This window comes from Rhinopithecus roxellana, chromosome 9 (genome assembly GCF_007565055.1).
Source record: "Rhinopithecus roxellana isolate Shanxi Qingling chromosome 9, ASM756505v1, whole genome shotgun sequence".
In the NCBI taxonomy this organism is placed as follows: domain Eukaryota; kingdom Metazoa; phylum Chordata; class Mammalia; order Primates; family Cercopithecidae; genus Rhinopithecus; species Rhinopithecus roxellana.
The window spans coordinates 89,374,111-89,950,826 of record NC_044557.1 but is presented as its reverse complement, the minus strand read 5'-3'; the positions used below and the strand labels follow the sequence as shown (position 1 = coordinate 89,950,826).

General features: G+C 37.2%; 1 long non-coding RNA gene across 1 annotated transcript; it reads left to right on the top strand.

Moving 5' to 3' along the window:
• Positions 1 to 183,466: 183,466 nt before the first annotated feature.
• On the top strand, positions 183,467 to 553,687 carry LOC115899685. Its single transcript, XR_004059311.1, has 7 exons — positions 183,467 to 183,496; positions 189,791 to 189,870; positions 291,874 to 291,881; positions 449,473 to 449,521; positions 455,688 to 455,784; positions 553,070 to 553,165; positions 553,520 to 553,687. It is a non-coding gene; the product is annotated as an uncharacterized LOC115899685 (long non-coding RNA).
• Positions 553,688 to 576,716: the final 23,029 nt, after the last annotated feature.

The following is a 576,716-nucleotide window of genomic DNA, read 5'->3' as shown; positions in this document are numbered from 1 at the left end:
ATGAGATAATTTAATAATAAAATAATAATTAAAATTGACACTAATTTGAAAAGGCAAAAAGGAGTCAAAAAGAAAAAGATTAATCTACAATTAGTATTAAAATGGAAAGCATATCTAGCTCCCAGATCTTGGTTTCTAATACCATTCTCCAATCAAAGGAAACAGAGCTCCTTGGAGAAATGACTTACTCTATGACAGGGGCATAAAAAAATACAAGATAAGCCAGTAACATCTTGTAGTACTCAAGAGTAAAAAGTGCTAAAACAAAAAACAAATAGAAAACAAAACCCACAATGAAGAGAAATTTCAAAGGCACACAAAAAGCAATTAAAAAGCTCCCAGTGGTCAAATCCGGAACAATTTGAGCTACAAGGTAAATGAATTAGTTTTATATTATAATGTGAGGTATAAAATAAATATCCATAAATACTGATATAAATATATGAATGAATGGATGAATGAATGAATACATAATAAAAGACAAATTATCCATGTAGAAGTCCAAATAATTTATATAGATGCTACACCCACAAAGGGGTAGAAAATAACTCCACATGCCTTAAGCGTAGGTGGCACATAGTGACTTCCTTCCAAATAATATAGTATTATTACAAGGTAGAAAATAAACAGTAACTTTGCAGTAAAGGAGCCTGTAAACTTATTCAGCCAGGTGATCAAGGTCAGCAACAGTGATAAACTATGTTGATAGCACGCACGCTTGACACGATCTGAAGAGAATGGCATTATCTTAATAGAGGGTTATTCTACAAAATACTGACCGGTCCTGCTCAAAGCTCCTAAGGTCATTTAAAACAAAAAAAATATGGGAAGCTGTAATAATAGCCCAGAGGAGCCTAAGGAGGTATGAAAACTAAATATAATGTGACATCATGGTTGGGATCCTAAAACAGGAAAAGAATATTAGGGGGGAAAAAAGCCAAGGAACTCTGAATATACTATGGACTTAATATAAAAATAAGATATCAATACTGGTGATTGTAACACTATCATTGATTATAGCTAGCATACCAAATATAGTAAATATGTCATACATAGAGGAAACTGGGTGTAGGGTTTATGGGTACTCTCTGTATAATCTTCATAATTTTTGTGTAAACTACTCTAAACATTAAAGTTTACTAAAACGTTAAATTGCTACTAGGCAGTCAAGAAAGACCTAACAACAAATCTCTTCCACCAAAAAAAGGCTTTTTAGAATAACTGAAAAAGTCACCCTAACAACACTCAATCTGTTTGAGAGGGAGCTTTGCATGGGATTCTGTCAATGACAAGGAAGGAAGGAAATCGCTGATCTGCACTTACTAACACGAGGGCTTTGACCTGTCCAAATGGGAAGAGGAATGAGCGATATCCTCCATGCTCTGCCTCTGCCCTATGTCTTAAACAAATATGGTATGGATCATAGATGAGTTTCAGTAATTGTGATATAATCATGGCCAGGGAACAGGAAATGCCAAAACAGTAGCCTCCTTTTAATGGAGTTTCAGTAAAGGTTAAACATAGAAAGACCAACAAAGAAGAATCAAAGTGCTTCTTTCCTGAAAGATGCACAAATCCTCAAATCATGATGTAGAGCTTTCATAAAGCCTGATTTGTGTGATACATTGTATGCTTCTGATCTGACCACCCATTTCTCCTATCAGTCTAAGGCATGTGAATTTTCTCATCCTCTTGGTCATCAGATGAAGAAAGGAAGTAGAGAAGGAAATGAACGCAAAATCATTATGCTTCAGAGACACTGAAGTCTTAGCTCAACCAGCTATGTGGCTGCTGAGAACTAGGAAGGTCCTGAGAAGTGGTGGAGACAGAGGCAGAGTGCCTACACTTGCTCTTTAAGACCCAGTAGCCCAACCTACTGCTAAACACAATCCAGTGAGTGTTTCAGACTTAGACAAATCCAATCAGAAACTTCTCCCCTGGAAGTGACCTATGAGGAAGTGGGCAGAAGTTGGCCTAAGATGGAGAGACCTTAGAAATTCTCTTCCTATCATAAATGGAGAGAAAAAGACTGTACTCACAAAGAGTTTACACATTTCTCCGAGGCTAGATCATTTATTTTTAGTTGAAAGAACCCCTTGTTTCTGTATTAGATAACTCTAGGATCTCAGAAATAGAAAGAATTCTGAGTACCTCCACTGGGTGAGGCAATGAACTACATCTGGGTCATAGATTTTTGAAATGGGAAGAGTCACAAGTCAGTACATGGAGAGAGGTGGAATCAATCAAACTAGACATTGCACTTTCAATGATGTATCTGTTTGATAGTGCAAACGTATCTGATAGATTCAATCAAAACAAACGTTTTGGCAATGTGTCCACTTATGAGAAGGCACAGAGTACATAACAATAATGCTGTGTTATGACAAGTCTTATTATTTATGGAACATTGGGTGAATATGTTCTAACCTTGTTGTTCCCATATATCAGGTATACAATCATTTTACTCTTTTGATCCTTATTTACATAAGGAGCAGGCCATATTTGTTGACACCTTTTAGCTCTAAATAAAGTATTCCATGAGACACTTAAACTTTACAATTGTACGGATCAAAGTATCAAATGTTTTTTAAAGTGAGTATTAGATCCAATATAAATGGAAACAGAAAGGATTGCTGGATCACTTAACGTAACTCAAGTACAAAATAGAGTACACTGTGGAACATCACATAATACTCATTGAGGGATGGATATTAGTGTACCAGCTCACCAGAGGTCCATAAGAATATAACTAGCCTGCCTCTGAGATGGTGTTACTCAGCATGCTTCTGGCTGCAAGTAAGATAATAACTGAATAAATGTGGCTTAAGCAACACAGGTTAACATTATTATTATTATTATTTTTGTCAGACAGAGAGATGTCCAGATGCTTGGCTCACAACTCAAAAGTGTCACGAAGTTCCCAGTCATTCCAATTCTTTTTTTTTTTTTTTTTTAAATTACCTCCCTTGTCTCTCAGCAATGTCTCACCACATGATTGCAAGATGGCTGTGGCAGTTCCACAAATTAGGTCCTCATACAATAATGCCTGTAAGAGGAAGATAGGAACACACTCTCCTCTGGCACCTCTTTTAATTGGGAAGAAACATATTGCCCAGAAGCCCCCACCCTGTTCTAGGAGACTTCTCATGTGTCTCTAATTGGTCAGTAGCTAGTACCCAATAAAGGAAGAGGGAATAACAAAATTAGAATATGACTACTTTGCAAATGAATTAATGGACCTAGCTAATAATCATTAATATCTGTGTGAACATCACTGAAAGACAAGCAGTTAGATATCCTATACCTCCTGCCAGATGAAGGGGTCTTGCTAAAGAGATTACAATTGATCATGCGTCTAGATTTAATTACCAATTTTTATAGAATGCATAGAACAATGAAACATGATAAACTACACAACAAGAATGCAGTCAGTAAAATCTGTATTCTGGAAAAGCTTATCACAGAAATAACCAAATTTCTTCGGCAAAAAACATACAAAAATCAAAATTAAAGAGACAGGAGAAGAAATCTATAGACTAAAATATACCTATGTGATACAACAACAATAAGAAAAATGTGTGAAATTTATTTGAATTCTGATTAAAACAATCAACCTTGAGATTTTTTTAAAAAGCATTTTTGTCAATTTTAGACTTTCTCTTAGGGATCATTTCTGCAAGCAAGAAAAGTGGGGCAAGAATAAATGTTTGCCCGGAGTCTAATGATCCATCTTACTGAAATGGCCTAGAAAATGTCTATGTTGCCATACAATAAGAAAAGTTATTTCCAAACAGACATATTTTAAGGTTAAATGATATTTTCACAGACGCTGTTTATTTGCTTCCTGTGTTCCATTTCCCACTGGGATTCATTTCAGCAAAGACAACTGTTATAGAAGTATTTTTGGTCCAGAGCTATTCAAGGAAGTGTTCAGAATCTCTTGAGAGAGTTCGTTCTCAAGAGGCAGGCAGCACAAACTTTATGAGTCTCACAGACACAAAATGGAATAATGCACCTTCATTTTTGGAATTTGCTCACACCCTTCCATGTTGGCTGAGTTGAGCTATTTCACTAATTAATAACGGATGATCTAGATAGCATTTCATATGTTATAAAGCCTTTTACAAACTTTTTTTTTCCAATCTGAACTCCTCAAACACTATATAAAGGAGGTGATTGAGAAGACTAGAGCATTATAACCAACTGAACACTTTCTAGATTCTAGGCAATTTGTTAATATTTATTTTCTCAATTTGTAAACAACCCTTGCTAATAGCTTTCCCTTCATTTTACCGATTGGGCAAATTGAAATTCTAAGCGATAATGAGAATAGACCAAAGCCTTGCGATAATTAAGTGCTCAGTTTCAAAGGATAAAATGTGATGCACAGATGCTGAGTTAGGTGCCTTATACATTATGTGAATATGAATCAAGTGATATAGGGCTCAGTACTGTATCAAGATAACAATACATGGAATTGTAGGAGCGAACTTCATTTACAGTGAAACAAAGGAGCAAAATAAAGTACATGATCTTTTTAATAATCAGAAGTGAATTCACCTTCCACTGCCAGGTAGCTGTGCACAGTGAGCAAGTCATCTTTGTTAAGACCTAATTTCCCTATTGTAAAATGTGCGTATTTATATCTTTCAGGTATGGGTAGATATACACTCTGCCCTTTGGCCGCTATACTTTGTGTTGCCTAACATCTACCTTACTGACTTATTTCTTTTTGTAAACTGGGAGCTGCGTGAGGGCAAGTGCTACATCATAACAAGTATTGGATTCTTGTTCCTTGTGCAACTCAGACACATGCTTAACAATTGTCCAAAAATATTTGGGTAATGTAAGACAGAATTTCTATCTAATTTTTCACAAATCAAAATCTCTCTTACCTTTAGATTTTTTGTATAGAGGTAACAGTAATAAAATGTACACAAAAATATGTTAGCAACAAAGAATAGCAGTATTAGGTAATAATTACAAAATAATTTTTGTACATAAAGCTAGTCCTTGAAAGTGCAACAAGAGGACTCCAATAGCAGCAGGCCTTTTCTAGAATATTCCCTTAATATACTCATTACATCCACTAGATTCTATTCAATTCAACCCTGACTTACATGTTTAGTCTCTCAACATTATGCATGATGTTAGCTGTGTGTTTACTGTAGGTACTCTTTTTCGGATTGAAGAAGAATTCTTTATTTTTACTTTCAAGAGTTTTTACTGGGAATTGACATTAGATTGTATCCAATGTGTTTTCTACTTTCCTGAAATGATTACATGTTATTTTTTTTTCTTAGTTTGCTAAGTGTCATATGTTCAATTATAATTAGATTTGGAATGTTTAATATACCTAGCACAAATGTTTGGGATCAAATGCACTTGGGGTTATGAGGCATTATATTGTCTATATATTGGTGAATTCTATTTCCTAAAATTTAGTTTTAAACTTTCATCAATATTCATGAAAAATATTTGCATATTCTCTTTTTATTCACAGTATCTTTTTCTACTTTTGTTTTAGAATAATTCTGATTTCATAGAGTGAGTTTGGAAATATTCCCTCCTCTTCAATTTTCTGGAAGAGTTTGTATAGAATTAGTATTTTTTTTAATGTTTAGTAGGACACAACAATGAAATCCTGTGAGCTAGGAATTTTTTCTGTGGGAAAGATTGTGACTTTAGGGTCAGTCATATTATCATTTGTTCTTTAATGAGTTGTTATTGTTTGTGTCTCTCAAACATATGTCTATATCCTCTAAACATTTATTGACAGAAAATTGTTGGTAATATTACCATACCAGTCTTATGATATATGTAGACTGTGTAGTTACATTGCCTCTCTGGTTTCTAACATTGGTCATTTACGGTCTTCCTTTATTTTTTCCTGATCATTGTGGTTAAAATTATATCATTTATATTTATTTACTTATATACAAAAATACATTTTGATTGCTTTTATTTATTCACTTTGTATTGTATGTTTTATTGATTTCTGATCTGCTATTTAGTGTTCCTTCTCTTCTTTTAACTTTCATATTCATTTATGCTTATTTTATTAGTTTATGAGGAAGCTGAGATCATTGATAGGTATTTCTTCCTTTCTAGCATAGTTATAATTCTTTCTCTATATACTCTTTCAGCTGCATCACACAAATTTTAATTTTTTTAAATTTTTGATTCAGTTCAAAATACTTTCTATTTTTTCTTTTAATTTTCCATTGACCCATGGATATTTTTAAAAATTTATTTAAATTTCAAATGTTTAGAATATTTACAGGAATATTTTCAGCTTATTCATTTCCAATTTAATTCTATTGTGGCCAGAAAACATATTTCATTTAATTTGAATCATTTTACATTTATAAATGCATTTTATAACTGATAAAACAGCATTTCTTGGTGTATATATATATATATACATAAACACATAGTTTTTTTATTTTTATTTTAGGTTCAGGGGTACATATGCAGGTTTATTATATTGGTCAATTGCATGTCACAGGGGATTGGTGTACAGATTATTTCATCACCCAAGTAATAAGCCTAATATTTGATAAGCAGCTTTTTAATCCTCACCCTCCTGCCACCTCCCACCTTCAAGTAGGCCCTTCTGTGTGTTCCCCTCTTTGTGTCCATATGTATTCAGTGTTTAGTTCCCATTTATAAATAAGAACATGTGGTATTTAGTTTTCTGTTCCTGAATTAGTTGGCTTAGGACAATGGCCTCCAGCTCCATCCATGTTGCTGCAAATGACATGCTTTCATGATTTTTATGGCTGCATAGTATTCCATAGGGGTATATCACATTTTCTTTACCTAGTCTGCCTTTGATGGGCATTTAGGTTGATTCCATGTCTTTTCTTTTGTGAATAGTGCTGTGACGAACATAGATGTGCATGTGTCTTTATGGTAGAATGGTTTATATTCCTTTGAGTATATATCCAACAATGGGATTGCTGTGTCAAATGGTAGTTCTCTTTTAAGTTATTTGAGAAATCACCAAATTGCTTTCCACAAGACTGAAATAATTTACATTTCTACCAGCAGTGCAGAAGCGTTCCCTTTTCTCCGCAATCTCACCAGCATGTGTTTTGGTTTTTGTTTTTGTTTTTTTGTTTTTTGTTTTTTTTTGACTTTTGAATCAGTCATTCTGACTGGTGTGAGATGGTATCTCATTGTGGTTTTGGTTTGCACTTCTCTAATGATTAGTGGCATTGAGCATTTTTTCATATGTTGGCTGGCCATATGTGTATCTTCTTTTGAAAAATATCTGTTCATGTCCTTTGATTACTTTTTGATGGGGTTGTTTGTTGTTTGCTTTCAAACTTGTTTAAGCTCCTTATAGATTCTAGGTATTAGACCTTTGTCAGCTGAAGAGTTTGCAAGTATTTTCTCCCATTCTGTAGTTTGCCTGTTTACTCTGTTGATAGCTTCTTTTGCTGTTCAGAAGCTCTTTGGTTTAATTAGGTTCCATCTGTCAATTTTAATTTTTATTGAAATCACTTTTCACATCTTTGTCATAAAGTCTTTCCCATGTCTTATGCCCAGAATGATACTTCCTAGGTTACGTTTCAGGGTTTTTATAGCTTTTGGTTTTAGATTTAAGTCATTAAACTATCTTGAATTGATTTTTATATATGGTATAAGGAAGGAGTCCAGTTTTAGTCTTCTGCATATGGCTAGGCAACTATCCCAACACCATTTATTGATAGGGAGTCCTTTCCCTATCACTTGTTGCTGTCGATTTTGTCAAAGATCAGATGTTGTACGTAGGCAACATTATCCCTGGGATCTATATTCTGTTCCATTGGTATCTGCGTCTGTTTTTATACCAATACCACGCTGTTTTGGTTACCGTAGACTTGTAGTATGATTTGAACTCAGGTAATGTGATGCCTCTAGGTTTGTTCTTTTTGCTTAGAAATACCTTGGTTATTCAGGCTTCTTTTGTGGGGGAGGGGTTCATATGAATTTTAATATAGGTTTTCTTCTAATTCTGTGAAGAATGTCATTGATGGTTTGATAGGAATAGCATGAAACCTGTAAATTTCTTTGGGCAGTACAACCATTTTGGCAATATTGATTTTTTCCAACCATGAACATGAAATGCTTGTCCATTTGTTTGTGTCATCTCTGTTCTCATTGAGCAGCATTTTGTAATTTTCATAGTGGTCTTTCACCTCCGTGGTTAGCTGTATTGCTAGGTGTTTTTTGGTGTTGCTATTGTGAATGAGATTGTGTCCTTGACTTGGATCTCAGCTTGAATATTGTTGGTGTATAGAAATGCTACTGATTTTTGTAGATTGATTTTCTATCCTGAAACTTTGCTGGAGTGGTGTACAAGGAGCTTTTGGACAGAGACTATGTGGTTTTGTATTTACAGAATTATATTATCTGTAAATAGACATAGTATATTTTCTTTCTTCCTATTTGAATGCCTTTTATTTATTTATCTTGCCTGATTGCTGTGGCTAGGACTTCCAGTACTGTTTAATAGGAGTGGTGAAAGAGGGCATCCTTATCTTTTTCTGATTTTATACTCGGAAAGCATTTTTACTCTATCTTTCTTTGGACTGTCTTATAAATTATATCATATTGATATACATAGTATCGTTCTAGTCTTCTATATCATTAGTGAGTTTCTCACACTTGCTATATCAATTATTGAGAAAAGAGCATGAAAATTTCTAACTATAATTGTTGCTTGGTTATATTTTCTTGCAATTTTAACAGTTTTTGCTTTATGTATTTTGTTTTGAGTAATACAACCATTCAAATTTGTTGCAGTCACTGGATGTATTGACCTTTTTAATGCCATAAAATTATTTGCCTTTTTCTTTGGTAGGATTTACTTCTCTGCAAACTAGTTTTTATGATATTAATATCACCTCAACAATTTTCTTTTGATCATCTTATCTTTTTTTATTTTTATATTTTTAACAGATTTATATATTTATACTGAAAATGTGTTTCTTATAGGCGGTGAATGGTTTGGCCTTGCTTTTTAAAAATTCAATCTGACAATCTCTGCCTTTTCACCAGATGTTTAGATAATTTACATTTTCTATGATTATCAGTGTGGACAAGTTTAAGTCAGTATTCTTGCTGTTTGTTTTCCATCTTGTCCTATATATCCTTTGTTAGTCAAATGAAAAAACTGGGGTCTTTTAAAATGTATTTTCTGCCCCTCAGTTTCTTTAGCAAATCCAGTTTCGTGTATATTAAGTTTTCTTGAAGTTTTACCATAACTCACTGCTCTTATTGTCATTTTTAAAATTGATTATTCCTTCTAGCCTGCCTTTTAGATAGTCTGAATTTCTGTGCCTTCAAGTTCACTAATATTTTCTCCTGTAATGTCTAGTCTGCTGTTAATCCTATCCAGTGTATATTTCATCTGAGACATTGTAGTCACCTTCTATAGAAGTTTGATAATAAAATTTTTAAAAAAAGAAGTTTGATTTGGATTATATATATGTGTACACACACAGACACACACACACACACACACACAGACACACACAACACTCCTTAATTCTACTTAACTGAACATAAGGAATATAGATCTAATTATTTTAATGTCTTTATCTGATAATTCTAACATTCGTGTCATGATTAAGTATGTTTTAACTGAGTTTATCTTCTTCTTATAGGTTGCACTTTCTAACTTGATTTTGAGGGAAGCCTGGTAATATTTTATTAGGTTCCAGATATTCTGGGCATTATCTTGACGGGTGATAGATATTTTTGTATTTCTACAGATATTCTTGATCTTGGATCTTGGACGTAGTCAGTTACCAGAAAGTAGTTTGATTATGTTTGATCTTAATCACAGTATTTCTTATACAATACTACAGCTGTGTTTAGTCTAAAGTTAATCTCCCACTTTGGTAAGACTCTGTTGAGTATTCTGCCCAATATCCATAAATTATGAGATTTTCCTTTCTGTCCTACAGGATCAAGTACTATTCCCAGCCTGGAATTCCCATAGCACGACTCCCATGAATTCTTTCTGTGGTGTTTCCCACAGCCTTCGGCTGTGGGATGTTCTGATCAGGGTTGAGCTGAATACATTGAGGAGGATGTTCTTCATATTTCTCAGCTACCCTTCCTTCCAGTACACTGCTCTGTAAATGCCATTCACCTTGATCTCCAACGCAAGTCATTGTACTTTCATAGCCCTGCTTGTTTGTAGGTGGCTAGAGACAGAGACAGGGGTCTGGCAAGATCCAGTTTATCTTCAAATGTTGCTACTCTAAGTCCAGGGTTCCTTCTCAAATACCAGGCCTACTGACTGAGAGGAAACAACCAAATGTGTTTTTCTAAGCTCAGAGAAGCAATAGCAATGTAAATTTCTACCTTAACCCATGGAAGTTCCACTCCAGAAACTGGATATGTGTAGCTTCCTGCAGTCTTCAATTTGTTCATCCATTCCTGGGCTGTTTAGTAATATTTGAAACTATTTTATGACCTTTAATTTCCCAAGTATTTCCAGCAATTGTATATTTAATTTGTATATTAACAATTGTTTTATGTAACAAAACTGTTTATTATTCAGCTGCTCTGAGTGGGCCCTAAATGATTGTTATTATTAATAGCTCAGAACTGTTTTCAGTGCAACATAATTTAAATATGAGAATCTGGAATTAGCTCTCCAATTTTATTATATTTAGAGGCCCTGGTGTCCATGTTGCCAGTGGTAAAGGGACATTGATAGTTCATAGCATATAAAATTCAGTATACACTTTGAAATTATGGTCAGAATATTATGCTTCACTGTTTAGATATGTGAAGTATGAGAGAATGGTTACATAAATTATCTCCTCTGAAATGACCAACTGCTTGCAGAAAGCAAGCTTTTGGTTGGCCAAGGATTTGCCATCATAGAATATTGTAGGCAGAATAAGTTAACAATAATGGAGTTATTAATGGCTTCTTGGTTGCAGAATACCTTAGAGTAAGTAAATGTTTAGCTTAGCTATTTAAATTTCAACTTCAGCGCCTGATTTAGAGACCAAAAAGTTTCTTGGGCTTCCCTGAAGGAAACTTTGTCTCTTATAACCACAGGAATCAGATTTTCTGAACCCAAAACCCAAAGTCTTATCTTTTGGATGAGTGGCAGCTGAATTACACCAGATTGAATTCACAACATCATATATTAAAGTGAGGGAATTGTTTGCAAAAACAAGTACAAAACCCCATAAGTCAACATGGACAGATTCTGAAGACATTTTAACCTTAAATTTTACTAAACCTCTTTACCAATAGAAATAAGCACTTTTTCTTGTTTTATGAGTTTAATCTCTTCTTGCCTAAAAAATACCTGTAATAGCTTCTTCCGAGATAGAAGTCTGGCAAGGTATTGCTAATTCTCCACAGCACCTGCTCCTGTCACCCCTCACTTCTCATTTCTCAATTCTAGATCTACCCCACAGGATGAGGTACAAAATATGAGAGACACTCACACCAAAAGCAGTATATGATCTTGTTAGTATATATTGAAAGACAAGAAGGATCATATAGGAGAATGAATTCTAAATGTGTTGTGTCAGGAGCAAGGAGTAGAATATTGATCTGGCTAATTGATTGATACAGGCACACTGAGCAGGATTACTGGATCCCAGGTGTTCATTTGAGTACTGGGGGTGACTCTTAGATTTAGCTTATTTCCTTTCTGGACTGAAACCTAAACCTTAAGTTGGTCCACACAAAATAAAATTCAAATGTCAGCACTTTCTTGATCGCTGTATAGAAAGGTATCTAAAGGTTTGGGAAATTAGAAGCAAGAATAGATTTATTATAATTGGGCTGTTTACCCCTACTTTGGCTATAAAGCCAAGGAGGACACAGCCAGCTTACTTTATTAGTATGCCTTTCAAAGCTCTTCACAAGGTTTGTGGAGAGACATCATTATGAGATTTTTAAAATGTATCTCCATTAATTTATTTTTTTCTTGGAAATAAACAGGAAGTTTCTAAACCAGATTCAGTCCATTATTTAATTATGGAATGTTTACCTTGTGTTGGTTTTCCATGCCCAATTTCTTTCTTCAGGTAATGCTAGGAAGGGGGATATCACATTGCATGTATAGATTGGTTCTATAGGAAAGAAATCTTGAAATTATGAAACTTGGAGTTTACATAGGAACTGCTGCATATCTACCCCACCTCACCTCCAGAGAGAGGAAGAAAGACCTTTTTTCTTTAATGTACGCAAGTCTTTTCTGGAGAGTAGAAGACAGTCCATACTTCAGAATGTAAGTATTTAGTTCTGGAGATTATAAGAAAGTCTTTATTACTTTTGAATGAGAACACATGGCTATACCAAAAAGGAGACAAATGTCTTCATATCTATTACCCTTACAATCAGAAGAGCAAATGGTTCCGGGTAAATAAGAAAGAATTCTCTATCTTCATAATATCCCAACTTTTTTTGTTCAGAAAAACATGACATGCACAAATATAAAAATATTCGTATTGTTTTTGACACATTGATGAGGGAAGCACACATTTTTTAACAACTTCGTAGTTATTCTCAGCAGGCTAGTTATAACAGCAGGGAATGTTTTCTTCAACCCAGGCACTCTAGATTCAATGGAAATGGTAAGATTCCACAGGGGCCAAATGGTGCTCTTAATAGTCAGAGAAGCATGGATCTGGTTACTGCAATAGGCAGAAGAGATGATATGATAAGGTAATAAGAACAGCTTGACTAGTAGAGCTCTTTAATGTTGACTAGTTGATCATTGCATCCTTAGGTAAAATTTAGTAGGCAGCCAATTAAAGTTTTCTTTAATTTGGGTAAGTGGAACAGCTCTAGGTCCAGTGAACAAGTTGCTCATTTTTGCCTCAGGAGAAATGGTTAGAGGTGTGGATCTACACTGATCTGTAATCAGTAGCTAATAGTTGGGCTGAATCTCATGGACTTAGAAAGAATATAATTGGAAAACTGATTATATGAAGCTATGAGGAAGAAATATTTATGTAAACTTTTCTGAATATGAACAAAATGTAAAGATATTTGTGTGCCAGTGAATGACCTCAGAATTTTAGTCATCAGTGGACAAGTTGATCCATCTGTGGATATCAGTCAACTTTTCTTCAGCTACACCTGTCCTTACACTTGTCTACAATGGGTTTATGGACAAAATGAAAATGGCAACAGGAGTGGAGGTTATGCATGAGCTCAGCAGTGTAGTTTTCTACTCATCAAGGCTGATCTGGCTACAGCCACTGGTGAGTGGCCAACCTGCTAATGACATAGACCAATACTATTCCCTAAAGGGATCAGTCAGTGTGAGGGTAGGTTGTTTATATTCTACCATGTCCATCCTGGATGAAGCAGTAGATTATTCTCACTGGAATGGGCACTTACTCTGCTCAAAATGCTTTGTCCAAACTATGATCTTTTGACTTAGAGAATGTCCTATTTATTATCATGGTGTTCCACTTAGAATGCTCTATAGCCAAGAAATTCATTTTACAGAATATGAAGTGCAATGATGGACTTTTGCTCATAAAATTCACAAGTTTTTTGATGTCACCCATCACATGAAAGCTGAGAGAAAAATTGAATGTTCTTTCTGGAGGTTCAATTACAGTGCCAGCTGAGTGACCATGATTTAGGCAATGCAATATTCTGTAGGATGCATATGTGCTCCAAACTAGCTAGAATAATATGGAATTATAGATCCTCTAGCCAGAACCTATGGGTCTAAAATCAAGGAGAGAAATGGGAGTGGCCTCTTTCACTATTAACTCTAATGATGCATTAGTAAAATTTTTGCCTCTTATCTGCACAACTTTGGTTTCTGGTTTGAAGATCTTTGTTTCTTGAAAGGAAAGTTCTTAGCAGGAAACATATTAATAGTTTGTTAAACTGGAAAGTAAAGGTGTCATTTGACCACTTTCTACTTCTCAGGTCCATGAATCAAACAGGAAAGAATGACATTATTACCTTGGCTGGGGTAATTGATTTTGAGTTTTGTTGCTATGCTCAAGAAGAATAAGGAAGATTATGTCTTGAATGCAGGAAATCTCCTTGGATGTATCTTAATATTTTCAAATCCAGAGATAAAAGTTAATGAAAACTCACAGCACAATATACATAGGACTGCTAATAGTCTAGACTCTTCAGAAACAAAGGTTTCAATAACCCCGCTAGTTGAGAAACCAAAAACAATTAAGATGTCTGCTAAGAGAAAAGGAAATATGTAATAGTGGAGGTAGAGAGAAGTTTTAACTATTAATACTGCAAACATATGACCAGATGCAGAAAGAAACACTATATTGAGTATTTAATTTTAATTTTAATATGAATACAGTTGTTAATATTTTAACAATTTTTCATTTTTCCATCTGCTAATTGTATATATATTCATAGAAATTAATGTTATATCTCAGTACTTATGTTACTAGATATAAAATGGTGTGTGATCAAGTACAAAAAGCAATAAGTACATCATCAAAAGATGAACAAGATGACACATGAGACTTGATATTCTCTTTGGAGAAATGGTTAGCACAGTTTTGTTTACAGGAGGGATATTTGCATCTCGTTGGGTAGAAGTAAAATTTTATTAGTATTTTCATTTGAAAGTTACATCACTTAACAGAGATATTTAAGACGGAAAGTGGACAAGAGTGGGTTGTGGTGGTTATGTGTCGTGTTAACTTGTCTAAGCTATAATTAACTTTCTTAGGATTTCTCTGGCCACAAGAAAAAAAAAAAAATCTGTGGGATTTGGGTGGCAGATATGAAACACCCAGGCTTTGAAATCTGAAGGTTGTCTTTATAGTTGTTGAAACCCGGAAGCAACAAAGATGCGCTTTCATAGTTGAATGAATAAACAAACTATGGTACATCCACACAATGTGATATTATCCAGCAAGAAAAGAAAATGAGATATTATATTATAAAAAGATATGAAGGAAACTTAAGTTCATTCTGTAAGTGAAAGAAACCAGTTGGAAAGACTTTGTAATTCCAACTACAAGACATTCTGGAAAAGGTAAATCTATAGAGATGACTGAAAACAAAAAAAGGCCAGTGGTTGCCAGGAAGTTGGGAGAGGGAGGGAAGAGTAGGTGGAACATGGAAGCGTTTGAGGGCAGTGAAGCTGTTCTGCATGACATTGTGATATTGGATACACTGCATTATGCCTTCATCAAATCCACACAACTCTACAGCATGAGGAGTGATTCCCATTGTAAACTATGGAATTTAGTTAATAAAATAATCAATACTGGTTCATTAATTACAGCACTTCTGCCACACTAAGCAAGATGTTAGTAAAAACTGGGGGCAGGAAATGAATATATGGAAAATGTACTTTCTGCTCAATTTTTCTCTAAACCTAAAACTGTTGTAAAAATAATCTATTAATTAAAAATAAATCTGAAGGTTGTAGTTATTTAGAAAAGGTGAGGGGCAGAATGGTCTCCTTCCTTACTTTAGCTCTGCTGGTCAAAGCATCTCCAGGCCCGCCACTGTGTGCTTTACTATGCATTCACTGAGGTCAGAACCATGAAGATCAGGACCCGCACATCCACTTCTATACCTGCCCATCATGGTTACAATCCGGCAGCTGTATTCCGAAAAGCATGACTTGCTCATCCATGCCAGGGCTGGCTGGGACTCTTTTCTGATCCTTTCTATAATTTTACCTCCCCAACTTCACCATCAATTGTATGAGATTTAATTCCTGATATAAAGTCTGTATCTCATAATACTTACACTGCCTCTGCTTCCCTAATTGAACCTTAACTGAATCACAAATTTTAGAATATCCTCTCTATTCTATTCTAAAGATTATTTAGTGAAAGCAGGGCTCTTGTGTTTGTGATCATAAAGTGAAATTAAAAGACCATTAGGAAAAAAAAGGAGGACATTTCTATTGCTTCATTCTCTGGTCATAGGCCTTCAATATTTGTTTCTCATTTGTGGGTCTATGAATATAGACTTTATCTGAAATTGCAATGTATATTTAAAGTGACTTGCTATTAACTTCTTGCAGAATTGGTAACATGCTCCTCTACAAGCTACTTAATTTGTATACCTTATCCAAGCACATGTTTTGCATAATAAATAAACAGTAACTCACTGTCCTGCTGGATAAGTGACTACACATTGTATATTTTAAGCTAGTAGACCACATCTAATTCAAACTGCTTTTAATGGCTTATATTTTTCTCCCAACAGCTGCTCCATACAGTGGAGATAACTCTGAACTAAACCACAAGTGTTTATGTAAAAACTCTAGCACAGGGTATATTATCTGACATAATTACACCTTTGAAAGATGCAAATGTGCAACCTGAAACCCTGAACAATCCGTGAGATGTATTCTAATGTACTAATTCTCTGTGTTTCTTGGCCATTGTTACAGATACCATTTTATGCTTAATCAGCCTGTAGGGAGTGTGTGTGTGTGTGTGTGTGTTCACGTTGTGATGTTTTGGCTATGGCACTATTTCTGTTAGCTGCTCTTATGAGTATCTCCTAAAAGACAGGCAAAAATACAATTATATGTCTTCCACTCTTTCTGTCCATTCCATTTGAATGAGAAGCTTGTAGTCACTCTAAGAAAAAACTAACAATAGAATTCTCAAGGGGATGTTTTTGTGCTGTTTGACCTAATAGGATTCTCAGCATAACGCACAAGAATCCTCATTATTTAACTCCAGTCGGCCTCACTAGCCTCATCTTTATCTATTCTCTTTCTTTGTACCACGACCTCAGGGCATTCCACACTACTTTTGGTTCTCTGAAACTATCATGTTTTGCTCACCTTCTGGGCTTTGGTGTGTGCAGTTGTAATCTGTAAAATGATTTCTCAAATGCCTAATTTTTTTATCCATTTAATTTCTATTTATTCCCAATGATGTGCACCCAACTTCTTTTGGGGCTTTTCACATTGAAGTGGCACATGGTAAATATTGGTTACTGATGGACATCTTGGGATTCCGTTTAGAGATATTTGAATTTTAAATTTGTGTTCTGTTAACACTTCTATTTTCATGTAGCACCATGCCTTGATTAGTGATCCTCCAGCAATGTATGTGTGATTTGTGAAGCCTACTGAGGGCAGACTGTTCTGGCTTATTCTACTCATATTTCCTGAACACAGTCTATTGTTATTCTGTGGTTATCAGTTGTTATCAGTTCTATCAGTGCATTCTGGTTCAGTGAAAATGACTGACCAGCCTTCTCTTCAAACCTTCCCTATCTCATGGTTTGAGCCTTTGGGATAGAGAAGTCAGGCAACACCATCAGAAAAGAAATGGCCCAATGGGGCATCACAAGCATAAGTTAACTCACTGATGCCTTGTTACTCATCTGGGAGAGATATTATGTCCTCATTTAGAATATACATTTGATTAATGTACAAAGATGATAGGAATTTGTATTTACTAATAAAATAGCAATATCGGCCGGGCGCGGTGGCTCAAGCCTGTAATCCCAGCACTTTGGGAGGCCGAGACGGGCGGATCACGAGGTCAGGAGATCGAGACCCTCCTGGCTAACACGGTGAAACCCCGTCTCTACTAAAAAAAAAATACAAAAAACTAGCCGGGCGAGGTGGCGGGCGCCTGTAGTCCCAGCTACTAGGGAGGCTGAGGCAGGAGAATGGCGTAAACCTGGGAGGCGGAGCTTGCAGTGAGCTGAGATCCGGCCACTGCACTCCAGCCCGGGCGACAGAGCGAGACTCTGTCTCAAAAAAAAAAAAAAAAAAAAAAAAAAAAAAAAAAAAAAAAGCAATATCAAGAGCTTCTAGAATGTAATGAACACTTAAAATAATGTTGACACAGTCTTAAGCACTTGATGTGTAGTAACTCATAATCCTCATTAAAAATCTAAGAATTAGTTACTATGACTAATCCCACTTCATGGGGTAGGAAATCAAGGCATAGAATCAGAGTGTGTTTTATTTTAGTAATCAAGAACATAAAACTAAGGCTTTACTTAAGTTAAAATTTTTAAAAAGTAATAGAATTGAATTTATATATTTTATGAGCTCCAAGATAAGACCTTTATGTGAGTGACCTCACAATGCAGTTCATTAAGTAAATAGCTAATTCTTCCTGATCTTTCTACCAAGTGTAGTTTATATGAGACTTCCTGAGAGAGATTATTCCCTAGTCATTCTCCATTATTTGTATATCATATCTTTTTATATATGCCTCTTATTTTTCTTAACAACACTTACCAAAATCTGTTCTAAGGTACTTACTTCCATGATTTATTCCATATTTTCCCTCTATATCCTTGTGCCAGAAAAGTTCTTAAGAATAGAGACCAGATGTTCACCAGTGGACTGGACTCTAGGTCCTGGCTCAGCATCTGTCCCATATGTGCTATTCTTAAATATTTATTGAATCTATGTATAGAATATACATATATATGTTTCAATACCAATTCTGTTAGAATGTACACATTGTAATACATTAATGTCTATTAGAATATACACATACATTTACATATATATATAATTTATATATCTACATATATTTTTATAATTATTCCACACATATATTCCAACTCTATTAGAAGCATTTGACATTATTTTAAATGTTTATTTCTGTAAAATTTTGAGGACAGGTTGTTGATGCTAGATATTGATGGTTGTACTAATTAAGAGTTTTAAATCAGAAGGTTCTTCAATATGGACATCTACTCAGAATTTCATGATCAAGTCAATGATATAGTTTTAGAGTATAAGAAAAAGATAGTAATTAAATTTTAATCAGCATGTTTATTGATGATGGACCTGTGTCACGCTCTGTACTAAATCCTTGGATGCAAAAAGGAATTATGTGGGGCCCCTCCCTCCAGTTAATTCATAGTGGGATAAAGGAAAAGTAAAACCTTTGAAAAAGGATCCAAGTCACTCTTCATCTATGTCTAGGTGAGCAAAGAGGTAAAATTAAACAGCACCTTATCTATTGCCTCATGAAGCAGGATTTTTCTTGGCCCCTTAGTCAGAATCTTGACAAGGGAGAGCATTTACTTGGCCCACAGTGCTCAACCCCCCACATGCAGGAGGGAGCACGTCAGCAAGCAAGTGCAGGACCTGGCAGACCACTCTGGGCATTGACACAGGAGCAAACTCCATGCAGGACCCATGGCCAGACCAGTCACAAGTGAGAAAATATGGGACCCAGTCAGTAGCTCCAGGCACCAGTGGGAGTAAGCTCCATGGGGTGACATCCAGGTTGTGGGGGGTGGGTTCCTGTGACCCCAAAGCTCAAGAGGGCATGTTACAGTGCTCTTCGCTCCATTGTCTGTGAACAGCAGTATGTTATCCGCTCAGATGGGCCCTTTCTTCATCACGTGGGGTGGCTGCCCTCTGCTGGCGAGGGTAAAGGGCCAGTGTGACGGCCTTTTTTGCGTACCCACAGAAGTCATATGGATACTTAAAGGATTGTGAAGGTGGATAATTTTATTAAGCAAAGGAAATGGCTCTCAGCAGAGAGGGGAGCTGGAGAGGGGACGGGATGGGCAGGCAGTCTTCCCTGAAGTCTGGCCAGCTCTTCCCTGAAGTCAAGCCATCTCTCCAAAGTCAGGCTGCCTTGGTGAAAACAAGCCACCTTGCTCCCCTCTACTGACTGAACCTGGGGTCTTTATAGGCACAGCATGGGGGATGGGCCAGGCCATAGGTAGTTTTGGAAAAGACAACATTCAATTGGCAACAAGGCATTATTCAGAAAGAACCAGTTTGGAGAGAGCGAGTAAATAGGAATGGAAGCTCTCTCTTTGGGCCATGGCTTCAGATTTTTCTACTTGAAGGTGAGGTTTCACCGGGGACCTGCACCATCTGCCTCCTGCCTCTATCACTTGTATTCCCCATAACCTAACAGATCACCATGGATCAGATTGGAGAAATCAGTTGGTTTGCTAAGAGGAAGATGCAGAAATAATAGCAGAGATTGAGATGTTGGCAATATCAAATCCTGAGATTTCCATAAATTCTGTGAGACTTTTGTACTTTCACAAAGGAACTTCTCAGAGAAGAAATAGATGCAGACATTAAGGCTATAACTCAAGAAGCAGATATATCCTCATGATACATTCTACACAAGAAGAGACATAACTTCCTTAGAGAATATCATCCTTTTACAAAATCTCAAAAGCTGATCTTCTGTGGCACAGAAGCAATCTCATAGAAAATACATATTCAGGACTTCTCATTTATTAAGCCGTTTAAAGGCCTGAAAATTTCCCTCATTTTAACTCAAAATTCAACAATTCAAGCATTTTCTGTCAGAGCCCTCACTTAATCTGTTTACTTGTTCTTCTATCCATCCATTATCTTTTGTTCATTTAAGATTATTTATTAAGTATTTTCTCTGTGTTAGACACCGGCTAAGGCACTGGGAATACAGAAGTGAATAAAAAAGACAACAAACAAAACAAAATGAAAAGACCTGGCTTCATGGAGCTTACATTCCAGTGGAAATACTTGAGTCCCAGAGTAATAATGACAGAGTTATCCGTAATATACAAGTGAGACATTTGTACCAAGCACCTCATTGACTTTTGAAAGGCTGAAACAGGAGCATCCAAATGAAAATATCTATATAAAATAGTATTTCCTATGCAGCTGAGCTATTAGCAGTAGTCTTATATAAAATTAAATCATGCCCTTTCACATTTCATGGGAATCTCCACTACCATTCCAATATCTAACTTTTTTGATTTATTGTAAAATGAAGGAATCTTTATTCCTGGATTTATTCAGCACTGATTTTCAGCTTCTACTGAATTCTGTCACCAGCTCACTTCAGGCGACTGCTCCTCTTTCTTGGTCACTGTGTGTTGACCTAAATGTGGAACATAACCCCTTTACCTTCAATTCTACAAAGCACTACTCATTGCAACCCACTATGTATAGTGGATTTTTACAAAAATTCAGGGTAATGACCGGTGATTATGGTGCACAAAGCCCAACAAAGCACAAGAAGGGGAAAATTTTACAATTAAATTTTAGCTAGACCGAATAGTTTTTGTTTGTTTTGTTTGAAGACAAGGTCCTGCTTTGTCCTCCAGCCTCCACAGGCTAGAGTGCGGAAGCATAATCACAGCTCACTGCACCTCAACTTCCCAGGCTCAAGTCATCCTCCCACCTCAGCCTCCTGAGTAGGTGGGACCACAGGTGCACACCACCACACCCGTGGTTAGATCTATTCTTAAAGCTTTCAATAACCTTGCTATCCTACCAGTACCTCCCCTAGAAATGAGTAGACCCACGCAGACATGTGCTAATACACGCCCTGAGGCATCTGCACATTCACCGTTTTCTTCTTAAGTTCTAACTTGTTTCTATTTTGCTGAGCGTTTTCTTTTACGTTGGACTTTTTTCTTTTCAACCTCACTTACCCTCAGTAGAATGTAAGCTCCAAATGTTCCAGGGGTTTTCAGTCTGATGCATTCTCTGTTAAAGCTCTAAGATTTAGATCAGAGGTCAGCAAAGTGCAGCCTACAGGTAGTATTTGGCTTGTTACCTGTTTTTGCATGAGCTTTGAGCTAAGAGGAGCTTTTATATTTCACATGACTAAAAAATTATTTCAAACGAATAACGTTGTAAGGCACGTGGAAAGTACATAAAGGTAAAAATGTTAACCTTCATGAGTATAGCATGTTTGTTTGTGCTACATTCCATTTGTATGGAATTCTGCGGCTGCTTTTGTGCTATAATGGCAGAATAATAGCAACAGAGAGCTTGTATTTACTGTTTATCCCTTTACAGAAAACATTGCCAACTCCCAAATTAGAGGGTTTCCTGTTATATAGGCATTAAAACAATATTTTTAGCATTATATCCAAAAAGGACTTACCACTGCTAAATTGAAGATTTCACCCTATGTCCATGAATAATCACTTAATACTCACTGAATGTCAGTATCACTGAATGTCAGTATCTTCAGCTAAAACCTAGAGGAAGAGTTCTATCTGTCTTGTCAAAATAAAAAAGTCGTGAGACTCAAATGAGATGTAAATAAAGTTCTTTGAAATCTGACAAACTTGTAAATTTACATGTTAACAGAGAGTGGCAGGAAAAGGGGTAAATTGAGATATTAGACAACATCTGAAGTGTTACACAGTTGCAGATCCCTTTATAACTCATTGAAAATGGCAAGGAATGAATCTCCACAAGTCAACTCCTCTCCGACCTCCAACTTTACAAGCATCATATGATTGTATTGATATAATAATATAAATAGGCTGGGCATGATGGCTCATGCCTGTAATCCCAGCACTTTGGGAGGCCGAGGCAGACGGATCATGAAGACAGGAGATCGAGACCATCCTGGCTAACAGGGTGAAACTCCGTCTCTACTAAATAATACAAAAAATTAGCTAGGCGTGGTGGTGGGCTCCTGTAGTCCCAGCCACCTGGGAGGCTGAGGCAGGAGAATGGTGTGAACCCGGGGGTTCACACCAATGGTGGAACTTGCAGTGAGCCGAGATTGCGGCACTGCACTCCAGCCTGGGCAACAGAGCGAGATTCCATCTCAAAAATAATATAATATAATATAATATAATATAATATAATATAATATAATATAATTAATACAAATAAAAGCAAAGAATAAAGCCCAAGTTTTTATGGAAAAGTGATCCCTAGTCATCTAACGGACTGTCTAAGCATCAAGACAGTGAAGAAGAAAGAAAGAAGACTCATGTGCAATGCACTTGAGCTCACCAATAAATCTTAAACCTCAGTTTTCTCATCTGCTAAATGATACATTTTTCCTTTCCCTCATCATATTGTTTTGAAACTTTGGAGAGAGATTGCAAGCAGTCACGTTCTACATATTTTCCCCATTAACCAGCACACAGTAGGTGCATGCTGATTAAATAAAGTTTTATGGTTCTGAAAGGAGTTTTAGAATGGAAACTTTTATCTGCCAAAATATGTATGCCAAAGACACGTGTTGCTTGAAGCCAGCCTCAAATGTCCTAGACTCTTCTAAAAGGTAAAGTTCAAAAAGAATATTATTAAATTCTACAAAAACAATTCAAAACCCCCAAAACAGATGAAAGTGTCATTGTGATTAACCAACAGTACACATTTTAATGCTTTTGAAATAAACCAGGGTGAGCACCTTGCATTCCCATCAGCAGAGTGAGCGGTCGGGAATATTGCACATTAATGTGAGTTACAGTGTCTGGGAGTCATTCTTTCCAAAAATGTATTAACAATTCTCACTCCCTCTCCAGGGAGATTGCCATGGAACTCTTTCAGGGTGCTTATTTCAGAAACCTGAAGCCTAGATCAGCTCCATATGATTAAAATAAAGTGGACGAGGAAGGCAAGATTTCAAATCATTAACCCAGCCACCTCCTAAAATGTCGCAAAGATGATCTAGGTTAGTCATGTCCTCTCAGACTTTGGAATGTTTCTGAACAAGCTGGGAGAACTTGGCAACAATAAGGATGAATACAGCTCATTAGGGACACAGACTATCTACTGCTGCCTTTCCAAAAATCTTCCTACCTCTCTGATTCTCTTTGTATTTTTCTTTGACTTCATTTGTTAATTCATTCATTTATTTATGCAAAAACATCATTTTCTATGACTTATATTCGATTCTGAATATTTACGTATAAACAAAATAAACATGGTCATTGTCTTCGAGTTGTACATAGCACATAGGGCCTACCTCTTTGATTTTGAGTTTCTACTAATGACTACCCTTTATTCTGATGTCCACTGTTAGCTTTCTGAGGCCCATGTCCGCAAGAGGCCAGATGAATTCAAAGAAAGATTCATAGTTCCCTTGGGACTCTGAACATTTTTCCATTTGTTTCACTGCAAATTATTTTATTTTGTACTGGTTTAGTCCAGAACTATTCATGACAAACTCTTCTGTGTACTTGCACCATTTTAGGTTCTGAAGATAACATATCCTGAAAGAATTACAAATACGATGAGGGAGACTGAAAATAAATAATACTGATATATGATACAGTCTAAAGTGATTCACACAAAATACAATTATCTAGATGTAATTAAATGTTGATTTTATGGATAGGGTGATTCATCGACTGTCATGTACTGAGGATGAAGTCACAGAAAATCTCTTTAGAAAAGAGAAATATTAGAAACACTACATCTTCTCCCACATAGAAAAAGAGGGTCATTGCTGCACTGGGTTCCTTCAAAATTCATATATTAATCTTTTTTTTTTCAATTTTTGTTTAATTTTTTTATTAAAAGTAAGTATTTCTTTTCTGTTTGAAAAGGGGCGTTTTGCATATTTATTTATTTAATCTTTTATTTCCATAGGTTTTTGGGGAACGGGTGGTGTTTGGTTACATGAGTAAGTTCTTTAGTGGTGATTTGTGAGATTTTGGTGCACCCATCACCAGAGCAATATACACTGTAATACACTGTACCCAATTTGTAGTCTTTTATCCCTCACCTCCCTCCAGCTATGAAGATGTAAAGCCATATATTAAATTTTTAACCTCTAGCACCTCAGAATGCAACTGTATTTGGAAATATGTTCCTTAAAGATGTACTTATGTTAATATGAAGTCACTATGAGGTGGATTAGATAGGATGGGCATAACCTCCCTTAAAGGGGAACAAACTTGCCAAATAGATGGAGAGGAAAAACTGCCCAACAGTGCACAAACCACACCGTGGGCTTATGGTTAGAGTATCCTGCAGCAAGGAGGTAGAAGAGCAGAAGGGGAAATCTCCAAATTCACGAAAGTAAAGAAACCCATGATTAATGTCCTTGGGTTGACCTGTTGCTCATTATAATAGTAAAACACACACCCCTGGGTGGAGACTTAAGATGCCGATGTGACATGCGATGTATGTACTGGCGTGTACATCAATAGCACATGTGCATCCGGAGGACCACCCAGAACATGCTTAATAGCAACAATCCTTCCCACCCACTTTATAAATAATCTCGTAAGCGTCCCATAAAGGGACACTCCCCAGTGTCAGTCAGTGCCATCTTAACCTTTCAGCAGCCTGCTCTGACCAACTCTCAGAGTACACTTTCCCTTTGCAGTAAATTCTCTTGTTTACTTTTATTTTGGATTCACTCTCAAATTCTTTTGTGCAGTGAAGTCAAGAACCTGAACCAGCCCACTGGCTACAACTAGGGTGGTCCCTAATCCAATATGCCTCAGAAGAAGAGAAAATTTAAACTGACACACAGGAAAGCAATCCCACATGGAGCCACAGGCAGCAGACAGCCAGCTGTAAGCCAAGGTGGCCAGAGCACAGCTTGGTTTTATACATTTTAGGGAGACATGAGACATCAATCAACACATGTAAAATGAACATCGGTTTGGTCAAAAAAGGTGGGACAACCCAAAGCAAAAGCAGGACAACTGAAGCAGGAGGAGGCTTCTAGATCATAGGTAGGTGAGAGACACATGGTTGTATTCTTATTTATTTATTTAATTTTTATTATACTGTAAGTTCTAGGGTACATGTGCACAACATGCAGGTTTCTTACATATGTATACATGTGCCATGTCGGTGTGCTGCACCCATTAACTCGTCATTTACATTAGGTATATCTCCTAATGCTATCCCTCTTCGCTCCTCCCATCCCAGGACAGGCCCTGGTATGTGATGTTCCCCTTCCTGTGTCCAAGTGTTCTCATTGTTCAGTTCCCACCTATGAGTAAGAACATGCGATGTTTGGTTGTCTGTTCTTGCAATAGTTTGCTGAGAATGATGGTTTCCAGCTGCATCCATGTCCCTACAAAGGACATGAACTCATCCGTTTTTATGGCTGCATAGTATTCCACAGTGTATATGTGCCACATTTTCTTAATCCAATCTGTCATTGATGGACATTTGAGTTGGTTCCAAGTCTTTGCTATTGTGAATAGTGCTGCGGTAAACATATGCATGTATGTGTCTTTATAGCAGCATGATTTATAATCCTTTGGGTATATACCCAGTAATGAGATGGCTGGGTCAAATGGTATTTCTAGTTCTAGATCTTTGAGGAATCGCCACACTGTCTTCTACAGTGGTTGAACTAGTTTACAGTCCCACCAACAGTGTAAAAGTGTTCCTATTTCTCCACATTCTCTCCAGCACCTGTTGTTTCCTGACTTTTTAATGATCACCATTGTAACTGGTGTGAGATGGTATCTCATTGTGGTTTTGATTTGCATTTCTCTGATGACTAGTGATGATGAGCATTTTTTCACGTGTCTGTTGGCTGCATAAATGTCTTCTTTTGAGAAGTGTCTGTTCATATCCTTTGCCCACTTTTTGATGGGGTTGTTTTTTTCTTGTAAATTTGTTTGAGCTCTTTGTAGGTTCTGGTTGTATTCTTTTGAGTTTCTGATTAGCCTTTCCAAAGAAGGCAATAAGATACGCATTTATCTCAGTGAGCAGAGAGATATCTTTGAATAGTATGGGAGGCAGGTTTGCCCTAAACAGTTCCCAACTTGAATTTTCCTGTTAGCTCAGTGATTTTCAGAGCCCAAGATATTTTCCTTTCACAAAACCAACCCTCATGACAGCTTGGTCTTTGACACCTAAACTTCAGAATTGTGAGACAATAAATTTATATTGTGAAGCCACCCAGTCTGTGATAATTTGTTACAGTGACTCTAGCAAAATACGGGGAAGAATGGAACAGGGTCTCATCCCCTCCTCTGTGAAGCCTTGTCCTGCGAGGCCCACCTTCATTGCTTTCGCTATAAGACTCCTGAGCTGCTGCTGTTTTTCCCTTATTTTTATTCTGTTAGTGCTGACACTGTTTTTTCCTGCCATATTATGTTTACCATGTTGACACTGAACTCTATTCTGAAATTATTTGTGGAGCAGGGAAAAGAAACAGTGTCTCAAGACCCCCCAGAATTCTGATTTTGCCACTTACTCAGTGACACTAATTGAATCTCTTCACAATTTTGAGCTTCCCTGGCTGTACTGGTCCACAGAGATACTGCCCAACTTACTAGATGGTTGTCAGGAATAAATACAAGACTACAAGCCCAAGTGTCCAATAGAGTAAGCACTTAACATATTTATACTCTTGAATATGTTGATTCTAAATATCCTGGGGCAGCTTGTTCCAATTTAATGAAACTGAGTTGTGGAAAAAATATCTATGTTGAATCCAAACCTTACACAGGTACCTTTTACTCTTGAATGTAAGTTCTGCTGAACGAGCCGAGGCACAATATTTCTCTGTGGAGTCAGAAAGTAAATTAAGTAACTGTTTTCTCCTTGGTGCTTTGTTTTCATCTTTCTCTTCCAGTTGTTGAGTGTGATGCTCCACTGATTTTAGAACGACCAAGGCAATTTAGAGGATCAACACTGAGAAATACGGGAGAGCAGAGACAGCCTAGATTGTTCATAGGGTCGATGCTGAGTCTATGTTTTTGAAAATCTAGAAGGATCTGGGTAGAAAATCAAAGGCCTTGTACAGAACCAGATGAAAAGTGGAAGGTCAGACAGAGGAAGGTGAGAAATGGCCAGTGAAACCACAGTGAAGCAAAACCAGACACAGTTCTAGAGATGTTTGTATATTAGTCTGTTTTCACGCTGCTGATAAAGACATATCCAAGACTGGGTAGTTTATAAAGAAAAGGAGGTTTAATGAACTCACAGTTCCACCTGGCTGGGAGGCTTCACAATCATGGTGGAAGGCAAAAGCCACATCTCACATGGGGGCAGGCAAAAAGGAAAATGAGAGTCAAACCAAAGAGGTTTTCCCTTGTGTAACCATCAGATCTCCTGAGACTTATTCACTAGCACAAGAATAGTATGGGGGAAACCACCTCCATGATTCAATTATCTCCTAGGTTGTGGGTTTCTCCCACAACCTATAGAAACTATGGGAGCTATAGTTCAAGATGAGATTTGGGTGGGGATATAGAGCCAAACCATATCAGTTTGTCAACATTACCACTGGCTTTTTCTTCACATCCTCTAATAAAAAGCATAATTTTTCATATTCCCAAGGTAATATTTACCCATTTAAAATATTAGATTCCATTAAATAGAATAAATTTTAAAATACCTATAATTTCATCATAGAGAAAGTAGCGCTACCAGCTCTTTGCAGTCTTTTTAGCCTATATATATAAATTATTGGTTTAATTCCTGAAATGTTATCATGTTGTGTAGAGTCATTTGTAGCATACTATTTGGTACTTGAAAATTGAAAAAATAAAATAAACATCTCCACATGTCCATGCATACTTAACCTTACCTGGGAAACTGAAATTTATTTATATTTTTAGTTGCTCTGCAAATTGGTAGACTCTTTCTACAAGGTCACTTGTTAATGCAGGAAAAGCTTAAAGTGACTTGGCCCTTTGACACAGTATGGTCTTACTGATGCTTTAATTTGGACTTTTTTTGACAAGAATTTAAAAGAATATATTTTACATATTTCATGGCTATTTCCATTTATTATTAATCAAGTGAAATATTAATATACATTTTCTCATTTTTTCTATTATGTATTTAAAATTCCTCACTGATTTTTTTACATATTAAAAATATTGATCCATTATCTGTAATATATTTTGACAATTTATTCTTTACCTTTTGATTTTGTAATGTTGGACAATAATACATTCAAGTCCTTTCATAGATTGATGAAAGAATCTAGACCCTTCTCATTAGGAAAAAAAAAGTGGGTTTGCAGGATATTGAAAATTAAACAAGAGGAAAAAATTGAAAGAAAAAAATAAAGGAAGGAACAAAATACAAGAAGGAATAAATCCCAATGTAGATCAGGACAACCTTATTTTATGCTATCATTTCTTGACGTTTGGACATAAATGTAGACAGTATTTATCAAAAGACAAGAAAAAGATAAATTTCAAGTCAATTTCTTCTTGAAGCTCAATATGCATTTAAATGGTTTGACTAACCTTTGAATTCACTAAATGAGTTAATTGAATTATGTGGTTTCAACCAATGGAGCTTCTAGTCATTCGTCTCCACAAGAGTTTGAAAGTATTGAGCCCTTTTACCAGAGGTCAAATGGTGATAGCCTCTGGGATCAATTAGTAGGCCAGCTAATTAGGTGTGATTAATCAGCTCTGAACCATGAATTGTTCTTGTGTAAGTGTTGTCTCTTTAGCATATGAGCTTTGCTGACTAGCTGGGCTACTTCTGATGGACTGTATACAAAGATAGGCTTTGCCCATATATAGAAATTATGTCCCATGAAGGAGATGGAAGAAAATAGCTAGTCTGGAAGCAGCATGTCATATCTGTCATTTTCACTTTTTTTGCAACATGCCTAACTCCTATAAATATATTTGGGCCGTCTTGTGTTGAGCATGATAATAATGTTTGTGCTAAAAATAGGAACTTAGTCTATGATTCTGTTTTCACTTAAGAGAAAGTAAGTATAGATGAAAGATAATGAGCATGGAATCTGAACAGTCTTGGTCCAACTCCTGACTCTGTCATTTACCCTGACTCTTAGCTAATCATTTTTATAATACTTTTTCTGAGGCTTATCAATTGTACACAAGCTCTAGATGTTCCACTAAGCCTTCTTCTAACTCCATTTCCCTAAATAGGGCTAATTTTCAGGTAGTCAAAAATAACCAACTAAAAAATAATTGCCATGGTTTAGGAGTGACTTTGTTTCCCCTGGGGCTTACTAAGCTATTTTTGCCCTCAGTGATTTAAAATGATGTCGAGGAGACACCACTCAGCCTCAGGAAGAACAATAGAAAATCACCAATCACTGACACTTGGTCTTTGAGATGTCAGTTCAAAGTCATCTCCAGTAAGTTCCATCTATTTATCTTTGTTTTGTTGCCTTTGTTTTGGGTTTTTGGTCATGAACTCTTCACCTATGCCAATGCCTAGAAGAGTGATTTTTTTTGATGTTATCTTCTAAATTTTTTATGGTTTCAGGTCTTAAATTTAAGGCTTTGATAAATCTTGAGTTGATTTTTATATAAGATGAGAGATGGGGATCCAGTTTCATTCTTCTACATGTGGAGTGTCAATTATCCTATGCATCCAACAAAGGACTAATATTCAGAATCTACGAGAAACTCAAACAAATCAGCAAGACAAAAACAAATAATCCCATCAAAAAGTAGGCTAAGGACATGAATAGACAATTCTCAAGATATGCAACAACAAACGTTTAAAAATAACATCACTAATTATTAGGGAAATGCAAATCGAATGGACAATGCAATACCACCTTACTCCTGCAAGAGTCGCCATACTTTAAAAATAAAGCAATAATATATGTTGGCATAGACGTGGTGAAAAGGGAACACTTTTACACTGCTGGTGGGAACGTAAACTAGTACAACTACTATGGAAAACGCTGTGGAGATTCCTTAAAGTACTAAAAGTAGAACTACCATTTGATCCAGAAATCCCACTACTGAGTATCTACCCAGAGGAAAAGAGGTCATTATATTAAAAAGACACTTGCATGCACATGTTTGTAGTAGCACAATTTGCAATTACAAAAATATGGAACCAGGCTAAATGCTCATCAACCAACAAGTGGACAACAAAAATGTGGTAGGTCCAGGTCCGGTGGCTCACGCCTGTAATCCCAGCACTTTGGGGGGCCAAGGCAGGTGGATCACCTGAGGTCAGGAGTTTGAGACCAGTCTGGACAATATGGCAAAACCTTTTCTTTACTAAAAATACAAAAATTAGCCAGGCATGGTGGTGCATGCCTGTAGTCCCTGCTACTCAGGAGGCTGAGGCAGGAGAATTGTTTGAACCTGGGAGACGGAAGTTGCAGTGTGCCAAGATCATGCCACTGTACTCCAGCCTGGGAGCTTGAGTGACAGAGTGAGACTCCACCTCAAAAAGAAAAAAGTAAAAAATCATGTGGTACATATATACCATGCAATACTACTTAGCCATAAAAAGAAATAAAATAAGGATGAAGTTGGGGACAACTATTCTAACTGAAGTAACTCAGGTATTAAAAAGCAAACATTGTATGTTCTCATTTACCAGTGAGAGCTAAGCTATGAAGACACAAAGGCATAAGAATGATGCAATGGAATTTGGGGACTCAGGAGGGAGGGCAGGAGGGGGTTAAGGGATAAAGGACTATACGTTGGGTGCAGTATACACTGCTCGGGTTATGTGGGTGGACCAAAATCTCAGAAATCACTACTGAAGAACTTATCCATGTAACTAAATACCACCTGTTCCCCAAAAGCTATTGAAATAAAAATAAAAAATAAATGAAAAACAAACTCATCACCAATGCAGGAGCTTTTCTGATGATCCCCATTACCTTGCTTCTTCCAAGTAGTAAATTTAGAGACCTGCCTTTATCTGGTATTTGCCCTTGGCTGTGACACTCTTTCATCACCCCCCATATGCACAATCAGTTGCCAAGTTCTATTGACTCAACCTTCTAAAATCTCTGGAATCCACTTGTCTCGTTTCTCAGGACCCCACCACCACCACCCCTGCACCTTACGGGTAATATTATACTCATTATACTCACTTATATTATTGCAACAGCCTGTTTTCTCTGCCCCAATATTTGTGTCCTCACATCTATTTTCACTATTTCCCAACTAGGGAGATTTCTACTAAAGTAAATACCAGATGATGTTACTTTTTCCTAAAGAAGTTACCCATTACACAAAGAGTAGAATCCCATCACCCTAGCAAATCTTCAGTCCTGTAGTGTGATTCAACCAACTTACATTTTCTGCAAATTGACCTTCTTAATACATCATATGTGAAATCACGCATCTTGCAGTTCTCCAGTCCATCAGTTCTATGTCCTTATAAAGAATGGCTGCTAGCTTGTGTACTGGTCTTTCAGGACCTTCTTCTATGAAGTTTCCACCAGTTACATTAGGTGTCATTTCTCCCAGCTCCAGTGACATTCAATCATACCTCTATTTTTAGGGCTTATGCTGGAATGTGGTTGTCAAATGATGTAAAAAAAATCTTCAGAAAAGGGATCACATTTTTATTCCTGTGTCTCCAACTGAGCACACTGTCTGCTTATATTAAGTGTACAGAACAGGTGTATTGAACATGTGAATCAATCCATGAATGGATTTTTTATTTTCCTCCTTTGATTCTCAATTGCCTTTGACTTACTGTTGTCTCACCATGAGATGTTGCTTAGGATGCTGATCTCTACATATGCCTCTCTCTCTGGTAGCATGGCAAAATTCTAAGGACTTTTATTTCAATTATTTTCATATTCTTTATAATACATTCACAATATATGACACATAGTAGGAACTCTAAAAATTTGTTGAGTAATCCATAGATCCATTGATTTATTTATTTACTTGTTTACTAATGGAATATTTTGAATACCCATGGCCCACTGTATTAACCCATGTTTCCTAGAAATGGAGCCCATGGCAAAAACTTGCATGTTCACTCTGTATTTGTGAATACAACCCCAGGAAAGTGAGCGAGTCAGGGAGGAATGGAGAATAAATAAAATGATGTACGTTTCTGAGATGCTCACAGATTCCACACAAGCACAACTGATGGCAAAGCCTCACAGAACATCTTCAGAGATTATTATATATGTATGTATAAAATGTTTGTATTATGTATTTGTGTATGTGTGTTTGTTTGTGTGTATTTACCCCAATATAAATGTAGAAATTTGGTGTGAATATAGATTACAAGTGTGTTACACCAAAGAGAATGGGGCACAATATTAATCCGGGACACATTCATTGATATGGAGTCACTTAGTAGAAATTCTGGATTTCATATGTTAATTTATGTGGCAGTAAGTGGCTTGAAAATTCACTTGTTCAAAGAAGCAAAACTTCCTTGGCATGATGTGAATGAAGGAATCTATTATCTGCAAAAGATAAAAATGTTCTAGTTGATTTACCATATGCAATCTGAACCTTCACCTCTTCACTATATTCTTCCAGACAACCCAGGAGACATTCTTTTTACTGAGACATAGAAAAACACATTAGAGTGTAGAGCACCTTCATTTTTGAAATGCTCTGCTATGATTTAAATGTTTTTGTCTCCTCCAAAATTCATGTTGAAACTTAATCCTCAATCAAACAATCCTCCGGTATTGGGAGGTGTGGCCTTTGGAAGGTGATTGAGCCACGAGTGTTCCACCCTCATGAATGGTATTAGGTGTCCTTACAGGTGAGCTTGACAGAGGGAATTCATCTTTTTTTTTTCTCTGCCCATTCAGTCTCTTTTGAGGTGTAAGAACACAGCATTCTTCCCCTCTGACATGCCGTCTTGGACACAGACCCAGCTCTCACCCAACACCAAACCTGCTTGTGCCTTGATCTTGGTCTTACAACTTCCAGAACTGCGAGAAATACACTTCTGTTTGCTATAAATTACCCTGTCTTAGGCATTCTGTTATTGCTCCACAAATGGACTAAGGTGCTTCCCTTTATTGGGTCACATTTACCAGACAAGATGGTTCCATTAAGATAGATTCATCTAATTTCAGTGGGGATGATGGGATACCAGGCTGGGAAAGATGAGGTGGCAGCACTAAAACCCTAAAACCAAGGTAGGCACAGTTAGTGTAAAACCAGCAGGAAAACACTGGTGAATCGCTGTGTCTTTGATCACTGTTTCCCTATAAATGAAATAGATAGCCTACTGGAGTATCACTTTATGTTTATAGCACAAGGCTTTCTAGGTCTGGAAGCCAAAAACCTGACTCAAAGTTGCACCAGTGTAGACTCATAGCCCTTTGCAAGTTTTTGATCTAAGCTGGTTCAAAGACTTGATCATATCAAGAAAATATCCCCTAGCAGTTTCACAGTGTGTAATGTTAAATAATCTTGCAAGCCTTTCCTGTAGGGACCTGAAGCCATTTTCTAGAGTGGCTACAATGGGGAAACAACTAAACAGGGGTTGAAAATTGACCCTAATTCCTGGGAACCCAAAATGCTAGTTTAGCTGACCAAAGAGGATACTTATTGCAATCATATGATAAATGAAATATTAGCTTAAGTTAAAATTGCAGGATCTCGGTGACTTTATTATATCAATATATGGTTATATTCCCAATTCCTAAATTAATAATTGGCACAGAAATGCTTGGAAAACTGTAGAATCCCCATTTTGGCTTTCTCACCTATTGGGTAGTGGCCCTTACAGTAGGAAGGGGTAAGAAAAAGATTCTGTAGCTTTCTCTTTATAGTAATGTTAATTATGGTAATGCATGTTAATCTAGGAGCAATATTTTATTTTCATGGAAATTGCAGAGGATGAAATACTTGAAATATGCAAGGTTATAAAAACATATGATATTCTCACTTAATTTGCGTCTTTTGCCTGTGCAAAAGTTGAATGTGTCTTGAAAAAGACTTTAGCATCAATATACCCAAGTTATGAATCCAATCGCTGCTGATATTACATATGCATTATAATTGGTAAGCAAATCAAAATAGTCTCCTTCAAAATGCAGCTGTTGGCCGAATGGTTTTTCTCCCTTTGCAATTTTCTTTTCTTTTTTTTTTCTGAGACGGAGTCTGGCGCTCTGTCGCCCAGGCTGGAGTGCAGTGGCCGGATCTCAGCTCACTGCAAGCTCCGCCTCCCGGGTTTACGTCATTCTCCTGCCTCAGCGTCCCGAGTAGCTAGGACTACAGGCGCCTGCCACCTCGCCCGGCTAGTGTTTTTGTAATTTTAGTGGAGACGGCGTTTCACCATGTTAGCCAAGATGGTCTCGATCTCCTGACCTCGTGATCCGCCCGTCTCGGCCTCCCAAAGTGCTGGGATTACAGGCTTGAGCCACCGCGCCCGGCCTTCTCCCTTTGCAATTTTCAAGGAGCATCAGAAGCAGTCTGATAGTATATACCAGATCTAACAGTATACCTTTCAGAATCTTGTTGCAGGGCTGGACCAACTCTTCTTTTCTCTGCCTAATATAGTCTGCGGAGTTATTGACCATTCTGACATTCCAAGATCATCATACCCATCCTCCACATGTATGCTACTATGGATCCGATGAGCAGAATTATACTAAATGCCTAGGTAGTACTTACAAGAACCAGAGAAACAGAGAATTTGAACAAAATTTCAAGGATCCACTACTTCAGTGAAATTCCTAGAGGTCGAATAGTCAAGAGCATGTAAAGATAGCTCTTCAAAGGTAATAGGCAAGTTGCTGCCTTTTGTACCATCTACCTCAAAAATGAAAACAAAAAGGATGCACAAGTCTTATTACACCTTTTTTTCTGGATTTTTGAGGCAGCACATAACATATTTAAGTATGTTTTCGTGGCCAATCTTTAGAGTCACCCATAGACTTACCAGACATCAGTTATAAACAGAATAAGAGAAGGCTCTGTACCAAGTCCAAGCTTCAGTGCAAGCTTTTCTCCTAACTGGACCTTAAGATCCAGCAAAGCGAATGGTACCCAAAGTGTTTGTGTTTTGGTAGAGGTGGTATATTTAACCTCTCGAAAGAACCGATAGGAAAATCACACAGCAAACCTCTATGGTTTCTAATAAATCCATGCCATCTTCTATGGATAACTATTTACATTTTATACACAGCCCTTGGCTTGCTACTGGGTCATAGTAGAGGCTGAATACTTAATATGGGACATCAGATGGCCATATAAGCAGAGTTTCCTATCATGCTGTGGTTGTTATTTGACTCACCAAGCCATAAAGTTGAGTGTATGAAAAAAAAATTGTCAAGGGGAAAATAGTGCACAGGAAATTAGACTTGAGCTGGTCTAAAGGGCACAAGAAAATTATTTGCACAGATAAAGTCAGCTCCTTCAAAACAGATTACCACAACATTACGTGTTCTCATTTAATTTATGCTTATGTGACCTGGTGAGAAAAAACTCAGGCTTGTTTTACTGATGGTTCAGCCCAATATTCTAGCACAAACATGAATAACTGCAGACCAACAACCCTAATTCAGAGTTTCCCAGTTTTGACAACCTCCCCAGGAGACAGAATTTCAAGTGATACATTAGATTATCTATTTTGTCTAGACAGAGATATAACCATAAATATAAATTTGCATGGATTCTTAAGCAGTTGATAACTTGAAATTGCTTGAACACATTGGATCCTATTCATTACGGAGGAACAGAGACAAATCCTATTTCCTACAGAAGTCTTTGGGTAAGCTATGTTACTCAGGCCTAGTATTGATGGGAATAATTAGAATCCTAGTTGTTATCTCAGAGCTGTGCCTTTGTATCAGCTGGGATAAGTCACATTTACATTGGGTTGCCTCAATGTTGACTAATGTAGTCCCTGCAGAATTGGTCACCACGGTGGTGGTGGGGGCTTAACAAGAGTCCAAAGAGGACCTTGGGCAGGAGAAGCCGAGGAGATAAACTCTGATTTGGATGAAGGGAATAAAGTTATGTGATAGAGTGTATCTGAAACTTTCAGGAAAAGTGAAAATATTAATAGGTTTTTCTTCTTATGGCTAACTCTCTCTTGCAAACTTTGATCAGCTATCCCTGTTGGTATGCTTTCTCTCTCTCTTCCTTCCTTCCATTTGTAGCTAGTACTGTGATATCAGATTTTTTTTTTTTCTTTTCTTTTCTTTTCCTAGTGAGGTAATCTCGATCTACTTGAAAGACTATCGAAAATTAGGATGGGAAACCAACATATACAAACTTAGAAGTAGGATCCATAGACCAGATTTGTTCTAAGATTTAACATTTTGTCTTCTTTTATTTACTACCATCCTAAGAAAATAAAATTCTGAACCTGTCTGTTGAAGATTGAGATGTGAGTCTCAATCTTGAGAATATGTAGAATAACCCCAACAATCAGGCAGCCTGACTTGATTCTCATCAGGGCCAAGGAGGCTTCTGTTTCATTCAGCTCTCCAGGATTACAGACCAAATAAAAATATAGGGGTGAATCCAGAAGTAATAAAAACTACGAAAAAGGAGAATCACGTGTATGTCTCTTCTGAGTTTAACAACCAAGGAATTGGAGATTAAAACTCCTAACGAAATAGCTTTAAAAAATAGATGTAACAAAGACATACTTATGTGTCATGCACAGTGATAGGGACACCAACATGATGAGATATAGTTCATTTTCTTTGTGCTCAAGAAAGTGATAAACACTGTATACATGAGAATAAAATACATGATTACAAAAGCATAAAAAGGGGTATAATAGCATTTTGTGGAAATGCAGATGGAGAATATATCATCTGTTGTAGACAATTGCTATTTTTTTGCCTACCCAGTCTCTGTTTTCTTTTCCGGTGATATCGCTCCGATTTCCTTTTGAAAACACATATTCCCTCCATTCTCAATCCACATGTGTTCATTGCCCTTATCCAAGCTCCTGGGTGGTTATGTGATTCAAGTTGAACCCATGAGAGTTCATAATAAGATTTGTCTGCGCTTCAGAAAAGAGAAACACTCTTTCTTTCTCCTCTCTCCTTATTTATTTATTTATTTATTTTTTTTATTTTTCTTCTTATAGTGAAGAAAGTTCTAAGGACTATTGAAACTGCTGACAACCAGTTTTTTCACCATATAGAAAGATCCTACCTATACAATATGGCTTCTACTTTGGCAAGGCAAGGACCTAGTTGGAGAAAGAGAAACAGAGACCATGTCTTTGCAGCCCTTAGATCTAGCCATGACTGAAGTTATATTTAACTTGGAAATTTTCAGCTGTGTGAGCTAACAATAACACTGTTTTGTTTATTCCACTTTCTGTTTGGTGTATTAGTAACATTTCAAAAAAACAATCAATACATACTTCAAACAATAAAACCATTATCTTTCATTCTACCTGTGTATCAAAATTAACTGGAAAAGAAAATAGTAATGATAATTATTATAATGAAATACACATATCTGGATCTTATTCATGCAGACTGACTCTGCAGTTCCAAAGTGCAACACACTTTCTTTCAGTCTCACACCTAAGCTTCAACAGGCCTTGTGTATTTCTTTTATCTCTGTTGTTCTTCTGCCTTCAGTATAATAACAGGTACATGATAGCCTTTGGGAGAGGTTGGACATCTGGAACAGAGCTGAGTCAGCCTGGTTATTTCAGTTGAGACTTTAGACATTTGAGAAAGACCAACCAAGATAAGAAAAGCTGCCTGCTTAACCTGCAGCTAACCAAAGATGGATGAGTAAATTCTGCCAAGCCCAACTTAGATCTATCAAACCACCATGCTGACCCATATATTTTTAAGAAAAAATAAGTAACATTATTTTAAGCCACTAGGTTCTGGGGTATTTTGTTATGCAGCAATAGCTAACTGATACACTCAGACACATTTCCACAACTTGCATAAGTTATATATCTCAGACTCATGACTTAGTTCTATGGTACCAGAGCCCATGGGCTTTTCCAACCTACTAGTACTGTGGTTATTCTCTGCTGTGCCTTTTATTCATGAATTTTTAAGGACATAATCTTTCTGTGAAGTATAGAACCCTGAGGTTTATTTCCCTTTTCAATGGAGATTATCTAATTTCCTTTCAAAGTCTTTTCTTAACCTCATCAGCACTTGTCATCTGTGCTTACCATATCAAGTAGTTCTGTGTTACTTGTGCAATTCCACTATGCAGGTCAGAGATGAGCATCCCTGAAATAAATATGCTGCCAAGAGAGTTTATCTGTCAAGAGAGGTTTGCTCCAAGTTTCTGAAATACAAGGAGACATCCCGATTTAAAAACAACAGATATGCTGTGTGGGTATGCTCAGGAAACTCTTGGTTGACTCAGAGAGCTATTTATGCAGTATACTATTTTTTGTAACTATTTATAATTTAGTGGCAAAAATGGGAGGAAGGGAAAGGATTTAAAAGTTTTTGAGCTCTTCTATTGTACCAAAAATATGTACATGTACTATTTTATTGTCACAAAAACCTTATGAAATATGTATTATTCACATGTCCTAAAGTTAAAAAAATTTAGTTTAGTAAAAGTTAAATATTGTATTAGAGTTCTCCAGACAAACATGACCAACAGGAGATAGATAGATAGATCGATAGATCGATAGATCGATAGATTGATAGATCGATAGATAACTAGATAGATAGATAGATAGATAGATAGAGATAATTTATAACGACTCTCAAAATTATGTAGGCTGGGAAGTCCCACACTGTGTCTTCTATAAGGTGGAGAACCAGGGAAGCCAGTAGCATGGCTTAGTCTAAGTCTGAAGCCTGAGAACCAGGTAATGTAACTCTCAGTCAGAAGCTAAAGGCCTGCAAACCTGGAGGGCCATTGGTGCACATCCCAGAGTCCAAAGGCTGGAGAACTTGGAGTACATCTGCTATCTAAGGGCAGGAGAAGATAGATTTCCCAGCTTCAGAAAAGAGAGCAAATTTGCCTTCCTGCTCTTTTGTTCTACCCAGGCCTCCTGTGGACTGGTTCATGCCTGCCCACATTAGATACGGGTGGAACTCCCTTAGTCCACTGATTCAAATCCCAGTCTTTTCCAGCAACTTCTTTCCAGACAAACCCCGAAATAATGTTTGCCCAGCTGTCTGGGTATCTCTTAGTCTAGTCAAATTGACAACTACAATTAATCATTGCAAATATCATATAAAATATTCAGCTTGTACATAAATAAAGCTGGGGTTTGAAGCATAGTTCTTTACATTGCATGGCAGTATAAAATCCAAATTTTGGTATGATTAAGACTAACAGAATAAGTAAGTCACACTTCTAACTAGTTTTATGACCTTGGAACAACCTGATGTCACCATTTTTTTTCATTTTCATTTTTTATTTTACTTTAAGTTCTGGGATACATGTGCTGAACATGCTGGTTTGTTACATAGGATATAACAATTTTTCTCATCTGTTAAGTGAAGAAAGAACTGGCCCAATTTATTTTAGGCTTAAAACTGCTTTATCCAATAATATCAACAATACCATTGAAAGAGATACATTCACAGTCCCCAGTGACGCAAATTCAAATTTCAAATAATTTATTTTCATTTTTAAAAACTATAAAATTTAATCCTCTTTACTTTTTCCTGTGGTATTTCCACACCCACCATTGTTTGCAACAAAATGGAATAGTTGTTTAGCATTTCCAGAACAGACGTAATCAGAAGGAAAAAGGCTAGTACTGAGGCACAACATCTCTCTTCAAACACATTTTTTATCTGGAATGTGATGTATGTGTCCCTGAAGGGCAGGGAATACCTGATATCTACTAAAAGGCAAGCAACTAATCTTAAAGGTGATTTTCAAAAGTCTTTGTTCTGGTATAGTGAAATATTTTCTCAGGCTTCATCATTACTTAATATTGCAAAATACCATGTGTGAGAAGAAATTACAAAATCCCTTATATTCAATCTTAGCTAGATGCCCATAGATTATTATTCATTATTTAATCAGTGGCTTTCCTGCTTGACTTTATATGTGCTCTGCACTGCATTTGGAGAGTGGACTTCAACATTTAGATTTAGACCCATGTCTCCCCTTACCCAAGCCTGTGACCTTGGGCAAATTGTTTCCTATCCAATTTGGACACAGAATGGGGAACATCACACATCAAGGCCTGTCGTGGGATGGGGGGAGAAGGGAGGGATAAGCATTAGGAGATATACCTAATGTAAATGATGAATTAATGGGTGCAGCACACCAACATGGTACATGCATACATATGTAACAAACCTACACGCAGTGCACATGTACCCTAGAACTTAAAGGTGCTAGTAGTAAGACCTATCGAAAGGTGTTGCAGCCAAAGAGGTAAATAAATATAAACGGTTTGTCATAGAGCAGATTGTACATGCTCAACTGAGTCTGCTTGATTGCTCATCTTTGGGAGAAAGAGTCAAGTGGAAGTGAGTTTAGATCCAAGTTATATCTTCTACTTCCTATGGCAAACTCAGCAGCTCATTTCTCTGTTTTGATATAATGTCTTCATTTGCAAGATGGGTTGTTAAATTCTCTACAGTTATTCTGAGAATTAGAAACCATACATATACAAACTGAGTTTTAGAACTTGGATGGCCCAAAGGATGTGATGGAATAATAATAATAAAAAGGTACCTCTAATAATTAGATCCTCTAGTGTAGCAATACCTTCATTTCTGAGTCTTGAGGCTACAAACTTAGAAGATTTTCCTACAGAGAAACTTCACTGGAATCAGTGCAGCATTCACTTTTAAATATTACAACAAAGCAGCACACAGGGCTGACTTCATTGCACTAGCTTTCAAAACAATTAGGCATAATGCTAAATCAGGGTAAAACTACATTTCTGAATTTATCTACAGTGTAATGAACAACATCTGCATCTGCAGGGGAACAATTTACACTGTTCTGTAAAACACAACACGGTAGTGATTAGATTCTCTTCCATCCCTTATATAATATTTCTTTATTATTTGGTAAATCTTTCTTTTTATGAGTCGTGCCGGCACTAGTAGGAGCCTTTGCTGTTCTACTAAGTACTTCATTTCATAAAGGAAGACTCTGAGGAGTAGAGCACTATGTTACCGCCCCAAGGTTCCCCAGGTAGAATGGAGCAAAATTGAGGCCAGAATGTGGGAAGTATGGCTGATTAACATCCCTCTCATTGCATCACACACTTCCTGGACTCTCAAGTTTGGAGGGGATCTAAAAACATATCTCGTGCTTTCTTATTTTCAGTTCATGAATCTCCTCTGGATTACCAACAAAAGTGGCCATGAAGCTTTTACTTTTCTTTTTTTTTTTTTATTGTTATACTTTAAGTTCTAGGGTACATGTGCACAGCGTGCAGTTTTGTTACATATGTATGCATGTGCTATGTCGGTGTGCTGCACCCATTAACTCGTCATTTACATTAGGTATATCTCCTAACGCTATCCCTCCCTTCTCCCCCCATCCCACGACAGGCCCTGGTGTGTGATGTTCCCCATTCTGTGTCCAAGTGTTCTCATTCTTCAATCCCCACCTATGAGGGAGAACATGCAGTGTTTGGTTTCCTGTTCTTGCAATAGTTTGCTGAGAATGATGGTTTCCAGCTTTGTCCATGTCCCTACAAAGGACATGAACTCATCTTTTTCTTACGGCTGCATAGTATTCCATGGTGTATATGTGCCACATTTTCTTAATCCAGTCTCTCATTGATGGACATTTGGGTTGGTTCCAAGTCTTTGCTATTGTGAATAGTGCCACAATAAACATATGCGTGCATGTGTCTTTATAGCAGCATGATTTATAATCCTTTGGGTATATACCCAGTAACACATGAAAAAATGCTCATCACTGGCCACCAGAGAAATGCAAATCAAAACCACAATGAGATACCATCTCACACCAGTTACAATGGCGATCATGAAAAAGTCAGGAAACAACAGGTGCTGGAGAGGATGTGAAGACTTTTCTTAACTGTCTTCAGTGAGCCAAAATGTACTACCTCTGGAGCTAGACTTCCAGTATTAACAGAAAATGAACGTGTGCTAGTAACAGAGCTTTATCAGAAGCAGAAACAAAACTGGGCTCCTCAGAATCCCAGAATCCGCTTCAGATATTCAGACTCCTAACTGTTGTTATATAAAGATTTGATAAGGAAGCTGAAAGACAAATAGATTTAGTAAAGCAACACTTCTACATTAGTGAAAGCCATGAAAAGTTTTATTAAAAAATTGAAAATCCAAACACATAAATGTATATAAAATTTAAACTAAAATATTTTAGTTTAAGTATATTAAAATGCCTTTGGTAGAGTTTAGTTTACTATTTGAATTATTAGGTTCATCATATTTCAATTAGAGTAATTTAGAATCTAAAATATACCTGGCACTCTGCTATGGGCTTTATAAATGGCATCTCATTTACAATATTTATCTCATCCAAACCTGGAAAAGAAAAGTCACTTTTTAATTGTCCTCATATCTGGGATGATGTAATAAATGTACCAGTAGTCTCAAACTTGAGCATGCGTCAGAATCACTTGGAGAGTTGCTAAAATAGATTGCTGGGCACCACTCCCAGAGTTTCTGATTCAGTGGGATGTGGGTGGGGTCAGGGAACTTGCATTTCTAGTAAGTTCCTAGGTGATGCTGATGCTTTTGGTCCAGAGTCCAGGGTTTCAAAACTGCCACTGTGAGTCATAAGCTTTCAATACAAAAAAGAGTAATAAAAGTTCATCTAATTCAGTTTACCAGCTAGGTAATGTTGAGCAAATTAATTTTGCAGAAGCTCACTTTTATTATTTGCAAAATAAAAATAATATTTCCATTTGAATTTGTTTTAGATGATTGCCAGAGAAATATCACTTTCAAGACAATTATTATTATTTTTTTGCTTTCCTTCTCCTCTTTTGAAATCAGAAATTACGTATGTATGCCATCGAACACAGACGATGCAAAGTCTTTGTTGTTAATATTTTAGCAGTGTGAAGTACAGGGAAAAGCAGGTACTTAGAATCAGATTTAGGTTCAAATGCTGTTTCTACCTTCATTACTTTGGCTGCATTAAATACCGTCTATTAGCTGCAATAACCCTCATCCCCCACCCACGACTTAGGGATAATTTGGCACTTCTGCTAGCTTCAGCCAAAAGAACCTTTCCACCTGAATGCCTGAGAGGCATCTCAAGCTCAGTGAAAACTAACCTCATTGCCTTTCTCCTAAAGTCTTGATTTTAGTAGGTTACAACAAAATACATCCTGATATGTAATCTAGAAATTTTGAGGTGACAATTGGTTCTTCTACCTCAGCCATATTTATCCAGTTGAACTTTTGCAATTTCCTTCTAAATCTTTCTCAAACAATTCACATTCTTTTCAAGTCTTTGTTCTGATATTCACAGGTCTCTCACTGAGTCCATTGCAAGAGCCATTGAAGTTGAGAGTTGTCATTGTTTGAGACAATCCAACATGCAAATCCCTCTTATGCGTTTAGAGAATCCTCCTATTCTTAACCAGTAAGCTCCAGGTAAGCTGTTTCCCATCTTGCCTTACTGATGGGTCCCAGGATCTACTAATTAGGTGCTCCCAACTTGATCAGAAACTAGGAACACCAAGAAGCAAAAGCCCTGCCAGACTAATTCTAGTAAGGAAAGTAGTAGCAGTGGCCTCAACTACTTCCTAGAGGAATGGTTATCTGTGGTTGTAGTGGAAGATTCTATGCTAAGTATCTAAGATGGTACAGGACCCAGTTCTGCCATGATAGTGACCAAATCTCTGTGTTTTCCTGGAATTGATGGGGCTGCAAGGACATGGGATTCTCAGTTTTAAATCTAAAGACAGTCATGGCAAACTAGGATGAGAGACTGGAGGATATGGGTATCCTTTGTTCTTGACTGCTGACACTCAAGCCTAAGTCTCTGAATCTTCCAGAAATGTGTTAGATACTTTAGGATCCTTTAATAAGTACATTTTCTGCTTATATTTACCAAATATTTTGTTGTTTGCAATTAAGAATGTGGACCAGTGTCACTTCCTACTTTGCTCCCGACCTTCAGATAAGTCCTTTCTGTGTGCTTCTGTCAGAACAGTCTCTGTAGCACCCACACTTGTCCAGGTGGACCCTAAATCCAAGAGATAACCACCCCTCACTTACTGACTCGCACCCACATTTCACAGCATTGCCAGGTGGAGATGTGCAGATGCAGCTTGCCTTTCCAGCCTCATCTCTCATGAGCAGGGACTACCCTTCCATTGTGTGAGTCTTGTCTTGTTGATTGAGTCTTTGTAGGATTTTCTATTAAAGGGTGGAAGTTGTTGCATGAGTTGATTTATAGATTTTTTTCCTTGAATTGTACTAGTTATGCTTGGATGTGTATTAAATTTTGAAAAATTCATAGCATGGAAAATTTAAAAGCAGGATTTCTTGTGTTTACACCTGGACTCCCACTTCTTGTAGCACAGCAAGCATTTGCAGTATCATGGCAACAAATAAATAAATAATTATCTAAAACAATGCCCATTCATATTTAGGATTTTTAAAAGTAGGTTCATTTAGCAGCTCATTCCTTAGGGGTGTATTCCTCTACTGAAGACACACAATGGAAGGGAAAAAAAAAGGAAAGAATAAAGCCTATTTGAAAACAGGACAACAAGAGATTTTTAAATAAGTAAAGACAAAGGAAGCATGCTCCCTGGGTTCCAAATGACTCTTCAATTATAAAACATGCCACTGGCTTTGAAAACCACAGCTAAGGGATATTGTGCCACAGTTGCACCTCAGGGTTTTGAGTGGTTTGATACCATTATCATTTGAAACATGGTGACTTTGTATTCACACGTACAGTGCATACATTTCTAAGTTCAGGCTACACAAATTAACAAATAGAAACATTTTTGGAAACAACAGGTTTTCCTTTGTGATTTGATCCCCAAGTTAATGGGTTTGCTTTGTGGTTTCTTGGTTATCAATTGGCTGATCAATACATTACTTGTTAACTAAATGATCATGTTATATCTCTGTTGTACGTGCTTAGAGAGTTTGTTGGAAAATCATTGATCAGAATCACTTTTCTTTAGAGAAGCCTATGGTTATTCTTATATAAAGTGCAGTATTATGGAAGAAAACTATATTTTAAAGTCAAATAGACCCTGATTCAATTGTAGATTAGTGACCCAGAGGTTTTATGTCTTTAGATAACTTATTTAGTTTCTGTAAGTTTGTTTTTTCCATCTGTAACTTGTTGGTTATGAAGAAGATTCATAAAGCTATCCATTTTAGGTTAAGTTTGCACAGTGGTATAGAACCTAGTATATGCGTGATAACTATTTTTTTCCGCACCCTAAGAAGTAAGGAATAAATCAGTGATTAAGAGATTTTATTGAACAGCTACTATTTCATCTGATTTCTTTGTTCATCTCTTTATTCAATCATCTGATGTAATCAATTGGTTATAGAGTCCAAAGATGAGTAAATGTCAAAAGGAGAACACAGTCCAATGGAAGAATCAGACGATTATAATGTTTTGGGATAAGGTGTGTTATGTGCTAGTAGAGCATGATATGAGACTGCTTAGGCCCCTCAGGAAGCCAAATCACTCAATGGTTAAGGGCCAGTTAAATGTGGTTTTTGAAAAAGAAGAGAGAAGAGAAGTAAGAGAATGGAAGTTTGTGAAAGAAGAGAACCTTGTACCCAGCCAGGACAAGTGGCATGAATGTGTAAGAAGGCCAAAAGAAAGAGTAAATGAGAGAGAATTGAGAAGAAACAAGATGAAAGAGACAGTTTAGAGAAGTTCAATATACATTAAATGTATAATGTATATTATAATGTGAGACTCTTATAACTATGCTTTCTGGTTTTGGCCCAGGACCTTTATTTTCTTTCAGGAACAATTATCCATTTCTTTAGAAAATATTTTCTCATAGATGTTCCATATATGGTCTAAATGAGAGCTGATATTTTGTTAATAATATTACAGTTACTATACTTGTGATTGGTTTAGGTTGCAAGATTGCATGTTTCCTAAATCTGGCAAATTAATACCCTTAAGAAATAGTATAGTGAGGTGGTTAGGAACAAGTAATGTGGTTAGTAATACAAGTGCCCACTTGTCAGAAATGCAGGCAAATTGTTTAACCTTATGTCTTGATTTCTTTATTGGTCAAATGGGGAAAATAGTATCTATCTTCTAAATTTACAGTAAACATTAAAGGAATAAACATAGACAAGGACTGACCCTAACAGTGCCTATCACTGCCACCACCATCACTGACCCTCCAGAAGCCTGAGGACCAGACCATCTGTTGTCTCCATTCCTAGTAAAGCCCCCCAGCAATCCCACCAACATAAGCCACTCAAGAACTCTGAAAATGATTAAAGCTGAAGAAATAATACAAAGACTAGACTACTGCATCACCCCAAAGCCAAAGACAAAGCACTCAACTCATCTGACTTTATAAATGCATCTCTATGGGAACACATGGACACAGAGAGGGAAACAACAGACATTAGGACATACTGTAGGGTGGAGTATGGAAGGAGGGAGAGGACTAGGAAAAGTAACTAATAGGTACTAGGCTTAATAACTGGGAGATGAAATAATCTGTACAATAAACCCCTATGACACATATTTACCTGTATAAACCTACACAGGTATCCCTGAACTGAAATAAAAGTTAAATAAAAATAAATAGACATACTCAAGGAAAGAAGCACATGCCCATAGAAACAAGTCTTTCCCTGTGAAAGCTACCCCATAAAATTGGAAGAAGTGACTGTTACACAAGATCACAGATACCAACATGGGGACACAAGAAATGTGAAAAAGCAAGAAAACACGATACTGCCAAAAGAACCCAATAGTTCTCTAGCAATAGACCTTGGAGAAGACAACATCTATAAAATGCCAGAAAACAAATTCAAAATAATGATTTTAAAGAAACTCAATGAGAGAGTAGAGAACATAGATTTATAGTATTTAAAAGTTCAGAAAAATAAATCATAATCTGAATGCAAAATTTAAGAAAGAGATAGATACTATAAAAAAAGAACAAAAGAGATATCTTACAACTGAATAATTCAATAAAAGAAATACACAATATATTGTGATCGTTAATATCAGGTGTCAACTTGATTGGATTGGAAGATGCCTAAGTAGCTGGTAAAGTATTGGTTCTGGGAGTGTCTGTGAGGGTGTTTCCAAAGGGATTGACATTTGAGTCAGTGAATTAGTAGAGAAAAACCCACCGTCAATGTGGGTGGGCACCATCCAATAGGCTGCCAGCATGGGTAGAAGAAAGCAGAAAGAAGGTGGGATAAGCTGGCTTGCTGAGTCCTTTGGCTTTCGTGTTTCTCCCACGCTGGATGCTTCCTTCCATTCCTCCTGTCCATTCTTCCTACATCAGACTCCAGGTTCTTTGGCCTTTGGACTCTTAAACTTAAACCAGTGGTTTGCTGGGAGGCTCTCAGGCCTCCAGCCACAAATTGAAGGCTACACTGTTCGCATCCCTGCCTTTGAGGCTTTTGGACTTGGACTGAGCCACTACTGCCTTCTTTCTTCTTCAGTTTGTAGACAGCTTATTGCGGGACTTTGTCTTGTAATCGTATGGGCCAAATCTCTCTTTTAAACTCTCTTTCATATATACATATATTCTATTAGGTCTGTCCCTTTAGAGAAGCCTGACTAATGCAATGATCATCAAGAACTTCAACAACAGACTACATGAAACAGAAGAAAGAATTTCTGAACATTAAACTAGGCCTTTAAAAATAACCCATTCACGGAAGAAAAAAAAAAAAAAAAAAGGAAACAAAGTGTTTGTGATCTACAGGATACCCTTAAGCAAATAATATTTACATTCCGAGTCTTCCAGAAGAAAAATAGATGGAAAGGGGTACAGAAAACGTTATTTAATAAAATGATAGCTGAAAACGTCCCAAGTCCTGGGAGAGATATAAACATTCTGATACAGGATGCTAAAAAAAGCCTCAAATAGATTCAATCTAAAAAGATCTCTCTCCAAGGGACAATATAATTAATCTGCCCAAAGTCAAATACAAAAAGAGAATTCTAAAAACAGCAAGAAGAAAGTGTCAAGTAACATGTAAGGGATTTCCCATCATAATAACAGCAAATTTCTCCGTGTAAACTTTACAGGCTAGGAGGGACTAGAATAATATATTCAAAATGCTATAAGAAAAAATAAAAAGCTACAATCCATGAATACAGTATTCAGCAAAGCTATCCTTCATAAATGAAGGAGAAATAATATTTTTCCAGAGAATCAAACACTAAGAGAATTCATTACCACTGGATTAACCCCACAAGAAATGCTTAAGGAAGTCTTATAACTGGAAGCAAGGGATGACAATCACAATCATAAAAACATACAAAAACATAAAACTCATTGGTAGAGCAGATACACAAGAGAGAATGAAAAAGAAACAAAAGGCTACCTCCATAGGAAAACACCAGTCCGCAAAGATAAACAATAAAGAGAAGAAAGGAACAAAGGATATACAGAACAATCAGAAAAGGATTAGCAAAAGAACAAGAGTAACTCTTTACCTATCAATAACAATCTTGAGTTTAAATAGTTTAAATTCTCCAATTAAAAGATGTAGACTGGCTGAATGGATTTTAAAGAAAGAAAACAAGACCTAGCTATATGCTGCCTATAGAAATTCATGTCACCTGTAAAGATAACATAGACTGAAAACGAATAGATATAAAAAGATATTCCACACAAATGGAAATGAAAAGCATGCAGGAGGAGCTATGTAAGACAAAATAAACTTTAAGTGAAAAAATAAAAAATAGACCAAAAAGGTCATTATATAATTATAAAGGAATAAATTCACCAGGGGTATATAACAATTGTAATTATAGATAGGTAGCTAGATAAGTAGGTAGATGGATAGATAGATAGATTGGTCTAACACTGGAACACCCAGATTTATAAAGCAAATATTATTTGAACTAAAGTGAAAAAACAGACCCCAATAAAATAACAGTTTGGGGCTTAAGTACCCCACTCACAGCATTGGACAAAACATCTAGAAAGAAAAATCAACAAAGAAACATTGGGCTTAAACTGTTCTGCAGACAAAATGGACCTAACATATATTTACAGAATATTTCATCCAAAATGCATATACATATTCTGCAAAATATACATTCTTCTCATCAGCACACACACACATATATATATATATATATGGTCATCTCAATAGACACAGAAAAAGCATTTAGTAAAATTCAACATCCCTTCATGATAAAATCTCTCAACAAATTAATATGGAAAGAATATATGTAAACAATAAATGCAATATATGACAAATCCACAGTTCACATTATATTGAATGGGGAAAAGCAGAAAGATTTTTCTCTAAGATATGAAACAAGACAAGAATGTCCATTTCACCACTTTTATTCAACATAGTACTGGAAGTCCTAGCCAGAGCAAGGAGGGAAGAGAAAGAAAAAAAGGGAAACAAATTGGGAAAACAAAAAAAAAGTCAAATTGTTTTTCTTTGTAGATGACATGATCTTACTAAAAGAAAAATCTAAAAATCTCCAAAAAATGTCTTAGAACTGGTAAGCAAATTTAGTCAAGTTACAGGATATAAAATCAACATACAAAAATCAGTAGCATTTCTGTATGCAAATAATAAACTAGCTTAAAAAGAAATTTTAAATATAAGCCCATTTATGACAGCTACAAAAATATATGTAGGAAAAAATTTAACCAAGGAGATGAAATATCTCTATAATAAAACTACAAAATGCTGATGAAATAAATTGAAAAGAATACACAAAAAAATAGAAAGCCATCCCATGAATTGGAAGAATTTCTATTGTGAAAACTTGCCATATTACCCAAAGCAATGTACAGATTTATTTCTATCTTTAACAAATTACCAATGCCATTCTTCACAGAAATAGACAAAAAATCTCAAAATGCATACATAACTACAAAAGACCTGAATAGTTAAAGTAGTCCAGAGCAGAAAGATAAAAGCTGAAGGCATCTTTCCATCTGACTTCAAAAGATACTACAAAGATATAGTAACCAAAGCAGCATGATACTGGGGTAAAAACAGAAACACAGAGCAATGGAGCAAAACAGAGAACACAGAAATAAACCTGTGTATGTACACTCTACCGATTTTTCACAAACGAGCCAGTAAATACATACTGGGGAAAGGATAACCTCTTCAATGATCCTGGGATTAGTGGATATCCATATGCAGAAAAATGAAACTACATCCCTTTTCTGGCCATATACAAAAACCAATTTATGACAAATTAAAGACTTAAATGAAAGACCTAAAATTAGAAAACTACTGGGAGAAAAATCCAAAACATCCTTCAAAATGTTGGTCTAGACAAATATATTATTGGGTAAGATTTAAAAGCATAGGCAACAGAAATAGAAATAGACAAGTAGAAGTGTATCAAACTAAAATGATTCTGTATAGCAAAAGAAACAATAAATAGAGTGAAGAGACAACCTGGAGAATGGAAGAGAATATGTGAAACTATTCATTCAACAAGGAACTAATATCTGTAATATACAATGAACTCAAACAACTCAACAGTAACAAAACAAATAATTCAATTAAAAAATAGTCTGGGTGCGGTGGCTCACGCCTGTAATCCCAGCACTTTGGAATGCCGAGTTGGGCAGATCACTTGAGGTCAGGAATTTGAGACCAGCTTGTCCAGCATGATGAAACACTGTCTATACTAAAAATATAAAAATTAGCCGGGTGTGGTGGCAGGCACTTGTAATCCCAGCTTCTCCGGAGGCTGAGACAGGAGAATCGCTTGAACTCAGTGGGCAGAGGTTGCAGTGAGCTGAGATTGCACCACTGCACTCCAGCCTGGGAGACAGAGCAAGACTCCATCTAAAAAATAAAAAAATACAAAATAAATTAAAAAAAAACAACAAATGATTTAAATAGACATTTCTTCAAAGTAAAGATACAAATGTCCAACATGTATATGAACAAATACTCATTATGCCTAATCATCGGGAAAACGAAAATCGAAACCACAGTGAGATGTTATCTCACAGCTGAGTGAGGTGGTTCACACCTACAATCCCAGGAATTTGGCAGGCTGAGGCAGAAGGATTGCTTAAGGTCAGGATTTGAGATCAACTTTGGCAACATAGTGAGACCTTTATCTCTGCAAAATAAAACATTAAATAATCAGCCAGTTGTAGTGATGCTCACTTGTAGTCCCAGCTACTCAGGAGGCTGGAGTGAAAGGATTGTTGAGCCCAAGAGTTTCAAGTTACAGTAAACTATGGTCATACCATTGCACTACATCTTGGGAAACAGAGCAAGACCTTGTTGCAAAAAAATAAAAATGAAAAGACAAAAAATAAAAAGACAGAAAGAAAAAAATAAAAATAAAAAGACAGAAAAATAAAAAGATATCTCACCCCAGTTAGAATGGCTACTATCATAAAACAGAAAAGAACAAATTCTGCAGAGGATGCAGAGATAAAAAATTTCATACATTGATACACTGATAGTGGAATTATACATTAGTACAGCATTTATGGAAAAGCTTTCTCAAAAATTAAAAATAGAACTACCATATAATCCAGCAATCCCACAATCCCACTACCGGGTCTTTATCCAAAGGAAACAAAATAGTATATTCAACAGATATATGTACCCCCATGTTTATTGCCACTATTCACAAGAGTAAAGACACAAAATCAACGTAAATGTCCATCAACAGGTGAATGGATAAAGAAATGTGATATGTACACACACTGAATACTATTCAGCCATTAAAAAAATGAAACACTGTTACTCATGGCAACATGGATAAACCTAGAGAACACTGTGTTAAGTGAAATAAGTCAGGCACAGAAAGATAAACAGCACATGTTTTCACTTACATCTGGAAGTCAAAAATAGCTGAGGTCATAGAAGTATAGAGCAGAATTGTGGTCATTAGAGGGGAGGAGAGGGAGACGTTGGTTAATGAACAATTACAGATAGATAGAAGAAATAATTTCTGGTGTTCAATAGCACTGTAGCATGGATATCGTTAACAATGATTTATTGTACATTTTAAAAATATTAGAAGATTTTGAATGTTCCCAATACAAATACAAGATAAACATTTGAGGTGATGGATATGCTATTTACCCTGATTTGATCATTACACATTGCACACTGTGTGTATCAGAACTTCACTCTGAATCCCATAAATATGTGCAAGTATTATGTGTCAGCTAAAAAGAAAAAGAAAAAATATGTGCAAGTATTATGTGTCAGCTAAAAAGAAAAAGAAAAAAAAATTGAAGAGGTTATCCTTTCCCCAGTATGTATTTAAACATAGGTTAAAAAATTTATAACAGTGCCAAGCACTTCCATAATGCTATATAAGTTTGATATTATTTCCTGGAATGTTCGTTATTATAAAAAAGGGAACACGGTAAACAAACACTTCTCTCTCTTCCTGGAGATACAGTCCAGGTGTTGCTAGAGATCTGGTCTACTTTTCATGAGAAGGAAGCAAGTCTTTACTAAGACAGACCACAGTAGAGTCCAAAGTTATCTAGCCTCCTTTTCTTGCCCCTAAGATTCCTGGACCACACTATTTTCCATTATTTGATGTCTAATTATTCAAAAATTATTTTTGTTTAGTGAGCTACTCAATAGTCCTTACAATAAACACCCTTAATTTTTTTGACTAAGGGAGATTTACTTAAAGAAATAAAATGTGATACTCAATGTGGTGCTAATACAGATGGTGTTACACGAATAATGAAGAGGAGATGGAGTTACATCACTGATCATAGGGCATCGTCACAATCATGAGTTAGAAAATTTACTCTGGAAGCAGGGAGGCAGAAAGGCAAGACAAAAAGCTACTGCAGGTGTCAGTGAGATGTGGGGCGAGGGTCTGACCTGCAATCATGAGAGGAGGCCAGAAAGGCAGAAACATGTTGGAGGTAGAGCTGACGAAATGTGACAAACATTTGGAAGATGTTTGGGAGAATTTAGTAGAAATCCATCATTTACGAATGTTCTAAATTGCATGAACCCCTTTCCATGTTTTGGTAGGACGCTATGTTAATGGAAACTCATGTATATCCAAGCTATGTTCTTGATTCTCAGGTTTTCTTGCAGTGATCAGGGAACTGTGAAACACAAAGACAGAGTTCTAATATGTACAAGTTTCAGTTAATATAATGTTATGGAAAGTAAGAACTGCCTGTGTACATGTGCATAGTGCATTCCTAAATTTCATGCTACTAGTGTGCAGGTTTGAGATGTTGGTTGTTCCAGCTTGATCTTCTCTAGGAGTCTTTGATTTGGAAATGAGCTTTTTGAAAATATAGATGAAGCATAGGGTACTTGTCCGGAGCCATGAGGCCCGGAATTAGCCGACCTCTGTTGCTTGATCTCCGCAAAGCGGAGACAAGAGGGCACATTCCCGGGTTCTTTATTTACAAACCCTTCCCGCGCGCGCCCAAAGCTTTTCCCGCGCGCGCCTAAGTTTCTCCCGTGCCGGCCAAAACTGTTCCCGCGCGCGCCAACCTTTCCCGCGCGAGCCAACCTTTCCCGCGCGCGCGCATTTTCCCGCCCAGGAAGATATGCAGCCCAGGGCGCAGGCCCGATCCGGCGCCCGGGAAAAGTACAAACCCACGGCGCATGCGCGATTGTAATTTGAGAAGACCCAGCCCCCCCATCACCGCCCTGGCCCAACCTCTTCCCCTGCCAGCCTATATAAGGCATGACCCTACACTCAATAAACGAGACTTGATCAGGCTATTTGTCTTGTCTCCATTTCTCGTGTTTTCTTGTCTCCTCCATTCCCACTCCCCCTTCCAGGGTCTGTTCGACTGTCCTGCAGGTCGGGACAGGTACTGATTCCTTTGACATAGCAGCATATCTAATATACTGCAGAAGGCCTCTAGAATTAGAGGTAGTGCATAGCATTGCTCAGTTTTCTACTAGAGCAGAGGAATTCTCTATTGGGGGTTTAGCAAAAATAGTACCCTTAACAATACCAGATGGTGGGGGGGCATTGTTTCCCAAAGCCCTGGAGATATATATATATATGTGTGTGTGTGTGTTTATATGTATATATATATGTGTGTGTGTGTGTGTTTATATGTATATATATGTGTGTGTGTGTGTGTATGTATGTATTCATAAGTCTATTCCAAATATTCTGTGAACTACCAAATATCACTTAACAACAGAATATCATAGGTGCCGGGACAGGAAGGAACAGTCTTCCCCAGATTCAGGAAATAAGCAGGTACAATATTTGCAGATAATTTAAAATCAATAATGAAATTAACCAAAAGTTAGTCTGCTTTTTATATGTAATTATTATTACATATCAGCAATTCCAAACAATCTCAGTGTTAAAATACTCCTCCTCCCTTGAAAAGGTATTCCCTACAGACATCCCCCAACCTTGTTATGTCAGTGTCCTTTCATAAGTTTCTTCCACATAAAATTGCTAAAGTGTATTCTGTTACCTGTAGCTTAGAACTTTGGCCAATGGAGAGGAAGAGGTGTTAACAAGTCTTAGTTGTCAAGTCTAAGCAGCAGGAAAAGAGATTATGACATTAGCTAGTTGGGTGAAACTGGTTTGGAAGAATGATTATGAGCAGTTTTAGGTAATTGTGACCTATGCAGAGAAATATTCACATGGAAATTAGGAGAAAGAACAATGCTGAACCATTGCTATGAAAATGCAATAGTAGATTAATCATTTTAGCAGTGTTACAGTTGTAATGCAAATGTGCTTAACATATGCTGGACATTGTAGTACTGGTATCTTTATACTTTTACATATTTATATTAAGCATATTTAATTAAATATCAATACTTATTACATGATATAGGTGCATTTTTAGTTCCCTGTTTTAATGTTTTCTTGTGTTTCTCACTTTTTCCCTATTTAGGAAAACCAAAGGAATAGAAAGAGATTGAGAATCCTTGCACAAGGCTACTTAGCAAGAACAGGCTAATGCCAGATTTTAAGCAAGGTATGACTAACTCTAAAACCTATACCTATAGGGAGACAGACTGTGGACAAGATTTCCAAGCAAAGGTTGGGTTTTGAAATAAGGTGGGAAAATGGGAAATATAATAGCAAACTAGGCTATAAGAATTGACTTGAGAAGATATAGATGAAGAAGGTAAGTTTGGAAGAGTGAAGGTCACCCTTCTTTGAAGTAAGATTCATTCCTTTATTCAACATTTACTGAAAAATACGCCAGTCTGGTGCCAGTGCCTGGAGTTGTGGAGGTGACAAACTATAGTTCTGCTCTTGGGAAGACTATGGTCTATGGGTGGACACAGACTCTCGGAGAGAACCCATTACAGTGCTTTAGTGAGTGTTATGAAAGTACAAGTTCCCAAGGGCTACAAGAACCCCAGAGGAGGGCTAGCTCCAGGCTTTCTGCAGGATGCTGTCAGGGAGTCTTAATGGCCAGGAAGAATGAACCCTCCCAGAAGCTTGAGAAGCACTGATGCTCAAGGATCATGACCAAAGGCATGAAAGAAGGAGGCAGCAGAGGGTGTACAATGGGAACAGAAAGCTTCTTGGTGTCCCCGAACCATTAAACGCAAAACCACAGATACCCACGAAAATTGACGCTTGAAACCAAGGAAACTTTGGTTCTATTCTATACTGGCTATTTTGGAGCTAAGTGATGAGAACACATGGACACAGAAGGGAACAACACACATTGGGGCCTATTGGAGGGTGGAGGGGGAGAAGAAGGAGAGGATCAGGAAAAATAACTAATGGGTACTAGGCAGCATACTTTGGTGTTGAAATAGTCTGTAAAACAAACCCCCATGACACAAGTTTACCTATATAACAAACCTGCCCATGTACCCCCGAACTTAAATAAAAGTTAAAAAAAAAGAAAAGGGAGGGAAACTACTATTTATGGAACACCCATTGTATATCTGCCAGAGACAACTTCCCCAATCTGATTTAAGTAATAAGAATAGTTAACACTTTCTGAGCACTTAGTATTTGCAATTTTGTATTGAGACTTTCCTGTGTTGCATTAGCATTACATCAGTGTATTGTCTTAACCTGGAATATTTCTGAGGTGTAGTCTGCAGTGGCTGAATTTTATTCCATTGAATGAATGGATGCTTGCTAGTATGACAACTATTTATTAAGTGCTTATCACATGCCACGTACCATTCTAAGTAATTCATGTAAATTTGCTTCTTTAATATTCATAAAAATGCATGTGAAGTAGGCTTGCTATCATTCTCCTTTTACAGATGAGGAGGCTTTGACACAGAAGTTAAGTCACTTGCCCGTGTCACTCGGCTAAAAAGTGTCTGAGCCATCTTTCAGGACTGGGAATGTGGCTGAGCGTCTGATCTCTTTACCTCAGCTCTCAGGCTTAAGTGACCTCCTTCTACTCCCCTGGAGCAAGTGGCATGCACCTACCTGTATCCATGACTTCCATGGTATCTTAGCCTGATTTAGTGCTGCTAGAAAGATGTACCTGGGACTGACTAATATAAAGAAGAGAGGTTTATTTTGCTCACGATGCTGCAGGTTGTACAAGAAGCATGGCACTGTCATCTGCTTCTGCTGAGGGCCTCAGGTTTCTTCTACTTATTGCCAGAGAGCAAACAGGAGCAGCTGTGTGAAGAGATTATACGGCAAGGGAGAGGAAATGAGAGAGGAGGAGGAATTACCTTTTGAACAACCAGTTATCACAAGAACTAAGAGTGCAAACTCACTCCTGTGGGAATAGCACCAAGCCATTCTTGAGGGATCCACTCCCATAATCCAAACATCTCCCACCAGGCCCTACCTCCAACACTGGGGGCCAAGGGGCCGATTTCAACATGATCGAATTTGAGAGGGCCAAACAAACCATATTCAAACCACAGCACACACCATGAGCTCATGAGTGCAGGGGTTCTGCTGTTTCTATGGAACTCCTGGTACCCAGCTCCAGGCCTAACACAAAGTGGGTGTTCGATAGGTGTTTGCATAAAGACTGCCATGATAAAAAGTCACCATACCAAAAATGTGCATCTGAAAGTGACTCCATGAGATGCTGAGCCCCACATTATGCTGAAAGAGTCCTTCCTGCACCCTTTGGTAAAGCATGCCTGCACTTCTGTGGCTCAGAATAATGGAAAGTCCCATGGGAAACTTAATGAACTTAACTCGTATAATCATTCTCAATTTGGAATTCACTCCCTTCTTTGCTTCTATATTTAGTCCTCTGCTTTTGGCTGCAGAGACTTGATAAAACTCATTTCTCGAGTGACCCTCAAACCCTGGATTGAAAAATAAATCAATTCAGCTTTGTTTTTAGCTCTTTATTCTCCTCTTTAACAATGTGAAAGCGAATGTTTTCTCTTTTAATCCTAACTGCAACCATTTGGGACTATTTTTATACTTGAGGATACTGAAGCACAAAATGTATAATTAATTTGTTCAAAGCCTCACAGCTACTGGTATGTGGTAATGGAAAGTATAGAATTCCACTCATAAGATCAGCATTTGTCCAGGATTAAAAGATGTATTAATGACCTCAGAAACATCTGGGCATTTGTTGAAATGCACCGGTCCCAGGTCCACTCCAGATGTGCTAATTTTGGGTTTCAGTATCTTTGGGTTTGAGGTCTGGGAATTACATTTTTATCAAGCTCTTTCAATGGTTCTCATGTGTCCTGAAATTGGTAAGGATTTATTTGATCAAGTCTTCAAAATGAATTCTAGAACTCTGACTCTTCCTGATTGGCCATAGCATATAATCTTCCTCCTTGTATTCCTTAGATCAGATTATGTGCCTCTCAAATCCTAAAGTGCAAAATAATGTGTCTGGATATCTGTTAAACTACAGATCCTGATGCAGGAGTTCTCCAGTGGGATATGAGCTCCCAGGTGATGGTGAGGCCAGTGGTTCACTGTGGCAGACACAGGTGCTGCTCAGATCCCCCTTCAAGAAAATACTCACTACCCCTTGCTGAAGAGTGTGACCAGCATTAGCTTCATAAAAGTCCACCTCAACTGTCCAAATGAAGCTGTAGCACTCCCAGTCAATGAGGGAGCACGGTATTGGGACAACGGTCTGGCTATTTCTAATCACAGTAAGACTCCAGGCTGCAGAGTCCTTTTTCCATGGACTCCCATTGGGTTGGCAGAGACTTTGCTGTATGTACTGTGAAGGTCTCGCTGACCTTCTCAGCCCCTCTCTTTTCCTTGCATAGGTATTACTCTTTTTTTCACTCTGAAATTTATGTTTGCACTTGCCTTCTGGAGAACCTAGAAGGCACATCTATCGCCCAAACTTTGAGTAACAAGGAGCTTACATCTTGGCTTCCAAACTTTGAAGCAGCCAAAGGCAGTTGTTCCATCCCTATTGGACTGATCTTATCTCTGAAATCAGGGAACAGACTAAGATGAGCTTAAAACAGAGAAAAGAAGGAGGCCTGTTTCATCACTCTTCTTAATTGTCATGGTTTATTTGGACCCAGCACTGACTTAGTTTTGTTCCTGATTTCTGAAAGCCAACCTCCTCTTTCATGCCCTTTGCAGGGGATTCATATAAGCAATGACAGTTTTTTACAAAGAAAATCTCATGACAAAATAAATAAACATAACAGATTTATATAAAGCAGTTTGGGCTAAAGTTGGGGATGGGCACAGAGCCCAGCCTGCTGTCCACCTCCAATCATGAAGTTTGTCTTCAGGGCCTTAGGCTCAGTGTGTATCATTTGAAAAACAATTCTTTTCCCATGTTGGCTCTCAGTATAACAGGCTGGAATAATTTTTCACAGCTTCCTAATAGATACCTTGCTTGAAACTGCTATTTAAGTCAAAACCTCCAGTTTTCTCTCAGTGAATTAAAAGGTAATACAGTTTTAATTTTAAGTCCAATTATATCTTGAGAGATGAATCGTACAGGGCTAATCCTTGCTTAGGGCCAAAAGGGAGTGATAAATCATTTGCTTACATGATCAGATTGCTTCCATGCTCCTCTGGGCTGCTAAGAAAACAGAAATGAGTCGTTAACACCAGCCTCTTTGGTGAAAAATGAAATGGAAGGAGAAGTCACGGTAGATGTTTCCTGTATCAGTCAGGATATTTAAGTCATACTGTGGTTAAATAAAATGTCAGTAGCTTATCCCAACACCAGCGTTATTCTTATTCATGCCTCATGTCAATCCAGCTCATTGAGGGATCCTGCCTCCTGCAGTTGTGCAAGTACCCCCTGACAGAGACTCCAATTTGATACACACTTGGAGATTATGGCCATGAAGGGAGGTAGATGTGGTGAATACGGTGGAAAGCTTCCATCGATAATTTATAGGCCTCTATCAGTCACATGGATCAGACAAACTTTCAGAGGTAGGGAAGAGCAATCTAATACTGTGTTCCCAGAAGGAGAACTGGAAAAATACACCAAATAAAAATCACCAGTGGTTCCAATGGCTATTGCACTGTCTTTCAGTCTCTGAACATGATTTCCAAGTAAGGATGAGGCTGAGAGCAGAAGTCCATGTATCACTAAGCATCAAGTTTGGGTAGGCACTTTGAGATATAAAACTCTCAACAATGTTTTGGGATAGGTAAAATTTCCTATTTTACATTTTCTATGGCCCAGAGAAATCCAAGGCTTTTCCTAAGATGAAAGAGCTAGTGCATGAAATCAGGATACTCATCCAGAAATGTCTGACCCTGAAGCCCACATTTGTTTCACTATTCAGTGCCACATACTACATATGGAGATGTTCACCCTTTGAATAAATCACAGTCCTTGATGCTGGAGTGCCATGAAATTGAACCTAGAGAGAAAGGGAAAAAGGGAATAATCAGGCAGAATGAATTTTAAAATTTTTCCAAAGAATAGATTAATCTACAGTAGCTTAAGTGTGCATATCTGCAATAATAATGAACAATTACTGCATTTGTTCTAAGTGTCTAAGCTAACAAAATGTATTTTGTAGCTACCCCAAGAAATAGTACATGAAAAACACATTTTGTTGGCTTAGACACATAGTAATTACCTTTTTGTAACAAAGAGGTAATTATCTCTATAACCCCATGAGATAAATTCAAATTTTAGTTCTGCTGCCTACTAGTGCTATGATCTGGACATATTCATTAAAGTCTTTGAACTTTAATTCCCCTAGTTATTCAATGGACATATTCATACTTTCTACATATTTTACTTGAAAATGAAAATGTAAATAGGATGTTATACCCATTAAATGGCATTAAACATACTAGATGCTAAGTAAAGATAGGCAGGGATCATGTGAGCAAGTAAACAACACAGGCTTTGGGGTAAGACACGGCTTAAATTCAAATCTCAGCCCTTTGTATTTGGCTGCATGAGTAAATGGTTTAACTCCTGTGGCTTTCCTGAGTTAGTGAAATCTGTTGAAAAATGGAGCTAGTAATTCCAGTCTGAAGGGATGCTGTGGGGAATGCATAAGATACCGTAAGTGAAATTTTCTAGGGAATAATGATACTCAGCAAATGGTGCTGACCTGTAATTCCCTTGCCAATCACAGACTCATAATGTGAATGTGTCCACCAAAGTTCATGTATTGGAAACTTAATCCACAATTGAACAGTATCAGGAGGTAGGGACCCTGATGAAATGTTTAAGTCATGAGAGCGTCACCCTCCTGAATGCAGTAGTGCCGCTATTAAAAGGGCTTGACATTCATACAGCCAACAGACACATGAAAAAATGCTCATCATCACTCGCCATCAGAGAAATGCAAATCAAAACCACAATGAGATACCATCTCATACCAGTTAGAATGGCAATCATTAAAATGTCAGGAAACAACAGGTGCTGGAGAGGATGTGGAGAAATAGGAACACTTTTACACTGTTGGTGGGATTGTAAACTAGTTCAACCATTATGGAAAACAGTATGGCAATTCTTCAAGGATCTAGAACTAGATGTACCATATGACCCAGCCATCCAACTACTGGGTATATACCCAAAGGATTATAAATCATGCTGCTATAAAGACACATGCACATGTATGTTTATTGCAGCACTATTCACAATAGCAAAGACTTGGAATCAACCCAAATGTCCATCAGTGACAGACTGGATTAAGAAAATGTGGCACATATACACCATGGAATACTATGCAGCCATAAAAAAGGATGAGTTTGCGTCCTTTGTAGGGACATGGATGCAGCTGGAAACCATCATTCTTAGCAAACTATCACAAGAACGGAAAACCAAACACCGCATGTTCTCACTCATAGGTGGGAACTGAACAATGAGATCACTTGGACTCGGGAAGGGGAACATCACACACCAGGGCCTATCATGGGGAGGGGGGAGGGGGGAGGGATTGCACTGGGAGTTATACCTGATATAAATCACGAATTGATGGGTGCTGACGAGTTGATGGGTGCAGCACACCAACATGGCACAAGTATACATATGTAACAAACCTGCACGTTATGCACATGTACCCTAGAACTTAAAGTATAATAATAAAAATAAAAATAAAAAAAAACAACAAAAAAAAAACCCACTTTACTGCTCTTCCCTGCCCCGACCCCACCACCCAATGCTGGGACATGGGGTACTGTCTCGGTGCAGAAAATAAACAAAGGGAAGAATATAACTGGGGGAAAAAAAAAGGGGGCTTATGGGGGTTGGGTTCTCTCTTCTGCCAAGTGGGAACACAGCTTTTTGTCTCTGTCTTGCCCTTCCACCTCCCCTACACACCTTTCGGTATGTGAGGACACAGTAAGAAGGCACTCGTCAGAAGACAGCACCTCGATCTTGGACTTCTCATTCTTCAGAACTATAGTAAATAAATTTCTCTTTATAAATTACCAAGTCTGTGGTGTTCTGTTACAGCAGCACAAGACTGACTAAGACATAATGATTTTGAGAGAATATTCTTCCAAGTCCTCTGGAAGTCTTTTTTTTCTTTTCTTTTCTTTTTCCTTCCCTTTCTTCCTTCCTTCCTTCCTTCCTTCCTTCCTTCCTTCCTTCCTTCCTTCCTTCCTTCCTTCCTTCCTTCCTTCCCTCCCTCCCTCCCTCCCTCCCTCCCTCCCTCCCTCCCTAATTCCTCTCTCTCTCTCTCTCTCTCTCTCTCTCTCTCTCTCGACCAAATTTTGCTCTTGTCAACCAGGCTGGAGTGCAATGATGCAATTTCCACTCAGTGCGAACTCCGCCTCCCAGGTGGCGATTCTCCTGCCTCAGCTTCCTGAGTACCTGGAATTACAGGCACCCACCACTATGCCAGGCTAATTTTTGTATGTTTAGTAGAGATGGGGTTTCACCATGCTGGTCAGGCTTGTTTCAAATGCCTGACCTCAGGTGATCCACCCAGCTCAGCCTCCCAAAGTGCTGGGATTACAGGCGTGAGCCATCATGCCCAGCCCTCGGAAATTTTGTATGAGTATTCTTGCCTTACAATGGAAAATCCCTTTGTGTTGACCAAGTTGCTTATGGCCTTCATGCTCAACTTCTTCTTGCCTGGGTAAAGACTGATCCTGCTTGGCAAAGTGTATTTCTCTAAATTTTGTTTTCTAAGTCCCACAACCACTTACTTGAGAAAATCCACTCCTGAGGTGCTTCAGTATTTTGGCTCATCTCTTTTTATTGTGAGACATTCCACTAAATCACTTCTGGGTGCTGGGGGAGAGACTCCTAGTAGTTGTTTATCATCCCATCCTCTTTGTGGGGAGAACAATGAGGGACAGAGTGCACCTCTGCTTCAGGGTCCTTTGAAACTTCAGCTATCTAAAAGCAGGCTTCCCTGATGAGCAGAAAGATGAAGAGGAGCAGGAAAGGCCACAGTCCAGGGCAGTGGAGGAAGGGGAGGAGAGCAGTGGGAAAGTTCTTGGTCAATTCCAGTGCCCAGGATGCAGGCTGATTTCTCCAGAAGAGATAGTAAAAGTGTAGGTAGGCATCAGGGAACAGCACAGTAAAGGGAGAAAGTGGCAGAAGGTGGAAGTAGGGCTATGAGGACCAGAGGAGAGATTCATTCTAATTAAAATAACCTCTAGAGATCAAAGGGATCATGAAGTGTGAGTAACTATTGTCTTGAAAGACTTTACCAGGGAAAAACATGCTCCTATACTACCCAAGGCAGTGACACCAATAGAACAGAATATTCAGAAAAGAAGAGAGAACATAACTTCCAGGGGCCGTTCCAGTTAGGGAGGTCAATGCTTACTTGATTTCTGTTATGATTTACTTGACCTTACCCACAACAGCAGCTCTTCTTTCTGGTGGATCAATGGTGGTATCTGTGATTTGTGCCAGTTCAGTATTCAGACACTGATAAACATCTGCACTGATACACTGACCTTCTTGTTTTGATAGACAGTTTTGTTGGAAATAACAAATCCATATGTCAATATGTGACCTCACTCAGGTTAGATTTCTACTATACCCCACAAATAATAATTTATCATGTTTTTGAACTTAAGACCTTTGAAAGTTTTTACCATACTTGCCCTACCTATGACTTCTATATAACATTCACATGCTGAATTTATGTATGTCAATGCTTTTTCCCACATGCATTTTTCACTGAAATATAAATCTACAAGGGCATGAACCCTGTCCATTTTATTCACCATCATGTCCCAGCACCTACATTCCACTGGCACATGGTTGATGCTCCATGGTTTTGTTGTGGTTATTAACTGATTAAATAAATGAATAACCATTGAATAAATGAGCAAAGTAGCATAAGAAGACGATAGGCTTGGGAGATAAACACGCTAGCATTTTTTTTTTAATTTGTAAAACTTTGAAGACTAGCAGCCCATGGTGTACCATCAAAGCCCTTCAAGATAAAATCTGGTTTAGGGCATGATACTAGGGAGTGATATCCAGGGCTGCCTTCAACTCTCAGCTTCTGAAATTCATAGTAGCACCTCCTTTGAGTCACTGTGTTTGACTCCCTCACTCACGACGATAATGCTCCATCACCCCACCTCTGTGATTGCCCAGCTCCTCTTTCCTGAGGGTGTGAAGATCAGCCACACAGAAGGCAAAGGCAGCCTCTGAGTACTGTCAGCAGCAGGATCAAGATGGTGTTTAAGTAGGAGGATGAGTCATTAGCACTTAAGTAATTGAGGTTCTGTGGTAATAAAATTGCCAGTAATTTTTTTTTCTTTTCCTCCAGATTCTGTTTTTGTTTTTCCCCCATGAAATGAAATAAGACAATTGCCATGCTTCCCCAGGTGATTTGAAAGGCCAGGATAGAGGTGCCTTTTCAGCGTGATACACAATTTTATATCAAATTACCAGGAGCTGCAGAGAATTGCAGCTAAGTCAGAATCTAATGGACACGGGGTATGATTTATGTAGAGATGGAGTAATAGACAGGGATTTTAAAATTTGATGGAGAGCTGAAGAAATTCAATAAAAACTGGGTCTACAGAGGCATCTTTTACTGTGTGTGAATGTTTTCATAAACACCTTTGAAGAGATCATACTATACAGGTGAGCTTAATAAAAAAGGACTTTCCTTTTCATTCCTGCCAATCTGGCCCTTTCACAAACTCTCCAATGAGAGAGAAATATGGGCTTGTTGGGACTTTTCTTCCTTAGTTATCTAGTTTCCTTTTTCAGCCTTCTAATCTTGCTCCTTGCCTTTCAGCTTTCATTGAATTTTTGCAGCCGGAAAGAATTTTGCTAGAAAGGATTTTACTAGAAAGAGCAAGTTAACCTGAATTGCTGACAAATGCAAGGCACTCAGATGCCTAACGAGTCACCTGCAGCTAAAGGTGCAGCATCCTAATGCACCCAGGTATCACTGGGGAGACAAGAAAAAGAGGGAGAGGGAAAAAAAATGCATATATTAGAAAAGACAATTACCCTGGAAAAAGTCTTACATATGGGTTCTTGGAAAATGTACTGGCACTGGAGCCTAGAGTTCCTGGTTTTAAATCCTGACTCAGCTTCTTACAATCTCTATGACCTCTAACATATGGCTTAATTCCTATGAGTTTTAATTTCTTCCTTTTGAAACAGGAGATGATTTTTCTCCCCAGGATAAATGGACAAATAAATATGATGTATGCGAACTACTATATCCATAGTCTTGGCACCATAGTTCTTCATAAATTCAAATTCCCACTCTGCCTTCTAGAGCCATAAAGAAGGCAAGGAGGAAGTGGGAGAGGCAGATTCTTTTCTATCGGACAAGAAGTAAACCATTAATGTGTAAGCGAACTGAACACCTACTGGAATTACACATTCAAACGATTCCCTTTTCATCCATGTGTCTTTTAGCCAGAAAGCAAAACACAGGAGAAGGGTTCTGATTATCTTCGCTTTGGCATCACCCTGAGGCTATGCTGGGGAATGAGAGGAAGCCCTAGGTGGGGGAAAAGAAAGAGGAAAAGCTCAGGATGCCTGGAGGTTCCACTTGAGAAGCTGCACCGATGGAGAGACGCCTTTAAATGACTGCAGACCCAAGGGGAGGAGGAGAGTTTGCTGGAAAGATGATGAGCCTCAGGTTAATCTGCTTGAACACCCACACTGCTCAATTTACGTTGTTGGTGCGTCAACTTTATCTGGTATATTTTCTCCACGGTCAAAGCTAATCCTTACTGCAGCAAAAGAACAGAGGTACCTTGTTAATAAAAGCAGTTTCTCAGCTGGCATGTGGTTGGCCCACACTTCAATATCAATCTGTGTGTCCTTCTGTCGTGTTTTTGAGACGGAGTCCCCCTCTGTCTCCAGGCTGGAGTGCAGTGGCGTGATCTCAGCTCCCTGTAAGCTCTGCCTCCTGGGTTTAAGCGATTCTCCTGCCTCAGCCTCCCGAGTAGCTGGGACTACAGGCACCCGCCACCACACCCGGCTAATTCTTGCATTTTTAGTAGAGACGGGATTTCACCGTGTTAGCCAGGATGGTCTCGATCTCCTGACCTCGTGACCCGCCCACCTTGGCCTCCCAAAGTGCTGGGATTACAGGCGTGAGCCACCGCGCCCGGCCTGCGTGTCCCTCATTTACATTCTCTTATTCATTCGGTTGATCATCTATTTGTCCTCCAAGTTAAGATCATCTGTTTTACTCGAGTTTACTTCCTTTATTTCACTCCAGAATTAGTCTATTGCCGTTTGGTGTGAACGAGTGGAACGGTACCAGAGGAAGTGAGGAAGGAGGCTGGTCTGTGTGATTAGGCTATCTGTGTTTGCTAATTGGCACTCGTTAAAGTTAGGCTCCTGCCCTCCTGCAGATACCGGAAGACAGGATGTGCTCTCTCCTCGCACAATTACATTTCAAAGAAATGACTTCCACTCCTTAAGAAAGATGTTACTGGATAGTCCAACTGGAAGTAGGTCGGAAGATTTACATCCCAAAAGGAATGGATAACACATTTATAATTGAAAATTTTCTGAAGTAAATGCTTTAAGAAAGAGGAGATCAGGAGCCTAGGGCCAGGAAAAATTTAATTGATTAATTAAAGGCTGTCTAAAATATGGTCAAGTTGTGTTGAACTTCAAGTCCATCTTAATTACTCCCTCACCAACTGAGGACTGCACGCAGGTTATACGTGGGAGTCCTGCATCTTCCCCTCTCACTGACTCAGAACAGGGGTCTGGAGCACTAATGAATAGAAATGAAAATTCAAGTACACATGCCTACATCAAATGGATAAAATTACTCTATTTTTCCCTTAGTGGAATATTATCACTCCTGAAGACATATAATGTTTTGTCATCTTTTCTGTTCACTTAGGTATCTGTTAGTTCCTAATCCAGCCTCCCCCTGTTTCACTCAATAAAGGCTTCTGATTTCCACTTTCAGGTATAGCCTGGGCTCCAGTAGAAGAATACAATAAGGAAATATCCTCTGTGTTGTATTCTAGTAGTGGAACCCAGGCTATACCTGAAAGTGGGAATCAGAAGGATAAATCAGTGAGAATAAAAGGATACACACACACACAGATGTCCTTTTATTTGGGAGACTAATTTAGAAGGTAGCATTCTACTATGATTAGGAATGCAGAGAGTAAGTGAAGCAAGTTTTAAGTGGAAAATTTAGAAGGAGGTTCAATTTTAATAAAATGGAATTGCGGTTTACATAGTAAATTTTTACTTCATCTCTCTGCCCAGAATCACCTATATTCATAATCTAAATATAGGTGATAAAATCTAGGTAAGGTCCTGTTCCTTCCACCATGCTCTTATCATTATTTCTCCCACATTGCTATTCTTAATGATACAATATCACACTTTCTATTCTCTAACTAATCCTGGATACAACCTACTTACCCACCCAGTCTTTTCCTTAAAAAAGGGTCTTCATCTTCCGTAGATGTTCAAACAGTGATCGGTAAAGGAAAAGTGCGCTATGAATGAGGTGGACCCTTGGATTTCTGAAGGCATCAATATTCTTAATAGTTTCCAGGTTCCTTGCCAACAAATCAGCAGAGGTTTAATTTGTCTTTATGAAGTTTTCATTCATCATTGTACAATCTATATTTGATGTTTCTAATTATCCAACTGATGTATTATTTGGAGACCTTCTGAGACTAGTCAAATTCACTGGAAGTTTCTGTTTATTTTATTACCAATAAGAACGTGCATCAGCCAAAAAAAATTTATATTGTTCCATGTTACCCAAGAATATTGTTCATTATTTACTTTAAAAGAAAAGCTGCTCAGGGAAAAAGAGAGAAACACTTTAGTAAATTAGTTTTTAGTTTATTTTCTCAGCAAAAATATATAATAAGTATATTATAAATAACATATTACATATAATAGTTATATAATATACATTATATAATGTCTTATATAATCTTATATAGTCTTGTATAATATATATAGTCATATATAGTCTTATATAATCACTTAAATTCTATAATATAATATATAATATGTAGTATATGTGTAATATATAATATATGCAATATATAAATATAATACTATATATAATATATTATAATATATTAAATATAATAAAATGTATTATATATAGTAGTTATAAATAATATATAATTATTATATGTTATAAAATGTATTATATATAATATTATATATAGTAAAATGTATTATATATAATGGCTACATATGTAATTGTTATATATTATACATTGTATATTATATACATATACAATGTATAATATATAGCAGTTACATATAATCATTTACCATCTTATATATAATACAATATATTATATATTAAATTAAATATTTCTCATATGTATTTAATTATATATTAATATATATTATATTTTAATCATTATGTCACGTATCACCTATAATAGTCATATATAATAGTCATATATAACTATATGTAACTTATATATAATAGTAATATATAATAGTTATATATGTAACTATTATATATTAGTTATACATAATATAAAATGATATATCATAATATATAATTATTATATATAGTTATATATTATATATAGTTGTATATAATACATTTCATTATATAATTATATATTTTATGATATATATTGTTATATATTATGATATATAATATAGCTATATAGTAATAATTATATATTATGATATATCATATAGTTATATACAATTGCATGATACATTTTATTATATATAATAATTATATATTATTATGATATAATATTGTTATATATTATATATAACTATTATATATAATAGTTACAGTTAATAATTTACCATCTTATATATAATACATTATATATAAAATTAAATATTTATCATATGTATTTAATTATGTATTAATATATTTTAATCATTATATCACATATACAATTATATATAATAATAAAATATATGTTTTATGTATTATGTATACTATCTATTGTATAGTACATGTTTTTATACATGAATATAAAAATATATATTTAAAATATTTGGGTTACAATAGTAAGGCTCAGTTTTTAATCCTCCATGAAATTATTATTAATAAGTAATGACAGTTTTACTCTGATTTATTAACCTACCCACTTTTCTATCAGTTTAAAGATGACAGTGATTTATATGGTGCCTAATTTTGGCTATGGGCCAAGGTTGAGTGCTATTTAATAGAGTAATTATTGGCAACTAGTAATGCCTGATCTCACCTATGGTGGGTTGCTTTATTTTTCTCAGTTCTTTATTCCTCCTAGTATCCTGGCTTCTTGCCATATGACTTTGCAGTTACTCTTATTAAAGTCAGTCTCATTTACGCTGTGCTTGCATGGGATTTTGGTCAAAGGTTCCAAGACTAGGTCTAGTGTTTCTACTTACTCCTCCTGCACTTCTGCCATCACCATAACAATAGGCACCCCAGGGAGCCATTGGCTCTAGGAAGACCAAGTAGATCTGGGCTGAATACTGCAGTTGGATAGTAAACTGACCAGCAAATACGTGAACAAGAATAAATGATTTATGTTAAAAGAGTCCAAACTCACTGCCTGCATGCAGAGTCTTAGAAAGCTTGGATTGGTGCTTGTGGTTTAGCCCTGAAGTCCAAGGAGAATTTCTTGCTTTCCCTGAGTCTTGTGGTCTCATCAATTCAGCTTGGTCTGGACTGAACAATAAACAAAAGAGAGTAAGAGGGGCATTGATAGGCCTGGTTCTGGAGATGAATGTGGCCAGTATCTGTGAAAACTACATGTAGGCATGAACTGACCCAACTACTTCAAAGCATACTGGAAGCTGATGGCAACTGAAAACCCTTCCTTCTTCTTCCTTTCCTTCCTTTCCCTTTCCCTTCCTTCCCCTTCCCTTCCCGTCCCTTCCCATCCCTTCCCATCCCTTCCCGTCCCTTTCCCTTCCCCTTTCCCTTCCTTCCCCTTTCCTTCCCTTTCTGTCCCTTTTCCTACCCCTTCTTTACCCTTCCCTTCTCCTCCCTTTTTCCTTTCCCTTTCCCTTTCCCTTCCCTTTCCCTCCCCTCCCCTCCCTTCCTCTCCCCGCTCCTCCCCTTCCTTTCTTTTCCCTTCTCTTCTCTTCCATTCCATTCCCCTTTCTCTCCCCTTCCCTTCCCTCCTCTTCCCTCCCCTCTCCTCCCCTTCTTTTCCCTTCCCTTCCGTTCCATTCTGTTCCCTTTTCCCTTCCCTTCCCGGCCATTTCACTTCCCCTTCCTTCCCCTTCTCCTTCCCCTTCTCCTTCCCCTTCCTTCCCCTTCTCCTCCTTCCCCTTCCCTTCCTTTCCCTTCCCCTCCTCTCTCCTTCTTTTCCCTTCCCTTCCATTCCATTCTGTTCCCTTTTCCCTTCCCTTCCCTTCCCTTCCCTTCTCCTTCCCTTCCTCTTCCCCTTCCCTTTCTTTCCCTTTCCCTTTCCTTTCACTTCCTTTCCCTTCCCTCCCCTCCCCTTCCTTTCCCTTCCCCTCTCCTTCCCTCCTATCCCCTTCCCATCCCTTTTCTTCCATTCCCTTCCGTTCCCCTTTTTCTTTCCTTCCCTTCCCTTTCCTTTCCTTCCCTTTCCTTCCTTTCCCTTCCCTTATCTTCCCCTCTCCCTTCCCCTTCCTTCCCCTATCCCTTCCCTTCTCCTTCCTTCCCCTTTCTTTTCCCTTTCATTTCCCTTTCCCTTTCCTTTTCCCCTTCTCTTTTTCTTCCTTTCCCTTCTCTTTTCTTCCTTTTTTTCCTTCCTCCACCTCTTCTTACTCTTTTTCTTATCTTCATATTTATCTTTGTCTTCCTCCACCCCTCTTACTGGCAGCTTCCATGATAAAATTAACATGAGCAAAACAGAAAACATCCAGTTTCTAGACATGGTCACATCTTAGATAGCAAAGCTGTCTGGGAGTCCTGTGACCCAAGGAGCTAGATGAGTAACCATCCCTTTGGTTGGAGTAAGGGCAGTGGCCACAATCACCAGTGAAGACAGATGTGCTTACTGGGGCAGCAAGCCCACGATGGCCCTCAGCCGCAGCAGCAACAGCGAACAGCAACATACAAAGACACATGCACCTGGGGGATTGCTTTTCCTCACCAAAGACAAGATGCCATGTCCTGAGAAACTCAGAACATGTTACAAAACATTCCTATGCACTAAATGACAGTTAATTTTTATCAATTATTCTACAGACAGCATGTACCCTAATAATATATGAACAATAGGAAATGAGTATTTATTGTGTAAGCATAGAAGAGTAAAATTTTTGTCTTAGTCTGTTAGTGCTTCTAGGACAAAATACCATTGACTGAGTAGTTTACAAAAACCAGAAACTTATTTTCTTACAGTCTAGAGGCTGGGGAATCCAAGGTCCAGGCATGGGTGTTCAGTGTCTGGCAAGGGGCCCAGTGTCTCCCTCCAAGAGGGAGCCTGTTGCTGTATTTTCTGGAGAAGAGGAACATTGTGTCCTCACATGGCAGAAGGCAAAGGGGAAATGAGCCTTTTTAATCAAGGTCTTCACCCCATTCACAAGGGAGGAGGCCTCATGGCCTAATCACCTCCTAAAGTCCCCACCTCTTCATAACTTCACATTGGCCACCCTTGAGGAGCTAGAGGGGATCCTTTCAAACTACAGCACACAAGATGGTAAAATTACACAGTGATGTGAAATCCGCATCCCTTAAAACCTCCAAGATGTTGCCAGAAATCTATCAGAACTGGCCATAAGACGAAACTATGGTATTATCTATGAGGAGTCTGAAAAATATATAAAGAAATCCTGCCTTTGATGCTTTACTTTATTCAAAGTAAAAATTCTATTTTTTAAATAAGTGTTCCACAAATGTTCATCCTTCTAACTCTTTAAAGATGATCAATACTAACTCTAAACACTGAGGGAGAATGGTGTTCATGCTTCATGTGGTATTATTGCAGATGATTGAGTGGAGGTGGCTTGGACAAAGGAGAGCTTTCTGTTCAGAGTCTGCTTTCTTCTGATGTTTTTGATGTGTTTATTTATCCACATAAATGTCATATATTGTACTTATAAATGCACAAATCTTGGGTTGCAAGATTTTCTGCCTGCAGTGAGATGTACATTATCTTCAGGAGCTAAATATTTCTTAAGTTTCTCATTTCAGTCTAAAAGCAAACAACAGTTAAAAACAATGCAAATGGCTATCAATTGTGACTTTCTGAGTTATTCTAAGACACAGACATGAATGTCCTATGCGTCTCGTTTCACGCTGCTGGCTTTTTGAAACAATCCTAAGTAAGGAAAACAGTCTAAGTCAAGTGCAGGCTCTAGTTTGAGTCTAATGGTCTCAATACTGGCATTCAGTTACCCAGCATGACTCTAGGCCATCTGTGTGTCCACTCACTGGGCCTACTTCACTCCTGCAAAAGCTTCTACCTGTGTGTCTCAGTTGGCACTTGAGAGTGGATACTTAACCACCTTTGAAATAGGCAAAGCCTGGGGCAGAAAGTGAGGCTTCGGGAAAAGCAACTTGAGAGTTGAAAAAGTTTACTTTCAGGGCTCCATTCGGAGGGGACAAGTGGGATTCAGGTATCAGCAGGAGAGACGTTCAAGAGAAGACTGTGGAAGGAAAGTGAAGTGAACCTCAACCAGTAATGAGATAGAGAAATGTGTTCTTGGCTATTCTCTGAGCATGGTCTTCTGTCTGCAACTTTGTGTTCTGAGTGAAGCCCTATCCACTACAGTTGTCAGGCAGCACATGCCACAGTATTCAGAACAGTTCGGAGCCACACGGCCTGAGTTCAAGCCCGCTTTCATGGTCTGCAGCTCCTTGGTGTATCAATTTGTCTAAACCTGAGTTCAGTGGCAGGAAGTCTACCTTCCTGCATAAATAAGGACATTTTTCATCGTCAGATTTACTAGCAGTAGGGGTATATTTGAGCCTTCACAATCTTAGCTTTTTTTTTTTTTTTTTGGTAATAGGGTTTCATTCTGTCATCAAGGCCGGAGTACAGTGGCACAATCATAGCTCAGCCTTCTGAGTGTCTGGGACTATAGGTACATGCCATCATGCCCAGCTAATTGATTTATTTATTTTATACTATTTTTTGTAGAGATGGGGTCTCACTTAGTTGCCCAGGATAGTCTCGAACTCCTGGCATCAATAAATTTCTCCCACCTAGGCCTCCCAAATTGCTGGGATTACAAGTGTGCCTTTTTCGATATAAGTCAATTAGCCAGTCTGTTTTCATTTTATAAAAAAAAATAGAGAAGAGTTCTAGTTATTAATACACTTGTATCTTTCAAGAAAAAATTGCCTTCCTCATAGTGTTATTGTAAGTCTTAATTGTATATCTCTTTAATATATCCTGACACATAGAAACAATAAATAAATGGAAGCTGTTACCCTTGATGTTTTGCTATCAATTTTGATATTTTATCACATTCTTTCTGTTCTTGTCATTTCTATGGATACATCAGGGAAAAAGAAGCATGAGTCATTCCCGTAAACTTAACTCCAGGTAGGCAAGGGATCTACTCAGGAAAGTGTTTTCTTGAATATAAGACTTGTGAATTCTTAGAAAAGTATCATGAAAAAAGATCAGCCTTTGGGGTTAGGAAGAGTCATATTTGACGTCAGTTCTGACATATTTCAGCTCAAAGGACTTCGCTGAACTATCCAGTAAGAATGGTAGTTCGTACTTCCTAAGAAGCTGTAATTGCCAGACACTGATCTAACTGGTTTACATGTATAAGTAATTAACTTTCATAAGGCCCCTTTCAGATTAATGCTATTTTTATTTCCATTTCTTAGACAATGAAAACAATCCAGAAAAAAATGATGGTAACTCACTGTGCTCTGAAGTAGCTCAGCTCCAAGGACTGTGACTTTAACTTCTTTTTTTTTTTTTTTTTTTTTTTTTTGAGACGGAGTCTCGCTCTGTCGCCCAGGCTGGAGTGCAGTGGCCGGATCTCAGCTCACTGCAAGCTCCGCCTCCCGGGTTCCCGCCATTCTCCCGCCTCAGCCTCCGAGTAGCTGGGACTACAGGCGCCCGCCACCGCGCCCGGCTAGTTTTTTGTATTTTTAGTAGAGACGGGGTTTCACCGTGTTAGCCAAGAGGTCTCGATCTCCTGACCTCGTGATCCGCCCGTCTCGGCCTCCCAAAGTGCTGGGATTACAGGCTTGAGCCACCGCGCCAGGCCAGACTTTAACTTCTAAGCAACACCCCCACTCCACTTCAGTTTTCTTCCTATGCAATGGGAGTGATTCCCACTATTCAAGCTTCATTTGTGAGGATTAAATTCACAAACTTTAGTAAAAGTCCTAGCACACTGATTGCCACACTCTAATTACATTTAAATAATGACTTTTATCATTAAGTTTCTTGGTTCCAAGCAATAGAAAGCAACTCTTGCTAACTAAAGCAAAAAAAAAAAAAAAAAAAAAAAGGAATTTAGTAAAAGGATTTTTGGTAGCTGAAATAATTATAAGAAGGCTGAAAACCAGGCTACTCAAACAAGCAGGACCCAGAAGAAATTTTTTATCATATGTAACAGCCAAAGAATGGATGCCTCCATACCTGTTTATTTAGGAAGTTGATGTACATACCATCATCACCTTTTCTCCGACATATAGCCACTGTTAGTGTTTCTTCAAAGTGTAAGTAACAAGACTGAATCAGTAATACAGTCTCCTAAAAAAGAAATGTCTAGAACTGCATAACTTCACTGCTGATTTCTATGCAAGTTTTAAAGAAGAAATAATACTAATTCATCTCAAACTACATCAAAAACTTAACATGGAAGGAATACTTCCTAACTCATTTTACAAGGCCAACATTACCCTGATAGTACCAAAACCAGGGAAGGAAAAAAGAGAAAAGGAAACTACAGGTCAATATCCTTGATGAAAATAGATGCAAAATTCCTCAACAAAATATTAGTGAACTGTCTAACAACACATCAATAAATAAAGAACACCACCATGATCAAGTGGGATGGATTCCAGGAACACAAGAATAGTTCAACATACACCAATAAATGCGATATATCACCTCAACAGAATAAAGGACATAAATCATGTGATCAGTTTAGTAGATACAGAAAAAGTATTTGACAAACTACTTTTAAAAACTCTCAATATCATGAAAGGATGTTGAATTTTGTCAAATGCTTTTCTGCATCTATGGAAATGATCATATGATTTTTGGAAAGTACCACAATATTTGCAAGCTATACATAATTTTGGAAAGTACCACAATATTTGCAAGCTATATGTAATTTTTGGAAAGCACCACAATATTTGCAAACTATATATAATTTTTGGAAAGTACCACAATATTTGCAAGATATACATAATTTTGCAAGGAAAGTACCATGACACAATAAAGGCCATATATGACAAACCCAAAACTAAAATCATACTGCATGGGGAAAAGCTGAAAGACCTTTCTCTAAAAACTGGAACAAAATAAAGATGCTCACTTTCACTACTTCTATTCAACATAGCTCTGCAAGTCCTAGCCAGAGCAATTAGTCTAAAGAAAAGGCATACAAATTGGATAGAAGGAAGTAAAATTGTCCTTATTTGAAAACAGCATGATCTTATATATGGAAAAACCTAAAGACTCCATCAAAAACCTCTTAGAACTGAAAAACTAATTCAGGAAAGTTGCAGGCTACAAAATTAGCATACAGTATCTTATAATTTTTGTAGCTATTAAAATAAAATTGTTTTTGTAATTTTGGTTCAGATAGTTCACAATTAACATGTAGAAACACTAATTCTTTCTGTATATTAGTTTTTTTGTACTGTAACTTTACGGGGTTAGTTTGTTAGTTCTGAGATATTTTGGTATTTAGGTTTTTCTAAATATAAGATCATGTTGTCTGCAAACAGTGACTTACTTCCTCATTTCCAATTTATATTCCCTTTATTTTTGTCTGTCTTGTCTAATTGATCTGGCTAGGACTTCCAGTACAATGTTGAGTAGAAATAGTGAAAGTGGACATCCTTGTCTTGTTATAGATCTAAGAGGAAAAGCTTTCAGCTTACCCTCATTCAGTATATCAGCTGTGGGTTTGTCATATATGGACTTTATTGTATTGAGGCACTTTTCTTTTACACCTAATTTGTTGAGTGGTTTTATTGTGAAAGAATATTTAATTTTGTCAGATGCTTTTTATGCACTTACTGAAATGATCATTTAATATTTGTAATTTATTCAGTTGAGGTGATAAATTATTTATTGATTTGTTTATGTTGAGCCATCCTTGCATCCCTGAGATGAATCCCACTTGATCACAATGAATAATCTTTTAAATGTGCTGTTGAATTTGTTTTGTTAGTATTTTGTTGAGAATTTTTGCATCTATACTCACCAAGTTTATATGACATTTCTTTTTCTTTTTTTTTTTTTTGTTTGTTTTATCCTTGTTTGGTTTTTATATAATGGTAATGGCAGCCTCAGAAAATGAATTTTGAAGTATTGCCTTTCTTTAAATTTTCTGATATAATCTGAGAAAAGTTGGTATTAGTCCTTCCTCAAATATTTCATGGAATTCCTCAGTAAAGACATCAGGTCCTAGACTTTTTTTTGGTTAGAAAACTTTTTACTATCAATCCAATTTTCTCACTTGTTAATGGTCTGCTCAAATTTTCTATTTTTTCAGAATTTAATTTTGGGAGGTTGTATGTATTCGAGAATTTCTTCTACATTAAAAAATTTGTTGATGTATAGTTGTTCATAATTGTCTGTTCTAAATCTATGTATTTTTGTGGTATCAGCTGTAATGTCTCTTTTTTCACTTCTGATTTTATTAATTTGTGTCTTTCCTCTTTTTTCTAAATAAATCTGGCTATGATTTATCTTTTTATATTTTCAAAACAACAATTATTCATTTTGTTGATGTTTTAAATTGATGTTCTAGTTTCTATATTATTTACTTCTGCTTTGAGCTTTAATATTTTCTTCATTGTGCAAAGTTGGGGCTTAGTTTTTTTTATGTTTGCAGATTTTGTGTGGTGCATCATTAGGTGGTTTTTTAGAAAATTTTCTTTTCTTAAATGTATTTGTTTCTCCAGGTCTTCTCTATACACACTCCTATAATGTAAATACTTATTTGTTTATTTAATAGTGTTCCATAAGTCCCATAGGCTTTTAAAATTCTTTTTAAATTTAATTTGTTTCTCTGACTGGATTATTTTTAAAGACCTGTCTTCAACTTCAGATATTTTTTTTCATCTGCTCGATCTAGTCTGTTGCTAAAGTTCTCTGTTGTACTTTTTATTTTATTCATTGAATTCTTCACCTCCAAGGTTTATTTGGTTCTTTTATATGATATCTATCTTTCTTGAATTTCTTATTCAGATTATGAATTGTTTTCCTGATTTCATTAAATTGCCTGTGTTGTCTTATATCTCATTGAGGGTCCTTGAGATCACCATTTTGAATTCCTCTTCAGGTGTTTTAGAAATTTCCTTTTACTTGGGGTCTGTTATTGGAGAATTATTATATTTCTTTGGGAGTGTCATGCTTCCTTGTTTGTTCATGTTTCTTGTGTCCCTACTTTGACATCTGCACATAGAGTGGAACAGCCACCATTTTTTGATTTTATGAAGATATTTTTAATGTAGCTGGGTCCTAGGGTGTTGGATGGGTGTAGTGCATTGGTTTGATTCTGGCTAGACTCAGTAGTGTGGTCTCTGTGATGTTTCCTCAGCTATAATCCACATCAGTGATATTTGTGATGGTGTCAGTGGCTTAGGTGACAGCAGTGAGAGCAGTAGTTCTTGCTGATGGAAGTGGTGCCACACTGGCTGTCAGGCCAAAAATATGCATGCTTCATGGACCAGCTTGGTATGCTATGGGCTTTCCAGGGGATGGGGTCATCTTTGCTCTGGCTGTTAAGCATGGTGACCCATGGACTGGCCTACTGTGTTGTTAACTCTCCAGGGACCTGAGCTACCACTCTACTGGTGGTCAGGTGGGACATATTGTATGCAGATGTACACAGGTGTGTATAGGCATGGTGGACCAGCCAGCTGTGTGTCACCTTTCTCACTCTACAAATACCCCTTTTCCTTGGGGTTTGGGGTTCTATGTAGGTTCATACATGGGGTCTAAGCCATGTCATTAGACCTAGTTTTCATGTCACCATGGCCAGTTGCTGCAGTGATCTGCCTGAGCATGGTAAAATGATAATGGAGACTCAGGGACACAGAGAAGCAGTGGTCATTGGCCCCAAGGGCAGGGACATAATCTAGCTGTGGGTTCAGTTTCAAGATTGAGCCATCTTGGGGTGCAAGGATGGGGTGTCCTCAACCTAAGCTCCTATTCTGGGCAATGTGGTTGAATGATCTACAGGTAACTCTCAAAACTGGATTTGGAGTCTGTGAGGACTGTGAGACTCTCCTGTAGCAAGGTCTACAGGCATCTGCAGTTGCAGTGGGTACTTCTGGAAGTCTCCAGCCTAACAATGATCCCAGCTTGGGAGATGGTATGGTAGAGGTAGAATGCTTCACTCACCATTCTATGTTGCTGTCCTAGGTGACCATCTTCTACAGGAATTTAGTCACTCCTCTGGTTCTCTCCAGCATATTTCCTTAATCATTCCAACAGAAATATGGTTGTTCATTGTCTTGGTTTATTTCTGTTGGCTGACTAGCACCAGGAAACTTTAGTAGGGTATCCTGCTAATGTCACTTATAACTCTTAGTTTATGCCATTGAACTGTAAAATTCCTTGGAAATAAAAATCATGTCTATTGTTTGTTCATTTTGTAGTAAATACTCAGTGCCCTATATTCTATTGGGCATTGAATTTTTATAAAAATAGGATCACATTAAGAAGCTTGGGAAGCAGAACAAGATTGCAGTATAGAAGCCTACACAATTTGTTCCCAGTCCCACAGGAACACCAAATTTTAACAACTATCTGCACACAGAAAAGAGAAAAGCACTATCATAAGAACCAAAAATCAGGTGAACAATCACAGTACCTGGTTTTAACTTCACATCACTGAGATACAGTCTTGTATCTCAGTGAATAGGAGATACAGTCTTGACTAATCAATGCCACCCCTCCCCAATCCACTGGCAGTGACCATTCAGCACAGAGAGTCTATGCACTTGTGGGAATGAGGGTGAAATGACTGCTGGACTTTACATTGAATTCAGTGTTGCCAGGTCACAGTGAAGAGAAAGGCCATGCTGGGCTCAGCCAACATCCACACAAGGAAGGGGCATTTGGACTAGCCAGAAGGGAATTGCCCATCTCAGCAGGCAGAACTTTGGTTTCTTAGAAAGCCTGGCCACCATGGGCCAAAGTGCTCTGGGGTCCTAGGTAAACTTGAAAGACAGTCTAGAACACAAAGACTGCAATTTCTAGGAAAGTGTTAGTACTGGGCTGGGCTTAGAGCCAATGGACTAGGGAGGCACATGACCTAGGGAGACACAAGCCATGACAACTAAGGAAGTACTTGTGTCACTCCTCCCCCAACCCTAGGCAACACAACTCACAGCAATGAAAGGTGACTCCTTCCTTTTGCCTGAAGAGAGGAGAACAAAGAGTAAAGAGGACTTTATCTTGCCTCTCAGTCACAGAAATATAGAACATCAGGATGAGTCATGAGGTCTCTGTTTCAGATCCTAGCTCATGGATGATATTTCTAAACACACTCTGGGCCAAAAGGGAACTTGCTGCCTTGAAGGGAAAAAACAAGTCCTAGTGGGATTCATTAGCTGCTTACAAAAGAGCCTTTGGGCCCTGAATAAGCAGCAGTGATACCTAGGTTGTATGCTGTGGGTCTTGAGCTCTGAGACATGCTGGCTTCAGGTGTGACCCAACACATTTCCAGCTATAGTGGCTGCAGTGAAAGATTCCTCCTGTTTGGGGGGGAAAAAAAAAACACAGGGAAAAGTTAAGGGGACTTGGTCTTGTACCATACATACCAGCTTAACCACAGTAGGGTAGAGCAATAAAGAGGATCTTGGGGTCCTCACGTCCTAGCCTAGGCTCTTGAACATTATTTCTGGACCTGCCCTGAGGCAGAGGAGAGCCCAATGCAGAGTAAGCCCCAGGCTTGGCAGCGTTTGTCACAAACTGATGAAAGAGCACTTGCACCTTAAGAGAACATTGTCAGTGATCTAACAGAGTATCCCCATTGACTGGTGGTGGTGGTGACCATAAGGAGAAGCTTCTCTGTCTGTGGAAAGGGGAGGGAAAAGTGAGAAAGACTTTGTCTGGTGATTTGAGTGCCAGCTTAGCCACAGTAAATAGTACATCAGGTAAATTTCTATGTTTTTTTACTCCAATCTTTTGCTCCAATATAGCCTCTTTGGACTTGTCTGGGGCCAGGGGGAGCTTGCTGCCCTGAAGGGAAGTCCATAAACTGGACTGGCTTTGCTATCTGCTGATTATAGAGCCCTAGAGCCTTGCATAAACAGATGATAGCCAGATAGTGGTTATAGTGGGCCTTGGGCAAGACCTAGTGCTTTGTTAGCTTCAGGTCTGACCCAGCACAGTTACAGTTATGGTAGCCACAGGGTTGCTTGCATCATCGAACTCCCAGTTCCACGTGGCTCAGCACAGAGAGAAACTCCATTTGTTTGGGAGAAAGTAAAGGAAAAGAACAAAAGTCTGTGCCTGGTAATCCAGTGAATTCTTCTAGATCTAATTTAAGACCACAAAGGCAGTACTTGTATGAGTCTGAAAAAAAAAAAAATCACAGCATTATTAGACTTAGGGCTCACGTCCTTTCAAATAGCTAGAAAGCTTTCCCAAGAAGGATGGGAACAAACAAGCTCAGACTATGAAGGCAACAGTAAATACCTAACTGTTCAATGCCCAGACACCAATTAACATCTATAAGCATCAAGACTATCCTGGAAAACATGACCTCACCAAAGAAACTTATTAAGGCACAAGGGGACCAATCCTGGAGAAACAGAGATATATAACCTTTCAGAAAAACAATTCAAAATACCTGTTTTGAGAAAACTCAGATAAATTCAAGATAACATAGAGAAGGAATTCAGCATTCTATCATGTAAATTTAAAGACAGTTCTCAAGGGAAGATATACAAATGGCCCATGAATAAAAGAAAAAAAATGTTTGACATCACTAATTATCAGGGAAATGCAAATTAAAACCAGAATGTGATACTACTTTACTCCTGAAGGAATGGCTGTAATTTAAAAATGAAAAAATAAAAGATGTTGGTTTGGATGTAGTGGAAAGGGAAAACTTTTACACTCCTAGTGATAATGTAAATGAGCATAACCACTATGAAAAGAAAACAGCATTCAGATTCCTTAAAGAACTAAAAGTAGAACTACCATTTGATCCAGCAATCCCACTACTGGTTATCTACTGAGAAAAAATAAGTCACTATATGAAAAAGACACTTGTACATGCATGTTTATAACAGCAGAATTTGTAATTGCAAAAGTATGGAACCAGCCAGATGCCCAATCAATAAGTGGATAAAAAAAAATGTCATATGTATACACCATGGAATACTACTCAGCCATAAAAAGGAATGAAATAATGGCATTAGCAGAAACCTGAATGCAGTTGCATATAATTATTCTAAGTGAAGTAACTCAAGAATGGAAAAGTAAATATTGTATGTTCTTGCTTATAAGTGGGACCTTATAAGCTTCGAGGACACAAATGCATATGAATGATATAATTGACTTTGGGGACTTGAGGGGAAGCAGGGAGGGGGTGAGAGATAAAAAACTACACATTGGCTACAGTGTACACTGCTTGGGGGATGGGTGCTCCAAAATTTCAGAAATTACCACTGAAGAATTTTTCCACTTAACAAAAAAACACGTATTCCTCAAAACTATTGAAATAATTTAAAAAGATATTGAAATAAGAAGAATCAAGCAGAAATTCTAGATCTGAAGAATGCAATTGACATATTCAAGAATGTCTCAGAGTCTCTTAAGAGAAAATTGATCAAGCAGAAGAAAGAATTGCTGAGCTTGAAGACAAGCTATTTAAAAATATACAGTCAGAGGAGACAAAAGAAATAAAGAATAAAAAACAATGAAGCACATCTGCAAAATCTAGAAAATAGCTCCTGGAGAGCAAATCTAAGAGTTATTGGCCTTGAAGAGGAAGTAGATAAAGAGATAGGAGCAGCAAGTTTATCCAAAGGGATAATATCAAAGAACTTCCCAAACCTACAGAAAGTGTCAACACTCAAGTACAAGAAAGTTATAGAACATCAAGCAGATTTTAACCCAAAGAAGATGACCTCAAGACATTTAATGGCCAAATTTCCAAAGGCCAAGGATAAAGAAAGGATCCTAAAAGAAACAATATAACAAAAACAGATAACATATAATAGAGCTCAAATATGTCTGGTAGTACACTTTTCAGTGGAAACCTCAGGCCAAGAGAGAGTGGGAAGACATATTTAACTGCTGAAGAAAAAAAGAAAAACAAAAACTTGTACCCTAGAATAGAATATCCAGTGACAATATCCTTCCAGCATGAAGGAGAAACAAGAACGTTTCCAGGAAAACAAAAGCTGAGGGATTTCATCAGCACCAGACCTGTCTTACAAGAAAGGAAGTTCTTCAATTTGAGAAAAAGGGCATTAATGTGCAATTAAAAATCAACTGAAGGTACAACACTCACTGGCTATAGCACAGAGAATAAACAGTATATTATAACACTGTAATTGTGGTGTGTCAAGTACTCATATAAGTAGAAAGACTAAATGAGAAACCAATAAAAATAATAACTACAACAACTTTTCAAGAAGTAGTATAATAGGACATAAAGAGAAACAACATAGAGTTAAAAAGTGTGTGTGGTAGGTGTGAAGTTAAAGTGTAGCCTTTATTAGTTTTTCTTTTGGTTTGTTTGCTAATTTATGCAATCAGTGTTAAGTTGACATAAGTTTAAAATAATAGGTTTTAACATAGTATTTTCAAGCCTTATGGTAACCTCAAATCAAAAAACATACAACAGATACCAACAAATAAGAAGCAGTAAATTAAATTATAACACCGAAGAAAAATCACCTTCACTAAAAAGATAACAGGAAGAAAGGAAAAAATGCAGAGAATACAATGAAACAGCAGGAAAACAAATGACAAAATGGCAGGAGTAATTCCCTACTTATTAATAATAACATTGAATGTAAATGGACTTAACCCTCTAATCAAAGGACATAAAGTGCCTGAATGGGTGAAAATACAAGACCCAATGATCTGTTGCCTACAAAAAACACACTTCACCTGGAAAGATGCACACAGACTGAAAATAAAGGGATGGAAAAAGATATTCCCTGCCAATGAAAACCAAAAAAAAAAAAAAAAAAAAAAAAAGCAGGAGTAGCTATACTTACATCAGACAAAATAGATTTCAAGGCAAAACTTGTAAGAAGGCACCAAAGGGTCATATATAATGATAAAGGAGTGATTCAGCAAGAGAGTATAACAATCATAAATATATATGCACCCAACACTGGAGCATCTAGATATATAAAGCAAATGTTATTAGAGCTAAAGAGAAAGATAAACCTCAATACAATGAGAGCTGGAGACTTCAACACCCCACTTTCAGCATTAGACAGATCTCCCAGACAGAAAATCAACAAAGAAGCAGAACAAATGTACCTAATAGATATTTACAGAATCTTTCACTGAACAGTACAGAATACACATTCTTCTCCTCTGCACATGGATCATTCTCAAGGATAGACCGTATGCTAGATCACAAAGCAAGTCTTAAAATATTCAAAAAATTGAAATAGTATTGAGCATATTCTCTGACCACAATGGAATAAAATTTGAAAGCAATAACAAGAGGAATTTAGAAAACTATACAAATACATGAAAATTAAGCAATATGTTCCTGAACAATTTGTGGGTGAAGGAAGAAATTAAGAAGGTATTTGAAAAATTTATTGTAAAAATGGTAATGGAAACACAGTATACTAAATCCTATGGAATGTACAAAAGCAGTACTAAGAGGGAAGTTTACAAGTGCCTGCATCAAGAAAGAAGAAAAACTTCAAATAAGTAACCTAACAATTCATCTTAAAGAATTAGCAAAGCAAGAGCAAACTAAATCTCCAATTACTAATGAAAAAGAAATAATAAAGATTAGAGGAGAAATAAATGAATTTGAAATAAATGAAACAATACAAAAAATCAAAAACAAAAGTTGGCTTTTTGAAAAGCAATATTGACAAACCTTAGTCAGACTAAAGAATAATAAAAAAGGGAAAAGTATCAAATAAATGAATCAGAGATGAAAAAGGAGACATTATAACTGATACAGCAGAAATTCAAAGGAACATTAGTGGTTGTTAGAAGCAATTGTATGAGCTGGGCACAGTGGCTCACGCTTGTAATCCCAGCACTTTGGGAGGCCTAGGCGGGTGGATCATGAGGTGGGGAGATCAAGACCATCCTGGCTAATACCGTGAAACCCTGTCTCTACTAAAAATACAAAAAAAAAAAAAAAAGAAAAGAAAAAAAATTCCAGGCATGGTGGCAGATGCCTGTAGTCCCAGCTACTCGGGAGGCTGAGGCAGGAGAATGGTGTGAACCTGGGAGGTGGAGGTTGCAGTGAGCCGAGATCATGTCACTGCACTCCAGCCTGGGCGACAGAGCAAGACTCTGTCTCAAAAAAAAAAAAAAAATAGCAATTATATGGCAATAAATTAGAAAATCTAGGGGACATGGATAAATTCGTAGACACATACAACCTACCAAGATTTAACTCTGAAGAAATCCAAAACCTAACCAGATCAATAACAAATAATGAAATCAAAGCCATAATAAAAATTCTCCCAGCAAAGAAAAGCCTGGCACCTGATGCCTTCACTCTTGAATCCCATCAAACTTTCGAAACAGAACTAAAACCAATCATACTCAAACTATTCTGAAAAATAGAGCAAGAGTGAATACTTCCAAACTCATTCTACAAAGTATTAGCTTAAAATCAGACAAAGACATCATATCAACAGAATAAAGGACAAAAACCACATGATCATTTTAATTGATGCTGAAAAAGCATTTGATAAAATTTAACATCCTTTCATGATAAAAATCCTCAAGAAAATGGCTACTTACAGAAGGAACATACATCAACATAATAAAAGCCATAGATGATAAGACCACAGCTAATATATTGAATGGGGCCTTTCCTCTCAGATCTGGAACATATCTGGGGTTCCCACTTTCATCACTATTATTTAATACTGGAAGTCCTAGCTACAGGAATCAGACAAGAGAAAGAATTAAAGGCCATTCACATTGGAAAGATAAAAGTCAAATTATCCTTGTTTACAGATGATATGATCTTATATTTAGAAAAACCTAAAGACTCCACCACAAAAACTATTAGAATTGATTAACAAATTTAATAAAGTTAGAGAATAAAAAAATCAACATATGAAAATTAGTACCGTTTCTATATGCCAACAGTAAACAATCTGAAAAAGAAATTTAAAAAGTATTACTATTTACCATAGCCACAAATAAAATTAAATACATAGGAATTAACCAAAGAAATGAAAGATCTCTACAATGAAAACTATAACACACTGATAAAAGAAATTGAAGAGGACACAACAAGATAGATATTTTGTGTTCATAGGTTGGAAGAATTATTTTGGTAAGATATTCATATTATCCAAGCACTCTACTGAGTCAATGAAAATTTCAATCAAAATACTAATGACATTCTTTATAAAAATATAAAACACAATCCTTAAATTTATACAGAAGCACAAAAGACCCAGAATAGTCAAAGCTCTCCTGAGCAAAAAGAAGCAAACTTGAGGAGTCATATTACCTGACTTCAAATTATACTGTAGCACTATAATAATAAAAACAGCATGGCACTGGCATAAAAACAGACACATAGACCAGTGGAACAGAATAGAGAACCCAGAAACAAATCTACACATCTACATTGAACTCATTTTCAACAGAGGTGTCAGGAACATATATTAGGGAAAAGACAGTTTTTTCAATAAATGGTGCTGGGAAAGCTGTATATCTATACGAAGAATAATAAAACTAACAAATCTCTCACCTTACACAAAAATTAAATCAAAATGTATTAAAGACTTAATTCTAAGACCTCAAACTATGAAAATACTAAAAGGAAGCATTGAGTAAACTCTATAGGACATTGATCTAGGAAAAAATTTCTCCACAAACACAGGCATCCAAAGCAAATATGGACAAAATGAGACCACATCAAGTAAAAAAGCTACTGCACAGCAAAGGAAACAATCAATGAAGTGAAGAGACAACCCACAGAATGGGAGAAAATATTTACAAACTATCTATCTGACAAGAGATTAATAACCAGAACATATAGGGAGCTCAAACAACTCTATAGGCAAAAATTGTCTAATAATATGATCAAAAAATGGGCAAAATGTTTGAAGAGACATTTCTCAGAAGATGATATACAAATGGCTGGCAAACAGGCATACAAAAAGGTGCTAAACATCACTGATCGTCAGAGAAATGCAAATCAAAACTACAATGAGATATCATCCCATTGTAGCGACCATCACTAATAATTTAATTGTACATTTTAAAATAACTAAAAGAGTACAATGAGATTGTTTGAACACAAAGGATAAATGCTTGAGGGGATGGATACTCCATTTTCTATGATGTGATTACTACCCATTGCATGCCTGTATCAAAATATTTCATGTACCTCATAAATATATACACCTACTATGTAGCCACAAAAAATTAAAGAATAAAAAAGGAAACTGTATGTAGGTGAGAGAAAGGTCATTATTTTTTTGAGTTTTGACATAATTGTCAGAATCTACCTCAGAGATGCTAGTAAGTTAAGATACACGATATTGCCAATATTTGTTTGTTTTAACCAATACAAAGAGCAATTTTATATGATTAATCTATGCTTTTAATATTCACAGCGTAGGTCTCCCTGAGAATCTGATCTTAAAGCTTTGTTGCAATTACAAGGATGGCTATAAAAAGGTAATTGTTTGGTTTGACTTATTGGGTTGTGACAATGGAATTCAGGTTAAGTCTATTGCTAGGTTTGCATAAATGGGCACACTCTTGTTTAATTAAGATGGATATTTTCAATCTTAGTGACTCTCTAAAAAATGTTCTGTTCTGTGTGTGGCCTGTGCAACGCTCTGATATTTTTGTTCTCTAATCACATAGGATGAGATTATTGATATAATATCAGTAAAATTTAAAGAGGGGAGTGCAAATGGAGCATGGTGTGGAAAGCACATTCTTTGTGTTGGATATTGTGATAGCTATGACATACATCAGTCCATTTAATTCTTATTGCACTGTATAGGGAACGTCAGAGGATAAGAATCTTTTCCGATCCTTCAGAAAAGTGAAGAAAATTCACTCAACATCATAAAAGTAATAAACGCCAGAGCAAGATATGGGAGTGCTCCATTAGAGTCTAGAGTCCAGTGTTATACTAGGTGCTATTCCAGGTGGGTAAGTCATGGCAGAAGCCACCAACACCATGCTTTAGAACACACTTGGCATCGTTTGATGGTTATAGTTCTTGTGTGCCATAGAGGAGAGAATATTCTGAAAAAGTTTCTGAGTACCCATAGACTTTGGAAATTGCACTATGCCATCATCTGCATAATATATAAGTAGAGGGTCTGTTACCATCTTAGTTAAAGCAGCTGCAAAGTTACCAAAACACAGGTAACAACCAGTCACAATATGCTTCCTCATTACATAAGATTTCCAGTGACCCCTTGACCTCTTTGCCTCAGGCTTGCCCTAGATTCCAACCCCTCTTTTACCTGGTTCATGGTAATAGCCTGATAAATATTCTCTAGCCACAAGATGTACTTTGTGGCCAGTATGACCTCACAAAATACAAAAAGAGTCTAACCTGGAAGCCCTACCCGCCCCTCACACACATTCAAAATTAAAATTCCTAATCTGGAGTCCAGATATCTTTATGGTCTGTCCTCATTCTCTCTCCACAGGCTTCTCCATAACCACTCTATCTTCTTGCTTGCACAGCAATATTCTTCCAAATCTTCAGTTTCTGCAGGCCCCTTGTGGCAAGCACCACAAGTCAGGGTTCTGTAAATTGTGCAGGGAGCAAATAAGAAGGCTTTGATTTATATGATTTTCTCAATCTAAAATTAAGAAAAGAACATATTAAGAATTCTACAAGAATTGACAAAGAGCAATAAACCCTACCGAAAGAAGGATGGAAATTCCACAATCTTGTCTAACTACTAGGGGCCGCTCGTGTAACCCTTTTTGAGCTATTATGACATGCAGTCATTTAAGTGTCACAGTATGTCATTGATATGGTGACATTAATTAAACAAAGACAATAAACAGACTCTTTAAAGGACTTTTAATGAGATGGTAGGCAATGACGTCAAACTTTAAACTGTGTGACATTTGCTTGGTAATCTCATGACAGATTATTTGGAAGTCTTTGGAGTGTCCATGACTGCAAAGCTGAGGCCCGGGCTCAGAGGTGGCCGCTGTGCAAACTGTGATGTCTAGTGCATACAGGAGGCAGCAGTGGGACCATCATCAGATGGACTCTATGTTTACTGGACATCATTCACAGAAGCTGAGGTGCAAACTCTGCTCTCAAACCCTCCCCAAAATACTGCAATCCAATTAAGGTTGTGTTGATAAATTGTATGTATTTAACATACCAGAGCAGCTTTGATTGTCAACTAGAAGCCTTGGTTCTATACAAATGTCCCACATTGGCTGGCATTTTCCGTGTTGAGATATAGTTATTACTAGTATGCTACTTAAGATTAGATTATCTGGCTGAGAACGGTGGTTCACCCCTGTAATCCCAGCACCTTGGGAAGCCAAGGCGGGCGGATTACCTGTGGTCAGGACTTTGAGACCAGCCTGGCCAACATGGTGAAACCTTATCTCTACTAATAATACAAAAATTAGCTGGGCGTGTTGGCGCATGCCTATAATCCCAGCTACTCAAGAGGCTGAGGCAGGAGGATCGCTTGAACCCAGGAGGTGGAGGTTGCAGTGAGCTGAGATCGTACCACTGCACACCAGCCTGGGCAACAGAGACAGACGTCATCTCAAAAAAAAAATTCAGATTATCTATCTTTGCATCTATGTATCCATCTATTTCTATATTAATATGGACAGATAGTTTGATAGATGTACATATGTATATCTTGATAGATAAAGATATCCATGCATGCCTGCATGTCTATGTCTCTAAATACAGATAAAGATGGATAGATCTAAGTATCCATCTCAGAGGTATATAAATAAATATAAATATATAGATATTTACATTACTCTAAAAATTGATAAAAACAGGTAAATATTTGTCTCTCTCTATCTTATATTTAGCAATATATGTGATGGTCAAATTTGTGTCATCTTGGCTAGATTATAGTGCACAGTTTGATCAAACACAAGTTCAGATATTGCTGTAAAGGTATATTGTAGATGTGATATACATTTATAATCAATTACGTTTAAGCAAAGGAGATTATTCTCCATCATACAGGTGGGTATCATCCATTCATTTAGAGGTCTTTAGAGCAAAAAACGTGGCTTTCCTGGAAAAGAAGGAATTCTGCCTCAAGATTTTAATTCTGCCTCAAGAAAAACTGCATGAGTTTCTAATCTGCTGACGTGCTATGTCGATTTTGTACTCGCCAGTGTTAACAATCGCAATAATAAATTCCTTAAGAGAAATCTCATTGTTTTTCATCTTTTTTCTTTCTCTTCTCTCTATATTTATGAAAAGCTTGACTGGTACAGCATATATCTATATCTGTGTAATGATAAATGTATATCCATTTTTTTGTGTTTGTATTTGTCTACATACTTATGTTTATATGAAGTCAAAGATAAATAATTATTTATTTACACATCTATTTAAATCTTTACCTATGTTTTAATCTATATTAGATCCCATATCTATATACAGGTGTTTATCTATATCTCTGTATCTCTGTCTATCTCTGTATCCATAGCCACATCTTTAGGGAAAAGATGGCATTTTAGTGATGAATATCTCTTTTACCATAAGAACTCATTAAATACACAGCATATTGTATATGATCCTTTGAAATGTTTCCAACATGGTGTGATTTTGTTGCTGAAAATAATGAAAACTGTATAATCTCTAAAAAGTTTTATATCTTCATATTGTAATTCTTTAATATATACAGTCTATAAAATGAAATTTCATTTATTAGAAGTATCCATGTCCTCAACTTCCCCTTTGGAGTTAGTCTGGTCTCCCTGACCCCTTCATGCCCTGACACTCTCTCTAGAGCAGAGCAAGTAAGTTTCTTTCTGTAAGCATGTAAGGCCTCTACCTGTGGCCCCAGCCCTTCCAGAATTTTCTCCTGCCCAATTACCAACAACTCCCCACCTCAAATGTATGCTGCTACTCCATGCAACTGTCTGTGACCTCCCACCTCGATTAACTATGTTATTGCATGCTCTAAATCATCCCTTTTTATTTGATTTGGTCTTAGATTCAACTTAGTGTTAAGCTAGTATCTTTTCTCCAGTGAAAGAAAATTTTTTTGGTTCGCTCAGGCAAACTGAAGGGCTCTTTCTCTGAGCTCACAGAGCACCATTTTTGTATTGCAAAGATCGTATTATATTGCAAATGTTTATGTTTCTCCCTACCCATTATTGCATTGTAATATTCTTAAAGATAGGGCCTTAGCATTTTTTGTATTTTGATCTGTACTCTCTGAAAGAGCTTGATACAAAGTTGATGTAGGGCTTTGTAAAAATGATTGGAAAACATACTTTCTAGTTTTGAACCTGTACCCGTTTTCCTCTCAAGCTACAGCATCTTCACATAGTGTTTCTTCAGCAACCTCATTTTTAGCATTCTTTTTAGTCATTCATTACAGACCATTGCACATGTCCACATCTTTTTTATTGTGTCCACTTAGACTCATCCTTTCCTGGAGACATGGCCTCTCCACCTGCTGAGCCCACACTGGGCTCTGACAAGTATCTGTTACAATATAGCGGGGTTCCTCTGGAGTAGCCAAGAGCTATGGCCAGAGGGAGCAGGTTAAGTATTCTTAACACTGATGGTTTATCTTTTTTTTTTTTTTTTTTTTTTAAGACTGACTCTTGCTCTGTCGCCAGGCTGGAGTGCAGTGGTGCGATCTTGTCTCACTGCAACCTCTGCATCCCAGGTTCAAGTGATTGTCTTGCCTTAGCCTCCCCAGTAGCTGGGACTACAGGCATGCGCCACCACACCCAGCTAATTTTTGTATTTTAGTAAAGACAGGGTTTCACCATGTTGGCCAGGATGGTCTCAATCTCTTGATCTCGTGATCCACCCGCCTCAGCCTCCCAAAGTGTTGGGATTACAGGCGTGAGCCACTGTGCCCAGCCTTATCTTCTTACATAAGATTTCTCACACTAGGAGTGGTAGGGGGCATTCTAGACCCCCCCTGCTTCCTCAAATCTCTTGGTAGTTTTAAGGCTTAACATTGATCTTAATGCGCTATTTGATTTTCTGCATTTGCAGTAATTCCTTTGCCAGACTTTCGTAATTGTGTATATGTGTGTTTCTACACACTGTTTCTATTAAGCAGGGCAGCAGTGTCAAAAAGCTGTAGTACATTATTCAATTGTTATTGAATAGCCAGCATCAGTTCTGTGGCAGAGATTATTGTAACTGTCAGTATTATCATAATAATCAAATAAAAGAAAGTCTCTGTTTCAACTAAGCAACTTGACCTTTTGCACATGTCTATCTCTTTAACGTCACTTTAGAGAGGATGACTCAGCTTGTTCTAATACCAAACTAATGGTTTCAGATCTACCTGGCTCTTTCAGGGAGGGTAGAGGTTAAGGCGGTAAAGTTAGAAGAACTGGCTTCCCAGGCAGGGGAAATCTCATTGTCTGTGACACACAACGAGTTTCTGGCTTTCTCTAGGCCTCCACGCTTTCATTTTTAACACATAGTCTCATTTAGCTCAGCAAGTCTCATTTCTATTGGGAGCTCCTGGGGGGTAAATCTCACCGGCTTTTTGCTCTTACACACACTTGCATAGAGCTCAGTGTATTTGCTTCTCATAGACATATTGATAAAACTTCAGTGTAAGTACTTTTGAAAATTTTAGAATCTACAATTCTCAGACAAAAACAACAAAGTTAAGCCAGGGCAGGGAAGTTTATTTGACAGAAATAACAAGGGCTTTTGTACCCTATCATTTCTGATAGAGTCCACATCTGGAAAATAGGAACAGCATTACCTTCTACTATATGTGTAATGAGGAGGCAGTTGTTCCATTGTGTTTAACTGCATAGGCTCCTATGACAGACAACCTCGGTTCAAATGCCCTTCCCACTTCTTCCCACATAGGCGTTCTTAGGCAAATGTCTACCTCCTTCCCTTTAGGTTCCTCATTTCTAAAATAAGGTTACAGTCATAGTACCTACTGCAGAGAACTCTCGGGTGAATCAATGGTGGCTTAAGTAATACTTAATGGAGAGTGACCAAAGTCCTGAGTTCATGGAAGAACAACATGAATGTCCAACATTAATATAATAGACTCTTTCTAATTTTAAACATTTCAATTTGATATTATATAATATATATTTTAATTTATAATTATAATTATATATAATATAGTATATGTACTATATATAAATAAGTTATAATTATAGATAGTATATATTATATACTATATACTATATTATATGTAGTATGACTATATGTATATATGTGTATATGTACATATGTGTTATACTATGTAAGTATACTATATATACTATACATTATATACATTATATATAATGTATCTTTCTGTGTACTTTTCTATGTGCATTGAGTTAGTAAAATTTGAAGTATGAACTAAACCACAGATTCTGCACCTTAGAAACTTAATTCTAGTAAAGAAACTAATGCATCAGAAATTACATGCTTCATCAAAGATAAATAATGGCTCAGACATATCAGAGATATTTTCCAGTAGGGAGATCAAGAGTTTGGTGGTAGACTATGAGGGTCATATATATAGGAAGGGCTTGAACTTTTGGTCTGTAGACAGTAAAGAACTGATATGGTTTGGCTGTGTTCCCACCCGAATCTCATCCTGAATTCCCACTTGTTGTGGGAGGGATCCAGTGTGAGATAAGGGAATCATGTGGGGGGAAGTCTTTCCCATGCTGTTCTTGTGACAGTGAACAAGTCTCATGAGATCTGATCATTTCATAAAGAGGAGTGCCCCTGCACAAGTTCTCTCTCTCTTTGCCTGCTGCCATCCATGTAAGATGTGACTTGCTCCTCCTTGCCTTCCGCCATGATTGTGAGGCCTCCCCAGCCATGTGGAGCTTTAAGTCCATTAAACCCGTTTTCCTGTATAAATTACCCAGTCTCGAATATGTCTTTATCAGCTGCATGAAAACTGATTAATACAAGAGGCATTTTTGTTTTAATTGTAAAAACATGATGAAACTAACTTTCCATTTATTCTTGTGATAGTGTTTTAAGTATTCATTATTTTCCATTTTCATAAATATTTATTTAACAACCACAAAATACCAGGCATTGTGCTAGGTTTGCAACATTCACAAATCAATTATAGTAATTTAGCTTATATTTGAGGTAGCAGATAGAATATCAGTAAGTAAACAAATAAATAGATACAGATTGTGATGAGAACTATGAAAAAAAGGAGGGGTTGTTACATGCCCAACATAGGAGAGAACTTGCAGCAGTAACCAGGGTTTTCTGGATTGACCCTACTGAGGAGGCTCAGTTCAAGCTCAGCTCTAAAAGATAAGGAGACTCCAGAAGAAGCTGGGAGGTGGGATTGCAGATGTCTGAGGAAACACATGGAAAATTGACAGGGGTAAGAAGCAGTGTTGTGTGGTGCAGCTTTAGTAGATTTGGATTTTACTTATGTCATTCCTTGAGCATCACTCCTTGGGCATCTAATCTCTTAAAATCTTTGTTTGCTTATCTGTAAGAGGAGATGCTACTGCTGTCTGACAGGATTGTTGATAATTGAAAATCAATAACTTTATTTAAGGCTCATGTCTTAGTCAGTTCAGGCTGCTACAACAAAAATTGAAACCATAGATGCGATAGCATAAACAACAGAAATATATTTATTGCAGTTCTAGAGGCCAGAAATGCAAGATCAAGGTGCCAGCCAATCCAGTTCCTGGTGAGCACCCTCTTCCTGGTTTGCAGACAGCTGCCTTCTTGCTGTGTCCTCACATGGAGAAAGAGCTAAGCTCAAGTTCTGTCCTCTTCATCTTATTAAAAGAACACTAATCTCATCATGAGGGCCCCACCCTCATTAACCCATCTAGCCTTATTACCTCCTGAAGGCCCCACCTTCAAACACCATCACATGGGGTTAGAGTTTTAACTTATGAATTTGGAAGGGACACAAACATTCAGTCCAAAGCAGCCTGGCACCAATGAGCTCCAATGATAAAATATTAGTCAGCTCACATCAGTTCTCTACTCAAAACTCTTTAATGAGCCCCCATTTTACTCAGAGTAAATGCCATATTGCTCAACATCCCTTACCAAGCATGGCCTCAAATTCTGGAACATTCTATGCCTTTGCCCTTGGTCTTCCCTGTGTCAGGCATGCTCTTTCCCACCTCTCTGCTGGCTGTAGTTCCTCTCTATCCCCATCAAGTCTTTGTTCAAGCCCAAGCTTTCTATTAGACTCATGTGACCCATTCTAGTTACCGCTGTAAGCTTCTCTACAATCTGTCTTTTGATGCCTCTTCCTCCATCCACATAGTTACCAAAGCACTTATTTATTCTTACATGGTTTTTAATGTACATGTGTATCATGCTTATTAATAATTATTTGTCCCTTTCCCCTACTAGAATGTAAGTTCTGAAAGAAAAGGATCTGTTTCTGTTTGGCTCACTGATACTTCCCTAGCAAGTAGAACAGTGCCTGGCACAACAGTTATTCAGAATTTATTTACTCAGATGACCACCTGAATAAATGGATGGCAAGTTGCTGTTAAAGTAGCTTTTGTAGAAGGATGATTGCATGGGACTGTAGATCAGAAAATATTTGGGGGAGAATGGGTATTATCCAGGGACCTGAACTAGATGTTCCAAAGAAGCAATTTGATATTACTTTGGAAAGTAAGGATTTTCTCCCTGTTCACTTGTCTTGAGCCTCTCTATCCACAGCAACTATTGCAATTCCAAATATGAACTACATATTAAAAATAATCAATTCAATTTAATATATTGAACTGGGCTTATGGGAATATGAAGTATAGTTGTCTGATTAGAGAATTAATGTAGGAGGTAAATCTTGCAGAAAAAATCCTGATTCATTCATGACTGCCTACGGTATTTCCTTATGCTTTCATACCCCAGGTGATTTGTGGTAGAGGCAGATCCCATGTCTCACGGGAGAGTTTCCATTCTTATGAGCACTTTTGTGCAGGCAGGAGACAAGACTTAAACAAAGAGAATGTTTTCTACAACTGAAATGTCATGAGAACCCAGCTCCAGAGGAAGGGATACACATTGTAGGAAAAAATAAATCTTCTATTAGGTAGCCACAATGCCATGCCAATACAAATCAAAAAAAGTACCCGGCCCAAACTGGAAGAAAACCAAATGCAGGAGAATGTGCTTTGGGGATAAAGAAAGGCAACAGTGAGGCATTAGGGTCACCCATGGGTCTTCTAGGGAGAGGGACAGGCTTTGAATACTGACTTGGTTACAAGTGAGGACAGGGGCATGTGACTTAATCTCCTAGAGTCACAGTGTTCCAGTCTATATAAGGATATATGTCAGACAGTGCTGTGAAGCTCAAATGACATAGCATGTGCAGTGTGCATTTGTCAGAACAAATGTCAAGATTTACTCTCGTTTATCAGCAAAATGAGAGAATCCAACAATCTTTCCTTTTAACAAGTATTTATCATGTTGCTATTCTTTGTGAAACATCCTCATTGTCGTGCCACTGCACTCTAGCTAGGGCGACAGAGTGAGACTCTGTCTCAAAAAAATAAAAACAAAACCTTGCTGTCATTATCTTGTGAAGTCTTCATAACTCATGAGAAAGAAATCTAGTATTGCCTCCCATTTTCCAGAGTATAAAAATAAGTTACAGAGAGGTATAGAAACTTGTTCAAGGGTATTAAGCCACAGCTAGGTTGGTAAAACCAGCTTCACAACCTACACATAAAAGCACTCAGTGCAAATTGGCTGTTGTTTGTATTAATATTAGCAGAAAAAATAATATTTATCAATGCAAATAATTCCACAAATCATCAATTACCACTTGTCCAACAGTAAATACAGCAAGCAATATACAAATGCACACACACATGTGCTGACACACAAATGTTCATACACACACACACACACACTCACAAAGGAGAAAAATGAAGCAAAACTTTCCAAAATCAGAAGACTGATCATGCAAACTCTGATGGTTTAAGGTAGGGCCAAGAGCTGCTACTGCTTCTTTTATAGTTAACGTAGGAAGACTTTGAGGAAACATGGTGAACTGGGGAGTTCCCTTACCCCCCTCACAGGAAGAGCATGTGACAGAGGTGTGGCTCACTTCTTAGGGTGCCCCACTGCTCAAACCCCTAGTGGGAGCTTGCAGATGGGCAGGTGCAGAGACCGTGGGGAGTGCTTTTGGGCTCTAGCCTCATGGCGGTGTCTAGGACTCCCAAAGCCCAAGTGGCCATGGGTTACACTGTGCTCTTTCAGCTGTGCCATCTGCAGATGATTTGTGTTAGTCAGCTCAATAGACCCTCTGACTTACAACAAGCACGGGAGGCCAGTGTGACAGCCTGAGTTCTTCCCCAGTGTACTGGAAAAATTAGATCACTAGTGAGCTGGAAGGTTGAGTGTAAGGTTTATTGAGTGTTGGAGGTGGCTCTTAGGGAAATGGATGGGGAGTTGGAAGGGGGATGGTGTGGAAAGGTGGTCTTCCCATGGAGTCAGGCCATGCAGTGGCTGAACTCTACTCTGACCACCTCTGGCTGAACTCCCCTTGGCATCCATGTCATTCTGGTCTGCCGGTGTGTTCCTCTGCTCCTCTCAATGGCCAGCCACTTGTGTCTGTGTCTGCTTAAGGTCTCAGGTTTATATGGGCACAGGATGGGGGGTGTGGCAGTCCAGAGTGGTCTTGGAAAATGTAACATTTGGGCACAAAAATAAGTGTGCCTATTCTCACTTAGGTGGGCACAGGCCTGGGGGTGGAGCCCTCGCCAGGGACCCCGCCCTTCTCTACCCATCACTTCCCTGCCCCCCTCCAGTATCAATGGAATTTGAAGAGAACTAGGACTGAAATAGAATACCTAACGACTCCTGGATTGAAAGGGAGACATTTTCCAAACCTGAGTATGCTTTTGCTAGTTAGCGATTCACCTTTGAGATGAATTTATGCAAGACTTGGGTTGAGGAAACATCATGTAATTTCATAAAGTTCAAATCCTGAGTCAGAAAGACTTCAAATATGAAATTAGTTCTTGCTTATTGAGGTATGGTGAAGGTACAGAGCAGATACAAAGGTTTTGAAAAGCAATCTGGGAAAACTGATATTATCCAATAAAGTTATTTATCAGATAATTACTTACAATCGTAAACAAATGAAACTCCTCATAGCAAATCTTAAAAAGTATGTTTGGTTAGTCGATTTTTTTCTTTTATTCAACTTAAAAACAGACTTACAAAACTCAAATGTCAAAATAGTACACTCAGGACATATTAAAATTAAGTAAAGTGTTTCTAATGGCATTACTAAATGTATTTTAATACCAAGTAGGAACAAAATCAGGTTATTGCCTGGGTTATGTAAATCTTACATATTTAAAACGATTTATAAAGGGGAAAATACTTTGGCAGAAGTTCACCATGACAGCTGATTGTGGAAGATATTTTATTTTATTATTTTATTGTAAACTTCTATAAGGAGCATGAACGCTGTTAACAATTAGATAATAAAATACAATTTTAAAGTAAGTCATATTGAAAGCGTGGAAAACGGGAGGGTATACATTTGTCTCATGGAGCTAAAGGTAATCTCAGTTTCACTGGTTTAGTGCTTTGTGATCTAATGTCACCCACCCCAAGCCCTGTCACTGAGGTTTTAACACTTACTTCCATTACAGCAGCAAAGTTTCCCCTATCCCCCTTGGAATCCTACGTGAAAAAAGAAACAAGCTGTTCACATCTGTCTTATCTTTTAATAATTGTATTTTAAATTATAGTTATTTGTCAAAAAACTCTTAAACTTGCAGCTGTGGATCTATAAGTTCCATGACCTGTCTCCTCTGGAAAGGGCTGATGTAATTAGAAAGGTTCCATTATCAATCATTCAGCCAAAGGCCTCTCACTCTTGCTCTCTCTGTCTCACTCTTGCTCTCTCTGTCTCACTCTTGCTCTCTCTGTCTCACTCTTGCTCAGGCTCTGGCTCTCTAGCTTTCTCATCAATTACTCTGAATATTTTAAACAAAAGATAAGATCAGCTCCACCTCCTCTTGGCTACAATATTGTCATTGCTGCTAATGGAATTTTAAATCTTCCTTTAGAAGGAAATTTCCTGGGGAGACTTCTTTGGAACTGCCAATTAAGGGGAGGCTAATTCATGCACTGTCCATAGAACTAGTAATAGATTGTAACAAATGTGGCTAAAGATAGCCCATTTGGAACAAAGCAATTTTCTCTGACATTTGATGGAGTCTATAGTTGTTTTTTATTCCTCAAATCAAAAGGTTCTGAAGTGTTACTTACATGTTAAAGTGGTCTGTAAGGGAGCTGCTACCTTCTCTCCTTCTGTAGGAAATAGAAAAATTAGCAAGAGATTTTTTTTTTTTTCTATTTACTGCATTTCTCTTTATTTTCAAATAGACAAAAATGGTTTCTGGAGCATTTTCTTCATCTCTCCTTTCCTGCCTCCTTGCCTGAAATCAGAGGAGTTATCTGTCCCAGGGATTATCATCGGGAATTTTTTCAGGGTCACTTTGTCCATCTTCCTATCTGGCAATTCACAACTAAATAGTTTCTCGCTCAACTCTCCCCATCCTCCCTACCCATTGACAAATCTTATTTCATTTCCTAAGGTGATAATTGACTGTACACATGCTTTGCTCTTACCTTATTTAAGAACTTTCGTGATCCAGAAAAATGCCTTAGTTATCCTTGAAGAGATCCTAATAATTTGTCTTATAGTATTTAGATCCATGGAAACATAGTTTCTCTGTTTGTTTTAAATCAAATTAAACCTGAGCCCCCACTGACCAAGTCAGTGGCTAATTCAGTCTGTCATATGGGGGCTACCTATCATTCTTGAGAGCTAAGGCCACTCCTCCAAAAATTAAAAAAAGTGAGGTCTTTAATCACTGCTGGGCACCACGCTTGCCTTTGCTCCTTCCACCATGGTGCGCTAGAATGAAGTCCTCGGGTCTCAGTGCTGGCAGAGTTTCTTAGCAAAGCTCTCAGAGGCCTCTGGTCTTTTTATTAATTCTTCACAGATATACTGGAACCTTCCCAGTACAGGGGTGCAACAGGCAAATGGGGCACAGATCTCCATAGCTCCTAAACCTCTAACCTTCCTACCTTCCAGGTTCTACAGACCTCTCCTTGTCTTCCTCCTAGGACAGAATTCCTCAATGGGGTGTTTGTTTGTTTGTGTTTCATTTCCTTCCCTCCTTCCTTCCTTCCTTCCTTTCTTCCTTCCTTCCTTCCTTCTTTCTTTCTTTTCTTTCTTTCTTTCTTTTTTTTTTTTTTTTTTTGACAAAGTCTAGCTCTGTTGCCCAGGCTGGAGCGCAGTGGCACAATCTCGGCTCACAGCAACCTCTGCTTCCCGGGTTCAAGAGATCCTTATAGGCGCCAGCCACCATGCCCAGCTAATTTTTTATTTTTAGTAGAGATGGGGTTTCACCATGTTGGCCAGGCTGACCTCGAACTCCTTACCTCAGGTGATCCACCCGCCAGTGAATCAGGTGATTCACTGGGCCACTGCATGGGGCCTCAGTGAAGTTTTGAGGCAGCCAGGTGGGAAGAGGCTCCCTTTCAAAACTCCAACCAGCCTATGCACTGGGAGGAATGCGCACTGGGTGGAGCCACAGAAGTTCATGCTCTTGGCCGTGAGTAGGAACCTGGCCCTTCCTCTTCCTGGGTGGAACCTGAAATTCAGTCTATGATGTGGGAAGCCTACACTAGCGGGAACCCTGACCTTGCGGAGAGTTCCTGTTCGCCCCTTTTTTCCATTTTGCCCAATAAATCCTGTTATTCTCACCCATCAAGTCATCTGCGAGCCTGATTTTTCATGGCCATGTGATAAGGACCCGGGTCTTAGCTGAACTAAGAAAAAAGTCCTGCAACAGCTTTATCTTTGCTTTATAAGCTGTGTAAACTGTCGCCGCCCAACTACTCCCTGAAGTGATGGTGTGTTTGTTGCGGAGATCCCCTGGATGAAGGTTTTTTTCAGAGAGATGATCTTGTATTTAACAGTCACACCACCGGAATTGGGTCAAGGGATGCACAATTGACAGAGGAGAAAAATGAGAGCCAGGAATGGATTGGGGTGGCTCCACCAATATCACGGAAGTCTTCAACTGGAACTGGTAATACGGCCCACGCATCCTAGAAGGTCAATGCGCATCTTCACTTTTAATTCATCTACCTGCCTCTCATTCCAGAACTGTGGTCACTTCATGTGGTTGAGTCTCACTGACCTTCTCTTGCTAAGCTTTCCCTCTGCTCGTGGCCTTTTCAGTTAGTATTCCCTCTGCTTAGGATTCTCTCTTCCTACTTCTTTCCATGATTAACCCCTTCTCACCTTTAATTTTCAGGCTAAAATATTGTGAGCTAACAGAACACTTCTCAGATTGTTATAGAAATTTTGTGATTTTACTACCCCCCATTTCCTGCATTACACCAGTCATATAATGGAATTTATTAATTTTATAATATAATATCCATTTGCTTGATTGTTGTTTTATTTCAACCCTTTTTATAAATTTATGAAAATAAGATTCTTTCCTGTTTTCTTATTTTTTTCTTCCTAGCACTTAGGTTTATTTCTGGCATATAGTAGGTGCTCAAACAAGGATTCCTACTGCCCCCTCCTGGGTTTGATTAATTTGCTAGGACGGCTTCCAGAAATCAAACACTTATGTTTTCTAGTTTCTTATTTTGTTTAAAAAGTTATAAAGGATACAAATGAACAATCAGATAAAGAGGTACATAAGGTAAGGTCTAGAAGGACCCCTGGCCCTGAGAAGGTGACTGTGCACGCAGATGCATTCAGCAACTCAGAAGCTCATCTCGTTGTCCAAGAGGCTTTATAGAGCTTGATTTCCAGCCCCCAACCCCTCCCTTTCCTGAAGATTGCCAAAGGGAGAGTCAATTCTCTTAGACTCTGATCACTTGGTCCTTTTGGTAACCAGCCCCACCTGAAGGCTGTTGGGATCTCACTCTAAGTCACCCCATTAACATAAATGCAGGTATGACCAAAAAGGCTTGTTATGAATAACAGCTTAGAAATCTTCAAGGGTTTTAGAAGCTTTGTAAAAAAAACAAATATCATAATAAAGATGTTTCTATTACAGTAATCACTTATGAAAATTGGGTTTAAGAACTCTGTGTCAGAAACCAGGAACAAAGACCAATATATGTGTATACATATGTGTGTGTGTGTGTGTGTGTGTGTGTGTGTGTATTTATCTGTAATCTTGTTAAATAGTAGATAGCCCTCAAATTCCAAACATACAGGTTTTAAAACAGCACAACCTCCAAAAGGGAAGACATATACTTCTCGGTGTTCTTTTCAGTTATGAAAATCCTCCCCAATAGGCCTCTCAAATAATGCTGTTCAGGAAAATGAACTAAAGAGATTGTCCTGGAGAGCAGAACTGGGAGGCATTGTTGATGGCCTGATCCAAGCAGTCATTTCATCAGCACCACCTGGACCACGGGCTGGGCAATGGTATATAGGACCCTTTTCTCCCCTTGTCAAACAGGAAGTTTTTTCTGATTTTCTTCTGCCACTCTCTGTGGGATGTTGTAAAGTCATTCAACATACATGTGCCAGAAAGCCTGAGCCTTGATCTCAATGCTGATTTTAGCTTGTTTGCTATGAGGATAGATGAACTATGTTTCAGTTTTAACATGCAATGGTTGCATTATATCAGGTAGATAGTTAAAAAATTATATAACTGGAAAGAATGGCATGTATTTAGGCTAGAGGATTTATAGATGGACTATAGTGGATGTTTCTAATTGATTCCTAACCAACATCCCTTTCTTCAATTTCTTAATATGTTAATCCTTCTCCTTTATTGCCTGCAACTTTTTTGGAATTGTCTGACTTCACCAAGCAAAGTTATCAACCACAGTACCCCCAACTTTCCCTCCATTGGAGTGGATAAAATCATAATTCAGACTTTGCAGAGAGAGAACCCTGTTGCTCTACCCTGTTGCCAAGGCTCAGGGATGTATTCAAATATATTACACTCTTTTTGCAGGGATTAGCATGTTTAATGAGACTGTATTTTCCCTCTTATGAGAGCACATGATAAAAAAATCCTTGCGATTGCATGAGTCATCTTTGACTCCACATGAAGAAACAATGAAGAGGTGCTGTACAAGGCAAATTGTCTAAGTATCTGAATGCAAGCCTGCTGCAAGCTACCCTTGTCACTTGACTTTACCATTAGCTGAACCAATAACTTTCTCCTTTGAACTACACATGCCAGGGATGGTTTTTAGTTTTAGGGTTCTAAAAGACTCTATATTGATGCAAGACGGTCATGGAAAAAACATCTTACATTTATTGATTATTGGTCATGTATCAATATCCTTACATGAATCCAATGCTCAGAACAATCATATGAGATAAAGACCATTATTATTAAGTTACTACAAATAAAGATATGGAGTCTCAGGGAAAAATAGCTTGGCTTAGTCTCAAAGATAGGACATAGTGAAATAGAGATTTAAACTCTGGCCATCTATCTCTAACAATTTCTGTGCACTGTAAATACAGTGTCATAAGAATGCAACATACTTCATAACTATGCTGCGTCATTGTGATGATGCCTTGTCTGACTGCTTATACTCTTCTAGTATTTGAACTCCTGCATAAGAATGATGGTGGCATTCTGGGGCAAAGCAGGAGAAAAGGCACAGTTCTTTCTTTTCGTGACCACTGTAGACTCTGAGTATTACGGAAGGTGAATGTGGGGTATGACATGCTCTGATGTCTGATGAGACTCCCTAACTTTCAGAATCAATCTCTACGTATCCAAGATTCAAACAGTTGGAATTAATTTTAATGTCTATTGTAATTTTAGCAACATTTTAACTTCTCTCTGGCTATTTCTAGTTGGCAAGTCTTCTGGGAAGGTTTTTTGGCAGGTGCTGTATTATTACTGATTGAACTTTTGAAAAACACATGATGGTGTGAAGATGAGAGTTATTTGGAGGTTTTTAATTAAACAAATATTTCCTAAGCATCTACTATGTACATAGTAAATTTAAAAGGAGAGAACAGGCAAAGATAAATATAGAATTAATGTGATATCCAGGCTTTTCTTTAGAAAAGTTATAAAGTCATTAGAGAAATCAAACAAATGTATGTGAAAAATTGTTGAAGGTTATGAAACCGTCCTGGTCTTGATGGGAACTCATTTTAATGATTTATTTTTTCCTTGTGCTGAGCTTATTTGCAGATAAGGTGAGCCCTTATCCATAAATTTCAGGAATCAAATAATTCTTTAAAGTATTTGGAATCAAAGATTAGTGATCAAATTTAGATGTGACTAGATATCTTGATGGAGACTGTTTAAACTGCAGATTCATGAACTCTGATTTAGAGCTACTTAGTCAAGTTTAGGCATGAAGACTGGGAATCTGTATTTCTAAAGTACATACACAGAAAGACCTCCACTTCCAGAAAGATGAAATACATGTACTTTTCTCTTATTTCTTCCATCAAGAAATACATGTGTGTGTGTTTGTGTGTGTGTGTGTGTGTGTGTGTGTACATATGACATAAGAACATTCTGGAAGGTGGAGAGATAAACGCAGATGAGATGGAAAACTCAGGAGCTAAGAAACAACAGTGACAAGGTCTCTGAATTTCCTTTTTGCCTCACGTATCCCTGACACAACACTGAAGAAGATGGCGACCTAGAAATTCCCGTGGTCACAGGCAAAGCCACAAAGGAAGCCTGATCTCTCTAGCCAAAGGACTAGGAAACATGCAGCACTGCAGACAGAAGACTTTAGACAATAATTGCTATAATTCTGCCAAACACACAGAATCATTGGTGACCCCACACACTCATATCAGCAAAGGCCAAGCAGGAACCTAGATTTCTACTGTCACCAGACTATAGGGAGATGTCTCCAAATTTCCACTAGAGTAGTTCCAAAGAAAGCCAAATCAATAGCAATAGCTAAAATCTTTATCTCCAGTGGAGGTAATTAGCCCCCTTTTGTGCTATCAGTGGAAACTATGTGGGGAGCCTGAACTTCTTCTACCTTTACTGGGAAGTAACAGGGCTAAATTTCACCTCCTTTACTGAGAATTTCAACATCAGCCAGATAACACAAAATTATTACAAAATACCCATAGTTTCATAACTAACATAATATCTACAATGTCCAGGTTACAATTGAAAATCACTAGTCATAACAAAAACCAGAAGAATCTCAAACTAAATAATAAGTACAATCCATAAATGTTATAGTGGGTTTAATAGTAGCCCCCCAAATTTATGTTCACATAAAACCTTACAATGTGAACTTATTTGGAATTAATGAGTCTTTGCAGATTAAGGTAAAGATCTCAAAGTGAGGTCGTCTTGGATGAGGGTGGGCCCTAGATCCAATTATAATGTCCTTACCAGACACAGAAACACTAAGAGAAGAGGTCATGTGAGGATAGAGGCAGACATTGAAATTATACCACCACAAGGTCATGAGAAGGTGGAAGACACATGAAAAGATTCTTCCCTAGATCTTTCAGAGGAAGCATGCCCCTGCTGAACCTTTGATTTCAGACTTCTAATCTCCAGAATTATAAAAGAATGCATTTATTTGGTTTAAGCCACCAAGTGTGTGTCAATTTACCATGACAATCCTAGGAAACTAATACTCATGTCAACATCAAGATGACAGCGATGTTAAAATTATCTGCAAAGATGTTAAAGTAGCCATCCTAAAAACATTGTAATGGGAAATGGCAAACATAATTAAAAAAAAGAAAAAAAAAATAGAAATTTTTAGAACGGGATTAGAAACTTCCAGGAAATAAATAAATATAAAGAAGAATCCAACAAAATTTATAGAACTGGAAAATACAATGACAAACCAAAAACTCAGCGGGTGGGCACAGCATCAGAATGAACAGAATAGAAGAAAGAGTCAGTGACTGGGCGAGAAAACAATGCCAATTACCTAATCTAATCAACAGGCAGAAAATCAAAACTAAAATCAGCAAAGCCCCCAGGACCTCTGGGACTATTAAAAAAATATCTAAAATTTGTGTCACAAAAGTTCCAGAAGGGAAGGAGAAAGGACAGGTCTAAAAAAGCACTCAAAATAATGAATGAAATCTTCGCAAACTTGGCAAAAGACATACATCTTCAGATGTAGAAGATACTGAGTGAACCCTAACCAGCACAACGTACTTCCACCTCCTCAATGAAAACCAAGGCACATGAACAAATTTATAAAAACTAAAGATAAAGAAAAATCTCGAAACCAGTCAAAAAGAAGCACCACTTTACTTAGAGGAAATCAGTAATTCAAGTGAGAGCTGATTTCTCATCAGGAGCCCTGGAAGCCAAAATGACGGGAATATAATATTTTTCAAGTTTTTAGAGGAAACAAAGAAGTCAACTAGGAATCATGTGTTGAGTAAAATTATCTTCAGCAATGAAGGGGGAGGGGGTGGAGGAAATCAATCCTAAGATGAAGAAAAGCTAAGAGAATCTATCACCAGTAGATTCACCCTAAAAATAATGACTAAAGAAACTTTTCTAAACAGAAAGAAAATAATACAAGTAAGAACCTTGGAAGAGTAGGATGGAAGGAAAAAAATGATAAGCAAAATCAGGTGTAATTACAGTAGACTTCTCTTCATCTCCTTAGTTTTTTATTTTTTTTCTTTTTTGAGATAGGGTCTCACTCCGTCATCCAGTCTAGAGTGCAGTGGCTTGATCTCAACTCACTGCAACTTCTGCCTTCCAGGTGCAAATAGTTCTCCTGCCTCAGCCTCCTGAGTAGCAGAGATTACAGGTATGCACCACCATGCATGCTTAAATTTTGTATTTTCAGTAGACATGGGGTTTCACCATGTTGGCCAGGCTAGTCTGGAACTCCTGGCCTCAAGTGATCCACCCACCTTGGCCTCCGAAAGTTCTGGGATTACAGGGATGAGCCATCACGTCTAGCCTTCTCCTTAGGTTTTCTAAGTATTATTTACTATTGAAGCAAAAATTATAACAGCATCTTAGAGGCGTTAAGTGTAGAGAAAACACTTAAGAACATTATTATAAATGGGGGAGGACAAAGGGGTATAAAGTAGGTAAGTCCTGTGTATTTCACTTGAACTGGTAAAATAACAGCACCATAGACTGTGCAATACCTAGATTCACCGTTTAAGATACTATAAACATAATACACCCAAAAACACTATGAATAAATAAAAGTAGAACTCTAAGAAAATGTTAAAGTAGTCCACAGGAAGGAACAAATAACAGAATGGAAAAACAGAGAGAACAAGCAGAAAAAAAGGCAGCTGCAAGCCTTAACATATAAATGACATTAATGTAAATGGTCTAAACATATCAAAGACAGAGAATGTCAGAGTATATTAAAACATGTGATCTAACAATATGTTGTCCACAAGAAATTCAATTCAAATATAACAATATAGGCAGGCGGAAAATGATAAGCTAGGGAAAGCTATGTTATGAAGATATTACATGAAGGAAAGCAGAAATTGCTATATCAATATAAAATAAACTTGATATCAGAGCAAAGGAAATACCATAGACCAAGAGATACATTATATAATAAGAAAAGGGTAAAAGAAACACAAGCATAGCGATCCTAATGGCGCACCAAATCACACACCTGCAAAAATATATGAAGCAACATAGATAAAACTGAAAGAATAAATAGATAAATCAATATTAATAATTGGAGATTTTAACACCTCTTTCTGAACAACTGATAGAAGCACTAGACAAAAAAGTTGACAAGAATATAGAAAAGCTCATAAACACTCTCAGAAAGCAAGATCTACATGACACTCATAGGAACTTCACATAGCAACAGAAATTATATTCTTTTTGGTATAAAAAGGACATATGCATGGGTAGACTGTATCCTGTACATTAAGCAAACCTTGAAAAATCTAAAATAATTGAAATAATCTCTGATCACCCTGCAATCAAACTAGAAATCAACCACAGAAAAATAAAAGGAAAACCCTCAACAGCTGGAGACTCAACAACATACTCCCAAATATTTAATGGGTTCAAAAGAAAGCCTCAAGGGAAATTTAAAAATGACCTGAATAAAAATGAAAACATAAAGACATGACAACTTAGATGAAATGGACTAATTTATTGAAAAACAAAAACGACTGTAACTCAATATGAAAAAGATACCTTGAAGACTTTTGTTTCTGTTTTTTGAGATGGGCTCTTGTCACCCAAACTGGAGTGCAGTGGCACAATCTCGGCTCACTGCAACCTCTGCCTCCCGGCTTCAAGTAGTTCTCCTGCCTTAGCCTCCTGAATGGCTGGGATTACAGGTGCCTGCCACCACGTCCAGCTAACTTTTGTACTTTTAATAGAGACGGAGTCTCACCATGTTAGTCAGCTGATCACGAACTCCTGACCTCAAGTGATCTACCCACCTCGGCATCCCAAAGTGCTGGGATTACAGGCTTGAGCCACCATGCCTGGCCAACTTGTAGAGTTTTATATTTATGAAGTGTCGTAGTCCGTGCCTGCCGCTATAAAAAAATCCAAGAATGGTAATTTATAAAAGACAGAAATTTATTTCTTCTAGTTCTGGACGCTGGGAACTTTAAGATTAAGTTGACAGCTGGTTTGGTGTCTGCTGAGGTCTGGTCTCTGCTTCTAGGAAGGCACCTTGCTGCTGCACCCTCACAAGAGGCAAACCTCTGGCAGAAGACGGAAAGGCAAAAAGGTCTACATATGTCTCTCTAGGTATTTTATCAAGTCACTAATTCTATATATAAGTCAAGAGCCCTTGTGGCCTAATTACCTCCTTAAAAACTCACCTCTTAATACTCTAACATTGGGGATTAAGTCTCCACATGATTTTTAGAAAGGACAAAAATATTCAAAGTATAGCATTGAAGGAAATCAAATTGGTAATTGCAAAACTTCCTCAAAGAAGCTTTCATATCCTTATGGTTTCATTGGAGTAGTCTACCAAACATTTGTGAAAAATTACACCAATTTTACACAGTCTCTGATTTAAATAAAATAGAGTAGAATCGTTTTCCATTCTTTTTGTGAAGCTATTGTAGCGTTATACAAAGACCAAATGAATCTAATACAAAACTCTAAAATAAGTAATACAAAAAATTTTATTTTTATAATAGTTTTCACAAATTTATTGCCCAGATTACATAACTTATTAATTTAATACAGAGTTATTGATTATTTACTAGATGAGCAATTTTCATGATTGGCTAACGGGGGAAATAAAATGATATGGGTTCAACAGTTTGTATCTTTAGAGTCAGAATTGTTCCATCACACAAAGAGTTGGAATCCGATTCAAAGCTAAAAACATGATCAAAAGCCTTTTTACGGGTTGAGAACCAAATGAGAAATTCCTTTTTTCCTGGTAGAAAAGTGACTTTTAAAATAGGTTAATGCTAGTATTTTGGTTATCTATTTATGTACAACCCACTACCTCAAAATGTTTTGATATAAATAACAATTTTATTATGCCTCATACTTTCCATGGGCCACAAGTTCAGAGAAGGTACAGCAAGTATGGCCTGTATCTGCCCCATGATATCTAGAATTTAATTTGAGAAAGCTCAAAAGCTGTAGGTTTGAGTTATCTGAAGCTATTCTCACTCACCTGTGTGGTAGTTGATTCTGGTTGTCAACGCAGCTGTCCACTGGGCTGTTGACTGGAACCCCTGTTTTTGGCCTCTCCATGTTATCTACCATATAGGCTAGTTTGGGCTTCCTCACAATATGGAGGCTGGATTCCTAGACTGAGCATTCCTAGAAGCCTGGGCTTAAAAAATAGAACAATATTCGTTCTACCGTATTCCGTTGGTAAATCAGTCACAGAGCCCAGATTGAAGGGGAGGAGAACCATAAACCATGTGTTAGAGAAGATTGTCAAGGAATTTTTAGGCCACATTTTAAAATAGCCAGTCATCCCTCTGGGATCAGATGATTCCTCCCAAATGCAAAATAAGCTTCCTTCCTACCAGGAACCTGAAAACTCCCATTTCATCAGCTTCATCAGGCTTATGAAAATATGAAGCTCCTCCGGTACTTATTGTCAAAGGATTTTAGAGCAACATTTAAAGCCACAACAGGCAGGGCGTTGTGGCTCAGGTTCTGTAACCCCACCACTTTGGGAGGCTGAGGTGGGAGGATCACTTAAGGAGTTCAAGACCAGCTTAGCCAACATGGTGAAACCCTGTCTCTACTAAAACTACAAAAATTAGCCGGACATGATGGCCGATGCCTGTAATCCCAGCTACTCAGTAGGCTGAGGCAGGATAATGGCTTGAACCCAGGAGGCAGAGGTTGCAGTGAGTTGAGATTGTGCCACTGCACTCCAGCTTGAACAAGAGCAAGACTCTTTCTCATACACACACAAAAAAAACAGTGAGCACATCAAGACATCAAGTAAGTAACATGATTTTTTTTTTTTTTTTTTTTTTTTTGAGACGGAGTCTCGCTCTGCCTCCCAGGCTGGAGTGCAGTGGCGCGATCTGGGCTCACTGCAAGCTCCACCTCCTGGATTCACACCATCCTCCTGCCTCAGCCTCCTGAGTAGCTGGGACTACAGGCATACGCTGAATGTTTTAAGATGAGAAATTTCATGTAAGATTGAAATAATTTGGACATTGTGTGAATTATTATCCCTATGGGTAAATTTGTTTCCTCTGTTGGTACACCATATCTACTTCATGGTTTTCCAAATGATAGTGACAACCATGATTGGTCTTGCACTGACAAAGATGACCTAGATAACTTGAGTATGGGATGTAACACTCGCACTACTTGTCAAGTCCAAATAAATCTATCCCAGATTCTTAGGAAGTTTTAGTCTCTCATATTGAGTTCTATGATTCACAGGTGATCATAGGCAATCAACACATAGCCTGTATGTTGATTTATTGTGTGCTAGTTTACATCTGTTGTCCTAATGTAATCATTAATAATAGTCCTTGTCTTTTGTAAAAGTGCAGTCTGGATGATAAATGCTGTGGTTATTTCATTGAGTAAAATCCCACGAAGCATATTTTAAGAAATTGGAAGCTGTCACTTCCTTTTGTTTCTCAAAGGGAGTGCAAGACTCTTAAGGACAGAGGCCATACCTATTCCTTCCGGCTTTTCTCAAATATCCCTACTCTTTTGAAATTAAGTATTATATTATTTAATAAGTTTAAGGAAAATGTTGAGTTCCCTTGTCCATAAGTATCTTGAAGCTAGGGGTTGTATCTAAGCGATTTCTGTACACACAGCACCTGTCATCGTGCTCATTTGAGTCAAAAACTAATAAACGGTTGTTCAGTGAACGAATTTCCCTCCTTACTCTTTCAAGAGTATAATTAAGTCTCAAGAAATAAACTACTATGCTACATGCAGCCATTGGATCAGGTACTGAATGTGCCTCTTTGGACCAGAACATTCACAGTCAGCCATAACAAGTTCTTTTTAAGGAAGAGACATAATCTCCCAGAGCAATTTGAATCCAGCTTTTTTATCATTTACAGCAGAGCAGCATTTGCCTGAGATTTTCTTTTTAATGATTTATTAATGCAATTGGCATCTGACAGTGTGAATATTTTAATTTTGCTTGATCTTAATGCTACTTTTGACACTGTTGATTGTAACACCTCCTGGATCACTTTGAATATTATGTCAGCTCAACTGAATCGACGGTAATGGGTTTCACTCGTATTTGCTCAACAGCAATCACCCTTCCTGATGAGAGTGATTTCCTTCTTTCCTTCTCCTGCGCCGACGTACTGTGTGGACCCTCATTTGAGAGACCTGCATTCATGCATCTCTCCACGCAGCTTCTCCAGAAAAGGCTGTAGTCCTCTGAAGTAGAAGAAAAGTGGAAGGTAGGAATCTTTGACATCAGCCTTCAGGCATTCAAATCTGCCTCCACGTGACAAGTTAGTTTATCGCTCAGCTTCTTGGGTTCCAGCTCTCTAAGTGGAGATAATTATACCTACTTCACACTGTTTTTGCAAGGATTTTCAGAATGTCTAGGACATCATGCTAGGCCTTACTTGAGGCCATCCTTCTGGAATGACATTTAATGAGAAGTCCTTGTAAAACATGTCATTTGCTGGTTCAGCATCAAGGTAGCAGTACCCGTGCAGCCAGGATAAAAATTAACAGTTACTCCAGACTTTAGAATCTTCACACATTTTATTTTATTCTAGTAACAATTTTTAGAAAATATTTTATTCAAAGATATCTACCTTTTACTCTGTATTATAAATTCCTAAGAGGTAGAGAGAGACCTCTCAACTTTTTAGCTTTGTATTTCCTTATAACTTAAGTCACCATATAATTTATGATCCAAAGCAGAAAACATTTATAAAGAAAAGGGGGTGATAGTAATAATTATTCCAGTACGGTAAGTCAAAAACAGACTGTCCTAACCAAACTGACATAATTACCCGACGTAAAAGCCCTTGCACAAACATATTCACGTAGGAAACCATTAATAAATTACTAACTAATTAAAAATTTATAGGTCAATTCATCACAAATCAAAAGTAACACTTTCAAATTCAGAATATTATACCACTGGGCTATCACTAACCTTGTAGTCCCTATATACAGGTCTGGCATAAAAAAATGTATCTTCCAAAATAGACGTACCAGTATCTCTTTGGATTTTTTCCTCCCTCAATATTCACATCCCTAGCACTGTCAAATTTGTTTGATTAACCTTCTGTCCTAAACCCCTTAAAATCTGCTTCCTTTCTATCTTCCTCATAGATCCTGCCTTCCAGCAATTCTAATTATGAATATTATAAAAGTTTCCAAAATGAAATTCTTCTCTTTGCCCTTGTCCAAAACAAATGCATATTATTTAATTAAAAATGATTAAAATTATTAATTTAAAATAATTAAATTCTTCCAGATATTTTTTAGAATTCTATATTTAAAAATTTTAATATTGCCTCATTGATATTTACTATAACACTTCATCCCAAAACCATGACAGTTGCTAGTCTGGCCTTGATATGCAATTGAATCCACATACCCTGTTTTCTACTCTTTAGGCAGTGTTACAAATCCTCCTAGATCTCACATTTGTTTGAATTTTTTTATGCCATCACAATCCCTTTTTGCTTTCTTCCTGGAATCACCTTTCTATTTTCTTCACTATAAGAATTTCTAATTTTTATTTCAACTACAATTCATTGGGTGCCTACTCTAGGAAAACATTCTACTTGCCTTAGGAAGAAGCGGGAATCACTTTCTTTAAGATTTCAAAACCCTTCCTATCCCTTTAAGAACAGGGTGATTACCTTACATGCTCATATCTGCACTAGAGTGTTATCCATTTGGACAAGTCTATTTTCTTAACCTCTTTATTTTCTGATTCTTGAAAACATCTTGTAGGTATTGAATATCTGGGCATTACGAAGAAAAAAAATAAGAAAAACAAAAGAAAAGACGGTACAGTTTCATAGTTTCTGTGCCCCTTTTCAGCATTCTCATACTCAGCACACTTAATGCTGCTTCTGCTGACAGTGATAGAAAGGCCCTATTATATTATTATTATCGTTGTTGTTTGCATTGACAGCAACATGAGCAAACTCCATTTTGGATCACCAATTGTGGTCCAAACACTATGCTAATAGATATTTGTTGAGTACCTCTGTTTACCTATATCTCTTATAGGTGGGATGATGTTAGTAACAATTATAATAATACAATTTATAAATAATTTACTATGTGCTAGGCACTGTTGTCAGTTAAGCACTTTATAATAAGTTGATTTTTTTTTATAGAGAAGAGAAATAGTGTAAATAAATTACCCAGAGCCACACAATGATTAAGAGGTAAAATTAGGAATTAATCCTGGGAAGTCTGACTCCAGTGTCTACATTCTTCAAAGCTCTGTTATCCTGGAACAGGCCAGACAAAGCTCCTTTTCACATAAAGCTGACATTCACATAAAAGGAAAAGAAATATATCATGAACAAAGAAGTACGCAATAAAGCATACTTTCCAGAAAAATCAATAATTCAGAACGGGAAGTTATTTGCAGAGAATAATGCAAGGAGATAGAAGAGAGGGTGATGAGCAGCAAAGACTGAGTACATGGGCCATAGAGGAGGTGAGACCCGAGAGAGTCAGCCAGGTGGACCGCCTTCCTGCTGGAGGAACTGCAGGAAGCCGTATGTCTGGGCATTAGTATGAGATGCTCAAGGGCCAGGAGTAAAACGTGTGTGCCTCAGACACATTGAGCAGGGTGGGGAGTCATAGAAACAGGCTGGGGCAGGGGCAAGAGGAAGGAGCCTTGGCCTGGTGTGTGTTTTTCATTGCCAGTGCAATGGAAAGAAAGGCATCCCAGCACATAGGGAGGCCGAGACCGGCGAATCACGAGGTCAGGAAATCGAGACCATCCTGGCTAACACAGTGAAACCTCATCTCTACTGAAAAAAAAAAAAAAATACAAAAAGCTAGCCGGGCAAGGTGGTGGGCACCTATAGTCCCAGCTACTCAGGAGGCTGAGCAGGAGAATGACGGGAACCCGGGAGGCGGAGCTTGCAGTGAGCTGAGATCGCGCCACTGCACCCCAGCCTGGGCGACAGAGCGAGACTCCGTCTCACAAAAAAAAAAAAAAAAAAAAAAAAAAAAAAAAAAAAAAAAAAAAAAGAAAGAAAGGGCTTAAAGACAATATAAAGTAACATCATTAATATTTTTAAAACACAGTTGTGTGGAGAATGGATTTCTAGGTGAAGACTAGAACCCAAAAAGCCAGCTGGGACTCCACTGTGAAGCCCAGCATTATGAAGACAATGATTTCAACGACTTGCAGCAGTGTTGCTGAATATAAGTATATGGACAATACTTACAGCTTCACATCCTGTGCTCATCATAGCTTTGTGAGGCAGTTTCATTTTGCCCATTTTAAATGTGAGCAAACTAGGACTCCAAGTGATTTAGTATTTTAACTAAAAGAAACTGCCACTCAGCTGTTGCACAAGCTGAGTAGGCACTTTAACCCAGATCTGTCTGGTTCCAAAGCCCATGCCTTTGACTTTCTAACATTTCTGGGAGAAGACGAGAATCTCCCAGGGCTCAGAGAATGCTGAGGCTGCTATGGCTCATGATAGCACCGGCAATGGAAACCAGAGGTGCAAAATAGTGTCCAAAGAATATTTTTAAAAACTATGTACAGCTCAAGAAATCCCTCGTGAAGGAAGCACTGTTCATGTGGGCAGCCATCATAGGTTGGCTTTGGTTGTCATGACGATAATCTGACCATGTTTGATGTGGTGGCTTCCTGCACCTGGACTCACTGGGAACTGCAATGACCTCAATGATGGCAGATACAGGTGGTGTTTCATGACCTGGACAAGCAGGTAAAGATCCAGCCTTCAGACCAGGAAGAAACTAGAAAGTGGAATATTAAAGAGGAAGATGATCTCATAGACTATAATCAGGGAAAAAGAGGGACTTGGAATAATTTTTGTAACGCAGATTAATGGGTTCAGTGGATGATCAGGAAACTCAGTGTTGAAGTTCAGCTCCTAAATTCTGAAACCACCACCAAATATCTGCAATGATGTCTTCTTATAGGTACCATGGTAGGAATATGTGCAGGGTAATGTGGAAGCACACAGAAAGAGAGATTAAACTTCAGGGTTTAACAGCAACAAAAATATTATGCCAAGTTATAATATTAGTTAACGGACAGGTGTTAAAGTGAGGGAATGGGCAGTTTCCCTTTTCCAAAGTTTATGTCATGTCATATATATGATCTCAACCGCGTTTTTTGAGAGACGTGCACCTTGGTTATTCTTGTTCTATGGGAAAGGAAACTGAAGTGTAGATAAGTATTTCACCCAACATCACCCCTGGGGAGTTAAACTCCCACCTGCGGAAACTTGCAGCCTGTATCTTTTACCCTTTGCAAGCAGCTCCAATGGGGCTGAAAACAAGAGAAGAAAAGAATCATTCCTAAAAAAGCAACACTGCAGGTCGCGGCAGAAGACAAACTCTATTAGGTGTATTCAGGCTCATGTAGAAATTTTGCCTTCTGTCCACTGACAAAGTTTGAACTAAGTCCCATAATGTTTTGTTCGGGACTATGTTTTGTTTGTCTGTTTTCCCAACTTTCTTCAGGATTGGCTCAGAAACTGAAATAACACCTAGACAAGACTGCACGAGTAGCTTTACGTTCAGAGTGCTGGAAAAGGGGCAAGAATCAGGACGAGACTATAGAGTTCCCTGATCTTTAATTGACACTGTATTAGTAGATAATTTGGTCAGTATTTAATGTGGTGGCAGCCTTTATTCTTATTCTCAGGAGTTATGGAAACTGAACATATTTTTTTCTCTTTGAACCCTATTTGGTTATCCGTAAAATAAGGCTGAAGAAATATGTGAGGGCTCATTTCACTGTAAATTACTAATTCTTTTATATAACAAAAGCAAAGCATCACTAATGTGAGACCCAATGATTTCATAATATAAGGAAAGTATACTACGATTTAATTTTAAAAAACCATATGTAACTATAATTAATAGCATAAAACATGTCTTCAGATATTATATTTAATCTCCTCATCTCAGTGATCCAAATCTACTCATCCTGTCATATTTCATAATTGTAACACTACCCATCAAGTCATGCAATTTCAAGTCTTACCAAATACCACCACACCTGTTCAATGTTTCTTCGTAGTCTATTTATTTAATGCATTGATCCCTCTTTTGAGTAACTTATCATTTCCCACTTGAGTTACTATAATATCATCTTCCACTGGGCTTCTGCCTGACACCTGGATTTCCTTAATTCTCCTTGCAAACATTTGTCAAACTAATAATTTAAAACAAATATCCAATGCCATCTCATTTCTGCTGAAAATCCTTATGACTCCTCATAACTTTCAGGGGGAAAGTTTCGACTCCCTGTCTTAATTTGGAAAGCCCTTTATAATTTATATGATTTAGTCTGTATCACGTCAAGTAATGCCTTCTGCCAGTCTCTACTTCACATGTACCACTGCAGCCAGAAGAAGTGATTTAAAATTCCCTCAATATAGGAAATTGATAAAACTATGCCTTCTCAATTATTCTTCTTAAGAATATTCTTCTTAGGCAGGATGTTGTGGCTCATGCATGTAATCCTAGCACTGTGGGAGACTGAGGTGGGTGGATCACGAGGTCAGGGGTTTGAGACCAGTCTGGCCAACATGGTGAAACCCCATATCTACTAAAGATACAAAAAATTAGCCGGACATGGTGGCATGTGCCTGTAATCCAATCCTAGCTACTCAGGAGGCTGAAGCAGGAGAATTGCTTGAACCCAGGAGCAGAGGTTGCAGTGAGCTGAGATCGTGCCATTGCACTCCAGCCTGGGTGACAGGGCGAGACTCTGTCTCAAAAAAAAAAAAAAGAATATTCTTCTTAAGCAGGGAAACTTAAAATGTGCTTCCCCCCTTACATTCTCATGACCAGCCCTGGTATTGCTATTTATTTATTGAGATTCAGCCCAAATAATATATTTTTTTCTAAAGCTTCCCCTACTTTAATCTCCTACTCCCAGATTTCTGCACCCCTTTTGCATTTTGACGGCATTGTAGTGTTTCCACATTTTATATCTTTGACAAAAATTACCACATAATCCTACTATTATCAATATGCTTGTTAGCCCAAGAGTAAACTTCGTAATTGTTAGTGTTTCTTTAAAAAATGACTTATTCATCTGTATATTCTCAGCCACTAGAACTATGTTTTGGGAGGGACTAGGTCCATGTAAATTTTTGAATAATTAGTTACTAAATTTGTGCTCTTTTATCAATAAAGAAGTTCCATAAAATGTATTGAAGACATATAATTTGTTAGTTCAAGTTGCAATACGCACATGAATACTGTTGTGACAAATAATGTATCACCAATTATTTCATTCAAAATTTCTACAATCCTAACAGATGTTCTCTCCAGTTGCATGTTAATGGATGAGATAATGCTGTGCTTTGTATAGCTGCCTCGTAGGAAGCCATTGTATTGATAAAGTCAATTATGTCACAATGAATAATGGGTACCAACATTATTGCCTGCAGAAAGAAAGAATTTAGGTTTTGGTTAGTATTGACATTTTTTTAATGCCATAATATTTATGATGGCTAAATAATTTAACAAACATAATACAAGTTTTCCAACTATCGTTATCACTCTCTTACTGATTTTACTGTGTACAAAGTGGTCGTCTAAACTCCTGAAATTTGAAAAGTCCTGGGTATAAAAACTACTGCCTGGACTTTATTTCAGTTCTCTTATATTTTCATTTTATCCTTTATATTGTTTTAAGACATCAAGCCAATCAATGTCAACAGATTGAAAAAGATGCTGCTTAATTTCATGAGCAATCACAACATTTTTATCTATGCAAAGTGAGATAGTAACAATAATTAGGTATTATGCCTGAGGCTCAAAGCAGTTCTCTGTGAGTGACAGGAAGGACATTGTCCCATCCTTTGTCTCCACCTGGATATATGGATGCAATACAGATGGTTCGCAGCACTTCAAGGAAGATGGGAACTCCAACCTCATTCTATTATAAAACAGGCATATGGATATCAATGGTCAATTTAAAATGTTTTTTGGCATATTTTAGAACTTTCTGTAAGATGTCCTCTTTTCACTTTAGTACAAGAAGGATGAACAAAATTAATGTACAGTTCTCTTTTAAATACTTTATGAATGTTTTAATCCACACAACTTTATGTACTTACCACTGTCATCTCTATTACTCAGATGAAGAAATGATGCTCTGAGAAGGGACATAAGTCTCACCCTCCCTTTTTTCAAAAGTTGCAAGTAGGGTGTATACTGACCTTCCCATGCAGAAGTCTTTCCTCAATGTTCAAATGTATATTTGATCGGCAGCAAGGACTGGCTCAAACAGAACGGAATGTCTCTCACAGGTATTTGGGGACATAAAACTGGGATATATCAAGCTTGTGGTTTTATTCTTTTAACACGTATTGATTTAGAAACCACGTAGCAGGCACTGTGCAGAGTGAACAAGATAGATCAGTTCTTTGTCCTCAAAAGGAAGACAGTATAGTGGACAATATATGTGTGGTCTGATGTCTGCTGGCATGGAGGGAAGCTGCTAGGAAAGCACACATAGCACACCTAATGGTGTCTGAAGGGGACGGCAGCAGGGCTGGAAATGTGGGTTACTTAACAAAAGGTGAAAGACCTAATCTGAAAGAAGCATCTTAGAGGACAGGCAAAACTGACGTGGCAAACTTCACAGGTCACTGATTAAGGAGCTTGAAGCAGAGGAGGTCAAGGTATGAATACGACGTGTTTGGAACCAAGGAAACTGGGGAATGAGAGGTGGGATAGGAACCGAAAGCAAGGAGACAGTAGCAAAAGGATTATTTGGAGAGCTATAAATCTAGGATCCTGAATAAGTTTTCGATAACATGGTGGTACAGGCTTCTCACATGTAGCCTTGTATCTTTAATGGACTGAGGTGAGGGGCACAACAAATGGTGCTGGGGGGAAATATAAGAGTAAAATCCTGTGAAACGAGTGATGTAAATGGAACTCACCATTTTTGTTTTTTTATGGTACAAATCCATAATAGTAAAACAGTGGTTATGCCATTTATTGAACACTTACTATTTGCTAGTTTCTGCTACCCATATTTTTATGATTTAATTGCTCACAAGGAATCTCTTCTGAAAATATTATTATCCTAGTCTATGGATAAGGAGACTTAAAAAGTCTAGGAGATTTGGCTAAAGTCATGGAGATAGTAAGTGAAAGAGCCAGCATTAAAATATTTGTCTAACATTAATGTATTCAATGACATTCTTGTGAAACCAACTGACTGAGCTTTACAAGCATGTTCTTTAATACTCCCAGCAAAATTATGGGGAGTAATTATGTCATCTTGTAGATAAGGAAACTGAGGCTTAGACTTTTCAGGATATTTTTCTAAACTGCAAACATAGGAAGTGACAGAATCAACATTCAATCTGAATTAATTCAGAGAGTATTTGAGTGACTACTACAGACAGTTACCTATTGCATGTTCTCACTCCTATGTGGAAACTAACAAAGGTTGATCTCATAGAAGAAAACAGTAGAACAGAGGATACTAGAGGCTGGGAAGGGTAGGGGGAAGAAAGAGATAGGGAGAGATTTAAGGATTCACAATTGTAGCTAGATAGGAAAAATAAGTTCTAGTCTTCTATAGCACTGTAGAATTACTATAATAAACAATAATGTATTACATAGTTTCAAATAGCTACAAGAAAGATATTGCTTCCAATACAAAGAAATAATAAACGTTTGAGATTATGTGTATGCTAATTGCCCTGATTTGATCACTATACATTGTATATATGGCAGCATCACTATGCAACCCACAAACATGCATGATTTTTGTGTGCCCATTTCAAAAAATTAAAAATTTAAAAATAATTCAGAATCAAAACCAGGAATCTTGTCTTGAGCAAAGTAAGACCCCAATCCATATCTGTTGAATTGCAGTTGAATACACATATCTGTTGTTTTGAAGGTATTACACATTCCACAGACAAAATTACTTTTAGGTAAAATTTACAAAAAGGAATGATTGACAGGGACAGAGCAGATATGTTTGATCTTTTAGATCCAACAGACCAGTTTGTGGAGAGAAATAGTGAAAAGATCAAAATGGACCAAGAGATGAGATCACAGAGATCCTTGAGCCCATTTTTAAAGATTTTGGGTTTTATTCTTAAATGCAATGAAAAAAAAAAAAAACAAAACGTGTCTCATTTCCAGCAGAGGAATAACATGGCATGACTCATATTTTCAGAAGACCCTAAATTTGTGCTCTTTTATCAATAAAGACTGGCTGTGAAGGAAGAATGGACAATAAAAGACCATATAGAAGGTTTTGAATGGAAAGCAGGCATAGGATATTATTAAGCTGAACGTGAACAGTAGCAGTGAAGACTGAAATGGCATAATAATATTGGCAGTAGAATTTCCAGGACTCGGTGGGTTTCAAATATACAGAACACAGGGGAGTAAGGTCTCTGTGATGATTCCAAACCTTCCATTGTTGTAATTTTAAATAGCACCCCAATTAGCACTCAAATCACATGGCCAAGTGATTATTTCTTGATGAGACGATCAGTGACTAATAATATCTGTTGCAGTCCGTAGCCGTAGCTCAGCTGAGTACAATAGGAAAAGGCTTCTATTCCTTGTTGGTCATGATCAAAAAGCTACTGTGATCTCAGTAAAATGAACAAACTGAAACTTCATTCACTTGAGAACTCCACAGCTCCATCAGAAGAATGCTGATCTGATTTTCTGAGCTGTCAATATGTTCCACTAACTATCAAACAGTTGAGTTTTCAAGACATCTTCATTAAGGTAAGTCAAGGTGCTAATATACCAGAACACAGATTGTAAGGATTTCTTGCCAGTCCCTGGGAGATAAGACAGTATTTGCATGGGGCGGTAATTTGGCATAGTGCCAAGCCATACTAAAGCAAAGGCTCTGTTAGCATTTCTTCTTGAAACCATATTTTCTGCGTTGACTATCTGGCAGTTTTGGATTGCCTCGGGCTGATAATTGGCAACCGTGCTGTTAGACCAGATGGCATTTATTTATTTATTTTATAAAGGAAAGGGAGGAAAAAAGCATGATGCAAATTGGAAAGTCCATTTTCAGTTATAGAACAGAAAAATAAAGGAGAAAATAAATTGATGTTAAGCAGTTCCAGATGTTATGTGCTTTCTATTTGTAAAGCCACATCTAAAAAGAGGTGGCATTAGAAACAGAAGAAAAAGAGAAGAAAATAAAAAAAGAAGCCACAGACTAATGTTCAGTTGGATTTACTTGTTGGAGTTTGCATTTACAGTGAATAAGCATTTTTTAAAGAAGACAGAAAAGAAATCACACAATTTACATATGAATAATTACTTTCATACTGTGTATACATGAGGAGAACAGAACAGCTTCGGCTGCTAAAAGTTCCATAATGTTGTATCTTAATCACATAGCCTCTCCGGCCCACCTTGCTTGTTCCAGGAGCCATCTGTGAGGTTCTATTGTGTTAATCCTCCTTCAGCTGTTTGCTTATGCCCAAAGCAGGACTTTAATTAGCACCCATTAACAGAGTGCCAAGAGCATCTTCCATCAGCTTTTTATCTCACTTTAGATGGAGAAGAAATTATGATTCCTGTAATAAATTGTGCCTTGTCTTGAAACTGTATGCCAGGATTCTCCCTGCCTTAAATTGGAATGTGTTGGGTCTCAGAAGATTAGATGTATAATGTCCTGAGGAATCAGCACAACTTACTGTAGTGAATGGGTTTGGGGCAGATGTGTTACCTTGGGATTCTTGTGGTATACGGTCCTACTTACCTGCCATCCTGCTTTGTATCCTTACCATGCAGACACCTCATTTGGTTCTAGAGAGACACATCACTAGGAAGGCTCCCAGTCTCGTAGGGTGGGGCTTCAGACATGGTATTTCCAGGAAGCTACCATATGATGCTAATACAGATGATATGCTACACTTTGAGGGACAAGACTCAAGGTTGCTATTAAAGGTCTTCACTGGGGCCAAGTTCAAGTACTTACCAGCTATGTCATGCTGGACAGGTTATTTCTTCTCCCCTTGTCAAAGTCTCTGTCAGGAAACTGATATGTGTTGTTGTTGAACTGTTATGGTAATCACATTGGAAACATCAGAATGAGAAACCTTTACAAATCAGGAAAAATGATTTGGTATTCTGACTCTATTCTGCCATTTACAATCTATGAGAAAACCTAATACATCTAAGCTAATGTTTCCTTATTTCTAAGTGTTATAACTTTATCGGACAGTTATTAGAATTAAATTATACATTATATATAGCTATAATATGCCTAACACAGTGCTTGAAGTTTACGTGGCACAGAATAAATAATAGTTCATTCTGCTACCTTGGTTTCCTTCTCTGGGCAAATTAAATTTCACCATGCTCATAGTTAGGAAACAGCATACATGTAATTGTTTTATATAAATTGAGTTGAAAAATAAGCTTATTTCTTATTAAATGATTTATATGTGCCGGGCACTATTCTAGGCATGGGGAATAGGACAACCAACAAAACAGAAGTGTCTCTGCTCATAGGAATAAAAGACAAAACACATGAATGTACAAATAATAACATAATTAAAACTGGATATCTGATTTTGTCCCTTCTCTGCCATAAACCAAATTCTGCATCATAAAAAATTCTGGAAATCATAGAGCATAGAAACAGACTCATAATATAAAAGAAATTGGAGAAAAACAAGCCGATCATAAAAAGGTTATCTTTGCTAAACTGGAAAATGGTAGAATCCACAAATACTAGCACATGAGTATTTTAAATTTCATCACTGATTTAAGACTAGACTTATGTTTGAAATGATAAACTGGCATTGACAATCTGACAATAGTGAGAAAAACACAGAAACTATCAAACTCTCAAAATGAAATACATTATCTCAAGACAGAAGAATCTATGTATATTTAGTACAAAGGTGTTTTTCCCATTAGATAAGAATGTCATTAGAATTATAAAATATGGAGGCCCTAAAAATTAGAGTAACTTTAACTGTAATAGAGAGAAGAAATATATATACATATATATATGAACTAAGAACACAGAAATATAATTTGTATCTGTATATACATATACATTTAAAACAGGACAAACTGAGTAAAGCTACTCTGTATGTGTGAGTGCATGTTTGTGTGTGTGTGTGTGTGTGTGTGTTTAGTGTTAGGAGTTCAGTGCATAAGTATCGAGACTGAGTCATGTCCAAGGTGTCTGAGTTAATGCCAACACAGAGATAAATTGGCAGAAGGGACAATCACATCTAATGATAAGGGTAAGCAGGACTTCAGGATTACATTGCCTGGGTTTGGGCCCTGGATACGTAAATTTTCTTGAGGAAGTTACTTAAAATGCTTGGACTTCTGTTTCTTATCTGCAATCTGGGAGAAATAGCATTTACCTTATAGTATTGCTGTGATGATTGAGTAAAAGTAAAGCAGTTGAGGTAGGACCTATCTGTTGATTACTTATTCATTCTTCCCTTCATTCACTCAATCATTAGTCCCTTGTGGGTATCAGGCAGTTCTGAAGTCAGGAATCCAAAAAAATGGATCAGGCATCTACCTTCATGGAGCTTATAGAGAGAAGAGAAACAATTTTCCCCGACTTTAGTAAGTACTAATGTGGTAGAAATGATTTAGTTACCTTCATCCCTCTGCTACTCATAAACAAATGCAAATTCACTCTACTAACTTGATTATGCCAAGAACCCAGCTCTCCTAAACTCCTGCCCTGAAACTCAGTGTAGTCCCCTCCCCTCTTTGTTTGAAATGCTTGGGAGGAAGAATGAGCAGGATTACAGCAGAGAGAAGATAATCACATGGGAAGACAACGCAGCTAAGGGCAGACACTGATGCTCTGGGTCTGCATACATTTTGGTTGGAACATTGCTATACATTATTTATGTTCCCCCAAATTCATACATTGAAATCCTAACCCTTAAGGAGATGGTATTTGGAGGGAGAACTTTAAGAGGTGATTTGGATAGGACGGTAGATCCCTCATGGATGGGATTAGTGCTTTTAAAAAAGAGACCTCGGGACCTCCCTCATAACTTCCACCATATGAGGACATTGAAAGAAGGCACTATCTGTAAACCAGAAAGCAGATCTTCACTGGACACCAAGGCTGGTGCCTTGATCTTGGAATCCCCAGATTCCAGATCTGTGAGAAATAAATGTTTGTTTTTTAAGCTACCCAGTGTATGGTATTTTTACTATAGCAGCCAGGAATGATTAAGACAAACATTAAACCTCACACAAGGTATAGAATGTAGGTGCAAGCAGATCTACCAGCTTCAGTGAAAAGAAGCCACAGATGATATAGGGATTAGACAGAATAACTTGGTAATTACAATGTGTGATTGTGATCTTGAGGCATCATGGAAAGCTTATAGCATGTGCAGTTTATTAAAAAAATACACAGAAATGATTGATATATTTCTGGAATACATACATTACAAATGTTTAAAATGAGAAAAACAATCTATTTTATTAAGTGATGAACTTTTTAGTAGTTAGATAATATCAACTGAAATATTGCTTTCTCTGTTGATTCTTGATTTCTGATGTTGTTGTTGTTAGTGTGATGACAGTCTTCCAAACACTTGAAACAGATTTGACCACCAGTCCACATACAGGACCATGAAAAGGGAATACTTTGGGGGAAGTGGAAATAAGAAGTCTAGCTAGCCCTCAGTACTGCCATATAGTGGGTAGTGCTTGAACTTCCTGGGTATATTAATGATGTTTCTTTCATTAGATTATCATAAGATGAAACATATAGTCCCTTGTGGGTATCAGGCAGTTCTGAAGTCAGGAATCAAAAAAAATGGATCAGTCCTCTACCTTCATGGGACTTATAGATAGAAGATAAACAATTTTCCCCTGCTTTAGTAAGTGCTAATGTGGTAGAAATGATTCAGATATCACCTAAAATGAAATGAAACAGTATCTTTGAAAAAATGTTAGATTTGTAGATTGTAAATATTCCACTTGCCAATATGATAGCTCCATGAAAAAATTTTGATGTAGAAATTAGACCACAAGGACCCTATATAGCTACATTATTTTATTTTTTTAAATCTTTTAAATACCTACATTTATCTGTAGGTCTGAAAAGTTTATGCTAAGAATAAAGGAAAGGGAATGTAAATGAAACAAAATATATGCCCATAAAGACACAGAGTGCATGATTAAAAGAAATAGTTTTTAAGCTCTTTACTCGATACAAGAGAAATTGGAGTGAATATAGTACAACCAACCAATAAGAAGGCAGATTTACTTAATGGAGAAATGCACTAAACTGCATACAGAATGCTTTTTAAAATTAGGACTTAACAAGAAAAATGAAAAGAAAGCAATCTGGTTAATTAGAGAACACTAAAGATGTAGTAAAAATAGCCAAGTCTAAAATTGGCTAAAGGGCATATGGTACTTGAAAGAAAAAACATCCAGATGATCACAAACAAGGAAAAATAAAGCATTTTGTGAAGTACAGGAAATGGTAAATGTCATTTTAAGTTACTTATAAAGAGTCATATTACAATCAGATTGTGGTTAAAAAAAGAATAGAAAGTTAAATCTTAACCCAAAATGTGATTGAATAAATCTCAATCCTGGATATTTTTGTTGTATTCAATTTTAATTCAAGTTTTTACATTTACATGCTATGTAATCTTGAAAACACCACCTAACCTTCTTAGACCTGTTTGCACTGTAAGAAAATACATTTGAAGCATCCTTTTAGAGACAATAATATATTATTCTATAGCAAACTTTTGGTTATTTGGAATTCTCAGAAAATATTTTCCATATCATTGAAAATGTACTTATTGCAGTGCTAAAATTGATCATTCAGCCATTTTTACTAGATTTGTTTTTAGCATATACATATTATAAACCTGTTTCTGCTTCCTTACGTAAATGATACTAAATGCCTTTGGCTCTTCTTAATAAATTTGTGTTTACTTGAGAAATTCATGATATTTTATTGTGATTCTAGATGGCTAAATCTGTGTGTAAATTTCACACTTTCTGCCTCCACTCACATTTGACTGCAAGCTTCCAATAGCTCTTCCGGTAACAGCTGATCTCTTTCTTCTTATAACCAAGCATTGGTTAAACTTGTGTAAAGACCATCTTATAGTGGTTTGGGAAGGTGGGGAATTATTTCAAGTAAAGCACACACCTTTGCCATATGGATTTACATAAAGCTAACTGGACTCTCTATAAAGCATTTTTTTTTTTTTCTTTCCAAGAATGTTGATCACAGTGGAGGCTTTTGGGTAACTGAGCTCTAAGAGAAGATATATGTCCCTACTATGTCATAGCCTGAAAAAGTTTGCTTTCCTGATCCGGCTAACAGCACCACAATTAATCAGGCAAAGTTGTTCTTTGGATACCCTAATTCTTCACATGGAACACTTCCGTTCACTTTTTGAAAGCCAAAAGGATTTCTTGCCACCTTAACTCTCAGACTGAGAAAAAGTGAAGTATGACTGATCTTAATGTATTTCTCCTTCCCACAATATTTGTATCTTCAAACAGGAGCCTGGAGAGGGCAGAGCTTACCTCCAAAATCATAACAAAACAAAAGAAAAAGAAATGCTGATGAAAAGTTTTACTGGATATTCAGAAGTAGGAACTTAATTTCAAAAAGAACAAGAAGTGAATATATAACCCAATCAAATAAATATCAGGGAGAATCATAGCCCTGTGAGACAGGAAGAATGTAAAACAGATGATAGGATCAGACAATACATGGACAAGTTGCATCCTATTAAATTGTTAAAAACAATAACAATAGCAACAACAACAACAGCAATCACTGGCTTAATAACTAGATTAGCTAAATCTAGCTGAATCCCAGGAATGTGAACTATTAGACATCATTTGGAGACCATGGCCTTAGAGATCTTTTCCATATTTCTCCATATAAAGATTGTAAGAAAAAAAAAATCACTCCTACTACTTACAGCTCTAAATCTTATGTCCCTGTGGAAATTGCTGGTTAATATGAAACCCCAATTTGCTTGGTAAATAGGTAATACCAAGTTTGCTGAATATGGAACATTTTTGTTTTGCTTTTGTCCGGGCTCACAAATCTAACCCCGACATTGTGTCTCCACATGATATTTAATTTAGTTCCTAAACTTATGGCCCAAACTGAATTCCCTCCTTTCCCTTAAACTGGCTTCTGCTACAGTCTTCTTTATTTCATTCTGCCAGTGGCTCAGACCAAACATCTTTCACTAAAGGATTAGAATTTGCAGTCAATTCTTTGGGTCTCCTTTCTAATATATCCCACTGCTAATCACCTCTACTGCTTCTACCCTGGTCAAAACGCCCATCGCCATTCATCTGGGATGTTGCAGGATCCTCTGACGGGCCTTCTGGCTTCTGCCCTTGGGCTCCCCATCTATCTACACACAGTCTCACCTAACACAGCAGCTAGAGTCATTCTGCCAACCTCATACCAAATCATGACACCTCATGTCTTTCCTGTGCTCAATACACGGCACTGAGTTTCCTTCTCATTGAGAATAAATGCTCAGGAAAACTCCAGCCAGCCTAGATCTCATTCTCTCTCTGACCTCATCCCCTACCTGTTTTCTCTTGGTTCTCCGTGCTTGGGCCACACTGGCCTTTGGGCTACTCCTCCACCATGCCAGGTCCATGCCTTTCTCAGGGCGTCTGTGTTTGCTCATCCCTCTGCCTGGAGTGCTTCTGACCCAGATATCCATGGGCTAACATCATTACCTCCTCCAGGTGCTTCCTCAATTGTCACCATTTACGGGAGCTCTTTCCTGACTGTGCTATGTAAAAGTGCCAACATAATAACTCAGGAACTCCCTAGCCAGTGTTCTTTTTCTCGTGGTAATCTCCATCTGACATACCACATGATTTAATCTGTAGTTCTTTGTTGGTCTTTCTGCTTTGCATCCCCCTTGCATTTAAGTTTCACAAGGTTGGGGATACTGGTCTTTTTTTTCCCTGCTGTTTTAGATCGAGCGTCTCAGATGGTGCCTGGCACATGGCAGGCTCTGAAGGTTGTATGAATAAATCGATGCCTGAGTGAGTAGTTGAAACACAGGAAATTCTAGACTTAATTCTGAACATGATGAAGCAAATTATAACTCACAGTGTTAATATTTTTGGGTTAAGTTTGGAAATAACCTGAGCTTATTTGACATTTTAATCACTCATAACTTAGAAGACTTTGGCATATTAAAGTATAATTTGACATCCTAGAGTATCTAACAGATTAATTTGATTCCAATTTAAAATGTGGATTAGAAAATTTGATTTTGCTTCTCATTCTAATTTGAATAGTCTAAGACAATTTTACTGTATCTGTGAAAAGTATCACAAGATACTTATAATTTTGATCTATTAAATTTATAAAAATTGATTAAGTATCTGGGAAACTTAGGTTATTAGAAAATTGAAGTACTTAAAAGTAAAAATAAACACATTAAATTTACAAATAAAGTTTAAAGTAGGTCATGAACCTTAAGTTGGAAAGGTTACTTATGAGCTTTTGAATATTTTTCTGGATGTACTAATAAAAAACAAGATGATTTGTAAATTAAATGTAAAAGCACCAGAAGAACAAAACTTTGATTTTGTAACATTAAATGTATTAAATATTAATTGCTAAAACAGAAGTAAATTATCCATTTTCTTACTGCCATAAAAGGTACTTTCAAATATATAAAAAACATGTACTGATGGTGAACATTCACGTGTTGGTATAATAATATTTATTTATTTATTTTGGTGAATGTTGTTGCTAGAAGAGAAAGTTCAGTTTGCTCTTATGTCAAAAACCAATTGTGCAGAAGACTAATAATTTGATGGCTAGCTATATGTATGCATGTCTATCTATCTATCTATCTATCTATCTATCTATCTATCTATCTATCTGGCATCTATCTAGCATCTATCATCATCTATCTATCTATGCTAACCAGCTGTTAGACTGAATTGTGTCACCCTAACTTTCACATTACAGTTCTGAACCCTAATATTAATTGTATTTCGGGATAGGGCCTTTAAGGGGGTAATTAAGATTTAATAAGGTCATATTAGTGGGGCCGTAAGCTGATAGGCCTTGTGTCATCATAGGAAGAGGAGGAGACACCAGATATCCCCCTCTGTCTTCCTCTATTCCCTATCTCTGTGAATGCACAAAGGAAAGACCATGTGAGAACATGGCAGAAAGCTGCCAAATGCAAGCCAGAAAGAAAGCTCTCGGCGAACATCTTGGTCAGACATCCAGACTCTAGGACTGTGAGAAAATAAATTTCCATTGTTTAAGCCACTGAGATTGTGGGATTTTGTTAAGGCAGCCCTCAGAGACTAACACACCTTTTCATCTCGTATCTCATATCTACTTTTCATTCTCAACTTAGAAAACAGATTTTCTCAACATTGAGATATTTTGGGGCTCCATGGAAACTACTTCCTTGAAGTTCTCATCTTTCAGAAGTGTAATCAGAACTACTTTATGAATGCCTTCTTCCTTTCTGTTTGTTGTCCACACCAAGGAGAAGAATCCAAAAAGACATTTAGGTCAGTCCTTGCTCATTGTTTTAGGGACAGGTATCCAAAGAGGGAACCTTAAAGATTTTGTTCAGTGTTATGCTGACCAGCTCATGAGGGCAATGGGAGAGAAACACACACACACACACACACACACACACACACACACACACACACACACACACACAACAGTGGCTAACATCAATGTACTTGGTACTCTTCTAAAAGCTTTGTAGCTATTATTTCATTCAAGAATGAAGGCAGAAGTTTGGGTTGAATCAGAGAATGTGCATGATTCTTGCAATAGGTTTCAAGGACTTCAAGTGGTGATGGAAGCAGAGTAGCTGGTGGGTTATTCAATTGGGAAAGAGTGGAACTGTTACAGGAGCTATGTCTGGCTGAATTCTTACCTTTTAAAAGATGCCTTATGATTTCAGACATGGTGTGCTTCCAAATATGGTATTTTATGTAACCATGACAAAACTCTACCCACCACATATGACATGTGATGTTCAGCAGAAATACATTTAAACCATGTAATACATTGGCCCTTAAAAACACAGGAGTTAGGGGCACTAAACCCCTGTGTAGTCAATAATCCACATATAGTTTGACTTCCCAAAAACTCAGCTACTAATAGCCTACCATTGACTGGAAGCCTTACTGATAACATAAATAGTTAAGATATAGTTTTTATGTTATATGTATTACATAGTGTATTCTTACAATAATGTAAGCTAGAGAAAAGCAAATGTTATTAAGAATATCATAAGGCTTTGGGAGACCAAGGCGAGCGGATCTCCTGAGGTCAGAAGTTCAAGACCAGCTTGGCCAACATGGTGAAACCCCATCTCTACTAAAAATACAAAAAATTAGCTGGGTGTGGTGGTGGGCACCTGTAATCCCAGCTACCTCGGAGGCTGAGGCAGGAGAATCGCTTCAACCCAGGAGGCTAAGGTTGCAGTGAAGTGAGGTCACACCACTGCACTCCAGCCTGGGCAACAGAGTAAGACTTCTTCTCAAAAAGAAAATCATAAGGAAGAGAAAATAGATTTACTATTTATTAAATGGAAGTGAATCATCATAAAGGTCTTCATCCTCATTGTCTTTCCACTAAATAGGCTGAGGAGGAGGAAGAAGAAGGGTTGGTATTGCCGTCCCAGGTGTCGCAGAGATGGAAGAGGTGAAGGAGGTGGAAGGGAAGGCAGGAGAGTCAAGCACACTTGGTATAAATTTCATTGCAAAAAATCCACATATAACTGGACCCACGCCCTTCAAATTCAGGTTGTTCCAAGGTCAAGTGTAATCTCTCTGTCCAAGGACAACAAACTTGAAACTGATTACCTTCACGTTCTTCTTTCCCAGCCCCATTCCCTCACTCATTCTGCTCCAGCCACACCAGATTTTTTGCCTTTTTTCATAAACATTCTTTCCTTTCAGGGCTCTTGCAGTAACTGCTTTCCTTGCTTAAAATGCTTGCACCTCAGATCTGGCATGGCTCTATCTCACACATCGTTCATGCCATTTTCCTCATTGCATTCTCAGGCTTCATTTTCCTCCATGGTATTCTAAATATTTATTTGATTAGTTTGCATTGCCTCAGGAGGACAAGGGCCTTTTCTATTTTGAATATTGTATTTCCAGCACCTGAAAAATTCATAATATTAAAGGAAGTGATTGTATGATGCACTGATAAGGGGTGAAACCCCAGCCTCAGTCATGCATCTACTGACATGGGCTTTGGAGCTCTCTTCAGGGCCTGGACTCCTGCTTACCTCTCCCCTTCTTCCCAATACAGCATTGTTCCTGGACTTCCCCATACAAACAAATGAATCCTTTGAATTTTTGTTTCTTTTTTCCTCACAATGGACTTGTAAGATAAGAGCTCCTATTAATTCAATTTAGCAGGTTTTACCACCCAAGTTCAGAGAGGCTAAGTGATTTGGCCAAGGTCACACAGGGTTATCAGTGCAGGGCTGCTTCTGACCCAGGTCTACTGATAGTCTCCACTGATGCATGGCCTTTGTGGAATCTGTGGTGTGTTTCTACTTTCCAGAGGATGCTAATTCACTTTAAACAACAAAACTTGGCAAGAATGCTTTTCACTGGTGTTCCTGCATCTCCTTAATCTATGACATGATCACTGATCATGTTACCCTAATGTCACCAGCACTCCTTAGCAAAATGTGACTGTGGATCAAGAAGATGGTCAAGGCTGGGAAGAAGGAAATTCCATAGATGATGTATTATTCCATTCTCCCATTGCTATAATGAACTACCTGAGCCTGGGTAATTTATAAAGAAAAGAGTTTTAATTGGCTCATGGATCTGCAGGCTGTACGGGAAGCATGGCTTGGGATGCCTCAGGAAACTTTCAAACATAGTGAAGGCAAAGGGAAAGCAGGCACATCCCACATGGCTGAGGCAGGAGGATGAGATGGAAGGGGCAGTGCTATACACTTTTAGACAACCGGATGATGTGAGAACTCTATTCTGAGACAGCACTAAGGGGATGGTGCTAAATCGATAGAAACTGCCCTTCTGATTCAATCGTCTTCCAACAAACCCCACCTCCAACCTTAAAGATTATAATTCAACAAGAGATTTGGGTGGGAACACAGAACCAAACTATATCAAATGAAAAACAAGAGGCCAGGCATGGTAGCTCACGCCTGTAATCCTACCACTTTGGGAGGTCGAGGCAGGTGGATCACCTGAGGTCGGGAGTTCGAGGCCAGCCTGACTAACGTGGTGAAACCCCATCTTTACTACATACAAAAAATTAGCCGGGAGTGGTGGCAGGCGCCTGTCATCCCAGCTACTCGGGAAGCTGAGGTGGGAGAATCGCTTGAACATGGAAGGTGGAGGTTTCAGTGAGCTGAGGTTGCGCCACTGCACTCCAACCTGGGCGACAAGAGCGAAATTCCATGTCAAAAAGCAAAGAAGAAAGAAAAAGAAAGAAAAACAAGAGACTCTGTAACACAATGACAGGCAGGCTCTCTACTTGCTTAACTTTTGCATAGGTCACAAAGCAATTTTTTTGACATGTTTTCATTTGTTACTCAGTTCCTCCCTAAAACGCTTTGAGGGAGGTGGGTGGAAAGGACGATGTTCTTGTCACAAATGACAGAGCTGAGAATCAGAGAAGGGCAGAGGTGTATATAAGGTGTATTAGTCATGTTAAAAGAAACACTTCAGCTGTATTAAATTAAAGGAGTTTAATTGAGCAATGAATGATTCACAAATCTGGGCAGCCCCCAGAATCACAGCAGATTCAGATAGACTCCAGGGATGCCTCATGGTCAGAACAAATTTACAGACAAAAAAAGATAAACTATGTACAGAAATAGGAAGTGAGGTACAGAAACAGCTGGATTGGTTACAGTTCAGCGTTTGCCTTATTTCAACACGGTTTGAACAATTAGCAGTCTATGAGTGGTTGAAGTACGGCTTCTGGGATTGGCCAACACTCAGCTGTTGTTATAGGCACATACTCTTAAGTTAGGTTTTCAATCTTGTCTGCGTATTAAACTAGGTTACAGTTCGTCCACAAGGACTCAAATATAGAGGTACAGAGTCCTTCTCAGGCCTCTGAGTTTGCTTTAACAGTTATCTCAGGCTGCCATAACAAAATACCATAAACGAGGTGGCTTTTCAAACAACAAGAAAATTTCCTGACAGTTTTTGAGTGTTGAACATCTAAGTTTAAGGTGCCCACATATTCAGTTTCCTAGTAAGAGCTCTCTTACTTGCTTGCAGACAGTCATCTTCTCTGTCCCCATGTGAATAGAGTACCTGCGGTCTCTTCCTCTTCTTATCAGGACACTAACCCAATCATGAGGGCCCTGTCCTCATGACTTCAAGTAAACATAACAATCTCCCAGCAATCCCATCTCTGAATATCATCACCTTGTGGATTAGGGCTTCAATTATGAATTTTTGTGGGAGGCATAATTCAGTCTGTAATATAAGGCTTCACCACCAGTGAATGGGAATCAAAGATAGGCAGGTAAATTTATCCTGAAAGACCAAAACTTGTTCCATTAGCCATCACCCTATTATCTCAAATGAAACTTGAGAGTGGGAAGCTATCGGTTAAATAATTCACTCCTTGATATGTCTGACAGAAAGAGGACTTGGTGTGGACCCAATCTCACTCTTCACTCTGTTGCCTCATACTATTTCCCTTAACCATTAAGCAGAGGGGTATTAGGTGTTGGAACATGATTTTCTCCTTCGCCAGCTATGATTGTCATTAAGTCTGTGCACCAAATGTGTCCAGGTTTCTGCTCCTTCTGGGCATATGATATAATGAACTTCTTCTCCCTTTAATGTCGGGTATAGCCATGTGACTTGCTTTGATTAATGAGATTTGAGCAGAAGTGGGGCTTGTCTCTTGCATGTAGAAGAAGTCTTAAAAGTGAGTGTGTGATTGAACGGAATTGTTTCTCCTGATGCAGGGATACTAAAGGCCTTCAGGCCCAGCCTTGTACCAACCCTCACCCCCACCATTTCATTCCAAATGTGGAGCTTGATGAGAAATACACGAGTCATGTAAGACCTCTGAGATGTGGGCTGGTTCCATAACCACCGAGAGAACCACTGAGCTAGGTGAATCAGAAAAAGGCAGAGAGAACAGCTTGAACATCCGTAGAAGGAAAGGTGTTGGGGTGGCTGGAAGCTGCCTAAAATTGCCAGAACATGAAGTGGGAGGTGGGGAACTCAGGCAGTTATTGATGTTGCAGGAAAAATTTATACTGCACTTCTCACATTTCCCTCAAGAGCAAAAAAGTTCTACTTCTTGAGAAGAAAAACAGGATTTATCTGCCAAGTAACACTGGGACAAAGAACTGTACCACTGCTGCTCAGTCCCTGCTGGGTTCTCTCTCTTTCTACCATGCAGGGGGCAGGGCAAGCTTGCTCTTCCTGTCACATGGCAAGCAGTCGGACTTCACTGACTGACACCAGTGTCAGCTCTGCCTGAGACTGGGTGGAAGGCGTTGAGGAATTGGTCAAATATTTAAGAAAAAAACTGATATTACAGAATAATAAAGGTGATAATAGATACCCATCTCTCTGAATTGTTGTTTTCAAAACTTGGGATAAAAAGGAAAGATATTATATGTCTACACACCCAAATCTCATCACTTAGCAAGAGGAGAGACTACCTGATGGGCCAAGCATGGAGTGAAAGATTCCAGGCTGTATTTGGAAAATCAGCAAGAGAACAGGAAAATGATTCCTACAACAATGTATGGTTTGTGCAAAAGACATTTCTTCCAAATTATGTCAGCATCATTGAGTTATACCTAATTATTATTATACCTAATAATAATAATAACTGTTATAATAGTAATGATGAAAATAATAATAATACCATACTTTATTTAACAGTTTAATACTAGTATGCAAAACCTAGTCAGAGGCACAGACCAACAGATGGTATTGGGAAGATTATCAGAATATCACTAGATATTATGCATTATCACAGTATTACAGACTTAGAGGAAACTATAGCTGGCTTTACAGTGTCAGTGGAATCTATGAGTAAATTCCAACACCAGAGGGTAGAGACACAAAAGGGAGGTTAAAGGAAGGAGGAGCTAATAATAATGCACGATCTTTATTTTCTTAGTTTTTGTATCAACTGGTCATCAGTTTCCTTTATACTAGTGGCTGTCAGAATAGGATCCAGACAGTCATGCTAGATAGATTGGTGACTTCTAAACCCAGACTTTCATTAACATTTGACCAGGTTGTACTCTATCAGTGTTCATACATGAGTTTGAAAATACACTTTCCATAATGCTCACTTTATTATCATTATTAAAGTGTGAAAAAGATTTAATTCTTAGCATGAGATCCAAGTGGGAATATGCCATGGTTATGCTTACTGCTTTGGAAAAATAATGCTAAATTAGTGTTTTATATTAAAACTGTTATATCCTTCTATAGTGAACAGATTATAAAGTTCTAGAGTTGTACTCTTTAATCTGGTTGACACATATGGACATTGACAATTTCAATTGTCACTAGTCCGAGGGAGATGTATTAAGTATAAAATACACACTGGATTTCAAAAACTTACTATGGTAAGAAGAATATAACTTATTCCACTGATAATTTTGTATTGTATTGATTACATGCTTAAATGGTAATAAGGGAGAAGAAAAGGAAAAATCAATTAGGTAGACAGTTAAGGCTCGTCCTTGGAGAAGCAGCCTGCCTGAAAAATCGCAGGCAAAAATAGAGCAGCCCGAGGAAAAACTCAGGCTGCACCTGCACAGCTAAACAGGCAAGGTCCAGCACAGAAGCCTTTTGTTCCTTGTGTGATTAGCAGGCTCCCAGTAAAAAGTTTCCTTCCCTTTTCAAACATGTACACAGTGGACTCCATGGGAACTTGCCTGTGAGGAGGGGGCTTACCTAAAACAAACACGCAGTTATACAAACAAGACAAGCGGCACTCCGTGCTTGCCTAGAGACATACTACCACATAGATAAGGGGGAGTTACGCAGACAGCTTTTCAGGTAAGAGAAGTTACTCTAACAGTTACAGAGATGAAAGAAGTTTCTTGTAAAGCTTTTGAATTCCACTGTAAAAACGGCACCCAGTCAGGCTCCCCTTTCCACTGTGAAGAGCTTTTTTCTTTCGCTTATTAAACTTTTGCTCCAACCTCACCCTTTGGGTCCACCCTCCTTAATTCTCTTGGTCATGAGATGACGAGCTTGGATAACATCTTAGACAGTGAGACCAGTGACCCCGACCTGTTTCAGTAACATTTAATATTTGGATATTTTGAGTTAAATACAATATGCTAGTGAAAATTAACTTTTTTTTATATTTTTAAAAAATATGGCTGTTAGAAAATTTAAAATTATTTATGTGGCTATAGGAGAGAAAAATAATATCATTTTTTCACTCATGTCAAGGTTCATGGCTGACACCCCTAAAACCAAAGATGAATTAACGGGAGAAAACCATAACACATTTATTTAACCAAAGTTTTAGGTGACACAGAAGGCTTCAGAAATGAAGACCTAATGACCCATGAAGAACTTATTTTTATTCTTAGGTTTGATGAAGAATGGACAGCTATTTATAAGCATGATTAAATAAAACGGTGTGATCTAACAGTAATAAACTGAGGGAAGTCAGCAAGGCTTGTTGTTTTCAGGTTTTTATTGGCCTGTGCCTTTATTCCTTCCCTCTGGGTATCGGGGGGAATATTTCATGTGAAAGTCTTATGACCAGCTTTCAGGGGAGGAAGGTCAGGTAATTCCTTCATGGCGAGCTCTCAAAAAAAAAGGGTGGGAGAAGGTCAGAGAATGACGTCTACTGTGCCATATTTTGAGGTAGTGTCTCTTAGTCCCAGTATGGCTCACAGAAATATTTATATATTCTCTTAAAAAGCACTGTTCTGAAGTGGAAATGTTTTATTCTGAAAAGATTTTAAACATCATGTATGTCTCCTGAGACACTGCCAGTTTGCAGGAATTCTAAAAGCACTGTTTGTCAGTAAGACACCAATAGGATGAGTCCGTGGTGATGACATTCTTCCCCTGATGACCAGGATGAAGGAAAACTAGGAGCTTTGCCCATTTTTAACCAGGTCCTCACCTGTCCTTCCTCAGGAAAACCGGCACTACACAGCAATCCACCTTGGGGAACACCAGAACTCACGCCTGGGTGATCCTTAGTAATAAGAATCTAAGATCTTTTGGGTCATCACCTCCTGACTGCTCTGAAAATTCCTAATTTAACACCACTTCCTTTCACCATTTTCCTGAATGTTTGCACTTTACTATCTGAAAAGCTTAATCTATCATTAGCAATGCTCTTTGCCCTAAGGTAAACTGCTATTTTTTTGGAGGGTGCTGTTTCCCCTGCAACTTTCTCAACAATACCTATGTTCTCTTCCATGCCCCTAGTACCACTGAATGAGGAGTTGAAGGAAGTGAATTCCTTATTCTGCATGTTACACTCCAAGGCTAGCTCCTCCTACAAGTACCATTTCTCTCAAAAGCCACCCAGATTTGTAGCTCATGTCGTCACATTGTACTGTTCACTCTTCTTCCTTGATGTGGTCACCACTCTATCAACCAGGCCACCCCTCTCATTCTCTAAAGATTTCAGCACAACATTCTCTGCCCCTCTTTTCCACCTTGCTCTTACTTTAATTGTTGGTGATTCCAGTATCCACATAAGTAGTATATACCTGCCTTTACATGAACTTCATCTCTTCATTTGCAACAAGGCAATGTCATGGTCATATGCAAGCCCTATCATTATTTAACTTAACAATTTTCATAATCTCAGTATCAAGCATCCCACTTTCTGACCATGGCCTCTATCCTTCCAACTCCCCTATGGTAATAACTAGTTGTAAAAGTGTTTGATCTCACCAGATCTCAAAATTATTTACACAATCACTTTTGCTCTTTTTTTTTTCACTCCTTTTATATCCTTGCTTTCCTCTCATCTGACATGAAATAACTGGAATAGTTTGCATATTCCACGTTTCCTCACTTCTTGTTTTATTCATTGTATTGACTCAAAAATGCAATTAATTTTATGCTTTAACAACCATATTTTGAGAACCCAATGACATAATATCATGGGCTATGCATCTCCTGATATCATTATGCTAGTTAATTTTAATGGCAACCTGAGGGCAGCTGGAGGTAGGTGTTGATGTTTCCTTGAGCTCCCAAGACAACCTGAAATTGCATTTGCTTCCTTACTTACTCTTTCTTCTTCCTCTCCCCATTACAGCTTTCACCAACCTAAGATAAATGAGCTCTTGAAAAGTAGTGACAACTCCTTTTATGTTTACATCCCAGCAACTAACAGTTAGCCTGGAACACATATAGTGTTTAAGTTGTCTTGACTATGTGTTGGGTTCCAAAAAAGCAGGATTAATTTATGTAGCTCTACTAAATACACAAAATTATTCCCCATTTTTTTCTACAAATTTCCAGAGTCATCTATCATAAAATTTGAGTACTTAAAGGGACTTTAAAAATAATCTAGCACAACCATTTTATTTCACAAATCAGAACATGAGATACCATAGAAGAAACAGGAGAAAGTAAAATATTTTACACATTACATCATTTGTTATTCTGATTAATTACATGTCTGTACTGTCAGAAAAATAATATTCATACTAAAACAGGAGCTTATTTAATTTTATTAAAATCATGCTGATCAGGTGAATTCCAAGTAGCATATCTGATTTCAAATTTTGACTATCACTCATTCTGTATGATAATGAATTTACACCTTTGGAATCATTTTACTCATCTGTGAAATGAGAATGATGTTATTTGTATCATTAGTACTTTATTGAGCTATGCTACACATAAAAAAGGTAAATAATTGAGAACAACTGGCTTGATTCATGTGGTCAACACATAACAGATCCTGTCTCCTCTTCCATTATCTCACCCTCATTCACTTTCTCCTTTCTCCCCTGTTTCTCATTCCCTCCCTTTATCAGACTTGCCAGCTTTCCTCAGGCTAACAAAAAGTCATTGCATGTGATGTATTGAGATTATACAAGGAAAACAAAACCTCTAATAATCATGTCATATTCCAGCAAGTGACTTATTAAACAGATGCTGAGATTCAAGCTCAGAAAAATATTCAGCTGGCAAATGCAAAGAAAGAAAATGTAATATTGAGGTCAATAAATTCTGCTTTACAAATGAAAATATGCCTTTAAAACTCTTTTAATATTTGCAAAATTTGTTTCTATAGAACTCAAATTCTGCCACACAATAATGAAGAATTCATTGATTTCCAATTTTGATTAAAAAAACAAAATATAAGAATATGTGTACAATAAAGAATATCAGGGGAACCAGCCCCCAATATTTCAACATAGGTTCTTTTCTATTTTCCAGAAGTGTCAGCCAGTCTGAGAAATAAAGGGAAAGAACACAAAAGATAAATTTTGAAGCTGCGTGTACGGGGGAGTCATCACATGTCGGCAGGTTCTGTGATGCCAACTGAGCTGCAAAACCAGCAAGTTTTTATTAGTGATTTTCAAAGGGGAGGCAGTGCATGAATAGGGTGTGGGTCACAGAGATCACATGCTTCAAAGGCAATAAAATATCACAGGGCAAATGGGCAGGGCAAGGTCACAAGGCCAGTTCAAAACTAGAATTGCTGATGAAGTTTCATGTCCCACTGGGCACGCATTGTCATTGATAAACATATTAACAGGAACCAGGATTCAAGAACAGAGAACTGGTCTGACTAGAATTTTCCAGGCTGGAATTTCCTAATCCTAGCAAGCCTGGGGGCGCTGCAGGAGACCAGGACATTTTTCATCCCTATCTACAACTGCATAAGACCGACAATCCCAGAGCGGCCATTTCAGAGGCCTCCCCTTGGGAATGCATTCTTTTCCCAGGGCTGTTAATTATTAATATTCCTTACTGGGGAAAGAATTCAGTGATATTTCTCTTATCCATTTTCAGCAATAAGAGAAATATGACTCTGTCCTTTCTAGCTCCCAAGCAGTCAGACCTAATGGTTATCTCCCTTGGTCCCTGAACATCACTGTTATCCTGTTCTTTTTTTGAGGTGCCCAGATTTAATATTGTTCAAACACATATGCTTTATGAACAATTTGTTCAGTTAATGCAATCATCACAGGGTCCTGAGGTGACATACATCCTCACCTTATGAAGATGACGGGATTAAGAGACTAAAGACAGACATGGGTAATCACAAGAGTATTGATTGTGGAAGGGATAAATGTCCATGAAATCTTCATAATTTATGTTCAGAGATTGCAGTAAAGACAGGTGTAAGAAATTATAAAAGTATTAATTTGGGGAACTAATAAATGTTCATGAAATCTTCACGATTTATGTTCTTCTGCCACAGCTTCAGCAGGTCCCTCCGTTTGGGGTCCCTGACTTCCCACAACAAAAGAAAAATGGCTATTGCTGCTCCTGAACTTGATCTTCAAGGAATGACAGTAACCCATGGACTATACTAAGAATAGAAATAAATTGATGGCTCCCACTATCTTGTAGAGAACTAAAGAAGTTGTGTATCTGTATGTGCCTGTTTGCACACAGGAAGGTGCAGGTATTGAGTGTACTCATTCTTGCTGTTTTTTCTACGCTATACGTTTTCCAATGATACGTTGCTTATCCCAAATTTTGACACAGCTAATTTTGCAAGATTCTCATCAGTCCCTACTTAACAATATTTTTTTCTCTTTGCTTTTTCTTCCCAACGTCTACTGTTCTTAAAGTTTCCATTAAGCAAAAAAGAAAATAATTTTGAATTTGCTGCCAGGTATTGGTTCTCCAAAGCAATGTCCTCCTGGAAATTCTTATTCCTCTTCTTTCTTTTTATTTATGGTCACGTCCTTCAAGGCTACCTTGCAAATTTCTTTTTTAGGAAATTTGTTTCATAATCTTCCCATTGCTGTGGTCTTCATTTGATCTACTGAGGTGGTTATTTCCTTAAATGTTTTGATTTGGATTGCAGAACTTAAGTTCCTATGTAAATTGTCCTTGAATCATGAAGCTGTAGACATATGTCTGACATGCATACTTTTCCTTGAAGTCTTCCACTAATATTAAATTTGACTTTATCTCCCCCTGTGTAAGAAATTTCTTACAAAAGAGCACTTTATCTTTTCCTCCTGTGTAAGAAATAATAACTCAGTTATTTCTAACTTACAGTGTCTTTCTCATCCTAGCTTGTAGTAAATGTCTGCCTGCCTATTTTGCATGTTTATGTTTGTATGTCTAATTTGCACTAAACTTTAAGTTGTCTGAGAGGTGAATCAAGTCTTACAGACAGTAGCTTAGAGTGAAAAATGCAGCAAAACTAAAACCAGCAAACTCAATTTTGAGTTTTGATTCAGCCACTCATCATGATTCTAGACACTCACAGTTTATTAGGCCCTCATTTCCCTTTTTAGAAAATGAAGGTATTTCTATTAGTCTTGCTAAACTATGTCCCTTCACTAACACATTCTGCCCTAGTGGAGAACAGTAATGCTCTTAAGCTGGGCAAATTTCCTTCTGACTCAGGAGATTTGTACATAATGAATTCTACTTTCTGGAACATCATTTCCAGAACATTCTGTCCAGAATATTTCAAGAACATTATTACCCCTTGGCCTTGTTATCAGTCTTATTCACCATTAAAAATCTCAATTCATGAAAAGCCTTTCCCAACTTCCTTCACTGGATTAATAGGCCCTTTTATACAGGAATTTTAACAGGTAGAATTCTATTTATAGAACTTTTCCAGTTTATGTGAACATTTGATTTACATTTTCTTTTAAACAAATACTACATGTGTGTTCAACATCATATCCTCAGAACCTAGCCCAATTCCAGGCACATAGTATTCACTCGATAAGTATTTATTAAGTGATTGGTTAAGAGTGACATAGGACAGTTCATAAAATAACATGTTATAAACTAGGAAAGTCTCTAAAAAGTAAAATTTGTTATGATTCATTTTTGAATCCTTCATGTTAAAAAGAATTACATTTATCCAAGAATTCATACAAAATAAAATGCATATTTTCTATCCCTAAATTTTCTAATCTATAAGCTGTCTGGTAGCTGGAAGGTGGTCTTTTAGTTCATCCAAGTAACAGTTTGAGAACAGTCACTATGTTAGAAAAAATATCAAATTCTGGAGTCACAAAGATTCTCACAGAAACAAGTCTCTCTTCAGGATTTTCACAGTCTGGTGAGGGTAGTGTATTAGTTTGTTCTCACACTGCTAGTAAAGAAATACCCAGGACTGGATAATTTGTAAAGGAAAGAGATTTAATTGACTCACAGTTCCACATGGCTGGGAGTCCTCACAATCATGGTGGAAAGTGAAGGGGAAGCAAGACATGTCTTACACGGCAGCAGGCAAGAGAGAGCTTGTGCAAGGGAACTCCCATTTATAAAACCATCAAATCTCATGAGACTTATTCACTACCACAAGAACAATATAGGGGAAATTGCCTATATATATATATATAGGGGAAATGCCCCATGATTCATTTATCTCTACCTGCCCCCACCCTTGATATGTGAGGATTATTATAATTCAAGGTGAGATTTTTGTGGGGACACAGCCAAACCATATCAGGTAGCAAATATATAAAGAAGTTAGGGTTATTATAAGGGCTTAGGTGAAGTTGGGATATGTAAGCAAATCTGGACTTGAAGAAAGAGGAGTGTCTCTGTCTGTGTTAGATATAACTTTAGAGAAAATGTGGTTTGAAATCTAGTTTATGATAAAAATCATTTTGGCTTAACCAACATATAATATATTTGGTGTAGAATAGCAGAGAGAGAGGTTGAACATACAGTCGTGGAGGTAAGGAAGTGCCATACCCTGAGAGATAATATGCTATTAATATGTTGTGGCTGGGCACAGTGGCTCACGCCTGTAATCCCAGCACTTTGGGAGGCTGAGGCAGGCGCATCACCTGAGGTCGGGAGTCCAAGACCAGCCTGACCAACATGGAGAAACCCCGTCTCTACTAAAAATGCAAAGTTAGTTGGGCATGGTGGCGCATGCCTGTAATCTCAGCTACTTAGGAGGCTAAGGCACAAGAATCGCTTGAACCCAGGAAGTGGAGGTTGCAGTGAGTCAAGATCGCGCCATTGCACCCAGCCTGGGCAACAAGAGTGAAACTCCATCTCAAAAAAAAAAAAATGTTAAGCACCATGAAGAGTTATTGAAGGAAACTGCAGTGGGCTTCTGTATCTTCAGGTTCTGCATTCACAGATTTAACTTATCATAGATCAAAAATATCTTGAGCAAACAGGTATATGAAAAGGTGCTCAACATCATTGATCATCAGAGGAATGCAATTAAAAACTACAATGAAATAGCATCTCACCTCAGTTAAAATGACTTTTATCCAAAATATAGGCAATAATGAGTGATGATGAGGATGTGGAGTAAGGCAAAACCTCACATACTGCTGGTGAGAATGTAAATTAGTACAGCCATTATGGAGAAGAGTTTGAAGGTTCCTCAGAATGCTAAAAATAGAGCTACTGTATGATCCTGTAGTCCCACTGATAGGTATATACCCAAAAGAACGGAAATCAGTGTAATTAAAAGATACCTGCACTTCCGTGTTTATTGGTTTATTGCAGTACTATTCCTAATAGCTACAATTTGGAAGCAACTTAAGTGTCCATCAACAGACAAATGGATAAAGAAAATATGGTATATATACACAATGGAGCACTATTCAGCTGTTAAAAAAAGAATGAGATCCTGTCATTTGCAACAACATGGATGAAAATGGAGGACGTGTTAAGTGAGATAAGCCAGGCACAGAAAGATAAACTTTACTTGGTCTCACTCAGACGTGGGAGCTAAAAGTTGGAACAATTGTATTCATGGAGGTGGAGAGTAGATTGATGATGGTTACCAGCAACTGGGAAGAATAGTGGGGTTGGTGGGGGAAAAAACGAAGATGATTAATAGGCACCAAAATATGATCAGATAGAATGAATAATATCTAGTATTTGGTAGCACAATAGGGTTACTACAGTCATCAACAATTTGTTGTACATTTTAGAACAACTGAGAGGGTACAACTGGAATGTTTATAACACAAAGAAGTGATAAATGTCTGAGGTGATGCATACCATATTTACCTTGGTGTGATGATTACACAGAGTATGCTCATATTAAAATATCTCATGTACCCAATAAATATATACACATACTATGTACCCAAAGATATTAAAAATAAAATATTAAATGAAAAAATCAAAAGAAATACAATTAAATTTTAAAAATATGAAAAAATAAAAAATAACAGTACAACAATAAAAGTAATACAAAATTAAAAAATCAAATGGTATAACAACTATTTACATAGAATTAACATTTTACTAGGTATTATAAGTGATCTAGAGATGATTTAAACTATGTATGAGGATGTGCATAGTTATATGCAAATGAGAACTGATTTTATATTAGCATTGTCATTTATATGAGCATTGTGGATTTTTGTATCTGTAGGGGGTCCTGAAACTAATGTTTCTTAAATATTAAAGGATGACTGTACATATGATCAGAATGCTTTTGGCTACAAGTAACTGAAAGTTTAACTGTGAATGGCTTTAACGAAAGAGAGACACATATTGTTTATTATAATAGGGAGTCCAAAGTTATTAAAGGCTCAAGAAATAATCAGATCTCTGCCTCTCTTCTCTGTGATTACCTTAGACCTGTGTCCTCTTTAGCATGTTCATTTACTGAGGATGTCGTCTTTTATAATCCCAATATGGCTACCAGCAGCATTTAAAGTAAAATTCTTCTTGCTTATGTCAAAACACACACAGACACACACACACAAAATATCTGGTTATCTGATTGATCTACCTTTACTTTCGTTGTTCCATCCTTGATCATACATATGTTTACTCCTGAGTCCACACTCAGGACTAAAGGATAAGAACAGATATATGTGTGTAGATCTTATTTCCTAAATGCAGATGTAATTACCTTCTTGTGGGCATTGTTGATGAGATTAAGCCAGTGTCCCTGCTCACATTATAGGCCATAGCAATGGATTTGTGCTGTTTAGAATGATCTGAAATTGGGGAAGAGGTCTGCCTTCCCTGAGACGTGTGGGACACAGAGGGTAAACACAGATATTTTAAAAATCATGATACTCTTAGGAAGATGACGAGAGATGGAAGTGGTAGGTGGGCAGACATCCTACTCAGCAAATTAGTGTCAAATGCACCTCAACTACTCACAGCTTCTAATTGCTTGGTGGAAAGTTGAATAAAAAATCTGATTGTGCTAATGACTCAAACAACAAAAGAAGTCCTGTTTAAACTTAACGAAGAACAATTTTCTACCTCCTAACAAAATCCTGGATGCCTCATTCTCATTTGAGTATCAAAGAATGAAGAAATAAAACTGTTGTTGGGATGTAAATAATACATTGTAGTTTAAAGATGTTGAGGCCAGGCATGGTGGCTCATGCCTGTAATCCCAGCATTTTGGGAGGCCAAGGCGTGCAGATCACCTGAGGTTAGGGGTTCAATACTAGCCTGGCCAACGTGGTGAACCCCTAAAAAATTAACTGGGTATGGTGGTGCACACCTGTGAGGCAAGCTACTCGGGAGGCTGAGGCAGGAGAATCACTTGAACCCAGGAGGTGGAGGTTGCGGTAAGCCAAAGTCATGCCACTGCACTCCAGTCTAGGTGACAGAGTAAGACTCCATCTCAAAAAATAATAATTAAAAAAAAATGTTGAGTTGCAAATTATAAGCAACTGAGAAAGTAGGATTAGATGGCTTGTGCTGACATATAGATGCAGGTCTTATCTCCAAAATGTAGGCTATCATTAAGAGGTTCTTGAGTGGAGGTAAAATATTATTAAATATTTAGAAGATAATATTAATAAAATGTATATAACAATTACATGTTGAAATTTAGATTGCGGGATAATCTAGTAAAAATAAAAATATAGTAAAATATAAGTAATGAAAACAGAAAGAAGGGAAAATGCAAAACACTTTTGACACACATATGATATCTAGATATTGACAAGATTATGAAAAAGTATATTAAACTTAATAGAATTCGAAGAAGACAAAGGTGAGGATGAAGAAATGGAAGGTGAAAAAGAGGAAGGTGAAGATGAAGACAAAGAAGAAGAAAGAGAAAAGGAATTATCTCAGCAGAAAATACAAGTTTCTCTTAGAAAAGAAAAACTCGGAACAGGACAAATTTTTAACATCTTGTTCCATAATAAAATCAGGAGACCGAGACGTACATAGCACTTTCAGTGGCATGAGGCCAGTTTGAATTCATTTTCTCAAGCTTGCTAGAAAATTTGCCTTGTTCGCTGACTTTTTTTTTTTTTTTTTTTTTTTTTTTTTATTGGACTCGGGAAGGGGAACATCACACACTGGGGACTTCTTTTTTTCTATTTGCTAATGTTAATTTGTCCATTAGCAACTGTGTTTTCTTTTTAGGACATGCAGCAAAAAGGAGCAAAGAAAGCGAGTGAAAATAATCTTTTTGACACTACCATTATATTGCCTGAAGTTCCAGGGAGTCAGGGAGATGTGAGTGATCTTCAGCACTGTTCTATAGAAGCATTCAATAACACAGAGGAATGGAATCGCAGGGTCATGTGGTCAGTGCACACTTAACTTGATAATAAATTGCCATTAGTTTGGTGCAAAAGTAATTGCGGTTTTCAACATTGCTTTTAATGGCAAAAACTGCAATTACTTTTACACCAACCTAATCATTTCTCAGAGTGGCTGTATTATTTATGTTAACAAAAAGCAATGTGTGAACATTGAAATTCTTCTACATGTTCATCAGCACTTGTATTTTTGGCCTTAACGTTTTAGCCATTCTGGTAGATATATTGTGGTTTTTCATTGTAGCTTCAACTTGCATTTCCCTGATGACCAATAATGCTATTTTTAAATATGATTATTGAACATTAGTATAGGTTTTGGTGCAGTGTATGTTTCTGCCTACTGTTTAATTGGATTATGTCTTCTAATAATTGATTTGAAAGAGTTCTTTATTGATGGTTATGAATTTTTTGTTAGATATATGGATTGCATATGATTTTCTGTATTCTGCAGATTGCCTTCTAACCATGACTTTAGGTCTAAATTTTTAAATTTTGATGAAATACAATTCACCAATTTTTATATGTGTTATGATTTTCCTTTTTCATTTACAGAATTGTTTCTCTCCACAAGATTTCTCCTATGTTTGCATCTGAAAGTTTTCTAATTGTATCTTTTATCTTGGGTCTATAATCCATTTCTATATATATATATATATATATATATATATATATATATATATATATATTGCCTGCAATTCCAGCACTTTGGGAGGCCAAAGTGGGAGGGTCACTTGAGCCTAGGACTTTGAGATAAGCCTGCGCAATACAGTGAGACCCTGTCTCTACAAAAAAAATCAAAAAATTATCCAGCTGTGATGACATGTGTCTATGGTCCCACACTACTTGGGAGGCTGAGGTAGGAAGACCCCTTGAACCCAGGAGGTCGAGGGTGCAGTGAGCTGTGATCCACTGCACTCCAGCCTGGGTGACAGAGCTAGACACTATCTTAATTTTATTTAAATTGTTATTCTGTATGTTGTGAAGTTAAAAGCTTACAATTTTCTTTCTCTGTACAAATATTTAGTTTCTAAACATTTATTTAAAAAACCTATTATTTCTGCTATTACCATAGCAATTTTGTCAAAATCAATTGACCATGAATGTGTCTATTTCTGAAATTTCTGTTCTGTTCTCTTGATCTATGTGCCTAGCTTAACACCACTACAGCATTATTATTATTATTTAGCTGTATATAGTAAGTCTTGAAACCAGAGTCTTCTAATTTTACTCTTCTTTTTCAAAATTTTATATTAGTCTGTGTTCTTTGCATTTCTACATACATTTTAAAATCAGCTTGTCCAATTTTACAGAACACTTTGAAAAACTCAACTCGTTTTGCGTTGAAGCTATATAAAAAAGTGAGGAGAATTGACATTTTAATAACTTTGAGTCTTCTAGTTCAAAACATGATCTATTTTCCATGTGCTTGGGTTTTATGTATCTTCAGCACAATTTTATAGTTTTGAGTTTCATGTCTTATGTATATTTTGTTAAATTTATCCCAAGTTTTCAAGAATAGAAATTATATTGTAAAGTGTTGTATTTTCCTTTTAATTCAGTTTTGCATTTTTTATTGCTAGTGTATAGGAATGTAATATTTTTAGTTTGACTTTGTATTCTGCAATCTTGCCACATTTACTTATTGGTGCTCACAACATTTTGTGTATATGCCTCAGGGATTACTACATACATGCATTTTTCCCACCAAGAAACAAAACTGTTTCGTTATCTATCTGTCTGTCTATCTATCTATCTATCTATCTATCTATCTATCTATCTATCTATCTATCTATCTTGTGATAATAACACTTAACATAGATCTATCTTAAAATTTATAATATATAATACATTGTTGTTCACCATATGCATAATATTATACAAGAGGCCTCTAGAACTAAATTGTCTTGTATAATTTAATATTTACACCCATTGAATGGCTATTTGACTCTTCGGAGTTTGCATTTTGTCTTTTTTCTTGTTTTGTTGCATTTGCTAGGACTATCAGTATAATATTAAATAAAAATAGTAAAAGATGACTTTTTTCATCTAGCTTATATTGTTACTGGGGATAAGTTTACGATCTCTCATCACAGATTATGTTATCTGTAGTTTTTTGTATAAATATCCCTACCTGGTTTAGGAAATTTCATTTTATTTCTGGTTTACTGAGGGCTTTTATAATGGATGGGTGTTAAATTTTGCCAATACTTTTTCTGCATCTTTTGAAAATGCCATCTTATTTTGCTCGTTTGTTCTGTTAAAAGAGCAAGTCACATTGATTGATTTTCAAGTCAAATAAACCTTGCATTCCTATGAAACACCCTTGCTATAGTTTGAATGTTCATCCGCTCCAAATCTCTTGTTGAAATGTTATCCCTAGTGTTGAAGGTGAAGCCTAATGGGAAATGTTTTGTTCATGAGGGCAGATTTTTCATAAATATATTACTTTCTCCCCTTGATGGTGGTATGTGAGTGAGTTGTCACTCTATTAGTTCCCAAGATAGCTTGTTGTTAAAAATCACCCCAGCACCTCCCCTGCTCCCCCTGCTTCCTCTTCTGCTACATGAGGACTGCATACCCTGGGTCCCCTTTGCCTTCCACCATGGGAGCATGCAGCCTGGAGCCCTAACTAAATACTCAGTCTTTCAGGTAGTGGAACTCTGAGCCAAACAAACCATTAAAAAAATAAATTACACTGCCTCAGGTATTTCTTTGTAGTAACATAAAACAGACTAAGACATCCTATTGACCATGCAGAGGAAGTTAAATTTGTTTTACATTGCTATGCTCAATGTGATAATGTTTGGGTAAGAATTTTTAGATATATGTTTATGACACATATTTGTTGATTTCTATCTTGTAGTTAAATTTTTTTTTCATACTACACAGATGTATCTTGTAGTTTCTTTTTTGATTTTGTTAACAGCATAATAATGGGCTCACTAGATGATTTGGGATATGTCTCTCTCCATCTGCTGCATCTCTATTTTCTGAAAATGATGCATAAGGATATATTATTTCTTTCCTAAATGTTTCATAGAATTATCCAGTGAAGGATTCTATATTCAAAATTTGAATTTATGAAAATGTTTTTAGTTACAAATTAATGCTACTAATCATAGAATTGTATATATTTTTATATTTCTTCTTGAGTCTGTTTGGTAATTTATGTTTTATTGTCCTTTTTATGCCTGTAGTCCCTTTAGTGATTTCCTATTGATGCATCCTAGGATACTTGGAATATATTAATTGGGTAGATTCAGATGACATACGTACATGAATGGCAAGTTAGAAACATAAGCATTTTAGAACAAATAGAAATACATATGTGGATTCTGAGCCAGAGGTTGGAAAATGATTAAAGTAGGTTAAACTCTAAAGGTTGGATAGATGAGAGAAAATATATTCTGAGATGGGTCCACATATTTTTAGGGAGCTTCATCATACTCACAGTCATAGGAGAGTGTGTTGGCTATCTGTTGCCATGATAATGTTAGGTAACAAGCATCCAGGGAATCTCAGAAGTTCAAAAGACATTTTTTATGGATCTGCATGTTGGCTGGAGTTCACTGATTCAGGTTGTGCTCTGCTGAGCTAAATGGAAAAACTTGGTCTGGTCAGCATTTCTCATTTGCTTCCTTGTACCGGGAAGCATGGATGTGTTCTTACAGTTATTGTAGAAATACTAGTAGCCTTATTCGGGTACATGTCTATTTAAATACCACTGGTAAAGTAAGTTCCATGCTCAAATTCATCATCAATGGATAGAAAAATATGCTATGTTCCTTTTGTGGGAAAAAATGAAAAATCAGTATTAAAACTATATAAAGGAAGAATTAGGGACAGTAGTGCCATGCACCACACAGAGTATGGTGTCACAGAGGGGAGGAATCATGATTTTGCTCTCACAAGTCCTTTGCTTCCAACATTGCATGAATGGGCTTGAAAACATCCCTATATTCTCAATGGATGTAAGAAAGAAGCTTTATCTATCAAGGAAATTTGCTAGAAAAATGGTGATGTGGGTCGCTGTAGAGAGGTGATTTGCTGTGGAGAGGTAGCTTGCAGGAACAAATTGAACCAAGGACAAAAGACGAAAGACATCCTGATTTCACAAAATGCTTAAGGGTAGTTACTCATCTTGCAACATCTATAGTACCAAAAAGAGCTAAGGTGGTCTATAAATAATATTCCAAAGATTTATACCACATTGCCATCCTGTTGGATACTATTTTCCCACTTCCTGAGAATGTGATACTTACCGTATTGTGGGAGGGAAAACTATCTTACTAATGATGTAACATAAATTAAGAGGTATTAAATCAGTAAATGACAGGGCTGGAATTTGAACCCAGATTTTCTTGATACCATTGGTATTTTCATATCTTTGCATCATGATATTTTTGGTATTCATTTGTAAAGTGGAATATTTTGCTACATATACTATTTCCTGTGCTTATATTTTACTCTTAACCTAATGAAAAGCCTGACATGTCTTCGGGAAGTCTTACTTGACCCATCCAAATAGTACAGACAAGAAATCACTTCTTTGTGGTATAAAAGGGCATATGCTCCTCTTTTTGCATAAATGACTTGGGTATGTCATTATTTATACAACTACTGCTTTCAATAGAGTTCAATTTCTTTGCAAACAGTGATGGCTGCATATTTATTTTTATATGATGAAGACATAAAATGGTGACTTGAATATGGTAGAAAATAAAAGATAAATATATAAGTAAGTAGGTAGATAGATAAGTAGGTAGGTAGGTAGAGAGAGAGATAAAGTGATTAAATGATTTATAATGGTCATCCCATTTATAATTATAATATTTATTCCATTAGAAAATGAATGTTAGTGACTCTTTCTTTGGATTCAACTAGAATTGTTGCAAGTAGACAAGTTGTCCTCAGAAGTCATTGCACCTGACCTAAAATTAAAAAAAAAAAAAATTCTTTTTTAAAATAATGTTTTTAAAATAGCATTTAAATAATATTTCTTAATAAAAATAAAAATAAAATTATTAGATGGCAGTCCTCATGAGATTGGAATCCAATTTCATAATCTTAGGAGGCTAAAATAACCTGTGGATGAAATTGTAGAGGCAAACTAGAAGGAATATAGTTTCCGAAGCAGGCTCAACCAAAATAAAAAGGATGTATGCACACACAGACACACACACCTGTGGAATGTATTCTAACCAACAAATCTCTGATATAATTGACAGAATAACACTGTGAGGCAGGCATCATTCAAGGAAATGGTGTATAGTTGAAAAGAATAGATTGTTTTCTCATAGAACTGTAGTAATCCCAGTGACTGAGGTCATGGTTGCTACAAAGTAGAGATAGATTATTTTCCTGCAGTCCAGTGGAACAACCAAGAACTACTGTTCTGGCAGATGGTTGCTGCAGAAATGCAATCTGGGGAACCAGGCAGTAGGTGACGGTAATCTTTCTCAAGGGAATGAACAAAATTATTCTTTTCCCTTTGTGAGTGGCTCAACATTTGATTAATGATGCAGGAGTGTTGGTTAAGTGAGAGGGTGCTGAGTAAAGATAGGGAATCGACAGCTGCTTTTCCCTATGACGAAGAATGGGATTTTTGTGTGTTTGTTTGCTTCATATTACTTCCCAGTATGTGCTCATACATATCTTTATCCCCCCATGGGAGCCCCATACCTTTTGCCTGTACTCAGCATTACTCATAGCTGTTTCCTTGTTTAAGATCATGGAAATAGAAACTTAAATATGGCAAAGCCGAATGCACTCTTAAGGGACCTGTGGTGCCAGCCTCATCAAATCACACCATTCCATTTATAGAGAAGAAAAATGAGGACTAGAGATTATAATGAATAGTCTCAGGTTGCACAGCAGGTGAGTAAAAAGAAAGGATAAGAACTCATTTTACTGTCTTTAGATATTTCTGCTAGCACTCCCTGAACTCCTACCTTTATCCCACCTAAAATCCCACACACCTCTGCCATTGTCGAGGAGAGCTGTACTGCCATTAATGTGATAACTCACGTTGAGCGGAGCAGGTGGCCCATAACGAGCTCTCAATACATGTGAAATAATGTTTTTAAAGCTATACATATTATTTATTAACATGTAAGCCATTTTCATCGCTTTTGAAGGTTTTTAATTTTTAGTTTCTTTGGCAGTGATGTGCTGATCAGTCTTTGACAACTTACTCTCTGTATAAGTTTGCTATGGATGCCACAACAAACTAGTGTAGACATGATGTGTTAAACAACAGATGGTTATTTTCTCACATTTCTGAAGGTGAGAAGTCTAAGGACCAAGGTGCCATCAAGACTGGTTTCTTTGAGGGCTTTCTCCTTAGATGGTAGAGGGCAGTCTTCTCAATGCATCTTCACATGGTCTCTGTTCTGTGTATCTGTGTCCCTCCCCTTCTTAAACAAACATCGATTACATTGAATTAGGGCTCACCCTAGTGACTTCATTTTAAATTAATTGCCTTTTGAAAGAGACTACTTTCTTTTTTTTTTTTTTTTTTGTTGAGACGGAGTCTCGCTCTGTCGCCCGGGCTGGAGTGCAGTGGCCGGATCTCAGCTCACTGCAAGCTCCGCCTCCCGGAGAATGGTTCACGCCATTCTCCTGCCTCAGCCTCCCGAGTAGCTGGGACTACAGGTGCCCACCACCTCGCCCGGCTAGTTTTTTTTTTTTTTTTTTTTTGTATTTTTAGTAGAGACGGGGTTTCACCGTGTTAGCCAGGATGGTCTCGATCTCCTGACCTCGTGATCCGCCCGTCTCGGCCTCCCAAAGTGCTGGGATTACAGGCTTGAGCCACCGCGCCCGGCCGAGACTACTTTCAAATACTGTAATATTCTGAGGTACTGGGGGTTAAGTCTTCAATATATGAACTTTATGGGGACAAAAGTCAGCCTGTGTCACTCCAAAAAATCAGAAAAGAAAGAAAAGAAAAAGAAAACTAAGATTCATCGCGCTCATTGATTTCTATGGTGACAAATACCACTTAAAGACAGTTTCAAGTCACCAACATGACATATCTAAACACAGCATCGGCAAGAGATGTGCACGTTTGGCTTTTCTGAGCCAGTAAAATTTTGTTCCAGTAAAAGCTTGTTCCAGCACCACTGTGTTCAATCATTTTGCCCTCTGACTGATATTCCACTGTTATAAAAGCATCCCTTTTTACCTGAATCCTATTTTCAACTTCTGTATGAGCTTCGAAAGGCATCACTCAAGGGGGTCCCTGTGAAGTTTAGGAGTCCTGGAAACTGTCTGGAATTGAAAAGTGAAGCTAATATAGGGGGCCTCAGGCAATAGTTTCATAATCATAATGAATATGGTGGTTATTTTGAGGAATTTATGTTGAACCAAGAAGACAGAGTAAGAGGGGGAGAGAGTATCTGGTCTGAATGGCCAGGTCATGTGTTAAATGTGAATATCTCCCTCATTTATGGAACATTCTCTCTTTTTCTGTTAGCTTTTATTTGCTTGTTTATTTATTTATTTATTTGATAGCTTCTATGCCACCTTTCTCTGCTGCTTACTGTTTTTCCTCTTAAAATTCTGATTGGAACTTCATATAACTTTAAATGTTTCAATATAAATGTCTAATACTTAGGCAGGACCACAGTTCTTATATGCCGTGCTCTCCTCTTAGAATTTCATCCAATTCGTCACGTAGAATGTCATTCATGCTCCAATAGCTTTATCTGTAGTCCTAAACTCTTTTCTATACTTAAAACAGTATCTATATTTAGATGTCTCATTGTTATTTCCAGCTACATACCTGATACGGTTTGACTGTGTCCCCACCAAAATCTCAACTTGAGTTGTATCTGCCAGAATTCCCACGTGTTTTGGGAGGGACTCAGCTGGAGGTAATTCAATCATGGGGACCAATGTTTCCCTTGTTATTCTCATGATAGTGAATAAGTCTCACGAGATTTAATGGGTTTATCAGGGGCTTCGGCTTTTGCTTCTTCCTCATTTTCTCTTGCTGTCACCATGTAAGAAGTGCCTTTTGCCTTCGGCCATGATTCTGAGGCCTCCCCAGGCATGTGAAACTGTAAGTCCAATTAAACCTCTTTTTCTTCCCAGTCTCAGGTGTGTCTTTATCAGCAGCATGAAAACAGACTAATACAATATTGCTAAAATTATGCGCATGATTTATATATAACTCCTCTGCAAGTACAATTTGTCTCAGAAAATGATTTCATAATATCCCTAATTACCCACTGAAGGTAGAACAATTTAAACTACCTGATTGGAAGAAAGAGAAAGAACAATAGTTTGAGTAAAAAATAAGCAGAACCTGAGTCATGTGTGATAATACCAAAAGTCTAAACTTTGTCCAGAAGAAGATAATATTTTCTGATGGGATTTTCAGTGCATGCAGGTGAAATACATTTGACAACCATAACATAAGAAGAGAGGGTAAAGGTGATGTATGGTGATAAGTTTTCTATCTGGAATAGTGAAGTAGTGATTATAAGTAAGCTGTGAAAAATTAAATATATAATGTAAACATGAGAAAATCCACTGAAAATTGTATTCAAAGATATCATAGAAAATTAATAGATGGATTAAAACATAATAGTAATAATTATGTAAAGCATTTAAAAGAAGGCAGTAAAGGAGAAACTGAGGAATTAAAATCAGAGGGAATCAACAGAAACTAAACATTAAAATGACAGACATGAATGCAAACATGTAATTTACATTACATCTAAGCAAAACTTTTATTAAAATTTATACATTTTCAGGAAAAAAACGCAAAACAAACACACAAGACGTAAGACCTGAGGATGTGCTGTCTAAAAGAAACCCACTTCACGTATGATTGTATGTGCTAGTTAAAAGTGAAAGGTCAAAAGCAATATACTATGTAAACACTAGTCAAAAGAAACCTGGGAAGTTTAAATTAAGTCTATATTAAGTCTACCTCAGACAATGTAGACTTCAGAGAAAGAAAAAATTACTAGACACAAAGATCAATGTTAGGTAATGTTTAAACAGTAAACTCACTGAGCACATATAACAATTCTAAATGTAAAGACACCTAAAAATAGAGCCTCAAAATATATAAAAATCAACTGATTTTACTGGGAGAAAAAAATGGAATTTCTAGTTAGAGATTTCAGCATATTTATCTCCATAATTAATAAAAAGATGCACATAGGTGTAAAATCAGCAAACATATAGAAAATGGAACAAAACCATCAACAAATTGGATTTAGGGAACATTTATAAGTCATCCCACTAAACAATAGCAAAATACATATTATTATGAAATGCACATGAAATATTTACAAAAATAGACCATAATTCAAAGTCATAAAACAAAACTAATTAAAACAATAAATGTATGTATTCTCATCATAGCAAACTTTAATACAAATCAATAACAGTGAAGTATAAAACCTCTAAAATATGGTTTGGTTCAGTGTCCCCAATTATAATCCCCAATGTTGAGAGAGGGACTTGGTAGAGGTGATTGGATCATGTGTGTAAATTTCTCCATTGCTGTTCTCATGATAGTGAGTGAACTGGTTGTTTGACAGTGTGTAGTGCTTTCCTCTTATCTCCTTCTCTCTCTCTCTCCTGCTGCCATGTGAAGATATGCTTGCTTCCTTTTTCCCCTTCTGCCAATACTATGTTTCCTGAGGCCTCCCCAGCCATGCCTCCTGTACAGCCTGTGGAACTGTGAATCAATTAAACCTCTTTTGTCTATAAACTGCCCCATCTCACATAGTTCTTTATAGCAGTGTGAGGATGGACTAATACACTCTAGAAACATGGAAAGTAAATAATGCATTCTAAGTAATTTACAATTAAAAATAAAATATTAATAAATTAACTACATTAAAATAAAAAATATTTGCCCTGTGAAAAACACTGTTAAAAGAATGAAAACAAAAGATACAGACTGAGAGAGAATATTTGCAAATCAAATATTCAACAATTGATTCATGTCCAAAATTTGTAAAAAAAAAAAAAAAAATTGCTCAAAACTCAACAATAAACAAACCACTCAATGAAAATAAAAATTAACGAAATATGTAAACAAACATATCACCTAGGAAGATACAGAAATGACAAATAGGCACAGGAAAATATGCTTATCTTCAATATACATTAGGGAAATGCAATGAAAAAATAAATAAAATACCACTGCATACCTATAAGAATCACAAACAAAATTACAACTAAAATTTAAAAATCACAGTATCAATTGCTGGCAAAGATGTGAAGCAGCTAAAGCTCTTATTCAAACACTTCTAATAAAATTCAGACATTTTCAGGAAAAAAAAACTAATATGTAAAACAAAATTACAAGATCAGAGGATATGTTGTCTGAAAGAAACCCACTTTGTACATTATTGTCTGTGCAGGTATGTCACTTGTAGGAATGTAAAATGGCAGAGTCACTTTGGAAAGTAGTTTGATAGTTTCTTATAAATGTCAGCAAAGAGTTTTTGTATTACCAGCAATTTCACTTCTAGGTATTTACCTAAAATAAATAAAAGCTTATGTTTACACAAAATCTTCTACAAAATGTTATAGCAGCTCTATTCTGAACTGCCCAAACTGTAAACAACCCAAATGTCTTTTAATGAGTGAACAAGTAAATAAATTATGGTAGGCCTATGCAAGTGAATACTAAATAATGATAAAAAGGAACAAGCTATGGATATACAGATGAATCTCAAAGATATATTGCAAAGGGAAATAAATCAGACTCAGTGACTACATACATATGTTACATACTGTCATTACATTTAAATGACAGTGTTTTGCTGGGTTGGGGTTCAAAGGGGTATGGTGTGAGAGGATTTGCAGTAATAGATGCAGCATGATATAATTTCTTGGGATGATTGAACAGTTCTGTATCCTCATTGGAATTGTGTTTACACAAATTTATAAATATTTTATAATTCGTACAACTGGACCACAAAATGTCAATTGTACCATGTGTAAATTTGGTAATGATAAATCTAATTTAAATGGGTGTAAAGGAAAGCAGAAAATGGAGAGTTGGGGAGTTGAGTTGTACAAGTGGAGGAGAGACAGTGGATTCGTATACTTTCTGGGGATATGCATAAGACATACTCACAGAGATCTATAGCAATATATTAAATAAATAAATCTGTGGCTTTTGGGATGATCCTGATCTATTTATACAGATTCGTGAGTAATGGAATAAAAGTGGTCAGAGTAAGAATGGTGTCTCCCTGGAAGAGTGTGTAGAGTTAGAAGAAAATGCGGTCAAACAGAAATATCAATATTTGATAATTGTGCAGGGGTTGTGTATGTCAGAAACATACAATCAAGCAAACACAATCATAAGGCAGAACGCAGTATAAAAGGCAGTACAATGTTTCAAGATGATAAGTCTGCATCAAATGCAGCAAATTGAAGAATAATCTGCCCACTGATATTTGTGATTAGTCCTGAAATTTCAATATCATGACAACTCACAGAAATTTCTATCGAGGGATAGAATGATGGTTTGATCATTCTATAAAGTATCAGAGTGTCTCAAATCTAGCCAGTGTGCCAAAGCAGCACATTGGAATATTAGGGAGAATGGAAGATCACAAAGCATGCATTTTTTGTAACCTCTCACATTTTTCTGTTATACTTTACCTTTCAGCCAATAAAGATACAATTTTTCAGTACTATAGAAACACATTTCGGTTAGCTTCCCAAAGAGGTTTTATGTTTAAGCCAAGATAGAGAAATTTCATAAATTTTTAAGTGGTACATAGAATCTTTACTTAGAGAAAATTCCTTGATTTACAAAATGTTCTTCCAGTAGAATGAAGTTAATATTTTACTGGACTTTTACCGTGTGACGGCCCCTTATTTATAGACATCATTCATTTACTCATCCAGTAATTTATTCAATAATCATTCAATAATCATGCACTGAGCTCCTAATAGGAGGTGAAGAGGCAATGAGGAACGAGAACATAATAGATTTTAAAGAAAGGCTATTTTGTTTTGCAGCCAACGTGGGCTATTTATGACCCACAAGGTAGTCAGTAGTAGCCTAGTCACTTCTGTACGTTTGACTCCTAAGGAAACCAATGCTGTCATTCTCATGCTTAAAGTGTAAGAAGAAATATTGTAGAAAAATATGGTTTAGTGGAGGGAGAATTTGGTCTAAAAAAGTCATAACAATGACCTCAGCTGATTCCACAGGAAACTTTGAACCTGGATGTCCCTTAAGAACTGCTCTGTGTTGAGGCAAAGAAACCTCGCTTGGGTACCTCTGCATGACCCAGTCATTTAAGGTGGGTAGCTGCTTTGCCCCTAGAAGGGGCCATGACTTGGGCAAGGCGACTGTCTTTGGCTCCAGGCAATTTTTCAGGAGGTGTTTAACTAAGATTCAGTGTCTTTCAACGCTCTGAGCAGGTGAGATAAGGAGTATTTCAATTCTGAATCAAGAAGACAAGTATTATAGTATCCACTCTTACCACCAGTGTTGTCTTCAGTGTTTCTGAGTGCCTTGCACACCATAGGTACTTAAATATTGGTAAGTACGTAATCTCTTCAACAAAATCTCACTGTTGAGAAAGAGAGAGAAAGAGAAACAGAGAAAGAGAGAGAGAAAGAAGTTGTGTGCAGAATGTTGTAGTGAATGTATGAGCAAATCACTGTCTTATGTAATCCTCATGTATCCTTAAGGGATAGAGTTGTGACATTTAGCAAATTAAAATTCAAGACACCCAGTTAAAATTTGAATTTCAGATAAGCAATGAATGCTTTTTAGTGTAAATGTTTAATGCTGTATTTGGACTGTATGTGTATGTATGTACTTACTATGTATATATTATATATGTATAATACACAGACATATGTCATATTTTATGGATACTATTTATACTCAAACATAATTCATTGTTTACCTGAAATTGAAATTTAATTTAGCATTCTATATTTTTCTGGCAAATCTGGGATAGATGACTGAGGTTCTCAATATTGAACAAAAGTTTTTAAAAAGTAGTGATACCAAAAGTTACCAATGGTGCAAGGAATTAAACTAGCCCTGTTTAACCATTGGGATTATTGTTAGTCTGTGATCTTTAGTTTCATTTGTATATTTTTGCGTTTTCTGAATTTCAGTGAGCTAGAAGCCTTTTAATATTTTCCCCAGGTTCTGCCAATGGGGCGAATTGATGGGAAGATAGAAGGCAGAGAGAGGAGGTTGTTTCTCCCAGCTTCTGGTTGTGCCTTTGCCATCAGTAGCAACAGCCGGAGGCAGTTCCAGGCTCTTTGCAGCAACTTTGGCATCAGCTGCAGCATCACTGTTAATGATTTCACCAGCAATAGCATCCCTGTGGGTTCCTAGGACTCTGCTCAGCAGGAGTGTTTTGGTACCAGCAGCAGGAACAGCAGCAGAAGTACCACTGGCAGATTGGCTGTAAGTGTGGGTTCATAGACTCCAGCAATAGATATTCAGGGATGGGACTTTGGGATTGGTTATTTGACCAGATTGGGGAGCCTAGAGTGACTTTGAAATGCAGTAAGCAGCAAGAATGGAGGTAAAAGATGACGCTTGCTTTAAATTAGAAGAAAATGAGTCACAACCAAACCTCTGTGACAGCCTCTGGTGGAGAAGGTGTTTATACAAGGCACGCCATTACTGATGTCTCCTGGGAAGGCACCAGGGAACAGCAAACAACAGCACTTGCAGTCACTTCTGCATTTCTCAGGTTCTAGCGTGGGTCTGTTTTTACAACAAGTTTGAGTTATATCCCAGTACTTGTTTCATCTCTCACACTTTATTCATCCTTGAACTGTATTTACTCCAACAGCAATCACTCCCAGGGCAGCACCTGTCTCTCTGGTTCTAAAATCTGTGAGTGCTGGCTGCACAGGCCTCCTCGATTACTTGGGCACCAGTTCTACTCCTCATATATTGGTACCTTTCAAATTTCCTTGAATCTCTTTGAAATCGTATATCTCTGGAGGTGAGAAGTCTCAGATGAGAAATAATAACTGTACCTAACCTTAGGTCAGGAATTCTGAGTTTGCAAATTTTGACTATGCTATAAGCTGTTTTGAGTAAAATGTGAGAACCTTGACATTCCCACTTATAGACAAATCATGAAAAACCAAATATAATTTCATTAATTCTCCATGAGTCTTCAGTGAAATAGAATAAGTAGTAGTTGTGTAACTTAATTCTTGGAAAATAATATAGTCTTAATAAATATAATTTGAGTAATTTTTAAGTAAAAGTCCTGTCTCAGATGACCTGATGCTACAAGACAATATTAGCAACATCGTCGGTGAGTATGAGAATTTAATAAGACAATAAATATAAAAATGCTGTTGAAATTATTTAACTGTAATGATTATTAGTCTTTATTATTGATTTGTTCACATGACAACTGTTTTTAGATGACTATTGATTTTGTCACTTTCTATTAAAGTAACATTAACATGTATCCACTTAATTGTTTTAAATATATGATTTTTCCAGTTCCATTTCTCAATTAAGAAAGAGGAATAGAAAACCAGAGGGAATAAGGAAATTGTAAAGACATTTGAGGATTTCAGTCTTTTATTTATTGAGTACCTACTATGTGCCAGACACCCTGCTATATTCCAGGGATACAAAAATCTGTACCATGGTGTAAATATCTTATTCTCCAACAATGATAGCAATAGGTACAACTAATGTTTAAAGAGCACTTGTTCTGTGCCAACCTGATTCTAAATGTTTCACATAATTTACATGATTTAATCCTCACATAATCACTCTACAATGTAGCTACCATGTTGTTTTCTGTACATAAAGACATGGAAACTTTTCAAATGTAAGTAAAAGTCTAAGACTATATGATACAGTAGAGTCAGAATCTAGCAGAACGAGGAGAGCAGTAATATGACCAAATTATAAAGGCCAACATGCTATGGAGGTAGCACTAATGACTGTGTAGACCAGTCTAATTTTCTATTCTAAGTGCTTTTTCTTCCTGACCAATCAGCAGCATTTGACAGTACTGTCTCATCCCTTGATAAAGTCTCTCCTGCAGGCTTCCAGGATAAGGAATTGTCCTAATTTACCTCCTGTGCCACAGACTGTTCCTTCTAATTCTCCTTTGCTGCTTGAACCTCATCTCCCTGATCTGTTAATGTTGGAGCACCCAAACACTCAGTTTTTGATCTCTTTCTCTCTTCAGATTCCTTCTTTCAATTTTATAGTTTGTATTCATAACTTAAAATGCCATTATTGTGAACTCAAATTCTTATCTCCATACCAGACTCTTATTCCAAAATGCATGTTCATATAGCCTACTGAATATCTCCAGTTGGACATTAATCGGTCAACCCTTAGTATGTCCATAAACAAGTCCTGGATATTTTGGTTCCAGCCTGCCCTTCCTTTCTGCACTCTGCTTTTTTATTTAATATAAACTGTATCCTGCTGCATGCTCAGGATAAACCCTTGGAGCCTTCCTTGATTCTGCTTGGTCTCATCGCCTTCACCTAATCTGTTAGCAAACTGGATTGAGTGTATTTCAAAAATATTTAGAATTTGACCAATCCTCTCATTGCAAACACCCTAATCTAAACCATCATCATCTCTCAAATAATCTGATTGGAGATTGCTCATGTTTGGAATATTAATTCAGCAGCAATCTGCCAGTTGTTCGTGATGCAGCCCTGTATCCGCTTTGGACTGTACTCAACACTTCAGCCAGATTAAGGAAGCCTTCTTATACATAGAAAACTACATACATAAATACACAAATAACTTTTTACTCAGTAAGAATCAAAATTCTATTGATAATGAAGGAGGCTATGTATGTGTGGGGACAGGGTGTATATCAAAAATTTCTGTACCTTTCTCTCAATTGTACTATGAACTTAAAACTACTTTACGAATATAGTCTATTCAAGAAAAAAATAAAAGGACACAAATCCTTGCAAAGGTGTCTGTAATGCCTCTCATGATCTCTCACCACTCACTCTTTCCCTCACTCTAATTCAACAGTGCTCCCTTCTTGCTCTTCTGCAAAGAAATGCACTGTGATCCCACACCTGGGTTTTTGCAATGGTTTCCCACTTCCTGGAAACTTTTTACTCCATATACTCATGTGGTTCAATCAATCCTAAGTCTTTGTTCAAATTATTGTTTTAACTGTCATTCTTACTCACTTCCATATTTTAAACTGCAACCCAAACCCAGCACTTCTCATTATCCTTCCTTACTTTATTTTTTATATATGTATTTTTTGTAAAGATGGGGTCCCACTATATTGCCCAGGCTGGCCTCCAACTCCTGGCCTCAAACAATCCTCCTCTCTTGGCCTCCTAAAGTACTGGGATTGTAGGCATAAACCATGATACTAGGCCCTGTTTTGTTTTTTCTGCACGCACTTTTCACCATCTAATATACTACATATGCTATTCATTATTGTTTTCATTTTCTCTTTTTCCTCAGAAAATTATAAACACCTTTACAGTTATTATTTTTCTATATGTTTTCATTGTCTCACTCTCAGTGACTGGAAAAATGTTAGGGAAATAGAACATATTTGAGAAACATTTATTAATGTAGTCATAAAGAGATGGATAATTTATTCATGACAAGTACATCTTACGGTTTGGGAAAATCAGGGTAAAATTTTACAGAAGAAATGTAGGGTAAAAAGTGAAAAGGCATTTCTCTCTCTCTCTCTCTGTTTTCTTTTTTCTTTTTTTCTTTTTTTTTTTTTTTTTTTTGCGATACATTCTTGCTCTGTTGCCCAGACTGGAGTACAAGGGCGTGATCTCAGTTCACTGTAACCTTCGCCTCCTGAGTTCAAGTGATTCTCCTGCCTCAACCTGCTGAGTAACTGGGATTACAGGTGCCCGCCACCGTGCCCAGCTAAATGTTGTGTTTTTTTTTTTTTTTTTTTTTTTTTTAGTGGAGACTCACCAGTTTGGCCAGGCTGGTCTCGAATTCCTGACCTCAGGTGATCTACCCTCCTCAGCCTCCCAAAGTGCTGGGATTACAGGTGTAAACCACCATGCCTGGCCTCACAAAAACTAGGGTAGGAGCAAAGGTATGAGCCCATGCATGGATTTGTGTACAGACGAAATACAGTTTTTCATCGGAAAAAATTAAAAAGAATGAAAATTAGCAAACAAAGGAGGACGCCTCAAATGTTGACTTTTAAAATGTACATTTCCTGCAAGTAATCACCCTCCAACACCTGACAGATCTGAAGCTAAGAAATTTCCAAAATATTGCTTCTCCAATGGTGAACATGCAATATGTTTCATTCCACTTCCTTACAGGGTTAAGCAATTGACTATCAATCAATAATCTTTTATGAAAGAAGAGATGGTGCGGCACACGCATGCTTAGTATTAAGAGAGAGAAGACATTTATTGAGGCAAGCAGCTGGAGTGGACCTGCCCCCATCACCAGGCCAGCTTCCCACCTGCACCTGCAGCTCTTTCTTCTTTTGCAGGAGCCTTGCTCTGCTCATTAGACATACAACAAAGAGCTGGCCTGTGGAGCACACATCCATATTCATAACTCAAGTCGGCTGGAAAGTTGTACATTTTTCTTTCTGGGAAATCATGGCAACAAAGACTGAAGACCCAGGCAGCACAAATGGGAATGATGGGTGAGTCCTTAATTCAACCTTCTCCCACCCTGACTGCAATCTCTGGTGGACTTTCTAGCAAGGAAATGGGACTGGATCACTGCCCTGCTTAAAAACCTTTCAAAGGCCTCATCTTCTATAAAGTATACATTTCTTTTATTTTATTATGTAAGGAACTGAGTTATCTTGCTCCTGTTTAATTCTGATTTTTTCTTTATATTTTTGTAGGTGTATTTTTAACAAATGTGGTATAATTTACATACAACAAATTGCACATGTATAAATTGTACATTTTCATCTATGTATATACTCATAAGAGCACCAATACAATCAAAATAATAAATATTCCTCTATCACTCCTAAAATTGTATACCTGCCTTCCCCCTTTGTTACTGCTTCTCACCTGTCCATGTGAAGCCAAAAGTCAGCCTTCTTTTGCCGTGGATTAGTTTATATTCTCTATAAATTTATAGAGATAAAATAATACAGTGTGTAATGAGAAGGGGTGGTCTGGTCTCTTTAACTCAGCATATTTCATTTGAGATTTTGTTGTTTGTATCAAGAGATCTTTTTTTATATTACTGACCCTTATTCCACTGTATGAGTATTTGGCAGTTTAATTTAATGGCAGACATTGCAAATTTTATCTTATTAGAGGCTGGATATTTACACATTTATATAAATATAATGGAACTCTGTTTGGCATGTCATTAATTTATTTGTAAACAGTGTGATCTTTTTCAGCCATACTTCTAATATGTGGAAGATGGTAACAAAGGTATGTTTAGTCTAGGACTAATTATATCTCGCTATGGAGCCAAGAATTCCTTGAATATTCCCTGCAATATCCCACAACTTATGAGGATTTCTGGTGCGGCTTGTGAAAACAAACACTATTTCTGGCTGTGTGAGAGTTCCAAGCCTTTTTCTGACTCATTAATTTAGATGATACTTTCCCTAGACTCATGCTGTTTCCCCAGACCCATGCCCTAATCAATAGTCTGCTGAATCCCCAAGGGAGCCTCTCTGCAGTCTCTAGAAGATTTCTGTCTCTGCAGCTCTTTTCTCTCTCATGCGCTGTCCTGTGAACTCTAACTGCCTTGACCGTCTCTGAGTTTCAGGTCTGTCTCAGCTCTGGGAGTCTGTCACGCTCTGCCTGAAATTCCCCTTCTCTGTGCTACAGCCTTGAAACTATGTGTAGTAAACTGGGTCAATCATCTGCTCATCTTGTTTGTTCTTCATTTCCGTGATCACTCTCCTTTTATTGCCTGATATACAGTGTCTCAAAAACTGCCTTACATAAACTTTATTTGATGTTTAATTGTTTTAGATGAGAAAGTATTATCTGTTCCTTGTTATTTTACGTTGTCAGGAAGTAAAGTCTCTTTTTTATTATTAAAAAATATTTTCACTAGGAATAAAATTCTGGTTTTGCAGTACACTGTGTCCCCAACACCCCCATACACACACAGTTTGTTTTTCCTCTTACACATTTTAGAGATGTTATTCCACTCTCCTTGGGTTTGTGTAATATCTGAAGAGAAGTCGGCTGTAATTCCATTATTTATTCTTTTGGATATAATGTGTCTTTTTGTTTCACTGATTGATTTCAATTTTTTTTTTTTTTGTCTTTTGTTCCTAGTAATGTAAATGTAATACTCTAAGTGTTATGCAGCAGGGGTCCTCAACCGCCGGGCTGTGGACCAGTATCCATCTGGAGCCTGTTAGGAAGTAGGCCACACAGTAGGAGGCGCCTGCTGTCAGATCAGCAGCGGCAATAGATTCTCATAGGAGTGCGACCCTATTGTGAACTGTACACTTGAGAGACCTGGGTTGCATGCTTCTTATGAGAATCTAACTAATGCCTGGTGATCTGAGATGGAACCGATTCATCCTGAAACCATCCCCCATTTCTCCCACCAAGTCTGTGGAAAAATTGCCTTCGACAAAACCAATCCCTGGTGCCAAAAATGTTGGGGACCTGTTATACATTATATTTCTAAATTAGTTTCTTTTCAAATATTTCTTCTGACTTTCCTCTCTTTTCTCCTTTTGAAATTCCAACTATATATTTAATACACTGAGAGAGATTGAGGAGGTCCTCATCTCTTGGATTATATAATATGTTTTGTGTTTTCTGGTATCCCAGCTACCCATCTTTTCATGCCTTGGGTTTCATTTAGGACAAGGTCTTTCCATCCATTTTCAATTTTGCTGATTCTGTAGCTGATTGAATTCTCCATATTACTAAGGCCAAAAAGAATACACAAGACAAATAACAACTATGAGAGACACCGCCATAAAAGACACAGGGCATAATGCTCCTGTTTGTTCACTATGGACTTGAATGTTTCACAAAGTGGTTTAAATTTTAAAAAGGAAAAGAAAAGCCCTAGGTTGTTGGATCATGCTAAGCTTTACTTCATACCACCCATCCACAAACACAGGGGGAAAGTTACAAAGGAAATTATTTTGTTTCAGACATGATGGTTGCCAGTAGTTGTTTCCCTGAGTTTTTCATTTCTTCATTTGCCACATAGGTACAGAGCACCAACTCTACACTAGGCCCTGAGGTAAGACCTGGGTTGCCGGGCGCGGTGGCTCAAGCCTGTAATCCCAGCACTTTGGGAGGCCGAGACGGGCGGATCACGAGGTCAGGAGATCGAGACCATCCTGGCTAACACTGTGAAACCCCGTCTCTACTAAAAAATACAAAAAAAACTAGCCGGGCGAGGTGGCAGGCGCCTGTAGTCCCAGCTACTCGGGAGGCTGAGGCAGGAGAATGGCGTGAACCCGGGAGGCAGAGCTTGCAGTGAGCTGAAATCCGGCCACTGCGCTCCAGCCTGGGCGACAGAGTGAGACACCGTCTCAAAAAAAAAAAAAAAAAAGACCTGGGTCTACTGCAATGAACAACTAGACATGGACCTTACTGTTCAAGGTAGCTACAGGAGTGTGGTAAGATTCTGAAGACCAAGCTTGATTTGGTGTGGATGATGAATGGCACTTGCATCCTTGGCTGAAGCTCTGTGTTCTAGATTGCTCTGATAATAGTTTTTATATAGGGTATTGGGCCAAAACAAAGCTCACAACAAATCTGAGGTGAGGAAAGGAGCCAGCTATAGAAATATTTGGCAAACATAGAAAGATTCTCAGGCAGAGAGAGCAGAGCAGTGAGCAAAAGTAAGGTCTTCAGGTAAGAGCAGACTTGGCAAGTTCAAGACAGAAGGAGAGAGTGGTGGGAATGAAAGAATGACGAAAGAAAGAAAATAGCCCAAGATGATAACAGGGACATAATGAATGGGTATGGAGAGAACTTGCAAGACCTCATGAATCATTGTAAGGAATTCACTTTTATTCTGTGTAACATAGGAAGTCATTGAAGGGTTTGGAATATAAGAGTTGGGGTTACATGATTTTATCTCGCTTTAGTAAATCACATGGACAGACATGAGGCAGAAGCAGAGGACCCAATAGGTTGCAGTTCCTTGGGCCATAGTGGTAGCCTAAGAGTTTTCAGTAATTCGATTCTGGACATATTTTGAATAAATAGCATAAATCTTTTAATGACAGATCAGATGGGGATGTGATAGAAACAACAAAATAAAAAATGTGTCTAAGGATTTTTTGTCCTTAACAAATGAAAAATGGTACACATGTAGCAGAAGGCAGAAGATTATGATTTGGAGGGAAAAAGAGAAAATCAGTTTTGGATTTTAGATATCTGTAAGATACCAAAGAGAAAATGTAAAGTATACTCATCTAGGGTTATGAGAGGTCCCAGTGTATACATTTGAAAATTATCTGCATAGAGATGGTATTTAAAACCACAAGGCTGGAATATATAACTAATCAAGTAGATAGAGATTTCAATGAGATGACACGCAAGTGTTAAGAAATATGGGATTCTAGCGTATGGTGGTCTCCAAGATAAGAGGAAGCACCAGAAAAGGAGCTTGAGAATGAATGAGCAACCAGAAAGGTGGGAGGAAACTAGAAGACCATGGTACAAAAATGACATAATTTCATCTAGGAATATAAATGAAGGCATGTGACAATTTCTGCAAACAAGTTGAGAATGAGAATTAACTCTGGTGTTGCCAATATGGAAGCCACTGTTGACCTTGATGAAGTTCATGTTTACAAAATGATGGAAAATATATCCTAGTTAATGGGGAGATAAATAAAAATAATTTGGGAAAAAGACTAAATAATAGCTACAGCAAAGTGATTGAGTAGGCAGGAAGTGATAGGATCCAGTGTTTGAGTGGATGGTTTAGCATTTGCTTGTGTCATGTAGAATTCATAACAGAACCAGGAGAGAAGTAGAGCATGTATACACAGATGCAAGTAGCTATGCATATGTACTGATGAAGTTGTGGAATTTGGCAGTTTTGTTTTGTTTTGTTTTGAGATGGAGTTTTGCTCTTGTCACCCAGACTGGAGTGTAAGGGCATGATCTCAGCTCACTGCAACCTCAGCCTCCTGGATTCAAGCAATTCTCCTGCCTCAGTCTCTCAAGTACTTGGGATTACAGGTGCCCGCCACCACCACGCCTGGCTAATTTTTGTATTTTTAGTGGAGATGGGGTTTCACCATGTTGGCCAGGCTGGTCTTGTACTCCTGACCTCAGGCGATCCACCTGCCTCGGCCTCCTGACCCATTCCTTTATTTATTTATTAATATCTTTCTGCTAGACACCGGTCTAGAATCTTATGCAGTATAAGTGGGGAAAAATAAAACACAAACAACTTTAAAAACAATAAGAACAACAACAGACTAATATCCTAGCCATGATAAAACTTACATTCTAACTGGAGGTGGTAGGATGGGAGAAAGATGGGCAACCAATAAGTGAATTTTCAAAACCATACACACAAATGAATAACCTGTGTTAGAAACCAGTAAGCACTATGGAAATAAATAGAACAGGTTAAGGGGGACTGGACCTGTTGGGGCAGATGTGGTTCCAGTTTGTAACAAGATGGACAGGGTTTTCCTCCTTTAGACAATAACATGTGAGCATAGACTTTAGGAGGTTAAATCAAGTCATGCTAACAAATTTGTTAAGAACATCTCAGGGAGAAGAAAGAGTCAGCATGACATCCCTAAAGAGAGGGTATGGCTGATGAGTTTAAGGAATGGTGAGGATTCCAGAGATGATGAAGTCAAAGGAGCAAAAGCAAAACAAAACTAACCAAAACGATAGGAGGATGAATTAGACAGATAATGGAAGGAGACATGCATAGGTTTATCTGAGTACTTCAGCTTTTAATCTGAGTGTAATGGGGAGATTTCGAGGGGCTTTGCAAAATTGTGACATTATCTGGATTTTTTCAGATTCTGCCTGGCTGCTGTGGTAAAAAATATTATATAAAGAGGCAAGGTTAGAAGCAGGAAGGCTTGTGAAAAGACTATTGCCATAAAACAGGCGAGCCCTCAGGATGGAGGGATAGCAATAGAGGAGATGAGAATTCCTAGAACCGTAGATATATTTTGAAAGGGAAACCAATAGGATTTTCTATATGATTGGACATAAAAGGTGAAAAAATGAGAGGAGAGAGACTGAAGGCACTCAGAGGTGCCATGAGCTGATATCAAGGCCAAAAGTGAAAAAGACAAAATGAGGCAACTAGAAGTAGCCAAGAGGCAAAATGATATCGAATCTGAATACTAAACTCACATACCATGAAAGTTCTACCATTGTCTAACTTTGTAAACTCAGGGAAGTCATTTCTCTTTCATTTTATGTTACTTTCTTTAGGTATAAAATGGAGATATTTTAATGTGTTGATAACAAAATCAATGAAAACAGAGAACATTTATTGAACCCTGATTATGTACATGAAATATACAGAGTTCTCAAAACAATACCATGAAAAAAATATCATTTTAGTTCCCTCCTTTTTGAATAAGAAAATTGTGACTCAAAGAGTTAAGAGTCCTGCCAGAGAGTAGGCACTCAGCAAGTGTTAGAGATGAAATTGTGTTCATACATACGGCACCAGAAGGGCAAAGGGGGTATGTATTAGGTTCTTTCTCTAGAGGGACAGAACTAATGGAATATATATATACACACACACACACACACATATATATGTATAATGAAGTTTATTAAGTATTAACTCTCATGATCACAAGGTCCCACAATAGGCCCTCTGCAGACTGAGGAGCAAGGATAGCCAGTCCTAGTTCCAAAACTGAAGACATGGAGTCTGATGTTTGAGGGCAGGAAGCATCCAGCACAGGAGAAAGATGGAGGCTGGGAGGCTGGGCCATTTTCTCTTTTCATATTTTCCTGCCTGATTATATTCTAGCCTTGCTGTCAGCTGATTAGATTGTGCTCACCCAGGTGAAGGGTGGGTCTGCCTTTCTCAGCCCACTGACTCAAATGTTAATCTCTTTTGGCAACACCCTCACAGACACATCCAGCATCAATACTTTGTATCCTTCTATCCCATCAAGTTGACACTCAGTATTGACCATCACAAGTCCACCCATTGCCAACTTGAACCCACGCACATCTCCTGAGATCCTTCATAATCCTTAAATAAAGGCAATAATAAAGTTATAATTGTGCCTAACATAATACAGCTATCTTTCATACAACTGGAAATGCACCAATCCCCAACCCAAATACTATTATATAAAGTTAACAATACTTAAATGCTGATGTGAAGTCAATGAATCTTATGTCACATGATAAAGGAGAAGGGAAATAAAATGAAGACTTTTCTTAGTACAAGTGTATACATGCACTAACATATTTTTAACATATTTTTAACAAAAGAAAGAAATAGTATTCATGACAATTGCAGTCCTCCTTTCTGCAGCTGGTCACATCGTTGAAACTGACTACCTTCTTCTACTACCCATTCTGTATTCCCTTTGCCTTCAGCAAGCACCTCAGCAGGTAGTGGGTTTTTTTTCCTGGTGGAGTGACTGGGTCATTTGTAGTCCTCATTTTTATTCCTGCCTGGATTGGGCTATTGTAGTTTCCCATTGACCTTAATCACAGGGTATGCTAATACTAAAAGATGCCCTAATGGATCTCCTGTATTCCATGCATATTCTTCCTCACCTCCATTGTGGAGTAGTAGACTGACCTCATCTTTATTGTCCGGGTCAATCACCCCAACCAACACTGTAACTCCCTCCTAGCCTGTTGACTTAAAGGTAGGAGGAGCCCAAAGTGTCCATGTGGCATTGTTAACTTCCAGTTTAATGGAATCATTGTTGTGTCTCCTGGTGGCAGTGCCTCTCCGTCTGGAACTGAGACTTCTAGACCAGCAGAATGTAATGTCACAGGAACAGGAAGCAAAAATATTGCTAGTGGATCACTAGGGGTGATGGTGAGTGGTGCCACTTCCACTTCCACCCCTTGATCCTGAACCTATGAATCCTGGCTATAGATGAAATGGTAACATATATTGGAAGCTGATTCAGAGCATATATGGCCTTCTGGAGAACATTATCCCAGCCCTGCAAAGTATTGTTACCTAGTTGGCATTGTAATTGTGACTTCAAAAGGCCACTCCACCATTCTATCAATCCAGCTGCTTCAGGAACATGTTAAGACCAATACATTCAATGAGCATGAGCCCACTGATGCACTTCTTTAGCTACAAAGTGAGTGCCTTGGTCAGAAGCAATGCTGTGTGGAATATTGTGATGGTGGATAAGGCATTCTGTGAGTCTGAAGATGGTAGTCTTGGCAGAAGCATTGCATGCAAGATAGGCAAACCCATATCTGGAGTTTCTGTTCCAGTGAGGACAAACCTTTGCCCTTTCCATGAGGGAAGACCTCTAATATAATCAACCTGCCACCAGGTAGCTGGATGATCACCCTTAATAATTGTACCATATCGAGGGCTCAGTATTGGTCTCTGTTGCTGGTAAATTTGGCACTCAGCAATAGTTGTAGCCAGGTCAGCCTTGGTGAGTGAGAGTCTATGTTGCTGAGCCCACGTGTAACATCCATCTTTGCCACCATGGCCACTTTGTTCATGGGCCCATTGGGTGATGCCAGGGGTGGCTGAGGAAGGAGGCTGAGCAGTATTCACAGAACAAGTCATCCTATCCACTTGATTATTAATATCCTCCTCTGCCGAGGTCACCTGTTGGTGAACACTCACATAGGATACAATTTTTGACCACTCAGAGAGGTTGCTCCACATGCCTCTTCCCCAAATTTCCTTATCACCAATTTTCCAATCATGCTTTGTCCAAGTCCCTGACCATCCAGCCAAACCATTGGCTATAGCCCATGAATCAATATATAATCACACATCTAGCCATTTCTCCTTCCATGCAAAGTTCACAACTAGGTGCACTGCTCAAAGTTCTGCCCACTGGAAAGATTTCCTTTCACAGTTGTCCTTCAGGGATGTCCTAGAAAGGGGCTGTAGTGCTGCAGCTGTCTGCTTTTGGGTGGTGCCTTCATATCACGCAGAAGCATCTGTGATCCAGGCCCTAGTCTTCTCTTCCTCTCAATTGATCATAGGGAACTCCCCATGAGGCCATCTGTGTAGGCTGGGGGAGGGAAGACAGGGTTGCAGGAGTGGACACCGTGGGCATTTGAGCCACTTCCTCATGTAACTTACTTGTGCCTTCGGGACCTGCTCAAGTCTGTTAACATATATACCATGTCCATTTGATGATGGAATGCTGCTGTGCACAACCCACTTTATGGTTAGATGGGACAGAAAGCAGCCAGTTCACAATAGGCAGTTTAGGTCTCATGGTGACTTGATGACTTTTAGTCAAAAGTTCGGTTTTCACCGTTTCTACCAAAGCCCAGTAAGAGGCCAAGAGCTGTCTCTCAGAGAGTGGTTATCTGCAGAAGATGGCAGGGCCTTGCTTCAAAATCCTAGAGGCCTCGGCTGTGATTCACTTATGAGAGCCTGCCAAAGGCTCCAAACAGCATCCCTATCTGCCACTGACACCTCAAGCACCATTGGATCTGCTGAGTCATATGGCCCAAGTGGCAGAGCAGCTTGGACAGCAGCCTGGACCTGTTGCAGAGCCTTCTCCTGATCTGGACCCTACTCAAACCTGGCAGCCTTTCGGGTCACTCGATAAATGGGCTGGAGTAACACACCTAAATAAGGAATGTGTTGCCTCCAAAATCCAAATAGGCCGATTAGGCATTGTACCTCTTTCCTGGTTGTAGGAGGGGCCAAATGCAGCAACTTACCCTTCACCTTAGAAGGAATATCTCAACAGGCCCCACACCACTGGACCCCAGAGAAATTTTACTAAGGTATGAGGTCCTCGAATTTTAGTTGGATTTATTTTCCATCCTCTGGCACACAAACATCTCATCAATGAGTCTAGTGTGTTTGCTAATTCTTGCCCACTGAATCCAATCGACATAATGACATCAATGTAATAGACCAGTGTGATATCTTGTGGGAGTGAAAAGTGATCAAGTTCTCTCCCAATAAGATTATGACACAAAATGAGAGTTGATATACCTGTGAGTTAGGACAGTAAGGGTATATTGTTGGCTTTACCAGCTGAAGGAAAATTGCTTCTGGTGGGCCTTATGGTCAGGAATAGAGAAAAAGGCCTTTGCCAAGTCAATGGCTGCATACCAGGTATCAGGAGATGTGGCAATTTGCTCAAACAATGAAACCTCATGTGGCACAGTAGCTGCAATTGGAGTCACCACTTGGTGAGCTTACAATAATCCACTGTCATTCTCCAAAATCCATCTGTCTTCTATACAGGTCAAGTGGGAGAGTTGAACAGGGATGTGGTGGGAGTCACCAACCCTGTGATTTTCAAGTCTTTGATAGTGGCACTAATTTCTGCAATCCCTCCAGGGATGCAATATTCGTATTGATTTACTATTTTTCTAGGTAGAGGCAGCTCTAATGGTTTCCATTTGGCTTTCCTACCATAGTAGCCCTCACCCTACTAGTCAGGGAGCCAATGTGGGAGTTCTGCCAGCTGCTAAGTATGTCTGTGCCAATTATGATTCTGGCACTGGAGAAATGACCACAAGATGAGTCGGTTACCCACTGGACCCACTGTAAGTTGGACCTGAGCTAAAATTCCATTAATTACCTAACATCCATAAGCCCCTACTTTAACTGCAGGATCACTGTGATGTTTTGGGTCCCCTGGAATCAATGTTAGCTCAGAATCAGTGTATAGTAGTTCTCAAAATGTCTGATCATTTATCTTTTCCCAATGCACAGTTACCCTGGTAAAAGGCTGCAGGTCTCCTTGGAGAAGGATGGGAGAAAGATTAACTGCATAAATTGTCAGTAATGTAGTGGAGACCTTCCTCAAGTGTACCCAGCCTTCCCTTTATTCAAGGGGTGCTGGTTGTGTAAACTGGCTAAAGTTTACACTTTAGTTGGAAATTGATGGAAGGACTATGATTCTCTGTTTTCGTAATTCAAATTAGTCTTTTGTCCATTCAACCTAGAAGTTTTCTGCTTACATAAATTAAGTAGAAGCAGCAGGTTTCTTATCAGTTTCACTTCTAGGAACACCATGATTAATTAGCCAATGCCAGAGCTCTACATGAGTCAGATTATTCTGATTGCCGCTTTGCCTCTGCTGTCCATTACGGTAGCTACTCCCATCTTGCCTTTCATGGATGAGTGCCACTGCTTGGCCCCTGCCACATCAGGATCCAATTATTCCTATTGTATTTAAATATTGTAGTTGAGTGGCTGCAGTTCCCACTGTTAGATCTGGCATACAGAGAAGAGCAATTACAGAGCTCTTCAAAGATGCTGCCCTCACAAATTCCACAAGGCATTGGTCAAGGGTGTATCTTCTGGACCCTCCCAGCAGGGATGAGTAGGTTTAAAGTGACTAATCCACTCCACCATCCCAATCTAAGCCTTTGGATCCCTTTCTCTGCATTAAACCAGGAGAGATTAGGCATTTCCATGTCACTCAGCAGTGGTCCATCTTTTAATCTATGTTTCAGCTAACCAAGCAAATAAACTATGAGAACCCTTTTTAACTCCCTGGACTGCAACATGAAATCTGAGTCCCTACTTAGTGGGCCCAAATCAATACATTCAGCCTTATCCAACTCTGCGTTCCTTCCACCATTATCCCATACCCTGCTATCCCTTCCCAGGCCTATTCTCCAGTTTTCTGTTTATATAAATTAGAAAACTCAAGCAGTTCTTTCTAAGTGTAGTACGCCTCCTCGTGGTCACACTCTCAACCTCACCTCTAGGGACCTGCTGGGACTTTAGTCTAGTTATAGATCTAGAAGCAAACAGGGGTGTTGGGGGTGGCTCCTGAGTAGAATCAGCATTATCTTACCTGGCAACTGTCTCAGCGGAAGCCATCACTGTTGCCTCAGGCAGTGTAGAGTTTGTCTCCTCAGACAAAGGTGGAAAGGCTAATGGCAGTATGGGTTAGGGAGGAAATGTTGCCACTATAGGAGATGGGGAAGCTGTTTCTTCTGGCAAAAAAATTTCATCAGAATTTACAAACTTAGTGTACTCAGCTTCATCAGGGTCTTCCCAAACATCCCCATTTCAAATGGCAGGTCCCATTCTTTTCCAATCAATGCCCTCATTTTAACAGTAGACACCTGGCAAGGCTGTGCATGCACCTTCCAAAGCAGGTCAGCCACTCACATGATAAGAGCCTGTGTCTGTATTTCCACAACTTCAACTCTTCTCTACAGGAGATAAGACTATCACTCAGGGAAATCTTAGCAGACTGGAGTCTTGGTATCTGCTTCTGAAGCTAAGAGATAGAATACCTGAGTTCATCATTTTCTTTCATCACTTTGCCCCCTGAACTTAAGACCAACCAACCCTTGGTTCTCCACATATGGTCAGAGGTATTATGTATGGAGTCGCTAAACCCCTTGCTTCTCACAAGTCATGAATCAGGAGTGTCAAATGCATTTATTTTCCATAGCTCTCTAAACAGTTCATGCCAAGGACTATCAGTGTTCTTCATACTATTAGAAGTAGTGTCCTTAGCATTTTTGGGTCTCATCATTTTAAGCAGCCAACTCCAGAAACCCCCAAACCAATGAAAAAACTCCATCCTCAATTCTGTTCCTCTAGAACCACTCCTAGCACCAAAATTTGTATTAGTCAGGGTTCTCTAGAGGAACAGAATTAATAGGATATATGTGTGCGCGCGTGTGTGTGTGTCTCTCTGTGTGTGTGTATACACACACATAGAGAGAGAGAGGAGTTTACTAAGTATTAAGTTTAATTATTAAAGGGAGTTTATTAAGTATTAACTCACATGATCACAAGGTCCCACAATAGGACTTCTGCAGACTGAGGAGCAAGGACTGCCAGATCCAAAAACTGAAGAACTTGGAGTTTGATGTTCAAAGGCAGGAAGCATCTAGCACTGCAGACAGACATAGGCTGGGAGGCTAGGCCAGTCTCTCTTTTCACATTTTTCTGCCTGCTTTTACTCTAGCCACACTGACAGTAGATTAGATGGTACCCACCCAGATGAAGGGTCAGTCTGCCTTTCCCAGCTCACTGACTCAAATGTTAATCTCCTTTGGCAACACCCTCACAGACATACCCAGGATCAATACTTTGTATCCTTCAATCCAATCAAATTGGCCCTCAGTGTTAACCATCGCAGGGCCTCTGCAGTATTTATATTTGACCAGGATTTCTCTTACACTTTGTCCAAATGATCAATCTCTTCTTCTGACCAGCCTCTCAGGGTATACGTTTGCCTCTCAGCTGCCTGAGGTTCTCCACTGCAGTGCCCTTATCCATGTCCTATCCCTCATTAAAATGATTATATTACATAGAAAATAACCTAGTGGACCCAGGAATAAAGTTCAGTAGAATGTGAGTGGAGATAAATTAAGGTGAGACCCTTATTAAAGCTATTTTATTAACCTTACTGGCTACTCCAGCATTCATCCTTTGCAGAAAAGAACTATATTGAAAGATTATTATATACTTGCTTCCAGGATATATTATTTTTAGAAGAAAGAAGGCACAAAACTCAGTGAAAATTATTTTAAAAACATCTAGTATATCTCCAGCAATAACATAAATAAAGATGACAAAAAGTTAAAAATAAATACTGTCATATAGCAGGTATACGTACACACATATTATATGCTTGTGGGCAAGTGCATATTGAGTTAAGAAACAAAAACATCTTTCACTAAATGTCAACCCCTTCTTCTAACTATTTGACCTTGGAAAAAGAAACATCTCTCTTTTCTGAGCCTTGATATCCAGTAAGAGTCAGTATTGCCTATTTTCTAGGCTGGGATGAAGTTTTAATGACAGCATGTATGTGGAAAGAATTTTTGTACTTGTTAGTTTCTACTGGCTATTTCATATGCATCCTTTCTTTTTCATGTAAAATCATGACAGGGTGTAAGCTATTTAATTTTAAGTTGAATAAGGTAGTTTATATATTAAAGACAGTATACACGGTCTACTATTGTGCTGGACCACTATGTGTTAATAAATCAAAATTCCTCTCAAGGACTCCTGGACACAGCTAGAGTAGGGAGAAAAAGAGAGTGACCACAGGCATTAATGAGCAATTATTACGTCCCAGAAACTTTTCTAATAACTTTATATTAAATCTCCACAGAGGCCTCATCAGACACTGAGTCAGTGACGTGCTAAAGGTCGTGAAGCTGGTGAGTGGTAGAGCCAGGCAGTATGGCATGTTACCACTCTCCATACAGATCTGCTATTCACCAGCCTTGACAGCTCTGTTTGCCTTCGGCATGCACTCTCTAATTCATTTATACATTCCCAAGGAGGGTTCCTATGTTTGGGAATTCATTTACAAATAAAATATGACCTCCTCTCTCAAAGAGGTCACAATCCATTTGGAACAGGACACAATTTCCTCATCTGTAAAATGGGGAAAAATACTCTGCCAATCTTACAATGCTGTTGTGGGAGCTGAATTTACATATATGAATACATTTGTAGATTGCGAATTACTCAACTAGCAGGAAGCATTACTGCTGTGGCTGAAATTCTTGGGCCAAACATTGAGATCTGTGCGTTTGTCACGGGAAAGGAAAACAATGTCTTTGCCAGAAGCCCAAAGGAGCTCAGAGCTTTCAAAACAAAAGAGGAGGAAGAGTCTGTCAATCAGCCCTTTTCAGTATAGGAAGATGCCACACAGAATGCCAGTATTACATGGATTGGTAAACTCTGTGTCCTCTTTAATTACTTCAGTAATTAGTAGGCAAACTAACATTAGAAACTGTTCCATTTTTCCTCCTTTTCATATTTTTCACTTTTCTTTCTGGCATTTTAAGTGCACCCTGCTGTTTCCAGACACCCCAGCAGAGCACTATAGTTTCACTCTATCTCAGGACCAGCACAGAGGTAGGAGGCTCTGCAGGCTGCGAGAAAGACAAGGTGAGTCAGAGACTGAAGAATAAGTCATAAAAGAAAAACATGTAAAGATACAGGGAAATAGATAAAATTAATATTATTTAAATATATATGGCTCATTTTTACATACCATTTATTGAGAATTCACTCAATAGCACAATGCTATAACAGTGACTACTAACTCAATTAATTTTCACAATATCCCTATGAGATAAATGTTGTTAAAACCTCTGGTTTTCTGGTGAGGAATCAAATGAGAGAAGTAATGTGCCTAACTTGTGTAATAGTTATAGTTAGAAAATGATGAAGAACCACTTTTAGAGAACCTAGTTCCGTACATTACACCTTTTCTTAACTTCATCACACAGCAGCCAGAGAAGTTTGTTTTGTACTTGTCTTAAAGGAGGAAACATGTCTCAGGGGCGCCTGTGTCTCTCATGGTCACTGCATATGTTGGTTTGCTCAGGCTGCGTAACAAACATCGTAGACTAGGTGGCTTAAACAACATACATTTATTTCTACCAGTTGTTCTGGAGGCTGGGAAGTCTAAGATCCTGGTGCCAGCAAGGCAAATTTATTATGAAATCTCTTTCCTTGGCTCATAGGTTGTCACCATCTTTCTGTATACTCAATGACCTCTTCTTTGTGTAGAGTGGGGAGAGAGAAAGCAAGATAACTGATGTTTCTTATAAGGGCAATACTCCCATTATAAAGACCGCACCTTCATGATCTCATCTAATCCCAGTCAGCTCCCAAAGGCCCTGTCTCCAAGTACCATTTCAGTGGGGGTTAGGGCTTCAAAATATAAATGTTGGGGGAACATAAATATTCAGTCTATAATATTCTATCCCTAGCCTTCACAAAATTCATGTCCTTATCACATTAAAAATATATTCAAAGTACTATGAATGAAAAATACTTTTGACTTTAGAGCTGATAATTGAAATCAGTCAAGGCTTTTATAGCTGCTGGTACACACACAGACACAGAGATATACTAAGGAATTAGCTCATATGATTATGAAGGCTGAGAAGTTTAAGATCTGTAGTCAACAAAGCTTGGAGATCCAGGAGAACCAATGATATACTTCTAGCCTGAGTCTGCTGGCCAGATAACTGGGAGAGCCAATGGTGTAAATTCTACTTCAAGTTCAAATCCAAAGGCTGAAGAAAACTCTTGTTCCAGCTTGAAGACCATCAGGCAAAGAGATTGAACAACTGTTTTTTACTTAGCCTTATAGTCCATTCAGATGTTCAGTAGATTATATGAGGCTCAGTCACAGGGCAGAACATTCTGTTTTACTGAATCTATTGATTGAAATGATAATTTCATCTGGCAACATCTTCACAGACATAACAGTAAATAATATTAAATAAATATCTAGTAAACTCATGGCCCAGTCAAGTTGGCACATAAAATTAACCATCATACTACGTTATTTAGAGACACCTACATCTGTAAGGTCTTAAATGGCTCCTACCACACTTTTTATGAACCATAGCTATGTCATAGCAAGCATAAAACAAGAATATATCCTGGCAGATTCTACTGCTTGCTGCTGTCTCAGCCATCTCCTTCTGTGAATGGAAGCTTCATGTTGTTCAAATCCGAATGGGAAGATGGGCCACTTATTGTGATTCAGTTCATCTGTCATAGGAACGTGACGGAGTGGTGTCTATTCTGGCCCATAGACTTTAAGAGGAATTCTACTGGAAGCCTATGCAAAATATTTCCCTTGCAGATTAATAGGGAAGAGTGCTAAACAGCAACAGCAGCACAAAGTACCTTTACACTTTATTCCTCCTTGGGAATGTTAATTAAATTAGTAAAAACAGACTTTATATTTATTTATTTGTTTGTTTTGAGACACAGTTTCACTCTATCACCCAAGCTGGAGTGCATTGGCGTGCTTACAGCTCACTGCAACTTCTGCCTCCCAGGCTCAGGCAATCCTCCCACCTCAGCCTCCAGAGTAGTTGGGACCACAAACGCACATCCCCACACCCAGCTATTTTTTGTTTGTTTGTTTGTTTGTTTGTTTTGTGGAGACAGGCTTTCACCATGTTGCCCAGTCTGATCTTGAACTCCTGAGCTCAAGGGATCTGCCCACCTCAGCCTCCCAGTGTGCTGAGACTACAGACGTGAGCCACCACACCCAGTCTCAGTTTTTATGTTTTTAGAAGACTTTTAGGTTCACAATAAAATTCAGTGGAAAGTACAGAGAGATCTCTTATACCTTTTGCCCCCACAAACACACAGACTCTCCCACTATCAAAATCTTACACCAAAGTGTACATTTATTATCATTTATGAACATACATTGACACATTGTTATCACCCAAGTGCCACAGTTTACATTAGGATTCACTGTTGGTGTTATACATTTTATAGGTTTGGACAAATGTATAATAGCATGTATCTGTTATTACACTATTATATAGAATAGTCCCATGGCCATAAGAGTCATCGATGCTTCACTTGTTCATACCACCTTCTCTCCAAACAACTGGCAACCACTGATCCTTTTACTGTTCCCATAATTTGTCATTCCAAGAATGTCATGTATTTGAAATCATACAGTATGTAGCTTTTTCATACTGGCTTCTGTCACTGAGTAATATGCACATAAGCTTCCCCATGTCTTTTCATGGCTTGGTAGCTCATTTTCTTTTAGCACTGAATCATATTTCATTATCTGGATGTACCACAGTTTATTTATCCATTCACCTACCGAAGGACATCTTTGTTGCTTTCAAGTTTTGGCAATTTTGAATAAAGCTACTATAAATATCTGTCTGTATGTTTTTATGTGGACATAAGTTTTTAACTAATTTGGGTAAATACCAAGGAACACGATTGCTGGATTGTATGATAAGAGTATGTTTAGTTTTGTAAGAAATTGCTGCCAAACTCTCCTCCAAAGTGGTTGTATCATTTGGCATTCCTACCAGAAATAAATAAGAGTTTCTGTTGTTTCACGTTCTTGTCAGCATTTGCAGTTCTGTGCTTTTTTAATTTTAGGCATTCTCATAGGTGTGAAATGTCATCTCATTGTTGTTTATTGATCTAATCAAACATGAATGAACTATTTCCAGATTTTCCTTTACATAACTGAAGTTAAAATCTTTATTCCTACCATTGTAACTCTTGCTTCAGCTCCATATATATACATGTATTTATATATGGATATATCATATATGTATATATATCATATATATGGCTATATCATATACATTCATATATGCATATAGGCAATATCATACACATTCATATATATCATATATATATGCATATAGGCAGCCAAATACATCCTAAATGACACATGGGTACTATGACACATTAATGATAGTAATTCATTCTGTTCTACTAATCATCTTCAAATTTATGAGCTCCTCTCAACAATTTCTGACACAAATATATTAACACTATCATAAGTCTCACCACCTTCATCAATATTTTACAGAAGATCAATTTGAAGATAATGCAGCTTACAGGAATTTATATGATTTTAAATTTTACAATTGCAGAGGGGATCTGGGACTTTTCTTGTTTAAATATTCTCCACCTGTGTATTAGACCTTATGTCTTCTTTTTAAGATAGTAGTCCGTGATTACATGCATACCTGTAATATGTCATCATTTTCTCAACCTCACAAGATGTTTCCTATTAGCCTAATAATATATGCTATTCACCTTAGTTCACGTTCCCTTGAAAAAATAGAATCTGAAGTAAAGCAATTCTCTAATCCTTATTGGATTTTTTTTAGTTACAATTCCATGGAAAAGAGAAGGAGGTTAACAAAGGGAAGAAATGCAGGGAAAAATATGGAATCAAAATATGAGGAAGATATTAGCGAACTGGCTGTATCTTCTATGACAAACTCAACTGATTTTATCTTTTCCAAGGACATCTTCAGAAGTGTGCTATGAAGTATGCAGTCTCTGCAAATGGTGAATGTTTCTATGCAATAGACCTAGACCACCCTGAGGGCTGACGTCGTAGTAAGGACTCAGATACTGTGTTTGCTGCTTGCAGATTGTGCATTGAGCAGTGACATCCACTAGGTCAGTCTTAGCGAGAAAAGCTATGTTAAGAGCTGCCATATAACCTCCATCCTGGCCACTATGGCCACTCTGTCTGTGTGTCAATTGAACAAGACGTGAGTGGGAGAGAAAGATGGCTGACTCATTGTTCTTCCTGCCCACCTCATTTTCCAGCCCTTCCGTAGTAGTGGAAGTTCTCAAGTGGTTATCAAATGTGACCCAAAATATCTGCAGTCTAGGCTACCTCCCACTGGTGTGTATAGTTCCTCTTCTATTACCGCATTGTCTTCAAACATCCAGTTTTGTTCTTGCAGTGACCTAAATGATGACCAAGGCCCCTTGCAACTTCCCAGGAATAAGTGTATATCTTGGCATCTGGCCATTACTCCTGTAATTAGTGAAGGATCCCATGTACTGCTCATAACTCTGCGTATCTGGAGTGGCTCTCATCACTGCTCTCTTTGGGTACTGCTCCTGAGTGGGTTATAATGTGGCAGGAGCTCATTTTTAGCTAGTGCCAATATAGATTGCCAATCTATTTGTTAACCAGGTAAGCCTGAGTTATTTTCTAATCTGTCAGCTGGTTGTATAGAAACCCCACAAAGACAGAGGTTTCAGTGGAGAGAGAAGCGTCTGTGGAACCAAGAGAGGAAATGTGAGATTCTGAGCCATTTGTTTCTGTGTTTAGTTGTACCATATGTTTGTCTCTGGCTCTATCCTCAAGGTATATAGCCACTGTAAAATAATTGCTGTGCCTGCTCTGATTTATGACTTAGGAGATTTGACAATATGCAGTTCTAGGGCAGGTTCCAGTCAGACTGGAGCTACATTTTCCAAATTTCAGTCTGTGCTGATTCTTTTAAAAGAGATGCTAGTTATTTCTAGGAGAAAGAATGGGCTTACCTCAGAAATCTGTGCAACTTTGTGTGGCTTTCATGTCAGGACTTGCCAGAGATTCCATGTGGAATACTTATTCACCCTGAAGACTTCTAGCTTCACCAGGTTCCTTGGTCAGTTTTCCCAAATGTTAGAAGAGTTAAAATGTGATCATAAATGTGGAGCAGAACACATTGTTCTTTCTAGTGCTGGGCCCAAAATGCAACTGTCAAACCACTAAGTTACTTGGTAGAAGTATTACTAAATCTGATGTATGCTGCCTCCGCATAGAAAGATGACCACGAATAGCTGTGTCCCATTTTATTGTTAGAAGGTATGAGATATACCATATTGCTCTTTATCTTAGGCTGTGCCAGCCAGCATGCTCCAGAAAAGTTCATTACCGTGATAAGGTTCATAATCTTTGAGTGGCTTATCTTTCACCCTATGGTGCATGTGTGTCTTCCTGAAAAGGTCTAGGGTCTCTGACACTTTTTGATTAGTAGGTTCAATTGGCCTATTGCCTTCAATATACCGGACCAGTTTTACATTCTGCATAAAGTCCCAGAGGACTGCATTATGATAGAGAACAAGAAATTTGACACGGTTCTGTGGCAAGACCGTTAAGGGGTACTGCTCTCTTTGCTCTGAAAAGGGAAAGCATTTTTACTTTCTCAACCAATGGGGCTTGAGAGCATTAGCTGTATAGTAAGCATGAGAAGCAGTGTTGATCTATTACAAAGTGAAAGCACATTTAACCATGGAACTGCAATTAATGCTACTACTACTGGATTAATTTTTGAATATTCCATAAATACTTGTCAGGAACCATCTAATTTTATTATTATTAATTATTATTTTCAGAGTCTAGATGAGGAAATTAAATGAGAAAATGACATCATTTATCTTTCCATTTTTTGAGGATGGTGCTAATCTTTTAAATTTCTCTTCTGATGTATTTTTGTTTCTGGTTTACTATATAGGGTGGGGGAGAGCTGTTTCAGGGACTACTTTACGTATCCTACTATAATGGTTCTTACACTGAAGATAAATAAATAAAAGATGATTCTGTCAGATGCTAAGTACATCTATCTCACTACGTATTTGCATACTACAGAAATTAAGTACAGTGAATGTGTACAGAATAATTTAACTCACTGTAAAACAGTTGGGTAATAACACTCCCCAAATAGTTCATCTGATAAGCAGTAAAGATTTCATATTCTACCATAGTCAAAGTTCATCTCACAAATATTCTCTGAACTTCAGTGTTCTATCACCTTCAACAAAAGAAGCCAAATAAGTTTTTGCATATGTTGTGCTTTCTGAATCCGAAGTAACCATAGAATTGGAAATCTAAATGGAAATCTTTTTTTTTTTTTTTTTTTTTTTTTTTGAGACGGAGTCTTGCTCTGTCGCCCGGGCTGGAGTGCAGTGGCCAGATCTCAGCTCACTGCAAGTTCCGCCTCCCGGGTTTACGCCATTCTCCTGCCTCAGCCTCCCGAGTAACTGGGACTACAGGCGCCTGCCACCTCGCCCGGCTAGTTTTTTTTTTTTTGTATTTTTTTTTAGTAGAGACGGGGTTTCACCGTGTTAGCCAGGATGGTCTCGATCTCCTGACCTCGTGATCCGCCCGTCTCGGCCTCCCCTAAATGGAAATCTTACGCAGCAAAACTACTTGAGATGTTCCTTGTGGCACAGCTGGGTGGTATCTGTGTAATGTTAATCTGTATGGCCACTGGGCAAAGCAAGCAGCCAGGGTCCCCAGAGATAGGTAAGACTGAGGGTATCTGAGACAGGATATAAATGGTATCTGATGATGTTGTTCTTCTATTATAAGATAATTTTCCTTATCTTGTCATTACCTTTGTCCCTCAGTTTGTCTTTTGCCTACCCAGTTCACAGAAAAACATTTTCAAAACGTATGTAAAGGTGATCTGTTTTCTGCTCTTTTGCTACTATATCCTCTTAAATCTATATCATTCACTCTTCAGACCACTCCACTGAAACAACTCAATTACCTTCCCCTTTCTAAATACAAGGACTATTGTAAATTCTAATCTAAGTTGACTTATCAACATCGTTTGACACAGCTGATTACCTTTTGCTTGTTAAAATTATTTTATCACTTGACTTGCGAGACACCATATTCATCTACTTTTCAGTTTGGCATACTTGAAATTACTTTATTTCTTTCAGTGGTTTATTTTGTTTACAGTGAATTTTGAATTTTGGAGAGCCCCAAGGCATTATACCTTGAACATCTAGTCTTCTGTGAGTTTCATTTCTATGATTTCCCTGGTATCACACTTTCAAGAAACTATATGTATATATGCTGATTATCTGAAATTTCTATTTCTGCCCTTGAATTGACCACAGAACTGCCAATATCTTCAAATCTTCACTTAACAGACACTTAAAACTCAATATGCCCAAAACTAAATTCCAGATTCATTCTTTTCACATATAGTATTCACCAGCTCAACAAATGCAATACAATCTTCCCATTTTCCCATGGTTTATTAGTCTGTTTTCATGATGCCGATAAAGACATACCAGAGACTGGGAAGAAAAAGAGTTTTAACTGGACTCCCAGCTCCACATGGCTGGGGAGGACTCAGAATCACGGCAGGAGGTGAAAGGTACTTCTTACATGGTGGCAGCAAGAGAAAATGAGGAAAAAGCAAAAGCAAAAACCCCTGACAAGCCCATCAGATCTCATGAAACTTATTCACTATCAAAAGAATAGCACTGGAAAGATCAGCCCCATGATTCCATTACCTCCCACTGGGTCCTTCCCACAACACATGGGAATTCTGGGAGATCCAATTCAAGTTGAGATTTGGGTGGGGACACAGCCAAACCATATCACATGGTCACTCAAATGATTACATCATTCAAATTGCCAATGTGTCTTCTTTTTCTTACAAACCCTACGCTTAATGCTTGTAACCATTTTTGCTCCTCACTATTTATTTCTAGTCAACTCTACTGCTATTATAATGTCATCATTGTATACCAAAAATGAAATTCCAAGTCTCCCACCCAATTGCATGAACCCCTCTTCTTGGCTAAGGACATTCACAAGTTAACCTGAAAAAGTAGTTTAGGCATGATGGGAAATGGGGGTCAGAAATACCTCATTACACTCTCTTCCCTTTGGACTTCAAGCACAGTTGACTAGCATTTAACATTAAAACAGAAACCTTAAGATTAACAAATTAGACTGTTTGTAGCAATAATATACCAACATGACAGGTAGCGGGTCCTAGAAGAAATAAAAATATTTTACCCCAAAATATATTTTTTGACATCTTTTGAAATAATCCTGAAAAGTTGGTTCTTGTGGAAAAAAATCTATGATCTCCGGAGAATCCCCTTTCCTTTATAGGTATTTTTAATGATGCAGAAGAGAATTAACTGAGTCTGGCATTTTTTTTTTTTTTTGAGATGGAGTCTTGCTCTGTTGCCCAGGCTGGAGTGCAGTGGCACAATCTCAGCTCACTGCAACCTCTGCCTCCCGGGTTCAAGTGATTCTCCTGCCCCAGCCTCCTGAGTAGCTGAGTAGCTGGGACTACAGGCACATGCCACCACACCCAGCTAATTTTTGTATTTTTAGTAGACAGGGCTTCAACACGTTGGTCAGGCTGGTCTTGAACTCCTGACCTTGTGATCCACCCAATTCAGCCTCCCAAAGTGTTAGGATTACAGGCATGAGCTGCCACACCCAGCCACTCGCAGGTTTTTAAGTCTGATAAAAAACGCTTACACTATATTCCCTCTGAAGCCTGTTACCTGGATACTTCATCAGCATAATGAAAACCTTTATCTCTGTAACCCCTTATCTTAACCCAGACACTCCCTTCTATTGATTCTAGGTCTTTAGTCATCTCTTTCAAGCAATTGACAATCAGATAAATCTTTGAATCCACCTATGACCTGGAAGTTCTCCACCCCCAGCCACTCCCACCCCATTTTGAGTTGTCTTGCATTTCTGGACTGAACAAATGTACACGTATTCATTGATGTCTTAAGTCCTCCTAAAATGTATGAAACCAAGCTCTAGCCCAACCACTTTGAGTGCACATTCTCAGGGTCATCTGACACTTTGTCACAGGCATGTCCTTAACCTTGGCAAAATAAATTCCAATTTGATTGAGACCTGTCTCAGATACTTTTTGGTTTACACCATCACGTCTCTTCTAAATTATTATAACACTTCCTAACTGGTATCTATTTTTCCTATATTCCAGAATTTCTATGGTCTATTATTGACGTAACATTCAAATAATTTTTTAAGGGGATTTTGTTGTTGTTGGAAACCTACCACTGCATCTCTTTTTGTGCAAAGCAAAAGCTAATATTTTTAGAGGTTTCTAAAATGTCCTATATAATCTATCAAGCTTATTCATTATTTCTCTGGCCTCATTTTTTACTACTCCTCATTCTGAGCCACTAAGCCATTTTGTAATATGTCAAGTGAATTAATACTGCCTCTAGATAGCTATGTAGTTTTCTTCCTCATCCTCTCCACACTTTTGCTGAAATGCCATCTTCTCAATGAGATGAAGCCTGATCATCTCCTGTTGCAATCCTCCTTTTGTTGACACATGATATTATTTTTCTCCTGATTTATTTTTTCCCCATGTTATTAAAACATTTTAAGATACTGTGATAATTCATTTTATGTGTCAACTTGACTGGGCTGAGGGATACTGAGGACTAAGCTCTTATTTTTTTTAATCTTGCTCAAATTCCTATCTAAGAGGTCTGGGGAGTCATGCCCTACAAACCATAAATTCTCATCACATGTTTTTTATTTAATCCTATATGTAGCATATCTTACTTTTCAATCTGACTCTGGCATAACATTATGTGACAAAGAAGAAAGTCAAAATATTTTAGCCCAAAACATGTTTCATTGCCATATTCTGAAATGGTCTTGCAAAGCTGTCCTTTATGAGGGAAAATGTACCTCTGTAAAGAATCTCTTTTAACATAGCTAGATCTTTTTCTTCCAGCTCCACCCCCCCACCCCCACAATCCTAAAAATATTAAGAGTCTGGTGCCTTCTAAAGGTGTAAAGAGGAAACATTTTTCATCCATTGTCTCTACAGGCAGCCACTATAAGACTTCAAAAGAATCCTGGTTTCCACAATCTTTTACCTTAACCTGGACATTTCCTTTCTATTGATCCCAGGACTTTAAACAAACACAGCCAATTGCCAATCAGAAAATGTTTAAATTTACGTATTGCCTGGAAGTCCCCCACTTTGAGTGGTTCTGCCTTTCTGAAGTGAACCAATGCATTTCTTCAATGTATTTCATTGATGTCTCATGCCTCCCTAAAATGGATAAAACCAAGCCGCACCCTGATCACCTTGGGCACATGTTCTCGGGACTTCCTGAGGGCTCTGTCCAGGGTCATGGTCACTCATCTTTGGCTCAGAATAAACCTCTTAAAATATTTTACAGAGGTTGACTCTTTTTGTCAACAATACCCAAATAGCTGGTGCAACATGATTTCTGGATATGTCTATGAGGGCATTTCAAATGAGATTAGTATTTGAATCAGTAGACTGAATAAAGATGATTCTCTCCAAAGTAAGTGGACATCATTCAATCCATTGAGGGCAAAGATAAGACAAAAACGTAGATGAAGGGCCAATTTACTCTCTCTGCTTGAGACAGGGCATTCATTTTTTCCTACCCTCGGCCATCCATGCTCCTGGGTTTTCGGCCTTCAGACGCAGTTCTGTCCCCCTAGAGAACCGTAACTAATACCTTAGGTATGGCTGCTTTGTACTTAATAAATGTTTTTCTATATAAAAGTCACCTTACAAATGTTATTTTTCTGGCTATAGAACATCCCATTGTGCACACTTATCATGGTATTCTTAGATATATCATTGTTTCCAGGGTCTCTCTATTATAAATAATATTATGATGAAGTTTTACATGTTTTTAGGTTTGTTGGAGTTTGGATTTATTACCAAGTCATATTTGGAGCATGTTGGTATCTTACAACTGAGATGACTGAGTCAGAAAGTATAAGTGTTTTTAAAACCTTTTTGACGCCCTACATTAATTTTTGCAAAGCTGTTGCATATAGGCAATATAGATATGATATTGTGCCACAACTTTTTCTTTCTCTAACTTTTAAAAATATACTTCTGGGAACCTGGGCAAATCTGAGGACCCCTTTCCTGAATCCCTTAACATGTTTCACTTTTGACAAATTTTTAAAACCTGGTTCTTAGGCCTTCAGACTCAGACTGAATTACAATACAGGCTTTTCTGGTTTTCCAGCTTGCAGATGACAGCTCATGAGGCTTCTTCTGCTCCACAATTCTTCCAAGAAATCTCTGTCTCTTTGTCTCTCTCCATATATGTATGCCTGACTTATTTCAGTGGTGGTTGTTTAGTCTTCTATCTTCGTGTATAGTAAATAAGGATGTAGCAATACATATCTAAGTATCGTTTTTCTCATTTAATCATTTTTGTTTCAGTGATTCATTAATTGTATATTCCTAGAAACAATAAGGTCATATGTTTTAAATTGTAACCATGTGCCTTAGAGTAGAATAGTGTTCCTCAAATATTTTGGTCCAAAATTTCTTTACTGAATACCCAAGACAGTTTATGATTATATAAGTTATATCAGTTGAAAATTAGCACATTAAAATTAAAATTAAGAAAAAATTAAATATTTAGTAGTTCCTTTTTTTTTTTTTTTTTTTTTTTTTTGATGGAGTCTTGCTCTGCTGCCCAGGCTGGAGTTCAGTGGCATGATCTTGGCTCACTGCAATCTCCACCTCCCAGGTTCACACCATTCTCCTGCCTCAGCCTCCTGAGTAGCTGAGACTACAGGCAACTGCCAACATGCCCTGCTAATTTTTTTGTATTTTTAGTAGAGACGGAGTTTTACCATGTAAGCCAAGAGGTCTCCATCTCCCGACCTCGTGATCTGCCCGCCTCAGCCTCCCAAAGTGCTGGGATTACAGGCTTGGGTCACAATAGTTCCTTTTTAAAAAAACACTATATTAATCACGTTGTAGTTTAACTTGAATTGCATATATTTGTTTATATTTTTCAAAATGTATTTTTCATGTTTATATTTTTCAAAAACCAATGTATTTTGAGACAAAAATGGCATTACTTTACTTTTATAAAAAAGACCGTAAGGCCTGGTGCAAAAGTAGACAGCTTGATTTTCATATCTACTTCTGCATCAATCTGTTATGAGCTTTCTAAAAATTTAAGTATACAGGAAAAATCTGTTCCTGCACGGAAAAGGCATAAGTAGTTGAGAAAGAAAGTGTACTTTAATAACCTTTTAAGATGATTGTGGGTTTTCTTCTCTGATAATAAACCAAATTGATAAGTGTTAAGTTTCTTATAGGTGAGTTTCAATGTGGAATTTAAAATTCATATAAAATATTCTTTACTGGGTTACATAAATATCTACTGATCCACCTTACACTTTGAGTGGATCTTTTACCCATGCATGATTTTGTAACATCATGCACTAATTATTTAAAAATATTAGCTCACTGATTTATGCAGACTTTCCAACTGCTAGCCTATTTAATTATAAAACATACAAAATCCATTTGTTAATATCACCAGTATTTTAATAAGAAAGTCTTTAACTTTTGAAAAACAGCCAATCTCACATTGGGAGATAACAACTTCTCCAAAATTCCAGTTTTCATTTGTAACCTCATATATTATCATTGACAATACGTGATGTCAAGTGTTTTATTTGAAGAGACAAATGCACTTAGTTTATTATTGAAAAAACACCTGCCATACACTTTTTTGAAAATAGCTAGTTTGTCTCTCAGTCCTATATTTCAAGTAAAAATAGTATTTCATGAAAAAAGCAGCTCATCTGCTTACAACTCAAACAAGCACAAGCGTTTTTGTTTTTGAGGCAAGTATTTTACTTAGGTATGAATCCCAAATGCTTTATATATCCTCCCATTTTGTCACATAAAATATTAAAAATATGTGGATTCAACTCAAAATTTGACAAAGGTAGTACCTTTATTGCCTCATCAAAGGCATTTTGTGAAACAGACTTTTTGCCTTCGATTGTGTGACAATGAAGAGATAAATGTCTACTAGAATAGAAGATTCCATTGCCTTGATTTATACTAAAATGCCAACAGTTTTCACTACTATCTCTTTTGTGTCATTAATGCAAGTGTCCACACATTGCAAAAAGGCAAGTAACAATTATGCTATTATTATATAAATGGTGTAGACATTGAACATCCATCAGGGTCTTGGAGATTCCTGTGTTCACATGAATACTTAGAAAATTGCTGTATTAGAGCGGAATGATAATATTGCTTGCTCTGCCTCTTTTGATACTTGTAAACATTACCCCATCTTTGTGTAAGCCATTATTCATTGGATAGTCTATTAAATGTAGCTAAACTTAATCACTAACTAATATAGAATTCAGTATCAGAAATAGAATGTTGTTATACAAGAATCTGAAATGTGGCATCAGCTTAGTGGAGGGGGTTTAGCTGCCAGAACAGTCTGTCCACTGCCATCTGAAAAGCCTGTGACTATTGTTCCGCAATGACAAATGATTTTGTCTAACTATTGTTTGCTTTATCTCTAGACTCAGATCTTGCAATGGTCAAGGCTAGAGTCTTAGGCACAATTATAGGCTACCTTTAGAATGGTGGTGTGTGCCACTTCCTTCTTGATACAGTTAGTAAACTCTGACCAATAGAAAAGTAAATATCTTTTACCTTTCATAATCAGACTTTTTCATAGTAAAAAGGGGAGCTATTAATAAATACGTATGGACAAGGAGTATAAGTCAGGATTATATCAAGCAAATGGAATACACACGTCATACAAGAAGAAATAAACTCAAATTATAATATGCCACTCTGCAGGACAATATAGGAAACATCACAATGCTAAGGAATTTGCTGTGTGCTTGTACCATGTATTCTTAGTTCGTAGAGTGTTATTTGGAGCCTGTGTGGTTGAAAATCAAACAATTGTTTTTACATAGAAAATTTAAACAATCATAAGGGATCACTGCAAAACATTGATCAAATACAGTATAGTCGAGGTTAAACATGTGTACCAGAATCTTTTTCAAAAAATCCAATATTCTTTTAATACTTCTTGCTGGATTTTGGGGTTAACTGTACTAAATAAGTTTGTTTTTCATTTGAGGTTATTTTTCCAAATGTTCTTATACCATAAAAGAAAAAAATACATACAAAGAAGGAATGAACCAACCAGAAAGGCTCATGGCTAAAGAGCAAACACTATCATGTTTAAAATATCTGTTGTGACATCGTTGGCCATGATTATTTGCAGATAAAATTAACCTCAGACAATCATACTGACCGTCTACTCAGATTTTGAGTAATCAATATTTCCAAATGAATGTTAAGCTCAGGTAAATCTAGCAGCAGTCTATTCTAACGTGATCCTTCTCCAAAAAGTTATAGCTGGAAAGGAGTCTCATGGGGTGCAGATTTGATAGAGAGGTTCACAAAACAACCAGAGATTCTGGAGTTTGTGTTTCACGCAGTAAATTTGACACAGGTTATATTTGGGGTCTGAAAGGTTTCCATCACCTTTAGTTTATCACTAATTTATTTTTCTGTCAACATGAAACCAAAATCAACCTCCAGCTTATATGGACCCCTAGCTATGTTGACCCTCTGTAAAATTTGGCACTCATAATACCTGCTGTATCTTGATTTCTGTGGATTTATATGGTGAAAAGCCAGCACATACCGATATTTGGTACCAATATCTGGGGTGCCAGAGTTTCCCAAATAAGCAATTTATTGTTCCTTTGTGTTTTTAAAATCACCTAACCTGCCCCTCAAAATAACTCTTTTTATTAAAAACACCTTGTGATTTATAAGAGTATATCTGCCAAGTTTTGTGAAAACTCTGGCATAACCTTGGTAGCACCCCTAATTTGACACTACATTGTTGAATAAATGAATTAACATTTACATGCCCAGTGATCTGACTATATTTAGGTTTGTTCTTCAAGTTTTAGCATTTTAGGATTTCCTTTTTTTCTCTCTCTCTCTTTCCCTGTTGTTCTCCTTCTCTCTTCTTTTTCTTGTCTGTTTCCCTCCAATCGTTCTGCTACTTGTTCCCCTCCCCGCTCCCTTTTCCTCTTCTTCCTCCTTTTTCTCACTTTTCTTAAGATCCGGCTATGCTTGGCTCTCCACTCCTGAGTTACTTCACTTAAAATAATGGTCTCCAATTTCAAACATCATATGTGCTCACTCATAAATGAGAGTTGAGCTATGAGAGCATAAAGACATAAGAATGATACAATAGACTTGGAGGGAAAGAGTGGAGGGTGGGTAAGGGATAAAAGGCTTCACGTTGGGTGCAGTGCACACTGCTTGGGTGATGGGTGCACCAAAGTCTCAGAAATCAGCACTATATCACGTATTCATGTAACAAAACACCACCTATTCCCCCAGAAGCTATTGAAGTAAAAAAATAGAAATTAAAAAAAATCCAGCTATGGGGATTTTAGGAAGAAAGGCAGGAAAGAACTATCATAAGTGTAGTTTCTAGAATTTAAAATATGAAATTAATATTATGAGTTTCTGAGAAATGTTTTATACCACCCAATTTAGACAGGAAAAAAAAATTCTCACAGAGGTTACATAACTCGTCTAAGTTATGTAAGCAGTGGCTTTTAAAATTGTATAATAATTACCTAGTGATGCATTTATTCATTTATGCATTCAACACACACATCCTCTATTCCTGGTATCCCAGCCCTGTTCTAGGTAATAAAAATGAAGTGGCCAAAAAGACCAAGTTTTGCCCTGATCTTGATTAAGCATATATTCTCGAGAGAGGGGTCAGATTGGAAAAAATGAAAAATAAGCTAATACATAAATGAGATTATTTAAAATGCAGTAATGCTGTAAAAAATAAACAAACACACACACAATTGAGTAGAGTCATTTGACAGTATGAAGTGGAGTATGTTGATGGGGCGTGAAGATCAGGGTTTCAACTAGGATGTGCATGGTAAAGGTATATCTGAAAAAGTAATATTTCAGTTGAGCTGTAAAAGTCAGAGAAGCCCAAATATGAGAAGATTAGGGAAAAGGACATATGAGGCAGAAGGACAGCAATACAAAGTCCTTGTGTAGAGGATCTAGAAGAGTGGTTGGGGTTGATGTCAGGTCAGAGGGGCAGGCAGGGAGCCAGTGATATTGAGCAGAACACCATTGTCAGAGGTTTAGGTTTTATTTTCTTTGTAACAAGAAATCACTAGACAGTTTTTTAAGCAAGAGGTGAGAGATATGATGTGGTTAATACTCAAAAGTTTTCCCATTTAATTTGTTAAAAATTTTGTAGAGAGAGGACAATTAAGAAGGAAAATATTTTTTTAAATGGCCATCTAAATGTTCCAGGTTTAAAAAAACAAAACAAAACAAAAAAAAACAGGGATCTATAGACTGACTCGATAAATGCAGATATATTGAAAGTAGAATCCAGTTTTCATATCCAAGACAAAGACATTTTTTTAAATTTTAAAACTTAAACTATATGAATAATGTTTATACAAAAAAGATATTAATTAAAATATGCTGATGCATATATTTTAATATAAAAGTAATTAAAATCAACCTCATCTATGAGCCTCTATGTACTGTTGATTTTTTATTTTTCACATTTTAGACTATATTCCACTCTCTCAAAACGTTAATTTGTGGGAGGCCAAACAAAAATTCTATTTCACTGAAAGAAAAGTAAACATAAATAAAAGATGTTTCTGATTGATAAAAATTGTGTATTAAAATAGTGAGACGTGTTTTGATCTGTATTAGTAAATGGATGCCTTTCATAGAGTTTGAAATAGTGATTTACATTTTCAAGAGTGTATGTAACTATGTTTCATGAGACAGCATTTTAAAATAGAGATATACTTAGAATAGGCTTTTAATGCTAAAAACCCAAAGGAGAGATGTATCAGAAAAACAGTTCTTTGACTTTTACTTCATTACAACCTCCTGAGACTAATCCGTTTTATAATAAATGTAGTCATAGCTTATTTATCACAGTAACACAATTTAAAAAACAAATGAAAACCAATCTTGTCTACTTCTTCTTGGGCATTCTTCAGGGAAATAGCTGCTTATATTTTGTGTCCATTTTTAAATTGAAATGTTTTTTCTTTGTTTTGTTTTTACTGTTGGGTTTTGAGAATTTTTTTAAATTGGGTGAGATACTACAGATATGTGGTTTGCAAATATTTTCTCCCAGTCTGTAGTTTGTCTTCGTCTCTTCCAAATAAGGTATTTCGCAGAGCTAACATTTTTTTCATTTTGATGAAATTAATTCATTAGTTTTTTTTCTTGTATGGATCATGTGTTTGGTGTTGTAAGAATTTTTTGAGGGTTTTCTCCACGTGTTTTTCTAAAAGTTTTAGTTTCATGTTGTAAATTTAGTTCTGTAGTTCATTTTGACTTAATTGTTGAGTGGGCTTTAAAGTTAAGTTGATGCTCAGTTTTGCCTGGGAAATGTGGAAGTCTAAGCCCCGCCCGGGTCTTTGTTGATATGAGTGAAGGTGGGTACAGTTATTTTAGGTGTGTTTGGCTGGACTAACGAGGTTGTTATCTAAAACTTTTCTGTCTTGCTAGACTGCCTTCTCTGGTCCTCTAGCTGAAGACAACAGGCTTTTTCTCGTTCTTTCCTTCTTTTGTGTGTGCTTTTGGTGTTTCTGGGTGGCTAGCTTCTTCAATTCCAAGTCTCAAATATGTGAGGTAAAAAGCAATTTCAGGGCACTCTCCACTGTGTCACTTCTTGAGTCCCCAAACCTTAGCTGCTATATCTTTGTCTCTCTAACTTTGGAATTAATGTTTATTTTAAATATGATATCCAGAGTTTGTAGTTGTACTTAACAGGAGGAATAGACAACATTACATTTCCTCCATCTTCACAGAAGGAGAAGTTCTAGCCACAGATTTTTATGATGTTTTCTGGAAATAGCCTTTAAAATATTCAAGGAAACTCAAACTTCATTATATTTAAAGAGAATAATAACATGTAAAGCACTTAACATTGTTTTAAAAAAGAATATTATGGTCATGACTTGTGAATGTAGGGGAGTAAGGCAAAGCTTTTCTTATTCTCAATCATCCCATATCCTTAGGGAAAGATAAACAATGGCAAGATTTAGAAGGATATTCCCATTAACAGACACACAGATTATTAGTTTTCCTTCTCTAATTTAATATTTCTCTTCTCTTCCACAGCCTCCCTTTCTACCTCCCTACAACCCCTCAACTTCTGAATATTTTCTCTTGATGTGATTCTCTCAGGTTTCATTCTGTGTCAATGAATGCAGATAACACTTATTCGTGTTTAGTTAAAGTAATACTTGTGATTTACTTTGTGTGTAACCCTGTTTCTATGTGGTTCAAAAGGAGCCAATCCTACCCGCTCCACCTCCAACTAAAGGAATGTCCCCAGCCATTTAATCAGGGTCTTCATTCTGTCTCTCAACAGTGATTGGTCCCAAAATAGATCCTTGATCCAATTAGATCCCTTCCCAGAGTTTTTCTGCTTTAATTATTAAGGCAGGAAGGCTTTGTCCACTAGGATTGTTACACTGGAAAAATGTGAGTCCTGGCTTGCCATTCACTGTTTTATCTGACATAGGGAAGTAGTCTGCCCAAACAAAATCAAGCTCAGCTAAACAGAATTCAGAGAAGTAGAAAGAAACAAACCCCTGCTTGCTATTTTAGCTACTGGATTTCGTTTTTCTGGGAGCCAGCAGCCAGGCTTAGGTCTCTCAGATTATAAATTACCTTTTCCCCTTAATAAATGTTTATATACATGTAACTGAAAGTCTTATGATTTCTATAACTTAGTTTCTTCCTTTATTTAAATAAACTATTGCTACATTTAATGAATACTAAGGGATAGTGATGTTCTAAAAGCTAAAAATAGAAGAATAATCAAGGTTCTGCCTTAATAAACTTGTAGTAGTAGGGGAGTGTTTGCCAACAATTTTCAAATCAGGGACATGAAGAAAATATTCTTTTTGTCCAGGAGCAGTGGCTCACACCTATAATTCCAACACTCTGGGCGGCCACAGTGGGTGGATCACTTGAGGCCAGGAATTCAAGACAAGCCTGGCCAACATGGTGAAACCCCATATCTACTAACAATACAAAAATTAGTTGGGCTTGGTGGTGGGAGCCTGTAATCCCAGCTACTTGGGATGCTGAGGTCGAAGTTTCACTTGAATGTGGGAGGCAGGGGCTTCAGTGAGCTGAGATAGCCCTACTGCACTTCAGCCTGGATATCAGAGTGAGACTCTGTCTCGAAAAGAAAAAAATATATATTATTTTTGTGTAAAGCTGGAGCAAATGCTGGTCTTCCATATTGCATGATTTTAAGGAGAACCAATGCTATCCCATACTAAGAGATACCCCAGTAGAATACAAAGGGTGCAGAGGGGGCAGTGTACCTTGAGTAGGAGCCAACAGGAGTAAATATGCACAGAATTTCACCCATACTTTATTTATTATTAAATAAATATTTTAATGAAGTCTAATACACACGTGTGTGTGTGTGTAAGAGACAGAGAAAGAGAGAGAGATGCAAAGATCTTAAATGTAAAATGATGTGTTTTCCAAAGCAAACGTACCTGTATAATCACCCCCCTAGATTTAGTAACACGTTTTAGGTGAGAGTTACTGATGCTGTTGAATGCGGTAGCAGTTCATTTATTTACAACACTGTATAATGTTCTAAGGTTTAAATGTTTACTCGATCCTGCTATTGATAGGATGTATTGTACCCAATTCATTTCTCTTTATTTTTCATGTTTCTATCTAAAATCCACTTGGAATAACTTCTGTTTAAAGTATACAGTAGGAGCCAAGTTTTTTTTTTTTTTCCATATAAGTAGCAATTGATTCAGCATCATTCATTAAAGGAATATTTTTCCTCATTTGTGTTTATTTACCTATGTTAATTTCAAATGTCTCGTAAGAGTAGGTTTATTTCTGAACTCTTATTTCTTTTCCATTAATCTATGTGTCTCTCCCAATGCCAGTACCAAATTGTCTTCATGACTGTGACTGGTGTTTGGTGGTGGGTGCCAACTGGCTCTGTTCCTCTTCAGAACTGTTTTTGCCTGCTTGGCCCATTTATTTTATCGTTTACCGTTTAAATGAAACTTCATTGAGTTGGCAGATCAAATTAGAGAAAACTGAACCTTTAAAATACTGAGCCCTCTCATTCATAAATGTAAAAATTCTTCCATTCTTGCAGGTTGCAATTTAATTTAATACTAATAAGTAGTTTTGTGCACAGAGGTCTTGTTGCTCCTTTGAAAGTAACATGCAGCAAAACGAAACAAAACAAAAAAAAAAAAGGGAAACATTGGCTCTTTTGAAAACATTCTCATTTCTTTAGTTTTCAGCAGTTTTGCTATGATCCCCATCATCTGTTCCTTTTACTTATCTGCTTAGTTTTTTTAAACTTCTTGTGTCTGTGTGTTGATATCTTTCATTAGATTTTGAGAGTTCTTTAATCTTATGGCATTAAATATTTCTTCTCTCCTTTTGTCTCTCTTCCCTTATTCAGAAACACCAATTACAAATATGGCAGACCATCGACTGTGTCTCATATGTCTCTTACCCTTTTTTTTGTCTGAACTTTTACTTTTTATTTTCTTTCCATATCTTAGTCTTGATATACTGACCTATTTGTCAGTTCATTAAGTATCTCCACAGTGGCATTGATTTATGTGAGTCTCATATATTGAGTTCTTAATTTTGATGATTTTATTTTACATTCTAGAATTTCAGTGTATTTCTGTCTTCCATTGATTTCTATTTTCTGTTGACATTGTCCATCAAATCATCTATTCACTTGAACATATTATATTTTTTCTTTCTTTGTCTGATAAAGTTAATATTTTGTTCTCCCAAGAATTTTTTTTCTAATGTCAACTTTTTCCTCTTAATTTTAGATTTTTTTTTTTTTTTTGTTTCTGTATGCCTGCTGTTTTCTATTAAATGTCATGAAATACTTCAGAAACTATTTGAGGCTCTGAGTGGTGTTATATTCCCACACTTAGAACTTATTTTTATTTTTTTCATATAGTTGAGGTAGGCGTAGATCATCTTAATCCAGTCTGAGTTTTATCAGACTTGAAGCTGGGATTCAGTCTTTTCATAAGGGCTCTTTAATTTTCATATCATGCTTTCTTTACATAAGCAACTTTTGAAAGGTTGCACATTTACTAAGGTTTCTTTCGTAGAAGATTCTGTCCTTCAAAATGTATCTTGGCAGAATATTAAATTACTGTTAGATTACTGAATATTATTCTTAGATTTTCAGGTTTTTACATAATTCTACTCTACTTTTCAACTTCTCGGCTACTGCTAATGAATTAGTAAATTTCCACTTGGGAATCTGATACACATTGGATTGTCTTCCTATATTTCCCTTCTTTTTAGACCTTTTTTCTTTCCAATCTTACAGGCTTAGTTGCTCTAGGGTGGCTTCAAATTCATGCTTTTTAAAAACTTCACCTGGTTTATCAAGTTGTGCTAGTGAATATTAATATGATACTATCCAGTTCTTCATGACTAAAAGCAGAAGTCTTCACCTCTTTTCATTTTAACTCTTGTTATAGTTGTCCCAGAGTTATCATCTGTCATGGTAAAACTTTAAAATTCAGTGGTTACAAAAGGACATTTTCTTTATATCTGGCACCAATTCTGGCATATAGGTGTCTAGTGATCACAAAAGGATGGTATTTTTCAGATGATTTTATAAACAGTTGTGTAGTGCCTCTGTTCCTCTAGAAATGGATAAAGGGATTATATTTCCATTAATATTTAGAACTGACGTGAATCATAGTGAAATGTTTTAAAATTAGTATTCATTCTTTGTGCTTGGTACCATTTCCTACCTTCTTGTATAATTTTAATTAAAAAGCCCGTTCAAATATAATTGACACAGATTTTCCATTGCATTGCTGTGTTCTATTTATTAGAAGATACTGTCTCTGCAATAATTGTTTTCTACTGTGCAACTATTTTTCTTAATGAAATGGAAACTATAAAATTGTAGCATGTAGCATTTCCCTTTCTGAAGGGGTTACTAGTAAGGTTAGAACTTAATTTGTTGCCAGATTCTAACGAGTTTATGGAAAACTTTGAAAATATTTCGTAGACTACACACCTCTGATTTTATTTATTTTTTACTATTTTTATCATAATTTCTTTAGCTATGTTTAATATTTCTGTTGAATAGTACAGGGATAATTTTCTTTATTTTTGTCTTTATTTCTTTTGTAAGCTAAACCTTTAAAATGTTGATAAGGCAATATAAACTAAATAAAAAGAAAATATTTTTATCTCCCAAAAGTAAATTGTAAATATTCAAAGATCAAGACATTATTTTATATATTTTGAATATAGCTACACCAAAAGAGAGTGCTTTAAACAAAATATATGCCTAATAATGGAATTCACTCATATACTTTTCTCTATACTGTATTTAACTCTGGGCTTCTCAAAGAGTAGGTGTTTAAAAATGTTAAATAAATTATCCACTATTTGTTAAGTAATAATAAGTTAAGTGAACTTGAAGTGCAATTAGATACACCAAACTCATTGATATTTCAGGACAGAAACTAAACATACTAATACATAGAAAATTAATATGATTTTCTTCCAAATGGAATAAATTGATTATCTTTTTAGTACTCAACCATGTAGAAACCTGAAGGACTAAAAACATTTGCTCTGTTTTTAAACAGACAGACTCTTTTGATCCATGTCTTGCAGAACATAAAAGTTTGCATGACAATCATGAAAGCCTTTCATGTTCCCAGGTCAGGCAATAGAGTGTAATAAGCTGACTTTGCACTCACAGACCTGAGTCTTAGTGCTTAACAGTATTTCTCTGACATTGTAAGTCATTTAACTACTCTGTGCTTCAGTGTCCTCAGTGACAAATTCACAGAGAAACTAAACTCATAATAGTGTTTTTTAGAAAGCTTAATAGATATTATGAGCAACATGAGTTTCTCAGTGGAGGGCAAGACTGAGATTCCCTGGCTTTTAGTTTTCAGTCAGGTACATCTTTCCACAGTTGGTGAAAGATATTGGATTATATTAGTGTACAAGTTCAGAGATAAAGAAGTATTTCAATTCAACAATTATTTTGTGTGACTCTCATGGGCAGGATGCTATTCTGGATGCTAAAACTTGCAAAAAATAATGTAAAATATTTCAGCTTAAAGAAATGATACATGAAAAGTGAAGAAACATGAAATAGCATGGCGTGTTTCAGAAACAGCTAAGAAGTCGGTGTGTCAGCCCCAGGGGTAAGGGAAAAGTAGACAATGTTATGGGTTGAAAATCTTTCAGGGTCCAGGTCACAAAAGGCCACTTCTGCCATGTTCCTGAGGCTGAATTTAAGCTTGTGAACAAGAAAGGGTCTTTGTAGGATGTTTAGAACAAGGGAGACTTGGGAAGATTGATCATGCCACTCACCAAGAGCAAGTCTAGTCTTAGGCCTCCTCCACATACTGAAATAGGAGAACTTCCAGCAAGGAAACAGACACTCTCTATGGGAGGCGGTGTCCCTCTTGCCTAATAGCCTGGAAGAAAATAGGCATAGTAACCCATTCAGCCATCAACAAACACATTTTGTGGTACTATGTGGTAGATTATTCTGTGCTTAACATTTTGGAATGCATGCTCCAAGGCAGAGAGACATGGAAGCACTAAATTGTTTAACTCTTTTTAAAGTCTGAAATTGTCCCCATGGTTATGCCTTTGTTTTAACTTACATCTTCATATATAATTTTAAAAATATTATTAAATCATAACATCAGTCTCTTCATTATTCTACTCTGTGTGGTCTGTGTTAAAAAACAAGCTGTTGTTACTTATGTCTATGCCACCTTTTCTAAATCTGTGGTTTTGTTCAAGCCATTGGTTTGCTTGGAAGTTCTTTCACGTTCTAGGTAGTTCTTGAAATTCTGTCCTGTTTTTCGTGTCCTCTCTTTAACCAAGTGCACCTCTCCTGCCCTGTACTATCATAGCATTGTATTTATTTATGCTCTCCTGATGACATTTGTTGCATGTATTCATAAATTATTGCTTTTGTGAGTTCAAATTATTTGAATGGATGATGACAATAATGCCTACTATTATGAACATCTACCATATGCCACTCATTTGCAAAGTTAATAACCTATAATATTTCTAACCTTTACAATGTCTCTCTAAGATAAGTGTCATGGGCCCTGTTTGCTTATGGTGACCACGAAATGCAGAGATGGTTCAGTAACCTCCTAATTTCACACAGTTTGTAAGTGGCAAAAACAATGTTTTATGTGCATGTCTGACTTTAATGTTCATTGCAATGTATAAGGTCATTTTAAATTTACTTTCTCTTTCAGCTAGATTATTCATTCCTTGGAATCAGGGATAGAGGCTTATTGAACTGCATATATCTTCTAAGTCATAGTCATGACACTGTTTTTCAACACAAAGCTGGACACTGTGCTATGCATTTTTGTGTGTTATTTCAAGTACTACTGGCAAGAGCTCTGTGAGACAGGTGTTATTATCACTATTATTTAAACTCAGATATGTTAGAATATGCAGTCTTTGGTTTTCTGTTTCTGCATTAATTCGCTGAGGATAATAATCTTCCAGCTGCAAAGGAAGGTTGCTGCAAAGGATATGATTTTGTTCTTTTTTATGGCTGTATAGTATTCCATAGTGTGTATATGCCACATTTTCTTTATCCAATCCAGCACTGATGTGCCCCTAGTAGTTAAAATAAAAGTTGAGACAAAAGAAACATACCAAACTTACTTCCATCAGCAGTGATTTCACAATTCTCTTCTCATCTCAGGCATTAGCACATTAGCACACTTAAATATATTTGCCCCAAAGTATCACTAGTAATGTCATATTGCTTCAATTCAAACTTCTTTGATTGTTAATGAGAATACATATTTTTCCTGTTTCTTAGCATTTAAAACATCTAGGTTCTGAGAACTAATATGTCCTTTGCATGTGTTTTACTCTTCATATTGGTTTATTTAAATTCCTTAAGATTAATAATTTCAATATGTTATCTGCCATATGTACCACAAATGTTTTGTTTGTTGCATTTCTGTCTTTTAAAATGCAGAGATTCTAATATTTTTTGTGTGATATTTTAAAATTTTGCCTATGTGCGAAGTCCTTCCCCATGCCCAAATCAAATTTGTCTAATTCAGTTTCACTTGTGCAATATAAACAAATTATGTCAATCCACTGGAACACATACAACATATTTGAAATAATAAAATCATTTTAATTTTGAGAAAAAACCCTCAGTTATGAAAACTGAGACAGAGAGAGGTAAAGTGATAGGTAACTTGTAATAAATTATATAGCAAGTAAATGGTAGAGATCGGATTTGAAGCAGGAAGAAAATAATAAGAAATGTAGAAAGCACAAGCTGTGTGTTGGGTACTGGCTTAGGCATGGTGGCTGATAAGAAGCAGAGCTGTTGGATAGCAGTGGTGAGAGTGGGCATCCTGGTCTTGTTCTGAATCCTAGGGGAAAAGCTTCAAACTTTTCTTCATTGAGTATGGTGTTGTTACCTGTGGGTTTGCCACATATGGGTATTATTTTGTTGAGGTACATTCCTTCTATACCTAATTTGGTAAGAGTTCTTTTTATCATAAACAGTTGTTGAATTTTGTCAAATGCTTTTTCTGTGTCTGGTGAGATGATCATATGCTTTGTTCTTCATTCTGCTAATGTTGTGTATCACATTGATTGATTTGCCTATGTTGAACCATCCTTGCATTCCAGGGAAAAATTCCACTCAATAGTGGCGAATCATCTTTTAATGTGTTGATTAATTTGATTTGCTAGTATTTTGTTGAGGATTTGTGCATCAATGTTTATCAAGGATATTGGCCTATAGTTTTTTGTTTTCTTTCTTTTTTTGTCATGTCCTTCTTTGGCTTTGGTATCAGAATAATGCTGGCTTCATAAAAGGAATTTGGAAGTATTCCTGCTTCTTGGATCTTTTGGAGTAGTTTGTGGATAATTGATACTGGTTCTTTTCTAAATGTTTGGTAGAATTTAGGAGTAAAGCCATTAGAGCCTGGACTTTTCTTTGATGGAAAAGAAAAGATACTTGCCCCAAAGTATCACTAGAGATGTCACATTGCTGCAGTTCAAACTTCTTTGATTATTAATGAGGATATGTATTTTTCCTGTTTCTTAGCATTTAAAACATCTAGGTTTGGAGAACTAATATGTACTTTGCATGTGTTTTACTCTTCATATTGGTTTATTTAAATTCCTTCTTTGGTAATTTTTATTTTAGGAGAAAATTTGTTGCTGTACCACATTCAGGGAGAAAGTTTGGTTGCCATAAAATTGCGGAAAGCCTAAACAAAGTAAGATTTTATTCAACATCCTTCAGTTTGAGGAGAATAATTTACAAGACTTAAGAAAGGGCCACATTTAGATTTCCCTCACCTAGTGAAGAGCCAGGACAGGTCCTGAGGGAAGGAAATTAGCTTCCAAGATGGTAAATTTTATGACCAGTTCAACATCCTCTCTCATTATTGGTCTGTTAATAGTTTATATTTCTTCATGATTCAGTCTTGGTTGGATTTATGTGTCTGGGAATTTATCCATATCTTCTAGACTATCCAATTTTTTGGCATATAATTGCTTATAATAGTTCTGTAAGATCCTTTGAATTTCTGTGGTATCAGTTGTAATGTTTCCTCTTTCTTTCTTAATTTTATTTATTTGACGCCCTTTTCTCTTAGTCAAGCTAAACAATTTTTTCAGTTTTATCTTTTTAAAAAAAGAGCTTTTACTTTTGTTTATCTTTTGTATTCCTTTTCTACTCACAAGTCCTTCCAGATTGGGTAAATCTAACTCAAATATCCTCCAAGCTTTGCTGAATTTCTCTTCTGAGGACCTCTTTACAGAAACTTTTAGAGATAAAATGAATAAAAGTTTCAAATATGAAGAAGACAAAATAATTTGCCATTATTTCTGACTTCAAGGCACTGTGGATCTAGAAACAGAGAAGGACAGTGTGAGGAGGGCTCTGAAAGTTGTCATATAGAGAAAATAAGAGTGAGCTCCAACTAGCAAATCCCCCATTTTAGTACAGGCTGCATCATATCAGGCCCATATATTCTGATGGTTCCACTAAATATTATCTAGTTTTCTTCAGAAGTTTGAAATGTTCAAGATTACATAGGGGATGTTATGAAAAATGTCTATTTTTACATTTCATTTGCACTTACTGAGCTGCGAATTTTAGGAGACCTAACTTTGCCTTATGGAAAATCCTGTCTGGGTTGTTTCAGGCATTTTATTCTTAGGAACCATCTGGTGAGAAGCCCGGGTTCTTAGTTTGAAACTTGATCTATCTGTTACTTTTCTTTCTTTTTTTTTTTTTTTTTTAATTTTAAAACATCCTCTTTCTTTCCTTCATTTGCTTTTGTGTGTGTGTGGTTCCAAATAAACTTGATTCCTTCCTCACTTTCTTCATCCATCTAATGATACTTTTTCTATTCATTGATGGTCCTGTATATATTATGAGTACTGCCAGAGAATACTTTAGTATTAAAAGGGCACTCTAAAGAAAACCTGCAGACTTTGGAGCTAAATAGACTGTGAGTCAATAGATATTATAATTTACAGATATTATAGTGGAGAACTTACCATTGTGTAAGGCATATGAGACCATCAATAAATAAAATATGTTCTTATCTTTATTGTTAACTATTATAAACATGCAATTTATAAAATCCATGGAACTTCCAGATGATTTCATGTATTTCTGGACAAAGAGTCAAATACAGAACCACCACTGTATGTGTTGTGAGTGACCCAGAGGAAAAATGTTTTGTACACAAATGCATATCTTTATGGTCTCCAGAGTTTACCCCTAGAAGTTCTAGAATGATAGGCTTTTAAAGAAATCAATTTTTCTGTTTCTTAAACTGAAATAATAACTCAGATATAGCTCTTACTTTACAATTTATCAGGTGGTGCTTATCAAATAATCATAGAATTGTACTCTTCCTGAATAGCTCCTTGGCTTCCTTCACTGGCCTAAATCCACAGTGAGGTTCTAATAATTTTGTTTGTTTTAGAAGGATTAAGTAACTTTTCTTAAATTAATCTGCACCCTTGGCTATAGGTATTTGCAAAGTAGATTACTTGAATGCAACATTTGGCTGAGCCTCTCCTACCTTTTAGACCTCCTCTTGACCTCTTGGAAGCTAATTTCCTTCCCTCAGGACCTGTCCTGGCTCTCCACCAGATAAGGGAAATCTGAATCTGGCCCTTTCTTAAGTCATCCTCTCCTCAAACTGAGGGTGCTGAATAAAATCTTACTTTGTTTAGGCTTTCCCCAATTATATGGCAAGCAAACTTTCTCCCTGAATGTGGTACAGCAACAAATTTTCTCCTAAAAACATGAATGGAAACACAATTTTCCACCATTAGAGTTATTTTATTTATAATAGAAAGAATTAATTTAGTCTGCGTAATATTTTTTCATAGAGTCTAGACAGAGTATTCACGTTTTTCCTACTAAATTGACATTGATCTTATTTCTCACAAATTTACAACCCTGACTAATGGCATGTTTCTTCCTGCCCTCAGTCATTTGGTGTTAATGGTGCTGTGTCCAAAACAGTTGATTTCTGTTTTCCACATAACTCATCAGCTCCTTATAGCAGTGGTGACAGTTTTAGCTCATCTTGCTACAGCAACATAATTCAATTAGGCAATATTTATTAAACATGTGCTATATGCCAAACTCTATGCTTTGCTAAGATATCAAGAGAAATGCAGAATTATATCTCCCCTCAACTAATTAAACAGAGACTGAGAGGCCACCCACATGTTATGATGTCTGGGTTTTATAAAAGAAGAAAGAAGAGAACATTAGAGGTTTTAATAAAGAAGTGGTCCATTCATCAAAGAAAAGGTTATCAAAAGGTTCACAGGTGGACGATGAAGTTGATCCTCAAAGCCCAAGTAAAAATTTTCTAGGTGGGAAAGGGAGTCAGGTGGTATGATATATAGCATAGAACAAACTCAGCAAAGATAACTAAATAGATGAAGACATAGAATGTTACAACATCAAGGTCTATTCTGAAAGTTCCATGGATTTCAATGACTAGGAATCATGACTGGTCTGAAAGAGAGAAGACTACACAAGTAAACCAGAGTCAAATATGAGGGTTGATTAAGTTCCGTATTGAAATGTAAACCTTATTTCATTGATAATCCTTATGAAAGTGCTTTTACCTGGAAAGTAGCATGGTCAGATTTGCTGTTGGAAAATGTCACTTATCTATATAAACTAGGAGGGAGTAGAGGCAGTGAGCCCGTACAAGAGATTCTCATGGCCACCTGGGCTGGACATATAAGGGCTTAAAGGAGGTGGTGGACATCCACAGCTAATGACAGGACTTTAGAACAAACACATATGATGGATTGAATTATGGCTTCATTCTATCTACAAGCCTTAACAATGAAATGTGGATAGTGACACTACCCAACTAAGAAAACTGTGAAACCCATATGATATAGTTCATTCATCCCAGTGGCTAGTAAAACTATCATTATTATCAATATTATAGCTATTGAAGTATTTGTATTGAAAACAGAAAACAAGGGAGAATTACAGGATATGCCCAAGATGTAGTGGGAAGAGAGAGAGAGAGTGGGAGACAGGGTTTAAGATGTGGACATTTAGCAAAAGCAAGAATTTAGGAGACATTCTTGTGGAAGTCACAGCACTGGGTTTCACTGGTGAGATAGCAATAGTATTACAATAACATTGATATATACAGCTATGATTTATTGACAGTCACAGGCCCAACCACTTCATTCGTAATAGCCCATTTAATTCTCATAGCAACTCTGAGGCAGAAAACAGTATTGTCATTATTACTCTGATCAGAGGAAACTGAGGCATAGAAAGATTAACTTGTTTAGAAACATATCCTGGGAAAGTGACATCATTTGATATAAACCCTAGCAATCTGTCTCTAGAATCTCTGCCCTTCACCATGTGTCTGAGAGCCTGCTGTAGATGCTTGAAGGAAATCGTTGATTATAGAGGTGATCGCTAACAAGTAGTCAATTAAAGATTACCAGTAAAGAAGACTGTGCAGTAGTCCTCCCTTATCTGCAGTTTTGCTTTCCACATTTTCAGTTACCCACAGCTAACTGTGGTCCACAAATATTAAATGAAACATTTCACACATAAACAATACATAAGTTTTAACTCGTGCACCATTCTGAGTAGGGTAATAAAATCTCACACCATCCTGTTATGCCCCACCCGGGATATGAATCAGCCCTTTGTCCAATGTATTTATGCTGAATTTGCTACCTGTCCCATTAGTCATTTAGGAGCTTTCTCACATATCAGACTGACTGTGGAAGTATTGGTAGTGCAGTGTTTGTGTTCCAGTCACCCTTATTTTACTTAACAATGGCCCAAAGACCAAGAATGGTGATGCTGCTAATTCGGTTAGGTCAAAGAGAAGCTAAAATGCCTTTTCTTTAAGTGAAAAAGAAAAATTTCTCTACCTAATAAAGAAATAAAAAGATATTGCATTGTCAGGTTGCTAAGATTTAATGTAAGAACAAATATTCTATCCATAAAATTGTAAACAAGGAAAAAGAAATGTGTGCAGAAAGTAGTATATCTAGAGTTTGGTATCATCCATGGTTTTAGGCATCCACGGGGCGTATTAGAACTTATCCCCTACAGATAAAAGAGGACTACCATACTTGCTTTATTTGTGTCCCTGGGAAGCCACTGACCCTTAGGCTCAGAGTACAGTGGGCCTAACACTGTAGAGAGTGTAGACTGCATTTCCACCCAACTCTTGCCATTATTGCATCTGGGCAAAGTGGTGAGTGAGGATGGGGAGCAAAGGAGTATCTATCACTTTCAAATTATCTCTCTGCTCCATAGATTCCATATACAATTCTTGGAAACACAGAGCAACTATGTTGTACTCAGCTCCATATTCCCCAGGGTTTATCACTGTTTTTGGTGCATTGCAGGTATCTCATTCTTGTTTGCTCCATTGAGAAACAGGAATTGAACAATGCTGGAGGGAGTAAAGACATTCAGTTACTCAAAATAGCCAAAAAGTATTTGATTAACAGCCTTGACTACTAACACACCGTTAACTTCCAAATCCAAATGTTGTCCTGTACTGTTTCTTAAGATTTTCTATAGGAGAATTCTTAGTATATACCACTTTGTGGACAGAGCATAGGTCCTCACTAAAGCACATTGGATCATTTTATTAACTAACTAGTCAAAGATGGAAAGTGCAACCCAACAGTCTAGATGAGCTTGTCAAAAGGCAATAAAGTAATAATGATAATAACATTAATGTACATGCTATTTATTTCAGACACTAGTGTATGCCAATCATTAGAACATTTACCTTACACACAACACATACACCATTCTCCATAAATATTAACATTCTTCCATTCCTGGTATCATTTTCTAAGGAGAATCCTACTTAGTGAGACTGACTCTTAGACTTTTGAGAGGAAGAGTCAGGAGGGATGGAAAGGTTTTATAAGGCAAAAAGAGGCATATGGATGTATAAGCTTGAGAGTGAGAGCAGTAGCTATTACAAATTTTTAGGGGTGGAATGTTGAGAAGAACGATCAAACTGTGTGTGTGTGTGTGTAGGTGTATAGGTACATATATATGTAAAAACACTCAGATTATTTAGAAATTGATCATTTAAAATTACCTTATTTGAACAAATTATGTTTTATTAAATTTATTAATGTATATGGTTCTTAATTAACCAATATAACACTCTGGGAATAGCCCCATGATGACAGCTCAGCATTCCACATTAATCATGTCTGTTCATCACAAAAGTCATGTATCTAAGGCAGATATTTGTGCCACATTTTGTGTCTAAGGACACTGAAGTTTAGGGAGACCAAATTTCTGCCTGAGAACCCATTGCTAACCATTCATAGTTCCAGTCAGAATTCAGATCTTTGTCATGCAAGGCTCTTTCCAAGGCATAGTCTCTTTCTGCTCAGGCACACTCTCTAGTCATTTCCTCTAATAAGCTGAAATATCTCTATGTCCATGGCTGTTGGTGCTTCAAATAAAAACAACAGTAGCTTTAGCTGCTAGGGACAAATTCCCATTTTCTCCTATCCATCTTAAACTTGCTCACACACTGGTTTTATTAGGTCCCAAGCCAGTTTAGATTTATAACCCAGTAAATTCTCATCTGGCTATTTTTTGGGAGTTGGGTTCAAAAATCTGCCTTCAGACTAGCTTTGGCAAGAGAAAGATGTTCTACCCCTTAGCTTTACCCTGCTAAAGACCCTAGATCACAATCCAGCCAGCACTGGATGCCATCAGACCCATCTCCTCTGGGAGGAGATATTCCAGCTCTTGAAATATTCACTCTGTTTGTCAAACACCAGTGTGTCTCCCATGGCATGGGTAATTTAGCCTGGGAAGTGCTCTGTCTTTCTCACTTCATCAAAATAATCGCTATCAGCACTCTTTACTTTGGTATGCCACAACACATGTTGTAAACTGCTTTTACATACATTGGTTATTCTACGAATTACAAACACCCAAATATAAGGACACATAAAATTTGGAAAATAGAGTAAAAAAAGCTAAGTATACCATCTGCCCTAATACAGCAGTAATGATAATGAGAAATCCCTAAATGTTTTATTCATGTGCATTCATTCAACTGATTTATTTTAATTTAACATAGGGTAATGGAATTCTTTCTTGGTACTGTACAAATGTAACTTTAATCATGATTCTAGTTTTAATAAAGGCTACCATTCCCCAACCAACTATATTCAACGCACTAGGTGTTTACACCTATTATCAACTTATTTTATTTTGTTAGAAAAACCCATTTATTAGTAACATTTTTTCTTGTTCTACTAGTCAGAAAATTAGGGCGCAGAAAGATCAAATTGAGTTGCATAAGATAACTTGATATATCTGTTTTATAAGAAACAACATGTTACTGACATTAATTTTTATATGATCTTCATTTTTTCTTATTATATGTGACACTGAAATAATATTCATATATTTTGGATTATTTTCTTAGGTTAGTTTTTGAAAATCAATACTACTAGGTCAGTATACCTAAACACACTTCTTAAGTGTAGAGATATAAGTTGAAGAATAAAATGCTCCAAAGAAACTGACAATAATTTACACCATACTAGCTGTTCATTTCACAGAACAGTTGCTAGATTTTGTTGAAGCATGGTACCTCATTGGTGTTCTAATTTGTTTTCCTTTATGGACACATTTTTTTTTTTTTCACGTGCAGGTAAGGATTTTTATTTTCTGTTGTCTGCATATATCTTTTATCTCTGGTCTATTGGAATCTTAATGTTTTTTCTAACCGTATATAGAGAAGTTGTAATTACATAGTTTAAGGGATGTGTGTGTGTCTGTGTTTATTCATGTGTGTGCATACATAAGAGAGAAAAATTTGGGGAGATCTTCAAAGGATGCATATCTGCTCAGCATCCATTCCTCCCTTTTTTGGTAATAGCACCCAACTTTCCTTTAGGAACCATGATCTGTATGCTAAGTCCATCCATCTAGGTAAGTTGAGGTGCCATCAACATTGGATACTGCATCCTTCTGGCCATAGGAATGGGTTCAGGTCTGAGAACCAAATTTAAGATGAGGACAGTGAAAGAGCTGTCCAGAGTTTTGCTGGAACTCTTGAGAAAATGATCCTCTACTTACTCTGGGGAACATAAGCCTGTAAATACAGCTTCGGTCCTCATGGTGATCACATTTTTCTCAGAGAAAGATTTCCTGAAGCGAAAGATTTCCTGAGAATAGAGGTACCAGTGAGGAGAGTAAACTCAAACTACATGGAAAGATATCATTTCAGTTTCCTGATTCTGTTAAGACTAAAATCAATCCTAGATGTAATCTTTCAGTCATACAAGACTCTAATTTAAGTCAGTTAAGTTGAATTCCATTCCTTGCTATCAAATACTGTCTGGTACACCTGTGTTCACCTGCCAGTTTGACAGATTGACAGATGAGCAGCTTTCAGATAAACACACCCCCTGCTGATTTCTTAAATGTCTTGCTTCACATTCCCTTTATTAGCATTCAACCCTTTTTTATTTGAGTACTGTGACTTCTGCTTGGAAACTCCCAAAAGTGGTAGCTGAATGTCAACAGCAAATGTTCTTTGGATGCCTTTGTTCTCTGTCATTTCCACTTTCCCTTGAGCCAAGCCTGTCCCTGAGCCTCCGTCATACCTTCAGTATGGAGTTCAATATCAGTGATCAAGACAGATGCTTACAGTGTCACCATTAACTTTAACCCCCAAGCACCATAGAAGAGGCTCAAAAATGTCTGTTGACCGAGCGATTGCATAGATAAATTTTACCAATATTCTGACATATTGAAACCATCCCCCAAAGGAGAAACATTTATTTTTCTTGTATTTGGCACATTCCTATGAAACTACACAAAGAACAGCAGGTGTCCTTGGTGTTAAACTTTATTTATGTGAAATTTATTAAAATGTATTATTCACTGCCTAAGTTCATGGCTCACACAGCTGAAGCTATTGCTGAAATTTAAACTTCCTAATAAACAAGATTTATGTGATAAGGTCACAAGTGATCATGACAACCAAGATATTACAAACAAATAAATGATTCTATGTAATTATGGTCCCAAGAATGGTCCGAAACCAGCATCTATTTAACCCCAAGGATGATTCTGAAGGAGTTGAAGAAAACAAGACCTCCTTTAGAATCATCCTTGGGGTTAAACAGATCCTGGTTCTGAGATAGAATTGTCTTTCTTACCAAATCCTACTGGGAGCAGAACAGGGCCTAGAAATAACCTAATATTGTCCCAGTCTTAATCATATTGTCTTCTTTTGATGTCCTTGTCTGGCTCTTTCAGAGATGTAAGCTGTACTCAGGCACACGTAATTCCTTCTTAACTCTTTTTATCTGTAGATTTTCATATCTCAGATTTTGTTAATTGACAGCAGGATGGCTCTTTTATCTAATGAAAAAAATTGTTTTTTCCTGTATTCTCTTCATTAGCATTTCTGGTAAGAACGTTACAAGAAAAAAAAGATAATTCTGCCCCTCACTTCCCTTTCTCTCCTACCTCTTGCTAAGCTGCAAGTTCCTTCCCTCTTAATACGTCACTTGAGACATAAGATGTTAACTTCTTGGTTGCTTTGGCAAGTATTTTCTAATTATTTTCTTTCCAAATAATTTGATTTACATTTTAGAATGGGGGGGTCACAAGAATATGTTATTTTAATTTTAAAACTCAAATTCAAAGCTCATAACATTTATGATTTCAAATTAATTGACTTACTAATCTCTAAACACACCTATTTGGAAAAATAGTTTGACAATAATATTTAAATTATGTAATAACATCATTTCTGTTCTCCAAATTGAATATGAACCTCACAAGTCCAGATGCTATGTCTTCTTGCCGTACCTGGTGCTTACAGCATGCTTGCTCAAGCATAACAATATTGCATATATTAGTTATTGCCATTTTGTAAATATAGCTATTGCTGTGTATAATATGAAGGCATGGAAAGTCAATGAAGAGGTTTCATCTAATTTCACTTATTCTTTAATAGCATTGAAAATTGTTTAACATGAAATCTACATAATTCCTTTTCTTTACTTATTAAAAGAGCGTTGTTATTTCAGACTGCCTAAATACACTTATACATATACTCACACATGTATACACCTTGCCTGTAAATATATTATAATTACAGATTACAGACTAATTAGAGCATTCTTTATGCTTGAAGATTACATACTAATTATACATGAAGTTATTATGGAAAACCTGGCAAAGGCTATGTGAGTAATTGCTATAAAATTATAAGTGCATGCTATATAATTTTATGATTATTTGTACCATATGAAACAGTAACTTGCCAAAAATCAAACCAGAAGGGTGTTGTGAATCTGTTATCTATGTCCTTTTAATAATGTTGAGCCTCAGCAATGCCAAAAGCACAGCTTGCTTTGGTTTCAAGGACAGAGGCCTTGGGAGCAGAGCTTAGTACAAACTGCTGCGGGATGTGCTATAGATGCCTATTTTGGAGTTTGTAGATAAATGGTGAACATGGAGTTAAGGAGTAATAATGAGTTACTCAGCAACATTTTTAGTGTTCTAATATTATTATTATTAATTGATGAATATAGAAATAATGAATGAGAAATAACAAAAATAGTAGTAGTATGTGTCACTTGTGTTTCAAGCACTGTCATAACACATTATACATATTACTTCATCACATGGCCACACAGCTCTGTGAAGTACAATATTTCTGTTTTAGAGATGAGGAGTCAAGACCCAGAGGCACTGAGTATTGAGCTCCAGCCACACAACATTAAGTGACAGAGAAGGGGTTCATTCATGTCTGAAAAGACTGCCTCTAGGACTTATGCTCTTTATCCAATTGTTTTTAGAGACAAAGGATGCCAGTTGTTCATTCTCCCTGTAGGTCTTTCTCTTTGGCTTTAAATGTATCCACAACAATACACATTTTAGTGCTTTTCCTCTTCCTCAGGAATGGGAATAACTTCACCTACTTAAATTATGAAGACTTTCATTTTCAACTCCTTTTGACCTTGCTCCCTTTCTCTTTCCTTTATGCTAGCCCACTCTTTTTCCTTTCATCCCACTCTCCTACTCTCCTTTTGGTTTTCAAAAATAAGATTGCACCCTTATTGACAAACATCCTTTAATATTGCCTCTCCACAAATCTACTAACCTTTTATCCCTTTTCAACGTCAACTTCATGAAGAGTGGCCTGTGCTCACTCTCTCCACTTTAGCTGCTAATTACACTTCAACCTAGGATGCCATGAAAGCCCCTCTCTTAAATGTCTCCACTGACCAAAATATTTCTTTCTTTCTCAGTGTGTTAGTAGATTTATATTGATATATAAAATGCTGCACATATTTAATATACACAATTTGGTGAATTTGACATGTATGTATACCTGTGAAACCATCATCACAATCAAGCTAATAGAATATACATCAACTTTACAAATTTCCTTACGCCTCTTTGTTTTAGGTTGCTTTCGTTGTAAGAACGCTCAACATGGCTGGGCACAGTGGCCCACACCTGTAATCCCAGCTCTTTGGGAAGCCAAGACAGGTGGATCGCCTGAGGTCAGGAGTTCAAGACCAGACTGACCAACATGGTGAAACCCCATCTCTACTAAAAACACAAAAATTAGGTGGGTGTGGTGGTGGGCACCTGTAATTCCAGCTTCTCGGGAGTCTGAGACAGGAGAATCACTTGAACCAAAGAGGCAGTGGCAACTGATATCGCGCTAATGCCCTCCAGCCTGGGTGACAGAGTAAGAATCTGTCTAAAACAAACAAACAAACAAACAAACAAAAACAAAAAAAAACACGCAACATGTCTATACTTGTAATGAATTTTTAAATGAAAAATACTATTGCTAACTATAGGCAGTATGCTGTACAGCATCTTTTTAGAACCTATGTATATTAAATAACTGAAACTTTATGTCTGTTGAATAACAACTCCCCATTTTCCTATCCACCAGCTCCTGGAAAAAAAAAATTCTAATCCCTATTTCTATTAGTTTGACTGTTTTAAATACCTTAAATGAGTGAAATAATGCAGATGACATGGTCTCATGTGTAGAAAATCCTAAAGACTACACACACACACACACACACACACACACACACTGTTATAACTAATAAATTTAATAAAGTTGCAGAATACAAAATCAACATGCAGAATTTAGTTGTGTTTCTATATACGAAAAATAAAATATCTAAACTAAACATTTAAAAATCTTATTTACAATAGCCTCAAAATGAGTAAAATATAAAGCCAGGCACAGTGGCTCACAACTGTAACCCCAGCACTTTGAGAGGCCAGGCAGGCGAATCACCTGGGGCCAGGAGCTTGAGACTAGCCTGACCAACATGGTGAAACCCTGTCTCTATTAAAAATGCAAAAATTAGCCAGGCATGATGGTGCGTGTCTGTAGTCTCAGCTACTTGGGAGGCTAAAGCAGGAGAATTTCTTGAACCTGGGAAGCAGAGGTTGCAGTGAGTCAAAATCATGCCACTGCACTCCAGCCTGGGCAAGAAAACAAGACCCCATCAAAAAAAAAAAAAAAAAAGAATAAGATGTGCGGAAATGAACTAAACCAAGAAGATAAAAAAATTTTTGCTGAAAACTATAAAACATTGACGAAGGATTATGAAGAAGTTGCAAATAAATGGAAAGACATCGCATGTTCATGGATTAGAAAATGTAACATTATTAAAATGCCCATACTACCCAAATTAATCTACAGATTCATTACTATCTTAATCAAAATCCCAATGTATTTTTACAGAAATTAAGAAGCACAATCCTTAAATATATATGAAAACATAAAAGATGAAAAATTGACACAATGATCTTGAGAAGGAACAAAGATAGAGGCATTCCACTTTCTGAATTGAAAATACATTACAAAGTTCCAGCATTAAAACAATATGGTACTGGCATAGAAACCAATGGAACAAAATAGAATTTCCAGAAATCTATATCTATATTTATATATGTAGGCATACACACACATATGTATATATGTATGTACATATGTATATGTTCATGCACATACTACAGTCAACTGATCTTCAACAAGGGTGTCAAGAATACACAATTGGAAAAAGTAGGCCTTTCACTAAATAGTGTTGGGAAAACTAGAGATTCACATTAAAAAGAATGAATTTGGACCCTTATGTTACAACTCCCATAAAAATCCCTCACTGTATTTTATTTGTTTGCCTTTTTTTTTTCAATTTTTATTTTAGGTTCAGTAGTACATGTATAGGTTTGTTACATGAGTAAATCACACGTTGCAGGGGTTTGGTGTACAAATGATTTTGTCACCCAGGTGGTGAGCATAGTACTTGGTGGGTAGTTTTTCAACTATCCCTCTACTCCCACCCTTCCCCTTCAAGTAGGTCCTAGTGTCGGTTGTTCCCATCTTTATGTCCATTTGTACTCAATGTTTAGCTCCTACTTATAAGTAAAAAAGTGTGAAATTTGGTTGGCTATTCTTGCATTAATTCACTTAGAGCAATGGCTTCTAGCTGCGGCCATATTGCTGCAAAGGAATGATTTTATATTTTATGGCTGCATAGTATTCCATGGTATACATGTAGCACATTTTTGTTATCAAGTCCACAATTGAGGGGCATCTAGGTTGATTCCATGTCTTTGCTTTTGTGAATAGTGCTATGGTGAGTATACAAGTGCGTGTGTCTTTTTGGCTGAATTATTTATATTCCTTTGGGTACATATTTAGTACTACAATTACTGGGTTTAATGGTAGTTATGTTTTAAGTTCTTTGAGAAATCTCTAAACTTTCTGCAATGGCTGAACTAATTTACATTCCCACAAACAGTGTATAAGCATTTCTATTTTTTTCACAACCTTTCCAAAATCTGTTATTTTTGACTTTTTAATAATAACCATTCTGATTGGTGTGAAATGATATATCATTGTGTTTTTGATTTGCATTTCTCTAAAGATTAGTGATGTTGAGCATTTTTTACATGCTTGTTGGCTGCATGTATGTCTTCTTTTGAGGAGTTTCTGTTTATATAGTTTGTCTATGTTTTAATGAAGTAATTTAGCTTTTGCTTGTTGATTTGTTTATGTTCCTTATAAATTCTAGATATTAGACTTTGAATTTAATATCCAATATTCACAAAGTATTCATCCAACTGGATGAATTTTCTCCCATTCTGCGGGTTACCTGTTTACTTTGTTGACAATTTCTTTTGCTGTCCAGAGGCATCTACTGAATACTCTACACAACAACATAAAATACATTCTTCTTACCTGTATAAAGCACATACTCTAGGATCAACCACGTGCTCAGCCATAAAGATATCTCAATAAATTCAAAAAAGAACCAAAATTATACCAATAACACTTTCAGACCACAGGACAATAAAAATACAAATAAATACCAAGAAGATCTCTAAAGATGATACAATTATATTGAAACTAAACAACCTGCTCCCGAATAAGTTTTAGATACAGAGTATAATTAATGTAGAAATCAAAAAATTCTTTGAAACTAATGGAAACAAGGATACAACATATCAGAATCTCTGGGACACAGCTAAAGCAGTGTTAAGAGGAAAGTTTATATTGCTAAATGCCTACATTCAAAAGTTAGGTAGATCTCAAATTAAAAACCTAATATCACAAATGAGATTAATATGTAAAAATTCATACAGAAGATCGGTGAAACCAAAAGTTGATTCTTCAAAAGGATGAACAAAATTGATAGACTTCCTTCTAGATTAACAAAGAAAAAAATTTAAGTAAACACAATCGAAGATGAAAAAGGTAACATTATGACTGACTCCATAGAAATGAAAAAAATCCCATAGAGCCTGTTATTAACACCTCTATGCACACAAACTAGAAATCATAGAATAATTGGATGCATTTCTGAAAACATACAGACTCCAAAGATTTAACTAGGAAGAAATTAAATCCTGAATAGACCAATAACAAGTTCCAAAACAGAATCAGTAATCAAGAAATCTATCATCCAGAAAAAGCCCTGGACTGGTTGGCTTCACAGTTGAATTCTACTAGATTTACAAAGAAGAGCTGGTACCAATCTTACTGAAATATTCCAAAAAATTGAGGAAGAAGCACTACTCTCTAACTCATTCTATGAGGCCAGCATTATTGTGATACCAAAATCTGGTAGAGATACAACGGAAAATAAAAATTTCAGGCAAACACTGATGATGAACATTGATGAAAAAAAAGCCTCAACTAAATACTAGCAAACAAAATACAGCAACACATCAAAAAGCTAACTCACCACTATAAAGTAGGCTTTATTCCTGGGATGCAAGTTTGGTTCAACATAGCCAAATCAATATTGTGATTCATTACACAGAAAAAACTAAAAAGGAAGACTAGATGATAATCTCAATAGACAGAGGAGGCTTTCAATAAAATTAAACATCACTTCATGGTAAAACACTCAACAAACTAGACATCAAAGGAACTACCTCAGAATAACAGGAGCCATCTAGAAAAACCAACAGCCAACATCATACTGAATGGGCAAAAGCTGGAAGCATTCCCCTTGAGAATTGGAACAAGACAAGGACTCCCAGTCTCATCATTCCTATTAAACGTAGTACTGAAAGTGTAGCCAAAGCAATCAGACAAGAGGAAGAAATAAAAGGCATCTTAATAGGAAGGGAAGAAGCCAAAGTATCTATTTTCACAGACAATATAATTCTATACCTAGAAAATTCCATAGTCTCTGCCCAAAGGCACTTAAAACTGATAAACAATTTCCGTAAAGTTTCAGGATGCAAAATTAATGTATAAAAATCAGTATCATTTCTATGTACTAAAAAACCCATGCTGAGAGCCAAATCAACAGCACAATCTCATTTACAATAGCCAGAAAGAGGATAAAGTACTTAGAAATACAGCTAACCAGGAAGGTTACAGAGCTCTACCATGACAATTACAAAACACTGCTGAAATCAGGGATGACACAAAAATAGAAAAACATTCCATGCTCATGGATAGGAAGAATCTATACTGTTAAAATAGCCATAGTGCCCAAAACAATTTACAGATTCATTGCTGTTCCTATCAGACTATCAATGTCACTTTATTAGTTTGTTCTTACACTGCTGTAAAGAACTACTGGAGACTGGGTAATTTATAAAGAAAGGGGGTTTAATTGACTCACAGTTCCACAGGCTGTACAGGAGGCATGGATAGGGAGGCCTCAGAAAATTTACAATTATGGGGAAAGAGCAAAGAGGAAGCAAGCATGTCTTCACGTGGTGCCAGGAGAAAGAGTGAATGGGGAAGTGCCACACACTTTTCAAAACCCAGATCTCAAGAGAACTCACTCACTAGAACTCAGAACAGCAAGGGGGATATCTGCCTCCATGATTCAATCACCTCCCATCAGGTTCCACCCGTAACATTGGGGATTACAAGATTTGAGTGGGGACAAGGAACCAAACCATATCAGTCACTTTTCACAAAATTAGAAAATACTATTCTAAAATTCATATGGAACCCACAGCAAACTCAAATAGGCAAAGCAATTCTAAGAAAAAATTTGCTGGAGGCATCATACATCATGCTACCCAACTGTAAGCTATACTACAAGGCTACAGTAAACAAAACAGTATGTACGGGTACAAAAACAGACATATGGGACAATGGGATAGGTTAAAGAACCCAGAAATAAAGCCAGATACCTACAGATATCTGCTAGTCAACAAAATCAACAATAACAAGCAATGGTGAAAGAACTCCCTATTCAATAAATGCTGCTAGGTTAACTGGTTAGCCATATGTGGATGATTTACACTGAACACCTTCTTTCCACCATATAAAAAAATCACCTCAAAATGAATGAAAGACTTAAATGTAAAATGTACAACTGTAAAAAACCCTAGAAGAAAACCTAAGAAATGTCATTCTGGACATAGGCTTTGGCATCAATTCCATGATGAAGTCTCCAAAAGCAATGGCAACAAAGCAAGAGTAGACAAATCAGACCACAATGTGTTTTGAGTGCAATGTCTACTCTATGGCATATGCATTTGGGTTTTTAAACAATTTATTCTCTTCATACCCAAGGCAAACCTGTCTCCTGCCTCTCTCCTTATTTCCTCAACCACTGTGAGTTTGCCCGGCTATATTATTCATTTCCATTTATTTTGAGCCTCTGGTGCATTTCCTGGGAGATTATAAGTGCTAAATATTAGCTGAATAAATAAAGAATGGATTGAAAAATTCAAAGGTGATGATTCCTTTTTATTTTTGTTATTTATTCTCTGAAATAGCATTTTTTGTCTACTGATTTTTGCCTTTTCTATTATCTTCCACTAGAATGCAAGCTCCATGAAAACAGGAATTTGGCTGACTTGTTCAATATTTTTACCGTTGGTGTCAAATGCCTGGCAGAATGGTGGGTGCTTAATAAATGAATATTTTATCAATACATGAATGAATATGTGCACACTTCAGAATGTCAAAAATGTGAGGGTAAATGATGGGGAAAACATTGACTAAACAAGAGAAAATAACAATGAGATAGAACAGGAAGGAAAGAGTGCTATACTCTGTTAAAGTGCTACATGTGTTTAACTATGTATATGGATGTGACTGGAGTCATGCAATGATGTGTTAGTCTGTTTGTGTGTGTGTGTGTTTGTAAAAAAGAATCATTGTATGTTAGACTGTGTGTGTACAAAGGCATTATCATATGTCAGACCACCCCTGAGTATTTCTTATCTGCATGAGAGTCTAAATGTTAATGCAACATATTTTATGCTACCAAGATAAGGGAAAAGAAAGGCAGTAAGGAAATATTGTGCTTTATTTAATGTTAAATATGTGCAAGTAAAAATAATAGAGGACAAGCAAAAATGTCTGATTGTATCTTCACATCAGTATTTTAAAGTTGCTCATTATGGGAAGTAATCAAATCTTAAACATTCTTTTTTGTCTTGCACATTTTTTTGAGGGAAAGTAGGGAAAGCTCAGTCAATCACAGGTCCATATACTTTCAGGATGTAAAGTGGTCTCAAGGGACATCTACAGTTTTTGACTCTTTAATAGCTAAAGATGTCAGTCATTATTAGAAGTATCTGTTCATTCCTACTCAATATCTACACTGTAAAGATGATGAAGGAAGAGAAAAAAGAACCTTCTGATATTCCACTTGATGTAATGGAAAGTAAATGAACAGTGTTATAACATTTAGGTCTTTCTACTATAATAAATAAATGTCAGAAATAATACCTTTAAACTCTAAGGAAGACAGTAAAAGGGCAGGATGTAAGTCAACCAGGAAGGACAGGTCTGTTTAGAGAATTTATTAACCCTGTTTGATAACTGGCATTCAGCCCTTCATCTAGAATACCCTTTTGCACAAATCCTCCTGCCAGAACTGTCTCACAAGTTAAAACTTCAGTGTCCACCACACAATTCAGTAGCCAAAATCTTGAGCTTCAGCATAAGAAGTTCCTGGATTCAAATATTAACTCTGATACTGACTAGCTATGTGACTAGTGATAAAATACGCAGCTTCTCCCTCAGCCTACTTCTCTGAGGATAAACAGCATTCCTATGTCACTAGGCTGTAACAAGGTAAGTTGGAATTATGTTTTGGAGAAATAGACAAAATAAATGTGTAAAACACACTGCTTGGCACACAATAAAATACTTAATCATATTAATTATTTTTAAAAAATTATCAACACAATCATTTACATCAATTAGTTTATTTTATACTTATAATTAAAGTTGGAGAGTGTCTGATATGGTTTGATTGTGTCCCCACCCAAATCTTATTTTGAATTGTAGTTCCCATAATCCCCACATGTCAAGAAAGGGGCTTGGTGGGAGGTGTGAGTTAATTAAACCTCTTTCCTTTATAAATTACCCAGTCTTGGGCAGTTCTTTATAGCAGCATGAGAATTGACTAATGCAGTAAATTGGTACCACAGAGAGTAGGGTACTACTATAAAGATACCCAGAAATGTGGAGGTGACTATGAAACTTGGTAACAGACAGAGGGTGGAACAGTTTGGAGGGCTTTAGAAGAGGATAGGAAAATGTGGGAAAGTTTGAAACTTCCTAGAGACTTGTTGAATGGCTTTGACCAAAATGCTGATAGTGATATGGACAATGAAGTCCAGGCTGAGGTGGTCTCAGATGGAGATGGGAAATCTGTTGGGAACTGGAGTAAGGTCGCTCTTGCTATGCAAAGAGGCTGATGGCATTTTGACCCTGTCCCAGAGATCTGTGGAACTTTGTACTTGAGAGGGATGACTTAGGGTATCTGGTGGAAAAAATTTCTAAGCAGCAAAGTATTTAGCAGGAAGCAGAGGATAAAATTTTGAAAAAAAGTTGCAGCCTGACAATGCAATAGAAAAGAAGATCCTATTTTTCTGGGGAGATAATCAAGCCCTGCAGAAATTTGCATAAGTAATGAGGAGTCAAATATTAATCACCAAGGCAATGGGGAAAGTGTCTCCAGATCATGTCAGAGACCTTCACAGCAGCCCATCTCATCACAGACCTGGAGGCCTAGGGGAGAAAAGTGGTTTCCTAGGCCAGATCCAGGGTCCCCCTGCTGTGTGCAGCCTTGGGACTTGATGCTCTGCTTCTCACCCATTCCAGTCATGACTATAAGGGGCCAATGTACAGCTCAGGCCACTGTTTCAGAGTGTGCAAGCCCCAAGTCTTGGCAGCTTCCACATTGTGTTGAGCTGGCTGGCATGCAGAAGTCAAAAATTGAGGTTTGGGAATCTCTGCCTAGATTTCAGAGGATGTATGGAAACACCTGGATGTCCAGGCAGAGGTGTGCTGCACGGGCAACCCCTCATGGAGAACCTGTGCTAGGACAGGATGGAAGGAAAATGGGAGGTTGGAGCCCTTACACAGAGTCCTCACTTGGGTGCTGGCTAGTGGAACTATGAGAAAAGAGTCACCGATATCCAGACCCCGGAATGGTAGATCCACCAACAGCTTGCGCCAGTCGCCAGGAAAAGCCATAGACACTCAACACCAGCCCATGGAAGCAGCCAGGTGGGGGCTGTATCTGCTAAGCCACAGGAGTGAAGCTGCCCAAGACCGTTGGAACCTACCTCTTGCATGGGTGCCACTGGATGTGAGACATGAAATTGAAGGAGACAATTTTGATGCTTTAAGGTTTGACTGCCACATTAATTTGGGACTTGCATAGAGCTTGTATCTTCTTCATTTTGGCCAATTTCTCATATTTGGAATGGCTGCATTTACCCAATGCCTGTACCCTCATCGTATCTAGTAAGTAACTAACTTGCTTTCTATTTTACAGGCCCGTAGGTGGAATAGATAGAAGGAACTTGCCTTGTCTCAGATGAGACTTTGCTTTGGACTTGGAATTTTGGGTTAATGTTGTAATGAATTAAGACTTTGAGGGACTGATGGAAAGGCATGATTGCTTTTGAAATGTGAGTACATGAGATTTGGAAGGAGTCAGAAGCAGAATGATATGGTTTGATTGTGTCCCCACCCAAATCTCATCTTGAAGTGTAGTTCCCATAATCCCCATGTGTCGTGGAAAAGACCCAGTGGGAGATAATTGAATCATGGGGGTGGTTAACCCATGCTACTGTTTTTTGTGATAATTAGTGAGTTGAGTTCTCACAAGATCTCATGGTTTATAAGGGGTTTTTCCCCCTTTTCTTGGTACTTCTCCTTCCTGCCATCAAGTGAAGAAGGATGTGTTTGCTTCCCCTTCCACCATTTTTGTGAGGCCTCACCAGCCATGTGCAACTGTGAGTCCGTTAGACCTCTTTTTTTTAAAAAAAAATAAATCACCCAATCTTGGCTATGTATATATTAGCAACATGAGAATGAACTAATAGGGTGTCTTTATTTATCTTTTTTATTTTATGGGTGAGAAAATTGTGGTTCATGAAATAGATTGTATTTCCATCATTATGCAGGGTCTATCCCATCTCTTTGTCATTAAACAGCTGAACTAAATTTGAACAATGGTCCAGTATTTGACATCCATACAAGCCCAGTGTTCTTATGTTCTTAACATTTCCCTTTTCACATAGGCCTCCTGTGAAGCTCTCTCCCTTCCTTTGATACCCTTCCCCACTTTCTGAACCATTCAGTGCTTTAGATTCTGCTGACTTTGCCTGTATGCTCATTGTTTCAAACCTGTTTGTGCCTCCCCAAAGCTGGCCTGTTGTGTTTGACATCCTGGCAGTCTCTGTATCCTCTTGCTAAACATTATTCAGGGAGGGACTTCCCATCACCCACTGTCCCATGTCCTTCAATTATTTCCCATCTCCTCCACTATTCTGGGCTGAGCCCTGCTCTCAGGATACCAGCCCACTCTGAAACACAGGATTTTTGAGGGAGAAAGTAAAGTCTCCAAATTATATCATACTCTTCACAATTCACTTTAACTATTCATGGTCTACAACTTAGACCGTTTAGCTTTGTCTTCTAGCCATCCCTCCCATCAACCCTCACTCTGTCCTCAGACAGCCTTTCTTAATAGACTCATTTCTGGTCTCGTACACAACAGCTGCATCTCAGGCAAAATTCTTCATGTTGTCCCTTCCTGTCTCAAATATGACTCACATATGCTCCTGGATTTGGTGTACCACTTCCAGTCACAAAGAAAAAAATCATCTTCTGTCAAGTATATATCCACCTGCTATAGTTTTTCAGCTTTATGATTAATTAGTGGTGTGTCAAGCCTTGAACCTTTTTATTGCTCCATTTTATTTATTTTTTTTCAAGTTATTATTGACCATCTTTGTACATATTGTGGAAAATATAAACCCACAAAATAGGGCTTACTGGCTCACAGACAACAGAGGAAAATGCAGTACAATGCCAGCATAAGATTAGCTGATGAATTACGTGACTTCAAGAGCAAGGATACTTTCAAGGGTGTGTGGAGAGATAAAAAAAGAAAAACTGGAGACTCATTCAATCTCTATATTTTTCTCTAGGGAAGCCAAAGCTTTGGTGTTTTCTTTTTTATCTCTTTTGTTTTTTATTTGTCTGACCTTCTCACATGGGAGGAGAGTGGCCAGATGATGCCAGATGGGGATGTAACAGTGTTACACAAAACACAGCTTCTGGGGACACTGCCACACATATCCTACATCATGAGACAGCCACCAGACTTTTTTCAAAGGGTCCATCCCATTCCCCACCTGAGTGTCATAGCTGAAAGGGATTAGTGACATCCTAGGGGAGAGGAATTTTGGATTGTGAAGGATGTTTCTTTGCTCCACATTTTTATTTCCCCCTTCACTAGTTAAATCTAAGGGACACTGAAACTCAGAGCCTGCTATTATTTTGCCTTGACCACTGTGTGACCTTCATTTCCTGGAGCTGATTCAGATGAAGAATTCTAGAACAGCATTAGAGTTTGTTGATTTTACCCTCTCCTGACTCTTTATGAATGCTGTGAAATTTATCTTGGGTTATCTTTTTCCAACATATAAAGCCTTTGGTATCAATCAAACTGGACAGCTCGGGGGTAACGGAGAGTGCTGGCATGATTCATTGTGAGACACACCCCGAGAAGCTTCCCCATTGGTTCTTCCCGTGTCAGCCGTGACCCTCAACCCAACTCAGTTAGAATGGAGAGGAAGCAATCAGGCATTCCGTAAATGTCTTTAGGCCTTGTCTGATTCTTGATGATGGTGAAAGAAGGGTAGACTTGAAACTACAGCGGTTCCAGTACAAAACAGGAAACAAGGAAAAGTTCCTTTCATCCAAGGGGCGATATTACAGCAGGGCTGCTCTTGTTTTAGTGACACTGATACACTCTCATCTCCTCCCTCAATCTTCAAGAAAAGCACATACAGCAAGGCAGGACCAAGAGAGATAAACAGTTTTAATATAGTTTTTCAGTAGTATATGGTTGCATGTGTTTAAAGTGAAAAAATTGCGAAAGTGGCCCACCTCTTCGAACCTCCACACTGGAAGGCAGGCTTGCAAAGAATGGTAATGGACAGCCATTTTTTTCTGCACTTTCAAATATGTTACTTGAGGTCCAAAGTACTTAAAATGACTTGCCTAAAGCCACACAGAGAATTAGCACAAAGAAACAGTGTCGCATCATCAAAGAAAAGGAGGGTTTTGATATTCAACCAAACAAAGTGTCTGATCCTGGTGCTGTGCCCAATGCAAGCGATTATAAGCAAATTTTATAACTCTCTCGGTTCCAACTTATTATTTTCTTAAAGTAGAGATGAAAATACCTATTTCACAGGGTAATCGTGAGAATTTTTTTAAAATGAGAATTGAAAACATAAAAGATACAGTGTTGTTATAGCCGTTCCTGACACATAGCAGCTTTTATGTTAATTGTCAGATGTTCACATTCCATCAGTCAATGGTTTCTTACAGCACAATCACCATGGTCTCTGAAATAATTACCCTAGTTGCTCTGCCCCAGCTCTGGGTGCTCTGCAGGATACAGTGGAAGAATCACCTCTTTCCGCCTTTGACAGGGATGCAAGGGCCTCCTTTTATTTTTACAGATGTATTTGTCATCAGAAGGGGGCAAGATGCACAGAACCATTCTCAGAAAGCGCCTTGAGGGATGAGGAAGGTACTGTTGCATCATCCCAGAATCACTCCTTCTCCTGAAATGACTGTGGTTGGTGAGGGCACTTATGCTGTCAACAACATGAGTTTTTCTGTTGCCTGAAAAGTGGTAAGTCAGCCAACATAAACCTGTGCTCAGAAGAACGTGAAACACCCATTTCCTTAAAGAGAGAACACCAATCCATCATATTTTAAGCATCTGAGTGATGCTCTTCTTCTGGGCCCTCCTGCCAACCCACCACAAAGCACCTGACAGCAGGCGTTCACACCCTTTGGGCACACATTCAGTTCTGACACCCCGGCATCTGTCTCTCCCAACTGTTTCCTCCTCCCCACTTGTATTAGTCTGTTTTGACACTCTTATAAGGTCATACCTAAAACTGACTAATTTATAAAGAAAAAGAGGTTTAATGGACTCACAGTTTCACATGTCTAGGGAGACCTCATAATCATGGAAGAAGGTAAAGGAGGAGCAAAAGCATTTCTTACATGGCAGCAGGCAAGAGAGCATGTGCAAGGGAACCGCCCTTTATAAAACCTTCGGATCTAGTGAGACTGATTCACTATCATGAGAACAGCACAGAAAGAAACCCACCCCCATGATTCAATGACCTCCCACTAAGTTTCTCCCATGACACGTGAGGATTATGGGAGCTACAATTCAAGATGAGATTTGGGTGGGGACACATCCAAACCACACCACCAATATCTCAAACTTTAGAAACAAACCCCATTATCCTACCTTTAAAAACCTTATTTTCTTCTTTTCTTTCATAGCCCTGATACCTGATGCCAGGCATCACTCAGAAAAAGTCCTGTTTATGTACAAAAACTGAAACATAAAACTTGCCAAACACAAAGGCTATTTTTCTTCCTTATGTTCATGGTCAGAAAGTATTTTTTCTTCAGAAATGCAATGGCCAGGCATCCACTCCCAATTTAAAAATGTGTGTCATCTAGTCCAGACAAAATTCAAATACCTCCCTGCAAAAGCAAAAACAAAAAAGTTGAGTTTCTATTTTAAAAGAAGATTGAAAGTCTGATTTCCATTGAAAATCCAAATTGAGTTTCAGAAGCGATGGAAATTAGTAAACACTTAGGAAATTAGAACGACTTGAAACAGAAGCAATAGCTACACAAGAGGAGAGTGAGCGATTCTCTGTGTAATTTTGAGCTATACAAAGAAATCGTAGTGAGTCCTCAACTAGACTCTCACATGTTTTATATCTAGTTATTAATTGGTTTGGAACTGATGAAGAGCATCTTAAGGCAGCATTTCCTTGCAAAAGCTTAGCCTGTAGAAGACACCTTCTGTCAAGCCTTATTTCCAATCTCTGCGAATACACATGAGATCTTTCACCAACAATGTCAGAAATAGCTAATAAGCATTGCCACACCTTGGTAAGGGTATAGCAAGATACAGATGAAATCTTACTAAATTTAACACTGACTGGAAGTGGTTTAAAATCCTGGCTTGACTACATATTGACTTTATGATCCTTGGACGTTAAATTGGGGAAATAAATAGATTTTCAAATTTATGTATAGGTTAACTGAGACAGAAGTTCACTTAGACTCTTTCTGACAGTTTACCCACACATAAATTGAAGAATATAATTACTCTCTCACTATTTGTGTGTCTAGGTGTATGTGTAAGTAAAGATCAAATCCAAATTGAGTCATAAAGCACTATTGTACAGATACACACACACACACACACACACATAATTTCCACTGTGAAATTGATCAAGAATGGTACCATGCCAAAGCATAAATTATTTAGGTGTTCATTTATCTTAATTATATATTAAACTGTGTGACCAGTTCAACTTATTGATTGTGTCTTGTTTTACATGTGTTGACATGGTTTATTAATATTTGTCCTCATTTTGCTATTACTCCTGAATTTCATTGCCTGCAATGTATTTTTCAAGCATCAAGTCATTTGGCCTAAATATGTTTTACCTAACATACTTTGGATCTCTGTCCATTAAGTGCAAGGTACTAGGACCTTCAATATAGTCTTTAAGAGGATGGACGGCTAACCGCCCTATATCTCAGTTTCTACATAATTTAAAATGAGGCTGACATCTGCTCAATGAAGATTAGGCAGATTAACATATGCATATGTGTGTGTGTACATACATGTATATGTGTGTGTGTGTTTGAAAGCTTGAAATCTAAAAGATAGAGCACTTGCAACCTAAAGCACCCTAATGCACATGGCCATAAAGTATGGAGTACAAAATAGTAACACAAGTTTACTAAGGTGAAATTACTGCAACTAATGTACTAATTGTAAATATGTTTTAATTTTTTCCTAGTGACTCAAAGTCACAGCACAGCATGGTGATATGCTACATTAAATAAGAACACAATGTGTCCTCCATCCTTCAAAACATTTTCTAAACCAGCTCTTTTCTCTCCATAAAGTGGTTCACCATATGCACATTCATGTCTGAAAGATTGGCAAAGGAAAATCTAGCTATGCGTTCAAAGCCATCCAATTCCCCCACCTGATCTGGAAATGTAAGTGAAAGGACAGTGACAAATCTCGGAGATAATAGCAGCCGGCGGGATCATGGAGGTGAAGAATCTGTTACCTGATGTAAACTGCTCATCCATGTGAGGTGAATGAACTCTTTAAGGGGTGCCACTTACTTCATGGGCACAGATAATTACTGAGCACTACCCAGTGCCAGAGGCTGCTGAATTTGTTTCATTCGACTAAACAGACTGTTCTGATGTACTTGTTTAACCCTTCTTGTTCATCCAAGGCTGTGTCTAACTCAGTAAGAAATGACAAAAGATTCATTCACACTCTGCAGATGGTATAACTCTGACAATGACTGTTCCATATTTCCAGTGCATACGTTTTTGTTTGGGGGAAGTTTCTGCTTTGCTTTGTTTTCAGATGGAAGCAATGTCTTGCTGGCAGTGTGAGAAGGTCACAGTCATTGGAACTCCTCAGACTCCGATTTTCACCTGGCTTAGCCACTCACTTTCTGTGTGACTTCAAGAAAATAATCTTCCTGATCTCAGACAATGAAAGGCTTGTCACACAATATGTGATACCAGTTGGTAAAGGAAATTATTGATAAGGTTGCCTTCATGAAATTAAGAGCTAATGTGCATCAAAATATAACACTAAGAGCAACCACTGTTATACAGGTACATACTTGACTAGTACAAACCAATAAGGAAACAACAGACAGTGTGCTAGAAAAGGACATACTTCACAAGATGGAAGATACAAATGACAGATGAATTATGAGAAAGTATTCAATTTTATTAACAATCAGGGAAGTACAATTAGATAGCACTACCTACTCAGTAGCTGTCGAAAATGAATAATGAATGAATGAGTAAATGCATTAGTGCCAAAAGTTGTAGAGACGTGGAGTAATAATACACTGTTCAGACTATATGGGTAGAAGGTAAATTTTGTACAAATATTTTAGAAAAAAGGTGGCATACACTACTAAATCTGTGGAAACTTGTATCCTGTGGCTGTGTCATTCCAGAACTTCTTCATAATCAATAGAATAAGTTCATACTTGTCCAAGGAGACATGTGCTAAAACTGTTCATATTATGTCTCTTCGTATTAGCACAAAACTAGAAACAACCCAGGTATCCATAAGTAGTAAAAATGTGGTCTAATCAAACAGTGGAATAGTAAATAACATGTAGAATATGAATTACAGTGGCTGGGCGCGGTGGCTCATGCCTGTAATCCCAGCACTTTAGGAGGCCGAGGCGGGCAGATCACGAGGTCAGGAGAACGAGACCATCCTGGCTAACATGGTGAAACTCCGTCTCTACTAAAAATACAAAAAAGTAGCCGGGCATGGTTGTGGTGCCTGTAGTCCCAGCTACTCGGGAGGCTGAGGCAGGAGAATGGCATGAACCCGGGAGGCGGAGCTTGCAGTGAGCCGAGATGGCGCCACTGCACTCCAGCCTGGGCGACAGAGTGAGGTTCCATCTCAAAAAAAAGAATATGAATCCCAGCGCTCTCAAGCAACTTGGATAAATTTCATTAGCATCATGTTGAGTCAAACAAACAAAATAAGGGAAACTAAAGAGTCAGAGTGTGAGATTGGGTAGATCATGAGAAGGACTCTTGAATGATTGTCAGTATATATCTGGACTGAACTGTGTTACATTAGTTCTCAAGGTATAAACATGTGTTAAGTTGGCTATTTATATTATAGGTACTTTTGGTATGTGCTCTTTCTTTTTTTACAAGAACAAGATTTAAGTTAAAAAAAAAGTAATTTCCGTGTGCTCACCATTGTTCATCTATACCATTATTTAATAAATATTTAAGGCTGAGCGTGGTGTCTCATACCCATAACCCCAACACTCTGAGAGGCCAAGGTGGGAGGATTACTTGAGCCCAGGAATTCAAGACCAGCTTGAGCAACATAGTGACACTTGTCTGTGCAAATAAATAAACCAATAAAATAAAATACATAAAAAAATTAGCTGGGTGTGGTGGTACATGCCTGTAGTCCCGGCTACTTGGGAGGCTGAGGCAGGAAGATTGCTTGAGTCCAGGGGGTTGAGGCTGCAGTGAGCCATGAGCACACTCATTGCATTCTACCGTGGGCAACAGAGCGAGACCCTGTCTCAAAATTACGCAAAAAATGTAAAATAAAAAATCACAAGGTAGTGATAGTGACACTGGAATTAAAGAAGGCATTTTACTTTTATGAGTTTTGTCATATTTTAATATTGCCCTCTCTGTTGATGTATGCACCCATGTCCATCCTTAATACCATGGTCAAGAATCTAGAAGTTGGCATCTCTGGTGTTCTGAGAGTGCCACTCGCTTCTCATCATCCAATTATGTTTAGTGGAAATGGAGAAGTGGCCCTAGAACGTCTAGTCACTCTAGCATGGACCCTATCACCACGTCCTCTAATATTGACAACCTCACTACATCTGACTTTTGAATCATCAGAACTAAACACAAAGTTTTAATCGCCTATTTTCATGAATCAGTAAAATAAACTAAAGACACCCAGGTCATAACTCATTTCTCAGAATCTAATTATTATATATTGTAAGTGCAATGAGGCCAACCTTGGTACTCCCTTTCTTTCTTCGCCAGTTATTTTCTAAAGTATGTGTCATGATATAATTCCACATACGGTTGATTAATTTGTCTTACACAATTATAATGTTTGTCTTAGGAGACCAGGGACTTATTTTTTTCTGTGTTTGTATTTTTGTTTTTCTTTGATATGAGCATAGCATTTAATAGACATTCAATAAGTATGTGTTGAATTAATTAAATGCAAAGAAATAAAAAGCTGCTATAACTATGTTGACACTAAGGAAATAGAATACAAGGCAAAAATCATTATTAGATCTTAAGAGGATCAGTAAAGAATTTTGAAAAATCTATTAAACACACTTGAAACATAAAAAAAATTATCAGTATTTATGTGTGGCATGATATACCTCAAATTATATGAAGCAAAACTTGATATAAGTAAAAGAAGGCTTTGACTAATCCAAAATCACAGGAAAGTCTTTAACATTCTCAATCACAGATCAAGAAGGCAAAAATAATATAGAAGCTTAGAACAAAATTAATAGGATTGATTTAATTAAGGTTGCCTAATTTAGCAAAGAAAAAACAAAGCAGGATGTTTACTTAATTTTGTATTTAATTAAATATTTTGGAACATATTTGTACTAAAAATAGTTATTCAAAATTCAAATTGAATAGGGCATTATACATTTTATCTGAAAAACATGGTATCTAATGGATATGTGAAACATCTAGCATTTGCCTAATATATGTTATTTTCTATACATATAAATCATTTTCAAAATATGGACACATAGTAGCCATATAGCTCACCTCATCTCAAAAATGTAGAACGGTTGGCATCTTATAGAATATATTTCCTGAGCACATGTAACTTTTACAAAAATTTGTAACAAAAATGAAATTTAAAATGCAGCTATAAATCACAAATACATCAGGAATTATTTATAAATAAATTTAAACAATTGATTATATCGTATTTAAAAACTCCATGTTGGAACTAAAGCAGTATTTTCATAAAAATTTTTAGTGAGTCCTACAGGCTCACTATAGTTTTATTAGTTTTATTAGAGGATACAGTCTGAAATTAATGACTATGCATCTGATTTAAGGAATTTATGTAAAGAAGAGAAAAAACTCAGCACAAGAAGGTAGACTAAAATAATGTGCATGAAAACCAAAATTAATAAAATATAAATGTAACAAATGTGTGAAACAATATACAAAACCAAAGTTATTTCTTATGAAAAACAAAGGTGTTAAAAATTTGATTAATATAAAAAAGGTGAAATGTCAATATTAGGATTTTAAAATTAGATAGAAACGCAGATACTATAAACATGATAGATTTAATAAGAGGATGTTATGAAAGTCTGATGATTTGAAAAAAATTACACAGAATCACCTGTCTAGAAAAGTGAAACTAAGTAAAATTGATTCAAGAAGAAATAAAAATGTGAATAGTCTTATAAAAATAAAAACAGAGACAGTAGTTTAAAATCTGCTCATAAAAATAATAACGTGCAAAGCTTTACTGTTAATTATTACCTTCATAAAACAAAAAATTCAATTTAGATAAATAATTCTAGAGAATGAAAATGGAGATAACACTCTATTTTGATTTATATGGGTAGCATATCACATTTTAGTCAAAATCTGATAAAGCCTTTAAGAATAATGAAAAATGTACACCAATCTACTCATGAATACCAATCCAAAACCCCCACTAAGTTTTATTTACCAGCTGAGTCTAGCAACAAATAAAAAGCAGAATACATTATGACTAATTTCAGTTTATCTCAGAAGGTCAAGAAATTTTTGATACCAAAAATATCAACAATGTAATTTAGCATATATATTAGCCTATGTAACTGTAAACACAGGAATAAATCAACAAATAAAGAAAACACATGGGCCGGGCGCGGTGGCTCACGCCTGTAATTCCAGCACTTTGGGAGGCCTAGACGGGCGGATCACGAGGTCAGGAGATCGAGACCATCCTGGCTAACATGGTGAAACCCCGTCTCTACTAAAAATACAAAAATGCCGGGTGAGGTGGCGGGCGCCTGTAGTCCCAGCTACTCCGGAGGCTGAGGCAGGAGAATGGCGTGAACCCGGGAAGCGGAGCTTGCAGTGGGCTGAGATGGCACCACAGCACTCCAGCCTGGGCGACTGAGCAAGACTCTGTCTCAAAAAACAAAAAAAAAAGAAAACACATAATAGCTCAAATAATACAAAATTTGTTTATGTTTAACAGTGCAAGGTATATATTCTATTTTAGAAAGCACAATATTTCTCCATACAGTCTAATTATTATTATTATTATTATTATTATATTTTTTTTTTTGAGACAGAGTCTCACTCTGTCGCCCGGCTGGAGTGCAGTGGCCGGATCTCAGCTCACTGCAAGCTCCGCCTCCCGGGTTTACGCCATTCTCCTGCCTCAGCCTCCCGAGTAGCTGGGACTACAGGCGCCCGCCACCTCGCCCAGCTAGTTTTTTTGTATTTTTTAGTAGAGACGGGGTTTCACCGTGTTAGCCAGGAGGGTCTCGATCTCCTGACCTCATGATCCCCCCATCTCGGCCTCCCAAAGTGCTGGGATTACAGGCTTGCACCCAGCCCAATTTTTATTATTATAATTATAATCCATAGGGGATTATAATTATTGTAGCTTGAAAACAATCTGGTTTAGATTAATTATAAATTAAATCCAACAATATTAAAATGTTGCACCAATAAAATTGTATTACCTTTCAAGTGGTGTTATTTTCAAACAAATTGCTGTTTGTATGTTATAATACCACCATCATAATGTTATAATTATTGCGCTATACAGTGTATCTTAAAATCAGAGAGATTTTAAAAAATACATTTCAATGTCCTCCATATATACCTATGTAGTTACCTTTATTGAGAGTGTTAATTGCTGTTCTTCATTCCTTTATGTGGATTTGAGTTACAATCCAGTGTCCTTACATTTCAGCCTGTAGGACTCACGTTAGTATTTCTTGAAGGTCAGGTATGTTAGAAAAGAGACATAGTTAAACTAAAGAGCTTCTGTGTAGCAAAAGAAACTATCAAGAGAATAAACAGGCAACCTACAGAATAGGAGAAAGTATTTGCAATCTATGCATCTGATAAAGGTTTAATATCCAGAATCTGTAAGGAACGTGAACAAATTTATAAGCAAAAACTAGTAACTCCATTACAAAGTGGGCAAAGTACAGGAACAGACACTTTTCTTTTTAAAAACATATGTTTATTTTAAGTTGAGTCGTACATGTGCAGGTTTGCTACATTGGTAAATGTGCGTTATGGTGGTTTGTTGTACATATTATTTCATCACTTAAGTATTAAGCTTAGCACCCTTTCATTGTTTTTTCTGATCCTCTCCCTCCTCCCACCCTCCACCTTCTGATACACCCCAGTGTGTGTTGTTCCCCTCTACGTGCTCATGTGTTCTCATCATTTAGCTCCCACTTATAAGTAAGAACATGCAATATTTGCTTTTCTGTTCCTGCATTAGTTTGCTAAGAATCAGACACTTGTCAAAAGAAGACATACATGTGGCCAAAAAGCATATAAAAAAAAAGAATGTTCAACATCACTAATCACTAGAGAAATACAAATCGAAACCACAATGAAATACCATCTCACACCAGTCAGAATGACTATTATTAAAAAGTCAAAATCTAATAGTGGCGAGGTTGCAAGCACTCTGTCTGATGAGGCACTTTGATGCTCAGTCGGGTCAAACTCGTCCTTGGCTTTCACTTCCTGCTTGTGGGTAGTGTCAAAGTCAGACACAGGTGAGAAAATAGAGCTTTCTCAGGTCTTTCCTGAACAAGTATGCACCCCTACACATGTGCTTAGTCTTCTAGATTCCAGGAATATGTCAAAGCTTTTCAGATCTCCTTGGTTATCTCATTACACAGGTTTTCTTTTTAAATGTTTTGGTCAACCACTCATTTTCTGCTGATTCGTTTTACTGTTCCAAACAGTGAGGGTGTTAAATAATTGCCTGGAATGATTTTTAACAAACACCTGGAGAGGGCATTTTTACTGAGTAAGGTCTGATTATGGTCATATAAGGCAAGTCTCAAATAAGTTTTTTCAGGGAGTTACTACACTAGGTAAAAGAGTGAAAAGTCTTTGGATTGGGACTTCTGGGAGGCCCAAGACCCCTTCTACCCACCTGAGAACCTTCTTGGCTGCTTGTTGTCACAGCTACGATGATTGTGAAGCTACTGGTAATCAATGCCACTTGGAGCTGTAGAAAGGCATATAAGACAAAAAGGAAATATTAAATGCCACAAAGCTCACTGTTCCAATTGGGATTCAGTTAAGTTTCTTGGATTAATGATTCTCAGAGAGTTCTAAGTCTTTGATTAGTTTTCAGAGTTCTGAAAAAGTTGATTTTGTCAATTTTGCCAATTTTCTCATTGCTCTTTTGAGGAGTAAATTTTCAGAGTTTCTTACTTTACCATTTTGGAAGTATTTTTTCATATAGTCTTTCAGGAACTAGACCTGTGGGAGGCTCTGCTACCTTTGCTTTGAAAATGTCACAGACTGGAAATGAGAAAGATCATGAAAGAGAAAGCACAAGTGATTTCTAGTGGCCAAGTCTGACAGTGATATGGGTTATTTCTATTCACGTTCTGTTAGCCAAAACCCAACCACCTGGCCATTTCCAACTGACAGAAAAACAGAAGCTGAGTTTACCTGCGTGCCAATGATGAACTTAGTATTTTCTTATGTGGATAGGGGTCTCCCTAATATCATCTTTACACACTAGCTGAGAAAAATAATATGATTGTCTCAATAGATACAATGAAAGTATTTGATAAAATTCAGCAGCCATTGATTGAAAAAAAGAAGTAAAACAAAATTCTGGCTATTACAGGAATAGAATGAAACTTCATTAACCTGATGAAAAATATCCACAAAAATAGATACACAAACATATTTAGTGGTACACACTCCCTTTAAGATTAGAAACAAGCATGGATATTTGCAGTATCTATACCCATCGTTGTATTGGATATCCTAGCAAGTTTTATGGGGAAATGAAAACAAAGGCAACATATACAAAATTTTCAAAACTTCTCATTTCTAAGTGATAATATGGGTGCTTAAAATAATATAATTCATAGGTATACAATTAGAATTAAAAAAGATTATTAACTTAGGTGAAATATTAAATTTAAAAAAATTAATCACATCTCATCTGCAAAAATGCTTTAAAATTTAACTTAGAATGACACTTTTAAAGTGACATTAAAATATATGCACACAATTTAGAAAAAAACTCATGAAAATTTTGTTTGTTTCTCAGGAAAATTATAAAACATTTTAAAAGATATCAGTGAAGACATTAATACACGGAGACAAGAATAAAATTCCATAATTAAAAAGTTAAATATTTAAAGCTATTAATTTTTCCCAAATAAAACCACAACTTAAAAAATTTATCAACAAATTTCAACAGACTTTTGTTTTTTAGAAATTGTCAAGGTGGCTACAAAATACTCATAGAAAAAAAACGGGTCAAGAACAATAAATAACTTTTTTTTGTAGCAAATAAAGAATATGAGAGATTTTCCTTTTCCAATAATAAATATTATTGTGAACCTAGCTGAGTTACAACACTAAGTGTTTGACATAAAATGAAGAATAAGATTCATAGAACAAAATAAATGCAGAGGTCAAGTTTCCTAACTGTTTGCAAAGCCCACTTATAAAATCCCTGACATTTCCAGCCTAGTGGGAGAAAGAATATTTATATGAACGGTTTTGGGTAAGATGGTATTCCATATTGAAATCTAATGAAATCAGAGCCCTACTTCACATGGTGCAAAATGATTTGTTTTAGATTTAATGGCCTGAAAGTGAAGAGCAAAATTATCTAACTTGTAAAAAGTAATATGGAAACTATTTTTTACCTTAAAAATTGTTTTGACCTCATTCTAGGAAGAAATTTATTTATTTATTTATTTATTTTTTTTGACAGAGTGTTGCTCTGTCACCCAGGCTGGAGTACAGTAACAAGATCTGGGCTCACTGCAACCTCTGCCTCCCAGGTTCAAGTGATTCTCCCCACTCAGCCTCCTGAGTATCTGGGATTACAGGCACTCGCCAACGCACCCGGCTAATTTTTGTATTTTTAGTAGAGACAGGGTTTTGCCATGTTTGTCAGGCTGGTCTCAAACTCCTGACCTCAAGTAATCTGCCCACCTCGGCCTCCCAGAGTGTTAGAATTACAGGAGTGAGCCACTGTGCCTCGTCGGGAGAAACTTTTTAAGTCAAGATCCAAGATATTCCAAAAGCAAAGGAGCATATTAATAATTTTCATGGAAATAAATGTGATACACTAGCAATAGAAAGAGGGAGAAAACATAAGTACACACAATGAGAAGATAGTGTTTCAACTGTCACACAAAAAATGTCTATACTAACACGTATAAATAATGGCTTCAATTCCACAAAATGTCAACCACGCAGACAAATGTTCTAAATGGCTACCAAAATGTGTGGAAAGGGGGCCATCTTTAGTTATGCTGAGGGAAATGATTAATAAAAAATCACGTTAAAACTGTCAGATTGGTAAAACCACAAAGCACAGAGCCTGGCAGTATTACATTTTGACTGAGACGCAATATCCTAAGCACTGCTGATTAGAGTGTAAATTGGTTCAATAACATCTGAAAACAGTGCGCCTTTATGTGGTAACATCAGAGTTATACATACCAGGTGAGTGCTAAGACAGAGGCATACACACAGGGAAGTACAGTGAGTGCTGAGCAGGCTCCTGCTGGTGTCTCCTGCTGATTCTTCAGAAAATTCCACAAGCAAGAAATGAGAGATATCTGATGCCTCTTTAAGGTGATGTGTTGTCAATACAAAGCAGATTAACTTGTGGGCCATTTCTTTTTTTTTTTTTTTTGAGGCGGGGTCTCGCTCTGTTGCCCAGGCTGGAGTGCAGTGGCATGATCTCGGCTCACTGCAACCTCTGCCTCCCAGCTTCCAAAGATTCTCCTGCCTCAGCCTCCCAAGTAGCTGGGACTACAGGCACCAGCCACCACTCCCAGCTATTTTTTTTTTTTTTTTTTTTTTGTATTTTTAGTAGAGACGGGGTTTCACTGTGTTATCCAGGATAGTCTCGATCTCCTGACCTCGTGATCCACCCACCTCGGCCTCCCAAAGTGATGGGATTACAGGCGTGAGCCACCGCGCTGGACCCTGTGGGCCATTTCTACAGCCAGAGGTGACACCAAGAGTTTGTGCGGTATTGAACAAGGTTTCCAATACACTTGTCACTCCACGCTTCCTCTTCTACGGCTACGACTCTAGAGAAACTCTTGCACAAATACACCAAGAGCCTTGCACTTCTGAGTACAGCTAAAAGCAGTGTACTTCTCAGTATTATATGCAAATGAAAATCATGGATAGATATTGGGATCATAAGGTCAAATAAAGAAAAAGAAGAATGTTGTAAAATAACGGATAGAATATTCTACCATTTATGGAGATTTTAAAAACATTAGTTATTTATGAATACAAAGCAAGAGAATCATAAATGCAAATAACAAGACAGTGCTTATTTTTGAGAGAGGCAATTAGTAATTTAATTTCAAAAAGGCATAAATAGAACTTTAAAGTCAACGGTTATATTTTTTAACTGGATGGTTTGTTTTACAATGATTTTCATAACTTTAATGCATTTTATGTATTTACCATGGCATCTCCTTCTTATTTATAAATATATAATTAAAAGCAAAAGAACGAGGAAGAAGCAGCAAGAAAAAATCAAGTATCAATAAGTTGCCCTTATATTTGTTATATTGCCCTATTTATCTATTTTTCTTTGCTGACCATCTGCGAGTCTTAATTCATTTATTTCTCTAAACTATCTTTAATTTATTTTTATCACTTTATACCATTACAATATAATATCTTTTATTTCTGATTTTAGAGATTACAGAAGAATTTAGGTAGATTAGCTAGTACTTGGTTGCAAAATAATGATCTAGGGGATCAATCTGACCATTAATACACTTTGTTTAAAATGAAATGGGGCGTTGTCAGAATAAACATATATCCTTTAGTTAGCTGTGAGCCCACACTGACCCTATTGTCTTGTGCCAGTCGGCTTTGCTCATTTACTTTTCTCTGATAATGGTTGGTTATGTACATTTGTGTATACACATGGTCACCCTACTTTATACAAACATGAAGGTTAGGAGGCCGTAGTTCAGTACCATGAAAAGAGAAGGTTCCTCACCTCAAAGTAAAATGAGAGGCTTCAGTTAAGTCGGCTATACCCTTCTCCCAGACATGATTCCGGCTCATAGTGTACGTAGTCTTTAATAGGTACTACTTCTTACTACATCTTCTACGAAGAGGATTCTAAGAGTTAAGTGTGCTTTGTAATTCTTGAGGCCAGTGACATTGTGCATGGGTGTTTGAAGGGAAGAGGTAAACAGAGCAAGCAAAGGCAGCAGGAATGTGCAGCAGAAATTATGGATTCAGAGAATGTGAATAAAGGGATTGAGCTGCCTCTTTGGAATTAGCAATGAGGCATGAGTTGATGTAGTTTATGTGCATTCACATCTTTTAGGGTTGGCAGGACCACCTGCAATTACATCACAGAATTCATAACGGAAGTCAGGGCAAGGCTTGCTTGTGAACAATTTGTTGAATATTAGTCACATTTGGACAATATCCTCTGAGGAAATCACACATTGGCCTGATACTTGTCATGAAAGAGAGGAACTGACAGCTCCTTCTAACTTCACATTATGACAGCTCAAATGGTTTTACTAAAGACACAGAAAAAGAAATACAGTATCAGTATTCAGTTCATGTTAGATAATCATGACCTGGAAACCTACCATCTATCAACTTGCACTAGAACTTCTATTAGGTATAAGCAAGGTTCAGTTCTTGCCTTCAAAGAGCACACAGTGAAATGAGCCTGACAAATGCTTGCTCACAGTTGTACTTATGTGAGAAGAGCACTAACAGAGATCAATAAAATATTGCATCAGGATTCCAGAGAATTCAACCATTTTAGTCTGGAAGCTGATTTAAGTTAATTGTGCTGTCAGTGTAGAACGAGAAAAGAAGTAAGGAGAGGAGAGGAAAGGAAAGAAAGGAGAGGGGAGGAGAAGAGAGGAAGACTCTTGGTAGCAAAATAAATAAAAGGTGTAGATATAGAAAAATAAATACAGGTTGTAAGTTTGGGAACCAAAGGAATGTAAGCATATTTGAGTGTGTGCATGAGTGATGTGAAAGAAAGGAGAGGAATCTTCCATGTTTAAAAAGCATGGAGGGGGAAACACTGGGACATGATATAGGTGAAATTTTCCTTTGTGAATATTTAACATTAGTTTACCACCTTTAAGTATTGTGTTTAATCTAAATTTGGCTGGGAAAGACAAGACTTTTTAAAGCTTTACTTTAAAAATTAAAAAAAAATTCAGCTTGCAAGGCACAAAGCCTGCAAGTTTAAAACATTTCAACTTTGGAAATATTTTGATCAGATTCTAGTGATTGGATTGTAGCACTACACCTGTTGGTAGACTACATGAACTACAAACTGTGCAATTTTATAAAGAACCAGATAAACAGTCCAAAAGTTTTGTAATTTATCTGCATAGTGTTTTGTAATCATCTCTAAAAGCCTATCAATACATTTCTTTCTACTGAAACGGTGAGATCAAACTATGGAAGACTTTACAATATTTCCATTGTTCCCCATTCCCTGATGCACTGTATCTTTCACTGATGTTTTTATCCTACAATGAACAAAAAGCCAAATTTCAAAGCTAAATTTAAATTATGGATCCCTTCCATAGCAACTGTGTAGCCAAGATAAATCACTTAACTTTATTGAGACTCAGTTTTCATATCTATAACATGAGAATGATGATGATAACTGCCTTATATAATTTCCGAGGTATACAAGGATTAAAATGAGGTCAACATTAGAGAAGAGTGCCTTTAATGACCATAAAAGTAAAGAAGAGTGTAGGTTACAGTTATCATTAATGTTGTCATTTTCACACTCCCTCTTACTTGCCTTTTTTTTTTTTTTTTTTTTTGATGCCTGGTAAACAAATCATGCTTCAGAACTTCAGAGTTAATAAATATTTGTGCCTCACAGAATACCCTTCCCTTATATGTGCATTATTACATGTGTATCTTGAGTGCTGATATGGTTTGGCTCTGTGTCTCCACTGAAATCTCATCTTGAATTGTAATAATCCCCACATGTCAAGGGTGGGACCAGGTGGAGATAACTGAATCATGGGAGTAGTTTCTCCCATGCTGTTCTCATGATAGTGAGTGAGATCTCACGAGATCTGATGATTTTATAAGGTACTTCTCCCTTTGCTCGGCATTCATTCTCTCTCTTGCCACCCTGTGAAGAGGTGCCTTCCGTTATAATTATAAGTTTGCTGTGGCCTCCCAGCCAGGTAGAACTGAGTCAATGAAACCTTTTCTTTTAAAATAAATTACCCAGTCACAGGTATTTCTTCATAGCAGCATGAGAGCAGATAAATACAAGTGACCTCACAACTACTCTGATACATAGACAAATTAGGCATTGCGATAAATAATTTTAAGGGAGAAACAATGTAGTGTTTTGGTTCACAGCATGGATTATGGAATCTAGTATCTTGTATTCAAATCCTAGCTTTTTCACTACTAATTATGTAACCTTGAAAACGTTATTTAACCTCTCTTTGCATCAAGTACATCACTGTCAAAATGTGGTTAATGCTATGGTTAACAATTCTATTTATTTTATTGGGATTTTATGGATTTAAAGATAATTAGTACATGCAAAGTGGTTAGAACAGTGCCTGGCAAACAATAAATATTCAGTAAATATTAGCTATTAATTTGCTGTGATGATTATTTTGTCAAGGTCACTGCTGAGAAAGTCAGATTCAGTAATTCTAGGTGAGGTTTAATAATCTGCATTACAAACAAGTTTCTCTACTGATCCTGGGGCAGGTGCCACAGGGCTTGCATTTTGGAAATTAGAATTAGCTAGCATAGCCTAATGGGCAGACTCTTTCCTGATTTAACATGAACTTCATTCATATAGTTGCATGCCAGCTATATGCCACATACCATGCCCAAATCTGGGATATGTCTGCTACTACTTTTTCATTTGTGTCCATGTGTGCTTCCTCCTAGATGCAACCCAGTAGCTTATATTAAGCTTTTCTGTGCTTAAGATGTTTTATTTTCCCTCTTCTTTTTAAGAATCCTTACTCTCAATGTTAACTGAAGAACATGTAAAATGAACACCCTTTATCACTTAACTTTTATTGATGTTTCATTTTCCTCTAATTTGTTCTGCAAAGTGCTAGCTACCTGCTTTCGCTATTAAGGCTAGAAATTCCTTTGGCTTGACCCTACAGTTGTCTCTCTAAACTGAGTGTGTATTCTATCCTATCTCCATTTTCCTGGATCACTGGATTCTTTCCTGAATGACATTCTGCACATTATGGCAACAAGAGAGGTATTTTAAAATCCTTTGGATTGGAAGACTCACTTTCTGCTTGAAGTTTAAACTCATAACAGATTCCCCATTGCATGACATCATGGTACCCTCCTACCAAACACTGTAGGAAATATCCTGGAATGCCAGATCAGTGTAATTTATTGAGGATGAGGGTCTTGTGGGTTCAGAATGATTATTTGTTTTAAGATGAATTATTCCAAAAGTAAGTCCTGAGACAAGGGTTTCAGTGAAAGAGAACTTAGAAATTTCTGGTAGAAAAGTGAAGAGTAAGACAGGGAGATGATAGCAGTCAATACAGCATATTTAGGTCACTGCTTTAGAAAACACAGTCTCAATAGCTCTGAAAACCTCTGGGAGAGAGCATAAAATTTTCTCAGTGTTGTTTCCACTGAAGGAAAAGGAGGCTGGTGTATTTACACAGCAAATCCCCATTCTTGATGGCTTAAAGCTATTTCTTCAGGTGTTGTCTCCTTGTCATTCTACTTTAAACACTAACTATGTTGTTATGACCCCCCCCCCCCAAATCTGGAAGACAGTTGCAGGGATTGTCATAGGAGCCCATTGGTGTGTGTGGGAACACTGTATTGAAATATGAATGGACACATATGGTAGCTGTTGTACACATACATAGCACTGGTTTGGATACTTCTCAAAATAAAGAGTTGTTTAAAGATATTTATTAATTACATTTATAAATGTTTATGTGCAGCTGTATACTGATTCCAGCTTATTCTGCTCTAGGTATTGACATCCATTCAGGGGATCTGAAGGTGAGTGAGATGCAATATTGCCATAAAAACATTAAAGTTTAATAGGGAAGATCATAAGGCCAACCTATATATAATAGCAAAATTTCAGTGGGTGGAAAGAAACACACACACACACACACACACACACACCAGCAAGCAAGTCTTCTGCACTAACAAGGCGATCTTTGAACAGGGGTATTAAGTCTGAATAGTTTTCCAAGTTAGACACAGAAAGGTGGAAAAGAACATAGCAGGCTGAGGATAGGATGCTCACAGGAGATGATGGGGGAAATATTCTGTTGTGTGTTTGAAGGAGAAGGAAAGGTTTAATTTGGTAGAAATATATAAAGCAGGGTTTAAAGTGGGGGTAGGGATCATGGATGGAAAAAACTTCAATCAATGTGGATAAAATGTATGTTGAGGCCACTTTAGTTAGGGTGGTTCTGTCCCAAGCAAAAGTCTTTGTTGTTCTGTGGCTCTATAAAGAGGTCAAGAAATAATTTTAAGTAGAAAAAAGCCATGTTTAGAAAAATCCCTTTCTCTATAGGTGAATATTGGATGGGTAGAAGAGAGATTTGGGGGTGGGTCTCCGAGGCTGTTGTAACAATCCAAAGGAAAGATTCTGGCGGTAGCTCGTTGATAACAGAGAGGAAAGAAAGTGTTTCCAAGACAGAGCTTAAGTAGAGGAGACACGTTTTGCTTGGATATTGGATATAAGGAGTTACATTCTTTATGAAAAGATTTCCTTATTACTAATCTACTCCCTGTCTTCTGATGAACCATATTGCTGTCTGCTTACAAAACTTGTCTCTTTTCTCTCTCTCTCCTCATATTCCTTTTTCTATTATTTCACAGAAAACCTTGGCATGCACAGAAACTGAGCCCTTAAATATAAAGCTTCTTAAATAACACCTCCATTCATAATCTTTTCATTCTAGGCAGAGCAAGTGCTAATTGCAGAAGAGCAGAATGGAAAATTGGGGTGTTCAGTGGGTTTGTGCATATATATGTATATTTATTATATATAATATATATTATATATTTATTATATAATATATCATATATTTATTATATAATATATACTAAATATTAAATATAACAAATCAGATTTATTATATATATTTTATATATAAATATATAATTATATATTTATATATAAAATAATGTACGTATTTAGTTTTTCTCTTTCCCTGTTTGTGTTTCTGCCTCTCCAGCTCTAAGTAAATTCTAGCTGCCTCAAAGGGGTGTTGAAATAATATCTGCAATTTCTTGAGGATGGCTTTGAATTCCCAGATGAAAGGTGCTACGTCACTGAAAATTATAATTCAAATCAAAGCACTCAACCTTTCATCCCCCATGTGCCTTTGAGGTTTAGAGCCCTTATATGGATTCCAAATAAAGTAAGAACACGTCTCTAAAATACCAACAAAGTTGCAAAAAGCAAAACATGGGGAGGAGATTTTCATCCTTGCCTTAAACACAAAGTTTAACTAATAGCACTTTCTATTAATAAAATATCTATGTATTTAACTCTCAGATCTTTAATTTCCTAAAAGAGAACAAATATGAATAGAAATGCCTTCTTTCTACCATACTTTACTTGAAATGATGGATTTGTTTAAACTACATATTCCTATATATCAAATAATAAAGTATGATCAAATCATAGTTATATTAAAATTCATAATTTTATTATGATCTCCACTTTGTGAACGGGAACACACTTAAGGAATGTCATTTGGATGTGGAGAAGAATTAGAGAATCTCAAGGCATCAATTAAATGATGGGTGGCAATATTTAAAATTTGAAAGCTCGCAATTGTTATAGACAGTGATAGCTACATTTGAATCCTGATTTAACCACTTCATAACTGTGGGAAAAGGTGGAGCTGATTTTCTTTCTCATATTCAGGTTTCTAATTTCTAAAGTGGGAGAAATAATATTAATACCTAGTGAGGAGATGGTCAGTTTCTGATCCTGATGCACTCCTCTGGAAGTGCTTTAGAGAGTTTATGCAAAAAAAAAAAAAAAAGAAAAACCGTGGGGAAAAAAATTGTATTTTTCATTAGAGTTCAGCCTCATAAGTCCACATGGGACTCTAGTCGAAAGTGCTAACATTTTTGTAAACAAATGATAAAATACAATAATTCTTATCCAAATCAATCCCATGAAGAAAAGAGATAGATGAGTAGAAAAGGACACTTTATTAATAGACATTATGTGTAAGTCTGTGACCCCAGACTCCTTTAAGGGCTCCAGTGATTGAAGCTCACTCTTTCATCCTGATCGAGATGAGCATGAGAGGCCTGGAACAGAGACCGGTGGAAGTCTCACTCTGCAGGTTTCTCAGAGTCCTGTTCAAACTGTGTGAACTTTTCCCTCCAATAGAAGGAGACACAGGCATAGACTTCAGGCATCAGAGGGACTACAGGAAGAAAGATGCTCACTTTCTAAGATCTTAGCAGGCCAGGAGAGCTGCCCTATGGCCCAGGAGCTGTCCCAGAGGTTTCAAAGGAGAAGATCTGGCCTCTTCTGGTATAGACTCATTCACTGACCGTTGTAACTGTGACCACCACAAAGAAGAGAGAGAAGCAGCACCTTGGATGTGTGTTATGCTCTGGAATATATTCCCTCTAAATATTTAATTTCTTAGAGAAATGTCCCAATATGTGTTTTTAAACTTGGGGCAGAGGTTTGACATTTTTGACCACTCCCTTGTACAATATAAAATAATGGGTAAAATCCAAGCATTACTAATTCAATGTATTTCCTCTGTCAAGTGGAGGCCAACAGCCATGAGCAGACTAGACAAAAATTAATTAGTCCAAAACTGGGAATTCTTCCAAGTTTAAAACCTAATCTTTTCCCTAGAGTTCCTATCATTCATATGATTAAAGAAAAAAGAGGAAAAATATAACAAATCCAATATAAGATGTGTAACAAGGTAAAGAAGACATTTGTTTTCATCTAAATCTTAAGGCTTATACTTAATCTAACTAAGCATTCTGTTGGAAAATTTTCCCTTTTTATCTTCTTCCACCCAGAACCCTCACAAACCCATTTTATGATAACGGATACCTAGATACTAACTACTACAAACATATGACCAGATGATATGGAAAATAAAAATCAAATAGGCTATTCACCATAAAGTGACAATCATATTCTGTGTTATTATTATATTAATCTTGAGCCATAACAATGATCCTCCTTCTTCTCTAAGGTAAGTGAATGGTAAGATTATAAGCATAGCGGGAAAGCTTTACCATTCAGGATAAACTAAGTCAAATGCTCAATGTTGACCAGGGAAACCTTAGGCTAATTATTTGATTCATAGGCTCAAATGTGTGATGTCAACTTGTCTAAAACCAGGAACTGTTTCTTAGATTTCCGATTTCCCTCATCTGTAGCAGGAGTAGGAATCTAGTTCAGAACTGGCCAAAAGAGGGATGTGATAGTGTTTAGAAGGATGAAACAAAACAGATATCATTCAGTTTAGAGGACGTAAGATTTAGACATAGCAACAAAAAGATACAGAAATACTCTCTGGCTCCCAACAGATGATTGCTTTCCTCTACTCCATGTCCAGCTCATCTTCCAACAGCTGCACCCACCAAAACTAACATTCCCAGGGCAACAAGCAGGCATTTAGATGCAGACTCACAGAAAAGGCAAGTTCTCTTCCTGTATTACCAATTAGAAGAATAGTACATGCTTTTGGAAATTTCACTGGGGGAGAAGTTTATCAAATTTAGTGAAAAGTAAATTACTCTAAAACTGTAAATGTAAATAGCTCTAAAACACGTTAATGTAACAAACATGTAAAAATATGATACCAAATCTCCACAACCCTCTAGAAACATAGAGGCAGCGGGCACACTTCCTTACTCATTTTATGAAGCCAGAATTACACTAATAGCAAAACTAGATAAGAGTAATAAAAAAGGGAAACTATAGGATTATATTTTTCATGAACATAGATTAAAAATCCTCAAGAAAGGCTGGATTCAGTGGATCACAATTGTAATCCCAACATTTTGGGAGGCCAAAGAAAGGTTCGTTTGAACCTGGGAGTTTGAGACCAATGTGAGCAACATAATGAGATACACACACACACACACACACACACACACACACACACACACACACACACACACACAGAGAGAGATAATATATATATATATAGAGAGAGAAAGATAACATATAATTAAAATTTATACAGTATATATTATATATTGTATATATTTATATATTATATATTTGTATATATTATGTATATATTTAAAATATACATATACCCACACATATATGTACACACACAGAGAGATGTATTTGCTAAAATATCTCTCTGTGTATATACATATGTGTATACATATATGCTTAAAAATCCTCAACAAAATATTAGTGAACTGAATCAAAAAATGTGTAAAAAATTATATACTATAACCAAGTTTAATTTTTTGCCAGATATGCAAGGATGTTTGAACATTCAAAAACCAATTACTTTAACTTATCATATTAACAGGCTAAAGGAGAAAAATCAAGATCATGTCAATATCTACAAATTAACAATTTGATAATCCAACACTCAGTTATGATAAAAAAAAAATGCTTAGCAAACAAACAGTAAAGATAAATTTTCTCAACTCCATAGGGAACAGCTACAAAAATCCTATAGCTAGCATCAGATTTAACACTGCAAAACTGGATATTCTTCCCCTAAAATTTGAAAAATTGCAAAACTATTCACTTTCAGGACATTATACAGGAAGTCCTTGCTAGTGCAGTAAGAGAAAATAAAATAGAGATATACTTATGGGAAGAAAGAAAACTTTGCTCACACTTGACATAATTGTGTATATAAAAAATTTCCAAAGAATCAAGAAAAAAAAAAAAAAAAAACTTCTAGAGCTAATGAGTAAATATAGTAAGGTTACAGGACTGAGGTTAATACAGCAAAAGTAGGTAGCATTCCTACATACCACCAAGAATAATTGACATTTTAAAATTTAAAAACATACCATTTATAATAGAACTAAAATTTTTTAATTAAAAAAATACTTAGGTGAAACTAGAACTGAGGGGTTCCATGATGTCTGAATGCTCAAATCTCTCTTGCTGAGGGTGAGGTTGGTTTCTCTGTCAGCCTGGAAAGATTGGACCCAAATCTAATGGACAAGCTGCAGGGTGGCCACCCTTACAGGCTATAATGTAGGAAATGATATGGACTTTCCTATGAAAGAAGGAAATAAAAGCCTTGGAACTCTCATGTCTCAGTGGCACTCAGAGTTCCCTTTATATCTGCATACAGAGCTTTAGATGAGATTTGGAAAGTTGACCCTTTGGGAAGGAGGAAAAATAAGAATTAGATTAAATGAACACACATAATATCTCTGCTTAGCTGAGTGGCTAAGTGACTTCAATAATACTCATTTATATATCTCTATCTGACTATCTATCTATCTATCTATCTATCTATCTATCTATCTATCTATCTACCTACCTACCTACCTACCTATTTATCTATCTGTATATATCACAGTGTTGGTATTATTTTTTGTTTGGGGTTATTATAAATAAAGTCGCTAAAAGAAAAAAAAATAAAATGAATTCAACAAATCACAGAGTATAACGGGTATCATAGTTCTACTTTCATGCTTACAAATGGGTTCAAATTCCAGTTATCGCTTTTCATTATTGTAATCTAGAGCCAAGTCAGGGTCTCATTATGGCTTGGGAACTTGATCATTTAAAAATGACTTATTCAGTAACTAAAAGAGAGAAATTTTTTGGCATTTTCTCAACTATTTTCCCGAAAATAAATCAAATTATCACATGAGAATGTATATGAATTTAAAGAAAACTATTTTCTGATGAAGTACAATGATCACGATGGTAAAACGTCCTTCTTAATTCCTGACAGTTGCTGTTGGATAGTGTCAATATTGCTTTATAAGGTCAATAGAGAATCAGTTTACTTCACTATAGTACATTTCCTGAAACACTTTTTTGAACATAATATTTACTCTCTCCAGAAGTATCCTGATATTGTTTGGCTGTGTCCCCACTCAAATCTCACCTTGAATTGTAACTTCCCCACTTCCCACATGTCATGGAAGGAACCCAGTGGGAAGTGAATGAGTTATGGGGGCACTGCTCTGCTCTCATGATAGTGAATGAGTCTCATGAGATATGATGTTTTCTTTAAACAAAACAAAACAAACAAAAAAAGAGGAGTTTCTCGGCACAAACTCTCTCTTTGCCTGTTGCCATCCATGTAAGACATGACTTGCTTCTCTTTGCCTTCCACCATGATTGTGAGACCTTCCCAGCCATGTGGAACTGTAAGTCCATTAAAGCTCCTTCTTTCGTAAATTGCCCAGTCTTGAGTATGTGTTTATCAGCAGCATGAAAACAGACTAATACAATAAATTGGTACCAGGAGTGGGGTGCTACTAAAAAGATACCCAAAAATGTGAAAGTGACTTTGGAACTGGGTAACAGGCAGAGGTTGGAACAGTTTGGAGGGCTCAGAAGAAGACAGAAAAATGTAGGAAAGTTTTGAACTCTCTAGAGACTTGTTGAATGACTTTGACAAAAATGCTGAAAATGATATGGACAATGAAATCCAGGCTGAGGTGGTCTCAGATAGAAATGACGAACTTGTTGGGAATTGGAGCAAAGGTGACTCTTATTGTGTTTTAGCAAAGAGACCAGCAGCATTTTGCCCCTGTGCTGGAGATTTCTGGAACTTTGAACTTGAGAGAGATTATTTAGGGTATCTGGCGGAAGAAATTTCTAAGCAGCAAAGCATTTAAGATTTGACTTGGGTGCTGTTAAAGGCATTCAGTTTTATAAGGGAAGCAGAGCATAGAAGTTCAGAAAATTTGCAGCTTCACAAAGCGATAGAAAAGGAAATCCCATTTTCTCAGGAGAAATTCAAGCCAGCTGCAGAAATTGGCATAAGTAATAAGGAGCCAAATGTTAATCCCCAAGACAATGGAGAAAATATTGCCAGGGTATGTCAGAGGTCTTCACGGCAGCACTTCCTACTATGGGCCTGGAGGCCTAGAAGGGAAAATTCTTTTGTGGGCTGGGCCCAAGAACCCCCTGCTGTGTGCAGCCTAGAGTCTTGGTGCTCTGCATCCCAGCCACTCCAGCTGTGACTAAAAGGGGCCAAAGTACAGCTCAGGCCATGACTTCAGAGGGTACAAGAGCCAAGCCTTGGCAACTTCTATGTGGTATTGAGCCTGCAAGTGCAGAGAAGTCAAGAATTGAGGTTTGAAAACCTCCACCTAGATTTCAGAGGATGTATGGAAATACCTGGGTGTTCAGGAGTAAGTTTGCTGCAGGGGTGGGGCCCACAAGGAAAACCTCTGCTAGGGCAGTACAGAAGGGAAATGTGAGGTTGGAGCCCCCACACAGAGTCCCTACTGGAGCATTGCCTTGTGGAACTGTGAGACAAGAGCCACCATCCTCCAGACCCCAGAATGGTAGATACACTGACAGCTTGCACCATGTGCCTGGAAAAGCCACAGGCACGCAATGCCAGCCTGTGAAAGCAGCCAGGAGGGAGGCTGTACCCTGCAGAGCCACAGGGGTGGAGCTGCCCAAGAACATGGGAACCCACCTCTTGCATCAGCATGACCCAGATACAAGACATGGAGTCAAAGGAGATCATTTTGGAGCTTTAAGATTTGACTTCCCTGCTGGAGTTTGGAATTGTATGGGACCTGTAGCCCCTTTGTTTTGGTCAATTTCTCCCACTTGGAATGGCTGTGTTTACCAATGCCTGTACCCCCATTGTATCTGGGAAATAACTAACTTGCTTTTGATTTTACTGGCTCATAGGCAGAAGAGACTTGCCTTGTCTCAGATGAGATTTTGGACTGTGGACTTTTGAGTTAATGCTGAAATGAATTAAGACTTTTGGGGACTGTTGGGAAGGCATGATTGGTTTTGAAATGTGAGGATGTGAGATTTGGGAGGAGCCAGGGGCAGAATGATGTAGTTTGGCTCTGTCCCCATCCAAATCTCATTATGAATTGCAACTCCTACAATTCCCACATGTCATGGGAGGAACCCGATAGTAGGTGACTGAATTATGGGAGCCGATCCTTCCTGCACTGCTCTCATGATAGTGAATGAGTGAGTCTACAAGAGCTGATGGTTTTATAAAAACAGGAGTTTTCCTGCACAATTTCTCTGTTTGCCTGCTGCCATCCATATAAGATGTGACTTGCTTCTTCTGCATTCCACCATGATTGTGAGGCCTCCTCAGCCATGTGGAACTGTAAGTCCATTAAACCTCTTTCTTTTGTAAATTGCCCAGTCTCTGTGTTTCTTCATCAGTAGTGTGAAAATGGGCTAGCATATATCCCTTCTAAATGCAGAGTTGAATCTTCTCTATTGTGGTACTTTATCTTTTTGTCTAGTGCTATTGTTTTATTTGCATATTTCTAAAAACTCTAACTATAGATTATTTTCTTAAATCTGTTCATTTCAAAGCCAGAATTGTGCCCCAATCAAAATTGGACTTGATGTTTTAAGATTGCTTTTCATCATAGGGATATAGTGTTTTTATTAAATATGATTCTTTATTCTTCCTCATCAAACTTATCAGTATCTTTGAATGTTAATGTACATTTCTCATGTTCCAAAGTAATAAACAGACACATAAAAGTCAGTTGATTTAGACCATTTACATGAACAAATTAAGTTTTCTTCTTTATTATAGTCCATCTTGATATAGGCCAATAAGAATGTCTTCTGGTGCCTTCTTGTTTAGATTTGTGTCCACAGCACATGAGGGTTTAGAGAGATTGTGTGCCATTTATATAACTTTTGTGGTCAGCTTTCTCAGATAATCATTTTCCTAGTATTGGAAGTGAAAAATATTTAGAAAAGGTAACTGTCCTTAAGAACTTAGCTGCTTTAGAAAGATGCGATCCTATAATCAAGTAGTGATGTTTGAGCTGAGTCTTGGAAGATAAACAGGTACTTGCCTATCTGAGAGAAAAGAAACATAGTCCTCAAAGAAAAAGCAACAGAAGCAAAGGCATTGTGAAAGAAGACATCTGGTCACTCATTTTGCATCCCTAAAATCATGCACAATGCCTATAATGCAGAATACATACAATATTGAAAGTAATCAAAGTTTTAATAAATAAATGAAGTAAAAAATGATTGCTATAAAAACACCTGTCAGAGTACCAAAATTTTAAGACTTCAATACTCAATACATTAAATAACTTCTACATATAATTTGAACTAAACTAAGAATCAAGCAACATGGTAATTTGTAACGTGAGTATTAAAATTATCAGCTGGTAAGTTTTTTAAGATGATTCTAGACACTGCTGTAAGGATTGGTGACTCCTTTTCATTTATTTTAATCTCTCAGGAGACATTCATTCTTATTTTTCTCCTGATGCCACATTGTAATGAAGTTTCTACAAATGAATTAATAGAAGAGGTAAAGAAATGCTAACACAAAATTAGAGGGAACTTTAGCTCCTAAGATCCCCTGCTCTTAGCAGTTGCCCTCCTTAAGAAATATTTTTTTGTTTTTCTCAAGTCTATGTGTTGTCTTTGAAGTATTACTCGGATTGATGTCTTGTGGTCTCATCCTTTACTACCTGCCAAACACAATCTTCCTCAAACTCCTCTCATATCATTGATTCCAATGTTCACTGTATATTTCCTATTCTCCAAATTTGTATGTGACTTTTCTAACTATAACTACTCAGCTATATTGTAACTATATACAACTTTATTTACTACATACCATTATATATATACACACACACATACATATATGTGTGTGTGTGTGTGTGTGTGCGTGTAATACAGATGGAGTCCTCGTACATTTAGATTCCTGGAAGTAGAGTCTTTACAGTTCAGTCCTAGGCAGTCTCAGCCCTACTGGTTGGGGTACAAATCTGCCTCTCCTTCTCTCATTCTATTTGTTTATCTTAAAACCCTTGCCACCCCATTTACTTGCATAACACATCTTATTTATACAAATAAATATTCTTGGTTATAGAGCAGATGATTACTGAAATAGTGGCTAGGTATATGAGCTCTTGCATTTGAATCCTGATTCCTTTACTTACTGAGTGAACAAGGCTAAGCTTTCTTATGTATAGAAAAGCAGAGTAGAACCTACTTTATTGGATTCTTAGTAGGACTACATGCAATAGTACATGGAGCACCAGTCCAGGTGACTTTGCTCAATGCCTCATTATCACCCAAAGCCCCTCTAACACCTAGCATACAATTAATGCCTTTCTTCCCTTCCGTGGAAGAAAATAAAGACAAATACCACTATTTGTGACTTTAAACTGTTGTTCTTAAGTTATAACATGATTTTTGTATTTTTTTCTGCTCAGAAAAATACCATTTCATGAATTGTAACCTAGTTGTCCTAAGAGTTGTTTTGAAATGGAGGGGGGTTTTTGCTGTTATTTCATTTGCTTGTTTGTTTTATTTTGTTTTAACTATAGGTGAAAAAAGTTAGGGGCAGGGGAGACAGTTAAGTTGGAATGGCTCGAATCTTATATTAATCTTTTTGGTACTATTATGCTTAGAGTGTGGTTTTATATTTTGAATTCCCTACACCTATGATTCCAACAGGAGCTAGGGGAACAGAAAGGTTCTCCAAAACCTGTCAGACAGGCTTGTCTTGCTTTTGATTTTATCAAGAAAAAAGGCCTGAAGCTACTAATTGGAAGTACATTCTGGCCTCTGTAACAGAAACATGCTTTAGGTAAGATCTTAGTGGCGATGAGGAGGAGAAGGAGAAGGATACACATAGCTTGTACCTCTAATGTCTTAAGAAAATGAATACTGTGAAGTAAGTAAAAACAAGCACCTCAATCCTTCTGTGCTTAGGGCTATTATCCTCTTATTGGTAGCACAACACGTACCACTGTTACCTGTTACACTAGGCCCCTGAAACTACATTTGTGGGTTGGGGTTCCCAAGAAAATACCAATTTACAACAAAATTTTCTTTCTCTGGCTACTAGACATCTCACTAGTTTAGTTGCATCATGAGTACCTTAACTATAAATCTAGCTGACAAATGTGACCATAACCACACAGGTAGAATTTATGTTTAAAATATATGTATATGATTTATTGAGGACCTTGTAGGCTATTAGAAAAATACTGCAACCCTTCTCTACTGTCAGCTGCACTACACACACCTGAATTGGAAAATGCTGCAGAATTTAATTCTTCTTTAGCCAGGTATTCTCTTCTTTTCACCCACCCCTGCTTTTATTTATTCATTTTTTAATTTGAACCAGGGAAAGTAGGAAATAGTATCAAACCTTGCCAGAAATTTATCCACGCATGCAGAGCCAGGGCTGTGTTCTATATAAAAGCTCTGAGTATGATTCCTTCATTCCAGTGGCCACCATTTACATAGACTGTGTGTGCCGTTAAATTGCACGTGGAACTGTGTCAAGAGCTCCCTCCTCTCTTTATTTATTTGTTTTTAAGAGAGTATCTACTTTGAGTTCTATTCCTGGGAACAGAAATAAATTTCATTATTAGACTATCCTGCAAACTCTTAGATTTACCAGGATTGGACTGGATCTAACAGATGTCCAATAAAAATCCATTCTTTCCATTTATTTTATCATTCATATAATTACCCAAATATTTACTGAAATTTACTGTGCTAGATTTATAAACCGATAAGGAAACAAAATATACTTATGTCTTGTTTCATGAAACCTACAGTTTTAGTCTGATATTAATCAGGTTTACTAAACTTTGTAACAGCAAATGATATACTGCAACTGAAATAAAATGACAGAGCTAATGGTGAATATTAAGAACTGAATCTTGCCTGCAGGTGTAAGAGCCACGTCTCTTATAAAATATTCTCCATGCTCACACTAATTCCCTTTCTCTGCAAGGTCTACTCACCTACTGCTCGCACAGCATTAGCTATGCTTAAAATATAATCTTGCTAGTCACAGTTACAGAATCAGAGGTGGACACTTCTTGCAAGTTGAACCTGAAAGATTATCTTTCTAGAATTTTGTACTTCTGATTCACAAGCATGAAGTGTGAGAGTTTGAACAAAGCTAAAATCTTTTGGACTTTTTAGCCAAAGGCTATGTTTTCATGATATTCTGAATTTCTTTTTCAAAAGAAGCTGTTGAAAATGTATACATATAAATAAATTTTATAGTTTTGAAATATTGAAAATGGCATTTCTTTCTTTCTCATGGATGTAGATACCTAGTCCTCTAGTTGTCACACTGAAGATTACCTGTTGTTTCTGTTTTGTGGGAAAACAGAAATTGCTCATGTGGGTATCTGGCTGGGTTCAAATGTGTTTAATATCATCTTTAGTCACTGACATTCACCTGTCTTTCTAAGTTTTGTGGGTTTTAAAGTTCATTTTGGCTGATTTTATTTTGAATTTTAGTATTAAAATATCCATCAACAAATAAAACTTTTTATTTAGTGGCATATAAAATTAAACCTCTGAAAGTGCTTTATATTTATAAAATGAAAATCAAGTTTGCTGGAAATAAAATTGGGGATATATTTTGAGTCACACAATAAAATTTTTAAGTCATAATTATTATTCTTCATAAAATAGCTGATGTTCAGGTATCCTACAAATCTTTTGTGTGTATAATTATCTTTGTAATCTTAGCCTTAAATATGTCTCCCAAAACTAAAATATTTAAAGCATTTTATAATTTAGTTCAATATTCATATCTTCAAGTTTCTTGGAAATTAAAAACTACTCACATTTTCTCAAAATATATTTATACCCATAAACATTGTTGTAAATTAATTTTTTATGAGTCTTTACATTGTAATTTCCAAAACATATGCTACAATCATCTCAGTAAAATTAACAATGATAAAATTAGCTGAAGGGCGAATAAAGAAAGGTGTTGGGAAATACTATTTTTGATCTAAAGTTCTAAGTGTCCTAATTTGCACAATGGAGATGTGTGTGTGTGTGTGTGTAATAGGGGGGATAACTTATTCTCAATTTTCACATCTCTGCTGAGTTCAGTGGATTATATGTGATAATAGGCCAGTAATTTCCAGCTTTTTTTTTTGCAGCAGTAGCATCTTTATTGAAAAAAATTATATTAAGATACAGTGTCAAAATGTTTAAGGGTGTCTTTGCTTTGACCTGGTGGGGTTAGTGTCTGTAAGCCTTATTCTCTTGACTCTTACTTCAGTGAACCTTTGTGTGACAACTAATTGTCTGTAGAGCCATTTTAGTAAAAACATTACTGGGAGTATAATATTCTTGGGAGCTTGGCTGTCTGATAATTAGGGTCTAGTGCTTGTCTTCAGCTTTCTTCTGAATTTCTAATGGCAAAGAGAAGAGTCTACTTGTATGCTATAAATGAGACTCTATGGCTTTTACACACAGCTCTCAGCCTCTCCTTATTTATTTATTTTTTCCTAGAGTATGCATCACATCTCTCAACAGCCATCCAATTCTACTTCCCTGGCTGCTATTTCCCTCATATTTCCCATATGGCTAAAATACCGCATCAGGTAGTACATTTGCTTCCACAGATATTATGTCTTATTTCACTACAAGTGAAAATTCGAGCAATTGGACCACCGCCTAAGGCAGCCACCCACTGTGCTCCAGCAACCACACTGATGGAGTTCTCATTGCTGGCCAGGTGATGAGTGATCCATCTACAATACACCTTTTTCTTGCCTGCTTGTGGACTCCAGCACTAACTTTCCCTGGCTTTGCTCTTTTGAGGGCAGAGTTAATTTTGTAGTATATTTACTAGGTAGCATCCTCGGAATCAACGCCAGCAAAAGGAAGAAGAAGAAATTGGGTTTGGGCAGAGGGAGACAATCAGCTTTTAGTCCAACAACAGCCTCAGCCAAATCCACAGGCAGCTCTGGAGAAAAGCTCACTCTTCACTGTTGTTTAGAATTGGTTTGAAATATGCAAGTCTTTAAACTTCATCACAATTAGCCATTCGTTCTGCGAGTTCTTCACAAAAAACGGAGAGCGTGTGTGCAGTTGTTATCTGCAGCTGAAGCCATCTCTTAAAGTAGCTGGTACATGTAGTCTGTTGGTATAACTAATTCTTTTTTGAAGGGGGATCAACGGGGGAACATAACTATGCTGATCACTTCGTGGTTGATCCATAACTATGCTCACTCGTGAACAATATATAGACCCAAATTCTAAAATACTTTATGGGACTATGTCAGGCAGGCAAGGCTATACCATAGTAATAGCCACTCCCAGATTCAGAGCATTCGAGCAGAAATATTTTACTTTCCACAATGGAATGTCTTCATCATGAGTCACCCAACGTTTTTACTTACTATATTTTCTCGGGAAATTTGGTTAACAAATTTAGCTAAGCCACCGTCTTTTTGTTTTTGTTTTTTGAGCTGGAGTCTCGCTTTGTTGCCCAGGCTGGAGCGCAGTGGCATGATCTCGGCTCACTGCAAGCTCTGCCTCCCGGGTTCGCGCCATTCTCCTGCCTCAGCCTCCTGAGTAGCTGGGACTACAGGCGCCCACCACCATGCCTGGCTAATTTTTTGTATTTTTTAGTAGAGATGGGGTTTCACCGTGTTACCCAAGAAGGTCTCGATTTCATGATCCGCCTGCCTCGGCCTCTCAAAGTGCTAGGATTACAGGCGTGAGCCATAAGCCACTGTCTTGAATGTCACTGTTTGCCAAACCAAAGAGACATGGAGTTGTAAAGGTTCTCAAACCAGAAACCAAATTCTCTGTACAGGTATTCCCAAATGTCACTTCTATTCACCATTATTAGTCAAGTCTACTCCCATAGAGTCAGAAAATGAAATCCTACTGTGTTCAGAAGAGAGCAGCTGGTGGTTGAGAGCAGTCTAATGACTGCCACTGAAACTTACCTCATCAAATCTCCACCTGCGCCTCTAACCTCATTCTTTTACCTTCATTCTTGCAAACTTTGGGAACTTCAGACATATTGACGTTTTCTGATTTTTTCATTCTCTCTCATTCTGAAATATACTTACTTGTGCTCTTTCCCTTGCTTTCACCGAGAAATGAATTTTGAGTGGGTGAAAAGGATTACATTTTCATCAACTATAGTTTTTGTTTTGCTTTTCCTCCATTGTAGTGTCATTTTAAATCTAAGGTGAGTAGTCATATGCCAAAATATGATCTCAATCAAGCAAGAATATATGCCTTCCTCATTCCTAAAACTCAGTTTCTTTTTCCTAGAATATGCACATCCCGTATGGCCTCTGTCCAACTTGCCTTTCCTTTTTTTTCCTGCAGAGCACCCTTTAATAGTGCCACCTTTCAACTCAAAGCAATTATTTTGTGTGCCACTCATTAGGGAATTATTAAATACTAAGCAAACAGGAGAAGTTTTAGAATGTTTTCATGTATTTCAATTTGCACGTATTTCATTGAGGTTTTACAGGTGTGAATTATTTTATAATTACCTCTTCTGTTAATTCAGAGAGAAATAGAGAAGATGAACTTGTTATATGGGAGAAACAATATTAGAAGAAGCCAAGAATTTTGAAGTTCTTATGCAAGCTCAATCTTAATTAGTCTTCCTTGATAATATCATCTAGCTTCAATTTCCTCATCTTCTTTCTGCATAACATAGGTTTCACTAGAAAATCTCTAAGGAATTGTCCACAATTAAAATGAAGTCATTCAGAAACTAGATTAGCCATTCTCTAGACCAAAATTTTTGAATAGAAAAAAAATTCACTTGTTAAATATTATCATTGCTTAGCTTTCAATTCACTAAAGTCTTTGAAAAAACACCGCTCTGTTTTCTGGTGTGAAAGAGTTGTGGGGAACTGGGGAAGATATAATCCCGAATTTACAAATTGGGGAAAAGTAAGCATGTGTTTCAAAACTTGGAAATAATCTTTTTAATTACCAAGGGACAATGGCCATCAGGGAAAATCCAGATACTGAAATTAGACCCTCTAGTAGGATAAGGAGAAGGGGAAACTGTGAGTCTCACAGTTATAGCCACTAGGATAAATGATAGCTGTGGTAGACAGCAACTTCAGAGTGACATCTAGAATTCATACATAATCACATGCAAATGAAAACATATATACTCTAGCATTTTCAACCCCTTTATTATCATGACTTCACTGCATTTTGCTTTAATAAATAAGCCTTATGACTCAATAAATGTCTATTAACCACTAAAGGGATAATAAGGATATCCGATTTGATGTTAATGCCATGAATGGGTGTTGAATTTTAACAGATTCCTTGTGTTTCTTTTGAGAGGATCAAATGATTTTTCTTCTTTATTTTGTTCATGTAGTTCCTTGATTCCCTAGTGGAAATCAACGATAATTACTGGAATAAACACAACTTGTTTGTGGCTTACGAATGCTTTTTTTGTGTTTCTGAGTTTGGCTTATTAATATTTTGTTAAAGAATATTTCGTCTATATTTATGAAAGTGTTGGGCCAGTAAGTTTCCTTCTGTAATACTCTTATCATATTTTTGTACCAGGATTATAATAGCATCATATAATGAATTTGATATATTGAACTTTTCCAAAAGAGTTTATTTAAAACTAAACTTACTTCTTCCCAAAGTTTTTGGAAGTATTTATTATTGGCAGCATCCTGGATGGAGTGATATTGTTTAGAGACAGAATGGTTAAGATTTAAAGTTGTTAATACATATGACTTTTTAGATATTGTGGAAGTGCTTATGTCAGTTTTAAATTAAATTACACAGAGATTTGTGTATTTATTTAAATTTTCAAATTACTGACATAAAATTATTTTTAACAGTATTTTAATATATATATATATATATATAAGATCTGTAGTGACATATCTTTTTACATTCTGGACGTTGGTGCTGTTTTTCTTTTGGTTAGTATTGCCAGAATACAGCCAAATTACCTGTTTTTTCGGTGAAGACATTTTGAGCCAGTTGATTGTATCTCTGAATATTTGTCTTGTGTTTCATTCATTTCTGTTCTTATCTTTATTATGTCCTTCCACTTTTCTCCTTTTGGGATCATATACTAATATTTGCTATTTTATTAAGATGACAATTTAGATCCTTGAATTTCAGCCTTTCTCTTTTTGTCCTTCTATTACAGACATTTAAGGAACTACATTTCTCTTTAAGAAGAAATGTAAAATTATATTTTATTTTCATTTACATTTATATTCATAATACATATATATTCATAAATGTCAAATTATGTTTTATGACACAGATTTCAAAATGTCATATTTTAATTTTTATTAACTGAGAATATTTTCCATATTTTTTTTTTAGAGATGGAGTCTCCCTCTGTCCCCCATGCTGGAGTGCAATGGCACAATCACAGCTCACTACAGCCTTAACCTCCTGAGCCCAAGCAATCCTCTGGTCATAGCCCACTGAGGTGCTAGGACTACAGGCAAATGCCAAATGCTACCACACCTGACTAATTATATTTTATACTTTTTTTTTTTTTTTTTTTTTTTTTTTTTGTAGAGACATGGTCCTTCTATGTTGCCTGAGCTGGTCTCAAAGTCCTGGCCTTAAGTAATCCTCATGCTTCAGACTCTCAAATTGTTAAGATTATAGGCTTAAACTATAATGCCAGGCAATTCTTCTAATATTTGTTTGGCATCTTCATTAATTGATAAGAAAATTATAGAAGGAATGATTAAATAAAAAATATGGGAGTTCATCTAGTTATTTTTTGTTACTTATTTCCAGTTTAAATATACTGTATGCAGAGAATATGTCCTAATTCTTTGTCACTTAAATGTATTGATACTTGCTTTATGACCCAGTATTTGCACAATATTGGAAAGCATTATATTCAGTTCACTTTAAAATAAAAGTGTGCTCTTTTTGCTTGTGTGTGTAATGACATGTTATTTTCTTTGAATGAAATAAGTTTGGAATTCTTATTCGTCATCTGAAGAAAGCAAAATGGCTTATTTATGTCTGACAATCTGTCTTTCTTTTCCCTTTAAACTTCTTTTCACCAGGGGTTCTCTTTTAGCTTTTCTTAGCAAACATCTCAATATTTTCCTTTTACAGATGGGAAACACACAGTTAATGAAGCAAAGTGACTTTCCAGTGATGTGGAGCTGGTGGAAACAAGATCTGCTCCTATCTAGCCTACTGTTTAACCCACAACCCAATTTGTCCCTGTCTTTTTTTCTACTACCATATTTTCTTATCTGCTTAGTCCGTCCAGTTGATAACTTAGCGAAGTCTTTCTTTCCCCAGATTTCTATGAATGTATTTTTACTTTTTCTTATTCTACCTTTTCTCCATCCTTACACAAGTATCTTCTATTTTCTGCTCCTTCTGGTTTCATGTGCTATTCTGTTTCACTTCCTTTAACTTGCTTTTATTTCTAGTCCCCTTCATTTTCTCTCTCTCGTCTTTCCTCTCTCCCAACTTACTGCCTTTCTGATGGCAGTAACACACTGCATTTATACACAGAGCCATTTCTTTGATGTGCTCAGAGCACCATATGTGTGTTACCTTATTAATCCCTCTATCATTTCTGCAAGGCCCATTCATTACCGCTTGTTGACAAATGGGAACGAGAGACCCAGGAAGATTAATTGAGCTACTCAAGGATAAACAGTGAATCAGTGCCAGAATCATAAACAAAAACTAGTCTCACTGACTTCCCTCATATCAACTCCTGTCCTGTTTCTCCTTTTCTTTCCAAATCTTGCCTCATTAAGTAGTATTAACTCATCCCTGAAGTGCTTTGAGGCAATCTGCCACAACTGAGTGGAGGACGAGGATGGTGCTTTTGCTTTGTGTCTGATCCTGCTTGTGTGAATTTTGCCTTGTCTATCAAAGTTATTGAGCCTCATTTTCCCCACATATTTCATGGAAATAAGTGGCTCATCCTAGGACAGTGTTTTTCAATGTATGACACTCAGATGATTTTATTATGAACAGGAGATGATTTTGAGTGGTACAGGGAAAGAGTATTAAGTAAATCATGATAGTATCTTCACCATTCATTTCTTTTCAATTATCCTGAACATACCAAAGAAAAAGACTTATGTTATGTTGCTCTAGCACTTGCTAATTACATATTTAATAAAGGCACATTCAGCATCTCTGGTAGTCACAATGTCTTGCAATAATTTAAATTAAATTATTTATTTGTACAATTACTTTCTATTAATAGTGAATAAAAGAGTTTTTTTGGTCAGTCAAGTTAGTGAAACAAAGCTCCTTTTTTTTTTTTTTTTTTTTTTTTTGAGACGGAGTCCTGCTCTGTCGCCCAGGCTGGAGTGCAGTGGCCGGATCTCGGCTCACTGCAAGCTCCGCCTCCTGGGTTCACGCCATTCTCCTGCCTCAGCCTCCCGAGTAGCTGGGACTACAGGCGCCCGCCACCTCGCCCGGCTAGTTTTTTGTATTTTTTAGTAGAGATGGGGTTTCACCGTGTTAGCCAGGATGGGCTCGATCTCCTGACCTCGTGATCCGCCCATCTCGGCCTCCCAAAGTGCTGGGATTACAGGCTTGAGCCACCGTGCCCGGCCCAAAGCTCCATTTTAATATAGATTTCTATAAGTTTCCAAAATGATCAATGGAAACAGAAATAAGTATTAAATAATGATATGGGTGGTATAAAGTTAAGAAAAAACCTATCTTGTAGGTGAAATTGATATGTCCAAATTTTGGGAAGAAGAGACTGGAGGACACAGTCCCCTTTCTACAATATTGATCTGAGCCAGGAGTGCTTGATGCCATTATTGTCCTCAGTTCTTTCATCCTTTCCTTTGCCATGTGACACTGCAGTGCCTCCAACTGGGAATGCGGGTTCTTTTCTATTTTCCCTAAGTGTCGGCTGGTCTGAGAAATAAAGGGAAAGAGTACAAAAGAGAGAAATTTTAAAGCTGGGTGTCCGGGGGAGACATCACATGTCAGCAGGTTCCGTGATGTCCCCTGAGCCGTAAAACTAGCAAGTTTTTCTTAGCAATTTTCAAAAGGGAGGGAGTGTACGATAGGGTGTGAGTCACAGAGATCACATGCTTCAAAGGCAACAAAAGATCACAAGGCAGGAGGTCATGGTGAGATCACAAGGTCAGGGTGAAACTAGAATCACTAATGAACTTCCATGTCCAGCTGTGCATGCATTGTCATTGATAAACGAGGTTCAAGAGTAGAGAACCAGTCTGACTAGAATTTGCCAGGCTGGAATTTTCTAATCCTAGCAAGCCTGGGGGTGCTGCAGGAGACTAGGGTGTGTTTCATCCCTGTCTACATCTGCATAAGGCAGACACTCCCAGAGTGGCCATTTCAGAGGCCTCCTCTGAGAATGCATTCTTTTCCCAGGGCTGTTAATTATTAATATTCCTTACTGGGGAAGGAATTCAATGATATTTATCTTACCCGTTTTTGGTAATAAGAGAAATATGTCTCTGTTCTGCCTGGCCCACAGACAGCCAGACTTTAAGGTTATCTCCCTTGTTCCCTGAAAACTGCTGTTACCCTGTTCTTAAGGTGCCCAGATTTCATGTTATTTAAACACACATGTTCTACAAACAATTTGTGCAGCTAACGCAATCATCACAGGGTCCTGAGGTGACATTCATTCTCAGCTTATGAAGATGATGGGATTAAGAGATTACAGTAAAGACAGGCATAGGAAATCACAAGAGTATTGATTGCGGAAGGGATACATGTCCATGAAATCTTCACAATTTATGTTCAGAGATTGAATTAAGACAGGTGTAAGAAATTATAAAAGTATTAATTTGGGGAACTAATAAATGTCCATGAAATCTTCACAATTTATGTTCTTCTGTCGCGGCTTCAGCCGGTCCCTCCGTTCGGGGTCCCTGATTTCCCACAACAGATATATATTCTCCTGCCATTGATTTTAGGCTTGTCCAAGAGACTTACTTTCATGAATGAGATGTTCACCAACACAGTCTGCCTTAATCTTCATGTGCTTCAGCCTTTCTACCATGAGAAGAAGATAAGCCACATTGCTCCTGGCCCCAGAATGATGAGGCTTTATGGTGCAGATATGATCCTGCACCAAATTAGAGCCTGGACCTTAACCTCACAGGCCCAGCCCAGGAAAGACTTGCTGAGAGTGGCTCAATCACTGTCACATGGATGGGCCCAAGATACTTCCTTGGCCAAAAAGAGCTCAAGGGAAAAACAGACAATTCAAAATTAAAAGAAACAGGAAAAACACATTGCTCCTTTTTTTTTTTTTTTTTAATCTCTGCCCTCCTTCTCTGGCAGGCAAGCAGCTCCTGATGTCACTTGTCTATCTAACGGCCTGTAATCCCAGCTAGCACATTTTTTTGTTTAACGTGCTTCTGCAGGACACGGTTTTCTCACTATTGCCCTGGTGTTTTCCTACCACTGCCCTGGTATTTTCCTGTCAAGCATTAATGAAGGTCCAGGGGAGGCTGGCTGGGGAGATAAATGTCTCCCAGAAGCAAGTAGAACCCAGTTGGCCCCCATCCAAGTTGGGAACATGACACTAAACCCTGGAAACCTGGCAGCTTCCAAAAGCCTTCATGTGTCCCTTCCAATCTGCCTGCCTACAGAGCCTCACTTCATTACAAACAGCACATTAGATTCAAGGAGACAGTTCTGTATTCCAGCTCGGTGCCTGGTAGGTTTTGTGATCACAAGTAAGTCACTTAAACATTTTAGGGCTTAGTATCTTGATGTGAAAAGCCGAATAATTCTATCAAAGTATTGATTAAACAAGCTAATAGTTATAAAGCAATTTGCAATATGCATGGTGTCACACGTGTCTGTGTGAAGAGACCACCAAACAGGCTTTGTGTGAGCAATAAAGCTTTTTAATCACCTGGGTGCAGGCAGACTGTGTCCAAAAAGAGAACCAGGGAAGAGAGAAAGGGGTGGGGCTATTTTATAGGATTTGGGTAGGTAGTATAAAATTACAGTCAAAGGGTATGTTCTCTGGTGGGCAGGGGTGGGAGTCACAAGGTGCTCAGTTGGGGAGCTTCTGAGCCAGGAGAAGGAATTTCACAAGATAATGTCATCAGTTAAGGCAGGAACTGGCCATTTTCACTTCTTTTGTCATCTTCAGTTGCTGCAGGCCATCTGGGTGTATATGTGCAGGGTTGGGCTCAGAGGCCTAACACACGGCTCATTGTTAGAACCCCAAACTTGACAGTCATAATGATTATTTATTTAACCTCATCTCCTACAGTCCTGAAAATATGCCCTAAATTCAATCATGCTGAGTGGCTCTCTTAACACACTGGGACAAACCATAAGTTTAATGTATTTATAATTCTATTTTAGATTACTGCTTTTTAAATCTATTTGTCTCATTAAGTTTACTTTTGCTAGAAATTGTTTTTATTTGGTTCCTGAGCTTTCTACATATGCAATCATATCAACTGCAAAGGGGTATATGTTTGTTTCTCCTTTTACAGTATTTATTTCATGTTTTGTTTTTTATCTTGTAGCAGGACGAGCTGCAGACAAAACTCCTCAGACACTGAGTTAAAGAAGGAAGGGGTTTATTCGGCCAGGGACATCGGCAAGACTCCTGTCTCAAGAGCCAAGCTCCCCAAGTGAGCAATTCCTGTCCCTTTTAAGGGCTCACAGCTCTAAGGGGGTGCGTGTGAGAGGGTCGTGACCAATTGAGCAAGCAGCAGGTACGTGATTGGGGGCTGCATGTGCCAGTAATTAGATCAGAATAAAACAGGACAGGGGTTTTCACAGTGCAATTCTGTACAATGTCTGTAATCTATAGATATCATAACCGATTAGGTCAGGGGTCGATCTTTAACTACCAGGCCTAGGGTGTGGCGCCGGGCTGTCTGCCTGTGGATTTCATTTCTGCCTTTTAGTTTTTACTCCCTTTTTCTTTCTTTGGAGGCAGAAATTGGGCATAAGACAATATGAGGGGTGGGCTCCTCCCTTAATATCATTGTGTTGGTTAGATATTTCAAGATAATGTTGAATAATAGTGTTGATGGTACACATTTCTTTGATTTTTATAGTAATCAAAAACTTCAGTGTATTACTATTTACTCTTGCTTGCTATTACTTCTTGTAAATAATTATTGCACTTAGATGCATATCTTGCATTCTTATCACCTACATAATTCATAAGAATTTTCAATTTGAGGTGAATTATTCATATTTAAATATGTTTTCCTTTTGTTGTGTTGAACAATTATTTTACTTTATTGTTAGATATGATTTGATAATATCCGGTTATTAACTTTTTGCATCTAAGGTCATAAATAAAATTGTTCTGCTGGCCTACTGTTATTTCTATCATTCTGTAGCAGGATGAGCTGCGGACAAAACCAGCTCAGACACTTAATCAGCTGAGAGCATCGGCAGGCTAGCATCTTAATATCCGAGCTCATCAGGTGCTCAACTTCCATCCCTTTTAAGTGCTCACAACTCTAAGGGGGTCCGAGTGAGAGGGTAGTGATCGATTGAACAAGCAAGGGAGTACGTGACAGGGGCTGCAGCGAGCGCCAGTGGTCAGAGTGAAACAGAACAGAACGGAAGGTTTCACAATGTCCTTCCACACAATGTCTGGAATCTATAGATAACATCTGTTGCTAGGTCAGGAGTTGAATTTTAACTACCAGGCTTAGATCAGGCAGTCCCAGGCCTGGTTTTGGGTCTGGCTCCTTGGTTTAGGGTCTGGTTCCTCGGTGCTGGGCTATCTGCCTTTAGTTTGGCTTCTCTTTCCTTTTCTGAGTGTAAAACAGTATAAAACAGTATGAGAGGGTCTCTCTCTTCCCTCAATTCAGCAAATATTCATTCAATGTATATTCATTGGTAGATTTATTACAAAAAATTGGGAATTCAAAGGAATACAGAACATAGATTGTCTCTGCTATTATGGAGCTTACAATGTAAAAGACACAATTAAAATTGTGATAAATGCTACAACTAAGATGAGCCCTTAAGAATGTTAATGATGAAAGTAGTTAACCAATTTTAAGCAACAAATCCATGTTGCCGTAAAATTTTTATTGGACCTTAGATTTAAAGGATACTTAGGAGAGAATGTGATGAAAGAGAAATAGAGGGAAAATGGTTGCGGGATGTAGCCACATCCTAGGTGGTATGTTTAAGAAAATAAAAGTAATCAGCTAACCAAAGCCGGCCTCTGTGAAAGGGATGTGAGGAATAACAGTACTGAGAAATAATACTGCAAAAAATGCCAGAGGCTCAGGCACAGAGGTGATACTACCGTAAAATGCGACCATTGTGGGTTTTAACCTGATTCAGAGGGCACTAAAATTTTTGAGTGAGAGAGTTGAGTTGGCATCAAATATAAGGTCTGTGGCACCAAAAAAGATGTTCATTAATAAAAAAAAGACAATCTTAACATGGTACATTAGATATCTTAACACATTCAAGTATGCTTATTATAAAGTAGGTATTTTGTTGTCATTGGCATGCCTCCCTAAAATCTGGTGCCTTTATCTGGTGACTCTGGGGAGCCAACTGGCTACTAAATTTGTTCTCCAGATATCTGTTCAGGTGTGCCAGTAATGAGGTCATTATAGTAAAATGGTAAATGCCAGTGAGAATTAAATTTATTTTTTTTGCTTGAATTATCACCTAAGAATACCAGAGAAAGTAAAGAAATTTAGAGTAAAAGCTCTCTCTGCCTTACATTGAAGGTCACAAATGTAATTTTGTGGTCTTACCTCAATGAATGCCTATTGCAGAGAATTATCCATATAGCTGTTAGCTAAGATAAAAACAAAATGTCATTCTGTTATTAGTAGTGGATTTATTCAATAGCCTTTATAAAAAGATGCAATTGTCACTATTCTACCCCACACAAAGGTATTACAACTCTAAGATTACTCCTCCCACCAACACTTTATGGGATTATTTAATTGTCTTATGGTGGTTATCACTTCCACTGTAATTTAGCACTAAATTGATGCAACCTCTCTCACTAAGCTGTAGTGTTGGAAGAACACAATCATGCCTCTACAACTTCTTGAGAAGGAGTAGTGCAGGGATGGGTCATATGCAGGGAAAGATGCTGACAGGCATTAAAGTGGCAGATTCTAGAAAGAGGATTATGAGGAAACACATTTAAGATCAGCTGACTTTCCTTCATTCACCACCCAACCACAAGCAGTACAGAAAATGCAGCCCTACATGTTTCCAGGAGGGAGGAAGAAAACTTATAAAACGCTGTTTTTTTCTTTTATAGAGATATCTTCATTGCCACTGATGTTCCTCAAAATTCAACCTTGGGTCCTTTTTCTTGTCTGTCAGTGCATACTGAAAACAAAATTAAAAAACAACAACAAAGTGGCAATAATAACATTACTGCTAATAACCCAAAACCTTATCATCACTATCATAAGAGTAACAGTAATCACTAATATCTATTGTTAAATAATAGTTACTCTAACAACCATTTAAAAAACAGAACTATCATCTCTTCAGCTTAGAATCTCCAATGTCTAATACAGTAACTGGAAAAAAAAATACCTGGTAAAATATTTGTTAAAATTTAACTCTAATCATTTCTTTTTCAGAATAAATAGTTATTGAAATAAACTGTTCATGGTAGCAAACACCTGGTTCCGACTTCTTTGCAATCATGCATCTTTAAAAATCCTCTTTCCTTTGGACAGGGAGTATGACCACTTCTTTCTCAAAGCCTAATTTATACCATAAATGTATTAGAAAATTAATTTCGTAAAGGAGAGAAAATGATTAAGCTCCAATAAATGTCCAGCACACCTGGGAAAATGTGAATTATTGAAAATAGAGTCTGTGTTGAATCTTAAAAACCTGGAACAACTGCTTGTTACTGTAGTTTGTTTTATTGAATTGCTGTGATTAAAAAGGAGAGTGGCTTTTCCATTAAAAAAAAATACACCCTCCACCTCTCCTCACCACACACAAGACCTTGTCGGAAGCACAGAATTTATCACCTTGATTTGCTGAGTTGGAATTGCCCTGGTGCCCAAAAGAAGTCTGCAGGGTAAACTGTGAGTAGTCTAGGCTGGGCAGTGTTCTCCCATTGAATTGAAAAGTTATACTTATTAGAGCACACTAAATTTATATATAGTTGGGCACCCGATATTGGGAGAATCTGCTCCCGATGTTTAACGTGGGTTCTTTTCTATTTACTAAGTGTCTCGGCTGGGTTGAGAAATAAAGGGAAAGAGCACCAGAGAGATAAATTTAAAGCTGGGTGTCCAGGGAAGACATCACATGTCGGCAGGATCCATGATGTTCCCCAAGCCATAAAACCAGCAGGTTTTTATTAGCGATTTTCAAAAGGGGAGGGAGTGCATGAATAGGGTGTAGGTCACAGAGATCACATACTTCACAAGGTAATAAAATATCCCAAAGCAAATGGAGGCAGGGCGAGATCACAGGACCACGGGATGAGGTGAAATTAAAATTGTTAATGAAGTTTCGGGCACGCATTGTCACTGATAACATCTTATCAGGAAACAGAGTTTGAGAGCAGATAACCTGTCTGACCACAATTTATTAGGTGGGAATTTTCCTCCACCTAATAAGCCTGGCAGCACTGTAGGAGACTGGGGCTTATTTCATCCCTTCGGCTTTGACCATAAAAGATGGGACGCCTTAAAAGGGGCTATAGGCCTACCTTCAGGGCGCATTCTCTTTCTCAGGGATGTTCCTTGCTGAGAAAAGGAATTCAGCGATATTTCTCCTATTTGCTTATGTAAGAGGAGAAATATAGCTCTGTTCTGTCCGGCTCACTGGCGGCCAGTTCAAAGTTACCTCTCTTGTTCCCTGAGCATCGCTGTTATCCTGTTCTTTTTTTTTTTTTTTTTTTTTTTTTTTTTTTTTTTTATTTAAGTTCTAGGGTACATGTGCATAACGTGCAGGTTTGTTACATATGTATACTTATGCCATGTTGGTGTGCTGCACCCATCAACTCGTCAGCACCCATCAATTCATCATTTATATCTTGTATAACTCCCCAATGCAAGCCCTCCCTCCTCCCCCCTCCCCCCTCCCCATGATAGGCCCCAGTGCGTGATGTTCCCCTTCCCGAGTCCAAGTGATCTCATTGTTCAGTTCCCACCTATGAGTGAGAACATGCGGTGTTTGGTTTTCTCTTCTTGTGATAGTTTGCTAAGAATGATGGTTTCCAGCTGCATCCATGTCCCTACAAAGGACACAAACTCATCCTTTTTTATGGCTGCATAGTATTCCATGGTGTATATGTGCCACATTTTCTTAATCCAGTCTGTCACAGATGGACATTTGGGTTGATTCCAAGTCTTTGCTATTGTGAATAGTGCCGCAATAAACATACGTGTACATGTGTCTTTGTAGTAGAATAATTTATAATCCTTTGGGTATACCCAGTAGTGGGATGGCTGGGTCATAAGGTACATCTAGTTCTAGATCCTTGAGGAATTGCCATACTGTTTTCCATAATGGTTGAACTAGTTTACAATCCCACCAACAGTGTAAAAGTGTTCCTATTTCTCCACATCCTCTCCAACACCTGTTGTTTCCTGACTTCTTAATGATTGCCATTCTAACTGGTGTGAGATGGTATCTCATTGTGGTTTTGATTTGCATTTCTCTGATGGCGAGTGATGATGAGCATTTTTTCATGTGTCTGTTGGCTGTATGAATATCTTCTTTTGAGAAATGTCTGTTCATATCCTTTCCCCACTTTTTGATGGGGTTGTTTGTTTTTTTCTCGTATATTTGTTTGAGTTCTTTGTAGATTCTGGATATTAGCCCTTTGTCAGATGAGTAGGTTGCAAAAATTTTCTCCCATTCTGTAGGTTGCCTGTTCACTCTGATGGTAGTTTCTTTTGCTGTGCAAAAGCTCTTTAGTTTAATTAGATCCCATTTGTCAATTTTTGCTTTTGCTGCCGTTGCTTTTGGTGTTTTAGACATGAAGTCCTTGCCCATGCCTATGTCCTGAATGGTACTACCTAGATTTTCTTCTAGGGTTTTGATGGTATTAGGTCTAACATTTAAGTCTCTAATCCATCTTGAATTAATCTTCGTATAAGGGGTAAGGAAAGGATCCAGTTTCAGCTTTCTACTTATGGCTAGCCAATTTTCCCAGCACCATTTAAAAATAGGGAATCCTTTCCCCATTTCTTGTTTCTCTCAGGTTTGTCAAAGATCAGATGGCTGTAGATGTGTGGTATTATTTCTGAGGACTCTGTTCTGTTCCATTGATCTATATCTCTGTTTTGGTACCAGTACCATGCTGTTTTGGTGACTGTAGCCTTGTAGTATAGTTTGAAGTCAGGTAGCGTGACGTCTCCAGCTTTGTCCTTTTGACTTAGGATTGTCTTGGCAATGCGGGCCCTTTTTTGGTTCCATATGAACTTTAAAGCAGTTTTTTCCAATTCTGTGAAGAAACTCATTGGTAGCTTGATGGGGATGGCATTGAATCTATAAATAACCTTGGGGAGTATGGCCATTTTCACGATATTGATTCTTCCTATCCATGAGCATGGTATGTTCTTCCATTTGTTTGTGTCCTCTTTTATTTCACTGAGCAGTGGTTTGTAGTTCTCCTTGAAGAGGTCCTTTACATCCCTTGTAAGCTGGATTCCTAGGTATTTTATTCTCTTTGAAGCAATTGTGAATGGAAGTTCATTCCTGATTTGGCTCTCTGCTTGTCTGTTACTGGTGTATAAGAATGCTTGTGATTTTTGCACATTAATTTTGTATCCTGAGACTTTGCTGAAGTTGCTTATCAGCTTAAGGAGATTTTGGGCTGAGACGATGGGGTTTTCTAAATATACAATCATGTCATCTGCAAACAGGGACAATTTGACTTCTTCCTTTCCTAACTGAATACCCTTGATTTCTTTCTCTTGCCTGATTGCCCTAGCCAGAACTTCCAACACTATGTTGAATAGGAGTGGTGAGAGAGGGCATCCCTGTCTTGTGCCAGTTTTCAAAGGGAATTTTTCCAGTTTTTGCCCATTCAGTATGATATTAGCTGTGGGTTTGTCATAAATAGCTCTTATTATTTTGAGGTACGTTCCATCAATACCGAATTTATTGAGCGTTTTTAGCATGAAGGGCTGTTGAATTTTGTCAAAAGCCTTTTCTGCATCTATTGAGACAATCATGTGGTTCTTGTCTTTGGTTCTGTTTATATGCTGGATTACGTTTATTGATTTGCGAATGTTGAACCAGCCTTGCATCCCAGGGATGAAGCCCACTTGATCATGGTGGATAAGCTTTTTGATGTGCTGCTGAATCCGGTTTGCCAGTATTTTATTGAGAATTTTTGCATCAATGTTCATCAGGGATATTGGTCTAAAATTCTCTTTTTTTGATGTGTCTCTGCCAGGCTTTGGTATCAGGATGATGTTGGCCTCATAAAATGAGTTAGGGAGGATTCCCTCTTTTTCTATTGATTGGAATAGTTTCAGAAGGAATGGTACCAGCTCCTCCTTGTACATCTGGTAGAATTCAGCTGTGAATCCATCTGGTCCTGGACTTTTTTTGGTGGGTAGGCTATTAATTGTTGCCTCAATTTCAGAGCCTGCTATTGGTCTATTCAGGGATTCAACTTCTTCCTGGTTTAGCCTTGGGAGAGTGTAAGTGTCCAGGAATTTATCCATTTCTTCTAGATTTTCTAGTTGATTTGCGTAGAGGCGTTTATAGTATTCTCTGATGGTAGTTTGTATTTCTGTGGGGTCAGTGGTGATATCCCCTTTATCATTTTTTATTGCATCTATTTGATTCCTCTCTCTTTTCTTCTTTATTAGCCTTGCTAGCGGTCTGTCAATTTTGTTGATCTTTTCAAAAAACCAACTCCTGGATTCATTGATTTTTTGGAGGGTTTTTTGTGTCTCTATCTCCTTCAGTTCTGCTCTGATCTTAGTTATTTCTTGCCTTCTGCTAGCTTTTGAATGTGTTTGCTCTTGCCTCTCTAGTTCTTTTAATTGTGATGTTAGAGTGTCAATTTTAGATCTTTCCTGCTTTCTCTTGTGGGCATTTAGTGCTATAAATTTCCCTCTACACACTGCTTTAAATGTGTCCCAGAGATTCTGGTATGTTGTATCTTTGTTCTCATTGGTTTCAAAGAACATCTTTATTTCCGCTTTCATTTCGTTATGTACCCAGTAGTCATTCAGGAGCAGGTTGTTCAGTTTCCATGTAGTTGAGCGGTTTTGATTGAGTTTCTTAGTCCTGAGTTCTAGTTTGATTGCACTGTGGTCTGAGAGACAGTTTGTTATAATTTCTGTTCTTTTACATTTGCTGAGGAGTGCTTTACTTCCAATTATGTGGTCAATTTTGGAATAAGTGCGAGGTGGTGCTGAGAAGAATGTATATTCTGTTGATTAGGGGTGGAGAGTTCTATAGATGTCTATTAGGTCCGCTTGGTGCAGAGATGAGTTCAATTCCTGGATATCCTTGTTAACTTTCTGTCTCGTTGATCTGTCTAATGTTGACAGCGGAGTGTTGAAGTCTCCCATTATTATTGTATGGGAGTCTAAGTCTCTTTGTAAGTCTCTAAGGACTTGCTTTATGAATCTGGGTGCTCCTGTACTGTTCTTTTTTAAGATGTCCAGATTTCATATTGTTCAAACACACATGCTCTACAAACAGTTTGTGCAGTTGACACAATCCTCACAGGGGCCTGAGACGACATTCATCCTCCTCAGTTTATAAAGAAGATGATGGGATTAAGAGATTAAAGTAAAGACAGGCATAGGAAATCACAAGGATATTCATTGGGGAAGTGATAAGTGCCCATGAAATCTTCACAATTTATGTTCAGAGATTATAGTAAAGACAGGTGTAAGAAATTTGGGGAACTAATAAATGTCCATGAAATCTTCACAATCTATGTTCTTCTGCCGCGGCTTCAGCCAGTCCCTCTGTTCGGGGTCCCTGACTTCCCACAACATATATATATATATATATATATATATATCTGAAATAGAGAGGAGAAGGAGAGAAAAGAGAGAGAGAGAGAGCCACCAGAGAAGTGTTTGGAGCAACTTTGAGAGTACCATGTAAAATATTAACTCAAAGGATAACAGTGTAACTTACACAAAGCTTATGAAGCTTCATAGTTCTACACTGTTCTCATGAATGCATTAAATGCTTAGTTTAAGCTGCCATTGTAAACTCTCCCTTGCATCCACAGAAAGCTACTTTTTCCTTTTCCATGGGATGCAAAACACTGAATTAGTCCATTTGTGGCACTATTCCCACATGCTCATCATGGCTGGAAGAAAAAGACAATCTTGCTGTATCCCCCCCACATTTGTATGTTGAAGTCCTACTCCCTGGTTTGATGGTATTAAGAGGTGGTGTCTTTGGAAAGTAGTTAGGTCATGAGGGTGGAACCCTATCAATGTGATTAGTGTTCTTAATAGAAGAGACAGGAGAGTTTGCTGTCTCTCTTTAGCCCAAGTAAGGATACATGCAGAAGATAGCCTTCTGCAAATCACAGCTGGCACTCATCATACACTGAACCTGCTAATGACTTAATCTTGGACTTTGTAGCCTCCAGGACTGTGAAAAAATGAATTGGTATTTAAGCCACCCAATCTGTGGCCTTCTATTACATCAACCTGAGCTGACACATACATCCTGAATCATATCCCTTTCAATTTCAGTCTGCGTTTTTCACATAAGTCCCGTGCACTATCCTGGGATCTTATATTCACCCAGACCATTTTCTACTTAGGTCAGTCAGTTCTGAAATGTGTCCTTCCTTTCCAGATACTCTATTGAGAAGCTTGCTTTGTTGATAATAATATTTTTTGAAGAAATGAAAATTATAAAATTCTCCTCAAAACTTAATGAATATATCTGATTCTTCACCCACCTAAACCAACATATAAACAAGCTGAAATATGTCCGACGATAGAAAAAAATAAAACAAATTTGAAAATGACCCTTTTCATTCCAGCCGCTGCTACTTTTTCCTGCTCTCTGATAGCATAAAACTTAGAGTTGTCCATTCAGTTTGGTGCCCCTCTTTACATTTCTCCCTCTTTAAACTCACTCAAGCCAGGTGCCAGCAGACATCATCCTAGGAAACTCATTTTTATTAAGCCGGGCAATGAACTCCATGTTGCTGAAACTGTGGTCAGTTTGCAGAGCTCCTCTTACTAGGACTTCGGCATCATTTCACATTCTTGAAATAGAGGCTCTGATTTCTGCATGCCACAGTGCCTTGTTTTCCACTATGCTTTGCTGACTTTTTCAGCCTCCTCTGAAGACTTCTGTCTTTCTAACTTTTAAACGTTGGAATGGCACTGCTCTCAGTCCCCAGATGTCCCCGTCTATCCTGCCACTTCAGAGATCTCATCCAGTCTCTCAGCTTCAATATTACCAAAAGAGAGACCACTGACAAAACACCATATTTATTCCTCAGCCTCTCTCATCAATTTTAGATTCCCATAGTTATGTCTAGACATATATCTGTATGGATGTTTCATAAGTGTATTTTTTTAAATCATGACATTTTTAACAGCTTTATTGAGGATGAAGTGGTATCAAACGAACTCTAGACACTTAAAGTGTACAGTTTGATAAACCTGCAAAAAATCACTCTACTAAGGATAATAAACATCTTTCACCCCAAAACTTTCATCATATACCTTTATAATTCCTTACCTTTGATTCCAGCTTGCAAATTCTCCTTCCTTTCCCTCTATCCCTGGGCAAGAACTGATCTGATTTTTGTCATTATAGATTAGCTTGCATTTTCTAAAATGTTACATGCACAGAATTATACAGTGTATTATTTTTAAAACCTGACTTCTTTTACTCAGCATGGCTATTTTAATATTCATCCATGTTTTAGCATATATACATAGTTCACTTATTTTTTTGTTGAATGGCATTTCATCGTATGACCATACGAAATTTTGTTGATCCATTCACCTGCTGGTGGGTATTAGGTTTGTTTCCAGTTTGGAGCTACTTCAAACCAAAACACTATAAATATTCTGTACACATTTTTACATGAAGATATGCTATTATTTATCTTGGGTTCAAACCTAAGAGTGGAATGTCTAGACCATATGGTAGATACATGTTTAGCTTTTTTGAAAACTTTCAGTTTCCTGAGTGGTTTTGCCATTTTACATTCCCATCAGCAGTTTTTATGAGTTCCTGTTTTTCCATATCCTCACCAACACTTCATGTTGAATATCTTTTCAGGAGATTATTTGGCGTTCATATATCTTTTTTTTTTTTTTTTTTTTTTTAAGGTGGAGTCTCGCTCTCTCCCCAGGCTGGAGCGCAGTGGCCGGATCTCAGCTCACTGTAAGCTCCGCCTCCCGGGTTTACGCCTTTCTCCTGCCTCAGCCTCCCGTGTAGCTGGGACTACAGGCGCCCGCCACCTCACCCAGCTAGTTTTTTGTATTTTTTAGTAGAGACGGGGTTTCACCGTGTTAGCCAGGATGGTCTCGATCTCCTGACCTCGTGATCCACCCGTCTCGGCCTCCCAAAGTGCTGGGATTACAGGCTTGAGCCACTGCGCCCTGCGCGTTCATATATCTTCTTTGTGAAATGCCTCTTTAAATCACTTTGTCAATTTTTTGTTTAATTATTTTTTCTTTTGTCATAGTTATAAATTAACATACAGCTATTAGAAGTAATATAGGGAAATTCCATGTATTCTTTATATATTTTTTTCTAATATTAACACCTTGCAAAACTACAGTAAAATTTTAAAACCAGGATACTGACATTGATTGATACAATCCGCTGATCTGATTTGAGTGTTCTCAGTTGCACTTGTTCTTCTAGGTGTATGAGTGTATGTGTAAGGGTGTGTGTGTTGAACCATATGCAATCTTATCATATGTAAATATAGGTTGATTTATCCATCACCATTGTCAAAATGTGCCTATTTTTATCTCATTATTGAGTTTTGAGAACTCTTTATATATCATGAATATGATTACATGATTCCTTTATCAGATATATGCTTTATAAATACTTTCTTCCACTCTGTGTGATGTCTTTCTGTTCTCTAAATACTGTGTTTAGGAGATCAGCACTTTTTTGATATTAACTAGGTACAATTTATAAATTTGCTGTTTTGTGGATCATGCTTTTGGTGAAATATCTAAAAATCTTGCTATATGAGGTGTTTAGAAATATGTATGTTTGCCAGAGTTCTTTTTTTTTTTATTTTTTTTATTTTTATTTTTTTTGAGAAGGAGTCTTGCTCTGTCACCCAGGCTGGGGTGCAGTGGTGCAATCTCGGCTCACTGCAAGCTCCGCCTCCCAGGTTTATGCCATTCTCCTGCCTCAGCCTCCCGAGTAGCTGGGACTACAGGTGCCCGCCACCTCTCCCGGCTAGTTTTTTGTATTTTTTAGTAGAGACGGGTTTTCACCGGGTTAGCCAGGATGGTCTCGATCTCCTGACCTCGTGATCCGACCGTCTCGGCCTCCCAAAATGCTGGGATTACAGGCTTGAGCCACCGCGCCCGGACTTGCCAGAGTTCTATAACACTACTCTAGTACTATAAAGGAACTATTTATAGTGCTACCACTATACCATTCTAGTATCCATAAAGCAATTATGTAGTTACATTTCTCCATATCTTAAAATCCCCTAAGCTGTTTGAGGGCAATTACCTTTATACCTTATTTAATTTTGTGGCCTTAGTGACACATGTTTGGAATAAAGTAACTATTCAAAACGATTTATTAAGGAAAATAAAATATAGTAAGAAATAAATAAGGGAGATGGAAGAGAGAAAAAGAGAGGATATAAGCATGACATTTTCATGTAATTAGTACTCATAATTGAAAGCAACATTTTATGTTTTATATCAATTACCTCCTGTTCACTAAAATGGTTATTGCTATCCTTAAAACATATATATGATACTTTAAGAACTTGAATTGTGGAGGATCACCTGAACTCAGGAGGTTGAGGCCTGGGTGAGCCAGGATCATGCCACTCAACTCCAGCCAGGAAAATGAGAGTGAGACACTTTCTCAAAATAATAATAATAATAATAATAATAACTTGCATTCTTGCATTGTGTCAGCTTAGAAATTTAAACCCTGCTTGGCTGAATCATGAGTAATTGTACCATCCTGCACTGATAGATTTCTTTGCCATTTCTAGATGTTTTAATTTTAAAAGAAAGTAGCATTATAATCAGAACAGATGAGTCCGGATCAAAATAGACTACACATAAATACAGTCATGCACCATGTAAACCATATTGTGAGATTCGTGAGTCTCAGGATTCTCCCACCTCCCAGTTGAAGACCCTAGGGAGGACATTCCCAATCATTCTGTCTCTAAAAATAAAGCCACATATTGACTTCAAATCTGTCTGCTGTCACTTTAAGCTTTATTTGTTGACCCAAATTATCTCCCTTCTCCATGGCAATGCTTCAGAGGCTACAAAGCTAATCACAGAGCATGTTTTAGTAAGTTTGATAAATAAAAGTTATTCAATGCCTAGTGGTCTTGTTCTCCCGACAAACCAATGTTTTCATTTAGGTAAACACTTCTCCTCCTACGTGTGAGCAAAGCCCTTCTAGGAAGGGGAGCTTGATTGCCTTAAGGCAAACAGTATTTTCTTCAATGTGGAAAGTTACTGGCTCAGTGAGGAAGATTAGTACAGCATTAAATAAAAGTTGTCCACAGTTAATCTGCTGTGTGAGACAGAGCTGAGTGAGCTCCTTCACACTCTAAATGCATTCCTTGGTCGTGGTCTAGCATTTTAATATCTCTATGCCAAACATTTTTATTTATAAAATGGCAATAATTATAGTCACTGCTTTACATATTTTTTGAGAAGAATGAAGTCTTGTTAAGTACCAGAACAGTGCCTTAAACCTAGTAAGTACTAATTAAAATGAAGCCTTAATTATTATTGTTATTAGGAACTGATCTTTGAACTGCCCGTCCAGTTCGGAGTAAATATTTGAACTTTTGCTTTTCACACACAACAAAATCATACTCTCTTTTGCTGACTCTGAACAGTCTCATTTGCTGCTGGTAATTTATTGCTAGGAGAGAAAACAGCCTTGAGATAAAAAAAAAAAAACGAATGGAAGAGACAAGGTTTTTGATTCTATTCACTGAGATGCTGAATTGTATGGCTTGAAGTCTACACACCACTTTAGACACAGTGGCATGATCTAGTAAACGCTCATGATTGCAGAAACTGATACTTTCACCATTTAAATAATAGCAAGCAAATGCTTAGCAAAGACTTTGAGATTTTGATCCCAATTCTTCTAAGAATGCATTGAGTATTAATTTTATTATACCATGTCTGGACCTATAATTATGGTTACAAAGAGCAGAGAAAGCTTTTCATGCCATTTAAAAGCAACATATCCTAAGATAGTGTCATTCAGTGTCCAGAGAGGAGAGCATTTTCTGAAGATGAAGATGAAAGCCAGAAATTTCAAGAGGTTGAGAATAATGTAGTTTAAAACAAGGGCATTTTGTGGACTCAGATGTATGTCATTATGTATTCGTGTTTAAAGGACCATTATAGGTGATTTTCTATCATGTTAAGCTCTTAAATCTAATGCTTCTCTCTCTGTCTCTCTCTCTCTCTCTCTCTCTCTCTCTCTCTCTCTCTCTCTCTCTCTCTCTGTGTGTGTGTGTGTGTGTGTGTGTGTGTGTGTGTGTGTGTTTCTACTGGTATTTGGCAGATTTGTTGATGTTTTTCAAAATCCATGTCTTTTGATTTGCTTTTCTTCTTAGTTTAGGAATTTGGGGCATATTTATTCAGCACATCACTATGAACTATACTTTAATAAACCCCAGCTGAGATTTTATAAACCATGTTAATATTAATAAATATGAAACAAGAAATGAATACAAAGCATAGTTATACATCCCAAAAGAAATTGAGATTTGTAGCACACCCACAGCTCTTTAGACCTTTACTCTCTTTTACATGGGAATTTCTTGTTAGCTGAAAACATGTGTTGGAAAATGGCTATGTCTAAATTTTAACAATGGATACTTTGAAGTTAGCTTCTTATGATAATATAAGAAAATTCAAATGTTGTTCATGCTAATATAATAATTATCACAGACAGTATTTATTGACTCTCCTCTGTGCCAGGTCTACTGTGATAGGCACTGCACACTTGTGATCTCATTTAATTCTGATCGCAGTCTTTGCACAGTCTTTGCAAGCAGTAATAATAGAATTATTTTCTATTACACTTGCATTTAATAGAAGAGAAAATTGAGATTCAAAGAGGTTAAATAACTTGTACAAAGTCACAAAGCACAAGGAAAGTGTGTAAATTTAAAATTTTTGACCTCTTCCTTTTAAGAGCTTGGGTCTCTGTCTTCTGCCCTTGGATCTGATTGGGCTTTGTGTATGCTTTGAATAAGAAAATACAAAGGAGGCGATGCTGCCTGTATCAGTATCCAGGTATTTCAGAGACTAGTAGTTTCAACTTCCTGTCTTTTAGAAAGTTGCCTTTTGGAAAACACTCTAGATGCCTTGCCCTGGAGGAAACCAACACTAGTCTAACAGTCTTGGGAGAAAGTGAAACCATGACAGGTGGTTCTGAAAGATGAAACATCCGGGGGAAAGAATGAGAGGTCAAGGTCACCAAGACACTAGGTCCATGAGACAAGATGCCATCTTGGAAGGGGATCCCCCAGCCACAGATGCTCACTCATCTTATGTGAATCAAGGGAATCCACCTAATCGATGTATTTTTGAACATCTGAACTACAATGTCAGGAGGATAATTAAAGTTTATTTTAAGCCATTAAGTTTTGAGGTCTTAAAAATGACATAGCATTAGACAATTGAAACACAGTTTTGTCCCTAGAATCAAGATGCGACCTTAACAAAACATTTTTAAAAATTGGCATTGGTTTTCAGTCTGGTCAATATACTGGAACTAGAGTGGACTTGAAGACATTGAGAGCTTGAGGGACAGCAAGCAAAGTGCCACTAGAGAAAGGAGAAATGAGAAAAGATGAAGTATATTTTGCAGTGGTGGAAAGCTCAGTGAAATTGCTGCTTGTAATAATAACAACAATAAAAAGGAAAAGATGGCTAAAGATATTTTTAGGCAAAATGTTGAAAGTGTTAAATGATTTAGATGTGTATGAAAATGTGTACATAGTGATAGATGAGTTGAAAAAAACCTATCTGATATTTTAGTAGTGTTATGAGAAATACAAATAATACAGGACTGGCCTAGTTTGAAAAATAGAGCTATTTCTCATGCACATTTCTACAGTTAGCAAATGGTTCTCAAAGTAGGTCACAGCCCCAAAGAAGGAAAACAAATGCAGAGTGTTGCCACTGATTTGACCTGTGGCTTCACAGGAAAATTCAAATCAAAGATGTTCTGTAAGATCTTGATGAGACCTGGGAAAAGTTTAGAGGTACTTCATAGATGCTCTTAATTAAACAAAATAACCCATAAAGACGGTATAGTCATGACCTGTAAACTCATTCAAACCGTAGAAATTCTAAGCATGCTAAGCATGATCTTGTAGTAGCTTTACAATGGTTCGAGGTCTTGGAATACAAATATGGGTGTGGTTAATAGAGTAGAGTATTGATAACTTAAGATTGCCGTAAAATTGTTAAAGGAATTACAGCAGCTTACATTAACAGAATGATAAATGCCCAAAATGTGTGTGTATACATACATACGTGTATACATACATACGTGTATATCTATACACACGTGTGTATGCACATATATACGTATATAGTTATAACTATATTAAAAACATATGATATACTATTATATAAACACATATATGTATATATGCCTTTGGATTTATAATTACGGGCAAGAAGCTGGCTAAGATTACTTAACTGTAAGGAAAAGATAAATCTTATAAAAAGAAAAGATGATTTGGGGGGTGAAGTCCAGAACCCAGAAGGTACAGGCAGTAGTTGCAGGATGTTATTTCCTAATCAAGCAGTAGAATAACACGGCAATGTGGTTTCAGAATTGGTATGGTTCATTGACCATTTCATGACTTCTTTACTCCTTTATTTGAGGAGAACTGTGTATTGCAGTTTCCCTGGACCTCTCTCCTCACTGAATACTGCACGTGTTGGGTGGTGTGGGGAGAAATAACATCTCTTTAATCCACAGATTTTAAGTTGAAGAAAAACTACACTCCTCCAACATAAATTTAATGTACATGGCAACCCTGACTTCCATTTTGAGCCTGAAGAAGTAAGGGGATGAGACTTTAAGGTACCTTGGGAGCCAATGGGTATATTTTCTGTGATACAGCAAGGCAACTATTCTGCGACCAGGCAGTGTATGGTGGCCGAATAAAGACAGTCACTGTATTAGTTTGCTAGGGCTGCCATTAAAAGTACTACAAACTGGATTGTTAAAACTACATAAATGTATTGCCTCACAATACTGCAGGCTGAAAGTTCAAAATGAAGGTGTAAGTAGGTCTGGTTCCTTCTGAAGGCTTGGGGGAGAATCTCTTCCATACCTCTCTCCTAGCTTCAGGTGGTTTAATGGCAATCTTTGATATGCCTCCGTTTTTTTCCTCACTTCTTTCTTTATTTCATATAACATACTGAGTGGAAGGATATTTGTGCCTATCATATGACACAGCAGAAAATCTTCCAGACAAAAGATTAGAACACTTAATTAAGTAAAATGCAATGAACACAAAGAAAGTGTATAAATGAGATTTGGAAGTTGTCTGTCAAAGAACACAGCTCAAGATATCCCGGGGATGGAGTTTAGATGGTATTCCATATTAAATTATGTTTTTATCTTTAGACTAATGAGCACTGCTGCTTAATTGGAATTTCCTGTTCTGTGCATGTTAGGAGACAATTGTGTAATAATATTTTGCTCTTCTTTCTATGTGGGAAATGCCTGAACTGCATGGGTTAGATAGAATTTCCACTGCTTTCTTTGTATTCAATTAGAGCTCAGTCTTGCTGGGACCCAGTGAGGAGCCATGTACCAAACACCTCAAAATTGTATGCCCCTCTGGACAACAGAAGGAAACATTTATGCACCAGATTCCACATAATTCTGTTCCCATTGATCCAAAGGTTGCCCCACAAGGCATTAATAAATGTGCACTTTCAGATTCTGTTGCAATTTTGCATTTATAGGGCATGGAAGAACTAACAACTAAAACCTTCCTTGATTAGTCATTTGAGTTTTAGTTTTACTTCTTTCTGTGACATATGGTACTGAGATTCAATTGCTTCTAACAACATGAGAAACTAGAAAATGACCATGTGTAGTTGTTGTGTTAGTCAGTAGAATCATTACTGTCAGTAGAATCATGTAGTAATGATTCTACATCATCTGGTGAAAATCCAGTTGATTCTGTTGGACAGAGCCTCAAGCTGAGGGTACACAAAGTAAAAATTCCCAAAGTGGGTCACTACAGCAATGATCAAATTATCTCTCACATCTCAGTTCCCAGACCCTTTAATCCTAACCTTTGGTATAGAGGACCATATATTGCCTGTTGATTCTGTACATGTACATGAGGGCTATGCTACAAGACCTCCAGTGGATGCCTGAAACTGAGCATAGTATGAAGCCATTTGCCGCCAATCAGAACGTGTTTCTACTCATATCTTCTACTCACAAACTTTTCTTTTTGACTAAGCATTTATCACACACTAGCTGTAACTTTTGGGGTTTGATGTGTGACAGCAAAACTAGCACAATTTTTTTTTTCTCTTCACAATTTTACTGATAGAAGATGTGTTCTTACCTTAGATCTTAGTACTCTCAGCATACAATACTTTTTCTTTCCTTATTAACTAGAAAACTTTCACCTTTTCACTTAGAAAAATCATTTTTATGGCCTCTCTTCAGTACTTCCTAATTGCCAACATCACTATTCTTCCATTTCAGGGCCATTATTAAGTAAAATAAGGATTACTTTTACATGGGCACTGCAATACTGGGATGGTTGATCTGATAACCCAGCGGGCTACTACGTGACTAACAGATGACCACATAGTTAGGCTGCACAAAGGGATGATTCATGTCAGGGCAGGTCAAAGCAGGACCATATGAAATTTCATCACACTACTCAGAATGGCCTGCCATTTAAAACTTATCAATTGCATGCTGTTGTAGAATATTCCGTTTAATATTTTCAGACGATGGTTGATGGCAGGTAACTGAAACCATAGAAAGCAAAATGGTAGATAAGGAGGACAACCTTACTGAATCCTGGAGGAAAGCACTCCAAACCCACAGGGTGTTGTCTCTGAGCCAGTGCCTTAGCTGATCCTTCCACTGACCATTGCAACATCTATCGTGTAGCTGCTCTAGGTGATGTGGTTTATGGTAGCACAAGTGGATCCTGGGTCATGTGGTTACTGTCACACATGGTGCTAAGATTCGGTTGCCCCCAACCATTGCAAAAACTGCTCTGTCATGGAAAGTGTGTCTCATTCTGAAGAGATGTTGTGTGGGATCCCATTTCAGCAAATCAATCATTCTTGTCTGGAGCCTCTGAGGAAAGTTTTTCTTTCCAAACTTATTTTACATGTTGAAAAAATGTACATCCTTGAAGTTAGAGGACTGGTGCTCCCATTGCCTTGCTGGCTGTCAATATTAACCATCACGTAGTCAAAAGCCTTAAAGAGTCGGTGTGCCATATGAAATAAAGACAGAGTCTCACTGTGTCGCCAGGCTGGAGAGCAGTGGCGCAATCTCAGCTCACTGCAACCTCTGCCTCCCGGGTTCAAGTGATTCCCCTGCCTCAGCCTCCTGAGTAGCTGGGACTACAGGGGCGTGCCACCACACTGAGCTAATTTTTTGTATTTTAGTAGAGATGGGGTTTCACTATGTTGGCCAGGATAGTCTTGATCTCCTGACCTCAAAATCCACCCGCCTTAGCCTCCCAAAGTGTTAAGATTACAGGCGTGAGCCACGGCGCCTGACCCCAACATAGGTAGTATAATATCTTAAGTTCATAGCTGATTGATAGTGATTGAAATTAACAAAGAGTGAGGAGATCTTCAGTCTTTATCACCTGTACAACTTTGAAAGCTTTTTAAAGTCCTCCGGACTTTAGCTACCCTTCTATTAGGTTGGTGCAAAAGTAACTGCAGTTTTTGCCATTATCTTTAAGAACAAAAAGTGCAATTTCTTTTGCGCTAACCAAAAATAAAATGGAATAACAATATCTGCTAGGCTTAACTCTCAAGCTGCTTCACAAAATAAATGATTATTGATTGTAAAAAACTACCTGTAGTTTGGAAAACAGATACAAGATTTGTACCATTTTTACAGACTTAGGATAAGTTTTCATCTTGCAATACAAATAAATAAGTGTAATTTAAAATTAGCAGTGTAAACAAGGCTCATTGGGAACTCTGTCATTAAAGCGTAATTTATTATTGGCCCATGAAAATAATTAATTAATTAATGTAATTTTTATTTTTTACAGACCGGGTCTTGCTCTGTTGTCCAGGCTGGAGTGCAGTGGCATGATCACAACCCACCGCAATCTCCACCTCTTGAGTTCATATAATCCTCCTGCCTCAGCCTCCTAAATAGCTGGGACTGCAGGTGTGAACCACCATGCCCAGCTAATTTTTGTATTTTTTTTGTAGAGAAGGAATTTCACCATATTGACCAGGCTGGTCTCTAACTTCCAGATTCAAGCAATCCACCTGCCTTGGCCTCCCATAAGGTTGGGTTTACAGGCATGAGCCATCACACCTGGCCTCAAGAATTAATTAACTTTAAATAAAAAGATAATGCTAATTTCAAACTCTTCCTGCCAATAAATTGAAGACGTTCTCTCCATAACTGATATTTGGCAGTACTTTATATTTGAATTCGGATTTTTTTTCCCTGAGTGAAGTATAGTATACCTATACAGCTATAATTTTTCCTAAATTTTATTTCATTTCATGGCTTTTGGGATACAAGTGGTTTTTGGTTACATAGATGAATTGTATAGTGGTGAAGTCTGACATTTTAGTGCACCCATCACCCAAGCAGTGTATATTGTACCCTAGAAGGCAGTTTTTCATCCTTGATCCCTCTCTCACCTTACCCCTTTTGGGTCTTCAGTGTCGATTATACCACTCTGTCTGCCTTTGCTTACTCATAGCTTAGCTTCTATTTATAAGTGAGAACATGCAGTATTTGGTTTTTCATAGTTGAGTTACTTCAATAAGAATAATGTCCTCTAATTCCATCTAAGTGGCTGCAAAAGACATTATTGCATCTTTTTATGGCTGAGTTGTATTTCGCAGTGTGTGTGTGTGTGTGCGTGTGTGTGCATGTGTGTGCGTGTGTGTGTGTGCATGTGTGTGTGTGCATGTGTGTGCATGTGTGTGCGTGCATATGTGTGTGTGTGCACGTGTATGTGTGTGTGTGCGCATGTATGTGTGTGTGTGCGCATGCGTGTGTGTGTGTGTGCGTGCAGGTGTGTGTGTGTTCATGTGTGTGTGTATGTGTGCATGTGTGTGTGCATGTGTGCGTGTGTGCATGTCTGTGCGTGTGCGTGTGTGTGCATGTGTGTGCGTGTGTGCGCGTGTGTACGTGTGTGTACGTGTGTGTGTGCGTGTGTGTGCGTGTGTGTGTGCGTGCGTGTGTGCATGTGTGTGTGTGCGTATGTGTGCATGTGTGTGTGTGCGTGTGTGCATGTGTGTGCATGTGTGTGTGTGTGTGCGTGTGTGTGTGCGTGTGTGTGTGTGTGCGTGCATGTGTGTGTGTGTCACATTTTCTTTAGCCACTCATCCGTTGGTCGGGACTTAGGGTGATTCAATGTCTGCAATGGTGAATTATGCTGCAATAAACATATTCATGCAAGTGTCTTTTTGATAAAATGATTTCTTTTCTTTTTTGTAGATGCCCAGTAGTGGTGGGATTGCTAGATTGAATGGTAGATCTACTTTTAGTTATTTAAGAAATCTCCACATTGTTTTCCTTAGATGTTGTACTATTTGCAACAGCAGTATATAGGCATTTCCTTTTCACCACAACTGCACCAATATTTTTTTTTTTTCCACTTTCAATAGTGGTCATTCTGGTTGGAGTAAGGTGGTATCTCACTGTGGTTTAAATTTTAATTTCCCTGATGGTTAGTGATGTTAAGCATTTTTTCATATGTTTATTGCATATTTATATATTTTATTTTGAGAAATGCCTATTCATATCATTTGCCCACTTTTAAGTGACATTATTTGCTTTTTATTCTGACTTGTTTGGGTTCCTTGCAGATTACTGATACAAGTTATTTATCAGATTCATGTTTTGTAAACATTCCCTCCCATTCTTTAAGTTGCCTTTTAAAAGTGATTGTTATTTCTTTTGCTGTGCAGTAGGTTTTTTTTTTTAATTTTATTTAGTCCAATTTATTTATTTTTGTATTTGTTGCATTTGATTTTGGGGTCTCTCATAAATTCTTTGCATAGGCTGGTGGCCAGAAGGGTTTTTTCCTAGGTTTCCTTCTAGAATTGGAAGGATTCAGGTCTTAGATTTAAGTTTTTAATCTATCTTGAGTTAATTTTTGTATATGGTGAGAGATCAAAATCCAGTAACACATGTGGCTATCCAATTTTCCCAGCACCATTTATTGTATAAGATACCCCTTCTCCAGTTTTTGTTTTTGTATATTTCATCAAAAATCAACTGATTGTAAGTATTTGGCTTTATTTCTAGGTTCTCTCTTCTGTTCCATTGGTCTATGTATCTACTTTTATACCAGTAGCACCATGCTCCTTTAGTTACTATAACCTGGTAGTATAATTTTAAATTGGGTAATGTGATGCTTCCAGATTTGTTCCTTTTGCTTGGAATTGGTTTGACTATCTAGGCTTATTTTTTGTTCCACATTAACTTTAGGACTATCTTTTCCTAATTCTGTGGGGAATTACATGGATATTTTTTATAGGAGCTGCATTGAATCTGTATATTTCTTTGGACAGTATGGTCCTTTTCATGATATTGATTCTTCCTATCCATGAACATGGGCTGTATTTCCAATTGTTTGTGTCATCTATGTTTTCTTTTAGCAGTGTTTTTGTAGTTCACCTTGTAGAGATCTTTCGACTCATTGGTTAAGTTTATTGCTATGCCTATGTTTTTGTTTATTTGTTGTGCAGGTATTGTATTCCTGTTTTAATTCTCAGTGTGGTTGTTGTTGATATATTGCAGTGCTACTGATTTCTGTACATTTATTTTGCAAACTGAGACTCTACTGAACACATTTATCAATCTAGGATTCTTTGGAGGAGTCTTTAGGGTTTTCTAGGTATAAGATTATAACACTGGCAAACAGAGGTAATTAGATTTTCCATTTTTCCATTTGGATACCCTTGATTCCTTTCTCTTGCCTGATTGCTCTGGCTAACACTTACAGGACTACGTTGAATAGAAGTGGTGAAAGTGGGTATCTTTGACTTATTCCAGTTCTTATGGGGAATGCTTTCAACTTTTCTCTGTTCAGTATAATGCTGGCTGTGTGTTTGCCACAGGTAGCTTTTATTAACTTGAAGTATGTTCCTTCTACACCTACTTTGTTGAGAATTTTTATCATTAAAGAATATTGAATTTTATTGAATGCTTTTTCCGCATCTAATGAGAATATATTCATACATCTCTGATTTCTATATATCAGTAATTCCATCTGGAATATTTTCAACTTTTTGACTTAACTGACATAATACATGAACAGTCCTCAATTTAATGTTCTTGAAAGACTAACTAGTATTATTAGATGCTGATATTTTTTGATAGGACCAGTATTTAATGTCTATATATCTCCTAATCTAGAAAAAGTAGTAGTGACTTGAAATAATAGGCTTGAATAATTAAAAATTTGATCTTGAAGACCTTTGGTAGGCAGAATAATGACTTTCAGGTGTTCATACATTAATTTCTGAATTCTGTAAAGATGGTAGCTTTCGAGTCAAAAAATATAAAGACCTTTAAGTGGGAATATTACCTTGAATAACCAGAGTAGACACAATGTCTTTACAAAAGTCCTTATAAGAGTGAGACGATAGATTAAAATGAAAGAAAGAGATATGGCAGTGGAAGTAGAGGCCCAAGATTCAAATAATTATGCTGTTGGTTTGAAGATGGAAGGGACCATAGCCGGGAAATACAGATGGCCTCTAGAAGCTGGGAAGGGAAGAAAGGGACTTTCGTACAGACCCTCCAGAAAGGATGCTATTGTGCTGACACCGTGATTTTAGGCAAGTGACACCCGTTTTGAACGTCTGGTTTTCACATAATGAATGTATGTTCCTTTAAGTCTCTAAGTTTGTGATACTTTCTTACAGCAGCATGGAAAATGAAAGCAAGTTTTTTACCAGTTATTGAATTCCTACTATGCACTAGGAACCATTAACATAACAAATATCCTGTTCTTATGGAGGTCATTTAGCTTGTAAAGTTTTTTATTTACATTAGATGATATTTCAAAGATGTACCATCTAAAGTTTAAACAAAAAATATTCTGGAATATGTTGTGGATTTACTTCTTTCTGAATACTCTGAACACTGGCCATTTTAAATGTATTCTACATAAACTATGTATTATGGATCAGCAATAAATACAATCCCCAACATTTAATTTGTATCCATGATTTCAGTTTAATCAACTGAAAAAAGTCACAATATTACTTGTGGATTTATTGCTAATATTATACAGCTGGAATAAAACTGAATAGTAAATTTTGTAAAAGGAGGCAATTGTCGACATGCCACCACTAAATTGTGATAAACATGTTACACATTAGAATGTGGTTATTTGTTAAATAACCAATTTTATGACCCAAATAAGGTGTTAATGCCTACATTTTTCTTTAAACTAGTAGGTCCTCAAGTATGCCTGTATGTTGACTCTCAAGCAGAATATTGATATCTTCATGTTCAATAAAAAATGCTTGATTGCTTTTGTCTCAGGCATGAACTGCAAAGTAATATTAATAACTGAGAAAAATCTGCTGAAAGCTTCTTTGATTCAGAAAAAGCTAGGTTTGTCATTAATAAGTGAAATTTGTATAATGGTTTATAAGGGAGTTTTACTTTCATTAGATAAGCTGACCCTCTCAATGATTTTTTTTCCCCATAAATGAGGAAATTTAGCCTTAGGTAAGTTATAAAATTTTTCTAGAGTCATAGAGCTTATTGATGGTAAGTCCATGATTTGAAGTGAGTTATTTTTATTGCAGAGTAATCAAACTAAACTTAATCCATATTTCCCTGTCTTCAATTATTCACATGTCCCCTCATGAATGTTTTACTTTATCTGCCTGCTACTTATTTGTTTTTTCATAAATCCATTAATTACCTTGAGTTAAATAAATACTTCCTAAAAACTATATAGATATGGGTTATATTTATGATAATGTTCATTTAAATACAGATACCAAACAGTATGAATTTGAATATGCTTTTCTTAAGGACTTGCTCTATTTTCTGTTTCTCTGTCTGGCAGGTGATTCTTTCCGAATGGGAAGATCACTTAGTGTTTAAAAGAGATCAACCCTGAACTGAGACTTTCATTTAACCTATGTAAATTATGCTATTAAACAGCGAGTTTCTTACCACCTAAATACATCTTGTGGACTGGAAACATCTCCTGTTCTACTTTTGGGGAAATACTATGAGGCACATTACTGCCTCCCTTGGCTGATGTTTACTTATTCAAAGATTAGTATGTGACATACACTTGTTGACAGCAGAGGAAAGGAATTGTCTATTATTGTCTGTTTGTACATTTTATCCAATCAATATTGCTTTCAGAATATTCAAGAGTATATTATAGATCTCTGTTACAGAGGTTGGCAGATTATGTCCAAAGGTTAAATCAGGTCTAACATCTGTTTTGTAAATAAAGTTTACAGGGGCGTATCTTTGCCATTCTATTTATATATTGTCTATGATTGCTTTCAGGCTACAGTGGAAAAATTGAGTAGCTACAACAGAAACTGTATAACCTACAAATCTAAAACACCACTATCTGGCCCTTTATACAAAATATTTGCAGACCCCTACTAGAAAAGATATCAAAAAGAATATCATACTTCTACTCTCAAAAAACATGCATGTAAATAATTGTGTATACATTTATACAGACATTCAGAAGTTAAATACATAGAGGAGTATGGCAAAACAGAATAGGGAGAGATTAACGTCAGCTTAAGTCATAAGGAAATGTTTGATGAATCAAGTGGTATTTGAACTGAATCTTGAAATATTTGGAAGGTTCCAATGAGCATGGAAAGGAGAGAATGTTGGCCCAAGTTGGAACGTGTGCTGTTTCTGTTAGGAATGATTTTAGCAGCAAGGGGCCAGAAACCAGGAACAGGCTAAAACAGATCAGGGTTTGCATTCTTCATACAATAAGAAAACTGGAGAAAAGCTAATCCTGATTTATTAGCCACAGATTAATGATTTTAACCGCCCTGTGATTCTCCTGAACTTCCAAAATCTCATATTATGCCTCAGAAATAACAAGACAGAAGAGAAAGAGAAAGACATCAGGGACATATCACTCTGTTGGGGCAGAAATGCTTTTCCCAAATCATCCCCATGACCTTAGGTTAGGGCTCACTTGTATGTTATGGGAATCCTTCTAGCTGCAGGGGAGGAGAGACCTTGTCAAGCACATACTTAAATACAATTTGTTGCCTTAATAACTCAACAATGACAATAATTGAGGAAGAGACAGAAAGAGTTAGCTCTAGCTCACTTGAATGAAGCCCGGAGGCTTATATAACCTTAATGTACTTTGAGGAGAAATTTGACTGTGATTAAGACCTGCTTTAGAGAGATGGATTTTGGCATATTCTGGCTAAGAGTTGAAAATGCTTCATCTTGTTCAATTTCTTTCCCAACTCATCAAAGCAAGGCTAGTTGGAAACTTCTTTACTTAGAACGTGCTATTTTCAGCTCACCCTGAACTTATTCAAAATTCATTTTGACTTAAAATTAATTGAGACAACCCCATATTCAGGCTGCCTCTGCACTGGAAATCAAGACTTCTAGGCAAACATTTTTCATGATTGTATTTTCCTTTCAAAAAAATTTTATTTGTAAAAATTTATGAGGTACAAATGTAATTTTGTTAGACAGATATATTGGGTAGTGGTGAAGTCAGGACTTTTAGTGTACCCATCACCAGAATAACATACATTGTACCTATTAAGTAATTTCTAATCAATACCACCCCTGAAATCCCCCAAACTTTCAAACCTACATTGTCTATCATTCCACACTATGTCCATCTGTACACATTTATTTTTTGTTTTTATTTATTTTATTTTAATTTTTTGATACGGAGTTTCACTCTCCCTCCCAGGCTGGAGTGCAGTGGCGCGATCTTGGCTCCAGCTCACTGCAACCTCTGCCTCTGGGTTCAAGCAATTCTCCTGTCTCAGCCTCTTGAGTAGCTGGGACTACAGATGCATGCCATCACACCTGGCTAATTTTTGTGTATTTAGTGGAGACAGGGTTTCACCATATTGGTCAGGCTGGTCTCAAACTCCCGACATCAGGTGATCCACCCACCTTATCCTCCCAAAGTGCTGGGATTACAGACGTGACCCACCGCCCCCAGTCTGTACACATTATTTAGTTCTCATATATAAGTAAGAGCACATGGTATTCGCTTTTCTATGTCTGAGTTGTTGAACTTAAGATAATGGCTTCCAGTTCCATCCGTGTTGCTGCAAAATACGTGATTGTATTTTTTTTCTATGGTTGAACAGTATTCCACTGTGTGTGTGTGTGTGTGTGTGTGTGTGTGTGTGTGTGTATCGCATTTTCCTTATCCATTCATTGATTGGTGGATGTTAAGATTGACTCCATATCTTTGCTATTGTGAACAGTGCTGTGATGACATACAGGTGCAGGTATCTTTTTGTTTTTGATAGAGTCTTGCTCTGTCACCCAGGCTGGAGTGCAGTAGTGTGATCTCGGTTCACTGCAGCCTCTGCCTCCTGGGTTCTAGGGATTCTCCTGCCTCAGCCTCCCAGGTAGCTGCGATTAAAGACATGCACAGCTATGCCCTGCTAATTTTTGTATTTTTAGTAGAGACAGGGTTTCACCATGTTGGCCAGGCTGGTCTTGAATTCCTGACCTCAGGAATCCACTCACCTCCTCCTCCCAAAGTGCTAGAATTACAAGGGTGAGCCACCACACCCGGCCAGGTGCAGGTACCTTTTTGATAAATTAATTTCTTTTCATTGGGTAGATGGCCAGTAGTTGGATTACTGGATTGATTTTTCTTTCTTACTTTCCACGCATTCAAAAGCAAATGCTTCTTGAGCAGCCACTATGAGCTGGGCATTGGAGTCAGTCCTGGATACATCAAGGAACACCACAGACCTTCTGTCCTGAAGGAATTTTCTTGTAGTGAATGTATATATATGGAGAAAGGAAAGAAATAGGAGTAAATAAAAAATGGTCTTCTCCTAGGTCACTGATGTGTTTATTTTTATTGAACATAGTTGTAATGTTTGGTCCACATCCAGTTTTTGATTCTAACCAGTGATTACTATTACTCCTTTTTTTCAGAATCATTTTATTTCCATGAGTGTCTTTCTGTTTGTGTGAGGGAGGGGGAAGAGGGGTACAATTGTATTCTGGATTTTCCTCTTTTCCTCTTCTTCTTACATATTCCTTCTCAGAAATTTCCTGGGATCCTGGATTTTTTTCCCCCTCTGAAATGTTGGTATTTCTGATGGTCTTACTTATCTCCTTTGACAATAGGAGGAATTCTTTCATTCATTCATGTTAGTTACCATTCAATTTAATAATGAATCCTAAGCACTGTCTGTAATTAAAATCCTTTCCTGACATCTATACTGCTTACTTATTAATGCCTCTACTTGGATGTTTCCGGGACACCTAAAATCCAGCCACTTGAACTCATCAGTGCTCTCCTTCCTTTAGGTTACCTTTCTCAGTAAACTGCATTTCCACCCCCTCCCTTTCTCAGTCCCTCTCACTTGATTACTAAATCTTAGTGAGTCTACCTCCTGAACACCCCGCACCTCCGCTCCTTCTGGCCACCTCACTGCCTCCATGCTAGGATACTGCAGCCCTCTCAGGTGGCTTCTTCTTCCTGGTTGGCTCCCTTTAATTTATCCCCCTACCACAACTAGAAATATTTTTAAGGGCAAAATGGGTCTTCATCATTGGGCTAAGATGTATCAGAAGTTCGGGGATCTGCAGCACTCCTTACAGTGCTTGCATTTCTTCACTCACTGCAGTCAAGCTGGCAAGCACACAGGGCCTTTAGCAGGACTCTGTTCCTCGTCTCGTCCACAGGTGACATACTCCATTACCAAGGATGAGAAAGCCCACAATTGGAGGTGGAGGCTTACCTGGCCCATGTTTACTCTGCTAACTTACACTTCCTTAGCTATTCTCTTATTGACACCCTCTTCTTCTCCTTCTTTGTTTTTAGACAGAGTCTTGCTCTGTAGCCCAGGCTGGAGTGCAGTGGCACCATCTCGGCTCACTGCAACCTCCACCTCATGGATTCAAGTGATTCTCCTCCCTTATCCTCCCGAGTAGCTGGGACTACAGGCAAGAACCACCACATCCAGCTATTTTTTGTTTTGTTTTGTTTTTTAGTAGAGACGGAGTTTCACCGTGTTGACCAGGATGATCTCAATCTCCAGACCTCATGATCTACCCGCCTAGGCCTCCCAAAGTGCTGGGATTACAGGTGTGAGCCACTGCACCCGGCCGACGCCCTCTTCTTAATACCCTTACAGTTCACCAATACGAGGGTGAGCATCTATCTAGGTTTCCCTGGGACACTTTGAGGGAAACTGGCAAACAAAGCACTGTCTTTTTTCTCTTAGAAATGTCTCCATTTTGACGGTAAATGATACTATTATTTTAGTTACAAACCTTAACTTGCCTTGTGATGTCTACTTTATTTAGGATTTTGTTTCTCACTGTTGCTTAAGCTCCAGAATTAGAGGGATGCTCACTTGTCCTCTATTTTGTATCCCAAAACTAGCAAGGTGTAGGGATGCAGTTGTTAGTTATTTGTACATAGAACAAGGGCATCTCACTGTATCCTTTCCAAGAAAGATGGTTTCCATCACATCTACGTGAATGGCACCTCGTCTGGTGTGAAGAACATTCGTGATCCACCTATCCTGGCCTCAGTTTGGTGCCTGGCTGGCAACAGGTTCCCAGGGCTTCCACTAACACCTGCCATGACATCATCTTGCTTCCTTTCCATCGTGTTTAATAGTCTTCCTTCAGATCTGAAGCACCTGCAGAGAGAAAGCTTAGCTGCCTTCGTCACACTGTTATTTTCATCGCCTACCACATAGTGTGTTTAATAGATGTATTTTGAATTAAATTACTCAATTAATGTTGAATGAAATGGATGCTAATCAAAGAAAATGAAGCACATATGTTTTCCAGGTAGATAAAAGAAGAGACAGAGAGGAAGGGCATTACAAGCAGCGGTGACAGATGAACTTTTTCCAATTTTTTTCAAAAATATTTTTTAGACTTTTTAAAGTTTATTAGTTATGAATTATACCAAATCTTCAGTGAATTCACACATGTATTGAGATAATATTGGAGTTGGTTAGAAACCCAGTATTTTATCATAGTACTGAGGAATGTTAATTCTTTTCCACATCTGATCACTTGGTAACCTCCCAGAGAACACTTGAGAATAGAAAAACCATAGAGACTCATGAAGTAACAACACATTAGCAGTTCAAATATTTTTCTTCTTCAGGGTTAATCTGATGTCTTAGAGATATATTTAGTCTTTTGCTGGAAAGGTTGGAAAGTGGCTTCTAGGTCCTCACGTGGAGGTTATTAGACAGACAATAGCCAGCTATTTTCCTACTCTTCAGTAAATAATGCATGGAAATAATTCCCAACATCAATGTCACTACTGGAAAAGAAAATCAGAAGATAAGACAGGCCATACATTCATTGAGCAACCATGAAATGTCAAGTCCTGTTTTTGATACCTCACTAATAGATGTATTTTTCCCAACAACCCTATGCAGTACAATGTATTATTCTTAAAATCAAACTGTAATGGCAAAATAAATAGTGGATGAAAATGAAGGACAGTTCATCATTTGTATGCATGTGTGGGTGAGGGAATGCATGCTTGTGTGTGTGTATCCATCAGTGTATGAGTATGGTGTATGTGAGTGTGTGCGTTTGTTAATGTGGGAGTATGAGTGTCTATGCATGAGTATATGTGTGTGTGTGTGAGAGAGTGCGTGTAAAATAATCACAATCCTGCTCACATATTTTCTTTGCAGGTACTTCCTGATTGCAAAGACAAATATGCTTCTTTTGGTCCATGATGAGGAGGCATCAAGGACTTCTTGTCCCATCCTGGCTCTGTAGCCAAAACCCTGGCTATCTTGATGAGTTCCTTTGAAAATTAGACAGTCTGCAATGCTCTTCCAGCTACTCAACTTCCTGATTAATCAGAGTGCCCAATCATAGGACCCATCCTGGTTCTTCATCATAGAGTGCATGGTGGGGAAGAGGGTACACCTCAGCCTCATCCAGGTCCCACACCCCACTCCTGGTCCTCTTTATTTGAAAAGTTCATTTGACTGGGCCTGTGGTGAGAGGAGGACAGGAGGACAGGGAGCTCAACTAAATCTCCTGACCATTTGTGGAGATGAGCTAGAGAGTATTAGTTTTCTTTATACTCATCCTGTCCTACGGGATCAACAGAGTTCATATTTAAACTTAGGATAATACCCATCAGATGGCTGATTACATGGACTTCGAGTCATCTAAATCTAGAGATAGACCAGGTTATACTGAGGATGCTAACAAACTAAAATCTTAGGAACTTAAAACACTAAAATTATCTTTCTTATTCACACTATGTGTGTGTTCACTATAGTCAACTGTGACCTGTGTTCCACTCTGTTATTGGGCTTACTCCGGGACTAAGGCTCATGGTGTAGATGCCGTGTTCTGCAAGGTGATGACAGAGGAAAAGACTGTGGCAAAGTCCACAATGGATGGTCAAGCCTCTACCTGTCACTTGTGCACACGTGGCCTGAGCCAGATCAATTCTCATGAGCTAACCAGACTTCAGGTTAGAGGGAAAAAAAATCTTATAGGAAAAGGAAGGAACTGCAATGTGGATCTACAATGGACTCTGCCACTTATAAGTGTTTATGTCAAAACACTTTCAGAAGAGAGGTCCTTGAGTCCGTTTCCTCCATGGTAAAGTGAAAATAACATAATCAGTAGCTACCACATGAGCTTCTTGTGATGATAAAATGAAACAATGCATAGAAATCATTGAAAAAGTGTAAGTATGGAAATAATCGCAGTAACACACTGTGATTGAAAGAACAACTCCTGAAGGTAAGCTGGTTCGAGCCTGGGCTCCACCACTCCTTGGAATCATAAACTCAGAAAGTCACTTTGCATTTGAGACTCCTCATCTGTAAAATAGTTTCTGATTCAATGTGTTTCTGAGATTAAATGAGATTAAGTATTTAAGTGCTATTATGGTTCCTGAAACAAAATAAACACCCAATATATGTCAACTAGTATTTCTGTTGTTATTTGGATTAAAGAAAATAAGTTGGATCCTGCCCCTTGCAGAGCATCTGAAACATAATGTGAATAATAATGCACAGAAGAATAATATTGTGGTTGAAAATGATTTGAGTTTTCAGTTAGAGAAGTGCTTCTTTGCCATTTTGAAGTCATGGATCCAGTTGAGAATATGATATAAATTATGGGTCTGTGCACCTTAAAGAAAGCATATAAAGTAAGCATTGCATATAGTTTTGGAGTTTCTCACATTTTTCATGACCCTTGTCTAGCCCATGTTTATCATTTCATTCTGCAGGAACAGCATGGTGACCTGTTTTTCTCTCCCCCTTTCGTTATTGTCATTTCTGGTCAATACTGTGGTGTCTGTGATGATCTGGGTGGACCCACTTCATTCTCTGGTTTTTTGTTTGTTTGTTTGTTTTGTTTTTGTTTTTCCCCTTTGGAAAAAAATGGGTTTAGAAAAGATGCAAACAACTTTGAAAATATACACTAATTAATCAACAGAAAAAGCTTTTTGTCCTAGAAGCAATGTGTTTCTTACAAAAGATATCACATGCAGGACTATTTTTTGCAGAACCATAAAAGTCATGTCCTTGTGTGAGGAAAAACAGACATGATAGATAGCAAAGATAACCCTGTGGTTAGATTTCCCTCTCGTAGCAAGAAGCAGGGCAGTTGCACCCAGACACAGTTCTTTTCAAAGTGCTATCTTGATTGCAAACCAAGAAACCTCTTAGCAGTTTACCAAATGGGACTCTTTCGGATATGTGCTTCCTCGTGTTTGTTTGGCACTCTGAAATCTCAGGAAAGATGAGAGAATAGGGAGAGCATCTTTGGGATCTGGGATGTCCTTCTTAGTACTGTGTGCAGAACAGAGCAGCATCTGGGGCCTGAAAACATTGTGAAGTTCCTCCTCAGGGTCACCAACAGCACAACCCAGAGACTGGCAGGGGAGGTTGAAAATGACTGTGGAGGGAGCAGGGAAGGTTTGCTAGAAATTCGCAGAACCTGAGAACACATCCAGCCAGCCATTCTGCCTGGTTAATAACTTCATCAACATTTGGAGAAGGAGGGTGCCTCACAATAGACTCGTCACAAATCAGCACTACCACTTACTTTTCTATCTCATCTCCACCCCAAGGGATCATGGCAGAGCAAGCGGGCTATGATTCTTTGGAATGAGACACGGCCAACTTAGAATTTCGACGCTACTTCTTACAAGTTGTGTGAGTTGACTATGTCATTTGTTCTCTCTGAGCATCACTTCCTTTTCATGTAAATGAGCATTGGAAGTGTAAAGATTTTGAGGGATAAAAATAATGTATTAACAAAGAGGATATAGTAGATGTTCAGTAAGTGTGAGCTGTTTCCATTACTGCTGCCTAAATTGAGGTAGAAACCTATAGATCTATCTCCTGTCAAAGGAGCTCAAAGGCCATCTCACTGAATCTTTCCCACAGCCTGGAAGCATGGTGTCTTTAACTTCTCTTTGCTTTCATAGTACTTTGCACATACTTCTGCTTGTTGAACAATACTCTGTTAAGTCCCCAAAGTGTCAGATATGAGGCATACAGAATGGACCCTGCTCCTAAGTAGCTAGGAATCTAGAGAAGGAGCCCAGTGAATACATAATTCCAGAAGCGTGCATCCACGTAACAACTCAGGAAGACCTGCATTCTTACCTTCATTTTTATTTGAGGCTCTGAGACTCCAAGTAGTTAAGTAACTTGCCAAACGCCATGCTAGTAGCAAACTGAAGGACTCAGAACTCAAACCCAGGTCTGTGTCAGTGCAGACCCCTTGTACTTTCTATAACAGTAGCTTTTTCTGCCTGCTGATATAAAGCTACATATTCACAGGTCCTGGGGAGTGGAATGCAGACCTATGTTTTAAAATGGGATGTCATTCCAATCAACACACATGTATTACCCCCTCCATCCCTGCAATGCATGTTTCCCCATGGTACTCACAGGAGACTGAGACCTAGAGACACAAGCAAAGAATCTGAGGTCATGCACACATTCAGCTAAGCAGAGAGATTCCACCCAGTTACTTTAATTTGAGAGACTAAACAATTCGTCATTATGCCTTGATGCTTTGCAAGTAGCATTCCTCATGCTGGTTAGGTCTCTCACCGAACTCCAACTTCCTTAACAAAAGGGACCATGTCTTGTTCCTATGCCCTGTGGGACGGATGTATGTCTTAATTGGTGGACAAGGTAAAAGGGGCATAAAAATAAGAAGCAAATAGAGGAGAGAGACAAACAAAAAAAAAACACAGTAATAAAAGTCTGTGATTTTAGTTTGTTTTAGAAAAGGGTGATGAGCCACAAAACATTCCCAGAACTAAAACCAGAAGGAAATCTGTCCACTGACTGCCTCAGCAACTGTATACGAACATTCGGGTTTATCATGATCAAATGAACCAAAAAGTCATGGATCAATCATACTTCAACTACACACACTTCATAGATATTCTCCCTTGGCCTGTGCTCAACCAATTGAGATGGTGAACATCTCCTCTGTAGGCCTTAAGAAAGAATGTAGTAAGAGGTCCCATTACAGGGTATATACCCAAAGGATTATAAGTCATGCTGCTATAAAGACACATGCACACATATGTTTACTGCAACACTATTCACAATAGCAAAGACTTGGAACCAACCCAAATGTCCATCAATGATAGACTGGATTAAGAAAATGTGGCACATACATACTGTGGAATACTATGCAGCCATAAAAAAGGATGAGTTCATGTCCTTTGAAGGGACATTGATGAAGCTGGAAACCATTATTCTGAGCAAACTATTGCAAGAAAACCAGACATTGCATGTTCTCTCATAGGTGGGAGTTGAACAATGAGAATACTTGGACACAGGAAGGGGAGCATCACACACTGGGGCCTGTTGTGGGGTGGGGGGAGGGGGGAGGGATAGCATTAGGAGAAATACCTAATGTAAAAGATGAGTTAATGGGTGCAGCACACCAACATGGCACATGTATACATATGTAACAAACCTGCATGTTGCGCACATGTACCCTAGAACTTAAAGTATAATTTAAAAAAAAAGAGAAAGAAAGAATTCAGTGCTTTACTCAGCCGATTGCCTTTGAGCAGTACATCTCTGGATAGTCCCTTCTCCTCCCCATTTCCCAGTTTCCACAACCTTTAACATCACTTTGTAGAACTTGCTCTCAGTGGCACCCACATCTTCCTGTTTTTGGATGGGAAAATCTCCGTAAGTTTTTGACAACTTTCCTGTGTCTATGCAGTTTCATAGTCAGAAAATGTATCATCCTCTGGTCCCTGATTTGGCCTAAAGAGTGACTCTTAACATTTCATTCATCTGCACCATTCTTTTTTTTTTTTTTCTCAAATAAAAATCTGATAAGAAATCTCCATGTGTAAAATATTTATAAAAAATACTTCTATTTAAATGAGGAAAAGAAGCCTGAAATCTGTCACATTCTTTTTTACTCCAACTAAAACTACCCTCCTCCCTCAACCACATCTCACTACATACTTTTCCCTTAGAATTTGCATTAAATCTTACTTTTTAAAGTAGTAGAGTTTGGGAACCACTTACAGGAATCCAGCAGCTATCTGAGGTCGACCACTTTGCTTTGATTTACTGAGCTCAAGTGTTTGCGGCAGCAGCAACTCAGGTGGCAGGTTCTGGAACAAAACAGTGTAAAATTCATGCATTCTGCACCCTGGCTGCCCCTCTCTATAATCGTGGCCACCTCTGATCTCTGTGTGTTCTGCACACCTTCCCAGCTTTCATGCCGTATACTGACACTGATGGTCAGGGCTCCTCTGAATGGTTTCGAGGACTGAATAAAGTTTATAAGAGGCATTTTTACAGTTTATTTTCTCCAATAGGGGCTGGTGATACACACTGGCAGTTCCACCCTTTTCTTTTGCCACCAATTTCTGTGAACAGGGTCATGGAGTTGCTAAATGGCCTTTTTGAGAGGAACTTGTAATCAAGAACTATCCGTGGGTGACAGGTGTGGCTCTGATTCAATGGAGGGTTAGGTGAAACCATATTAAATACCAATGCCAGTCTGCACATGAGTTCAACAGGGCTCTTCTTTTGGGTTTGAGTAGCTGGGAGAGTGCAAGGCACTCAGTCCTCCAACGCTTCAGGTCACTAGCCTGGGTCATGCTGAGAGACTCTGAAAGGCTTGTCCCGGTTGTTCGTCGGGCAGGAGGGCTGAAATGTTGAATTTCTAAAATTACTTAATTGATTGATTGATTTGAAGTTTTCTGAACAGGAATAAGAGCTATTATGTGATATTTTCTTACCTGCAAAAAATTTGGGGCATGTAAACTAGGACTGATATAGGGATAGTTTGCACTTTAATGGAAAACATGGTATCTGGTCGTGGACTCCTCAGAAAAATCACAGAGGAAAATGGTTAAATAATTTTAATTCATAAAGTTGCCACTCATCATATAATAGAGCCTGTGAAAAATACCAAAAATAATAATGTAGGCTTATTTTTAATATATTATTTCATTTTACATGCACTGCCTCCCAAGTGATAAGCATTGTACCTACATCGTAGAGATCAAAAGTTGAAATGTAATTCATATCTTTAAAGAGTTACAGTTGAATGGGAAAGATAAGGTATAAACCTAAGTAACAGAAGTCTAATAATGTGTAGAGTCATCATTTTAAACAACTCAGAGAGATATTGGGGGTCATTTTGTAAATACAGAAGCCAAATCCATCTATACTTGAATGATATTTTCTGGTATCTTTATAGGTCATTTGTAAATTAGAGATGTTGTCAGAAGGCTAAATTTCACCTCTTATAGGCATGCTCTTTCTGATATTCAACTGTAGTAGCCAGAGTTCTTTTGGTTGCAAGCATCAGAGAGCCAACTGAACCGAATGTAATCAGAAATGGGTAAATGTATTAGATCGTGAAACTGAAATGAGCCCCAACTAGCTTCAGGCATGGTTTAATCCAAGTGCATGAGTAATATAATTTGGACATGGTATCTTCATTCTTGGGACAGATCTTTCCAAATTTGTGAAAAAGGGAGCCAAAGGAAAGTCTACTATTAATATCCTTCTCATAATCAAGCTTCAGAGAAGAAGAAAGAGAGTAGTTTGTTTTAGTGCCAACAAAATTTCCAGGGATGTTCGTGATTGCCCCAGCTAAGGCCATGTGGCTAGATTAATTTCACATTCTGACTAATTTAAATTATATGCTCATCTCTCATCTGGTTCATGTTAAAAAGCCAACGAATTAAGACTTATCAGATGGCTGTGGGACAATTCTCAGAAGGAAAAGGAGGCGATCAGACAACAATAAGCCCCTGTCAAACAAACAACTATGAGAACCAGGAAGTAACTCATACAGAAATGTTGACATTAACCGTGGAATAACCAGAAAGAACCTTGAGGTTATTTGCATCACTTTCTTAATTTATAGATGAGTTTGTGCATGAGAAGAGACGTTGTATTAGTCTGTTTTCACACTGCTAAGAAAGAAATACCCAGGACCGGTTAATTTATAAAGGAAAGAGGTTTAATGGACTCACAATTCACATGGCTGTGGAGGACTCACAAGCATGGCAGAAGGTGAATGAGGAGCAAAGTCACATCTTACATGGCAGCAGCCAAGAGGCTTGTGCAGGGGCACTCCCATTTATAAAACCATCAGATATCATGAGACATATTCAGTACCATCAGAACAGTGTGGGGGAGACTGCCCCCATAATTCAATTAGCTCCATCGGGTCCCACCCTTAACACATGGGGATTATTACAATTCAAGGTAAGATTTGGATTGAGACATGGCCAAGCCATATCAGAGGTAGACTGACTTGCCAGAGCTTTCAATTATGGTTAGTGGCTAAGTGTTGACCAAAGTCCAGGTCTCCAGAATTGTTTCATTATGGCTCACTATTTGTGTGGGCATCTTTGTCTTTATTTGTCCAAGGAAAACCATAGGATAGCTGGAATTTAAGGTAACTACCATGTTTAACAAGCAAAACTCATTCTTCCTTCCTCAGTATACTTATTTGCTTTCAGTCTGAAGGTTCCACACAACAGGTGTCCAAGCTGAATAGACAGGAAAATTGTAAAATTTCCCTTAAAATTAATCTATTTTTTATCATTATCTTGAAAAAGCCTCATTTATGCCACTGCTGGGGACTGAAACTAAATTATGTATATGTGTGTGTCTTTAGTCACTAGAATCACAAAAGAAAATGATCTACTAACCTTAGAGAAATTCCTCTAGTGAGGATCAATTATCTTTCTATTTGTTTGATTTCACTTTAGAGGAAAGTGAAGGTGCTTACAAACTATTAGAGCCAGTGGGAAGTTTCTCATCCTGGAGCTAGACTGTGAGCGTTAATTCCATTTCACATCTGCTTTTATGAGGACTATCCTCCGCCTTCTAGTTTCTGGTATTTTTCGCCACTAGTCACAAGGGCTGTCTTTTCTATATGCATTGCTTCTTGGTATATTATGTCTGCCCGTGATTGGCAAATCTCAAACCCCAATGCTTCAAACCCTAACCCTGTATGAATGAGTTCTCACATGCTGGCTGCATTTATAACTTGACATATATAACTTTATTTAATCTTCCCAGCAATTCTATGAAGCAGGTTCTATTATTTTATTCCCATGATATAGATACAAAAATTGACGCACTTAGAATTCAATAACTTGTCTAAAATCTCACAGTGAGTGACAGAATCAGAATTTAATCCCAGACAGCAATGTCAGTGTCCACATTCCTATCCACAATGATATGCTATTCCAAATGTTCATACCATTGCATCTAGCAAATGTAGTTAAGAGTAAGAATCCTTTGCATTTGGACAGCATTTCTCACTGCCCAAAGTTTCATTATCTGCTGCTTCTGTCAGTGAACAGATTACTTGAGGGAGTTGCGCGAATAGCAAAATGGTTAAGAATCCTGGTTCTATCTGGAGTCAGAAATCTCTGTGTTAGAATCTGATTTATAATTAGATTTCTCAGAGATATTTGTAATAAGTGAACATCTACTTCTGGAAAACGCTAAGGATTCTAGATCATAATACTTCTAGTGATTATCTTTAGATTGTATGTCCTTAATGCAATTTTCCTTCCCTTGTGGGAAAATTTCTCACTGGATGTCATATTGTTGGGAAATTAACTCCTTCCCCAATACCCTAGAAATTATGATTTGGACAATGAGTCTAGTGCTAGTGAGTTCAGAGGTTCTTTTCTACATTAAAGTGTTTTTTTTAAATTTATTTCAAATTTTAATTTAGGTTCAAGGGGTACATTGTGTGACACTGAAGTTTGAGGTATGAATAATCCCATCACCGAGGTAGTGAGCACAGTACCCAGTAGATAGCTTCTCAGTCTCTGGCCTCTTCCCTACTTCCCCCTCTAGCAGTCCCCATTGTCTATTGCTCTCATTGTTATGTCATCTGTGCTCAATGTTTAGCTCCCACTTATAAGTGAAAACATGCAATATTTGATTTTCTGTTGGTGTGTGAATTCACTTAGGATAAAGTTTTTATGATTCATGAAGAGATTCAAGCCAGTGGCTGCAGCAAGCCATGGTACTGGGGAGAGTCCACAGACTGTGATCTCCAGGAATGATAAAGGTGGTAAGGTCAGCAGAAGCAGCATCGAAGTCTCTGTGACCTGACCTTGGTTGGAGGCACTAAGGTTATCCTTAAACTCCAGCATCCACAACAATTCTGTGACACTTTGATATCATTTCAATATATTCTTTTCCTGCTTAAATTAGTCAGGCAATTTCTGTTGCTGACTATCCAGGTTCCTGATAGATACGGTGCCTGACACCAAAGGGTATGCATACATATAATAGAAGAGTAACTAGCATGTTTTAATTATTGTTATAATTATTGTTATTGCCATTATTTTGTGACACTTTTCAAATTAACAAGAATAAACTGGATTTCTATGGTTGATCACAAAGAAAAATAATCAAAACTATCTGAATGTAGAGAAGAAATCTTTATGACTATGAAGTCTCTTTAGCCAGTTCAGTGAGTATAGATACTCGTGGAACCAAGGGAAAGATACAATGATCACACATTTCCAAAAGTTGTTTCCTTCAGTTGGTGATCATGTAAGATAACTGCTGTCTCAATGAGAAATGTGCTGCTTCCTCAAAAGAGCAGATAAAAGCGTTTTTAGATAGTGATATCCAAAAGTAACAAACTGCAGTAACTAAGATGAAGATGCTTTGGTAGAGCATGAGCCTTGTTACCTAAAAAACCTAGAATCCCAGCTCATGTAATTCCAGGTATAATTTATGTTTTAGCTAGCCCCTGCCCCACAGGCTGGCTTGGTTCATAGGCATCAGCCAGGTCTTCCAGGCCACTGACAATTTCATATTCACCTTTGTATTACTCCATGTTAGCATTTGGAACATTGCTACAAATCGTTGCTAAGGTAATGAATCCTCTCAGAGAGCAAGAATAGCGATCAAGTTAGTTCTGCAGTTTGTTCGTACATGGAAAGAGATGCTTTATTTGAAAGGTTCTAGGAAAGTTTTTCCTTCCTGAATTTCTCCTTCCACTAATTCGTGAAATGTCTCCATGTGTCATCTTCTGTCCATCCCCTGAATCTAGCCCAGTTGCTCCTATATACAGTTAGTGTTCAGGAGGATGCTTTGCTGGCATTGTGAACTTATATACCTAGCATTTCCTTGAGTTATGGAGATCTCTCAATTATTTATGTCTGCCCTACACTAAAGTGAGAAACACTCAATGAATTTAAGAATTCTGTTGTATTAGCATCTACCCCAAAACAGGAGAATATCATTCATTTTGAGTGCCCATAGAATATATACCAAGACACTAGGACATACTAAAATAGGTCCTATCTTGGACCTATCTTAAAAACAATTTTAAATAAATTAAAATTATGCAGGCTACATTCTTTTCATTTTTTTGAGACCGAGTCTTGCTCTGTCACCCAGGCTGGAGTGCAGTGGTGTGATCTCAGCTCACTGCAACCTCCGTCTCCTGGGTTCGCACCATTCTCCCACCTCAGCCTCCCTAGTAGCTAGGACTACAGGTGCCCGCCACCACACTTGGCTAATTTTTTTGTATCTTTAGTAGAAACGGAGTTTCACCATGTTAGCCAGGATGGTCTTGATCTCCTGACCTCGTGATCTGCCTGCCTAGGCCTCCCAAAGTACTAGGATAACAGGTTTGAGCCACCGCGCCTGGCCACAGGCTACATTCTTTAATCAGAAAGGAGTTGAACCAGAAATCAGCATCAACAATGGAAAGATAACCAGAACATCTCTCAACACCTATAGTGACTCCTGACAAGGCTGACCATAAGATGACAGAGGATGGCGTCAGCTCCTGAACTTTTCACCCAAAATAACTCCAGGGGTTGCCCATATTGGTGAGGCCAATGGACTAATGTCATGAACAAACCTATTCAATACTGACAACTTCAGGCAGTGCCTCTAATAACAGGACTACATGAGTAGGCCTGCTAGCCTGTACTGCCTTACTAATGTGTGTCTTAATTGCCATAATCTAACATCGTCAGCTCGTTATTTCCAGAGACCATGTGCATCCTCTGAGATTACACTTCTTGTGTGTGTACCTGACCATCGTGACACCGTCTCAGTCCTGAGATACATTAGGTCAGCTTCAACATTCTGGTTAGAGGTATGCGGTACCTAAATTAACACTTTGGGCCAGGGAAGAAAGGATACAGACAAAAACTTAAGGAAAAAAAAGGGGGGGGGGTTTCTGGCTCTCTAAAGTAGTCCTGATGGAAAATGAGCTGGGCAATGATACATCTTTTCCTGGCTTGGCAACCGTTAGGACTCATGGTTGTCTGCAATCCTCCAAGTAGGCCTGATGACCCGGCCTGGAGTGATCTTGATTATGTCTGTGGTCAACTTTTGCTTCAGACTAACTTCTTGCTTATTACCACATCCCCTCTAAATCTGACCTGTTAGGGTCCATGATAGGCTAGCTTATTTTTATTTCTCAGGTCCTACAATTTCAAGAGTGAAACTGAGGAGTCTAGCTCCTGGCCAAAAACCTATCTGAAATTTTCCAGGCCAAACCATAGGCAATTACAAAGTCTCCACTTGCCAGGCCTCAATGGGAAAGCTGCCCTCCAACACCAGGCTGGGTGCAAGCCAGTGCATGGCAGTCTCTGAGGGAAGCTGCAATCAAGGACTCAGGGCTTCCTGGCTCGTCATGGGCTTTACATATTTGCATTCTGAGCCTCAGTTGCTTTCCCCCTAGGTGTCTTTCCTTGAGGCCTTGGGCCAGGTCTTCATCAGGAGGCTACCTCAGTCAGGAACTCCTTGTGGGAGGAAGAAAGGGAAACTTGAAGACACTTTTTCACACTCTAACTCAGTGTCCAGTAATTTTGCACTCCTAGCTTTCTCCCCTCATTCATCACACCCCCCTCAACGTCCTTAAAACTTAGGGGCTTTTTTGTTTGGGGTTCTCAACATCAAGGCACCCCCACATCTGTCAGATCCTCTTGATACTTGACTGGTGTGTTATTCCACTGGGGGAAGTGAAAGTGGGAGATTTGTCTCCTGCTCTGATTTTAGACTCTTGCTTGTACCATTGCAGTAAGTGGGCTTAGCACTTCCATGGATGGCTTGTTGCTTTATTCAGCTACTCTCATATCTGAGAGCTCAATTCTCCCTCTACTGGTTTAGTTCAGCTTCTGACAGTAACATGACAAAATATTTTAAAGTAATCCATGAATCAGAGACAGTCTTAAGTGAAATTCAAAAAAATTAAATACACATTAGAATAAAACATACCAAAACTTGAAAGACACAAAGGAGTAGTAAGAGGGAGATTTATAGCACTAAACACATGCATTTAAACAGAGGAAAGACTTCAGGTCCATATTCAAACCTCCTACTGCAAGAGTGTAGACAAGAAAAAATAAAGGAAGCAGAAAGGGAAATAATAAAGTTAGAAGCAACATAGAAATCATTAAAATTAAAAACAGAAAGTAGAAAAAAGTCAGTGAAGCCAAGAACTGATGACTTGAAAAGATCAATAAAATGGGCAATTTCTAGCAAGAATGTCAAATAATAAAAGAGAGAAAGAAAGAGAAGACACAGATTACCAATATCAGGAATAAAACAGGAAATAAGACTACAAATCTTGCAAATTTTTAAAGGATAATAAGGTAATGCTATTAACAACGCTACACATATAATTATCACAATTTAGATGAAAGGAATCAATTCCTGGCAAAATACAGACTACTGCTACTCACGTAATATGTAACAGGTACATTGTATATCCCCATAACTATTAAGAAAATGGAAATTACAATTTTAAAAGGCATTTTCAAACAAGAAATTTTCATGCTGTGATGATTCTACAGGGGAACTCTGTCAAATATTTAAAGAAGAATTAACACCAATTCTGTAAAACATATTCTGGTAAACAGAGGAGGAAGAAATACTTCTCCACTAATTTTATGAGGATATTGTTACACTAATATCAAAATTAGACAAAGGCAATTGGTCTGCCGCAAACTTTTCTGCAGGCCAGGATCCCCCACAAATATAGATGTGAAAATTATTAACTATTACCAGGTAGGATTCAGCAATATATAAAAAGAATTATACCCTCAGGACCAAGTGATGTTTATTTCCAGAAAGGAAGACTGATTCAAAATCCAAAAATTAATCAATATAATCTACCATCCTTACAGACTAAAGTAGAAGTCATACGATCATATCAATCAATAAAAATAAGAATAAAAACAAAAAAAGCCAAGCAAAATTTAGCATCTATTTATAATAGAAACATGGAAAAACATAAATGGGAAACGTTCTTAACATCAGTTAAAGCATCTACAAAATGTATAACTTATATTATATTGAATTATAAAAATTAATCATTCCCCCTAAGATCAAGAACCAGGAAATGATCTCTGTTGTCAGTATTCTTTTCAATAGTATGTTAGAAAATCTGGCCAGCATAATTGAGTAATAAAAGAAATAAAAGGCATGTATATTGAACATTTAAAAATATAACCATTCCTATTTTCAAGTGACATGATTGCCTAGAACTAAGTACATTCAGTAAGATTGCAAAACACAAAGTAAACATACAAAAACTTGTGTTTCTATAACTAGCAAAGAGCATGTAATCATTGGAAATGAAAATACAGTGCCGTTTATACTCACTCCAAAGTAATAGAATACTTAAGTGTAAATACACTAAAATGTGTGCAAAACTTGTACACTGAAAGTTACACAATAGTTATGAAGAAATCAAAGAAAAGGTACAACTCCTCCCAAGTTGACACACTGCTTTAATGAAATTTCTTTTGAATTTCCAGCAAAGTCTTTGTAGATATAAACAAGATTATTATCAAATATATTTGGAAAGGCCAGGAAATTGGAATAAACAAACAATCTTGAAAAGGAAGACAAATTGGGAAGAATCATTCTGTATAATCCCATGCCTAATGATGGAGCGATAATGGTAAAGACTGTAGAATGGTGGAGGAATAGATATATGTATACCAATGGAGCAAAACAAGGAAACTATAGGGAAAACTTCACAATCATGCCCAACTGACTTTTCGTGCAAAATCAACTCAATGAAGAAAAGATAGCCACTTCAATAAATTATCTTGGAGCAAGTGGACATTTATAAGTAAAAAAATGAACATTGATGTAATCTTACACCATATACACACATTAACTCAAAATGAGTCACAGGCATAAATGTAAAATGTTACAACTTTAAGAAACAAACATAGAGAAATATCTTCAGGATCCAGGGCTAAGTAAATAACTGTTCAACTTTAAACCAAAATTTATAATTTAGGGGCTGGGAGTAGTGGCTCACGCCTGTAATCCCAGCACTTTGGGAGGCCAAAGCAGCGCAGATCATCTGAGGTCAGGAGTTCGAGACTAGCCTGGCCAACATGGTGAAACCGGTCACTACTAAAAATACAAAAAATTAGCCCGACATGGTGGCATACGCTTGTAATCCCAGCTACTCGGGAGGCTGAGGGAGGAGAATTGCTTGAGCCTGGGAGGTGGAAGTTAAAGTGAGCCGAGGTTGTGCCATTGCATTCCAGCCTGGGTGACAAGAGCAAAACTCTGTCTCAAAATATGTATATACATATATATACATATATATATATATACACACACATATATATATATACACATATATATACATATATATATATACATATATATATATACACACACACACACATACACACACATATATAATATATATAATATTTATATAATATAGAATATAATAGATATGATTTAGGAAAATAAAAATGTGTAAATTCAACTGGGTAAAAATTAAAAACTTAAGCACTGCAAAAGTGTTAAGAGAATGAAAATTTAACCTACAGACTGGGAGAAAAAATATTTGCAAAGTATAGGTCTGAAAAATTGTACCTAGAATATGTCATTACCTTTCAAAATTAATAATATATGAATAATCATTTCACTGAAGACATATACAGATGGCAAATAAGCACAGAAAAAATATTCAACGTTACTAGCTACCAAGGCAATGGAAATGTAAACCAGAATGATAGTTCACTACAAACCTGGTATAATAGCTAAAAAAAAAAAGAAATAGCAACAATATTAAATGCTGGCAAGGGTTCAGAAGAATCAGATCACTCATACATTGCTGGTAGGAATATAAAATGGTACAGCTGCCCTAGAAATTGTTTGGACGTGTCTTAGACAACAATGCATACAAATACTGTATGACCCGTCAGTTGTATTCATGGTCTTTCACTATAGAGAAATTAACTCATCTTCACACAAAATCTTGAAGCAAATATTTTGTTCATAATAACCTCTGATATTCTTCAATGGGTGAATGGTCAAGTAGGCTGTGATGCCCTGAATAGCCATGATAGCCACACCATAAATACTATTCAGCCTTGAAAAGCAGCAAACAATTGATAAATTTTATGAGCTGCATGAATCTCCAGAGAATTATAGTGAGTGGCAAAAGGCAATATCAAAAGCTGTGGATTGTAAGGTTTCATGTATATAACAGTCTTCCAATGAAGCCATTATTGGAATTAAAAATATATTGGCATTTTTTTTCTGAGAGTTAAGGAGCAGGTGGGGGCCGGAGGAAAGTGGAAGCAGCTGTCAGAGGCTACATGGGGGGCCCTGTGGTGACAGAAAAGTTCTACAGCTTGACTATATTGATATCAACATCCTGGCTATGGTACTGTACTATACTTGTGCAAGATGTTCCTATTGGGAGAAATAATTGAGAGAATGCATGGGACCTCTCTCTACGATTACTTACAACGACATATTTATTACAATTATCTCCAAATTAAAAAAGTTTAAGTGAAAAAAAAGAGAAGAATGAGGAAACTCTCAATAGCCTGCAGTGATCGCCAGGATTTTGGGTTTTATAAAATTAAAAAGTTTAAAACGTAAGCATAGCTGAGTTAGGGAGAGGGAAGCAGGAATAGTTGGATTCCCTCTTCAGAGGATTTCAGGGCAGTGAAATCATTCTGTATGATACTATAGTGGTGGATACATGTCATTATACATTTATCCAAACTCATATAATGTACAACAGCAAGAGTGAACCCTAATGTCAACTATGAATTTGGGGTAATAATGACATATCAGTGTGGGTTCATCCATTGTAACAAATGGACCACGCTGGTGGGGGATGTTCATAGTAAGAGATGTGCACGTTTGGGGGCAGAGGGTGTATAGGAACACTCTTGTAAACCTAAAATAAAGTTTATTTAAAAACATAATGAAACAAACAGACACACAAAAAGCAGTATCATTTAATCCAAACATGTCTATGGGCCAAAAATGGCTCCTAAGAAGACATTTAGACTTCTGGTATGATCTTTTCTGCCATATCAGAATTACGAGGCATAGAGAAAAAGATCAAATTCCCTAGGTTATAAAAATATGAAAAGGAAGTGGCAGAACTGCAACTCTGGCCTCCTACTTTCTAAGTGTGAACACCTCCCTCAAATGTTATCATCCTTGAGAAAATCTGCAGATAAAAATGTTACTCATTCTTGGTCACTTGTTTTTATACTACTGATCAAGCTCATTACCTGTTACTTTCCCTCAGTTTAAAGGTGCTTTCACACTTCAAAGCAATATTGTTTGACAGATAGAATGCATAATAGCAATTGATGAATTCAATAAATATGCACTGTGGGCTGTATATTTTGTTGTTTGTTGGTTAAAAGAAAGTAAATAAGAAACAAGCATGTCTTTAAAAATGTACATTTTAATGGTGGGAAAGTATATAAGCTAATATTATAATGTTACTAAGTGTAAAAATTATAATTACATGAATTGCAGTATTTATGGTAAACAGGTACTTGTTACATGAATCAGGATTAAGCATCTAACCCTTTAGGAGACATCAAGGATTCCCTCACTCCTTGAAGCTCAGACTTGGAAGTTACGTTTACGCCTGTAAATGGCCGAAGTGTAACTCCCCGAAGGCAACTGAGGAGATAGAAAATGATTGAAACTGCAGCCCTTGGAGGCAAGGAAATATGAATATGAATCCTACAGTTCTTACTTACCAGAAGCAAAGCTTTGGGTATATCACTTAGATTCTCTAGACTTCTTATTACTCATCAGTACTACAGGACTTTACTATCTGTCTTCCAATGTGGTACTGAGTGTCAGATATAGCATGATAAGACAGTTAATAAAGTGGCTCAGACTGGATGTTCAGTAAAGATCAATACTCTAAAGTCTCAAAAACAGGTATTTGCCTGGTTAGAAAACTGGGAGTTCAGTGCATTGAACTCTGCCACTTCATTTTTTTTATATATCTGTTATTAACTTGTAGATCTTAAAGACTGATCTAGGCTAAGCATGGTGGCACATGCCTGTAATTCCAGCACTTTGGGAGGTCAGGGCAGGAGGATCACTTGAGCCAGGAGTTGGCGACCAGCCTGGGAATCAGGGTGAAACCCTGTCTCTAAAAAGTGAGAAGAAATTAGCTGGACTTGGTGGTGTCCACCTCTAGTCCCAGCTACTTGGGAGGCAGAGGAGGAAGGATTGCTTGAGTCCAGAAATTCGAGGCTTCAGTGAGCTGGAATTGGGCCACTGCACTCCAGCCTGGGCAACTGAGCGAAACCCTGTCTCAAAAAAGATAAATAAATAATGTAAATGTGGTTGCTGCCTAATATTTGATAGTGTAACATAAAAAAGACACTGTTTGCAGTTTAAAATGCTTGACTAACAACAAACATTAAGCATGCCTTCTTTCTAGGATCCCTGTAAAATTAAAGTAAAACCCAATGTTTACAAAGTAGTATCCCACAAGGTCCACGATTATATGAGAGGAGATAATAGCATAGCATACAAGAAATTTCATCCAATTTCAAAGAGCAAAAGTTGGAAAGGAAGTTATAACACAGTGACTTCTAGAAATAGTCTCTTAAAATATGAAGCAATTTCTCCTGAAAGCACTCCAGAAGAAAATCAAGTGCCCTAGCATATGAGGTGCTATTGAAACATGTGTTTGGAAAGTGGAGTGGAGAGTGGTCATTATATACCTGTTGTAATTCTCTGTCCAGATTACTTGGACCCACGTGTTTCCAGACCCAGTCTTCACAGCCAGCATGTAGCTCAGCTATTTCCTAATGCACCCTTACAAATTATATTATGGGTTCTGTTCTGGAAAAGTAAAATGCTCCAGTGAAAAGACCTTGAGATACTGATATTTGGAGACTCACACAAAAAAGAGGATCTTCTAGTGTGATAGGCTTTTATTTAAGCCACCAGGAGAAAAGGCCTGATCTGTCTTATGGTGTCCAAGGGTGTATTAGACTATTAGATGCTATTAGAGTCCAGTGAGTCAAGAGCTGATTTTAAAAGGGCATAAAATTACCTTGCTGTGGATGGAATGGCTTTCCTTCAGAATCATGGGGGCTTGCACTGGGATTTCTCCTCTTGGGTTTGCCACAAGCTCCATATTCATTTTCCTATAGCTTTTCCCTTTTTCCACCTTTTCCCATCACTGACACTTGCAACTCCACAGGATATACTGGTCACCTGGCTCTAGTGTCAGGGATGATGGTGCTGTGCCTTATGCCTGCTGCCATGGCCTTTTTGTTCTGATCCTTACTCAAAGATGTCAGCTTTCTGTGTCATCAGATGACAATATTTCTGTAACAGTATTCCTAGATGTGGAATGTCTTGATTCTAGAAGTCAAAGAGGCCATCCAGGTGCCATGCTACCTACTTTATGGTAGGTGATGCAAGATGCAGGTGACATTTTAGAAGGGGTATCCTGTCAAGACACCTGAACTTGACCACTAAAACCTTTACTGAACCAGGCAGCCCCTGACTATTCCTGCAATCTATCTCTCAAGCTCTGGAGCATCTTCAATCTCCTAGCTAACGCTTGCTCTACCTGTCCATTCACCATGACACAATCAAATGAAGTGGATCAGTGTAACACTCTGTGAGGTGGTCCAGATGTTATTTGGATATCATAACAGAGAGTGGGTGAAATAATGTAACCTTGAGGAAGCACCGTACATTAATCTTGCTGTCTGCCCAAGTGAATACAAACTGTTTCCTATACTGTTTTCTAGTTGCAATGGAAAAGAACACATTATCAGATCATGGCCACATGCCATGTACCTGAGGCCTTGTTAGTCACTCCAGCTCTGATACAATGTCAAGCACAGTAAGTGTAGTTGATGCTACTCCTTGATTACAGATGTGGAGGTGGATGTCTATAGTCATTCTCCAGGACCTGCTCCATTTCTGTAGGGGCCAGAATGGTGAAATACACATTCAGAAAATTGCTAGATTAGATACAAACTAATATTTCAAAATATTTGAAAATGTGGGGATCTTTTTTCTCTTCTTTACTGAAGGCTTGACTGGAGCTGGAAGATCCACTTCTGTGTGGTTTACTACTCGGATCAGACTCATTTTTGGCAGCTGGGATTATTTCCTCTGGAAGTCAACCTCTTCATGCCACGACAACTGGCTTCCCCCAGAGAGTGGTGAAAGAAAGAAACAGAGAGTGCAAGGTGGGAGTTACGGCCTCATATGACTCAGTCTCCAAAATCACCCTGCTACTTTCACTTTCTCCACATTCTGTTCATTAGAAATGAGTTTCATCAGAATCAGGAAAGAAAATGCACAAACCCCGGGTGTGAATTACCAGGTGTCCTGTATGTGTCAGAATTTGATATGCCTGTTGTAAACAACCTCAGGGGAAGGAATTAGGCTCCTCAAACTTTTGAGGGTTATGATTGTCAAAGAACTGTGGATGCATTTCCAAACCTCCATACACACTAACAGTGTAAAATCTCCAATGAAGCGTCAGAACTCTGGACATAGAATACAGCTCTCTCCACTGACCGAGAAGAGAATTACCAGGAGACACCCTCCCTCACATTGTGTGGATTTACCTTGGCTTAAGTGTGCAGAAGGAAAAAACAATAAAATGAAATAATTCATCCTCCTTGAAAGTGCCCATCAAGAGTTTCTGGAAAGACGTTCATTTGCCTGAAAAGCTTATACACCGGAAAGAAATGTGTTGCCTGTTCTCTCTGTGAGTTCTCTCTTTAAGTGTAACACTTAAAGGTTCTAGATTTACTGCCAATGGAATTTAAGGGAAACCAACATATATGAAGAAAAATACAGACTCTAAATTAGACTATTAGATGCTTAAGGGTCTTTCAGTATTGATATACTGTCTTAGGAAAGATATCTGAAACTGTGTGCCAAAAGATAATAATATGTATGAAAATGGAGTGAAAAACTCTCTTAAATGTTTACCAATAAATTCTGTAGCAAAGCTAAACATTTTTATTAGCGTTTGTAAGTGAATGACTTGTCATAGGTTTTTATATTTTGATTGAATTTTAAATTTTCATCAACACAATACACAACTTATATTCTATAAAATGCATTTGACTCTGGAATCCTATTTTGCAGGACACTTATTAATACACTTGGAGAAATTCTAGTTTGAGTACGAGACAGCCTTGAATTTGAAAACACTTTACAGTTTAAGTGCCTCTTTATGGAATTAGCCTCTGTAGACCCCTGTTGTTTACACTACTGCAGCTGGCAATTTCTGAACATTTTACCTATTCCAATTATGGGCTGATTCCTGAAGATATTTTAGTGTGCAACCTATAACTTATGTGTTTCGATAAATGGTGGCTGAATTTAAATATTTCAAGATCTCTCGTAACCTAATTGCAAAATAGTCTCACTTTCAGATAACTTAGAGTTTCATAAATGAGCACAGCAGACTAAAAAGTAGAAAGAAAACTGGACTTGGAGAGTAAAAGACATGAGCTAGAGAGACCCATTTTTGCTCCTTGCGAGCTTATATTTGCTTCACTTAACTTCTTAAACCTACATTTTCTTTTCTGGGAAACAGGCTAAGTAATCTCCATCCTGCCTGTTTCACCAGGATCAATGGAGACAATGCACAAAAACCATGAACTGCTAAGTGTTCTGTATGTTTCTGAAGTTAACAGATGCCTGCTGATACAATGTGTTGACTAGTTCTTGCAGTTAGACAGCATCATTAATCGAACAAGACGTGAAATAGAGTTCATACGAGGATAGAGAACTTCGCTTTCCATGTGGCCCACACACCCGTGACAAACAATTTCTTCAGCAGCGTCTCTTGCTTAAAGTAGTGAAGGATGTGTCAGTGGATTTTGTGAAATAAGCTAAGAATTAAATGCCTTCTGCTGTGGCTGAAGGTAAGGCTGAATTTTGGTATTAGGCTTCTCTTTTATTTGGCTCAAGGGATGATGAGCATCTCTGTAGAGAACAATGAATAAATCACACACCATTCAATAACTGCCAATTCTATCCAGATGCCTCTCTTTCAGATACGTCAGCTAAGAAGAGAAGATAAACCAATGCTGTATTTATTAATTCTGATTTCTTTCTCAGAAGATGTCTGAAATATGGCTTAGATTTCTGGTAGAAAATATATCTAGATAGAACTAGCTATCTAGTTAGCTAGATATAAATATAGGAAGACATCCTAAATCAAATACATAAATGAAGGATTCTTATCATTTAAAGGAATACAACAATATCCTCTGGAGTTACAGAAACCTAAGATTGAATATCAAATGTACCACTTATTAGCACTATATCCTAAGATAAATGATTTAACTTTTTGAGCCTCAGTGTCCTTAAGTATAAAATTGGTTGTAGTAATTCTACCCACTCGTAAGGTTATTGTGAAAATTGAATGGGATAAAACATATGAATTTTCTGGTGCCATACTTAACATACAGAAAACCCACAGGCACTATTAGCAATTATTAGTAGAATTGCAGTGTTGTATGCATTGATAATTAAAACAGTATCATTTGCCTTCAAAGATATGTCAGACTGTCGGATATCAAGATATGAGGAAGGATGACCAAATGTATTGTAAGGTGTAATGTGATATGTTGCAGTTAAGCCACTGTGGTACAGTGAATGAAAGATACAGTGATTCTGAGAAGAGGACCAGAGAAAGCTCCCATTGAAGATAACGTTGCTGATGGGCGTTCAATGAAGAGGAAGATTTCAACAAGTGTCTGTGTATAGTTTAGGCTTATTTTCAATGTGTCATTTTATAAACAGCATGAAATATGGATTCAGACAGTTGTGGGTTACCTTGAGAAACACTTGTTTTTATTTTTCTACAGATGTCTATTAAGTCAGACACTTTGGTAACCACAGTGGATCAAACAATAAATGGGATGTTATTCATGACCTACCAGGAGCCTGTAATCTAGAGAAGGAAAAAGACCAATAACCATAGATGGATAAGAGTAGGGGGACCATATAATATATAATCAAAAACAGGTACTTCTGAGTATGAAAGTGGGTATCAATAATTCCACCAGCACTTAAAGCATATACCAAGTTTGTTCTCAGCAAACTGGAAATCACTGTAAACCTACGCAAATGATTTGAGATCTCTATAAGTACTACAGGAAGACAATGATAGAACCAACTCAGTGTGGGCAGTGGGCAGACAAAAAAACCTGAAGAAGTTTGTATCGCATTTTAACAACTAAGAGTTCACCAGGCAGGAAAGAAATGGAGTCCAGCCTACAGAATGGCACAAAGTTATGAAACTCAGTGGTATGTGTCAGGATCCACAGATAGCTTCATGTGACTAAAATGTAGTATAGTTAAAGGGAATTGGCAAGACATTAAAATAAGATACTTAGCAAAAATAAAATATAACAAAAAACCTTGAAGAACTAAAGCAAACATTGTTAATAATACACAACTAGTAAAGGCAAAGCTCTCATTGACTCCTGAAATAATTCAGATGGCTAACTGCACTTCTCAACATTATCTTTGCATCTGTGCATGACAGCTTAGAACTCACTCCTGTATGGTATTGAGTAAAACATAAGGTTGGTGCCTGCTATAGCTTGAATGCATGCTCCAAAGTTGATGTGTTAGAAATGCAACCTCCAATGCAACAGTGTTGAGAGATGGGAATTTTAAGAAGTGTTTATTTCACAGGGCTTCTGTCCTCATTAATAGACTAACGGCAATATCTTGAGAATGGATTGGTTATCACAGGAGTGGGGGCCTGATATAAAAAGATAAGTTTGGCTACCTTTGTCTCTCGCTCTCACATGCTCTTTTCCTCTTCCATCTTCCACCATGCAGTGGTGCAGCAAGAAGGTCTTCCCCAGGTAACAGAACCTTGATATTGGACTTCCCAGCTTTCAGAGCTGTGAGGAATAAATTTCTTTTCTTTATAAATTATTCGGTCTGTGTTATTCTGTTATATCAACACAAAGCAGATTAAGACAGTGGTTATTTTGTTGTTTGCTTGGATTTTAGTTTGTTTATTTATTTATTTATTTATCCTCCCATGGCATTTTGCAGATTCTGGAAGACCCCAAAAGCTCACATTACATTTTCTTTCCAGGAGTGATGAAATTACACAAGACCGCTAAGCTCCTCACCACCTGTACATTTTTAGGCAGTTGAAGTGGCATGCAGACTTACCTTGTGTTACCTCTTCACAACAGTGAAGATATCGACGTGTCCTCTGACAACTGAGAAAGAAACATCTTGTCAGCAATATGCAAGGGTCCGGATAAGAAATCTGGAAACAGAAGTTTATTAAAGGAGAAAAAAGTCAAGAAACAAAAAAGAATAGAAAAATCAGCAACTTCTAAGGAAACTTTTGCTTTTCTTTTCTCTTCAGGGGCTTCCTCAACTCTTGGAAAGTTCAAAAGCTATTGATTCTGTTTTTCCATTCACAGAATCTCCATGTAGTTCTAAGGTTGAAAATCAGATTTGTAACTCAACTAAAGGGAAAAACAATGATAGTATTTAACCAGTTTGAAACTTAGCATATTCATATGTCAACTGGGACTAATTAAGTGTACGCTACAGATTTGATTTGTACATTATCTGAAATAACATATATAAAGCAGTCGATTAAATACATGGTGTATTTAGTATATTCTTAAGGCATTTGTTTGATTCTCTTATGGTCTGTCCTGTTCAACAGTTTATAATTGAGGCCTGTGCATCCACCTCCAAGAATATAAGGAACTTCACGGTCCCTCAAGAAAATGTTTTTGATCAAAACCCATTGTCTTGTTTTCAGTAAAACAGATGTGGAGATTATTAAAAGATGCTTAGAGAGGCAACCTTGTGTAACAGAAATTCACACTGACCTAATTAGTTAGAAGTTCTGGGTTTAGGTCTTGGCTGTTTTGCTAAATAATTTGAGGTCATAAGCCAGTTATCTTATCTTTCTAATTCTCAGATTCTTCATCTATAAAATAAGCATATTTCATTGGAACAGCATTTTCCAAAATGTTTGTCAAAGTCTCCTACATGAGTTAAATACTTTTGGAAAATATTCTGTTAAAGAAGTTTATTTTGTGTTGGGACTTGTAAAAGCATTGAAAATGTACTGCTACATACTCTCATTCTTCAGGAGAAGTATATATTACGTAGTACTCCCCAGTAAATTTGATTACATAATTCTCTATCACCCTTCCCCGCCCCATTTTGAGAATATCTTGAAACAATTGGCTCTACTAGAAGACAATTTTGGAATTGCTGGATGGAAAACCTCTAAAGACTGACGTTAAGACTATGAGTGATATAATGAGAAGACCATGTAACCTGCATTTTTGTTTGTTTGTAATTATCTATTATAACTAACACTCTTGCTTGAATTTTTTGAAGATCAGTTTCTTCATGTAGTTAGAGTCCTACCACATCAGGTTACTCACTCTTGAGTTTTACAGTATGGAGAGGATATTTATACTGAGGTAAGTGGAGCAGGAACTCAAGTTTAGCATCAGCCTAGAGAGGTGACTCAACAAGAGAACAAGAGAACAGGAATGGTATACTGATAAAGGTATACTGATAAAGGCCTGGATCTCTGAGTCACACAGCCTGGGGATGAAATCCTCCACCTATTAATTAATCTTTTCAGCTGATTTTCTCCTCTATCTTATAGTGTTATTGTGAGATTTATTAATAAATAGAGTATAACTAGTCATGAGAAGGCAGGCCATGTTGCACTTCACAAACAAATCCTAAGCAGTTAATCTTCATTTTGTGGATTCTATATTTGTGAATTGGCCTGTTTGCTAAAATTCATTTATAGCCTAAAATCAATAGAGTGTTTTACTGTTCATTCATAGACATGCACGGGACAACAAAAGAATGGAGTCACCCATGACCACGTTTCCAACTGAAGTCGATCAAGGCCATGCTCTGTCTTACTTCAGCTCTGACATTGTAAACGGTGCCATGTTCACGATCTATGTAGGCTTACTGTTTTTGCATTTTTTAATGTTTTTGACTTCGTCATTTCACTTTTAAAAAATGACCCCCCAGTATAGTGCTTTACTGTTGTCTGGTGTTTCTTTCTTTTTTTTTTTTTTTTTTGTTTGTTTGTTTGTTTTTTTTTTTTTTATTATACTTTAAGTTCTAGGGTACATGTGCATAACGTGCAGGTTTGTTACATATGTATACTTATGCCATGTTGGTGTGCTGCACCCATCAACTCGTCAGCACCCATCAATTCATCATTTATATCATGTATAACTCCCCAATGCAATCCCTCACTTCTCCCCCCTCCCCCCTCCCCATGATAGGCCCCAGTGCGTGATGTTCCCCTTCCCGAGTCCAAGTGATCTCATTGTTCAGTTCCCACCTATGAGTGAGAACATGCGGTGTTTGGTTTTCTCTTCTTGTGATAGTTTGCTAAGAATGATGGTTTCCAGCTGCATCCATGTCCCTACAAAGGACGCAAACTCATCCTTTTTTATGGCTGCATAGTATTCCATGGTGTATATGTGCCACATTTTCTTAATCCAGTCTGTCACAGATGGACATTTGGGTTGATTCCAAGTCTTTGCTATTGTGAATAGTGCCGCAATAAACATAGGTGTGCATGTGTCTTTGTAGTAGAATAATTTATAATCCTTTGGGTATATACCCAGTAGTGGGATGGCTGGGTCATATGGTACATCTAGTTCTAGATCCTTGAGGAATTGCCATACTGTTTTCCATAATGGTTGAACTAGTTTACAATCCCACCAACAGTGTAAAAGTGTTCCTATTACTCCACATCCTCTCCAACACCTGTTGTTTCCTGACTTCTTAATGATTGCCATTCTAACTGGTGTGAGATGGTATCTCATTGTGGTTTTGATTTGCATTTCTCTATTTAATAAATGGTGCTGGGAAAATTGGCTAGCCATAAGTAGAAAGCTGAAACTGGATCCTTTCCTTACCCCTTATACGAAGATTAATTCAAGATGGATTAGAGACTTAAATGTTAGACCTAATACCATCAAAACCCTAGAAGAAAATCTAGGTAGTACCATTCAGGACATAGGCATGGGCAAGGACTTCATGTCTAAAACACCAAAAGCAACGGCAGCAAAAGCAAAAATTGACAAATGGGATCTAATTAAACTAAAGAGCTTTTGCACAGCAAAAGAAAGAAACTACCATCAGAGTGAACAGGCAACCTACAGAATGGGAGAAAATTTTTGCAACCTACTCATCTGACAAAGGGCTAATATCCAGAATCTACAAAGAACTCAAACAAATATACGAGAAAAAAACAAACAACCCCATCAAAAAGTGGGGAAAGGATATGAACAGACATTTCTCAAAAGAAGATATTCATACAGCCAACAGACACATGAAAAAATGCTCATCATCACTCGCCATCAGAGAAATGTCTGGTGTTTCTAATTGCAAGAAGGGTATGGTGTATGTTATGGAGAAAACATGAGTCTTAGATAAGCTTTGCTGAGGCATAAGTTATAGTACTGCTGGCTGTGAGTTCAACATTAATGAACCCACCATATATATTTAAATGGGTGTCTTTAAGCAAAAGTACGCAGAAAACAAGGTTATGTACTGATCAGTTTATAAAGATATTGTGAGCAGGGTCTTGCAGACACCTAACCATACATTTTTCCTAGAAACAATAGTTCAATATTCACTAATTCAGTGTTTATGGTGACTTTTTAGGACATAATGACCATGAATAATGAGAACAAACTTTATCTTAAATAGAGATTATTTCATGCTCATATTTTGTGAGAGTAGGCTGTGTCTGACAGAACTCTGATTTATATGCTATAGGTCCCATGACTGAGGAAAAGAGAAATCTTGATAGTACCAGATTTCTAATTGAAATACTCAGTGAGGAAACTGGCTACACTCAAACGCAAAAATATCTGAAAGTATAATTCAGCTATGTGCCCCAAAGTACTAACCATCGTAAGTATTCAACAGGCAACACTAATATGTGTTGGGCCTAGGACACTCAGGATATCGTGTTCATTTAAGGCATAGCTCTCGTAGTTTGGCTTGGAGAATTGAGTAGGGCCTAGGAAGAGTAAGTCAAGCGGGAGAAAAGGGAATCTTGAGTTGACAACCTGCTCAAAGCTTGGAGCTAACCACGACTCTCCTCTGTGAGTTTTGTAACCAATCCAAAAGGCACTCTCACATACAGAGAGACAACAAAACAAAGAGGCAGATATAGAGATACAGACATACAAAATGAAACTTAAGTGCATTTATAGTTAGAAAACTGTCAAATGTTTTAAAATAAAAAAATGAATCAATACTGCAAGTGGTCATATCTTTGTATTCAAAATATTTTTATTCTTGTGTTTAATGAATTTATTTTTTCTTAAAATGTTAAAATGCAAGAATTAATTATATGAAATATATAAAGGATGACTTATTTTTCTAATCAATGTCTTCCTAATTAAAAAAAAAGAAAATAAATATGCTTTAAAGAATGGCAGTTCTAATTAGAGACAGAAGAAGAAGAAAAAAGAGGAAGAGATGGAGGAGGAAAAGGAGAAGAAAGATAAAGTAGAGGGAAAAGAGGAGGAGGAAGAGGATTAATAGAATAAGTTTAATATGTAGTATTCAATACATAAACCAGGAATATATATATATATATTACTCAAAACACCAACAGAAACTTCCAGGGAGGGATGGAGTCATGAGCGGACTCAGCCTCTGTGTACTCCACTATTAACCTACAATTATTTCAAAATGTTTGAACTCAGTTTAAATCTATTTATCATACTTTATTTTTTAATTGAGTGTCCTAATTTTTTATGTCCTTTTATTCAGATTTTTCTGTATACATAACTGTGTTACAATGTGCAGAATTTTAATTTAGGATGAACAGAATGAAGCAGCTATCTCTGCATGTGTCTTATAGGTAGGTTAACACATATACTTTTGGGGTTGTCAGCGTTCATGACACTTCTCCTTTCTCTCTGGAGACCGTGATGGCATTGTTTTATGAACCTTACAGAGAAAATGGAGCCTTTCAGTTTTATTTATATTTCATTTTCACCCCAATTGATAAACCTTGATTTGATCAACCAGCTGTTATCTGAATAATTTTCAAATGATTCAATAATCCAAAGTTGTCCGTGGAAAGTATCACCTCTTAGTGTGGGACACCTGGATGCTACTGTATGTATTGTGCTCCTTGAGGACTTTTTTTTTTTCCTGAGATGGAATCTCCCTGTCACCCAGGCTGGAGTGCAGTGGCACAATCTTGGCTCACTGCAACTTCTGCCTCACGTGTTCAAGCGATTCTCCTGTCTCAGCCTCACAAGTAGCTGAGATTACAGGCACATGCCATCATGCCCAGCTAATTTTTGTATTTTTAATAGAGACAGGGTTTCACCATGTCGGCCAGGCTGGTCTCAAACTTCTGACCTCAGGTGATCCGCCCGCCTCGGCCTCCCAAAGTGCTGGTATTACAGGCATGAGTCACCGCATCCAGCCCCGAGGATCAATTTTTATAAGAGAGTTTCTCCTGTTATACTGCTCCCTCTTTGCTGGCCTCTATAGAGTACTATGTGGTAGGACAGTGATTTCCTAGAATGTTCTAATTGTAGTGAAATACCATTTTTAATATTACTCAATAACACATGAAAGAAAGGGAAATTTCTGAAGTAAAGAAGTGGTAGTGGTGATGCAGAGAAGTCGGTTTTTAAGTTTTAAAGAGTAGGATCCACAGGAATTAGGGAAGATTATAGCACATATGGCTTTCAGTTATTCATAACAGAAGCTAAATCAAGGTAGGAGAAAATATTTAAGGAAGCAAGCAACGTTGAATTCAATTTTGGGTCACATTTCCCAAATTTTATAAACTCCATATGAAAACGCTTGGAATATTTCCACAGATAAGAGATGAAAATCACTTAGTTCTGTCTTCCTCACGTAAATCAGCATCTTTCAGCCAGGATCTCTCACTGCAGGCTTCTCATTAGTGACTCCAGGGAAAGTTGAAATTGACGTGTTATTAAAAAAAAAAAAAAAGTTTCACAATAGGGTCAAAACTCTCAAGTCATTGCTTAGTGCATGCCCTTTTCCCCTAAATTTTGAGTGCTTGGGACATCTACGTTTTGTTACGAGAAGGAAGAGGTGAAAAGTCAGGGACTTTTACCAACTTGAGACAGAGTCTCAGAAGTGAAAATTGTCGCACAATCACATGTAGGCACTAGAAGGTTTTCCCTGGGGTATTAAAGCAGGGGCTGATGCACAAGGACTCTGGAGGAAGAGCAAACAGAAAAGGCCCACAAACTGTATCACAGGTACTGTGATCCTGTGACCTTTGCATTAGACTGTCCTGGTTCCAGTACAGCAAGAGGCATTAATAGCATCATTTTAAACGAGGACCTTCAGATCACACAGCTAGACTTTGATATTGCACACCCTTGATCTTCAGGGGATGATAATGCCAGAGTTAAATAAGTTTTCCATTCCCCGACCCAAAACAGCATGGGTGAAGAGACTTTTAAAAAGGAAGGTATCTTTTTGTAAGTACATAATATGCAGGTGGTCAAGTGATTCTCTTTTATGTGTCTGAGGAGCTTTCTGATATCATTATCACACTCTGGTTTAGATATTGGGCTGGAATTAAATACTTCTCCCAGAATCCTCTTTTTTCCAGTCCGTCACTTCACTTACAGGGCGATGAGAGAAGGAGGAAATGAAAATATGCTTAGAGTCTATAGTGAACAAGGTATTCATTACTCAAATCTCTTTCTTATATGACTTCTCACTTAAAGCCTTAAAACTGCCTCGTAAGAAATTCAGCTAAGTTGGTAGAATAGATCATTTGTAATCAGAGACTCATAGGTTCAAGTCTCCTTTCAGTGGATGTTTCATTTTATAGGCACTATAACACAGTGGCCAAGAGCAGAGATGGCAGAGGCAGATAGCCTGGCCTTGAATGCTGGCTCTACCTTTTACAGCTGTGCCATCTTATACAAGTTGCTCATTTTTTTTTGTAATTCACTTTCTTCATTTGTAAAACAGAGTTGGTGCTATTAACTTATCTGATAGGATTGCTACATAATTTAAATGAGTAAATGCATATAACGTGATTAGAACAGTGCCTAGCAAATAGTAAGCTCACAGAAACTTTTGCTATAATTACTAGTTAGTTCTATTTGATATATAGGGAAACATAACATCTCAAAGAAGAGTCGTAATAGCCTGAGGTCATAGAGTTAGTAGTAACTGGATGAGCCAGGATTCAGAGATGTATCTAACAGCGTGCTGCCCACTACCAAATTAAAAAGAAGGAAAATACACAAACAAACAAAAATAAAACCATCTGCTTTTCTTCTCCCCAGTAGCTAAATTGAGTTTTGAAACCATGCCAACTGTAAAATGCTGAGGTTCACTAAACACTTATCCAATTGAAACTTATTAGCACAATTAGTTGTCTATTACTTCAATAGGAAGTGATTATTAAACCCATAATTAATGAGACATAACACCTTCTATTTATAATAGAAAGACATCTATGGCACTGAAAGTTAGAGGAGCATCTGGCTGCCTTCTGGGGATGAATGACTGACTCCTCAAACTTATTAAAAATGTGCAGTGGTCGTGGGCCACCACTGACTAGCAATAGGAAAGACTGATGGACGTTGATGTTCCTGACACGCTAAGAGCTGGCCCCTGACTTAATCAGATGTCCTATTGTTTTCAGGTTCAACCAACCAGGCTTTCTTTAAAAAAGGTCCTGGAACAAAGAGATACGAAAATTTAAAATATGAATAGTAGCATAAGTAAACCTTTATTGAACAACATAGTATTTTATTTGTACTATAACATTTACTGCATGTAACAGCCCACTGTGGATATTTTTTAACTATTATAATTTTACAAATATATAAAATAAGAATTAGAAAGAAGGCATAATTGCCCTGTGGCTATTCATAGTAAATGACAGTTGGCAGTATAACCAATGCAAAACTTATGATAAAATCCGTCTCTTAACCACTCCCTCATTCTGCTTCTGAGAACTAAGCTTTTGGACTTTAGAGAATGTTGATGGTTAGCTTAAAGTTACATGTGAACAAAACTACAATGAAGCTGCTGAGGCTCAAAGTAGAGCAATGACTTACTAATAACTTAATTATTCAGTAAACAAACATTTATTGAGAGTCAAATATATACTAGATACTATTCAGGTGATGAATATAAATGCGATGAATGAGACAGAATCCCAGCTGTCAGGAAGCTGGCTTCAAGTGGAAGGAGGCAGACTATCAATTAATAAATAGGTTGATATTTTTTGGAAGTAAATTTAATGCTGGTTTAAGAGTAACTGCCGGGTAACCTTGGACCAGGTGCCCAGAGAAGGTGACATTTAAGTTCAGAGATCTGAATAGCAAAAATAAACCAGTAGAGATGGGAGAAGATAATTACAGGGAGAGGCACAAGCTTGTACACAGGGATTGGTGGAGAATGGAACACTAAAAGCTCCAATTTTGTGTCCAAATAAAAAACCCAGTTTGTACATTGCCAATAGGTAGGCGATCACCACATAAAAAGCGAAGTACAAGTAGACTTCTCATTCTTACTCTGTGAATTTAACTGGTGCATATGAAAACTGAGAGCCACTTTATATAAAATATGAGAAGCTCATCCTCTTTGATTTCAAGCTATATTATAAAGCTATAGTAATCAAAAGAGTAAGGTACTGACATGAAAACATATATATAGACCAATGGAACAGAGTAGACAGCCCAGAAATAAACTCCCATAATATGGCCAACTAATTTTTAACAGAAGTGCCAATAATACACTACAGGGAAAGGAAAGTCTCGGCAATAAATGGTGTTGGAAAAACTGGATATCCATATGCAGAAGAAAGAAGTTAGATCCTTACTTAACATCATATGTTAGAATGAACTCAAAATGGCTTAAAGACTTAAATGTAAGATCTAAAACCATAAAACTCCTAGATGAAAACATAGGTTAAAAGTTCCTTGACATAATTTAGTATATCACATATAGATATTTTTCCTTAATGCATGTTTTTTAAATGAGTTTATCCTATCCTGTTCTGATATTGTGTACATGTGTGTGCTTGTGTGCATGCTTGAATGTATGCACACTCACACATGTAAAGATAGCTGATCTTTATAGTTCATCTTTATATTGCATCTTTACAGTTCATCATTTTCTAGAGCAGGAGGAACCATATCTGGACATAATAGAGACTCAGTCTTCATCCAAAAATTCTAGCCATTTAGTAGGGTATGGCAACTTGGTGGGATCCGGAGCTATCTTTTTTAAGGAAGGATGATCTCATGTTTTATGTTTAAGACAGATGCAAATGAATAATTGGTGAACATAAAACTATACTGTGACAGAAATTGCCAGTATCTGACAATATAAAGTCTTTTTTATAATAATTCGTGTTTTTTATAATAATAAATGCTTTTAAAATGAAGCATTTATTTTTCAGGCCACACAACTAGGCGACCTTCTCCAGCCTCTCCTGAATTCAGTTATGGTTTTATGATTAAATTACAGCTTCAGAAGATAAATAGTACCAATAGGATCCATTTGTAAAACCCTCTGACTGGGTGTGGTGGTGCAAGCCTGCAGCACCTGCTACTCCGGAGGCTGAGGTGGGATGATAGCTTGAGCCCAGGAGGTGGAAGTTGAAGTGAGCCAAGATAGCACCACTCCAGCCTGGGCAACAGAGTGACACCTTGTCTTACATAAATAAATGAATAAATAAATAAATAAATAAATAAATAAATAAATAAATATAAAATAAAAATATAACCCTCATTCAGAAAAGAAAACATAAAACATAAAGAGCAATACAAAATATTATATTATTATCTAGCCATTGGTGAGCTATGTGACTGGTAAGTCACTTCACCTCTCTAAAGTTCAAATTTCTTAAGAGAAAAGGTTAGACTAAGTGCTTGACTGGCCTTTTCACCTGCTCCAGGAAATGTAACAGTCATTTCTTCATTCCTTAATCCCACAGCTCTGTGTCTCATCCAGCTCAAGTCACAAGAGGAGTGCATTGAATGAGTGACTGATGAAAAAGTAAATGACTCAATGCATCTCCTGAAGATCAGATCCTAAAAGAATGCCAATTTAATACCCACACGCAAATCTTCCTTGAAATTGCCACTGACTGGGATGAGGCTCCTTATGATTAAGGAGAAAGGAAAATCAAATAGGAAAAGTAATTTAGAATATGATGATACACAATAAATATGACAATATCTGAACAATCTGGGGCAGGAGTAATCTTGCTGGGATTCAACTGAACTGCACCAGATGCCGTTGACATTGTGAAAGTGCACACTGGTGTCTTTTCGTTAAATGAGCTCTGTCTGTCTGTGCCCGCTACTCCCCATGACACACGTGAGGTTCGGAAGAAGCTAGGTGGGGGTTTGGGTTGGGTGAGGGAGACAGGAAGATGCAGAGTGTCCGTCTTGAGATGCAGCACAGGATGCTGTCACGTGGTCCTGCAGCACTCTGTGTCATTCTCCCAGCTTCCGCTGCACTTACTTGCTCAAGGGAATGCCTGTCTCCTTCCTCTAACTTGTCAGTGTCTCCTTGCCTGGGACTGGCTATGGGTTGTCTTCCTATTACACTTTTCTACATATGTTGATTTTTCTGCCCAGGTGTAATAATGTCCTCTATAAGTTAAAAAGTATAAATAAAAACCTGGGAGAGTCTGATCCAGTACTCCAATTTTGTTCATCTCTAGATATCTTATGTCACTTGGCGGATGAGGAACCACTGGTTTAGCTGGGTGCCTGGCACATATTTGAGCCTAAAACCTTATGGAAGGCACATACTCACACATGTATGAATGAATGCATCAGTGAATTTGGCATAAGCCACGACTGTAAGCATGTGCAAGATGCTGTCACAATCTGGTCTCAAGCATTTTTTTTTTTTATTTTTATTTTACATATTAGGTTCCAGTCACAATTCACTGCCAGATGCTCTGGAAATACGTCATGGGCATCTCCACCTGAATTCTCCTAACCCCTACAGGGGCAGGTGCATCTGTAGGATGACAAGAGGTGGCATAAAGAGTATTAAGACAGTTCACTACAAGATCTTTTGAATTTCCTTTTTCTTAGTGTTGATCTATCCAATAAGGGGCCTCTGGAGCAGTCCTGCCTTCCTTTCTTTCATTTCAGAGAAGAGCTTGCCTCTTATCTGTCCAGACACTTCCACGGTGCATTGCCCTGGGGTGTAGACATCTCCGAAACATATTGGATTGGTCAAGATATCATCCCTTGAATAAAGACCTTGTTGTCAATCTGGCCCTGCAGCTTATTCGCTAGGTGATTTGTAACATGCTGTTTGTAATCTCTGCATTTTCCTAATCTGAAAATAAATGGAAAATCAGAAATTTATTAAGAAGTGACAACAGTTAGTAATAATAGCAGTGTTAATATTGGCAAAGTAATGACTATTATGGTAACTAATTATTTAGTGAGACAGATTTCAATTCTTTCCTTTCAACAAGGTAAATATTTGAATTGAGTTGGCAGCTAAGAGATTAATACGATGATGAGGGAGTACTATGTGATTTGTGACCTAGAACTTCGTAGGAGTTCAAAGAATTGGGAGATATTACTAAAGCAAAACCTCTCCCATTTCCATATATGTATTCTTTTGTACAAAAATTCTCAGTAATGTAAAGCATAAAACCTAAAAAATAATGAAATAAAGCTGAAACTAAACTCATTCTTACACTGAGAGATATTTAAATTTATGAGTAATATATTTCAAAATTGGTGACAACTAATGACGTATTGACTAACAAATCACAGTCATATAAATTTTACAAAATCTTTGTAATGATAAAGGCTTTGAAAATAAATGATTTTACTACAATTTTAAAAGTTGGTATTTGTAACATGCAATCTCAGAGATGAAATGTTCATTTGCAATTCCTTTATTGGCCTTTGGGGTAAATGAAGAACATAATATATATTGTGTATTTTCTATGCCCCAAATGCTGAACAAAATACTTTACAAGTGTGATCTCACCTAATATGGAAAACATTTCTTGGGAATGGCAGACTTGAGAAGTAAGGAATTTCAGAAAAGTTAAGTAATTTGCCCAAAGTCACATATACCGAATTTAAACTCAGGTCTATCTAATAAGCAGAAGCTGTACTCCTAAGTCCTTGTAAAACATACCACTTGGAGAAAAAAGAGCAACTTTCACAAATTACTCAGAGAAGATTTAGCGCAATAAAAACCCAAGTTGTGTCCTGATTTTTAGCTTGGTGACTCTTCCTCTGTAAGGGGCAGGTTGTGTGGTGGTTAAAAGTAGGCTTCGATGCCAAACTGCCTGGGTTCAGATCAGGACCCTGACATCTACTAATCATTGCAGCCTTAGGCCTTTCTTTAGTGAAATCCAATACTGATATTGATATAATGCTGTATTCATGCACTTGGTATGATACAACAATCTTAAGAAGATTTATAAAATATCTCAAATATTAAATGTGTGTGTATATGTATTCTTACAGTATTACACATGTGTAGATTTGCATATCCACCACCAGTCAAGGACTGAACAGTTCCATCACCATAAAGATCCTTCATTTCTTCTTTCTATAATCATTCTGTAACTTTTGTTTTCATCCACTTCACTTTTTTTGTTGCTTTTAAAAGGTCTAATATATCATTTATTCTGTTATAGATCATGCTTTTCATGTCAAGTCTAGGAACACATTACTTATCCTTAGATACTGAAAATGTATCCTATATTTTAATATCTTTGATTTTACAACTCACATATAAATTGTGATCCATTTTAGGGTCATTTTTGTTTAAAGGGTGAGATTTAGGATGAGGTTCATCTTTTTGCCTATTGATGTCCAATTGCCCAACACCACTTGGTGAAAACGCTATCATTCTTCTATTGAACTAGTTATTTTCCTCTATCGAAAACACATTTAGTGTATTTGAATAGTTCTATTTCTGAGTCCTCTATTGAGTTCCATTGATCTATATGTGTGTGTCTCAATCAATACAAAAATGCCTTGATTACAGTAGCTACATAGTAAGTCTTAATACTGGGTGGAGTTGATAACTCCCATTTGATTCTTCTTTGTCAAGTTTTTTTAGTCTACTCCAGGCCTATGCCTTTCCATATACATTTTAAAATAAAGTTGTTTATGTCTATAAGAATTCTTGCTAGGTTTTGCTTTTTTGGACTTGTACTTAATATGAAGATGAAATTTGGGAGAATTGGTATCTTCATCATGTTGAACATCCCAAACCTAAAATACGCGATTTTTCTGAATTTATTTAGATGTTCTCTGGTTTATTTCATTAGCGTCACAAAATGTTGAATATACAAATTCTGTCTATTTTTAAGTACACAACTATATTTCATTTTCTGTGAATCCATTTTAATCATACTTCATACTGAATTTCAGTTTCTGCGAATTTAATAACATAGAAATGTGATTACTTTTTTGTATATTGATTATATATTCTGCAGTTTGTGAAATTCACTTATGAATTTTAGAATGTCTTGTAGATTTCTTAAGATTTTCTATGTAATAATTAAGTCTCAGAAAATGGGACCATTACCTTTTTTTCCAAACTGTTTACCTTTTAGTTATTTTTAACTCATCATTTTACAGTGGTTAGAGCTTCCAGCACGATGATAAACCAGATTAGGGGAAAGGACTTTCTTGCCTTTTTTAAAATGGTTTTGTCTTATTCTTAGAGGGAGAGCATTCAGGTTTTCTCACCATTATAAATATGATATTAGTTGTAGATTTTTTTAACATGTTTTTTGTTAAGTTAAGGAGTTCTCCACTATTTCTGATTTCTTAAACATTTATACAGTGATGGTTGTTGCATTTGTTAATTTTTTTTTAACGGAGTCTCGCTCTGTCGCCCAGGCTGGAGTGCATTGGCGCAATCTCGGCTCACTGCAAGCTCCGCCTCCCGGGTTCACGCCATTCTCCTGCCTCAGCCTCCCGAGTAGCTGGGACTACAGGCGCCCGCCACCGCGCCTGGCTAATTTTTTTGTATTTTCAATAGCCAGGATGATCTCGATCTCCTGACTTCGTGATCCACTCGCCTCGGCTTCCCAAAGTGCTGGGATTACAGGCGTGAGCCACCGCGCCTGGCCAATTTTTTAAATATATCAAAATGCAAGTTCTTGTCTATTTTGTAGGTGGTTCTTCTGGTGATTTTTCAGAGCCTTTTCGGTGTTATTTTGACCTATTTATTGTTATTTTGACCTCTGGACATTCCAATCTCTAAGGGTTCTGTCTGTCAGGGAAGAAGGCATTTGACCAGACTGGGCTGCCAGATGTCTCTAGGTAGATACAGGGACTCTCAGGACCACAGTAGCAAAAAGGATTTACCAAGTGGGGTGCTTGCTGTGGCTGTAGCTTTTTTTTCCAGATCTACCTGCCTAATTTGGTATCTCTTAGTGGGAAAAGCTAGTTACTTATGCAATTTTTGTGTACACTATTTCACATATTAAGTTCAACGTTTCCATAAGATGATTATACAGAGGGGAAATAAAATACTACTCTTTAGAAAAAACGCCTTTCAATTTGCCCTTATCGCAGTGATGTGGATGAGGTAAGAATGGGCATTATCTTAACCATTCAGTAAAATTAACTTGCACAGTCATTTTTAGGCTATTGGTTAACATTAACTATTAAAATAGAGGTTTATTTAGATTAAATTCATCCAGCTGAAATCCACGTCTGAAGATTCACAGAATAAATTATGTGTCACCTTTTCATCTTGTAAGTATCAAATTGTTAGTTAATGCCTGTCTAAAATTTATTTATCAGATTTATTTATATTACTATTTAGGTACTTTCAGTTTTGGCATTTTGTATTTTATATAAAATAATTAGCGCAATACTCCAATAAAAGAAGGCAAACAATGATTTAATCAAACTATTCCTTGGTTTGGCAAATAAACGTTCAAAATAGCAAATTTAAAATTTTGGCATACTTTGTGTAGTAATTCTTTTCTCCTCTCCAGACAGAGAAATGATGTAAATTAACAAAATTTGTTTTGAATTATTTGTATATTCCAAAGTGACCATTTTTTATTTGACTCCAGGAAATGATAGCTGGATGTTTCTATAAAAAACATGTTCATCACTGTACATTATAATCCTCTTTGTAAGAGTTATAGGGCACATCAGTATAGTGAGACTCTGAAATCTTTCCAAAAAAAATATGTTGGGGTTCAATTCTGTATTCCCTAAAGATATTTGTAATTAAATGTTTTGCTTGTTTTTAAGTGGAATATTTCTTAAAAACTGAAGAAGATAGGATATAGAGTAATTAGGTTGAAAAAAGCAAGTAAACAAGCAAGCAAACAAAGAACCCTGGTAAAGAAATGCAAATCCTACTTTAAGAAGTTTTCTGTTGACCAAGACACCTTAATCTTTCTCTTGGCTGAACTAAACTTTAGGTAATCTTTCTAACTCTAAGCACTATCTTCTTTTTTTTTTTATTCTTAATGTATTTCCTTTAGAAAACATGTAATTTAATTCTCTGCCCCTTTGAAATATATAGGTCAATTTTTTTAAAAAGCTTCTTGCCAGATTTATAACAAAGGAATGTCTTTTTCAAGAACTTAGGAGCCATTGAAATGTAACCAATAAGAAAAATAGTACCCCTATGTCTCAGTTCTGTTGAGGGTAGAAACTTCACTTCACTGGGCACTAATTAGCAAACACAGTGTGTCTAGTCAGAGCCAGTAACATTTGCAAACTTAGAAAATACTCAATACGTTCAATACCTCCCATTCATCAGCCTCCTTTCCAACACTCTCCAGTTCTTTTCCATTACACATACCACACCTTAAGCTCTCTCTCTCATCCTTTGTTTCAGAAGGTTGAGTATAGACTGCATTCTGGTCTTTCTCCCCTATTACAATAGCCTTGAATGAAGTTTTCTTTGTTTAACTTTATCAAGTACAATTTTTAGTTTGACACTTTTGATACATTTTTGCCCCAATTCTATTATCACAGGGACTTCACAAATCATTATTAAAGATTTGAGTCCTAAAAGTCAGATTAGGGTAGAAAAGCAAAATAGGTAAACGAGAGTCAGACAGACAAACAGAAAAAAAAAAATGAAAAAAACTTTGTGAAGGAACTAAAGAAGCAGGAGCCAGAGAAACAAACTGTAAATAATTTATAAAGAGCAGGAGCCAAGTCGGAAATGAAGAATTAGGACAGACCAAAAAACAGCAGAAAGGGTCAATATGATGACTCCATCTAATAATCTCTCCATACATGGATGAAGCTGGAGGCCATCATTCTTGGCAAACCAGCGCAGAAACAGAAAACCAAACGCCACATGTCCTCACTATAAGTGGGAGCTAAATGATGAGAACACATGGACACAAAGAGGGGAACAATACGCACTGGGGCCTACCTGAAAGTGGAAGGTAGGAAGAGACAGCAGATCAGAAAAAATAACTATTGGGTACTAGGCTTAGTACCTGGGTGATGAAAATATCTGTACAACAAACCCCTGTGACATAAGTTAACCTATATAACACCTATATAACAAACCTGCACCTGTACCCCTGAACCTAAATTGAAAGATGATAATGATAATAATCTCTCAATTTAGAAAGTATAACTTTTAAAAAGCAGATTTAAGAATCGGACTTATCTTCGCCACAGATACTTTCACTAGTATTTTTCCTTCCTAATTTGACCTCAAATCCTGGTGAGTAATCATGCCTGACTGTGTTGTAGTAATCACATAAAACATAAGTGTGTTGAGAATTTTTTTAAGTAGATGGTCCATCTAGACTTTTTTCTTTCTTTAATTCTTGGATGGCCAGTTAATGTGGAAGCATTAGCATTTACTGTGCTGTGTAGCATCACTAATTTGACATTTTTCACCTACTCCCACTTTTTTATCAAACAATTTTTTTGTAAGAAGAATTGAATTTCAAGCTGAGTAAATGGTTTTTATAAGTAGTGCAAAATTTAATACTGCTTTCTTATTGCTACATTTAATTCAGCTGTATTTCTATTATAATATGTTTCTATTAATGTCAGTCATTTTTGCTTTCTTTGCTGTGGAAGATTGCAAGAGAACCCTACAATTGAGACTACAAACGTTCCTTAAAGTATCTTCACAGTACATTGCCATTAAGTAGGTGATTAGATAGATAGATAGATAGATAGATAGATAGATAGATAGATAATAGATAGATAGAGAGAGACAGGGCAGACTTTTCAAAATAAAATACAATTTTAGAAAATGATTGTTGAAATAGAAGCAGCTGGTAGCAATCCCCCATGGCCAGCTTTGAGAGCCAATATTATGCTGGAGAAAAGATGGAACCATGGGGCTTCTATCATTGATAAAGTGTTACTGCTGCAAGTAGCAGTATGACCAATAAAGCCTGAAGGGTCTTGAGAATCCCATAGCTGGGAACACCTATCGTAAATTATTTTTTGTTTTCATGTCTTATCCATTTATCTATGTTATTCCATCAATAGTCTGTATTGATTTACTTATGTATACGTCAACAGTCTGTGTTGATTTATTTATTTATATTTATATACAGTTCTGTATAGCAGAAATATAAATCTATCAAATGCAACCTCATGCACTCAGTGTGAATGAAGCACATACTATAAACTTAATAATTTATTTGAAATTGAGCATGAAGTCAAAAAACCTAAAGGCTCTGTTTTGAAGAAATTGAAGATTTAGTTGGGAAAAATCTGATAAGGAATCAAACCGTGAGGTATTGACCATTTTTTTAAAGGAATCTGAGGCCCTGGGAGCTCAAGTAAGGTGTCTGAAATAAAAACAGAAAGCAACAGAGTTATGATTTTAACCTAGGTCATCTTTTCCAAAATTACGGACCTGGTTATATTTAAAGGTTTTGATATTGGTTTTGTGTGGCAGAGGAAGTTAAATCCATTGTGCTTATATTTTCTAATTATGTATATGAAAGCACTGGTTTGGAAATTATTTAAGAATATAAATAAATTTAAAATGCAAGTTAAGCATTTAAATGAACTTTAATTTCATTGAGATGTTGAGATATAAAGTCCAATGATCGTTGCTAATGAATTGCATTCAATAAATAGCTTGATGGTCATGGGGGAGAAAGAGACAGTATGTATTTCTCTGACACATATTAACTACCTGCATGATGTTTGCACCAGGAAATGGTTAGGCATTAGCAAATAGCAACAACAGGTATTCAAGATGGGTGGCCCCCAAGTGAAAGGTTTGCATACAGATGGATTTGGTTACGATCAGTAATGATTAATAAGAGCTACATTTAGAATACAGCATAGTCCATTTCAGGGTTGGTGTATTAGTCTGTTCTCACATTGCTAATAAAGACATACTGGAGACTGAGTAATTTATAATGGAAAGAGGTATAATGAACTCACAGTTCTGCATGGCTGGGGAGACCTCACAATCACAGCAAAAGATTAATGAGGAGCAAAATTATGTTTTATATGGCGGCAGGCAAGAGAGCTTGTGCAACAGAACTCCCATTTATAAAACCATCAGAACTCATGAGATGTATTCACTGCCATGAGAACAGTAATGGAGGAAACCACCTTCATGATTCAATTGTCTACACCTGGCCCCATCCCTGACACCTGGGGATTATTACAATTTGAGATGAGATTTGGGTGGGGACACAGCCAAACCATATCATTCCATTCCTGGCACGTCCCAAATCTAATGTCCTCACATTTCAAAACCAATCATGCCTTCCCAACAGTCCCCCAAAGTCTTAACTCATTTCAGCATTAACTCAAAAATCCACAGTCTAAAGTCTCATCTGAGACAAGTCCCATCTGCCTATTAGCATGTAAATTCAAAGCAAATTAGTTACTTCTTAGATACAATGGGTATACAGGTATTGGGTAAATACACCCATTTCAAATGAGAGAAATTCGTCAAAACGAAGGAGCTACAGGCCCCATGCAAGTGCAAAATCCTATAAGGCAGTCAAATCTTAAAGTTCCAAATGATCTCCTTAGATTTTATGTCTCACATTCAGTTCACACTAATGCAAGAGGTGGCTCCCCCAGCCTGGGACAGCTACTCTTCTGTGGCTTTACAGGGTTCAGCCCCTCTTCCAGATGCTTTAACAGACTGATGTTGAGTGTCTGCAGCTTTTCCAGTTGCACATTGCAAGCTGTCAGTGGATCTACCATTCTGGGGTCTGGAAGACAGTGGCCCTCTTTTCACAGCTCCACTAGGCAGTGTCCCAGTGGGTACTCTTTGTGGGGGCTCCAACCCTATGATGTTACTCTTCTGCACTACCTTAGCAGAGGTTCTTCATGAGGGCTCCACTCTTGCAGCAAATTTCTGCCTGGACATTCAGGTGTTACTGTACATCCTCTGAAATCTAGGCAGAGGTTCCCAAAGCTTGATTCTTATCTTCTGTGTACCCTCAGACCCAACACCACATGAAAGCTGCCAAAGCTTGGGGCTTGCACCCTCTGAAGCCGCCACCTGAGCTGTACCTTGGACCCTTTTAGCCATGGCTGGAGCAGGGGGCATTCAGGGCATGAAGTCCTGAGGCTGCACACAGCAGGTGGGTCCTGGGCCTGGCCCAGGAAGCCAATTGTCCTTCCTAGGCCTCCAGGCCTGTGATGGCAGGGGCTGCTGGCAAATGTTTCCAACATGTCCTGAAAACATTTTCCCCATTGTTTTGGGGATTAGCATTTGACGCCTTGTTACTTATGCAAATGTCTGCTGCCTGCCTGAATTTCTCCCCAGAAAATGGGGTTTTATTTTCTATTGAATTCTCAGGCTGCAATTTTTTTCAAATTCTTTTTCTTTTTCTTTTTTTTTTTTTTTTTTTTTTTTTGAGACAGAGTCTCACTCTGTTGCCCGGGCTGGAGTGCAGTGGTGCAATCTCGGCTCACTGCAAGCTCCACCTCCTGGGTTCATGACATTCTCTGCATCAGCCTCCCAAGCAGCTGGGACTACAGGTATCCACCACCACACCAATTAATTTTTTGTATTTTTAGTAGAGACAGGGTTTCACTGTGTTAGCCAGGATGGTCTCAATCTCCTGACCTCGTGACCCACCCGCCTCGGCCTCCCAAAGTGCTGGGATTACAGGTGTGAGCCACTGTGCCCAGCCAATTCTTTTTTTCAATTTTTTATGCTCTGCTTCCTCTTGAACACTTTGCTGTTTAGAGATTTCTTTTGCCAGATACCCTAAATCATTTCTCTCAAGTTCAAAGTTCCACAGATCTCCAGGGCAGGGACAAAATGCTGTGAGTCTCTTTTCATAGCAAGAGTGACTTTTACTCCATTTCCCAAGAAGTTTCTCATCTCCGTCCCATCTGAGACCACCTCAACCTGAACTTTATTGTCCATATTACTATCAGAATTTTGGTCAAAGCCATTCAACAAGTCCCCAGGAAGTTCCAAACTTTCCCACATCTTTCTGTCTTCTGAACCCTCCAAATCTTTAGTAAGTTTCAAACTTTCCCACGTTTTTTGGTCTTCTTCTGAGCCCAAACTGTTCCAACCTCTGCTTGTTACGCCATTCCAAAATTGTGTTCACATTTTTGGGTGTAATTACAGAAGCACCCCACTGTACCAGTGCCAATTTACTACATTGGCCTGTTCTCAGGTTGCTAATAGAGACATACCCAATTCTGGGTAATTTTTAAAGGAAAGAAGTTTAATGGACTCACAGTTCCACATGGCTGGGGAGGCCTCATAATCACGGCAGAAGGCAAATGATGAGCAAAGACACGTCTTACATGGTGGTAGGGAAGAGAGCATGTGCAGGGGAACTCCCATTTATAAAACCATTAGATTTCATGAAACTTATTCACTGCCAGGAGAACAGTATGGGGGCAACCACCTTCATGATTCAATTATCTCCCATGCAGTGTCAGAGATGAAATGACTGGACATAAGCCTCTTGCTCTTTGTGACAACAAGTCTCTGAATATCTCCACCAGGCCTTCTCAGAAGGCATTATACTTAAGTATCTGTTTGGTTTCCTCCACTTACTTCTTGATATGGTTTGGCTGTGTCCCCACCCAAATCTCATCTTGAATTCGCAGGTGTTGTGGGAGGGACCTGGTGGGAGTTAATTGAATCATGGGGCCAAGTCTTTGCTGTGTTGTTCTCCGATAGTGAATAAGTCTCATGAGACCTGCTGGTTTTAAAATGAGGAGTTCTCCTGCACAAGTTCTCTCTTTGCCTGCTGCCATTCATGTAAGATGTGACTTGCTCCTCCTTGCTTTCTGCCATGACTGTGAGGCCTCCCCAGTCACGTGGAACTGTAAGTCCAATTAAGCTTCTTTCTTTTGTAAATTGCCCTGTCTCGGGTATATCTTTATCAGCAACATGAAAATGAACTAATACAGCTCTGTATAGCACATAGAATGGATTGAATGATATGAGAATGGACTGAAGTTGGTTAGGGCATAATAATAGAGTGAGGGCTTCCAGCAATATCATGACTGATGGGGAGATCATCCGGGTCAGCAGTGTCCATTTGGCCCATGCAAAGCAAGTCTGAAAGTGGCACTGAGCTCCCTGTACACCATGCTCCAGCTGGTTTGAGCTTTCTCATGTTACAAAATTTAGTCTGGCTCTCGGAGTTTCTTGAAAAAATAAAGTTTGTGTAGAAGACACTTATTCCAGACACACAAATATGAGAGCTACCAACAACTCAATCTTTCTACCCAAATAGGAAATCATTCAAGGCCAAATTGTTTTTTCCCATCTTTCACTCCTTTGGTTGCCATGTGATTACAACATGTATTTCTAAAGTGACAACTTCTTCCCAGGTGAAAGCAAATGAATAATAAGACTTAAGGAAAGCAGTTCTCTGGAAATGAAATACTAAAGGATCACATTCTTCTTTTTTCATGCAAATGAAGTCCTGTTGGAGCAGCAAAGTATTACTCAATAAATCATTTTGCACTCTTGAGCAGACTGAATGCAGCTCTAAATGTGACACCACGGGCCTGTTTAATTGAGCTCTAAGGAAATGGTACAGCTGGCTAAGCTTAGTGCACATTTGAACATTGAACCTCTCCCTCCATTAGCGCACTTACCTCGTGTTGCCCCATGCTTTGCTTAGTTTTCAACTAAAATTGTATACCACCAAATTCCAAGATACTTGAGGGCAGGAACTAGGGTGGCAGTCAGAGTAAAGTAACACATTTAAAATAGTAATAGTTAATAGGATGTAGCACATGTTAAGCACTTAGAATTCATTATCTTATTTAAATTGTTGACATTAACAATTGGAAATGTATATAGTTATATACATATTCAAATGAGAAAAACTAAAGCTTGAAGAATTGTATATCTTAATTTCAGTTACATAGGTAGTAAAATATGAGTCATGGCCAAGAGTGGTGGCTCATGCCTGCAATCCCAGCACTTTTGGAGGCCAAAGTGGGCAGATTACGAGGTTAGGAGAACACCACAATCCTGGCTAACACAGTGAAACCCTGTCTCTACGAAAAATGTAAAAAATTAGCCGGGTGTGGTGGCACATATCTACATGCCTGTAGTCCCAGGTACTTGGAAGACCGAGGCAGGATATTCCCTTGAACACAGGAGGTGTAGGTTGCAGTGAGCTGAGATTGCGCCACTGTGCTCCAGCCTGGGTGACAGAATGAGACTGTGTCTCAAAATACATAAATAAACATATATATATATGAGTTATATTTGCATTGAGTTTATTTGACACCAGGCCAGTTTGTTATAAAAGACTATTTTCCCTGCTCAAATCAGACACCATGTTTCAGTATCAACAGTAACCCTCACCACCTCTGCAAATGGGCTAGGCAGCTAGTGTTGCTTATATTTGACAAATTTAAAAAAAAAGCATGCTAAATGAGGTATTTCAGATCATTTACCGAGTAATGTAAGCTATATTTCAAAATAAATACTTTTTAATTAAGTAATTTCTACTATATTATGTCCAATAGTAGGTACAATAACTAATAAAAAGCAAAATAATGGGATTTGCACTTTAGAAATCTTAGATTACAGCACATTGGACAAAACTTTGTCAGTGTTTACTCAACTTGTAAGTTGATTTTTACTGTAAAACACTAAAATGTACATGAACTTTTTTTAATTTATAAAGAAAAGTGTTCAGAGTAAAAATATTAACAAAGAACAAAATCAATACATAATTAGAAAAAAATTATTTCAATATAATATTTTTAAAAAGAAGGCGGAATTGGCTTTCGACCAAATGTATTAAGTGAACAAAAGTTGTCAACTTTAACATCTCATGGTTCCAAGCATCAGATATAATTTGAAATGTCTTCAGTTTGACCATTAAGAACTCGCAGCTAGAGAGACTGGGAAATGCTTATAAATGTGGCAGAAGTAAATGCTAATGCCTGCCAAATTTGACGACAGAGGGAAGCTGGATGAACAATTTCCCAAATACTGCTAAAAAGTCTCATCTGTTCCTTTGTGGAGGTAGAATGGTGAAGGAGTGATACAATTTAATGTGATATTTATTTATTTATTTAACTTTTATTTTAGGTTCCGTGGTACATGTGCAGGTTTTTATATAGGTAAACTGCATGCCACGGTGGCTTGGTATACAGATTATTTCATCACTCAGCTAATAAATATAGGACTTGATAGGTAGTTTTTCGATCCTCACCCTCCTCTGATCCTCTATCCTCAAATACATCCTGGTGTCCATCATTCCCTTCTTGGTGTTCATGTTTGACTCCCACTTACAAGTGAGAATATGCAGTGTTTGGTTTTCTGTTCCTGTGTTACTTTGCTTAGAAAAATGGCCACTATCTCCATCCATGTTCCTGCAAATGACATTATCCTATTATTCTTTATGGCTGCATAGAATTCTATGGCATACACATACCACATTTTCCTCACTTACCTATTTCACTATGGATGGGCATCTAGGTTGATTCTCTCTTTGCTATTGGGAATAGTGGTGTGATCAACATACACATGCATGTTTCTTTATGGTAGAATGATTTATCTTCCTTTGCATATACACCCAGTAATGAGATTGCTAGGTAGAATGGTAGTTTCATCTTAAGCTTTTTGAGAAATTGCCAAACTGTTTTCCACCGTGGCTGAGCTAATTTACATTCCCACCAGCACCATGTAAGTGTTCCCTTTTCTCTGCCATCTTGCTAGCACCTGTTATTTTTTGACTTTTTATTACCAGCTCTGACTGGTGTGATATGGTATCTGATATGGTTTGGCTGTGTCCTCACTTAAATCTCATCTTGAATTGTAGCTCCCATAATTCCCATGTGTTGTGGAAGGGACCCAGTGGGAAGTAATTAAATCATGGGGGCAGGTGTTTCTTGTGCTGTTCTCTTGATAATGAATAAGTCTCATGAGATCTGATAGTTTTATAAAGGAGAGTTTCCCCTGCACAGACTCTCTTGCCTGCAACCACGTAAAACACGACTTTGCTCCTCCTTCACCTTATGCCATGACTGTGAGGCCTCCCTAGCCATGTGGAACTGTGAGTCAATTAAACATCTTTGCTTTATAAATTGCCCAGTCTTGGGTGTGTCTTTATTAGCAGCATGAGAACAGATTAATACAATAAATTGGTACCAAGGTAGTGGGTGCTGCTGTAAAGCTATGCAAAAATGTGGAAGCATCTTTGGAACAGGGTAACAGGCAGAAGTTGGAGTAGTTTAGAGGGCTTAGAAGAAGAAAGGAAAATGTGGAAAAGCTTGGAACTTCATAGAGGCTTGGAGGGGTCAAAAGATAGATGGTGGGAAATTTTGGAACTTCCTAGAGACTTGTTGAATGGCTTTGACCAAAATGCTGAAAGTGATATGGACAACGAAGTCCAGCCTGAGGTGTTTTCAGGTGGAGATGAAACAGGAAAAGTTCTTTTATCCCCCTCACAGGATGTGAGAAGGAGGTGTGGCTCCCCTCTTCAGTGTCCTGCTACTCAAACCTCTAGAGGAAACATGCAGACAGGCAGATAGTGCGCCACGTGGGCTCTGACCCCAGGGCAGCAGCTACAGGTGAATGTTTACAGCTTGTGAAGCCCCAGTGGGCGTGTAGTAGTTGCTCTTTCAGTTTCACCATCTGTGGGTGGCTTGTGTTAATCAGCTCAATTAAATCCTCTGCCTTATGGCAAGGAGAGAGGGCTTTCTGTATCCTGGGGTTCTTGCCTTGGTATATTGGAAAAATTGGATTACATGTGCGCTTGGAGAATGAGAGCAAGCTTTTATTAAATGGTGGCAGTAGCTCTCCACAGGTAGATGGCAAACCAGAACAGGGTTTTTCCCTGGAGCCGGGCTGTTCAGCAGCTGGACTCTCCTCCAACTGCCCCAGGCCAGTTTCCCTCAGTGTCTGTGTGGTTCTGCTGGTCGATGGCCTGATAGCATCTGCTGATGCCTTGGATGGGGGCGTGGTGGGCCAGAGTGATCTTGGAAAATGCAACATTTGGGTGCAAAAACAAGAATGTCTGTACTCACCTAGGTTGGTGGGCACAGTCCAGAGGGTAGAGCCCTCTCCAGGGTCTCCAGAGACCCTGCCCTTTTCTTCCCAGGACTTCAATGCCCCTCTACTGTATCAGAGATGAGGAACTTGTTGGGAACTGGAGTAAAAGTGACTCTTGTTATGCAAAGAGACTGGCCGCATTTTGCCCCTGCCCTAGTGGTATGTGGAATGTAGAAACTGAGAGATGATTTAGGGTATCTGGCAGAAGAAATTTCTAAGCAGCAAAGCTTTCAAGAGGAACCAGAGCATAAAAGTTTGGAAACTTTGGAGCCTGATGATCTGACAGGAAACAAACCCCCATTTTCTGGGGAGATATTCAAGCCAGCTGCAGAAATTTGCATAAGTAATGAGAAGCCTTATGTTAATCCCCAAGACAATGGGGAAAATGTCTCCAGGACATGTCAGAGACATTCACAGCAGCCCCTCCTCTCACAGGTCCAGAAGCCAAGGAGGAAAAAGGGGTTTCCTGAGGAAAAAATGGGTTTCTTGGGCCTGGCCCAGGGTTCCCTGCTGTGTGCAGCCTAGGGATTTTGTGTCCTGCATTCCAGCCACTCTAGTCATGGTTAAAAGGGTCCAAGGTACAGCTTGAGCCATGGCTTCAGAGTGTGTAAGCTCCAAGCCTTGGCAGCTTCCATGTGGTGTTGAACCTGTAGATGCACAGAAGTCAAGAATTGAGGTTTGAGAACCTCCACCTAGATTTCAAAGGATGTATAAAAATGCCTGGATGTCCAGGCAGAAGTTTACTTGCGGTGGAGTCCTTATGGAGAACTAGGGCAATGAGAAAAGAAATGTGGAGTCAGGGCCCCCACACAGAGTCCCCACTGCGGAACTGCCTAGTGGAGCTGTGAGAAGAAGGTCCCTGTCCTCCAGACTCCAGAATGGTAGATAAACCAACAGCTTGCATCGTGCACATAGAAAAGCCACAAACACTCAACACTAGCAGATGAAAGCAGCTGGGAAGGGGGCTACACCCTGCCAAGCAAGTCACAGGGCAGAAGTGCCCAAGGTCATGGAAGGACCTCTTGCATCAGCATCACCTGGATGTAAGACATGCAGTCAATGAAGATCATTTTGGAATTTTAAAATTTAATGACTGCCCTGTTGGATTTTGGACTTACATCAGGCCTGCATCCCCTTTGTTTTGGCCAATTTCTCCCATTTGGAATGGGTGTATTTACCTGATGCTTGCGTCCCCATTGTATCTAGGAAGTAACTAATTTCCTTTTGATTTTACAGACTTGTAGGCAGAAGGGACTTGCTTGTCTCAGATGATACTTTAGACTGTGGATTTTTGTGTTAATGCTCAAACGAGTTAAGACCTTGGAGGACTTTTGGGAAGACATGATTGGTTCTGAAATATGAGGACATGAAATTTTGGAGGGATCAGGAGTGTAATAATATGGTTTGTCTATGTTCCCATCCAAATCTCATCTTGAATTGTAGCAGCCATAATTCTCACATGTAAGAGGAGGAATCCAGTGGGAGGTAATTGAATCATGGGGGTAGGTCTTTTTCATGTTGTTCTTGTGATGGTGAATAAGTCTCATGAGATCTGATGGTTTTATAAAGGGCTATTCTCCAGCACAAGCTTTCTTACCTGTCACTGTTTAAGGTGGGCTTTTGCCCTTCCTTTGCCTTCTGCCATCATTGTGAGACCTTGTGAAGCATGTGGAACTGTGAGTCAAGTAAACCTCTATCCATTATAAATTACCAAGTCTCAGGTACGTCTTTGTTAGCAGCATGATAATGGACTAATACAGTATGTCATGGTGGTTTTGATTTGCATTTCTGTAATGATTAGTGATATGAAGTTGTTTTTCATATGCTTCTTGGCCACATGTACATCTTCTTTTGGAAAGTGTCTGCCCATGTGCTTTGCACACTTTTTAATGGGGTTGTTCGTATCTTGTTTGTTAATCTATTTACATTCTTTACATTTCCTACATAGTAGACCCTTGTTGAATGTATGGTTTATAAATGTTAACTACCATACTGTAAATTGTCTGGTTATTCTGTTGATAGTTTCTTTTGCTGTGCAGATGCTCTTTAGTGTAATTCAGTCCATTTGCCAATTTTTGTTTTTGTTGCAATTGTTTTTGGAGTCTTCATGAAATCTTTGCCAGGGCCCAGGTCCAGAATATTTCATAGAGTTTCTTAGAGGAGTTTTATAGTTTTAGGTTTTTCATTTAGATCTTTAATCCATCTTCTGTTGATTTTTGTATATGGTATAAGAAAGGGGTCTGGTTTCAAGTAGCCAGTTATTCCAGCACTATTTATTGAATGGGTAGTCTTTTTCTAATTGCTTGTTTTTGTACACTTTGTTGAAGATCAAATGGTTGTGTGTATATGTTTTTATTTCTGGGTTCTCTATTCTGTACCACTTGTTCATGTGTCTAATTTTGTACCAGTATCATGCTGTTTCATAGCCTTGTAGTATGGTTTGAAGTCAAGGAACAAGATGCCTCCAGCTTTGTTCTTTTTGCTTAGGATTACTTTGGCTATTCAAACTCTTTCTCGGTTCCATATAAATTTTAAAATAGCTTTTCCTAATTCTGTGAAAACTATCATTGGTAGTTGGATAGGAGTAGCACTGAATCTGTACATTACTTTGGGCAGTATGGCTATTACAATAATATTGATTTTGTCTATCCATGAGCATGGAATGTTTTTCCATTTTTGTTTGTCATCTCTGATTTCTTTCAGTAGTATTTTGTAATTTATGTTGCAGGGATTTTTCACCTCCCTGGTTAGCTGTACTTCTAGATATTTTGTGTGTGTGTGTTTGTGTGTGTGTATGTGGCTTTTGAAATTGGGATTGTGCTCTTGATTTGGCTCTCAACTTTGATGTTGTTGGTGTATAGAATGTTTGTGATTTTTTTTTAATTATTATTATACTTTAAGTTCTAGGGTACATGTGCATAACGTGCAGGTTTGTTACATATGTATACTTGTGCCATGTTGGTGTGCTGCACCCATCAACTCGTCAGCACCCATCAACTCGTCATTTACATCAGGTATAACTCCCAATGCAATCCCTCCTCCCTCCCCCCTCTCCATGATAGGCCCCAGTGTGTGGTGATTTTTATACAATGATTTTGTATACAGAAACTTTGCTGAAGTTGTTTATTAAATGTAGGAGCTCTTGAGCAGAGACTATGGGGTTTTCTAGATATAAAATTATATCATCTGTGAAGAAAGATAATTTGACTTTCTTTCTATTTTGATGACTTTTATTTATTTCTCTTGCCTGATTGTTCTGGCTAGGACTTCCAGTACTATGCTGAATAGAAGTGATGACAGTGGGCATCCTTGTCCTGATCCAGTTCTCGAGGGAAAAGCTTCTAGCTTTTGTCCATAGAGTATGATGTTGACTGTGGGCTTTGTCGTAGATGGCTCTTATTTTGAGTTATGTTCCGTTAATGCCTAGTTTATTGAGGGTTTTTAACATGAAGGGATGTTGAATTTTATCAGAAGCATTTTCTACATCTATTGAGATAATCATATGTTTTTTTCTTTTAGTTCTGTTTATGCAATAGATCACATTTATTGATTTGAATATGTTGTATAAGAAGAATAAAGCCTACTTGGTCATGGTGAAATAGCTTTTTGATGTGCTGCTGGATTTAGTTTGATAGTATTTTGTCGAGGAATTTTGCATCTATGTTCTTCAGGGTTATTGCCCTGATGTTTTCTACTTTTGTGTCTCCGCCAGGTTTGAGTATCAGAATGATGGTGGCTTCATAATATGATTTTAGGAGGAGTTGTTCCTTCTCAATTTTTTTGGAATTATCTCAGTAGAAATGGTACTAGCTCTTCATTATATATCTGGTAGAATTTTGCTATAAATCTGTGTTGTCCTGGCTTTTTCTGCTTGGTAGGCTTTTTATTATTGATTCAATTTACGAACTCATCATTCATCCATTCCAGGTTTTACTTCTTTTCTTGTTCAACCTTGGGAGATTGCATGTTTCCAGGAATTTATCAATTTTTTTTTAGGTTTTCTAGTTTGTGTGCATACGGGTACTTATAATAGTCTATAAGAGTTTTCATATTTCTGTAAAGTAAAGTGGTGGTAATGCCTCCTTTTTCATTTCTGATTGCAATTATTTGGATCTTCTTTTTTCCTTTATTATTATTAATTATTTTTTGAGACATGTGAGGTCTTGCTCTGTTGCCCAGGCTGGAGTGCAGTGGTGTGATCTCAGCTCACTGCAACCTCCGCCTCCTGGGTTCAATCAGTTATCCTGCCTTGGCCTCCCAAAGTGCTTATCTCCTGTGATAATCCCAGTAGCTGGGATTACAGGCATCATCCACCATGCACAGCTAATTTTAGTTTCACCATATTGGCCAGGCTGGTCTTGAACTCCTGACTTCAAGTGATCCAGCCCACTAGGCCTCCCAAAGTGCTTGGATTATAGGCATGGGCCACTGCAACTGGCCTTCATTATGAATTTAGTTGGCAGTCTATCAATCTCGTTATTCTTTCAAACAACCAACTTTTGCTTTCAATGATATTTTGTGTGGTTTTTCACATCTCAGTTTCATTCAATTCAGCTCTGATTTTGGTTATTTCTTTTTTTCTGCTAGCCTTGTGGTTGGATTGCTCTTATTTTTCTAGTTCCTCCAAATATCATGTTAGGTTTTTAATATGAGATCTTTCTAACTTCTTGACGTGGGTGTTTAGCACTATAGACCTCCCCCTTACCACTGCTTTAGCTATGTCTCAGAGATTCTGGTATGTTGTATCTTTATTTTCATTAGTTTCAATAATTTTTTGATTATTGCCTTAATTTCATTGTTTACCCAAAATTCATTCCGGAACAGGTTGTTTAACTTCCACGTATTTTAGATGATTTTATCTATCTTCTTAGTATTGATTTTTGTTTTTATTGTGCTAATATCTCAGAGTGTGGCTGGTGTTATTTTGATACCTTGAATTTACTGAAAAGCTGACAGTTATTTTATGGCCTATAATGTGATCAATTTTACAGTATGTGCCATGTGCAAATTAGAACAATATATTAGTCTGTTGTTTGGGGGTGGAGAGTTCTGTAGATATCTGTTAGGTCTATTTGGTCAAGTGTCAAGTTAAGGTTTTGAACATATTCATTAGTTTACTGCCTCAGAGATCTGTCTAATGCTGTCAGTGGGATGTTGAAGTCTTCCACTATTTCAATGTGATCTTCTAAGTCTTTTTGTAAATTTCTAAGAATTTGTTTTATGAATATGGATGCTCCTGTGTTGGGTGCATATTTATATTATTATTATTATTATTACTATTTAAGCTAAGAGTTCTAGATTGTATGTCCAAAATGTCACCACTGAAACAATTTAGAAATTGTAGTGCTTGGAATTAAAGTAGCTATTGATATAGAATCAATTCCAGTTAGTAGTCCAGACAATAAAAGTTGATACCATGAAAATTATAGAAAAGAATCAGAAAACATATGTCTTTTTGAAGTCAGTCATAAACTGAATGACTGGATAAGCAAATACTATTTTTATTACCAGGTGTTTGTTAAGCTACATAGAAAGTAGAAAAACATTCTTAAAAAGAGTTAAAAAATATGAAATACTTTGAGGAGAACATCAAGGATTTCAAGGTCGATAGGATAATGAATTGGACAAGGTAGATTTTTGATTTTACACACAATGTAAAGAAATAAGAGTCAGATTGTTGAGATTGCATTAACGTTTACAGTTTTCTTCGACCCTTCTCTTCCCAAATGACCTGACATTCTTAGAGTAGTATTTTGTAATGGAACTTTCTGTACTGATGAGGATATTTTGTATCAGTGTTACAAATATGATAGCTGTAGCCACATGTGACTTTTGAACTAATGAAATATGGCTAGTGTAACTATGAAGCTAAATTGTCAATTTTATTTAATTTAAATAAATTTAAATGTAAATAACCGCAAGTGGGTAGTAACTATATTTAAAGCTCTGGGAGGTATAGGAGTATACTAGCATACTTACTAAAATGCCCAGATCTATAGTTTTCAATCACTCAAGTAGTGATTTTATCTAAAATATCTGAATAGAAGAAAAAATAATAAACAAGATAGGAAGAAGTAATTGAGGAGGAATACTTTTCTTGTGAATTTTCACTGTCAAGTACTCTATGTCCCTGACAAAAAAGAAACAAAACCCACTCTAAAGAAAGAAAAACATAATAAGTCACAAGTTAATATCTTAAACAATTTAGTTAATACATTATCTGGATGTGGATAAAAGTAATTGGGTACACATAGGGAGATATTCAATATGGTAAAAATAAAATTAAAGTAAAAGAAAATACCTAGCAGAAGAACCCAAAATACAAATAGACTGGCAGGTTATAGATACTTATACTGTGACACACACAATTTAAATTAAAAATACTTACCAATCCCAAAAAGATAATAGAGACAAGATTAAGCCTTTAGGCAGAAGGTTACAAAATATACATTTCTTAAAAGAGACTTTTTTTAAAGTTGAAAAGTAAAATAATGAAATTACTTACTTCTTTTTTACAGATTAAAAGTAAAATAATGACATTTTAAAAACCAAAAGATGTGTTTTACAGTGCTTTAGACCCTACTGAACAGAGAATTAATTAATAGTAAAACAAATTATTTAGATTGAAACAGAAAACACTAAAATAAATGAAAAATACGGAAGAGAAGGGGGAAAAGTGAGAAATTCTAAGATTCGTACAGTTTGATTTGTAGAAATAGAATTGTAGAAAAGCAAAAATATTGCAGAAGCAATGTTTGAAGACACAGTGTTTATCTTCATTCCATATGTATATATATGGAACTTGGAGATACAGATATATAGATACATATAGATAGATAGATATTAGACACATATATATATATATATATATATATATATATATATATATATATGCAAGCTACAGATTCAGAAGACCTACAGACCCCAAGCCAAATAAACAAAAAGAAAATAAGACTTGAATAGATCATGTCAAAACTGCTAAATAATAATTTTTAAATGTGTTAAAAGTAATCAATTTTTTCAAGTACAGATGATCGCTTAAGGTGTAATACTGAAATTAACTGCTGAATTTTCAAGAGATAATGAATATCATAAGAGAATAGAAAAACATTTTAAAATTAGAAAAAAAAATTGTCAATTTAGAACCATATGCACCTTGAAAATATATTTCATGAATAAAGATAAATGTAGCCATGTTTATAAATATGTGCATAATGGCCGGGTGCGGTGGCTCAAGCCTGTAATCCCAGCACTTTGGGAGGCCGAGACGGGTGGATCACGAGGTCAGGAGATCGAGACCATCCTGGCTAACACGGTGAAACCCCGTCTCTACTAAAAAATACAAAAGCTAGCCGGGCGAGGTGGCGGGCGCCTGTAGTCCCAGCTACTGGGAGGCTGAGGCAGGAGAATGACGGGAACCCGGGAGGTGAAGCTTGCAGTGAGCTGAGATCCGGCCACTGCACTCTAGCCTGGGCGACAGAGCGAGACTCCGTCTCAAAAAAAAAATAAATAAATAAGTGTATAAAACAAAATATCTAATTTGCACATGTATGTTTAGTAATACTGAACATAAATTCTAGGAAATAAGGATGATTAATCAGGATAGTGGTCATCTTTAAAGGAGGCAGAAGAAAGAAATTAGGGTGGACCACCAAAAGGATTTGGGGAAGTGTTTTATTTTTATTTTTTTGTTCTGATTGATGGTTACATGAGTGTCTGCTTTTAATAAATCACTGAAACATCTATTTTTAAAAATTAGGGAGACTATAGTTTACAACAATATACTGTATATTTCAAAACAGCTAGAACAGAGGTCTTGAAATGTTCCCAACATATAAAAATGATAAATACTCAAGGTAATGGACAGCCCAGATATCTTGACTTAACCATTACGTTCTCTGTGTGCGTAATGTAATATCATGTTTCCCATAAATAAGCACAAATATTTGTCTCAATATTTGAAAAAAATTTTTTTAATGCATGCTGTATTTCGCTCTTAAAAGGACTAAACATAAAGGCAAAAAAAAAAAAGATATTATCTATATCCTTGTTGCTAGATATCCCAGAATGCCTTCAAGATTATCCATGTATTTTGCCTTCTGTCTTACTATAATGCAGAGACTCTACACAGTCCCATCTCCAAACGTTCAAATATATATATGGTATCATATGTTCCTTAGAGTTCAAAATTCAAGGTAATTAATTGCCTCCTTTCTCTCTTGTTTCATCCATTTGCCCTCTCTATTCACTATTCACTAGTGAAATATGTTTTTGTCTTGATTGCTACAAATATAGGAATATTTGGAACATTTCTTGTGAAATGGTAGCAAAAAGCTTGTCAAATAATAGTGTGATACATGGTGTGAGTAGTTTTGCATAATATCTCTGCCTCTGTTTTATAGAACAACTTCCAAATATGTTATCTGTCTTAAATTCCTTAACTTCTCATCAATATCTCTCCTGAGCATCAGCTTAGGTTAACTGAATATTTACACTGGAAAGCATTTTTGTTCAGTTTATCGATTACTGTTATTTGACCAATCCAGTGTTTGAGTCTTACTCATCATATTACTTGATCCCTGAGAAGTAGTTGACACAGTTACTACACCTTTTCTCTGAAATTCTTTCTTTATAGGGTTTCAAGAGTCCCCTTCACTTTCGGTTTTTCTATTTTCTCCTGGTAACTTAGTCTCATTTTCTGGATCTTTCTCCGTTTTCTGATCACTCAAAACATTGTATTACCTCAGAGTTTAATCTTTTATTCTTCTCTTTTTCATATATATATATATGAAAATATTTCATATATATAAAAATTTATATACAAAAAGATTTTATAAACCTATATATGTCTTTCTTGCCTATAGGAGGTCATATGATTTTATATATGTATAAAATCATAAAATATATGTATGATTATATATACAACCTCATATATATAAGATCCTATCCAGTATTATGACTTTAAGTATTATCTTTCCATATCTATCCAATTATGAATGCTAAAGTCATATCTTCAGTTCTGTTTTCTCAATTCCAGTCCCATACATCTGATCACCTGTATTATTTTCCCATGTCTGTCATAGCAAATTGCCACCAACTGGGTAGCTTAAAATGACAGACGTTTATTCCCTCATAGTTCTGGAGACCAGAAAAATCCAGAATCATGGTGTAAGTAGGGCTACTTCTTCTCTGGTATTTCTAAAGGGGAATAATTTTTGCTCATCTCAGTTTCTGGTGCTTCCAGGCATTCCTTGGCTTGTGGGTGCAGAACTCCAATCTCTGCCTCCATCTTCATACAACCTTCTCTTCTCTCTCTCTCTGTCTCAAATTTCCCTCTGCTTTTCTCCTATAAGGATTTTTGTCATTAAATTTAATTCTCACCCAAAATAATCCAGTATAATCTCAATTTAAGGTCTTGAACTTCAACGCATCTGCAAACACTCTTTTTCCCCCCCCAAATAAGTTCACAATTATAGATTCTAGTATGTGGATATACCTTTTAGGGGGACCCACTCTTCAATTTATTGCAGTCTTCCTTGTGACACGCCAAGATACCTGTCCATTCTACATGCAGAGTACATCACTCTATGCCAACATTCAAAAATTTCAACGCAGTGGAGTGGAGTATCAACTCTGAGTCTAAGGGATCATCTAACTATCATCACCTAAAAACTACCAAATTGTGTAATCTAAATTATTTAAATAAAGAAATATCGAGACCCTGGGAAGGACCCTTTGCAGCAAAATTTCTTGATTTTAGGACTGACAAACTAGAATGTATGTTACCTGCTTTCAAAACTCAATAGTGTCATAAACGTATGATAGATATTCTCATTCCAGCAACAACAACAACAACAACAACAACAACAACAAAAAAATGAAAGAAATAAAGGGGTCAATGGTCCCAAATAAGTTCCAAGTCAAGAAAGGAAATTCCATTAGATTTTAAAGTTTGCAAATGGTTTCATGCTTTGCCCTCTGGACGTATGAAGGCTCCACCTCTTGAGCTGTGGTGTCTCTGCCAGTCTTTGAGCCATTATAGCAATTTGTTACAGCGGGCCTAGGTAACTGATGCACTACACTTTAGATACCTTCACTTACCTTCATCTCTAACTTAATCTGTCTCAAACAGAAGAATTGATTTTATTTATTTATTTACTTACTTATTTATGTTTATTTTGAGATGGAGTCTTGCTCTGTCACCTATACTGGAGTACAGTGGCGTAATCTTGGCTCACTGCAACCTCTGCCTCCCGGGTTCAAGAAATTCTCCTGCCTCAGCCTCCTGAGTAGCTGGGGCTACAGGTGTTCACCACCGTGCCGGGCTAATTATTTGAATTTTTAGTAGACATGGGGTTTCATCATTTTGGTGGGGTTGGTCTTGAACTCCTAACCTTGTGATCCACCCGCTTCGGTGTCCCAAAGTGTTGGGATTACATGTGTGAGCCACTGCGCCAGGCAGAAGTATTGATTTTATATGTATTTTTCCCCATTAAATGTGTTTCCTACTAATTATTTCCCATCACTGTAAATGGCAACTATTCATCCAGATGCTCAGACCAAAAATATCTAGGAGTTAACTCTGACTCCTCTCTTTCTTTCACATTAACATTCAATCCATCAGCAAATTCTATTGATTTCCTTTAAAATATTCTCTGAATCTGATCACTTCTGAATACCTCTGGTATTACATCTCTGGTACACAAGCTTACCACGTGTTTTAGCAAGCAGAAACGTAGGATCTGAACCTGACCTTCTACATTTTGTTTGATATTCCCCTGTACCCACCTCATTACTTCTCCAAATGACACACTTCTTAGCTGTGCAAAGGACATGTACATAATGACACCTGGTAAGCTGCGAAATAATGCATACTCACTGGCCTGATTTAAATTAAAAATAAATGTCTACATGTAAAGGAGCAGGCACCTTAATTGGCATATTAAATACTTCCTATGAGAATTAATATAAAAACTCTTAAGACAAGATATCATAATCTGTACACTCCAATCTGCATTTCGTCTTCTGAAAAGAAACTAGATACCTTTTCAAAAGCAGTCACATCATATTTATCCCAGCTCAAAGTTGTTCTGTATCACTTACTGAAATATATTGATTTCTAAAACATGTATTAGAGTTATTCACAGTTAAAGTAATAATTTTAAATGAACAGTAACTATTAATTGTTGAGTGTATTCTAGATTCTGGATGGCAATCACTCATTCATTCATAATAATTCATTACTAATTACGAATTTAAAATCTACTAAGTGCTAGGCATTCTAACAGACATTCGTGATTCAATGAAAGTGATAAACAATAGATAAATAAAACATAATTTCACCTATGAATAATTATAATAAATTAAATAAAAATAATCTGGACTGATGCAGTGGCTCACGCCTGTAATCCCAGCACTTTGGGAGGCAGAGGCAGGTGGATCACCTGAGGCTAGGAGTTTGAGACCAGCATGGGCAACATGGTGAAAACCCGTCTCTACTAAAAATACGAAAATTAGCTGGGCATGGTGGCGGGCTCCTGTAATCCCAGGTGCCTGGTGTTACTCAGGAGGCTGAGACAAGAGAATCGCTTGAACCCGGGAAGCGGAGGTTGCAATGAGCCGAGATGGCGCCACTGCACCCCAGCCAGGGTGACTGGGTGATATTCCATCTCAAATAGTAATAATAATAATAATAATAATAATAATAATAATAATAATAATAAATAATCTAATGCCTATAAAGGGAATGCAAATCTGGGGAGACTGCAGTACATACATTGAGTGCCATTGCCCTAATCTTACCATGAAGTATATTCTTAACAGCTTGAAGAAGTAAGAATTATCTCCAAATTACAGATGAGTTTACTGAGACTTAGGGAGTTTAGCAATGTGCCTGATCTCATGCAGCCAGTGAAAACAGATCAGAATTTGATATTTGGCTGTGTTTTTTTTTTTTTTTTCAGGATAGTAATTTTATGTTACCTAATCAGGATTCAACAACTGAAACTTTGTATCTCTCTTTCGTTTGGAAGCGTTTATGATATCTCCATTATATGGTCATAGACCATATAAGAAAGCCAGTGTTTCAGGATCCCTGTTTGAACATGGTAATTTTTGTCATTCCAAGTTTTCAATTCTTACTTGTAATAGCTGAATAGCAAAACACTTGCCTTAGTAGGTAAAATAAAAACATGTTTTGATGTGAGATATTCTTGGGATTAAATCTCCACTCCAGTTGTATGACATTGAGGAAATCAGGTATTCTGTATGTAACTCAGCTTCCTCTTTAAAAAAACAAATGGAGGCAAAACTGTTTTACTCTGAGTGTATTTATAATAATTAAATAATTAAATAATATAATAATTAAATATTTATAATAATTAAATGAGGTCTACAATGACAAAAACAGAGTCATATTCAGTAATTACTAGTTCCTTACCCATTGATGGGTATGATTCGTTTTTCTAAAACTGTTAATTTTTGAAGTATAAATTTTTCTTACCTGCCTTTAGATACAGTAATTGTTTTTAAAAACAAATTAATATTGGCAATAAAGGAAGAACAGTTTTGCAAAGATAAGTTATATTTTAATTGTTTTATAGGTGTAACACATTCTCTGAATTACTTGATGTCTATGAACAAATGCACGTCTGGTAGCAATCATTAACATAGCCTCCTTTGTTAAACAGAAGCGATTCTGCTAGTCATTAAAAACATATTTTACACAGTAAATAGTAATAGGAAAATGCTTTAGGTATTCCAAGTATTGAATACTAACAAGAAAATGGTATATTTTGTGTAAATAGAAAGTGGTATGGCAAATATATATAAGCACTTGAGAAACAAATAGACCTGTATATAAATCTCACCTCTGCCAATAACTTCTGTTGTGGCCTTAGAAAATTCCTCATCTTTTGTGTGCTTTGGATTCCTCATCAGTAAAATGGGATAAACAGTGCCTAATTTATTTGCCTTAGAAAAATTCAAAGCATTTATCAGACTGGCTGCTAAGTGTTAAAATCTCAAGCTGAGGGTTAACACTTACATCGTGTTTTCTAGATTCTAAGTATTCTATGTGTTACCTTATTTTTCCTCAGAACAATTTAATAAAGACACAGCCATTATCATCACCACTTTGCAGGTGAAGAAACTGAGGCACAGAGGGATTCTGTGCCATGCCTCATTAGTGATGCTCACATTTACCCTGCTAACGAGTGTCAAAATAGAATTCAAAGCAGGTAGTCTGACCCCAGAACCTGTGTTTTTAAAATGCTTTCTGCTGTTTTATGTTGAAAGAATGTGGCAGCCTGGTGCCACATTGCTATTTTAAACCTACAATTCAAGAGTTGTAATCCATAGAAATGGAATATAAACCATCGATAGAATTTCACAAAAATCGTTTTGCTTTTTAGTAATGACGAGTTTGAATTGTTTTTGTTGTTTTGAATTGAAGATTATGAGAAATAAAGGCTTAGCTATAGCTAATCATTATTTCTCTTAGTTTATTTTTTAAAATTTCAGTAACTGAAGAAAAATAATTGTATAATATAGTTCCTAATGCTATCTAGCTTTTTACGTCTTCAAGAGAAGCTTTTAAACATTAACTCTATTTATATCTTCTCAAGACAAAGGGGAGAAGGTCAGCATACTGTCTAAAGTCATATGCAGAGATAAAACTTAATACAATACGGAGCAAAGTGATGACTTAGTAGTCCTGAAATTATAAAGTTTCAAGATGCCTAGGTCATCAGTACAGGTGTATGAGGAAAGAGTCCAGGAGAAGAAAAGGAAGTTACTCTGGTTCCCACACATATCTTAGTAGAACATCAAGGACTTGAACCCATGTCCACTGTCTCCACTGCCTTAATAGATAATTTCCTTGTCAAAGTGATACTTTACTTCTCTGAGTCATGTATTCACACATTCCTTACCCGCATACATTTATAATAGTACTTTATTTATAGAACGTTTAGACCCATTGAGATCATGTACATAGGGCTTGTTTTTTAAACTGCAAAATAATAGTTTGTTCATAATCGCTGGTTTAATGTAAGCAGTCTAGTTATCAAAAAGCAGGCCCATTAACTTGCTTCATGAACTGTTTATTCAGGAGCAAGAGATAGATGCATAAGAAGAGATGAAGACAAATAGAGGCAGAAAAAGTGTGGCTTTGAGAATACAAAACTGAAACTTAAAACCCATGCTTTGTGAACAAGTCAGGCTTGTTCATAAGGCTAGAAAAAAAGGCAGGTCTGTTGAACTTAAGAGACTGCTAGTGTTACAGGCTGTGTTTAAAAAGCAATGTCAATGTTATGTTTAACACCTTAGTGACTTACTAAGAAAAAATTGGAAATGACAAATGTTAAACTGTGAAAGGGTTTCAGGAACCCATGAAAAAGATAAAATATACCATGTCTGTTGTTAGAGGGATATCTCTAACGCAGGTAAATTGCATAGTTAGCCATTTGAATGGGTATCCTTCAAAATCTATTTTCTTTACTTCATATAAAATTGTATAGTCCTTAAAATTGAAAAAAAATTAAACTTACTATTATTGTCATAAACACATATGGCAACTTCCTATAAAATGCACACACGTCAGCAGAAGGGCATATCTTAATTCCGCCACTGGAGCCATACACCTCTTTCCTATTATTTTTTAAAAAATTATTTGTGTGTTTTACTATTCTCTGCCAAAAGAAAGTCTAAACTTCTGTGTTTATTGTTTCTTACAAAAGAGGTAAAAGAACACGTCCAATTAAATATCAGAAATTTTCAAGATAAAAAGATAAGTTTTCCAGGATCCTATATTGAAAGTCAATTAGCCATAATTGATTGGAATGTCCTTATCCAGCTCACAAAGATGTGTATGACAATGCGTCTAAGGAATTTACCCCTCAGGGTAACAGACAAGGTCATAACATTATACCTGGCATCCTACTAGTCTCTTTGCCTCCACTGTGTGCTGCCTCTGAGCAGTCTTTCTTGAGTTTCCAGAGAGAAAATATTTACATGTCAATTTAAATGCCCTTCCAGGCTTAAACTCTCCTGGATACCCCTACTCCACAGATTTTCTAGTATAGTGTCACCTCCTTAAGTGACTCATAATCAGACATATGGGATGAAATTTGCTGGATAAGCTTATTCAAAATCTGGTTCACTTGTTTTTGTAACCACACACCCAAGTGTACTCTTTGCTCCAGTTCTGCACATGTTTGACATCAGGCCATTCCTTTTCATACGGGCTTTAATCTGCCCAGCAAACTTCTTTCTTAATCTGACTTCTGGCTCCTACTAAAAGACCCACATCAAAAAAATCACTATCTCCCAGGATTTTCTTGTTTGTCCTCAGTTTTTCAGAGTGACTCATTCCAAGGAGACTGGCTTACTTGATGGCATACACTAAAAAATTCAGTATATATGTGTTCAATGAGAAAATAGATAATTGAACAGACGGAATAAGTCAATGGCTGCATTAACAATAAATATTAGATTCATCCAGCTTAGCAAGAGAGTACTGGGATGTTCCTGCTTTAGATCTTTCATCTAATGGAAGGAAAGAAAGCAATAGACATTTTTGCTGCACTTAGTTGTGGGAAAATATTTTTGACTTAAGAAGACTTTGTTTGTGTGTTAACCTCTTATGGGAGATGAGAAATCCTAGGAGTGGATTGATCCAGATTTTTAAGCTAATACTTTATGGCAAAAAAAAAAAAAAAAAAAAAAAAAAAAATACCACAGGGACATTAAGCTTTATGTTCATTTTATATCCTTTACCAAATCTAGTGGTTTGTTACAGTACATTTGCTAATAAAATCTTGATTTTTATCATTCTTATGACCCCAGAACCTTAAAAAGTATCAGCTATATGAGATAAAAGTTTTTTGGATAAACAAATGAATGAATGAGTGAGCAAGATATATTTCTGAGAGATGGATATTAAAACTCTGTTCAAAGTAAAAAGACACTGTTTGTGAAGGAAAATACAGTAAGCTAGGCATCAGGATACATGGGTACTATCCTTAGCTCTTTCATTCCCTACCTGTGTGACCTTGGTTATTTCCAGAAATTTCTCTCCTTCCTTTCTATGGCTCCCCAAGCCTTAATATTGATCTGTTACTTAAAAGTTGTTGTTTCTCAGGGAACATCCATTCACTTTTCTTCCTATTCCATGCAATCTCTCTGGGAGATTCTTATTCCTAACCCCCTTATTCCAGCATTTCTAAACTTGTATTTTTCAGCCTAGATGCTATGGCCCAAAAATCACTAATCAAATATTTGGAGTATTTTTCATCTGCTGGCGTTTCTCCTAAATATACAATAAATTTGACATATTCAATATCGAACAAATAATCTTTACCAAAAAGAATCCAACAGTTTTGTGTGCATATATTCTTTAACCCAGTGAATGATAAAGTAATCCAGTCTAAGATAGAAAGCATTAGATTTTTTCTAAATTCTCCTTTTTCTTCTTTGACATACAACATACGCCACAAATGTTACTCTTGATGATGAAATGACTTCCCTCTTCTTTAGATTCACTTCCACTGACTTGAATCAAATCTCTCTCAACGGTCCTAGAGGTAGTTATAACAACCTTCTGTCTTTATTGTATCACTCGAAAATCCACCTTCCACATACTTGCTATGGTGTTCTTAGAATACACACACCCACACATGCACGCACACACACACGTATCCACAGGTACTATATAATTATGTCACTTTTTTGTTTAATATCGGCAAGTATCTTCCTATGTCTTTCAGGGTAATGTTCCAACTTCAGAACACAACATCCAGTGCTCCAGGGATTGTTCTCCACCTGTTTCTCTAGTTTCAGCTTCTCTTGCTCCATAATGTAACCTGCAGCTGCAACTCCTGTGTTTCAATGCACTATGTTGCTGTATATACCTGGAGATTTGCATGTATTCTCACCTCGGATTTAGTTGTTCTTCTTTCTTTCATCTTCCTGGTTAATTCCTGCTTATTTTCAAGGCTATGGAAGGGAACAATAAATATCTATAGAATTGAATTGACTTAGAATGTGGATGGTGGAGTGGACAAAGCAATATAAGAATAATCTTGTGTTCTTCCTTCTATGCCTCTTTGTTGAGAGTTTTTATCATGAAAGAATGCCTCATTTACTCAAATATTTTTAGTGCATATATTGAGATGATCAAATGGTTTTATCCTTTATCCTGTCAATGTGATGTATCACATTTATTGATTTGCTGATGAACCATTCTTGAATCTCAGGGATACATCCCATTTGAAAATGATATATGGTCTCCTTAATATACTGTTGAATCTGGATTTGGTATGAGGAAAATGCTGGCCTCATCAAATTACTTTAAGGGTTTCCTTGTCTTTGATTTTTTTGGAGGAGTTTGAGAAAGATGGACATTAATTATTTTTAAATGCTTGGTAGAACTCACCTGTAGAAGCCATCTGGTCCTGGGCTTTTTTTTTTTTTTTTTTTTTTTTTTTTTTTTTAATTGGGCTTTTTTAAAAAAAAAAACACATTTTCAGGCAGGGCGCAGTGGCTTATGCCTGTAATCCCAGCACTTTGGGAGGCCGAGGCGGGTGGATCATGAGGTCAGGATTTCGACGTCAGCCTGGTCAACATGGAGAAACCCTGTCTCTACTAAAAATACAAAAATTAACTGGGGGTGGTGGCACACACCTGTAATCTCAACTACTCAGGAGGCTGGAGCAGGAGAATCACTTGAAACCGGGAGGTGGAGGTTGCAGTGAGCCAAGATTGCACCACTGCACTCCAGCCTGAGCAACAAAGCAAGACTCCATCTCAAAAAAAAAAAAAAAAAAAAAGAAAAAAGAAAAAGAAAAATTCCTTATTTGTTATATCTCATTACTTGTTATAAATCTATTCACATTTTCTATTCCTCCATAATTTAATTTTGGGAGCTTATATATTTCTAAAAATGTATCCATTTCTTTTAAGCTATACTATTTGTTGGTTTATAATTATTCATAGTAGTCTTTTATGACCATTTGTATTTCTTTGGTATTACTTTAATGTCTCCTCTTTTTTTATATAATTTTATTTACTTGAATCTTCCATTCTTTCTTGGTTAATCTAGCTAAAGGTTTGTCAATGTTTTTTATTGTGAAAGAAAACTCAGTTCTCTTTATCTTTTGTAGGTTTGCTTTTCTGGTTTCTATTTTCTTTATTCCTGTGCTGATGTTCATTATTTTCTTCCTTCTCCTGAATATAGATTTTGCTTGATCTTTTTGTAAGTTCTTTAAGGTGTGAAGTTAGGTTATTTTATATTTTTATTTTTCTAGATGACAATAAATTGGGTATACAAAGAAGATATCTCAACATAATAAATGTCAGATTGGTAGAGGGAGGAGGCAGAAAAATTCTAGGCAGACAGGGGCAGGTGTCCAGCAAAACCCTACCTTCAAGCCAAAAAGCCAGAAACTTCCAGCCCCAAATGAGAACTCCTATCCCTGTTTGCCTGCTCTCTTCTAATCGGTTATTTCTGAATAACATCTTTTTACCAATCAAACGTTGTCTTTTCCAAAACTACCTATGGCCTTCCCCTCCCTTCATCCTGTGCCTAGAGAGACCCCAGACTCAGTTGGTAGAGGAGATAAACGGCTTGACAGGAGAGAGGTGACTTGACTTCAGAGGGACAGCTGGACTTCGGAGGAGAGATGGCTTAACTTTGGAGAAGAGCCTGCCAGAGATGGCCAGACTTCAGGGAAGGTTACCTGCCTGTCTCGCCCCTCTCCAGCTTCTTTGTCCACTGAGAGCCATTTTTATTTCTAAATAAAACTCTCCACCTCTGCCATCCTTTAAGTGTCCATGCGACCTCATTCTTCTTGGATGCGGGACAAGAATTTGGGACCCACTGATTTTGGGTACCCAAAAACGCTGTTACACTGGCCTTTTGCCCTCTCTGGTGGAGGCAGATGCCCCACGCAACAAGGCAAGGAGCCCACTGAGCTGATAACACACAACTGTCCATGGGCGGTGGAGCTAAGAGAGCACTGTAACATGCACTCTGGGGCTTTGGGGGTCACAGGCACCCCAACCTGAGCACCACCATGGGGTCTGCATGGAGCTTGCTCCTGCCGGCACCAAAGTGGCCGGCTGGATTCCACACTTGCTTGCTCATGTGCTCCCTCTGGCAAGAGATCGAGCACAATGGGCTGAATAAATGAGGCATCCCCATCATATGTCCAATGAAGAGGTCAAGAAAAACTCCTGCATCAATGTGTTATAATCCCATAGCTAAAACTATACTCAACCATAAACAGCTGAAAGGTTTCCCCCTAAGATCAGGAACAATACAAGGGTATCCACTCTTACAACTTCTTTTAACATAGTCCTGGATGGCCTACAAAAAATACTTAGACAAGAAAAAGAGAGAAATGAAATTTAAATTGAAATAAAAAAGTTACATTGTTCTTGGTGTGATCTTATACAGAGAAAATCCTAAAGACTCCGCCAAAACAAACAACAACAAAAACTGTGGGAATGAATAATCAAATTCAGTGAAGTTGCAGAATGGAAAATCAATCGTATATTTCTATACACTAGCAACAAGATATGTGAAAAAGAAATTAAGAAAATGATCCCATTTACAATATCATTACAAAGAATAAAATACTTAACCAAGGAGGTGAAACATATGTACAAAAAACAATTATGAGTTTGATGATATAAATTGAAGACACAACTAAACAGTAAAATATTTTTATAGATTTGAAGAGTTAATATTCTTAAAATGTCTATAATACCCAAAGCAACCTACAGATTTAATGCAACCTCTATCCAAATTCCACTGGTATTTTTTACAGAAATAGAAAATATTCTAAAATTTCCATAAATCACAAAGACCCAAATAGCCAAAGCAATCATGACCAAAAAGAACAAAGGGGGAGGCATCATACTCCCTGACCTCAAACTATATTGCAAAGCTATATTAATCAAAACAGTATGGCACCAGAATAACAACAGATGTATAGAACAATGGAAAAGAATAGAAACCCAGAAATAAACTCAGGGATAGATGATCAACCAATCTTTTATAAGAGCCCAAATAATACACAATGGGTAAAGAAAACTCTCTTCAATAAATAGTGTTGAGAAATCTGGATATCTACCTGCAAGAAAATGAAAAATCTGAAATTGTAAAACGTCTAGAAGAAAACACAGGCAAAAATTCCCTTGACAAGCACGTTGACAGTGATTTAATGGACATAACACAAAAACCACAAACAACAAAAGCAAAAATAAACAAATGGTAACATCAGACTAAAAATTTGTGCACACGGAAGGAAACAATCAACAACATAAAAAGACAACCTGTAGAATGAGAGTAAATATTTGCAAACCACATATCTGATAATGAGTGAATATCCAAAATGTAAAATTAACTCACACAAGCCAATAGCAAAAGTAACTCCAAATAATCAATTTTTTTAAATGGACAAGGGACCAAATAGAGAGTTTCCAAAAATAAAACATGCAACTAGCCAATAGGTATATGAAAAAAAATGCTCAACATCTCTAATTATCAGAGAAATGCAAAATAAAACCACAAAGAGTATTTTCTCGCTCATATTAGTGGCTAGTATAAAAAATATAAGCAATAAAAAGTGATGATGGTGTGCAGAAAAGGAAAAACTTGCACACTGTTAGAATGTAAATTGGTACAACTGTTTTGAAAAACATTATAGAGGTTCCTCTACAAATTAGTAATAGAATCATTATAAAATCCAGCAATCCCACTTCCTGGTATATATAAAAAGGAAATGAAATCAGTATCTTGAGGAGATGTCTGTACCCCCATGTTCATTGCAGGAATATTCATGATACCCAAGGCATGGAAAAAATCCATGTGTCCACTGAACGATGATGGACAATAAAGAAAATGTAAATATACAATGTGCTATGGAATACAAACAATGGAATACTATTAAGCTATCAAAAGGAAGGAAATCCTGCTATTTGTAACAACATTGGATGAAACTAGATGACATGATGCTAAGTGAAATAAGCCAGATACAGAAAGACAAATATTATACAATCTCACTTTTATGTAGAACCTAGTAAAATTGAATCCATAGAATCGAAGAGTAGAACAGTTTTAACCAGGGACTAGTGGTGGGGGAGATAGAGAGATGTTGTCAAAGGGTTCAAACTTTTATTTATGAGATGAACAAGTGCTGCGGATCTCAGGTACAGTATGAGTGGTGATGGATGTGTCCATTAATTTGATTGTGGAAATCACTACACCATTCAACATATATCAAATCATCACATTATATACCTTGATTATATACAATTTCTTCCAAAGAAAAATTTTAGAATAAAAAACACATAAAATAGGAAATTATTTTTAAGATAAAAAACTGGGCCAGGCATGGTGGCTCATACCATTATGCTCAGCATTTTGGTAGACCTAAATGAGAGTATCACTTGAGGTCAGGAGTTTGAGACCAGCCTGGCCAACATGGTGAAACCTGGTCTCTACAAAACCACAAAAATTATCCAGGCATGATGGTGCACACCTGTAATCCCATCTACTTGGGAGGCTCAGGCATGAGAATCCAATGAACCCAGGAGGCGGAGTTTGCAGTGGGCCAAGATAGTGCCACTGTACTCCAGCCTGTGTGACAGAGCAAGACTCTATCTCAAACAAACAAACAAACAAAACCAAAACGTTACATTGATATCCCATTTTCTGCTCTTTTACTGTAGGGGGAATGGATAAAGTTACTGAGATTAGGAAGAATCTGTACCTCAAACTCTTTATCTACAAAACAACATTTTCAATGCAAGGAATGTTAACTCCCCTCTCCTTGTAAAACTATAAGCTTTAATGACAGTTTAGTGGTTCATTTTGATCTCACCATATGCCCAATAAATAAAGACATGAATTTAGTTCTGAATCACAAATATGTTACTTTGCACAACTAAACATGTAAAAGTCAATTATTCTTTTTTTAAAATTTGGTGTATGCATTGAATTTTATGCTTAAGATCTCTCACATCACAGTTTCCAGGGTAAGAAAAATAAAGAGCCATACACATTTTTTTTCTGTAAATTTTGCTAAAAAATATACAGTAAACAAGGGTTATTTATTAGTAGGTGATTAAGTATTAATAGCTAAATTGCCATTACATTTCAGCATGAAGTCAGAGTAGAGAAGGAATATGTGCAATCAAAATGGGGTTTCTATTAATACATTTTGGTAACGCACCTTCTATGGCTTAACAATTTGTAATTATTTATAATACTACCAGATTGTCCACCTATGGGGAAAACATGTTAGTTTAGATAGACCATACAGAGGAAGATACAAGCATTTCTAGCATTGTCTTCCTAAAGTCTAATGGCGCTTCCTTCTCTGTTACTTAAAGTAGAGTGGATAAAGCTCTTCTCTGTTTCCAACTGTTGATTGACAGAAGATAAAAGACTCCAGTTGTGATGAAAAATTACCAGGCAAATTGCAGTCTCTACATAAATGCAATGCCTTTTATGTTTGCAGCCCATGAATGGATGTACTGCTGCTTTTATGTAAAAGACATCAATTACCAAAAGCTCCTCTAGTTAAACTAAATTTGACTTTGAGAATTAACTGCATTTGTTCTTTCAATAGACCCTTGGGGAATAAAGTTTTAATGACCTTTCCAGGGGTGTAAAAAAAATCAGATGCCAGAAGATTGAAATTGAATAAAGATGACATTCGGCCTGAAATAATTGGGCTATGCATCAGCAAACAAAAAACAAAATCAGTGGCTTGAGTTCTTTCAAAAAAAAAATATATATATATATATATATGGATTGTACACTCGTTCACTTGTTTATACACTTGTTTTCTTAGGCAGTCCTTGGAAAATGGTGAGAAATAAAATCTGATGAAAAGGTGCTGAAAAATTAAAAACAGCCTTGTTACTAAAAGTAGCATTTTGATTGTGAAATGCACTTCATAAATACATATCTCAGTTTCTTTATATGACAAATGGTGAAACAAAAATGTATTAATGAGAAAATTCTAATTTTTATGGAGAACTCCAGGCCTCTTTCATCTTATTTGAGAGAGGAGGAAAAAAAAAATCGTAGTTAAGATTCAAGAAAAAGGACAAAAACTTATGCATAGCATACCTCGGGTTGGAACTTCTTGATCTAGTAAAGATAGAAATGAATAATTCCTTTTGTATTAATAGTGAGATTAATGGAATAAGAGAAGCCTAAGGCTGGCCTTCCCTTTGGAAAGGAGCACTCCCAGACATCTAAGAAATAGCCAAATGGGAGTCAAAATATGACTAAAGTGAAGTAAGACTCATGATTTTAGGAGATAAAGATGCCTGGCACAATTTATTTTTATTTTTTATTGATTCTTCTTGCTATTCGAGTTCCATTTTTAGTGTACGATTGAAAAATGTATATGAGAACAAAAATATCAGTTAATCACTGTAATATAAATCACAATTTAGGACTGCTGTTATGTAAAATATATCATCTAGAAAAAGCCCTTGATAATTCCTTCTCTAGCTAAACAAAGTCTACCTTTGTGGATTTAACCACATTTGCTCTTTTAAGGGCTTCTTAGTAAGCAAAGTTTTAGTTAGACTTCATGTGATGGAGGCAAAATCAGATGTTCAGAAATTGAAATTATATAAGCATACTCTTCATTGTAAATAGCATGGCTGTGCATCAACACAGATATTGTCGGAATTGTTGGTTCTCTATCAAAAATTGCCTAAATCATACACACACCTGAGTGTGGTCTAACTTAACACAGAAGTAGACCGGTAAGGCTCAAAGTGAAGTGTGGCTTATGAAACCCTGAAGTTCCCCAACTTTCATTCAGGAGACCCATTATGTGAAAACTATTTCAAAACAATATTAAGATGTTAATTATCCTTTACTGTTTTGACATCTGCACTAACGATCACACAAAAGCAATGATGGTAAAATGGTCAGTGGCTTTGTTTGAATCAAGACAGTGGCACTAACATTACTGGAAGGCATTACATTTGCTGAAGTAGTAACAGTAAAAGCATTAATTAATTCAAATCTTAACTCATGGACATACAGCTTTTCAATATTCTATGTGACAGAATAGGATGGGTGCATAAAGCACTTCTGAAATCTGATGAGTGTTACCAGAAAATGTACTTGTGAGGTTGTTTGTCTTGAAACTGCATCAGTTAGTTTTTTTGTTTTGTTTTATTTTTATATAAAATACCATTTTTACTTAAAATAATAATTAATGGATACTAAGTGTTCAAGCTTGTATATTTGACAGACATTCTCTCAAAAAAGTATTAAAATGAATACCTCGCTTCAAGAAAATAACTGTCATTATCTGTGATCAAAGATTTGAGCATTCAAGTGAAAATTAGAATTTGGGAAAACAAAATTATTCCCAGTACTTACAAAGTTTCAGATGAGAATGATTTTAATATTAGCAATTTATTTTTTGAATGTAAAGTGAAATATGTATTTACATTTGGAATAATGCAAAATTCAGTAAATCCATTATTTGAACAGCTAATGCATGAAGTTTTAGTGTCATGATTGATAAAAGATTCAATACATTTTTATGTAACAGGGTTCAAAAGAGTACTGATGGTTTCAGATTCTACATTTAAGTACCCTTTGAGTAAATATTAGTTATCAAGTTTTGGTATAATATTAAATAATATCTTCAACTGAAAGAGCTATTAAAATACTCTTACTTGGCTGGGCACGGTGGCTCATGTCTGTAATCTCAGCGCTTTGGGAGGCCGAGGTGGGCAGAACACCTGAGGTCAGGAGTTTGAGACCAGCCTGGCCAACATGGCGAAAACCCATCTCTTCTAAAAATACAAAAGTTAGCTTGGCATGGTGGCACATGCCCATAATCACAGCTGCTTAGGAGGCTGAGGCAGGAGAATCACCTGAACCTGGAAGGTGGAGGTTGCAGTGAGCCGAGATCATGCCACTGCACTCCAGCCTGAGCGACAGAGCAAGACTCCGTCTCCAGAAAAAAAAAAAAAAAAAAAGTACTTTCTTTTTCTCACTATATACCCTTGAGTGGTCAGATTGTCTTTTCCTATTTCAACAGAAAACATGTAGCAACAGTTTGAATATAGAAACAGATGTGAGAATTCAAGTGTCTTCTATTAAGCCAAATAGTGAATATGCAAAAAAGTAAAATAATGTTATTCTCATTATTTTTGTTTTATAAAATGTAGTTATGTTTCATATAATTGTGTTGTTTGTTACTATGTATTTATATTATCGATTTAGATGAATTATTAAACACTTAATAATATCTGATTTTAACTTCTAATTAACACAGTAAATGGTAGATATAACTCATCTGACCAGATGCTCCTTAAGATGCTCAATAATTTTTAATAATTTAAAGGGAACCTGAGACCCAAGATTTGAGAACCACTGATCTCTACCAGTGTATTTCACCTCTATAATGTGAATCGATGACGATGCTTCCAGAGGTGGATCCCGGGGTCCAATCCCTTTCAGATCCTGATTGAATTGGTCCAGAGAAGGGCCCAGGCATCAGTGCACTATGAAAATTCCCCACGTGATTTTCCTCTTAGAGGGGTGTCATACCAGTCTAGTGGGAAACACAGTTACTCTAACTTTAAAGTGCAGACTCTGTTTTAGTAAATCTGGACTAATGCCTGGAAATTCACCTTTCTGATGAGTTTTCTGATGATACCTACATTGCTGGTCTGCAGTTCACATTCTACCTCTATCTATGCAGTCCGCAGTTCATCCCGCTATCTCATATGGCACAGCTTAGATCACCAGCAATTACCTGGACCGGATTCCAACGTTGAGTTGTAGCCCTCACATCATTAGCCCAGGGGTCTTCTCTCAAGAATTCACTCTGCTGAATTCTGTCTGCTTCATATTTGGTCTTTCAGAAGGCCAGCGACTACTTCCTTATCCATTTTCTACTTCACTCACAGAGACGTTGTAATACATGAAATTACAGATATAAAAGTGCTTGGAAAGTTATAAATTTCCACATAGACGTAAAATGTTAATTTTATTACCATAATTAGCATTGCCACTCAAATAGTCATAAAGATCATTAACACCCACCACCTTCCTGACATAGGATTGTTGGGGTGTGGAACTACAGACACATATGTATCCCCTGGAGATTATATTTCAGTGAGGATAATAAAATGGCAAATTACGGATAGGAGTGATTTTATTCATACAGTCAACCATTAAATAAATATGTATTAATTGCCGGTTATATTCCAGGCTATGTGGTCGGTATTCAGGACAGAGGCAAAACAAAATGGAAACATTACTTACAAAATATTTGAAAAACTCAAAGCATTATAATAAAATAAATACATGTAAATATTCATAGTTCTACTGTCTATAGTTAACTCATTTATATTTTGAGAATTTGTCTTCAGGTTCTTTATCGCATTTTGAAAACAATTTAGAATTATATAGTGATGACTATTTCTGACCTTCAGTTATCCATTTACCATTAGTATTTGTACAGGCCATTTTTCTGTGAATTTTTTTAATACAACAGAGTAAAATCTTATACGAGGCATTATAGTGATACAACAATATAACCTATATGCCGATATCAAAATCAATGTGGAAAATGCTTGATGTATGTTTAATACTATTTACCATTTAAAACTGAACATAATGCCAGCCATTTCCACCAAAAATTCCAAATATTCCAAGGAAGGTATTAGAATGAAATAGATACATATTATATATAAGAAATAAATACATAGGCCTGGCGCCATGGCTCACTCCTGTAATCCCAGCACTTTGGGAGGCCGAGGAGGGTGGATCACGAGGTCAGGATTTTGAGACCAACCTGACCAACATGGTGAAACCCCGTCTCTATTAAAAATACAAAAATTAGCTGGGTGCAGTGGCATACACCTGTAGTTCCAGCTACTCGGGAGGCTGAGGCAAGGGAATTGCTTGAACCTGGGAGGCGGGTTGCAGTTAGCCGAGATCGCGCCACTGCACTCTAGCCTGGGTGACAGAGAAAGACTCCATCTCAAAAATAAATAAATACATAAATACAAATAAATTATATATAAATATGTAAGTAATATTTATATAAATTTATTTACATATATTTATTACATATAAGTTAATTTATTATATACAAATAGGTATATAATGAAAATTAAAAATAAGCAACTATACTTATTACTACTGGCTTATTATGTATTCATTTGATGTAAAGTTTAGATTTTAAATTTTTTAAAAATAATACTTATTATAAAACATATACAAACAATCTTTCTAAGTTTCTGTATTATTTAGTTGTGGCAAAGCACCAGATTGACCCATCATTATCTTTGATGATCTTGATGGTTTCTACACTTGCCATCTTAGAGGTGCCCCTCTTTCACTATAGTGGGAATAGGAAATGTAAAATGGAATAATTGATCACATTTAATTTTAAAACCCTAACTGCCTAATCTATTTAAGCCAACTAACAGCCTTGTGAATTAAGTATTTCTATTTTGTAAGTAAATCCTTGTCATTATTTATATTTTAATTAAAATAAAATTTTAGGGATAGTAATAGAAAAAATATTAAAAGGAAAGATCGTTATCTGCTTTTTATTATTTAATAACAGCAGTTAATGTTCTACCACAAAATATTTGGAGGAGTTATCTTGCTTTTATATTTGAAGTTGTTGGTGTTATATATATTTATTCTGTTACAGGGTCTATACGTTTTAGCACAACATTTGTGAGCATCTCCTGTGACTAAGATAGTACTAGACACTTCTAAAACAGTGGAAGGAACAAGGATAATGACATTAACTAGGTATGACTTTTGCCCTCAAACATGACTTAGGGAAAGAGAAAAGTAATAAAATCAATATAAGGTGACAGCTGCTGAATTTATCACCATTCAGTTAGTTGCAGAGAAAGAATCTGCTTTATTTTAACATGAAGTGACTTATTTCAGAATAGTAAATGAATTACAAAGTCATTTTAAGACTGAAGAATAAAGAAACCCAAACTAAACTCTGGGTTTAATCTTCAGAAATAAGTTTCTCAAAGCATTCTTGAGAACGGTGCTACCAGGAAAGTCCTATGAGCTGAGGATCTGCTAAAGCTGTCACTGTAACTGCTCGTTCCGGATTCATGCAGCTAAGCTACACTCTGGGTTCTGGTGAAACGCTTAAAGGACTAGAACTGTGCTGCACCTGCTATGCTTGCTCTAGCGAAATGGAAGCGGACAGGAGCCAATGCCATCTCAGGAAAACGGAAAACCTCCACGAAGGATGTTGCTGGGAGAAAGAGCAGAAACCCAGACCCTTCTCATTCCTGCCTTCCAAATCGCCTTTGTGTATAACTGATTGGGAAGCCACAGTCACCTGTACGGGACATCCAGTGTTTGGACTACAGAAGGCACACTAGTGGGAAGAGGCAGACATGGGTATTGACAGTCCATCAACTGTGTATTATATTCCATGATATTAAGAAGAAGAAGAATATTGCAATTATTAAGAAAATTTGAGAAGAAAATGGAGCAAGTAGGGTTTTTTCCCTAAATACGTGACCTCAAGGAGAAAAATAAAGTTGTCCTTAAAAGAAAGGCAGAGAGAAAAATTTATACTTAAAAAAATAATGTGAGAATAATTTGAACTGGGTGAGGAGAAGAGATGGAGGAGGGTAGAAGAGATGGTACATTGCCAACAAACATTCTTAGCAATTTTGGTTACTGCAGCATAAAATGGCTGTAAGCTTTGTGTATGCAGTCACCCTCAAAGGCAGTAACTACTTTGCTCCATGGACTTTGTGATGGCTTTCATACTGTAATCATTCATTACCTTTTGAGTGAGTGTGATGCCTTCAATTTGAAACAGCTATACCGCTGGTCCCTAGAGTTACTTCCTTAAATGGTTTGTTCTGTTTTTCTTTAAGAGGAGGAAATCCTATTGGCATCCGAGATTTGTAAATATAAACAAATGAAAGTTATTTAGCTAGTACTTTTCTTATATTTTATTAAAGAAAATATCGAGCCTGCACATACGGATTTTGTTCTAGTATATTATTTTTGTCCTAGAAAATATATAGTATATAGAGTTTTGTCCTAGAAAACCATATACTTCCATATCAATGGGTATCAATCAATATTCATATGATTCTAGAAAAATTTCTTCAGGGTTCTTATCATGATCAATTTAAAAGTCATTGCATGCCTAAGCTTTAATATTCTCTAAAAAGAAAATAAATAGTTTTACTTTCCAGTGATCTCTACAGGAAATTATTTATATTAGTTTACAGAAAAAAATGTGTAAAATTGTAACCATTTTCCCACATGTTCTCCAGTATAATTTTGTTTGCTCTCCCTCTTTTTCCTTTAAGAATCATTAATTTACCTTTGAGTACAGTATTCTGAATAATCGCATTCCATTTTGAAAAAAAAAAAATGAAAAAAACCCATAGTGATCAAATGCCAAAGATCCTGCGATTGAAAAAAATCTAAATAAGAGTAGCCATTAAAAGTTTACCTGCAATTGACCGAGGCGGGCGGATCACGAGGTCAGGAGATCAAGACCATCCTGGCTAACACGGTGAAACCCCCACTCTACTAAAAAATACAAAATATTAGCCGGGCGAGGTGGCGGGCGCCTGTAGTCCCAGCCACTCGGGAGGCTGAGGCAGGAGAATGGCGTGAACCCGGGAGGCGGAGCTTGCAGTGAGCCAAGATGGCGCCACTGCACTCCCGCCTGGGCAACAGAGCGAGACTCCGGCTCAAAAAAAAAAAAAAAAAAAAAAAAAAAAAAAAAAAAAAACGAAGTGTACCTGCAATTCATACAGTTCACAATCTGTCATTTTATCAAAGGCTTTCCTTCTGGTTAGCAGGGAAATTAGAAACTTTTGACATTCTGAGAGGGATAGAGTGATGTCAAAGGGACTGTGAGGAAACTGAGCTATGGTAGAATTTCATCTAAGTTAAGAGGAACCCGAGAGGCCCCGCCTCTAAATAAGCCATATTCTACGCTTGGAAGAGAAAATGAGACAGGAAACTCTAGCAGCCTGGAGGAGATGATACTCACTAAGGACCAGAGCCCCAAATGAGGAAAAGAAACCCATTTGTCTTAGACTATCTGCCATTGCCTAGGTCAAAATAACTTTTTTAAATCTGCCTCCTGAATACTGCCTTAGAATAAACAATCTCTCTTTCTTCACCAAAATCACACAACTTCTTATCTGTTTGTCTTTCAACTTTGGTACTCCCCAAGCTTACTGGAATATAGGGGCATAGCATGAATATTTGTTGAATGAACAGAAACAGTGTCTGAATTGACATTCATTTCCCTAGTCCATTCTCACACTCTATTAACCAGCCACAATACTATTAAGAGAGCTTTAAAAACTGTTGACCTTACAATGCCACTCTCATTTCTAGTCTCAATAAATCTGGTACTGAAACTGGATCCCATAACCCCATGGAACTGTGCAGACTCAATTAAAATTATGGCACCCAGTAGATCCTTTAATTGGGCAAAATAGTCCAGGGAAAACCTAAAGGAGAGGCTTTTCTCCCAAAGCCTGTAGGCTCCAGAAGACATCAGTGCTTCAATAGAAAATAAGAGGCAATGGCTGGGCGCGGTGACTCACGCCTGTAATCCCGGCACTTTAGGCCGAGGTGGGTGGATCAACTGAGGTCGGGAGTTTGAGACCAGCCTGGCCAACATGTGGAAACCCCGTCTCCACTAAAAGTACAAAACTAAACCGGGCATGGTGGCACATGCCTGCAAACCCTAGCTACTCGGGAGACTGAGACAGGAGAATCGCTTAAACCTGGGAGGCAGAGGTTGAAGTGAGCTGAGGTCGTGCCATTGCATTCCAGCCTGGGCAACAAAAGCAAAACTGTGTCTCAAAACAAAACAAAACACCACACCAAAAAAAAGGAGAAAATAAGAGGCAAGTAGACAAATAAACAGAACATATATCAGAATCAGGTTTCAAAAGAATTGTGGGTTATAAGGGTCACATGTAATTAATGGGATTTAAATACTTTAAGTTAAAAAAAAAAATCAGACTACTTAGATGCTGAGAGAGTTGTGTTGCCCAAAGAATCACCACTCCAGACTAAAAAAGAGCAAGAGAGTTTAAGATTAAAACCACTCTATATCATCAATCTTCTTGAAGCTGAAATCAAGTTAAGAAAGCATATGAGTAACTGGCAATTATGCTCTTTCCAGATATGGCTACAGAATCAGATCATGGGAAACAATTTTTTGAGAATGGCCAGGGGCCCCCAAACACAGCAGATAAGGTGTGTACCCCTAGACAGTGAGTGGATTACAACCCTGTCCAAAGAGTTTACTCTACCTCCCCAGTAGGTAGCAAGGGTATCAGAATTGCTGTAGTGTAATATCTGACCTGCGCTTTCCATAGTTCCCCTTCCAGTTGAAAATGTTTGTCATTATCATGATCTGGTTCTCTCATCTCATATTGGGATTTCATGATGGATGTAACTGGTCCCTTTAGTTCATAGGTCCTCAAAATAGAAGGAATAACAATTGAACCTGATATAAAGACTACCTTCTGAAAAAATGACTTGATGTCATAAATGAATATGACATCTGATTACCTCTATTGATGAATGGAGGATGGGTGAGCACATTTTGTATATGAGAAAAAAACAGTGAGTCAAAAATTTGGCGATGAGAATAGCAACTATATCTAATGTAGTTAGCAAGGTTGAATCATAAAAAATCTAAAATCTTTTTTACACTGTCAGCATACATTGCATGGTAGAAGTCTCTGTGGTCTTTCTCTTTGCTCCAATATCTTTGCGCCTCCTCCTGTCCATGCTTGATTCTAATGGTTGGGTCAAAAAGAGTATAAATAGAGGAAACTTTCAAGTAAAAGCATCAAAGACAATCTTCAACCTGAACAAGGGCTGTTTGTAATTTGGTGGCCCAAAGCTACACACCATCAATGATTTGGATTTAAGTCCCATAAGCTCCTGCTATGTTACTTAAAATGAAGAGTACTAGAGCTCCATCTAGAGGCAGGAGTGAACATCTTAAATACAAGGAATTGTGCAGAAATGAGGAATTATTATCAGCTAGTGATGGCAAGCTAGAATTTGATTCTAGGTCTGCTTTTCAGAACACAATTACTTCTGTCAAAAATTTGCAGAATTTAATAAAATCAATGTAAAGCAAAGATCTTAGAACGTTGTCTGGCAAAGCTTTCAACAAATGTTAGGTGGCGTTGCTACCACTGAAATTATCCACTTAAAACCTGTAACCAAATTTGGCTTCTGGTAGATATTGTATTGCTGCCTTGAGAGCCAAATATTTTATAAAACTATCCAAACCATGGCAAGATAATAAAATCTGAATTTTAAAAGTTCTGTCACCAAAATCAGCATCAACCTTATCAAGGTCAAGTGTTCAAAGAGATTGCTGTTTGGAAGCAGATTGTGTGGTTTCTTAAGAGTCATGTAAGCAAGTAGTAATCAATATGTAATCACCTTGAATTTGTATTGTAAACACTTATAACTATCAGTTTTGAAGAGTTTCCTTGTAAAGCTTTTAAATTATATTCACATCATTTCTTCCTTGCAGTGAATTTTAATGAAAGTGGAAAAACACCCTTGGAATTCTTGGAATTGAACTACATGCTGATTCTGTTACTATTTTAGGTTATGTTTGAAATGGGCCTATTTTTACAGCTAATCATAACAGGATGATTTCAGTGACCTTAAATGCTTATTTTTATAAAAGGATTTCTTTTTTTAGGCTAGTGTAAGTCAGAAATAAAAATCATGGTACACCGGAGACGAGCTTCATTTCATTTGAAGGCCATACCCCGCATTTTTTTCAGGTCCTTTTTAGAGTTCAAAATGTCTATCAAAACTAATTTGCTGAACATTGGTGGTGTGTGTTGGGGGAAGCTAGTGGATGGATAATGAATGAAAATTAGCAGGGCAAAATCTATCTCTACTCATTTTTTTCCTCCAACTCTTCTCTTAATCTATTTCAATTAATGATACTCAGTTCATAAATCAAAAATATGCTATATCTGCTACCCAATTCATAAACCTGAAATATGCTAAATCTTTCTTTTTCCACCCCATCCCAGTGGTCCTTTCCTTTCCTGGAATTTGTATTAAATTTACATCTTTTGTATCACTTTGGTCAATGTCTCAATCCAGGTGTTCTCTGCATTTCCCTGGCAATTGCTTAATGGATTCCTAACTTGTGACTTCATTTTAGTCCCTAACTTCTCTGTACATTGCCTCTGTATTCATTATCCTGAAACAAGAATCTCATTCTGCCATATGATGGTGTGACGGAGAGTTGGTAAAACATAGCAGGAGCTGTGGCTTCATAGCTATGGCCTCATATGCTTCATAACAAAGCATAAGCTTAAAAATTAGAGAGACATATGCTAGAATCTGGGATTTTCCAATTTATAGCTACATCAACTTGAGAAAGCAACTTAGGCTTCTGAGAAGTCAGCTGTTTCAACATGTGTGAAATGGGAGTGACTCTGCATTTTCATTGTCAAGAATTAATTTAAGTGAGGCAAGACCCTACCAAAAAATGACTATGTAATAGTTATTATTTTCAGCAAAGAACACTGTGATTTCATATTCTCTAGACCTTCTTAACAAACATGACTCTACAAAGATACCTGGTAAAGAATAAGCATTCAGTAAATGTTGAACAAATTTAGACTGAATTATTTTGTTTTGTCCTCAAATTTTCTTTTCTCTTTTCTGCCTTATAAAACACTTCTTATAGCTTAAATCCTTATACTATTGAAAGGCATATGACCCCATTCACAGGTAAGGTCTCTCTCTTCTTTGTGTCCATGTTACTTTTAACTGTTCAAATCTAATTATTAAGTTATCTTACATTTATCTATATATGTTTCTATTTTGACACCACACTATGAATTCGCGAAGCAAGTGAATCATGTCTTAACTTTCTGCGAAGGAAGTGAATCATGTCTTAACTTTCTGTTTCTACCATTGAACATAGTTGCTGGCTGATGGGAAGTACCAATAAATACTTGCCAAGTAACTTGTCTAAGAAAAGCAAGGAATGAATTGTGTAAGCTGAGATAAAGGAAGATAGTTTGTGTGTGTTCCTTAGACATGTTTTCCCAAGAAACAGACACAATTTGAGAGCAAGTAGTTTGGGAAGCCAGAAAGTCTCAGAATGAGGGTAGAGAATGAGAATGGAGAGAGTGAAGGGAATGAAGCCAGTGTAAAGTGGGTTAATGAGTACATTACCACTGTGGACAATGCGTTTCCTTCCCACTGGGGATCTCTAAGATACAGTGTAGAGCATTCTTTGGAGTTGCTCCCCTCTGGGAGCTCCCCTCTCCCCCAGAGGGGAGAAGGAGCTGGAGAACTTTTCCACAATCTCTCCTTCACATTGTAACTTCCTTAAAGAAAGTCGTCAGGCAAAGCTGCACAGCTCAGAGCTTTTACAGGAAGGATGAGTCCTGGAGATAGAACAGGTCAGCTACCATGGTGCAAGTTTTCAGTTAGAAAACACAAACATGTGGGTGTCATGGGCCAGGGAACAAGAAACACTGGAGGAAATTGTCAAATAGATGATGTTTTTGTTGCCTCTCAATTCTACTTTATTTACTCTTGACATTGAGGTCCCTCATGGCACCCACTGCAACTCCACTGGAACATACTGTTTATGCCTATAATCCATGAGTACTGTCCAGTCATTGTAACTGTGTCTTCATCACCCTTTATCAAACCCCCCCTTTTTTTTTCTTAGAACCTTGTTTTCAGCTAGTTATGAAAAGATAAATTTGATGTTTAGGCAGTTCACAATTCACAGTGAGTTATTTAAAAAAATAATAGTTAAGAATTTCCCTTGGACTACAGGAAAGTTTGACTTTTGACACAAAATGTAAATACTATACATGTCATGTAATGACACACAGCACCATGCAAGTCACTAAACCTCTCTGAATTTCAGCAATGTCATCTACAAAGTAAAAATAATTTTATATAGTGGTTGGGAAAACTTAATATGAGGAGATGTACGTTATTCAGAGGAAAGAGTCTGGGAATGGCCACATTTTACTTGAATATAGACTCTTGCATGAGAAAATGTTCCCAAAGCCATTGATCTGATAAGAACCTCATGTGGGGACATATATTGCACATTTGGTTATGAATTCATGGAAAGAATCACGGTTCTGCCAAAAAAGGAATCTAGATACACACAAATGAGTCCATGTAAAACTGCTGAAATGTTAATAAGATTGATGGATTGTATCAATGTCTATTTATTGGTGTGATGTTGTACTATAGTTGTAAAAGATGCTACCTTTGGGAAAAATAGAGTGAAGGGGTCATTGGGTCTCTTTATATTACTTCTTACAATTGCATGTGAATCTAAAATCACCTAAAAGGATTATGTTGTACAAAAGGAACCTTGGAATTGCAATATCTGCTATGCTTATTTTTGATCCATCTATAAATGGAAGGCTGGAGACAGGAACTATGAATAATAGTGGGTGAGTTATCACCAGGTGTGTGATGGTTCCATTAATGAAATTATAGAGGACAAAAGAAGGTGGATCATCTATGGATGATTTCTAAAGTTTGTCAACACTTACAGAGAAAACTTCAAGAGGCCATTTGCGTTTTGACAGAGAGATGGGCCCTTGTGAATTTAAAACAACCTGGATGTGAAGCCTTGTGCCCTTATCCGAAGAGGTGCCAAAAGCTGTAATTTGGTGAGAAGAATTCAACAAGTCACTCTGTGACCCGTGTTCAATTCCCTCAATTGCTGGCTTTATTTTTATGTAATTGTTGCTTTTTTGTGGATTCTCAATAGCCAGGTGCCATTTATTCTTCCATATGTTATTTGCTAAAAATCAAAGAGAAGATTCTGAGCATATGCCACGTTCCTTATGTGCAAGTTGTGTGGGTGCAGAAGGTCAATACAACTGGATTCCTGCCTTAAAGAGCTCCAAAAGGAGAAGAGAGGAGTAAATCACCCAGTACTGCATAGTGTGCCATTAGAAAACTTCTGTTACCTTATTTTTGTATTTATGAATACTATTTTTAATGACTTTTTAAAAATTTTCATACAATAGGCCAGGTGTGGTGGCTCACACCTGTAATCCCAGCATTTTTGGAGGCCGAGACAGGCAGATCACAAGGTCAGGAGTTTGAGACCAACATGACCCACATGGTGAAATCCTGTCTCTACTAAAAATACAAAAATTAGCTGGGCGTGGTGGTGGGCACCTGTAATCCCAGCTACTCAGGAGGCTGAGGCAGGAGAATTGCTTGAACCCGGTAGGCAGAGGTTGCAGCGAGCCGAGATTGCACCAATTGCACTCCAGCCTGGGTGACAGAGTGAGGCTTTGTCTCAAAAAAAAAAAAAAAAATGCAATAAATGTACATAGTTTCAAAATTCAGATTGTACCAGAATAACTAGGACTGAAAACAGCAACCCATAGCTCTTTCCCTACTTCACTCCCAAGTGTTGTTTCTCAGAGGAACCACTGTCGTTCTTTAGGTTGTTGAGTCTTGTATTTCTCACTACATTTTTAATAAATAAGCTTATATTATTAATTCTTTATTTTTGTATTTCCTTGAGTATTATTATATATAATTATGCTACTCAGCATATGCATGAAATGTACTATGTTTAAATGTCCCTTCTGTTTTTGTGTTTCCTTGAGTTAATAATTGCCTCATATTTCTCCTGGGATTTTCCTTCAAGTTGATTGTAGGAATCCCCTTTGTTTCTATTCGTCTTGGAGCCCCTGCTGGAACCCACCCTTTCCTCTATCTTGTTTTAATTTCTCATTTTGGTGGAGAAAAGTCTTCAGAAGATTTCTAACAGCAGCTGAAAATGCAATGGATTTTGCAAAGTCTACTTTTAGTCTTCATAACAATTGACAATTTGACTGCATAAGGAACTGTAGTTTCTTCGTAGTTGAATTATACAGAAACATCCATTTCTCATCTTCTGTGTTTTTGTTTTCCATTCTCTTTGTCTTTAAAGGTGGATGATACTTCTTATTTCCCTTAATATGATTTTGGTTATAATATTTAGTGTTGTTTATTTTGGGAGAGAGGGGAAATTAGCATATTTATTCAATCTGCAATGACTAGCTAGCCAAATTGCTTTTCTTTTGTCTTTTTCCTTCCTCCCTTGTCCTTCCTGCCTTTCATACCCCTGGACTTCTTTTGATTTGAGGAGGCTCTGTACTCAGTGACCAGACTAGGGAGATTAAGGTGAAGTGCATGGGCAAAGAAGTATGGTGTAAGAATCCCTAAACATCTTCTTTTCTCTCTCTTAACTTTGATCAGTGTAATGGGACAATTCATAAAGCCAATGTCAGAGTGCAGATAGGGAAAAGGGGTTCAGAGAACTATTTCTTGTACCCTATAAAGTTTATATGCAGAAGGAATCTTTGTAACTCACACATGACCTGAAAACATCACACTGATGACTTTTATTACAGATGGGTTTTGAGGTGTAATTAATGTAATATAACATTTATTCTTCTTATCATATAGTTCGCTGAGATTTGAAGAATGCATAGTATTGTATAACTTCTACCACAGTTGAGATGGAAATCATTCCATCACGTGCCAGATTTTTGTCATTACCCTCCGCATTGAACCCATCTTCTTAATCACACCCTCAGCCCTAGCCCTAAAATTTATAATCAGTTTTCTTTTGTGTGGAATGTTTCTTCTCATCTCATACATGTCATTTTATTCCATCCTCAAACATAACAAGATTAAGAGATTTAGGAAGGTTGACATAATTTTATCTTTATGACCAATAAGGCAATGTGTATTAAGGCATTTGAAATTAATGTAAAATTTACTCAATATTTATACAATGGAGTGACGTACTCTAAACATTTCCTTTGTTTTTATTTTTATTCTTAATTAAGCCACTTCTGTGTACTAATAAACATGGGAATATCAAAATGTCATCCAGACACTTTGAATTAGGATTTGTTTACAGTGTTTTCATGTTTGATTTAAAATGTAATGTTTATATGGAATTATTTGTATGGAGACTATAGTCAAGAAGGAAGAGGAAAATATGGAATATGATATTTATCAAATTGACATCATTTCAATATATTGAGCTTTCACTGCTATAGTTACTATGTGAGATGAAGACTATGAAACTTACACAATAGTTTAGAGACATAGGCATTCATAGTTTATTTTAAAGTAATATTATAATCAATAAGTTAGCCATATGCAGAGGGATAAGCATATTGTGAGAAACATCTTTTATAGTATTTGGTCTATACTTTTATCTAATTTTATAGTAAAGAAACTAAAACTAAAATAAATTAAAAAAAAAAAAAACTCCCTGAGTGTCAGAGATAATAAGTGGCAAGGAAAGTTTTAACTGATCTCAAGGCTGATGCTTCTTTTCAATATGTGTTTCCTCCCACAAATTGAGGGACTTGTACTCTTGTCTCACTATAGTCTCACTTTAGCTTTTTATGTTAAAACAAATCCTCTTGCTTCTAAATTCTTATTTTTTCAAGAATATGCTATTTTATTTAACCCCCTCTCACCTATATCACAGCAGTCTCCCAATTTCTAAATGATGGCTGTCTCTTCCCAATGTTATCATGTTCAAGTATGTTCTATATAAATTATAGCAATGCTAATATTAATACATACATGCATAAGCATTTAATACATGCATACACACTACATTGTCCAGTATTTGATGCTATCCCTCTGTTTCTTTCTTTTTTTTTTTTTTTTTTTTGAGACGGAGTCTGGCTCTGTCTCCCAGGCTGGAGTGCAGTGGCTGGATCTCAGCTCACTGCAAGCTCCGCCTCCCGGGTTTACGCCATTCTCCTGCCTCAGCCTCCCAAGTAGCTGGGACTACAGGCGCCCGCCAACTCGCCCGGCTAGTTTTTTGTATTTTTTAGTAGAGACGGGGTTTCGCCGTGTTAGCTAGGTTGGTCTCGATCTCCTGACCTCGCGATCCACCCGTCTCGGCCTCCCAAAGTGCTGGGATTACAGGCTTGAGCCACCGCGCCCTGCCCCTCTGTTTCCTTCACAAGAAAACTTCCACTGAACTATTTATGTGTTCTATGTACACTTTCTCATCTCCATTTCTCCTTTTAGTCTGTTTCAATTTCTTTTCAAATCTGGACTCCACAAATGTTTTCATGATGTAATCATCATGCTTCCAAATCCAATGGTCATTTCTCTGCTGTTCTTCACTTGACTATTCTCCTCCATGAATGTCTCTCTCTCCATCAGGGAGTCAGCAATCTCACACTACCTTAGTGTCCTCTCTCCTCATGGATTTCTTCTTCTTGGTCTCTTATTCAGACCTCACATACTGCCTGATGCTAAATGCTGGCATGCCTTTGGGTTTTGTTCTGGAGCTCACTAACTTCACTGCTTTGTGATATTTTTTCCCCAAGTGATTTTATCAAGCCCCATTGTTTTAGTAACATCCATGAATTAATGACTCCCAGCCTTTAGCTTAGACTTCTCTTTCCTGAGCTTCAAATCTATAGAACCAAATCTCTTACATTTCTAAGCTTTTCCCTCCCCAGACTATTTTTCATAACACAGTAAGAGAGGTCTTTCAAGAATGTATGCTATATAATTTCATCTGAACTAAAGCTCAAGCTCATAACTATGGGTAATGAGGATGAATGATCTTGCCCCTAGCAGTTTATCTTACATTTTCACTTAAAATTCCCTCTTCAGAGTACTGATTCATTTTACATGGCAGCTTGGAGAGGACTGCATTGACAACCTGAACTAAAATAGCCAATCTCAATAAATCTCTAAGTACATTTCTATTTAACTCTGTCATTAAATTTATAATAATCTCTAATGATTTTATTTCTTCCCACGCATATTATTAAGTTTGATATTCAACTAATATATCAGCTCCATGATGATAGGATCATTTCTGTGTTCACTCCTTTATCCTCAGTATACAGCAGTACCTGGTACCTTTTAAAGGTTCAGTAAATATTTACGTAAGTTAGTGTATATAAAATTCTCAGACCAGTGCCTGACACACTGTCAGTACTTTATGAATAAATGCCAAGCATTAATTTAATTTTTATGAATATTTTTAATGAAATAATTGAATCAATACTTGATACCTTAGAATTGTATGGTGAGAAATTTTAAACACTTACTCATTTTTCATCTGCTTTTCTCCAAAAATACTAATTTATAGTGGTCTACTCATTATAATACATAGTGAATGAGAGTAAGAAGAAAAAGAAAGATGTAGTTGAAGTTTTTAAATTAGAGTCTGAGACTTCAGTTTTTCAACTTAAAGTAAATGAACAATAAGGCCCAAGTAATCAGGTTGTCATGGAATACAGAAACGAAGAATGTTGTGTTTAGGGCTCACTGAATCATTCGCTATATATTCAGAGTCAGTTGAAAGTAGACGTATCACAGGTTCTAACCATGGAAAGTCTTGTATGCTACCCATAGATAATTAGGAGAGAAGTTCATCTCTTATCAGTAGAAAAATCACATGTTCAATTCTTTTCCAGTACAAATATCTTCTTATGGCAATGTGTGTGAGTCAGTTGAGTCAGGGGAGGACTTTTTGGTTACCTGAGCAAGGTGACAAAAATTGTCCTACTTTGAATAGGTATTTATGTGCCACAGTTATTATCATTAGTAATTACTTGGTAAATAAACAGATAATGATAAGAAGAATGGGAAAAGTGTTGAGGAAAAGGATTTGTTAAAAATTGTATTCCTGAAAAAATGTTCTGCACAACTTAATAGTTGTGGAGGGTTGTAAAATTAGTGAATTCATTTAAGATGGTTTATCTCATCTGTTTTTAAAAGGTTATTTGTGAAACTGATGTGATAAGATCTAAAATATGAGCATGTCTAACGTTGTTGCAAACAAAAAATTATGCTTAATAATTGATTTCCTTTCCTTTCCTTTCCTTGATATTGGATTATGTCTAAGCAAGCATCTGTTCAGCATGATCCCTTCATCACAAATTGTACAAGCTAACAAAATGCACACACTCTTACACACAAGGGAGATGATTTGAGAACTATTCCCTTCTGGCTTAGCAATAACAACATTCTGTTGAGTTATTCCCTTCTGTGCTTCTATGTAACATCATGCTTATAAGACAGAGAACCACATGCAAACACACACACACACACATACATATATATTCTGATTAGATGACAAATAATTCAAAGAACTTCTCAAGATTAACCACAAAAACACATATTTTCCAGACTCTTTATGAAGCTCAATCTTGGTTAAGTTTCATTACATTATCAGCAAATAAGATCCAGGTTGCACAGAAAACATAAAATTCCAGAAATATTTTTGCCTATAAATCAGTAAAACTGTTGTTCCTGCTTTAACGCAAAAACTATATTTCACTGTTAAACTCTTTAAATGTATAATCTTTCCTTATTTATCCATATACTATTTATACCTAACACAGAGCTTCACATAAAGTTGGATTCGATTGATGTTTATTGAATTAAATGTACAAATTCCTGATTGAAATATATATGTATATATTTAAAAATTAAAACTCAAAACTCATTATTGTGCATTTTTGTGTTTAAAGCATTAGAATAGCTGTTGTAAGGGATACAAAGATTAATAGTAGAGCTTCTTTTCTCCAGCAGCTTATAGTGAGCAGATAAAAGTGCTTACCTACAAAGGATCCAAATGCAAAACTTCCTGTGATTACTGCCATGATAAAAGTAAAGATGTATAAGATGACACTGAAAGAAAATAGCCAATGTAGTTGGAAGGAATTTAAAACGCATACTTGTAGAAAATATGGGTTGAACTAGTCCCTTTTAATTTATTTTTAAATGGATTTTGATAACAGTAACAAGCAAAAAAAGATAACGAGAAGATATGGGGTGTTTTAGCAAATAATGAGAAATTGGAGGTTCTAAGCATAAAGTGTGTTGAACAAGACTGGAAAGAAAGGGATTTAGCAGAAAAGCTTGGGAGAAACAGACCATCAAGGACATTCTGCTAAACAAGCAAGGCAGTGATGGTGTTTGAACAGTGGCAATGAAGTGTGCACCAAACCCAGGAAGAAGTGAGCTTCAGGGGTCCCTTACACACATAGTACTGAAATCCAGACTATGAGTCAGCTCTTCAACCAGAACATGATCCATTGATGGAGGAGCTTTTTAACTCGGCTGGGGAACTCATTGGAGAAATCCAGTTATTTGGTAATCTGGTAATTAAATAACACTATCAAGGTCAAATCAGAAAAAAAAATTAGTAATAACTCTATGTCTAAAGAAATAGTAGCCCTATGTGTTAGTCTACGTCCCAGAAGTTATTATGTGTAATTAAAGCAACTCTTGTCCAAATCTCTCTCACTGGAACATCTACTCTTGCTCTCAGATCCTACTTAAAACCGTGGGTATTTTCATTGTTGTTTAAGAATCAACTCAAGTTATAGTTTGTCTGTTTTTTTTTTTTTAACATACTAAACTTTTTTATATGTTTTCACGATTTTCATCATAATATGTCTTTGAATATCAAAGTAATACTTCCTATTGTAGGGCATATAAAAATTATCAGAAACTGACAAAAGCAGAAACAAAATCACTTATGACCACATCACTGAGACCACAAATGAAAACAAATTTGTGTCTTTGCTTTCAGGGTTTCTTCTAAAACATTTTCTTCACTGAATAGAGCTTATATTCTATATTATTATATATTGCACTTTTTCTATAACATTTTATTACAGGCATTTCCCATAGTATTCAAAATTAAATAAAGAATTTTGTTATCTATATAATTTTCTTATTTTAATAGGATATTATTAAAATAACTGATTTATGAGGATATTGCTTCCTTTTTCCTTTTACACATATATGGTCTCCTTAATATGTGGTTAATGAAGGCTTTATTTAGTACTTATTTAATTCCATTTCCAAACATTTAACACTATGCATAGAAATGCTTATAAACTAACAGTTTTTTTTAAATGGGCAAAAAACAGAGATATTCAAAAATAAAAGCAAATTGCAATTATGCATAGAAATATAATATCAACACTCACTATTAGTGATATATAAGCAGAAAAATACAAACAGCTACTCTCTTTAAAAAATTCAAAAATTTTTAAAATGTACTTTTTAATTATATAGAATTTTAACTTTTTAAACATTTTCTATTTTCTGTTTTATAGTATATTGTAGGCAAGACTAACATGCTTTTACTTAAGTACATTTTACTTCTGGGTATATGTCCAAAATTATTATAATAAAATCAGTGCCTTAAAGAGATATTTGCACTCCCATGTACACTGCAGCATTATTCATAATAGCCAAGATATGGGAACAACCATCAACAGATGAATGGATAAAGAAAATGTGACATATATACACATAATGGACTATTATTTTACCTTACAAAATGAGGAATTCCCACCATTTGTGAAAACATGGATGAACCTGGAAAACATTATACTAAGTGAAATAAGTCAGACACAGAAAGACAAATACTGCGTGATTTCACTTACATACAGAATCTAATAAATACTTTGTTTCACTTTTTGTTTGTTTGCTTTTAATCCGTGATATTATTTGATGGGTTAAGTGGGTTATTTGCTTTGAACCTACTGAGAAGTATTATATCATACTATTAATTTTATTAATATTGAGCTTTATGTTTTCTAATATATTTAATTTCATTGGTTTCTGATTACCAGTCTCTGAAAAATAATTCTTTTTGAGTAACATGAAGAATTTATCAAGATTTTACTTTCATCATTTTTTGTTTTCTTTACATGCCTTCTTCTCTTTGTTAAATAACCAAGGTTATTACTGCTACATTATTTGTTTCTATTTCAAAATTATTTTCTATATTATGTATTATTATATAATATATATCTATGTAAAAAATTGTACATAGAATTATGTCTTATATTTTATACTGCTTTTACATAATTAGTTCCATTTTTCAAAGAGATTAACATTTTAGTAGCTAGAATGTATATATCTATATAGACACACACACATATACACACAAACACAAACCTATGACGTATATACTATGTAGAGAATAGATATAAACATATATATCTATGTATCTGTATCTGTATTTATGTCTATATCTTTCTCTTGAGAAAAGGCGTAGGAATATTCTAAAGCAGCCATGTTGCATGCCTTCAAATAATTTCGTATGGTGAATTCTCTATTTACAATTCTGCCTGGAGTTAATGATGCAGCAGACATTGGTGGTAAACTTTTAGAGCGCTGCTTATCTGAAAATATTTCTTTGACATATTAATGATCACTTGTTTAAGGATATATTTAGGGGATCTCACACACTGTTATATTGTTATTTTATTGTCTTCTGGTGTTTGGTGTTAAAGAAAAATACTGCTCTAAAGCCAGACTCTTTCCTTATCCCCCACATGGTTAACCTGTGGATTATTTCTAGAATGATGTTAACAATTTTTAATTCAAAGTTTCACAGAATTATATCTAAGATTGTGCTTATTTTATTTACATTTGTTTGAGATGTGCTTACTTTTTGAGTTTCGGATCTTTAAAGCCCTCTATACAGATTTTAAAGTAATTTTATGAAAACATAATTTAGATATGTTAAAAAAGAATTTGTTCAAGTCACCCATTTTCTGAACTTTGACAAAGGTAAATTTAATAGCTCTATATTAAAATATAGAACATTCTTATCCCTCCAATAAGTCACTTTATGCTTTTACCCAGTCAGCTCTTCCGACTCTGACCCAAGCATTCAACAATACATACTCCTTCTGAAAAGCTTAATTCTGCCTGTTCATGAACTTTATCCAGATGAAATCCCGAAACACGCATACTTTTATTGCTTGGTTCTTTCATTCAAAATGATGATTTTGTAGTTTACCAATGACATTGCATGTACCAATAGCTTGCTCTTTTAATTATTTATTTGTCTTCTACTATATTTATTTTTTTACCAATTGAGAAGTATTTTGGTTGCTTTTAGTTTTTGATATTATGAATAAAACCACTATGCATATCTATGCACAAATCATTGAGTAAGTATCTAAAATCCAATTGTTGAGTTATATGATAAATATTTGGCTAACTTTATAAGAAACTGTTAAACTGTGTTTTTCAAAGTGGTATACCATTTCCTCCATCCACCAACAGTGTATTATTGACAAAAAGGGTCAAACTCTATAAAATACTTGAAGAGATTTATCCTCAGACAAATATGAGTGACTATGGCCCATGACACAGCCCTCAGGAGACCCTGAGTACACGTACCCAAGGTGTTCAGGGTCCGGTTTGATTTTATATACTTTCAGGAAACACGAGATATCAATCAAATACATTGAAGGTATACATTGGTTCTGTCCAGAAAAGCAGGACAACTGAAAGAAGTGGCTTCTAGGCTATAGGTAGATTTAAACTTTTCCTGGTAGGTAATTGGTTGAAATAATGATTATCAATAGAAAGGAATGTATGAGTTATGATAAGATGTTGTGGAGATAAAGTTTCATCATGCAGATGAAGCCTCTAGACCACAGATTTCAGAGAGAATAAACTGTAAATGTTTCTTATCGGACTTAAGGTCTAGGTTAATGTTAAAGGCTGGTCAGCTTTTCTTGAATTCCAAAAGGGAGGAAGGCATGAGACTACCTCTGAGTCCCTACTCCTGTTATGGCTTTATCCAGTCTTTCAGGTTAAATTTTAGTGTCCTGGTCTAGAGGAGGAAGTGCGTTCAGATCGTTGGGGTGGGCCTTTGAATTTTATTTTAGGTTTACAGTATGAAATTGTAACTGTAACTTCTCCACATACTCCCTGACATTTAGTGTTTATAGTCTTTTTAATTTTAGCCACTCATTGTTTGTGAACTGGTATTTCTCTGTAATTTTAAGTTGCATTCTCTATTGACTAATGTTATACGTCGACTTCTAAGATAGCACCCAATTATCCCCACCTTTTATTATTCACTATTCAGGCTCTTGTTATAATGTCCTCTCTTTGAATGTGGACATACTTTATAACTTTTTTTTTCTAATCAATAAAATGTAGCCAAAAATATAAGATGTCATTTCCAAGGGTAGTTTAGAAAATACTGTGATTTCCATCTTGCTAGCAGACACAATCTCTTGCTGACTTTGATGAAGCAAGTGGCCACGTTGGAGGCGTACACGTAGCATGGAACTAAGAGTGACCTCCAGCCAGCAGCCAGTCAGGAACCCAGGTTCTCATTTCAACAGCCCACAAGAAACTGAATACTGCCAAAACCAATTTTTAGCTGGAAGGTAGATCTTTCCCCAGTTGAGTCTTCAGGTGTTATCCCAGTATTGGCCAATAATTGGTAATCTTGTGAAGTGCCCTGAAGCAGAGGAACAAGTTAAGATGTGCCAAAATTACTGATCCATAGAAACTATGAAGTAATGAAAGTTCGTGTCTTTTTACCTGCTGAGTTTTGGGGTAATTTGCTTTGCAGCAATACATAACTAATATCAATAAATTCTCCTTTAATTTTGTGAACAAAGCTTTTTAAAAATGTATATTAAATTCAACCTCTGGATACATCAGGTTTGTTTCTTACTGTATTATTTTTTCCTATACATGGTTACATTTTCATTTTTCTTCGGATGTTTAGTAATATGACTATATGTAGTACAATGTGGTTTATACAATGGATTCTGTTATCTTCCTCTGCAGGCTGTTGATAATTTGTTCAGGAAAGCAGTGTAGTGATTGAATTATTTCCCTGAACTTGTAAAGGCTTAGCTTTACCCTTGGTCAGAGCAGAGCTGTGAAAGTCCAAGATGCTTCTTGAGCTCCAAAACTGGGTAGAACTTCACCTTCATATTCTGTCTTTCTGGCAGATCTAAAGGCTTACTTTTGGGCTTTGTTTGGAGATGTCTAGACAAAAATCTTGTTTTAGGGTCTTGCTCTTCTTTTAAGGCTTGACATTTCTGATGGCCCGCTTGCATGTGCAGAATGATGTCTGTTGCCTCCAATCTCATGTTATATCACAATATTTTGTAAACTTATCTCATTCAATTTGCCTAGATATTGGAGGTGGGGCCTGCTGGAATGTATTTGGGTCACAGAGGCAGATCCCACATGAATGGCTCGGTGCTCCCACCTGTGGTTATGGATGAGTTATTGCTCTGTTTGTTCACATGAGGGCTGGTTGGTTAAAAGTTCAGAGCACCTACCCCTCTCTTTTGCTCCCTCTCTTGCCACATGACTCGCTGTCTCCTCTTTCCCTTCCACAGTGATTGAAAGCTCCGTGAAGCCTTCACCAGAAGCAGATTCTGGCCCCATGCCTCTTGTACAGACTGCAGAACCATGAGCCAAATAAACCTCATTCTTCATAAACTACCCCATCTTAGGTGTTCCTTTGTAGCAACACAAACAGGCTGACACATGTGGCAATAGACACTAATGAGATCTCTACATTTTGTCTCAGTCAGAACTGGGGCGTATTTCAGTGTTGCTCAAGCCCTAGTGTCTGTTCTATGCTCAGCCCTGCAGCTGCTCTCTAGGTAACCTTGTGCATTCTTATCCAGTTCACCTTCTGCCAGCCCCCTAGCCAAACACTCGTGAGTGATCAAATATAACTTTCGGTGCCCCTGAAGAACTCTTTTGTCTCTAGTGTTCTGCATTACAGATTTCAGCTACTTTAGTTCCCCAAACTCTTATCTCTGCCTCCTTAGCAGGAGGGAGCAGTCATATACTTCTTAGACCAAAGCTTATTGAGGTGTGGTTGTGAAATGGGAAAAGTTCCCTAATCCCACTTGAAAGAAAGGAAAGAGGGAAGCAAGGAGGGAAGAAAGGAAGGAAGAATGAAAGGAAAGAAAGAAGTGATGTGGCTCACTTCTTCAGTGTCCTGCTGCTCAGACCTCTATGGGAAGCATGCAGACGGGCAGGTTGTGGGGCTTCGATCCCACAGCAGTGTCTAGGGGTGAATGTTTACAGCTGAAGCCCCCGTGGGCATGTGTTACACTGTGCTCTTTCAGTTGAGCCATCCATAGACAGCTTGTGTTTATCAGCTCCATTAGACCCTCTGCCTTATCACAAAGACAGAGGGCTTTCTGTATCCCAGGTTCTTGCCTTGGTGAACCAGAAGAATTGGATCACATGTGGGCTTGGAGGATGGGTGCAAGATTTTTTACTGAGTGGTGGTAGCTCTCAGTGAGGTGGGTGGAGAGGCCAGAAGAGGGATGGAGTGGGATGGTGGTTTTCCCCTGGAGTCAGGCCGCCCAGCAGCTGGGCTGTCCTCCAACTGTCCTGGCCAAACTCCATGTCCACGTCATTCCACTGTTGATGGCTGGCATCTGCCAGGGCCTGTCGGTGTGCTCTTCCACCAATGTGTTCCTCCTGACGTCCAATTGCTTGTGTCTGTGCCCTCTAGGGTCTCGGGGCTTTTATAGGACAGGACAAAGGCATGGGGGGTCTGAGTGGTCTTGGAAAATGCAACATTTGGGCACAAAGGCAGGAGTCCTAGTCTTTACCTGGGTCCCTGGGCACAGGCCTGAGGGTAGAACCCACGCCAGGGACCCTGCCCATCTAGCACTTTCTGCCCCTCTCGTGTATCAATTGTAAACAAAAAATAAAATTCTAAGTCCCCTCAACCATCTGAATGGGCTTCCTCTTCAGCCAGGGCTCTTAAAAATTTAACCTGAAAGAGGGGTTCAGGCCATGAAGGAAAGTGGGGGACCGACATGCCTCATCATACCTCTCCAGCATTTGCATCAACACAGACTTTAAGTCTGATAAGACACATTTTACAACCTATTCTCTATGAAGCCTGTGAGCTAAAAGTTTCATCTGTATAGTAAACCTTTGGTCTCCATAAGCTCTTATGGCAAATCCAGGCATTCCTTTCTGTTGATCCCAGGTCTTTAGACAAACTCAACCAATTGTTAACCAGAACATGTTTAAGTTTACCTATAGCCTGGAAGCTCTCCCCACCCCTTGAGCTTCCCAGACTTTCAGTTGTCTCAGCTTTTTGGACCAAATCAATGTATTTTCTTCAATATATTTCGTTGATGTCTCACATCTCCCTAAAATATCTAAAGCCAAGCCGCACCCTGATGACCTTGGGCACATGTTCTCAGGACTTCCTGAGGGCTGTGTCAAGGGCCATGGTCACTCATGTTTGGCTCAGAATAAACCTCTTCAAACATTTTACAGGGTTAGACTGTTTTCATTGACGGTAGTTTGGTTTCACAGTTTGACTGTTTACGTCGGCATGGTTGAGAGATTATCCCTGGCAGAAGGCTGGACTGTCATGGACATCATGTGTTGAGTTCGTCTCCTCTTAACAATCGAAGCCTGTTTGCCAGTGCTGATAAACTGTTCCCTTATATATTGTTTTCCCATTTTTGTAGTTGTTTACCACAAAAAAAGAGTCTGGTACAAGTTATTTTGCTAAAACCTTGATAAAGTTTTATTCTATAATTGTTCAATCAGTGTTTCTGTTTTGTTTATTCTGTTATCTCTGTTATGTCATACCATAATTCTTTCATTAATATCTCATATTCTTTTTCATGGCATATTCAATTCTTTAGCAGTTTCTACTTTTATGTTTGGGAGAAAATTGAAAGCTTGGTTTCTTATTTTGACAAGTTTTCTAAAGGTTTCAGCACGCAATATTCTTTTTTTTTTTTTTTCATAGCCTTAAAATTTATAATAGTTCCTTGGTTGTAAAGCTCTTACAATCTTTCCTGATTTTAAGTCATTTTAATAACTACTTTCTTTTTTTTTTTTTTAGAAACAATGTCCTCCTTTTCATTTCTGTTGAGAACTCTACTCAGCTTTTAAAATAAATTTCTGCATATGTACCTTAATTCTTTTGACAATAAAACATTACTCTGAATATTCAAAGGGTCTTTCTTCTTTGGAATGGTGGTTCCAAAGAGCTATATTTTCCTACATTTGGTGATCTTTCTTTTGTAAATTTGGAACTTGGTTTATAGCTTTTTAAAAAGGTTTTACCAGCTATTTATATGGAACCACATGCTGTTCTCTTTATAAGTGGATTTTTTAGACATTCTGTTAATGCAAACCAGACATTTATGACTGCATCAAGTCTATGAAAGCTGAGAGATACCTGGGGCCACAGGCGTTCTCTCCAGTACAAGTTGCCTCTTCTTTTCCTTTGCCATGTTTAATGAAGTTCACTTATTCATGTCAAAATACTTTTTATGCTTTCCCCCATTCACTTTCTCCTTGATATCCTTCAGCCTCATCCCACCTCTTCCCCTACTCACACACAAACACATTCCAAGCCTGATCCTTGGGACTTGCCCAAGGCAGGTGGGAATTAATTTGTTCTCTAAATGTTTTACCCTCCCCCTACCTCCTAACCCCCTACTCCTCCACCTGGATCCCCAACATTTCCCTCTAAGAGAGAGTCGTAAAATGGTTTATCCTCAGGCACTTCTGCGTATCTCCTGGGCATATGCCCTTTCTCAGAAAAAGTAGTAAGTTGGAATATTACAACATCCTCTGATGTAATGTGGCCACCCACTTAGTTTACAGATTAGAAATTAGTGGTAGTTTTTGTTGTTTTTGTCAACACCCTGAAGAATTAAATACAGATACTCCTACATAATCACATTTTACTCCCATCTTTATATTCTTTTTTTTTTTTTTTTTTTTTTTTTTTTTTTTTTTTTTTTTTTTTGCCATTCTAATTGAAATTGAATGGAAGAAAGCAACATAGACAGGCTCCTTGTCATCTTACGCAGGAAATAAAGGAAACCTTACTGAATGCAAACTTGGTGCTGTACCCTAGAATGTAAGAGCTCACTATCCAGCTTAGTCAAGGACCCAGAAAGCTACTACAAAGCGAATTCAAGGACTGGAGCTACTCTACTGAACCACATAGAATCCTGCCCTCCCTCACCATGTCCACAAAGACACAGTATGGGGTAGAAAGGCAACACATGCCTGTGCAGAAGGAAAGAGAGCACGTTACTGTATTAGAAAAGCCATTTGTGTGAGGCCAAGTTGTGGTTCTGACAGCGCAATTATGACAAGTGACATATTTACAAGGTGCCAATCTGTCAAATAAATGGAGACTAAATTGGCTCTGGAATAATAGCTTATAATACTTTCCGCTGCTTTCTTTGACTGATGTGCTCTATTTTTACCTTTTTTTCTTCACATACTTCAGCTGATTTGTGAATCCAGGAAATGATAGGTGCATCTTTAATCCAGTTCAAAGGGGCAAAGGACTAGCATTTACAGTCCACATATGATCAGCTTTGGTGCTAATTTAATTACAGAAATGACCTCTGTTAATCATTGTAACACTTAATCATGTTGGTATTATTCCTACTTTAAAAATTTTAAAGGAATCACCAGTGCCCATCAAATAGCTCATAATTATACAGCTCAAAGCAGAAGAACATTTGTATTTGATGACTTATTTCTTTGACTAGTCATTCCACATCATGGCAGGTTGTTAATTGTTACTACTTAACTCTACTGCAGTTACTAGTCACATACCTCTGTTCCCTACTAAAACTCTATGAGGGAAAAGACTGTTTTATCTATTCATTGGTTAATAGAAACTTAGTACAGTGGAAATCAAAAAACATTTCTTTAATTCCAAAGCCCATTGAATAACATTAGTAATTGACTTGGAAGTTGAAACTTAAGTTATAGAAGGGTCTCTACTTTTCGTTAAGTGATTCTTTCATCTGTACAATGGGTCTAATATCTGACCTATGGGACTATTGTAAGGAACCTGAATAGGGTAGAATAGAATACAATACAATGCAATAAGGAGAAAGTATCAGAATATAACATAGATATGGATGATATCTATAGCTCTTTCTAAAACATCAGCACCTTCCAAACCCCACCTCCATGCATATGCACGCACACTCATTGGAATGGAATATAATCTGGGAATCAGAGGATCAAAATTTTAGTGCCGGTAGATACAGCATTTTTATTTTTATTTTTTTGAGATACAGTCTTGCTGTGTTTACCAGGCTGAAGTGCAATGGCATAATCTCAGCTCACTGCCACCTCTGCCTCCCGGGTTCAAGCAATTCTCCTGCTTCAGCCTCCCGAGTAGCTGGGATTACAGGCATGCGCCACCACGCCCAGCTAATTTTTGTATTTTTAGTAGAGACAGTGTTTCACCAAGTTGGCCAGACTAGTCTCGAACTCCCAATCTCAGGTGATCCACCTGTCTTGCCCTATCAAGGTGTTGGAATTACAGGCATGAACCACCACACCTGGCCAAGAAAGCATTTGTGCTATGTAGTATCTTATTGCATGAACTTAACATAATATGTTTAAATATTTCCTTGCTATTCAGTTTTATGTATTATGCATCGTGCTATGATAAAGATACCTGTACATCAATCTTTGTTTAAAATGTGTTTCTTCTGAATTATCTGGGTTGAATTCTGATAAATAAAATTATAAAAGTAGAGATAGGAGTTGAATTATATTGCCAGTTTGGTTTTTAGTCAGTTTGTAATAATCTATTCTTTCACTAACAAAGAATGCACATGTTAAAATAAGATATTCTCCTAAAAATCAAGTTACCTGTAATAAAATAGTTAATTAGATCATTTAGCAAGATGGACTCTTTAAATATGAGTCAGCAATGTGTATTATATTGAGTGAACTTTTAAATTTTTAAAATGTTCTTATGACCTAATTTTCATAGTGATCTTCCTGATATGTTGATGATTGATATATATAAAACATTCTTAGTACCTAATATTTACCTCTAAAAACAATATTGCTTTTTGAACTGGCAAAATGTTTGGTGGCTGGCTGCCTGTGATACTTTGTAAGTTAACTATTTCTATGTTTATTTGTTTATATTTGGATATTTATCAACTTTTAATAAATTGTTACAAACAAAAATGTTTAATAAATTAATCAATGTTTAAACTATGCATTAGACATTTGCAATGTATGTGGCAATATATTACACACAACAGCTCTCTATAATAAATAGGATAAGTATGGACTATGAGTGATGCCTTCACAGAGGAAAGTCTGGTAGAAAACATAGGCAAAGTGCAGTCAACTAAAGAGTTTTGGAGGTGCCATTGAAGTGCCCTGAGTGTCACCTTTTAAGGAGTCCTGGCCTCAAGCTAGTGATGTAGGGGAGCAAAACATCGAAGGGATTTAGTAAAGAGAAAAGTAGCTGACTTCGCAGTTGGGAGGCTTAGTGCATAGCAGGCAAACTGCTGTTCACATAATCCTCAGGGCAAGAGAGGGACTAAGTGCCTGTTGTGAGGGACTAAGTGCCTGTTTTAAGGGCCAGTAGATTTGCATCTGTCTAGGGATCAACATCATTCCCAGAGTATGTTCCCTGTGGGATTTTTAATGATGCACTATGGATGAGGCATTAGCGATCCAACTGGGTCTTCTGTGTCTTGTCCAACCAAACTACTGTGTGGAGAAAAGAAGCTCAAGGTTAACGTCAATTTCTTAAAGGCTCTAGAAAAATATGCACAAAACTCTTGCATTAGTGATACATGTAATAACGAAAATAATATTAAGTCAAAGAGAGCAGTTTCCAACAATTGCCCATCAGAGAAAAGGCTTTCTATATCTACAGGGAAAATGTAAAACAGTCATTCAGTGAAAACTTGCACTCTCTCTTTCCCCTCCCCCTTGCCTAAGCTCAGACCTCACAGGGACCAGATAGAACAGTAAAGTTCCAGTAAAAAAAGGAACAAAGAAGAAAAGACACTCTTCACCTCTTCCATCAACTATGCATGGTGAGGCTGTCAGGAGCTGAAATGGGAATGGGAAGAACATTGACTTTTACAACGAGTTTCGATTATTTTTTTCTTACAAAAAGTTGGACATTTTAATTTTTAGAATAAGAGTGTTTTACGACAAAGTGAATTCAAGATAATGAATTACCTAAGAGTGAGGGAAAAGTCATTAAGTCTGTCCATTTATTTTTTAAATAAAGCCAAGAAGACCTTCCTCTCTGCATGAATTTTAAGGAGAGAGTGGAACAAAAATAACGTGTGTTTTTAGTTTTATTCCAATAATGCGTGAAAGACATTGTTTATGCATGAAAATATAACCATGGTTAAGACAATTATGGGGAAATAGATGCATTAAGAGAATATTGGAGGGACATCTAATACAAAAGTAAGGATACAAGCAGCACTTAAGCATGAAGGATTCGTATTAGGAGTAGTCATAAAAGCATGCAAGAAGATTATTGCAGGTAGAGCAGCAACCAGGTGTGAAGGCCTGTAATTGACAAAAGTAAGAAAGAAAGTGTTTTCCTATATCTTTTTATATGGGTAGTGTGTTATGTTTAATTTTTTATATATATATTTGCTTTTTTGTGTGTTGTTTAAACTGAATTCCAGAGGAAGAGAAATGGGAGATGCTAGAATCCCACAGCCAGCTCTGAAAGGGCCAGGGCTCAATATTACGTCTCCCATATTTTTCTTCTGCATAAATGTAGCCCTTTTCCGAGTGAATTATAAAATAGGTTCTTTCTAGGTTAACATTTTTGGCTTCTATAAAGGGATTTAATCTTCTCCTACTAATATACTTAGGAAAAATATACCCAGGATTCATTAGAATTGGACGTGACTATCATGAAGGAAGAAGTTGTTATACTCTTAGGTTCTTGGAAACAAGAGGCAAGGCACGCCATGCAGGGCCACACATGGGGAAGTAGCAGGTGAGTCAGGAAGCAGAGGAGGAGGGGGAATATGGACCACATTTTTTTTTTTTTTTTTTTGAAATGGAGTTTTGCTCTGTCACCCAGGCTGGAGTGCAGTGGTACAATCTCTGCTCACTGCAACCTCTGTCTACTGGGTTCAAGCCATTCTCCTGCCTCAGCCTCCTGAGTAGGTGGGATTACAGGCACACTCTACCATGCCCAGCTAATTTTTGTATTTTTAGTAGAGATGGGATTTCATCATGTTGGTTAGGCTGGTCTCAAACTCCTGACCTCGTGATCTGCCCACCTTGACTTCCCAAAGTGCTGGGATTGCAGGTGTTAGTCACCGTGCCAGTCCTGGACCACGTTTTTATTGTTGTTTCTGTTGGAAGAAACACAGGAGTCAGGGTACGCAGGCTTAGGATTGGCTAGCTGACAAGCGCAGTAGGCCACAGAATGGGGACTGTCCCCAATTGACTGCTGTCTGGCCCTGGGTTGATGAGGGTAGGGTGTGATGTGTGAGTGGTCAATAAAGGAGGCAGTTGAGGGGTGTGGGCTCCAGTCTGCTTTGTTTGTACGTGAAAGGTGAACTCACAGGCCAGTTGTTTGCTCTCTCTCTGAATTAGGTAGCCCTGTGGGGGTGGGGGGATCTCCCCCAAGTCAGCAAGCCCCCAGATGTCAGAGCATCGTGAACACAGAAAACGAGAAAACATAGTTAATATGATAATCAATAATAATAGATTCAAAGTGAGACAATAACTGTCCTTGACATGAATCTGCTTGAATTCCTCTTCTATAGCTATTCCTCATTTAAGATCATATTATGCCCAAATGAGGAACAATGTTTAAGAGGACATTGATTGGATTTGTATTAGAAAGTTTATTGTTCTTGACCCCATTTTAGGGTTGTCAGATAAAACACAGCCTTAAAGTTAAATTTCAGATAATAAATTTCTTGGGATAAATATGTCTACAATATGCATAGAATATACACTAAAAATATTGAGAAATTGCTTGCCTGAAATTTACATTTAATTCCAACCCCTTAATTAATTTTTTGCAAAGTCTAGCTACCTAATTTTATGTATAAATATTAAATGTAAGGCCTACTTTTCTGATGTCAAAAATAAAATCAGATCCAGTTCGAAAATGTAAAAGTTTATTATCTTGTCATCAAGGAAGGTACACTGTGATCCAGGAGACATTAAACTGAAATAATAATAATTATTATTATGTTTTGCAAAGTCTAACTGCCTATTTTTATTTCAAAATATTAAATGTAAGGTCTACTTTTTTGATGTCAAAAATAAAATCAGATTCACTTAGAAAATCTAAAATTTTATCATCTTTTCTTTAAAGAAGATACATTGTGATCCAGGAGACGTTAAACTGAATGTAGTGAGAGGCTCAGAAGCACAGTTACAGGGTGGTTTATAAAGTAAAAATGAGGAAGTTGTTTAACCTTTACAATGATTAGTTATTACAATGAGGGTTTCCTGATAGCAGGAGATTTGTTAAAGATGACTGCTTTAATGCCATTTTTGGAAGGCGACTCAAGTTTTCTTTATGATTATTAGAGACATTATGAGAAATAACCAAATTTAAGTTTTGCTTATGTTCAAAAATTAAGCTGCCTTGTTCACATTGTTGCTAACACAAGGTTCTTGGTTTTCAATGCAATACAAATTAACTTGAAGTCCGGCACACTTTTCGTAGACAGAATTTTGAATACTTATGCCTGGAAAGGTTGGGGCTAAGGGAGACAATGTAAGAGGAAGGGTTCCCTAGTTGGCTCCTGAGGGTGGGTCCTAGTGGTGTGTAGAGGAGGGTACCATAAGTAATGAGCTCAGTAAGCATCCTTACATGTGGGGGTAGACAGCTAGTGCACAGGCCCAGGAAGAAATCATGCTAACATATACACTGCATGGCATGATTAGAAAGCAGTGGGGGAGATGTTAGTATTACAATGAGGTGAGTGTTAAGGTCATCAACCTCTCAGTCTTGTGTGCATGATGGTAGGATCCCCTGCCTTGGGTAAGATTTGTAGCCAGTGTTGCTTATCTTAGCATTCTCAGACAATTTGCAAGGTCTCAGTGGATTTGGAACCAGTGGGGGTGGGCTGAGTCCTGTCTCCACTCCATCTCAATGCGGCTTTCTCTGCTGTGAGAAGTCCCATGACTGGTCTCCATCTTATTATATTTAAAGCTGGTTACCTCACATTTCTGAAGAAACTCATCTCATCCTGAGCTATTGAACGGACATTGTTTGAATAAACCTTGGCATTATGCCTATTTCAGCTTTCATTGAAGGTGCAATCTTAAATGAGTTATGATTAGCACATCATCTTTTTCCCTCAAATAAAATAAAAGACATATTTTCTTAATAACTGTGTAACATTCACATTTTCTGTTTAATATCTGTATATCTGCAACATGCAATTCATCATACATTTCTAATTAACTTCTAATTTCGGATTAATTTCCTTTTTCTTTCTTTGGGCTTTCCTAACGAGACAATAAGTTACATTTGCAAAGGGTCCATATTAGCAACACTCGCTTGATGATAACACTTTGTGGGTAGTTATCATATGATTGTCTTTTCAAAATTATTATCCTAGTTGTTAGGCTGCTCATTGTACCCGCCAAGTGTGTCATAGTCCCACCAAAAGAAGCAGACTTCCCTGTGGAGATTTTACGGAAGTTTTGGTTAAAAAGAAAATGGAACAAGTTAACGTTCGTAGAAGCCACTGGAACTAATGACTAAGCATTCTAGAAGTGACATATAATTGGGAGCTATAGGTCAGGGTTCAAGTGTCTGTTGTACACTTGCTAACTCTGAACTACCAGGTAAGTAGCCATTAAATTTTCCTAGCCTCAACTCTCTCTTATGTTTTAAAATACAAAAATTAAAACCACACTTAGAATGGTGTAAAGATCAGAATAGACACTAAAATTGAAAAAAAAGAAAAGAAAAAGGTTTTGTAAATGGCAAAGAGCTGTACTCATAAGTGATCTTTGTGTTTTTTTGTCCTGCACTGTGACTAGTGCCACTAAAATAAAAGCAGTGACAATGTCCACATTCTATTTCAAGTCTGTGTTTATTAAGTCCCTATCATGTGAAAGTCTCTGCAGGGGAAAGTGTGTGAGGTAGAGAATTTAAACAAATCAACCGAATTTCTTTCCCAAACTCGCACTGTAGTAGAAGAAATATGCATTGCTTTCCTCAATAAGCATTTATCAAGGACTTACCTGGGATCAAGGTCAGTGTAGATTTGAAGGATAGAGTCATAATGGAATGCTTAGTGGGATGTTTTCTGGGTCGCCGACCATTGCTTACGAGGACAAACTGAGGCAAAAAAGTCCTTAAGCAACATCACCTTCTGCAGCTATGGCTCTCCAGCTGAGCGACATATTAGAACCAAATGGGAAGTTCTTTGCTTTTGTTGTTGATTTGTTTTGTTTCAATTTTGATATCCAGGCTGCACAACAAAAAAGTTACATGCCAATATTTGGAGTGCTTTGTAATATTCTCCAGGTGATTCCAACCTGCAGACAAAATTATTTGAGAATGTTGTTCTAAAAAGCATGTGATTCGCTACAATTCACATCCTGCCTCCAGATCTTAGGAAGTGGTGGCCAATTTGGCTTCAGTTGGCCCCACTTACACTTCGCCACGCCCCACAGTCCCTCGTCCTCAAGGCTGCTGTGGGGCAGAGCAGTTCTTTGCCCAGGGTGGGTTTCATGGCTTTTCCTAGAACACTAAAAGAGAGTTGTTTTCAGAGACTGGTGTGTCCTCCTCTTCACCTCCACACCCGAGGAATCAAAACCAGAAGAGGGAGGGGAGGAGAAGAGGAGGGGCTGGGCATCCTGTCTGAACAGGAGGGAGGAGTGTGGGGGATGTGAGAGTGGACCCGGCGTCAGTACTCACTGAAAATCAGCCCAGAGACATGGACTAGAATGCAATGTGAAGGGGTAGGGATGAGAAATTCCACAGAACATGATTGAAGATAGTGAATAAAAATGAAATAAAAAAATTCCATACTGAAATCTTGCCAAATTCTAAGTCTTGAAAACCTTCAAGAGGAAAAAAAAAGATACAGTGTCTTCCCTAGGGAAATTCAGAGTCTGGATGGAGATCAGAGTCATATGAATAAATAAACAGTGCAAAGTTTAAAAGAAGTCGTGCTAGAAATCTCTAGGCTCTAAAGAAATGTAAAAGTGGATGCAGCACACTTTACAGGGGTTGGGGGCCAGAAAAGACTTTGATGAGAAAGTGTCCCTTGTAACATGAGTGAGCTCTGAGCATAATAAAGAGAAACAGTCCTTTGAGAAAGAGACAAAGGGGACCATTGAGAAAAGGCTGGAATGTTTAACAAAAATAGATGTGAGTCAATATGGCTGAAGGATAATTAGGACTGGTACCTAAAAAGGTCATTATCTAAATGGCATGAGAATAACAATGATTCAAGAATCCTCTAGGTTTTGGGATAGAACAGTAGAAGAAAATATATTAAAATGTTTGACCTCATGATCCATCATTATTTAATTTAAACTTTATAAGAAATCATTGAGATAGGGTATGAATAACATTTTTTATACATGAGAAAACCGAGGCATGGGAGAGTTTCATTAACTTGCCTGATATGAAATGGTTATTGTAGAATTGGATTTGATCCTGTATATCTTTCTCTGACTTTCAAAACTATAGTTTATATTCTTCTATCTGTGGAAAATAATTTAAATTGAAGAAACTGTTCTTAAAGTGAAAATCCTTAAATTATTCCTTAAGGTGTATGTGTCTGATTCCAGCTTTGTAGTGATGTAAAGAGATGTCTGAATTTTATCTTCACCACTTGGTAGTTGCGGTGGATTGCTTGTGTTGTTTCAATGGCTGACTTACTTATACACCTGTTATAAGCTGACAGTTTTCTTCATGAGATGAGTCTTTGCCAGGTCACTTGGTTTGTCCAGTGGGAAGTTAACAAGTGGGATGTAAGTAGAGGCTTGAAACATGAGTGAATTTCTGCTTTCAAGCTTATACGGCATTGGGTTTGCTCTCTCTTTCTTCTCCACAATTGCCAGGCTTCAGGGGGGATTTACAAGACATGTTGTTGCAGATTAAAATGACCTGAAGCTCTTTGCTGCTTTTCCTATCAAAAAGCAGAATGTGTTTCATCACCTCAAGAACATGGCTCGGTTTGTGACTTGCCATCAACAATACAGTAGAAGGAGTTGTATGACTTCCAAGCTGGACCTCAAGAGACCTGTTTGCATTCATCCTCACTTTCTTACTATCTGAAGAAGCAAAAACTAGCCTCTCTGAGGTTGAGAGAGCACTTGGGGAGAGAAGAAGAATCACTGCAGCCAGCACCAACTGCCAGGCATGGGAGTGAGGCCATCTTAGGCTATCTGGACTTCACTGAGCCACTGGGAAACCTCATATAAGACGGATGATTGGCACAACTGCCAGCGTCTATATCTGCAGCTCAATTTTACAGGCTGCTTTTGCTAGAAAGGAAAATTATTTGGGGCTTTTCATTAAAAGGAAAATCTTACCTAGGGCTTTTGTACCCTCACTATCTGCCTAAGTAATTTTGTCTTAACTCCTGTATTACTTGGATCATGGGGACAGTTTTCCCCATGCTGTTCTGGTGACAGTGAATGAGTCTCATGAGATCTGATGATTTTATAGGTGTCTGGCATTTTCCCTGCTTGCACTCATTCTCTCTCCTGCTGCCCTGTGAAGAGATGCCTTCTGCCATAATTGTAAATTTCCTGAGGCCTTACCAGCCATGTGGAACTGCGAGGCAATTAAACTTGTTTTCTTTATAAATTACCCAGTCTCAGGTATTTCTTCATAGCAGCATGAGAATGAACTAATACAGGTAGCTAAAGTTTGTCGATTTGGTTTATCGTTTCAAAACAACCAACTTATTGCTTTGTTGATCCTTTGTATTATTTTTCTTGTCTCCAATTCATTCATTTCTACTCTGATCATTATTATTTCTTTCCTTCTGCTAACTTTGGGCTTCTTTTTCTATGTCCTTGTGGTATGATGTTCCATGTACCCTTGATGAATGTTTATTCTATTGTTTTGGATAAAATATTCTGTATATGTCTATTAGGTCCATGTGGTTTAGTGAGTTGTTCAAGTCCAAAATTTCCTTATAAATTTTCTGTCTGAATGATCAATACATTTTTGAAAGTAGGGTATTGAAATATCCTACTATTGTTGTATTGCTATGTTTCCCTTCTGATTATTTAATATTTGTTTTATATATTTAGGTGCTCAAGTGTTGGGTGCATAAATATTTAGAATTGTTATATTCTCTTGATGAATTAATTCCTTTATCAATATGTAATGTCATTTTGCCTCTTTTTACTGTTTGTTACTTAAAGTCTATTTTGGCTGATATATTTATATCCACCCATGCTGTCTTTTGGTTTCCATTTGCATGGAATATCTCTCTTTCTCCCTTCATTTTCAGTCTATACATATCTTCAAAGGTGAGGTGAGTGTCTTGCATTCAGCATAGAGCTGGGTCTTTTTTTTTTTTTTTAGTTAAATTAATTCACCCACTTTGGGTCTCTATGTCAGAGAATTTAATCCATTTACTATCAAGCTAATGATTGATACATAAGGACTTACTACTGCCATTTTTTTAATTGTTTCCTGTTTTGTAGATAATTGTTTCTTATTCTCTCGCCATCCTTCTTTGTGATTTGATAGCTTTCTTTAGCAGGGTGCTTTGAATCTTTTCCATTTTTGTATTGTGCTTCGATTAAAGATTTTTGATTTGTGGTTACCATGAGGCTTACTTAAAATATCTTAAACTTATAAGAGCCTGTGTCAAGCTAATAAGAACTTACATGTAACTGCATACAATTCTAGACTTCTACTATCTCCACCCTACATTTTACATTAGAATTTATATCATTTTGTATGTGTATTCCTTGACAACTTAATTTAGCTATAGTTATTAATAGTTTTATTTTTTACCCTCATACTTGGGATGAAATTGCCCTATGTACCATTTTTAAAACTCTAAAATGTTCTAACTATGGCTTTGTTTTATTTATACCATTGAGTTTTGTGTTTTTGTATGTTTTATGTTATTAACTAATAGCTCCTTGTTTTAGTTTAAATATCTCCCTATAACAATTACTGTAGGCAGGTCTAATGGTGATAAACTCCCTTAGCTTTCATTTGTATGAGAAAGTTTTTATTTCTCCCTCATTTATGAAATCCAGCTTTGCTGGGCAAAGTAGTCTTGTATAGCAAGGGTTTTGTTTATTGTTGGGGCAGGGGTATGTGTCTGTGTGTCTGTGTGTGTGTATGCGGGGAGACGTTTCCTTCAGCACTTTAAACATATTATCATACTCTCTTCTGGCCTGCAGGGATTCTACTGAGAAATCTGCTGATAGTAGAATTGACACACTTTTCTATATGATGTATTTCTTATCTCTTACAGCTCTCAAATTTTTTTCTTTGTCTTTAATTTTTGATAGTTTAATTATTATTTTAACCATAATTTGTCATGGTTTACTCTTCTTTTAATTGAATTTGATTGAAGATCTCTGTGCTTCTTGTAACTGGATGCTGGCATATATCCTCAGATTAGGGCAAATTTCAGTCATAATTTCACTGAATATGCTTTCTGGCCCTTTTTTCCTTCTTCCCTATCTAAACTCTAATTGTGCATAATTTGATCTCTTGATATTGTCTCAGAATTCTAGTAGGCTTTCTTTCTTATGTTTTATTATTTTGTTTATTTACTCCTCTGACTGGGTAATTTTATGTGTTCATTCCTCCAGCTCGCTGGTTCTTTTCTGTGGTTTATTAAGTCTGCTATTGAAGCTTTCTATATTTTTAGGTCAGTCATTGTATTCTTCATCTCTAGGATTTTAATCTGATTATTAAATTGTTTCTATTTCTTTGTCAAACTTTTCACGTTTTTGTATATTGTTTTTAAATTTTTACTAAATTTTTAATCCATGTATTTCTGTAGTTTATTGAACTTCTTTGTAAGTATTAATCTGAATTATTTGTCAGTCATTTTGCAGACCTTCTTTTCTTTGAGTCCTATTACTGAAATTTTATTAGTTTATTTTGGAAGTGTTACGATTCCCTGATTGCTTGTAATCCTTGTGCTTTTGCATTAATCTCTACACATTTGAGGAGATCGCTCCCTCTTCTGGCCTTGGGAGGTTTTTTTGTTTTGTTTTGTTTTCGTTTTTATTTTCTCACAAAGATAGACCTTCACTATGCAGTCTAACTTGTGATTCTTGATGGGCCCAAAGGTAAAAACATCAGGTAAGTTGAGCTTATGTTGAGTTCTCTAGTTTGCTGGGCCTCTGCATTTGCTGAGATGTCTGGTGTGGCTGCTGCCTGGGCTTCACTGCCCAGTGAGACAACTGACTGGGATTTGCTGTTAGGCAGAGCTCCTGACTGGGTACTACAATAGTTTTAGCTTAGGCTGGTCACAAGATGTATTTTCTGGCTGGACAATTCTGCTCTTTGGGATCTGCTTAGGTGAGAGCTTCAGGCTGGGCTCTGAGGATTGGCAGAGTTGCTGCTTGGGACAGGCTGAATTAGAGGCTATGTTCCTTATAAATGCATTATTGAGTATTAAAACCCACAAGGATTGGAATCTCCCTGTCTGGCCAAGGCTGATGGGTGTGCTTTTTGGCTGACTGGAATTGCTGATTGACTTCCCACGTCAAGTCCGTCTAGTGCCTTCCCTTCTCCAAAATGGGGCCTGGAGAAGACTTGATGAGAGAACCTGGGCTGTGTGGGAAAAGTGGTGAAGAGTTTGACCCTGAAAGACCTGTGAATTGTGTTTCCTGCAGCATGGTTGGCTACTTTATCTAGTGTAGTGCCTCTTGGTTGGAATGCAGAGCAACCACCAAGTTCTACATGTTGGTTGCTGTGAACCCCAACCCCATTTTTTTTCTCTATCTGACTCTAGGTGGTCTAGCTCTGGCGGTGCTCCCAACATTTCTGATGGAATGCAATGGGAGTAAGCATCCTGTCAAGGGTCTCAGAATATTGACAAAGCTGAATGAATGCCTCCAGCTCACTTTCTACCCTATAGAAATTGTGGTCCAGGATAATGACCTCTGTGTTGCACTGTTCTTGCTTGGGGGTGTAGTGGCAAAGTTAGAGAGAAGCATTCTTACCATTTCATTACAGCATTTCATGGTCCTGCCATCCAAGGGAGTGTTTAAACCTCCTCTTGAGTGCTAGACTACTCAGATGGTGTGTTTTGTTTTGTTTTGTATTTTTGATAGTTGGTAGTTGGATTTTTGTGGAGGGAAGCAAAACTTGGAGAATCTTACCCTACCATCTTGCTGACATCATTCTTCCTCACTACACTTTGAATAAATTTCATGAGGGTAAGATTCACAACTCTTGACTACATGATTTGTATTATTTTATTTTTATTTTTTATTGGGAGAAAAAATAAATTAATTGTTTGGAAGCATATAGAATCAGAGATAGTCTTGGTGCATTTAGATAGATATGTTTACTAATGGGTTAAGCATATAGAATGAATTTAGAAATTTGAAAGATATAACCATTTTGGTGTCAGTTGAAGCACTGAGTGTAAATGAATCTATAAGGATTATGTGGAGTCAGCAGCAGGTATTAAACAGAGACTTGAAAATCATCACCATTTAAGGTAAGCAATGAGAATAATACACACAAAAGTAAATTCTATTAAAATGGCTAGGGGGTGCAGGAAATAATCATAGAAAAGAGTAGCACAGTAGTCAGAGAGTGAAAGAATGAGTTTAAAAAATAAGTTGAATGGCCACGATATAAGATGTCTCAGAGAGACAGATGAGGTGACATTTTCGAAAAATGCAATGGAATTGACCAGAAAAAGGGGGAGATTTGTACTTATTTCTTAATCTTGTTGAAAGCTATTTCATTATATGTTGTGATAAAAGCCAGAAAAGAAAGTGAAATATTGGAAATAGTCTGCAAAGCATATTCTTTTTGAGTTTTTTTGAAGGTTCAAAATGAATGAAGAAAGAAAAGAAACATTAGGATAAATCAGGGTGAATTTATATGCTGTTTTCATTGGTTTCCCTGAGAATTAGCATTTAAGAGAGAGAAATTAAAATTACAAAAAGTGATGTTGGTGTGGCACAGATGGAATTTTAGGAAGATAAAGTCTCTCATCTTCGACTTAGTATGGGAGATATGAGGATGTGTAGAAGTAGTAAACATTAGAGATTGATGGGAAAACAACATAAAAAGTCGACCTATTCCACATATCAAGGTCTGTTTTCTTCAGGGGAGAAAATGTTCTCACTTAAGCAATATGGTAGTAACAATTGGCTACTTGAAGACAGAAGACTGGGAAAGAGCCCATGAGGCATGACTAAAACTCCAAATGTTTAGCATGAGGGCTTATCTCAAGATAAAACTCAGACATGAGTATAAAAGTCATACAACCCATTTGGATTAGTTTCTTCTGCAGGAGTGGATCTGTAAGAGAAATGAATAAAAGAGAAATGAAAAAATGCTCATCATCACTGGCAATTAGAGAAATGCAAATCAAAACCACAATGAGATACCATCTCACACCAGTTAGAATGGCAATCATTAAAAAGTCCGGAAACAATAGGTGCTGGAGAGGATGTGGGGAAATAGGAACACTTTTACACTGTCGGTGGGATTGTAAACTAGTTCAACCATTGTGGAAGACAGTGTGGTGATTCCTCAAGGATCTAGAACTAGAAGTACCGTATGACCCAGTCATCCCATTACTGGATATATACCCAAAGGATTATAAATCATGTTGCTATAAAGACACATGCACACATATGTTCATTGCAGCACTATTCACAATAGCAAAGACTTGGAATCAACCCAAATGTCCATCAGTGACAGACTGGATTAAGAAAATGTGGCACATATACACCATGGAATACTATGCAGCCATAAAAAAGGATGAGTTTGTGTCCTTTGTAGGGACATGGATGCAGCTGGAAACCATCATTCTCAGCAAACTATCGTAAGAACAGAAAACCAAACACCGCATGTTCTCACTCATAGGTGGGAACTGAACAATGAGATTACTTGGACTCGGGAAGGGGAACATCACACACCAGAGCCTATGATAGGGAGGGAGGAGGGGGGAGGGATTGCACTGGGAGTTACACCTGATGTAAATGACGAGTTGATGGGTGCTGACAAGTTGATGGGTGCAGCACACCAACATGGCACAAGTATACATATATAACAAACCTGCACGTTATGCACATGTACCCTAGAACTTAAAGTATAATAAATAAATTAAAAAATAAATTAATTAAAAAAAAAAAGAAATTGAACGATCTCTACTTATTTTCTCTAAGAAACCTTTTTTCCCCCCTTGGGCAGGGGAGAAAAAAATCTTTCCTGAATATAATGAAGAAATTAAAGAGACAAACAAAACCCCTAACTGGCAGTGTTGATTTCAGGATAAAACTCAGTAGTGTATAAGAAATCAGCTGGAACTATCTTTGGCATATATTTCACACACAGTGAATATTGGAGAGCTAATCTCTTTTCCTCACTCCCTTCCCATTTTCTCTGTTTCCTGTATCTTCTCTCTATCTTTTTTCCCCCTTTCTTCTCTCTGTCCTTCCTTCCTTCTCTCCACTTTGTTTTTTCTTTTTTTTTCTTTTTCTTTCTTTTTTTTTTTTTTTTTTTTTTTTTTTGAGACAGAATTTCACTCTTGCTGCCCAGGCTGGAGTTCAATGGTGCGATCTCAGCTCACTGCAATCTCTGACTCCCAGGTTCAAGCAATTCTCCTGTCTCAGCCTCCCAAGTAGCTGGGATTACAGGCTCCCGCCACCACACCCAGCTAAGTTTTGTATTTTTAGTAGAGATGCGGTTTTGTCATGTTGGCCAGGCTGGTCTCAAACTCCTGACCTCAGGTGATCCTCCCACCTCAGCCTCCCAAAGTTCTGGTATTACAGGTGGGAGCCACCATGCTCGGCTTTTTTTTTCCTCTACTTTCTTTCTTTCCTTTTGTTCTTCCTTCTTTTCTTCCTTCCTTGCTTCTCTTTCCTTTCTTTCAACTGGTTTTTTTCTATGTTGGATTTCCTTTTCATCTTCTCTTCCTGTATTTATATTAAAGAATGTATTATTTCTTTATTTTTAAATATTTTGCTGGTCTGTATCATAATTACACTGTAAAACATTAATTATGTTATCAGTTTGACTGTGCAGCCTTTACCTCTCCTCACTGTATATCATTTGACTTTTTTCAGCTGACATTAAATGATCAAATAAATCATATTATCTGTGCATATAGAAATGATCTCTGAGGAAGTGATGCTTCACTTGAGCAATCAGAAACACAAGTTGAATTTTAAGTGGGCTTACATTTTTCATGCTTTTCCATGTTTATTAATGTTTTAAATGCCAAGCTCCTTTTCCTAGGACATTTTTGAATCCTTTATTTTATTCAAATACAACCATTTGCTAGACTTCAGCACCACAAACTGGGTTGAAAGTTTCAGAGACTAATCAGAAATGTCGGATCACTGTTGTGCACTAGAAAACAAAGACGGTTTTAAGCCAACTGCTAAGAGAAGTCATTAGAGGAGAGAATCTTGTATAGGATGAGATTTATGCTACCCACCATAGTGCAGTCTGAGTTCTTTCAATGAAGATAAATGAATAACTCCATCATCTCAATGTGTAGTCTCTTTAACCAACATGCTGTCTCTTCTATGATTTGTGATGGTTTTACACAGGAAAAACTAACTGAGATATATCATGGCTGTCAAATCCTGGTATTCCTGTGGGCTTTCTGAACAGACAATTGTACCACTTTCATTATCTTTGTGTTACAGATAATGGATAATAAACCAGCTTACAGTACCCAAAGGAGAGCTTCTTGGACCCTGGAAAAGTCTTCAAATGCACCGTATACACATTAAACTTTTTTTGCCCTCTGAAGATGCCTTTGAATCAAATAAAAATTGCTTTACTTTCAAAATCAAGAATCAATTTTCCAGAGTTCCCTGGTTGAAAAGGATATTTTTATCTGTGGCCTCATCTGATTCTTGAGGAATTTAATTCTCCATTTTTCAAAGTTTGGTTGGGAGTACTCTAGGATTCACTTGGGGCGCATTTTAGAACCCAGATTGCTTCCCAATACCCTTCTTTATTTCTCATCTCCGACTCCATGGATTTAGCCTTCTACTCTTTGTTTCTCCAGTCAACATGCCCCCATCTGCCTTTTGGACTTTCTTTAGTCCCAAATTGGCCTTCAAAGCAGGATGAGATATTTCTAATTGTTTTCTACCTGTTCTACACCACAAAGCAGTCATTTATTTGATCAGTCACTCACTTTGGTTCTACACAGTTAATTCATACATGTATAAGTAAGTTAAATATATAAGTTTTTAAAAATGTATATTCAATTTAAAACAATTTTTCTTGTTCCCTCATTTAAATAAAGCAGAGTAGGCTTGTGAGTAAAGTAACTCAGAAGCTTTTGTAGTCTTTGTGTTTGCCTTTTTGTATTATCATTTATTGCCATTAAACAAGAAAGGAAAAATGCAATACTATAAAATATGCCAAACCTGAGAAGGCTGTGCAAACTTAAAACATCATATAAAGTACTCTTGGGGGTTTTGTTTTTATAATTTCTACTTCTTATCTTGGAAAGCTCCTGAAATCTCTGTTTTCTGTCTGTATTCCATTCTCTGTTACACATTAGTGTCTTGATTGAGTCCAGTAGTTCTCTCTTGACCTCCTATTAGAGCCCTCTCTAGAATTCATACTGGATCTCTACTTAGAAAGCTTCACCTTGTCAATTTTAGAAAGAATAAAGAATTATTATTTGCTACGAGTGGGCCATACACACTTTTTACATATATATAATGTATATCAATAAGGGGCTCTGCAAGGAAGTAGCGTAATTATCTAAAAATAATTTACTAACAATCCACCCACTTAATGAACATTTCACCAATGACCAGTCCACATGTCACCAGCTTGTTACAAATACAAAGTCTACAAATATATCATAAAAATAAATTATAAATTTGTAGCAATTGAATGGAACAAATTTTACTATCTGAATTTTAAATCTCTCAAGATTTCTGCAAAGATTTAGTAGATTATTTTGTTGTCATTCAAATATTTTTCAAATGTTTAATTGGCAGAGGTTAAGGAGCCACAGCGTGATTTCCTTTTTAAGAGTGTACTGATGGCCGGGTGTGGTGGCTCACACCTGTAGTCCCAGCACTTTGGGAGGCCTGGGCGGGCAGATCATGAGGTCAGGAGATCGAGACCATCTTGGCTAACACGGTGAAATCCTGTCTTTACTAAAAATACAAAAAATTAGCTGGGCGTGGTGGCGGGAGCCTGTAGTCCCAGCTACTGGGCGGCTGAGGCAGGAGAATGGCGTAAACCCGGGAGGCAGAGCTTACAGTGAGGCCGAGATCGCGCTATTGCACTCCAGCCTGGGTTACACAGTGAGACTCCATATAAAAAAAAAGAAAAACAAAGAGCCTACTGACATTGAGAAAATAATATTGCATTGGCCATTGGCAGCACTCAAACCTCAGCATTTTAAATACAGTATTTCAGTTCATGCAAATTTCTTTTATCCTTTTGAAAAAGTCATTTCAAATTTTATAAATATTTTTTCAGTATTTTTTAGGCTAATTTATTAGGCTTAGATTTGGAAAGCTGTGATGTTGCTCCTACTTTTGCTTCATGTCTATCATTTTAAAAAATAATCCTAATAATTCCTATACTTTTTCATATTTATGATTAATGCCCACCTCCATACTCAATATCCATTATTCTAGCCATTTGGCATAGTTTTATTTCAACATATTGAGTCTTTTTGTAAACTGCTGCTGAGTTTATCTGAATTATTCCCTCTCAGATACTAACATTTCTGTTTAGATTATTTAGATCAATTTCAATTTTTCTGCATTTTATTTTTCTTTAAAATCAATTATTTTAATAATCTTTTAACAACTTCACAAAAGTCATATTAACCTGAATTTTTCCATTTGTCTTTGATGTTTTTGTATTTCAAACTTTCTTTGGCGACCGGATTGTTTCAGCTTCTGTGAATACTCTCAAATTATTAAAATGTCATTTCTACCTATGACTAATATTTAGGTGACTTTTATCTTTGACTCACCAGTGACTCAGTTCCACACCGATTAACCCTGAATTCCTAGGTATTAACAATTGAATTATTAACTTTCTATGTTTTCTTTTCAGAATCCCTCCCAAACATACCATACTTATGGCGAAGGGATTTCAGATATTGGATGCTGTTCTCAGACTGTAATTTTGGTTACTGATTAAATGTACATTTCTAAATAGTAGACATTTTTTAAACTAATAATAAAAGTACAAACTTACCTATTGGCTTTCAAGAAACCATCTATTCCTTAAATTTCTGATACAAAGATGAGCTAAAAGCTAATCACCAAACATCAATACAAACAAAACCAATAGAAAGGTGCTAAAATCATTCTATTGGATGAGAATTTTGGTGAGCTTTAAAAATCCTTAATGTTAATAAATGTTTAATAAATCAATAAATTGATAAAATTAAAATGGATGATTTGACACATTTACATTTCAGACAATTTGTGTATGTGTGTGTATGTGTGAATTGAATCATAAACTATGCAAAATGGTGGTGCTGCTGTCTTATTTACTTGTGACCTCAAGTGAGTTTATCTACTTTGTTTCTTCCTTCATTTTTTTTGTATCATTCTTCTTTTTAACCTTTTTATCCACTAGTGATCAAAATGAAGATAGGTTTCCTTCTTTACTAATACTCCCACGTATATAGCGCTTACTTAAAATGCAACTGGGATGTATTTCATAACAAAAATGAGAAGCAAGATCATCATTCACCAATTATCATAAAACTCAAAACTGAGAAGAGCTTCAATAAGCCACTTGTTCCAGCTTTCTAGCCTCAAACAGGGAATACATGCACACACATCCACACCACAGGTGACTCACTGCAGAATAAGGAAGATACATAACCTTTCCAAATACACAAGACCACAGAGCAAAGCTCACATTTATTTAAATATTCCCACAAGATAGTTGGAGGGGAAATAGTTTGTTTATTATAACGAACAGACACGATTCATGGAAAAACAGAAGCTGAAGAGGACATTAGTGTTAGGAAATTCTTCAGGATCTTTTTGGATTTTGCTGTGGCTTTTAAGTGTTCTATAATTTTATTACAACAAGTTTTTTTTAATGTATCCGATTCACTGAATGAAAAAGAAGCCCTGCTAGTTACCGAAGTCACACATTTAAATTTCACTTCCTCTGGACAGGTTAACAGATATAATTGTTGGAGACATCATAAAGGTCAGAGGAATGGGGAACTCAGGTCTCCCACTCTCCAGTTGTTGCAGAAGAGGTGTGCTTGGGCCATGGTGCTCTGCTGGACATGCTGTAGGACCCCAACTCCCCATACCACATCAATGCTCCCTTCTTCCAAGCAAATGCCAAAGCTGCCTTATCAGTGATGGTACATCCACACTTCTGGGGAGCTGGGTCGTAGGAGTTGCCTGTGAATGCCTGCTGCCCGGAACCTGAAGGTCTTGAGACCAGTGGGATTTTACACAGTGGGGAAGACACCATCCATGCGGGAGGATACTGATTCCCAGCACAGGGCCACTAGCTGAGTGACTATATGCATGTGGGGTGATTCCAGCTATCCAGAGTGAGCATAAGGATCATTGCTGGGAAGACCTACTTAAACTGTAGGACATTTGGATTATGAAAAGAATGACACACATGAAAAAAATTAACTAGAGTTTATTCATTCAATAGTATCTTCATGAGAATGTTGAGTAGTTGCATTTCCTATGAAAGACCCCTGCTTTGATTTGGTGTTCTCCAATATTATTAAGGAAGACTATATACTGTGTGTGTGTGTGTGTGTGTGTGTGTGTGTGTGTGTGTGTGTGTGTGTTCGTTTCTTGATCTACCTAGCAAGTCAGCAAGTCTGTTCCTGGTGTTTCCCATCAAATAATCATAATTTACACAGTGTCGTTTTATCACTGTACATCTCCAGGACTAAATTATAAATTGAAAGTAAGGACAGAGTCTGTGTTTTATTGTCAATGGCTAGTACAGTGTCTGGAACACAGTAAACTAGCAGTGATTATTGAATAAATCCACATTAGTTTCTCCTCTACTGATATGGACTGGATGTTAGTGTTCCTCCAAAATGTGTATGGTGATTACATTTGGAGATAGGGCTTCTAAGGAAGGAATTAAGGTTAAATGAGGGCATAGCAGTGGGATCCTGATCTCATGGGAATAGTATCCTAACAAGAAGCAGCCTTAGAGAGCTCGCACTCTCTTTCTGTCTTGCTCTTGTTCTCACTTTCTCCTTCTCTCTCTCTCTCTCTCTCTCTCTCTCTCTCTCTCTCTCTCTCTCTCTCTCTCTCTCTCTCTCTCTCTCTCTCTCTTTCTCTGTCTTCATGCACACCATTGTGGAAAGACTACATGAGGAGATAACAAGAAGATGGTCATCTACACACCAGGGAGAGAATTCTTACCAGAAACCAGCTGTGATGGACTTTAGTCTGAGACTTTCTAGCCTCCAACACTCTCAGAAAATGCATTTCTGGTCCTTAAACCACCCAGTCAGTGATATTTGCTGTGGCAGTCTGAGGAGATTAAGATATCCACTCTTTTGCCCTTTGCTAACTTCTACAATTTAATGTAAATGCCAGGTTAATTGTATCAACCAAAAATTTCCATGGCTATTTTTTTTAAACATGTGTTTTCCAGTCTTACTACATTAATACAATTCAGATTCTATTATGTGCTAATTAAATATAGATGATTTATATGATAGTCTTCTGAACTACTTCTCAAATAAAAGTAGTACATCCTCCTTATTAGAGTTCTGCATTAATGATGTATTTTTAATGCCAAATAAAACATATATGTATTCAATTATTGCTGTAGAAACATTGTCAAGCTTTCTTCTAGTAATACAAAATTAGATACTAAAAGTCCCTTATTTAAGACCCATGAGTTACAGATAGCAACCCATCTAGTGATAGAGGCCCGTTGCTTTCAGAAATTTAATTAAAAATAAGTGGGCATCATCGGTTCCAACTCCTACCTTCATATATTTTTAATATGAGTCAATTAAATCACTAGGTCATATTGGGAATTATATCATTTTTAAAACAACATTAGGCTTGTCATCTACAAGCTTCTGCCTGAACTCAGCTAACTCTTCAAAAGTCCAAAGCTTTGCATGCTTTCCTAGTAAATTCACCTGAAACAATCTGTAAGAGACAATAAGAGTATGCCATGATTCTTCATGTGAAATCTGATTTGAAGCTACACTTCTGAGAGAAAGTAGAGAATGAGAAACATATACAGATGTTTCAAGATCATGATGCGAATTTCTGTATGGATTGGTTGAAAGAACAATGGCCTTAAGATTGAGGAATACATTAACTTTTCTGATTTTGCCACTAAATAAAAAAGCATTTGCTCTTTTGGGGGTCTCAATATTTGTTCCCATGGGTAAAGGGATAGTAATGGAGTAAGTTATATGTTCCCAATATTTTCCTCATTAAAAATTATATACATTTCGGCCGGGCGCGGTGGCTCAAGCCTGTAATCCCAGCACTTTGGGAGGCCGAGACGGGTGGATCACGAGGTCAGGAGATCGAGACCATCCTGGCTAACACGGTGAAACCCCGTCTCTACTAAAAAAAAGTACAAAAAACTAGCCGAGCGTGGTGGCGGGCACCTGTAGTCCCTGCTACTCGGGAGGCTGAGGCAGGAGAATGGCGTAAACCCGGGAGGCGGAGCTTGCAGTGAGCTGAGATCCGGCCACTGCACTCTCAGCCTGGGCGACAGAGCGAGACTCTGTCTCAAAAAAAAAAAAAAAAAAAAAAAAAATTATATACATTTCTATTTATTTCTATGTGTTAAAAATTAATGTTTTGAAGCAATTATGTGCCAATCAAACCACATTTACTAATAGCTCCTGTGGTCACATAATGTACCTTTATATATATATTATATATATATTATATTTATTTATGTATTTATATATATTATATTATTTTTGTATTTTTTACATAAAGTTCTGGGATACACGTGTATAATGTGCAGGTTTGTTACACAGGTGTACATGTGCCATGGTAGTTTGCTGGACCTATCAACACATCATCTAGGTTTTAAGCCTTGGATGCATTAAGTATTTGTCCTAATGCTGTCCACTCCCCTTGCTGCCAACTCCCGACAGGACCCAGTGTGTGTTGTTCCCCTTCCTGTGTCCATGTGTTCTCATTGTTTGTCCGGAGCCATGAGGCCCGGAATTAGCGGACCTCTGTTGTTTGATCTCCGCAAAGCGGAGACAAGAGGGCACATTCCCGGGTTCTTTATTTACAAACCCTTCCGGCGCGCACCCAAAGCTTTTCCCGTGCGCGCCTAAGTTTCTCCCGCGCGCGCCAAAAGTGTTCCCGCGCGCGCCAACCTTTCCCGAGCGCGCCAACCTTTCCCGCACGCGCGCAAACATTTTCCCGCCCAGGAAGATATGCAGCCCAGGGCGCAGGCGCGATCCCGCGCCCGGGAAAAGTACAAACCCAGGGCGCATGCGCGATTGTAATTTGAGAAGACCCGGCCCCTGTCACCGCCCTGGCCCAACCTCTTCCCCTGCCAGCCTATATAAGGCATGACCCTACATTCAATAAACGAGACTTGATCAGGCTATTTGTCTTGTCTCCATTTCTTGCGTTTTCTTGTCTCCTCCATTCCTACTCCCCCTTCCAGGGCCCGTTCGACTGTCCTGCAGGTTGGCACAATTGTTCAACTACCACTTATGAGTAAGAACATGGGGTGCTTTGTTTTCTGTTCCTGTGTTAGTTTGCTGAGAATGATGGCTTCCAGCTTCATCCATGTCCCAGTAAAGGACATGATATCATTCTTTTTTATGGTTGCGTAGTATTCCATGGTGTATATGTGCCACATTTTCTTTATCCAGTCTGTCATTGATGGGCATTTGGGTTGATTCCAAGTCTTTGCTATTGTGAACAGTGCCACAATAAACATACATGTACATATGTCTTTATAGTAGAATGATTTATAATCCTTTGGGTATATATCCAGTAATGGGATGGCTGGATCAACTGGTATTTCTAGTTCTAGATCCTTGAGGAATCACCACACTGTCTTCCACAATGATCAAACTAATTTACACTCCACCAACAGTGTAAAAGCATTCCTATTTCTCCACAGCCTTGCCAACATCTATTGTTTCCTGACTTTTTAATAATCACCATTCTGACTGGCATGAGATGGTATCTCATTGTGGTTTTGATTTGCATTTCTCTAATGACCGATGATGATGAGCTTTTTTTCATACTTTTGTTGGCCGCATAAATGCCTTCTTTTGAGAAGTGTCTGTTTATATCCTTTGCTCATTTTTTGATAGGGTTGTTTTTTCTTGTAAATTTGTTTAAGTTCGTTGTAGATTCTCAATATTAGACCTTTGTCAGATGGGTAGATTGCAAGAATGTTCTCCCATTCTGTAGGTTGCCTCTTCACTGTGATGCTAGTTTCTTTTGCTGTGCAGAAGCTCTTTAGTTTAATTAGATCCCATTTGTCAATTGTGGCTTTTGTTGCCATCGCTTTTGGTATTTTAGTCACGAAGTCTTTGTCCATGCTTTTGTCCTGAATGGTATTGCCTAGGTTTTCTTCTAGGGTTTTTACGGTTTGGGGTTTTACATTTAAGTATTTAATCTATCTTGAGTTAATTTTTGTATAAGTGGTAAGGAAGGGGTACAGTTTCTGTTTTCTGCTTATGGCTAGCCAGTTTTCCCAGCACCATTTACTAAACAAGGAATTCTTTCCCTATTGCTTGTTTTTGTCAGGTTTGTCAAAGATCAGATGGTTATAGATGTGTGGTGTTACTTCTGAGGTCTCTGTTCTGTTCCATTGGTCTATATATCTGTTTTGGTACCAGTACTATGCTGCTTTGGTTACTGTAGCCTTGTCACATAGTTTGAAGTCAGGTAGTGTGATGCCTCCAGCTTTGTACTTTTTGCTTAGGATTGTCTTGGCTACAGGGGCTCTTTGTTGGTTCCATATGAAATTTAAGGTAGTTTTTTCCAATTCTGAGAAGAAAGTCAATGGCAGCTTGATGGGAATACCATTGAATTTATAAATTACTTTGGGCAGTATGGCCATTTTCATGATTTTGATTCTTCCTACCCACGAGCATGGAATGTTTTTCCATTTGTTTGTGTCCTGTCTTATTTTCTTGAGCCGTGGGTTGTAGTTCTTCTTGAAGAGGTTCTTCTGTCCCCTGTAAGTTGTATTCCTAGGTATTTAATTCTATTTGTAGCAATTGTGAATGGGAGTTCACTCATGATTTGGCTGTCTGTTTGTCTGTTATTGGTGAATAGGAATGCTTGTGATTTTTGCACATTGATTTTGTATCCTGAGACTTTGCTGAAGTTGCTTATCAGCTTAAGGAGTTTTTGGGCTGAGATAAGGTAGTTTTCTAAATATAGAATCATGTAATCTGCAAACAGACAATTTGACTTCCCCTCTTTCTATTTGAATACACTTTATTTCTTTCTCTTGTTTAATGTATTTTTCTCTAGATATTTACATATACAAAATAGTTCATTATAAAGCTTGACCACCACAGATTGAGAACTACCTAGCTAGATGATCTGCAAAGACATATATGTCTTGATTACCATAGCTATGAAATAGAGAAATAAATATACCAGTATTTTTTGTAAAGGTATTTAAATAAAATTTGGAAACATAAACATGAGGTGATAAAATATTATATGCAATCATAGGATAGGATGATTCTAAAATCTCAAATGTTTCTGAATAATTTGGAAAAATTGTTACTCAGATGCTTACATTTTTGTGACATCCCTTTAACTTGATTGACTGATTCATTTATATATCCATTAATTAACTCATTTATGCATGCATTAATTCACTTGTGTACCAAGTAATGACTTTTTAGAGGGTCTTGTGCTATTATTATGAACACAGTTGGAGTAATAAAGGAGACACAGGGCTGGGTGTAGTTGCTCACGCCTGTAATCCTAGCACTTTGGTAGGCTGAGGCAGGAGGATCACTTGAGACCAGGAATTCAAGACAAACCTGAGCAACATAGGGAGGCCCCATTTCTACAGAAAAAAAAAAAAAAAAAAATTAGCCAGGCATGGTGGTGAACACCTGTGGTCCCAGCTACTCAGGAGGCTGAAGTAGGAGGATTGCTTGAGCCCACGAGTTCAAAGCTGCAGTGATCCATATTTACACCACTGCACTCCAGCCAGGGCAACAGAGCAAAACCCTGTGTCAAAAAATAAAAATAAAAACAAAAAGACACAGGATCACAATAATTAAATTAATGTAAGAACTATGGGAAAACACATAAACAGAGTGTTTTAATGCTGTGGTAAATAGTTTTGTACAATCAGAAAAGGTGCTATGAAAGAGTATAGGACTTCCCAATGTCTGGGAAGGCACAGGAGGTGTTTGGGAAAAAGTTATAGCTAAGACACTTTCCAGGAATTAATAGGTTTCAGCCAGAGAAAAAGGGGCTGATTACTCATTTCTTCACTTTGACAATGCTCATTTGTGATTTTGGTTTTTACAGTTTGTACAGTTCTAAAAAATATATCTAATGGATAAACTGACTAGTTTGAAACATCTCAATTGAGTCCTTAATTATAGGGAAGTGATAGCTTTATTGAAATAATATAAAGCTTAAGTTGTTTCACAATGGTATTTTATATATGTGTGTGTGTTCGTGTGTGTGTATTACTCCAAATGTACCTTCTTCCACATCATTCCATGCCATGAATGTAAGTTCCATGATTCTCCGCCCTAGCATTCCGTATTCCACATTCTTCACACAGTTGTACGTTCAGCACGTATTTATTTATTTATTTGTTTATATATTTTATTATTATTATTATTATTTTGAGATGGAGTTTCGCTTTTGTTGCTCAGGCTGGAGTGCAGTGGCGCAATCTCAACTCAGCACAGCCTCCACCTCCTGGATTCAAGCCATTCTCCTGTCTCAGTGTCTCCAGTAGCTGGGACTACAGGCATGAGCCACAGCAGGTATTTATTATGCCAACTGGGACTCTTCCATGAAGTTGTTATGAAAATAAAAAGTTAGATAAATGAAAAACATTATTTGTGTCAAAATAATTGATATCCCAAACCTTAGCATCATGCAATGTACTCATGTAACAAACCTGCACATGTACCTTTTGAATCTAAAATAAAATTGAGTTTATATTAAAACATTATAATATGAATTGCAACCCTGTATTATGTATGTATTTAGTTTCCCCACATTTTCTCTTTTTTCTTTTTTTTTCTTTTTTTTTGACAGAGTCTCACTCTGTCACCCAAGCTGGAGTGCCATGGTGTGATCTCAGCTCACTGCAACCTCCGCCTCCTGGATTCAAGCGATTCTCCTGCCTCAGCCTCCTGAGTAGCTGGGATTACAGGTACATGCCACCAAGCCCGGTTAATTTTTGTATTTTTAGTAGAGGCAGAGTTTCACTATGTTGGCCAAGCTGGTCTCGAACTCCTGACCTCATGATCTGCCCGCCCTGGCCTCTCAAAGTGCTGGGATTACAGGTGTGAGACACCACGATCAGCCTCTCATTTGGTTTTCAAAAACTGTTTACTAATATTATTTAACATGTGAGAACTTAAATCCAATGCCACTCAATTTTAAATAGCCAATTGAGAAATGAACCCAAGAATTTTGTCCTTACACAACTCAGTTGAAATAACTGTCAATTGTATTGTCTGGGGAAGACTTCATGAATGAAATAAAAGTACAAAGATTTAGCCAGTTGTCCAGGGGTTTTTTCAATAGGTGAATCTGAGAAGAACTTTCTGAAAGAGAAACAAACAATTGATAGAATATGAATAGACATTAGAAATGGGTGTGTTATTTCTGGGGGAGAATGAGTTACACTATTTTGACTTGAGCAGCTATATCATCAAGACAAGATCCAAATAATCCAAAAACTATAGACTGCAAAAACCCTCAAATATCAGGCCAAGGACTACACACACCCTTTATCCTGTAGGCAAAGAAAAGCCACAGCAAATATTTCCCTTCATCGTTCTGCCTTAAGCAAGCCCTTGGGCAAGGACAGAGAAGTGAAACTTCTGACAAGCGTTCAGATTTTTAAACTGAGTCCATTTTTGCCCACTTCACTGAAGTTCTTTTGGCTCTTTCTTCTGTATTTCCATGAGCTACTGCTCTGAATTTCTAACTGGCTGCTGATGCAGAGGTCGGTGTGGAGAGGACTTTCCATGGTTATGGTTGCCATGGTGACTGTCTCCTTGATATTCACTTATTCCTCGCATCTGCTGGTGTTTTGTTTATGGCCATTGGAGAGAAGCATCTCTGCATGAGGCTAGCAGGAAAAGAGGGGCTTTCTTTTCTCACTCAGAGAAAGCAATAGTTACACAAGCCAGAGGAAAGCATTTTGCAGTATCTTTTTCCCCTCTTTTTACACAAGCTGATTTATGTTGAACAGGATGAAAGATGTAAATAATTGGGAAGGAAAGTTGGAAATGTAAAGAAAATCGAAAAATGAAAAAGATTAGCGATATCTATGTGAGAAATTCCTGATGAGTTTGTGTGACTTTCTCTGTGGGATATCTGAAGTGAAATCTCTTTTATTCTTCAAAGCTTTTTAAAAGCCACTATTTCTTAATATACAGTTTCTGATATGCAATACATTCAGAGCTGGGTTAGGGTGTGTGCATTGTATTCTGATCTTGATAGTGGTAAAATCTGAAAGAAATTTATTATTTCTTTCTTTTCCTTCTTTTTTTTTAATTTTTTATTTTTCTAACGGAGTCTTGCTCTGTTACCCAAGCTGGAATGCAATGGCATGATCTCAGCTCACTGCAACCTCCATCTCCCAGGTTCAAGTGATTCTCCTGCCTCAGCGTCCTGAGTAGCTGGGATTACAGGTGTGCGCCACCATGCCTGGCTAATTTTTGTGTTTTTAGTAGAGACTGGTTTTCACGATATTGATCATGCTTGTCTCGAACTCCTGACATCATGATCCACGCACCCCAGCCTCCCAAAGTGCTGGGATTACAGGTGTGAGCCACTGCACCCTGCAGAAATTAATTATTTCTAATAATCAGCCCTCACAACAAAAATACCTACAATAAAATAATTAGTTTAGAAAGATAGGATGATCATATCCTACCCAAGTCAAAGGTACCAGTTTTGGGGTAATACAATAATTACAATGAAATTTCAGACACAAACTTATGGACACTTACATTTTGCCATAGACAATAGGATCTAGTGTAAAAAATGATCCATCTGGGATAAACTATATTATTAGCAGCTTTGTAAAGCCTTTAGATATGAGAAGCTTCTGGAACCTACAAATGGAGAATCGTGTTTTCAGAAATTAATTTGTGGTATAGCACCAACTTTTCATCCCACTAGAAAAATGAAGAAGAAACCAGAATCAAGGAAGGAAGACAGTCATATGGACTGAGCACAAGTTTTGGGACTGAGGAATGAGGTAGATGCCTTATTCTGAGAAAGACAAAGAGAACTTTGTGTTTCCCAGGCACACTGTACTGATATACCAAGAATTTTAGTAGCCCCACATTGTAGACATGAGTGTCCACTCACAATTTGAGGCTACTCAATTGGGATGGTGATTAGATAAACAAAAGCTAGAACAATTGCATGTTTAAGACTGGGTCAGGCTATTTAATGTTGCAAAAGTAATGTTTTGATTCTGGTCTGTTTTTCTAAAACACACATCTAAAGGATCCTGGTAGAGGCAAGTGAATGCCTCATAATTGCTACCCATCTACTGCTAAAGAAAGTGCCCATAAAAAAGTATGTTCAAATGGCAGTTGTTAGTAAACAAACATTTCTTCTGAAATTACATATTAAAATATTGTCATGATTAATTCGACCGGGTAAAATATTAGAACACATTACATGGGACAAGGATGCTGATAAAAAATGTCCAGATGTTTTGAAAATAAACCCACTAATAGTGCGTTGTACCACCAATCCTCAAAACCTTGGGATAAGATGAATTCAATACTATTTTCTGTACTTATTTTCCTATAGATGATCAAATGCATTCAGCACAGAGCTTGATCTCAGGGTTGAAGAGTTTCTTATTTCTTGCATTTCTAGATACTGTACTTACTTCATTTTAAAGCATATACTTAAAAATATGTTTTTCTGACACTGGAAGTCATATAGCACCATCACAGGCATGATCATTATTTTGGAAAGCTATTATTCTCAAAATAGGGATTCAGGAAACCTGACTAATGTGTTAGTTCCAGAATGGTTAAATCAAGGAGCTACAGATTATCTCCCCTATCTGCAAAGACAAAGCTTGAGGAAGTCCTTTTCTAGTCATTCATTTACTATTTTTTCAATGCAGTATTGTTTTTCACAGTTAGTTGTTCAACCACTATCATATTTCTAAGAATTGAACATTCATACTAAAATTGTTAACTACGAGAAAGAACTATAAGAACTATTCTTTTCTTTTTTTTTTTTTTTCACATGGAATCTTTCTCTGTCACCCAGGCTGGAGTGCAATGGTATGATCTCGGCTCACTGCAACCTCGACCTCCGGGTTCAACTGATTCTCCTGCCTCAGCCTCCCAAGTAGCTGGGATGACAGGCACGTGCCAGCATACCTTGCTATTTTTTTGTATTTTTAGTAGAGATCAGGTTTCCCAATGTTGGCCAGCCTGGCCTTGAACTCCTGACCTCAGGTGATCTGCCCTCCTCAGCCTCCCAAACTGCTAGGATTACAGGCGGGAGCCACTGCACCCAGCCAGGACTACACTTTTTAATGCTAAAAGCATTCACAGGTAAAATACAGTTGTAAATAATTATACATCAAGTAACACAACAATCACATTTACAAAGTAGAAACTATAAGATGTAAAAAAAGACATAAACACATCATTTTAATTTCAAAATAAAGTGTACAAAAATAAACAGAATCTGGAAGCTGCATTCTTAGATGAATATGGCATTAGTCCATTTTCATCCTGATGATAAAGACATACCCAAGACTGGGAAGAAAAAGAGGTGTAATTTGACTTACATTCCCACGTGTCTGGAAAGGTCTCAGAATTATGGTGGGAGATGAAAGGTGCTTCTTACATGGTGGTGGCAAGATAAAATAAGGAAGAAACAAGGTGGAAACCCCTGATAAATTCATCAGATCTCATGAGACTTATTAATTATCACGAGAAGAGCATGGGAAAGACCGTCCCCCATGATTCAATTACTTCCCCCTGGGTCCCTTCCACAATACATGAGAATTCTGGGAGATATAATTCAAATTGAGATTTAGGTGGGGACACAGCCAAACCATATCATTTTGCCCCTTGCCCCTCCAAATCTCATGTCCTCATATTTCAAAACCAATCATCCTTTCCCAACAGTCCCCCAGAGTCTTAATTCATTTCAGCATTAACCCAAAAGTTCACAGTCCAAGTCTCATCTGAAATAAGGCAAGTCCCTTCCCCCTATATGCCCGTAAGATCACAAGCAAGCTTATTACTTCCTAGATACAATGGGGGGTGGTACAGGTATTGGGTAAATACAGCAGTTTCAAATGGGAGAAATTGGATAAAACAAAGAGGTTACAGGGCCTATGCAAGTCCTAAATCAAGCTGGGTAGTCTAATTTTAAAGCTCTAAAATGATCTCCTTTGACTCCAGGTCTCACATCTGTGTCACGCTGATGCAAAAGGTGGGATCCCATGGTCTTGAGCAGCTCTGCCCCTGTGGCTCTAAAGGGTGTAGTCTCCCTCCCAGCTGCTTTCATGGGCTGGAATTGAGTGTCTCTGGCTTTTCCAGGTGCATGGTTCAAGCTGTTGGTGAATCTACCACTCTGGAGTCTGGAGGACTGTGGCCCTCTTCTCACAGCTCCACGAGACAGTGCCCCAGTAGGGACTCTGTGTGGGAGCTCTGACCTCTCATTTCCCTTCCACACTGCCTTAGCTGAGGTACTCCATGAGGGCTCTGCCCCTGCACCAAATTTTTGCCTGGGCATCCAGGCATTACTACACATCTTCTGAAATCTAGGCAGAGATTCCCAAACCTCATTTCTCAACTTCTGTGCACCTTTAGTCTCAACAATATGTGGAAGCTGCCAAGTTTTGGGGTTTCCAACCTCTGAAGCCAGAGCCTGAGCTGTACATTGGTCCTTGTCAGGCATGGCTAGAGAGGCTGGGACAGAGGGCACCAAGTCCCTAGGCTGCACAGAGCAGTGGGATCATGGGCCCGGCCCACAAAACCATTTTTTCCTCCTGGGCATCTGGGCCTGTGATGGTAGGGGCTGCCATCAAGGTCTCTGATATGACCAGGAGATATCTTCCCCATGGTCTGGGGGATTAGCATTAGGCTCCTTGCAACTTATGTACATTTCTGTAGCCAGATTGAATTTATCCCTAGAAAATGGGTTTTTCTTTTTCTGTCACATAATCAGGCTGCAAATTTTCCAAACTTTTATGCTTTTCTTCCCTTTAAAACTTAATGACTTTAACAGAACCCAAGTCACCTCTTGAACGTTTTGCTGCTTAGAAATTTCTTCCATCAGGTACCCTAAATCATCTTTCTCAAGTTAAAAGTTCCACAAATCTCTAGGGGAGGGGCAAAATGCTGCCAGTCTCTCTGCTAAAACATAACAAAAGTCACCTTTACTCCAGTTCCCAACAAGTTCCTCATCTCCATCTGGGACCACCTCAGCCTGGACCTTATTGTCCATGTCGCTCTCAGCATTTTGGGCAAAGCCATTCAACCAGTCTCTAGGAAGTTTTAAACTTTCCCAGATTTTTCTGTATCCTTCTGAGCCCTCCAAACTGTTCCAATCTCTGCCTGTTACCCTGTTCCAAAGTCGCTTCCACAGTTTCAGGTATCTTTTCAGAAACACCTCACTCTACCAGTACCGATTTACTGTATTAGTCTGTTTTCATGCTGCTGATAGAGACACACCCAAGACAGGGAAAAAAAAAAGAGGTTCAATTGGACTTACAGTTCCACATGGCTAGGGAAGCCTCAGAATCATGGCGGGAGGTAAATGGCACTTCTTACATGGTGGCAGCAAGAGAAAATGAGGAAGAAGCAAAAGCAGAAACTCATCAGATCTTGTGAGACTTATTAACTATCATGAGAATCATGGGAAAGACAGGTCCCCATAATTCAATTACCTCCACCTGGGTCTCTCCCACAACACGTGGGAATTCTGAAAGAAATATAAAACATTAAACCCTAATAATAGAGAATATAACTATTCTTAATACGTAAGAGGAATATGTGTAATAATTAATCATATATTAGGTCACACAGAAAGCAACAGTAAGATTTTAAGATAAGAAATATTAAAAATTTTATACACACTACAAAACTAAAAAGAGCTTCTAAATAATTTTTAAATAATTTCCATAATTGTCATTTGGTCGAAAAATATTTCCACAATACACTGATAATAACACACCATTCTTGAAATCTATAAAACACTGATAAAGTAGTGATCATAAGAAAATTAATAGTCTTAAACAGATATTTATACTAATTAAAATGAAAAGATTACACTTAGTGAGTTATATCATCAACTCAGAAATCTAAAAAAAAAAAAAAAAAACAGCAACAAAACCCATAAAAAAACATGGAAAGAAGAAAAGAACAGAGATAAAAGGGGAAATCAATAAAGAAGTGAATTAAAAAGTTAATTTAATTAAATAGAAATCTGATTTTTTTTTTCAAATTAGTTAAGTACATGAACCAATAGTTAGCTTCATAAAAAATAAAGGGTGAGGGCAATAAAGAAATAAGCAAAATAAAAAATAATGAAAGAAATATTACCATTGAATCAGGTTAATTTAAAAATAGATTTCCTTGCAGACCTCATTGTAAATTAATTTGAAAATCTAGATGTCATGGAGAAGTTCCAAAGTACAGTTTACCAATATTAATTTAGTAAGCTGCATAAGGAGTTTAAAGGACTATTAGTATTACACACACGTACACACACACACAACACACAGCCCAGATTGTTTCAGAGAAAAAAAACCCTACAAAATCTTGAATGAACAAATAGCATTTATGTTGTATAAATTGTTTCAAGTCCCAACAAATGATGAAAGGTATTCAAGTATTTTTTATGAACAAAGCATATCATTGATATTTAAATCTGATAACGGCTGTAGAAAAAAATGAAAAATGAAAGAAAACAATGTTACTTATGAATATCAACCAAAAATCCTAAATGAAATATTAGCAGACCTATTTAATACCAAATTATGGAAATAATACATCGGGATCAAGTGGGATTTATTCCAGGACTGGAATGTTGCTCCAATATTAGAAAATTGGTTAAAATTTATCAAAACATCATCAGATTTTATGAGGAAAATGAAGCTGAATATCTCTTTAGATTTTGACAAAGTCTGAGACAAAACTCCTCACTTCAAAGTTTTAAAATAAAAGGAAATAAATAAAAGAAAACATAGCACCATTCTAAAGTCACAATACATAATGATAGTTAATCTATATACCTGCCTCTATAAGTATATGTATCACACCTCCAACTATATCTATACAGCTAGCTTCTACAACCAGCATCTTGCACAATAGTAAAACTAGGTGCATTTTCACTAATAGAAGGTACAATGCAAGGATACTCATTGTCTATCTCTTCTACTATTTAACATTCTACCAGAGGTACTAATTAATGCAAGGAAATACAGTAGATTCACTTTATCTGTGATTTCACTTTTTATGATTTTACATATATATGGTTTTACATATATATGACATATACTTTTGGACTGTATGTATACATATACGTTTTTACATATATACTTTTTACATCTATATGGTTTTACATATATATATGACATACACTTTTTGACTGTGTGTGTGTATATATATGGCCAAGTACAGTCCAAAAGTGTTAAATAGCAAATATTATAAATATATGATATATAGTATATATGATATATATTCTATAATATATATATATATATATATATATATATATATATATATATATATGTGGCCAAGCACAGTCCAAAAGTGTTAAATAGCAAATTTTAGAAATAAGTAATGTGCAAGTTTTTTTTTTATTGTGTGTCGTTCCATGTAGTGTAATGAAATCTCACACCTTGGGGCACCATCCTGCTCAGGACATGAATCATTCTTTTGTCCAGGGTATCCACACTATATATATGACCCGCCAAGTGGCCTTCTTGGTTATCAGATTGACTGACACTGTGTCACAGTGCTTATGTTCAAGTTACCCCTATTTTGTTTAGCAATGGCCCCAAAGCACAACAGTAGTGATTCTGGCAAATCGAATATGTCAAAGAGAAGTCATAGAGTGCTTTGTTTAAGTGAAAAGGTGAAAGTTCTTGACCTAATCAGGAAAGACAAAAAGGCATGTGCTGAAGTTGCTAAGATCTATGATAGGAAGTAATCTTCTATCTGTGAAATTTTAAAAAGGAAAAAGAAACTCGTGCTAGTTTTCCTGTTGCACCTCATACTTCAAAAGTTATGGCTGCAGTGAATTGTAAGTGTTTAATAAGATGTAAAAGGAATTAAACTGTAGGTAGAAGACTTGAATGGGAGCATGTTCTGACTAATGGTAATTAGTTTCAGTACTACCTGTGGGTTTTGGAAATCCACTGGGGGTCTTGGAATGTATCACTAGCAGATAAGGGGCAACTATCATGAGAGCAATCAATGAGAGGCATAATAATTGGGGGAATAAATATAAAACTGTCTTTATTTATAGAAATGATGATAATACTACCTGGAAAACCCTAAATAATTGCATTATAAATCTATTGCCACATTAAAGAAAACCATGTAACATAATGTCTTACAAAAACAATATCAGTTATCTCACCCTGTCTGTGGGTCAAGATTTCAGGCAGAGTTTAATTGAGTCCTCTGGTTCAGGTTCTATTACAAGGCTGCAGTCATCTCAACAGTAAACTGGAAAAGATGAACTTCCCAGCTCACTCACTTGGTTGTTGGCAGGATCTATTCCTCCTGAGCTTTGGACTGAGGTCCTCAGTTCCTCACTGGCCATTGGCCAGAGATCACCCATCGTTCTGCTTATATGAGCCTCTCCAACATGGTAGCTTTCTTTATCAAAACATGCCAGCCAGGAAGACAGTATAGGGATGTAGAGATGTTACAGAATTATGTATCCTAATTACAGAAGGCACACTTTATGACTTTTATCAGAATCTGTTAGAAGCCAGTCACCAGGTCTAGCTTATGTTCAAGCAAAGGTGATTGTTAAAAGGCAAGAATTTCAGGAAGCAGGAATCATTGAGAAACATGTCTGACACCTGCCTATCACAAAATTATATAATAAAACTAATTCAAACAATTGAATTATTCAGTAAAGTATCATAATATAAAATTAGATATAAGTAAACCAGTAACATTGGTAGACAAAATGATAGTTAGAAAATGTGATGGTTAAAAAAAAAATCCTTTCCTTTAAAATAACAAAAAAGAATATAAAATGGTCGCAAGGAAATGTAACAAGAAATGTTAAAAACTTATATAAGAAAAACTTTAAAATACTTCCATAACATACACTCGAGATATCCTTTATCATTAAATAAAATTATTGCATATAACAATGATTTCAATTCTTTCGAAGTTAGTTAACACATTTAATACAATCCCTATTAAATTGAAACATAATAATTTACATTCGCTGACCTGACACGTTGTACCCTAATAATTTTCTAGTGGAACAAAAGTTGGCACAGTCTTTATGGAGCAAAATTTGGCAATATTTAGCAGGACTATATATATTTACCTTCCAACCCACCAACTACAGAAAATTATCCTGAAGCCACACAAACAAAGCTACATGTGCATAAGCTTATTCATTGCAGTCTCATTTAAAATTATATCTACATGTTTGTGACAGTCTAAATGCCCATAGAAGAATCGGACAATATTCTATGACAGATGAGGATAATGGAATACTATTCAAATATAAAATGAATGAAGATAATCTCTGTGAATTGAGATGGAGTTTCTTCCAGTATGTAGGGAGGGAAAAAAAGTGAAAAGGAATATTTATACTGCATTTTGAATGAGAAAAAAAGGGGGACTAAGAAGACATACATGTATAAATTGATTTACTCTTGTGTATAAAAGGAACAAAATCCGGATAAATTTTAAAAGGAGAGAAATTTTGAACAAAATCTGATGAGAACTGCAAAATATATATTGACATTTTTCCAAAGAGGTGTGAGTTAGCAATTGTGAAATTATTTTCATCGTTTTCTATAAGTGAACAAAGTGAGCAAATAAGTGACAATGTCTTAGATATTGGAGCTAAATTTCTCACATTTAGAGAAAAGAGTTACAAATATGAAAAAAAATGAATGATTAATGATGCTGTTAGAGGCATCAGTATAAACCCATGGCTTTTAATTTCAGTGTCTATTATTATCAAGATAATCAAGATAGATAAGATTAAAGAAATTGACAGGAAACACACCCTATCTAAACTTTTGTATGGCTGGGATCTGTGAAGATAAGATGTCACCTTAGTGATTAGCTTACATTACAGGATAAAGGGAAGGGAATTTTGAAAATGTAATGAAGGCCCCTGAGCAGTTGACCTGACTTACTGTAAAGGGAGAGTATCTTGGGTGTGGCTGATCTAGTCAAGTGAGCCCTTAAAAGAGGGTCTAGACTTTCCCCTGATGTCTCTGAAGCCATGCTGTGAGTGGGCCTCTAAGAGAGCCACAGGACAAGCAATTGTATGGGTGTAGGAGTTGAGAATAGCCAGCAAAAAAATCAGGGACCTACGTCCTACAGCTACAAAGACCTGAATTCTGCCAGCAACTACAAGGGGGTCGTTGGGAAAGGACTTAAAATATGCAATTCATGAGTGGAATCATGACCATCCTGGATCATCATCATCATCAATACAAAAGTTCTTTCTTTTTCTATTCCCTTGCTACAGAGGACAAAGGCATTGGAAGCACTTTGTAAATCATAATCTAGTTTAAATAATCAATACTTCATTATTAGTCCATGTTTCTGGAACTAACTTCTTTATGCTTTAATATTATTATGATCATCATTAAAGATTATTTACTGCCACCTGGTTTTAAAGTTGAGGGAGGGGGATGGCAGGGAAAGACAGTGGAAAAATATAACATCTAAAGTCTTTTTTTTCCCCATAGACTAGATCCTATTTTCATTTTATCTCCACTGTCTTCTACATAGTTTCTGTCTTCTTTTAATATACACAGTATTGTCTAATATCTACCCTCTTAAAATGTAAGTCAAATAAATGAGGGACTAAGGAGCAATATGACTAAAATGAACATGTTCATCATTTCTAGAGGGGGACCGTAGAAAATAATACTGCCTTCTTCAAGACACACGTTTATCTCCTCAGGCTCCTATTCACGTGAGGATGTCCCTCCTGAGTCCCACAGAGATGAAGACTGTATATTATGTGTGTGTTTATATCCCAACATGTAGAAGCATCTGATAGGTAGCGTACACACAGTTAGGTGAATGAACGAGCAATATATACATGGCCGTGTCGCTCTGGGGGATAAGACAGGGAACAAAGGGAGATGTTACTGAAGGTAGGGCTGTACTAAAGGTATAAAGAGTTAAAATTAGGTGCTATATTTTCAAGATTAAAAAAGAAATCACTACCTATTTTCTGACAGTGTTATTCCATATTGGCAAGTAATCATCTGGAAAGATATACAAATATATATACATACATATAACAATAACATATATATTTTTATATATATTTGTAATATATATATTTACAAATGTATATATTTGTGTATATATATACACACAGACATGCATACATACATACACACACAAACACCTATATAACATTTATATAATTACCTATAAGAGAGCTACTCTGAAAACTCCACATACTGAGAACATTCTAATCACAGACTCCATTCTAGAGGAGCTGGGTATGCAGGCATCAGGGTCATACGGAGAGATACTGTGGCCAAATACTGTGGCAGGCATACACCCTATCCATGCATCTGAAACCCGGCCTGTCTTTCTAGATGACGCTCTATCACAGACTGAATAAGACTACCAACTCCAGAATCAGACTGCCCTGGATCAAAGTCTAATTCTGACACTGAATTTTAAGGTAACTTGGGAAAGTAATTTGTCCTCCATATTTCATATTTCATAGCTCTATAATGGAGATTTTAGTATATAACACTAAAGATTGCTATGAACATTATGAGAATCAAATAACAATACTACCTAATGTTTATTGAATGCATACTAAATTCTAGGTGTATTCATTCTTTTTTGCACATATTATCTCGTTTGGTTCTCACAACAGCACTTACAGGCAAGTATTGTTATTATCCATCCAAAAATAGACACAGAAGGATTCTTCCAAGCCCCATTAGTGGGCAAGTGGCACAGATGGGATGAAGACCTCAGCAGCCAGACTACAGCATTCATTACCTCAACTGCTTTTGGATTCTCTATCTCTGGGTGCATGAAGCTGTAATGCAGTCAGTACTGGTAAAGTCAGTGTCAATTATGAATACTTCTGTACATTTTTCCTGTACTATTCATGATCAGTTCTCATCTAGAAAATGATAAGTTTAGATCATAAGGCTACTGCTGATAATCCTACTACTCTGTGCTAATAATAATGTCTTAGATTATTTTCTCATTCGGTACCAGGCACTATGCTACACATTTTACTATAATATGTTGCTTCATTGTATAGTATATAGAGAAGCAAAATATCTCATTTATACAATACAAGAAAAAGTAACAATAACAAAACCAGCAATAATAAGACATAGCTGATACAGTCATCTAGTGTTATTTGTGTATCAGCTCATTTAGTCTTCACAAAGACCCAATAAATAGGCAGTTTTACTATCCATAGTTTACAAATAAAAGAATGGAGGTAAAGAAAGATTAAATGGTTTATCCAGCATCACACACGCAGTAAATGGCAGACATAGGATTTGGACCTAGGTACTGCAGTTCACAGTGCACCCTCTTAAGCATCTGGAATTGCCTTCTACATGAAGAAGGTGAGCTCTGCGCAGGTTAATCAACTTGCCTAAGGATGTACTAAGTCAGAGTTTTGTTGGATCAGTTATGGGATGTGTTTAAAACTAGCACCTGCTACTTACCAAAGGAGTGAAGTGGCTTCACTAACAACCTCAGTGGGACACATTGTCCTCAACTGAAAAATGCAGATAGGAGCAACACCCTTGTTGGTTCACTTTGTTATCTACTCAGCAGAGACTCTGAGCATTGATGATGCTCCATACACCAGACTTGCTGCAGCAGATCCTGCAGTGAGCAAGAAAGATGCAGACCCTGTCCCATTCATCACATTGGGGTTTAAAAAATCATTGCAGGTTCAATGAAAGCCAAGAATGCCTGTGCACTGGTGCTCTGGAAGACATGGCAGTTTACCTAGGATGACTGAGGGATCCAGGAAAAGCCAAAATAAATAAGGAATTTTTATAGGAGTACATCAAAATGAGATCTTCATATGCAGATTAAATAAAAATATAGATGTTAAAACACTTTGGAAAAACAAGTGAGATTTCTCTCTAAATTTAAAGAAGTGCAATTGTCAAGAACAATATTTTTTGGCTGAATACAGTGAGGAGAAAATAAAATGCAAACATTGGAGCATTCATCCTACTGCCACTTTTAAATTAGTTAAATAATTACACTGGAAAATAATCTGTTCCAATGGGCTTATTTTATTATTGAAATAATACAGTTGCTTAATGCAATTACTTCTACCAGGTCATATAACTCACTGTGATTTGTAATTCAATTGAGTATTACATTGTACTTGTAGAGGGGTATATTCATAGGTCTTCTTTTTCCCCTTTTCCCTGTCCTGTGTTTTACCTCCTAAGTCTTTCTTAATAGTTTTCTTGTTATTTATTTTTTAGGCAAGGTAATAATATCAGATCTCTATCCATATATGCAGTTTATTGAAGGAGTCAAGGTTTTATATAGACCAAGTAAAAGCACTAGACCATTTCAATGTGAGGAAAGAGGATCTAGATGGGGGAAAGGTAGATAGAGGGGAGGGCACTATTTTGGAATGCCCCTCAGAAATTATGGACTCATTAGCCATGAGATGAATAAGCAATTGCAAAGAAGTAAGAACCTAGAATGGTTCTCAGAATTTGAATATCTCAGAGTCAAATTGCGTTTTTCTTTCATCTTCCAATGATCTTCCTTTAATAAAATTCTATGACCCTTTTTCTTCACCTATTTGGAGAACACATAACTTCACACATATGCACACATGACCACATGCCATGTACATGTAGCTTATTTTGACTTTTAGACTGTGCACTTTTAGACTATCCATCAGGGCAGAATATCTATTTGCTTGTCTTGCCCTACTCTTCAAAACTCAGACCCAAGAGTGCTCCTTGAAGAAGAGACATGAAACTAATTTTAAACATTGTTCCCTGTGCTCAGTTTCTTTCATCCGTTATTTCATTTAATTGTCACAACAATTCTAATAAATAATCTTGTTTTGCAAATGAATTAACTGAGAATAGCAATGACTAGATACTCTCCTAAGCTCGCATGGGTAATACTGGTGTGTAGAGTAAGGACCTGAACGTAGAACTGTTGGAATTCAAATATCCTACTTGTTTCACTCCTGCAGGATGTCTTCTATTATTTCACAGAATAACACATGTGTTTTAAAAAATATGTGAATGAATAACCGATTGGTACCTATAATTGTAAATTATTTTATGCTATGTTTGTAATGTAGTTTGGGTCACATTTCGTGATGTTTTTAATATACCATGACCCTTTCCCATTTTTAGAAAGTACAATGGTATTGTATTTTCTATTTCAGTCAGTATCTTTTTCTGTTATGTTACCTCATTTTTCATAATTTCTTTTTATCCTTTTTTTTTTTTGAGATGGAGTTTTGCTCTTGTTGCCCAGGCTGGAGTGCAGTGGCGTGATCTCGGCTCACTGTGACCTCTGCTTCTCATGTTCAAGTGATTCTCCTGCCTCCCAAGTAGCTGGGATCACACCATGTGCTGCCACACCTAGCTAATTTTTATTTTCAGTAGAGACAGGGTTTCACCATGTTACCCAGGCTGGTCACAAACCCCTGACCTCGGGTGATCCACCTGCTTCAGCCTTCCAAAGTGCTGAGATTACAGGCCCATAATTTCTAAATACATAGGCAAATGATCGTCTCCCACTTATTTCTCATCATTTTCTTAAAGGCTATACTGCCTACATGGTTAGACATTCAATAGGGGGAAAAAGTCACAATCAATGCTTTAGAAATCTCATATATAGTAACAAAAATAGTAGCATAAGTTGCAATATACTGACGTGTACAAATCTCATTACACGTTTCTATGTAATGATCAATAAGTTTATTGTTTTAGAACTGAAAGTCAGTCCTATAAGAAATATGTCTCATGCATAAGTGAACAAAGGACTATTTATGGAGCTGAAGTAATGAGCACAAATTAGATCCATGTTGAATAGGTTGACCTTTAAATGACAAAGCAAGACCACACAGTCACTAAAACACACAGGGACAAGAAAATTACCTGAAAAGGTTGGAAAACCACAATCAATCAAATGGCACATGCCAATAAATATATAGAAACTCTTTGAGGAAAAAAAAAAAAAAAGGTAGTTCTCAAACTCTACCTAGCTTTCCAGAACCTTTTCCAGGCCATATTTATTTATTTTATTCCAAAGCTAAAAACCTCAATGGTAAAGTAATTTTAAGGACTTACAGAGGTATTTGAAGGATGTAAGTGTCTTGATGTAAGTAGCTGCCGGTAACCACAGAGTTAACTTGAGTTAACTTGCATTTGAAGAGCTCATATAACTCACTGTGATTTCTAATTCAATTGAGTATTACATTGTACTTTACAGGGGTATATTTGTAGGTCTTCTTTTTACCCCCTTCCTCTGTCCTATTTTCTACCTCCTAAGTCTTTCTTAATAGTTGTCTTCTTATTCATTTTTTAGGCAAGGTAATAATATCAGATCTCTCTCTCTATATATGCAGAGTTGATTGAATGACTCAAGCTTTATACAGACCAAGTAAAGGCACTGGACCCCTGGAAGACTCACTCTGATGCCAGCAGAGCAGACTTGCACTCATATCGAGATTCTGAAGACCACTTCCAAGGACCACTGCTGGCAGAAGAGCCCCAAAGGTGGCCAAGCAAATGTGCACCCATGCTCCTAGCCAGAGTGATAGCTTCATAGCCCCACCCCTAGCCAGTCAGACTCCAAGTTGACTGATCCACCATGGGCATGCATGTGCCTCTGAACTGAAAAACAGCCTGGTGAGTCTAAACCTGATATAATCACACCATACCATCATAATCTCCTTTAGTCTAGACCACTGAGATACTTGCAAACCTCACTGGCATGGATTACAGCTGAGGAAACTACACGAATGCTACACTGCTGTGTCCACCCAGAACCAAAGCCAATGCACGTCACTGAATTGACACCCCAAGACATATCTACATGAATATATTTTCCTATTAAAGTTATTTGTAAAATTGAAAGTAGCAACTGTCCAAACATATTCATAGAAATGAAAATATGGACACAACAAACATAAAAACATGGCATCTCAAAAAATACACAACTGATTTTAGTAGCAGATGCTAATCATAATAAGGAAATATACAAAATGATAGAAAAAGAATTCAAAGTAATAATCTTAAGGCAACTCAAAGATATACAAAGTAATCCAAATAGACAAATCAACAATACCAGGAAAAATTTATTATTTGAATAAGAAATTTAATAAAGAGATATTATAAAAATACAAACAGAAATTCTACAGCTGAATATTTTAATGAATAAATAAAAAACACAATCAACAGCTTCAGCATGAGATTAGCTCAAGCACAAGAAATAATTTTTGAACTGGAATACGGGTTTTTTCAAATAACATAAGCAGTGAAAAAAATTAAAAAGAAAAACGAAAAGAGGAAACTAGAAAGATAAAGAAAAGAAAAGGAAAGAAAGAAAGATGGAAGGAAGGAAGGAAGGAAGAAAGAAAGAAGAAAAGAAAGAAAGAGAAAGAAAGAAAGAGAAAGAAAGACAGGATTTATGGGATACCATTAAGTGAACAAACATTGCAAGTATGGTCAACCAAGAAGGAGAATATAAGGGAAAAGGGAGGAAAATATATTTTATGAAATAGCGAAAAACTTCCCAAGTCATGGGAGAAAGATGAATATCTACATTCAGGAAGCTCAAAAAATCTCAATTAGAACCAATTCAAACAGGTCTTCTTCAAGGCATCTTGTAGTTAAATTGTCAAAAGTCAAAGACAAAGAAGGAATTCTTAGGAAAAAAAAAAGCAAGAGAGAAGCATCAAGTTACATATAATGGAATCTCCATTAAATGAACAGTAGATTTCTCAGCTGAAACCTTGTAGCTAGGAGAAAATGGGATGATGTATTCAAAGGACTGGAAAAAAATTTTTTTAAAAAAGCTGTCAGCCAAAAATACTATACTCAGCTAACCTATTCAGAAATGAAGGATCAATAAAATATTTCACAGAGAAAAAAATAAATAAGAGAATTAATCACCACTAGACCAGCCTTAAGATAAATATTTAAGAGACTCTTAGATCTGAGCGCGAAAAGACAATATCTACCATCATGAAAACATGTGAAACTATAAAATTCATTGGCATAGTCAATACAAATGGGAGAAATAAGAATCAAAACTATCACTACAGAAAACCAGTCAACCACAAAAAGAAATAATCAGAATGGAAATAAGGAACAATGAATATATAAAACAACCGGAAAATAATTGATAAAATGGCACGAGTAAGTCTTCACCTGTTTGTAATATACTTCAATGTAAATTAATTAAATTCTCTGTTTATATTATTGACTGGCTGAATGGATAAAAATAACAAGACCCAACTCTATGTTGCCCACAAGAAACTCACCTTTCCTGGAAAGATGCACATAGACTGAATATGAAGGGAAGAAAAATATATTCATACAAGTAAAAATCCATAACTTAGGAGAAGCAACTATACTTATATTAGACAAAATAGACTTCGAGTCAAAATGTATAAAAAAAGAGTAGCATTATGTAATAATGAAGGGATCAATTCAGCAAGAGACTATAACAATTGTAAATAAATATGTACATTACACAACAGCACCCAGATATATGAAGCAAATATTATTAGATGTAAAGAAAAAGATAGAACCCAATAAAATAATAATTGCATCAAATGGACCTAATAATCACTTATAGAACATTCTACCTAACAGCTGCAGAGTACACATTCCTCAGCACATGGAACATCTCTAGGACTGACCATATATAAAGACACAAAAAACCCTCAAAACATTTGAAAAAATTGAACTCATATTAAGTATTTTATTTTGTACCACAGTGAAATAAAACTAGAAATCAATCACAAGGTGAACATTCAAAACTATACAAATTATGTGACTTGGTTTGCATCTGTGTCTCCATCCAAATCTCATGTCAAGTTGTAATTCCCAATACTGGAAGTGGGGCTTAGTGGGAGGTGACTGAATCATGAGGGCAGAGTCTTCACAAATACTTTAGCACCATTTACCTAGTGTTGTTCTCACGATACAGTTCTCATGAGATCTGGTTGTTTAAAAGTGCGTAGCACCTCCCGCCCTCACTTTCTTTCTCTGGCTCCAGCCATGTAAGATGTGGCTGTTTTCTTTACACCTTATTCCATGATTGCTGGTTTCCTGAGGCCTGCCCAGAAGAAGATGCCAACATCATGCTTTTTGTACAGTGTGTGGAACCATAAGTCAATTAAACCACGTTTCTTTACAAATTACCATGTTTCATATATTTGTTTACAGAAATGAGAGAATGAACTACTACAATATTGAAATTAAACAACATGCTCCTGAATGACAGATGGATGAAGGAATAAATTAAAAAACAAATCTAAAAAAAATCTTAAAACAAAAGTAGAAATGCAGCATATCAAAACTTATGGGACATGGGCAAAGCATAGCAAGAGGCAAGTTTATGACGATTCATGACTATGTTAAAAAACTAGAATATTTCTAACAACAAACTTAAAGATGCATCATAATGAACTATAAAACCAGGAAAAGTCAAGCCCCAAATGAGTAGAAAGACAGAAATAATAAGAATCAGACTAGAAATAAACTAAATTGAGACTAAAAAAATACAAAAAGTCAACAAAACAATGGTTATTTTCTTTAAAAGATAAAAACTGACAAACCCTTAACTCGATTAAGAAAAAAAGAAAGAATACCCAGATAAATAAAATGAGAAATAACAAAGTCGAAATCAAAAAGAAATTGAAAAGGACACAGACGAATCGGAAGACATCCCATGCTCGTGGATCTGAAGGATTAATATAGTTGAAATAAAAATACCACCTAAAGAAATCTACAGGTTCAATGCAATCCCTTTCTAAAGACCAATGATATTCTTCATAGAAATAGGAAAAGAAAAACTTAGAACTTGTATGGAACCACAAAATCCTTGAATAGCCAACACACTAATGAGCAAAAAGAACAAGCTTGAGGCATCACATTAACAGACTTTTAAATGTACTAAAAAACTGTAGTAACCAAACCAGCATGGTACTAGCATAAAAGCAGACACATAGACTAATGGAAGACAATACAGAACCCAGAAATTAATCCACTTCTCTATATAGCTAGATTGATTTTTTTACAAAGGTGCCAAAATTGTTTATTGCAAAAAAAAAAAAATGACACCCTCTTTCAATAAATGGTACCGTTAAAACTGGATATTCATAGACAGAGAAACAAACTAGATACTACCTCTCACCTTATACAAAATCAACCCAAAGTGGATCAAAGACCTAAAGATAAGACCCAACACTATGAAACTACTAGAAGAAAACAAAGAGGAAATATTTTAGGACATCAGTCTGAAAAAAAGATTTTATGAATGAGACCTAAAAAGCACAGGCAATGAAAGCAAAATTATACAAATGGTATTATATTCAACTAAAAAGCTTCTACACAGCAAAGGAAACAACAGAGTGAAGCAACAAAGTACTGAATGAAAGAACATGTTTGCTAACTATTCATTTGGCAGGGAATTATTATCCAGAAGATATAAAGAATTCAAACATTTCAACAGCAAAATAAACAAACAATTTAAAAATGAACATATTTTCTGAACAGACATTTGTCAAAAGACATTTGTCCAACAAAAGATGAATGAATAAAAATAATATGGTAAACATACACAATGCAACACTATTCAGCCATAAAAAGAATGAAATTTTGTCATTCATGGCAACATGGATGGAACTGAAGGACATTTCATTAAGTGAAAGAAGCCAGGAGCAGAAAGTTCAACAATGCATATTTTCACTCATATGTGTAAGCTAAAAAGCAGTTTACCTAATACAAGAAAAATGTAGAAGAGGATGTTAGAGTTTGAGAAGGGAAGGAGGAAGGGGAGGATAGGGAGAGACTTGTTAAATGATACAAAATTACAGTTAGATAGAAGGACTATGTTCTAGTGTTCTATAGCACTGTAGTATGATATAGTTAATATATAATACAGTTTCAGATAGCTAGAAGGAAAATATTAAATATTTCCAACACAAATAAATGATACATGATTAAGATGAAGGAAATATGCTAATTACCCTGATGTGATTACTATACATTATATGCATGACAACATCACTAAGTACTCCATAACAATGGCCAATTATCATTTGTCAATTTTTTAAAAGATAAAATAAATAAAATTTATAACAAAAAGAAGTTAGATTCTTAAATCAGATTTATAGAGCCTAAAGTTAGGCAGAAGGTCATGAAAGGTAGCATGAAGCTAACCTGAGTATCAGTAATAACTGGGTCACCACCTAGAGAAAAACAAAAAGTTTTATACCTCATCCTGTGTGCAGAAGCATTCTGGTAGAACATGTTATAAAACACTGAAAGAGACACTTGGAGGTTGAGGAGGTATTTGGGTAAAATCCAATGAGGCAAAACCATGGAGAACAGTAAGATATTTGTTACAAATATATTGGAAAAGTATTAGGGTCCAGGATGCATAAAGAATTTCTAAAATTAAAAAATAAAACGATAAGAAACCCGATTTTCAAAACGAATGAATAAATTTAGTAGATCCCTTAACAAGAGAAAACAAGAGTGGCAATAAACATATGGAAAAGCAAGAGGCTGTATCTCATTAGAAAACTTTCAACTGCAATGAGACATAATTCGCCACCCACAGCTTGACAAGAATTTGTAAGTCCGAATGACTGTTAGGATATAGAGCAAAAAAATACTTATATAGTGCTAATAGGAATGAAAATTGCTTCAAAAACTCTACAAAATATATTTGCATTATCTAGTCACATTGCAGAAGCGAATCTTATGACCAGCATTCCAACTACTGAGACACTTAGGGACATTCTTGGCCCTATGTCCCAGAAAAAATGTTCGAGCATGTTCACATAAAACAAATCGTTGAAAAAATTCCAAGTATCCAAGACAAGTAGATACTTAAATAAATTGTGGGTTGGGCGCGGTGGCTCAAGCTTGTAATCCCAGCACTTTGGGAGGCCGAGACGGGCGGATCACGAGGTCAGAAGACCGAGACCATCCTGGCTAACACGGTGAAACCCTGTCTCTACTAAAAAATACAAAAAACTAGCCGGGCGAGGTGGAGGGCGCCTGTAGTCCCAGATACCTGGAGGCTGAGGCAGGAGAATGGCTTGAACCTGGGAGGCGGAGCTTGCAGTGAGCTGAGATCCGGCCACTGCACTCCAGCCTGGGTGACAGAGCGAGACTCCGTCTCAAAATAAAAATAAAAATAAAAATAAATATATAAAAAAAATTAATTGTGGAATAGTCATACAATGGAACGTTACATAAGAGCAAAAGAGAATTAATTAAACAACATACAACATTAAGAACAGAATGCTGACTGAAAATATTAACTTGCAAAATAAAACATATTTATGTTCCTTTTATATAGAATTCAAAAGTATCAACAAATATAAATTTTTCACATATTGTAAAAATCATAAAAACACACGAAATAGAGAAATAAAACTCTAGCAGATGAGGCAAGGTCAGGCATGAGCTTCAGAGTTAAATATAATGTTCTATTTCTTAAATATTGAAGGTTGACATACTTAGACACTTTTGATCATTCTTTATGCATTATATATGTATAAAACATTATTTCATATAGAATAAATATTTAATAAATCAATAAGAAAGATAAAACAGACAAAAACTAGAGCTGTGCTCACTAAATGCTTGTTTCTGACTACACGCTTCTACTTGATGACCGAATAGTGATTAGTTGGTGACAAATAATCGAATAATTAATATTTAGGAAGAAATTCTGAAAGAGACAGAAAAAAATCAACAGAGTGGGAATGATATAGGGTGGGGTGGTGAGGAAGGAAAGGAGAAAGAGAGTGATATAAAGAAGATGAAATTTAAAGAGAGAGAGGAAGAAGATGAAAACTTGTCAAAGATGTATCATTAAATATCAAATATTGTATTACAAGTTTCTGCATGTTTTATTTAGCCCTCATTTGAAAACTGTAAGGAAGGTATATTCATTTATAATTTAAAGATGGGAAAAAGTCACTTATATTAAATATCCAAATATTAGGGAGGGAGGAGAAAAGGGAAGGAGGCAGGAAGAGAGGGAGGTAATATGGTTTGGCTCTGTGTCCCCACCCAAATCTCATCTCGAATTGTAATCCCCATAATCCCCCTGTGTTGAGGGAGAAAACTGATGGGAGGTGATGAGATCATGGGGCTATTTTCCCCATGTTTTTCTTATGATAGTGAGCTCTCACAAGATCTGACGGTTTTAAGTGTTTGACAGTTCCTTCTTCACACACCTTCTTGCCCGCTGCCACGTAAGATGTGCCTACTTTGCCTTCCACCATGATTGTAAGTTTTCTGAGGCCTCCCCAGCCATGCAGAACTGTGAGTCAATTAAACCTCTTTTTTGAATAAATTACCCAATCTCAGGCAGTTCTTTATAGCAGTGTGAGAATGGACTAATACAGGAGGTAATGATAGAAAGAAATATGGAAGAGAAGTGTGAAGTGAAAACGATAGGAAAAAAGGAGAAATGAAAACATTCGGAAGATGTTCACCAAAATAACATGTTTCCCTCGCAATATTTATGAAAAATTGAATTTTAAATAATTATTTTTTTGAAATAGGAAATATAACTTGCAGAACTATAGCCTTAAGTGTAAAATCTGTTCCGTGTACCTGTGAGACAAACACACAGAAAATTTTCTTTTCTATGTTTTAAAAGGGTTAAGAGAAGCAGTAGTAGAATATCCCACTAAAGATCTACAAATGTCTAATTCATAGCCCCTTTGGATGATGGTTTCTGGCTCATTGAACTCTTAAGAGTAATTTTCATACTTAACAAGTCCCCCTCAGGAAGAAATTTTTGGTAAACTTGATCCACTTGACAGATAGGAACACTGACGCTCAGGTATCTAGGTAAACTTCTTCATGCTAGCAGCTGAGCTAGGTAAGAACCGACTCTGTATTTTTCCATCTTTTCAAATTCTTCATAAATTCATCTTTAGATGATTTTTTCCTTTGGCATAAACTCTATATTCATCATATACTTAATGAAGATTTGCTAACTTTCTACAGAATTGAAAAAAACAAATTAGTGTGTTTAAATATTTTATTGTATTTGCTAATTATATTGATAATGTGTTGAACAGGAGTGGAAAATGCATGAATATTCAAAAAGAAAAAAAAGCCTATTGTGAATCTATGTATGCAATTGGAGATTTGCTCAGTTTCAAACTTAACCATTGCCATTAGTGTCAGTAACAAGTTCAAATCAATTCAGCTCGTGCACAATTGCTGAAAGAATGAGTCATACTGCTGGGTTTAATGGAGAGATAATGACATGCACTTGGTGGTGCAATTTTGAAACCAAATGTGAAGACAGACATTGTTTGTCCTTTGCAGTTTGGCTCTAGTGTGGAGCCATAGGTCATCATAATTTGTTCTATTTGCTCTGTTGGTTTAATCAGCATTTACAACAGCAGCAACTAACTTATTTTAGTATTAATTCAGTCACTTTGAAACAAGCATTTGGATTTTTAAGATGGTATGTTCTCTTTTATTCTTTCAGTGGGCACATTCTGAGTACCTAATGTGTCTTATCAACTATAAATCCAACAATGCAAGCATGAGTAACATGGCCCTGCTCTGGAGACTACTGGGAACACAAACACAGGTAAGTGCATCAAAAAGAGATAAGGACTGTTAAGAGGGGGTAAGAAAGAAATTCTTTTTTTTTTTTCTTTTTATTTTTTATTATTATTATACTTTAAGTTCTAGGGTTGCGAGAACAGGGAGGTGTGGCTAATTATCCCTGTGAGAGTTAGGGACAGGTGCATACTAAAGCCCTTGATACGTGCTAGTAAGACTATACAATACGTCTTTAAGACAGAAATTTTTATTATCTCCATCTTCATACAGAAACTGAGCTGAGAGTTTAAATAATATAGTCCATGTCACAGATTGTTATGATCTGGTAGAGTTAGGTCATGAACAGCAGTCTAGTTATCATTTATGTGTCATGACTGCAAAACTGAGAGCACAAAGACTCTCTATCATACTGCTCATATTTGCCCAAAACCTGGGACAGTATCCAATACATAGTAGATATTTTATAAATAGTGCTATAGATGGATGAATGCATATGCCATCAGCCTCCCTAGCAAGCATTTTGCAAAGTGTTGATGGCCCTCTTGAAAACCTCTGTGATTACTTCTTGGACTTTCTTGCCAATAACCCAGTGAGAAGCAGGAAAGCACAATTAACCCTGTGTTTTTGTGCCCCCTTTGTTTCTATAATCCCTCTTCTGCTGCATGTTGATTGAGTATCTATCTAGATAATATTGCTTAATAAATTCCACAAATATTTATTGATTGTCTGCAATGTACCAAAAACCATGCTAGGAAATACAGGCACAGTGTGGAACAAGAGAGGTTTAGCGTTTCCTTTCCTCTCTAAGTTTATACTGTGATGGGCATTATTTAAATTTTCTATTTAAAAATAAATTCTTATGTTTTTGTTAAAATAAGTAGACATAACTTTTACAGATTAAAAAGATTTTGGTAAAAAGAAAATTCTACTTTACATGTTTAACTGTTTTTATTTGTGCCTTCTATATAACAGAGTAGGATCTCTTCTTAGTTTCAACACAAACATTGAGGTAGAGACATATAATTATTGATATTGTGTGTACTCACTTAGAACTTATGAAGTACTACACACTTTGCCGATACTTTACCATCCCTCTTCTACTCCACCTCTAAACACAACAGATTCATGTATTGAAATGCCTACAATTCATGTTTTTTGTTAAATTTTAGATCAAAAGATATGAGTGGACATTTTTTGGACTAATGGCTTCTTTAATAAACATATGGTAAAAATAGCAAACAGAATTCTTTTAAACAAATATTGCTCTTAATCACATTGGTCCGAAGTGGAAATGGATCTGAAAAAGAATATTTAGCGCAGTAATAGCAACAACAAAAACTACCAGGTCTTACAGGTGTGTTAAGTAATCTTTACGTGAAGCACAATCAAGGAGACATACTTCAAAATAAAAAGGTTCAGAGATGCAAAGGAACTTACCCATAATTGTGGCACAGTCAGTAAATGGCAGCTCTGTTTTTATTCATTTAGTTTTCATTCTATCATTTTTTATTTCAATGAGTAGCAATGATGCCTTTATTTTAAGTATCTGACACTGCGCTAGGAGCTGGGTTTTCTGTGAGAAACAAGACAATCAGGTATTTTTCCCTCATGAGGTTTACTGTCAACTGAGGAGACAATAAATAAATATAATAAGTACGAATCTTGATATGTGATTAATGAGACAAATTGGGTGACTGGAGAAAGGAGCATGAGGGGACCTGCATTAGATTGGTGCTGAAGAATCATCTGAAGAAGTGGCATTGAAGGAGAGCAGGGTAGAGTTGGAAGGAGCCAAGCCGTGAATAAATTTTCGCAAGAAAATAATGCATTAGGGTCTAAAGCTGAGAAATGCAGGTGTTCCTGGCACGTTGTGACTGAGGGGAGCATTTCAGTGGATACATTTGGAAATGACAAGAGAGAAGGAATCGTGCTGGGCTTCATACACTACAGCAACAATTCTGTTTTTTATTTGAAGAGTAATGGAAAGCTATTAAGAGATTTTTAGTTGAGGGAGAAGATAAAATGTTTCATTTGAACAAATGTCTGATAATTTCCCAGCCCACACCATGTGCAATAGCCCAAACTGGATATGTAATGTGTGAAAGGACTTTGGAAAGCAGGAGAAACTCAGCAACTGCAAGGCGATAATGATAACAATAAATGTCTTCACCTCCTGAGTGGGGAATATTCAGCTAGTTTTCAAAGGGCATCTTAGTTTGTATGACTTTGGATTTCCATTTTGTTTTGTTTTTGCATGGCAAAACAACATGATCCCCTTGCATGCCTACAATGTAAAACATATAGGCTGGCCCTTTAGGGACAAATGGCAATAATATACCATTTGCTGAAAGAAGGTGGTGATATATTGCGTGAGAAAGATGAATTAAGAAAGCACCTCAGTAAAACTGATGCTTGCATCAGAAACAGTCGGTGCCCTTAAGGTGAGGGAGTCCAAAGAACAGCAGAGGAGGAAGCCCAACCAGCCTTCACATAGATTCCCTCTGATTTTTTCAGTGTGTTTATGCTTTGCTCTTTTGACTTGTTTTACACTGTCTCTTGCTATAGTCCACTTCTGGACAAAGGTTTCTGTCTCTTGAATAAGCTCTTAAATTCTTCCTTTCCAAATGTAGCTTGATTTTCCTACAGATATTTTAGTGAATCTCCACAGAATGTACTAGTGATACAAAGACTTTAGTGAGAGTGAAGTGCCCTCTTTTATTTATTTATTTATTTATTTATTTATTTATTTATTTATTTATTTAGAGATAGGTTCTAGCTCCGTCATCCAGTCTAGAGTTCAGTGTCATGATCACAGCTCATTGCAGTCTCCATCTCTAGAGCTCAAGCAATTCTCCCACCTCAGACTCCAGAGTAGCTGGGACTATAGGCATGTACCACCACATCTGGCTGTTTTAATGGTTTTTTTTTTTTTTTTTTTTTTGTTAGACATGGGGTCTCCCTAGGTTGCCCAGGCTGATCTTTCTTGAACTCCTGGACTCAAGCGATCTTCCTGCTTTGACCTCCCAAAGTACTGACATAGGCATTAGCCACTGTGTCAGGCCTATTTATGTATTTTTTTTTTTTGATGAATGTTTTCTGCACTTAAAAAAAAAAAACTTGGAATTTTTCAAATAAACAAAAAATAAGAAAACAGTACAATGCATGCCATGTTCCCATCACACAGTCTCAAAACTCATCAACATTTTTCCTATCTTCTTGTCTCTATCCCCTTCCCACTTTCCTGTCCCCTGGAGTACTTTTTTTTTTTCATTTCCTGGAGTATTTCAAATTAAATGTTAGACACCATAATACTTCACCTGTGAATACTACAGTATGTATCACAATCAACTAGATTTTTTTTCTTCTGTTTGTAGTCACTTTCTAATTTCAAGATATTGCTAAAAGTCCTGGTGATAAAGGTTGAAAATGAAGGAAGCTTACGTCAGCTCACAGCTGGTGTACTCAAAATCACTTCTGACCCGTTGTCTTCAGGCCAAGTCCTCGCTTTCTTTAAGTGAAATGAGATTTTCCTTAGGAGGTTGATCTCAGTCTCTCATATAAACCCTTTGTTGGACTGACCCTTTTTTTCTGTATTTTCCAGACTTTATTGAATCTTTGAAGAAATCCAACTCACATTTTTATGTGGCATATGGGTTTAATGGAATGAAATAGCAATTAGAGCTACTGTGATCAGTACTGCGGACGTGGTAGACTCACGAGTTCTTAAAGTGGCATTGGGCGAAGCCAATCTTGTTATCCATTGAGATCTGCTAAATATTTACATTTAGTAAAGATCTCACTTGAACCTGTGGAGCGAAGCTGAGGGGCTGTTCTAGGGAATCATTTGAAAGAATCAGTGAAGGCTGCTGCCTGCCCAGTGGTTCTGACCCATGGCAAGCGGTGACAATCTGATGTGGCATAAATATCAGATGGTGACAAATAACACTGACATTTTGTCAGAAGCAAAGACATGACTCAGAACCAAAAACTTGGCCTAGATGAGTGTCAGTGTTTGGTGACAAATAGCTGAAGTCTGACAGCATGCTTCACTGCACAGACTTTCACCCATCACAGAGATTTTTTTTTTTAAATCGCAGAACACAAAACATCCCACACCCAGTACTGGGTGACATGAGATGGAAGGTAAGAAAAAGGCAAGTGAGAAGCAGTGACAAAGACAGGGAGCCTGAATTGCAAAACAGTGACTCTCATTTTATTTTAAGAATCTCCTTTTCACCATTCTCATACTTCATAATTCAGAAGTGTGTTCTGCTGGTCCCCTCCTGAAAATAAAAAAAAAGGGTGCTGGGATAGGGGTGTTGAAAGTTGTCAAATGACTCCAAACTTGATAATCAAGGAGTTAGTACTTGATCTATGCAGTTTTTACAAATATATATGTCATATATATATATATATATATATATATATAATATATGACATATATATAACATACATATGGAGTGTACATGCTTATTTGCCTGTTTAAGACAATTTGCTAAACTAATAGTACAATCTACTAACAGCAAAGTTTGGTAGATGATAGCAGTGAGATGCACATTGAACTTTGAATTAGAAAATCTGAGTATTGTTTCTCAGTTCTACAAACTATTAGCTGTGTGAGTTAGCTTTCCAGACCTGTTTTCTCACTTGTTCATCCATACCTGAAATATTTATTAAGCACCCTTAATGTGACCATCACTATTCTTGACCCCGTGATACAGTGATAAACATGAAAGAAGGAGGGCTCTCACTCCATTGAGATTCCAGTGACATGATATAAAAAGGAACAAATCAAAAAATAAAACGGGCAAGGTAATTTTAGTGTTACCTACTATGTAGAAATAAAATAAGGTCATTTGAAAATGATTAGGCCATGATTGAGAATTGAAATAATGTACTCTAGGATTGGATGGAAAAGAACTCTCTGAAGTGGTAATCGTTTTGCCTTCACTTTAATCATGAGAAGTGTCAGTCATGAGATGACCATAATTAATAGGATTCCAAAGAGAAAGAACAGTAAAAAGAGAAGTAGAAGAAGAGGACATGGAGTATTCAAGGAATAAAGTGAAAGTCAGTGTGAACATATCCTCCCTGCTGCAATGTCAAATTCCCAAAATTAGATTTTTGGGAACTTTGAATTAACAGATGTAAAAGTGTTTGTTTGCATGTGCAACATACGGTCCCTCAAATAACTTTTTTAATACACACATGAAGAAGTATAATTAGCATGTTAATTTATTGAGTCACTAATCAATTACATCCTAAAGGTCAGACTCTAAAGGAAAACACTCCCATACTGAAAGCATTTTCTAGGTCATTCCTTTATTCAATCACCAGGAGGTCTTGAGTGTTGGGTCTTGTCCTGATACAAGTGTGTGCAGGAGTGAGTTGCCATAAGATGTGCAAAACGAGAAGGAGCCACACATCATTTTTCAAATTTGAAATTTGTTTTTTTTTCAATGTCACTCAGCATTTGATTTATTGTTTTTGTGGGTAGTGATCCTACAGTTTTCTGAGACATTTTATATAAACTGAGTGTTATTTGTCCTCAGAAATGCTGAGACTCAGCGTTGAGGTCTTTATTGAAGGCATATATACTCTAAGCTTGTACCTGTCTCTGGTTTCTCTGCCCCAATTTAAAACATCCTTAACACAGCTGCCTCAGTTTACTTCCATCCCCCAGGTTTAAATCATGTCTTTTTCTTTCTCATATCACAGTCTTTCAAAGACCTATCAATTGTACAGACACAATTTACTCAACGCTTAGTTCCCCAAACTATTGTAAGTACATAGTAAATACCAAATACTAGTTGAGTCTAGCGATTCATCGTTAAAGATGGTAAACACTGTCTCCATCATCATGGAGATTTTACTCCAGTAGTATAGATGGTAGCAACCATAATGACAATAACTTAATATTGTGTTAAAAATAATGTTCCACTAAATATTAATAATCTAAAGTAAAATCCTCTGAAACAAACTATAATATTGATATGGTTTGGCTTTGTGTCCTCGCACAAATCTCATCTTGAATTTCAATCCCCATGTGTTCAGTGAGGGGCCTGGTGGGAGGTGATTGGATCATGCGGGCAAATCTCCCCATGTTGTTCTCTTGATAGTGAGTTTTCATGACATCCGGTTGCTTAAAAGTATGTGGCACCACCCACTGCTCTCTATTCCTCCTTCTCCAGCCATTTAAGACATCTTCCTGCTTTTCCTTTGCCTTCCATCATGATTGAAAGTTTCCTGATATCGCCCAGCCATGCGTCCTGTACAGCCTCAGGAACTGTGAGTCAATTATACTCCTTTTCTTCATAAATTGCCCAGTTTCAGGTAGTTCTTTACAACAGTGTGAAAACAGACTAATACAAATACACATAGAAAAAATACATACATATAAGTCATTCAATAAAACTTACCACTGTTACTTTAAAGCAGCTTGTGGTAGTGTTTAAGTCACGCAGTTCTTGATATTTTGTCATGGCAGCTCTAAAAGAATAACACAGGAGGTGACATCTGGATTAAGTATTGGCAAAATTCAGCTTGGTAGAGAAAAGAGGGTTTGGGTAAGATTATTTTTGTTAGCAGTAAGTGCAAGAGAACAGTAAAGTGAGAGGACATGGCTGTTTAGTGTAAACCACCAATTTAGACAGGGTGTGTCCTAGGACATTGATGAGCTGCAACAGGGGTATCAAGACAAGAGATCCAAGTGTGGCTGGGAAAGCATGAACCATGGAAACTCACATGCCTGCCTAACACATGTGGATTTCATTGTAAGTTCCCCTTCACCCAGTGGAATTCATATTTGTGAAGTCAGGCAAAGATCAACATTTTTCCAAATTCTGATAAAAATGTCAGAGGTGCCCTGGAAATTCTGGTGAAGGTAAATGTTATATTTGATACACATATTGTCTTTTCCCTTTTTCTCTTGTCTTCCTACGTTTCAGATGTAGAAAGGAAAAAGGGAGAGAAATGGAGACATTTATTGAATCCAGGCACCATGCTGTGGATTGCTAAATACAACTTCTTAATTTGCATCTAGGTATCCGGTCTTCCAAGCTAGCTTTTTCAAGTCTTTTTACCTTTACAAATAAAGTTCTATCGGAGATGTACTTCACACTTTTCTGCACTAAAAAGTCTAATTTTTCAAGATTCAGTTCAAACTTCATTTTGTTCTGCGAACATTTCTCTGGTTTTCAGAAAGTTATTCACATGCCGCTGTCACTCTGCACCACGACATGAATAATGTATTTCTATGGTTATATTATCACATTGTATAAAAACCCTTCTACAAAGAAGGACAAATGTTGCCTGTTCTCACTCCTATGTGGGAGCTAAAAATTTAAAATATTAAACTCATGGAGGTAGAGAATAGATTGATGGTTACCAAAGGCTGGGAAAGGCAGTGGGAAGACAGAGAAAAAGTGAGTATGGTTAATGGGTGCAAAAATCCAGTTAGATAGAATGAATAATATCTAGTATTTGGTAGCACATTAGCCTGGCTATAGTTAATGATCATTTGTTACATAGTTTAAAATAGCTGGGCAAGTAGAATTGGAATGTTCCTAACATACAGAAATGATAAATGCTTAAAGTGACGGATACCCCAATTACCCCCATTTAATCACTGCACATTGAATGCTTGTATCAAAACATCACATATACCTTATAATTATGTATAATCAGTATGTACCCATAATGATTTAAAAATTAAAAAAAAAAAAAAACTGCTCTGGTAAAGGGCCTGGTGAACGTAAGGTGACCCCCCGACATACACATTAGCCCAAGTACCCTGAGGTGCGTGTCCACTCAGCAGCACACAGATGGCACTAAGATCAAGTGAGATCTTGTGGAGCCACATGCCTTCTCTGAACCTGTTTTCTCATCTCTAAAGGGAGAGAGGTTGAAATGGGCAGGCCCTCTGTAATTAAAATCCATGATTTGATAAGTGAGACATCATGTGACATGCTCTTCAAGAGATATGCGGGTAACTCCTAACCACATTTGATAAATTCAAAGAGAAGAATTTCTCTATGCCAGAATGAGAACAGAATAAAATAATTTGAGGAGAATCCAGCTCTGCAGAAGGTGACCGCTACAAAGAGAGAGCTTGTCAATTTGAGGAATCATTTTATGAAAATAATTTACATGAAGACTGTAAGACACAATGCACTAATTAGAACGCCCTCTTCTTGGGTTACGCTTTTGTGTCCTTTCGTTTTCCAGTATAAGAATCTACTAAGAAAAGCTGCTGAGAACTTAGCTGTAACTTTGAATGGTACATAACTTTATTACCTCGAATGGTAGCTAATTGAGAGATAGACTGTTTCAGAGAACTCGTGGCAACTACTGCGTCTGTTGCTCATCTCTTTCTGACATCTGATGTTTTATGAAAATCTGAGGGTTCCACAGAACCTGTGATAGTATTTATTTGGCCAGGTGAGCTTTTCAAGTTTAAAGAGACAGCTTTAAGTAGGCACACCCCACAGGGACACTGGCCATAGTGATCGTGCTGACGTCAGTCAGTCTGCCTTTGTGGCTTCATTGTGATGAGCCTTTCAGAAGAAAAACAAAACAAAAAACACACTTTTGGAGTCACTCTACCATGTTATAAATCTCCTTTTTCATCCTTTACTAATTGTGTTAGTCTTGGGAGAGTTTTAAATACTTCTGGTTTATTTTTATTTTATTTTTATTTTTTGAGATGGAGATTCATTTTTGTTGCCCAGGCTGGAGTACAATGGCACATCTTGGCTCCCTGCAACCTCTGCCTCCTGGGTTCAAGTGATACTCCTGCCTCAGCCTCCCGAGTAGCTAGGATTACAAGCATGTGCCACCACACCCGGCTAATTTTGCATTTTTAGTAGAGATGTGGTTTCTCCATATTGGTGAGGCTGGTCTCGAACCCACGACCTCAGATGATCCACCCACCTTGGCCTGCCAAAGTGCTGGGATTATAGGAGTGAGCCACTGCGCCAGGCCATACTTCTGGTCTTTACTGTCCATATGTATAAAATGAAGATTCTAATACACAACAGAGATTTATTGTAAGAGTAAAATGAGAGGATGATTGTTAGTGGTAGAAGAGATTCGAGTTACCCCATATTACTGGCAGCAAATCTATACCAGTCTGCAGGAACTTCAGTTCTTGCCTTCTCAAAAGAAAGAATTCAACTGAGGGCCATCAGGCAGAAGGAGAGACCGAGGCAGGCCCTCAGAGCAGGAATGGGTTTATTTAAAAAGCTTTACAACAATAAGGAAAGGGAAAAAAGAAAAAAAGAAGGAAAGTGCAACTTGGAAGAGGGCCAAGTAGGAGACTTGAGAAACCAAGTGCCTGGCTTGACCTCTTGGCTTGGGTTTTATAGGTTGACATACTTTTGGGACCTTATTGGGAAGCTGCTGGTCAGATTCAGGCGTTTTCTATCTGTTAGGGGCCCGCCTTTCCCTGACACCGGTTGGAGTCAATTATTATTTTAGAGAAACGGTTAACAACCACCTGACCATCACCTGATGGTTGCCCAACACTTCTGGTGTGTGTGGCGGGGGGCAGGAGTTGGGGGGCAGGGTGGTGGAGGGGCTCTCTTGCCCCACTCAATACCTGACTGGTTACCCACTGGAACACTTGTATCAGATCATCTGGCACAGCATTGCTGCTTGCAGACGTCCTTCCATTGAAAACCAATGTTCCCCCAGGAACATATGGCTGATTAAATTCCGCAGCAACAAAAACAATATTATCAATGAATGCTTTACCTAATAATGTGTATATTAACAGGCACTAGAATACAAAAAAGAAAGAGCAGCTCTTTTTGTTTGTTTGTTTGAATGGAATGTAAAATAAGGTATTTCATGAACACCAAATTATTTTTGAAGAATTGAATACATGAAAACAAAAAGAACTCAGGAAGATGGATGACTTACCATTTATGTAAGGTTACATTAAGGACAGAGACCCAGGAATCCTGACCATTCTTCCAGAACCTTCAACCTTACTGCCTTGGCACTGTCACCTCAGATTAAGGAGATAAAATGGGAGAGAAGCCAGGTATTTAGACAGAGGACACCTTAGCAGGCCTCCAGGAGGAAGAGAAGGAATTGCTACTTCAGCCCCTATTTTTGTCTAAACTAACACCCTCACCATTAAGCTTTCTCATGGTATAGCAGTCCTAATTACTGGAGGACCTTGAAGTCATCTGTTTATGGAAGATAAAACTTGTCCTAACTCACCTGCCCCAAACCTAGCAGCTGACCTGATGACATAGGAGTTTACTCATTCTTTTGTGTGCCATGCCTTGGCATACAAGAATAATATTTGCACTGAATAATATTTGTCTCTTTTTGCGATGTCCTTTATATGAAACCTGTGTTGTATCTTGTGGCACATGCAGTGTCCAACACTTTGAAATCAATTATATTTACCAAATGAACTAAGTGGTAAATAATGAATGGATGAATGAATATATCAAGAGGATTAAATACTCTCTAAAAATATTTTAGCTCTAATATTTTTATATTCTCCATTATTTTCTTTGGGTAAAGTAGAATTTTTAAAATATATTTTAATATATTTAAGTATATATATATATATTTATACTTAAAAATATTGGGGATCAATATTCTTTGGGAGACATTATACAGAAAAGAATCTGGTTGAATTTTCTGCTAATCTGAAAAGCTGAATGTTATTGTCATATTTGCCTATGAGAAAAGGAAAGAAAGGAAAGATAATTGACAAAGGGGCGCAGTTTGAGAAGGACTAGGTGACTTCAACACTTGAGCTTTTCTTGCTCTTCCATACAGCCAGGTAATGGTAAAATATTCTATATTATTTTGCAGTTTATGAAGCTATTTTGCAAGGAAATTTCTGCTATTTCAATGAACAGAGAGTATAAACAGCTTCATCTTCTGCTTGATGAGATTTGCACACATGATCAGTAACTTAGAAATAAAATGCATCTATTTAATGTTCAATATAGAAGAAACGTGTTTCTCAAATCCTGGTTCTTTTTACATCTTCTGGGAGAATGGTTATCTTTTTTTAACAGTTGAGGACAATTTGACTCTCAACTGAAGAAGTCCTGAAAAGAAGTTCATGGGCTCTAAGAAGGTAAACAAAATCAGCAAAGGCAAAAAGAATTCATAGTTATATAGAAATATCAATATTTCATTTCAGCATTTTCTTCTGTGTTAATTTCCCTCAACCCAGCCTTTCTCCTTTGCCTCTCACACATTATCATGCATCCTGGGTGACTGCAACTGCCCCGTCGGTTTCTTTTCCTCCGAACTCCCACCTTCCTTGGTTGTTTCTTCTTCTTCCTCTGAATGACCCCTAATAACCCGTTTAGTCTAAGCTTTGTCTTTATGTCTTCCATGAAGACTTTTTCTACACGTGTTCTTGAATTTCTCTGTACATCTTTATCTTTACATAAGTATTGGTGGATCTGTACCCACCACCGAATTGATAATTTCTGAGAGATGTGAAGTGATTCTTGCCTTTATTCTCAATTGCAATCATAGTGCTCAGCACACAGTATGCATTACAGAAATGTTTGTGGAATAGAGAAAAATAGGCAGAGAGAAAAGGAACAAATGGGAAAGTAAATCACATTGTAAGACGCTAAAGCCTATGATAATAAGCAATGCATGTCCTAACAGTTGGTTTTATTCCCTTGATGCTTAAACAGGAAGAACTTCTTAACTTGAGCCAGGATTCATCTCCATAAAAACTAGATAGTTTGGTCTTAGTTATACCTTTTATAGTCATTTAATGTAGATGTTTAAAACATAGTGATTGGTGACTTTTGGACTTTTTCCTTCCCGAAGCCAGCTCCTACACCTCCAAATGCTTTGACAAACTGTCATATGACAAAAGTACACAATCCCTGGATTCTGATTTCTCTACAACACGCTGACATATAAGGAATTGTAGGAAAGAGAGTCAGTATGAAGCATATGCAGTGACAAACTTCATAGTTGGTAACTGCATCTGTAATTACCAATCACGATACTGGAAAGATATTTTATTCAGCCATAAATCGGAAAATTTTATTCTCATTCATAAAATCAGAAAAACACAATGCACTTAACTATTCTGTGTACAAATTAAATGAGATAACATGCGATTTACTTTGTGGAGTACTTGGCATGTACACTCGCAAATGTCTTTTAAAGGAAAAAGTTGTTAAAAGTGTGTGTGTGTGTGTGTGTGTGTGTGTGTGTGTGTGTGTATTTTTGTGTCCTGGAGGAATTGCTTTCTGAATTAATGTGATGAAGAGGTTTGAGATAGTTTAATAGTACACGAAAACGTGAACATAGCATCCAAAATACGGTTAGTTGTAGTAAAATTAACTCTTAACTGGGAACCAGGAAATGGTAACTTTAGGGTTCAGCCCCTCTACCATCTAAGTAAAAGATTTGGGGAAAATTATGACTCCAAAACATTTTTCATATTTTTTACATGGAAAGACAAAGTCAAGACATTTTCATCATTTCTCCTGAATTTAAGTATTAATTTATAATTAACAAAGTCAAAAATTATTCTGTGACAGAAGAAAACTAGGAAAACTCCCATGAAATCTCAAGACTACTGATAAAACAAGGCTAAGGGAATGAAAAAGATGGAATAAAATCTGTGTGGCTAAAACCAACAGCATTTGAAATTTTGCTTTCTCCTCTCTTCAACAGCAACTCATGAAAAATGCTGATGCTGACTTCAGGAAAAAGTTCCCAATTGTAGAAAGACTTCAAAAATCACTCCAGACAACTGGCCTTTAAATCTAATGACTTGTTAAAGTCCTTCATGTTTAATTCAAGTCATATCCAATAGTCCCATCAGCATGAAGAACACGAGGCATAAACATTGAAATTTAATTTAAATATTAATTGGACAGAAATTTGTTTCTAGAAATTGGAACATAATATTAAAATACATCTCCAGTTTCCTCCCTAGTGATAGTAAAATGCTCTTATGATAAACACATGGAGAAAAACTGTGTGTTTTGGATGAATGTTTATTTCATTCCATTCAAGAAATACCCACTGAACTTCTCCCAAGTGCTCTATACTGTACTCAGCACACAAAGACAATGTTCATAAGGAAACAAAGTCTTCCCTTTGGAAGAAAAAGCATGTTTAGCTCCTCAATGTCTCATCTGAATTTAAATGTTATAGTTTAAATTCCCAATTAGTTAAATAATCATAAGTTGGTCTTGAGAAATGAACAACCTTATGCTGTAGGGGCTCAAAAAAATTCATTGAAAGAAAAAGAAGATAAAATATCAAAGCATTTAATGGATCTTTAACTGATTATACTTGTGTAAAACAATACATTTTACACCAAGTTGCATTTTGAGAGGCGTACTTAGTGTCTTGAGCACAAATATTGGTACTGATACTGCTAAATTGAGGTAATAATTTAGCAGTATAAATGACAGTATTAATGATAAATGACACCATCTTTATGTTTATATTTTTATTTAAAGTATTTTTACATACTCTTTAAACATTTTTTTATTTGCTCATCTAAGCAAAACTGGGAATTAGGCAGAGCAAGAGCTTTGCTTCTGTAGCAACTGAGCTTCAGCAAGTCAATTGGTGAAGGTCACCGCTTAGTTGCTGAAGGTCACCAGTGCTAGTATGTAGCAGTAGTAGGTTTCAACCACAGTGCTTTCCTCTTTGGTCTCCCTAGAGGAAGGATTGTTCTGCTTTAGATCTGAGTCACTTTATGGGAAATATTTAAGATGTGGCAAATCAAAAGAAAAAGACACTTAAACAGACTTTCCTATTTCTCCTCACATTATTGTATGAGGAAAACAGTCCCACCACCTATTAGCTAAAGTTGAAATAGAAGCATCCCAACTAAATGATTAGTCTGCATCTACTAGATGCAGACTGCCTGGATTCAATGCTAAATCTACCATTCACCAGTTATGTGCCCTTAGGTAGACTGCTTAACCATCGCGTGCCTCAAATCCCCACCTGTGCAATACCGGTGATAATAGTACCTACCTATAGGCTGGTAGCAAAGACTAAATAATTTCACCCATGCAGAGGACTTAGAGGATTAGCACATAATGAGTACAACCTTAAGTGTTAAGTAGTGATTCTCAGTTTTTAAGAAACCCTGTGATGCAATACTTTATGATGTAAATGTAAAGGAAACAGAAAAGAGTGTTGAAAGACAATGGAAGGGTCATGGAACTGAAGAGGTGAGGCTCTGATTCCTGTTCTGCCACTGATAAACTGTGTGGTCTTTGTCATTTACTCCCCTTCCTGGGCCTCCCTAGGGAGAAATGAGGCTGGAAGAAATTATACCTGGGAAGGTGAGACAGAGAGAAAATTTTCTAGAGTCAGACAGATTAATGTAGAAACCCCAGCTCGGCCACATACTAACTATTTGATGTTGAACATTGTAAACCAAAAAAAGTACCTGAGACAAGTCTCAATCTATTCAGAAAGTTGATTTTGCCAAGGTTAAGACTGTGCCCATGACACAGCCTTAGGAGGTTCTGATGACGTGCCCAGCGTGGTGGGGGTACAGCTTGTTTTTATACATTTTAAGGAGACTTAATACATCAATCAATACATGTAAGATTTACATTGGTTCCATCTGGAAGGGCAGGACAACTTGAAGGAAAAGAGACTTACAGGTCATAGGCAGATATAAACATGTTCTGATTGGCAATTGGTTGAAAGAGTTATTATCAGTAAAAATAAATGCCTGGGTTACAATAAGGGGTTATGGAGAGCTAGGTTTTATGATGCAGATGAAACCTACAAGTAGCAGGCTTTAGAGAGATTAGCCTGTAAATGTTTCTTATCAGATTTAAGGTCTGTACTAATGTTAATGATGGAGAGGTATAATGAGGCATGTCCAATCCTCACTTCCTGTCATGGCCTGAACCAGTCTTTCAGGTTACATTGTAGAGTGTGTGGCAGAGAAGAAAGTCCATTCAGATGGGTGCAGGAAGGTGAGAGGAGGTTCAACATTTGTTTTTGGTTTACAACACCTATTTCACCTTACAGAATGAAAAGGGAAGTGCCTGCTCATAGTTGGGTGGTGGTGAGTTAACAGGATCATCCAATTTAAGCAATTAGCACAACCCATCATATTTTTATTTAATAAATGTGAGTCATTATTATTATTATTGATATAGGCTAATGACTCTATTAATAAAATTATATGATGCCAGAGGCTATAAACCTTCTGTAAAAGGTCAAGTAAACTCAATACTCAAAAGGTGAGAAAAGAAACTAGTAACTTGTATAAATGTTCACATTGTGCTATGGCAAAATTTTTATTGATTCGTCTTGCCATTAAGCACCATTCACCTGAGTATCCGCATGGCACTTTCCTTGGGTAAGAGCCTCCAGGTCAAGGCAGTGAGGAAGATGAAAGGAATAGGTAATAGAAAAAACTATGTAAAAAAAAAAAATCATGGTTTCATTTAGAGAATATTAACCAACTCTTCCCAAGAGGTTTTAAGTTGCCTTATATGGAAAGTTATGCAAATTATATGTCAGAGTGACCATATATGAGTAGTTTCTAGAGGTATGCTTGAGTTTCAGGCGTGATTCGTTCTTCCCGGTACTCATCTTGTAGACTATAAATGTGTGTTAAGGATAAATCCATTTTAACAATTTTTGGAACTCATTTTGAGAAACAGAATTCAGACCCTCTTTAAAACATACACCTACAAAATGAGTTTTAATATGAGCCAGGGTTCTTTCTTTCACCTGGTTACCCATGGTCACTATCGGATTTAACCTCATTCTTCAACTACTTACATCACTTCAGTCATTATATTTCTTTGTTCCTATATCGTACCCTTTCTACACTCTTTCTTTTCCTTTTTTTTTTTTTGGAGACAGAGTCTCTCTCAATCGCCTTGGCTGGAGTGCAGTGGCATGATCTTGGCTCACTGCAATCTCTGCCTCCCGGGTTCAAGCGATTCTCCTGCCTCAACCTCTCAAGTACCTGGGATTAAAGGTGCCTGCCACCATGCCTGGCTAATTATTGTATTCTTAGTAGAGACAGGGTTTCACCATGTTGGCCAGGCTGGTCTCGAACTCCTGACCTCAAGTGATCCATCCACCAGTCTCCCAAAGTGCTGACATTACAGGCATGAGCCACTGTGCCTGGCCAGTCTTTCCAATTTTTGATTGTTGGCTGTTCTCCAGGTCTAGAATGCCTTCCACTTATCTGAACATATCTCTAATTGCCTTTCTCAACATTTTCCTGCTGTAGGAAAAGATACAAATAAATAGCATCTACTGAACCCACGCTTCAGGTATGTGAAAGACAAGTGTTCTCGATAGACAAATATGCCCTTATACCTAATAAATGCCAGAAAGAGAGTCTAATTGTGTCGCTGGTATGTTGATTTGCTCTAAATGCCAACCGCTGTCTTTAGCAGACATTCATCCCCATGGGTAAGAGTAGGAAGCAGGCTTCAACATCTGTTTTGAAATGTTTCCAGGTCAAAATAATCTTGGACAGTGTTTTAGGTTGTGAAATTGTGGAAACTGAAAAGGATATGAAATCTCTGCTTTAAAGGAAATCCAAAGTTTTTTCCTATAGAAATGCACACCTGTGTTCCAACAGTAGTTCTTTCAGATATAAGCATTGGTGAGGTTGAATATACTAACTTTAGTATACTGTTTAGTTTTCAAAGTATTTGTATTATTTATTGCATATCTACTATGTATCAAACAGTTTTCAAACAGTATTTTAGATACTGGAGGGGGTGGGGGAAACTGTAACAGAAATAAAGTAACCACCATGGACTTTATCAAAATTAAAAATATTTATTCTAAAAAATATACTGTGAAGAAAATAAGAGGACTGATGGAGAAAACATTTGTAAAACATATTTGATAAAGGACTTGCATCTGAATTTATAATGAATTCTAAATGAGCTTATTTAACTCAATAAGACAAAAAAATCTAGTTTTAAAATGAACAAAATATATGAATAGATATTTCACTGAAGGGATTTTATGAGTAGAATTAAGCCTTGTAAAGACAAAAACTAAGACATTTCCAGGAGACAATACAGTCTGTGCAAATACTGAGAATCACTAGAAGAGAATGCGAGTTTTTGAAAATTAAAATGGCAAGTAGTTAAATCTTGTCAAAGCATACAACTCCACTGGCAAGTTTAAGACAATTGAAGCAGGAAGGATCCAGCTTTAGGAATGTCTGTGTTAGCAGATATATGGAGAATGTGTCTTGTGAGGGATTTACACTTCATCCTGAACACAAGAGGGAGATTTTGAAATGTATTTTAGCAGGGGTCCTATTTAAATAAACATCCTACAATTACAGTTGATTTACATTCTGTCCAGTATGTGTTTTTGGTACATTATCTTGACACTAACACCACCACTGATTCTCTCTTCAGTGCATTTGTGTGTGGATATGTGAGTGTCTAGCATTGCCCTAGTTCCTGAAAGCACAAAAATAATAAGATGCTCTCTCCCTCTGCTAAGAATGCACAGTCCACTGGGTGAGGGGCATAGGAAAATACCAATATTGCAAGAGCAAGTTCCATTCTGTTGTGGAATCCGGTTTAGGTTCTAAGATCACTGAGGATGGAGAAAGCATGAAAGGGAAACAATTGTGTAGAATCTCACCTTAATAAGTAGGAGTTTCCTGTGAAGTGGAAAAGAGATGGGGAGAATCCCCAACAAAGGCAAAAATGTGAAAGATGGGGAAACATAAATGCAGGAAACTCTGAGAACAGTTCTGGAGACTCATGTATAAGTCTATAATGTGGTAGGTCTGAAAATAAAAATAAAAAATCTATGTAGGCAAAAATGCAGTTCAGATATTCAAGATGCCAAGTTTTCGGAAGTGAAGTTTTCACTATGGGATTGAAGATTCACAGCTTTCTGAAGACAGAATAAAACATCCAGGAACAAGCAGGAAATACCTAGAGGCATGGTCACAAAAACACACACACACACACGTGCAGCTGGCTTGGTGGTAAGGATAAGCCTGTGGGTGTTTGGTACATAAGGGCTTAATGAAAGTTCCAGAGACCAGGCACACATAATATATGAAGAAGTGGTGACAAAGTTGAAACTGGGAAGTAGCCAGAGGCTGTACCTTGAAAACTGTTGTATCCTTTGATGAGAAGTTGAAATATTCTGCAATAGGTCTGCGCTACTCAATATTTTCCACTGAATTGCTTCTAATGGCAGAGGAAAGATAATTTTCGGGAGTCTGATAACTCAGCACCAAACAACCTGACAAATGTTGCCAATTTATTTGAGGTCTGATGTTTCTTCTTTAAAATGTAAATTAAATTTGTGGCCAATTATGTTGATTAATATGTATTTTAATATAATCTGCTTTCAGCAAATCTTTAGATAGAATTGTTACCCCAGGCATTTGGCCCATGTTTAATGGCTGACTTAGTAATCTTCTAAACGCCTCCATCTCTGCAGGGAGTATATACCCACTGTTAGAGGTGATGAGGCTCTGTGAGAGGGCGTTAAGTTCTAAAAGCATGAGAAAGCATCATCCTCTTCTGTAACGAGAGAATCAATGTGCCTCATGAAGTTACATACTATGATGAAATAAACCATAATCCATCCAAAGTCTACCAGCCTCTTATCCCTGCAGTACCACATTTAACTTGACTCTGAAGTTACAGTTAAATTAAAAGGGTCTGCATATTTTATTCTTTCCAGTGATTTTATTGCTCACTAGAGATTTAGTATATTTAAAAGCACCAAAATTACTTCTATCAATTAACGATATTATACTTAAAGTCTAGATAAATTATTGAGTGGTGTTTGAAGCTACTGTGAGAAAACTTTGCATCGAATAAGGAAATGTGTTGATGTTCATGTTTTGAGTAGGAAAGTTACTGGTTTTCTTTGTAATAAATCCTAGTGATGAAAATGTTAGTGATGATGGTGAAGATGAAGATATTTCAGGTACATTGCAAGAAACTAAGAATACAAAATTGGCTTCAAGCAGCTCACATTCATTGCTAGGCGCGGTAGCTCACGCCTGTAATCCAGTACTTTGGAAGGCTGAGGCGGGTGGATCACCTGAGGTTGGGAGATCGAGACCACCCTGACCAACAGGGTGAAACCGCATCTCTACTAAAAGTACAAAATTAGCCGAGCGTGGTGGCACATGCCTGTAATCCCAGCTACTCAGGAGGTTGAGGCAGGAGAATAGCTTGAACCTGGGAGTGAAGGTTGAGGTGAGCTGGAGATCGCACCATTGCACTCCAGCCTGGGCAACAAGAGTGAAACTCTATCTCAAAATAAATAAATAAATAAACAAACAAACAAATAAATAGCTTACATTTAGAATTTGAAGCAGTAAGTAAATCAGCCTTAAATTATGATACAGTACGTTAAGTACTACAGCAGAGCTCAACACGGTATGCCGTTGGGTAGAGAGAAGGACCTCTCACTTGGACATGGAGACAATGTAGATTTCCTAAGATGCTTGACCTGAGTTTCCAGGCTGCTTAGAAACTGACCAGTCAAAAAAGGCTTGGGGATATTCGATAACAAGCTATGAAACCTGTGCCACAGCAATGAAACATGGAGAAATCGGAAACTGAAGTGCATAGAAAATCAGCAGTTACTTTTGCTTGTCTAGACTGCAGCAAATGAAACGGAGATTGACAGGCAGTTAAAGTTCTCCTACAATATAATGAGGAGCTTGGCATCCACCTGCAAACTAGGCAAGGCCAGGTGGGTCTCCAATGTCGCTTCAAGTGGTTAATTGTGTTATTTACCTAACTGAGGGGGCAGTGGAGTTTGAGATTTTATTTACGTTCTATAAGCCAAGCCAAGTCTTGTAACGTGTATGTGTGTGAGTGTGTGTTATGCATGCAAAGCTGCTGTAGTTTTGCTAAGTCATGGGCCTGTAGGGCTCTGTCCACCTCCAGGTGTGTCTTTTTGTAATCTATGCAAAGGACAAAACCTGTGCTGTAGAGGCCAGTAGATGTTTTTGCAAGATGTAAAAGATATGGTTATGGTCAATGTATATTTTGGAAAGATGAGTCTGCTAGATGTGTGGAGCATGGACTAGATGAAAAGACACAACCAGCAGAGAGAGCAGATAGCCAACTACTGCAATTACTCCAACTGTAATCAATTATTCAGTGGAAGCAGATAAGAGGGAACATATTTTCTAAATATCTTTATCACAGTCTTCTCATAACAGCCTGCTATTTCTGATTTATTTTCCTCAGCTAAACATGGCTGTTACTACCCTTTCTCTACTTCAGTTTCAATTAAGAGGCTTACCAGTTATTGCCGTTTCCATGCAAGTATGTTTAAGAGATATATCGAGTCACTTTCTGCTAATAAAAATGATCACATGCCAAAGGTCTCTATTCTAGTCATGGATACAGGTTTTTGGGTGCTCAAGGTTTCTTTTAGGGGTTGCTGTTTAAGAATAGGTATTTAAAATATAAATAATAATTTACGACAATTAATTTTTAATTAGAAACACACTCAAAAATTACACATTAAGAAGCTGGCAAATATCACCACATCCATAAAAATAACATAATTTCATATTAATATACTGCCTGACAACATTCTATAGAAACTAATCCCATTATTTTTAGTTGCATAGTTTGGATGGTCTTTTTAGTTTTAGTCGCTTGTTTTTTTTTTTTTTGTTTGTTTGTTTTTAACAGTCTCCCTCTGCCGCCCAGCCTGGAGTGCAGTGGCACGATCTCTGCTCACTGTAACCTCCACCTCTCGGGTTCAAACAATTCCCTTGCCTAAGCCTCCTGCGTAACTGGAGCTACAGGCACAAGCCACCACACTGGCTAATTTTGTATTTTTAGTAGAGATGGGATTTCAGCATTTTGGCCAGGCTGGTTTCGAACTTATGACCTCAAGTGAACCACTCTTCTTGACCTCAAAAGTGCTGGGATTACAGGCGTGAGCCACCATGCCCAGCCCATTTGCATGCTTTTTACGATATCTTCATTAATTATATTACTAATTTTATAGCATAGTTTTCTATGGCAAAAATAGAAAGATGGTTTATTGAGTTGTTTTCTGAAACATTTTTTGTTTTATGTATTGGTGATAATCTGTTAATAATTTAGGAATATGTTACTGGCTGTCAGTTCTTGTACCAGCTGGAGGACATGGGGGCTTAATACCTCAATTTGTCACCTGTTTAGATGTCATCTGTTTCCTTTTAAAGCAGAGCTGATGCTTTTATTCTTATAAGATTGCATATGAGTTGAAGAAGGGAACATATGGCAATGATTTGTTAGAGTGTATTTCAGAACTTAGAGGATAAGAGAGTTAACACTCAACACTGCCCAGAGTGAGTGTGGTGCCCCCACACATGTTCCACCTCTGGGTGCCAGAGGAACACCCCAGTGCAGCATGCTTTGAGTCCAACACTTTCAGGTCATGGCACTGTGTGTATCTTCACACTGGGCATTAGAAGAATTTTTGAAAACCATTTCTCCATCAGAATGTTAGCAATCACTTAACTAGACATAGACTTACCTATATAAAGACCTCACTGAAGCTCCAAGTGTCCACACCACCTAAATGCCACCCAACATAAAGAAAGTATGTCAGAGGGGAAGGCATCAAAGAAGGAGATAGCATTCTTAATAGGCTGCTCTTAAAATTTTTCAAATTTCATAAAAATGGCAATTGACTTCCATGATTATGAAAGTCAGGAAGGACCAGAGGGTGTCATCTGCAAACTGGAGACCCTAAAAAGCCAGGGATGTAATTCAGTCTGGCCTGATAACTGAAAGAGGAGCTAGGTGGGGAAGCCTGGTATAAGTTCTGGAGATTGAAGCCTGAGAACCAGAAGCTCCAATGTCTGAGGGCATGCAAAGATGACAGTTCCAACTCAAGAAGAGAGAGAGAAATCACCCTTCCTTCACTTTGCTGTTTTGTGTGGCCCTCAGTGCATCAGATGATGCTCACCCTCTGTGGTGCAAGCAGATCGTCTCTACTCAGTCTGTTGATTCCAATGCTAATCTTTTCCAGAAACACCCTCACAGACACACCTACAAATAATGCTTTACCAGCTGCCTGGGCATCTATTATCCCAGTCAAACTAACATATGTAACTAACCATCACAGCCAGTTTGTGAATATGCACAGCACAGGCCAGCTCCCAATACCATGGGCTCTCCTAATTCTGAGTACACTGGAGCAAAGACCTTTGACAATCCAAGATTCAGCAGCAGGTTCAGATTTCCATAATTTTCACCTTCTCTTGCAGGCCCTTGCAGCTGGGAGATGATCTGTAATAGCAGACCACCTTTGTAGACAGCAAAACAGAGGTAGGCAGTTTTCACACCTGACCCAGTGGCACTGAGTAAGTAAAAAAGTCAGGATGTGTGCTGAACCCACTGGGAAATTCATGTTGGCAGAAATATTACGTTTGATCTGTTTCCCTTCTGGGAGAACAGCTGGGTTAGCTGGTTGTGAGTCTCTCTTATGGTTTTCTTCTGAACTGATGATTCAGGCTGAGAAGTGAGACTATCACTTGCATGCTTTAATTAAACAGTGGAATCCAAGAACTACTGGAAAACTTGTGTGAGAAACATGGAAAACATAGGAGTTAAAATTGTTGTTACTGTGGTGAGTGAGAGAGCACAAACTCATGGTCACCATGCCCACTGAAAGGATCAGCCACAGTGCATGGCCCATGAAACAGATGCCCTAATTCAATACTTATGGCAGCATCCTCATTTCACAGATGAGAAGCCTGGGTTTCAGAAAAGTTAAATTTTTACTCAAGTTGACACTAATTATAGGTGGTACAGTTGAAGAGAGAGCTCGACTCTGACAAAGGGAGACCAAGAGTAACCTCTGGTGTGGAAGCTGGCTGAGCACTCGGTGCATGACTGTGTTATACTCCTGTTGGACATGAGCTGTCTCTCAGAACACCAATTCAGACAAGGTTACTCAGAGACTATGATACAATAAAGTAAAGCAAGGACACTTTGTAATTTTGTGGAAGCACAGACAAAATCAATATCAATATGCCACTTACAAAAGACCAAACAGCCCTTCTCTTGGTCAAAATGAGTGTTGTCTACTTCTTTACCAATGAAGTTTTATTTTCGTTCTAGTCAGCTCTCCCTCCAGATGAGATTTTTTTGAGATACCCAATCTCATAATTGCCTCCAGCTTTCTGACAGCATCTAATTTTGGCAAAGTCTCCCCTCCTTCTGTCCTCTTCCAAATGACCTAACCAAAACCCCAAAGCTACAAAAGGTTATTTCTAGTACCATCTTACTGAGGCACCCCATGATTCCTCATGATACTTGTTATTTGTCTGTGCAACAGGTAACAAACTGAACTTGTTCACTACCCATATGTTTCTGGTAGTTTTAAAATAATTTGACAACTCTTTCTTTGGTGGATGGTGCCGTCAAAGAACTGGGTATGGAAACCGTGTCAAGTTTGGGAAGTGCCAGTGCTGATGTGTGAAACTGGATAAGCTCCAGAACCACTAAGGGACCCCTGAAGTTACTTATTCAGAAAATATAGGGTTAGGCAATTGGATCTTCAAGAACCTCCTTGGTCTAAAGCTATAATCCATTTAACGACATTCACACTTTTCATACTTGCAGCCTGTTAGGGTGGCCAGGGAAGGTTTTAGTATCTGCATCTGTCAGAATAGAATACTGAGATGCAGGGGCAACGTTCAGTAACTAGCTTTTTGGCAGACCTGGGAATAAAATGAAAGCCAACTCACAAGATCAGAACATAATTGTACCTGCTTAGTAAAGACAATAACGGTAGCTAAGAGGAATTGAATGCTTATCATTTGCCAGTCCTCACAACAAGGCTATTTGTTAGATACTACTAGCATTCATTTTCTGTGTGGGAAAACGGATTTGCAGAAAGGCTAGGCAACTTGCTAACATTTACAGCCGATGAATGGCAAAGCCCAGATTTGAACTTGGACAGGAAGGTCTCAGTTTATGTTCTTCACCATCCTTTACCCCTCATAAGCACAAAGTGTTCCAGGCAAACGATTAGAACATTGTCTCACACATGGTAGATTCCTAATTAATATTAACTTTATCATCATCATCTTTAAACATCCCAACACACCTACAGAAATACGATGTAATTAGCATTCATATCTCTATTTTTCAAATAAAAAAAACTGAGGAAGTATCATTAAATAACTCACTCAAAGTCACACAGTTTGTATGAGGCAAACATGACACCTGAATCAAAGCCTTTCAGAATATAAATATACCGTCCCTAGTTGTTATTGGTAATTTATTTGATCCGTATTCTCTTAGAGACTGTGTGGTCGGTATTGAGTTATACATCTTATCTTCCTTAGTTCTCACAGTAAGACTATGACAGGTACTCTCTTTATCTTCTTTTTACACATCAAAAATATGAGGCAAACAAATATTCACTGATCTGTCCTAGATGATACATAATGTAGGTTTTATGAAATCAGGGGTCATAACATGAGCAAATTATTGTAGTAAGCATCACTGCAGATGAATCTTTTACTTTATCTAAGGCCTAGTGACATTTACTAATATAAAAACAACTAATATAGTGATTTAAATGTTTTCATTAAAATAGGTGGAGAAGATTTCTTGTCTTCATAATTTATTAAACCTTACTCCAAATAAATATAAATTTCTTTAAAAATTCTTCATTGAAAATAGTAATTCAAACATATTTTCTCTCCTGTCAGTCTAACAGAATGTTTACATTTTTATAATGACCTGTAGTGGAAAGGTTACCTTTACTTATACACCTATTCATAAGAAAAATATTGAACACCCACTCTACTCCAGCCACTTGATAGTCTCAGTAATTTCAAGGAAACTCTGACTTTGAAAACTAAATGACTTGCCTGAGGGCATTTAAATTCTGGCCTTTTAGCTGTAATTTATTAGCACACAGAATCACATGCAATTTATAAAATGTTTTCTCGGTCGGGCATGGTGGCTCACACCTGTAATCTCAGCACTTTGGGAGGCCGAGGCGGGCAGATCACAAGGTCAGGAGATCGAGACCATCCTGGCTAACAAGGTGAAACCCTGTCTCTACTAAAAATATAAAAAATTAGCCAGGCATGGTGGCGGGTGCCTGTACTTGGGAGGCTGAGGCAGGAGAATGGCGTGAACCTGGGAGGTGGAGCTTGCAGTGAGCCGAGATGCGCCACTGCACTCTAGCCTGGGTGACAGAGCTACACTCCGTCTCAAAAAAAATAAATAAAATAAAAAAATAAACGTTTTCTCAACAAACTTTCTACTCAAGAAGCTTCTTGCAAATAATCTGTAGACATGATATGGTGAACTGACTGTAGGTAACACTTTCTTGTGCTCAGAGTCTTGGCATGACCTTATCAAGCTGAAATACATGGGTCCAGTGTTTTTAATTCTTTAATCCTCAGTTACTTCATTTATAAAAGCAAGGCTAATAATATTTATCTTGCAGGTTAAAAAGAAACAATTCAACAATTATAGCTTAGGATCAGAGAGACATTAAGAATAAAAATACCAATAACTTTTTATAAAATAGACGTGTAGTCATAAAATAAATAAATGTGTTCCTTAATAATGCTCCAGTTTTTATAATCAATTTGCCATGTTTTCAATTCTTCTAGTCAGGAGTCTATTTTGTGTGCTAATGTTAGCAAAAACCTCAATAAATATGTATGAACAATTGCTGAAAACTAACCAACTGGTTTTTACAACTAAAATTTTAGTTAATCGTTAACATCAATGATAAAGAAGTTTTCTTTGCTAAGAATCTTTGACTTTGAGCAAGGTAGAGCTTGAGAATGAAAGGTTTTTGCTTTCCTTTTTGTTTTCAGTATTGTAGAACTTAGCAATAATTTTTTTAACCTTTCATCTTTTTTTACATTATTAATATTTGCATGATTTTTAGGCTGAAGGGAAATGATGTCAAATAGAAATTTGGATCTATGCAATGGAGTGAAGAGCAATAGAAATGAAAAATACGTGGGAAAACATTTTCTCTTTCTCAGTTTTTTCAAAGACAATTGATTTTGAAAGACAAAATATAAACCATGCATTTAATGTTTATTACATAGGTAGAAATAAATGTATGAAAGTAATAACACAAAGGACAGAAAGCCTATAACTGAATGTTTGCTTTTTAAGGTCCTTAGAGCACGCAATAAGTAGTATATTTATTCGTACCAAATGACAATAATAATGTTTATTATAATCAATATAATGTCCCGTGAAAGAGAAACTATAAAATCAGTATTTATAAAAAGCCAAGGGAAGATATAAAAGGGAATATTGAAAAATAATCATAAAAATAAAAAATCCAAAATAAGATAGGAGAAGAAAATTAAATAGATAACAAATAATATGATTGAATAACCATATCAATACATACCTTAAATGTAATTAGACTAAACATTCCAATTGAAAATCAGAAACTGTCAGAATAGATTTAAATTTAAAAAAAAGGCCGAGTGCATTGACTCAGGCCTGTAATCCTAGAACTTTGGGAGGCCAAGGTGGGTGGATCACTTGAGGTCAGGAGATTGAAACAAGCCTGGCCAACATGGTGAAACCCCATCTCTACTAAAATACAAATAATTAACCAGGTGTGGTGGCAGGCACCTGTAATCCCAGCTACTCAGAAGACTGAGGCAGGAGAATTGCTTGAACCCGGGGGGCGGAGGTTGCAGTGAGCCGAAATTGTGCCACTGCACATCAGCGTGAGTGACAATAGTGAAACTCCATCTCAAAAAATAAAAATAATAGTAATAAATAAAATAATATTTTTAAAAGACCTGTTCTAGTAGTCTTTCGGCGGGAACTTCAGAGTTTTCTAAGTAAAGAATCATATCATGAGCAAGAAGACTTCTTATTTTCCTACTTGAATAGCTTTTATTTCTTTCTCTTGATTGATTGGTCTAACTAGAAGTTCCAGTACTATGTTGAATAAGAATGGTGAGAATGAATATCCTTGTCTTGTTCCAGTTCTCAAGGGAAATGTTTTCAGCTTTCTCTTGTTTAGTATGACGTTGGCTATGAGTTTGTCATAGATGGCTCTTATTATTTTGAATTATGTTTATTCGATGCCTAGTTTGTTGAGGGTTTTTATTCATAAGGGGTATTAAATTCTATTTAAGTAGTTTTCTGCCTCTATTGAGAGGTTCATATGGTTTGTGTTTTAATTCTGTTTATATGGTGAATTGTATTTATTGATTTACATATTGATATGATTTGGCTGTGTCCCTACCCAAATCTCATCTTGAATTGTAGCTTCTATGATTTCCACATGTCATTGGAGTGACCTGGTTGGAGATAATTGAATCATGGGGCGGGTCTTTCCCATGCTGTTCTTGTGATAGTGAATAAGTCTCATGAGATCCGATGCCTTTATAAAGGAGAGTTCCTCTGAACGTGCCCTCTTGCCTGCTGCCATGTAAGATGTGCGTTTGCTTTTCCTTTGTCTTCCACCATGATTGCAAGGCCTCCCCAGTCATGTGGAACTGTAAGTCCATTAAAACTCTTTCCTTTATAAACTACTTAGTCTCAGGTATGTCTTTATTAGCAGCATAAGAACAAAGTAATACACATACGTTGAACTAGTCTTGCATCCCAGGATAAAGCATATTTGATCATAGTAAATTAATTTTTGATGTGCTGCTGGATTTAGTTTGATAGTATTTTGTTGAGAATTTTTGTTTCTATGATTCATCAGTGATTTTGTCCTGAAGTTTTCTTTTTTCATTGTGTGTCTGCCAGATTTTGACATTAGGCTAATGCTAGTTTCATAGAATGAATTAGGGAGGAGTCCCTCCTCCTTAATTTTTCAAAATAGTTTCATTAGGATTGGTACCTGTTCTTATTTATGCACCTGGTAGAATTTGGCTGTGACTCCATGTGGTCCAGGGCTTTTTGTGGTTGATAGGTTTTTTATTAGTGATTCGATTTCAAAGCTTAATGTTGGTCTTTACAGGTTTTAATTCTCTTCCTGATTAAATCTTAGAAGATTGTGTCTTTCTAGGAATTTATCCATTTCTTCTGGATTTTCTTATTTGCATGCATGTATTTGTTCATAGTATTCTCTAATAAGCATTTGTATTTCTGTGGGATCAGTTGAATGTCATCTTTGTCATTTCTGATTGTACTTATTTGGATCTTCTTCTATTTTTTCTTTGTTAATCCAGCCAGTATTCTATCAATCAATCTTTGTTTTTCTTTCTTTCTTTTTTGGTTGAACCAGCTACTCTTGGATTTATTGGTGTTTTGTATAGTTTTGCATCTCAGTTTCATTAAATTCTCCTCTAATACTAGGTATTTATTTTCTTCTGTTAGTTCTAAGGTTGATTTTTTTTTTTCTAGTTCCTTTTGGTGAAAACCTAGATGATTAATATGAGATCTTTCTAACTTCTTGATGAAGGTGTTTGGGGTATAAGCTTTCCTCTTATTTATGCTTTTGTGACATCCCCAAGATTTTGGTGAATTGTGTCTGTATTTTCATTAATTTGCAATATATTTTTTGATTTCTGCCTTAATTTCAATGTTCACCCAGTAGTTATTCAGGAACAAGTTGTTAAATTTCCATGTATCTGTTTTGTCACCAGAAATCTTCTTGATATTGATTTCCAGTTTTTATTGTACTATGAATTGAGAGTGTGCTTAGTATGATTTTATTTTTTAAAATTTATTGAGACTTGTTTTATGACTGAACATGTTGTTGATCTTAGAATATGTTCCATGTGCATATTAGAAAAATGTATATTCTTTGATTGTTGGGTAGAGTGTTCTGCAGATGTCTATTAGGTCCAATTGGTCAAGTGTCAAATTAAGTCCACGGGTTCTTTGTCAGTATTCTGCCTTGATGACCTGTCTACTGCTACCAGTGAACTGCTGAACATTTCCACTCCTCTCCTGTGGTTATCTATGTCTTTTTCATAGGCCAATAAGCATCTGTTTTATAAAACTAGGTGTTCCAATTTGGGGTGTGTAAATTTTTAGAATAGATATTTCAGCATACAAAATCAATGCATAAAAATTAGTCACTTTTGTATACAACAATATTGTCCAGGTTAAGAGTCAAATCAAGGACACAATCCCATTTACAACACCAGAAAGAAAATGAAATACCTAAGAATACAGCTAACTAAGAGGGTGAAATATCTCTAAAAAGAAAACTATAAAACACTGATGAAAGAAATCAGAGGTGACACAAATACATGGACAAATATTCCATTCACATGGATTGGAAGGAGCAACACCATTAAAATGGCCATACTACCCAAAGCAATCTACAGATTCAACCCTATTTCTTTCAAATATCTACATCACTTTAACAGAATTAGAAAAAATTATTTTAAAATTTATATGGAACCCTAAAAGACTCTGAATAGCCAAGGCAATCCTAAGCAAAACGAACAAATCCAGATGCATCACACCACCCGACTTTAAACTATACTCGAAACCTACACTAACCAAAACAGCATGATACTGGTACAAAACCATATTCATATACCAAAGGAATGGTATAGAAAACTCATAAATAAAGCCGCATACCTACAACCATCTGAATTTTTTTTTTGTTTTGTTTTAGATTTAGTCGTGCTCTGTCATGAGGCTGGAGTACAGTGGTGCGACTTCGGTTCACTGCAACCTCCACCTCCTGGGTTCCAGCAATTCTCCTACCTCAGCCTCCCGAGTAGCTGGGACTACAGGCTTATGCCATCACACCCAGCTAATTTTTGTATTTTTAGTAGAGACGGGATTTCACCATGTTAGCCAGGTGTGTCTTGATCTCTTGACCACGTGATCCACCTGCCTCAGCCACCCAAAGTGCTGGGATTACAGGCATGAGCCACCACGCCCAGCCCCATCTGATCTTTGACAAGGTCGACAAAAACAAGCTACAGGGAAAGGACTCTGTAGTCCATAAATTGTGCTGTGATAACTGGTTAGTGGCAGGCAGAAGAATTAAACATAACCATTACTTTTCACCATATATAAAAATTAACTCAAGATAGAGTATAGGTTTAAATGTGGGGCCTTAAATTCTAAAAATCCTAGAGAAAACCTAGGAAATACTCTTCTTGTTAGCAGCCTTGGCAAAGAATTGTTGGCTAAGTTCCCCAAAGCAATTGCAACAAAAACGAAAATTTAAAAAGTGAGACCCAATTAAACTAAAGAGCTTCTGCACAGCAAGAGTAAACCAACAACCTATAGAATGGGAAAATATTCACAAACTATACATCTGACAAAGATCTAATATCCAGAATCTATAAGGAACTTAAATAATTCAACAAGTGAAAAACAAACAGCCCCATTAAAAAGTAGACATGAATATCAAAAAATCATGCCTACTTTTTCGTGGAGTTGTTTGTTTTTTGTATGTTGAACTGTTTAGGTTCAAACAAGATAATGTCTTTTGAAAGGATATTGATGGAACTGGAGGCCATTATTTTTAGCAAGCTAACACAGGAACAGAAAACCAAACACTGCATATTCTCACTTATAAGTGGGAGCTAATGAATAAGAATACATATACACACAGAGGGGAACAACACACACTGAGACCTTTCAAAGAGTGGAAGGTGGGAGGAGGTGAAGTAACAGAAAAAAATAACTATTGAGTATAAGGCTTAGTACATGGATGATGAAATAATCTATATGACAAACCCTATGACACAAGTTTACTATGTAACAAACCTTCACATGTAATCCCAAATCTAAAATAAAAGTTAAAAAAAAAAAAAAAGAAAAGACACTGAATCCTCAATGTAATATATCACAAGGTGAGGCCTTTAAGAGGTGATTTGGTCATGAGGTCTCTGCCCTCGTGAATAGATTGATCTATTTGTGGATTAATGGGTTAATGAGTAAATGGGCTATCATGAGAGTGAGACCGGTGACTTTATGAGAAGAGGCAAAGAGGGTTCAGCTAGCACACCCAGCCCCCTTGCCGTGTGATTCCTTGTGCTACCTTGAGACTCTCCAGAGAATTCCCTCATCAAGACTTTTCAGCATTTACAATTGTAAGAGATAAATTAGTTTTCTTTATAAATTACCCATTTTCAGATATTCTGTTATATACACCCATAGGTATGTTTATACTAATATTTCTTGCCTTTGATTACCCTTCTGCTAAAATACCTTGGAACTGAATCTTGACACCACCATCTAAATTTTAGTTACACCCTATGCAATGTCCGACGGTCTGTAGAAGGGACCTCTGTGATAGGAACAAGTCTACCTGGATAGAGATGCAGACACCTGGCCATCAACTCCAGCTCTGCAACCTCTCCATCTTTGCATCTCTGAATCCAAATAGCTCTATGTATGAAAAGTGGAAGTTGGATTAGATGCTTTTGAACTGCCTTTCAGCTAACTCTGAGATTTTACTGTTTTAGTAGACCCTGGGGAGAGTTTTACACCCAGCTGCTAAGAGGCACAAAGGAACCATGGAAGACTGTCAGGGTCATTAAACCCTCCTCAGTGGCTAATTTTTTTCCCAAGAGAGCCATAGCCTCTGGGGCAGCCAGAGTGCACAGGGATAAGCTTCAGAGATAAAATTGGATCAAGGTGTCTGCAATATTCAGTAGGACAAAATTAGCCTTTCTTCTGACTTTCAAAATCATTCACTCCTATATTTGAAATCAGTAATAAAACTTCATTACAATTTAATCTTCAACATTGCCTTCTTAAGGATGCTAAATTACTTGATAGCGGGAATAAACTGGCTTATAAGGTATCAAAATTTTCCAGCAAAGGCAAAGGCCCACATTTGAGAGTTCAACAGAGAACCATTCCTACATGTGAGGGAATAAGCAGAAAAGCACCCAAATTTACCACAACATTCTATGATTTGTGAGATACGCTACCAATGTGACATAGTCCTAGAAATTACCTTTGTGTTGTTTGATCAAAGCCTCCTATCTAGTACATGAACAACCATCCCTTGACAGATGTTTGGAGGTGGAAACCACAGTTGAGTAAGGAACACAGGCAGAGTCCAACACAGTGAAAATGAATCACAGACCAAAATATCCAGGTGGTATAAAGTTAGTTTAGTGAAAATTTTAATGTTTAAGAACATACCCTTACCCCAGCACATACTTACATACATACACACATTCACATATAAAGATAAAAAAATTAGCATTTATAATACTGCCTCAATTCTGACCTACTTGAAGATTTCATGTTCATCTCTACTTCTTCTGCATTGAAACTCATTGAGTGGTATGCTGGAGTCATTTCACTGGCTCATGAAAGCAAATAATTATATATATTTTTTAGTAAACAAAAGGGACCTAATTAAACTGAAGAGCTATTGCATAGCAAAATAAACTGTCAACACAACAAACAGACAACCTACACAATATGAGAAAACATTTGCAAACTATGCATCTGGCAAAGGTCTAATATCCAGAATCTATAATGAACTTAAATAAATGATCAAGCAAAAAACCAAATAATCCCATTAAAAAATAGACAAGGGACATGAACAGAAACTTCCAATAGAAGACATATCTGTGGCCAACAAGCATATGAAAAGATGCTCAGGATCCCTAATCACTGGGAAATGCAAATCAAAACCACAATGAGATACATTTCACACCAGTCAGAATGGCTATTATAAAAAACAAAAACAAAAACAAACAAAAAAAAACAGATGCTGGAGAGGTTGCAGAGAAAAGGAAACACCCTGTGCAATGTGTGTCTCACTGCTGGAGGGAATGTAAATTAGTTCAGCCACTGTGGGAAGCAGTTTGGAAATTTCTCAAAGAACTTAAAGCAGAACCACCGTTTGACCCAGCAGTCCCATTACTGGATGTATATATAGCGAAAGAAATATAAAGTGGTCTACTGTAAAGACATATTCATGCATACCTTTATCACAATACTATTCACAATAGCAAAGATGTAGAATCAATGTAGGTGCCCGTCAGTGGTGGACTGGCTAAAGAAAATGGGGTGCATAGACACTACGGAATACTACGTAGCCATAAATAAACAAACAAAAAAACCAAGATCACAACCTTTGCAGCAACATGGCTGGAGTTGGAGGCCATTATCCTAACCACATTAACATAGGAACAGAAAACCAAACACCACATGTTCTCAAGTATAGATGGAAACTAAACATTAAGTAAATGTGGACACAAAGAAGGGACATGAAGAAGAGACCAGGGCCTCCTTGAGTATGGAAGACGGGAAGAGGGTGAGGATTGAAAAATTACCTATTTTGTATTATGCTGATTACCTGGGTAACAAAATGATCTGTACACCAAATACCCACAACACACAATTTGCCTATATAACAAACCTGCACATGTACATCCTCAAACATAAAATAAAACTTGGAAAGAAAAAACAAAAATAAACAAACAAATAAAAATAAATAAATAAATAAATAAATAAATAAATAAATTTTCAATGATTTTGCAAACTCTTAAACACAGCCATTATTAAAAGTTAAATTATGGCCGGGCACGGTGGCTCACGCCTGTAATCCCAGCACTTCGGGAGGCCGAGGCGGGTGGATCACGAGGTCAGGAGATCGACAGCATCCTGGCTAATAAGGTGAAACCTTGTCTCTACTAAAAATACAAAAAAATTAGCCGGCGTGGTGGCGGGCGCCTCGGGAGGCTGAGGCAGGAGAATGGCGTGAACCTGGGAGGCGGAGCTTGCAGTGAGCCAAGATCGCGCCACTGCACTCCAACCTGGGTGACAGAGCGAGACACTGTCTCAGAAAAAAAAAAAATAATAAATAAATTATAAAAATTCAAATAATTATAATTATATAATAAATTATAAATAGTTATATACTATGTTATCTATTATATTAATTTATATAATTACAATTATGTAACATATAATATATTAATTATATCATTTATATCATTGTAATTATATAAATATTAATAAGTTACATTAAAATCAAGATAAATAACAAAAATCACTTTATAAATGTTTTATCATATTTTAATATTATTTATACTATTGAGAGTATGGTGGAAATATATAACGGTGGCACCACACCAACTCCATATTCAGTGAAGTCACATGGGTCACTTGAAGCAGGCCATGATGAGAATATTTCCACCATAGAAATGGGAAAATGCTGCAAATTGAGTTTGATTTATGGTTTTGTTGATTGTCAAAACTTAAGAAAGTGCTGGAGAAAATATAAATAATACACATTAAACCTAAAAGCATGTCATGTTTGTAACCATTATTACATTGTGAAAAACACAAAATATTGGGAAAGTATTCATCCAGTATTACACAACTCTTACCAATTCAACAAAGATGTTGTTCACATGACCTACTGACGAATAAGTAAAGTTCTGACATACATCTTTGTTGTTTCACTTTGATTTTGCTTGTTATTATAAATGAAAAAACATTAACTGATTTTTATATTGGAGCTACATTATTTTGCCAATGATGCGAGTGACTTTGCTTAAGTGGATACTAAACAAACATTTATTCATGGGTTTATTTTTGTGACACTCCTGTTGGCAATAGAATTCTAAAAACTTATGGTAGATTTTGCAAGAAATATCAGGTCATACTGAAGTTATAGGTGTGTAGAAATTACAATAAATGCCATTGTATATTTTACATTATTTATAAATTGTATCATTATTTGTAAAAGCACGTAAGTATGCTTTTATACATTTTAGAGATATTAAGAGAGATAAAATGCTAAGAAACACACAAATATATAAATATCACTTTTTTAAAGAAAGCAAGCCGATAAACACTTACCAGGACACCACTGCTGTCCTTTCATTCCTAAACTTCTGTCTTCTCCAGCTTTTCCATTCCATCACTTTAACTCATCACAACTTATTTCCACCATTTGATTAATTTACTTTTCACTCTTCCAAATTCAGGCATGCACCCACTATTTTCTCTGTCTTCCTGCCTTTCTTTTGTCTCAATACCAAGTACAGGTCTGTAATTATGAACTCATAGTCTTTCACCTGAATAACTGCAATAGCCTCCTACTGGGCTTCTATCTCTGGTCTTACCACCTTGTAACACATTCTCCAACTTGCAGTTTCAGTAACTTTTTTGAGTCACAAATGTTGTCATACATTTCTTTTGTTTAAATATTCTAAAGATCCCCTTTTGAGGTTATGTACAGATTCTCAGCCTAGCATCCTTATATCCAGGTGCAGTAGTAGATACATCTCGAATCAATTGTTAGTGCTTGAGCTGCTGTGGTCATTTCAGAAAAATGATTTAAGAAAGGGTGAGGCTGGAGTATTATTGTTACTATGCATCATATATGTTGCTTATTTGAAAAGAAATGTCAGCATCTCTCTGTATCCAGTTACACTTATTCCTAAAATCAAAATTACCAAGACTAACTGCCTGGAATTTTTTGAATACTAGCAGTGCATTTCTTCTTTTTTCTTTTCTTTTTTTTAATTATACTTTAAGTTCTAGGGTACATGTGCACAACATGCAGGTTTGTTACATATGTATACATGTGCCATGTTGCTGTGCTGCATCCATTAACTCGTCATTTACATTAGGTATATCTCCTAAGGCTATCCCTCCCCCCTCCCCCCTCCCCACAATAGGACCCGGTATGTGATATTCCCCTTCCTGTGTCAAAGTGATCTCATTTTTCACTTCCCACCTATAAGTGAGAACATGTGGTATTTGGTTTTCTGTTCTTGCAATAGTTTGCTGAGAATGATGGTTTCCAGCTGCATCCATGTCCCTACAAAGGACATGAACTCATCCTTTTTTATGGCTGCATAGTATTCTATGGTGTATATGTGCCACATTTGCTTAATCCAGTCTGTCACTGATGGACATTTGGGTTGATTCCAAGTCTTTGTTTTTGTGAATAGTGCTGCAATAAACATACGTGTGCATGTGTCTTTATAGCAGCATGGCTTATAATCCTTTGGGTATATACCCAGTAATGGGATGGCTGGGTCAAATGGTATTTCTAGTTCTAGATCCTTGAGGAATCACCACACTGTTTCCCACAATGGTTGAACTAGTTTACAGTCCCACCAACATTGTAAAAGTGTTCCTATTTCTCCACATCCTCTCCAGCACCTGTTGTTTCCTGACTTGTTAATGATCGCCATTCTAACTGGTGTGAGATGGTATCTCATTGTGGTTTTGATTTGCATTTCTCTGATGGCCAGTGATGATGAGCATTTTTTCATGTGTCTGTTGGCTGTATGAATGTCTTCTTTTGAGAAGTGTCTGTTCATATCCTTTGCCCACTTTTTGATGGAGTTGTTTGTTTATTTTTTCTAAATTTGATTGAGTTCTTTGTAGGTTCTGGATATTAGCCCTTTGTCAAATGAGCAGATTGCAAAACTATTCTCCCATTCCATCTGTTCACTCTGATGGTAGTTTCTTTTGCTGTGCAGAAGCTCTTTAGTTTAATTAGATCCCATTTGTCAATTTTGGCTTTTGTTGCCATTGCTTTTGGTGTTTTAGACATGAAGTCCTTGCCCATGCCTATGTCCTAAATGGTATTACCTAGGTTTTCTTCTAGGGTTTTTATGGTTTTAGGTCTAATATTTCAGTCTCTAACCTATCTTGAATTAATTTTTCTATAAGGAGTAAGGAAAGGATCCAGTTTCAGCTTTCTGCTTATGGTTAGCCAATTTCCTCAGCACCATTTATTAAATAGGGAATCCTTTCCTCATTTCTTGTTTTTGTCAGGTTTGTCAAAGATCAGATGGCTGTAGATGTGTAGTATTATTTCTGAGGGCTCTATTCTGTTCCATTGGTCTATATCACTGTTTTGGTACCAGTACCATGCTGTTTTGGTTACTGTAGTCTTGTAGTATCCTTTGAAGTCAGGTAGCGTGATGCCTCTAGCTTTGTTCTTTTGGCTTAGGGTTGTCTTGGCAATGCGGGCTCTTTTTTGGTTCCATATGAACTTTAAAGCAGTTTTCTCCAGTTCTGTGAACAAAGTCATTGGTAGCTTAACGGGGATGGCATTGAATCTATAAATTACCTTGGGCAGTATGGCCATTTTCACAATATTGATTCTTCCTATCCATGAGCATGGTATGTTCTTCCATTTGTTTGTGTCCTTTTTTATTTCACTGAGCACTGGTTTGTAGTTCTCCTTGAAGAGGTCCTTTACATCCCTTGTAAATTGGATTCCTAGGTATTTTATTCTCTTTGAAGCTATTGTGAATGGGAGTTCATTCATGATTTGGCTCTCTGTTTGTCTGTTACTGGTGTGTAAGAATGCTTGTGATTTTTGCACATTGATTTTGCATCCTGAGAGTTTGCTGAAGTTGCTTATCAGCTTAAGGAGATTTTGGGCTGAGATCATGGGGTTTTCCTAATAGACAATCATGTCATCTGCAAACAGGGACAATTTGACTTTTTCTTTTCCTAACTGAATACCCTTTATTTCTTTCTCTTGCCTGATTGCCCTAGCCAGAACTTCCAACACTATTTAAAAGGAGTGGGGAGAGAGGACATCCCTGTCTTGTGCCAGTTTTCAAAGGGAATTTTTCCAGTTTTTGCCCATTCAGTATGATATTGGCTGTGGTTTTGTCATAAATAGCTCTTATTATTTTGAGATACATTCCATCAATACCAAATTTATTGAGAGATTTTAGCATGAAGGGCTGTTGAATTTTGTCGAAGGGCTGTTGAATTTTTTCAAAGGCCTTTTCTGCATCTATTGAGATAATCATATGGTTTTTGTCTTTGGTTCTGTTTATATGCTGGATTACATTTATTTATTTGCGTATGTTGAACCAGCCTTGCATCCCAGGGATGAAGCCCACTTGATCATGGTGGATAAGTTTTTGATGTGCTGCTGGATTCAGTTTGCCAGTATTTTATTGAGGATTTTTGCATCGATGTTCATCAGCGATATTAGTCTAAAATTCTCTTTTTTTTGTTGTATCTCTGTCAGGCGTTGGTATCAGGATGATGTTGGCCTCATAAAATGAGTTAGGGAGGATTCCCTCTTTTTCTGTTGATTGGAATAGTTTCAGAAGGAATGGTACCAACTCCTCCTTGTATCTCTGGTAGAAGTCAGCTGTGAATCCGTCTGGTCCTGGACTTTTTGTGGTTGGTAGGCTATTAATTATTGCCTCAATTTCAGAGCCTGCTATTGGTCTATTCAGGGATTCAACTTCTTCCTGGTTTAGTCTTGGGAGAGTGTAAGTGTCCAGGAAATTATCCATTTCTTCTAGGTTTTCTAGTTTATTTACATATAGGTGTTTATAGTGTTCTCTGATGGTAGTTTGTATTTCTGTGAGGTCGGTGGTGATATCCCCTGTATCATTTTTCATTGCGTCTATTTGATTCTTCTCTCTTTTCTTCTTTATTGATCTTGCTAGCAGTCTATCAATTTTGTTGATCTTTTCTAAAAATCAGTTCCTGGATTCATTGATTTTTTTGGAGGGTTTTTTGTGTCTCTATCTCCTTGACTTCTGCTCTGATCTTAGTTATTTCTTGCCTTAGGCTAGCTTTGAATGTGTTTGCTCTTGCTTCTCTAGTTCTTTTAATTGTGATGTTAGGGTGTCAATTTTAGATCTTTCCTGCTTTCTCTTGTGGGCATTTAGTGCTATAAATTTCCCTGTACACACTGCTTCAAATATGTCCCAGAGATTCTGGTATGTTTTATCTTTGTTTTCATTGGTTTCAAAGAACATCTTTATTTCTGCTTTCATTTCGTTATGTACTCAGTAGTCATTCAGGAGCAGGTTGTTCAGGTTCCATGTAGTTGAGAAGTTTTGATTGAGTTTCTTAGTCCTGAGTTCTAGTTTGATTGCACTGTGGTCTGAGAGACAGTTTGTTATAATTGCTGGTCTTTTACATTTGCTGAGGAGTGCTTTACTTCCAACTATGTGGTCAATTTTGGATGCGATGTGGTGCTGAGAAGAATGTATATTCTGTTGATTTGGGCTGGATAGTTCTGTAGATGTCTATTAGGTCCACTTGGTGCAGAGCTGAGTTCAATTCCTGGATATCCTTGTTAACTTTCTGTCTCGTTGATCTGTCTAATGTTGACAGTGGGGTGTTAAAGTCTCCCATTGTTACTGTATGGGAGTCTAAGTCTCCTTGTAAGTCTCTAAGGACTTGCTTTATGAATCTGGGTGTTCCTGTATTGCGTGCATAAATATTTAGAATAGTTAGCTCTTCCTGATTAATTGATCCCTTTACCATTATGTAATGACCTTCATTGTCTCTTTTGATCTTTGATGGTTTAAAGTCTGTTTTATCAGAGACTAGGATTGCAACCCCTGCTTTTGTTTGTTCTCCATTTGCTTGGTAGATCTTCCTCCATCCCTTTATTTTGAGCCTATGTGTGTCTCTGCATGTGAGATGGGTCACCTGAATACAGCAGACTGATGGGTCTTGACTCTTTATCCAATTTGCCAGTCTGTGTCTTTTAATTGGAGCATTTAGTCCATTTACATTTAAGGTTAATATTGTCATGTGTGAACTTGATCCTGTCATTATGGTATTAGCTGGTTATTTTGCTCGTTAGTTGATGCAGTTCCTTCCTAGCTTTGATGGACTTTACATTTTGACATGTTTTTGCAATGGCTGGTACCTGTTTTTCCTTTCCATGTTTAGTGCTTCCTTCAAGATCTCTTGTAGGGCAGGCCCGGTGGTGACAAAATTTCTAAGCATTTACTTGTCTGTAAAGGATTTTATTTCTCCTTCATTTATGAAACTTGGTTTGGCTGGATATGAAATTTCTTGAAAATTCTTTCCTTTAAGAATGTTGAATATTGGCCCCCACTCTCTTCTGGCTTGTAGAGTTTCTGCCAAGAGGTCTGCTGTTAGTCTGATGGGCTTCCCTTTGTGGGTAACCTGACCTTTCTCTCTGGCTGCCCTTAACATTTTTTCCTTCATTTCAACTTTGGTGAATCTGACAATTATGTGTCTTGGAGTTGCTCTTCTCGAGGAGTATTTTTGGCATTCTCTGCATTTCCTGAATTTGAATGTTGGCCTGCCTTACTAGGTTGGGGAAGTTCTCCTGGATGATATCCTGAAGAGTGTTTTCCATCTTGGTTCCATTTTCCCCGTCACTTTCAGGCACACCAATCAGACAAAGATTTGGTCTTTTCACATAATCCCATATTTCTTGGAGGCTTTGTTTATTTCTTTTTACTCTTTTTTCTCTACATGTCTCTTCTCGCTTCATTTCATCCATTTGCTCTTCAATTGCTAATACTCTTTCTTCCAGTTTATTGAGTCAGTTACTGAAGCTTGTGCATTTGTCATGTAGTTCCCATGTTAAGGTTTTCATCTCTATCAGTTCTTTTAAGGACTTCTCTACATTGGTTATTCTAGTTAGCCATTCGTCAAATCTTTTTTCAAGGTTTTTAGTTTCTTTGCATTGGTTACATAGTTCCTCCTTTAGCTCTGAGAAGTTTGATTGACTGAAGCCTTCTTCTCTCAACTTGTCAAAGTCATTCTCAGTCCAGCTTTGTTCTGTTGCTGGCGATGAGCTATGCTCCTTTGGAAGGGGAGATGCGCTCTGATTGTTTGAATTTCCAGCTTTTCTGCACTGCTTTTTCCCCATCTTTGTGGTTTTATCTGCCTTTGGTCTTTGATGATGGTGACGTACTGATGGGGTTTTGGTGTGGGTGTCCTTTCTCTTTGTTAGTTTTCCTTCTAACAGTCAGGACCCTCAGCTTCAGGTCTGTTGGAGTTTGCTTGAGGTCCACTCCAGACCGTTTGCCTGGGTATCAGCAGCGGAGGCTCAGTTGAAAATGCAGAAATCACCCATCGTCTGTGTTGCTCACGCTGGGAGCTGGAGGCTGGAGCTGTTCCTATTCAGCCATCTTGGGCGGCCTCTATTTAATCTCTCCCAGCAGTGCATTTCTATGCTACCTTAGCTCTCTTTCTTTTGTCAGCAATACCAAGCAGGTATTCAGAAGATAAAGTGAAACTTTTATCTAACATGCCCCAGATTTTATCCTTCTCATTTCCCCTAGACTAATTTCTAAATGAATTATACATTAATGTCAGGACCTTTTTTTTCTTCTGGATTGGGTCTCTGGATGGTGTAGAGGTCAGTAGTTGGTTAATCTCCCACATTTTGATCAATGTGGTTCAGCACAAATAGAGAAGATGGCTCACTTTAGTGAAGGGGAGGCAGAGCATAACTTTGCGGAAACGGAAGCCTCTAAAGGGATAGTCAAGAGAAACACATCCTCAAACTCTGCTTCAAATACATCATGGGCATAAGCCAAGTAATGACTTTGTGACCTCAGTTTGTGCATGTAGAACATTCATGTATTTTGAATATTTGCATGTATCATTTATCACCTCTAATAATTATTACTCTTAGTCCCATAACGGTAATAGGAACAACAGCAATGCTAACAGAGGCTAAGACTTATTGAAAAGGTCAACTGCCTAGTCATTTTTGTAAGTATTTTGTAAATTATGCCACACAACTCTCAAAACCCTCACTATAATTACATAAATACCTACTATTTAAAATTTTTATTTTCCAGAGGACCTTGCTAAGAGCCAGGGAGGTTAAACACATTGATTGTATGAGCAGAGCTAATACCATCTGGTTTGAATCAGTTTCAATGAGCTCAATTGAAACCACAAGTCCTCTACTCAAAATACACATACAAACTCATAGACATATTTACATCTAGTAATTCTTAATTTTAAGACTCTGCTTAGACATTACTTCAAGGAAAATGTTCCACATTTTTTGGTTATATATGATATGAAAGCTATTTGGGCAAAGTTAAATGCATATATTCCCTGGTAAGTCTCCCCTAGTCCTTTAAGACAGAAAATCATGTCCCTTCTGCATGCCTTCAGTGCACCTTGTGCTTTCTGCTCTCATAGAAAGTATCTAATGCACGCTTTTGTAATTGTGAGTTTACTTGGCAGTGTTTCCTATTCACTGTAACCCTAACACCTAACCTCCTGCTTTGCTCTTTGTATAGGCTCAATAAACATGTGTTAGTGATCACAAGTCTAAGGTAGAACAAGTGATGTTATCACTGTTTTCCCCAGAGTCTGAAACCTAGAACACCTTGGGTTAAGGCAATCTTTCTTCATGGGGACATTGCTTTACCTGCAAATGTGTTACCTTGCTGGGCTTTTGTGGAAAGTCGTTAGAAACCATTAACACCTTAGCAAACCATGTCACAAAGCAGACACTTAAAGATCTAATCTTAAGGGGCCCTCAGGAAATGTTAGACAAAACTAGGGTGAGAAAATAGTTTAAAAGAAACTGAAATTGAGGGAAAAAGCATTTTTACTTTGACTTTAGAAGCATTTCTTTTGTCATCTGTTCATAATGATATGATAGACAGATATTGCACTAGACACTGAAGGTAAAAAGACAGAGTCACTGTCATTGAGGAATTCATAGATCAGTGAGAGAGAGATGGGCAAAGAGATCAATGATTGTAATGCAATATAATATATGTTCCATGAACGGCTATTATAGGAACAGAGAGGCAAGAATACTTCAGGTTGGTAATGATGTAAGGAAAGGATGTACAAATTGGAGAAGCTTGCTAGCTTGGGGAAGAATAAAGGACATTCCTGACACCAGAAAGCTTATGTTCATGACTACTGAAAGCATTTAATGTGCTAATGCATGTGAATGAAGTGACAAATTGCAAGGCACACCAGGCATGCTGAAAAGTGATAGCATCTCAGGTAGGTGGACTCATTTGCACTCATCGTGTACTCACTGTTAAACAGGAATACCACCCTTGCCCAGGTTATTATGGTATTGAATGAAGTGACAGATAGGATAGCATTTCATAAACAGTGTGATGCAAAGGTACAGTGGAGTGGGTTTTAGCAGAAGCAGGAGGAGGGGTTCACAGGAAAATTTCAAATTCCTTACCTGTTCCACAGGTCCTACAGGATCTTATATCAGACCCACTCAGGGCACTGACCCTCCCAGGCCTTGTTTTCCTTCTTGTTGCATCAGGAGTATTTCTTTTCTGGATTCATTACAATTGTTGTTGTTTTCTTGTCCCGATTCATTCCCTTCTGCTTCAACCTCCAGATTTCCCATGTTATATTCCTTTCTTTAGTCACGTTTTCACTAACATATCATCTCTTCAGATGAACTTCGTTGGTCATTCTAGTCAAAAGTGTAGAGTCAGTCAAACCCATCATCCTGTACCATTTTTGTCACCATCAAAGCTTACACTGTCAGGTAGGGTATAAACTGGTGGCCTCTCCTCTATAATAGAATTTCGAAGAAAACAGAGGCTTTGTTTTCCTTATTAACTGCTATATTCTAAGCATCTAATGCAACATTTCAATCTCAATAATTCATTGAATGAATCAATGAATGGATAAGTGAAAGTAATTATATAACCTTTGTGTTTTTTTGGAGGTTCAATTTAGTGAACAGGATGCTAAATAAATTCATCCCAACTGCCTGTAGATAAAGATATAATGCCTCGTTGTAGGGGTTAAGAATTCTAAAAGTCTCTACATGAACATGAGGCTAGTTTAGGTTTGGACTGACAAGCGCTTTAAGATTAGAAGACATTTCTTCAATTAACTTAGGCAGCAAAAACAAAACACCAGCAGTGGAAATAATTGCCTCAGCTAAATATTTTAATCTGCTCCACATCCCACCACCAGAAACATAATTATTCTTTCATTATATTTTCTATTTCTTTTTAAGAAAAGAAATTTTATTTACAGGTTTCTTTCTAAGGGGAGAAACCAATCTTACAGCCAGAGTCCCTTTTGTTCTCCAGAAATCATTTTGGAGATGCCACTGTGGACAGATTATTTTTGCTCTTAGCAAACGCTCTTTCTATGATCCATTAATATATTTATCTTTGTCAGGATGCAGAGACCTAATAACCAATTCTCCAAGCCTCTTGCAATGTAACATCTAATTTGCCTTCCCTTGAATTGTTATCCGTACTGCTGTTTGCTCAGTCCCTGGTATAGTACTCCTTTCTTCTCTCAAAAGTCAGAACAAATTCATTCCAAAGGATTAGTTTCAAGATATATTACTCTTCCTAACTTATTTCTTCATTTCTTTCTCATGACATTGTGCTCAGAGTTTTACCTCTTCATGTGCTGCTTCAGTAACTGACATGGACAGCAGACAGCCCCGGGACCCATCAGTGGGCTTCACAGAAGCGTCACTGCCTGAGAAGCGGGGAGCAGCAGCAGCATCCCCAAAATGTAAAGGAAGCCATGAGGGTACCTAGGCAGATCTGATGACAAAACAAAGATAAAACTTTCTAAAATACACAAATACATAATACACAATGACTGTGTTAATAATGATATTTACTGCTTTTACAACTGTTTAGAGTTACACAATGCAAATTTGTCTATTAACATAAAAAGAGCCATGTTGACTCAAGGACATAGTGCAGTCAGCCTTCATACATTCGTGGAGTAGAAAGTCTACTGTAATTTTGAAACAGGAGAGCTCCCTGGCGCTCTCTCGCAGGACATGCGACAGGGGTGTGGCTTGTCTGTTGGGTGGCTGTATGCTCAAACCCCTTACAGGACAGGGAGCATGCAGATGGGCAGGTGCAGGAGCTGGAGTGAACACATTTGGTCTCCAGCCTCATGGTGGCATCTAGGGATGTGTTACAATTAATGTCCTTTTAGCAGTTGCTGTCCACAGATGGCTAAGTGTTAAATCAGCTCAGTGGCCTTTTACACCCTGTCCTATTGGGACCCAGGTCCTTGTCCAGCGTCCAGGAAGAATCAGGTCACACACGGACTTGAAGGATGAATGTGGGAGTTTTACTGAGTGGTGGAGGTGACTCTCAGAAGGATGGATGGGGAGCTGGAAAGGGGATGCAGTGGGAAGATAATCTTCCCCTGGAGTTGGGCCATCTCATGGCCAATCTTTTCTTTGACCGTTCCCAGACAAACTCCTCTCAATGTTCAGATGCTCCTTCTCTTACCTTCTTCTCTGCCATACTGTTCTGCTCCTCTGCTCTTGTGTTCATTTGCTCATGGAGCCTGGAGTTTGGGGTTTATATGGATACAGCATGTGGGGAGCATGGCAGGGAAAGGCAACATTTGGGCATGAAAACAGGAATGCCTGTTCCCATTTAGGCCCATGGGCTTCCAGACTTGAGTGTGTGCCTTTGCTGGGGCACTGCTCTCATCTGTTCAGTATTTCCCTGCCTCCTGTTTGTATCAATTCCTCTCCTGTCTAACAGATAGGAGCACTACCCAGAGGGTTTTGTCTTTCCTTTTGTACCTTATTTAATTCTTGCAACAGTCTTGTACAGCTATCATAACCTCCATGTTATAAATTAAAACACAGAAGCAAAAGTAAACTTCAGGAAGAAAATGAGACCGGCTTAAGTTTGAATAGCCAGGCAACACCAGGGCAGTAATTCAAAGGGATTGTTTTCATCAGAGCCCCCTAATACTATTTCCTCAGATTGTCTCATTTGGCCCTAGTCATGTGTGATAACACCTTAGAAGAGTGTCCCGACCTGCAGGACAGTCGAACGGGCCCTGGAAGGGGGAGTGGGAATGGAGGAGACAAGAAAACACAAGAAATGGAGACAAGACAAACAGCCTGATCAAGTCTCGTTTATTGAGTGTAGGGTCATGCCTTATATAGGCTGGCAGAGGAAGAGGTTGGGCCAGGGCGGTGACTGGAGGCTGGGCTTACTCAAATTACAATCGCGCATGCGCCGTGGGTTTGTACTTTTCCCGGGCGCGGGATCGCGCCTGCGCCCTGGGCTGCATATCTTCCTGGGCGGGAAAATGTTTGCGCGCGCGCGGGAAAGGTTGGCGTGCGCGGGAAAGGTTGGCGCGGGCGGGAACAGTTTTGGCGCGCGCCGGAGAAACTTAGGCGCGCGCGGGAAAAGCTTTGGGCGCGCGCGGGAAGGGTTTGTAAATAAAGAACCCGGGAATGTGCCCTCTTGTCTCCGCTTTGCGGAGATCAAGCAACAGAGGTCGGCTAATTCCGGGCCTCATGGCTCCGGACAGAAGAGCATCTCTTCTAAAAGGACCAGTGAATCCCTTCATACAATAAAGAAAATATCTGCAACCTGACACTTCAACAAAGGGAGAGCATGGAGCAAAGACTTGGACATACCTGAGAGATCAGGTGCATTTTCTGCCTTTGGGGAGAGCTGAGTCTATTGAAGAGGACAGACCTTAATCAAATAATCACTTACATAGGTAACTAAAGTTCAGTTTCTCATACGGAGATGTGTAGTTGCTAAACAATGGTTAATAATAATTTATTGTATACTGCACTTAAATTTTACAAAAATAGAAGATCTCAAGTGTTCTTACAACACACACACAAATGGTAACTGTGTGAGGTGATGGATATATTAATTAGCCGACTGTGGCAATCCTGTCACGGTGTACACATATATTAACACATCACATTGTACACCCTAAATATATGTAATTTTTATTTTTCAATTATATCCCAATAAAGCTGGAAAAAATAAATGAAATTAATGTTTTTAAAAAACGAGAGAGAGCATTAGGAGAAATACCTAATGTAAATGATGAGTTGATGGGTGCAGCAAACCAACATGGCACATGTATACGTATGTATCAAACCTGCACGTTGTGCTCATGTACCCTAGAATTTATAGTATAATAATAATTAAAAATAAATAAATAAAATGAGAGAGAGCTCATCACTATAATCCCATCACTTTGGGAAGCCGAGGTGGGTGGATCAAAAGATCAGGAGTTTGAGACCAGCCCGGCCAACATAGTGAAACACCATCTCTATTAAAAATACTATATATATATATATGGACGTGGTGGTGGGCACCTGTAATCTCAGCTACTTGAGAGGCTGAGGCAGGAGAATCCCTTGATCCTGGGAGACGGAGGTTGCAATGAGACCAGATGGAGCCACTGTACTCCAGCCTAGCAGACAGTGTGAGACTCCTTCTCAAAAAAAAATATATATATATATATGAGAGAGATTGATTTTAAAATGGTGTTTGTATTCAGGTTTCACAATGATTGAGTGGTTGGGGAATGCTAATAAAGGTCCAGGAAAGACCACCTTCTCGACCTTTAAGCTGAGGTCGAGAAGGTAAATAGAAGCTAGTCAAGGAAAGGGAAGAGTCTTCCAGAAGGAAAAATATACTCTGAGGAGAGGCTCTGAGGTCTGGGTGTCATCTACACTAGGTACAATAGCACTGTGCATACAGTCCACAATGCTTCGAGGGGCCCATGAAAATGTCTTGATGTCTTTAAACATCAGAAGAATAAAATGAATGGAACCCAGCATGAAGAATATTCATCTTCATACCAAGGCAGTTTTAAAGTATAATTTTTGTTACTTTTTTCTGGGATAAAGGATACATGGAGGCAAAAGTGTTTCGGGCCCATGAAAGTCATGATGTGGCCTAAAATGGGAAAAAGCAGAAAGCTAGTAAAGCACTGGGGAGACAAGGGGATGCTGGCATTGCTGCAGCACAGCGTCTTCTGCTTCTTGCCATCCCATTTTAGATAGCCCCGGAAAAACAAACAAACAAAAAAAACTAACAATAAACAGCTCTTTCATTCCTTCTGTTCTGGGGGTGGAGTTCTCAAAACACCATGTTAATTACTACCCACTCTCCTGCCTTCAAACCTGCCTGTGCCCACCCAAATCCTGTCGTATCTATTGAAACTGTAAATTGAGACAGCACAAAATGAACAATGCCAGAAGATAATAAGGGCTTGATATGAGAATGAATGAGTGAAAACAAAATTGTCCATGTTAAGTGTGTGGAGCTGGTAATAAGCCCTAACATAGTTCAGAAGAAAAATGCATTTCTTTGTGATTGACTTCAGCAAGCATTGCTTTAGCAACTACTTGTTGCAGTGAGACTAGAACTATAAGTGGACTGAATCCCTGTTCTCAAGGAGGGCCCAATGTTTGAGATTAGATGTGTGATTCATTTACTATAATTCAGTGTGGACAGTTCTAAATATGCAGTATAATCAGTCAGGAAAGTAATATTCTTTTCCTGATCTGGGTATGAATGATGAATGGAATGTGGAAATGATAAAAAAATAAGGGGGGGTGAGATGGATTTTTCAGTCAGAGGAAATGATATGATCTATAATAAAGTGATAAAAATATACAATGCAAAGGGAAATAGAGAAGACACTACAGATTGTAGAATAGACAGAAAAGTTGGGCTGGAGACAGTTCCGTGAAGTTCACTAATTCTTTCTTAATCAAATAACTCCATATGTAGAAAATTAGGTATTTAAACAAATTAAATAGGCAAATATTAACAGAGCTTGCCGTTATTATTAGTTCTCTCTTAACACTACCACATTTATATAGCACTTTCCATTTTATGTCAAATTATAGAAAAACACCAATTGGAAGTAGTAATATGAGAGTTTGGGGGGCAATAAGTGTAGCTCTTAAAGCTACTTCAGAGAAGGGCAAAATAAAGAAAAATAATAAAAATAATGAACACTTGGAACAATTCCTTATACATCAAAGTGCCACTTTGTGATAAAACATATTACATTGTGATAGATATATTTTAGTTTAAATAGGGAAAGGGAGCAGCCATAGTCATTTTGAAAGAATTTCTTTCAAAACAAAGGTTTTTTTTTAAAATAGAAATGAAAAGACAAGCTTCATTTATTCAAGAAATTTACCTAGCTTGAACCCCATTTTCTCAAAATTTGATGTAAACAGTATACTATTATTCCCTTTACCATGATTTCTTATGAATTGATTTTAAAAGAAAGGATATCATGAGTCTGCTATTCTTCTTCCTACCTGAAGCCTTTGCTAAAGTGCCTGTCATTTGTACATCAGTCTCAGTGCTATATGCTTTATTGGAGAAAATATATAACTATATAAGCTCAGCTTCAGGACATTTTGTATGTAATCATTAAAGCACAAAATTGTTGTCTGGAACCAAGGATGATTATTTTTCTCTTTGTTGAGATTCTGGCACACAAAATGATCTATCTTGATTCTCTTTCCTGGCATTATTTTGCCTGCAAATCAGAATGCAGTATAAAACTTTCCATAGATATAAACAATGCCAAAGAATTTAAGATACTTTTGTCCAGGGAATGCTTCACTCTCACTTTTATATCTATCACAGCATCAACTAAATGTCTGGCACACAGCCCAGCTCTGGTCCCACCCAATTCAGTTCAGCAACATTAAGCAAGTAACTCATTCACAAAGTACTGTTACTGACATATTATGATCGCTCAACCTTTGGGAGACATAAACATGAACAGTTTTATGTTTCCCATAACTACCTCTATGTGTACTTCTCCTTCCTAGATAGTTCAGAGGGGAATCTATTAACTATATCTCAGCTTCTTTTTATAATCGTTAGTCGTTTTGTTTGTTGAAGAGTCTCATTCTGTTTGTTGTTTGTTTGTTTTAACTTATTCTTATTTCAAAGTTTCAGATTCACATGCAATACAAATCCCTCCTCCTACCTCTGCTTGAAGGCATGCCACGGAGAGGGTTTGAGGATGACCCTCAGAGAATGCTCCCATCCATCTTTCCCTGTTCTTGTCATTCTAATTTTGGAGCAGAAACAAGGACTGGGGTACTAAGACACCTGCTGGCTTCTCAGTTGGTACTTGGCTCCAGTTCTCCTTTTGTGGGCGTCTGTTCTCTTCTTTTCTCTTATTGGTGCTGTGTTGGTGCCCTGTGAACAGCAGGGCTTTTTAGATGAGAAATGCAAATCCATGTCACGAGAGATGGAAGCTGGTTCTGGAATTCCCCATTTTGTGGCCTCTTGCCCCTGTCTCATGAGATAGGACTTGGTGTCTTCCTCTCTTGACAGTCCCCCTCTTACATTGATTGGAAAGGGGTGTGATAGTAGAGGCAAGATCAATTCTATTAAAGAAGCACCTCTCAGCCCCACATAGACAAGGTGCGACAAGTGATTTTCTGTTTTCTGAATTTAGAATGTAGGACAGTTAGAATCATTTTTTTTTTTTTCACCTGTGGAACCAGACAAAATGTCAGGACGAAATCAATGACATTTTTTACGTCCCCTGCAATATCTCCCATACAACTGCTATATGCTAAAGCACCATGTTCTATACTCACAAGAAAGTCACTGTGGAGAGACAGACTATGATAATTCAAGATTCACAGAGGTGTGCTAAAGTGCTAGATAACACCAGAGAAAAGGGTTTAGCTCAGTCTTTATTTTCAGGTGTAAAGTTCTGAAGGAATGACATTTGAAGGACATTGAGATGTCAGCTTAGCAGGAAAAAAAAAAAAGTCTATGCAGGGGGGCACAGGTTTTAAATACAAAAACTCTGCTATGAGGGGGAAATGATAGTCTAAAAATAACAGCAACTTAGATATTTGACACTAAAATATGAAGTTGATCAAAAGACCAGAGGTAGTCAAGGCAGGGAAAGTAAAATATGTCAAATAATAAAAGTTTTCTAATGTTTAGCTAAAGAGTTTGGATTTCAGATGGTAGAAATTTACTGAAGAATTTTAATCCAAATACATATATTCAGTTTACCAGAGGAAATACTAGGGGGTGCATAAAAATTCAACAATAACAAATACTAACTATTACTAAAACATTTTTCTTTTAAATTCTCATCATGTATTTCACATACATAACTTAAATTCATTGTTATCAGTTGCACATATAGGCAGTATTAATTTACCTTCAATGAGAAAGTTGAGGCTCAGAGAGTTTATTTTCCCCAAATTTATTGTGACATAGTTGACAAGTTAAATGATACATATTTAAGGTGAACAACTTGATATTTGAAATACATATGCATTGTGAAATATTCATCACACTGGATAATTAACATATCCATCACCTCCTGTATTTCCTAGTTTTCATTTCCTTTCTTCCTCTTCCTTATTTTCTTTCCTCCTCCTTCTTCCTTTCCCTATCCTTCCCTTCCTTTCCATTCCTTATACTTTTTTCTCTTTTCCTTTTCTTTCATTCTCTCTTTTTCTTCCTTCCTTTCTTCTTTTTTTTGTGGTGAGAACACTTCAGATCTACCCTCTTAGCAAATTTGAAGAATATGATACAATATTATTAAGAGTAGTCATCGTTGTACATCAGAATTCCACAAATTATTCATCTTCCATAACCAAAATTTTGTACCTCTTAATCAATATCTCTCCATTTCTAGAGAATTTAAGCAGATTTTCTGGGATCATAAAACTAACCACTGTCAGAAATGGGATGATAGTTAATTTCTATCTAATCAAGACTGGTGTTTATAACCATACTTACATGTGTGACTTAAAACACTAATGTACAACTACAAAACTCACGCTTTATGGACTCTTCCTACAATTTTCCTGGATTTGGTTGTACAGGAGAAAAAAGACACATTAAGAGACAAAGCTCAACCCAAAGAAATTTAAAAATGCTTGTCACAAAAGGAACTTTCACTGATAATTCTGCACCCTTCATCTGTCAAACATTGTGGGTGCCCTGCCCATATCCTCTTGAGATGTAGCATGGCAGTGCTAACTAGCAGATTTCCAACTAATGGCAGCTACATCTTTTTGCCAGAGAACTTTCTCTGGTGGTAGAATTCCAATCAGTTCATGCTCCTGGCAAGATAAAAATGTGTGAGTAAATTCTTCTCTTCACCATAGGTATCAACTAATGACTGGCTGATGTTGATCTATAAACATACCTCACCCATTCGATGGTGAATGGGATAACTCTGAGCTGCATGTTCTACACTGACTCCCAGAATTTCCCTGCAACATTAGTCTCCAGGTGTCCGCAGCAGAAACTTGCTCAGTAACATACTTCCGACAAATTGCCTTTCCTTTCCCATCTCCTTCTGTATTCCCCTACTGGTGTTTCTTAGGATCTCATCCAAATGAATCACTTGAACTGCTATCCTTGTTTATAATTTGTTTCTAAAAAAACAAAAACTAAGATATCACAGGATCCAATTCCAGAAAATATTAGCACTCTTAGGATATTGTATTAGGACAGTAATAGAATATCTCTTGATCTCAACTATGCAAAATGAAGTTGATAGAGGAAAAATGAAGTTGATAGAGGAAAAATTTTACCCAAATTAAATGTAAAAGAGTTTAATTGAGCAATTAACTATTCATGTATTGGGCAGTCTCCTGAGCCAGAGTAGGCTCAGAGACTGTGGTGCAGCCATGTTGTTAAAGACTTATAGATAGAAAAAGGAATGCAACATACAGAAAATGGAAGTGAGATACAGAAACAGCCAGATTGATTACAGCTTGCCATTTGCCTTATTTGAATATGGTTCAACCTTATTGAAGTTGGTTGCATTTGATTGGCTAAAACTCGGAGACCGACACAAGTGTCAGTTATGGTCTGTTTATGCCTCCACTTGTTAGAGTTCATGATGTACAGAGAAACCTTTAGGCTGAACTGAAAATATGGAAGGAGGTTTAGGCTAAACTTGATTTGAGAAAGTCCTGAATTTGTCATTTATTTGTTTATTTTATTTGTTTATTATTTACTTATTTATTTTAATTTTTTTAGATGGTGTCTCGCTCTGTCGCCCAGGCTGGAGTGCAGTGGCCGGATCTCAGCTCACTGCAAGCTTCGCCTCCCAGGTTCACGCCATTCTCCTGCCTCAGCCTTGCGAGTAGCTGAGACTACAGGGGCCCGCCACCACTCTCGGCTAATTTTTTGTATATTTAGCAGAGATGGGGTTTCACTGTGATAGCCAGGATGGTCTCGATCTCCTGACCTCGTGGTCCGCTTGCCTCGGCCTCCCAAAGTGCTGAGGTTACAGGCGTGAGCCACCATGCCCAGCCCTGTCATTTATTTTCTATAAACTGTCCAGCATATTCTGGGTTAGAATTCTATCTCATAGACTTTATAATCCTTATTTCTTCCATACTGTGGTCTAGTATCCTAAAGTCTTGTTTAAAATAGGTATTTCATTCCTGGTAAGTAGAGGTGACAATCTGAGTTACTGTCTTACTCACGGATACCAATATCCCATTATCTATTGGCATGAGCTTATTATTTGATATTTTACCAAGTCAAATAACCTATCACTGATTCCCAAATATATGTTTCATAGAACAAATTTCTGCTCTTAACACTGTGAGTCAAGATATATTGGGAAAGAGAAAACACTTGAAGTATTTCAAAACAGAAATAATTTAAACCAAGAGAACTAGAGGTTTATACAAAAATTAAGAGCTACACTAGTGAACATTGGAGAAGCTGCTTTACAGAGATTAGAAGGTCATAAATCACAGAAACTATATGACACCTCTGCCAATTACCTTAGGTGCATGGGATCCTAAAGAAATGACTTGTAGTGAGTTGCATGAAAACCACTTTCACAGCCTCTTATCTTTTATCTGCCAAAGGCCATGTGTCTGCCCTGTCCTGCCAGGGAAATGATGGTGTCTGCTCTTTTATGCTTTCCAAAGCTATGGTGAGTGCCTTCCAGTGGTGAAATGTAAACTGCAATCTTACTGATAAATAAGCCAAAGCAAGATGGTTTCAGGCTTCTACCTCTGACCCAAACAAACGAGGCAGAGAATGGAGCACTAATAATAAACAATGCTCACAGACTATCCATGACAACAAAATTACGGTATAAAATGATAACATCCAGGCAGGGTGCAGTGGCTCACACCTGCAATCCCAGCACTTTGAGTGGCCGAGGTGGGTGAATCACGAGGTCAGGAGTTCGAGACCAGCCTGGCCAACATAGTGAAACTTCATCTCTACTAAAATTAGCCGGGTGTGGTGGCACGCACGTAGTCCCAGCTACTCAAGAGGCTGAGGGGCGATAATCGCTTGAATGCAGGAGGTGGAGGTTGCAGTGGGCCGAGACTACACCATTACACTCCAGCCTGGGTGAGAGAGTGAGACTCTGTCTCAAAAATAAAATAAAATAAAATAAAATAAAAAATAAAAAAATAAAAATAAAAATCTGTAAGGTTAGAATAAATAAAATTGAATTAAATATTAAATAACACAACTATGTTAATATAAGTCTGCTGGAGGGGTAAAAATGAAAAAAAAAAGTGTTCTGAAGTTGTATGGTCTAGGTAGGATGTAATTGTATTCAATTCGCTATAGATTGTGTAATTTCTTAGGTACCGTTAAAATGCTCAAAATCAAGCAAGTAACTTAAACACTAGTAGAGGGAAAAGTAGAATTATAAAGAAGCAGTAAATGGAAATGAGAAAATGGCAAATTTCCATCTGCCTGGGCTGAAGCTGATGCATATCTGTAACCAACATTTACTGGCCTGTAGATTGAACCATACAGCCCAATATAAAACCTGCTGACAGAAGTGCATAGGGCTATACCAACACAATACCAAACAGAAAAAAGTTGAAAGCATTCCACTGAGAACTGAAACAAGACAAGGATGCCCACTCTCACCACTTCTATGCAACATAGTACTGGAAGTCCTAGCAGAGCAATCAGAAAAGAGAAAGAAATAAAGGGCATCCAAATCGGTAAAGAGGAAGTCAAACTGTCACTGTGTGCTGATATTATTGTATACCTAGAAAACCCTGAAGACTCCTCCAAAAAGCTCCTGGAACTGATAAATGAATTCAGCAAAGTTCCAGGATACAAAATTAGTGTACACAAATTAATAGCTCTGCTATACAACAACAGCAACCAAGCTGGGAATCAAGTCAAGAACTCAACCTCTTTTACAGTAGCTGCAGAAAAATAACATACTCAGGAATATACCTAACCAAGGAGGTGAAACACCTCTATAAGGAAAACTACAAAACACTGCTGAAAGAAATCATAGATGACATAAACAAATGGAAACCCATCCCATGCTTATGTATGGGTAGAATCAATATTGTGAAAATGACCATACTGACAAAAGCAATCTACAAATTTAATGCAATTCCCATCAAAATACCACTGTCAATTTTCATAGAACCAGAAAAGAGGATTCTGGAATTCATATGGAACCAAAAAAGAGCCCGCATAGCCATAGCAAGACTAAGTAAAAAGAAAAAATTTGGAGGCATCACATTACCCACTTCAAACTATACTCTAAGGCTATAGTTACCAAAACAGCATGGTACTGGTATAAAAATAGGCACATTTACTAATGGGACAGATTAGAGAACCCAGAAATAAACTCAAGTACTTACAGCTAACCAGTCTTCAACAAAGCAAACAAAAATATAAAGTGGGGAAAGGATACCTTATTCAACAAATGGTGCTGTGATAACTGGCAAGTCACATGTAGAAGAATGCAACTGGATCCTCATCTCTCAGCTTATACAAAAATCAACTCAAGATGGATCAAGGACTTAAATCTAAGACCTGAAACCATACAAATTCTAACATCAGAAAAATCCTTCTAGACATTGTCTTAGGCAAAGACTTCATGACCAAGAACCCAAAAGCAAATGCAACAGAAACAATGATAAATAAGTGAGACTTATTAAACTAAAAAGTTTCTGCACAGCAAAAGAAACAATCAGCAGAGTAAACAGGCAACCTACAGAGTGGGAGAAAATCTCCACAATCTATATACCTGACAAAGGCCTAATATCCAGAATCTACAAGGAACTCAAACAAAGTAGCAAGAAAAAAACAATCCCATCAAAAAAAAAAAAAAAAAAAAAAAAAAAAAAAAAGGGATAAGGACATGAATAGACAATTCTCAAAAGAAGATATACAAGTGGCCAACAAACATGAAAAAATGCTCAACATCACTAATGATCAGGGAAATGCAAATCAAAACCACAATGTGATACCACCTTACTCTTGCAAGAGTGGCCAGGAAAAAAAAAAAAACAAAAAACAAAAAAAAAAAAAACAGTAGATATTGGTGAGGATGTAGTGAAAAGGAAACACTTCTACACTGTTGGTGGGAATGTAAACTAGTACATGGTGGAAAACAGTGTGGAAATTCCTTATAAGACTAAAAGAAGAACTACCCTTTGATCCAACAATTCCACTACTGGATATTTACACAGAGAAAAATAAGTCATTTTATAAAAATAGATACCTGCACATGCTTGTTTATAGCAGCACAATTTGCAATTGCAAAAATAAAGACTCAACCTAAATGCCCATCAATGAATGAGGGAAAAGAGAAATTGTGCTATATATACGTATATGTATATATACATATATACTATTCAGCCATAAAAATGAATGAAATAATGACATTCACAGTAACCTGGATGAAATTGGAGATCATTATTCTCAGTGAAGTAACTCAGTAATGGAAAGCAAACCATCATATGTTCTCACTCATAAGTAGGAGCTAAGCTATGAGGATGCAAAGGCAGAAGAATGACTCAGTGGACTATGGGAACTTGGGGAAAAGGGTGGGAGGGGATGAGGGATAAAAGAATGCAAGTTAGGTGCAATGTCTACTATTCGGGTGATGGGTGCACCAAAATCTCACAAATCACCACTAAAGAACTTACTCATGTAAGCAAACACTACCCGTTCCCTCAAAACCTATGGAAATACAAATAAAATAAAAATAAAAAAGAAGTGTATAGGACTATAGCAACAATGTTAAAAGACTCTATACAACATTCTCTCCAGTGACATCCCCTTGGGAGTAGAGGGGAGAGGGCAGGAAAAAATTATATAGAAAGAAAGAAAAATAATTTTATGAGCACAAAAGTAATTATAAAAATTAGAAATGCCAGCTTCTCCAGATGAGAAAGAACCAGCATAAGAATTCTGGCACTATGAAAAGTCTGAATGTTGTTACACCACCATAAGATCACAGTAGATTTCCAGCAATGGACACTAACCAAAATAGAAACTCTGAAATGACAAATAATTCAAAGAATGGATTGCAAGGAAGCTCAATGAGATCCAAGACGAGATTGAAAATCAACACAAGCTTATAAAGCAATTCAAGAAATGAAAATAGAGATAAATATCTTAAAAGGAAATCAGTCAGAACTTCTGGAAATGAAAAAATTAAGGAATTTCAAGATACACTTGAAAGCTTTATCAATAGACTAGACTAAGAAAAAAATATTCAGGGCCTGAAGATCAGTGTTTTGAACCAGCACAGTCAGATAGACACAAGGAAAATAGAATTAAAAAAAAAAGAGTCTTTGAGAAATAATGGGATTATATTAAATGACCAAGCCTATGAATTACTGGCATTCCCAAGAGACAAGGAAAAAGCAAATAATAATAATAATAAGTTAAAAACACTGGAAGATATATTTGAGGGAATAATTTAAGAAAATTTCCCTAATCTTGCTAGATAGGTCAGCATTCTGTTATAGGAAACCGAGAGAATATTTTTGAGATACTGTACAAAGTGAACACCAAGGCATATAGTGACCAGATTGTCTAAGGTCAACACTAAAGAAAATATCTTAAAGCCAACTAGAAAAGAAAGGTTAGATTTTTTACAAAGGGAACTACAACAAGCTAAGAGAGAAATTCTCAACAGACTCCTTACAAACTAGAAGAGATTGATGACCTATTTCTCAGCGTTCTTAAAGAAAATAAATTCCAACAAGAATTTCATATCCAACCAAACTAAGCTTTATAATAAAAGAGAAATAAAGTATTCTCCAGAGAAGCAATCACCAAGGGTATTCATCACCACTAGATCATCCTTACTAGAGATCCTTAAGAGTTCTAAAAGTGGAAATGATAGAACAATACCTGCTACCACAAAAACACACTAAGTACATAGCCCACAAACCTATGAATTAACTATCTCCAAATCAATAAATGTATTCACCACAGAAACAGAATTAAAAACAAAAGCCACATGATAACCTCAATTGATGCAAATAAATCTTTTGATAAAATCCAACATTCCTTTATGATAAAAACCCTCAACAAATTAGGCATCAAAGGCATATCTCTCAAAATAAAAACATCTATGACAAACCCACAATAAACATCATAATAGATGAGCAAAAGCCGGAAACATTCCCCTTAAGAATACAAATGAGACAAGGATGCACACTCTCACCATTCTCAAGCTACATAATATTAGAAGTCCTCGCCAGAACAATCAGGCAAGAGAAACAATTAAAAGGCATCCAAATAGAAAAAGAGGACGTTAAATTATCCTTCTTTGTTGATATTACTCTATAGCTAGAAAACCCTAAAGACTTCACCAAAAGGCTTCTGGAACTGATAAATGATTTCAGTAAAGTTTCAGGATGCAGGATTAATGTAAAAAAATCTAGCATTTCTGTACATTAATAACATCCAAGCTGAAAGCCAAATTAAGAACACAATTCCGTTGACAAAAGCCACACAAAAAATAAAATGCTTAGGAACACATTTAATCAAAGAAGTGAAATATCTCTACAAGGAAGACTATAGAACACTGCTGAAAGAAATCAGAGATAACATAAATAAATGGAGAAATATTCCATGCTCATGGATTGAAAGAATCGATATTGTTAAAATGGCCATGCTGCCAAATGTAATCTACAGATTCAACACTATTTCTATCTAACTATCAATGTCATCTTTTACAGAATTGGAAAATAAAACTATTCTAAAATTCATATGAAACCAAAAAAGAGCCTTAATAGTCAAAGCAATCCTAAGCAAAAGGAACAAAGCCAGAGGCATCATGTTACCAGACTTCAAGTTATGCTAATACTACGAGGGTACAGTAACCAAAAAAACACGGTACTGGTAAAAAGCAGACACATGTACCAATGGAATAGAATAGAGAATCCAGTAATTAAGCCACATATCTACAGCTGAATAATCTTTGACAAAGTTTACAAAAATAAGTAATAGGAATAAAACTCCCTAGTTAATAAGTGGTGCTGTGATAACTGGCTAGCCATAGATAGAAGAATGAAACTGAACTCCTACGTTTCACCATGTACAAAAATTAAGTCAAGATGGATTAAAGACTTAAATGTAAGACTTCAAAGTGTAAAAAATTATATAATAAAACCTAGAAGGTACCATTGTAGACATCAGCCTTGGCAAATAATTTATAAGTAAGTCCTCAAAAGCAATTGGAACAACAAAAATTGACAAATGCGGCCTCATAAAATGAAAGAGTTTCTACTTCAAAAGAAACTCTCAACAGAGAAAACAGACAACCCGCAGAATGAGAAAAAAAATTTGTAATCTATTCATCTGGCAAAGGTAATCCAGAATCTATAAGGAATTTAATTCAACAAGCAGAAAACAACCTTACTAAAAATGTGGGCAGGCCGGGCGCGGTGGCTCAAGCCTGTAATCCCAGCACTTTGGGAGGCCGAGACGGGCGAATCACGAGGTCAGGAGATCGAGACCATCCTGGCTAACACGGTGAAACCCCGTCTCTACTAAACAAATACAAAAAAAAAAAAAAGAAAAATTAGCCGGGCGAGGTGGCGGGCGCCTGTAGTCCCAGCTACTCGGGAGGCTGAGGCAGGAGAATGGCGGGAACCCGGGAGGCGGAGCTTGCAGTGAGCTGAGATCCGGCCACTGCACTCCAGCCTGGGCGACAGAGCAAGACTCCGTCTCAAAAAAAAAAAAAAAAAAAAAAAAAAAAAAAAAAAAAAAAAAATGTGGGCAGAAGACAAGAACAGACATTTCTCAAAATAAGACATACAAGTGGCCAAAAAACATGAAAAAATGATCCACATCCCTAATCATCAGAGAAATGGAAATAAAACCACAATGATATACCTTCTCATACCAGTCAGAATGGCTATTATTAAAAAGTAAAAAAATATATAAATAAAAAACAGATGCTGGTGAGTCTTCAGAGAAAAGGAAACACTTATGCACTGCTTTTGGAAATGTAATTTAGTTCAGCCACTGTGGAAAACAGTTGGATATTTCTCAAAGAACTTAAAGCAGAACTACCATTGAAGCCTGCAATCTCATTACTGAGTGTATACACAAAGGTAGATACATCATTCTACCATAAAGACACATGCATGCATATGTTCATCACAGCACTATTCACCATAGCAAAGCCATGGAATCAACCTAGGTGCCCATCAATGGTGGACTGGATAAAGAAAATGTGGTACCTATACACCGTGGAATACTACAAAGCCATAAAAACTGTGAAATCATGAGTCTTGCAACAACATGGATGCAGCTGAAGTTCATTATCCCAAACAAATTAACACAGGAACAGGAAACAAAATACCACATATTCCTTACTCAGAAGTGTCAGCTAAACATTGGATACATGTGGACATAAAGATGAGAACAATAGATACTGAGGACTACAAGAGGGGGGATGGTGGGAACAAAGTCTGAAAAAATGTCTGTTGAGTGCTATGCTCACTACCTGGATGATGGGATCAATTGCACTCCAAACCTCAGTATCATGCAATATAGCCACGTAACTAACCTGCACCTGAATTTAAAATAAAAATTGAAGTTAAAAATTAAATCAAAACCACAATCACAATGCAAAAGGGTAACTAAATGTTATTGGAAACATATCAATCAAATATACTGATTTCAGTCATCTGTGTTGCCATTCATATATAATAATACAACTCAGTGTATTGCAATCAAACACAGATTTGTGGTAAGGAGAATCGGATGCAATCTGAGAAATGGTTCAGTGGGAATTACACTTTTACCCAAGAAATGCTCAGAATGCATGCAATAAAGGAAAGGCTTAGACCATTCTGGTAGGACTGAGATTTCTAACATGGTTTGTATGAAGACATCTGTATTACTTATTCAAAATTTTCATATTGACTTTTTTGTGTCCCCAGAATAAATTGAGGAAAGGCTGAATGAAAGGAATATGAGTTGATCTTCCAGTTAGTTTATCAATGAGTACAGGTTGAGCAGTTATATCTTTATAGTCTTAAGCTACATGCAGGAGCACAATGTGTATTAAGGAACCATTCTCACCCTGTATTGAAGTCTCTCATGGTCTGATTGTAGTTTTATTCAGCCTTATTATCATCACAATGTATGACTTCATGAAGATTTTTGAGAAATCATCAAGAGCATAGTGGCTCCACTACACATTTTTTTTTATTTCTCTTTCCAACAGAACTTTAATGCTATTCAGGTGTTCATTTTTCATCATCGTAGCCCATGTGCTTTAGGATTTGAATTTGTCTCCACAATGAGTCTCATTATTACAAAAACAATTGCATTCTTTATGCCATAATTTGATCCAAATAGGTGAAAAGGGAGACTTGTTGAGGCCTATGGGTAAATTCTCACTTTTCTAAAAGTGGGACTTCACCTGCTGGATATGAGGAGCAATGTATCCCTCTTTGCAACTGGCAGCAAAAATTTGATGTGGGAGTACTTATGATTTATTGTCTACAAAGCTAGGCAACTGCAGAGAGTGAAAGGGAATGCAACTTATTATTTTTCTAGATAAAAGGTATGTATAAGTCCATTTTCACACTGCTACAAAGACAAACCCAAGACTGGGTAATGTATAAAGGGAAGAGGTTTAATTGACTCACAGTTCCACAGAGCTGGGAAGGATTCAGGAAACTTACATTCATAGCAGAAGGAAGAGGCACACCTTACATAGCGCAAACGAGAGACAGTGAGCAAGAGCAGGGAAAATCTGCTTTATAAAACCATCAGATCTTGTGAGAGCTCACTCACGATCAGCAAACAGCATGGGGGAAAATGCTCCCATGATCCAGTCACCTCCCAGCTGGTCCCTCCCTCGACATGCGTGGATTATTGGGATTACAATTCGAGATGAGATTTGGGTGGGGACACACAGCCAAACCATGTCAAGATAGAAACTGGTTATTTCCTAGTAAGCAAGTTGAATGGTCACCTTATAAAATGAGGAATAGGCTTAGGAAGAAATTAACACTCAAGGCAGCACAATAAAAAAAGACTGAGATTGTGGTTATATTAATGAACTACTTGGATTTCCTTCTGCAAATGTATAAAATTGCTTTATCTGGTGGGTTTCTTTGAGTAAGGTCTCTATTGCTTACAGTTTAGCGCACTTTAAATGACATACTTGGTACAAATTTATGTTTGTGTATTTACTTTAGTGATTGGGGTATATAGAACTATTCTGGTATCAAGAAATATGACACATACAATAACAGGGAAGAAGTAGGCCTAGGAATGTATAATTTCATATGACATTAAAGATAAGGGCCTGGCACGGTGGCTCATGCCTGTCTGTAATCCCAGCACTTTGGGAGGTCGAGGTGGGCGGATCATGAGGTCAGGAGATCAAGACCATCCTGGCTAACACAGTGAAACCCCGTCTCTACTAAAAAATACAAAAAAACTAGCCGGGCGTGTTGGCGGGTGCCTGTAGTCCCAGCTACTCGGGAGGCCAAGACAGGAGAATGGCGCAAACCTGGGAGGCGGAGCTGAGATCCGGCCACTGCATTCCAGCCTGGGCGACAGAGCGAGACTCCGTCTCAAACAAACAAAAAAAAAGATAAGCATAAAAAAATACCCTGAACTAGCATGTGGTTGAAGGCCCTGCTGATAATCCAGCTCATGTATTTGGTGGTTTTCATTCTAGCAACACCTTAAATGCATATTCGTCCCTTTCATACAGAGGTAAGATTCTATGCCAAGGACCAGGATAATTTACTTCTATTTCCTGCCATGGCCCTATGTACCTGGGGCTTGGAACAAGCTGTGTTCTTCTTCTGTGTCTTAGATTCCTTATTTCAGTAGCTATTGTTTCCTTTTGTCTTGTCCTTTTGTCTTGTCTTTCTACCTTGCATTAAGGGAGGGACCAAGACTTGTACCTTCCAAAGAATCAACTTCAATTAATAAATCAAGTTTCAGTTGGTAAACACACACATACACACACACACACACACACACACACTTTTTACATAAGATATTTTATATAAATAATTGTTCAATTGATTATCACTTTTCACCTCTGTGATTATCACTTCTTACCGACCTTTTGTTTCCGAAGTGTTTCAATAGCTATGGTCTTGTTTAACTATTACAATGATTAAATTCACCTTCCTTTGTGATATGGAAGGAGGATGGTGGGCATAGTAAGTTTAGATTTGAAACTGGGTGGCTGTCTCCTAAGTTGATGGATTTGTACATATTGAGGGAACTGAGAGAGAGAGAGAGCCTCGTAAAACCATTTGAGAAGCTAAGTGGTGCAACGCAGAGCGACTTCCACATGACCAATCAAGACCAAATAAACAAAGAAAGACTACCTGTTGTCTTTATCGTAAGGAACACTAAATAATAAGGAAATGGATCTTTTTTTAGTAGAAAATAGGCTCAGGGTTGCTTCTGAAAATAATTTAATAAGTTAAATAATATATAAAATGTACATATAAAATGTATTACTTTATATGTAATAGTATATGATTAATATATAATTTATACATTTGTATATTAAACTATAAATATTTTAATGCAATAATATCTATTATTTTATATATAATAAAACACAAAATATTTTGGATGGGTTATTTATGCCAGCCACAGCATGAATGTGGCTGAAATATTAAAACAAAATACTGGGGAAAAGATGGGTCATGGATGATTCCACAAGAGCAGAAGAACAGAAATCATCACCAGCCTTCAGATAGGAAAAGTAACACTTAGGGAAGTGAATAGCTTGCCCAATGTCATAAAACCATTATGAAGAAAAGTGACATACATTCATACCTTTCACAAATGTCAAGTCTTGTCCTCTCGGCTTTCAGCTATAGCATTTGTTTTTATAAAATACATTCACAAATGAGCCATATTCATCTGCCAGTAAGACAGGAAAAATTGAAAACGTTGCCCTATAGTGATGAACTTAACCAATAGAATATAATCCAAGCAGGTCATAAAAAAAACTGGGGAGACATTAAGAGGCAGGAGTGTTATCATTAAAGATGATGATCAAGCAGTGGCCCATAAACATCTTCAATCACCCCAAACCACAAACCTCTAGTGCTATAATGAGTCTCAATATTTTATCTCTGATACTATCTCTTGGAAGAAGAGTTATTGAGGATTTTCTCAGTCATTAAATCATTCAGCTGTTAGAAGTGATTAGTTCCCACACAGATATAGTCTATTTGACCTAGATAGCATGCATTTTATAAGTAAATGAGAATGTGGCCATCACTTTTGCAAAAGGTCTATGCCACAACATTCACTGCATGCTCCTAAAGCCCTCAGCATGTCAATGCCTTCTACATTTATCCTTATTGGTGTATGATGAATCTCTTTAATATAATCAACAAGTTTACTCTTACTATGAGTTGTAAGGGGTGAAGAAAGTTGACAAGGTCATTTATTTTTGAACAAGACATCAGTATATTACATAGAAAAATCTTTACTCATTTCCTCCTTCAGTTAGGACAGCTCCTTAAATTAGAGATGTTTAAAATAAAGTAATTTTATAGATGGAGGAAAAGAGAGTGAGAGAAAAATCTCTCTGCCTAAGATGGTTAATATTGTTAAATAACAGCATTTTCATTTGTGGACTCTTGATGCTAGGTCAGCACATAATTTATTACAAAACATTGTTCATCATCATCTCCTGCATACCTTGGGACCTCTCACATAAATTTTCTGATTTTTTTTTTACTCCTAGGATAATCCTTGCCCAATGACTGAGCCCCACTACCAGGGCCAGTGTTCTGAAATCAAGCTGGCTTATCATTTCCACGCTTCTCATATTTCCTGTGGTTCAATACATGATGTTGCAGGACTTCTCCCTAGCTCAACTAAAGACTGGGTCCCTGTCACACAGCCATGAAAGATTAGACTCACAGACAATTTTCATGATGAGAATAATTGGATATATTAGGTAAAAAATAATAGAAAATGTGGGGCGGGGAAACAGGGACCCTCAACAAGGCCAGAGTCCCTGCTGGTGCTATTCCTGCCTTGCAGTTTGAATTCCCCGTTCCGCACAGAAAGAGGAGGGGCTGGGTTCCTCCTCACTGCAAATGGTGTGAACCTCTTTGACTCCCACCCAGTGTGTGGTATTCCCAGTGTGCAGGTTGGTTGGAGACTCTGCCAGGGAGCCCTTCCCACCTGTCTGTCTCAATGGGCATCACTCAACCTATAGGGCCGCAGATTTCAACAGTCATCCGCTCCTTGACCCTATTTGCACCTTGACTCTGCCCATAAAAGTACACTTCTCGATGTATTTTTCTAAAAATCTCTCAAGTTTTCCACTGGAAATGTGGCTTCTATAACCCATTGCCACATGGAGTAAAATTGGTTTCTCATTCACCCACATTTTGCTGTAAAAATATTGCCCTGACACTTGACAAAATTACTACTCAAATTGCTCAATGCCACCATCTTGGATTATCTTATTTCCTGCCTCTACAAGATGAATCTTCATTGGTTTATGAATTAACAGATATTTGCATAATTATCATGAGCTTTTAGTCAACATGAAATCATTCTCTGAAGTAAAAAACACCAGCAAAACCAAATACTATTTTAACTAATTAAGATAGCTATTCCGTGTTCCTCTTGTATAACCATGACTAATCATAAATGTTTTTTAATGTTATAAAAATTTTAATAAAAATATAAATAAAATATAGATCATTATCACTATTCTTACAGTCATCATTATTATGAACATGGTTAAACATTTAATATAATAGAATATACAGTGCTATAGATTTTTTAGTACAGGACATGATTCTGACCCATAAGGTATTTCCCCTCCAGTTAAATACAAGACACTGATGTCCAAAAACAATCATTAACAATTTAAGAGAAAGACCACAGAATTAGTAGTGTCATGCTCTATCTATTTGGAATTTTAATGTTAAGATATACTCTCAGGGACTGTTCTTATTCTATAATATGACTTGTTTCCCCAAACCATTATTTATCTTAACCCAATTTTATTTTCAGTCTTCATTATTTTGTGTCATTTCCCAGAATGCCTTCACTCAATTCTGCCCTTGGAACACTAAATTTGGGAAGGTCATTTTGCTATTTTAAGCAGAATTAAGATCAGTGAGGCTAAGGACCAAGTCAGTTTCTTTTCTTTTTTAATCAAATTATACATGGCATTTAACTTGGCAAATGACTATGGAAGGAAGGAAGTAAAGAAGAGGGAAGGGAGGAAGGGAGGTAGGGAGGGAGGGAGGAAGGGAGGAAGGAAGTTAGTTTTTAACTTATTTAAGTAAATAGTAACAAGTACTATTGCTGAATTGTCAGATTATTTCTAGTTTTGTAAGAAACTGCCCAACTGTCTTACGAATTGACAGTACCATTTTGCACTCTAACTAGTAATATGTGAAAGTTCTTTTTATAATTTTTATTGAGTAAATTTAAGATATACAACATGATGTTTTGAGATATCTATCTATGGTCAAAGTCAAATCAAACATGGAGAAAAATATTTAATTTTAAATGTTTTACTTGGCAAGCAATAATTGCAGTTGAGGGCATAGACACACAGCAAGTTGTCTTTGTTATGTGCAAAAAACAAAAAGAGTGTTAGACATTTTATACAAAGGAGAAATGTAGCATTTTATATGAAAGAAAGTTATTGGCATTTACATTTCGTTTTGAAAGAAAGTTCACTGGTACTAGTAAAATTCTGGAGAGCTGGCAAGCTCTGATTTGTGAGTGATGGCTATGAGTAAAATTATGAGTCACAGAAGGTTATTTCAGCAGCTATTAGGTAAAACTAATTTCAATTTATTACAGGCAGTTTCAACAGCCAGACTCTCAGAGAATTACATTCTTGGAGCAATGTTAGGTGCTCTGAGTGGATTCTCACCTGGCCTCTCAACTGTGTTTTAGTTGGGTATGACAAGAATGAAATTTCTTTTATTATTAACTTCGACAATTTGTACAAAATGAAATGATAGAGATAACGTATGATAAATAGAGATAACCTATTCGTCATCTCACAATATCACATAGTTACTGTTATTATTTGTGTGTGTGTGTGTGTGTGTGTGTGTGTGTGTGTGTGTGTTTTGGTAGGGGTGCATATGGTAAGAGCACCTAAAATCTCTCTTAGAAAATTTTCAATAGGCAGTGCAATATTAACTACAGTCTCCGTGTCGTGTTTTAGATCTCTAGGTTTATTTACCCTGACCACCTGCAACTTTGTACCCTTCGATTTATATTTCCCCATTCCTCCTCTCCTGCCTCTAGTAGGCACCATTCTAGTTTCTGTTTTTATGTATTCAACTTTTTTTTTAGGACTTCACATGTATGAGAGATCATGCAGTGTTTATTCTTCCTGTGTCTGGCTCATTTCCCTTAGTATAATGCCCTCCAGTATTTATCTTGTTGTCAGAAATGGCAGGATTTTCTTATTTAATTAAACTTGAGTAGTATTTCTTGTATTATATATATACTACAATTTTTTGTCTTATCATCTATCAGCTAACATTTAGCTTGTTCTGTATGTTTGCTATTGTGAATAATGCTGCAATAAAAGTAGAACTGCAGATAGATTTATGAAGTGCTGATTTTATTTTCTTTGGGTAAATACCAAGAAGAAAAATCTCTAGGTCATATGATATTTTGACTAGGTTTGCACTGAATCTATAGATTAAGTTGGGTAAAGCTAATATCTGACAATATTGAGTCTTCCTATCCATGTACATGAAATATCTCTCCATTTATTTTGTACTTTGATTTATTTCATCAGAGTTTTTAATTTTTTTCTCATAAGATTTTGTACATATTTTGTTAGATTTATACCTGTATATCTTATTTTTTGGTGTTCTTATGTAAGTATTATTGTGTTCTAAGTTTCAACTTTTACCTGTTTATAGGTAAATAGGTATACAGGAAAGTGATTGACATTAGTGTATTAACCTTGTTTCCTGCAACCTTGTTATAATTGCTTATTAGTTCCAGATTCGTTTGTTTGATTTTTCAATTCTTTTGAATTTTTACTTAAACGAACATGTCCTCAGTAAACAAAGACAGTTTTATTTTTTGCTTTCAAATCTGTATTGATTGTATTTTCTCTTTTTGTCTTATTGCATTAGCTAGGACTTCCAGCACAATGTTGAAAAGGAATATGGTGAGAAGGACATATCTTTGCCTTGTTCCTGATTTTAGCAGAGAAAGTTATTAGTTCTTGAACATTATGTGGAATGTTAGCTGGAGGTTTTTTGTTTTTTAGACGTTCTTTATCAAGTTGAGGAATTTCTTCATCGTTCTTAGTTTGCTGACAGTTTTTGTTGATAGTGGGTATTGAATTTTGTCAAGTATATTTTCTGTATCTATTGATGTTTTCATATGATTAGCCTTCTTTAGTCTGCCATTGTGATTTATTGCATTAATTGATTTTTTAAAATGTTGAGAGAGTTTGCATATCTGGAATAAATCTTATTTGGTCATGGTCTATCAATTTTTTATACATTATATTTTCTAATATTTTGTTGAGGATTTTTGCATTTATTTTGTGAGAAATATTGGTTTGTAATTTTATTGTTTTCTAATATCTTTATTTGTTTTTGGCGTTAGAGTAGTGCTGGCTTCATATAATAAGTCAGGGAGTATTCTCTCTGCTTCTTTGATTTTTTTGGAGACAGAGTCTTGCTCTGTCACCCAGGCTGGAGTACAGTGGGGCAATCTTGGCTCACTGCAAGCTCCTTCTCCTGGGTTCACACCATTCTCCTGCCTCAGCGTCCTGAGTAGCTGGGACTACAAGCGCCCGCCAGCAAGCCCAGCTAATTTTTTGTATTTTTAGTAGAGACGGGGTTTCATCGTGTCAGGCAGGATGGACTTGATCTCCTGACCTAGTGATCCGCACATCCTGGCCTACCGAAGTGCTGGAATTACAAGCGTGAGCCACTGCGCCCAGCTCCTTGCTTCTATCTTCAGAAAAATATTGTAGAAAATTGGTAAAAATTGTCTTCTTAAATGTTTTCAGGAATGTACTGGTAAACATACCTGAGCCTGTTACTTTATATTTTGTAAGGTTATTAATTATTGACTCAATTTCTTTAAGAAATATATGCCTATTCAGATTGTTTATTTCTTGTTGTGTGAGTTTTGGAAGATTGTGTCTTTCAAGAAATAGGCTGTCCGGAGCCATGAGGCCCGGAATTAGCCGACCTCTGTTGCTTGATCTCCGCAAAGCGGAGACAAGAGGGCACATTCCCCGGTTCTTTATTTACAAACCCTTCCCGCGCGCACCCAAAGCTTTTCCCGCGCGCGCCTAAGTTTCTCCCGCGCGCGCCAAAACTGTTCCCGCGCGCGCCAACCTTTCCCGCGCACGCGCAAACATTTTCCCGCCCAGGAAGATATGCAGCCCAGGGCGCAGGCGCGATCCCGCGCTCGGGAAAAGTACAAACCCACGGCGCATGCGCGATTGTAATTTGAGAAGACCGGCCCCCCCATCACCGCCCTGGCCCAACCTCTTCCCCTGCCAGCCTATATAAGGCATGACCCTACACTCAATAAACGAGACTTGATCAGGCTATTTGTCTTGTCTCCATTTCTCGTGTTTTCTTGTCTCCTCCATTCCCACTCCCCCTTCCAGGGTCTGTTCGACTGTCCTGCAGGTCGGGACAATAGGCCCATTATGTCTAGGTTATTTGATTCGTGGGCACAGAGTTTTTCATAGCATTCCCTTATGATGTTGTTGATATCTGTGATCACTGTAGTGATGAGCCCTCCTTCATTTCTGATGTTAGTAATTTGTTTCTTCTCACTTTTTCTTTATCATCCTGGTAATAGGCTTAAAAGTTTTGTTGCTCTTTCCAAATAAGCAGCTTTTGATTTCATTTCATTTCTCTATTTATTTTTGTTTTTTAATTTTGTTGACATCTCAAATTTTTATTATTTTTCTCTTCTCTTATCTTTGGATTTAATTTTCTTTTTTTCATCTCCTAAGTTGGAAGCTTAGGTTACTGATTTTAAATCTTTCTAAGCGTGCTTCGAGAGATTTTACATTTACCTCTACTGCATTCCACAAATTTTGGAGTATTTTTTTTTCATTTACTGCAAAGTATTTTTTAATTCCTCTTGTAATTTTTTTGACTTATGTGTTATTTAGAAATTCCTTGTTTAATCTCCTAGTATTTCAGAATTTTTCAACTATTTTTCTCTTATTGATTTTTAGTTTAATCCTGTCGTGATCAGGGAGCATACATTATATGATTTATTCTATTTTGTTAAAGTGTGTTTTATGGACTAGAATGTGTCTATCTTGGTGAATGGTCCATGTGAGTTTGAGAAAAATTTGTATCTTGTTCTTGTTGAAGTTTTGCATACATGTGAATTAACTATGTCTTTACGGATTTTCTGGCTATTGGAGCTGTCCCTTTCTGATAGAGAGATGTTGACATCTCCACTTATTAGCAACTCTTTTAAGACAATGTAAAGAATAATCCCTAAAGGGAAAAACACAAGAGAGCTCTACTCGCTCCTTGGCTTTCTGCCATAGGACAGAAATAGACCACCCTTATAGTAGCAATTGATTTTTCAATAAAAGGCATCCAAGAAATTCATTGGGCGGATCACATCTTTTGAAAAAATGATGCTGAAATATTTGGATATTATATTGGAAAAAAATGAATAAATCTTTCCTCTTACTCAAATATTTTTTAAAGAACTTATTGATATCCCATTGGTCAAAGACCAAGAGTAAAAGCTAAAAGTAACATGTTGCAGAAAATATAAAAATAATCTATGCAAACTTGACATTTGGTAAGATTTTAGAAAACACACAAATTGCACTAATCATAAGAAATACGGAATTAAACATAACATGAACTTAATCAAAAGTAATACTTTGTTTATCAAAAGTTACCACTAACAAAAGGAATAGCAAAACTACAGACTGAAAAAAAATTAATAATATGTACATGTCATACATATCTTATACCAGAACACAGAAAAGTGACATATAAATAGTCAAAAAGGAAAACCATCCACTTAAAATCAGGATCAACACATTGAAAAAAAAAATTCTTAAAAGAAAGATATGCTTTGGGGTCAATAAACAGATGTAAAAGTGCTTGATTCTCCTATCATCAGGGAAATGTAACATTAGACTGCCTTGAGACACGGCTATCCTCTCACTAGAATGAAAGCTATTTATACACACTGGCAACACTGAAGGTTAGCAACATCTGCAACAAGTAAAATTCTCCTATGTTTTTGGTAGGTGTGTAAAATTGTATAGCCACTTTGGAAAATGATTAGTACTTTCTTATAAAATTGAACTAATATCTAACCTGTTACTGAGCAATTATGCCATGAGATACATCCATACAAAGTTGTGTACAGCATAATCTCAGTAGCTTTATGCATAATAGTCTGTAAGCAACCCAAGTATTCATCAATAGAAAAAATAATAAACATTGTCAATGAAAACATATACAACTACTGATACATGGAATAAAATAGGTGAATTTAAATATCATTATGCTGAATAAAATAACTTTGATGCAACAATTGCAACATATTGTGGATTTCTAAAACAGTGTAATCAAACCTGTGGTGATATAAATCAGAAGGATCATTGCCGCCGCGTTCAAGGTAGAGATAATCTAGAAAGAAGCATGAGGGAATTTTAGGATAGTGAAAATGTTCTGTTTTTTATAGTGGTATTTCTTAAACAAATGTATATGGCTTTCAAAAGTCATCAATCTCTACACTGAAGGTCTGGGTCTTTCACTGTGTATACATCCTATCTCAATTTTTTAAAGTGGAACACAAAGAAATTACCCTGTCAGAAATATGTCTCTGCCAAGATTTTTTAAATTAATTCATTACATGCCTATTTGTACATTGTCTGTCACAATGCAGACATTTGTGAAATGTTGTTCTTTCTGTGTTCCTTGGTATTTTGTAGAATTTTTGACTTGTAGGCTCAGTGGTTCAGTGCTGCAGTGGAAAGGATTTGAAGACAGGCATATTTGTGTGTTTAGCTGAGTTCTGTCACTGCAGAGAGTGTTAATTTTGGTAGGTGTGTAAATTGTATAGCCACTTTGGAAAATGATTAGTACTTTCTTATAAAATTAAACTAATATCTGATTTAGGCAAATTCCTTCTGAATTCCAGAGTATCATTTCCTCGTCTGAAATATAAGATTTTATTTGGATTGTCATGATGGCAATAGAAAATGTATATACAATATCAGACAAATAATAGTTGTTCAATAAGGAATTGTATTTTTAAATCGAGTTTGTATATATATTGAGAGATTCACAAACAAGTTTTCTTGTCTAACCCTAACCATTTTAATATCTCTATGGGTTAGAAGTTATTGCTATCCCTCCTTAAAGACTGGGGATTTGAAAAAAGCTAAGTTACTCAATATTACAAAGTACCAAATAACAAAGTTAGACTTTCATCCATGAGAGTTGAACTTGAGGTTGCTTTTTCAGTATGACTTTCTTCCGTTATCTCCCATAAATGGAGATGATGGTGAGGATAATGATGGTGATAATTATCCATCTATTTACAGTTCTCTATAAATCTCTTCTCCAATTCCTTAGACAGAGGACCATAATGACTAATTTAAGCTCTTCAGTATCAAGAAGCTAACAAATCTAAGGGCATCATCCTTGCTGAACATCTTCAATGTTTAAAATTACTGTCTTTATCCTGAACTAAAATTTCCACACTGGACTTTATGTGCTCGCTGTAAGCTATGCTGAACTAGTCTACTCTTTTCAAATGCTAACCTATAAAATGCATTAGAATGCCTATTAGGGCAGATTGAGTCTTTTCTCTTCTCTTGTATTGTGACAAGGAATTTACAGAACATATTCCTTGCGTGATTCTGAGAGACACGGCAAGCAGCCCACGGCTGACAGAGGCACACATCTGGCTTTGACTGTGTCCAGTGCTAATAATAGCCTGATGGAGCTTACCTCGCCTGAATCCCTAGTCTTATCTAGTGCCTCTAAATCTTAAGTGACATAAAAAAAATCTCGTCATTTTACTCCCCCGACCTCCTGCTCTGTTTTCTCTGCTTCTCTTACCCTGAGATCGAATGGAATCTCCTGGTTCAGAAATCTCGTTATAAAACATGCAGTAATAATGGGAGGATTTGACTACTATAGTGTAATCATTTTTTTTTCTATTTAAAGGGTAATGCTAAATATGAAGTTTATAATAGTGAATTTCAATCAATTTGTTTGTAGTGGTATAGATCTGGTTGAAGATAGTGTCTGCTCAGGGTTGGAAGTAGGGTGAAGCTAATGAGGTGACCACCCCAGGAACAACATTTAAGGGTTGCTGAAAGTCTCCATAATCAAGATCAATATTTTAACACAATATTAAAAAAAAAGTTAATGCAAAATAATTAAGGAAAAACAAAACACCAAATTTTAAAATGAACATAGAATCAGTTTGGTGATCACTATAGGGAACATTTATCGAGCAGCTCTCCTATAATAAAAATATGACACAGCTATATCTTGTTATGATGGGATGTATATCTTCTAAAGGATGATTCAAAAACAAAGTGGAAAATTAAGAGGGTTGGGGAGAGGACTTGACAGAAACAGACAGCTTGGTGCTGCTCAGTGTCTGAGTTGAATTTATAAAGTGGAGAATTAACAAGGAGAGGTTGGAGCCTCAAGGATATCTCTTGGACAAGCAAAGTCAGTAAGTCAGACAGGAGATACTGTAAAACAAAACTCCTGAAAGACAAGGAATTGTTCTGTATGTCTATAAATATATATTTTTGGGGTGGTATTATTAATAATACCAATGAAAACTTAATTTAGAAAATACAGTTTGAAAGAAAACACAGCAATGAAAACTTGAATTTTAGCTCTGTGTCATTCATTAGTAGCAATAACAGTAGTTCTCATGTTATTAAGTTGCTGTAGGAATTGCATGAATGACTAATATACATTTACAGTAGTACCACAATAAAGTGTCACATGCAATAACATAGTTACATTTATTTCTTTAAACTTTTATTTTAAGGTCAGAGTACAAATGTAGTTCATTACATAGGTAAACTTGTGTCATGGGGGTTTATTGTACAGACCATTTTATCACCCATGTATTAAGTCTAGTACCCAGTTTCCTCAAATAGTGCCTCTTCTTTAGTGTCTCTGCTAAACTTCTTAGTTTTTCTTTAAAGATAACTGTCATTAATCCGGGTCACATTATTTTCCATCACTCTCAGCTTTTCTCACTAGTCATTCGTATGATGTAATCTATCAACATCCACTTGCTCTTTGGCATACTTATTAACAGCCTTCTGATCTTTTCTCAAGACTGTGAGATTCTACTATCTCTGGACTTTCCCCCTTCACCATCCTGGATCTTCTTTCCTCTCTCTGTATTTGATTCCTGTTTCCTCGATTTTAAGGTTTATATTTCTTAATTTTTTCACCTATTTTAGAACAACATACATACAATGCTTGAAAGAACTTAAAAAAAGCTATTCTAAATTGTATACAGAACCAAAAAAGAGCCTGAATAGCCAATGCAATCCTAAGCAAAAAGAACAAAACTGGAGGAATCACATTGACTCACTTCAAACTATGCTGCAGGACTATAGAAACCAAAACAGTATGGTACTGGTACAAAAACATACACATAGAAAAATGGAAAAAAAAAAAAATAGAGAACCCAGAAATTAAGCCACATTCATACAACCTTCTGATCTTTGACAGAGTTGACAAAAATAAGCAATGGGGATAGGACTCTGTATTCAATAAATGGTGCTCAGAAAACTGGTTACCTATATGCAGATGACTGAAACAGGACCTCTTCCTTACACCCTATATAAAAATTAACTCAAAATGGATTAAAGATTTAAATGTAAAATCTAGAACTATAAAACACTGGGAGACAAACTAAAAATAACATTTTGGACATAGAAACAGGCAAAGATTTCATGATGTAAATGCCAAAAGCATTTTCAATTAAAGCAAAAATTGACACATGTAACCTAATCAAACCAAAGAACTTCTGCATAGTAAAATAAACTATCTTCAGAGTAAACAGGCAACCTACAGAATGGGAGAAAATATTTACAAACTATATATCTGACAAATGTCTAATATCCAGAATCTACAAGGAACTTAAACAAGCATAAAGGCAAAAAACAAACAACCTCATTAAAAAATGGGCAAAGGAGACATGAGCAGACACTTTTCAAAAGAAGACATACATGAGGCCAACAAGTCTATGAAAAAAAAAATGTTCAATATCACTAATCACTAGAGAAATGCAAATCAAAACCACAATGAGATACCATCTCATGCCAGTCAAAATGGCTATTATTAAGAAGTCAGAAAATAACAGATGCTGGTGAAGTCAGGGAGAGAAAGAAATGCTTATACACTGCTGGTGGGATTGTAAATTAGTTCAACCAATGTGGAAAGCAGTGTGGGGATTCCTCAAAGAACTAAAAACAGAATTGCCCTTTTGCCATTTGACCCAGTAATCCCACTACTCGTTATATACCTAAAGGAATATAAATCATTCTACCATAAAGACACATGCGTGCCTAGGTTCATTGCAAAACTACTCATGAATCAGCCTAAATTCCCATCAATAGTAGACTGGATTAAAAAAAAAAAAATGTGGTACATATTCACCATGGAATACTATGCAGTCATAAGAAATAACAAAATTATGTCCTTTGCAGAAACATGGACGGAACTGGAGGACATTATCATTCACAAACTAATGCATAAACAGAAAACTCAATACCTTAATACCATATGTTCTCACTTATAAGTGGGAGCTAAATGATGAGAACACTTGGACAGAAGGAGGTGAACAACAGAAACTGGGGCCTACTTGTGGTTGGAGGGTGGGAGGAGGGAAAGGTCTTGGAAAAAAAATCTATTGGGTACTATGCTACTATGCATAGTACCTGGAAGATGAAACAATCTGTATGCCAAACTCCTGAGACACGGGTTTACCTATGTACCATACCTGCGCATATCTCCCTCAACCCAAAATAAAAGTTAAAATATTTTAAAATAAATAAACATTAATAAAGAATGTTTGAAATAGTGACAGAGGAAATAAATCCTTGTGACATTACATATCTTGTCTCCAATTTTTTCACTTCCTTAATTTTTTCTTTTAGTATATACTTTTATATTGAACACGAGTTTCCTTTTGAATTTTTAAAACTTTTTGCAACTGATTTCTATCTTCTAGTGTTGCTATTGACAACACCAATTCTATTCTGATTCTCACTTACATTTTAAACCTGTGTTTTCCTCCTCTCTGGAAAAGTATTAGGTCATATTTACCAACTAGGTATCTTGAAACTTTCTGACGATAAGTATGTATTTTTCTTTTTTTAAATTATACTTTAAATTCTAGGGTACGTGTGCAAAACGTGCAGGTTTTTTACATATGTATGTATGTGCCATGTCGGTTTCCTGCACCTATTAACTCTTCATTTACATTAGATATATCTCCTAATGCTATCCCTCCCCTCTCCCCCAACTCCACGACAGGCCCCAGTGTGTGATGTTCCCCACCCTGCGTCCAAGTGATCTCATTGTTCAATTCCCACCTATGAGTGAGAACATACAGTGTTTGGTTTTCTGTCCTTGTGATAGTTTGCTCAGAATGATGGTTCCCAGCTTCATCCATGTCCCTACAAAGAACATGAATTCATCTTTTTTTATGGCTGCATAGTATTCCATGGTGTATATGTGCCACATTCTTAATGCAGTCTATCATTGATGGCCATCTGGATTGGTTCCAGGTCTTTGTTATTGTGAATAGTGCCACAATAAACATATGTGTGCATGTGTCTTTATAGCAGTATGATTTATAATCCTTTGGGTATATACCCAGTAGTGGGATTGTTGGATCAAATGATATTTCTAATTCTAGATCCTTGAGGAATTGCCACACTGTCTTCCACAATGGTTGAACTAGTTTACACTCCCACCAACAGTGTAAAAGTGTTCCTATTTCTCCACATCCTCTCCAGCACCTGTTGTTTCCTGACTTTTTAATGATTGTGTCTATTTGATGTTTCTCTCTTTTCTTCTTTATTCGTCTTGCTAGCAGTCTATCAATTTTTCACAAAACTGGCTCCCAGATTCATTGACTGTTTTGAAGGGGTTTATTTTTGTGTCTCTATCTCCTCCAGTTCTGCTCTGATCTTAGTTATTTCTTGCCTTCTCCTAGCTTTTGAATGTGTTTGCTCTTGCTTCTCTAGTTCTTTTAATTGTGGTGTTAAGGTGTCAATTTTAGATCTTTCCTGCAGACAGATCAATGAGACAGAAAATTAACAAGAATATCCAGGACTTGAACTCAGCTCTGCACCAAGTGGACCTAATAGACATCTACAGAACTCTCCACCCCAAATCAACAGAATATACATTCTTCTCAGCACCACATCACACTTACTCCAAAACTGACCACATATTTGGAAGTAAAGCACTCCTCAGCAAATGTAAAAGAACAGAAATTATAACAGTCTCAGACCACAGTGCAATCAAATTAGAATTCAGGATTAAGAAACTCACTCAAAACCACTCAACTACATGGAAACTGAACAACCTGCTCCTGAATGACTACTGGGTACATAATGAAATGAAGGTAGAAATAAAGATGTTCTCTGAAACCAATGAGAACAAAGACACAACATACCAGAATCTCTGGGACACATTGAAAGCAGTGTGTAGAGGGCAATTTACAGCACTAGATATGCATGTATTTTTCAAAGTACTTATGAATCTTTCCAATTTGAAGACTTGTAAAATATTTTTTTCTGTATTATTTGGTGTGAATTTTTTCTATCTCTACTTTGTCTTATACTTATTTACAGCCTTCTATGTTTCTTCTGTTTTCCCATATATTTTCATTCTTTTTGAGTTATTTTTGATATCATTTTAGTCTATATTTAATTTTCAGCGAAGATTTCTTAATGTTTCAAAACATATTACCTTGTTCTTGAAATCTATGGTATTTCTTTTCTTTTCTTCTTTCTTTCTTTTATTTTACTTTTTTATTTTATTTTATTTTTTGAGACAGAATGTCGCTCTGTCACCCAGGCTGGAGTGTAGTGGCGCATTTTCGGCTCACTGCAACCTCCACTTCCCAGGTTCAAGTAATTCTCCTGCCTCAGCTTCCCAAGTAACTGGCATTACAGGCACGTGTGACCATGCCCGGCTAATTTTTTTGCATTTTTAGTAGAGATGGAGTTTCACCGTGTTAGCCAGTGTGGTCTTGATCTCCTGACCTCAAGATCCACCTGCCTTGGTCTCCCAAAGTGTTGGGATTACAGGCATGAGCCACCACGTCAAGCCTATTTTTATATTCTTAGGAATGTATTCTCGTTCTCTGACAATTTTTATTAAAATGTCATCTTTTTGTTCTGTGTCCATAATACCTCCAATTTATATATGGAGATTGACTGTTATTTTATTGATTCTTTTATTTTTGATGCCACCTTTTGGTCATTATTATATACTTTTTCAGCCAATGTTTATTTAGCTTTGTCAGTATGTGCATCACTTCCTATTATTTCAGCCTTCTCTTCTCAATGTAACTTTTCTACTTGAAATTGATTCTTGATTTTGTCCATAAGAGTTTACAAGAGGAAGGCTTACTCAGTTTTTCTTTCTTTGTAATGTTTTGCTTTGTTTTCTAAAATGTTTATTTTTGTCCTTGTCTATTTGTTCTTGATTGATGATGGTTTTGTTGAGCTTATATTATGAGATTGATAATTGTTTATATTTAGCACTTGGGATCTATTTTTTTAATCTTGTATCCTCTATTTTATTGATGAGAAAAAAATTATCATTCCACTCTTTATTTCTTTGAAAGAATCTACCTTTTCTACTACTTTTCTAGTAGTTTTCTAAGTGTATTTGAATGCATGTTCTCTATGATTTGTCTATTTATTATTATAACTTCCTCCTTCTTATAGGCTTTACATAGGCATTAAAATCCCTTAATATAGGCCTTAAAATCCCTTAATATAGGCATTAAAATCTCAAAACCCTGTCCGTAAGTTGTATATCTGTGTTTAAAACTTCCATGGATAGCTGCAATATTACCACTTTTTTTTTTTTTAGTGTCTTGCTTAATTCTTAGCACCTAGAACTTCTTTCTTTTAAATTCAACTGTATTTGCTGTATCTATTTATAACCATATTTACATTTAGCATCTGTATTTCTTAGTATACATTCTTATCAAATCTATGTGTCATTGCTTGAGGTTGAACCTGCTTTACAAGGCCATGGTAATTTTTTAAAAAATTCCCACAGAAGCTTTTGTGCAATATTGAATTTCTCACTAGCTTCTTTCTTCTCTGAAATGCCAGAATATTTCTATGCCCCATACAATCAAATGTCAGGTTGCATGTTACATGTTTTTCCTAGGAGTAGTTGTATATATATGTTTTTTTATCATAAGCAATGTAAACTGTCTTAAAAGAAAGATATACCTTAATCCTTAATCCAATGTGACAATGAACTAATCTTATAACAGACTTGGTTTCTTAAGGAAGTCTGATAAACTGTATAAACTAAAAGTAAAGTATTATGCCATATAGAAATTCAAGCTCATGAAGTACATTCATCTTCACAATAATCTTGGGAGCCATATTTCATCATTTCGCTTTACATATTAAGCATCTAAGCCTTGAGGAAGTATAGATCCAAAGTCACACAGTGAAATCACAGTAGAGAAAGGGGTCAAGTTCAATTCTTCTGCTTAGTAGAGTATCTTTACTACTGTTTTATATTTCGTATGCTGTTTCCTTGCTTGAAAATTGGGGTTTCTGTGAGATTCAAGGAAGGCTATGCATGTGCCTTTGCTGTGTAAACTGCCAGGCGCTGCATAACTGAAAACTGAGGATGGCTATAATGCCAAACAGCAGAATCCCACCTCGACGGAGAGGAGCCAAGCCTTTTAGACCTTGGTTAATTACCACGGTGGCCATCTTGTCTTGACCAGGTTCCGCTGAAAGGATTTTATTGGTAGGGTAAAGCACTCAGAAAATCTGAGTATGACATCAACTCTTTCCATAGCATCATCTCCCTAACAAAAAGCTTGTCTTACTTGTTCATCTAAAAGGAAAGAAATATATCGGGTCTCCCATCCTTAGCATTTTTGTTCCCTTGGCCAGAAGTGTGTCTTATCCTGTCAGTCTTGATACCTGTAGGATTTTATAGCTCTCTCTTCTAGGCTTGATGCTGTCTTTGTTATGATTCTTCTTCTAGCCAGGTCTCTAGTGTGGCATGAAAGAGGGATTTGAGGTTATTAGCAAGCTCATTCCAGGCAGAAACGACTCCCCTACACTTGGCTGGCATAGCTATATAAGCCCTTTATCGTTAGAAAAGCAGAAAACCATTTAAAATTGAAGTGCAATTAGAGCCAATGTACTTCAAAGCAAGTGTATTTACATGTAGGCTAATTAAAGAAATCTTTAAAGAATTCAACATTACAGATGGTACACTGAGGAAAATGTATATTTGGTTATATCCTTCTTTCTCTCTCAGTGCTAAATTGTACAATAAACACATATTCATTTATAGAATTCTCTCAAGTTGTTATGGCAACTGAAATTTAGGGTCAGACAGAAAATTCATTGTTGCCATTGTTCCCTGAGCCTAAATAAATAGAGTTTTAAAATCTGATATGAGCTTTGAACATCACTGAAACAGAGGAAGTTTACTTTTGTTGCCTATGATTTCATGTCTAGATTTCAGTCTCTTCTCTGACAAACTTCATTATGTCTTAAAACTTCAGTTTCTTTCCAAATAATTTTGTTCCACATAAATGATTGAATATCAAGTAATTTAGAGTTAATTTGTATGTGTCAATGTCATTTTTGTTATTTCTAGTGAAAATTTATTTACTTAGCTTTTATTTAGGTAATCTTGCAGGGGTTGATACAGACCCTATTTAATGATCTCTGGCATATTTCAGATTTGTTTTCATATCTATAAAATGGGTTTGATAAAACAAGACCCTTTAGAAGCTTATAATAATAAAAACACATAAGAGAAACCTCTTCAAAAATAGCAATTTATAAGGGTATTTTCATGTGCATTTCAAAACTTTCATTTATTCATCCAGAAAATGTGGATAATGCATTTAATATGTGCAAATACACACTAAGAAAAGGCAAAATAAAATACAATTTAATGTTTGTCCTCAGAAACTCACCTGTTAGGCAGTAACCTCGATACGTTGAAGTTCTGGCCAAGGGTGAAGAAAATATCCAATAGATTGTAAGAGGAAAATAATGAATTTCAATTTTAGCCTTTATCGGCAGAGACTGTAGCTTGTTTTATTAAGCTGTCTAAACGAATAAGAAATCAGTCTTATTGTCAAAGTATGTACAGAGTACTATGAAAATTCACAGAAAAGATTATCATCCTTTAATAAGGAAGAGGTATCTGATTCTTCTCTTGGCCTGCTACTATTTTCTTGGCCTCAACTCTAATTCTAGCTCTGCTATGGCTGTGGCACGTAGGTCCATGGTGGGGTCGGCTCATTTCTCACAGAAAGCTTCCCACTTCAAGCCCACAATCTGTTTCTCCAGCTTGCTGACCCAGGGCATCTGTGATACCATAGCTTGGGAAATATGCAGAATGTTACTCAGACATACACACATACACAGCCAGAAGTTCAGGAGTATAGACATGCCCTGGGGCAACCCTGAAACAACAGAGTCAGGAGAGGATAGCTGAATTGTCTTTCCCTGTTCGACAGAGTCCCTTGCGCCTTCTTTTTGATATCGACTCTCAAGTAAACTGCATGCATAACTATATTGACTCACGCTGTGCTTACAGAGAGAGTCTGGGCTAAGGCAATTGCCCTAGGAGTAGACCTTGAAAGCCATTTCCCAGGAGGGATCCTGCAACTGGATCAATCACCCGTGAGATGACGAGAATCTCACTGTTATTAATAAGAGGAAATGGAGTTAACAGAATTTGCACATATTACCATTGAAACAACTAAAACTCTCATTTGGTAATGTGGCAGAACTGGAATGTGCTTCATGAAGAAGGAGGCAGAACTGAGTTGTGTCATAGCTCTATCCTTTCAGTGGAATAATATGATAATCATCAGGCTATGAGATTGCCCAGCTTGGGTGTGCTGCATGGGAAGCCTTGCAAAAAGAAAATGAAAGGCTCAGATTAAGCAACCATCATCTTCATGCACTCTAAACAACCACAGAGCCTACAAGGAATTGTTTAAAGATAGTTTATATATCAAGAAACTCTCATCTCCTGTATCAGCAGGCAAGGATGTGTTGAAAATGAGCCTTAACTTCTCTTTGATAATGATGGAATGATTGTTGAAAGTCTTAGCTAACAACCAGTCTGAAACTGACCAGCAAAAGTGGTGTCTATCTTACAGGATCAGGTACATATGCAGTAAGCCAATAGCTGACATATACCGTGCTCTCACTAACAGATAGGACACAGGGCTGCAGGACCCAAAGGGCCAATGCAGCATCAGCTTCACTTCCATCACTTTCGGTGTCCAACATGTGGAGAGTCTGCTGATCTTCCCCACAACCTTAGACTCTGCTGGGTTGAAGTCACAGCACACAGAGTCAATATCAGGTTACTTTAGGCTTCTCACACCTGCGAATCAACTGACAAAAGAAGTATTCTAATGAAATGGGTCATAGAACAAGAGGAGCTGGGGGTTCTGCTCCAGAGTCACAACATCGGTGTGTGTCTGTCACCAAGGGTGTTCTTTCTGCCCTTCTTTCCAGTGATAATGGCAAGTGGACAACTGCCGCAATTGAGACCAGCAAGAACAAGGCTAGGATATTAGTTTCATCAGGAATGAGGTCTTTGTCACCCATCAGGCAGGTGACCCACAGAAGGTGGCCAAAGGTGAAGGAAATGTAAAATAGGTTGTAATAGGGAAATAATGAATTTCAATCTTAGCCTTTATCAGTGGTTAAAGCTTGTTTTATTAAGCTGCCTACATTAGATCTTTTTTACAGACTTGTAGCTGTCAAACTTTGATGACTCGGTGATATAGTAGACAATGTAGGGCACACACAAACAATGCAAGGGTAGACTCTATTAGATGCCTCTTACGCAGAGTGTCACATCCTCATCCAGGACTCGCAATCATTCAATCTGTGACTAGAGCAAATGGTCTTGTACAGGCTTTAGACCACATTGCACTGACAGTGTTACATCTTAAGCCTATATTTCACATCTTGTGTTTACTTCCCGGGCCTTCTTTGCCATCATGGACATCAGTGTGATGGCCTTGGCATGCATTCACAACAGCTAAGAATTACAGAGACAACCCTTACCAATGGGGCACAAGAGACAGACAAATAAATGTCTCTACCTGTCATTCCTGGAAGACAATTTGGGGGAAAATGCTACACATTACTAAAAGATACTGCTCAGCTCAAGACTCTGTTAGAAGAGTACTGACCATATCAACACATGTCTAAATTTTTTAAACCTTATCTAGATCAGTGAATTCCTACTCCTGAAGATCACCACCCAAATAAGCTATACAATGTCTCCTATCTTATCATTGGCTCCACTCTCCACTCCATGGAAAAGTAAGATGAAAAGTGTCATAAAATAGTGGCAATGATTCCTAAGGAATGAAGAAGAGATGTCCAAGTTTTTGACCAGAGATGAGAAGGCAGTTGGGACATCACGCTCATAAACAGACAAGAATAAAAGAATTTATCCAATATAAAAAAACAGTCATCAGTAACAGAGAAGCTTACTTTAGAGAGACAAGTCTCACTTTAGAGAGACAATTCTCCACCTGTATTAAAAAGTAGAATTGCTAGTGTTGTTGTCAATGTATGCATTTAGATTATTTCTTCACTAATGTAGCAGGCACAGCTCCAGTTAGGTAGTTGTGTAGAGTTTATATGAATGTCAATATAAAGTTATTGTGGCCGGGCGCAGTGGCTCAAGCCTGTAATCCCAGCACTTTGGGAGGCCGAGACGGGCGGATCACGAGGTCAGGAGATCAAGACCATCCTGGCTAACATGGTGAAACCCCGTCTCTACTAAAAATACAAAAAACTAGCCGGGTGACCTGGCGGGCGCCTGTAGTCCCAGCTACTCGGGAGGCTGAGGCAGGAGAATGGCGTGAACCCGGGAGGCGGAGCTTGCAGTGAGCTGAGATCCGGCCACTGCACTCCAGCCTGGGCGACAGAGCGAGACTCCGTCTCAAAAAAAAAAAAAAAAAAAAGTTATTGTAAGGGCCAGTAGGTGACATAAAGGGTTGTTTTTGTCTAGGTGGATATTCTAATTAAATGAAGACCACATGTCATTCTAATGCAGACTGCATTATTCAGCTTAAGCTGGTAGCCACGGGGAAGAACAGGCAGATATGTCAGACCTGGTAAGTACTTTTCTTATGTAACTAGAAAAAAATTAAATTAGTGTGCAAATTTAAGAATATTTAAAGAAATAATTTTGCTAAAAATACAACCAATAGTATGGCTCTGTGCAAAATATGGCCCCAGATTTTTGTCTTCTTGTTTAGTTAATGCTCTTTACATTTTAGATAACCCACTATTTTATTCAGTTTAGTATTCTGAGCTTGAACCGCCTGTTGTGGAATCAGTAGCAAACATGGATTTAGATCTGTAACCACATCTCAACTATCCCTGTTTTTTGTGTAACTGTAAGGCATTTAATATCTCTTAATCCAAGTTTACTCTTTCATATTATAGTCCAACAATAACAAAAGTACCTAGATAAATATAGTTATAAAATCTAAAAATAAAAAATATAAAGTATAAACTGAAAGTAATAATAAATACTCAAGCGTCACATTGACAGAAATAAAGTAATCAACTTACATAAAATCCCTGCACAACTCTTTGCACAATGATAATTGCTATTAATAATATTATTCATATCCATATAGTTATTAGTTGTTATTCTTATTTCAAAATTTTACCCCGTGGTTAATGTAGCTACCAATTTCGCTTAGTTGATTAACAAACCTTTATTGAGATCTGTCATGTGATTGCTTATCCATCATAAATGTATACAAATAGTCAGTCGCTCTTCTTTCCTTTTTTCATTTTTTCTTCCTCCTATCCTCTTTTCTCAAATGGAGAAGCTCTGCATTTTCCACTATCTACCTTTAGGTTATGGCACCATTCAGTAAGTTCAGAAAGGTATTTTTTCACCTAAGGGTTCTGGTTCAGGAGTTGTTAATGAAATGTCACAATAACAAAGACAAATAAGTCAATACAGTTTGCAGCTTTATTAAATTGATATCAGTTTAGAAAAATAAACTTAATTAGCAGAATAAATTAACTGCAAACTTTAACCTGTTAACCTTGAGTTTTTTTTAACTTCAATATATAGTTAGAGGCTTCTTTTCATATAGTGCTTGGAATTTAGATACATTAACCAGCTTTTCATCAAATGTCACTTACCGTAAGTTAGTTATTGCTTGTTTGTTTGTTTTTTTGTATGTCAATTATATGCAAACATGGGGAAGCATTTCTAATTAATGTATTCATCAAATTTTATTTGTTTTAAAATAATTATATTGTCCTTCATTACTAGGTTCTAAAATTTATGTGATACTGAGATACTTAACTGCTAACTGTTGATATAGTTGATTATGTAGATTTTTTTTTATTCAAAATGCTTGGAACAAGAAGTGTTTTGAATTTGGAATTTTTCTATGTTTTGGAAAATTTGTATATACATAATAAGATATCTTTGGAATGGGATCCAAGTCTGAACAGGAAATTTATTTTTGTTTCCTGTACATCTTATATACATAGAGTGAAGGTAATTTTATGCAATAGTCTAAATAATTTTGTGCCTGAAACATAGTTTTTATACATTGAACCATCAGAAAGTAAAGGTCTCACTATCTTTGCCACCCATGGGGACAATCTGTGGTTGTTTGGCATCACTGTAATTCCTGATGCTGAATTTCTATGCTATCAATAAGCAAATATTTTCTTACATATATTTATGCATTAAAAACCTAATAGTAAAAAAATGACACATAATTAATACATTGAAAAAATAATGTGTTAAGGGTAACTAAGCACACAGTAACATCACCAGGATACCATATAAACTGCTAAACAGCAGCAACAACAAACAATGGCTGGCTATCGGTCTCCATCTACGTTTCTGTGTTTTGATTAAAAGGTTCATTGCATTTTGAGAGGGGAAAAGAAACATCAGAAGCAGTTGAGGGACCAGAGAGTGAGTCCTCGAGGGATGAGGAGACATTCTGTTGGATGACTTTTTGAAATGTTTCCTCCAGAGTCATCTGCATCATTAATGGTTTTTGTCTTAAAAGTCTCTCTTTGATTTTATAACCTAATGTGATTTCTTGTTCTATTATGAGCAACTCCTGCTCTAGTCTCTCAATAAGTCCATCACACACCATCACCATGTCATCAACAGGCATTTTTTCTACAGTGTTAACAATGTCATCTTCATTATCACTGTTAATCAACATCGCCTTGATTCAGAGCCATTTTTGCTATTTTACCATCAGTCAATGAATGAACAAGTGGAGCCTCATTATTGATATTAAAAACTGCTTCAAGATCTACTTCTTCCAGTTTACCAGTGGACTCTGAAAGTATAATTTTTGCATATATAAGGAGTCCAGGCTTTTTCTTTATTTGACATACTCTTGAATCTCTTAAGGTCACACCACCTTGCTCATCATCATCACTGAACACAGTTGGCAGGTCAGAGGCTGTGCCAGACATGTACAAATGTGTCTTTAGTCACTGTGTTCCAAGCATGTAGCATCATGTATGCTAAAGTCTTTTTGAAAATCTTCCACACCAACACTTCTGTTCACTGCTGCTACAGTGCTGTGCAAGAAAGTGTTTTTGTATTTACTCTTCATTGATCTAAGGATAGCATGGTCACATGGCTGAATTAATGAAGTCACCCTTGAGGGAAAGTTCATGACATGGCATTTCTTTTTATAATAAATTTGGTTGCAGAAGGAGCAGAATACTCATCAGAAAATAATAAAATATTGCAACCATTATCTAGTCCGGCTTTCCTTCATTGAGTATAAGACACTGGTAAAAAGTATTTGTGAAACCAGTTAGAAAAGATGTTTCTAGTGATCCATGCCTTTTTGTTAGAATAAGAATGAACTGGTAAAAGAATTACTCCTTGAAAACAGGGAGGATGCATGCTTTTGCCCATCACAGCAAGTTTACACTTATGCATGCCTGCTGCATTAGCACATTCTCCGCAGTTATTCTGTCCTTGGCATCCTTAATTTCTACAGGAGCTGTCTAATCAGCTGTAGTCAATGACTTTCTAGGGCCACAACACCACAACCATGATATTTCATCAGCATTGTAGATTTACTGTGGTGTCCTATTTTTATCAGTGACAGCCTTGGCGAACTTACCAATTAATTTCTCTGCTGTTTCATAATCAGCAGATGCTTTAAAACAAAACATATTTAAAAATCTAATGCTGCATTATTTCTGATAGTTCTGCAATCTGCGTATTCAATACTTACTTTTTTTCTCGCTTTCAGTTCATCATGACAGATCTTTGATTGTCTCATGACCAGCATACCTTTAAATGGCATTTCTTTACTATAATGCTGATGAATCCACTCTTTAAAAACATGATCAAAATCTTCATTGTTATCTTTCTGCAATGTCTTATGTTCTATTTTTCACTAACTTCTGTTCATCATTTTCAGCATATAATTTCAACAATTTATCTTTCTGTTTCTTCAGGTCATGTGTGGTGGTCATTCCAACACCATGCTCTTCTGCATGATGTTTTCCACTTACACCACCATCCAGTTTCTCCAACAGCTTGACTTTCTGTGCTGTAGATAAATGTAAATGCTTCCACTTTGTCTTAATACTTTTACCCATAGGAGTATATATAGACCTTTTAGACGTTTTCTTTTCTTTTCTTTTTTTTTTTTTTTTTTGAGACAGAGTTTCCCTCTTGTCACCCAGGATGGAGTGCAGTCATGTGATCTCAGCTCACTGCAACCTCCGCCTCCCAAGTTCAAGCAATTCTCCCGCCTCAGCCTCCCAAGTACAAGTAGCTGGGACTACAGGCACCTGCCACCACGCCCAGCTAATTTTTGTATTTTTAGTAGAGACGGGGTTTCCACCATTTGGCCAGGCTGGTCTTTAACTCCTGACCACAGGTGATCCACCCACCTCAGCCTCTCAAAGTGCTGGGACAACAGGAGTGAGCCAGCATGCCTGGCCTTTTTGATATTTTCAAAAAAATTGTTACATTACAGAGCAGGTAATAATAATACTAATAATAAAACACACAAACACAGTAATTAATGCATGTAGATCTTGGCCACATTTGGAGCATTTTGAGGAATCTGCTGTTGGCACAACCACCCTGTACATGTGCTATTTTATTGCACTTTGTGTTTATGTGGAATAATCTAGGCATAAGTAAATAATATATATTACAGTCAAAGCAGGCTAAGAAAGTTCTCACTCTTGGGAATGCTGAATAAATCATGTGTTGTGGACCTGCATTTTGACTGCAGACTATTACATGAAATCACGTATGAATTTTCCACTGTGGCATAATGTCAGTGCTTAAAAAGTTTCAGATTTTGGAGTACTGTATTTCAAATTTTGGATTTTCCTATTTTGGATGCTCAATCTGTAAACGGTAGTAAATCATACCTTCTTAGGAAATGTTCCAAATTTCAGTATCACTCATTTACTAGTCTAATATGTTGACATTTTTACACCAAAAAAAATAGTATTTTTTTCATCTGTACACATGCTATAAATGATCCATGTAAGCATACATGATCATTTTCTCCCAAAGGTCTGATGAAGCAGTTTTGCTCACACTCCTCAAACAATCTGTCTTTGCCTTTATTCATGTTTTTTTGGGGAGGTCCAGAGTTCTCATCTTTTGTGTTAGTCACTCAACAGAAGTGGCCAAGAAAGTTTTGAGCTGCTCTAAGTTCTCAGTGTTGCACTGAGTGCTAGAAAATAAAAGCTAAATAAGGTAATGTTCTTGTTCTGAACAGCCCCATTGATTAAAATAATGTAAAATAAATGTTTAAATGTCTACACTTCCAAAATATATATGTAAGTAGTAATGTGAAAGTTTTAAAATGCTTCTTGAGGATGGGGCTACGTTTCATAAGAACTTTGGTGTCATATTAAATAAGATTATTGCGTTCATTAAATGAATAGTGAAATGATGTGAGTTCAGACAGAAAAGAAGCAACAGGAACACCAAATATTTAAAAACACTTGTACTTTTAAAATGTTATGGTTTTAGGAACTTCAAATTCTTTTGTCAGGAATCAACAGCAGTGTAAGAGTAAAAACTGTGTGCTTTGCTGATGATCCTGATTCCAAAATCAATGCAAGTCGTTAAAAATATTAAGCATGAGCATTACGTGGTCAGATTTGCAGTTTAGCAATAGCACTCTGCCATCAATGGGGAAGGTAAAGAATGGTGAAAACTGAAACACAGATAACAGTTATGGAACATTGCAAGAATGCAGAAAAATAATTAGTATTTTCAGCCAAAAGCTTGGTAATTGGTGCAAATATGAGGTAGATAGGAACTATCTTAAACAAAATGAATTATTAGGGGTTACTACCTGGCTATATATAGGGATTTCTGGGAGTGTTACATGTCCTTTTTTTTTTTTTTTTTTTTTTTTTTTTGAGACGGAGTCTCGCTCTGTCGCCCAGGCTGGAGTGCAGTGGCTGGATCTCAGCTCACTGCAAACTCCATCTCCCGGGTTTACGCCATTCTCCTGCCTCAGCCTCCCGAGTAGCTGGGACTACAGGCGCCCGCCACCTCGCCCGGCTAGTTTTTTGTATTTTTTTTAGTAGAGACGGGGTTTCACCAAGTTAGCCAGGGTGGTCTCAATCTCCTGACTTCGTGATCCACCCGTCTCGGCCTCCCAAAGTGCTGGGATTACAGGCTTGAGCCACCGCGCCCGGCCTTCTGGGAGTGTTAATAGGAGAACAGTAATTAAAATAGGTAACAAGAAAGTAGCATGAGTAGGGGGAATGTAAAGTAAGTTAATTTTTGAGCCTGCTAATACAAAAGGATCTGAGAGGTGACCTGGTGGGGAGTCTGGTAAACAATAGAATAGACTTATCGAAGGGTATAGCTTAGACTGCAGTTCTAAGAATGTGGCATACATTTGCCAGTTATGCATTCACGCAGGTGGTAGAAGTAGTGGACATAGATAAGTCCTGTATAAACCAAGGACATTTTATTGGGAAGCTAAAAGAAAAATGTAACTCAAAGAAGGGAACATAGAGAACTCAAAGGACCCATTGTTGGAGACATAGAAGAATTTGAACCTCTGCTCTGTCTCCAAAATCTTCCCCAAGAGAATCACTCTCTTTCCTTAACTTCCAACAATAATTACATGCCAATAAAAGCAATATTATCTTTAATTCTAACCTTGAATTATAGATGCTTATTGCATGCCTTATCTGCTTTATCATTTTGTAATACAGGGGAAAAGAGATGGGGGCAAGATTTGTGACTAGTGATTAGTTTTTGCTTGTTTGTTTGTTTGTTATTTAGTTTTCCAGAGTGTTTCACACATTGCTTTTAATAATTGTGGCTGCTCACTGAACATGTTTCAAATGTACATACCATTGAGCAAACTACTCTAAGATAACATAAAAAATAGAACCCAAACGAAAAGAAAATGGACCAACTGGAGCATCAAGAAACAAGGTGACTTTCAAGGAGAATTCTGGAATAGATATTTGAACAAAGCCATAAACCACATTTCTACAAGGAGCAAAGGGGAGGGTGTATTCCAGTGTCTGAGAACTGAGAGCATGAGCACCTGGTGCTGAAAGAAGTAGAGACAAATAAAATGCTTGGTGCACTGTTTCTCAAGGAGTTTCACAGCTAGGTGTAAGAATAAAGAAACACCCAAGAGTGGAAAAGAAAGGCTACTCTATTGAGTGTGCCATTATAAGACACAGATTATATGTACCAGAGAATCAGGAGAGAAAGAACATTTTTTACAAAATCTCTTATGAATAATTGTGTGTGCATGTATGCAAGTGTGTTTATGTGTGAACGTGAACTCAGTTTTATACAAAGGAATTTTGCATAGCTGTAATTTTTGACCTCACTCCTATTAGGTCTTTTTTATTGCTAGTTGAGTGATGTATGCCATTAAGAGTAAAGTCCAGAGAGGAAGTTACTTGTTCAAAATCACAAATATAATAAATTTAAAATCCAGAATAAATATCATAGATATTGCACTCCCAAACCAGTTCTCTAAAAAGTGTTTCCTACCACAATGGTCTAATAACTAGCAGGCTGACTCTGAAGCATCTCTCTGCAAGTTATCTGCTAGAAATTCCTTTGCATGACTCTCTCCTAATAATCTGGTAGAGGAGAGTGTCACTGAAAAGACATACGGCCAATTGAGGGAGTTAGCTGATAACAACACTTTGACTGATGATGGAAGCCTCCTACAGCTCTTGTACTTCTCTTGGGTTGCACTATAGGTGGAAGAAGACCGCTGTAATTTATGCCACATGCTTAATAAAGGCATAACTTAGCTCAGAGTAGCACTAGGAGCTGTATTGAATCTGTTTTGAAAGGACCTCCTGTATGCCACCCTTGTCTGCTCTCTAGCTCAGCCTGGTTGGGAAGACATTGTTTGTAGAAATCTATTATTTTGTTACTGTCAGCCTAGCTGCTGCCAAGTTGTAGAATCTATCCCATCCCAGACACTTCCTTGCTGTTCAAAGGAACATCAGATTATAGAGCCAGAGATTACTTATACAATTATTGAATTAATTAATTCACTGACAGGGAAACAGTGACCCAAACCTGTTTCCTGGACTCTGTAGCTCACATATGTTGTTAATGAAAAAGCTATGGTGATATTCATAAAGTATTTATGTTTAAAACAGTCTCAGGGTAATTTTTAAAAACTGTCTTCTGAATATAATTTCCTCTTAAAGAAAAAAGACTCTGAAAGATAGTCAGAGCCTCTATCTCAATTCAATTATATATATATATATATATATATATATATATATATATATATATATATATATTTAAATGGATATCTATCATGTGCCAAACAACTTTCCTTATCACTGGTGATTCATAGATAAAATGTGCTGACCAGTAATGAGAACCCCATCAAGAACCAAGAACTGCCTAAACTTTAAGGGATGGCAGAATTAGACAAATGCTTGAATTTTACAAAACTCCATGGCACTACAGATGAGAAAGAAAAACACATTAATTTTGAAAACTTATGCTTGGTTATTCATGACTTAACACAAAATCATACATAAGACACTGAACACTTTTCTAGTCCACCATGATACAACATATCTCGACATCAAACCTAAACGACCTTAAAAATGGGGGGATATACTTTCTAAATAAAAAGATTCAGCTCCATCTTTTATTTTAAATTTGAATCACTTACGCAAAAGGCATCTGATAAACACTTTATGTGCCAAAGACTGGTATAAGCAAATGATAGCACTTCAACAGAAACGTTACAATGAATGAGCACAAAACGCTCTGTTTGTATATGGAGAAAAAAAGAAAGGAAACTTAATTTATATTTTATTCTGCCAAATGGGCTGCATGTCTCTAAAAAAACACAAACGCATGAGTAGAAGAAAGTGTTGGTTGGATGAATTTTCCATTTAAGACAAAGTATAAATATTTGCACTTATTAAGGAAAAAATACACTGATCATTGAAAATCAGAAATGATGAAAATTGTATTTATAATAAGAAAAGTAGTTTTGAATCTTTACTCAGGGTCAGAAAGACATTTTTGTAATAGGAATAGAAATTCTGATTTGGGTAGAAGAGTTTTATAAGGCTATGATTCTGTTAATTTCTTCAGAATCCTTTCTAAAGTGTAATAAATGATAATTATTCATTTGGATAGGTCTAGGAATTTTTAACTCTCTAAACTTCTTTATGAGCCATTTAAATAGCTTCTGACACACGGTAATTAAAGCTGAGCTCTCCTGGAAGACACAGTCCTCTATATTCTCTTGGAAATATAAGTGCTCATTAAGATGTTATGAATTGAGCATGAAAAATCCCATAAGTATTAATATTACCTTCTTTTCACCCATTCTTGGGTATTCTTCACCTAACTAGTTGACTAAGAATATGGAGTTCAGAAAATGTTTGTTATTATTTCATGGAGACAATGCTTTATAGTGCTTTCCTCTTTTTATAACATTTATTATCTTATTCCATGTAGCTTCATTAGATTTAACTTAGGAAAATTTTTATTTGTTTCACATATAAAAGTTAAAACTTTATTACTTTTTTCTGATAGACGTTTTAATTCTACTTCTGAACCAAACCAAACAACAGCACGATACCGTTCAGGATTCCTCAGAATCTTTGAAGAAACAGAATCATGTTTCATTTTTCTCAACCTGAGATATTTGAGACCAACCCTAAACCTAATACGAAACTTCACCAATGTCTATTTATTTTTTAATAATCCCATGTTACCAAAAAACTTCTCCCTTTAAGATCCACGTTTATGGGTAAATAAAAGAATTTTTATGAATTTGGTATTCTTATTCTGAGACTTTTGTTTAGGAAATTAAAATAATACTATTTGTTCTTTGCCATATTATTAAATAATACATACAAGTATGTTATTTCAGCTATGTAAATTCCAAATAAAAGTATGTTTTGATATTAACTTCAATCAGATACCATTTTAGGGTTTTTGTTTGAATTTTTATTTATTTACTTGTTTGTTTATACTGCTCTAAGAACATTTAACAGCAATCTATCCTCTAAACAACTTTTAAGTACATAAAGTTTTAAGTACATTGTTAACTATAGGCACAATATTATACAGTAGATCTCCAGAACTCATTCTTCTTGCAAAATCAATACTTCACACCAATCAAACAACAACTCTCCATTTTCCTCTTTCCCCATCTCTTGGCGATCAACGTTCTACTCTCTGCTTCTGGGAGTTTGACTATTACAGATACCTCATGTAAGTGGAATCAGGCAATATTTGTTCTTCTTTGACTGGTTCATTCACCTTAAAATAATATCATTAAGGTTCATTCACATTATCACTCGTGTCAGAAATCCTTCTCTTTTAAGGCTGAATAATATTTCATTGTTTGTATTTACCACATTTTCCTTATGCATTCATACATTGATGGATATTTAGTTTGGTTCCATATCTTGGCTGTAGTAAATAATGCTGCAGTAAACATGGGAGTGCAAAAATCTTTTTCAGATCCTGATTTTAATTTTTTAATGAATATTCAGAAATCAGACTGCTGGATCGTAAGTAGTTCTATTTTTAGTGTTCTGATAAAAATCCATACTGTTTACCACAGCAGCTGCACCATGTTACATTCCCACCAACAGTGCACAAGAGTCCCAATTTCTTCACATCCTTGCCAACTCTTATTTTCTTAACAATAGCCATCCTAACAGATGGGACATTATATTTCTTTGTGGTGTTGATAATCATTTCTCCGATATTTAATAATGTTGAGCATCTTTTCATATACTTATTGGCTATTTGTCTATCTTCTTTAGAGAAATATCTGTTCAAATCCTTTGTCCATTTTTTGACCAGAGTTTTTTCCTATTTGGTTGTACAAACTCCTTCTGTATTTTGGATATGAACCCTGAACCAGGTATGAATACATTTTGGAGTAAGTTTCTAGGTCTAGGTGAAAATGAAATAACTCAAAATCTGTTGAACATTTGTATTTATTTGCAAGCATGTAGCTTTCTCTCTCAGACCTTGCAAATAACTTTATTCATTTGTGGACTCAATACATACACTTTCAGCAAACATTTATTAGGTATTTACAACATGCAAACTCTTACAGACACTACGAGATTCAAGGATGCATGGCATGAAGGTTTTAATCTAAACTGTATTTCTCCTCTACACATGCATAGCTTGTTTGATAATTCATAGGGTGATCAGTAACTAAAAATAGAATCAATTCAATAGAATTAAGACAATTAGTAAGTGTGCACATCCATGTATACTTTTGTCAATAAGTTAGCTATAAATGTTATGAGGGAGTTTATGTGTCACAGAATTACAATGCATACATACAGTATTAGATATAATACTTTTGCTCACCTAAAAGAGCATTCCTTCTCTCTTTTAAATCAGACCTTTGAAATAATTTAAGGGAATTCTTGAGGGTCACACAAATAGTAAATTGTGCAACCAGCTCTAAAGTCCGGATCCCTGAATTCCAAAAGGAGAGCTTTGTTGTGTGTCATGCAATGTTTCAGATTCACACCACAGAATTGGTGTGTGTGCACAGACTCTGTGAGCATCCACAAGATGGAAATGATTCTGGAATGCTATGTTGAGCATTTATGCAGTTAGAACTTCTCTGATGGCCTGAGGAGTTAGCGAAGCTTCCAGAGGTTTCTCACTTCAAAATGAGAAGGAGCAAAAATAGCAGGAATGCTTGGTTTTATATCTGGCTAGTGCTGGAGCACACATATTCGAAGTCAATGAATCACAGAGTATCCAGTAGAACAGAAAGGGAAAAGGAAAAGTTTGCTGAGACATTTATTTCTTTTGAGTTCTTACTTTGTTTTACTTCCACCATGAAACATAATTCATCTTTCGTATTTACTATGAACTTCCGACATGGCTAAATCTATTGCATTTGTTTCCTTTGTCATAATGACAATTTCCTTCTCTTTGTAATTCTCCTTGTTTGTTTTCTCTTCATAACAGTTTCTTCATGTATTCGCGTTAATCCAAGCATTGAAGAGAAAAAGAAAAGTGACTATTGAATGGGAAGGGCTAGGCCACCCTAACTTGACTACAACTTTTGTCTTTGCTATGTTGAAAACCAATCAAGGCATTGGACTATATTCAAATTATTGAGTTAGTTTTGCTTTTGCAGGATAGTATTCAGAAACATAAATTACAGCAGACATATGGCTGTCCCTCATAGAAATTATATATTTTGTTTATCTTAAGGGATGATAATGCCAGATTGCTATCCACATCTGATGACATTTGACCTAAATGTATTTGTGGAGTAAACATAATTAATAGGAAATGTATTAACAATAAATTGATTGTAGCACAGGATTTTATTCCTGGCTCATATGTACATTTAACTAACCTTCTTCTAGTCAACATATAGTCTATTGTCTTCTGCAAAGAAGGAAAAATAACTACTCCATATAGGTAGGTCTCGAAAAGTACTGCCAGGGGAATTTTCAAGAAGCCACTGAGATTTATAGGAAGAACATCACTAAGGGAAGATAAGGCCTAGATATATAAGACTTAGTAGCTTGAATTTGAAGTAAAATCATTCAACATTTTATTGTAGAATTTCTTTCTTGCCCAAGTTGTATAGACTTGCCATGAACAAGAAAGGGAAGGGTGCAAACAACCATAATAATAAAAAACAAGTGTTTAGGGGAATTCTTGAGGGTCACACAAATAGTAAATGGTACAACCAGACCTAAATTCCATATTCCTGAATTCTAAAAGGAGAGCTTTGTTGTATGTCATGCAATGTTTCTGATTCATACCATAAAATCAGTGTAAATATTTAGAACCTTTAAAAATTAATATAAAAATATACATTATGATGAAAATTAAGACTGATAAAAATGAACAAAGGATATGAGCAGAAAACTAAATGAAAGAAAATACAAATGTAAATAAATAATAAAATTTGAAACAATGAATTATTTTTAGCTATAATACTGGCAAAGCTTTTAGAAATTGATGTTTAAGTAAATTATCATACATTTGCTTATTTGCAGCTTTTTACATGGTGCTCATTTTGTGCCAGGCTCAGAAAAGAATATTGTACAGCCAGTGACAATGTGATTTTAAAGAATTCCAGAAATATGAAGAAATACAGAAGAACTGTTAATAAAAATGACAATATGTGGCATATATTTAATTTTTATTTGTAATTATCTGTATAAAATGTTTCATACACATTTTATTAAATCTACAAAATTGTGACTTAGATTTATTAAGCAACTTGCTCAAAGTTGCATGTACAGAAAGTGATAAAGCAGGAATGTTAATTCGGCTCTGCCTAACTTTGAAGTATATATTTTTAACAAAGACAATATATTCATTCTGCATTAAAGACATAAGTAATCATAATGTGAAAGTGTATTCTTAACTAAGAGAACACATACATATGCACACACAATACGCATACACACACACACACACTTCCATATGTCTCAATCTTTAATATGGGCAATTTTTACTTTGCACATTCTGCTTTTCTGCAATAAATATGCACTGATTATCATGATTTTTTTTAAAAAGCGAATGTGAGAAACTGATTGATTTTATGAGTCGTAAAATAGAAAATCTTGCAAACTGGGCAGGATGTCATAAAATAGAAAATCTTGCAAACTGGGCAGGACGTCTCTATTTTCCCTGTCTTTTTCCTGTCTTTTTCCCTGTCTTTTATTTTCAGTGTCTTTTATTTTCCCTGTCTTTTATTTTCAGTGTCACACTGAATTCGGACACTGGAGAAGAGAAAGGAGAAGGTCATTCTGGCTACCCTAGGATTCAGAGACTGTATGTGCCCAAGCACCACACCACCTGGCGTCACTGGGATACAGGAATGAGAAGCAGACAATGCAACAGACTATTTGAAGGCCCGCATAGGGCTTTGCATCTTTGGAGCCTGGCACTTGGCAAGCCCAGGGTAAATGTTAGGGATGCAATGAGCTGCCTTCTCTTTCTGCTTCTTAATTATATTATACTTTATGCTCTCCCTTAGATAGTCGAGGGTTGCTTAGGCTGTGCTAAAAATTCTTGAAATGCTCTTGTCAGAGGTAGATAGAATAGGTGAGGAGGTAGGGGTGTAAGCCGTGATTTCTTAAGTGATTTCTATTTTCAGTACCAGTGCTAGTACCTTTAAGAGTCATCCATTAATTCATCATGAATGCTCTATGATACAGACATTACTAAGCATATTCTACAGCCTAGAAAAGCCAGGCTCCATAGGTTAGTGTGTGGCCTGAGATGACATGGCTAGTGCCATGACCAGGCATTTCCATTATCTTTTTCATAAAATCCCTGCCTTCTCCCCTGAATCACTGCTTTTTCACCTCCCCTCATTATGCCAGACAAATAGTAGTCTCTAACTTTAATACTAGTTCTTACGTATCCTAATGCTAACTGGATAAACAAAGGCTATACACAAAACTGATGGTCCAATACTTATTAACATAATGCCTCAGTATAATACAAATTATAAACTCCACTATTCCAAAAGTTAATTTTTTATGTTTAAAATAATTCTCCGCAATACTTGAGATGTAGATTCTTGCTACTGAATGCATAGTCTGAGAGTTAGTAACATAGCCATTAGCCTGGTGGCTGCCAGAAATGCAGGGGAAGCTGCATTCTAACCAGCTTTCCTGTGGTGTTTACACATGTTAAAACTTTAAATACTTATTGATTATTTTAACTAATGCAATTCCACTTATGCATATCATTGGCATGCATATGTGACATTGTGACACTGGCTGATAAAAATAATAGCTGAGAATTATAACATTTATTGACTGCTCACCACAGGCTAGATTTCCTGGTAACTAGTTTACATGCTTCATATCGTGCAACATATGAAGCATGATTACACTGGACTTCAACCTATGAAGCAAATTACACTGGATTTTAAGTGGAAAAGTAGGCACTTCAAGTGTGCCTTTTTTTTGACAATGCCTGGATGAGTCAGGGCTTTCACAGCTGATGACAACAATTTTATGAAAAAGTCCTACTTTCCCTATGTTAGAGATCAATAAGATAAGTCTTTAAAACATTGCATTAATTCTAAGTAGCACGGTTGAGTTTTAGACTTATAACTGTCCCAGCCTCGAAAACAAACTTTTACCTAGTACATTCAGTTGCCTGTCTTTGAGGCTTTTACAAAGTGGCAGTGGAAAAAAGAGTGATATGCCTAAAGTGGTATTTCACTGGAGGTTATCTGAGGTGCACGAGAGGCTACCTCAGACAAACAAGTCTTATGATAAAAGAAATACAGGAGAGTTTCTGTAAGGTGTGCTTCTTAACACATCGTCTAAATAATCTCTTCTTCAGATGTATGCAGAGTGTTTCATTAATGGATCTGAGAGAAGCAGTGAGACACTAAAGAGAAAATCAAAGAAATGTCTGGGCTCCCAGGAGTTTATAATTTCTATCCAGAGTGCAGCTCAGATTTCTCCAAAAACAGGCAAATGAAGAAGATTGATACTTAACACTCTTCAGGGAGGCATTTTGCTGTCTAGGATATTTTATATACTTCCGGTAAGTGAATGAGAAAAGCAGATTACACTGGACCTTAAGTGGAAAGGCAGGCAACCAGAGAGTGCCTTTGTTTAACAATGCCTGAACGGGTCAAGGCTTTCATAGCTGATGAAAATTTTAGCGTATTAATTCATTGAGGAAGCTAGCTTCCTCATCTTGTGCTTGATTGCTAATCACAGACATTACATTATGGGCAAGTTGAGGTTGGCAAGCTCCTGGCATATTGGGATCAAAACACAGTTTTAAAACTAAGGCGTGGTACTCCTCAAAGTTGCCATCCTATGTTGAAAAAAGTGCCAGAGCTCTTGGCTTTAATCCTGCGCCATCAGCTGCAGCCCTGAACACAGCTGATCATATGGGCCTCCTGATCAAAAAACTTGAAGTGGCTCAGCACAGCCTACAGAGTAAAATAGTTGTCCCAGAATCTCAGGGACTTAGACACCCAACAGAAATTTCTGTTCACTCTGAGTCTAAAACATCTAGACTCTAACAACGTCTTATCATAACCTCAGGTGCCATTCAAGTACTGAAAACCCCACATACCACTGTACCATTCTCTCTCTCTCTCTCTCTCTCTCTCTCTCTCTCTCTCTCTCTCTCTCTCTCTTCCCCTCTCCCCTCACTCACATACCGTAGAGACAGAGAGGGAGGGTGAGAGACACATACTTTTTTTCTCTCTCTGTTTTTATTATGGAACATATTAAACAGATACCAAATTAGACACAATAAAAAAACTTGATGTATCCATCACTCAACTTTAACAATGAACATTTTATAGCCAACGTTATTTATTTATATCCACACTCACCCCCTTCCTCATACTTTCATTTGGATTAAACCCAGACATTATATTCTTCCACCTAGAAAAGAATATCAGTATATTTCTCTAAAAGATAAGGACTCCTAAAAAGCATAATTACAAAGGCATTTTGACATCTAAAATTTCACCATTTTAATATTGCCATATATTGAGGCAGTGTTTGCATTTTTTATAAATGGCACATGCATGCACATGGATATATATGTATGTGTACATTGCAATGGTCAGAATGTTTGTGTCCCTCTAAAATTCATTTTTTTAATGTAATCCCCAATCTGTTGATATTAAGAGGTGGAGCCCTTGGGAGGTGACTAGGTCATGAGGGTTTCCCTCGTGAATGAGATTAGTGACTTTATAAAAAAGGCTGGAGGTAACTTGTCTGGCCCTGACCGTGTGAGGACACAGCAAGCAGGCACTGTCTCTGAGGCAGAGTGAGGTCTTACCAGAAACCGTATCTGCTGGCACCTCCACTTTGGACTTCCTAACCTCTAGAGCTATGAGCAATAAATTTCTGTTGGTTAAACATTTTTCAGTCTACAATACTTTGTTACAGCAGCCCCAAACTGACTAAGCCATGTATATATGTTTATGTAAAGTTGACTCTTGAACAACATGGGATTGAACTACCTGCAAAGATCCACTCATGTGGATTTTCTTCTGCCTCTGCTGTCACTGAGACATCAAGACCAACCTCTTCTCTTTCTCCCCTTCCTCAGCCTATGTAATATGAAGATAATGAAGCTAAAGACCTTTATGATAAATTAATTCCATTTAAAAAACAATAAATATGTTTTATCTTCTTTATGATTTTCTTAATAACATTTTCTTTTCTTTAGCTTACTTTATTGTAATAATGCCATATAAAATATATATTACATCCAAAATATGTGTTAACTGATGATTTATTCATTGGTCAGATTTTCTGTCAACAGTAGGCTATTAGTAGTTAAGTTTTTGGGAATCAATGGTTATACACAAATTTTCAAATGTGTAAAGATATAGTGCCCTAACCCCCATGTTGTCCAAGGGCCGACTGTATGGATAGAAGGATGGAGAGATGATAGATAGATAGATGCATGGATATAGATATATCTATAAATATAGAGAAAATATAAATATATACATATAAATACAGATATAGATATATAGACATATAGAAATATACATATAAATAAATATAACTGTAGATGTGCATGTAATCTATAGTGTGTTTATTAAATTTGTATCCAAAGAGGAATTGGTTGATTTAAGTAACTTTAATTCAGAGGGTTACTCTGCATCTCCTTAGTGATTGTCACGATGTCTTGACCTGGAGAAACAACTTGTGTCATAGCCTCCTTTCACACTACACTCTTCTCCATTCATCAACCTGAGCTTCAGAGTATAAATGTTATCACCTCTGCTGAGCCCTTCTAAAACTTTCCGTTACACTTAGAATAACATTCAAACCTCCTAATGTGGCCATAAGAGTCTTAGAGAACCATGTCCTCTCATCTCTGGGAGCTCATCTCCTCTGGGCTCCCCTTGTTCACTTGGCTCCAGCCACATTAGTACTTTTTCTCTGACTCTAGATCATGCCAAGTTCTCAGGACCACTAATCCCTCTGCAGAAGGGTTCTGCCCTAGATGTTGCTGTGGCTGCCCCTTTCTTATTGCTTATGTTATCACTCAAATGTTTCTTCTCAGAAAGGATCACTCACTGAAAGTGGTGTCCACACCACAAACAACGTGTGCTCCCTTCGCTTTGTGTTTATATTTATCTTATTCTTACTCCACCCCAAGGAAGCCTCGTAAAGCCAATGTCTGGGTCTCCTTTATCAGTTTCTGTATCCTGGAGCCCAGGACTGAGCCTGGCATCAGCATTGCCTCAGTAAGTCTTCGTTAACTAGCCTACCTTGAATAATGAACAACATTTGAGTTTTTCTATTAAGCATTCCTTTCTCTTCATCAACCCCAATAGTTTCCTAATTGCATTCTGCTCTCTTATGCTTAGGCACTTTTCAGGGTGATTTAGGTGGTCCTCATCACTGTACCATCACTCGTAGCTGTGGTGTGATGATTCAAGTCCGGCTGCAATACAGTCTAGGAATGTGCATCAAGCCATAATGTTTAGACCTGCTGCATTCTTTTGGGGTTGCTAGACCACAGGGATCTCATCCAGAGATAGAAATCTACCATTTAACTCACAGTGTGAAACTGTATGAGCTGCTTGATATGTGTTATCTCATTGGATTGTCGTTATCCCACTTTTTGCACTTTGAGGAAACTTAAGACTCAAGGAGCTTAACGTACGTTACACAGTGGAAGAGCTATGATTTAAACTGGGATAAATTTGACAATAAAACCAGGAATATTCATTCAAGAAAGTGAGAGGCTAGTCATTGACCCATAGGAGACTGGCCAGCATCCTTCACAACAGCCGAATGTCATTTCATGAGGGCAGATAAGTCCTTATAATTAATTGAGCCTAGAATGAAACTTCGTATCTCTATAAATGCCAGTTATGTTTCGTAGAGTTTTAACATATTTTTGCTTCATCTAGAAATGTTCAAAATTTCCAAGAATCAAAATACCAACAGCAAATAATTCTCATGGAATTTGTTAAGCCAATACCACTTAGATAAACTACTTGCATTACTGAGTATATTGTGCAAAAATGTAGCAGGGAAGATTCCTCCTTCTGTTAGCAGGCTTGGAACTTAATATTAAATTAGCTGAGAATCATGAAATATATGGATTACAATGACTTATATTCATAAAGATTACTTTTAAATAATTAATATATTATTGACTGAGACAGGGTCTTACTCTGTCACCCAGGCTGGAGTGCAGTGGTACCATCACAGCTTACCACAGCCTCGAGCCAGGATCAGTTGATCCTCCCACCTCAGCCTCCTAAGAGTTGGGACTATAACCACGTGCCACTATGCCCAGTTAATTATTATGTTTTTTTTGTTGTAGAGATGAGGTTTTGCCATGTTGCCAAGGCTAGTCTCAAACCCCTGGACTCAAGTGATCCTCCTGCCTCAGCCTCTGAAAGTGCTGGTATTACAGGAATAAGCCACTGTGCCTAGTCTATATTTCAAATATCTTTGACATATTGGCAAGGAATCTCTGTTGTGAAAAATGTACATTGAAATGAATTACTTACTTTTGGTTTGCCTCTTTATTTTCCATCAATCTTTTCTTGTTACCCAAAACTCTTAAGCTTCTTACATTACTGCTTTTTGTAGCTCATCCTCTATTTCTTATTGCTTCACTAAACAATACTCTATTTCTTAATGCTTCATATGATCTCCAAAATCTTTTAAAGTATTCAGTTCTTTATACCTTTACATGTGGTGGAATTTCAATACAGACAACATATTTATCTCTGATATTTCACAAAAACAAAGAGGTGGGGTATTTTTTTTGGCTCAAGAGCAAGTCCAGAAACAGGCAATTTAGGACTGGTGCAGATGTTTGGTACTACCATCAAGAACCCATGCCCTTTCAATATTTCTTCTCTTCTATCATTGGCATATTGGCTTAATCTTCATGCTTCTCACCTCTTGCTTGCAGAGTGGCTAATGCTTAATGCCTCAGGCCCCTACTGAGACAGGAGCAAGAAATCAAGAAGAAAGGAGTATGAGAAGAATTCCATTTATGTTTATATGACCTCATGGAGAGGGGATTGGATAAATGGAATTTTCACTTTTTACAGCCTTTAAAGAAGAATCAGAAAATGGAGACTGGGATTGGAAACAGAGATCCGATGGCCAAATTATGGAGTCTGCCAGTGAAACTAACTCACCTATGGGTAAGAAAAGATCTCACTAAGTGGCAAAATTTCAGTTAGGCCTTCATGGAGTATTGTCACAGTTAGAAGGGAAAGGGACTTTTCAGGCAGAAATATCAACAAGTGCCAAGGAACAGAGACAACAATGAAGTCACATATATGACCACTTACATATATACAATATAATACATTGTGTCTGGCAGGGTCACAAACATTCAGACCATATCAGTACTTGTTTTTATTGTATGAGATATGGATAAATACTGCTATAGTCTGAACGTTTGTGTCCCTCCTAAATATATCTGCTGAAACCCTGACCCCTAAGGTGATGGTATTAGGATTTTATGGCCTCTGATTAGTGCTTTTCTATAAAAGATTCAGAGTATTCTTTAGTCCCTTCCACCATGTGAGGGCACAATGAAAGCAGTGCCCTCTATGGAGCAGAAGGTGGGCCCTCACCAACACTGATCTTCCATGGCCTTGACCTTTAACTTCCCAGCCTTCAAAACAGTGAGAAATAAATTTCTGTAGTTTATAAGCCAAACAATCTATGGCATTTTTTTATAGCAACCTGAATGGACAAAGACAGGTACCTACAGTGAACTCAGTCCTCAGATTCACAACAGTGAATAAGAAAACATTATCACTCAGGGAGTTTATAATGTGATAGAAAAGAATGTCAAATAATTTTTGAAGTCAAAAGAATATGAAATAATGAAAACATTCAGGAAAATATGATGATTCCTAGCAGGAATATATAAGTTTTTGTGAGAGAAGGATCATTGGATTATTTCCTGAAAAAGTTGCTTTCAAGAAGACTCTAAAAAGATAATAGCCATTATCCATTATCCAGCAAATACGTTTGCAAGGAGAACAGGATACTCAAGGAATAGAAAACAGCATATGCAAAGTTATAGACTATGATCAAAAACATTTAGAAAAGTTCAAAGACAATAAATATATCCAAGACGGACAGAACAAAGAGGATGTGGGGAAGAGGGGAGAAGATGAGACTTTGCATGTAGGAAGGGCCCGAATGAGCCATGTGAAGGAATCAAAGAGAGTGGAATATTTAGAACTAATGAGAAGTCCAGTGAAGGGAAAATATTCTGGCTTTTCATATTTCTTACTTGGGCCTGTAAGACTGTGTGAGCTGCTTCTTGCTGAATTCTCCACATACTCTTTCACTTTCCTTCGCCTTCACTTAGGCTACTGTGGCCTTCTTTTCCTCCAATATGCCAAAGACTGGGGGGCCCTGATTCCTTCAAGTCATAAAATTCATTATTCTATTCCATCCGTGGTTGTGCAACCCCCTGGGCCTTGAGAAAGTCAGGTTTTTGATAGGCAAAGTAAGTCTTAAGGCATTTTTAATTGCTGTTTCCTCCTCCTAGACAACTTTCTCCCCTCATTTATGCATTGCTGGCTCTTTCTTAATATTTGCCAGAAAACAGAGCCTCAGATACAGACTTTCATGCAGGTAGTTTAGCCTGGATGCATTATCTGAAGAGTTTAGTAAATGGTAAGTGTGCGACAGGGAAGAAGGAAGAACACTGTTAAGCCGGTTTCTACTGTGACAGTTTGAGCTCAGTGACTGTTGAAAAGCCATGTAGAATGAACCTTACACTTGTCCACCAAAAGAATAAAAAGAAGGAACATTTATCTTCTGAATGACGTATGCCATTGGTCAAGGGTTGGCCTTGGTTTGTTAATTCTCTTGTTCTTCTTGGTTTATACATCTGTGAAGGTATAATGGTTTTCTGCAGGCATTTTACACTGCAACTTCAGAGACACACTGAATAGAATAGAAGAGGTACTAGGTGTATCTGAGGCAAGGAAATGTTGGCTTGCAGTCTATGAAGCTCATTGCTAAAGCTTTAGTGAGAGAGATGGAGAGAATGAGGGGTGAGATTCAAAAGATATCTACCAAAGAGCTCAGCTCAAATATTACTTTCTTAGAGAGACCTTCTTCAACCACCCAACCTAAAATATTGTCAGCCACCCTTCTGCCCCTCTTTCACAAGTCCTGCATTTAAAAATTTCATAGCATTTAGCCCTCTTTGGAATTACAATATTTTCTTATTTGTTTAGCTATCATCTATCTACCTTCCACCAGAACATAGCTCCATTCTGTCCTTCTCACAATCTCTAGCCTCTGGCAGGGTGTTGGCTATCCAAGAGCCCTCCATAAATAACTGAGAAGCACAGACAAAAAATGAAGTTAGAAAATCATTGAGAGCAACTCATAAAAATTCATATAAATCACACTAAGTTGTTTGAGTTTATATCTTTATGTCTTGGGAAACAATTTTGCAGGCAGTTTTGTTCTCATTCCACAGCTGTAGAAGGTGGAGCTCAGAGTGTTCAGGTTTACAGGCCACATATGCTAAAAGTGCTTATGGGACTACAACACAAACACCATTCACTTAAGTCCCAAAGCTCCCTCAAGCCCCTGTACTGGCATAACTTAATGCTGCCTCTCAAGATTAGAAACACAGATCAAGGATATCCACAGGTTTGTGGCTTCAAAAGCAGCACACTCACCTTATTAGGAGAAAACCAACTTCTACTTCCGGATTTCCTAGGCTATGTGAATCATACCCTGTCTCTAAAATAACGACTTTCCTCCTAAAAGCTCAGCTCTTGTGTTAACAGCCCCATGACCCCATTAACTGTGCACCTCTGCCCCCAGTGCTTCTGGTAACAATTTTGTGACTGCCCAATCTGACTTCCAGTGTCATCTAGAGTGGCATTTGAGTCATATCGTCTCTTCCAACTGTAGAGGGTGCAGGCCTCTATAGATATTTTCAAGAATTAAATAAATGAAATAAGAAGTAGTTGATTAGTAAAGCATATCATGCAATGATTACAACCATAAATTGTTTTCAAAAATTATCATATATAAAATACATGAGAGAATTAGCAGATCTCAGTGTTTCTGATCTAAGCATCTGGACATCCAAGTGTGTTTTTTTCTTTCTTCTCTTTTCTTTCCTTTCTTTCTTTCTTTCTTTTATTTTATTTTATTTTTTCTGAGACGGAGTCTTGCTCTGTCGCCCAGGCTGGAGTGCAGTGGCGCCATCTGGGCTCACTGCAAGCTCCGCCTCCCGGGTTCACACTATTCTCTTGCCTCAGCTTCCTGAGTAGCTGGGACTACAGGCGCCCACCACCATGCCCGCCTTGTATGTTTAGTAGAGACGGGGTTTCACCATGTTAGCCAGGATGGTCTCGATCTCCTGACCTTGTGAACCACCCTCCTCAGCCTGCCAAAGTGCTGCGATTACAGGTGTGAGCCACCGTGCAAGGCCTTGTTTGCTTTTTTTTTTTTTTTTTTTGTTATTGAGGTATACCATACATATATACAAAGTGTGCAGATATTGAGGGTACAGCTCAATGTATCTTCTGGATAGAGATTTGCATACATATAGAATGAGGTTTGAATACTGCCTATGTAGCACAGAGATCAAGACACAGAACTTTTGCAGTATCCCTGAAATATTCATTCATCTTCCCAGTTAACACTTCACTACACTGAGGTAACTATTATATTGACTTCTATTAGATTAGTTTTACTTTTCCTTGTATTTCATGTGAACAGAATCATAAAATATGTACCTCTTAACACCTGGCTTGTTTTCCTCAATATTCAGACTATAAAACTTATCCACGTAGATATGTGTAGCAGTAGTTTGTTTTGTTTGTTTCTGATTATTTTTCACTGTATGACTAGATCACAGTTTGTTCACAATTCTAGTGTTGATGATTTCCTCCCTCCCTGTTTTTGGCTGTTATAAACAAAGCTGCTTCAGATGTTCTTAAGTCTTTGGGGGCATGTGTACTCATTGCCCCGGACGTATATTTCAGAGTGCAGTTCCTGATCCAGAGGGTAGATTACGCTTCGATTTAGTACTTTCTGTCAATTTCCCAAAGTAAATAAAACAAATTATTCTCCCTTCAGCAATGTTTTATAGTGCTAGGGGTTCGAAGTCTTTGAAGGCAAGAGATTTGCATTATGTTTCTCTGTATCATCCATCATGCATTCCATATGCTTTACTTAGCAGGTGCTCACTAAATATTTGTCCAAGAGCTCATGCGATTCCTCTCCCCTCGTGAGAAAAACATCTGACTGAATGGTGAGACTGGTTTCCTTGCATCCAAAGGCACTGCAGGAGCACCATCAAGACGGCAGCCTTGAAAACTGCAGTTGCTGGAGCTTGAGGTTTTGTTTTGCTTTGTTTAAAGGATGTTTTCATTCTAATACATTATTTTTGTGATGAATCATTTCATGAATAATTAGACTGATCAAAACCAGAACGAGATAAATGACTTGCTCTGCAACTAAGCTCTTTAACAAATGTGCAGTGCCCTGGAGGCAGCCACTGTCCAATCCCTAGGCAAGGCTCCTTGACTCAGGACACATTCCGTTACCCAGGAAGACAATAGCATTATAGAATGCAGGATCACAAATCTCTCCAGAGATTAGATATTCAGCCCAAACTCTCCTCTGGATGGGAAGGCAATGTGAGCTGGGAGAGATGAAGAAAGGACATTTGAGTAAAAAACAATAAAAGTTAATGAGGTTTGAATACTGCCTATGTAACAGGCTGACCTTTGCAAGAGTTTTTGAAACTATGAGCCTCTATTCTCTTGTATATAAGTTAAGGATAATATTTACTTTGTAGTGTTTTTATGAAAAGAAGATGCAAAATTTTGAAATGTAAAGCAGGTGCCCAGCTAGTGGCAGTGATAGCAATAATATGACATACAAACAACAAGTATCATCTAGTAGATGCACTAAAGATGTGCCAGGCACAATGCTAACCACTTTGCATCATTGTCTCATTTTATCCTTCTGAAAGAATGCAAAATGCCATGGTCGAGCTAAATACTTAACTGAGAGTCAGGCATTCTGCCAAAAAGAGGTGGACAGTTTGGTTATGCCTCTTCTATCACTTATCTTGATTAAATGTCTTGATTTTTCTTGCCTTTTCTTTCAAATCTATCAAATAGTGTTGTTGGATTAAAGTCTTATCTACTACAAAATTATATTACCTGTGTGTCTAACATTTAGAGCACATCAAATAAAACCAAGATAAAAAATACAGGTAAGCAGCTGTTACGTACCAATAAGTTTAATAGCTCCTGCCCTCAAGAGACCACTAATTATAATGTCATATGGTAGAGTTCCTGTAGGAAGTAGCATTAAATTTGACTTTGAAGAATGAATAGGTGTATTGTAAGGAGGGGTATTCATTTGTGTAAATGCTTGGAAATGAGTAGAAACACACTTCATTCTAAGAAATCTGAGAAGCTCTTTTGTTAGGGAAACAAATGATGTGGGTATAAAATAAAAGAGTCAAGAATCGTGTCTGGAAAATAAGTTGAGGTCAAATGGGAACCCAATTAGAGTCACGAAAAATTGAAACTAGAATCCATTTTTCTTTGACGACTTATTTCCTTTGCAAGGGCTTATATCAGCACATTCCCTGGTTTTCAGATGATAAAACATGAATTGGCCTTGATTATTACTCCTCGGAGTGTTCAGGGGTGGGTCGCTCTTGATTTGTGTGGGGACAAGATTGGTGCAGTGTTTAGATAGTGTGGCTTTAATTCTCTGCACACAGTTAGCATGGGAGATTGCTTTCTCTGACATTATTATGAGCCATGAAGTTCTCAGATTTTACTGCTTCAAGTGAATCAAGCCATTTTCCAAGATGAATTATGGATCATAAACCCTTGGGGTGGCTATAGTGTTGCATTTTTGTGAAATCCATATTCGGAGTGGACATTTATTGAGCACGTAACTATTATGAAGTGTTAGCTGCAAAGTAAGTTTGGCTTGTGGTTGACTCAGCAGCAGAGGAGTTTAACATGTTCATTTCTGAGTGTTGGATTCCAATCTATCCTTCTAAAATGACATATAAATGGGATTTGGAGGTTTAGGCAATACTCCAAGATGTGACTAGGATCAGACCCAGTCTCAGTTAAAGGTTCTGTGTATAGTCTGGGCAGAAAAACACTCAGCAGATGCTAAATAAGATAATTTTTTGGAGATAAAATTTATGAGATGAATTGAATGACTTCAGTTTTACCAACCTACTCAACCTAAACCATCTCTCTACTATCTTCCTTGCCTGCAAAGTGATGGGAGATAAAGACAGGGATATAGAGACACATATAGAGAGAAAATAGAGAGATAGACAAAGACAGAGAAACTGAGGCACGGAGAAAGAAACAGAGAGAGAGATGGACAAAGAAAGATGGCTGGTAGGTAGAAGGACAGAGAGAGTCCAGAAGGGAGAGAGGGAGGAGAGAGAGAGGGGTTGGAATAGGGATCTTCAGTTCTTATGCCATTGTTTTCCCCACTCACTTAGCCGATAATACTCAGGTATTTCCAGTCTTCTCAAGGGGCTCTCAGCTGCATCTCCTCCTATTCTCCCAACTGCCCAAACATCTGACCTTCAGCCACACCAGCTCCCTTATCTTCTTACATAGGTTGCCATCTTTCGTTTATTTGTTTATGAATCTAAGTCTTCACTGCTGGTATCCTTGGAGAGATGGACTTTGCTTCTTTGGGCACTTAAACCTGCATCCATATATTGTATCTTCTAGAGGCTGTTCTCTCCCATGTCAGAGTAAATCATTCTCCTCTGTATTCTCATAGCATTTTATTCAAGTTGCCTAAATATAATTTCATCCCCTTTGGTTTAGTGTTTGTTTTTTGCCTATCTCCCCTTTTAGATTGTGAGCTATTTGAAGACAGGGATGACGTTTCTTTCATTCATTTGATCTCTCAGAGGACTGAACTGGTAATGAGTGGTAAGCATTGCACTGAGAATGAGGGGACAGATAAGAATGAGTACTGTCCAAGAAGCCCACAGGACAGCCTGGGTCAGAGACAGTAAAATCCAATGTGACCACAGCAAAGTGAGAAGGAAGCTGCAGGTGGGAGGGGTATCCAATGAACATCTTGCTATAGAGTGAGTCAGAAATACTGTGTGAAATGAGCCTGGTTAAATGAAAATAATTTAGTAGGCAAAGGATAAGAGAAAGATAATATATAAGGAGAGAGACTCATGTACCATGTTCCGAATCAAACAGAACATTCAGTTCTTGGGAAATTGCAAAACGTCAGGTTGATTAGAACAAAGAATAACTCTTTGATCTGTAGTTACTGAATCTTTGCAAAGGGAGAAGGGACAGAGAGGAGGTTAACATAAAATGTGTTCACCAGGTGTCTACTATGTGACAGGGCTTCGTGTTTTAAAGTCTTGTTTAATATGATACAGGGAAGGCAATCCCCAAAGTGGAGCTTAGCCCACTGGGTTCTTGGCTTTGCCCTGGGAAGATTTCAAGGGCAAACCAGAGGTAGAAGACAATAGCTTTACTGAAGAAGCAGTGTTACAGCTCCGTAACTGCTCCTGCAGAGAAGGGCTACCCTGTAGGAAGAGAGCAGCAGCTCAGGGCAGTTCTGGAGTCATATTTATACCCACATTTAATTGTATGTAGATTAAGGGGTGGTTTATGCAGAAACTTCAGGGAAAGGGATAGTACTTTTGGGTCATTGGGTATTGCCATGGAAAGGGGTGGTAACACCCAGGTGTTGCCATGGCAACAGTAAATTGACATGTTATTCTTAGTGGGTTTGTCTGATTGAAAGCTGCTGTCACCCCAGCCCTGTTTGAGCTAGTCCTCATTGTGGTTTCACATCTGAGTCCTGCCTCCTACCTCAAATATATTTAATCCTTTAAGATACATATTATCCTTATTTAACAAGCGAGGACACAAAGGCTGCAAGAGTTGTCCGCAGTTGTACAGCTTAGAAGAGGCAGATGTAGTCTCTCTGTGTCCATTAGCCTTCCTCTGTACCATACTCTCTTTCAGATAGTTGTCAAACACAAGAATACTCTGTTATCACACCAGTTTGAGCTTTCAGTCATACATGAACATTCCTAAAACTATCCAGAGACACATAAGCATGCTGTGGACTGGAATCTGAGTTCACTAATCATAGGAAGTTGGCTTCCTATTATTATGAGAACGAGCCTGCCTCCTCCATAGGATGTAAAAGGAAATACAAAGGAAAAATATTCAACTTTGATTTAAATGCAATTCTGACTGGAATCTGATGCATTTTTATTCATCATTTGCTACCTAAAGAGCCCTACAGAAAAGGTACAGAAATGTGGAGTGGGAAACTTTGATGCTGATCAAGTAGCTGCTTGATCTGAATCTGAAATAACTTCTCTGAATCTAAGTTCTTTACCAGTTAAATATGGATATCAATGGCTAACTCATGATTGTGAAAACAATATATGCCAAGACATGTGGAAGTCTCAGTAAGCCATATAGATGTAAAACTCATCAGCTATTTATTAAAATGATCTATTTTTTAAGATGAACTGCAAAGGGAGAAGGGACAGAGGAGGTTTACATAAAATGTGTTCACTGGGTGTCTACTATGGACAGGGCTCCAACATTTTTGTCCAAATTGTTCTTAAAACTGGCAACTTACGAACTCGTAAAGCATTTTCAGCTAAATTCTGACAAAACTATATTCTTTACAAATACCATGACTGTTCCTAAAATACATCTGTCTCTTCTTGCCACGTTTATTATACTCCCAGGTGAGCCCTGAGGCTTTCTGGTTCTGTTCACCATTTCATGGAATCATTGAAACAAACAGTGACAAGTACCATGAGAAACCCTATAACCGAATGCCACTACTAATAATTGAAAAACCTCAGTCCCTGTGTGTCTTTCTTTGAAATTATGACATTTCATTTGTACCACTTTCCCTCCACACGGCACTGGACTAATCTCTCACGTTTTAAGGAACCCCCAGTTACTTACAGTCTCAGGGCTCTTGGATATCTGTTTCCACATTTTCATTACCGAGCTCTAAAATCTGTTCTTCCCAAGTCCCCAGTATTAACACCAAGACTTTCATGTAGTAGAATAATCACCTACACAAGGATGTGCACACCCTAATCCCTAGAACGTATTTTACATTACTTGGCAAATGGGACTTCGCAGGTGTGATTAAAATTTAGAATTTTGAGAGATAAAGATTACTTTATATTATATGGGCAGATTCAATATAATGACAAGGGCTTTTATAAGAGGAAGTCAAGAGTGTCAGAGTAAGAGAAGGAGATGTAATGATGAGACAGGAGTTTTTTTCTGTGCCACTTCACCAGCTGGAGACCCACTCCAGGCTTGCTGCTGGAGGTACCCCAACTGTGGGATCCATGATCAGTTCATGGCTGGGCTGGGTGTGTTGTAACCTGCTTCTGCCTTAGGTGCTGGCATCTGGACAAGAGGAACACAGTGGCACCCAAAAAACGTGCAAATGCTAGAAATTGCAGAACTTCAAAGAGGGTGTTACATCGTGCTACGGCTTTGGCTCAGGGAGCCCTGAGGTCTGGGCCCCTAGAAGGGCAGTAGCTCTTCTCTCCTTCCTGTTGCCTGCAGCACAGTAAATGGGGGAAGTGTTTCAGCCCATTTTTTGTATATGTTATAACTCATTCAGTTCCACTACCACACTCCAGCCCGTGGCTCCTGGGCTGGCCCAACCCCACCACTGCTTCCCATTGTGTGGCATGGCTGCCTGGCACTTGCAGAGGGCAGAGGGCTACAGTGTTACAGCCTTTTTTGCACACACATTCAGCAGTTCCTGGGTTCTTATCTTCTATTCAAAAATAAGGCTACACTGAAAACCAGAGGGTAAGCAGGGTGGAGAGTTTTATTGAGCCACAGAACAGTTCTCAGTGGAGGTGGGACCTGGAATGGGCAACCCTCTGCCTGAAGTCGGGTAGTTCTCAAGTGTGGCTGAGTTTGGGGGTTTTATTAAAGGCACAGAATAGGGGAGGTGTGGGCCATAGGTAGCACTGGAAAAGGCAACGTTCAATTGATTAAAAAGCATTATTCAGAACCAGGTGCAGTGGCTCAAGCTTGCAATCCCAGCACTTTGGCAGGCCAAGGCCAGATCACTAGAGGCCAGGAGTTTGAGACCAGTCTGGCCAACATGCTGAAATCCCATCTCTACTAAAAATACAAAAAAAAAAAAAAAGCTGGGTGTGGTGGCATGTGCCTGTAATCCCAGCTATTCTGGAGGCTGATGCAAGAGAATCACTAAAACCTGGGAGATGGAGGTTGCAGTGAGCCAAGATTGTGCCACTGCACTCCAGCCTGGGTGACAGAGTCAAACTCTGTCTCCAAACAAACAAACAAACAAAAAAGAAAGAAAACAATGCATTATTCATAAGGAACCAACCAGGAAAGAGCAGGCAAACAGGATAAAAGAGTTCTCACTCTGGGTCGCAAGCTTCATCTGGAACCAGCAGTCCAATCTTGAGGGCTTCAATCTGTTTTTGGCTGGAAGATGGGGTTTCACTGGGGACCCACCCCTATCTACATAGGGAAGTGTCTGCCTCCTGCTGCTGTCAGTTGCCCCTCTGAAGAGGTATATCTAACTGCCATTGGGGTAGGAATGATGACAACTCTTAACTGCTTCATGCTGACAGGGGCCATTGTTCTGGGGATATGACATTCAGATATCTCAGAGGCTTATCTAAGGGTTCTCAGTCAAAGGAAACTTTTGTCTGAGGCTCCACTTGCATTACTGTTTGAAGTGTGATGGCCTGGAGGTGAGAAGAGACAAACCAGTTGTTAGACAACATGGATCAAAGGAAACAAGCAGGTAAGGACAGCCCAAAAATCCTGAGACTGCCAGAGTGCCCAGATAACTGGTGACTATAGTTATGCTTGCTAAGACTTGGGTGCATGGAGCTTAGCTTTGGTTAGCTACCTTGGTCTTACTTTCCAAGAAAAAAAAAATCCTCTGGGTATGGGCACTCCCTTTACCCCCATCACCTGGCAGGATGAGCAGGATAATTGCCCAGAATTAAATATTGATCCAGATTTTTACATTACCCATCGCTTTTGTTTCTTCTGAGCTATAGCCAAACATCATTGATTGGTTCACAGGAATAAGCAGGGTTAGTCTAAATTGTAGACAAAAATTTAAAAGCAACTAATGAGACTACAGTCCGATGGTAGATGTGCCGTAACATTTGAAACATAATTTTTTTCTATCCTATTCTCATTTTCGTTAAAAACAAATCATGATAGGACTTATTTGTTTCCAAATTAACTGTAGTCTTATTATACTTGGCCTGATTATTAGCATAAAGCAAAGCAAGAATAATTGTTTTCACATTGGCTTTTTAAATTGACTTCGATGGAACTCTGTTCCATAAGGAATCTCAGATAAGACTTTTTAAAGCTGAGCCCAGCCATAGGTTTGTATTCTCAGCTACCTATGAGTTGGGTAAATTCTGCTCTTTTTGAGGTCCCAAGATAACCTGGGGGCCTTGCACCTGTTAGAAAGTGACATTCTTTACTCAGCACAGATTAGGAACCCTGTACAAGGACTGTGTAGACAAGGTGTGAGGCCAGTTTTCCTAAGGGCTTTTATTGGCTCTGCAAGTCAAGCTTGATTCCTTAAAAGGAAGCACAACCTTACAGTCAAAGCCTTGGTAAAATAGCCAGTTTCTCCAATTGCATCCTGATGCAAAAGAAAATTAATTCTTATTGCACTTATGCAAATAATTATATTGCCATAAGTTAAGGATACTCACAAATAGTTTCCAAATTCTGGAGGAAGCAGGCAGAGAGAAACAAATATGCTCCACATTTTGTTCACAGGAGTATATTTTACTTAATTGTCAAAAGCTGTAAATGGCTCAAAAATAAAAGTTTTCCTGACTTTGAAAATAAAGGATCAGCAATGTTTTAAGCAAAAAGTTAAAAAACATTACTTCATCTTCTATTAGCTCAATCTATTCATTCAATACTTGTTCTGCTTGATATTCACGAATATTTCAGCTCTTCACAGGTCCTGAACATTTTTCCTCTACTCTAGTGTCACAATATGTAAAGTTACCAGAAACCTGCATTAGAAAGCACCTGTCAAAGTCTTGTAGCTGATTGTAAACCATCTTTTGAAGAGGATCAACACAAGACAACAATTGTCTGTGAAAGACAAAATGTCTTAGGGTAGTCACAATCAAAAACATAATGGATAAAGAAATTGCATTATTTTGTGTGGTTTACAATAACTTAACATAATAACTCTAATTATGATTGATAGCATACACTCAGATATTCAAATCTTAGAAATCCCATATAATTTTAGAACATATATTATTATTCACTAAAATATAACCTGAAGAGGATTAAGCATTATTTTTATTTTGACAATCTCATGTAACTAAATATGTCAAATAATCCTCTTTGCTTCTCTATTGGATGCTCCAGTGGCCCTCTGTAGTATCCCAAATTTTGGGGTCAGAAAATACTATTTTGAAGCTGAAATTTGATTGTTGGAAACATATCAAACATGTTAAAGGTTTAAAACACCTAATGTTATTAAATAGAATTCCACATTACCATAAATCATTTATTTAGCCAAAATGATGACTCAAAAATTTTTAAAAAGGCAAAACCTTGGCCGGGCGCGGTGGCTCAAGCCTGTAATCCCAGCACTTTGGGAGGCCGAGACGGGCGGATCACGAGGTCAGGAGATCGAGACCATCCTGGCTAACACGGTGAAACCCCGTCTCTACTAAAAATACAAAAAACTAGCCGGGCGAGGTGGCGGGCGCCTGTAGTCCCAGCTACTCGGGAGGCTGAGGCAGGAGAATGGCGTAAACCCGGGAGGCGGAGCTTGCAGTGAGCTGAGATCCGGCCACTGCACTCCAGCCCGGGCGAAAGAGCGAGACTCCGTCTCAAAAAAAAAAAAAAAAAGGCAAAACCTTTACTTATTAAGAGGGAAGACTTAGCTTTCCAAACATTCTGTCTCTTCTCTTTCCCTTCCTTTTTGGTAGGTTATTCTCAAGGCAAACAAAAACTTTTCATTATCCTATAGTAGTATATAAAAATATTTTTCAAGATAGACAATGTCACATTTCACCCTTGCATTAATCTACTAGTAATATCAACCCTGATTTTTAAATGAAACCTTATAGACAAATCTAATTTTAATCAGTTTGACCATAAGGTGAAATTCTTGTAAACTTTTTATAACTCTTTACAAAGTTTTGTTAAAGAGCAAATCAGTGCCTTAATAAAACATTTTTGTGTTTTGTTCTAATGTACAATTTATGAAAGAAAAATCCCCTTTGTTTTTAGTCAATATATTCACACACAGAATTTCTTTTACAAGATTAATTTTTACAAATCTTCCACAACTTGTTTAAACCTTTAGCTTTGTGTTATCTAATTTCAGACAATCCTTTAACCCTCTAAATAAGTCAAAAATTAACATTCCCATGTATTTGTGTAATCTTTTACCAAAAACACATTTTACTTTCCTTAAACACGTCACATGTAAATCTATTTTCAGTAGTCTAAATTACATGATATAATGGTAACTCCTAGCAATTTTTAATTTTGGTGTAAAGCCTGTTAAGTTTTTTAAATGTGTACTCCATACACATCAGGTTTGATGCTTTCCAGCCTAGAGGCATGGTTAACTCCACGTGTCCAAAGATCTTATGAAACTGTAAACCAGACAAGTTTAACAATTTTCAAAAACCAAAGAATCAGTTTATGACCTTAAAGCACTTGGCAAACCCAGTGTCTGACCTGCATAATTTAGATCACATGTCTACACTTTGAAGATATTTTTGTTTTGCTAATAATCTTTACAACTGTTTTTATTTCTCAAAGATTAAAGTCATGTGAACTAAAAGTCAATGCAGCTTTAATTATTCTTTTAAAAATATTTTACCGAATCACTTATTTTTAAGCCAATTAATTAGAACTCTTTTATATAAATATTGCACACATAACACATATAAAACAATAAAGACATACAGAAGAAGATCCAGTAGTTGTAAAAGCTTTCATTTGCCTTCAATCTTGAATGGAATTTATCCAATTTCAATTCCTGGGGTTCCATGAAGGAAACAGAGTTATTTTTTTCCAAAACGGGGTCTCTGGCACATCCTCCATTTTCCTAAGGAGTCTCAGGCTATCAGAAATTATCTTAGGGCCTCTCATGTGTACTTTAAGAGTGACAAGACAAAATGGAGAGAAATAATTTAGTTGACTGAGAAGAAAAAATAATCTTTTTCCAGAAAAACAAGATCAAAAAAGAGAAAAGAAATGAAGACCTTTTAAATACAACTATAGTTTAAATATCAACTTTTTATTAATCTGGTTTGTAACCAGAGCACTCTTTTAAAAAAAAATCCTTTTAAATACATTATAGCTACATCAAATTGCCAGTGCTTCTGGTTTTTGAACTTTACCAAAAGTAACCTCACAGAAAAAACTGATAAGTCTTAAACAAAGGTTATGACTTAACTACAAGTATATGTGGTATTTTCAAGGAAGAAGTAAGCAGTTTCTACAAGATTTAGAATCTACAAAAATAGCTCAGAGAAAGGAAAATTCAAGAAGTGAGGTTAGGAGTTGATCATGGAGGGGCAGAGAATACAGTGATTTTTATCATTTCTCCAACCAGTTTGCACAGAAAAAGAGAAGCCAGAAGTCCAACTAGTAAGAATTTTTACCCTTTTGCAGATATGTCATGCTTCTGGGTTCCCTTCCCCTAGGCCCTATTGACCCTTGAGTCCCATGAAGGCAGAGCAGTCAAAGAGGTTATCTGCATACTGTAAAAGTTGTCCCCCCTCAAGAGATTGTTCAATTAGATTTGTAAATTCTTTCTAGTTCATTTTTAAGCCAAGCAGTTTTACGTTTGGGGAAATCAAACTTTTCTCAGTTTGAGGGATGCATCTGAGGAGTGTCCTGTGGTACAGAGATGCAGTTACCCATCTGTGAAGAGAGAACAGTGGAGGAAAAAGTAAAAGTTTTATTATTGTTGTTGTTGTTGTTGTTGTTGTTATTATTATTATTATTATTATTTCCCAGAGTCTGCAGGTCAAATGATTCCCAGTGACTCAGGATGCACTTGAGAGGAGTGCAGGCTGAAGACAGTTGGTTACACATCTAGAAAGATGCGAAAAAAGAGTCTCTTTGTTCCTTTCTCTTTTCAGAGAAAACCTGGGGTACATGAGGGAGAGAAAAATGGCATTTCTTTTTTTCCTCTGTTCTTTACTTCCCTGCGTCCTGGCAACCACAATGCAGTGCCAACTATGTATGCAAGTGTGACCTTCACCCATGAAATGGGGAGGACTACACAGATAAACATTCACACTCACCTGCTTGGTGCCTAAGCTTCCCGCTGTCAGTAACCTTTGAGTTCCCTAGACCTCATCTATGCTATGGATGCTAGCATGACCTCTATCCATGAAGCAGAGGGCCTATTCAGCAGGAATAAGCTATGCTTACCTGCACTGGGTCCCTTAGATCTAGTCTTTGTGTTTAGGTCTTCAAACTGAAGCTTGAAATTGAATTTGGAACAAATGGTGCCTCAGGAGAGTGTATGGACCTGTTAAATTAGTCCCAAGAGGCCCTTGCCAAGTTGCAGCCAGCAACCAATGGGATAACTCCTCTGTTGCTTCCCTATCATAAGCAGAATGCTAAGGTGAAGCTGTGAAACCAGGTACTCCACAAACAAGGGAGTCCCAGGAATTGGGGACCTGGCCTAGTGAAATCCCTCTCAAAAGGAAAAATAACTAACCTCTCACATAGAAAAACTCACTTTATTCACAGGACTATGTTAACCTCTGACATGGTGGACAAAATCAAATAACTTATGTCCAGGAGAGGGGAAGGTGCCTGGGGGGATAAAGCCTCTTGCCCTATGCAAACGGATTCTTTCAAGAGCAAAACGAAAGTTCTCAATTGTTGCATCCTTCTTTCTTCTAAAAATAAACAGAAACCACATTGTTCTGGATTTCATTCCTGATTACTGAGCCAAGTACTCGTTTTAACCAGTAATATTATCTCTGTGGTTTGCAACACCACCCTTAACATTGTATATAAAGAAGAGATAGAAACCATGACAGCCACACACAAAAAAGAAGGAAAATGCAGTAGAAAACATTGGGGGGTGTTGGTGCTGACACCCTAATGGGCGAATGGGGACTGGAGTCATTTCATGTAATGATGGATAACATGGAGGTATAGCCTCCTCAAGATACCAGATACCCTCAGTTGCCCCAGGATCTCCTTCCCTTCCCACATGACAGCTGGACCTCCATGAAAGGAGACTGAGTGAAACAAAGCCATTATCCCCAATACTAAGGGTTGATGGGGGTGTGAGGGTTAACAAAATCCTCCCCAGCAAGTCTGTCCTCTGCAGCTGCACCATTCACTCTTAATTGGCTGACAGAGATCTGGTGCTTTATCTACCTTCAGAAAAAAGTTTGAGTACAAGACACCTTAGAAATGAAAGTAAAAGCGTTTTAGTTTCAGACTTACTCACCCTTCCACAGATCCTGGAGAAGCCTCCAAAAGTAATGCAGGATTTTGGGGGTGTTGTTTCACCAGTTGCAGACCTCTGAAACTAGCAATGCCTCTACCCAGGACCTTGCTTGACTATGGTCTCACTGTTCAAGGTACCCTGCCCACTTTTCCAGCAGGTTGCCCTTGGCTTGTGCCTTGGCCCAGATCCCACACTCATTGTGGAATCCATACTCAGTCTGTGGCTGGGCTGGGGATGCCATGACCTGCTTCTGCCTTGTGAACCAGCATCTGGACAAAGGGAATAAGGAAGTGCCCAAAAAACTCAGAGACGTTAGAAACCATGGAAATCCAAAAAGGGTGTTACAGTGTGTCACAGCTCTGGCTCAGGGAGCCCCGAGGTCTGGGGCCTCAGAAGAGTCATAGCTCTTCTCTCCTTCCCACCACCTGCAGCTCAGTGAATAGGGAAAAGGGACATATTTCAGTCCGTTTGCATTACAGCTTATTCAATCTCACTGTCCTGCTGTGGCTCATGGCTCCTGGGCTGGCCTGGCCCTGCCATTGCTTCCTGTTACATGAAGCAGCTGCCCAGTGCTGGCAGAGGGCTAGTGTTACAGCCTTTTTCATATCCATCTTTGGTGGGTCCTGAGTTCTTGTCCCATGTCCAAGAAGAATGAGGTTATGCTGACAACCAGAGGGTGAGCAGGGCAGAGAGTTTTCTTGAGCAATGGAATAGTTCTCAGCGGAGAGAGCACCTGAACAGGGCAACGCCCTACCTGAAGTTGGGTAGCTCTCAAGTGTGACAGAGTTTGGAGTTTTTCATAGGCACAGAATTGGGGAGGTGTGGGGAGATAGCATGGGAAAAGGCAACATTTGATTGATTAAAAAGCATTATTCAGTAAAAACCAATCAGGAAATAGTAGGCAAACAGGATTAGAAGTTCTCACTCTGGGTTGCAGGCTTCATCTGGAACCAACAGCCCAGTCTTCAGGCTTCAGGGTAGGGTTTCACCAGGGATCTGCCCGCATCTGCCTTGGGATTTGTTTGCCTCCTGCCACTGTCAATGATTGAAGTAGAGATAATAGAGAGAAAAAGACTTGAAGATACTATACTGTTGTCTTTGAAGATGGAGAAAATGAACGCAGACCATGAAGTTTGAGCAGGCTCCAGAAGCTAGAAAGACAAGGAAACAAATTTTCCTCTTGAGCTTCCAGAAGAACGTTGCATTAGTTTGTTCTCATACTGCTATAAAGAACTACATGAGGCTGGGTAATTTATGAAGAAAAGATGTTTACTTGACTCACAGTTTCACAGGCTGTACAGAAAGTATGACTGAGAGGACTCAGAAAATTTGCAACTATGTCGGAAGGTGAAGAGGGGCAAGCACACCTTACTAGGCAGAGCAGAAGAAAGAGAGAGAGTACAAAGCAGGAAGCACCACACACTTTCGAACTGCCAGATCTTATGAAAATTCTATCATGAAAATATCAAAAGGGAAGTCCACTCCCATGATTCTGCCACCTCCTACTAGGCCCTTCATTCAACAATGAAGATCACAATCCAACATGAGATGTGGGTAGGGACACAGAGCCAAACCATATTAAGAGTGTAGCCCTGCTAACCCATTTCATGCATTTGACCTATAAAACTGCAAGATAATGTGTTTTTGTTGTTGTTTGAAGCATTAAGTTTAGAGTGTATATTTTAAAGCAGCAATATGAAATTAGTAAACATTTAAACTACATTCCAGCTCCCATGTCTGAAAGTCCTTTCTGAAATCCTACAGAAGTATTCTCCCACCCTGTCTTCACATTATATGTTTCCTTCATGATCACTGGTACAATCTATAAATGTTTTGACTGTGATTCTCTTTATTAGTATTAATGTTGTTTCTCCAAGTAGAATGTGAGTTTCAAAAGACCAGGGACTATATTGTCTTTTCACATTTGTATTTTAATTGTCTGGAGAGTTCAAAAAATAAGAAATTTGAAGACCGAAACACACACACACACACACACACACCCTTAATTAATAAGTACCTGGTGAAAAACCAAAGGCTAGGAACTTTGCATTTCCTAATTCCAGGTTTAATATATATATATATATATATATATATATATATATATTTTTTTTTTTTTTTTTGCATTTTTTCCTTTGTGCTCCAAATCTCTGTGGTCCTTCCAGTAAAACTACTCTTATACCTTGATTATAGCCATACTTTCATGACTCAGTGTGTTCTTTTATGCTGACTGAGCTGCCTGTGCAACCATCATTGCTTGTGCAATTTATGCATAATGGAAAGAGCATGGGCTTTGTAGCCTGGAACTTAATTCCCAATTCCATTTCCAGATCCCCTCTGGGAGGTGACCACTGGAGATTTTTCTTCACATCTTAAAAACAAAACAAAAACAACCATTAACAAAATTTGCCTTTTTAAGTTCTTGTGAAAATTAAGATATTATTTTACCAAAATAACTTAGTGTTTGACACAGCCAATGTTTTGTAAATTATAATTTTCTAAAAAACCTAGATGAAATATTACTTTTTGGTTGTATCTAGGTGACTTTTCAGTCAACTTTTTCTGCTTTACTTTATTCAACATATTCAATATATGGAATTAATTGCAATCTGGAGAAAATATGACTTGAAGTCAGTAGGTGTATGCTCAAATTCATTTGCTAGTTTTGATTTATTTGGTTATAACTCAAGCAGTTAAACTTCTATATCTTTATAAAACTAAGATGATAAGAGCTACATCAGAAAGTGTTATAGAAATAAACAACTTATTCAATCAAAGTAATTAGCACTTTCATATTTCACAAATATGAAATAGCCTTGGAGCAATTTCATGTTTGTTCACTGTGCTGACTGGTAGATCTCCTTCCCCACTATCTCAATTTTATAAGTGACATATAAAAATGTATATATTTAAGTTATAAAACATTTTGTTTTGATATACATATATATTGTGAAATGATTGCTATTATCTACCTAGATAGCATATCCATTACCTTACATAGTTACCTTTGTGTTTGTGTGTGTATATATGTGTGTGTGTATGTGTATGTGTAGTTAAACCATTTAATACTGACTCTCTTAGGAAATTTCAAGTATATAATAAATATTAACTATGGTTATCATGCTGTATATATAGCACATTTTCTTCGTCCACACATTTGCTGATGAACACTTGCATTGATTCCATATCTTGGATACTGCAAAGAATCAATCTGATTGCAAGAAAGCAATCAGTTGACAAATACATAAAGTCAAAAGTTAAAGTTACAACCCCTCTCATTTCCTGCATTTTTCAGCCATGGTAAGAAATAAATAATGAGTTTCCAATATTAACTACCAATTTTGTTCATTCTATCATATGCCATTTTGAGTTTTTTCTTTTGAAAATATAATTAAAAGCAAAGTATTCTTCCAATCCAGAAAATATTTCCAGGAAGACAGAAGAAAAGGGAAACAATTTTATTGTTGAATAAGCAATAAACCAGAATGTGGTGCACATCACAGACAATCTGCTTAGAGACTGCAAAGACCAAAAATAAATCTTGTTCTTTTATACAGCCCAGCAAATGGAATCTATTACATACATGTTCTCAAGATAATCAATAACTAGTAATCAAGTAAGGAAACTTGAGGTGCCATTTGTTACACGTTTATGTTAGATTCTTCTGGTAATTGGGGTGGCCATTTGTGTTAGCTAATTGGCATTATCCAAGGGAAACATAAACTTCTCACATCTTTGTGAGAGACAGTAGTTCTGGGCCTTAAAGAGATGCACCCGCTGAATTTATGCTCCTACTATCCCAACAGAAACTGGTATATAATGCTGCTTTCTTCCTTGAAAATTTCATTTCAAAGAGATGGTTTTCTGGTCCTTAAGAAAGACATTCCTGGGGTCTGACACTGACAAGAGGTTTACTTACCATTTCATAACAGTTACATACATTTCAAAGTCACGGAAAAATATCATGTATTTTCCAAAGTAAATACTCTGAGAAAAGAGAGGGAGGTGGAAGTCTTTTTATTGACAACAGGGAGAATGAAGTTTCTTATTTTTAATTTGTGTTTTATCTTATAAACTTCTGTCTTGATTCCTCTCTCTGTTGTCAGAGAGTAGGTCTTTACCTGTTTCCTCATCTATAAGGTGAATATATTAATTTAAAAAGTGAATATGTATGAATCAATTAGAATAAATGTCTGAGAATGACCTCAGGGTCTAAGAAGACTGTGTGTTCTGAGTTCTGAGCTAAGGAATTCCTAGCTAAGTGGCCAACCTGAAGATTCACTCCCTATCTATGAAGGACAGTTGAGCTCCTGGCCCATCTCTTAGAACACCATCTCTACAGGGAATTCAGGCCCTTTGTTCTGAGTTAAATGGAGGTTTCTAGTTGAAGGATGCCAAGTAAAAATGTGATGTAAACTGCATGCTTTTCATAAGTGAATGTGGTTCTCCTGTCCAGCATACCTCTGCTGGACTCTCCTTGAACATAAGTCCTGTCAATAAATGCTATGTCTCGTTTGCTGTCTCTGGGTATCTTCCCTGGCCTCTTGGACATGATGTCATCCCTTTTGGAGTCAACAGTGTTCCAGCATGACAAGTGTGAGTGTTAATGATCCGTTCTAGCACTGCATTCAATTTGCCTCTTCAATAGCTTTATCTTCCACCTTTATTTATTTATTTATGTAGTGGTTATGATTTTAATTTGGGTGCACTCGACATGATTTTAAGGATTTTTTTTTTTTGGTCCACATTCAGTTGTCCAGATGCAGATCTAGAGGAGGCATAATGGAATTTGGCAAGGGCCAACAATTAGCTCACTCAAGTCAGATAAAGGGGAAGCAATGAAAGTGTTAAAGATGTATTTCAGGCCAGGCACGATGGCTCATGCCTGTAATCACAGCACTTTGGGAGGCCGAGGCGGATGGATCATGAGGTCAGGAGTTTGAGACCAGCCTGGCTAAAATGGTGAAACCCTGCCTCTACTAAAAATACAAAAATTCGCTGGGCATGGTGGTGTGTGTCTGTAGTCCCAGCTGCTCAGGAGGCTAGGGCAGGAGAATCATTTGAACCCAGGAGGCGGAGGTTGCAGTGAGCTGAGATCGTGCCACTGCACCCCAGCCTGAGTGACAGAGCGAGACTCCATCTCAAAAAAAAAAAAAAAAAAAAAGAAAAAAGAAAAAGACGTATTTCAAAAATGTGATTATATTACCAGGAGGTGTGAAGTCCTTGGTGCTAGTCTTCTTGGGAGAAAAGATATGGCCAAGAGACCAATTATTAAAGTAAGCAAAGACCCATTAAGGAGATAAGAGTCCACTCCAAGAGAGGAGTGGGCTGTCCCTGCTGGGAGCAGCAGTAGCAACAAGAGTTAAGTAGTAGCTGAGTTTATTCAAAGAGACACAGAGAGAGTACACTCAAATATGAGGCAGAGCGGGCTGCTGGGAAAAGAGCCAGCCAGCAGCCCTGAGAGTTCTGCACTGAAGTTTTTGTTTTGTTGGACTCTTGAAGTTCCTGCCTCTTTCTCAAGTCTCTGCCTTTGTCGGTGTCTAGTTTACCGCTTCTGTCCTAAGTTTCTGCCTAGTCCCTACCCAGTCCTGTCCCAGGTTCCTGGGATTCACTCTGCCTGTCAGTTGATGGAACATGTGGGCCCCATGCTGGATACGAATCCTACCTAATTGTGGCTTTGCTCATTACCACCATCCCAGGATGGTCATATAGTGGTTAAATCTGTACTTTATGTACTGTATATATCTTAGGAATTTCCCCTTTGTCCTCTTTTATTCTTATGAGCATGTAGCTAGCTGCATTCTGACAGGTTCTGCAGGGCGAGCAATTACTGGGCATCTTATCAGGCATTTGGGGGCATTCCTTTCTGCATAGGTACTTCCCCTCCTCTCTGCTCCTTTCTAGTATGCATGTTTCAGCTGGTCTGTGGGGTGTGAGACTTTCCAGACCTTCCTTTCTCAGTGGCTCCTGCTCATGTTTGGCTATCTTCCTACTCTAACAAATATCATATAAAATACATAACATATAAATTCTGAATACAGAGTGAAGGGAGAACATAATGAGATAAAGGACAGACAACAGAAACGTGGTAGGTTCAGTGAAATCTCCTTCATGATCAAGTAATCGTTTTAGGCAGATTAAAGAGTGAGAGAATTAGAACTGCCTCTATAAATTTAGGAGAGTTGAAGTTAGGCGCTTATTGGCAATAACAAGTTCTGAGGTGTGACCATGGGCTTGGGTAGCTCTAGTAAGCTGGAGAGCAAGACCATTGCATGACAGATCAAGAAGGGAAAAACAAAAGTGCTGGAGTAATTGTTGATGAGGATACTGAATGAAATCACTGTGTATTACAGATGAAAACAATATGGGAGGAGGAACATCATTGCAGATGCTGAAATCTTCAAGGAATTGAAAATTTGTCTCAAGTATTGAAATAGCTGCAATATTTGCAACAAATATATTTTTGGGACCAAGAGGGGTAGTGAGTAAAATAATTTACAACTTCAGAATATTTATTAGGGGAGGGGGGATCTTCTAAAATTCCTAATAGGGAAGAAATCACCTGTCCTCTCTGCAGGCCGGGGCTATAGGAGAAGTGGAGTCCTCCGGAATGATTCAGGTGTTTGCTTTTCCGTTTACAAGTGAAAAGAAGAACAGAACGGAATGGAGTTTGCTGGTTATGAAGTTATGTGTGGTATATTCCAGGGCACTCAAGGGAAAACTTTGGGGAATGGGCAGGGGTGGGAGATGAATTTAACATGGGGATATTCATCTCTATGTAGATAAAATGATTTAATGAATGAAAGAACTGAAAAGGAAGTCAACCAAATCCCTCCTCCAGCTCCTCAAAGAATGATCTCTAACTTTTTTTTTACACAGAGAAGACTCGCTAACATGATGGATGAGAGAGCTGGAGGCATCTTTATTCTATCTTCTCTCCAGCCCGGCATCTTGTCTCGGTAAGTGTTTAACTGTTTCACCTGGGGCCAGGAGGAAGCTTTCTCCCGGTTAATTACCACATGTTAACACTGAATCTGTATCCTCATTTCACTGCTGAATGCAATCATTGCTCCCAGTATTGCCATAATGATAACTCCCTCCCTGGCCTTCTGCCTTGAAGCTTGGATTTAGAATATCAATTGATATGGATAAAATTTAATGTGGCACAAAATATCACAG